Genomic DNA, 576,716 nt, shown 5'->3' with positions numbered 1-576,716 from the left:
CCAACTCCCTCCCTCCCCCTGCCCCCTGCAGCACAGACATCTGGCTCTCATGGCCTCTGCACCCCCCTAATAGCACAGACACCCAGCTCATGTCTCTGCCACCAACCCCACAGCACAAACACACAGCACGAACACACAGCTCTCATGCCCCCTGCCCCCTCCTTGCAGTACAGATACTCAGCTCTTGTGCCCCCTGCTCATCAGCAGCACAGACATCCAGTTCTCATTCCATCTCTCATGGCATATATCTTCCCCCATACATCACACAAACACCCATTTCTCCCCTTTTTACCTGATGTGGCACAGAACCCACATTCCCTTGACCCTTGATCCTGAACTGGACTTGATTCCCACTACAGCTCCTTCTGACTCTGGGCAAGTCACTTAACCCTCCATTGCCCCAGGTACAAAATAAGTACCTGTATATATGTAAACCGCTTTGAATGTAGTTGCAAAATACCACAGAAAGGTGGTATATCAAGTCCCATTTCCCTTTCCTCTAAAGCCAACTGTCGACTGAACTACCCTTATCTTAAGGGGGCAACACCTAGGCACCAGATCTGATGTTTTAGTTGGCCTGGTGCTTGTCAAGCCTTGCTTTAATATGACTCTGGACTCCAGGTGGGACCAGCAACCAAATGCTTCAGGGGCAAGAAGGAAATTAAGGATCTTTGTGAATACATTTCAACTGCCAGATATATGGAGAGACATAATGCATTTTATTCAAACCCATATTCTAGCTATTCCAGGGTAGATATGCTCCCAGTAGATCAGAAATGGTTGCAGATAGCAAAGGGAGCTGACTTGATTTTAATGACATTGTAATATAAGTTTATGAATCAGATGTATGCTGTGCTGATGCTGTTCAAAACTGTGCGGCACAAAACCAAAACCACATGCTTTGGTTGTCCAGTAGTGTGGCTAACTGTATTTGGATCAATTACTCATGAAGATCTTGCTTATATCAGTGATTTATTCATCCTGCTATCGAATTAACTCCCACAGGTGCAATCAGTTTGACCTGATGCTGAATGAGATGATGAAATCTGTAGGAATAATCTTTTTGGCATTAGATTGACTTGAAACTTGCTTTTCTTTTAATTTGCTCACAGACTGAAGGTATGATTTATACTGTAGTTGTCTGTAGATGCAAAAGGTGAAGCAGAATACTGTCTAAGTGATATTTTCTATATTAAAAATATTTAAAATCATTTGACTGGATATTACTGCAGGACAGAGAATAATTTGCTCAGAATGAATGTGAATGAATGAAACAAGTTGAAAAGGGTCTACTGTAACCTTAGAACAAATGCATGTTTCACAGGGCCAGCCCAAGGGTATCTGATGCCTTAAGCAAATCTTCAGCTCTGTGACCCCCTATCCTCCATTCTGGGGGGGGGGGGGGGGGGGTTACCTCACTCAGAGCATTGACCAGGCAATTCCACCAAGAAAAATAAGTGCAGCATTTTCCCAAGCTATATAATAAAGAAAGGAAAACTTTGCAATTGGTGGTTATACTCAGCAAATATTGTACTAGTTAAATTGTGTAGCTTAGGATTCGAATACAAGAAATACGGACCCATGATCCTGCACAATGGACTGTCTTGGATTTACTTGTAAACAGAGCTCACTTTGAAAAAAGGACCAATACCAGTGGTGTGCTGCAGGGCTCTGCCTTTTGTCCATTTTTTTCAACATTTTCGTAAGCACAATTGTGAATAGGCTATGGGGAAATGTCTGATTTTTTGTGGATGATACCAAATTTGCAACACAGTAGATACTATGGAAGGTGTGAAAAACATGGGATGGAATGAGTTAGCAAAGCATGAGGAAAGGTCTAGAGAAAAGGTTCCCAAACCTGTCTGAAGGGATCACCTGTCGGTTGAGTTTTCAGGATTTCCTTAGGGGCCTTTTTACGAAAAGGGGAGTAGGACTTGTTTATTTAGGGGTCTTTACAGAGCAGCGGTAAAAAGTGGCCTGTGGTAGTGTTGGTGCAAGGGATTGCTGTGAGCAGAGGCCACTTTTTACCGCTGCTCTATAAAAGGACCCCTAAATAAATATAAGCATAAGGTCAATCTGCATCCACAATAAGTCCCTTTTGCTCAACAATGGGTGCAGAGCAGATCTAGGGCATTTCACTGTAGAACTCAGCACACAACAAAAACAAAAAGCCTGATTCTAGTTTCTTCTCAGTAACAGCAACATAAACCCTAACACCAGGCATATTATGAAGGAAAAACAAAACCCTGTAAAAGTCACTTGGCACTGGTACTCATACAACAAGAAATCTACCCAGATAAGGACAGGTCCTTACATAGAAACTCCATGGTAACAGAATACCTGGGCTCAGTCATGCATGTTGTACACAGATAAACCTTCACTAAGTGCAAAATAAATTGTCATAAACTAAAAATAGAAATATATAAACAAAAATAAAACTGAATCCCGAAGAAGCCACGTCAGAGAAATAGAAATAGAGTGCAAGGGTACAAAAAATTAGTAATATAGGTGTGAGTATCTGGTGGTTTTCCTTCTCTATCTTTAGCACTCTTTGAGGCTGCTCTCGGAGTTTTGGCCTGTCTCAGAGTTCTGGCTGGTCTCATGGGGGGTGGGGGGCTTTCCCAGTTCTGTCTCTATCTCATTGACCATTCTTCCAGTAGTTTCCACACCGCTTGAAACCAAGCGGTTAGTATATCAATATAGTACCCAGATTGTTATGGAAGAATGTTTTTTCTATGTTGTTCTTTCGTACATGAAAAATGAAAAGTAAAAGAAAAATAAAGATTAAAAAAGAAATAGAATGCATTTCCCCCTAGTCTGTGCAAAATATAAAGATGGATAATATAAATTCTAAAAACTGACATATTCCAATCATGAAATTGAAAATAAAATTAATTTCTCTACCTTTGTTGTCTGGCCATTTTATTTTTTCTAATCTTCTTGCTTTCTTTTGTCTTCTCTTAACTCTGTTCCCAGAATCTTCTGTCCATTTCACATTTTTTTCTTTTGTCTTGTCTTCATGTCTTCCCCTACATCCATCTTTGATATCGATTGTTCACTTTCATCTTTCTTCCTTCTATTTTTCTGTTTCTGCATCCACTCAGATTTCACCTCTTAATCTCCCTCTTTTTTACTGCCTCCACCCACAGTTTTTCATGATCCCTCCTATTCCCCATTTCTCTCTTCTTCCTCAGCCTAATTCCCCCTGCCCTGTGTCCATCATCTTCCCCTTCTCTTACCTTTCACCATGTTCAACATCTCTACTTGCCTTCCCTTTCTTGTTCTGTGTCCAGCATTTCCCCATCTCTTCCTTCTCCCACCTCTCTCAGTAGTCCACTATCTTTCCTTTCTTGTCCTTCCAGGTATCCAGCATTTCAGCTTCCCTTCCTTTCCCTGCTAAGGGTTCAATAGATCCCTGTCCCTTTCCTACTGCCACCACCGGTGTCCAGCATCTACCTTCCCTATCCCAACCACTGGTGTTCAGCATCTCCAGTTCCCTTCACTACCCTCCCACTACCTTTCCCCTTCCCTCCCCTCAGAACCAGTATCTGCCTCTCTTTCCTTCTCTCTTCTGGGCCTGTCCCTCCCACCGTCACTGGAGCTGCTACCACCACCACTACCCTATCTTCACCTGGGCCTGAGGCTGTAGCTAATGGAGACTCAGAGTGGCACAGGACCTTTGAACACAGAAATGGCAGAATGCAGCAGGCCTTAAGTGTACACAAATGCTTAAAGGAACTGCATCGTGCAGACTTTGCTTTAGTTTCACTGTTTTGTCACATTAGCCCCATCTCCAGAATTGTACTGCCCCAGGCAGATGCCTAAACCATCTAGGACCTGTATGTATAGAGTATTGTTCATTTTGACAGAGATATGAAACAACTAACATTCAGGCTCATTTGGTGAACAGATGTCATTTCAAAGGGACTAATGAATGTAAAAGCAGTAAACAAAATGTTACTTATTAAAGCAATTCAACAGACCAGCTGATCGTGAACGAGTTGACATGTTTGTTACACCTCTCCAATAACAGATCTGTCTCCAGATGTGCCATCAACTGCTGTCTATTAAAAGAAGTAGGCCTCATTTTCTGAACCGTCACTCTGAGTTGAATGCATGTAGTGGTTAATACCCAAAGTGGCTTATTAGTTGGGTGACTGTCTCACTTGGAGTTTCAGCATCTGAGGGAAGAAAGGTCTAACAAAGGCTGCATTTCACAAAAGCAAATGAGCAGGTAGTAATTACTGTTGTTTTTGTGGGTGAAGTAATATAGGTAGCATGCCGAAGATGCACTTTTTATTTTTAATAAGCATATCACCCATGTCTGTTCTTTTTAGCATCTCGTTAATAAAATGCTGTTCCTCTCGAGTCCACAACCTCTGAGTAGCTGCTGGGAAGTATTTTGTTCAACAACACAAAATAACATCACAGAATTAAGGAGTGGTTCTCTACACAGATATAAACTGTAAAATTTCCCCTGCTGCAAAACACTTACATATTATAAGAACATAAGAATATAAGCATTACCATACCGGGACAGAGCGAAGGTTCATCAAACCCAGTATCCTGTTTCCAACAGTGGCCAATCCAGGTCACAAGTACCTGGCAAGATCCAAAAACAGTAAAACCGATTTTATGCTGCTCATCCTAGAAATAAGCAGGGGATTTTCCCCCAGGTCCATCTTAATAATGGCTTATGAACTTTTATTTTAGAAAATCATCCAAGCCTTTTTTAAACCCTGCTAATCTCTGGCAACAAATTCCAGAGTTTAATTACACGTTGAATGAAGAAATATTTTCTCTGGTTTATTTTAGTAGCTTCATTGCTTGCCCCCTGGTATTAGTATTTTTGAAAAGAGTAAACAAGCGATTCACCTCTATTCGTTCCACTCCACTCAGTATTTTATAGACCTCTATCATATCTACTCTCAGCCGTGTCTTCTCAAAGCTGAAGAGCCCTAGCTTTTCTAGTCTTTCCTCATAGAGAAGTTGTACCATCCCCATTATCATTTTTGTCGCCCTTCTCTGTACCTTTACTAATTTTGCTATATCTGTTTTGAAATGCAGTGACCAGAATTGCACACAGTATACGAGATGCAGTAACACCATGGAATGATACAAAGTCACTAGAAACTGGTTTATGGGTAGACTTTCTTTAAATTACACTGTACTAACTATGTTATGAGTATTTTTTCAATGTATTGGGGGTACTTGTATAAGGACACATCTAATTTTAGGTGGCAAGAACATGCATAAATGTCAATATTCTAGTCAGTTATGTATGTGTAAAAAGAAATGGTTTATTGAACAGTTACCTGACGTGGCCATATTTCGCCCTCAGGCTGCGACATGGGTAAAAGAACTACAAAATAAAAATCAGAACATACATATGTAGTAAACTTAATATGAACTATGCAATAGCTCTTAAAACTTAAAAACATGAATAAATAATGGGTAACATTGAAACTAATACATTTGGCTCCTAAAACCATAAGATTATTAAAAATCAAATCATCGCTTTAATACAAAGAATAATCATAAATTAATAAAAACAGAAGTTAAAAACCATGTACATAAAAACTGGTAACAGGAGGGCACAAAGTGAGAACATATGAGGAAGCAAAAGGAATTTGGTGTGCTGGTGTATTGAATATTATTTCATATGACACAGATGTTAGTGTACTCACATTGAGAGATAGACTTCTACATACCTAAGAGGGGTAAAAACACAGTGTATCCCTAATAGTAAAAATCAAACCATCTGAAAAGTAAAATGCAGGGTAAGATGTCAATATGTGTCATTGATTGGGTTATACCATTTCATATTTGTTTTGAACAAAGGGGTCCTTAAAAAATAAAGCTGTTCAGTTGCAAACTTGAACTTTAAAAATGTCCAAGGGGGCAAAATATCGGTTGAAGACAAAGTTACTCTACAGCCAAAATGATCTGCCACATACTGGTCTCAATTTCAATATGATTCTTACTATTCTTGACTGACTTGAATAATTAAACAGCAGAACCTGATGAATATTTCTTCCACAGCCAACATGAATATACCCATCGGTATATAAGTATGCAAAGGAGAACCGCCAAAAATTCATTATATGGTGTAGACATAGGTATAAACGGTGTCAAGATATTCAGATTCTAAAATTGCAAAAATACTAGGACTAGGGGGCATGCGATGAAACTACAGTGTAGTAAATTTAAAACAAATTGGAGAAAATTTTTCTTCACCCAACGTATAATTAAACTCTGGAATTCATTGCCGGAGAAAGTGGTGAAGGCGGTTAGCTTAGCAGAGTTTAAAAAGGGGTTGGACGGTTTCCTAAAGGATAAGTCCATAAACCGCTACGAAATGGACTTGGGAAAAATCCACAATTCCAGGAATAACATGTATAGAATGTTTGTACGTTTGGGAAGCTTGCCAGGTGCCCTTGGCCTGGATTGGCCGCTGTCGTGGACAGGATGCTGGACTCGATGGACCCTTGGTTTTTTCCCTGGATGGCATTACTTATGTACTTAACAAAGAACGTACTTGCTCCGGCGCAAAGTTTATTAACTGGTGTCACACCCTCTATAACACCTTTAACTAGGGCACACTATTCAATTGTCCCGATCTAAATTTTTTTTATGTAGCAAGCTTATGTTACTATAAGACAGTGCACCTTCCATAACATCTTGGTTCAGAGCGCATCCCTTATTATTTCATGGCTTCTGAATGCTAACTTTTAAACCACAGAGTTTAGAAAAATGTTTTCGCACTTACCTACTCCACTTCTTCACACAGACAGATTCGCTCTTCTCAATGAACTGGCAGCGTTAGTACATGCTATCTGATTGGTCCTTTATATACATGTCATAAAGTTCAAAGGTGAACCTGGAACCAATCATTGTCCAGACTAGAAATTGAGTTTATAACAATGCTGTGGCTGAGAAACTTCCACATTGTTGTGGAAAATGGACTGAAATTTGGTCAAATAAAAAATGAAAAAATAAATAAAGCTAAGTCAAAATAAAAAAAGTTAAACATTAAAAGAAGAACCTTGACAAAATCATTAATAAAACTAAAAGCCCCATGAGCTAAAAATATACTTCTAACATTACTATGAAAAATGTTATAATCCCAATCAAAATGCAAATTATAGGAAACTATAAATTGTCAACATTTCTATATGTAAAGATGTAAGATCTTAATCAAATTACTAATAATAATCCACAAATATATACAAACTGAAAATAATACGTGTGTGATAAAAGACAGATATAAATTTATAAAATATTTTTTATAAGAATACAGAAAGGTCAATGTTAAAGAGTAAAAGAGAGAGGGGCGGAGCAAGATGGCAGCGGCGATGAGAACGCTCCACGAGTAACTCCGTGTTTGCGAGGTTTAAAACCCTATCTTCGAGTGAATTTTTCCTCAGAAATATTTTTCTTCTTCTTGAACAATTGCCTTTATAATGCCACACATGAAGAGAAAGGTTTGGTAAGGGCCATGACCCAACCGGCTCTAACGTCAACACCAACCCAGCAAACTATGGAAAGTTACCTTGTGAGATCCGCAACAATAGCGACAGGAGTTCCCGCTGAGATATTGGACCAGGGAGAGTCCATTCTCTTGGGACAGGACGTTTCATTGTCCCCTCCATCGCATTACCCTCCGCCTCAGACCGCAGAACCCGATAGCGGGGGCGGTACCAAAGACCGCGAGAGCGAGGAATGGACCACCCGAGTGGGGCCTGCGGTCGAGGTTTCTGCTGGGATTTCTAGAACAGCACTACAGAATCCAGGGAAGGGTTCATCTGAGGCGGTAACGCTTGTGGCGATTTGGGAAACGTTACAGACTGTGATGGCATCAACTGGTAAAATAGCAGGACTTGTGAGTAATGTTCAAGAATTATCTGTTTCTTTTGCATCGATGAAAAATGAGATAACTGAAAAAATTAACCATCTAAACTCAGAAAATATTAAATTGAAGGAAACATCGTTAAATCTGATAAAAGATACTACAATGATAAAAAATAGACTGGAATACTTTGAAAATTACAACAGGAGACTGAACTTGCGTTTATTAAACTTTCCTTGTACTCCAGTTTATCCTCCATTGGAGATATTTAAGAGAAATCTAATAGAACATTTGAAATTCTCTCCAGAGAATATACCACCTCTTAACAAAATTTACTTTCTACCTACAAAAAAGAACGGTGAAACACCACCACAAGGAGACTTAAATGTATCAGATTTATTAAAATCGTCATTAACCTCTATAACGGAGAGAAGAACTCTTTTGGCTTCGTTTGTATTTCAGCAAGATCTGGATTTAGTGAGGAAGCTGGCGTTAAGAAATATACAAACTCCATTTTATGGAGGGAAAATCTGGGTTTTCCCAGATATTACAAAACAAACTCAAGCCAGAAGGAAAGATTTTCTTTAATTGAGAACTGCAACAATAGCGTTGGGAGCAACTTTTAATTTGAACTATCCATGCAAATGTAATATAAAATATATGGGTGTGAAATATGTTTTCTTTCTTCCTGAACATTTGAAATTATTTATAGAACAGAAAAAAGTAATATAGTACTAGTTTATGTCTCGTAGCCTGAACAGAACCTGAATTTATTTATTTATTTATTTATTTATTGCATTTGTATCCCACATTTTCCCACCTATTTGCGGGCTCAGTGTGGCTTACAATAAGATATGAATAATAGAGATACATTGGTTACAACTAGGTTATGGATTACATTGAACAGGGTTGTGCGAGACATTCGAATATCATTGGGAATATAACAATGGGACATCAACTGAAAAACATTGGAAAGAGACAATGGGAAAAAACATTCATTGTTGGACACCAAGACATTTGGTGTATAAAGTTCTGTGAATAAATATGTGATTGACTGGATAGCGGGATGAGGGATAAGAAGTGGATGTGCATTGCATTGGTGAACAGTGAGTGTGGTCTCTATGTGTTTAGGCTCTTTCCGTAGGTTTGTTCAAACAGGTGAGTCTTCAGTAGTTTACGGAAGGAGGCTTGTTCGTTAATCATTCTTAGGTTGCGCGGTAGTGTATTCCAGGATTGCGTGCTCTTGTAGGAGAAGGTTGACGCGTATAGCGTCTTGTATTTCAGGCCCTTGCAGGTTGGGTAGTGGAGGTTGAGGTGAGTTCGGGATGATCTTTTAGCGTTTCTGAGTGGTAGGTCTATTAAATCAGACATGTACGCTGGGGCTTCGCCGTGAATGATCTTATGGACTAATGTGCAGACTTTAAAAGTAACGCGGTCATTGAGTGGAAGCCAATGTAGTTTCTCTCGTAGTGGTTTTGCTCTTTCGTATCTAGGTTTTCCGAAGATGAGCCTGGCTGCTGTGTTCTGGGCTGTCTGAAGTTTCCTCAGTATTTGCTCTTTGCATCCTGCGTATAATGAGTTGCAGTAATCCAAGTGGCTAAGGACGAAGGATTGAACTAGGCTGCGGAAGACAAATCTTGGGAAGAATGGTCTTAGCCTTTTCAACTTCCACATGTAGAAGAACATCTTCTTTGTTATATTGTTTGCGTGGGTTTCGAGTGTTAGGTGGCGGTCGATAGTCACTCCAAGGATTTTTAGCGTTTCTGAGATAGGGAGTTTAAGGTTTGGTGTGTTTAACACGTTGAATTCAGTTGTGTTGTATTGGGAGGTGAATATCAGGCATTGGGTTTTTTCAGCGTTCAGTTTCAGGCGGAATGTATTTGCCCATGTGTTCATGATGTGTAGACTCTGATTGATTTCTTTTGAGATTTCTTTGGTGTCTTGTTTGAATGGGATGTATATTGTCACATCATCGGCGTATATATATGGGTTGAGGTTATGGTTTGATAGGAGTTTCGCTAGAGGGATCATCATTAGGTTAAATATGGTTGGTGAGAGAGGTGATCCTTGTGGGACTCCACATTCAGGTATCCATGCTTTGGACGTGGTTGAGTTTGATGTGACTTGATACGAACGCAGGGTTAAGAACCCCTTGAACCAGTTCAGGACGTTTCCTCCGATGCCAAAGTATTCAAGTATGTGTAGTAGGATTTCATGGTCAACCATGTCGAAGGCGCTAGACATGTCAAATTGTAGGAGGAGTATATTGTTGCCGGTTGCAATTATTTGTTTGAATTTGGTCATAAGGGTGACTAATACTGTTTCTGTACTGTGATTCGAACGGAATCCTGATTGGGCATCATGCAGTATCGAATGTTTGTCTAGATAGTTTGTGAGTTGTTTAGTTACCATGCCTTCGGTTATCTTGGTTATTAGTGGTATGGATGCTATTGGCCTGTAGTTCGTTATTTCGCTCGTGTTTTTCTTTGTGTCTTTAGGAATTGGGGTGAGTAAGATTTTTCCTTTTTCTTTTGAGAAGAGTCCATTTTGTAACATGTAGTTTATGTGGTTTGTTAGGTTTATTATGAATTTTTGAGGAGCAGATTTCATGAGGCTGTTCGGACAAATGTCTAGTTTGCAGTTGGATTTGGCATATCTTTTGAGAGTATTAGAGATGAGGTCTTCTGATAATAATTCAAATTCGGTCCAGGTTCTGTCTGCTGGGTGTGTTCCTTCTTCTGGATCTAGACAGTCTAGGAGAGTGGTGTATTCTATAGGGCTGGCAGGTATTTTGTGTCACAATAGTGTAATTTTCTCCTTGAAGTATTTCGCAAGGTTGTCGACACTTGGTATATCTTTGCTGTTGTTTGTAACAGGTGTGGTGTCTAACAGTTTGTTCACGAGGTTGAAGAGTTTATGTGTGTCTTTGTAGTTTGGTCCTATTAGTGTTTTATAGTGTAGTCTTTTTGTCTGTTTGATGGTGTATTTATATTTTCTCCGAAGTTGTTTCCAGTCGTTTAGTGTTTGTTCGTCTTTCTTTTTGTTCCATGCTCGTTCAAGTCTCCTGACTTGTGTTTTCAGTTTTTTCAGTTCTTCGGTGAACCATGGATTTGCATTTTTCCTGTGTGATGTTCTGGTTTGGACTGGGGCGATTTTGTTTAATGTTGTTGTGCTTATATCGTCCCATTCTTGGAGGAATTGGATGGTGTCGGCGTTTGTGGTCCATTCGCTCTGGTAATCTGGTAAATCTGTTGCCAGAATGTTGTGGGGTCTATTTTTCCTCTTGTTGTGTAGGTTGTTCGTTCATGTTTGTTGATTGTGTTTAGTTGTGTTTTTCGCCAGTAAAGAGTGACATTTGCTTTATGGTGGTCTGACCATAATGTAGGTGTCCATCTTGTGTTAGTGAGTGTGATAGTTGAGTCCGGTTCGAATCTGTTTGTTATGATATCTATTGTGTGTCCTTTTTCGTGGGTTGGTTGTAAGTTGGGTGTTTGCAGGTCCCAGAGTTTTAAGAATTCTTTGAGTTCTCGTGTACTTGGTAATTAAGTAGAATTTAGTGTGGACATAATCGTTAAGCCTTTTCTTTTGCTATTTTAAAAACTATTTGTAATAGTTAAGAATCCTATCTCCGAAGGAACGGCTCCTAACCCCCTATTTTGGTGGTCTAATGTAAGTCATACACATTACTACAAAATTGTCTGTTTTCTTAATTTAATAGATTACTGACAGTTTTTTTTCCTATTCAAGTGTAATACTTGTAACTAAATGAAAAATGATAAATAAAGAATTTAAAAAAAAGAATACAGAAAGGTCACTCTCTTGGTTTAAACCAAATGGTTTGACAGTTTTAAACCTAAAAATAAACTTTTGTTCTGCCTGTAATAATAACCTATTCATGTCTCCTCTACAGTCCACTGCACTGACCACTAGGGTACTCCAGGGACCTGCTCTAAGAGGACTGACCATAACATCTGCAGCTGTCATAGAGCTTGATATGTACTGTCATTTTCACCTCTTAGGGGGGTGGAAGGGGCTCAGTAACCACTGGAGCATTAAGGGGGGGGGGGGGTCAATGCCTTTATTCCTCCAGTAGTCATCTGATCAGTTTGGGCACCTTTTTGGCACTTAGTCATTATTGAAACCGGGTCTAGCCAAAAATCGTCCTATTTTTTTTGCCTTGGATGTTTTTACGGTGTTCTATTATTGCAGAAAATGTCCACAAATCGTAGCCTGCCCTAGTCACACCCAAAACCCGCCTCCAACATGCCCCCTTGAGACTTAGACAAACTGCATAGAAAAAGTCTTAAAAATGAATTTTGAAAATAGTGATTCGGACATTCTTGCTCAAATAAAACAAAGTCCATCTGCTGGGTTTGATGGACCTTTGGTCTGTCTCAGTGTGGCAATACTTACGTACTTATGTACTATCCCCATATCCATCTCAATAACAGACTATGGACTTTTCCTCCAGGAACTTGTCCAAACCTTTTTAAAACCCAGATACGCAAAGGGGGTGAAGAGAGAGACATCTGTATCACTGCTTTGGGTGAAGCTGGGCACCTGAAGCATAAGGAAAGACAGAAAACATTGATAGAAAGCCCGAAAGCAATTATAACACACTAATTCTACTAGGTTTGCCAGCTGGAACGTAGGAGGCATTGCAACTCCCATTAAGCAAACCAAGATATTAGCAGCTTTGAGGAGACATAAGGTAGATATATGTTGCTTACAAGAAACCAGGCTTACAATAGAGGAATACTTAAAACTCAAGAGGCTATGGGTGGGCGAAGTACATGCGGCCTCCTCAGGAAACCGTAAAACAGGGGTAGCGCTACTGATCCATAAGGGGAGACCTCTAGTTCGGAATTGGTGAAAGCTGACCCTCAGGGACGCTATGTTCTTGTACGGCTATGGTTACAACATCGGGAGTTCTGATTTTAGGAGTATATGGGCCAAATACATATGACAAACAGTTTCTGGCAAAAATTACACAATTATGCTTACCCTTCAATACACAGCATTTATTGGTAATGGGAGACTTTAATTTAGTAGCTGACCCCCAATGCGATTGCTCTGAACCCAAAGCAGCACACAGAGGAGGACCTAGGTCCCAGGGTCTGACCTCCTTCCAACGCACATTAAATTTGGTAGATGCATGGCGCTGTCTACATCCCGATGAGCGAGATTACACACATTGCTCAAGAGCGCATGGAACATTTGCTCGGTTAGACTATATCCTGATAGAGAAAACTGCGTTCTCATGGGTAACCTCTGCAACAATTGGCCCAGAGGAAGTGTCGGACCACTCAATAGTATGGATAGATTTAGAGGCACCTCTATTCTATCAGCAGAGGAAGGGATGGCGCTTCCCGACCTATCTAGCACACAACAGAGAGTTTCAGGAGCACATAAAGCAAAAATGGGAGGACTATGCACATAATAATGAACAACACAAAGATCAACCAGACATATTCTGGAATGCAGCTAAAGCAGTTCTCAGAGGGGAGGTGATAGTTTATGTCCACGCGAGAAACAGAAAACACACCACTGTCATAGTGAGACTAGAGCAAAAGCTGAGGAAGGCTAGGAACTGCCATTTGGCACACCCATCAGCGGAAACTAGAGAAAACATGAAGGCCATACAGGTGACTCTCAACGCCCTCCTACACGAACGTGCGAGTCGATCCCTGGCCTATCAGAAATTCAGACTCCATCGCTATGGAAACAGATCAGGCACAATGCTGTCAAAATTAGTTAAAGCATGGAGCCCACGAACACCAATAGAGACACTCAAAGATGAGACAGGCCAGATACAAAACAAAAGTGAGAAGATAGCGGAAATACTCACAAAATGTTTTGCTACCTTATGTAGCCCAAGGCAGACCCCCAAGGAATTAGAGATTCAAAGATTTTTAGATCAGGCGGGCCTCACGAAACTCACAGAAAAAGAACAAATAGAGCTAGCGCAACCCCTAACAATAAAAGAAATACAAGCAGTGATTAAACACATCCCAGGGAAAACAGCACCAGGCCCAGATGGGTACATGGGAGAATTTTACAAAATGCTACCCAATTCGTTTTACCCGTCAATCTGCGAATACTATGAACAGGTCATTGAAGACGGCCGATTTCCCACACACAGCAACACAGCCCTAATAACATTAATATTAAAGCCTGGACGTCAGGGTAACATAGCAGACTCATACAGACCCATTTCACTACTGAACGTAGACCTGAAAATTTTGGCCAAAGTGCTAGCAAATCGCCTGGTAGAAATTCTGCCTAGGTTAATAGAGGAAGAACAAGTGGGCTTCATCAAAAACAGGCAAGCAGCCAAGAATGTTAGGAAACTATTACTAGCTATGTCAACCTGTCAGCTCTCAGAAATTCCAGCATCCCTATATTCACTAGATGCCACAAAAGCCTTTGACCAAGTAGGATGGGAATATATGTTCGCTGTACTGAAACATCTGGGATTTAGGGGGAGATTCTACAAAGCAATAGAGGCCCTATATGCAAACCCGAGTGCGGAAGTATTAGTGAATGGCATGAGTGGCCAATCATTTGAAATTGCAAGAGGCACGAAGCAAGGGTGCCCCCTATCCCCAGCTTTGTTCATTCTGACTTTAGAACCTCTACTAAGAATACTCAAACGAGCAACAGACATACCAGGAGTAAGGGTGGGGGGACAAATAGTCAAAACACTCGCCTTTGCGGATGACCTCATGATTATTACGACACAACCCTGCAGCGCACTCAAAGGCCTCCTTCATCGGATACAGAGATTTGGAAATCTCTCTGGGTTCACTTTAAATATGAGTAAGTCCCTAGCGCTAGACATATATCCTGAAGGGGTGTTACAAGAATCGGAAGATCTCCCCATAACCCAAGCGAGTGAGAGGATCAAATACCTAGGAACTCAAATACCATAAGATCTAGCCAACTTTATCGGAGAATGTCAGCCCCTTGTTGGAGTCTACATGCGCTAACTGAGACTATGGGAGGCCTACCCATTAACTCTAATGGGACGCATAGCACTGTACAATATGGTGATAGTGCCAAAATGGCTTTACATCTTCCAGACCCTACCACTCTACCTTAAATCAGAAGACGAACAGACGCTACAAAGATACTTACAACGATTTCTCTGGAAAGGCCGGAAAGCACGCATACCACTTGCAGTTCTGTAGATACCCCGGGAGTATGGTGGGCTAGGACTCTTGAATATTAGACTTCTTACAGTAGCAAGCGGATGAGACATATTGCGGATTGGTACAGATCCCACCGAGGACTTTACAGCAACAAAAATGGAGATGGAACTGATGGGAGAAACACACTTCAGTTGCCTCCTGCATGTTGGAGGAGGCATAATGCCTAAAGAGTTGCAGAGAACGCATATACTCCCGAAGGCAAAAGCGGTGTGGCAGTGGACATGCAGACATCACCACTTCTCCGGGACGGACACCCCATTCATATCGATTTGTGATAACCCTAAATTCCCATCAGGCACGCTTTATCCCATCTTCCGCCGGTGGCGGAGGGAAGGACTTATCTACATCCTTCAAGCAGTGACAGAAGACGGACAAGTAAAGACCTTTTCAGAGATAAAAAAAAACAATTCTCTCTAAAACAGACGGATTATATGCACTACATGCAATTAAGACATTACATACAAAGCCTGCCTTGGGAATGCTTAACAGAAGACATAAAGGAGGAATTATCCTCGGCATACTCCCTTCAATCACAAACTAAAGTCTCACTATCCATACACCATAGACATTTACGAGATACAACTGAAGAACCTGATTTTCGGGGCCTGGAGCACGCTTGGAGCACTGAATTGGAAAGAGCAGTGACCCCCCAACTAGTTTGAGAGTACATTGTGTCAATACACAAACAGTCCAAGATGACCTCTTATACTGAAATGGGAATACAAATTTGCCATGAGATCCCACATTCCGCCCCGTAGAGCATTTCATATGGGGATCTCACCTGATGGCGCTTGCCCCAAATGTCACATGGAGGGAGTGCCTCTGGGACATATGTTTTGGGGTTGCCCAGCTACCCAAAAATTTGGAAGATGGTAACTCAAGTCACTTCACAGCTGTGGGGCGCAACCTGGCAGAGGATCCACTAATGCTGTTTGGACATTTCACGTTGTTAAGACCTATCCCGACTGGATTCAGGGGATTTATACACAGAACAGTGATGATAGCTAAAAAACTGATCCTCCTGGAATGGATTACAAATAAACCACCCACAGCCAGCAGTGGCGTAGCTATATGATGGAGTACATGAGATTCGAGTACAGAGTGGCGGTTGACCAGCAAAACCCGAGATTCAAGGAAAAGGAATTTATCGCATATGGACCCCGTTTTGGCAGTCTATACCTTCTGGAGGTAGAGACTGCATTCTTAACATGTAACTGATTTCCACAACTAGACCATCCACTGATAGAAACTGAGAAGGGGAGGGGGAGGGGTTAAAAAAAGGTGGGGGGGAAGGAATAGCCAAAGGAACCATAGATGTAGGCAAGGGATGGAAGAATAAGGGAGTTTGAAGTTGTAGGAATGGTTTAAATGAAAGGCTTAGCATGTTTAGTTAGGCCTAAGCTTTGTATTTTACAATAGACCACATAGTCTGAAGTAGGTAATTGGATGAGTAGAGAGAGTTATGAGACATGATAGAGATAACAAATGTACATTAGTAAGCTACAAGTGTAAACTCACAATTTGTAAACTGATGTCTCACTCTGTTTGAATGTTTATTTGCCTAATAAACAAAATATTAAAATAAAAAAAAACCCAGATACGCTAACTGCTGTTACCACATCCTCTGGCATTGAGTTCCAGAGCTTCACTGTTCATTGAGTGAAAAAACTAATTTCCTCCTATTTGTTTTAAAAGTATTTCCATGTAATTTTATTGAGTGTCCCCTGGTCTTTGTACTTTTTGAAAGAGAGAAAAATTGATTCACTTCTACCTGTTCTACACCACTCAGGATTTTATAGACCTCAATCATATCCTCCCTCAGCCATCTGTTTTCCAAGCTGAAGAGCCCTAACCTCTTTAGCATTTCCTTATATGGGAGGGTTCCATCCCCTTTATCATTTTGGTTGCTCTCTTTGAAACCTTTTCTAATTCCGCTATATATTTTTTGAGATATGGCGACCACAATTGAACGCAATACTCAAGGTGAAGTCGCACCATGGAATGATACATAGAGGGGCATTTTCGAAAGGTCATCCAAGTCTGAATGAGGACGCCCTCATGAAGTCGGCCAAAATCAAGTAGGTATAATGGAAAAATAGTATGGACGTCCTTAGACATTCCATTATCGCAGTTGAAAATGCCCAAATCAGGGACGCCCAAAGTATAGGAAAAAGGACGCCCTTAGACATTCCATTATTGCAGTTGAAAACGCCCAACTCAGGGACGCCCAAAGTATAGGAAAAATACTGCAAAGACGTCCTTATTATAGTAACAGAACTTTCCGAAGGACGTCCATCTTATTAGGCCGACCTAAGGACGGTGGCCCTGTAACAGGGATGTCCTTCGGCAGCTCTGTGAGAAACACGTCCTTGTTACTGTACTTTATGCTTCTCAATGTTCCTTATATTTTCCCCATATACATGCACTGTACTTTCGGAAATATAAGGAACATACATATTTTATTTCATGTGTATATATGAAGTTTGCACACTTGATAATGATCCATATAAGGAAGGCTCCACACGTGTGAATACGTACTCATCCAGATAAGGCTCCGTATGCGTGACGACGGTCCATGGATGTCCATGCGTGACGGCCGTCCATGTGTGGAGCCATTTTATATGCCAGGATGTGCACATACTGACTCGTCCATATATGGGATGGTTGTCCATATATGGAACTGTGCGTGTAAGGACGTCCATCATGCATGGGCGTCCATATAAAGCAATGCACGTTTTCTAATGGTTATTCTCTGACAAACATGTCTGTGCGCCAGGAGCCTAATTTCAGCCTCACTGAAAATCTTTGCCTCATCGAGCTGTGCCTAAGGCACCAGCGGGTATTATTTACGCACCACCACCACCTGCCTCTCGATAAGAGCCTGGAGTCGTATAGAGACAGGTTACAAAGGTAACAGGTTTGTTCCCCCCCCCCCCCCCCCGGTCCTGGCCTATCAGGTCCCCCTCCTGTAGCTACACATATAAGAGCTCCTTCCCTCCCTCGCAATATCAAAAAAAGATTTCTCAAGTAGCAACCCCCTGACATAACCATCCCCCTCCCTTCCTCCCTCGCAACTTAAAACTATTGCCTAGGTGTCTAGTGGCGCCCCTCGCCACCTGCCTAACCTGATTTTAAAAATAAGAAGGTTATTTGTGGTTTAGTGGGCTCCCTCTCTTTCTCCATCCACAACCTCCTGACTATAAAAAAACAAAACAAACAACAAAAAAAAACCCATTCTCTGGTGTCCTAATGGCACCCATCCTCCCAGCCCCCCATACTAATGCTCACTCGCTCCTACCTCTGGCCATCATCTCCAAAATGATGGACCCCTGTCTTGCCCTGTGCATCCTGGGATGTACAGGGTGGTCCAGTTTGACATATAAGGTAAAAATTCCCTTTTATGGCACACAGGTCCTACCCGGTATATCCCGGGATGGGGCAGAGAGCCACCATTTTGAAGATGACGGCCTGGAGGCAGGAGTGAGCAGGCATTGCTTCTGCCTTGTTGAAGGTAGGGTGCTGGTGGAGGGGGGGGGGGGCCTGAAAAAGGGATCAGGGATGAAAGGATGGCCACTAGATGCCAGCAACTTTGTTGTTTAAAAATTCTGGTTGGGCAGCTGGGGGCAGGGAGCGGGCCACTAAACACTAGGGAGACAGTTTTAAGAAAAAGGAAAAAGAGAGGAGGGCCAATTTGTCCTGTTTGGGGGGGGGGGGGGGGGGGGAGGGTGAGAAGGAGGTTGGCTTGTGCTGGTCACATTGAGGAGTAGGAGAGCCACTAGACTCTAGGGAGATACTTTAATATTGGGTGGGGAGAAAGAATGGGATGAGTTGGGCAGGAGTGGATGGAGATCAAGGGCCATTGCAGACCTTGGCACCTTTTTTTTCCCTGTTTTTAATGTCATACTTTACGTTAGTGCCTGAGCCAATTATAGTTCAGGCACTGAAAGGAAGGGTGACATTTAGCAATGAGCTGTGGATTACTGCCACACTTTCAATGTGGCAGTAATTTGCATGCTCATTGCTTGTGTCATGCTGCAATATTTTAGGAGGGGTAATTTCACAGTAAAGCCATGCAGTGGCACAGCCATGGGTGGGCAGGGTGCCACCCAGTTTAGCTTCAGGCTCACCCAGTGGTGACACAAATCATTGGTGTAGCTGGCAGGGATCCCCGAGACCCACTAGCTGGAGAGTCCTTTCTGGAGTCCCATGAACAGTTTCATCCCTGCAGCAGTCAGCAGCTCACTTCCAGCTGCTGAAACCGGCACTCAAACCACTTCCTGCTCATGTTCAGTTCAATTGGCATTCCTGTGCATGCATGCACAGGGGACGCTGGTTGAACTGAGCATATGCAAGGGGGAGGGAGGGCATTGCCAGTGTCGATGGCTGAAAACGTGCAGCTGACTGCTGTGGGTATGAGACTGCTTGGGCCTTGGTGGACTCCAGAAAGGACTCTTCAGCTGGCGGGGCCCTGGGATTCCCACTAGCCAAGGTATTCATCTTTACTGCTTTGGTCATCTATTATATGTTGTGTTAAGAGAATTGTTGCTTCTGGAAAATATTTTGGGGGAGATTGACAATTAAGCATTCACCTGGCTTAAGGATACCCAGTTTCAGGTCCTAGTAAGAGACAGAGAGAGAGAGAGAGAGAGAGAGAGAGAGAGAGAGAGAGAGAGAGAGAGAGAGGAGCCATGGGAGCCTCCAAAATGAGGAGTAGAGCTAAAGGGAAAGAGGTCTGGATTTAGCTCACACCTTTCTGAATAGCTCAAGATGAGTTACAATCAATTAAAGTAAGTATTTCCTTAGGCTCACAACCTCAGGGATCCTTTTACTAAGGTGCGCCAAAAAATGGCCTGCGCTAGTGTAGGCGTGTTTTTTGGGCGCGCGCAGGTCCATTTTTCAGCACGTCTGCACAAAAGGCCTTTTTAAAGCTGAAAATGGACGTGCAGCAAAATAGAAATTGGCACACGTCCATTTTGGGTCTGAGACCTTACCTCCACCCATTGACTTAGTGGTAAGGTCTCATGCATTAACTGGGCGGTAATCGTAAGTGCGCATACACTGCCAATTACCACCCAGTTAGCACTGCGCACCAGAAAATAAAAAATATTTTCCCGCGCGCGTATCAGACACACATAAAAATTATGTGTAGCCGGATGGTAGTTCTAATTTGACACATGTTGTACATGCGTAGGCACCTACGTACCTTAGTAAAGGGCCTCTAAGTTTGTACCTGAAGCAATGGAGAGAAGTGACTTGCCCAAGATCGTGAGAAGCCGTAGTGGGGTTTGGACCAGGCTTCCATGGTTCTGGGTTCACTGCTCTAACCATTAGGCTTACTCCTCCGCTGAATAAACTTAAAATTGTTGCAAAGAGACACATATGGGGAAAACTGATATTTGCTATGGAAACTAGCTATTTACAGCAAACAACAAGGTATCCTGAGGGAACATACCAAATGGGTGGAGTAGCAGAAGAGGCATAGATGAATGTAGATGAGTTCTCATTCTGAATTGTTTAATGTTAAGTAGGTAACCTCAGAAGGATCTGGACAGAAACCCAATGAATTCTCAACAGTGCCACACCCTAGCACTGAAGCATATGTGAGATAAACTAACTCTACCCTATATAAAAAGGGGGGTTAAATTTCTCTTTCTGTTACTGTCTAGAAATAGAAGTATTATTTACCCAAGGGTTAATTCCTTTCCTCTGAGTTCACATACATAAGAAAATTATAAAGAAATCCTCTTATTCTTAAATTCCCATAAGTAAAGGACAAACGTTTTTAGATGCTATAGGCTGGGCTTTTTTTTGAGGGGGTACTTGGGGGTACTGAGTACCGGCACCTTTTCCATTGTCTGCTAAAATTGACCCCTGGTCTCCAAGTTTTAATGAAAGAGCTCAGACCCCTTACATCAATTCTGCCCTGTCATAGATTCTGCAGGGGGCCTGGCTATTGTGGGGTGTGTTCCTTAGTGATCACCTCACCTCTGAAGGGTGCCCAGGCATTTGAGTACCGGCACCTTTTTTGCTAGAAAAAACGCACTGTCTATAGGTAACACTTATTTAGCTTGATCTGTAGGAGGCTGAACTTCCAAGCACAGAATTTGTGGAAATAAAATAGAGAGGTGTGGTAGCCGTGTTAGTCCACTCTTAAAGGTTATCAATAGAAATCAAACAAAATAAAACATGGAAAAGAAAATAAGATGATACCTATTTATTGGACATAACTTAATACATTTCTTGATTAGCTTTCGAAGGTAGCCCTTCTTCCTCAGATCGGAAGTAAAAAATCCGATCTGACGAAGAAGGGCAACCTTCGAAAGCTAATCAAGAAATGTATTAAGTTATGTCCAATAAAAAAAGGTATCATCTTATTTTCTTTTCCATGTTTTATTTTGTTGATTTCTATTGATAACCTGGAAATAAAATAAATACGAGTAAGGTTATTCCCCTGGATTCTATATTTGCGACTTAAGTTGTGTGTGTGTAAATCCAGTTGTATTCTGGATTTGTGCATGCAACTTAATTACTTAATAAGCCAATCAGCGCTGATAATTGCCACTTAACAAGCAATCATTGACACTAATTGGTATTAATTAAAATTTACATGTACAACTGTTTAAGGGCTCTGTTTACTAAGCCACGCTATAGGTGCGCTATCATTTTTAGCATGAGCTAAAAACTAGCGCATGCTAACACTAACGACACCTATATGGTGTCTCTAGCATTAGCAGGTGCTAATTTTTAGCGTGCGCTAAAAACGCTAGTGCACCTTAGTAAACAGGGCTCTTAGTGTATTCTATAACGTGCTGCATGCAAATTCTAAGTAGCACAGTTGAAAAGGGGAAAGGCTAAAGCAGCTACGGCTCTTCAGCTTGGAGAAAAGGCAGCTGAGGGGAGATATGATAGAGGTCTATAAAATAATGAGTGGAGTTGAATGGGTAGATGTGAAGCATCTGTTTACGCTTTCCAAAAATACTAGGACTAGGGGGCATGCGATGAAGCTACAATGTAGAAAATATTTCTTCACTCAACGTGTAATAAAACTCTGGAATTCATTGCCAGAGAATGTGGTAAAAGCAGTTAGCTTAGCGGAGTTTAAAAAATGTTTGGACGGCTTCCTAAAGGAAAAGTCCATAGACCATTATTAAATGGAATTGGGGAAAATCCACTATTTCTGGGATAAGCAATACAAATGTTTTGTACTTTTTTGGGATCTTGCCGGGTATTTGTGACCTGGATTGGCCACTGTTGGAAACAGGATGCTGGGTTCGATGGACCTTTGGTCTTTCCCAGTATGGCAATACTTATGTACTTATGTATATATGTACTTATGGACATGGGCGTGGCATGGGTGGTTCATGAGCATTCTAAAATCTATGGGCATTGTTATAGAAAACACCCGCTCTGCACCTAATTTGGGCGTTGGCATTTACACCAAGTTTTACTTGACGTAACTGCCTGTGACTAAATTTAGTCACGCAGATGGGCACTCACCGTATTCTATAAAATATAGGCATACTTTATAGATATGCCTAGGCGTATTTTTTTTCCGTATGGAATTTTCAGGTATTATATAGAATCTAGCCCTATAAGTATAAAAAACAGAAGGGGAGAAATGTGCAGGTAAAGAAAAGAATTGAAAATTTTTAGAAAATAACTCAAGAGTTGACAGATTTATATTTAATGAAGTCACGGGAGGATAGAAATACTGACCTGTAGTATGAATGGCTGAAGAAGTTGAGCACTTTCACAGTAATTGGAACAAAGGTTATTGGACCTGGGAAAGACAGTAAGAAGTTAGCAAGCATTTGATGTATAAATGGAAAAGTAAATAGGATTAATGGTTACGATATTTTCTAATTATATACTTAATATTCTCAGCCAACTCGCTGACAGCACATACATCATATTGGACAAACTGATCATAATCCAAAGCACTGATGTTAATAGGAGAGCTCATTGTCATGTAAGATCAGGAGCCAAACTATTGATATGTTTTCTTGTATACAACAGCTCATTCATTTTGTTTTCTAACTGACCTTCATGGGCAAACCAGTTAAAGAGATACTTACAATATAGTGATTACTTTTTAAAGAGAATTCCTTCTCCCTCTGGAATAGATGGTCATTAACCTTGGCCTAATTGTGGTCTGGTGCTGCATTCATTTATTATTTATCTGTACGCCCTCTAACCTGCTGCTCTATCTGTTTTTACAGAACAAGAGAGTCCTAGTTTAGGTTTCCATACGTACTAGAGACGTGAAAAGCACCTAAAGGGCATATCAATATATAGCAATTTATATCATATAATATTTTTTTGTACATATTTATGCAGGTTTCTACCTGTATAGTCTCACTAGCAGTGAATATGGCAGTGATATGGATTTTGCATGGCTTGGAACCTTCCTTTTGCAGGCACTTCACTTGAATGGTAGTGTATTTTGAACTATGATTTTAAACTTGGAAAAACGTAGTTTAAATGCAAACTGGAACAGTTACCACAACAGCAACCCAGCCTTAACCCAGTTACGTGCAGTAGTCCCACTCTAGCTCCCACCCACCCCAAGGCTGATCTTTCATTTATAGGCTTTTCAGCCAATTAGGATGAGAACATTGCAGATCTGAAGTCATTTATTTTTTGGCATTTTTGCATCAAGTGCTCTGCCGGATTTATTTTTAAAAAGGTTTTTTTTTTTAAATTGTAATTTTATATTGCTTGGTTAACTGTTGCTTTATTTTTTCTAGTTTTAGTAGAGAGAACTTAGTTTATTTTTCTTTTTTAAAGAGATTGTATGCTTGCTTGCTCTAGGGATTTCTTTTTTTTTACCTCCATTTCAAAGGGAGAGGTGACCTAATTAAACTCTGAAGTTTCTGCACTTCTGAGGCTAGCTGTTTCTTCTATAATATGGAACCGCTGAGGAACACGGGGACTTTGATAGAGCTTTTCTGTTTTCTCTTTTCCTTCAACAGATGCAAAAACTTCTGCAACTAAAGATGGCTTGGAAACATCATGTTACCAAAGCTGTTATCCCAGTTACAGCTTCTACCTCTTCTGGAAAGCATGATCCAAGGAAAGGGACTGGTTCCATGTGCGAGATGTCTGCAGCTTGAATCCCTCCTGAAAGAAGTGAAGGAATTGAGAGAGGAGGTGGCAAGGTTGTGAAGAATCCATGAGAATAAGAAATACATTGATAGAATGCTAGAATGCTTCATGGACCATCAAAGATCTCCAGCAAGGGGGAAGAAGAAGCTGTGCTGAAAGAGGACAGAGATCAGGAGACCTTGCAGGATCAATACTATGACTCCACCTAACCTTGAACTGCAGGACCAGTTTGCAGTCCTGGAATTGGAAGAAGTGAGAGCATCCCAGGAACAGGAGGAACCAAAGTTTAAAATCCCCAAAGTTGCTGGATCTGTGACTACTAGGAAGTGAAAGGTACTAGTGGTAGATGATTCCTTTCTGAGGGGTACAGAGACATTCATTCTGCCAACCAGACGTGGGAGGTATGCTGTTTGTCAGAAGTCATAATTCAAGATATTGCTTGCTGAGACTTATCAAGCCTACCAATTATTATACGATTCTGCTCATCCATATTGGCACAAATGATACTGCTAGGGACCCCCCTAAACGTATCAAAAGTGACTTCATGGCTCTGGGAGAGAGGGTGAAGCAGATAGGTGCACAGGTGGTGTTCTCATCAATCCTCCCTGTCAAAGCAGTGGCGTAGCCACAGGTGGACCTGGGTGGGCCAGGGCCCACCCACTTAGGGCTCAGGCCCACCCAACAGTAGCACATATTTAGCGGTAGCTGCTTGGGATCCCATGCTCTGCCAGCTGAAGACAACCCCCTGATGGTAACGAAAATGCTACTCTCCATGATACTGGCACCTGCTCATGCTCAGTTTTCAGTGCATGCCTGCTGCAGACTGCCAAGGTGGAAAGAAGTGTTTTCGCACCAGCTGAGATATTGTTTTGGTGCCCACACACTTCTTGCCTAGGCCCACCCAAAATCTGTTGTCTGGCTATGCCCATGTGTCAAAGGTAAAGGCCAAGGAAGAAAGCTTATATCTGGAGAATGCATGGCTGCTTGACTAGTGTCATCGAGAGCATTTCAGCTTCCTGGACATGGGATGACTTTCCATGGGCTGCTGAGCAGAGATGGTATCCATCTATCAAAGAAGGGAAGAAGTGTCTTCAGCAGCAGGCTTGCTAACCTATTGAAGAGGGTTTTAAACTAGAATCGCTGGGGCTGGGTGATCAAAGCCCCCAGGTAAATATAAGCTCTCAGATAAGTGAAACATTAAAAAATTCCACACAAATTGGTGGATATACTTGGGTCTGGTCCCTCACATTTAAGGCAATAGTATACATTTTTGGTTGGGGGGGGGGGGGGGAGGAAGAGCTTCCTCAACTCCAACCCTAGTTCCCACCCTAATTTCTCACTTTACATTTACATTTACTAATTCTTATATACATTTTAATGTGAATCATATAATCCCTTACTGAGTGCAGTTATTCATTCACATGGAACCTTCCCAGATCACTACTACTACTACTACTATTTAGCATTTCTATAGCGCTACAAGGCATACGCAGCGCTGTACAAACATAGAAGAAAGACAGTCCCTGCTCAAAGAGCTTACAATCTAATAGACAAAAAATAAATAAAGTAAGCAAATCAAATCAATTAATGTGAACGGGAAGGAAGAGAGGAGGGTAGGTGGAGGCGAGTGGTTACAAGTGGTTACGAGTCAAAAGCAATGTTAAGAGGTGGGTTTTCAGTCTAGATTTAAAGGTGGCCAAGGATGGGGCAAGACGTAGGGGCTCAGGAAGTTTATTCCAGGCGTAGGGTGCAGCGAGACAGAAGGCACGAAGTCTGGAGTTGGCAGTAGTGGAGAAGGGAACAGATAAGAAGGATTTATCCATGGAGCGGAGTGCACGGGAAGGGTGTAGGGAAGGACGAGTGTGGAGAGATACTGGGGAGCAGCAGAGTGAGTACATTTATAGGTTAGTAGAAGAAGTTTGAACAGGATGCGAAAACGGATAGGGAGCCAGTGGAGATCAATCAATAAAACTCCAGCAACAGCTACAGAGTAGAAGTAGGACATTTCACTTTACAATTCAATATTAAAAATATATATATATTATTGGATTCTAGTATCATATCAGCAACAGCAACATAGATTCCCTCCACTGCAAGACACTGTGGGCCCTTTTACAAAGGCACATAAGTGCCTACATGCATCCAGCATGCGCCAAATCAGCGTTAACGTCCGGCTACCACATGCCCCGGGTGGTAATTCTGAATTTGGAGCATGTTGAAAACGCGGTAGAAAATATTTTCTGTTTTCTACCGTGTGGTGCTTACCTGGCGATAAATGCAATGGGCGGGCGCTGCTTACCTACCACCCAGGTAACATGTGAGACCTTATCACTAAGCCAATGGTCTTCGGCCAAAAATGGACGTGTCCTGTTTTTGCCACACGGCCTTTTTCCAGCCCCTTAAAAAAAGGCCCTTTTCCCAGGACGTGGCAAAAACTGGCCTGGCGTGCACCCAAAAGACATGCCCGCACTGCCACAGGCCACTTTTTTCCACGGCTTAATAAAAGGGCCCCTGTATGAAGTAACATAAAACCCTGTAAATGAACACTCAAAATTTATTATACTATTCTAGCATCAACTCTTAAGAACTCAAACTGAACCAACCATACCTCTGAAAAGTCATCACTGCAAATACTTTATAACACCAGTACACCTCTAGTGAGATAAGAAAACAATTAAGTCTGCCACAAACTCCTACAAAGAACCCACATGCTAATATAATTCCTAATCTTGGTTACACCTCTCAGATCGGTGAGTCTGAGGGACACCTCAGAGGCCACTGCAGGAACAATTTCAGTAGGGTCTGTGGCCAAAACTGTAAAACTCTTCTAAAAATCCTCTCCCAAAGTACTCAGACTAACAAAGGATCCTTTAATGGCAAGCTTCAATAGTAAAGGAAATAGTTAATAGGTACAGTAAAGTCACAGAAAAATTGTAGCAGGGAGGCTGTGTTGTTTTATTATAACATTTCCATTATTGGGCTCTCCAAAATTGTACAAATATATACAAAAGAAGGAAAGAAAAATAATTGGGCAAATAATCCATAAGAACAAAGTGAGGGCCCCTTTTACCAAGTTGATGCTGGTGCTGGTGTCGGCGCGTGTTTTACACATGTGTTGAGGCCCCCTTTTACCACAGTTGGTAAAAGGGAAGTCTCGCTTTACTACAGGAAATGGCCGGGAGGCAAGTAAAGCACTTGCCGTGCGACCATTCCGCGGTGGGGTAGGGAGCCCTTACCGCCACCCATTGAGATGGGGGTAAGGGCTTCCGTGTTAACCCGTCAGTAACCAGGCAGCACGTGGCACAGATTGCACCTCTAATATGTCCCTAAAGTACTGGGAATAATTTTCCATTTCAGCTGCATTGGCAACAGTTGATTCAGGGTGATGGCAGTGCCAGTTTCTTCCTTCTATATCAGCTGTTTAACAGGGATTCAATATTTGCAGGAATCAGGCTGACATGAAGAGAAGCCACATATTTGGCTTTCAATCACAAGAACAGTTTGATAGGGAAGGTGAGGTTCAGCTGCCTCACTGACAGCACCATACCAGTGCAGTTCAGGCTGCAGGGCTGTGATGTGCCAGGTATGACATTGCCATAGTGAGATCCAAAAGACGAGTGACCCCAAGCAGGGATGCAGTGGGGGTATCCTGACTTTAGCTGCATCAGTCACACTTGTGGGACTCCAGGGTTGGCTCTGCCAGGTCACCCCAGCCAAATCAGCAATTCAAGGGAGCAGGGAGTGCATCAAAGGGAGTGCGAGGGTGAGGATGTGGGAGGAGTATAACTAGTGTGTTTTTACTAGCAAAAAAGGTGTCCGTACTCAAATGCTAGGCCACCCTTCAGGGGTGAGGTGATCATTGAGGGACCCACCCCACAATAGCCAGGCCCCCTGCAAGCAGTCACAGAATCTATGACAAGGCAGAACTAGTGTGTAGAGCCTGAGCTCTTTCATTAAAACTTGGGGTCCATGGGTCAATTTTAGCAGACAATGGAAAAGGTGCCGGTACTCATTAACCCCTCAAAAAAAAAAACACTGGTTATAACACAAGGAAACTGGCCTTTATAGTAAAGGATTAGCTTAGGATGCTTGCTTTTAGCATTGTTACCTTGCAGCTATTTTTCATATAGCTCATCCAGTAACTGGAAGTAGAAGACCTTTTGCTGATCAATTAGTTATTGACCCACTTTATCCTTTAAGTGGCTCTTTGGGACTGAATAAATAACACATCCAATACGTGAATGCAATGCTATTCTGTAGCTGCTATGAGAGTTAATAAAACTCATTATCTTTGTGTTTTGTTTCTTTTAACCTCCTTCCGGCAAGAGACATTGTGCTAATTTGCCCAAGCGATGTTTATATTTTTTTAATTAAGGGTATTTTGTGTGCTTAGTGCTAATTACAGACCTATACTCAAATCTTGTATAATATACCTGCCTCTTTTTTTTCAGTCTACACTAAGAGAATCTAAGGTGGCATAGGAGAAGCATTTAGGATCCTTTGCTGCAAAGAGATTTAGATCTAGTTGATTTTGTAAAATGATGATGCTTCCAGAGGAGCTATTCCTTGCAGGTATAGTTAGGGGACGGACTGTGGAATTTTCAGTGTCTGCTTTGGATAACTTAGGGGCCCTTTTACTAAAGGGCTGGTGCGTGGCCACAGGCTTGCCGTGTTGCCAATCTGGAGCTACCACCAGGCTACCACAGAAGCCCGATGGTAGTTCCCAACCCCAGCATGCAGCAAGGCAAACGATCTGCGAAATCCAACGTGGAAAATGAGCAAGCAGATCAGTATATTATCCAAAATATTTTATTGAAGATACCGTATTTAAGACAGTTGAGCAACTGTCTTAAATACGGTATCTTTAATAAAATATTTTGGATAATATACTGATCTGCTTGCTCATTTTCCAACCCCAGCATGCGCCATTTCCAGCACTACAAAAATATTTCTATTTTTGTAGTGCCGGTGCTTACCTGGCGGTAATTGCTGCCTGGTTACCACCGGGTTAGCGCGGGAGACCTTGCCGCCACCTCAATGGGTGGCAGGAAGTGCTCCCCCTGAAATGGCTGCGCAGCAAGTGGTTCAGTTATCACATGGACATTTCTTTTCCAGCAAAAAAGACAGCCTTTTACCCGCTGCAGTAAATGGGGCCTCAGCGCAGGGGCGTAGCCAGACTTCGGCGGGAGGGGGGTCCAGAGCCCGAGGTGAGGTGGCACATTTTAGCCCCCCCCTGGCGCCGCCGACCCCCCACCGCCGCTATTGTCGACTTTGACCCCCCCCGCCGCCGACCCTCTCGACCCCCCCTCCCGCCACCAACCCGCCGTTGCCTACCTTTGCTGGCGGGGGACCCCAAACCCCGCCAGCCGAGGTCCTCTTCTTCTCGCAAAGGCTTCCTTCTGTTTCTGATGTGACGTCAGAAAACAGAAGGAAGCCTTTTGCGAGAAGAAGAGGACCTCGGCTGGCGAGGGTTGGGGTCCCCCGCCAGCAAAGGCAGGCGACGGCGACAGCAGGTTGGCGGCGGGAGGGGGGGTCGGGTGGGTATCGGCAGGGGGGGTCCAGGGCCAAATCTACAGGAGCCCAGGCTCCCTGGCCCCACGTAGCTACGCCACTGCCTCAGCGTGCGTTAAAAACACATGCTGATGCTAGCGCAGGCCCCCTTTTACCACAGCTTAGTAAAAGGACCCCCCCCCCCAAATGAAGTATTTTATATCTGTAGTTTAAAAAATCCCACAAACAAAACAGCTAATATAGTCCGATGATAGTACGAAGCAATGCCAACATGTCTGGTAGTACATTTGCCATTAATTTTAGAAAACATGTTATACTATTGTAGGTCTTCCTTCGTTCTCACTGTGTTGTATCGTGTTGTATCACACATGGTACTGTAGAGTTCAATCATTTGTTGTTGTGATGCACAAACTGAGCTGTTCTATGACAGTATCGGTTTGTTTTCTGGCCGGTCAATATTCAGACCTGGACTGGCAGACAGCATATTAAAAATATATATATATGAATATTTAATGTCATAAAATATACAGTCAGCAGCATTGAATATACTTGTAATACGGTGACTGCTGGTCGCTTTAGAACTGTATTTTTTTTTCATAGTAGGCTTAAAATAAACCACATAGTTAAGGCCTGATTAAAAAAAAATAAAAGGCCTAGCTCCTAAATTTGTGCCCTTCTTCCCCAAATTGAACCCCACCATTCTCTTTCCTAATTTAGGAGCTTAAAAGCTGTACCCTGGCTATTCAGTATTGGACCACGGGCAGGCAACAACACTGAATATCCGAGGCTAACCGTCTTGCTGCTAGCTGCCAGAGCTTAGGCGGGTGGCTCCTGCTGAATGTTGGCTGGCACCCACATAACTTTTCAACCGCTTTTTTAGTCCTCTGAGCCCCCCCCCCCCAAAAAAATAGCCCCCTCCTTCTGTTTCCAAATTCCTCTCCCCCAACCCATGACATCAAGAATCCCCCTCCCTCCCCCAATGTTCCTCTCCAATGGGGGCAGAAGCAAACACCACTCCTTCTCCTAGCAACTGCATCTTCAAAATGGCTGCCCCTCATACCTCCTCAGCCTCTCCACCCCATCTCTCTGTGCAACAGCCAGTGTGTATGTGTGTCTCTGTTTGTGTGTCCATCTACCACTGTTTGTCTGTTTGTATCTGGCTATGTCTGTTTAAGCCTCTGTGTTTGTGTGTTGTAACTGGTGGTGGATACTGGGAGTTACTGGTACAGGGTGCAAGTATGAATGGAAGCAAGTTGTTGCTCCTGTTCACAGGAGTTAGAGATAACAGAGGAGAAGGAAAGCCTCTATATGGAGGGTATATAGGCTCATAACACAGTTCATAGACATGACAGAACAATGTCTCTGTAGGTTCAGATTCGAATAGCAGAAAATAGTATCAAACAGCAATCAGCTGGAGGAAGATATAGAGACCCAATGTGGAGGAGACAAGCCCTGCCAGATCACCACAGCCCTAGCCTTCTTTGGCACAGGATCATTCCAGACACCCCTCAGACCACAGTTGGCATTAACCATTCAGCTGCTTCATGCTGCATGACTCAGTTTCTAGAGATCTTTATCTGGAGGAGACGCAAAATATATTTACTTCCATGAGCAGAAGCCAGAGCAATAGCAATCCAGGACAGATTTCTATCAGCTGGCACACTTCCCCTCTGTATTTGTGGCAATAAATTGCGCCCAATAGCCATAAGACCACCTGCAGGTGAAGGAGGCAATCTCTAGGAACCAAAAGTCCTACCATTCTCTAAACATGAAGGAAGGCTGCAATGCCTCAAATATTATAACAAATATGTGTGCTTGGTATCCAGGATCCAGTCATGATGCCTACCTCATTTCCCAATCTGGACTATATGAATGTTTTCAGCGTTGCCAGATCACCAGGGGATGGCTGTTAGGTGAGCTAAGCACACTCACCCATACCCTTACAATCACTTGCCAAATATTACCATGTGCTACAACTCGCCTGCAAACCTCAGACCACCAATTCTGCGAGGTGCCAACCCATACAACAGTAGGTAAACATTCACTAACATCCCCTTTTTCTACTTGGCATATTGCTTGGTACTCCTTCCTTTTCCCTGTATGCAGGATTGGATGTATTGTCATAGCTTCAGACGTCATAATATACATCCCCTTTAGACATGACCTGTCAGAATTATAAGCGCAATCAAGCTCGGTCTGAACACCATGAACTCATGGGCAAATGCATTTCAACTCAAACTAAACACTGAAAAAAACCACTGTCTCATCCTCTCATCTCAACACAATAAGAACAAACCCACAACTTTAAACGCCTCAGACTACACCCTCCCTATTACTATTACTATTTAGCATTTTTATAGCGCTACAAAGCGTACGCAGCGCTGCACAAACCCTATCTCAGACAGCCTGAAAATACTCGTCGTTACAATCGACCGGAACCTTACACTTGAGAGCCAAGTAAACTCCACAGTTAAGAAAATGTTCCACTCAATGAGGAAACTTAAACGCGTGAAACCATTCTTCCCGAGGGAAATATTCTGCAACTTAATACAATCAATGGTATTAAGCCATGCAGACTGTTGCAATGGAATTTATGCGGAATGCAAAGAACAACTCACAAAGAAACTCCAGACCACTCAAAACACTGCAGCTAGGCTGATATTTGGTAAGACTCGGTTTGAAAGCACTAAACCCCTCCGAAGAAAACTGCATTGGCTCCCAATCAAAGAACGTATAGCTTTCAAAATTTGCACCCTGGTCCATAAAATTATCTACAGTGAAGCCCCAGGATATATGACAGACCTCATAGACCTACCAACTAGAAACACATCTGGATCATCACGAACCTATCTAAACCTCCACTACCCAAATTGCAAAGGTCTCAAATGCAAATCAACTTATGCATCCAGCTTCTCCTACATAAGCACACAACTGTGGAACACACTCCCAAAAGCTGTGAAAACAACCTACGACCATCTAAACTTCAGGAAATCACTAAAAACCACCCTGTTCAAAAAGGCATACCCTACCGACCCAACATAAATGCCTGAACCCTGCAACACAACAAAACCAAAGCTCGTTATGGACATTACGTAACCCCTCCTCTCTTCGATCCCGATCGTACCTGGAACACACGAACCTTACTCGACCACAACATCACATTGTACTTGCTTCTCAACCGGTCTTGGCGAACGCCACCGGTACTATGTAAGCCACATTGAGCCTGCAAATAGGTGGGAAAATGTGGGAAACAAATGCAACAAATAAATAAATCCCCAGGAAATGGCCGTGCAGCAAGTGTTTTACTTACCGCACGGCCATTTCCATTATAAAAGACCCCTTTTACTCATTGTGGTAAAAGGGGGCCTCAGCGCACAGCAAACCCACAAACTAATGCCACCACAGGGGTCCCTTTACTGCAGCTTGATAAAAGGACAGGACCTCTTAGTGACCTCCCTAAAAATCCTCCCAGCCTCTGCCTGCAGCACAGGCAGTTTTCAGGGAGAGTCACACTAGAATTCAAGAATGGCCTATTTCCAGTGGCGTTCCTAGGGGGGCTGACACCCGGGGCGGATCGCCGATGTGCCCCGCCCCCCCCGGGTGCAGCGCCCCCCCCCCGGAACAGCGCAATGCCCCCCCCAGCGAAAGAACCCTCGATCCCCCGGCGAAAGAACCCCCCCAGGTGCACGCCGCTGGGGGGGGGGGGGGGGCCGCACGCCTGCCGCCTCTTTGTTTTCATGCTCTCTCTGCCCCGAAACAGGAAGTAACCTGTTCTGGGGCAAAGGGAGCATGAAAACGAACAGCCAACAGGCACGCGGCACCCCCCCAGTGGCGTGCACCCGGGGCGGACCGCCCCCACCGCCCCCCCCCCCCTTGGTACGCCACTGCCGATTTCTCCTTTCTTTTGAATTGATTTTCCAGCATCTTGAGTAATAGATACTACTGTACTGGGACAAACTAATATTCGTGTGGATAGAAATATTAAAAGGCCAGTACAGATTTTGATATTTTCTAGAATAAAGAAATTGTTCCATATCTCCCAAATGGCTTCCTTGGAGCATGAGATGCAGCACTTCAGGACATAAAGAGGGGCATTTTCGAAAGGGACGTCCAAGTTGTGATTTGGACGACCTTACAAAATGGTGAAATCCAGGGGTGGAGAAACCCGTATTTTCGAAACAAGATGGACGTCCACCTTTCGTTTCGAAAATACCGTCAGAGTCGTCCAAATCCTTAAACTTGGACGTCCTAGATTTGGTCATCCATAGACATAGACGTTTCTGACTTTCGGCGATTTTCGAAACCAAAGATGTCCATGTCAAAAACGTCCTAATGCAAGCCATTTGGGCGTGGGAGGAGCTAGCATTTGTAGTGCACTGGTCCCCCTGACATGCCAGGACACCAATCGGGCACCCTAGGGGGCACTGCAGTGGACTTCATAAATTGCTCCCAGGAACATAGCTGAGCTCCCCAAGCGCCCCCCAAAACCCACTACCCACAAGTGTACACCACTACCATAGACCTGCGGGTGAAGGGGGGCACCTAGATGTGGGTACAGTGGGTTTGTGGCGGGTTTTGGAGGGCTCGCTGTTTCCTCCACAAATGTAACAGGTAGGGGGGTATAGCCCTGGGTCAGCCTGTCTGAAGTGCACTGCAGTACCCACTTAAACTGCTCCTAGGACCTGCATGCACTGTCATGGACCTGAATATGACATCTGAGGCTGGCATAGAGGCTGGCATGACATATTTTTAAAGATGTTTTTTTTGAGGGTGGGAGGGGGTTAGTGACCACTGGGGGAGTAACGGGAGGTCATCCCTGATTCTCTCCGGTGGTCATCTGGTCATTTCGGGCACCTTTTTGTGCATTATTCGTAAGAAAGACAGGTCTGGGTGAAAACGTCCAAATGTTCGTCAGGGACGTCCTTATTTTTTTCGATTATGGTCGACATCCAAGTGTTAGACACGCCCAAGTCCCACTTTCGCTAAGCCTCTGACACACCCCCTTGAACTTTGGCCATCCTTGCAACAGAGTGCAGTTGGAGATATCCTAAATCGGGTTTCGATTATACCGATTTGGACGTCCTTGGGAGAAGGACATCCTGCTCTTATGTTGAAAGATGGACATCCTGCTCTTTCAAAAATGAGCCCAAAAGTGATTCAGAGAAGCTGAGGGGCGGGAGGAACAAGATGGCGGTCAGAGAGGAAGTGGATCTCTGAGCTCCCGATCTCTGCTAAAACCGGCGGTGAAGTGAACTTTCTACCCGATAACATCATGGGGAAAAGAAAGGGGAAAGCGGTGAAACCAACCTCCTCTGGTCCCGTTAATTCCACTCCCCGCCAACAGACGCTTGAGAATTGTGGAATTCGGAGACTGGAGTTGCAGACGCCCACGATGGTCAGTTTCGATGTTTCTTTGTCGAACTACAGCATGGAAGGCGTCTCGCTGAGTTCGCCTTCATTCACTGCCCCTCCTCGACCCGGAACTTCTTTTGCAGTCGGAGAACAGCTAGAAAAGCGGACCGAAGTGCCTAGCTCCCAAGCTGTGTCAGGAGGTCCCGCTGCAAGTGTGCCTTTAGAAGCGACTTCCATCGTGAAAGATGGGGGAAACCCCACCTCTGCTAAGGCTTCGAGGGATGTATCCGGAGAAGTTCGGGGAGTAGCTAAACCAGCAGTGATAACTTTAAAGAATCTCTGGGACGTCATGCAGAGCATGAACAAGAACCTGATCCAGGTAATTGACATTCTAAGAGAAGATTTATCATCAGCTAAATCTATGCAAACCCTGACAGCCTCTCAAGCTCAAAAAAATAAGGAGAACATTGAAAATATGGATGGGGAATTGAAATCTTTACAAAATCTTACGAGTTTAATAATTAAAGATAAAGAGACTCTGGTAAAAAGAGTTGAGTTTCTTGATAATCAGACCAGGAAGAACAACCTGAGATTTCTTAATTTTCCTAAAGCACCTTTAATACCACCTATAGATATGCTTAAGAAATATTTTGAAGAAATCTTAAAAATTCCTAAAGAAAGTTTCCCTCCTGTCGTTAAGACTCAATATATATTTGAGAAATCTTCTAAACCAGAACGCTTACCCGAATTGAATGTAACAGCTTTTCTAGAAGACTCTCTTGAGACAATTACACAAAGATTGACTTTATTAGTTACTTTTGCTTTTGAAGTTGACAGGAATAATATATTCCGCTTATATTTCAAGAATATGCAAGCCACTTTTTTGGGGGGGTAAAATTCAGATTTACCCGGATCTTAATAGAGATACGCAACGGAGAAGGCGAGAGTTTTTGGCTCTTAAACCGAGGACTCTCGCCTTAGGAGGGACTTATACCTTGAAGTATCCATGTAGATGCCTGGTAATAATTAGTAATGTTACTTATGTTTTTCTTGACCCCCCCAAAAATGGCTGAATTTATAATTGCTAAGGAAAAGGGAATTGTCCAGCCCTGAATGGCCCCAACGGCATGCTGGTTGTACCATCTTGTGGATGTCTAATACTCATCTCTCTGAGTGATTGTAAGAAGGAAATGTACTTTCTTTTCCTTGTTTTTCCTTAAGATTTTGTTTTCCTATATCTTGTTCCTCCAAATTATGGTGGTCAATATGTATATGTTTCTGTTTCCTGTTTATTAATCCTAATAATGGAGAGATTTATCTCTGTTTGTAATAATATCTTTAATCCTGCATTTATATTAATATGAATGTAATTTGTTGAAAAGCATAAATAAAAAAAAAAAAAAGAGAAGCTGAGGGGCAGGGCCGGTGCAAAATTATGTGCTGATGGTTCTGGGAGTTCCTGTGGCTGTCAGGATCTATTGTTTTGCTTTGACTGTAGCTGCTTTTTGCCTCCCACTCCAGGGGTGCTACCATAGGTGACCACCTTGTCTTGCTTAATGGTCAGACTGACTTAGCAGAGAGGCAAAATAAAAAGTGAGGGAATCAGAGGGGCTGTGGGTTGTGTGGAGAGAGGGAGGAGGCTGAGTGAGGGGATTAGAAGGGAGATGTGAGCAAAAATTGATGGGATCAAGGGGGTAAGAGGAGTTGAAGCATCAGAGGGGCAGAGGGAGGATGAGGGGAGTGAGTGCATAAATTCTAATTATTGCCAATTAGTGCTCATTATTGCTTGTTGCGTGCTGTTATCAACACTGATTGGATTGTGAAGCCAATTAAGTTACGTGTGTTGTTACACCCTACACACTATGTAGAATCCGGAACAGCACAGAACAACACCCTAATGCTCAACGCTAATGAGATGCAAATATAGGCGTGCTCATAGCAGTGAACGTTAGGAGTTTGGCAGGAGGATTGTGCATTGGCATGGGAGGATAGTGCTGGCAAATGCGCAGAAGTGTTCCATGGTGTGCATGTGCTGGTAAAACACCGAACATGAAGCACAGATTGTCATCTGTTTTCTGCAACCTAAGTATAAATGTTTTAAATTTTATTTAGTTTGGCTGCTTATATTAAGATGCAGGGAACAGATGCCTATGTGTGCTTTCGCTTGGGTCTGCAGTTTCTCATGACCAGTGCTTAAGAGCTTGCTTGGGCTTCTTCTGCTTCCAAAAGCAATCAAAACAGGCAGATATGGCATGAGAAATCCTCTCTTGCAACACTCTAATGTTATTTTTTGCAGCGGTAGGGCAGTTTTGTTTCAGACGCTCTTTTCTGAGCTTGACTTGACTAGATTTGTATACTATCTGCGCTAGTGCCTGACGCGCTCATTGTTTCCCGCATTAAGCCCCTCTGAACATTTGACGCAGGTAAATGCAGGCACTAGTCTGGCGCTAATGGCCTCTAGTGCCCGCGTTTACTTTTGAGCATCGAGGCCTAAAAGATTTTTGTGTGCGTCTTTATAGAACAGCACCTAGAAAAATGCACATGTAAATCCACATTGCTGCCAATTAGCATCAATAATTCCTGATGCTAATTGCTAGCACCCAATTATTGCTGCTAATTGGCTTATTATTCAATTAAATTGCACATGCAACTTGAGCACCAGATATAGAATCCGGGGAGCCTGTGTGCATGGCAAAAATGTTCAGCACTTTAATGAAAAACACAAAAGCATAAAAGCAGCCCTACTGTTGCCATTTAGGCTTTAAAGCAAAGTTCTCTCTAGCTGTGATATCATCCCACAAAGGATAAAGGATAGAGATGCAGCATTGTTAACTTCTGTGAATGAGAAGTGCTGTGGGTCATTATGTGACATCGTGGTCTGAATCAGAATAAAATGAAGCAACTGCTCTTTTAGAATGACTGAAGGTTTTGGTAGCAGTTAGATGTTTGCTCTTGGTTATTACAGAATTAAATATACTAGTTCATCAGTCTGCAGAAGGCTGATTTGCTCTCCTGTCCTTTTTCTTTCTAGATGGCACTAATCCATCCATTGATGAATGTCTTAAGAATGGAAGATTGAGTGCAAAGCTTTTGCATACAAAGTCATTTAGTTAATAAGCACACACAGGTCAGAATTTGCAAGCACCTAGGCAAGGAAGTACCAGAGCAGTGAAATATTCCTTGCGTACATTTACCTCACCTTGTGAAACAGAGAAATACCAGAATTCAATTAGCTAAATTAGAAATATCAGGAGGACATTGAAGAGAAACTGAAGATGGCATTACAGTAAGCTCTTTTCATATTCTGTTTGGGGTTTAAGAAACTGCCAATCAGCTCTAATTGCTTTAAATGGTCTGCATTAAGTGTGATTACCTTGTTTATTTCCCAGTGTTGTGGGGTCTTTATTTTGGCAAAAGGCCTAAGTACTGATGAGATCTTTCTCATAAAGTACTGCGGCCACAGTTCAATACCAGAACCCTGCGGAGCTATTATCTGTGGCTGCTTCAAGTACATCCTGTGGGTACCTCTACCATCTCTCATGCAGCTATGTAAAAAGTCTTATAAAGCTTGAGCAAGATCTTTTTATTATGTAAATCAAAACAAGTGCAACAAACAAAAAATAAATAAATAAAGGCAAGAAAAAAAAAATAAAGTCTCCCCCAAAGAACATCCTCTTTGCTTTTGTGTTGCTTTAATAACCAACTTCTAAATCCCTTTCCACTGCATATCTGCTTTCCTTATACCTTTCCTGACCTGAAAAGGAAATTTTGTACTCTGGAAACTAGGGATTCTATATAGCGTGCCTAAAGATCTGCGCCAAAATCCAGGCACATTCTATAACTAGGCGCGTAACAGAATTGGCTTAACAAGCCAATCAGCAATTTTAACAGCACTTAACAAGCAATAATGACCCCAACTTGACATTTCGTCCTTTAGATTGTAAGCTCTTCTGAGCAGGGACCTTCCTTAGTTATTAATTTGTACAGCGCTGCGTAGCCCTAGTAGCACTCTAGAAATGTTAAGTAGTAGTAGTAGTAATGAGCACTAATTGGCAATAATTACAATTTAAGCGTACAACTCGCTAAGCACATTCTGTAATGAACTGCGCCTAAATTCTAAAGTGTGCAGTTCTCAAAATGGGGCCTGGTTATGGGCAAGGAAATGGGCATTTTGTGGGTATTCCAAAATTTATGCACATAGTTATAAAATATGGGCCAATAAATCTACACACCAGGGTTTATGCCAGGTTTTCGTTGGTATAAATGGATGCATATAGATTTAGGCGCTATGATATCAACTAAGAGTATTTTATACACTGCATCTAAATCTTATAGAATATGCTTAATCGAAAATGTGTTCCATGTGGAGTTTTTAGGCACCACATATAGAATCTGGCCCAAAATGTATAAGTTAGTCCAATAAAAAGATATCACCTTATTTTCAATTTTTTTGTTTTCATGAAATGAGATCGAAGGGGAACAGACTCAAGAAAAATGTCAGGAAGTATTTTTTCACGGAGAGAGTGGTGGATGCTTGGAATGCCCTCCCACGGGAGGTGGTGGAGATGAAAATTGTAACGGAATTCAAAAATGCGTGGGATAAACATAAAGGAATCCAGTTCAGAAGGAATGGATACTCAGAAGCTTAGCGGACATTGGGTGGCAGAGCCGCTGGGGCTAGTGCTTGGGAGGCGGGGCTGGTGCTGGGCAGACTTCTACGGTCTGTGCCCTGAAAATGGCAGATACAAATCAAGGTCAGGTATACACATAAAGCAGCACATATGAGTTTATCTTGTTGGGCAGACTGGATGGACCATACAGGTCTTTCTCTGCCGTCATCTACTATGTTACTATCGTTACTATGTTATGAACCTTTAAAGTGGACTAACACAGCTACCACACTGCTTATTTATTAAGCCACGGTAAAAAGTGTCCTACGATAGTTCGGGCGCATCTTTTGGGCACAGGTTGGTCCACGTTTTTGTGCAGCTGGGAAAAAGGCCATTTTTTTATGGGCTGGGAAATGAGCATGCGCAAAAATTAAAGCTAGCGCGCACCTATTTACGGCCTGAGTCCTTACCGCCAGTCATTGACTTAGCGGTAAGGGCTCACCCACTACCCACATGATAATTATGCAGTGCATGCCAAAATATTTTCTACCATGGGATTCGGTGTGCGCGAAACTCAGAATCACCACTGGGCACATGCGCTACCCCCCGGCAGTTGTGCCAATTTGGTGCATGGTACCCACATGTTAGCCCTCCCACAACTTTGCGAAAGGGCCCCTATGGTAATTCTATAAATTGGAACTCTGTGCTTAGCACTGATTTTGTAATGGGCACCACAAATCCATTATAGAATATTAACATAAGTGGTCATTGGCTTGCCTAAATTAGGTGCCATCAGTTATGCCAAATCAATAACACTTGTAACTATTGGTGTCTACTTGTGTCCTAAAGTGCACACATAACATATAGGGTCTGATATTCAGTGACCAGCGTTGAATATCCAGGTGTTTTTTTGGCCAGTATTCAGCGCTGGCTGGGTAAATTTAATCCAGCCAAAGATACTCCAGCTATATTGGTGGCCTAATTTGGCTGCCAAACTTAGCCAGTGATGCGCTAAATATCTGCTGATAGCCGGTCATATTGTTCAATTTAACTGGCTATCTGGTAAGTGCTAACTGACAATAGGGCTGCTGAGAGGGGGGGGGGGGTGGGACAGGGGAGGGCAAGATTTCCCGGGCCTGGCCTCCAAGCGGGGCCTGGCACTGGGGTCAGTCTCTCCCCTGCTCCTGTGTATCGGGACCTGGGCGATTGCGTTAACGCAATAACCCAGATCCCGGCATACAGGAGCAGAAGAGGATATCGGCTGAACTACCTTGGCCTAAACCAGAGGGAGCTGGACAGCCACACTCCTTATTAGGCATCAGAGAGGCGCAAGCCAACCAACCAGCAGCGACATCAGCTGCTCAACTTGAAACCACAGAAAGAGGTAAGCCAGCAGAGTATCTGGCCAGCAAAGATCTGGGGAACGCAAAGCTTACCCAGTCCAATGACCGCCCTGAGAACTACAGGGCATGGAAATACAATTCCAAGGATGCCATAGCGAGTGTGAAGCTTACTCCTAAGCAAGAGATATCTGCACCCTTCTCCTCCACTGCTAACTCCAGACTCCGTTCCTTTTATCTTGCTGCACCTTATGCCTGGAATAGACTTCCTGAGCCAGTACGTCAAGCCGTCTTCAAATCTAAGCTAAAAGCCCACCTTTCTGATGCTTCTTTTAACTCCTAACCCTTATTCACTTGTTCAGAACCCTTATTTTATCATCCTCACTTTAATATTCCCTTATCTCTTGTTTGTCCTGTTTGTCTGTCCTAATTAGATTGTAAGCTCTGTCGAGCAGGGACTGTCTCTTCATGTTCAAGTGTACAGCGCTGGGTACGTCTAGTAGCGCTTTAGAAATGATAAGTAGTAGTAGTAGTAGTAGTAGTTAAGAGGTGTCAGTAGGATTTGATCCCTGGCTTCCCTGGTTATCACGCAAAAGACCCCCAGCAGATCGCACAGAAGGTCCAAGGGAAAAAAAATCCTTTATTGAAACAAACTGCAGATGTAGTCCACCTTTTGCCCACTCATGGGCTGCCTTAGGGGTCAGTGCTAGTTAGGAGGTTAATAAAATTCAACCCTCCCAGCTGTCCTAAAAATGCTTAGCAGTAGAACTCTTACAACAGCATCAACGTAACGTTTTCAAGTTCTTTTTTCTTTCTGTGATTTTAGCTGGAAAACGTCATGTTGATGCTGCTGCAAGAATTGCACTGCTGAGCATTTTTAGGACAGCTGGGAGGTGTGAATTTTATTAACCTCCTAACTAGCACCTACGCCTAAGGCAGCCCATGAGTGGGCAAAAGATGGGCCAGGTTGGGTGTTTGTTTCAATAAAGGATTATTTTTTTCTTGGGACCTTGTGTAAGGTCTGCTGTTTTGTTTTGTGTTTTACATCACTTTTGGTGCAGATCTAAAGAGCCTCTCTCTTGCTGACTTCCCTGGTTATCAGCCTGCTGTTCTCCACTAGACTACTCCTCCCATCCAGGAAGAGTGTGCATGCATGCTTACTTACTGTATAGACCCCTAAATGATTAATGGCATCAAACCCAACTAAATACAGTAAGCATCAACAGCTGACAAGATGACAAAGCATGAAAGCCTGATTAAAAGATGCAGAAACAAATGATTGAGGGCTATAGCTCTGAGATATATATTAAAAAAAATAACTTCTTAATTATGACGCTGTATATTATTAACGGGCTCATTTTCAAAGCACTTAGGGCCACTTTTATCAAACCACGCTAGCGGTTCCTGGTGCGGTAATGCCGACAAAGCCTATTCACTCTGAATGGGCTTCATCTGCATTGCTGTGCGGCTTGATAAAAGAGGTCCTTTGTCTTACGAAGTTCCACAGGTTATAATCTAACTTTGTACGTCTAAGTGTTTTGAAAATACACCCATAGATCTTGCACGCATGGCAGTTTCAATCAGGTCATTTTTATATCACACAAGCCTGATGTGATATTGTGATTATGTGTCTATCATTTACCCAATAAAATAATAAATAGTAATGGATTTTTAGCTGTATATTAAATAAAAGTCAACATGTCAAAATCTCCCTCATAAAAGTCAAAAAGCTATTTGCACAATAAAATAATAAATAGCAATATTGGATTTTTAGCTCGCTTTTCCAAATGATGCTCAAGATGGCTTACAGTATTATTATATTTCAGCCTCAATAAACTAAGGGCCCTGTTTACAAAGGCATGCTAGTGTTTTTAGTACAAGTTAATAATTAGAACATGCTAACCGTGTAGATGCCCAAAATATTCCAATGAGCATCTATACGGTAAGCGCACGCTAAAAACACTAGCGTGCCTTTGTAAACAGGGCTCTAAATATTTCTGTTAATTGCAGACAAATAATCAGAGACTTTTGACATATGAGGGAGATTTTCACATTTCACTTTTATTTAATGTACTGCGAATTAAGAAATATCTAGGTGATGTACAAAAGGGTAATGGCTGAAATAGAAACTGTGGGGGGGGGGGGGGGGGGGGGGGGGGGGGGGGGGGGGGGGGGGGGGGGGGGGGGGGGGGAGACAATAGGAAGCATCCTAGGTTACAATTCAATTATAAAGCATTCAAGTCAATCAAGGCAAAGAATGGTGAAGTAAATTATTTCTCTAAGCCAAACAAGGAGGGTCGGTGGTGTGTAAAGTAGACAAGGACTCATGAAAATCTGCTACCAGATACCGCCAAACATAATTGTATCATTCAATCTATTGCTGGAGAGGAAGGCTTTGGGGAAAAAAATAGTTCTTAAGTATTGGCTTAAACTTTATAAGTGACGTCTCTAGTTACAAGTTGAGAAGAATGGAGTCCCAAACTGTGAGTGCTACCACACCAAAACATGAAGTGCATGCTAAATGCGAACGGACATGAAGGTGGGACGGTATGACAAGTAAGTGTTGCTGAGATGAACGCAAAGTCTGAGATGGACAGTAAGGGATAAGGGATCTGTGGAAGAAGTGTGGTATACCTGAAAGAAGAATTTGAAAAGTGAGACCAAGAACCTTAGATTCTTGGGCCAATCACTCCTCGATGTCCAAGGGGTTATGGTGTCAGGTTCAAGAAAAGTTACAAGATGGAGAGTTACCAGGCAAATGTTTGTACATGCTGTATACACAGGGCCTCTAACTACTGTCCCTAACAGAAAGTACACACTGTACAGAAAGTACAGACTATAAATAGTTTGCTATGGACCTATATGGAAGAAACTTGTTGAAAGATGTGAACTCTTTAAACTTCAAGTAAAGCTAATTTTCTTTGGGAACTGCAAAACTTGTGTTCTGACTGATCATTGATTTAAGACATTGAGAGGCCCAACAGAGGATTCTGTCCCCTCAGGAAAGAACCCCATACATGAAACATGAACAACAAATGCCCTAGGTAGCTGGGAAGGTACACTTGATTGATTATATTGCAGAAGAAAGAAATCATGGATTCATAGGTTAAACATGATATTGTAATATCTGTAATCCCGGTAGCAAACTTTCAGGGGTGGTAGGCTCCCTTCAGCAGTCCACAAACAAAGTCCTTCCAGACAACACAGCTTTTAGTTCCAAACAGTTTATTTCCCCTCCTCCACAAAATCTCAGTTCAAGGGGTTAAAGTCCCATTCAGTTTCCAAAATAAAGCAACAAGAAAAAACTTCCCTTTAAATCCAAGTTCTCCCCCAGTTCAACAGCCTGGGTTTGAGTTTTAAAAGTCTTTCCGCTTGGGTGATTGCAGAATGGCAGTACACCGCCCACAACACAGCTAATTGACTCCTGTGACCACCCACTGCCTTCAGTCCCTGCAACTCTGCCCCAAAGTACAATTACAGTCCATGTCAACTGGCTCCTCCAAACCTGGTGTGTTGTCTCTCCTTCCTCCAAGCACTCCATTAATTCTCCTTCTCTGCTAGGCTGTTGGTTGGAGACCTCCTCCCCCTCCCAGGTGGAAGGAATCTTGTATTGATTTCTAACCCAAGGGTATTGAGCTTTGTCATCCCTGCTCCCCCTTCTGGCCCTCGCCTGCCATAGCAGCTGCTCTTTCCAGTCCTTTTCCCCCTCCCTTCCATTTGGGGGCCATACCGGGTTTTGGGACCTACCACCCCGATCCCTTCTCTCAGGGCCTTGTGGGGAATGTAGTCTGGCCCCATACCTCCTCCTGAGCTGCTTAGACCCTCCAACCTCCTTACAATATGCAAATGAATGATGGGGCATTAAGGAGGAGATTCTATATATGGTGCTTTAAAAATCGGTGCTGAAATCAGTGCCGACTGAGGGGCCCTTTTACAAAGGTGCGAAAAGACCTACACGCATCCAGTGTGTGCCAAATTGGCATTACCACCCAGCAACTGCATGCCCCGGGTGGTAATTCTGAATCTGGCGCATGCCAAAAACACACGATAGAAAATATTTTTTATTTTCTACCATAGGGTGCCTACCTGGCGGTAAGTGGCAGGTGGCGCGCACTGCATGCTTACCGCCCGGGTAGCGAGTGAGACCTCACTGCTAGGTCAATGGGTGGCAGTAAGTTCTCAGGCCAAAAATGGATGCGTGCTGGTTTCCATTTTAGCGCACATCCATTTTCCAGCCCCTTTAAAAAAGGCCCTTTTTCCTAGACGTGGTAAAAAATGGCCAGACGTGCACCCAAAAGACAATGCTCATACTACTGTAGGCCACATTTTATTGTGGCTTAGTGAAAGGGCACCTAGGTTTAGGCACCAATTCTAGAATACGATTAGTTGATATCTCAGCACCTAAAACTACGCGCATCCATTTACACCAAGTAAACGTGGCATAAATCCTGGCACATAGATTTATGCTCAATGGGCTATATTTTATACCAAATGGAGTGACTGCAATTATATATATTATGTGTTGGAAGGTTTACTTAATTATGGAGGAAAAAGGTCTCAAAATACCAGTTTGCCCATATATATGAGTATATCATAAGGCATATCTTAGGCTGAACTCATCATCGACCTAAAAAAACCTCCTTCAATTTTATTCAAATGACTTTTCACAAAAATAAATTTTCTTTGACTTAGCTTTTGTGTGCTGGATTGTCTCACATCTATTTTCTTATCTCCCGACGGGGACCTGTTTTGCTTCACCGCTTTCTCAAGGGAGGAACATAGACGTGCCTAAAAAACAAAGTAAGTCAAAGTCCAAAATTTAAACTTAATATTTTATAGCATAATCAACTCTCCAACACACTTACTGATGTCTCTCTGTGTACAGCGAGACCAACAGTTTATACAAAATGGCTTCCTATTTAAATACCTTGGAAACTAGGGTGTGTCTTAGTCAGCTGATTGAGGCTGGATATGGTGTCTCAGAAAGGACATGCTTATGTGTGTGTTAATCAACTAGTTGAGGCTAGATATGGTGTCTCAGAGAGGACACACTTATGTACTTAGGCCAAATCATTGATGAAACTCCTCAGCTCCCTCTATAGGATCTTAAAAGAATGCAGTCCATTCGGTAGTGGAATTTAGCCCCTTCGGTGCAACTGATTGTAGGGCATGTATCCATCGTTTACATTGAGTCAACTTCGGGTTGTTTAATTTGAAGCTATATTTTATAGCTACATGCGTAGATTTCAGAACACCCGCAAAACAACCATTTCCCAACCCATAACCATGCTCCTTTTTGCCTGCACGCATTAGAAGTTTGGTGCACTTTGTTACAGAATACGCTTAATGAGTTGTTTGTGTAAATTCTAATTAGTGCCAATTAGTGCTCATTATTGCTTGTTAAGAGCTGTCATCAATGCTGATTAACTTCTTAAGCCAATTAAGTTATGTGCATTGTTATAGAATCGGCGCGGATCTCTAGGCTCGATATATAGAATCCGGGGGTAACTGACTATTTCTAAACTCAGTTCCCCCTACTGGTGATTAGAATTGTTGGTGCAAAAGGTTGATGCTATTTGGTGCTGTATCTCCCAAAAGGGTGAGGGTGTTGATTTGGGGGGTACAGGGTATTCGATGTTACTTCAGTCCCCTGCTCTGACCACTTTTGACTGAGTTTGAGTACAGATCAGAACTGTGTTTGAGTTTATATCCTGGGTTAGTTTGGTGAAAAATCTGACCCTTGAAAATTTCAGTCAAGTCATAGGAATGGCTCCTACTGAATAGTTTTTGGAAAAGGAACTAGATGGTATAAATACTAGTTGGACTTCAATTTAATTTTTGATCTTTGAAAGAACTCAAAAATGGAATTGCAGACCTAGTATTCTGAAATCTGCCATTAAAATCAACTACAATACTTGAGGGCTAGAGGAGGGCTACTGTAAAGCAAATTATTTAAACAGCTTTGAAAATTACAGACCAGTGAGCTTTGACCTCTGTGCCAGGCAAAACAGTAGTAGGTATTCTGAAAAAATAAAATATGAATAGAATAAACATGGCTTTTAATGGGGCAGAGTCAATATGGTGAGATCCTGCTTACCAATCTGTTAGAATTTTTAAGTTGTGGATAAGAGAGAGCCAGTTGAAGTGGAGGGGCATTTTCGATATGACGTATAAGTCGGACTTTGGATATTTTGCACTAAACATCCCAAATCCAACTAGGAAATATAGCCATTTTTGAAACAACAAAACATCTACCGGTTTTTTTTTTTTTAAATGGCCGCATGCTACATTATTTTGTGCTCTGTGCATTTATCTTTTTGGTCTATTCTAAAAAAAAATGTTTTTCCAAGTGCAAAATGCACAGAATTCAAGCCATTGAGACGTAGGAGGAGCCAGCAATCTTGGTAGAATGGCCACACAGACATCCCAGGAGAGCAACGGGGAACCCTAGAGGGCACTGCTGTGGACTTCATATAAAAGTTCCCAGGTACACATCCCACCATTACCCCCTTATCTTGTCTGCTGAGGCCTCCAAAACCCACCACAACCCAGCACCCCCAACTGTACACCACTAAAATAGCCCTTATGGGTGAAGAGGTCATTTATATGTGGGTACAGTAGGTTTTTGGTGGGCTTTGAAGAGCTCACAGTTTCCATCACAAGTCTGACAGGTAGAGTGAAATATGACCCTGGGTTCCCTTCTCTACAGTACACTGTACTGACCACTACACTACTCCAGAGACCTGCTTGTTGCTGTAATTCAAATATTTGAAAGGTATTAATCCGCAAACAAACCTTTTCCGTAGATGGGAAGACAGTAGAGCTAGAGGACATGAAATGAGGTTGAAGAGGGGCAGACTCAAGAAAAATGTCAGGAAGTATTTTTTCACGGAGAGAGTGGTGGATACTTGGAATGCCCTCCCGAGGGAGGTGGTGGAGATTAAAACGGTAACGGAATTAACAAATGTGTAGGATAAATATAAAGGAATCCTGTTCACAAGAAATGGATCCTCAGAAGCTTAGCAGAGATTGGGTGGCAGCACCGGTGGTTAGGAAGTGAGGCTAGTGGTTGGGAGGTGGGGCTAGTGCTGGGCAGACTTCTATGGTCTGTGCCAGGAGAATGGCAGATACAAATCAAGGTCAGGTAGACATATAAAGTAGCACATTTCAGTTTATCTTGTTGGGCAGACTGGATGGATCATACAGGTCTTTTTCTGCCATCACCTACTATGTTGCTATGTAATAGAACTGGCTATAACATCTGAAGCTGTCATAGAGGCTGGTAAGTACTAATTTACATCTTTGGGGGGTGAGAGAGAGGGAGTCAGTGACTACTGGAGGAGTAAGGGGGAGGGCTCATTCCTGATTTCCTCCAGTGGTCTTCTGGTCATTTAGGGCACCTTGTTGTGCCTTATTCCTACTAAAAACAGATGTTTTCGTTTTGCTCCATTATGACTATAAAATGACCCAAGTGTAAGGAACACCCTAATGTGAGGTGATTAGTAGGCAGAGCTCCTGCTGTGATCAGCAGGCACACCTTGGAGTCCAAAGAAGTCAGAATACTAGTAACACAACCCCAGAGGCAGGCAATTACTTCTGCAGAGTCTATGAAAATAGCTGAAATGGTTCCTGTCAGTGTCAAGGCCACAAAGGAAATACTGGATCAGATGTGAGGTCATTACTAAGCACAACTACTGGTGCACTATACAGGCACAGTTTAAAAATGAAAGAATTTGTAATGCCAGTACTACTACTACTACTATTTATCATTTCTATAGCGCTACAAGGCATATGCAGCGCTGTACACCATACACAAAAAGACAGTCCCTGCTCAAAGAGCTTACAATCTAGATAGACAGGTAAACAGACAAAACGATTAAGAGTAAGGGAATAAATAGGTGAGGATAAAGGACAGGGCAAGTGAGTAGTGGTTAGGAGTCAAAAGCAGTGGTAAAGAGGTGGGCTTTAAGTTTGGACTTGAAAACGGCCAAGGACGGGGCTAGACGCACAGGCTCGGGAAGTCTATTCCAGGCGTGAGGAGCAGCAAGACAAAAGGAACGGAGTCTAGAATTGTAACACAGCAGCACAGCCCTATGGGTAAATTATTACATTTGAAAAGAGTTTAGGAATACAGGTTCATCCCTCAAGCCAGCAGATAAGGATATGTGAATAACAAACATACTAGGGCTCATTTTTAAAGCTTTGTTGGGGGTCTAACTAAGCTTTTAACACTTACTACCAGTTAACATGTGGTAATTGCCATGTTAAACACCTAACATGGGAATCGCCCCTAAGAGGTGTGGGATGGGAGGCAATGCCTTCCAGTAAAAGTGGGGGTCATTACTGCATGTTAACAGCTAATATGGCAGATAACAAAGAACAGTTATTGCCATCTCAAGCTGCCTTTCACATTTCACATTGTGCTGTTAACACAAGATGACTAAAGTGAGCAAGAAATGCCAACACAGTTACTGAAGAGGTTTTGCACCTAATGCAACTTAATATTTGTAGTGAAAACACGTTAGGTGCAAAACCTTAGTGCACTTTAGTAAATGAGAACAGTAATAAATTGTGGGGTAATTTTGTACATAGATTTGAGGGACATTACCTGCATACTTTATGCCAGTTTTTAAAGGGAAAGTACATACGTATTTTAAAATAATTCCATCAAAACCGCTGCACACAATTACTTTGCTTTGCATCTCATTTTTGAGCCTCCCCCAGGGAACACCTTTACTTGCTCTGGGGAAAAGTAAGCAGAAAAAATGGCAGTGCATACACTTTTACCTGAATATCCGGTGAACAGTTTGTAGAAGGCCAAGTCAGCAGGTAAAGGCAGCACTGTTTTACCCAAAGAAATATCTTTGAAAATTATCCTCTGTGAGAGTAATTTCCATGTGTAAAGCATGTTTTACATAAAGAAACAGGCTCTTCTAAAAAAAAAAAAAAATGCAAACAGATGGAGGATTAGCTGAATGGTTAGAGCAGTGGGCTGAGAACCAGGGCAGCCAGAGTTCAAACTGCGCTGCTGCTGTGCCTTGCAATCTTGGGCTAATCACTTAACCCTCCATTACAGCAGGTACTAATTTAGGGGCCCTTTTACTAAGCCACAGTAAAATTAGCAGTTACCACAGCTTAATGCAAGACTTTACCATGCAGTAGCTGCAAATTTGATGCAGCAGCAACCCACCGGGAGGCATTCCTAGCATTTGTTGTTCTAGGTGTCATGTTAAATTTGCAGGAACCACAAGGTATTGTGCTTGGAGTTAGTGCAGAAGCAATTAACACCTTCTATTTAAGAGGTATTAAGTGGTCCTGCGCTAACTGCAAAAGAGCCAATTTGCACACATTATTTGCAGTGTGCTAAATACCAAACGCCTTCCACACTCATTCTTCACCCATGACACCCCTAATACACAAGTTCTGGTTTACCATGCGGTAACTGCAAAAATATCACAAAGTCCTTTTACGTGGTTGTGAACTAGCAGTTATCACATGGTAAGTGCTTAAAGGGGTCTTTTACAAAGTAGCGGACTTACCGCACGCTAAATCAGAACTACTGCTGGCCCATCGCACCCACCAGCGGCAGTTCTGGCTGGAGCACACACCATTTCCAGTGCTGCAGAAAATTTTTGTTCTCTAGCGCGGCGCTAACCTGGCATCGCTGCATGCTACCCAGTTACTGCCAGGTTACCACGGGAGCCCTTACTGCCACCTCAGTGGGTGGCGGTAAGTGTTCTCCGCTGCATGGCTATGCAGTAAGGGTTATCTTACCACATGGCCATTTTTGGGGGGAGGGCTTTTTACCTGCTGCGGTAAAAATGGCCCCCTCTGCTACCGCAGGGCCCTTTTTCCTGCAGCTTAGAAAAGGAACCCTAAAACGCTTAGTAAAAGGGCCCTCTAGGGATAGGGAAATATCTTCTGTGGTCCTTGAGATCAGGGCCACCGAGAGACTGAGACAGGCACCAGTGGCGTAGCCAGACAGCCAATTTTGGGTGGGCCTGAGCCCAAATTGGATGGGCACAACATTTTTTTCTGCCCCTTTCCTACTCCCACATGTCACCCTCTCTCCTACTTCTATGTCCAACATTTTTTTCTCTCTCTCCCTCTCTCTTCTTCTGCATCTCTCCCTCCCATCCCATGTCCAACTTTCTCCCTCACTCCTTACCCCCCTGTGCAGCAACTCTCGAAGAACTTCTGCCTGAAATTCTTCTCCCCGCTGCTGCATCGGTCCCTGCAGCATTCTTTTTTTTCGCCCGTCGCCAGCAGCGCTACGATTCACAGAGGCCGCTCCGCTCCCCCCTGCAGCGTCCATCTGGCCCTCTCTGATGCACTTCCTGTTTTCATAGGGCCGAATGGACGCTGCAGTGGGGAGCGGAGCGGACTCTGTGAATCGTAGCGCTGCTGGCGACGGGCGAAAAAAAAGAATGCTGCAGGGACCGATGCAGCAGCGGGGAGAAGAATTTCAGGCAGGCAACACTCCCGGCAGCGATGTTGTTGGGTTGGGGCGGGCCTAGAGCAAAAGTGGGTGGGCCTGGGCCCGTCCAGGCCCACCCGTAGCTACGCCTCTGCCGGGCACGGGGCAAGGTCACCCCCTTCCATTCCCTACCACTGTCGCCTCCATCTCCTGTTCCCAGGCCGCCGACGCAGCAATCCCCAGTCTCACCTGCCCGCCCTTGGCTCCGTCGATAGCCCCCCTCCATCTGCCACCATGACTGGGTCCCCTGCATTCAAATAGGCAGCGCCTCACCTCCGTGTGAAGGCGGCAGACTGCCTCCCTTCGGGCCTTCCCTCACTGTGTCCCGCCCTCGTCATGTCCTGTTTCCATGAGGGCGGGGCACAGGGAGGGCCAGAAGGGAGGTGATCTGCTGCCTTCACATGTAGGTGAGGCGCTGCTGATTTGAATGCAGGGGGCCTGGTCATGGTGGCGGACGGAGGGGGGCTATCGACGGAGCCGAGGGTGGGCAGGTGAGATCGGGGACTACAGCGCCGGTGGCCTGGGAGCAGGAGAGAGACCCCAGTGCCGGGCCACCCTTGGAGGCCTGGGCCCAGGAAATTTTGTCCCCCCTGCCCCTCCCTTTCGGTGGCCCTGCTTGAGATCCAGACTGGCTGCTGGTGGAAACAGGATACTGGGTTAGAGGGGCCCTTGGTCCAAAACAGTAGGGCAATTGCTGTGTTCTAATTCAACACACCTTGAGTTACCACTAAAAAGGTGTAATCCAGATCCAAAACCCATTTCTCTATATAAATGGTTAATAAGTAGGAACACCTCAAGATGCGAATCCTCCTTTTATATGATCTGTGCATAAGCATTCCTGGGGTAAAGCTTGGGCCAGAGCTGTGTTGTATGTGCATAGAGACTACATGCACACATTTATAACTTCTTCGGAGATGTTAACTTGTACAACAGCACCTGTGCAGTACTGAAGACGCATTTTGGGACTTCTCATATACACACCCAGTGGTGTTCTGTAGGTGGCTTGTACCGGCTCGCAAGAGCCGTTTGTTAAATTATTAAGAATTTTGGGAGCCAGTTGTTAAAGTAGGCCCCCCCTCCCCCCCCCCCCCCCCCCCCCCCCCCCCCCCCCCCCGTGGCTACTTTAACAACTGATTCCCAGAATTTGAGTTTGGGCCCCTTCCTGAACTCCTTTTTACTTTGCTGGCAGGGATGCTGAGCCCCACAAGCGAAATAAATAGCCATCACTTCCCACTGATTGTTTCCAGTTCTGAGTATTTATTTATTTATTTATTTTATTTTATTTATTTATTTATTCATACTTGTACCCCACAATTATTCAAAAAATGAGTTTCAGTTCAATTTGGCTTACATTTAACAGTTGTTAGAGATGACACTGATTCATGTGAGAGAAGTCCCAGCATGCTGCTCGGAGCCAAAAACAAGCAGTGTAGAGTGGCGGCAGTTAATGTCTGCAAAGAATATCAGCATTAGAAGTTAAAGACTCATCAAAAAGGTTGGCAAAATAAACCAGTGCAGCAGGTCCAACACAGAATTCAAGAAGACTTCCCGGATCTTGCCACATAGTGCCATCCAGCCTTACTAGGTGTCTTAGGAGATGCAGATGGGGTTGACTGCTCAGGCTCATCTGAAGACAGCAACCCAGCCGTCACCAACCGCTCGACTCCCTTAATCGATGTAGCAGAATAAGTTTTACCTCCAAATTTAAAGGCTAAGCCAACTGGAAAAAGCCAGCGGTAGCTTGCCTGATGATCCCAGAGCAGCTGTGTCCAGTCACGATAATCTCTCTGACACGCCAGAGTTGCAGGAGCAATATCAGGGTAAATTTCCACCTCCGTGTCTTCCCATGTAACTGCTCTGCCTTTGTGGTGGATAACCTGCAATATCAGATCTTTATCCTCATATTTAAGGATACAGATGACCACATCACGAGCCCAATTTCCTAGGCGCAATCCTTGTACCCTGTGAGCATGTTCCAACAGTGGTGGTGTTAGTGGAGCAGATGTTCCCGCCCTCTGTAAAGCTTTAACAAATATTAGACCCACAATCTCCCTCACTTGCAAATCTATTACAACTGTGTCTGGCAGCCCCCTCAGATGCAGATTGCGACAGCATGATCCGTTCTCCAGATCTGCTATTTTGAGAGATGCAGCTTCCTGCAGTTAATTGAATGTAAGACAGAGAGGGCAATAGTGTTTTTTTGAGAAGACCTCAATGACCAGGTCAGAATGTAATCCACTAAATAACAAGAAAGATACTGAGATTCACCACTGTGCAAGACTCTATGAACAAAACTGTAAATCTGATGCAAGCTTCAAGACATAAATAAAGCAAATTGGTGCATAGTGCACCATCTGCAACAGATTTTCATACACGTTCCCACATGTAAAATTTTAACTCATAGGAGCTGCTCCTATTTAAAATCCTATAAAGCAAAGCTATACATGACATTGCCTTTTCAAGCATTAACTATACCTTGGTGAGCTGTAGTGAAGGGTTTTGTGCAAACTTTTGCACCAAAATGTTGTACACTGTGTTTCTATTATTTATTTGTTAGCACTGATTTGCTACCTTGTTGAAGAAATTCACCCAAGGTGTGGCACGACGAGAATAAATCAAACATAGGCAATATACAATTATAACAGTAAAAATATTCAAACAACACTACGTGGAGGGGCATAATTGAACGAAAACGTCTATCTCCATGGACGTTTATCTCCAAGAACGGGTCTGTGAAGGGGCGGACCGAACCGTATTTTCAAAATAAATAGACGTCCATGTTTTATTCGACAATTTGTGAGCTGGGCGTTTTTGTTTTTCAGTGATAATGGAAAATGAAAGCACCCAGCTCAAAAACGAATAAATCCAAGGCATTTGTTCATGGGAGGGGCCAGGATTCGTAGTGCACTGGTCCCCCTCACATGCCAGAACACCAACCGGGCACCCTAGGGGGCACTTTTACAAAAACAAAAAAAAGGTAAAAGAGCTCCCAGGTGCATAGCACCCTTCCCTTGTGTGTTGAGCCCCCCAAATCCCCCTCAAAACCCTCTGTCCACAAGTCTACACCATTACTATAGCCCTAAGGGGTGAAGGGGGGCACCTACATGTGGATACAGTGGGTTTGGGGGGGTTGGACAACTAAGCATTAAGCAGCACAATTGTAACAGGTAGGGGGGGTGGGCCTGGGTCCACCTGCCTGAAGTCCACTGCACCCCCTAACAACTGCTCCAGGGACCTGCATACTGCTGCCAGGGAGGTGGGTATGACATTTGAGGGTGAAAATAAAAAGTTGTGAAACATCATTTTTTGTGGTGGGAGGGGGTTAGTGACCACTGGGGGAGTCAGGGGAGGTCATCCCCGATTCCCTCTGGTGGTAATCTGGTCATTTAGGGCACTTTTTGGGGCCTTATTCGTGAAAAAACAGGGTCCAGGAAAAGTGCCCTAAATTCTAGCTACAAACGCATACTTTTTTCCATTATCGGCGAAAGGCGCCCATCTTTCCTCGGCCGATAACCACGCCCCAGTTCCACCTTCGCCATGCCTCCAACACGCCCCCGTCAACTTTGTACGCTTCCTCGATGGAGTGCAGTTGAAAACATCCCAAATCGGCTTTCCATTATACCGATTTATTCGTTTTTGTGAGATAAACGTCTATCTCCCGATTTGGGTCGAAATCTAGGCGTTTTTCTCTTTCAATTATAAGGTGGATAGTATGGCAGCATAGTATGCTACTTACAATGTAAACACAATATGTAATAGAACATTTGAATTGACAACATTGGGTGTAAGCAAAGGTGGAACACATGGCTAAGATTGAGTAACAAGAGTTATCTACTGGGCCAATATGCAGTAAATCTGTTAGAAAAATAGCATGGGGAAAAATTGCATAAAGTGAATGAAATTCAGTAGACAGTGGTATATCACCCTCAAGATGAGGTGATCAGCTTGTATTTAGGGATAGAATAGAGAGAAAATCTCTCTCAGAAGATTTTCCTTGACCACTAGAAACAAACTCTGGTTCCTATCCCGTAACTATACTTTGTGCTCTGCAGGTACCTAATCCTGCTTATATTTACCCATATTGATAGCTTCTTTCTATGTACATGCTGCACAAAGGACATTTTTTAAAAGCACACAATATCTTGCTGCACGCCCGAAGTTTTGTAGGAGCACGTTCTAGTCCTGAACGGTTGGCTGCATCACTACCCATGTGGCTCGGTACAATGCTCCTGTTTCACTTTAATATAGCACTGCATATGTTTGATGAGGTTTGCTCTTTGAAACTACACAATACCCCTCTGTCAAAGTGTAATTCAGGCAACACCAACCCAGCATCTGCCATGAAATGCAAAGCTGTCTGCTCTCCAAAGATTTACCTTTTTTTTTTTTTTTTTTTAAATTAAGGATATGTTATTGAAAAGTACACCTAATTATTGCATATGCTCCGTTATTTCCACTGGGAGCATTATTTTTATTTATTTATTTATTTATTTGCTGCACTTGTATCCCACATTTTCCCACCTATTTGCAGGCTCAATGTGGCTTACAAAATGTTATAGCAACATATATACATTATAGGATAAGAATTTTAAAATATAGATACAGATGGGTAGATAGAATATCAAAGCAATCATATTAACGGAATAATAATGTTACAATTGTTACAAATAAGATGTATGTATTTATGATGTAGCAAGCTAAAAATCAAATTAATTAAGGGATAATTTTAAAAGGCTTATGAAGGGCATGGGCACATGAAAGTTGGACTTTAATTGACACAAAAGTGGCTATGCCTATGAATCAATTTTAAAAGGGAAGGGAAAGGGAAATTGATATACTGCCTTTCTGTGGTATTTTGCAACTACATTCAAAGCAGTTTGCATATATACAAGTACATATTTTGTACCTGGGGCAATGGAGGATTAAATAACTTGCCCACAGTCACAAGGAGCTGCAGTGGGAATCAAACCCAGTTCCCCAGGAGCAGCGTCCACTGCACTAACCACTAGGCTACTCCTCCACAGGAAAGAAAATGTAAGTATACAAGGGATTGCATGTAACTGAGTGCATATAAAAAAGGAAAGTAATGACAGTGTGTCTAGGCCATGTTTCCAATGTATGTGCATACTGCGTCTTTTATAATGCCAGTATACACCCGTGCATTTACACCTGCTATACGAGATACCCATGTAGGTCTTTGCATTGTAACAAATTGGTCTTAAAAAATGTGACCCACTGAATAAAAAGGTACCAAAAGTGGGGTATGTGACTTATTTATACCACACGACAGAGGGATACCAACGACATAATCTTACCAAATTTCAGCCTTAGGTATGGACTAATTACAGCTTTAAAAATGAGAAACTTTCTTGAATAAAAAAGTAATTAACTCCAGAAATCATATACCCTTGCAGTTTTTGGGTTGTAGAACATGAAAAACATCAGAGCTGTGAAAAATATTGCATAGTCCCATTCTATTGATCCTATAGTACACAAAACGTTCAGAAATGAAAGTTGCCCAAATTTAACCCTTCAAACTTTTATAGCCTTTAATTCTGTTATTTGTAACCCCATGTTAGGAAGTCTATAGGACACTGCTTCTTTCCCTTAAAAATACTCCATTACAGGGTCAGAACCACCTTAAGGCCCATAGTCCCATACAAAGAGGAAGTGACATAGGAGAAGTGGAGCCGGCCCAAGAGATATAAAAGGTGGGGCCAGTAAGGAGGCCCAGGGAAGTGAGAAATCACGCTACAGTGAAGGCCAGACTTTAACTTGAATAGTTTTGAGGATCCTGTTCTTGAGGCCTGGCTGGAGCCAGACCAGCATTTGTGCAACCTTTCAGAGAGACTACTATATACTATGCTTTTGGGCCTGTCAGCCACAGACAGACCTATGTAAATGATTGCCTCTGAATCTCAAGAGACCTTGTTCCTCATTTTCTGTGCCAGTGAAGTAACAGGCTTCCTCCATTATGTTAATAAAGAGTGTTGCTTTACCTTTGTAACATTGTCTGGCTGTATAATTTAGAGTAACTCAAAGCATACAAGTGAATCTTAAAGCAAACCCTCACATTTTTTTTTGCAAAACTGAAGGAGGAAAAAGACCTCATAATACTGAGACAAATCACCAAAAAGGACCCCTGAATCAGCGGTTATTTTTTCCACACAGAGAGAGTGGTGGATGCTTGGAATGCCCTCCCGCGGGAGGTGGTGGAGATGAAAACGGTAATGGAACTCAAACATGCATGGGATATACATAAAGGAATCCTGTGCAGAAGGAATGGATCCTCAGAAGCTTAGCCGAAATTGGGTGGCGTAGCCGGTGGGGGGGAAGAGGGGTTGGTGGTTAGGAGGCGAAGATAGTGGTGAGCAGACTTATACGGTCTGTGCCAGATCCGGTGGTGGGAGGCAGGACTGGTGGTTGGGAGGCGGGGATAGTGCTGGGCAGACTTATACGGTCTGTACCAGAGCCGGTGGTGGGAGGCGGGGCTGGTGGTTGGGAGGAGGGGATAGTGCTGGGCAGACTTATACGGTCTGTGCCAGATCCGGTGGTGGGAGGCGGGGCTGGTGGTTGGAAGGAGGGGATAGTGCTGGGCAGACTTATACGGTCTGTGCCAGAGCCGGTGGTGGGAGGCAGGACTGGTGGTTGGGAGGCGGGGATAGTGCTGGGCAGACTTATACGGTCTATGCCAGAGCCAGTGGTGGGAGGCGGGGCTGGTGGTTGGGAGGAGGGGATAGTGCTGGGCAGACTTATACGGTCTGTGCCAGAGCCGGTGGTGGGAGGCAGGACTGGTGGTTGGGAGGCGGGGATAGTGCTGGGCAGACTTATACGGTCTATGCCAGAGCCAGTGGTGGGAGGCGGGGCTGGTTGTTGGGAGGAGGGGATAGTGCTGGGCAGACTTATACGATCTGTGCCAGAGCCGGTGGTGGGAGGCGGGGCTGGTGGTTGGGAGGCGGGGATAGTGCTGGGCAGACTTATACGGTCTATGCCAGAGCTAGTGGTGGGAGGCGGGGCTGGTGGTTGGGAGGAGGGGATAGTGCTGGGCAGACTTATACGATCTGTGCCAGAGCCGGTGGTGGGAGGCGGGGCTGGTGGTTGGGAGGAGGGGATAGTGCTGGGCAGACTTATACGGTCTATGCCAGAGCCAGTGGTGGGAGGCGGGGCTGGTGGTTGGGAGGAGGGGATAGTGCTGGGCAGACTTATACGGTCTGTGCCCTGAAAAAGACAGGTACAAATCAAGGTAAGGTATACACATGAGTTTATCTTGTTGGGCAGACTGGATGGACTGTGCAGGTCTTTTTCTGCCATCATCTACTATGTTACTATTAATCATGGGTCTCAAAAAACCTCCTTTACAAAAAACTTAATTGTCATCAATTTAACAGTCCTCATGAACAAGCACTTATTTTAAATAATCTTGAAACTTATCTTTTAAGTGCCATGTCTGTGTGTTGAGCAGTTCAGTCTCAGCGGGATAACAAATAAGTGCTTGTTCATGAGGGTTTGCTTTAAGATTCACTTGTATACTTTGTTATTTCATATTTTTTGATGTGAAGAGGATCTGTGATTTATTTTTACTTGGTGTATAATTTGAAGGCCTCAACCCTCACTCACGCTATCATATAATGTGGTACGACAGTCTCAGATGCTATAGCCAGGTCCAGTAGAGCAGCAAGCAGGTCCTTGGAGTACTGTAGTGGTGGGTGCAGTGCACTGTAGACAGGTGGACCCAGGCCCATACCTTCCCCTACCTGTTATACTTGTGGTGCCCACTTCACCCATAAGGGCTATTGTAGTTGTGTACAGTTGGGGGGTAGTGTGTTTTGGTTGGGTTTTGGAGGGCTCAGTAGACAAGATAAGGGAGCAATGGTGAGATGTGTAACTGGGAGCATTTATATGAAGGCCCCTTGGGTGCCCCAGTGCTCTCCTGGGATGTGTGGGGGACCAGTGTGCTAAAAATGCTGGCCCCTCCTACATCCCAATGGCTTGATTTTCTATGTTTTTCACTTGTGAGGGTTTTTTTTTTTTTTTCAAAACTAGTCTGAAAATATAAATGCACAGAACATCAAACCCTGTTACAAATGGTATTTTCAAAAAACAAAGGATAGACATTGTGCTTTTTCAAAAATGGTTACATTTGTTATTTGGGACATTTGTTTTATTACATTTGTACCCTGCGCTTTCCCACTCATGGCAGGCTCAATGTGGCTTATATATTATATACAGGTACTTATTTGTACCTGGGGCAATGGAGAGTTAAGTGACTTCCCCAGAGTAACAAGGAGCTGCCTGTGCCTGAAGTGGGAATTGAACTCAGTTCCTCAGGACCAGAGTCCACCACCCTAGCCACTCCTCCACTCACAAAATTTAGCACAAAATGTCCAAAGTCCAACTTAGATGTCATATCGAAACTGCCCCTCCATGTCTCAATTGTGGACCATAATCATACATTAATTATTAACATAACTAAGTGATGGGAAGAGATAATCTAAGTATCATTCAAGATAGGGAAAGTATGTAAGAAACTTGGACTCAGAAACTTGGGTAGGGGTACGATTTACTGCTGTTTCTGAGAAGCAGAATACAATTTTATCTATAACAATGATGGTTGTGGTTCACATATCTAACATTGTCTTTTTATTGGATTATTTGGTGGTTCACACTATTCTCGATTTTTCCAATTTGCCAGTAAATTTCAGTGAAATGTTAACTTCTGCTGCCATCTGCTGGATACATATAATTATAATAGTCGACTAGTTTAAGGTTTTAATGGTCAGCAGAAATGATTCCAACTCCATTAACCACTATGGGTTGCTGCATACCACTCAACTAGTTTCTAGATCAGTCAGCCAGCTTAGGGCCCATACCAAGAGCACTCAGTTATTTAAAAGTTGCCGGTGTGAAACTGTGTCCTATGTGGAACTATATATGAGAAATGCAAAAACATCAGATCTAGCACTCTCTCCCGATCAAACTTTCTGGTCGTCCAGGGCCTATGCAGGAATCTACCATGGGCAGAAATGATGATTAATGAGCAGTCTGCAAGCTCATTACTGGCCAAACCATGCAACAATTTTAACATTACAGTTAACTTGCACAGCAGACACCATACAGTTAACTTGCACAGTAGACAGCAGTGCACAGCATATTAAAATGTATGGAAAAGGGGATTGGATATTAAAACAATTTTTCAGGCATAGAAAAGAAATGTTCCTTAATTTCAAAATAAGAATATATCCAGATGTATCAAAAGTAACACAAATGAGGCGTCAAAGTTTTCTTAAATTGCGCCCCATTGTGTTTCAATTGAGAGGATTATTTTGGTTGAATTTCCCGTGTAAATGTGTTGTGAAACTGAACTCAGTGAAATATATTTTCTTTGACCCATTACATTTGAAAACGTTCTTGGATTCTAAGAAAGTAATCACTCCATCTCTGAACCCAGAAACGGTTATAACAACTACCCCTCAATTGTAATAATATAATCCTGTGAACCTCCCTTCTAAGTCCCCGATTGAGAATTTAAAACACAAATTTTGCTTTGTATTGTGCCTTGTTTCTCTCCCAATATAGTGGACTAACATAAGATGATTATAACCTGTTTTCATAATAGATCATTTTTCCTTACTATATTATAATATTGTGAATATAATCTTCTTATTTCTTTACAAGATTTGTTCTTGGAATTGTTAATAAGAAATATAAATAAAGAATTAACTAATTTAAAAAAAATGTATGGAAAGGAGGCCATTAGTCAATCCATAGCAATGAAAAGCTGAAGAGGAGCTAGTGAGGGCCCTTCCACCCAACCATCTATCTTTGCTTTACTCCCCACCCCTCCATCCTATCTACCTCTCCTGGTTGCTCCCAGTGTCACTCCTAGAAAGGAAGATACGAATCAGGAGGTTTTTAAGATATCAGAGATGAGGTCCAGGCTCCCCAGCAGCCAGCATGTCCTGCTCCACATGGAGCCAAGGAACCAGTGGCGTACCAAGGGGGGGGGGGGCGGTGGGGGCGGTCCGCCTCAGGTGCACGCCACTGGGGGGGTGCCGCGCGCCTGTTGGCAGAGTCCGCTCGTTCCCTCCCTGCTGCTCCCTCTGTGCGGAACAGGTTACTTCCTGTTCCGGGCAGAGGGAGCAGCAGGGAATGAGCGGACTCAGAGCGCAGGCGCGCAGCACCCCCAGCAGGTAAAAATGCACCTGGGGGGGTCACGCTGCACCCGGGGGGGGTCGCGCTGCACCTGGGGGGGGCCTGTCGGCGATCCGCCCTGGATGTCAGCCAGCCTAGGAACGCCACTGCAAGGAACCATTCCATGTGGTATCTGGGAATGCAGCTCAGCCTGTGACTGAGGAGATGGGGTACTAGTTGCATTAATGCAAGAGATTGTCTGGCAGCAGGGAGACCTGGCCCGAAGGCTAAGACATATACAGAAGTGCACTGAGAGGATGGAACGTGTTCATGGGCAAATGCTAATGACCCTGGTGACACATTTTCTGGCAAATTCCAGATGCACCCCTCTGGTGCATCTCAACCCTAACACCTCCTGACAACGGTTCTCCTCCCCTTCCTAATATTGTAAAAAGGAGATTATCCTTTGGGGTTTGAGGATTGTGAAGCCTCCCAGATTTTATTTTTAGAAGCTAAATAATTCTTTAATAAATGGGCTTCAATTTTAAACAAATGCACCCTCGATTTGATGGTATTAACAATAGAGGACACTCAGACTGTGACAGAATCTCTACAATCTAATTTAGATGTGAAACTTGCAGGTTTAAAAAGTCTATCACTGTAGAAACTGAGTTTGAAAAACAAAACAAAACAAAACACAGTGATATACAAAAGAAAAGTGAACTTTTTAGACCAAATCTGCAAAAATTCCAATTAAACATTTAACAGAGATGCTTCCGATTACAACAAAAAGACTGTTTATTCTTGGTTACAATGAGATGATTAAAAAAAAGATGTAATAAACTGGCATTTGAGAAATCAGATGCTTCATAAGATCTTTCCTCTGGATCAGATGATCTTTTATTAGACAAACGAACAACCAAAAAGAAAAAGAAAAAAGATCTAAAAGGGAGACCCTACAACAAAAATCAACAGAGATGACCAAACACGCAACAACAGCAGGAACAAGAATAGAACAGCTATATCATGTGGTGATTAATTTATCCAGTCACCCCTTGACAGACATGGAGGGGCATTTTTGATATGATGTCTAAGTCCGATTTTGGACGTTTTGCACAAAACGTCCAAAATCCAAATAGGAAAGAAGGTCATTTAAAAAAAAAAGAAAAACGTCTATTTTTTCCCCCCAAAATACTGTTTTGAACAAGGTTTTGTGATTTGGATATTTTGTTTTTTGGTCCATTTTTGAAAAAAAAAAAAAAAAAAGTCCAAGTGCAAAATGCATAAACTCAAGCCATTGGGATGTACGAGGAGCCAGCATTTTTAGTAGACTGGTTCCCAGACATCCCAGGAAAGCAATAGGGCACTCTAGGGGGCACTGCAATGGACTTCATAAAATGCTCCCAGGTACACATTTCACCATTGCCCCCTTATCTGCTGAGCCCCCCCAAAACCCACTACCCCCAACTGTACACCACTACAATAGCCCTTATGGGTGAAGGGAGCACCTATATGTGGGTACAGTGGATTTCTGGTGAGTATTGGAGGGTTCAAAGTTTTCCACCACAAGTGCAACACATAGGGGGAGGTATGGGTCTGGGTCCACCTGTCTGCAGTGCACTGCATTCACCACTAACTACTCCAGGAACCTGCATGTGGATCTAATAGAACTGAGCATAATGTCTGAGGCTGGCAAGTAATATTTTTAATCACATTTTTGGGGGTGGGAGGGGATTAGTGACCACTGGGGGAGTAAGGGGAGGTCATCTCTGATTCCCTCCAGTGGTCATCTGGTCATTTAGGGCACCTTCTTGTGCCTTATTTGTTCTTAAAACAGGTCTAGCTCAAAACACCTTAGCTTTAGTCGTGGACAATTTTGTTTTGTTCCATTATGGCTGAAAACATCCAAGTGATAGGAACGCCCAGATCCTGCCCTTAAAACGCCCCTGACCCACCCCCTTGTGATTTGAATACACGTCTGACGGACGTCATAGAAAAACATCAAAACATTGGTTCTGAAAATACCAATTTTGACGTTTTTGTGAGAAATACGTCCAAATGCAGATTTACGCCACTTTTTAGATGTTTTTCTTTTTTGAAAATGAGCTCCTTGGTAACTGGACCTCTGTTTGTTATTTGCGACTAATATAAGATCGTTTACCAGTATCTCTGACAACAAATTCCAGAGTTTAATTGCACATTGAGTGAAGAAATATTTTCTATGATTTGTTTTAAATTTACTACTTAGCAGCTTCAATGTTGCACTGCTATGGATTTACAGCCTGTCTCACTGACACAGACTATTCAATAATTATCGTGGATTCTTTTGGATTCATATTAGATAAATGAAACCTTTATTAGAGGTGCTAAATTCTACAATGATTAAGATATATACAATGGTTAGCTATATACATACAATGATTTAGCTATATAAACAATCATTACATCACTGATCTCTACATCTAAGCAATGCTAAGAGTTCTTAGACCAGGAAAAGAAGCAATAATACACTATGCATACAATCATTACTGATCCTTACATCATCCAGGCTCTTATTATCAGCTTGGGGGGCCTGTTACAGCGAAAGCAGGGAGCTTTTTAGACCAGGAACAAGTCCTCTGCGCAGTACGTATGTTACTCACAGATGAGCTCCCAATTTCACTGAAAGAAACTCCACTTTTTATTAGGTTCAGAACTCATGTTCAGAGCTAAGGAAAATTACAGAATGCTTATCTGTCTAGGTAAACAAGCCATACTGTGGGGACGTGGTCACATGCTTTCCAAGTCCAGGTGGCCAGGATGAACTTCTGAAAACAAGCACCATCCTACCAAATTAATTAGAGCTGTGTCTTATCTTCTGCAACTTGTTTTTGTATTTACAAGAAAAGTTACTTTCGGTCAAAGACAGAAGATTTCAGAGTTCATTATCGATCAAAGCAGGGTTGAAAAGCAATCCTTTACACCTTCCATTACTTTTGGCTCTTTGCTTTTCAATTCTGCTTATACGATAATGGTATAATAGAATAACTATGAAATATGTTTAAACAGTACTAAAATTCAACAAACATACTAAACTCAATAGGAAATATAATCCAAGGGCAAATGGCAATAATGCTGCCCACTAATAACTAACCAAAATTCAATATTACTACTACTACTACTACTTATCATTTCTATAGCGCTACAAGGCATACACAGCACTGTACACCATACACAAAAAGACAGTCCCTGCTCAAAGAGCTTACAATCTAGATAAGACAGGCAGACAGACAGAACAATTACAAATAATACACACTGCTTAGTTACAGTAAACTACAGAATTTGCCCATAACAAAAGAGGTCAGTGCACAAGGCAATATTTGAAATTATTAATCAGGTTGTGGAAGGAACCCACCGGTGAAATTCACCTCCACAAGTGTTCAGAGTTAGTCATCTTGAGCCTTATTCCTTTGTATAAGGGCAAATAAATGTTACAAAATGCAAGTAGTAAACTATGCTATATTAATTTCTACTTGTAAACTATCTGAGTATAATAAACTATCTGAGTATAACCAAAAAAAACTTTCATCATATTGCAAAATAATAAGCTGATTAATGTCAGTTCTAATACATTTTGTTTTGTCTAAAGTTTCAGCATCAATACTACTACTATAAATCACTTCTATAGCACTACCAGTCGTACGCAGCGCTTTACAATTGAACATGAAGAAAGACAGTCCCTGCTCAAAAGAGCTTACAATCTAAATCAGGAGAAACAGACAGGATCAATAAGGATAAGGGAAGGACAGACAGAAGGACATAAGGATAAGATAAAAGTGACAAGTCAGGAGTCGAAAGCAGCATCAAACAGGTAGGCCTTTAGCCCGGATTTGAAGGCAGCCAGGGATGGAGCTAGAATAATGGCTCAGGAAGCCTATTCCAGGCATAAGGTGCGGCGAGATGGAAGGAGCGGAGTCTGGAGTTAGCGATGGAGGAGAAGGGTGCAACTAGGAGAGATTTGCCTAGTGAACAGAGTTCTAGGGAAGGAGTGTAGGGAGAAATGAGGGTGGAGAGGTAGTGAGGGGCTGCAGAGTGAATGCACTTATAGGTCAATAAGAGGAGCTTGAATTGCATACGGAAACGGATAGGGAGCCAGTGAAGCGATTTCAGGAGAGGGCTGATATGGGCATAACGACTTTGTAGAAATATTAGTCATGCGGCAGAGTCTTTATTATCTCTACACTTGTACTAAAAGCTCCTAACAATGTATCATACCAAGTTCATTTTACTCTATAATTAAGGCAATTAAGGGTACTACAGTATTTACACAGGTCTTCATAGGTGTAGTGTTCACACAAGAAGAACATAAACATTTGCTAATAACACATTAGTGGTGTAAATGTCACCAATGTCCGCATTTTTGGGTCAATAATGCTATATTGTCTGTCTCTGACTTGTGCAAGTCATATTAAACTCATTCATGTGACAGGACTTCTTTCCATATTTGAGTGTTGTTGACAGCTGCCACAGGACACATCTAGTTAGCTGAGCACGTGTAATTATCTTGTTGTCAGAGTTCACTATGATTCCTTGATTTCCCAATCAGCTTGACCTGACTTTCGTCTGTGAGTCATAAATGTCCACCAGGGGTAATAACCATACCCAAAGACACCGTAAGAAGAAGGATTACACTGAATGTTACAAGGATCTATGAATAAAGCATATAAACAGATCAGTTATTCTCTAACATAACACTTATTTGCTGGGACATAAGTCCATTCTTCTTGCTCAGATCGGAAGATCAGGACAGGCTTATCTTATGACTTGAGGCACATTGTTATACTAATTGGCCTTCAAAATGGGAACCATTATCAATTATCAATTCTAAAATTTTGATAGTGTTTCCTGCAAGGATGTGCAATTACATATCTAGGATTATCTACTGCTGTGCACACATATTTACATCCTTGCAAATTGGGTAAAGATCCTATCTAATCCATCTACCAAATTTGTTCAGGTAATTTTCCCCTTTTTAATTACCCCTTAGACATGTGGGGAATAGATCGCCTAGTCTGGTATTAACAAACCAGACATTCAACAATAACAATTTTAATAACATCCATAATTAAACTAATACCACGATCTGTTGCCCACCTGTAAGTGGCCTTTCTTCCCAGATGTTCACATTTTTGGTGCACCCATTTCACCAAACCTGAGCAATTATCTGGCTCTTCATCAGCCACTGCGCTGCAGAGACATTCTAGAGTATCACCCTTGCAATGAGCATCTACATAAAAGCAATAACATTAGTATTTTACACAATTCCAAATATCTTGCCACAATTCTCTGCCCCACAAATCCTTGATATTAATTTTTCAGTTATTTTTGTACCAAGTAGGTAGCCACGTGGCTAATTCATTTGCCACAGATCATGAGTTGATATATATATAACATTATCCCAAATTCTCAGTTTTCAAAACCATATAGGCAACATATAACTCTGCATAACTTTCCACATTCTCTTTCCTCCAGCATACTTAACAAAACCATCTGTAAACCACGCATGTTGCTGTTCCTCATTAGTAATTGATCATAGGCTTTTCCCCACCTGACTGGGCTCTCCACCCGTTCCAGGGGTTCTAGTCCAGTTTGTCCTGTTTCTGGAAGGGCTGACACTTTTTCATGCAGTAAGGGAATTCCCCCAATCCCTGATTTATTTTTTTATATATTTTTTTCTAGTTCTAAAAAATCTATGGCTCTAAAACCCCAGTGTTATCCGATTCCTTTGTTTTTGCCAAAGGCTCTAATTAGCATAATTTTATTCCCTGAGACACTTAATTCTACTTCTAGTTGAACTGGCCACAGATCCAAAGCAATCTGTGTTGTCTGCTCAGAAGCCTGTTAAAAAAAAAAAACCTGTTGCTCTTTTCCCTTCACTCAAGGTCATATTTTTTTTCCTGATTAGCCGGTGTCAGCATTTTACTTATGTGCTGCTTGCAATTAACACATTCCTATGCCTAAAAGTTTAAATGTTTCCCTGCCTGAGACGGTCCTTGTATCTTATTAAGATTTATCTCCCATCCCTTTATATGTGCAATTAATGACTCCAAATTAGTCTAAACATAATTTTAAAATCATGATATAAATGCACTTTCTTTTTGTTAATTTTCCCTTCTCCATTTCTTATATTTATACTGCATCACACTTACAACGGCACAGCATGCTCAGTTATCATTTAGTAAAGTATTCTGGCAAGCATCTCATTTTAACTGTAAATCACACACTTATTCCAATTCTACACTTTTCCTATGCTGTTTATCCTGGCTCTAACCGGTTTTCAGATAAGCAATACTGTTACATAGTAACATAGTAAATGACGGCAGGTAAAGACCTGTACGGTCCATCCAGTCTACCCAACAAGATAAGCTCATTCCTTCTCCCTTTCTGTTTTAACATTTTGCCTGCAGCAAACTTACAGCAAAAGGCAATGATTCCTTTAAACTGGAATCCTATTCCTCCCATTATGACCACTCAGTGGCTATAATAACATATAGTCCCTAATTCCAGCCTTGGAATTCAACTCTCCCCTACATTCCTCTTAAAAAGGTGTCATTCTGTGTATGAATCCCAACCTCGTTGCCAAGATGTGCTGCTATGGATTTACAGCCTGTCTCACTGACACAGACTACTCAGTAATTACCGTGGAATCTTTTGGATTCGTATTAGATAAATGAAACCTTTATTAGAGGTGCTAAATTCTACAATGATTAAGGTATATACAATGGTTAGCTATATACACACAATGATTTAGCTACCGTATATAAACAATCATTACATCACTGGTCTCTACATCTAATTAATGCTAAGAGTTCTTAGACCAAGAAAAGAAGCAAATAATACACTATACATACAATCATCACTGGTCCTTACATCATCCAGGCTCTTATCATCAGCTGGGGGGAGCCCGTTACAGCAAAAGCAGGGAGCTTTTTAGACCAGGAACAAGTCCTCTACGCTGTTCGTACGTTACTCACAGATGAGCTCCCGATTTCACTGAAAGAAACTCCACTTTTTATAAGGCTCAGAACTCATGTTCAGAGCTAAGGAAAATTACAGAATGCTTCTCTGTCTAGGTAAACAAGCCATACTGTGGGAACGTGGTCACATGTTTTCCAAGTCCAGGTGGCCAGGCTTAACTTCCGAAAACAAGCACCATCCTATCAAATTAATAAGAGATGTGTCTTATCTTCTGCAACTTGTTTTTGTATTTACAAGAAAAGCTACTTTCGGCCAAAGACAAAAGATTTCAGAGTTCATTATCGATCAAAGCAGGGTTGAAAAGCAATCCTTTACATCTTCCATTACAAATGTGTGCTCCCTATTTTCTGAAAGAGTAAACAAATGATTCATGGCTTCCCGTTTCACTCCACTTAGTATTTTATAGAATTCTATAATCTCTCTCCTCAGCTGTCTCTTTTCCAAGCTGAAGAGCTAAAGACTCTTTAGTCTTTCCTCATAGTAGTCATCCCATCCTCTTTATCAATTTTACTGTACTTCTTTGTACCTTTTCTAATTCTGCTATATCTTTTATGAGATGCAGTGACCAAAATTGCACGCAATATTCGAGGTGTGATCATACCATATAATGATACAAAGGCATTATGTAAGAAGAGATCTATTCTTTTCTTAATAATTCCTAACATTCTATTTGCTTTCTGAGCCACTGCTGCACACTGAGAAGGTTTCAACATATTAACAATGACCCCTAAATCCTTTTCCTTGGTGGTAACTAATATGTAACCTTGCATCATGTAGCTACAGTTTGGGTTCCTTTTCCCTACATGCATTACTTTGCACTTGCTCACGCTAAACGTGAACCTTTTGGATGCCCAGTCTCATAATGTCCTTTTGCGATTTTTTACACTCCTCCTGTGATTTAACAACTCAAACTTTGTGCTGTCAGTAAATTTAATCACCTCATTTATTATTCCTATTTCTAGATCATTTATAAATATGTTTAAAATCAGCAGTCCCAGAGATAGACCCCTGGAGAACCCCACTATTTACCCTTCTCCATTGAGAATATTAACCATTTAACTTTAATATTCCGTAAGCAACTTAAAACTTTTTTATTTAAGAAATATGTGGGTTGATTCTTTGGCTAAATCCATATTGGCTTTGTCCCATTAATCCATGCCTATGTATATGCTCAGTAAGGGCCCTGTTTACTAAGCTGCGCTGTAGGTGCACAAGCTTTTTTAGCACGCGCTAATGCTAGAGACACCAATAGGAATATAATGGGTGTTTCTATCGTTAGTGCATGCTAATTTTTAGCACATGCTAAAAATTTAGCGCGCCCACAGCACAACTTGGTAAACTGGGCCCTAAGTTTGTTCTTAATAATTGTTTTTAATATTTTACCCAACACAGACATAAGGCATACTGGTCTATAATTTCCCGAGTCACCTTTTTAAAAATTGGTGTTACATTGGCCGCTCTCCAATCTTCAGGTATCAAGTTTTTTTTTTTACATATTACTAATAATAGCTCTGCAAGTTCATTTTTTTTAGTTTATCAGTATTCTTGGATATATACCATCTGGTCCAGGTGATTTGCACTCTTTAGTTTGTCAGATTGCCCCATGACCTCTTCCAGGATTACAGAGATTTGTTTCAGTTCCTCACGCTCATCACCATTAAATACCACTTCTGGAACAAGTATTTCCCTCACATTTTCTGCAATGAAGACTGAGTGTGCCCACTATAGCCTTGTCCTCCCTGAATGCCCCTTTTATCTCACAGTCATCTAGTGTCCAACTGATTCTTTTACAAACTTCTTGCTTCTAATATACCTTAAAAAAAAGTTTTTATTATATGTTTTTGCCTCCAAGGCAATCTTCTTTTCAAAGTCTCTTCAAAGTTTACTACTTTATCCAGATATACAGATGAACTGGGCCTGCTACACTGTGAACTTGGCCTAAACCATCTTCTTGGGGAAGGGCAGGGGGCTGAAGGTGATGTAATTTGAGCGAGGGGGGAGGGATAGAGACACAAATGTAAACATTAGCTCCCAGCTAGCACTGCATGAAAAAGCTGAGAGCTGCAAGTTGGTCTCATGTCACCTAGAAACAATTTCTATTATTTTTAAACTGAAATTGAAATTAACCTAAGTATTCCAGTTCCACAATTCCCTCCTCTTATCATATGATCTCTTTTAGGGATCATTTAGACAAAATTCATCAGTATTCATTAGGGTTTCAATTTCTAATATTATCTCATCACACTTTTTCCCATCAAAGGTTAAGAGGCATATTTTCAAAGCACTTTGGGAGGCTAAGTTCCATAGGTTTCTATGGAACTTTGGGAGGCTAAGTGCTTTGAAAATGAGCCTCTAAGTCTACATTTTCAGTCTGTTCTCCAATTAAGTGACTTGTAATATACATTATACAAGAGGTCAAGGTAGGTGTTTTCAATGTGGCTATCTGTTTAACATAGTATTGGACATACTGCACATGACACTGCAATTCAACACAAAGTGATTAGTATTAATATAATCACTACAACTATAACCTGTACAATGTTTCTTCCCCAAGAACCAAAGTTTGGTAACCAATACTACAACCAGAACCAATCTCAACTGTTATAACCCATATCTGAGCTTTTTGGAATGCAGGTTGGATTCTCAAAATAGGCTGCTGAATGCAACAATATCTGAGATTGGTCATCAACGTATATACAACTAGTATTTATGAAGGCACAGATACCTCCTTGGGCTGAAAGTAAATAATCTAAGGCTAGCCTATTTTGAATAGTAAATTCATGCATTTGGGTCATCTCCTTTATAAAATTGTATGTCTTGGGCCAGATCATGAGCCATTATTTGAACGACAGCCTGGTCTTCTTACTGCATAAGTAAGAGTCCCCAATCCATGCCACCACCACCTCTGAAGGGGCTTTACATTCTGATCATTCATTATAATTTGATTCTTCTAAACCTCATTTCTACAGCATCGTAACCTTAATAGTGATCTGGGAAACATGTAGTTGAGGTCCAACTTTTGTATAATTATTATGGTACCAGGTCAAAATAGCCCCGTTAAAACAGCCCTGTCAAAAAAGCCTCAAGACAAAATCGCCCAGACAAAAAAAACCTAACAAAAAAGCTTCTGACATAATAGTCTATGACAAAACGGCCCGGCCACATAATGGCCCCTGACAAAATGGCTCAACATATTAGCCCCCTCCCCCCGACAAAATGTCCCACTTACCTATTTTTAATCTGTCCTTTCTGATATTTTTCTCGCATGCGCTGTGTTTTGGTACTGAACAAATACCACGTATAGGGGGTAAGATGCCAGAGAAGGAAAGGGGAACAGGGTGGATTCTGATAGCTTTTCTTTGTTGAGATGCAGTAGAGTTGTCCACGTTCTCTGCTCTTATTTCCCCTTTTCATTGAGCTTCTTGTGGGTCTGATTCGGAACTCGCTGCAGCTTAAGTGTATTGTGGTGCAGGCAGTAGAGCAATGTATTGCTTTGTAAGTGGACGATGTGTTGTAATATATAGCAGAACTGAATAATTTACTTCCTGTTTTCTCGGGCATCTTAGATATGTTTGGGGTGGTATTGGGGTATAAATTTAAACTGGCAAAATCCAAGATTATGCTCCTGAGGAGGGGGGATTTATGGTTATTGAAGGCCCAATTAGTGTGTCTATTTCAGTGGAATTTATTTATCTACTACTACTACTTAACATTTCTAGAGCGCTACTAGGGTTACGCAGCGCTGTACAGTTTAACAAAGAAGGACAGTCCCTGATCAAAGGAGCTTACAATCTAAAGGACGAAATGTCAAGTTGGGGCAGTCTAGATTTCCTGAATAGAGGTATAGTGGTTAGGTGCCGAAGGTGACATTGAAGAGGTGGGCTTTGAGTAAGGATTTGAAGATGGGCAGGAAGGGGGCCTGGCGTATGGGCTCAGGGAGTTTATTCCAAGCATGGGGTGAGGCGAGGCAGAAAGGGATTTATTTATTTATTTATTTATTGCATTTGTATCCCACATTTTCCCACCTATTTGCAGGCTCAATGATAAGGCACTGTGCTATCTTGATGTCTTGCTGTTGGTACAAGTGAGTGAACTAGTTCTGCTTAACTATCAACCATTGATGAAGAGATTGTAGAGAGAGGAGAGTACACAGTTCAGTTTGCACTTCAGTTGGTTAGGTTCAGTGAATGCAATTCTGATAGTTTGGCTGTCTAGGGTATTTAATATGCTTCTGGTTTGGGCTCCTGAATCATTTTTTTCATGCACTGGTTAGCTGTATGATCCAGTTTAGGGGGGGGGGGGGGGCAGAAGCCTTGGATTTGATTGATGGTGCTGCAGCAACTGAAATATTTGTGTGGTAGGGGAGGGAGGTCAGTCCTTCTAACTTTTGTAGGCAATATTGGGCATTGCTATTGAATCTACAATTGCATTGGAGTAAGCCCAGTAGATTTCAACATTGGGTGGATATTGAGAAGGGTAGGTTACTTAGAGGAGTGGAGATTCCCCTTGGTGCAGGTGAAAGTTACATAAGATTTTTGGGGTAGAGGCTGACCTTATTCTGAGAACACATGGAATTCTGGCCAATTGACTTCTCTGTAATACTCAATCCCTTCAGAGCTCCAGTAAACAAACTTTTTTTATTTTTTTAAAGTATACTTTTTATTTTTGTGATGAGCTATTTTTGTCAAGGGAGCTGTTTTATCAAGGGTTAGTTTGTGGGAGGGGCCATTTTGTCAAGGGCTTTTTTGTTACAAGGCTAATTTGTCAGGGCTATTATGACAGGGTGCTAATTATTATATATGGATATACTTCCACTACTGTACTAGTTCCTCCCCATCCAGGAGGCAACCGCTGATAGGCTAAGTGACCACACCAGAAATAATGTCCCATTATGGTTTCTTTACCTCCAGGAAAGAATGCCTTTCCCATCAAATAACTAAGAGACTGTGTAACATGTGCACAAAATCCAGGGTATCCAGTACACCTGGGATTATAGTAACCTCTAAAAAGGGCTGGGAAAAATTTGGTCTTGAAGCCATAAGGATCACAAATTGTCTTATTGTTTGAATAATCTACATTATCAATTAAGGTGGGGCATTCCGTCCCATTTTAACAGGCTTCCCTACAATCATTGCTTTTGGATAATACAATTTACAAAATCCTCGTCGGGGGCAGTCTTCCCATCAGTCCAGGAGTCGTTGACTAACAAGAGCCACTGACACCCTGTAGTAGTACCCAGATAAGTCTTTCCTGACCCACTAAAGCATATATAAACTTGATGTACTTGATGAACTGTCAATGGATTTGGGGAATCAAATCCTCTCTCTGCCCAAATCTCATTAAACCATGTAGTTGTGAAACCTCCAGAGGCAATAAAATTCTGTTTGTGGCACAACAGGGTGAATGGCATTATGTAAACTGGTAAACCCAATGCTGGGGCAGTAGGCAAGGCCTGCTTAATTAGTGTTAAGGCTTGCTCTTGTTCATGTCCTCAGGGCAAGGGTTCTAGAACTTCACAGGAAAGGAAATCTTGGAGGTATTTGGTAATAACAGCTTAGTCCATAATCCATTGTCTGCAATAATTTGTTATTCCAAGCAACTTCCTAAATTGTTTCTTAGTAATAGGCCATGGTAAAGTTTGAATAGCAATACTTCTGGTGGATAGCAATTCTCTGCTGCCGTGACTAAGCTGAAATCCCAAATAAGTAACTTTGGGTTCGCAGAACTGGAGATTCTTCCTATTGGCTTTAAGGTCTATGTTATATAGATGATTAAACAATAGCACAGAGTCTTTTATATAGTGGGTGAGCAGAGTACTAGAATAGAACCTTCCTCAAATTGCAGAGGTTCTAAGGCTTGTTTTGAAGCTTGAGAAAAATAAGAGAGACTTTTTAGTATATCCCTGACTCAAGGTAGTCCAGGTGTAGTTGGCCCCTATATGTAAATGCAAAGAGTGGCTGGCTTTAAGGACCACAGGAACACTAAAAAAGGTACTACTGAGATCTATGACAGATTTTGCAATGTGCTATAGCGGAACTTTGAACTCTGAACTTTGAAGTGAGCCCTGGCTGGATGCCTGAAGAATTTAGATGTGGCGATTACCACCCAGGTGGCTAAGATAAGTTTGTGATTCTGTTCTGTGCACAGTTTTGTGTTTTTTTTTTAGTTAATGTGGATTTTTCTAGTGATATACTGACTCCTACTTAGGACATTAAATGTTTTGAAGAATTGATTGGTCCTCTGTTTTTTTGGCTGCAAGGTTTTTTTCTCTTTGGGGAGTGGTTTTCCTTGCAGTTGGGTTCGGAGGACCTGTCAGAACCCGTGATAGTAGCCGTAATTGGGGGTTTAGCCATTGTTCAGGGCACCCCAGGCAGTTGAGGTTCCTTTTGTTGAAAAATTCTTCTGCTCTTCTATATGTTCTGAGTGGGAGCCAATGTATGAGCAAACTGATTTAATTGTGTGCAGTTTCTATATATATTTGCTCTCCAGCTTTTTTGGATTTTTGGGATCTATGACAGTATACAATGCTACATCATGAGGAATAGCTGAGAAGATTGTAGCTGGATTAGGAACAGTTGGGGAGGAGGCAACAACAGCCCTATGATCAGCTCTCAGATCTTCCACAAATCTCCAGGTGTTTTTCCAGGTTTGAGGATAGGCAAGATTGGAGTTTTATAAGGAGAGTTTATAGGATAGATGACTCCTTGATCCAGGAGATCCTGAAACACTTGTTTTATACCCTTCTCAGCTTCAGGGTTCAAGGTATACTGAAAAATCTTGGGCACCAGCTTGGAAGGGTCCAGGACAATGTTTACTGGTTCAGTCTGCAAAATCCCCACTTTGTTAGGGCTAGAAGAGCACAAGGCCTGTGGGACTGCAAGAAGATGAATTTCCAATTCAGGATCAAGACCTTCATTAGGCTTAGGTTCCTCAAGGGAAATATACAATGTTGCTTCAAAATCTTGTGCTCATTGCTCTTGAACCTGAAGGAACATGTCATCTGGAGTACAATAAATGGTGCAGCCCAAGCGGCACAAAAGATTTCTACCCATCAGACTAACTAGAAGAGCAGGGCTCATAAGTAAGGTATTTTCTTGATATGAAGAACCCACTTGTATGAGCTAGGGCTCAGAAAAAGCATGAATTATTGGATTACCAGATAGTCCTTCATCTTGGACCATTTCCCCTGACAGAGACCATGTCTGACATTCTGAACTTTTGAGAGCAGAGTGTGTGGCTTCAGCATCAATCAGCAACCAGTTTGGCTGTCTATTCACTATAGTGTTGAATAAGAAATCAGCATCAAGGGGTATGAGAGGATAGAGGGTCTCAGGTGGGGGTTTTCCATGAAAAGTCTCCTCGGGTTCTTCAGTGCTGGAGTTCCCCATAGTTAGTCAATCATTAAGTGAGACATTGTAATATACAGGGATTGTTCAACTTCAGCGTCGGACGTCCTCAGGGAGGCTTTTCAGGACAAAAGCTTTCCAATGTCCCATTTGGCCACATATAAAACATGGGCCTTTTAGTAGGTCAGTATTGTTTCCAGGCTCTTGTCCTCTACCTCTGCCTCTTCCTCGGTTATTTGAGCTCTGAAAAGTTGTTCTTGTTTCTTTGCTAGCTTGGAGCCCTTCCCTGTTTCCTGATCATGTAGAATATATTAACAATGTTTAGCTACTTCAACAAGGGTCTCAGGTGTTTCTGTACTCCATCCAACACAAATGATTTTCAGCAAAAACCCATTAACAAATGCTGTGCTGACATCTGGAACAGCATTCTCTACAGCATTGTCAATTCCAGAATATTTCTTAAATTCAATTGCCAGTCAGTCCCAATATTTAGAGGGGTCTTCTCCAGGTTTCTGCAGGCATGCATTAATTCCACTCCAGTCAACCTTTGTTTTATATATTTCTGTAGCTTTAGTCACTACATCATTACATTTAGCCTTAAATTCGCCTAGGCCATAATCCTCTGTCTAATCAATATTTGGATTTTCTGTATACCATTTAGCTTCCTTAAGGAGTTTACTCAGTTTAGTATCAGGAAGAAGAGTTCTTAAAAGATGATTAACATCAGTATAAGTGGGAATATAACCTTCAAACACACTACTCAGTTCTTTCTGCTACTTCACTGGATCTTCCTCAATATCGGGAAAATCTTTAGCTATGGCTCTAATCTCAGAGACATTCCAAGGCACAGGGCTGCCAAGAGGGGAGGACAAGGGGGACAAAATTCCCTAGGCCCGGGCCTCCAGGGGGTGGGGCCGGAGCCGCTGCCGCAGTCCGGCCCGCCCGCCCTCCGTCGCTCCCTGGCATTGAACTTAAGCATCTCACCTTCAAAAGCGCAGCAAGCAGTGGCAGACCACTCCTTCCTTCCGTGTCCCGCCCTCGCCTGACGTAACTTCCGCGAGGGCGGGACACGGAAGGAAGGAGTGGTCTGCCGCTGCTTGCTGTGCTTTCGAAGGTGAGGCGCTTAAGGTCAGTGCAGAGGGCCTGGGGGTGGAGAGAGGGCCCGGTGGCGGGTGGAGGGGGGCCCGGCGACCTTGGGTGGGGGGGGGAGCCCCCGGGGGCGGCCTTGTCCCGGACCTGGCCCAGTCTCTCGGCGGCCCTGCCAAGGCACAGGGACTCTCACTAACTTATCTTGTTCCCCAGGCAACAATCATAATGAACAAGGTGTAATCCTCTCTGTTTCAGATTCTGAGACCTGCTTACTAACCTAGTGTGCCTAAGCTTGAACTGATTGTGATACAAGACACATAACTCTGGATAAGACAACTTCTTATATTCTTCTAAATTATCATGTGTCAACACTTCTACAATCAGCCCATGTCATCAAATCTTTAAGCATACCTTTTATTTCTATTTCATGAGCATCTTTAGTTTTTCTATATATTTCTTGCAGTGCATTAAGAGACAAATCGTTATACATCCTTTCTAACTCTGCTCCAGCCTTTATAGATGTAGGCTCAGATCACTCTATTAAATGTTGCATCATGTTTTCCCTTGACATACTGTCTAATTTGTCTCCTGTATCTGAAAAGGCAAATTGATTCTGCTTCCTTTGTTGTCCCTGAATCAGATGTTTTCAATTTTACACATATATCAGGATTTCTGCCACTGTTCCCCCTTCTACAGTACAGAAAAAGATCTACCATATCTTCCTCTGTGTTATCCTCTGCATGATAATCAGGGGGCAGAGCAGAGGGAGAAAGTATAGGGTACAAATAAACACATCTTTTTTCAAAATATTAAGATCTATTTTTAACTTCAGCCAATTTCCTTTCCATTTCATTTTTAACTTCATCAACCTTTTTCTCCATTTTATTTTTCAAATCTGATAGAGCATGTGCTTTATTACATTTAAACATTCCTCATACCATTTCAAATACCGGGCCCACTGATTTCATGTTATGTTCTAAAATTTCTCTTAAATTTACCAATATTTTATATTTAAAAGATCCATTGTTTCTAGTAAAACTGTTCCATTTATCCAAATACCTACATTATTCAACAGCATAGTTAGTGCCCATAAAAGCCGCTAGCCCTGAAAGTAAGATCTCGGACTTACTTTTCTGATTTCCCATAATATGCTGAGTGGAATCTCAAACATCTTGGGCAATTATTTTCCCTCCGCTGGGAATTTTTTTTCTGACTCCAGAGCATTCAGATCTGGTTCTCCTTCTCCATTTTGAGAATCAGTCAGAATAAGCCCCACTTGCTCAATTCTGCCAGATCCTGGCTCCCAGACAGATTAGCTCAGTCCTAAACTTAAAAAGTGCAATATTCACTTGGACCACAAGAGGGCAGTGTTGATCACTATTACAAATTCTCACAGCCTTTTCAGCACAGAATGACAGGAAAACAGGAAAAATATTTATCTGAGCAAATGTGTCTTCTAAAACTTTACAACCCAAAATTAAAGAACAGAGTAGAGGTACACACAGAAACCAGACTAACAAGAGAAATTAAACCTAAGTATTCCAGTTCCACACGTCCAAGACCAATTGCAGATGCTTTGCTGAAAACATCTAAAATTCTCACCCTGAACATAGCAATTTTTGAACCCCAAAAATGCTATTTTTTTTGTTTCAAAAATTGATATCTTTTAGACTTGTTTGTGCTCAGTTCGTATAAAATGTTCTATTACGTATTGTGTTGACATTGTAAGTAGTATACTATGCCATACTTTGTATGTTATTTGAATATTTTTACTGCCTGTTGCTCATGTTTGGTCTATTCTTACTGTACACCGCCTTGAGTGAATTCCTTTAAAAAGGCGATAAAGCCTTCCTAATAAACTGGCCACAGAGACATTCCAGCAGAGCTGAGGGGCAGCCCTGTCAGTGTAGTGGACTTCACATAAAGGGATCCAGGTACAATTCTCACCTTAACATCCTTATTTTGTATTGTGAACCCTCTAGAAACACCTAAAAACCTACTGAACCTAACTGTACACCACTACAAAAGCCCTCAGGTCTAAAGGTGTCTCCTATCTATAGGAACAGTTGGTATTTTGTGGATTTTAGAAGGCTCACAATTTCCGCCACAAGTGTACTAGAGTGGGATATGGACATGGCTCCCTTTCTCTACAGTTCATTGCACTGACCACTAGCCTACTCCTGGGATCAGCTTGCTGTTCAAATAGAAATGGTCATAATATCTGAAGCTGTCACAGAGCTTGGTATGTACTGTCACATAATTGGGGTGGGTCAGTGACCACTGGGGGATTAATGGGGGGGGGGGGTCATGCCTTAATCCTTCCAGTGATCAGCTGGTCAGTTAGGGCACCTTTTTATGAGTTGGTCATGATTGAAACAAGTCCAGATAAAAACGTCCCTATATTTGCCGTACAAGTTTTTATCTTCTTCCATTGTCCCTGAAAAACATCCAAATTACCCAAATCCCACTCCCTTGCAATTTAGATGAACTACGGAGAAAATGGTCTCAAATCTGAGTTTTGGTGAAAATTCTGACTTGGATTTTTCCCATGAAAACACTCTTCTGCAACTCTGTGCCACTTTTGAGATTTTTTTTTCTTTTGAAAATGAGCACTATAATTACTGGATACCATAGGCTTTCGTAAAGAAATGTGCTATTAAACCTGTTTTAAATCTAAGATATGAAGATTCAGTTTGAAGGTTCAGGGGAGATTATTCCACAAAGATGGGGACTATGACTAAAAATATTGCAAGGCCACCGGAATGGACAAAGAACAATGGATTCCCACGAAAATTCTCAGGAGCAGAAGGGGAATGGGAACGGAACCAGGCTCTTCAATAAACAGACCGGAAAACACTCTTGAGTTGAAAATAAAATTTATTGGAGACTCTACAAGGTATTACTTAAATTCAAGAGAGTGGCTGTAAATGGCGTGGCTATAACTGTCTTGTTCTTATGGAGGAAAAAGCCTCTGTATTCATGATCCAGAAGCCATTGTATTCTGATTTTACGGGATGGACACTTCATCGGCTAAAAACCTTCCTTTTGTACAAACTACGATACAACTTTTAATCTGCTATGTGTTTGTACATATCATACAGTGTCTTGCACTTATCTTAGTGTTGCAGTATTGCTTCCGACGGGGTCCCGTTTCGCCGTCTTCGGCTTTTTCAAGGAAAATGACCTTGTACTGCATGTGCTGATATTCTTCTCTCAGCGTGATTTCTCCTTATTTCCCTATTTCGACTCTACAAGGTACCCTGTTTCGGCACTGCATGTGCCTTCTTCAGGAGTCTTATTATTTTATCTGCAAAACGTACCGGATAGAGTCACTAAGGAAGAAACGTGCTGGTCTTAAAAAAGACCTTTGTAAGTCGTAAGGATTCTGATGTAAACGCTGAGTTTACATCAGACGTTTAAATATTTGAAAGGTATTAATATAGGAACAGGTATTTTCCAGAGAAGGGAAATGGTAAAACTAGAATTGAGGTTGTGGGGTGGTAGACTTAGGAGTAATGACAGAAAATCCTTTTTTCTGGAGAGAGTGGTTGATGCCTGGAACACTCTCCCAAGGGAGGAGGTGGAGAAGAGAACTGTGGCGGAATTCAAGGTGGCATAGGATGAACATAGGGGATCTCTATTTAGAAAAATAAATGGAATAAAAAATAAAATCTAAAGGGTTGCATACGTGTTTGCATGTCAAGTGATGCTTAGATGGCAGCTCTGGCTGTATCAGCTAGGGCCAGTGCTCTGCTGGCTTGTAAAGTCTGAGTCCCTCATATAGCAATACGGCTTAGGATGGGCTGTAGAGAGCTTCAACGGAAACTCCTGTAATTTTGAATGTGAGGATATTGCTGGGCAGACTTTTATGGTCTGTGTCCTGCAAATGGCATGACGGATTTGGATAGGCTGGAGTGGGCTTTGACGGCAATCCAGTAGTTGGAACATAAGGACAGAGCCAGGCAGATTTCTACAATCTATGTCTCTGAAAGAACAAAGGAAGACCATGATCAAGTATATAACATCACGATCATTTTTTATTTTAATCTTGAATAGAGAACGAATGAGACTGTTGGGCAGACTGGATGGACCATTCAGGTCTTTATCTGCCATCACTTACTATGTAACTATGTCAATAATACAAGTCATAGCCTAACAGCCTGTTAAAAATCGCTTAAAAAGGTAAGTTTTCAAAGCTTTCCTAAAATGAGAATCGCTTCATAATGATCTAATTTCAAAGTGAAGTTCATTCTAAATACAAGGCGCTTGATACATAGAAGAGGTATTCACCTGGATTCTATATAGTGCAACTGAAATTTTGCACACAAATCCAGTCGTATTCTGGTTTTGCACGTGCGATTTAATTACCTTAACAAGCCAATCAGCACCAATAATTGCCACTTAACAAGCAATCATTGCCACTAATTGGCATTAATTAGAATTTATGCACACAACTTGATAAGTGTGTTCTGTAAAGTGGTTCATGTAAATCCTAATGCACGCTGCCAAAAAGGGGGCATGGCCGTGGGCATGGAATGGGCAGGTCGTGGACGTTCTTTAAATTTACGTGCAGGGTTACAGAATACACCTGCTCCATTCCTAACTTAGGTGTTGGTATTTACACCAAGTTTTACTTGGCGTAAATGGACGAGCTTAGAGGCATGGCTGCTAGGCGCATTCTATAAACCCACTACGTATATTCCATAAAGCCCACCTAATCTAGGTGTAGTTTACAGTATACTCCTAGGCAAAAATTTCTTCAGTGCCAGTTTTTCAGACGCCATATATAGAATCTAGTCCATTATGACTGCTCCAACATTTCAAGCCTGGGGAAGTGTCAAAGCACTGTATCAGGAATATGATATCTAGAAGATTGTAAACAAATTAAATCAGACATAAGCCGATGCCAAATCATAAAGTATTTTATAGACCATCAAGCAGGGCCGGTCTTAGCAATTGCGGGGCCCTGTGCAGACCAGTTAGGTGGGGCCCCCCGCCCCACCTAGCCCCGCCCCACCCCTTGTTGACAAGATACATATTAAACATTTTTTTTAAATTTCAAATAAAGACAAATCAAGCAAAACTTGTACAGAAAAACTAATTCAAATATACACAATGCTATCATAGGAAACCTTTGGGTTTAAAAAGCAAAAGCATGTGCATGTAAGTACTAGATAAATTAATTAAAACAAATCCACTTAATATGTACTACTTGGTAGCAATAATGAAACAGTAATTGGATTATTCACATGGCTGCCTGAGCCAACAGTCTTGGCAGTCATTTTTAAAGAGCGATGCGGCAACAAGGCATCAGCGCCGGCAGCGGGCAGGAAAGACTGGAGATCTTTCCTGCCCTGAAGATTCCACTACACCACCAGGGCGGCCTCGGGTATGTGCCGGGAGGGCACCCTGCGGCTCCGGGGAGGGGAGGCAAGGAGTCAGATCGCGGCAGTGGTGGGAGCAGGAGGAAGCGCCACGGGGGCCCTAGAGGCGCAGGGCCCTGTGCGACCACTCCTCTTGCCCCTGCCTAAGACTGGCCCTGCCATCAAGCAAACCTTAAAACGAAAATGAAGTTCCATAGGGAGCCAGTGCAATTTTATCAGCCAAGGATTCACACTATCAAATTTATGAGCTGAGAAAATCAGACAAGCCACAGTATTCTGAATAAGTTGTAGTTTCTTAAGCTGTAGTTTAGAAATTCCTGTGTAAATAATGCTACAATAGTCTAAGAAAAAATAAAGATGACTTTGGACTACTGTACGGAAAGCAATTACCTCCAGAACACTATGGATTTGTCTGCGTTTTTTCAGAATTAAAAATGATTTCCTTACAGCTAAACTAACTGAGAGTCCAGCTTCAATTTATCTGGCAGTGTAATTCCTAATATGTTGATATTGTCTTCAAAAGTGAAATTGGGATTACTTTTTTAAAGAATGATGTCATTCCAAATATTGTCATGTTGACCTATAAACAAAAATATAGTCTTTTCCATATTTAATTTTAGTCTATGATTGGAAATCCAATTTTCTATAGTAACATGGAGGAGCATAATCGAACGCGAACGCCCATCTCCATGGGCGTCTATGTCCGCGAACGGGTACATGAAGGGGCGGTTTGAACCGTATTTTCGAAAAAGATGGGCGTCTATCCTTCGTTTTGAAAATACGGGTTTTTTACGGACCAAATGCCATAAATTTGGTCCTTTCTGAGATGTGCGGTTTTTTTTTTTTTTGCGATAATGGAAACTAAAAACGCCCAGCTCAAAAATGTCCTAATCCAAGCCATTTGGTCGTGGGAGGGACAAATGTACAACAGTACCATAGCTCTTAGGGGTGAAGGAGGCAAGTACATGTGGGTACAGTGGGTTTTAGAGGCTCCCATTTACCACCACAAGTGTTACAGGTGGGGGGGAGGGATGGGCCTGGGTCTGCCTGCCTGAAGTGCACTGCAGTACCCACTAAAAGTGCTCCAGGAATAGGACTTGTTGCTGCTGTATAACCTTGGCACACCAGTCCACACCTGAAGACTAATGTCGCTGAAAAAGTCCTTTATTTGAATAAGCACGTTTACTCACAGTTAACTGCAGATCAGAGATTGTGCCCCACTGGCACAGAGTCTCCCTGGTACTGAGATTAGCAGTAGGTCCGAGTTGGCAGAATGGTGTACAATGCCCACTTTCAGTAACGTGGGTAACACATGAAAGGGAGCTAAAACTGGCTTATAAAATTGGCCACTACCGCATGGACTACCGGAAACACAACAGGGCACACTCTGACCCAGTAAGCAGGGGCAAAAGCACCATGGGAGTAGAGCCTACCAATTACCAACATCGTGAGCATTGAACACAAGCTAGTGGAATCATGGAGCCCACTACCCTACACCCACCACAATGCATTGCTAATGTAACTCTGCAGTGCGCATAACAGAAAAGGTGTCACACTCACCCGAGAGCCACATCAGAACCAGGGAAAGGCTGTTACAGGATAGAACACATTCTGCTGTCATGGAGGTGGGTACGGCATTTGAGGCTGGCATAGAGGCTGGGAAAAAAAACTTTGTAAAGTCGGTTTGTTTTGGTGGGAGGGGGTTAGGGACTACTGGGGAAGTCAGGGGTGGTCATCCCCGATTCCCTCCGGTGGTCATCTGGTCATTTAGGGCACCTTTTTGGGACTTGTTCGTGAAAAAACAGGGTCCAAAAAAAGTGACCCAAATTCACACTAAAAACGCCTTTCTTTTTTCAATTATCGGCCGAGGACGCCCATCTCTCCTCGGCCGATAACCATGCCCCAGTCCCGCCTTTACCACGCCTCCGACACGCCCCCATCAACTTTGCCCGTTTCCGCAACAGATTGCAGTTGAAGACGACCAAAATCGGCTTTCGATTATACCAATTTGGGCGCCCACAGGAAAAAGACGCCCATCTCCCGATTTGGGTCGAAATATGGGCGTCTTTCACTTTCGATTATGAGGCAGATAGTAACATAGTAGATGACGGCAGAAAAAGACCTGCACGGTCCATCCAGTCTGCCCAACAAGATAAACTCATATGTGCTACTTTTTGTGTATACCCTACTTTGATTTGTACCTGTCCTCTTCAGGGCACAGACCGTATAAGTCTGCCCAGCACTATCCCTGCCTCCCAACCACCAGCCCCGCCTCCCACCACCGGCTCTGGCACAGACCGTATAAGTCTGCTCAGCACTATCCCCGCCTCCCAACCACTAGCCCCGCCTCCCACCACCGGCTCTGCCACCCAATCTCGGCTAAGCTCCTGAGGATCCAGTCCTTCTGAACAGGATTCCTTTATGTTTATCCCATGCATGTTTGAATTCCATTACCGTTTTCATTTCCACCACCTCCTGCGGGAGGGCATTCCAAGCATCCAACACTCTCTCCATGAAAAATTACTTCCTGACATTTTTCTTGAGTCTGCCCCCCTTCAATCTCATTTCATGTCCTCTCGTTGTACCGCCTTTGCATCTCCTTACCACCCTGCTCTTCCTAGTCACCCTTCTCTCTTATCCCTCATGTTCCTCATTCTTTTGTTCATCCTACCCTGTCTACCTTCTATCTCCTCCTCTTCCTCATCCCTCACCCTCCCTTTTCAATACTCTAGTTTATTCCTCTTATTTCCTCTCTCCTTGTCAGTAGGTCATACAGTCATCTCTACTAGTCTCCCCTTCCCTCCCCTCAGGTGGGCAGGTTCCAGGAAGAGCAAGGCTTACTTCTCTCTTTTCTTGTGTCTGTCTTGTGTGAGGTTTTTTTTTTTGCTTTTCCATTTTCTTCATTTATTTTCTTGTTTTCCCCAGTTTTACTTCTTTTATGCTTTTTATTTTTTAATTTTTCCTTCTAATCTGTTCATGTTTCCTCTTTCTTTCTCCACTCCTTTTGCTGTCCTTCTCTTTCTCCCTAGTTCTTTAATTTTGAAGAATACATCCTCCCCTTGAGTGTATCTCAATCAGGAGTTGATTGACCCAAAACACAGACCAGGGGATTTTTGCCTGTCAGCCCATCACCTTACTTTGCCTTGCCTCTCCAGTTGACCATGAAGTTCTCCATGGTGCAGCGTAACTCAGCCTGCAACAAAGAAATAAATATTGGAGCCTCTCAGCTGCTGCAGATCTCAATGCCCTGCCATGTTTCCATCCCTCCGTTCAGCATGAACTTCCTGCATTAATTACAGAAAGCCTGTGCCAAAACAGGGGGCAGAAACAGCTCAGAGGCCATAAGGCCATAAGTGTTGCAATACTGGGATAGACCGAAGGTCCATCAGGCCCAGCTTCCTGTTTCCAACAGTGGCCAATCCAGGTTACAAGTACCTGGCAAGATCCCAAAATAGTACATTTTATGCTGCTTATCCTAGAAATAAGCAGTGGATTTTCCCTAAGTCCTCTTAAGCAGCAGCACATCTGGTGTTCTCCAGCTCCAAGACTCCCTGCAGTATTGTGCCTCAATGCCCTCTGGCTCTTGCTTTGCACAGTGCGACTCAGCTGAAGTTTGAGTCGCGTTCTGTGGGAATGCCGAAGCGGGTTGTGTGGTCTCAAATCTCCACTGTCTCAAGTCTTGTGAGATTTGGGATCATGCAACCAGCTTCAGAGTTCCTTCACCATGCTACTCAAAATGGAGCTGAGTTGCACCGTGGTAAGGAAGACTTGTTTTGGTGGTGGCTATGTAGTAACAAAAAAACTTCACAAGGGCATAAAACTCCAGGCACCAGGGTACAATTTTTAGGTGCCATGATGACCTGCTACCTGGGATTTGTTGAGCCCTGAGGTAGAAAATCTGAACTTTTCCACTGACATAACCGGCATAACAGGGGCGTAGCCAGAATTCGGCGGGGGGGGGGGGGGGGGGGGGGGGGGTCCAGAGCCCGAGGTGAGGGGGCACATTTTAGTCCCCCCCCCTGCCATTGCCGCCCCCCCCCGCCGCCACCACCACCAACAACTTTGACCCCCCCCCTGCCGACAACCTTGCCAAGAGTCTCGACCCCCCCCCTCCCGCCGACAACCTTCCCCTGCCGTTGCCTACCTTTACTGGCGGGGGACCCCAACCCCCGCCAGCCGAGGTCCTCTTCTTCCAGCGCAAGGCTTCGTTCTGTTTCTGTGAGTCTGACGTCCTGCACGTTGTACATGCAAGACGTCAGACTCACAGATGGTGGCGGCGGGGGAGGGTTGGCGGCGGGAGGAGGGGTTGAGAGGGTCATCAGCAGGGGGGTCCAGGGACATATCTACAGGGGCCCAGGCCCCCATGGCCCCACGTAGCTATGCCACTGCGGCATAAGGGCTGGTGCCTGCTGGAATCTTTCAGTATTGCTTTTTCCAAGCAGTTTAGATTACAGACCTAAATTTTCCTCATAGGGAAAACCTCTGTAGAACATCATACTACTACTACTACTTATCACTTCTATAGCGCTAGAAGGCATATGCAGCGCTGTACACCATACACATAAAGACAGTCCCTAATTACTGATCATAGTGTAACCCAGTGGGTTTAATTAAAAAAAAATACTTGTGGTCCAGGGCTAATGTGGATTGAGGATGTGGCTGCGGTCAGAGCAGTACTGGAATGGCATTTGTGTAGGGCAGCCAGAGCTCAGAAGCCACGGGAGTACCACAGTGACAGGATGCTCTGCTGCATGTGGGGAGAGACAGAGTCTGTGCACTGGTATGCTGTGCGCTGGTGCACGTTCGCCGGTCTATTGCATGTGTGGCGGCTGTAGGGGGAAAGAGAGAGCAGGCTGTGCTGGGCCTGCTGCTTTATTATTTGCATTGGCTGGAAACTTTCTGAAATGGTTGTATTAGGATGGTGAAAGGGTTTAAAATGCAGCATGTACCCAGAACTTTGACAGAGCTGAATGCAGGGTTCTGTCGAAGTCCTGGGCAGAGTTCTAAACTGCTGTGGAAGGCAGTTGGGTGGGTATTCTTGTCAAAGTAGGCCGTATGAGTATGATTGAGTGCTATGTGTGAGAGAACTTAATTTTAAAGGACTTCTGATATTAACATTCAGGAGTGCCTGAAGTACTTCAGTTGTGAAGTACTTAAGTTGGTGACATTTGGCTTCAGGGACAGGAGTGATTGATTTAGTGTCTGGTAAAGAATTTTCTGAAAACAAACTCTCTTTATATTTGGGCCCAGTTTGAGGAAAGAGCCATCTGAGAGGTAGCCTAGTGTCCCAGGCAGCACAGATAAATTTCCCTGAGAGATTTAGGGAAATTTAAACAAAGGCTCATAGGCGTAGTTTGACTGTTTCATTTGGGGGGGCAAAGGATGGGGCGGAGCATATTAGCATATTCATTTGCATATATACATATGCAAATGAATATGCTAATATGGAAGAAGGAATTGAAATTTACAGGCAAAATATCACAGATGCACATTTCAAAAAGCTGACATATTTCAATTAATATATTCTGAATAAAATACTTTTTTTTAACTTTGTTGATCATTTAGTTTTTCTATTCGCTTTGGTCCCAGTGTCTTCTGTTTTATGCAGTGTCTTCTTTCCAGTAGGCTTCCCTCTGCTCCCCACCCCTCCCAGTCCCATCCATCTCCTGCTCCTTCCCTCTGCTCACCTCATTTCCCAGTCCAATCCAATTCCTGGTCCTTCCCTCTGCTTCCCACCCTCCCAGTCCCATCCATCTCCTGCTCCTTCCCTCTGCTCACCTCAATTCCCAGTCCAATCCAATTCCTGGTCCTTCCCTCTGCTCCCCACCCACCCCTCCCAGTCCCATCCATCTCTTGCTCCTTCCCTCTGCTTCCCACCCCTCCCAGTCCCATCCATCTCCTGCTCCTTCCCACTGCTTCCCACCCTCCCAGTCCCATCCAATTCCTGGTCCTTCCCTCTGCTCCCCACCCACCCCTCCCAGTCCCATCCATCTCTTGCTCCTTCCCTCTGCTTCCCACCCCTCCCAGTCCCATCCATCTCCTGCTCCTTCCCACTGCTTCCCACCCTCCCAGTCCCATCCATCTCCTGCTCCTTCCCTCTGCTTCCCACCCCTCCCAGTCCCATCCATCTCCTGCTCCTTCCCACTGCTTCCCACCCTCCCAGTCCCATCCATCTCCTGCTCCTTCCCTCTGCTTCCCACCCTCCCAGTCCCATCCATCTCCTGCTCCTTCCCTCTGCTCACCACCCCTCCCAGTCCCATCCATCTCTTGCTCCTTCCGTCTGCTTCCCACCCCTCCCAGTCCCATCCATCTCCTGCTCCTTCCCTCTGACCTCCTTTCCCAGTCCAGTCCAATCCAATTCCTGGTCCTTCCCTCTGCTCCGCACCCACCCCTCCCACCCCTCCCAGTCCCATCAATCTCTTACTCCTTCCCTCTGCTCTCCACCCTCCCAGTCCCATTCATCTTCCCTCTGCTGCCCCCCCCCCGCGAGGTCCAGGATCGTGACTCCGTTTACCCCCTCTCTTCCTCCCTCCCTCCGGTGCAGGCAGCAGTCTTCTTCAGCCTTTCTGTGTTCCTGGCAGCGGTAGCGACGTACACGCTGCCTTCGGTCTGCCCCGGAAGCCTTCTCTTCAAGTTCCTGTTCCCACCTATGCGGGAACAGGAACTTGAAGAGAAGGCTTCGGGGCAGAGCTGAAGGCAGCGTGTACGTCGCTACCGCTGCCAGGAACAAGAAAGACTTAGAGAAGATTGGTGCTGCCTGCGCCGGAGGGTAGGAAGAGAGGGGGTAGATAGACACGCTCGTCTCCGTCCGCTTCGCTGCTTCCCTGCCCTCTCTGTCTGCGTCCCGCCTTCCTCTGATGTCATTTCCTTTCGGGCGGGATGCAGACAGAGAGGGCAGGGAAGCAGCGAAGCGGACGGAGACGAGCGCGTGCCTGCTTGTTTTTTTTTTTTTTTCACTTCTAGCGCCAGTCCATGTCATCGTCGTTAGTGTTGAGCATAGAGCGTCTGTATTCTACAATAATACGCATAGATGTTAGAAATACCGTGCCCATTGCTATGTCTCCTTTTCAACTATGCGACTTAGAATTTAAATGCACTATGTTACAGAATTCACTTAGCTAGTTGTGTACGTAAATCCAAACATGATCCGCCTTTGCCATACAAGATCCCTCTTGATGCCAAAGGTGAAATATCCTTGTTGATGATACATCAGGAACTTTTACAGGTAAAAGATTTAATTATGGGAGAGTGGTAAGATGGCAATCTGAAGTTCGTATGCCCAACGGCCCAGCTGCCCTCTGAAGTTTCGTCTTCTTTACGTAAATTTCTTCTCTGCAATTGCAGTTACCTTAACTGAGAGGAAGGAGACAACCGGCGGTCAGCCGCCGATGGCCAGCATTTTGTTCCCTGAGCAGCAAGTGTGGGACCGCTGCGCGACAAACTGCCCACAGATGAAAGGGTTGGTGAGTCCTTTGATTAGCGCCGGCGAAGGAGCATTGGCGCTCTTGGACCTGGAAAAAACAACTCCATCGCTCCCGAATTATTCAACCACCATGTCCAAAGGAGTGGAGGAGTGAGTTAGAGGCATATGCTGAAACGGAGGATGTTTACAGCAGAACCCGAATCGGCGGAACCACTCCTAAACACCTAAGAGAAATCAACTTGGAGTTTTTGGCTCCCGTGGAGGTTACATTGAATACCATCTGGAAGGCGCTTCGGGACCTAACGGTGGCAGTAAATAATTTTGTTTCAGATATAATTTTATTAGAGAGTTACATGGACAATTTAACTGAACCCTTTGAGAGTGAAAAATTGATATAACAAATGATTCTACATGAACAAGAAGTGGTTATGATTTTGAAAATGATAATAGACCAGAAACTTTGAATAGTAAAATGAATATTATTATAGACTAGTAAAAAAGGCCCGTTTCTGACACAAATGAAACGGGCGCTAGCAAGGTTTTCCTCGGAGTGTGTGTGTTTGGGAGAGTGTATGTGAGAGTGAGTGTTTGAGAGTCAGAGTGAAAGTGTGAGTCCAATCCATGGTCCTGTCACCTGGCCCCTCCATTCATCCCTATCCAGCAATTCCCCTCTCTGCCTGAGGCCTGCCCTGCAATCCATATGCATCCATGGCCATCTGTCCCCTCCATTCATCCCTATCCAGCAATTCCCCTCTCCCTGAGTCCTGGCCTTCCAATCCATGCCCATCCATGCTCCTTTGTCACCTGGCCCCTGCATTTTTCCCTATCCAGCATTTCCCCTCTCTGCCTGAGGCCTGCCCTGCAATCCATATCCATCCATGGCCATCTGTCCCCTCCATTCATCCCTATCCAGCAATTCCCCTCTCCCTGAGTCCTGCCCTTCCAATCCATGCTCCTCTTTCACCTGGCCCCTCCATTCATCCCTATCCAGCAATTCCCCTCTCTGCCTGAGGCCTGCCCTGCAATCCATATCCATCCATGGCCATCTGTCCCCTCCATTCATCCCTATCCAGCAATTCCCCTCTCCCTGAGTCCTGCCCTTCCAATCCATGCTCCTCTTTCACCTGGCCCCTCCATTCATCCCTATCCAGCAATTCCCCTCTCTGCCTGAGGCCTGCCCTGCAATCCATATGCATCCATGCCCATCTGTGCCCTCCATTCATCCCTATCCAGCAATTCCCCTCTCCCTGAGTCCTGCCCTTCCAATCCATGGCCATCCATGCTCATCTGTCACCTGGCCCCTCCATTTTTCCCTATCCAGCATTTCCCCTCTCTGCCTGAGGCCTGACCTGCAATCCATATCCATCCATGCCCATCTGTGCCCTCCATTCATCCCTATTCAGCAATTCCCGTCTCCCTGAGTCCTGCCCTTCCAATCCATGCCCATCCATGCTCATCTGTCACCTGGCCCCTCCATTTTTCCCTATCCAGCAACTGCGCTGTCTCCCTGAGGCCTGCCCTGCAATCCATATCCATCCATGGCCATCTGTCCCCTCCATTCATCCCTATCCAGCAATTCCCCTCTCCCTGAGTCCTGCCCTTCCAATCCATGCTCCTTTGTCACCTGGCCCCTCCATTTTTCCCTATCCAGCATTTCCCCTCTCTGCCTGAGGCCTGCTCTGCAATCCATATCCATCCATGGCCATCTGTCCCCTCCATTCATCCCTATCCAGCAATTCCCCTCTCCCTGAGTCCTGCCCTTCCAATCCATGCTCCTTTGTCACCTGGCCCCTCCATTTTTCCCTATCCAGCATTTCCCCTCTCTCCCTGAGGCCTGCCCTGCAATCCATATCCATCCATGCCCATCTGTCCCCTCCATTCATCCCTATCCAGCAATTCCCCTCTCTCCCTGAGTCCTGCCCTCCCAATCCATGCCCATCCATGCTCCTCTGTCCCCTGCCGCCTCCATTCATCCTTTTCCAGCAATTCCCCTCTCTCCCTGAGGCCTGCCCTGCAATCCATATCCATCCATGCCCATCTGTCCCCTCCATTCATCCCTATCCAGCAATTCCCCTCTCTCCCTGAGTCCTGCCCTCCCAATCCATGCCCATCCATGCTCCTCTGTCCCCTGCCGCCTCCATCCTTTTCCAGCAAGTCCCGTCTCCCTTCCATGACCCCCCCTTGCATCCATGCTCCTCTCTCTCCCATGTCCCAGCCTGGGCTGCCCTCTTCTTCCCCCCCCCCCCCCTTCGCATCCATGGTGTCGTTTCTCCCCTGCCCTCCCGCTCCCATTGTTTTTCTTTTGTGGCCACCCTCTTCACTCCCCCCAACATGTTTTTTTTTTTTTCTTGTTTTTAAATTTACCTCCGTGGCGGTTCCGGCAGCGAAGCGTCAGGGAAGGAGGCGGTGCTCCCGACGTCTAGGTTTCCCTTCGCTGTGTTCCGCCTTCTTTTGACGTCATCCTTGACGTCAGAAGAAGGCGGAACACAGTGAAGGGAAGGCTAGACGTTGAGAGCGCCGCCTCCTTCCCTGACGCTTCGCTGCCGAGCGTTGCGATTGGATGAGTGTCATTGCTCCGCCCTCGACGTCATCACGTTTGACGCGTGGGCGGGGCAGACACAATGCGATCTCACCCCCTTCACTTTTGGCTAACAGAGGCTTCATTCGAACGTTGGAGGTGCGTTTTATATAGAGAGATGATTAATATCGAGATTATTGTTTTTCCTAGATTTCCGGGTATGACTCCTAAATTTTCCTCAGAAATATTTCCTCAATTATTACTTTAAAAGGAGTGAAGCCTGTGAAAACTGGGATTACTTTAATCAGTGGGATTTGAATTAGAGACTTAAGTATATGTATTGTTAAATAACTTCTGGTTTTTAAAAGAGAAAGAATGTAATCAGATGTATTATTTCTGACTAATATTGGACAATAAGTATGTTTTCAATGAAATGATTTGACTATACACCATATTGGCCTTGAAGAAGCCAACCAGATGATCAATGTGGAATAATGAATTAGACGAGTAATATCTGGGGATAATCAGGTTAATGCCACATTTTTTTCTGTTTATTGTAATTGATCTCCTTGTCTTGTTTCACTCTCCCTATTTAGTGGTCTAAGGAAGAGAATAGAATTACCTGACTGAAATAATTCCTATATATTACTTTCTCTGTATTTCCAACAAGTTGTTTTATCGCTTGTAAAAATTTAAATGGCTATAAATAAAATTAAAAAAAAGATTTAATTAAAACAAATACAGGTTCACTTTCCAATTTAAGGGGTCCTTTTACTAAGCTGCGGTAAAAAGTGGCCTGCAGTAGTGCGAGTACATCTTTTGGGATCACACTGGGCCATTTTTTTTACCGTGTCTAGGAAATAGGGCCCTTTTTTAAGGGGCCGGAAAATGGACGTGTTCTAAAATTGAAACCAGGGTCCATCCATTTTTGGCCTGAGACCTTACCTCCACCCATTGACCAAGTGGTAAGGACCGGTTGGAGCATGCCAACTGCTGATTAACACTGGAAATGCTGCTTGCGGTAGGAAATAAAAAAATAATTTGTTATGGGTGCGTGCCAAATCTAAAATTATCTCCAGGGGGGAGCGCTAGCCTGGCAGTAGTCTCGTTTGACGTATACTACACACACATAGAGCCTACCGTGCCTTTGTACAAGGGCCCCTAAAAGAGGAACTGCTTAATCTTCAACAAGTTACATCGCATTCACTGGCTATCACCACTGTTCAAGAAAGATTAACAATGCATGACTAACAGCTCCTCACAATTCCATGTGTATCCAAGCAAATACACACCCTCGAACGAGACACTGAAGATCTAAACAATAGGTCTTGTCGTAACAACATTAAAATTCTGGGTTTTGCCACAGAAAACAGAGGGTGCAGATGTTGGATCCTTTTTATTTTTTTGGATTCCTCAACTCCTTCAAATAAACTTTACTCCTCCCTTGAAGCTTGAGCGAGCACAAAGGATGCCATCTTATGTCGTTCATGGTAATACTAGACCACATCCGATTGTAACCAAATCACTATGCTATCAACATGCGACTCAAATTCTTCTGATAGCAAAAGTTTAAAAATTGATGATCATACTATTATTATAGTAGCAGATTTACATAAAAATACTGTTCTTTGAAGAAAACAATTTCTCTTCACGTGACCCTCATTTAGGAGAATTGCGCCAAAAAAGGTCCACTCGTGTCATCAATTGGCTCTTGAAAGGTTCAACAATACCTCTGTAATGCTCCTCCATATCTCTGCTGCCCTCGTTTTACACTGAATCCTTATTAATGCTCAGATCGTCTTATTAAGAAAAAGCTACTTGCATCACCCGAGCCTATTAAATTTCAGTGTTAATAATGTGATTTCCAATTCTTCCTCATGTTACATCTTATGTGACTGACGTTTTCTTTTCCCATTAATATTTTTACTCTTATCCTTGAGGACAATTATTTTATTTTTTTATATTAAAACCTTTTTCATACTCTAGAACATAGGCATACAGTGATAATACTGATTATTAAGTTTATTCAACTACTAGTGAGGATGCTAAATACCATTATCTTTCTCCAGCAGGACTCACAGTTTAGTGTAGATACCTGGAATGCCCTCCCATGGGAGGTGGTGGAGATGAAAACGGTAACGGAATTAAAAAAATGAGTGGGATAAACACAAAGGAATCCTGTTTAGAAGGATCAGATTGAAAGAAGTTTAGGGGAGATTAGGTGGGAAAACCGGTGCTGGGCTGACTTTTACGGACTGTGCCCTGATGGAGGCTGAGTAGATTTGGATGGGTCGGAGTGGAGCTTTTCAGGTGCTTTGACAACAACTTCAGAAAGTTTAGAACAAGACCAGTGCCGGGCAGACTTCTCTATGCACTAAAAATGGCAAGGATAAATCAAGATATATATCTACTATAATAAAACTCACCCTCAATGTTCTGAAGACAACATTCTGAAGTCACTCAGTCACTCCCTGAAGGGTTCATGGATTCATGGTGGTGAAGCCACAACACTGACCATGTCTCTCTGCCCCGCCCTCGCATGACGGACCAATCAGAAAAAACACCCTCAACATTCTGAAACACAAAGGACCATCACAACACCGTTCCCAGGCAACACTAGGTAACGTAAGACGGACCAATCAGAGGAAACTACGTGACAATAAGGGAGGAGCATTCCCCAGCAGAATGGCTCATTATCTGTGCAGCACGGAGAGCACAGAACCACCGCTGGAACGAGAGAAGAATATTCCTGCTGTGGGTATGTGCAAAAATAGACCGGGGGGGGGGGGGGGGGGGGGGATAAACACTCACTCACACACTCACACACACACACACACAAAATAACTCTGTGACACATACAAACACACACAAAAAAAGCCACATGCTAGCGCCCATTTCATTGGTTTCGGAAACGGGCCTTTTTTTACTAGTATATATATAAAGAGATAGGGAATATTCAAATTGTAAATATATCTCTTACTGATTCACCACAAATTCAAGATATCTCTAAACATTACTTTTATATACCAATTCCTTTGATTTTAGACATCCACAATTTTTCATTTCCGTTTATAAAGTTTTTTTTAACAAATAGAATGTTTTTTTGGAAATTTTTAAATTTTTTGAAAAGTGCTCAGTTCGCCCATCAGTCATTTTAAAAGTGACTGGCTGACATTCCAGCTTATAATCGAACGAGAATAACGCCCAAGTTCCGACCTAAATCGGGAGATGGGCGTTCTTCTCACAAAAACAAATAAAGCGGTATAATCGAAAGCCGAACTTTGGACGCTTTCAACTGCACTCCGTCGCGGATGCGGACAAAGTTGACGGGGGCGTATCGAAGGCGTGTCGAAGGCGGAACTGGGGCGTGGTTATCGGGCGAACAGAGATGGGCGCCCTTCGCCGATAATGGAACAGTTTTGAGCTAGAATTTAGGACACTTTTCCTGGACCCTGTTTTTTGACGAATAAGGCCCCCAAAAGTGCCCTAAATGACCAGATGACCCCCAGAGGGAGTCGGGGATGACCTCCCCTGACTCCCCCAGTGGTCACTAACCCCCTCCCACCACAACAAATGATGTTTCACAACTTTTTACTTTCACCCTCAAATGTCATACCCTCCTCCCAAGCAGCAGTATGCAGGTCCCTGGAGCAGTTGTTAGGGGGTGCAGTGGACGTCAGGCAGGTGGACCCAGGCCCATCCCCCCCCCTACATGTTACAATTGTGCTGCTTAATGCTACTAGTCGTCCAACCCCCCCAAACCCACTGTACCCACATGTAGGTGCCCCCCTTCACCTCTTAGGGCTATAGTAATGATGTAGACTTGTGGGCAGTGGGTTTTGAGGGGGATTTGGGGGGCTCAACACCCAAGGGAAGGGTGCTATGCACCTGGGAGCTCTTTTACCTTTTATTTGGTTTTTGTAAAAGTGCCCCCTAGGGTGCCCGGTTGGTGTCCTGCCATGTGAGGGGGACCAGTGCACTATGAATCCTGGCCCCTCCCACGAACAAATGCCTTGGATTTATTCGTTTTTGAGCTGGGCGATTTCATTTTCCATTATCGCTGAAAAGCAAAAACGCCCAGCTCACACCTTGACGAATAAAACATGGGCGTCTTTTTCTTTTAAAAAATACGATCCGCCCCGCCCCTTCACGGACCCGTTCTCGGAGATAAACGCCCATGGAGATAGGCGTTTCTGTTCCATTATGCCCCTCATTATCAGCATACCCAGATCTCAAAAAGTGTTTAAACTCAAGACAATATATGGACTGCACAAGTTCTAATGTAATATACTGCATCACATGCCTATGCAACCTTTACTATAGTGGTCAAACTAAGCGTCCCATAAAAATCCATATAGGTGAACACTTAAGTAATTTAAGACACCACAAAGAAGAAGCCCCATTAACTTTACATTGGTCTGTGAATAATCATAGATTACAAGATTTGAAATTCATAGTGTTATTACAGATAAACATGTCAAATGGGGGGAATGCTTCAGACATATATTGTTCACTAAGGCACAACGGTTTATATATAGGTGGAATACAGTTGACCCGATGGGTCTAAATCGAGAAGTTGAATGGTTGGGTTGATTTTGAAATGAGGGATGTATAATTGTTTTTAGGTACCGGGGTTTATGGTCCACCCACGCGCTAGTGGGTGGTTCCACTTCCGGTTCCTATTTAAGCGAGCTGTAACTTCATGACCAGTAGCACTATTCCGATTGCATGTGGTTGGAGTTCCCATTTGGTAAGTGACCACTCTTAAAATAAAAATTTTAAAAAATATATATTACAGTATGAGATTGTTCAGGATAGGATGGTTTCGTTTTGACAATTTATGTGTTGTTAAGAAGTAGATAGAAGTGCCAACGGATGAAAAAAGATAATTAAGTTGGTATTTCTACTGTGTATGCACGTTTTCAGTGGCTTCCTCCTGAAGAAGATATAATGAAACTCAGCTGTTTTGTGCAATTAACTGGCTATCAAATAACATGCAGCAGCAAGATTGAGTCGAGGATTTAAAGCAAGGATTGTTTGAATCATATTGAACATGACACTGTTTCTTCATTTGGTTGATTGGGTGATACCGCACGATGAATCACACTCTGGACTGAGGCAATAGAGACAATCAACACTTCGGCGGGACAAGAATATTTACAGATAAGTTTTCTATCTTTGTGATACATGGACACATGTTTATGATACTAGTTGAGGCATCGATATAATCAAGACTTCTCAAAACATTGAAGAAACAAATTATTGCTAGCTAAATGACCTTAATGAGATATAATCTTGTTATTTGGTGATATATATATATATAATTGTAATTATAACACATCACCACTTCACCTTATATTCTGAATGCTCTCTTTTTATATATGTTTGCTTAACTCTATTATGATATTCATGTTCTTTATGTAACACCGATTGTATCTTTTACTCTGGAATGGCGAATGCCATGACGGAACATTGTAAGCCACATTGAGTCTGCAAATAGGTGGGAAAATGTGGGATACAAATGCAACAAATAAATAAATAAATAGATATACTTATTTTGAATAGATCATTCCATTAATAGGTTCAATATCTGCTAGTAATATGTTGTAATCTTAGCGATTCTCCGCATGAGTACCCACCAATATAAGTGGGCTAATGTTCTGATATAGATTGAGTATTAAGAAACTAGTCATTCTGTAAATGAGAACGCTGAAGTGCGATGATGGTTCTCTACTCAGCCAGTCACTTTTAATATGACTGATGGGCGAACTGAGCACTTTTCAAAAAAATTTTAAAATTTCCAAAAAGCATTCTATTTGTTAAAAATACTTTATAAACGGAAAAGAAAAATTGTGGATGTATAAAATCAAAGGAATTGGTATATAAAAATAATGTTTAGAGATATCTTGAATTTGTGGTGAAGGATAAATCAAGAACAGGTATACATATGATGTAACACTTCATACCATATGTAATGAGTTTATATTGTTGGGCAGACTGGATGGATTGTACAGGCCTTTATCTGCCGCCACTACTATGTGTACCCTCATTCATACCTCTGACAATTTCATAAAGAGATTATCTTTTCACTTTTCTTAAGGTTGTTTTATGAATATTTAGATAATGATTCCTTAAATTATTATCCTGTTATGAAATGTTACTAACATAATACTTGTAAAGTTTCTTATAATATTTTATTTATACTTGTATGTTTCATACTCTCTGAAGTACGTACGCCTTGTAGCGCTATAGAAATGCTAAATAGTAGTAGTAGTAGTTGATTCAGTTCATTTTTGTTGAAGTGAACCGCCATTAAGGTTACCTCATGGAGGCGCACATAATGTTATCTTTGTATAAGGTTACTTGTTATGTGTTATTAGGTTTAAGCCAAGTTCTTAACATCAAACAGATGAAATTATCACTCTCTTAGTCATTGTTGCTACACATTTCACTCCCTTCAGCAATATAACTGTTTGCTCTTATCACATGGTTTCTTTTAACATCAAACATTTACATAATTCCTTTAAAAGAGCAAAATTCTGGGTTTATAAATGATCTCCTGATTTTTTTTTACTATTGCAGGAGATTCATCTTAAATCAAAAAGACATTTATTTACTAAAATATCCCAAATATACTCTGGGCTGTGTCTCACCTGAAATAAGGGGAAAAAGAGGCACTGTCATTGTTTTGTACATTTTCATTACCCATAAAAATTACATCCACTGCTTCTGACAATTTAGGTAGACAATCTAGCATGAATATTGGTACTATACAATTCTTCTTGTGCTGCATCTGTGCTTAAAGCGCTCTAAATTGTGATGATGTAATTTTTTTTTTCACTAAATTAGCTGAAGATTTAACAATTTTCTCCTCATTTACCTATAATATTGGGAGGAAATTTCAACTTAATACTGAACTCTCTTTTGGATAGAAAAATCCCAAACTCCAAGCTCCAAAAGCAGAGACCTACAGTAGTTTTAAATATGAAAAATCCAAGGGCCCTGTTTACTAAGCCATGCTATAGACACGCTAGTATTTTTAGAATGCGCTAAAAATTAGTGCACGCTAATGCTAGAGACACTCTACCATTAATGCGTGCTAAAAATGCTAGTTCATCTTAGTAAACACGGTCCTAAATCTCTGATATTTGGTGGCTCCTCCATCCTAATTTGAATGACTCACTTTTTTCCATTCCACATAAATCATACTCAAGAACTGATTTTTTCTTACCCCCCCCCCGTTTACTAAGTTGTGCGGCAATGCCAACACAGCCCATTCAGAGTAAACGGACTGTGTCGGCATTAGCGCACGGCAGCTGCTACTGCAGCTTTGTAAACAGAGGGGGTTAGTCTTAGATTCATTAGTCTCTTCCATCACTGAATCTAATATTTTATCAACTACTATTTCAGACCATGCTCTCATCCTTTTGAATTTTATACCATCCAACTATTCACCAAAACATAAAAATTGGAGCTTTAATGCAAAACTTGTTAATGAACCAGGTTTTAGAGATTATGGGGGCCTTTTACAAAGCCACGCTAGCATTTTTAGCTCGCGGTAAAAATCAGCTGCCAGTAAACACTGAGATGACCATATGGGCATTGCAACATTAACCGCCAGCTGATTTTTACTGAGAGCTAAAAATGCTAGCGCGGCTTTGTAAAAGACCCCCTATATTAATACAGGCATTCTGACTACAGTAAATGTAATTATCCTCATGATACTGAATTGTACATATGTTGGGATGCTTTTAAGGCACATATATGTGGACTTATTTTAGGTTTCTCAGCAAAATGGTTAATTAACCAAAATAAAACCTAGAATTAATTACATGCTTAGGCGTCCTTTTACAAAGGCTCGCAGAAAAATGGCTTGCGGTAGCATAGGTGCGGGTTTTGGGCGTGCGCAGATCCATTTTTCAGCGTGCCTGCAAAAAAATGCCTCTTTTTTTTGCTGAAAATGGACATGCGGCTGAATCAAAATTGCCGCACGTCCATTTTGGGTCTGAGACCTTACCGCCAGCCATAGACCTAGTGGTAAAGAATTTGAGTGGCAATGACCCTGTGTCCGCTATATGCGCCAGAAAATAAAAAAAATATTTTGCGGGCGCGTGCCAAAATTGAAATTACTGCAAGGGCCATGCAGTAACTCCAATTTGGCGTGCGTAGGTGCCTACACGGCTTAGTAAAAGGGGCCCAAAGTATGCTTCCTATTCCCTTACCACAGTCTAACACATTGACAGAACATTATCACAATTCTTATAGAAATCTGAACCACCTCGTATTGCTTTATGAATTCTTAAATTGCCTAAAACTTATGGAGGAGTTAATTTCCCAGATTTCATACTTTATCACTCAGCCTTTAAGGTTATCACTGGTTTGATTCAAATTCTTCAACTCATAACTCCACATGGTTTTTGATTTAAAAGGAACATTGTACTCCTTTACCTCTTTATATTTTATCAAGTACCAATAGTAAAGCTAAAAATTGGGATCATTTATCACCAGTTATTTCAGCCACAATCTCATCCTTTAACAAACTTCACAACACAATTCCTAAGAGCTTGTTGGAGTCGTTTGATGTAATACTCCGGAATAATGTTGATATTCAAATAGATAAGAAACCAATGCACTGGCTGAAATGGTAGCAATGTGGTATTTGGTCCTTAAGTCATCTCATTCACAATGGTACTCTTAAAACTTTCGCCCAATTGCAGGAAGATTTTCATCTTCTTAAATCTCTTCACTGGGCTCAATTGTCACATGCTCTCAAATCCACCAAATTAAACTTTAATAAGATTGGACAAATTACTGCAATTATTTTTATTTCCAAACATTACATAGTTACACATAAAGACCCTTTTATGTGCAAAAAAACTAAAGTTATCAGATGCAAAAAGTGTGGATTGATATTCAAGATAACTTTGTCTGATGATCTTTGGAAAATGGTTTGGTCAAAAAGCCCACAAGCCTCACTATCATTATCAATCACTCAATCAATGTTCTTCCTTCATTGCTCATTACCGATCCAAGAAAAGCTAAACTTTGTGGATCACCCTCTTCAGATTTATGCTGGTCCTGCAAACCAACAATTGGAACCTTAACTCATCTCATCTTTGAATGTCCAAAATCTCAATTTATTTTGGTCAGACATTTGGAAAGAACTCTCCCAAATTTTCAAGCTTCATGAATTATTATCTTTAAAACACTTGTGGGGGCTTTTACTAAGCCATGGTAATGTTTTTTGTACGTGCTAAAAATAAGCGAGTGCTAAATGCTAGAGATGCCCATATATTCCTATAGCCGTCTCTAGTGTTTAACGCACGCTAATCACTAGCGCATACTAAAAATGCTACCGTGGCTTAGTAAAAGACCTCCTTGAGTGGAAATCTTCAGCCTTAATAACTAACCTTCAAGGTGATGGCAAAGGTTTGACTTTTTAATATCAACTGCCTTTAAAGTGATAATTAACCACTGGAAAGACAACATATTTCAGTGTACATCTGGCAGAAATGGGTTATTTTGTTTAAAAAACATGAACAAACTTATTTAACCAACATGCTTCCCTCTTCCAAAAAATGACAAATTTGGAAAATCTTTGAATACAGGAGCATGTTTACTAAGGTGTGTTATCGTTTTTAACGTGCCTGTAAATTTAAGGCGCATTAAACACTAATGCACCAATACATTTCTATGGGCGCGTTAGCGTTTAACACGTGTAAACCATTTACGTGCGTTAAAAATGCTAACGTGCCCATAGCGCCACTTAGTAAACATAGCCTTTAACTACTACTACTACTTATCATTTCTAAAGCGCTACTAGAAGTACACAGCGTTGTACATTTGAACATGAAGAGACAGTCCCTGCTCGACAGAGCTTACAATCTAATTAGCACAAACAGGACAAAATTTTCTACTTGTTTTTAACAGTTTAACATGGCTGTTTTTGTACTATTTGTATTATTTTGCCTTTATAACATCACAATATATTATTACATATATTTACTAATGTTTGTTATATTCCTCATTTAAATTATTTAAAAAAAAAAAATATATATATATTAAAAAAAAACCAGAGAAAGCACACACTCAACAACTGACACTCTCTCCTCAGCCTGGTATCTCTCATTCTCCTTCAAACCCACACGCTCATACTCGGCTGGTACTTCCTCATCTCTCTCCCCGCTGCCTTCTATCTTCAAACTTTGTCTTTGAAGTGTCGGGCAAGCGGGGCATCTGTTCTTCTGCGGCGTGCCGCTGCCACCCTGTCAGGAAACAGGAAGTTGCGTCAGAGGTGGGGGCGGGACGCCGGGAAGAAAAGCTTCAGCACCGGTCCCCCGACTCCCAGGCGATCTATATGAATTGCTGCCGGCGGCGACCGACACGATTGAAGGTAGGACGCGGTGGGAGGGGGGAGCCTAAGAATGAGGGAGACATGGTGGACGGGGAAAGGATGCCAGACCGGGGGGGGGTGGGGGGGAGTGAAAAAAAAGAGGGAGAGATGGCAAACAATGGACAAGGGGGGGTCCCTTGAAATTGTGTGTGTGTGTGTGTGTGTGTGTGTGGGGGGGGGGGGGGGTCCTTGAATGTGTGTGAAGAGGAGCGCTCCGGGGGGTGGGGGGATCAAATGCGTGTGACTTGGTATCTCTTAATCCTGTAGCGTTATATTGATGTCTTCATTTGTTACAAAAGCCAGATCAACCAGGTAGACAATAAGATAGATCAGCATCATGAATTCCTCCTTTGTGTTATCCCTGCTCATCGGAGAAGTGCCGACTCAGCTTTCCCAGCGCTTTTTGCTGCAGGAGAAGTGGTTTGGCTAGATAGCACTGCTGGGGACGGGGAAGGGAGTCAGGTCAGGTTCTGTGCAGTTTTTCAGCAGTTGGTATGAGATCGGATGCTTCCCTTGTCTCCCTCCTCTGGCACTGCTTCACATTCGAAATTTCAGTCAGTTCCCCTGACAAAGAATAGAAAGAAAGGAGCTAAGAGCAGGTGCAGCTGCAGCAACCGCTGCTTAATGCGCGCTCACAGACTGTCGTGTCTCGAGTTATTTGTAATTGAAGATTTGTTCTGTGTGTATTTTTAGTCTTGTGAAGAAAGGGGCTGGTATGTTGACCTTCTGCTGCACATTTTGCCTGGTACAATGAAAGGCTCTATCTGAACAGCACATGGCCTCAAATCATTGCAGCAAATTTTAAAGTTTTAGGTGGTTGCATTTGAAATAATGTAGAGCATTTTGTGTGATAGTTCTGTCGTTTTATTTTGAATTTCTGCTATGCTCTGGCCCTTTAGTGTCCTGTAGTAGAAACAAGAGGACTGTTTTTTGAGAATGGATGACTTTTTTTTCATTTAATTTCGTGTAACAAAGTAATTTAATGATAGTATGTGACATGAAAAGTAGGGTGGAAAGAAGTATTTTTTATATAGTGAGCAGATTTTGAAAGTAGTTTTCTTCAGATCATCTTGTTCTTGGTTTGATATTAGGGATTATATACTAGGGATCATGAAGGTGAGTGCTATGGCAATATCTGGGGGTTCTTGCTTATGGTTGTCAACCTTTTGTGTTTCATCTCTCTCTCATTTTTTTTCCTTTACAGATTTAAGCATTTGTTAATGGAGGATTTCACTGCAGGCAATAAGGATGGAGTGCTTCTATGATTGGAAGGAGGGGTGCAAAAGATGCTGGAGATAAAAAGGAATGTACAGAAATGGTACATGGACTTTAAACCTTGTTAAAACATATTTTTCCATTCTAACATATGAGTATTCATCTGGATGGGAAGGCTTCTGAAGAAGGAAGAGTGGAACAGCATCCAGACTATACTTATGTTTTCATATCAGGTTTCTGAAGCTTTCAGGACTGTCACATCTATTGCACATAATTGGACGAATCTTAATAAAAGTTAATACATACATAAGAGGAACATCAAAAATAGTATTAGATTGCCTCTGAAATCTGTAATGAATTTTAAGCTCCTTTGCCTCAAGTACAAGACTGTTCAGAATTTATGATGGGGAATCTTAACTTGCAAGCTGGATTTTCAATTATGTTTGTTTTCACATATCGATTTATTGTTATTTACTGTGATCCACACAAGTTTCAGTAATGACTTCGGAGGATGACCGAAGCCCTACTCATGCTTTCACTTTACACTTTCAGGAACATCAGCAGGGAGAACAGAAACAGCCTAGTGAAGACACTGATAATTTCAGGTCCAGGAGCTTACCGGTGATAAATGGCTATTGTAACACTGCTGTTGGTGAATCGAAAACAAAAGTGATAGATGCAACACAAATGACATTCAATGCATCAGAAAAGAATGTCTTGGACAATGTCCAAGATGATTCTGATCCACAGTGTTCTTTTGTTATTGGCAAGTCAACATCAAGAAGTGCAGTCTCTTCTAGGACCATGCTGTCTTCTCTAGCAGTATCCAGTTTTTTAGTTGGTGGCAATACAGAAAGAACAGATTCAAGTATTGCCAGTGAAGATGTGAGAAAAGGAGTTTCTTCATCTTCCACACTGATTACAATTGCAGGTAGAAAATACCTAAGTTTGGTTTTGACAGATTCCCGTTGTTTTCTGGTTTGTATGTCCTTCTTGACTTTCATACAGTCCTTAATGGTATCGGGTTATCTGAGCAGTGTCATTACAACAATTGAAAGGCGGTACAGTTTGAAGAGCTCTGAATCCGGGCTGCTGGTCAGCTGTTTTGATATTGGCAGCCTGGCGGTGGTGATTTTCATCAGTTACTTTGGTGGTAAAGGGCGAAGGCCTCGCTGGCTTGCTGTAGGTGGCTTTTTCATTGCTCTTGGAGCAGCCATTTTCTCCTTACCTCATTTCATTTCTCCTCCATATCAGATCCAGGAATTGAATTCCTCAGTTTCTGGAGAGGGTTTATGTATGAATGGCAATAACACTGCCAAAGACCGTTTGGAGTCTGCAGCATGTCCAAGTGACTCGGGTGGAAAGGATCACTCGCTATATGTAGCTTTATTCATTTGTGCTCAAATCCTCATCGGTGTGGGCTCCACACCTATTTATACCCTGGGACCAACCTACTTAGATGACAATGTCAAGAAAGAAAATGCATCGTTATATCTAGGTAAGAAGGATATTTTTAAAATTGTATGTGTATTCACTGTAATTGAGGTTTGACTGCTGCTTGAATTAAAATCCCACTGCTATCATTTTTAAGGTGATCCTCAAGTGGAAAAACTTGCTATTGTTGAATGCAAAATGTCTCTAATTAATTCTCAAAAGAACACCTGTTTGCTAGGATGTCACTGTTTAAGGAAGTCCAAAGAATCACTTTACATAGCAGAATATTTAGTTTGATTAAACTATAGGCCTATAGGTCAGACAGCAGGCCATATCTCAAGGAGGCAACCTAGGGTGTAACTTCTACAGACCTTTATCCCTGGAGGTCTAATTCTAAAGTCTGTGGTTGTGTTTTTATTTTAGTTGAACTAGTACTTACTTTTCAGGAGTATCATAGACTGATTTAGCATTATTCTAATAAGCTGCATCTGTACCAATAAGTATATGTACAGTATTTGTAGTTTAACGATACATTTTCTCTTACTCTGTGTCAGATAAAGCATTGTTTTAAAAGTTTGCCTATACTTTTTTATGTTGTAATCCGTTTTTTTGGACACATGGCATATCAAATTTGATGTTTACGGGAATAGTACCAACTTTATACTAATTATTAGGGGTGTATAGGCCAGACATCTCATTTTGTTTAGTTTCCTGAATTTACAGGATTTTTCATTTTTTTTTCTGGTTTTTCATATATTTTTTTCATTTCAGGGGCAATGTTGTTAATAATGCATGTTGTTGCACAATTTAATATGTTTTATTGATGACAGCACCCCCCCCCCCAAATTTCAGATTCTTTCCTGTCATTTTAGGTTTAAAATGATATGGGAAATATTAATAACATTTCCCATGATCACTCAAATGAATGCACTTCCTTAGTAATTATAAAGAATTTCAAAATAACTTACATGCAGGGATGTTTTTTTGGGATGTTATAAGCAGGACATCCCAGTTCTAACTTAGACGTTCATTTGAAAATGCTCCTTCACCTATGCTTAACATATAATCACCAAGGGGTCCTTTTACAAAGGTGAGCTAGCATTTGTAGCACGCTAAAAATATGCACGCCCTAAACATTGTTTGCCCGTATATTTCTATGGGTATCACCAGCGTTTAGCGTACCCTAAAACTGCTAGTGCGCCTTTGTAAAAGGACTACCAAATAAACAACTTCACAAATTACAAGGACAAAACAGAGGCACAACAACTCCAAATGTGAGGCTATTTCTTTCCCTTCTCCTATTACCCCTCCCACCCCATCTATTAATGGTCCACTTCCTTTCAAAGATTCTGAAAAAATTAATGGTGGCCTTTTTGACTCCAAACTCTCCAAGCCTCAAATTGATGCTGTTCATTTTTTTTTTTTTGCCCTTATCATATTCATGTTATTCGTTCCTTTAGCTCTCTTACTCATCAGTTCTCTCTTACTTGCTGCTGCCTCATCGTGTTTACTGTAACTCTCTCTGTGCTGGTCTCTGTCTTTACTCTATCAAGCATCTTCAGCTCGTTCAGCTACTGCAGTTAAGCTTCTCCATTGTGCACATTGCTTTGATCCTGTGGCCCCTCTTTGTATTGAGCATTAGTGATTTACAAGTCTCTTAAAATTAAGAGAAAGGGATAAAACAAAATCTAAAAACCATTAAAGTAAAGTTTTAGACATGAACGATTTTGTACCATAAGTCAGGAACAAGGTTATAATGTTAAAGGTGTGAGAGGAGGAAGGGACAACAGAGCAGTGAAAAACAGGTCTTGTTTATTGCAAGCCAACAGCAGAAAGCAAATTAGAACATTTTAAATAATTTTGTAGAGGAATAGGAAAATCCAAAGGAAAGGGATGGAAAAGCCAGGGAAAAATAAGTCTTCAAGGAAGCTTATAATTTATTGAGGGAGGTTGTTTGAAAGAGTTGGAGTGACAATACTAAAGCAGGAAGTTCTGACTGTATCAAGATGGATCTGGCAAAAAGAAGAAATATAGAATAAGCAATACTGGGATGAATGAAGCATCCTGATAGGGTAGCAGAGGATAAAGAACTAGTGGTTGATCAGAGGGGAAAATTTGATATAAATCTTCAATGACAGGAGTTGTTTACAATCCAAAATTAGAACAGAAAAGAGCACCAATAAATAAAAGACCACATTCAAATTATTCAACCAAGAAATTAACTTATCTTTCATACAACATTCCAAACCATTCTTCACACCAAAAAGGTTATGTTCCTACCAGATTCCAGGCCTCTGATGATATAAACCCAGGTTAGCCAAGGGATCCAAATACTTAGTGAAAAAAAAAAGTTTTTAACTTCAACTTAAATTGACTCAGAGGTTTCCACCCTAAGTCTCTGATGATGGAGAGAGAGTATTTTGTAGGGTATTCATTAAGTTATTGAGAGCCAGTGTTCTTTCTTAGAGAGGTTACATGTTCTTATTTCTTGCAACAGTGGAGAAGTTTAATGGCTGTGTTTTGAACAAGTTGACAGTGTAGTTGAATGTCAGGAAGGCCAGTGAGGAAAAGATTTGCAACACAAGTTTAGCAGTGATTAAACCATGTACTAGGATATGAGTAGAGGAAGGCTCTAACAATGGTCGCAACGAGTGAATTTGTTGGAGTATGAAGGAACAACAACTAAAATGTTATCCGGGATTATTCCTAAACTTTTTATGAAAGTTTTATAAGGAAGAGGCACACTTATAATGGAAAAGTTTTTAGAATAGTGGTGGAGGAAGGTTCAGTAGAGAAAATCATAAGCTCAGATTATCAAGATTCGACTTGATTATTTTTAGTAAATCAGTCGGTAACCTCTTTTAGTATATGAGTAAGTGATATGGAGAGAGGAGGAGATGTGGAGTCCAAGGGAAAAAGAATAAGAACATAAACATAAGTATATAAGAATAGCTATACCGGGTCAGACCAGTAGTCCACCTAGTCCAGTATCCTGCTTGCAACAGTGGCCAATCCAGGTCTCAAGAACCTTTCAAAAACCCAATTAGTAGCAACATTCCATGCTACCAATCACAATGCAAGCAGTGTCTTCCACCATGTTCATCTCAAAAACAGACTATGGACTTGTCCTCAGGAATGTTTCCAAACTTTTTTTAAACCTGCTGTTACCAGTGCCACATTCTCCGGCATTGAGTTCCAGAGCTTAACTATTCTTTGAGTGAAAAAAAATATTTCCTCATATTTGTTTTAAAAGTATTTCCATGTAATTTTATTGTGTCCCCTGGTCTTTGTACTTTTTGAAAGAGTGAAAAATTGATTCACTTCTACCCATTCTACACCATTCAGGGTTTTCTAGACCTCACTCATATATCCCTTCAGCTGTTTCTCTTCCAGGTTTAAGAGCGCTAACCTCTTTAGCCTTTCCTCAGATGGGAGGAGTTCCATTCCCTTTATCATTTTAGTTGCTCTTCTTTGAACCTTTTCTAATTTTGAACATTTTTTTTTTGAGATGTGGCAACCCAGGATTAAACACAGTTCTCAAAATTGGGGTTGCACCATGGAGCGATATGGAAACGTTATAATGTTCTTGGTCTTATTTTGCATCCCTTTCCAAATAATTCCTAGCATCCTGTTTGCTTTTTTTAGCCACCACCGCACACTGGGCAGCGGATTTCAGCATATTGTCTACAATGACACCTAGGTCTTTTTCTTGAATGCTGACTCCTAAGGTGGACCCTAGCATCAGGAAACCATGTTTCAGATTATTCTTCCCAATGTGCATCACTGTGCAGTTGAAGGTCATCTGCTTATATGAAAAATGTGAAACCGAGTGACTGAAGGAGAAGGGTTGGAGGGGCAAGAAAGATACTGAGAAGCATTGGGCCAAGGATGAAGCCTTGGGGAATACATGATTGTAGAGGATGTGGTGATGAAGTGCAAATTAGAAAGATGTACTACAAAGGACTGACTTGTGAGAGAGGAGTGGAACCAAGAGAGAGCTGTTCCTGTGATATTGAGATCAGATAAGCATTGGAGAAGAATGGGGTGGTGAAAGGCCAAAAGCAGCAGATAGATGTAGTGAAGACAATGCAACATCTCTTCCTCTACCCTAAATAGTATTCTGTAAAGAAAAGTAGGCACTTGTTTTTCTTCTATAGCATTGGCTCCAAATAGGTGCCATCTAGGCACCTAAATAGAGATGTCCCTTTATGGAATTGCTGTCTTCCATTGCGTCCCCAGATCAATGGGTTATGTCCCTCAACCAGCAGATGGAGATAGAGAGAACTCCGAGATTGAGCTGGCTGTACAGGACTACATATACCAATCTCAGTATTCTCTCTATCTAGCAGGTGGAGGGACATATCTGTGCAGCTCCAGATTGATCTGACTCCTGTCCCGTTCCCTCGGGGGGTGTTGAGTCATCTTTTGGGGTTGAGGTGCCATTTAGTGTGGTTTGGGACACCTGGTGGGGCCAGGTCCCTCCCATCTTCCCCCGGCCAGCTTCACTAGCTAGTCCTTTTGGGGGTGCATTGGCGTGCAGTTGGAGTGTGCCTGAATCAGCTCTCTCCTGCCTCTCTCCAGGGGTAAAAAAAATAAGAGCGTTCGCGCTTGTGCAGGCTACTCCTTTGGGCTGAATAGAAAGGCGCTGTACCGGAGCGTACTCGGAATGAGTGGGGAGGCTGGCTCTGCTTCGTGGGTCGGACGTGTCGGCCCCATCTGAAACGGCAAAGCGCTGTTCGCGCTGTGGCAGCAGAAGGGCAGCGTCAGGGATGTGCGAAGAGTGCACTAAGGCTGGGGCCCAGAGCAGGAAGCAGAGTGGGGAGATGCAGGTGCGTCCGCCGGCTAGGGAAGGCTCCAACACCACTCTTCCATCTGTGGTGGGGAAATCAGCTGGCAAGCCAGACGCAGAGCTTTTTTATTGAAGTCATCAGCTGCAGAAACTCCGTTGCCTGTGCCTCATGGTCCCCAGCCAGGCATGCCCCAGTGTCTACCTAAGAGACTCCGGTTAGAGCTTCCTCTTGTAGAAGAGGATTTTTCTGGGCTTTCGGAGCCAGGGGAACGGGCAGCTCTCGGGGGGGGGGGGGGGGGGGGGGGGGGGGGGGGGGGACTCCCTGTTGGCTGTCCCTCAGAGAGATACCCCGGAATCAAGTCTCCGGGTGGCATGGGCCATGTCGCAGCTCTGTCCGCTACGCTCGGAGGATTTGGACTCCGTGGGTGCGCTGGTGGTGGATTCCTTAATTATGGCAGTCACAAAAAAGACCACCAGTGGAAGGAGAAACAGCTCTGCAAGACCCTCAGGACCATAAGTTGGAGGCAGCCCTGAAGTTAGCCTTTGAAGTGGCCTCTTTGGCCCTGCAGGCGTCGGCCTGTCGTCTATTCTGGCATTTTTGCAGGAAGGTCTGGATAAGGCACTTTCTTTGAGCACCCTTAAAGTGCAAGTGGCGGATCAGATCCAAGATGGCGACGGTTTGAACTTGCGCTACGGACGCGTCTTTAGCGGCATCAGAGTAGAGCTGGAGGGAGTTACCTTGCCCGTTGTTGCGATGGGCAAGCGACGTGGGAAAGTCAGGGACTTTCCCTCAGACCCTGGCGCAAAGCCCCCGCTCTCCCAGCCGACACTCGAGCGCTTCGGAATAACGCCCGGAACTCCATCGACTTCCACCCCTGTTGCTGGTGCTAGCGCTTCGGCGCTAACCGACAGTGTCGACGGGGCTTCCTTAAGCCCTGTCTTTCGTGCAGCGCCCCCTCAACCAGGAAGTGAGCGCTTCCAGCCGAGTCCTGCAGCCTCAGCCCAGAGTGGTGAAGGGAGCGAGCAGGGAGGGAACTCGTCGGCAGCACAGAGGCCATCCCCTGAACAACCAGTGATTCCAGAGCAGAAAACAGCGACTGTTGTGGATTCTGCAACAGTGAGTATCCTGGAACAAGTAGTTCAAGCGGCTCCCCTGGAATTTAATGTAGGGCAGTTTGAGAAACCAGCTGTAGTGACCTTAGAGTCACTTTGGGAACTGAACTCCACAACTCTCTTTGCCTTACAATCAGGTATTTCAAAGAATAATGAAACTATCAAAGTTTTGGCACAGTCTGCTCTCAAACAATTTCAAATTAATGACTCTCATGCAACTGAAGTAAAAATTCTTTCTCAAAAAGTTGAACAAATGCAACTTGTGGATCAAACACTAATTAAAGAAAGGAATTTTGCTTTCAGACGCATGGAATATCTGGAAAATCAATCCAAAAGACTTAACCTTCGTATGATTAACTTTCCAAAATCGCCTATTTTCTCTCCTGTACAGATGGTTAAGAAATATCTTACTGATATTCTGGGAATGACCGAAAACTCACTGCCACCAATTACAAGGGCATATTATATTCAGATTGCTGGGCAAGTCCCAGGAAACCTAGACCCTCAGAATGCATTGAATTTAACGGAGTTTCTGGAATCTTCTTTGGAGGTGGTCACGCAAAGGACTACTTTGTTAGTGACTTTTGCACTAGAGTTGGACCGAGATGCAGTACTTAGGTTATCCTTAAGACACTTGAATTCTTTATTTTTAGGTTCAAAAATAAGAGTTTTCCCGGATTTGTCCAGGGAAACTCAAAACGTCGTAAATTATTTCTTGCTTTGCGCCCAAGGGCAATAGCCCTGGGGGTCAATTTTCTTTTGAAATTTCCTTGTGTGTGTAGGATTTTGTACCACACTAAACAATATCAATTTTTTGAACCTAATCAGTTGGATGTGTTTTTGAAAAGTAAAGAGAGTATAATTGTGAAAGTTTAGACCCGAATGAACACTGTATAGCACTTAGGAGTGAATCTATGGAGTCTAGCGCGGCTCTTGCTTTATTTGAATTTTTGAGTTTGATTTTCTATGAATCTTGGATCATTTCTTAATTATTGTGGACGATGGGTATATAGTCAATTTGCCTTATTTGTATTTGATATTGAAAGAAAGTTTGCAAATTAGTAATATTATTCTGTTTTGAATATTATGTATCTCAAAAGGTTTATAAATAAATATATAAAAAAAAAAAAAAAAAAGTGCAAGTGGCGACTCTAGCCTGTTTTAGGGGTCACTTGGGTGATCGCTCAATAGCGACTCATCCGGATGTAGTGCGTTTTTTGCGGGGCGTCAACCATATTAGGCCTCAGAGGGTGCCGGTGCTTCCAGAGTGGAATCTGAATCTGGTGCTCCATGCTATGCAACGTCCTCCTTTCGAGCCCCTTGGTCAGGTATCTCTGAAGGATCTTATGGTGAAGGCGGTGTTTTTGGTGGCTATGGCCTCAGCAAGGCGAGTGTCTGAGCTCCAGGCGTTGTCATGCAGGGATCCCTTCCTCCGTTATTTGGAGGTGGGAGTGTGCATTCGGACTGTTCCTTCCTTCTTGCCTAATGTAGTGTCTTGCTTTCATCTGGGTCAGACCTTGGTGTTGCCGGCCTTTCGGCGGGAAGAGTATCCAAGTGAGTTCCGGGCCTTGCATTGTTTAGATGTTCAGCGCGTTCTTTTGCGCTATTTGGAGGCCACGAACTCCTTCCGATGTTCGGATCATCTCTTTGTGTTGTTTGCGGGGCACAATAAAGGGGCGATGGCTTCTAAGGCCACGGTGGCCCGGTGGCTCCGGGAAGCGATTAGTTTGGCTTATGTGGCCATGGGGAAGATTCCTCCTCTTCGGTTCTCAAGCCACATCCTTTGTGGAGGCCCGTCTGGTGCCGTTGGAAGATATTTGCAGAGCGGCTACCTGGGCGTCGGTACAGATTCTCAAGGCTGTGTGTCTCTGACCTGGAACCAGTGGTTCAGGAGAGGTTGGCAGACGTACCCTGCCAAGGAGACAATCATTTTGGGGACAAGGTGAAGGAGGTCACTGACCTGAAAGAAACATATTGATACTATCCAGTCCCTGTCTCGGCAACTTCCAGCTGCAGCCTCTTCTAGGAGATTTATAAGCGAGCCTGGATGGCGAACCTATTACTCAAAGTCGAGGGCAGGACCACTGAGCAACAAAGCCGGGCCTGGGGCAAAAAATGTTAAGGGCTCTGCCCCCCACATTTTCCTCTCTAGCCCTCCCCCCCCATAGGTCCAGCACCTATGTACCTTCCTTCTAACCCTCCCTCTCTGCCTTTCCTTTAGCCCTCACTCCCACCCCCCTTGGTCCACCATCTCTCTCCCTTCCAGCACCCCCTCCCACAGCTCCATCTCCTCTCTCCCTTCCCCCCAGCGTCCCCCTTTCGCATGGGTCTGGCACTTTGTCTTCTGATTCAAATTCCTCAAACAGAAAGTTGCATCAAAAGGCGGAACCTGGCAGAGGGAAGGCCCTGGAGCAGGCCTGTGGTGATTGTTGTTGGCAGCTTCATAAGGTAGAAATTGCGGTGGCAGAAGTGAGAGAGGGAGGAAGACAGAGAGACTGGACTTGCTAGAGCAGTATTTTTATTTTTTTAAATTGGGCGCAAGGATTTTTACTGTTCCACAGGGCACTAAAAAGTTTTGCTCCTGCACCTGTGGTAAATGATCCAACAATTTTTGTTACCACAGGTCCCGGCATCAGGCCCCCCCCCCCCCCCTTGGAGGCTGGGCCTGGGGGAATCTTACGCCCTCTTCTCGGCAGCCATGGGCATAGGTTTCTGCAGCCTTCCCACTCTGCCCAGAAACCCAAGCCCAGCGTTTTTAGCCTTATCGGTCTTGATCACAGAAGTCCCAGCAGGCTCCTTGGTCAAAGTAGGGAATAATCTTTTGACTAGCTCCAGGAGAACATAGCCGCAATACAAGTAACCATCCCAGATGACCTACTGGTGGGGGTAGGAAAAGTTTTTTTTCCATCAAAGGTGGTCCCTTATAACCTCCGACCAGTGGGTTCATCTTGGTTGCTCACTACATTGGCAATAGAAATTACCAAATTGCCCACCAAGAGTATCTTACATCAGCTCTCAGAACAAGTAGGTACTTGTAGAGGAAATCTCTGACCTTCTACAAAGAAATGCAGTTGAATCCATGCCATGGGATTCTATTCCAGGTACGTCCTTGTGCCCAAGAAAACAAGAGGATTTGTGCCATCCTAGACCTAGAGTCCTGAACAAATTCCTGCTCAAAAAAAAGTTTAAATTCAATACATTGTGCCACAGGCAACCAACGCAACAACCTTAGCTGCGGCGTAATATGCACTTTCTAACCAAACTCAAAAGAACCCATGCAGCAGAGTTCTGTACAACCTGCAAGGCCCGCAAAGTTGTATGTGTCAAGTCGCACAACAAAGCATTACAGTAATCAAAAGAAGGTTGACACATAACTCTGTAGCACAGTACGAAAATCCTCCACAGAAAAAAATGTCCGAAGTCTAGATATCATCCGCAGTTTAAAGAAATTAACCTTAACCATAGCAGCCACCTGTGGTCTTAGACAGCCTTGTGTCCAAAATCACCCCCAAACTATGAAGCGAGAAAACCACTGGCACAAAAGCAGAATCTAACTGAAATCCAGAAACAGGACATGTTTCTCCTAAATGGGGCAACCACAAAATTTGCATCTTTGCTGCTTTCAACAAAAGACTATTCATATGCACCCAAAGTTACACTCTCTGAAAGGAAGCCCTCACCAACGCAATAACATCATCTTTCTGAGAAGGAACAGGAAAATAATATTGAAGATCGTCCGCATAAAGACAATAACTAACCCCCAGATCAACCAGCACCTGACACACAGGATGCATATACAAATTAAACAAAATTGCTGATAAGCAGGAGCCTTTGTGGCATTCCAGAAACCATAGGCACCCAGAGCAAAACAGAAACACGCTGAGCCACCTGAAAAAAAACAGGCTGTCGAAAAGGACCGAAACCAGTCCAGAACCTTACCTGCCATCCCAAAAGAACTAAGACGTTCTAACAGCATAGCATGACTGACCATATCAAAAGCAGCTGCAACATTCAATGATATCATCAAATACTGTTGTCCCTGCTCAAAACCAATATGAATTTCATCAGTCGTAAGAAGTAAAGTTTCTGTATTATGCTTAGATCGAAAGCCAAACTGATATGGATCCAACAATGACTGTTGCTCTACAAAATCATCGAGCTGAAATAACACAGTCTTCTCAAGCACCTCCACAAAAAAAACTCTAATTAGAAATAGGGCGAAAGCTATCAGCCTGATCCACACACAACGATGGCTTCTTCAATAAAGGACAAACAACTGCTTTCTTCAAAGTCTCAGGAACAATAGCCTAAGCCAACATCCAGTTAATAACCAGAACCATAGAGTCTGCAATATCTGATCTCAAAGCCTTAAATACCACAGTAGAACATAATCCAGTGCACAAAAAGAATTAAGTGCCTGAATTACCCTGATTACTTGCTGTGAGTCCACAGACTGGAACTCAGTCCAAAGTTTGACTCCTTCTTTTATATTGAACTAGAATCTGATACATTAAAGGGAACAATTGCACACATTCTTGTCTGAATATAGTCAGCTAAAATCTCAGTTTAAGGAAAACAGTCCTCACTAACATGTGGAACTACCAATGACTGAACCAAGGAAAAAAGCTCTTTCGTTTGAGAGAAGGTGCCTGCTCAATCTGTCAAAAAAAAAAAAAAGCACCTAACCAAGACAACTGCCTGCTTATATTCCTCCAAACAACCAAGATACTCTTTTTTTTTTTTATTTTTTTATTTATTCATTTTCATCAAAAACACAAGAAAACATCTTGTTCGGAAAAGAACATAAAAAGGTATCATATAACATAACACTAAAGATTAAACAATCTAAAGGAAATAATTGCTACTCAAGTCCATAAACTGAAGATCCAAGATTCAGGAATACAAGGAGAATCTAATCAAATTATAAAAAATAACAGGGTTAAGCTAGTACCATTGAGGTGTGTTACTTATATATTTAAGCGTTGACCTTTTTACTCGAAGTTATAAGAGCAGATACATGCATAGGTTCTGTGAACACATATTTCTTTCCATCAAGTCTTACTATACACTTGCAGGGGTATCTTAAAAAAAAGGTACCCCCCAACTGCATTATTCCAGACTTCAGGAGCAAAAATTGTTTCCTCCGTTTTCTTGTCTCCTTAGAGACATCAGGAAATAATAATATCTTATAACCCAAAAAGGGTTTTTCTCTATTACGAAAGAAAAGACGGAAGATCCAACCCTTGTCCGGCAGCAAAGCAACGGTAGCAACCAAAGTTGCGGACGTTGCCTGCTCGGAATCAGAGGTCTCAAGCAATAGTGATACATCTAATGGGGTTTCAGGAATTTGATTCAGCTCTTTTCCTGGGACATAATAAACAGAGGTAAATGGTGGTAAATTCTGATCTGTTACATTCAAAACATCTCGGAAATATCTCTTTAACATATCAAGAGGAGGTGTTGTCTGGATCCTGGGAAAGTTTACAAATCTTAAATTATGACTTTTGGTATAGTTATCAAATGTTTCCATCTTTTTCCGAAGATTAGCCAAGTCATTTATCATCAGAGGTTGTAATGTTTCCAATTTTTCAATTTTTTGCTCAGCCTTTTCAGCTTTATTGTCTATTTCTTTAGTTTTTCCCTCCAGTTGTCTCAAATCTTTCTCTAATAAATTTACTTTTGGAACAATCTCGTTTGTCTGTTTCAAAAAAGTTTGTCCCAGGGCAGAAACCAAGTCCCATAATTTATCCAAAGTAACCTCTTTTGGTTTAGTAATTAATTCTTTAGGCATTTCAAACCTTTCAGGAACCAACGCATGGAACTCTCTCTGTTCCTCGATGCCTCTCCCCGCGTTCCACGAAGGCAGCATTTCTCCTGCTTGAGATAAAAATGAGCTCTCCACTCGATTTCCTTCCGGGTCCCTCACATCTTCGTTGGGAGACCCGATCGAGTCAGCAAGAAAGGAGCTTGCTCCAACCGGCTGGGGAGGCGGAGTCCGCATAGCGGGGCTAAGAGTGGTTTCCAAGCCAGGGGAGACCGAATCTCCTAACTCGCCGGACATCCCAACTGGCGACGTCCCGCTTTCAAATGCAACACTCTGAGGTCGAACGAAGCGGTCAATTGGACCAGGTAAAGAGGGGGTAGCTAGCGGGGCTCTGGCTGCTACTCGCCCTCGTCGTTTAGGCATTGTAAGAACTAAGGTAAAGCGCGACTTGCAGCGCCTCAATGGACTGCGGCCATCTTGGATCTTCCACTGTGAAGCTCAACAACCAAGATACTCTGCCTGCGTGAAAGCATAAGGACAGCTTCTCCAAACACGTTCTTTCTGCAAAACACACTTTTGTTCATGCAGTTCCCACGTATACCAAGTGAGGCACACCCTCCGCCTGACTTCACAGGCCTGTGCAGGTGCAACATGATTCGAAGCATTCTCCGAAGTACCATGCCATGCACTTACCATCCCATCAACGGAGAGATCCACTCAAGATTCAAACTTGCACAAAGCAGGAAGTAAAGCTGTGTGCAAATCCTGCAAATCTAATGGTAATCACTTGCGTACTACAGCCACATTTGAAATAGGTGCTTCTACATCCTGCAGTAACAACACAAATGATAGCAACTTATGATCAGACCACGGTACCGCGGACCCCACAATACCGCCTTCTATACCTACTCTCCTCATAAAAAACAAATCCAATATATGCCCACCAACATGCTTGGCACTGCCACTACCTGATGCCAACCCAGACATGTCATCAACAAATAAAATTCTGGAAAACCAAATCTGTTGATATCATATCAACATTCAAATTAAAATCCCCCAAAATAACGGTAGACTCTGCCATAAATCCCGAAGTACTGAGGGCCTCAATAAAGAAAAGAGAAATCTTCATACTATACTACTACTACTACTTAACATTTCTAAAGCGCTACTAGGGTTACGCAGCGCTGTACAATTTAACATAGAGGGACAGTCCCTGCTCAAGGAGCTTACAATCTAAAAGACAAGTGAACAGTCAATCCGAAAGGGGCAGTCAAATTGGGGCAGTCTGGATTACCGAATGGTAAGAGTTAGGTGCCGAACGCAGCATTGAAGAGGTGGGCTTTAAGCAAAGACTTGAAGATGGGCAGGGAGGGGGCTTGGCATAAGGGCTCAGGAAGGTTGTTCCAAGCATGGGGTGAGGCGAGGCAGAATAAGCGGAGCCTGGAGTTGGCGGTGGTGGAGAAGGGTACTGAGAGGAGGGATTTGTCCTGTGAACGGAGGTTTCAGGTGGGAACGTAAGGGGAGATGAGGGTAGAAAGGTAGTGAGGGGCAGCAGACTGAGTGCATTTGTAGGTAAGAAGGAGAAGCTTGAATTGAATGCGGTATCTGATCGGAAGCCAGTGAAGTGACCTGAGGAGAGGGGTGATATGAGTATATCGGTTCTGGCGTAATATAAGACGTGCAGCAGAGTTCTGAACAGATTGAAGGGGGGATAGATGGTTAAGTGGGAGGCCGGTGAGGAGTAAGTTGCAGTAGTCAAGGAGAGAGGTAATGAGAGCGTGGACGAGAGTTCGGGTGGTGTGTTCAGAGAGGAAAGGGCGAATTTTGCTGATGTTAAAGAGGAAGAAGCGACAGGTCTTGGCTATCTGCTGGATATGCGCAGAGAGGGAGGAGTCAAAGATGACTCCGAGGTTGCGGGCAGATGAGACGGGGAGGATGAGGGTGTTATCAACTGAGATAGAAAGTGGAGGAAGAGAAGTGAGTTTTGGTGGAAAGACGATGAGCTCGGTCTTGGACATGTTCAGTTTCAGGTGGTGGTTGGACATCCAGGCAGCAATGTCGGCTACGCAGGCTGATACCTTTGCCTGGGTCTCAGCGGTGATGTCTGGTGTGGAGAGATATAGCTGGGTGTCATCAGCATAGAGATGATACTGGAAACCATGAGATGAGATCAGGGAGCCCAGGGAAGAGGTGTAGATTGAGAAGAGAAGGGGTCCAAGGACAGATCCCTGGGGAACTCCAACAGATAGCTGGATGGGGGTGGAGGAAGATACATGAGAGTGAACTTTGAAGGTGCGGTGGGAGAGAGAGGAGGAGAACCAGGAGAGGACAGCGCCCTGGAACCCAAATGAGGACAGTGTGGCAAGAAGTAAGTCATGATTGACAGTGTCAAAAGCGGCGGATAGATCGATGAGGATGGAGTAGTGGCCTCTGGATTTGGCAAGGAACAGGTCATTACAGACTTTAAAGAGTGCTGTTTCTGTCGAGTATAGAGGGCGAAAACCGGATTGAAATGGATCGAAGATGGCATGAACCATGACATGTTGTGCAATGCTCTTTACATTGCCTTTGACTGATGGCTACAGACAGATTTCTTTTTTTTTTGGGGGGGGGTGGAGGGGGGCTGAGGGGGGGGGGTATGCAGTATACAGGTACAGGTGTTGTGTGAGCTGAGATGGCTATGGGGACAGAAGATGGCATAGTGGCCTTTCTGTGGAGCATGTGCACTGTTGCTGGGAGGTGGGGATAGGACGTGGGGTAAATCAGGTGTGCCTTTCAATGGCTCAGTATACTTTAGTGCAGCCGCTGCTGACGTTCACATTAGTATGTAGGTGTGGGGCAGGATGCTAGTGTGGGGATGGGTAAAGGGGGTCATGTGCAGCACATCATTTCAGCATTGAATGGTTAGTGGAGGGGGCCCCATAATTACTTGTCATGGATAGTCTGGACATTTTGATTTCACCACTGTTTTGTTGTACTCCTTTATGAAAAATCAATAACGTATTGCAGCAACAAAGGGACCTTGCTGTATGTGCCCCCTGCCTATGAATTGTGCTTTCACATGAGTGGTACTGTGATCTTGGGGCACACTGCTTCACACTCATCTTGCCAGGCTGCCTCTAATGGATCTCTGTGCCCTCATGGAGATGGGGTGGGGGGGCAGGTGGTAGCCAGCACTGGTCCTTTAAAACTTTTTATCCTGTGCTTGAGTCACAGGAGGACCAGGAGCTCTTCTCTAGCACCTTGAAATTAGGCTCCCTCCAAAGAGACATGACTGTCCACACTGAGGAATGTTCCGCCATGTGCAGGTGGTATATATGCACGTTTTATACGTGAAGAGAACGTGCTGCCGTTGCTGCAGACGTTTTCTTAATGTGGGGACCAGTACTGCCATTGTACATTTTGCGTAGTGTATTTTTGATTGGTGGAGTTTATCTCAAAGTATATGACTTTTGCACTGTGTCCTCTTTCTAAACATTTTTTTGTGTATTTTCATATATCAGAACACGTTTGTTTATTCCATTATAGACTTGCATTTTTATACATTTTCTGGTAAATGACCCACATAAGCACTCTCTAAGGTCACTTTTTACTGTAGTTTGGTATAAGGGCCCCTTTTATGCGTAGAAATGATTTTGAATTAATTTCATTATTTTTTCCTTTGTAGTGTTGAATATTACCCCCCCCCCCCTTTTTACATCTTCGGTGGGAAACTGAAATAATATTTCCTGAACCATAAAACCCATAATACCCCCCCTCCCTTTTACAAAGCCATACTAGTAGCTGCCGGTGTGGTAATTCTGATACAGCCCATTCAAAGTGAATAGGCTTTGTTGGCATTACCGTGCAGCAGCCGCTAGTGCAGGTTTGTAATGGGGGGGGGGGGGGGGGGGGTATTATGGGTTTTGTGGTTCAGGAAATATTATTTCAGTTTCTTACTGAAGATGTAAAAAGGGGGGGGGGGGGGACGTAATATTGAACACTACAAAGGAAAAAATAATAAAATTAATTCAAAATTATTTCTACGCATAAAAGGGACCCTTTTACCAAACTACGATAAAACTTGGCCTTAGAGCGTGCTTATGTGGGTCATTCTTGTGCGCTAAAGCCGTTTTTCCTGCATGAGTAAAATGGCTGCTTTTTTTTCTATTTCTTTGGATGAATGGGTAGGTGCTAATTTTTCCATTAGCATGTGAGCACTCACCACCGCCTATTTTGTAGGTGGTAAGGGCTCACTCACTAATCGGTTAGCATGCGGCAGTGTAGCCGCACTAACCGATTAGCACAGAACATGCCTATTCTTTGCCCCCAGTGCTAAAAAATAAGGGCCCTGTTTACTAAGCCATGCTGTAGGTGAGCAAACGTTTTAGCACACACTAAAATTTAGCGTGCGCTTATGCTAGAGACACCCATAGGAATATAATGAGTGTCTCTGTCATTATCGCAAGCTAAAACGTTTGCGCGCCTATAGTGCAGCTTAGTAAACAGGGCCCTAAATGTTATTTTTTAGTGCATGGGTAGCGTGCGCACATACAAAAATTACAGCAGGAGGTCTTTAATACGCCCTGCGGTAATCCCTTTTGTTTTGCTGCAGTAAGCATATTTTAGTTCTTACCGCAGCTTAGTAAAAGGACCCCAAAGGTTGGTTTGTTTTTTTGTCAAAAAATGAACTTCAGTAATAATGTTAAGAATTGTAAATGTCTAAACAATTTATATTTGGGCTACGTATTGGAAGAGCACTCTTCTGGAGCACCCGACAAGGTTCAGTTGCTTAAAAAAAAAAAAAAGAAAAAAATCGATTATGTGATGTGATATCTGTGCACCCGTATACAATGATTGGTTAAAGCATCATTTTCTACATATATTTGAATTACTTCTTATATCTTCATTAAAATGCTTTACCATTTGATCTCTAACCCTCTTGGATGAATAGTGTTCCAAAAATATATGAATTTCTGTTCTTTTTGTATTAGTATGTGAGAAATGTCAGCACCATACCAGATTCCAACCTGCAATAATATTACAAAGTATAACTCTGCCAGCATGTGTTGCGGTCTTTACCAGTGCTCAACAGGAGGAGCTTCTAATCATTGTGTTAATGTTCAGCTATCCATTGCTTTTTTATGTCTAGTTTGCCCTATATAATATAATCTGCAAGGGCAGCTCATGCAATAGACTACTTGAGAAATGTCACAGTGCTTGGGAATGAAGAAAACACTTTTCCAGTTGTTGGAATTATCACTGTATTGACAATAAATACAATGACCACATCTGATTCTGAACCATGAATGGTCGGGACAACATCTCTCCCACATTCCTGCCAGCAATGAGCATGCTGTACCTAGAGTTGCCAACTTTTTGAAAGATAAAAACCCGATACCTGCCACCGCTGTGCTCCTTGCCACACATTATCCTGCCCAAAACAAATAACTGCTTTGAGGGCAATAGTACAGCATTCAGCACCTGCCGGCTACTTTGAGGGCTGGGAGGGGGGTAGTACAACAGGTTGCTTTCTTCACCACCACCCCCACCACCTTAATCCCTCAACATGCATACAGCATTAACTCCAAACATATTCTACATTCTCAGAACTACTTGGCCTCTCCCCCAGCAATTGGTGTAGAGCAGAGTTTGGATTGATGCTGCTTAATCAACACATTAAAACAAATTGGTCAGATAAATGTCCTTTATTCAGAGGGACATTTGCAGCAGCCAGAAGAGAAGGGTCATGAGACAGATCACTGACAATTCGATGTCAGGTTTCATCCCATGAGCTTCTTGCCTGACAAAAGAAGCATACAAGATTATATAAGTATAAAACAGCTTCCATCAGAGGGTCAGCTAACAATCAATTCTATTCAAAGATATCAATGTCAGCAAAAATACGAAAAAAAAGAGAGACTTTGACCATTAGTTAAAAACAGATGGTTTTCAGGACAGAAAAACATGTCTTAGATAATGTTTTCTAGACCATTGATAAGAAAAGAGAGCAAGTACTGATGTCTTTATCTTTCTTTATGCAGCATGTGAACTGGAAAAGAAAACCATTATAAGCACCTTGCCTTGCAAAGTTTATCCTTCTTTATAGGACCTTTCAATTTCAAACAAACAATTTGGTTCACATTCATATGGCCTGCTCCTAAGGTCCCTGGAAAAGCTAAGAGCTTCACATTTCTCTCTTTCAGACTAAACATATTAACCCTAAATTTTCCAAATCCACAAGAACTAGGACATTTTCCTATAAAATATGCTGTACAGAAAAATATTTGTTTCTAATACATTCTCAGTAATTTCATCGTCAACCATGTCATCATATTGTGAAATAATACAAAACTGTACAAAAATTCACTCAGGACCTAGAGCAAATCTACCATTCAGGCATTATTTCCAGAACTAAGACCAAATACAAAAGGGGATCCTTGCTTCTCTCTCCAAATAATGAAAATATACCAAAAATGGGAAGAAATGATAAGAGCAAGCAACAAATTGCTTTTAGAACTCGCATAAGGAGGACCATACCTAGGGAAAGGCAACATCATAAATTGCAGTGGGCCCTAGAACATTAGTACACCTATTGGGAAAATTGAACAAGCCAGACAATTAGTTAGAAACTCTGTGCTAACAGAGCATCTGGTCTCTGTCACTCACAGAGAACACAGATATACCCTCGCCAAGTACAAACTAAGGGGCCGTTTTAGTAGAATTTAGCATGTGCTAAACCCTAAGCAGCCAATTTTATGCCTATGGCCTTTTAGCATGTAGTGTGTGCTAAGCTTTGGTAAAAGGGCCTCCTATTGACTATAAATTAATATATATCTGTAGCTAAAATACTGTAAAAAAAACAAAGTTAACAGATGTTAGGGCCAGTGCTGGGTTGGGGGGGAGGCCACAGAGGGCCCCAAGCTTACCAGAAGCTTAAGAAGGCACAGCCTGTTAACGGCCTTTGGGGTCTCGTCCTGAATTTTTTCCTTGGGCGCCAGCCATACTGGTTCTATACATTCCAAAAACTGACATATTCCAATACTAAAAAGAAAATAAAATTCTTTCTACACTGGTGATTATCACAAGACATGAATTGAGCCCTAGTAGTAGAGGTGGGGGGAGGGAGTGCTCAGCTTCTGGCTTCCATGTTTCTGGACTGACTCCTCAATCCAAAGGAAATTTATCAAGGCCTGCTAAAAGGTATAAATGATGCAAAAAAAGAAAATGTTTTTCAACGGAGAGGAAGTTCCAGAGCAAGAGGTCAGAATGTGAAGCTCAAATGGGGGGGGGGGGGGGGGATAACATTAGTTAATATGTATTGACAGAAAGAGAGGTGGATGTAGCACAGATGAAAATTGTTGTGTCTCAAATGAAAAACCTATTGGGTTGAATTCAGATATATAAGCAATGACTGAGACTGTAAGAAGTGCTAGTCCTTCTAACTGATACATAGGAAGAGAGGAGTGAACAGAGCTGTCTGAAGCCTGTAATACTTACAGATATAAATAGGCTGTTTATTTTAAATAATTGCAACTTGTCTATATCTCACTAAGTAAGGCTACAGCAGCAACACCCCACGGGGGGGGGGGGGGAGGGGAGGGAGGGGAGGGGGTATTGAGCCTGAAGTCTGTTCTTTTTCTGCTGTTTAAATAGATTAAACACAAGTTGCATAAGTACAGAAGGTCCTTAGTAGTTGCAAAGAAGTAAAGGAAATGCTGAAGGTGAATTCAAGTTTATTGCATTGCAAAAGGAAGCAAATTGGGTAGAATTAATGGCTTTATAGTTTTTATCTGCTGTCATATTCTATTTTTATATGTATGTGATATATTCTGTACTGTCCTCACAGATCTTATGAAGTAACACCTTGAAGAAGTGATTGATAAATTTTCTTTCATAGCAATTGCAATCTATGAAATTCAGACAAAGATAGTCTTGCTGAAAGAGCAGTTTTCTAAGGGGCCCGTTTACTACGCTCTGGTAAGCACTAATGCATGCTTACCACAGGTTAAAAACCACTATAACAGGGCACACTGAGGCATCCTGTGGTATTTTTGGCATCTGTGCACTCTTCCCACATGGTAAAAAAATACTTTTTTTTAAGCGCTGGGGGTGTGTTTCGGGGTGGAGAGGAGTGCTAATCGCCAAACATAGCTACATCGCCGTGCACTAACCGATTAGCAAGTGGTTAGCACATGAGCCCTTAACACCTAGAAAATAGGTGTAGTTAAAGCCTCTTGTGCTAATGGCCATGCACTACTGGGACAATTAACATGTGGCCATTATTGCAAAAAGGGAAAATGCAGCCATTTTACAACCGCGCTGAAAGTGGCCTCAGTGTGTTGGAAACCCACACGCTAGGCCTAGCACAGTCCACTTTTTAGCGCAGCTTAGTAAAAGGGCCCCTAAGACTCTGTACTACAGATCATAACACCACATTTCCTGAAGAATATCCTCTCTGAATAAGCATCCCTATTTTTTATTGTGTTGAAAATGATATCAAATGTACTTTGTTATAGTTATACTGACATTCACATTCTTACTTCTTGGTTATATATTTTTGTCAAAGAGCTACTCTGGGCTAAATCTTGTTTTTTGTTTTTTTTTCTATTGTAATTCCTCAGCTATCATGTATGTCATGGGAGCTCTCGGTCCTGCTGCAGGATATTTGTTAGGAGGCGTTTTCATTGGTTTTTATGTAGATCCCAAAACAACTGTTTATATTGACCAGAATGATCCCCGTTTCATTGGAAACTGGTAAGAATGAATTGTTTAATTTTAAAATATTAAATTAGCCATAGAAATATTGTTATGCATAGAAATATTTTAGCTACTTTAGCCTCTAATATCCAGGGACCTTATTGTGATCTATGATCACAGTATGATAACCAAGTACTTTCCCATGGGCTAGGTGAACAGGTGGGTTTTGATTTTTGACCTAAAATCACAGTATTTTGGTCTATGTATAATAAAACTAGTAAGTAACAGAATGGGAAAATTGAGTTGACATTTCTGCTGTGGAAAAGAAATTGCCAATAATTTCTTTGTACTTCATAATCTGTCATGGTGAGGGCAATTTTCAGTAGCCATTTAGCCATGAATATGGTTGTTCACACAGGTGAAAAACACATTATTTGAAAACGGCTCAGCTTAGGGCCTCTTTTACAAAGCCGCACTAGCAATTCCTGGAATCGCTAGAGTGGCTTTGTAAAAGAGGCCCTGTTTACTAAGCCGCGCTAACATTTTTAGTGCACACTAAACGCTAGAATTGCCCATATATTCCTATAAGTGACAGCGTTTAGCAGCACGCGCTAAAAACGCTAATGTGCCCTTAGTGTTGTAAAAGTGCATGCACTGTAGAACATTGTGTGCACTCTTACCTGCATGCAGCAGAGGCATTCCTGGGAGTGGAATTAGTCCTAGGTTTGCTACAATGCAAAACTATACACATTAGTTGGAAAAAGAAAGAGCAAGTGGAAGTATCTATGGATACATATTCCTCTGGCAGTTTTCAGAATGAAATGACAATCACTGGCGTGTGGTGACATTTATAGCAGGGGATTCAGTAGATGTGGTAAACATTTGTGCAGTGCATTCCCTTAGCTAAGGTTAATGTACTCACTGTTTATGCTGAAAAATGTCATGTCTTGTTATAAGTGACTCAGGGGCAGATGCACTAAACTTAACGAGCCAGCAACGCGGTTTTTAACCCAGTTCTAGCCAGTCTAGCGAGGAAGTAGTAAAACAAGAAATGCAGAAAAGGGTTTTCCGAGCCATTTTCCTGTCACGGTAGCAGCTAACGAAAACGGAATGCAAATGATCTAAAAGTTATTATAATGAGCTAATTAGTATTATAATGTGCATGCAAGGCAGATGCACAGCCGTTTTCTGACCCCATGCACGTGGAAAACATAACGGGAGGTCTGCACCTCTCGTTAATGCCGCTGTGAGCGGGACCCATGCAAAGATCAAGGGAGACCAGTGGGAAAAGGAGGACGCCCATCGCAAAATCGGAAGAAAAAAAAGCCCATCCAAGTGCTCGTCAGGGACGTCCTTTCAAGTGCCTAACACTTGGACGTCCTTCACTAAAAAAAAAAAAAAAAAAAGGACATCCCTGACGAACACTTGGACGTTTTTTTTCCTTCCGATTTTGTGATGGGCGTCCTTCTCTTGGATGTGTTTTTCTAGAATCGGGGATCGGGACGTGCGAGGACGTCCAGTTCAAAACTACTTGGATGTCCCTTTCGATTATGCCCCTCCAGGTCTCTCTCAGCTAATCACAGTGCGTTTAGCTGTCACTGGTGTCCCAATCACCTACTTTTTAAAATTTTAATAATTTTTATAATCAATAAAATATTTTTTAACATTTAACATCACCTTTTTGAACTGTAGCCAATTGTTTCCTTTTACTGCTGTGGTTGGAGCTGAAGATGAAGGCCCCTACTGCAGCAGCTGAGTCTTTTCACAGTCTGACATCTTAGCTGGTAAAGTCATTTGCACCGCTCCACACTTGATCAAGCAGAAGATTCTGGGAGTGACAGCTTCAACAAATGGTTGATGTAAATCACCACTATCCCACAGTTCCTGAACATTATCTTGCCATTTTCCTGAGAAGAATTTGTTCATGTCCATCTGAGCTGGGAATGGGATGAAATCAACTATAGCATCCCAAAGCATGCTCTGTATGGCTGCACTCACTTCATCAGTGACATGTGACAAATTAGTTAATAAAGTTTGCTTTTTTTTTTTTTTTTTAGTCTCCATACCCTTTCCCCCCATAGTTTTAAAACTTGAATTTTCTGCCACAGCATTAGCAGCTAGACTCTCTTAGAAGGAACAGCAGGGCCTATTTCAGTCTTTGAAAAAAATAAAAATAAAAAAAGAGAAGCAAGCATTATTAACTAGTTTCCATAGTGTACAATACTTTTCCCCATTGTTTAAAATAGAAACTCTCTTGAGGTAGAAACTGAACAGTCAAGAGTATTAGAAAGGATAGTAGCAAGGCTCAAACTGTCCTAAAAGTAAAATATTTTCTGTTCTTTGCCTGCTAGTGAGGTGGCACTACTACTGACCTGAATTAGGTGTTAGTTAAGGTGTGAGGAAGTAGAATATTTGCAAAGGTTACTAAAGGCAATCTGATTACTGGGCTAGCTTCAAAGGGTTTGTTTGAAGCAGTCTCCTTTGAATGCAGACTATATAGAAAAGAAAGGTCCCACTTAACTTTGTTTCTGAGAAGTTTCATTAGTTTCTGAGAAGTAAACACTAAATAAATTACATATTACACCATATAAGCTTAAGGCTCTTTATATTCATCTGATATCCCTAGTACCTTAAAAAGTTTTAATTTAACAACTCTGTAATACTAAGATGCAGACAGAAGTCCAGCAGTGAGAGGGGTGCTAAACAGTCTTTTGCACTGAGTTCCACATGTATGATTATCTCACAGTTGGCGAGAGGCTATATGTGTGTGCTCAGTGCAAAGAGCTCCTAGCTCTCAGAGAATTAGTGAGGTGAAGGAAGCTATTCGAGCTAAAAGAAAATCCTTCAGAAAATGGAAGAAGGATCTGACTGAAAATAATAAGAAACAGCATAAGAAATGGCAAGTCAAATGTAAAGCGCTGATAAAGAAGGCAAAGAGGACCGCTAGATGACTGAGGGGTAAAAGGGGCACTTAAGGAAGACAAAGTCATAGCGGAGAGATTAAATAAATTCTTTGCTTCAGTCTTCACCGAGGAAGATTTGGGAGAGATACCGGTGCCAAAAAAAATATTCAAAGCTGACAAGTCAGAGAAACTGAATGAAATCTCTATACACCTGGAAAATGTAATTTCACAATTTGACAAATTGAAGAGTAGCAAATCACCTGGACTGGATGGTATTCATACCAGAGTACTGATAGAATTGAAAAATGAACTTGCAAAACTATTGTTAGTAATATGTAATTTATCTTTAAAATCAAGCATGGTACAGGAAGAGATGGAGGGTGGCCAATGTAAAGCCGATTTTTAGAAAAGGTTCCAGAGGTGGTCCAGGAAATTATAGACCGGTGAGCCTGATGTCAGTGCCAGGCAAAATGGTAGAGACTATTATAAAGAACAAAACTACAGAGCATATTCAAAAGCATGGATTAATGAGACAAAGCCAACATGGATTTAGTGAAGGGAAATCTTGCCTCACCAATCTATTACATTTATTTGAAGGGGTGAACATATATGTCGATAAAGGTGAGCCGGTCAATATTGCGTATCAGAATTTTCAAAAGGCATTTGACAAAGTACTTCGTGAAAAACTCCAGAGGAAATTGGAGAGTCATGGGATAGGAGGTAGTGTACTATTTTGGATTAAAAACTGGTTAATAATACATTGAAACCCTCTTCTGAGAGTGCGGCGTCGGCTAAGAAAGCAAATAGAATGTTAGGTATTATTAGAAAAGGAATAGAAAACAAAAATGAAGATGTTATAATGCATTTGTATCACTCCATGGTGTGACCATACCTCATAAGAACATGAGTAACCATATTGGGTCAGACCAATGGTCCATCTAACCCAGTATCCTATTTTCCAGACAGTTGCCAAGCCATCAGATTTTGGCAACATGCCATACTACAAATCCCAGAGGCTTCCCATGTCTGTCTCAATAGCAGACTATGGTCTTTCCTCCAGGAATTTGTCCAAACCTTTTTTAAACCCAGATACGCTAACTGCTGTTACCACATCCTCCGGCAAAGAGTTCCAAAGCTCAACTGTTAGTTGAGTGAAAAAAATATTTCCTCCTATTTGTTTTAAAAGTATTTCCTCAAGTGTCCCAGTCTTTGTACTTTTGGAATGAATAAAAAATCGATTTACTTCTACTCGTTCCACACCACTCAGGATTTTGTAGACCTCAATCATATCTCCCCTCATCCTTCTCTTTTCCAAGCTGAAGAGCCATAACCTCTTTGCGTTTCATTCTCTTTATCATTTTGGTCGCTCTTCTTTGAACCTTTCCTAAATTCACTATATCTTTTTTGAGATACGGCGACCAGAACTGAATGCAACTGGGACTGGGTGGGTCAAAGTATGCAGCTGGACCAACTACAAGCTGTGTATCCTGACAGCTCCTTCTGCTCCTCTTATGGCAAGGATGGTCAAGCCATGCTGTGGAACTGGAATATTGGAAAATGTCAAGTGGGTAGCAGCATCCCTGTGGAGCCTACTGCAAGAAATATGGTTTTATAGCTCCAGTTACAGTCTAGAAGCTTTCAGAGTACATATGTCCATAGTTCTCACACCTCATTGCCGCAGTTCTTGCTGTCCATGGAGCTAAGAAATGATACTGCTCGCCATAGTCAAACTTTTTATTGCCTCCTATATTTTTGTTGCATACATGGGCATGGCAAGTTGTAACGCAGACCTACAGCTCTCAACTGGCCTCCTGATCCCCTCCCCCAACATCAGGTTCCTGTTCCTGACCCTACCCCAGACATCCATAGTAAGTCCCGATCCCTCCTCTTGAGGCTAATAGTAGGTCCCAATCCCCCTCTTGACATTCATTGTAAGCCTGAGGCAACTGCTAGGGGGCAGGCCTCATTTTGGAGGAGGCACCACCCTTGGTGGCAGTGGAAGAGGGACCACTGTCACCTGTGGCTACAATACTGGATTGCCAGATTCCTGGGTAGGACTATGGAGAGGCAGTATTTTTCTGTAGGAAGCAGGTCTTCATGTCAGGAGATGGATCAAAGTTTACTATTGGTGTCAGGAGGGGGATCGGGGACAGTAATCTAATGTTAAGGTGGGGGGAGGTGAATTGGATTGGGGGGAGGGATGCAGATGGGGAGGTGGCTGAACCACTGGACCAGTTCTTTCTTTATTTTTATTATGCCACACTTTAGCAAAAGGGCCCCCAAGATATCAGGGAAAAGACCACCTCAAGCACAACCGATTTATGAAGGTTTATTGCAACAAAAAGCAGAATGACAACATATATAATAAAGAATTCTATTTTTAGTTTTAGGCAAAACAGCTGACTTTGTTGTAAGAGACCTCTTTCTGTAAGACAAGATAATAAATGCCATTAAATCACTCAGACTTGCATTTGGCAGAAAAATGAATGAATTCTTGACTAGCCCTAAACCAAAGAATAATGTGAAATTTGTCCTTACCTGCTACTTTTCTTTCCTCGATTACTGCTACACGAGTCCAGACTGATGGGTTATTCCCCATACCAGCAGGTGAAGACAGAGAAGCTGAACTTTCCAGTCATATCACTGGTATAAGGAGTGATGCAGCCTAGAACTTATCAGGTGTATCACCATGCTAATACCAATGGTGATACACACTGAAAATACACAAACACAGGACCCCACAAAGGAACCCTCTGAAACAGAACTGAAAGTGTTATAGATACAACTAAGTGCAATGCAGGTACTACGAGAGATCCCCTGAATGCTGTAGTCTTTCTGGGTGGGAACTGGACTGGTTTAGCAGTAATCAAGGAAAAGAAATTAGCAGGTAAGAAGAATTGTCACCTTCCTTTTCTACCTGCTAGATCAGTCGGGACTGATGGGATATACTAAAGCTCTGTCCTTCAGCGTGGAAGACAAGGCTCCCTCCTGCTCTGCCCTGCCAAAGGTGCCATCATCTCTAGCCTTGACATCAGTCTTGTAATGCTTAATGAATACAATAAGGATAATATCACCGCTTTACAAATATCTTCTAGTGCTACAGCCTGGGCTGCTGCCCAGAGAGTCACCTGAGATCTTTTTGAATGTGCCCAGAGACCATCCGGCACCACTTTCTAGTTGAGAATTTTTTTATTTTTTTTGTTACATTTGTACCCCGCGCTTTCCCACTCATGGCAGGCTCAATGCAGCAGGCAATGGAGGGTTAAGTGACTTGCCCAGAGTCACAAGGAGCTGCCTGTGCCGGGAATCGAACTCAGTTCCTCAGTTCCCCAGGACCAAAGTCTACCACCCTAACCACTAGGCCACTCCTCCCATGAATGAATGCTGATTCAGTTGCAGCCTTAATCTATTATGCCAAGGAAGACATCCACTGCTGTATTCCCCTTGCATGATCCACTAAATATAAAGAGTCAGACTTCCTGAAGGAATTTATGACCTCTAGATAATGAACAGAACTTTCTGAATGTCCAACTTATGAAGAACCTTTGCTGAATCTTCATTCTTTCTCTTAGAGGGAGACATAAGAACATAAGAATAGCCACACTGGGTCAGACTAAAGGTCCATCTAGCCCAGTATCCGTTTTCCAACAGAAGCCAATCCAGGCCACAAGTACCTGGCAGAAACCCAAATAGTAGCAGTATTCCATGCTACCAATCCCAGAGCAAGCAGACTATGGACTTTTCCTCCAGGAACTTATCCAAACCTTTTTTAAACCCAGATACGCTAACTGCTGTTACTACATCCTCTGGCAAAGAGTTCCAGAGCTTAACTATTCGTTGAGTGAAAAAATATTTCCTCCTATTTGTTTTAAAAGTATTTTCATGTAACTTCATTGAGTGTATTGTAGTCTTAAAAAATTGATTCACTTCTACTCATTCTACACCACTCAGGAGTTTGTAGACCTTAATCATATCTCCCCTCAGTTGTCTTTTCCAAGCAGAAGAGCCTTAACCTCTTTAGCTTGTCCTCATATGAGAGGATTCCCATCCCCTTTATCATTTTGGTCGCTCTGCAACACAAAAAGGTTTTCCTGTGTTTACAAGTTCACTGTTCCTTAACGTCCTGAAGAAGCATTAAGCAAAACGCTGGCCACCATTGGTGGAGTGCAGTGTTTTTCTTAATCACGACTCAGATAAGTTTTCATTTATTTTTTTGAAGATATATAAAACTGAATGAATTATAAAAAATATAAAAAATAAAAAATGATATAATATTTTAAAGATGTTTTTCAGTCAATTAATTTACCTACCCTGTCTAGTCCTGTAGCAACCACTGTGCTTAGAATAGGGTTCTGAGGCTTTTCCCCTTATCTTTTTTGACTATGAGAAAAAGTATTCGAAATAATGCATGCTTTCTTTGATTCTATTGCTCTGATTTTGTGAAATGTTCTTTTGGTGAAAACCTCTACATATTCCAGGGGTTGGTAGCATGGAATCTTGCTATGTTTTGGGATTCTGTCAGTTACTGTTGGAGGCAGGGTACTGGGCTAGATGGACTTTTGGTCTGACCAGTATGGCAACTCTTACGATTTCCAGTTTGAACTGAGCCTTGACTAAGTATGGAACAAAATAAACAGTGGTACTTTTAAATCTGTGTATGCTGCTGTCATTATAAGACATTTTTTTAAATAATCACATAGTAGAAAAAGTATTGAGTGAAAAGAAAAAAATATTTAAATGTTATCTCAGTATTGGCCTGAGGTCAGTGTTGCCCTGTTGTGACCATAGTGAGTTGAAAATCATGGGAAAAGAATGTTGTCTTAAATATATCTGTCTGTAAAGTACAATAGTGGAGAGAAGCTCAATAAGCACCCATTTGATTTCTGTAGCATCAAAAATGGAGGGAAAGGAGGGAGCTCAAATCAGCTGATATCACTAGTGAAACCCAGGGTTTTGATAAGAGTATAATTTGTATTAATCAGACCAGCATTTTGATCTGCTAGTTTTTCCTGAAGATGACATGTGTGTGAATATAGATTCCAGTGGGAAACCCCACCCATTAATACCTTTCATCTTAGATGGAAGCACCAGGGTTCCATATGTATAGGGGAATCAACAGACCTGGCCCTGGGGACTTCTGTCAGGCTGCCCCCCACCAAATCCTTATTCTAATTTATAAAACAAATCTCTAAATGAGCTATCATATAAAGCATTATAATGTGGTGAATGGCAACAGGCTGACCTAAAACCACAAGTATCTTTCTTAATTATATACCTCATGATTTCTAGTCCATTGTTTTATATTTTATATTGCATTGTACAAAACAGTGTGCCACAAAGTATATAAATATGCACTTAGCTTAGGAGCATACTGTTACAACGAGCAACCTTTAGTAGTTGTGGTTGTGGTCACGTTTAAATTAGAAGCCTCCTACCTCCATAAGTTATCAGCCTCACTTTTGACAGAATCCAGATTTGGACACTTACAATTCTAGTAGTATTTTAGAAATGGATTTGCCGATGTAGAACCTTTTCTAAAATACATGCAGACGTGCACTTGTATTTGCCAGTACGTGCAGTGGCAGTAGCTATTGCACAAAGATATATGGAAGAAACCTCACAAATTGCATGTGTTTGTGTCAACATCTGCATGTGTAAGTTGGGATTTTGTTTGTATACATGCCACCATTTAACAAGGAGAGGCTGCAATCTTTCATTATTTTAATTTTAGAAGGAGAATAAGCAATGGGGGCTTAAGGGGAGAACTTCCTTAATCTCTCCTGCAAAGGGCTGACTGAAATGAGCACTTAAAAAAAAACATATATGTGCAAAGGAGCAGCTGTAAATCCTGATGTTGAAATATTGGGATATATACATTGCGTTTCTGTAATAGGGAATTCACGTGTAGACTTTGGTTCTACCCGCCCTCGCCCAAACCTTTCCCTGATGTTGAAATATTGGGATATATACATTGCCTTTCTGTAATAGGGAATTCACGTGTAGACTTTGGTTCTACCTGCCCTCGCCCAAACCTTTCCCTCGTCCTATCTACACATAGCAAGGTTATACACCTATAACTACCGGCATTCTGAAATTGTGGAATTAAATGCAACATAGGATTAAAGCATAGGCAAATAGCCATGTGCCTAGGGCCAAAATATTTAGGAGGAGCATTCTCAGATATATAATGCAGAATTAGCCAACACTACCCGCAGAAGTCTATTCTTTCCACATGTTTGCATTGTCCTCCAATCAGGAGTTGTCAGCCAGCAGCACATCACACCTGCTGTGTCCTCTGCTAGTTTTCCTCTGCAGTCGGAAACACACAGGGCCCCATTTAAAATATGCGTATTTATAGTATGATAGGTGGCCCAATATGCTTGTCTGTCTAGAGATCACCAAAGGGTTAATCTTGCTCTGTTTACACATATATTTGATATACATGTGCAAATGCCAGTATTTACATGTGTCAATGTGAACAGTGTTTCTAAAATAATGGCCTATGTGATACCTCATTAATTTCATTTAAAGATATGTTTATAAACTAATGACGTCAGTTCATTTGAGCTTCCTAAGGGCCCCTTTTACCAAGCTGCAGCAAAAGGGGGCCTGCACTGGCGTCGGCTTGTGTTTTTGATGCATGACGAGGCCCCCTTTTACCGCAGCAGGTAAAAGGTAGGTCTTTCTTTTCTTCAGGAAATGGCCATGTGGCAAGTAAGCACTTGCCGCTCGGTCATTTGTGGGGGGGAGCCCTTACCGCCACCCATTGAGGTTGGGGAACCCTTACCGCCACCCATTGAGGTGGGGGAACCCTTACCGCCACCCATTGAGGTGGGGGAACCCTTACCGCCACCCATTGAGGTGGCAGTAAGGGGCCCCATGCTAACTCGCATATGATGGCGCGCTGGGGGTGAGAACTACCGTCGGGCTATAGAAGGTCCACTTAATTTTTTTGATGCCATAAAGTAGAATAGCCATAGATTGCATTTTGTCTTGTTGTAATTTATTGTCTTTAAGCAAAGTTCAGACCATATGCACATCATTTTCTGGGGTTTTTTCTTATCAATAGGTGGAGTGGATTTCTCCTTTGTGCCATTGCAATGCTCCTTGTTATATGCCCAATGTTTAGTTTTCCAAAAAAACTTCCACCTCGACAGAAGAAGAAAAAGAAAAAAAAAAGTATATCTGATGATATACCCAGTGATGACGATGTAATGAAAGAAAAATCTAGCAACAAACATGTGGATACTGGTGTTGGCCCTTCTATTGGATTTGGAAAGAACGTTAAAGGTATATACTGTACTCTATGACTAATTATTATTATTATTAACATTTGTAAGCTCTATTGAGCAGGTACTGTCTCTCTATGTCAGGTGTTCAGCGCTGCGTGCGTCTGGTAGTGCTAATTGAAATTAATTTATATAGATTTCAGGTATCAGAAGCAATGTGATCTTCTGTCCTTAGATCATGATACTATTTTATAATCCTGTTCAAAATGCCGAGTTAAATGTTCAAAAGCTTAATTGGGCTTATTCATATAAAGTAAGGTCTTTATAAGTCACTTGTTTTATGTGCTTATTTCATTAAATCACAAACCTGTTTGTGGAGGTTCGTAATTTGCTTATACCTTGGCTAAACTTCCAGGGGGCATGTTATGAATTTACATGTAGAGGGTGAACAGTGGACACTCCAACACAGGAACCAGTGCTTTAAAGTCATTTTATTAGGTGCTAGTACAGCAGGACCCGACATGGTCCGTGTTTCGGCGCAACAAACTGCCTGCTTCAGGGGTCACTATATATTCTAAAAACATGTAGAAACATTAATCATTACATGTACAATGACACATCTTGCATTTTATATTAAAATCGGAACACAATTCTTAGTGCACATGTACTATAAAATAAAACCAAATATAAAAATAAATAATAAAAAATGATACCAAATATAAAAAATGATACTATACATGATGTTCAGAAGTATATAAAATATATAAATAACGATAAAAATAATAGCGGGGACTGTAGTATAAATTTATAAATAAGTACAAATAGCCAATGTGGCTGCATGGAGAGGGGTATAATCAGTAGAAGAAAGGAGATGTTGATGTCCCTGTACAAATCATTGGTGAAACCTCACTTGGAGTATTGTGTTCAGTTTTGGAGCCGTATCTTACTAAGGATGTAAAAAGACTTGAAGCGGTTCAAAAAAAAGCAACAAAAATAGTATGGGATTTGCGTTGCAAGACATATGAGGAGAGTCTTACTGATCTGAACATATATTTATTTATTTTATTTGTTGCATTTGTATCCCACATTTTCCCACCTCTTTGCAGGCTCAATGTGGCTTACAATACATCATGAATAGTGGAAGCATATAAGAAGATATACATTTAGCATTATAGAAGGATCTTGAGTAGCATGATAATGATAAAACCTAATAGTAGTTTAACAAGCAAGTATGATGATAGAACATACTAGTAGTTTAGTATACCTTGGAGGAAAGGAGAACCAGGGGTGCTATGATACAGATGTTCAATATTTGAAAGGTATTAATCTGCAAACAAACCTCTTCCAGAAACGGGAAGGTGGTAGAACTAGAGGATATGAATTGAAGTTGAAGGGGGGCTGACTCAGGAATAATGTCAGGAAGTATTTTTTCACTGACGGGGTGGTAGATACCTGGAATGCCCTCCCGCAGCAGGTTGTGGAGTTGAAAATGGTAACGGAATTCAAAAATGCGTGGAATAAACACACAGGAATCTTGTTTAGAAGGAATTGATCCAAAGAAGCTTAGCGGAAAGTAAGTGGCAACACTGGTAATTGGGAAACAAAGCCAGCACTAGGCAGACTTCAACGCTCTGTGTCCTGATCATGGCCTGATTAGATATGGATGGGCTGGACTGGAGCTTTTCAAGGGCTTTGATTAAATCTTTAGAAGTTTTAGAACAAGGACAGTGCTGGGCAGATCTCTACGGTCTATGCCCTGAAAATAGCTTGAACAAATCAAGATCAGGTATGCATATGTTGTATCACCTCATATCTTTATATAATGAGTTATCTACTTGAGCAGACTAGATAGACCGTACTCTTCTTTAGCTGCCATCATTTACTGTGTTACTATTTGTAAAGTCTGTGCCTAGTTGGAGAGTCAGCTCAAGTAGTGGAACTAGTAACTGTGACTCCTTGGTCTTGATTGATTAACTAAAAGCCTGAATGAATTGCGGCTGGATGAGCTGACAGTCCTACACCTAATTAGAGAAACAAGGGCACGTACAGTGAGAGAATGAACCAGTGGTGTGCTGCCTGGCTCCTATAGAATAAGGCATAAGTAAAGAATAGGAAGTTTTCTCAGAGAAATAACATTAATTTAAAATTAATTAAAATTCCACAGTAATCTTACATCCCACACTCAGGGAACATTTACTTGTATAAGAGAGAGGGAGATAGGTTTTTTTTTTTTTTTTCCCTTTAAGTTCACTGTAAAGGCAGGTAACAAACCATTGGGAGCAGCATGCCTTCAGAGACAGTGCCACGGGCCCCCATGCAAGCAAGAGCAAAGCATTTTCAACATGGGCGCCGTTTGACTGTTTCATTTGGGGGGGGGCAAAGGATGGGGCGGACCGTATTAGCATATTTATTTGCATATATATATATACACACACATACAAATTAATATACTAATATGGAGGAAGGAAGGAAGGGAAAAAGAGCTGGGTTTTTTTTGGGAATAACCATAATGAATATGTATGAGATATCAAGCCAGCTCTTTCTCTCTCCCTCCCTTCCTTCTTTCCTCCTTACCCAGCACTCCCTCTTCTTCTCCAGTAGTATTTCCCCACTCCCTTTCCCATACCATGCCTGTGTTGACCTTAGAAATGCATAGGCTCTATAGTAGAACAGGACAGTATTAAGCTAATGAACTAGGTACACAGGATCCGAAGCCCTCTGCCTACCGCAGGGGACCAGGAGCAGCCACTAGAGCGACCCCCAGGAGTGACAGCGTATTTGCAATAACTTTGTGGTTAAACTTCTGTTAGCTTTCTGCATCAGCCCCTCTGTATCCCCAATTGATTTTAAATTGACACCTACAGGTTCAGAGGTAGGGCACTTTGCTCCTCTCCATCCCCATTGGCTGCCTACAGCTGTGTACTTGAGAGAATGTAAAATAGAAAGAGCCAGAACCCATTAGGAAACAGAATATATTCTCACTGAAATCTGACCATCTGAATTGTATATTTATTTATTTTCTCCTCCACCTTGTAAGGCACTGCCTACCCAACAAAAACAGTGTTAGAGACTAAAGATGGACCGACAATTTTATTTATTTATTTATTGCATTTGTATCCTACATTTTCCCACCTTTTTGCAGGCTCAATATGGCTTACAGTGTATCGTTATGGCTTTCGCCTTAACAGATTTGGTACCAGTTTGTATTACATAGCAAAGAGATTGAGCATGATAAGATTAACAAATTAAATACTAGTTTGTATTGCAAAGCATTCCAGGATAAGCATGATAAGATTACGCAAACGAATATAAGAGGTAAGCAGTTCCACGTGTAGGTACATATAGGTCTAGGAGGATTATTACATTTACGATTCTTGATTATTGAGGTATTCCTTGTTGAAGAGGTAGGTCTTTAGAGATTCACGAAAGTTGGTTAGTTCATGGATAGTTTTAAGGTTAAGCGGTAGTGCATTCCACTGCTGCGTGCTCAGGTAGGAAAAACTTGACGGCGTGCGTTTGTATTTTAGGCATTTACAGCTAGTGAAGTGAAGGTTCAGGAATGTGCGGGATGATTTTTTAGCGTTCCTGAGGGGTAAATCTACTAGGTTTAGCATGTAGACCGGGGCATCTCCGTGAATCATTTTGTGAGTGAGGTTGCATATCTTGAACGTAATACTTTCTTTAAGTGGAAGCCAGTGTAGTTTTTCTCTTAGAGGTTTTGCACTTTCATATTTTGTTTTACCATATATGAGTCTGGCTGCAGTATTCTGGGCAATAAAGAACGACAACGTGGATGCAGGCAGCAGCAGCTCACAGGTTTGCTTGCTGTTTTTTGAGTGAATGGCGACGGCTGCGCGGGGGAGTGGAAAAAACAGAGCTTTACCAAATGACTTCTTCCTTCCTTACAGTGGACTAGATAGGCTGGCTGGCTCACTTCCACTAGTACCGAAGAGTTGCAGTGGCGAACTGGCGGTAGTAAAAGCACCAAACGGGCAGCTTGACTCTATCCTTGGCTTCCCTGCCCTCTCAGCGTCCCGCTCCCGCCCGCCCGAAAGGAAATGACATCAGAGGAAGGCGGGACACAGAGAGGGCAGGGAAGCGAAGGACGGAGTCGAGTTGCCTGTTTGGTGCTTTTACTACTGGCGCCCTGCCTGCCAGTTCGCTGCTGCGACTTCCGGTAAGAAGATAAGTCGTAAGTCGTTTGGGGGGGGGCAGTGCCCCCCCTTGCTCCGCCCCCAGTCTACGCCCATGATTTTCAAGACAGAGTTCCAGATAAATGATGATTACTTCTGCACCTCAAATAACATAATATTTTGGGTCTTGGTTAGCGCTGGGGTGGTTTTTTCTTTATACCTACCTGAGAGGGTCTGGTGCATCTTAGTTATAGAACCTGAAAGACAAAATAATAACACAAAAGATCAGTCCTTTAAAGGATAATTTGGGGTTAACAAAAAGTAGAAGGTTGGAGTAAGAGAAAAGTTAATTTAAGAAAGGTTATACTTAATCTGATTAAGGTTCCTGGTTGTATCTGAATTCACTGAATTTGTTGATGCCTGGAGTCAGTTCTGGTATGTATTTTCCAAAGAAGAAGTTTAGTGGAAACTGTTGAAGAAAGTTGTTTACATTAACATTATTGTGCAATTCTTACCTTATGCATTAAAGAAAAAACTGCACTTTATACTTAATGCAGCTGTGTATTTAAGTAATATTTTAAACCATATTTATTTTTTAAACCGTTTTAACATTTTAATAACAACTGTTCTATTTATTATATCTTGTGCAATAAAAATATTGTTAAACATCACATTATTGTCTTTTTCTTGTGAATTCCCTAAGTATTGTTGATCCCTAGGAAAACCGAAAGGCTGTGACATATTTGCACTCAAAAGTTGAAATACCATCTTCCACCACTAGGGTGTCCACATTACTACTACTACTATAAATCATTTCTATAGCGCTACCAGACGTACGCTGCACTTCACAAATGAACATGAAGAAAAGACAGTCCCTGCTCAAAAGAGCTTACATTAGAATGCAACTTCATGCCTCATGCCCATATCTTTCAATTCCAGATTGCCTTTAAAAATGTAAAATCAAAAACAATTTTGATGTATGCCTGTTGCAGCTCTACTGCTTGCATTATCTCTTTTTTTCTGTTCAAAGCAGCCTATAGCTAGGGAGTCCTATGTCTTGATTTTGTTATCATGCTTGTCCTTGTAGAAAACAAAGTTACTTAGCTATAGCAGGTGGTCTCCAAAGACAACAGGATGCAAATCTTTATATACCTGCCCACCTCCACAAAGCGTTTTATTTTTAAGCTAGTAAATAGACTGGCATGGTCCTGTGCGACAGCAGCAGGTGGAAAAGGACGTGCATGCGTGGTTGAACTGGTTCAAAAGTTCTGATTTTCAGTTCTGAGGTGTAGTTCCCACACTGGGCTGCATTGGATGATGTCATCTATGTTGTGAGGATTTGTATCCTGCTGTCCTCTGAGAATATCTTCTACAGGTAAGTAATGTTGTTTTACCTAGGCACTGCTGATATTCAGCAGCAGGACTCAAACAACTATCTGGTTAATTTTAAGTCAGCAAAAAAATTGTTCTAAATTTAACTGATAGCTATGCAAGTACTGCTGCTGATTATCAGCGGTATCCAGGTAACTTCTGGTGCCTGTCTAGTGCCAGGATATTCAGTGCCAGTTCCTGGATAGGGTCTGGTACTGAATATCCAAGTTTAATTCAGCTGGTGATGACCAGCATTTAAAGAAACACTGACCACCACTAGCTGAATGTTGACTAGCAAGAATCTCAGCTGTTCATCCATGTACATTTATACCAGCTCCTAAGCAAGTACAAATGTATGTAGCTGCATGTAGGTTGTGATTTCAGCAGCTTATGTGATGATATTTTATAAAGAAACAAAGGCGCCTATGTGTCTTTATAAAATAGCCTTAAAATATGCGCCTACTTGGCTTCCCAACTCAGGTGACCCTGCCTATATTTAATGTCTAAAGGAAAAATGCTTAGTAGCTCTGGCCCTTACAATATATATGGTAAGATTCCAATAGGTCATTTTTTTTGTTCACTTCACAGAATCTAAATTTGTTTTTCCTTTCTTTTCATTTTTATAGACCTTCCAAGAGCAGCTGTCAGAATCTTAAGCAACATGACATTTCTTTTTGTGAGTTTGTCATATACAGCTGAGAGTGCCATTGTGACTGCTTTTATTACCTTCATTCCCAAGTTCATTGAATCACAATTTGGTATGCCAGCTTCCAGTGCCAGCATCTACACTGGTAAGACATTGTCATTAAAGTTACATTGAAACTGGTTGCTTTTTGATTATTGTGACAAAACTAATTGAGTACATGACTGAAAGTGATATTCAGCTTGTTCATATGTCAGCACCAGTCTAGTCCATTGGCATCCCTCAGCTTCCTCAGCATGGCTTTATGGTCAACTGATGAACTGCATGGAGCATTACGTGCGTATTCAGACCACTATAATGAAATTGATAAATAGTAAGTGAACAAATCCAGTTTTTAAATATAGCATTGTAGTTTGCACAGAGATATAGGCAAATCTTCATTCTTGTACTCTTCCTTCCTAATTATACACCTACTTACTGGTGACAGCTCTGGCACAGACAATTACACATTGAAAGTTGAAGTTCAGTGTACTTGATATACAGATTCTGGAGTCAACTCAGTAACAGCAACACAGACTCTCCACTACTAGGCACTTTGGAGTTAACACAAAAACCAGCCTAACTTGGGGGCCCTTTTACTAAAGCTTAGCAAATGTTAATGAAATTAGAACATAAGTGTTGCCATACTGGGACAGACCAAAGGTCCATCAAGCCCAGTATCCTGTTTCCAATAGTGGCCAATCCAGGTTACAAGTACCTGGCAAGATCCCAAAACAGTAAATTAGATTTTGTGCAGCTTATCCTAGAAATAAGCAGTGGATTTTCCCCAAGTCCATCTTAGTAATGGCTTATGGTCTTTTCTTTGAGGAAGTTATCCAAACTTTTTTTAAAACCCTGCTAAGCTATCTGCGTTTACTACATTTTCTGGCAACGAATTCCAGAGTTTAATTACACATTGAGTGAAGAAATATTTCTCCGAGGACAAGCAGGCTGCTTGTTCTTACGATTGGGTCGACGTTCACGTCGGCCCCAGGAACGGAAGTTTTGCCAGCAAAATATCAAAAAATCTTCCAGAGTCTTCTGGTGCGCGAGCGTCGTGCACTGCGCATGCGCAGATCGTTTTCCCGCCCGCCGCGTAAGTAACTCCCTAAAAATAAAAAAATAAAAAAAGTATTTCCCTTATTTTCCTAGCTTTTGTTATTAGGTTTACGTTTTCTTTCTTTTTGCTGCGGCCGTCTTTGTTTTACCCTTTTTTTTGTGTACCTTTTTTGATTGGCACAATTGCGTCCTTTAATTTCGCAGCCGCAGTTTTTCCTTCCATGTCATCGAGGACTCCCAGCGGCTTCAAGCGTTGTACTCGGTGCAACCGAACCATCTCAGGTACCGACCCCCATTGCGTGGTGTCTCCAGTGCCTTGGGCCTGATCATCTGCCAGCTGCTTGTAAGCTGTGTCCGTTGATGAAAAAACAGACCCAAGTGTCTCGGGAGGCTCAGCGAGAAAACCTTTTGTTGTTCGATCCGGTCCCTCGAAGTCAGCGTTGACGTTGAGGGAAGCATCGACGTCGAGAGCACAGGTAATGACTGCCGAACGACCACGTCGTGCGGGGAGCAACGAGGCATCGAGTGGGTCTCCACCTGTCTCGAGGCCTATTGCTATGCAGGCCCCCTGGGACCGACCGTCGGACCCGGCCCCGAGGAGACGTGAAGATTCCACGTCCTCCTCTTCGGTACTGAGGATGACGGGCGTCGAGGGAAGGCTAAGAAGCACCGTCATCGATCTCCTTCCATGTGCAGTACCGAGAGCTCCGGGGAGCCGAGAGATTTGGCGGCTGAGAAGCATCAGCGCTGAGGACCGCTCACCCTCTATACAGGAGGTGCCGATGCGTCGGTCTTCTGGCAGCCTGGTACCGGCTCTCGAGCCCCCAAAGATTCTGCCACCGGCCCCCTGCACCAGCCCCACAGCCTTTTCTGATGGAGGCTCTCAACAAGTGCATCAGGGCCCTTCTTCCAGAGCTTCTGGAGCGATTGCTGCGCCAGTCTACTTTGGTGCCAGGGGTGCTTGCGCCTCCTGCACCGTCTGTTGAAGCGGCATCTGGTCCTTCGCCTGTGGTGAGGTCCCCGACCTCGGTCCCATCTCACTCCTGTCCAAAAATTGGAATTCATTGGAGCACTGCTGGACACGAAGACAGCTCGGGCCTATCTTCCCGAGACAAGGGCAGACAACCTCCTGTCCCTGGTGTCCACAGTTCGAGCGTCTCAGCAGAACACAGCTCGGCAGATGTTGAGACTTCTGGTGCACATGGCCTCTATAGTTCATGTAACTCCCATGGCACGTCTACATATGAAATAAGCTCAATGGACTCTAGCTTCCCAGTGGTATCAATCTGCGGGGGATCTGGAGGATGTGATCCAATTGCCCACCGATTTTCGAAATTCTCTTCACTGGTGGACAATCTGATCCAATTTGATCATGGGACGAACATTCTAAATTACTCAGCAACAGAAAGTGCTGACGATGGATGCATCCCTCCTAGGGTGGGGAGCTCATGTAGATGGGCTTTACACTCAAGGAACCTGGTCCTTCCGGGAAACAGGTCTTCAGATCAACCTCCTGGAATTACGAGTGATCTGGAACACTCTAAAGGCTTTCAGAGATCGGCTGTCCAACCAAATCATCTTGATTCAAACAGACAATCAGGTTGTGATGTATTATATCAACAAGTAGGGGGGCACCAGATCTCGCCCTCTGTGTCAGGAAGCTGTTCAGATGTGGCTTTGGGCACGCAGTCACAGCATGTTTCTCCAGGCCACTCATCTGGCAGGTGTAAACAACAGTCTGGCCGACAGGCTGAGCAGGATAATGCAACCTCACAAGTGGTCACTGAACATGGGAGTAGCCCGCAAGATCTTCCGAGTCTGGGACACCCCCTCGGTGAATCTTGTTGTCACTCAGATCAATTACAAGGTCCCTCAGTTCTGTTCCAGGCTTCAGGCCCACGACAGACTAGCATCAGATGCCTTTCTCCTACATTGGGGAACAGGCCTTCTGTATGCGTATCCTCCCATACCTCTAGTAGGGAAGACTTTGCTGAAACTCAAGCAAGACCGCGGAACCATGATCCTGATTTCCTATATCTAAGAGCTGCAGTGCTAAATCCCTCCCGTTTCCCACAGTGTCAAATCCCCTAACCCCCCCCCCCCCCACCACCACCACCAGTAGTGCGGCATCTCCCTTCCATCCCCCTGTCTGTCCCACATCTCCCTTCCATCCTCCTCCCTCCCGACCTATCCGACATGTGCTGCTCTCTGTAGTTTGTTTACCTTACCAATACCATCTCGTCTCCTCCCCCTGGGCCCTACTGCACTTATTTCCTAAGTTGAGTTCTTCTGACTCTGAGCAGATACCCAGAAAAATAAATGATCGGGAAAAACAAAACAACCAGACAAGGGTAGAAAGAATTTTATTCTTAAATCATTGAATGGAAAATGTCAATTTTACCGTAAATTTATATGGCTTTGTTTTCATTTTGCAGAATGTAGGGTGCTGTTTCTACTGCAATATTTAATGTGTTACATTTTCCTAGGTATGGTGAGGGGTCCTTGTATTACTTCTGTTTTGTTTGTTTTAAATCTGGTGGTCATTCACTCACTGAATAGTAAGACAATATCGTTTGAAAACACAATATTTATAGCTGTGTTGTACACCACACAGAATGATTATTTACCAGTTGAATGGTTAATGAATGTTGTTAAACACATATTACTAAATAAATAATTATGGAACATTCAAGGGAATACGTTTGCAATTTTTCAGCTTTTCTGAATGATTTTTAGGAGACCTCTGATCCATGAAATGCAACTAGCTGATAAATACCTGTCTGAATGGTGAATGAGATGTAGGATCTCAGACAAAAATGGCAATTGTTTTACTTAACACGCGGTTTAACATGGCTTCTGTGGATGGGGACAGAGTTCGCGGGGACAGTGTTCATGGGGACGGGGACAGAGTTCACGGGGACGAGGACAAACTTTGTCATTGCGTCATTCTCTAATCAGTTCCTTGTGGTTACCCTTGTCCCAGCTGGTTTCCCTCACACAAGTAAGTGGTGCTATGTACATGTGGAACTAGTATAATCACTACTTACATATTCAGAGTCCCTGAGAGATGCTGTTTTTTTTTTTTAAATGTGTACTTTTGTCAAATAGCCTCTTCTTATGTGTTTGCTGCAAAATATACATTTGTTTTCTTTGAGTGTTATGTGTATTCTATAAAAGGCTCTGTATTCAGAGAGCCTTTTATAAAGCACTATCATAGTTTTGTACTTCTGGACCTAAATATCTGTTTTCAAATCTAGATGCCCTGTACAATATTAGACTGTTTATCTCTTTTCTCCAAGGACATGCAGGACTAAGAATCTTTATGTATGGGTGACATCACCAACAGAGTCCGGCTTGGTAAACAATATTCCAGCAACTTTGTCTAGAAGCCTTTGAGCTACACTGTCTGCTGTTGTCTTACGGGACATTTTCAGGATCTTGTTTTTTTTTTTCCCATGGAGCTGTTCAGACCATTTTGCGAGTTGCAGCCCCCTCACTGCCTCAGAGTAAATTTCAGTTAAAAAAAAAAAATTGTAAGTCCTGTCCTGTTGCTGTTGTATGGTTTTTGTCGTTTCTCTGGCACCTTCTTAGTATGTTTTAGTTATTTTCCTAAGTTTTCTTTTTTTTTTTTTTTTCGTGTTGCTCAATCTAGGCCTATTTTTTGGTTTTGAGCACACAGCCAGGGTATTTTTATAACTATCGAGTTGCTTGATTTTGCTGTGGCTATTTTACTGGACAATGTGTCCTAAAAGAAGACACCGACTATGAGCCTTTTCTTTGTATTCTTTGTTTTCTTGTCAAAAATAGGGATTTGTTGTAGAGAAAAGCAAAGAGAAACTTTTCGGAGATTAGTCCATTGACATTGGGAAGCATTGGTCTCCATGGATTCAGGATTTGGATCAGATACTGCGGATGCATCAATATTTTATTCTGCATTGCATCCTACTATGTACTCGTGGAACATAGTGCGTAGTGTGGTAGTGGCTGCAGACACTCTTACTAGTGATAAATCCAAGGAACTTTGCCTGATAGTAGCCAAAGGGAAGGAGTGTGGAAAATATGTAGTCTGAATGACATGATATTTTTGAAACAACATTGAGAACTTCTGCTTTGTTGAGGAATGTCCACAGACTCTCCTGGCTGTGGGCCTCAGCTGTCAGACAAGATATGCAGGAAAAACTTGCTGATGCATCATTCCATGGAGAATCTCTTGGGAGATGAGGTTCAAGAAACTGCTTTCCTCATCACAGGTATAATGACACCATTAAAACCTCCTCCAGGCTCAACCTGGCGTCCTCCAACAGGGTCACCGTGGTTCAAATAGACAACCAGATGGCCATGTATTACATAAACAAGCAGGAAGGAACAGGGCTGTATTCTGTGTTTGAAGACAGTCAGAATATGGAAATGGACTATTTTCCATGGGATGTACCTCAGAGCCATGTATCTGGCAGGCAAGGGGTGAAGGGGGGGGCACCTAGATGTGGGTACAGTGGGTTTCTGGTGGGTTTTGGAGGGCTCACATTTACCACCACAAGTGTAACAGGTAAGGGGGGATGGGCCTGGGTCCACCTGCCTGAAGTGCACTGCACCCACTAAAACTGCTCCAGGGACCTGCATACTGCTGACTGAACCCACTAAAACTGCTCCAGGGACCTGCATACTGCTGACTGAGTATGACATTTGAGGCTGGCACAAAATATTTTTAAAGATGTTTTTTGAGGGTGGGAGGGGATTAGTGACCACTGGAGGAGTAAGGGGAGGTGATCCCCGATTCTCTCCGGTGGCCATCTGGTCAGTTCGGGCACCTTTTTGTGGCTTGGTCGTAAGAAAAACAGGACCAGGTAAAGTCGTGCAAGTGCTCGTCAGGGACGCCCTTTTTTTCCATTGTGGGTCGAGGACACCCATATGTTAGGCACACCCAAGTCCCGCCTTCGCTACGCCTCCGACACGCCCCTGTGAACTTTGGCTGCCCCTGCGACGGAATGCAGTTGGGGACACCCAAAATCGGCTTTTCATTATGCCGATTTGGGCGACCCTGTGAGGAGGATGCCCATCTTCCAATTTGTGTCGAAAGATGGGCGTCTTTCTTTTTCGAAAATGAGCCTGATAATAGTTTAGATGGGAGAGAAAAAAGAATACATGTCTCAAGTTTTCTTCAGATAAGTAGAAATGCTTTTGAAATAATCTTGAGATTTAAAAAGGATACCTTTTTCTCTTTTGCAAGGGCCTAATAAATTATGATCCTGAAACTGAATTTTAGTACTCAAAGGAATCCTAACCCTTCCTCACACAGAATCTTCTACAGGTATTGTTTAGATGATCCTCCCCACCCACAACACCTGGATTTCTCTGGATTGATTTTGAACAGATTATCTTCCATCCAGTCTCTTATCTGAGTGAAACATTTATTGTTCATCTTAAATGTATGAACCAGCCTTTACGTAAATGGGATTACAATTGAGATGTCAATTCATAAGTGAAAAACACCACTCGCAGGGTATGTAGAACAAAATCTAGAGAACCGAGAAAGAGGTTACAGTACTGGTGAGAGTAATGAACCTAGGTATATGAAAAAAATGAAACCCAAAACATTCAGTAAATATAGTCTTTATGAGAAACAAAATGTATACATAAAAAAGGGGATAATGGAAATTCAGATATTAGTTATACCTTGTGAACTTCGGTGTACTTAGCAATTACTGGTTCTAGCACATTCTGTCAACCAAGCATTTTTTCCTTCTATTTCCTTTATTTCATGCAGTCAAAATTACTTCCCTGCAGGATGAATAGTTGACTCAACACAGCTCCATGTTTCATGTTACAACTGCATCAGGGATCCAGTGCTGATACATTGACTTCCTGTGGTGAAGCACTTCTTTTTTCCAGTGTTATTTAATGTAATACAGTGATGTATAATTCACTTTATCCCATATAGTCCAAAGTAGATATCAATAAGAAAAATACAAAAGCAGCTATAAATGAATAATTATTAAATAACAAATACCAATCAAAGGAATTTTGAAACTCCTATTGTAGCACATTGTGTGGATCATGGACATGAGATGGACTGTTATTACACAAGTTACGAGGACGTGGATTGCTGGTAATCCTTCAGCACTATTTAATAGAATGGAACCCAGGTGGATTTTCCATTTATAAATTGTAGCTCCAGAAGGACACACAACGCTGAGACTGAGTGAGAAGATTGCCTTTAATATTTTCATTATTTGAAATGATATAGAACATCAGTGTCTATGTGAGAAGATTGAATCTGATTTGGCACTAGTCTCACGTGCTTGCATCTATCTTGTATTTAGATATCACAAGAAGGAGGAAACATTTCACTGCTGGAAGTAGGCACTAAGTGTTGGATCACTGATGCAGTTATAGCACTAAACATGGAGCTGTGTTGGGTCAACAAATCATCCTGCAGGCAAGTAAATTTAATTGTATAAAAAAAGAAAAAAATAGAATAATATTCAGTTGGTGGACAGAATGTGTTGGAACCAGTTCATAATGGGCAGAGTGCTGTGACTAACATCTGAGGTTCACTTTTTTTACTCCTTTTTTGGGGTGTATTTATGAATTTTGTTTTCTATAAAGTGTATTCATTTAGTATGTTTGTCTGTTTTTCTTTATGTATCTTATTTCTTGACTGTTTAAGGGATTTGTCATCTTTAGTTTTTATTGTTCTTATATGAATTGTTAATAAACCCTCGGGTTTCTCACTCCTTATCGGCAGGCCTTCAACAAACTGTCTTGATTTTTGGCTTCAGGATCTACCAGATACCCCCCCCCCCAACCAGATTATGGTGCTTCAAATACTCAGCTCACTTAGTTGACAAATTATTCATGATCAACTAGATCAAAAACCACCAATAGATCCAATTTCATTAAAAAAAAAAGACCTCATACTTTTCAGTAGCATTGATCTCAGCTCATTCAGTAGAAGACCATGATTCAGACTGAGGAGGTAAAGGCTTTTCAAGAACATATTGGGAGACTAGAAGAGACAACTGGTAATTTACAACAGCCTCGGGCTAATCTGCTTAAAGATAAAGCTCTGGTATATCATAAGTCAGAAAATTTGGACATTACTGTGTGGCACTTGTACTTAAAGTGCTTAATTTTCTTAAATCTTCCTTGAGAAATGTTTAAAGAAACATGTTGGAAGTTCTTAAAATACCAGACTCTGCTATTCCTCTTTTAAATAAGGCATATTTTATTCCATCTAGGAAGTGTGAAGTTCAGGAGAGTACAAGTAATGAAGCTGAATTATCACCAGACATCTTGAACCTAATGGCCTTAATAGAGAGTTCTGAGGTGGGGAGGCACTGTAGGAGTATTTACCTGCGATCTCACCTTTGCTGGTCTTGGCCTATACAAGCCAAACCATACTGTTATAACAATATGGATACTGCTGCCTGTGACCTGCATGCATCTGTAACCATCAGAAACCAGCTTTGCTACAAAAGGAAAATTACTGCTGAGTATACCATGATGACTTCATCCAAGGACATATTATTTGTTGCAAACTAGCCCAGTTATCTCCTGGGAAGAATTGAGGAAAGAGACACAGATGGCTCCAGAAGTATGGGATCCGACAGGGAGGGTTGCATTTCATTGATAACAGTTTATTTGCTATAACAAAGGCCTCTCTTCATGACCATGAAGCTGGCTAGACACCTGCTGTGATTGGTTCACAGGGATCATCTGACCCTTGGATGCCAATGTGGGCAGAAGGGAGAGGACCAGAAGACTTGCCGGAGGATAGAAGGCTCTGAGAGAGAGAGCAAGAGACTGATTTCCTAAACACCAGTGAACAGTATACCTTGTAACAAACTCACAAGGTGAGCTCAGCTGCAATATACAGCCTTACCTAAAGACACTGCCATCTGCATCCAGAATACAGACCTTGGACTTCATTCCTGGACTGAGAGATTCGCTGAGGCTTCAGCTTGAGTCTCAAAGGAGGAAAACGCTTCTTTACCATTGGAAGTCTGCCACAGACTGCAGGGTGAGATAACAGGATTTACTACCTATTAGTTAGGGGATAACTAGTTCTTGGCTTTTGTTTGAGACAGATGGGTTTTATGTCATGACTTATGGCCTGTGAATTTAGCTGCTAACTGTGTATTTTGCATAAGACGTATGGTGTAAGTTCACATAATAGTCATTAGGATATCAGTATTGTGATTGGTTGTGTAATCACTCATTTAGTTAGTCCATTAGGGTAATCATATATCATCTAATATAATAAAACGCACCCTCAACGTTCTGAGGACAACGTTCTGAAGCCATCTGACGTCACTCCCAAGCTGAAGGGTTCGTGGATTCGTGGTGTGAAGCCTTCAAGCCAGCCAGTCGTCTCTGCCCCGCCCTCGCGTCAAACGTCATGACGTCGAGGGCGGAAAAAACCCAAACAATTCCGGCAGCGCAGCATCAGGGAAGGAGGCGGCGCTCCCGACATCTCTAGCCTTCCCTTCGCTGTGTTCCGCCTTCTTCTGACGTCAAGGATGACGTCAGAAGAAGGCGGAACACAGCAAAGGGAAGGCTAGACGTCGGGAGCGCCGCCTCCTTCCCTGACGCTGCGCTGCCGGAACCGCCACTGAGGTAAATTTAAAAAGAAGAAAAAAAAAAAGGAAGGTTAGGGGGAGAGAAGAGGGTGGCCAGTAAAGTAGAACAATGGGAGCGGGAGGCCAGGGGAGAAACGACAGCATGGATGCGAAAGGGGGGGCATGGATGCGAAGGGGGGGGGGAGAAGAGGGCGGGCCAGGCTGGGACCTGGGAGAGAGAGGAGCATGGATGCGAGGGGGGTCATGGAAGGGAGAGAGGGGACTTGCTGGAAAAGGAAGAATGGAGGCGGCAGGGAACAGAGGAGCATGGATGGGCATGGATTGGGAGGGCAGGGCTCAGGGAGAGAGGGGAATTGCTGGAAAGGGAAGAATGGAGGGGGCAGGGGACAGAGGAGCATGGTTGGGCATGGATTGGGAGGGCAGGGCTCAGGGAGAGAGGGGAATTGCTGGATAGGGATGAATGGAGGGAACAGATGGGCATGGATGGATATGGATTGCAGGGCAGGGCTCAGGGAGAGAGGGGAATTGCTGGATAGGGATGAATGGAGGGGCCAGGTGACAGAGGAGCATGGATGGGCATGGATTGGGAGGGCAGGGCTCAGGGAGAGGGGAATTGCTGGATAGGGATGAATGGAGGGGACAGATGGGCATGGATGGATATGGATTGCAGGGCAGGGCTCAGGGAGAGAGGGGAATTGCTGGATAGGGATGAATGGAGGGGGCAGGTGACAGAGGAACATGGATGGGCATGGATTGGGAGGGCAGGGCTCAGGGAGAGAGAGGAATTGCTGGAAAGGGATGAATGGAGGGGGCAGGGGACAGAGGAGCATGGATGGGCATGGATTGGGAGGGCAGGGCTCAGGGAAAGAGGGGAATTGCTGGATAGAGATGAATGGAGGGGACAGATGGGCATGGATGGATATGGATTGCAGGACAGGCCTCAGGCAGAGAGGGGAAATGCTGGAAAGGGATGAATGGAGGGGGCAGGGGACAGAGTAACATGGATGGCCATGGATTGGGAGGGCAGGGCTCAGGGAAAGGGGAATTGCTGGATAGGGATGAATGAAGGGGACAGATGGGCATGGATGGATATGGATTGCAGGACAGGCCTCAGGCAGAGAGGGGAAATGCTGGAAAGGGATGAATGGAGGGGGCAGGGGACAGAGGAGCATGGATTGCAGGGCAGGCCTCAGGCACAGAGGGGAAATGCTGGAAAGGGATGAATGGAGGGGGCAGGGGACAGAGTAACATGGATGGCCATGGATTGGGAGGGCAGGGCTCAGGGAGAGAGGGGAATTGCTGGATAGGGATGAATGGAGGGGACAGATGGGCATGGATGGATATGGATTGCAGGGCAGGGCTCAGGGAGAGAGGGGAATTGCTGGATAGGGATGAATGGAGGGGGCAGGTGACAGAGGAACATGGATGGGCATGGATTGGGAGGGCAGGGCTCAGGGAGAGAGGGGAATTGCTGGAAAGGGATGAATGGAGGGGGCAGGGGACAGAGGAGCATGGATGGGCATGGATTGGGAGGGCAGGGCTCAGGGAAAGAGGGGAATTGCTGGATAGGGATGAATGGAGGGGACAGATGGGCATGGATGGATATGGATTGCAGGGCAGGGCTCAGGCAGAGAGGGGAATTGCTGGATAGGGATGAATGGAGGGGGCAGGTGACAGAGGAGCATGGATGGGCATGGATTGGGAGGGCAGGGCTCAGGGAGAGGGGAATTGCTGGGTAGGGATGAATGGAGGGAACAGATGTGCATGGATGGATATGGATTGCAGGGCAAGGCTCAGGGAGAGAGGGGAATTGCTGGATAGGGATGAATGGAGGGGACAGGTGACAGGAGCATGGATGGGCATGGATTGGGAGGGCAGGGCTCAGGGAGAGAGGGGAATTGCTGGAAAAGGAGGAATGGAGGGGGCAGGGGACAGATGGGCATGGATTGGGAGGGCAGGGCTCACACTCTCTCTCTCATATACAATGTCTTTCTGACTCTCACACACTCTGTCTCACATTGTATCACATCCACTCTCTATGTGCCACACAGTCACTTACACACTCGCTTGGTCTCATACACTCACTCTCACAGAGAATCTGTGTCTCACACACTCTTTCTCTCGCCCACACACACACACTCTCTCTCACACTGTGTCTCACATACACACTTGCACACACTCTCATTCTCACACACACACTCTCTCACAAACACACTCACACCCAGACTCACTCTCTCACACACTCACACTTTCACTCTGACTCTCAAACATTCACTCTCACATACACTCTCCCAAACATACACACTCCGAAAACCTTGCTAGCGCCCGTTTCATTTGTGTCAGAAACGGGCCTTTTTTACTAGTTATCTATATTTTGGTGATAATCTAAAATTTAGCGCACGCTAATGATAGACACACCCATTACATTCCTACGAGCGTCTCTATTGTTAGCGTGCACTAATTTTTAGTGCATGTTAAAAAGTTTGCACGCCTACAGTGTGGCTTAGTAAACAGGGCTCTTTGTAAACAAATGCTGTCTATAGTATTACAAGAACACTTTTCACTCCACTCCTACATTTAAACCCTTTAGTGCTAACGTCTGTAATCTATGTATCCACCTTTGTTCAAATTGAATCAGTTTTCTTCCCTAATTTTCTCCTTTTATGTCGTCCACTACTAATCATAGGAGCCAACTTTTCAAATTTATTGGGGGTGCTAAGCAAATGGATGAGTCTTCCAACATTTAATCACATGTACAGTAGGAGAGTTCTCAAGGATGTAGTTTATTGGAGAGCAAAGTAGATCCAACACGGGACCGTGTTTTGGCTTAAAAAAGCCTGCCTCAGGTGTCTGTAAACAGTGCATAAACATGCCAAATCAAATAAAATAAGAGATATACGAAAATACATAAAATCATGAAACCAATAATTAACATAAATAAAATTATACATGACATGCTTAAATATAAAAAGAATGTTCTGCCAGATTCTATATACCACGCGTGGAGATTCGCACTGAAATTCAAGCATATTCTATAACAGTGATTGCGAACCTTTCAGAGACCGAGTGCCCAAACAGCAACCCAAAATCGAATTATCGCAAAGTGCGGGGTCACCACATATGACTCCACCCCTATGATAGCCACACCCCTTACACCAGCCATGGCGCATATAAACAGACATCATTGAAAATATTATACTAGTATAGGAGAAAAAAAATAACATGATTTTCTTCCATTATAAATCATTTCTGTAAGCTGTTACAGCTCCAGTATACCCAGTGCAAAATAAGACAGCAGATGTAAATTCTCAAATTCGACATATTCCAAACACTAAAATGAAAATAAAATGATTTTTCCTACTTTTGTTGTCTGGTGATTTTGTTTTTTTATCCATATTGGTTCTAGTCGCTGATTCTGCTGCTCTCTATCTGTTCTCTTAACTCCGTTTCCAGGGCTTCCTTTCCATTTATTTCTTTACTTTCCTCCTTTCTTCATTTCTTGCCCTCCATCCATGTCCAGCAACCATCCTCTTACCTCCAGCCACAAATGTCCAGCAACCCTCCTCTCCCCTCCAGCCACAAATGTCCAGCCACCCTCCCTCCCACCCAGCATCCACCTTCAGGCTTCCCTCCCACCCAGCACCCAACACCAGGCCTCCCTCCCTCCCTTCCAGCACCCACCATCAGGCTCCCTCCCACCCAGCACCCAAGCACATAAATATATATGTACAACTGTGGTGTTATATGTGCACACACATTGACACATGCTTTTTTTTAAATGCAGTTTCGGCTTACCTTGGTTTTTAGCCACATAACCATTTATTCCCAATTGGTTGTGATTTGCTTTACATATCTTTTTTATGAATATGTCTTTTTAATGAATATGTTTAATTATCCGTAATGGGGGCATGGAAAACAGTTCCGACTAAGGGTATTGTATAAGCAGTGCCTACATTTAGGTGCAGTATATAGAATACGCGTAGTCGATATCCCAGCGCCGCCTCCATTTACACCAACGAAAATGTGGCATAAATCACAGCACGTAGATCTAAGCACACAGGACCATATTCTATAACTATGTATGTAAATTTTGGAACGCCCTATAAAATGCGGGACCAGAGCTTGAGAGACAGAAAGGAAGGCGCGCCAAGCGAAGAACACGCGCTTCAATGAACTCCAAGGAGGTACGCTTTTAAAATTTAAGAGGAGAAGGGGGGGGGGGGTTCCTGGTGCTGGGAGGGAGGGAGGACGGACGGGCGGGTTGATGGTTGCTTGTTTGGTTGGAGGGAGGGCGGGAGGCAGGCCTGGTGCTGGGAGGGAGAGTGGACGGACAAGCGATTGCGCACGTGCCCTCTCTGGCACTCGTGCCATAGGTTCGCCATCACTGTTCTATAACAACGCGCGCAACTTAATTGGCTTAACAAGCTAATCAGCGTTGATAACAGCTCTTAACAAGCAATAATGAGCACTAATTGGCAATAATTAGAATTTACGCAGACAACTCGCTAAGCGTATTCTGTAACACAGTGTGCCTAACTTCTAACATGCGCAGGCAAAAAGAGACGTGGTTATGGGCAGGGAAATAGGCATTTTATAGGGCGTTCCAAAATTTACATACATAGTTATAGAATATGGTCCTGTGTGCTTAGATCTACGTGCTGTGATTTATGCCACATTTTCGTTGGTGTAAATGGAGGTGGCGCTGGGATATCGACTCAGCGTATTTTATATACTGCACCTAAATGTAGGCACTGCTTATACAATACGCTTAGTCGGAACTGTTTTCCATGCCCCCATTATGGATAATGAAACATATTCATTAAAAAGACATATTCATCAAAAAGACATGTAAAGCAAATCACAACTAATTGGGAATAAATGGTTATGTGGCTAAAAACCAAGGTAAGCCGAAACTGCATTAAAAAAAAAAAACGTGTCAATGTGTGTGCACATATAACACCACAGATGTACATATATATTTATGTGCTCATGTACTCCATAAGAATGGAGGGATGAAAAATGAGGGCATGGAACTCCTCCCGTATGAGGAAAGGCTAAAGAAGGTTAGGGCTGTTCAGCTTGGAAAAAAGATGGCTGGGGGTGGGGGGATATGATTGAGGTCTAAAAAATCCTGAGTGGTGTAGAACGGGTAGAAATGAATCGATTTTTCACTCTTTCAAAAAGTACAAAGACCAGGAGACACTCAATGAAATTACATGGAAATAATTTTAAAACAAATAGGAGGAAATATTTTTTCACTCATAGAATAGTAAAACTCTGGAACTCACTGCCAGAGGATATGGTAACATCGGTTAGCATATCTGGGTTTAAAAAAGGTTTTGACAAGTTCCTGCAGGAAAAGTCCATAGTCTTGTCACTGAGATGGACATGGGGGAAGCCACTGTTTGCCCTGGGATTGGTAGCATGGGATGTTGCTACTAATTGGGTTTCTGCCAGGTACTTGTGATCTGGATAGATCACTGTTGGAAGCAGGATACTGGGTTAGATGGACCATTGGTCCGACCCTGTATGGCTATTCTTATGTTCTTATGAGTGGTCGATACACACCAAAAAGGGACGTACATAAGTAAAACATACGCTTCTTACTTGTGCTTGAAGCTAAGGAATCCACGGGAATAAATAGACTACACATGCACAGAAAATATTAATACACATATATACTTATGTATAATCCCACATATCTGACCTTTTTGCAGACAAGATCTAAAAAGCATTCTTCTTATGCTGAATTTCTGTATAGTTGCTAAAATATGCAATTGTCTCTGCTTTTTAAAATTGTGGTTTAATATTTTTAAGAGTATGGATGTGTTTTCATGTTATATTTAAAATCATAATTGTCATATTATTGCTTATTGTAGGTTGTTTCTTGTTTTTATTATGAAAAACGCTTTTTAGATCTTGTCTGCAAAAAGGTCAGCTATGCATAGGCAGGACCAGAAGTGAATGGCTCCATGACTCCCAATATAAATACCGGAGTTAGAGCTGCTCTCAGGGATGTTCAGGGTGACATAAAGCACTGTAAGAAGCTGTGATAGCTAGCACACACAGTTGGTATTGTGCACTAGCAGTCACAAATGGGGATTAGCACAACTGCATTTACCAAGACATCGGGGTATACAGCCACGCTACAGGCCCCACCAAAGTGGACCACTGACACCTCCCACCCCTCCTCCTCTTCCCAGTTTCTTGATTTCCCCTACCCCTCAATGACAACTTTTAAATTCTCCCCCCTTTGAGCCCTCTCCTAAATCCCCAGCAAGCACTTCCCTCTGCCTCAAATTCCCTCCCACATAACCTAGCCTAATTCAGCCCTACTCCCAAGGACCCTGCACCTTCAGCTAGGACTCACACGAGGATCCTCTATGATGGTGTTTTGGACCGGGACAGAAAGTAGTCCTGCTTCAGCCCTGTGTAGCTCCAAAAATGGTGGCACTGACCCCTAGCAGTAGTCTCGTAGTACTACCGTTAGGAGTCAGCCCTTCCATCATGACACCCGGAGCTACATGGGGTCCGTTCTTACTGTGGTCCTCCATGCTACCTTAGAAGCCCCTTGGGTGTAGCTGTAAGGTCCTGGAGGATGGGGGAGGGCAGCTTGGGCTACTGGAAGGGGATTTGTGGTAGAGGGAAGAGCTTGCTGGGGCATCTGATGGGGTCAGAGGGAGAGAATTAGGAAGCTGTCATTGGGGGTGGGGTAGCAGGAAGTTGTTATAGGCAGGAGGAGCAGGATGTGATGCCACAGAGTTTGGCACTGTATTGGTTGTAGTGTAGAATCTCCACGTATATATGGCGGTGCCAAACCTGACTTATCTATATGGTGGGGTTGGCGTCTGCTTTTCCGAAATGGCTGCTTCCGCTGGATGTCACCACCGCAGGGATGTCCATGCAGTCATGTATTTTAGAAGGGGATCTATGTTTACAGACCATTTTCTAAAATGCCCCTCAATTCTATAATTGAAATGCTTTTTAAGAATCTGATTAGATGTAATACTCTATATACAAACAAGTAATGTTTATTATGTTTAAAAGTTATTTTGTTTGAGTATTGAATGACTGAGACATTTCACTTTTGTTCCTTAATATTGTTTCTAGTGTGAAGAGTACACTCTTCCAAGAGAGAGAGTGTGTGTGTGTGTAACCATAAAACATATTACTAATATATTGATTTGATAGAGTTGGCATATTTTCCATTTAATATTCTTTTGTTTTTAGGTATAATTATTGTGCCGAGTGCTGGAGTTGGTATTTTCTTAGGAGGGTACATTATAAAAAAACTGAAACTTGGTGCAAGAGAATCTGCTAAATTAGCCATGATTTGCAGTGGTGTTTCTTTGTTGTGCTGTTCAACACTTTTTATTGTGGGATGTGAAAGCATTAATCTGGGAGGCATCAATATACCATATACTACAGGGTAAGTTAATTGAATATTACCAATTTATGTCATCTTATAGCAATGAAAAATATGCCTGAACATTTTTACTCATTAACAACTGAGATTCCTAAAGGCCTCATCCATATAACATGTTTATACTATTATAAGAGACGTATATAGTATGTTATTTTTGATTCTCCAGGAGAACCCACTAAATTAGCTTTCTGTGAAGACCAGTTGCATATTTGGCCACATGACCATGACTGATATAAAATAGACAAGTTATTATAGAGCATTTTGTAAAACGCAGAAGCTTTTCACTCACCTTGTATAGACACGTTCATGCTACGTAGTGGTCCCATGGCTCCCCTCCTTTTCTTTCTCTCCCATGGCCCTGCAGGTTTACAAGATATTTATTCTTCATTTTCATAGGCTTTCATTTGAAATCTTCTAAACTGTTCTTTATAGGATTTTTGGCACTTTGGTGATTTATTTTTGATTCTTAATCTTGCTGGACCATCCCACACTTTTTGTTCAGCATGGCAACACCATCATGAGAAGTGGCAGAATTATTTTTACTCTTCTCAGCTGCCTTTTTTTTTTTTTGAAGAGGAAAATATCTTTAATTTTTATCTTGTCAGTGTTCCTTACAATGTCTAAGCAGCTGAAAAGCTTCAAGTTCTGTTCAAAATGCAAACAGATGATGTCCATTAACAACCATCACATGGGTTCTCTTGTATTAATGTGTGAAAGCATTTGTTGAAAATGCACTTTGTGTGAAAAATAATGTAAAATGCCAGAAACACATAAAAATGGCCAAGTTTCAGATGTTATGCCCTGTTTTTCAGGCAAAGTGCACTTTTTTGAAATCATGTTGAAAAAATACACATTGCAGTAATAAACTTGTGCACTTTATTTAATTTATTTATTTCCAGGTGCTTGATATACCATATGGGGTCTGGACATGGCAACTACGCAGTTTACAATAAAAATAAGGGGGGGGGGAGTGAAACATGAAGGAAAGGGAAAACAACATATTACAGATCAGCCAAAGGCTTCAATAAAGAGAGAGGTCTTAAGCATGGTCTTGAACTTGGGGTAAGAAGTTTCTAAGTGAAAGGAGGAAGGGAGTGAATTCCAGGGGAAAGGACCTAGGAAACTGAAGAAAGACTCGCGTGAGATTGACAAACAAAATGCGGGAAAGTATGACAAGAAGATTGGTCCCCGAAGAACGAAGAGAGCGAACAGGGTTGTAGGGAAGAAGGACCGAATCAAAGTAGGAAAGAGTAGAAGGGAGACTTGACTTAAAGATAAAGAATCTTAAACTGAGGGGTCCTTTTACTAAGCCACGGTAAAAAGTGGCCTGCAGAAGTGTAGGCGCATGTTTTGGGTGCGTGCGAGACCAGTTTTTACTGAGTCTGCAAAAAAGGTTTTTTTGTTTAATGGGACGGCAAAAGGGCATATGTTAAAACTGAAACCAGTACGTGCCTAAAACTGGCCTAAGCCCTTAATGCCACCCATTGATCTAGCAGTAAGGGCTCATGCGCTACACGTGCGGTGACTGATCAGCGTGCTAACTGCCGATTACCACTGGAAAGGCCATGCATGGAAGGATATATATAAATAAATCATCCGGGCGTTATGGGCGCACAGCAAATCTGGTGGTAGTCTCATTTTGGTGTGCGCTGCATGCTCGTAGAGCCTAACACGCCTTTGTAAAAGGTCCCCTTAATGCACAAAGAGATAGGAAGCCAGTATTCAGAGCATAGTAGTGGAGTCAAGTCAAAACGGTGAGCAGAGTGAAGGAATTTTATGGTAGTGGATTGAATAAGTTGAAGGCGCTTTATAGAGCATAGAGGGAGACCTGCATACAGATAATTATAGTAATCAAGTCGAGAGATAACAATAGAGAGAGAGAGGGTACAAAGGAGTGTAGTGTCAAGGTAAGGGCGAAGTGACCTAATGTGAAAAAGGGCAAAGAATGGGGAATGAAGAACAGAATCTGTCTGACTTTTGAAAGAAAGCTTAGGATTGGATTGGATTTATTATTTATAACCTACCCTTACCCAGGGTGGTGAACAAAGAAAACATACATAAGATGACATAAATACAACCTTCATGACAAATTTTCCAATTAATAATACATAAAACAATACTAATCAAATACTATTGAAGCTTCCTATTGAGTCAATCAGTCCATCAAAAAGTGGCAAGCCAAACAGAGCAACATTTAAATTCTAGCAGATGATACACGAGACAATACTTAAAGTAAAAAATGACCCCAAGAATTTTGACAGTGTCTGAATACGGGAGAAGATGACCTCCAATAGAAGGGGGAGGTGGGAGTGTGATGCCAGGGTTTGGAAAGGTTATAACTTCGCATTTTGAGATATTAAGAAAGAGCTGATTATTTTTCAACCAAGATGAAACAGTGCTGAGATAGGTATTTATTGTAGAAAGTGTTGAGGTGGCATTGGCAATCTGGAGAAGAACCTGAATGTCATCTGCATAGCAAAATGGTATGGAGCCTTGTTTCTGAATAAGTGTTGAGTGGAGAAAGGAAGACACTGAACAGAGCGGATGCAAGAGTGGATCCCTGGGCACACCCCTGGTGACAGGAAAGGAGGATGAAACAGTGGTGCCATGAAATAATTGAAAAGATCGTCCTGAAAGGTAGTTGGTGAAAGAGGCAAGAACTGTGCCACTGACTCCAAAGGAGCAAAGGTGAGACAAAAGAAGGGAGTGGTCTACAATTTTAAAAGCAGAAGAGAGGTTTAGGGAGATGACTGTAATGGCATGGTGTTGGTCAAGGGCTATACGAATAGTGTCATAGAAGTATAGGAGAAGAGTCTCAGTGCTGTGGTGGAAGCTATCAAGCTTAAGGAAGAATATCTTCTCTAAGATTTTAGAAAAAAATGGGAGATTAGAGATGGGGTGAAAGTTTGATGGGAGAGATGGGTCAAGACAAGGCTTTTTCAGTAAAGGACGGACTAGAGTGTGTTTCCAAGCTGGAGGGAACTGGCCCAGTTTGAGGCCACAGTGCAGTAAGGGGAGCAAAAGGAGGGGAGGGGGAAGAAGAGGAAATAGGCAGTTCACTAGGTGAGCTGGCCATGGGTCAAGTGGAGAAGATGAGAGGTTGAGAGACCTGACTACTTTGAGCACAGAGGTTTCAGCTGGAAGATTTAAGGAGGACCAGGAAACTGAAAGGGAGAAGAAGGGCGGAAGAAGGGATTAAACTGTACACCAGAAAATACAGCATACACTACAAGAGGGCAAATAGATCCACAAGTATTTGGGCAACAGATATATGATAACGGATGGACAACACGAACTGATTCCATACTATTTCTCAATAGCTGGGAGGATAGATGCAGAAGCGTGCTAAACGAAATAGCACCCTTAAAAAAACAAGAACATCAAGAAGACAGAACATGATACCACGGTTCAATGATGAACTAAAAAAACTCAAAACACAATCCAGGAAACTTGAACAAGCATGGGAAAAAATAAAAGATGAACGTACACTCAATGCATGGAAACAAATACATAGAAAATACAAATATGCAAAAGGTCCTATTACAAAACCAAACTAGGACTGGATTACGATGATCTGAAGAAACTATTTCAACTCGTAAATAATGTACTAGACCCCACCCCTATCACCACAACCAATACAGATATCCCACCCACCCACAGATAAACTTGCTAATTACTTTAATGAAAAAATAATAAAATTACGTACTACAATTCCCCATCACAACACCGACATCGAAAACTTCTTCAACGATCTGGACCTAATCCCTGATGGATACCCAGCTTGACCGTATTTGGTCTGTTCACGCTTTACAAAAATACTAGGACTAGGGGGCATGCGATGAAACTACAGTGTAGTAAATTTAAAACAAATCGGAGAAAATCTTTCTTCACCCAACGCATAATTAAACTCTGGAATTCGTTGCTGGAGAACGTGGTGAAGGCGGTTAGCTTAACAGAGTTTAAAAAGGGGTTAGACAGTTTCCTAAAGAACAAGTCCATAAACCACTGCTAAATGGACTTGGGAAAAATCCACAATTCCAGGAATAACATGTATAGAATGTTTGGACGTTTGGGAAGCTCGCCAGGTGCCCTTGGCCTGGATTGGCAGCTGTCGTGGACAGGATGCTGGGCTCAATGGACCCTTGGTCTTTTCCCAGTGTGGCATTACTTATGTACTTGTGGACAACATTTAATCTCCTCAACACCGAATCAGTTACACAAGCGACTCATAGGCTCGCCAACACCCACTGCAAACTGGATACATGCCCCAGTCATCTACTTAAATCCGCCCCCGACCGCTTTATAGCAGACCTCACATCCCACATAAACTTCATGCTACAACAAGGTCTTTTCCCCGAGGAATATGGCAACATCCTACTCACCCCAATACCAAAAGACACCAAGAAAAGCATAAACGATCTCACCAACTACTGCCCAGTTGCGTCTATCCCCTAGTAGTAAAACTGATGGAGATTTTAGTGACCAAACAGCTTACGGAATACTTGGACAAGTTCTCAGTACTACACAATTCACAATCAGGATTCCGCTGTCACCATAGTACCAAAACCGTCCTAGTCACCCTCTTGGCCAAATTCAAGCAGGAAATAGCCACAGGTAAAAGCATACTTCTCCTCCAGTTCGACATGTTGAGCGCATTCGACATGGTAAACCACAACATATTACTAAGGCTCCTTGGCCACTTCGGGATTGATGGAAATGTACTTAACTGGTTCAAAGGTTTTCTAACCACCAGAACATATCAAGTAAAATCAAAGTCAAACATATCACCACCGTGGAAAGCAGCCTGTGGAGTACCTCAAGGATCACCACTATCACCAATACCCTTCAACGTGATGATGATTCCACTGGCAAAGTCCTTATCCAATCGAGGCCTCAACCCGTTTCTCTATGCAGATGATGTTACAGTCTACATTCCCTTCAGAAATGACTTGACAATGAAATCAATGATGGCCTGAACATCATGGACTCCTGGGCAAACTCATTCTAATTGAAATTGAACATTGAAAAAACACACTGCTTCATCCTCTCCTCTCAAAATATCAAGTACAAACCCACAACCATAAAAACTCCAGGACACACCCTCCCTACCTCAGACAGCCTAAAAATACTCGGCGTCATACTCGACCACAACCTTACTTTCGAAAGCCAAGTAAATTCTGTAATAAAGAAAATGTCCTACTCAATGTGGAAACTCAAATGAGTAAAACCTTTCTTCCATACTAAAATACCAAAGGGAAACTTTTCGAAACCTAATACAATCAATGGTCCTAAGTCATGCAGATTATTGCAACGGAATCTATGTGGGATGTAAAGAACTCACAAAAAAACTCCAGACCACCCAAAACACAGCAGCCAGGCAGATATATCGTAAAACCCGATTTGAAAATGCCAAACCCCTCTGAGAAAAGCTGCATTGGCTTCCAATCAAAGAACAAATCATCTTCAAAATCTGCACTCTGGCCCACAAAATTATACATGGAGTAGTCCCAGGATACATGGTAGACTTTATAGATCTACCAATAAGAAACAGAATCAGATCATCACGATCATACCTAAACCTACATTACCCAAACTGTAAAGGACTAAAATACAAAACAGCTTACGCATCCGGCTTCTCCTACATAAGCGCACAACTATGGAATGGACTCCCAAAAGCTGTGAAAACAATCCATGACCACCTGAACTTCAGGAAATCACTAAAAACCAACCTCTTCAAAAAGGCCTACCCCAATGATCCAACGTGTAAACCCCTACACCAAGCAACACAGCATGACCAATGATCGTACTGGACAATGTAAATCTTCATTCCTTTTACTCTTCACAACTACCTCACTCAATCACTGTATAACCTTGTATTTGTAGAGCGGCGAGAGGGAGGATGGGGCACCGGTGTCAAGGAGAGTGAGGAGAGATGAGTCAAGGGGTACAGCTTGAGCAACGAGAGGGAGAACAGAAGAACCAGGGCAAAGAGAAGATCAAGAGCCTGATCTGTGAGAGGCTGGGAAAGGAAGAGCATTTTGGGGGGTTGAAGGTGAGAATGAGGGAGAGTGAACATAAAGGAGAGAAACAAATGATCAGACCAAGGGACAGCAAGAGAAGCAAATGAGTCAGCTGGAATATGAAGTTGAAGGGTAGTAAAGATTACGTTCAATGTGTTAACCAGCTGAATGGATTGGGAAGATGACTTGCTGGGTCAGGCCAGCAGCTGCAGTGAAAGAGAGGAAAGAGGTTGCCGAATCGGGAAAAGGCAAGTTGAAGTCTCTTAGAGGTAGTAGAGGAGAAAACATAGTGCAGCTGACAGTAATTCATCAAGGGAAGCAACCGATGGAGGTGGAGGACAATAAAGAATGGACAGATAAAAGATAGCGGAAGAAGAGGAGACCTGGAGAAGAAGAGCGTCAGATATAGAAAGTGGTTTAAATAGACAGTGAGAGACACATAGACAAGATATGAAAAAAAACAAGCAACTCCGCCACCCCGACGAACTGAGTGAAGGGCATATAGAGAGAGAACACCTGGGAGCAAGATTCTAAGAGAAAGGTGGAATCATCTGGATGGAGCCAGGTATCGATTATACAGAGAAGATCTTTGTATGAAAGCTTATTTAAATTTGGCAGTAATGAGCTGATGTGATGCAAATTCATGCAAAGCATTAATGGCTATAAGGAGCGTATCAAAGAGGCTTCACAACCTGTTTTTGCAAGAAAAATAGCTGCATTGAATTATAGTTATTTTTCTTTGATAGTTGCTTAGAATCGAAGGATTCGTTGGCATACTTCGGAGGCTCCACAGTCCCCAACTGGAGCCTCCAATCCTTGGTAGGATAGTACTCCCTTCAGCTGTAAAGTGAGGCATATGTAGCTAAAGGAGGGCCTTCCCAGGGTACTTTAAAGCCTTCTTTGTTGACGGCCCACTAATTCCTTTCCTGCCCCACTCAGGGCATAAATATTAAAAGGCAGCTTGACCCCTAGTAGTAATACTGTGCAAATACCACTAGGAGTCAGGAGCACCATTATACCAAAGGGAGCCACTGAGGGCAGATTGAGCGAGGTCATTCCTGCTCCTATCATCCCCACCCCTTGGGTGAGTCCAAGTTCTGGGGAAAGGTGGCCAGGAGGATGAGCCAGCCCTCACATTTTGATGCTGGGATGCATCGACATTGGGAATACACAGCTGACCCTCCATATTTAGCGTCATTAGTGCCCACTAGGACTGGTCATCAGCAGGGTCCCACCTAAAAAAGAGGAAGGATTCATTATCTTCTTCATTGATGCCTAGGGCTCAAGATATAAAGATGGCAGAGGGCAGGATTCATCAACGTTATACCCTATTGAGCACCAAGATAGTGGGATGGCATACACCTCAGGGTGTGAAAGAACTCAAACATGAAATTGCTGATCTTCTGTTAGAGATTTGTAACCTGTCGTTAAAATTGTCTGGAGTACCTGAATATTGAGGGTGGCCAATGTAACACAGATTTTTAAAAAGGGTTCCTAGGGGTGATCCGGGAAATTGCAGACCGGTAAGCCTGACTTCAGTGCCGGGCAAAATAGTGGAAATATTATAAAGAATAAAATCACTGAATACATAGAAAAACATATTTTAAAGAGACAGAGTCAGCATAGGTTCAGCCAAGGTAGAAAAAGTGACGGCCATAGCCAGAAGGATGCTTGGGTGCATAAAGAGAGGCATGACCAGCAGGAAAAAGGAGGTGATAGTGCCATTGTACAAGTCTCTGGTGAGGCCTCATTTGGAGTACTGCGTGCAGTTCTGGAGACTGCACCTACGGAAAGATATAAACAGGATGGAGTCGGTCCAGAGGTCAGCTATGAAATTAGTAAGCGGTCTTGAATGCAAAAATTATAGGGACAGGCTTATGAACCTCAACATGTATACGCTGGGAGAGAGGAGGGCATTTTTGTACAGGAAGAGAGCCTTTTTCAAATGAAGGAGAGCTCTGGAATGAAGGGGCATATGACAAAGTTGAGAGGGAATAGGCTTAGGAGCAACCTGAGGAAGTATTATTTCACAGAAAGTGTGGTGGAGGCGTGGAATGGTCTCCCGGTGGAGGTGGTGTAGTCGATGACTGTTCCAGAGTTTAAAAAGGCATGGGATAAGCATGTGGGATCGCTTAGGAACAGGAAGAATTAGGGGTTACAGAGAATGGGCAGACTGGATGGGTCATATGGCCTTCATCTGCCGTCATGTTTCTATGTTTCTAAGGGAAGTCTTGCCTCACCAATTTGCTTCATTTCTTTGAAGGTGTGAATAAACGTGTATAAAGGTGAGCTGGTTACATAAGAACGTAAGAGTAGCTATACTGGGTCAGACCAATGATCCATTTAGCCCAGTATCCTGTTTTCCAAACAGTGGCCAAGCCAGGTCTAAAGTACCTGACAGAAACCCAAATTGTGGCAACACTCCATACTATAAATCCCAGGGTAAGCAGCTGCTTCCCATGTCTGTCTCAATAGCAGACTATGGACTTTTCCTCCAGGAATTTGTCCCAAACGTTTTAAAACTTAGATACGCTAACTGCTGTTACCACCTCCTCCGGCAAAGAGGTCTAGAGCTCAACTATTCATTGAGTGAAAAAATATTTCCTCCTATTTGTTTTAAAAGTATTTCCATGTAACTTCCTCGAGTGTATCTAGATTTTCAGAAAGCTTTTGACAGAGACTCCTGAGAAAATTAAAAAGTGATGGGATAGGAGGCAATGACCTTTTGTGAATTAGGAATTTGTTATTGGACAGAAAACAGAGGGTAGGGTTAAATGGCCATTTTTCTCATGGAGGAGGGAGAATAGTGGAGTGCCGCAGGGATCTGTATTGGGACCGGTACTATTTAACATATTTATAAATGATTTGGAAATTGGAGCGACAAGTGAGGTGATTACATTTGCAGATGACACAAAACTTTTCTAAATTATCAAAACACATGCAGACTGAAATGCAGGAAGACCTTAGGAAACTAGAAGACTGGGTGTCTAAACGGCATATGGAATTTAATGTGGACAAATGCAAAGTGATGCACATTGGGAAGAATAATCCAAATCATAGTTACCTGATGCTAGGGTCCACTTTAGGAGTAAGCACCTAAGAAAAAGATCTAGGTGTCATTGTAGACAATACACTAATCTGCCCAGTGTGCGGCAGTGGCCAATAAAGCAAAGAGGATGCTAGCAATTATTAGAAAAGGGATGGTAACTATACCAAGAATATTATAATGCCTCTGTATTGCTCCATCGTGCAACCTAACCTTGAGTATTATGTTCAATTCTGGTCACTGTATCTCAAAATTGATATAGCGGAATTAGAAAAGTTTCAAAGAGTGACAAAAATGATAAAGGAAATGGAACTCCTCTCATATGAGGAGAGGCTAAAGAGGTTAGGGCTTTTCAGCTTGGAAAAGAGATGGCAAAGGGGGGGATATGACTGAGGTCTACAAAATACTGAGTGGCGTAGAATGGGTAGCAGTGAATTGATTTTTCACTCTTTCAAAAAGTACAAAGACCAGGGGACAATCAATGAAATTACATGAAAATACTTATTAAACAAATAGCAGGAAATATTTTTTCACTCAAAAAATAGTCAAGCTCTGGAACTCATTGCCGGAGGATGTGATAACACCAGTTGGTATAACTGGGTTTAAAAAAATTTTTGTACTTGTTCCTGGAGGAAAAGTCCATAGTCGCTATTGAAATAGACATGGGGGGGAGAGCCACTGTTTGCCCTGGGATTGGTAGCATGGAATGTTTCTACTATTTGTGTTTTCGCAAGGTACTTGTGATCTGGCTGGCCACTGTTGGAAGCAGGATTCTGTCTTTGTACTTTTGGAACTAGTAAAAAATCAAGTTACTTCTACTCATTCTGCACCAATCAGGATTTTGTAGACCTCAATCATTTCACCCCTTATCCTTCTCTTTTCCAAGCTGATGAGCCCTAACCTCTTTAGCCTTTCCTCATATGAGAGGAGTTTCAACCCCTTTATCATTTGATCGCTCTTCTTTGAACCTTTTCTAATTCCGCTACATCTTTTTTGGGGTATGGCAACCAGAACTGAACGCAGTACTCGAGATGCATTATAGTATTTTCAGTCTTATTCACTGTCCCTTTCCTAATAATTCCCAGCATCTTGTTTGCTTTTTTGGCCGCTGCTGCACACTGAGCAGATTTCAACATATTATGTACAATTATTATTATTAACATTTGTATAGTGCTACCAGACACACGCAGCGCTGAACACCTGACACAGAGAGACAGTCCCTGCGCGATAGAGCTTACAATCTAAAAATACAGACAGACAAGATAATTAAGGGCGAGGAAAGTACTGGGTGAGAAGGAACAAGGATAGGGGAATTGAGTAGTGGTTAGGAGCCAAAAGCAGTGACAAAGCAATGACACCTAGATCTTTTTCTTGAGTGCTAACCCCCAAGGTGGACCCTAGCATTAGGTAACTATGATTCGGATTAGTCTTAACAATGTACATCACCATGTATTTGTCCACATTAAATTTCATCTTCCATTTGGATGCCCAGTCTTCCAATTTCCTAAGTTCTTCCTGAAGTATTTCACAGTCTGCACGTGTTCTAACAACTTTGAATAGTTTTGTACCATCTGCAAATTTATACACCACATTCATCGTTCCGATTTCCATATAATTTATAAATATGTTAAATAGCACCGGTCCCAATACAGATCCCTGCGGCACTCCACCGTTCTTCCAAATTCTTGACCCTACCAAGGGAGCTGTGACATGGGACAGGCACATATGATCCCTAAGAGAGAAGAAGCTACACAAGGGTTGGGCAAACTTGATGGGCCATGTAGTCTTTATATGCTGTCAATTTTCTCTGTTTCTAAAATCCATGTTTAGTTACAAATGAAGGCTCAAAGCTCCAAGATTCCAGTAGTAGTTTGGAATGACCTGGAAAAGAGTGGAAAGGAAGAACCACTAGGACAAAAAAGTTGTACCAGAGTGGAATATATTCTCTGGGGATGTTAATTGTATGTTTAAATACTTTTAATTAATGTGAAATAGACATTGAAATTTGTTATAGTTAAACTCTTGGGGTTTTTTTTTTCTTGCAGTCCAACTCTTACTCTGGCACACAGAAATCTAACAGGTAGCTGTAATGTTAACTGCGGTTGTAAAATTCATGAGTATGAGCCAGTCTGTGGATCAGACGGAATTACATATTTCAACCCTTGTTTAGCTGGTTGCATGAGTGTTGGAAATTATAGTCTTGCGGTGAGTATATCAAGGTATCATTTTTTTTGTTATTCAGGTATATACTAAGGAAATAATTGAAACCTCTGAAAATTTATTATCTACGTTTGAATGAGTTCAGTTAATATGATTAGAGGCATGCATCCTTCCTGACATTTTCATTTACAATGAGGGACATTTTCGAAAGAAACGTTTAAGTTGGGGTTTGGATGTCTTTGTAAAACGTCCAAATCCGGAGGCGGGGAAAAGCATATTTTCGAAAAAAGATGGACGTCCATCTTTTGTTTCGAAAATACCAAGGACATCCTTAAATTTGGACATCTTTGAATTTCGGTGATTTTCGAAACCAAAGATGTTCAAGTCAAAAACGTCCAAATGCAAGACATTTTGACGTGGGAGGAGCTAGTATATCTAGTGCACTGGTCCCCCTGACATGCCAGGACAGCAGCTGGGCACCCTAGGGGGCACTGCTGTGGACTTCATAAAATGCTCCAAGGTACATAACTCCCTTACCTTGTGGGCTAAGCCCCCCAAAACCCACTACCCCCAACTGTACACCACTACTGTAGCCCTTACGGGTGAAGGGGAACACCTGTATCTGGGTTCAGAGGGTTTCTGATGGGTTTTGGAGGGCTCGCTGTTTCCTCCACAAATGTGACAGGTAGGGGGGTAGGGGCCTGGGTCCGCCTGTCTGAAGTGCACTGCACCCATTAAAACTGTTCAAGGGACCTGCATGCACTGTCATGGACCTGAGTATGACATTAGAGGTTGGCACATAATATTTTTAATGATGTTGTTTTTTGAGGGTGGGAAGGGGTTAGTAACCACCGGGGGAGTAATGGGAGGTCATCCTCGATACCCTCCAGTGGTCATCTGGTCATTTGGGGTACCTTTTTGTGCCTTATTCGTAATAAAAACACGCCCTGGTGAAAACGTCCAAGTGTTAGTCATGGACATCTCTGCTTTTTTCCATTATGGCTCAAAGACATCCAAGTCTTAGGAATGCCCAAGTCCCGCCGTCACCATGCCTCCGATACGCCCCATTGAGATTTGGACCTGACATTTCTTATAAGGGCGCACCAAACTGGCCAAAAGTTTCCCCGCTTTTCTACACCACTTATACAGTTTGACTCTTTGGTAGTAAATATCTCTTTCTGCCCGATTGGTCAACAGCTGATCAATCTGGTGTCTTAGCTCCATCATAGTGTCTTTGGAGGGCTTATCCAACCAGTACATATGTTGCCTGCGAGGGGATTGGTATTTTTGTGACAACTGTAATAACTCTGCCTCTAGCTTTTTCTTCTTACTAGATGTGTATGCCAATATGTATCCCTTTAGCATTACTTTGGAGGCTTCCCAGAAAGTTACAGGTTCCACGTCTGGGGTCTCATTGGTCAATTGGAAATCCAGCTATTTTTCCCTCAAGTATGTCCGAAATGCGGAATCTTTATACAAGGAGGGTGAGAATTTCCACACCCTTTCTGTCAAATCTGCTGTGTAAGATATAGCAAGCGATATTGCAGAGTGGTCTGATGAGGGAATGAGATTTAATATACCGCCTGTCTGTGGTTTTTCAAACTACATTCAAAGTGGTTTACATTATATACAGGTACTTATTTGTACCTGGGACAATGGAGGGTTAAGTGACTTGCCCAGAGTCACAAGGAGCTGCAGTGGGAATTGAACCCAGTTCCCCAGGATCAAAGTCCGCTGCACTAACCACTAGGCTACTCCTCCACTCCATAAGGAGTTGTCAATAACTTGAGCCTCCTTGGCTACTAAGAAAAGGGATTGTGATATGAGGAAATAATCTAATCTAGAGTAAGTGTTATGCGGGTGGGAATAGAATGTAAATTCTGTGTCATGTGGGTGTAGAAGCCTCCATATATCCACTGTCCCCAGCTGATGTATGAGAAAATTGACACCCTTGCCCTCAATGGCCCTTCCCCTGGTTTTGGCAGGTTTACAGTCAACAGTGGGGTCAGCAGATCCAAGATGGCGATCTGAGCTGTGTGGGCGTTTTCTCGTCTCCGAGGGGTTGCTGTGGCGAAACGTCAGAATTTCCCCATTGTTAGTTTGAAGAATGGGGAAAAGAAAGGGGAAAGCAAAGGCTCAAGCCTCCCCGAACCTTGCTACAGGTCCCGCTGTTCGTCAGACCACATTAGACGCCTTCGGGATGAGGCCGCTCGAAGTGCAATTTCCTGCTTCGACGAGACCCGTGGAAATGGGTCAGAGCATAGAGGAGGTGACGTTCAGCCCCTCCGCAGGAACAGCCCCCCCGCCACCACGAGGTGTTCAGACGCCGACGGAGAGGAACCAGATAGGGGAAGCTAATATGCAGCCCCTACCTGTCCAGTTGGGAGGACCTGTCGGCTTCTCTACCCCGATCGGAACAACAGAGGGAGAGCTGAAGGAATCGCTCTCAGATCGAGGAGGCACCCCAGACGGTAGCGGGATAGCGGTAAGACCGGCTGTTGTCACATTAGAAGTGCTCTGGGACTCAATTCAAGGACTAAACACTTCCATTAAAATGGTAACAAACTCTCTTAAAGAAGAAATTGTGGAGGTTAAACAAATTTCCCAAACTTTGACTGTTAAAATTCAAGAACAATCGGATAAAACAGCATTGTTGGAAGGAGAAGTCGCTAAACTCAAGAACATTACGACTAACTTAATTAAAGACAAGGAAATTCAGGCACGTAAAATTGAATTCCTTGATAACCAATTCCGAAGGAATAATTTGCGGTTTATAAATTTCCCCAAGTCTCCATTGATTCCAGCAGTGGAGATGTTAAGGAAATATTTTGGTGACGTGCTGGGTCTACCAGTGGAGGGTTTTCCACCCATTGTTAAGGCTCAGTACATAACAGGAGTTACAAACAACTTAAATGAACAACAACCGCAAAACCCGCAGTTAAACTTAACTGAATTTTTAGAGAGTTCCTTGGACGTAGTGACGGAACGGACCACTCTACTGGCTACTTTTGCCTTTGAAATGGACAGGAACAATATCTTTAAGATTTATTTCCAACATGTTAATGCAGTCTTTCTGGGTTCGAGAGTTCAAATTTTCCCTGACTTGGCGAGGGACACGCAGAGGAGGAGGAGAGAATTCTTGCAATATAGGGCAAGACTTCTCAACCTGGGCGCAGTTTTTAAACTGAAATTTCCTTGTAGATGCTTAGTATCCCTTCAATTGAACAATTATATATTCTTTGACCCCTTAAAACTGCAACAATTTATAATAGCAAAGGAAAGTGTTAATACTCCTTAGTTGAACCCCAAAGAAAGTAATATGCTGTAAAGTTGGCTTGCAGGATAAAACTTGCTCTTCACGCTTATGGATAATTAATTTCCTTCTCTTTACCTAGTATCTGGATCTTTATTTGTGGACAAAGTAATTGTGTAATTTCCATTCTAATTTTTTTTTCTTTGTTAAAACAATTTCTTGTATTTCCATTACATTTATGTTGTTTAATAAATGTAAAATTATAAATAAAATAATAAAAAACAGTGGGGTCAGCACACATGTTAAAGTCCCTCCCAGAACGAGTTGATACTCCGAGTGTGGTGTCAGCTTAGCCCCTATTTCAGAAAAGAATATGTGGCTGTATACATTAGGAACACCAACTAATTGTTAACCAGGGGATAATCTTTTATAACAACCGGAGTAATTAAATTAGTAAGGTGTTCAAGACAATGATAAGAGATTGTAATGTTGCAGATGAAAGGTGGTTCCTCCTGAAGAAGACAATTGAATGCGGTCCAGCATTGGGGAACTGATAGTAGGAGCAGTAGATCTGGCCTGAAGGTGTTTTTTGGCTACCTGTTCACACATCACCTACACTTGGACATAAAGGAACTTATCCGCTGAAGTGTTTTTGGTAGCGGTATTTGGTTCCGGGTTAGCGCCTGATGAATCCAGCACAGCGTTGCTGTACGGCGCTAAAGAACAAGAGGATTTTGCAAGCTGGAACAGCTGAGTTCAACAACTGCAAAGTGTATAAACATTTATGATAGATTGGGACCTTCAGTTTATGTTCCAATATTATAACAGCGTATGAAATTATAAGAACATATGAGATGGAAATATAGGTTTTGTAAATGTATACAATGTTGGAGTTCAAGGGGTAGGCAATTGAGTGAATGGGTATGAATGAGTAAAAGGTTTAGATTTTATTACATATTGGGATTGTTTACTGTATGAATTCATACGGAAGCAATAAAAGATATAGTGGTACTTATCTTTAATACTGGAGTTTTTGTATGAGTGTATACGTTAGGGCCATACAGATTACAGAAGCCTAATTTCTGACCCTGTATGTAGTTCGCTTAGCATTATAACATCTACCATCTCTATCCTGAATTATTTTGTGAACGTTGATCGGAAATTGTTTATGAATTAATATAGCCACCCCACATTGCCTGGAGTTATAAGAAGAGCTAACCACCGCCCCCACCCAGCCCTTTTTCAACTCTGCATGCTCAGCGCTGGACAAGTGAGTTTCCTGCAAAAAAGTGATGTCAGCCTTTTCGGATTTCAACCATGCTAATATTTTTGTACGTTTAACAGGAGAGTGTATGCCATCCACATTAAGAGATATAAATTTTAGATTAACCATGGCAAGAAAGCAGACCTACATTAAGCGTGACATACTCCCTTTCCGTCCCACAGGCCTCCCAGCTGAGCCTGCTTGACGTTTTCAACCCCAGTACAACAACCCCCAGTAGAAAACAACAAGATTTTCAGACTGCGTTACCCACCCTTCCTCCCCTCTTACGAAGGCGTTCACTACATCTACCCCATGTTCCCCCCATTCATACTGTCTCTTCCACTCGAACATCACATTCATACCTACCCCACCCTCCTCCCTCCCTCCCCTCTTACGAACCCTCTCCTCCCTCTTAAGTTGCTCTTCTATCCTCCCCCCTTCCCGAACAACACAGCGAAGATTTATTCACCACCGCACCCTCTCTGCCCTCTTAATATAAAGATTATTCCTCCCCAAGTATTCTCCCCAGACACTTTGAACATCACCCCCAGAAACAGACCTCCAGTTGTACAGCCTTGTATGCCTAGCTGTTCTGGCAACCATGTGCTGAAAAACTGGTATAGCTCCCTGTCTTGGACTGATTCAGGCAGCCCAATGACCGGAAGGTTGTTGTGATGGTTCCTATTCTCCTGCTCCTCCAAGCGCTCACGAAGGGTCGCTGCCTCTTTTTGTAAATCCGCAATCTGCAATGCCATGCCACGTGTCGTGTCCTCTTGCTCCGGCATACGCTGTTCCACTTCTACAATTCTCCAGGTCTGGGTATAAAATTTCTCACATCTCCTCCACCGCTGTCTTTATTTTATTTAACCGGTCTTCCAGCGCCGTTGCCACTGTCTGTGAGATCTCCCTGGCCCAGTCTCCTGTCTGCTGTTCTGTTGCCTGCTGGGACTCTTGGCCCGCCGCCATTAGTTGCTTTCAATAGGATAACTTTTTTGTGTTTTAGACCTCTATGGCTCCTCATGGGCATTCCTTCTCCCAAAACGCTCTCACAGACGCTCAGCTATGCCCGAGCACTGCTCAATCGAATCGGAAGTCTAATAAAATCAGCAAACCTGGGAAGGACACAAATAATTAGCAGGTATTTGCAAAGATACGATGGAGCTCATTTTCTTGTTGCCGTTCAGGTAGCAGGCATCACGTGACCCCCCGATATCAACCTGTTCTGACACTGTCATTATCTTTCCATCTGCATGGGGATAGAAGTTATCAGTAGACAGATTTCTTGGGTTTTGGATTTCCTTCCAAACTTTGATTGGGCCCATCTGTTTTATGTGGTCTTTAATAGACAATTTAATTAGAAAATGATCAGCCCATGATAGGGATGTTATCTTGATGCCACCAGCCTTGTGTTCAAAGATGTCGACCCTTTTGCGGAACACCAAGTCTAGCATATGGCCCTTTTCATGGGTTGGAAATTTGATCATCTGAATGCCAATCTGGTAAAGCTCTTGGGGGGGGGGGGGCTTTGATTCCCTTGAGGTTCAGGGCTAGTTCAGCAAGGCCCTATCCTCATGATAAAATGAAAAAAAAAAAAAAAAAAGGTAAACCACCCCTTCCCAGAAAAAACCCCCCAAAACTTAGAGGAGCTGTTTCAAATGGTCAAAAGTTTGCATCAGGTATGGATGTTGTTCAAAAATACCATCCTGGAAGCCCAAACCAGATATATTCCACATATTAAACTAGGTGGAAGAAAGGTTAAACAGTCAGCATGGTTTAAAAGTGAGGCGAAGGAGCTAAAAGAACATCCTTCAGAAAATGGAAGATGAATCCAAATGAAGATAGACGAAAACAGCATAAGGGAACTTTTGGGTGCTTGTCTAGCATCTTACATAAAGGACAGACAAATACATCAGCAGATAGGGCAGAAGCATTTACCATACTATCTGTGAACAGTTAGTACAGCCCACTACTGTAAAAAGAAAAAGAAAATCAGCTTCTCTAAATCCTGTTTCCCAGCCCCTTAACATTACTCAAAGAATCCTCCATTCCCCCTTAACAGTGCTCATGGAACCACCCCTTCCACCCCTAGACAATCTCCCCAATAGTACTCAAGAAATACCTCCCTCCAACAATCTTACTAGGGGTGGCTCCGGTGGGTTAGTGGAAGGGCAGGAGCAATCCCTGGATGTTCCTGACCTGTAGTTGGCCCGGGATTAGAATGGTAGCTTTGACCCCTTACAGTAGTCTTGCGGTGCTATCTCTAGAGATCAAGCTCCTGCTTCTTCACTGCCCCACCAAGGACATCCCCAGAAAAAGCCAAAGGCATTATCGAGGGGGAGGAGATCATAGTAGGTGCATCTTTGCTACCTTTAGCCATGAAAGTTACTGTTTGCTAACTGTAAGTATTGTCTAGGCCCTTACCCATACTATTTTCACCCCTTTCCCAACCCCTGCTACGGCAAGCAGTTACTGTGGGAATTAGTGTGGCCATGTGGTAACTTATCTTGAGCTAATTCCTGTGTTGACTGCTTATCACATTTTAGAAAACAGGCCCCTTAATATCTTAAAGTGTGCCTTGTACTTGGGGCTCAAAGACATCGGGTAATAGTTTTGTTCATATTTTGAAACTCAAAGCTATTTTATTACCGTTCAGTTTCTTCTTCTGAACAAAACTAGTTTGGTTAAAAACAAAAACACTTATGGACTATAGGATTTATATTTAAATAGTGACTTTAGATTTAATTTGCAACTGGGCTTGTTAAAATACTTTTCATAATTGTTTCGTGTACTGTGTTGGTAAATCAGTTAATTTATGCTAAATATCAATGTTGTTGTGCTTCCTTTCTCAGGTAAGAAATTATACAGAATGTGCCTGTGTTCAAAGCCGTCAAGTAATCACACCACCAACAGTGGGACAGCGAAGTCAACTCAGGGTGGTGATCGTCAAGACATATCTCAATGAGAATGGCTTTGCTGTTTCAGGGAAGTGCAATCGGATCTGCAATACACTTATCCCATTCCTAATATTCCTTTTCATTGTTACTCTCATAACAGCATGTGCCCAGCCATCAGCAATCATTGTAACACTCAGGTGAGAACCAGTAATATATACAATAATGGTTATTTATATTTACTTTTATATATAACTTGATCTTCAATATTAGAAGAATTAAAATGTGAAGTAATTAAATTATGCCTCTCTTTTCTGTTATCATACTGTGCTTAGATTCACTTATTTTTTCAGACCATTTTTGGTAGTGTTCTTTTGCAAGGTTTCATGGTTTGAATATTGATTATTCTCATTTGATAGTTATTTGTAGTTTTAAATAAAAAGTAGACAGATTTTCAAGATTTCAATTACCACTGTCAAGCTCTGAGCAAGCTGTAAATAGGAACAACAAACATTGTTTGAAATGTCTGTATGCAAATGCCAGAAGCCTAAGAAAAAAGATGGGAGCGCTAGATTATATTGCACTAAATGAAAAGATAGATATAATAAGCATCTGTGAGACCTGGTGGAAGGAAGATAACTAATGGGACACTATCATACCAGGGTATAAATTATATCACAGTGATAGGGTACATCAAATTGGTGGAGGGGGTAGCATTATACGTTAAGGAGGGCTTTGAATCAAATAGAATAAATATTCAGGGCACAAAACACATCTTGGAATCCCTATGGATAGGAATTCCATGTGTAATGGAGAAAAGGATAGTGATAGGAGTGTACTATTGTCCACCTGGCCAGGATGAACAGACAGATGCAAAAATGTTATCAGAAATTAGAGAGGCTAACAAACTGGGTAACGCAATAATAATTGGTGATTGCTTTGCATCCTTGCCAGACCAGTCCAGACAAATGGGTAGTTGTGCTCATCCACCAGCAGATGGAGACAGAAATAGAAAGTAGATCCATGTGATTCGCCCTCTTAAGGCCCTGCGTAGCTGTAGAATGCTCAGTATATTCTGTCTCCAGAGGATAGTGGATGGTACATGCAGCTCCCATCTGTGTGGCTCAGTCAGCACCTGACCGGGGGGAACCCTCTTAAGATTAGGTTGAGCAGCACTTCATGGCACAAGAAGAGACTCCCTTTTGCAGTGCGGTGCATTTGGAGCTGGAGGAAACCTGGTAGTGCCAGCTCCCTGCCCCACTTTCCTTCCTTTAGTTGACCTTGCCGGAGGCAAAGTAGTACTAGGACCAGTCAGCCTCGGCTGACCGGACTACAGGGAGTTTTGTCGGCTGTTCCAGGTAACGCTGTCTTCTCTTTGGCGCCATATTCTATTTCATGGCCACCAGACAGTAACAGTTCGGGATGGCGTTTACTTGCTGGGTCTGTGCTTCATATTACAGTATGTCGTGTCTCTTTTTCTTCTAGTGGACACCTCTTTCTGGATGCGTTTGGTGGTGATTCAGCTTTGCAAGGACTGCTTTTTGCTGGACGTTTCTTTGCAAAAAAAAAAAAATGACGAAACGATAGTGCAATGGCTGTGTAGGGTGTACACTGCTCGCCTGTGACTCCTAGTTGTTCCTGCATGTTTTTGTGTGGGCCTGGAGTGTCTTCAGTGCCTGTGGGTGGTATCTGCAGCATGGTCCTTGCTGGGGCATGGGCCCTTTTGAACCGCTTATGTCTTAGGGCTGTTCTATGTGTGACAGTTTCATTTTTGGGCTTGCAGGGCCACAGACCGGGTCTCAAGCCTCTGGGGTTCCATGAGGCATTGCAGCACCTTTTTTCTCTGTTGTATCTGGGACAATTGTGGTGGTGGGTGCTTGTTTCTCCTTTCTGGCTGCAAGCTGGTTGTGTCAGCTGAAAGTTATGGCAGCTGCATTTTGTGGCACCACTGGTCTTCTCTGTTCCCTGTGGTCTTTCCTCTGGGTTGTCTGTAATGCAGCATGGCAGTAGTCTCCTCTTCTCCAAATAACCTTCTAAGTCTCTTCTTGTCTGGGTGCAGATGTCTCCTGCATTGGAGAGTGTACCGGTCTCCTCTCTGCAGAGTTGCAGGCCCTTCTGTAAAACCCGGGGTTTGTAGTTTTTTTCTCTCTACTGGATTTCTTCTCTGCTTAGGCCAGATATTTCTCTGCTCTGTTGGTTTCCTCTCTTCAGAGTGGTAGCTGTTGGCTCTGGGGCTGTGGCGGCAGCTGCTTCTTGGTGGCATTACTTGTCTTTTTACTGAGTTCCAGTCTCCTCATTCCTGAGTTGCAGCCATTTCTGGTATTTCTCACCTGTCCCAGTCTCCTCTCTTCTGAGTGGCACATCTCTCCGGGTTTCTCGGTTGCACTAGTCTCCCCTCTGCTGGGATGCAGGCATCTCTCATTGCCCCACAGGTCTTGGGTTTTTATGTGACTTTAGGTCAGTCATCTCTGTGCGGAGTTGAGGCCATCTCTCGGGTTTCACAGCTGTGACAGCCACCGATTGTCAGGGTTGTTGATGTCTCCACTGTTTCACAGGAGCTTCAATCTCCTCCCTTCGGGGTTACAGACCTTTACGGTGTTCCTCGGTTCCACCAGCCTCCTGTCTTCGGGTGGTCAGCGCCAGTGTTTCTTGTCTGTATCTGTTGTCTCTCTTTGGAGTTGCTCACATATTCAGGGTGCACAGCAGTGCATGTTTTTTCTCTTTGGAGTTGCGGACATGTGCCATGTGTCATTGCGGAATCTGTCTCCTCTCTGCGGAGTTGCAAACATCTTTGGTATCTCCCGGCGGGGCTTGTCTTGTCCCTTTGGGGTTGCGGCCATCCTAAGGGTGTCACAGCTATGCCTGTCTCGGGAGCTACAGACCTGACCAGTATATCACAGTGTTACCCATCTCCTCTCTTTGGGGTGGCAGACCTTGCCAGTATTTCACAGCTGCACCTGTCTTCTCTCTTCAGACCTACAGCCATTGCCGGTATTTCACAGTTGCACCAGCTTCCTCTAAGGTTCAACGTTTTTTATTGATGTGATTCAGGAAATGCATCGAACAAATGGATTATAAAAAGCATCAATTGTCAATACAAATTACACCAAACTCAAAAAGATCATCCGCAAAGGGTTATAATAATAGTCTCCCCAGCCCTCCCCGATCCTAAAACAGCCCACCTATCACTCAACCCTAAAGAAACAGGATGAAATCCTGAATCATAGCCAACAGTATGAATTACACAAAAAATAAGAACTCAGTTAAACAGCAAAGTTAGCAAATACAAACATTAACACCAAATAGGGAACCTTGGTTCTTATGGTTCTCGGTGAGTATTCCCAGACCTCCCACCAAACCACCTAACAACTACATCTCCCCACCTGTTATCTTCAATCCCCGACCTTAATGGAAAAGAAGAAAAGGAAAGAAAAAGAACAAACATAGTTCAAAAGTCTCAAGAAAGGTACATCAGGTGTGGCTAAGCAACATCCGTGGCATGTATAGGGAATTCAGAACAAAACTGTACTCCTTGGGATCCAGAGATGAAAGGTACGTGTCCCAGACTGACAAGATTTTTTTCCTCCGTTTAAGAGAGTGACCAACATGCTTTTGTTCCATGAGCATATGATTATGAAGCATACTTTGCCAGCTCCATTAAGAGGGAGCTTTGGACCCCCTCCAGCTCTTCAAGATTGCCTTCTTTCCCAACAAGGCTGCCTTGCGAACCAGAAGACAGAGACCCCTACCCTTCAGTGACAGTTGCTCGTGATGGTCTAATAACAAGCCTACCACAGACATTGGGGTCGTGTGATCCAGGAGACTGCTCATAAAGCGAACTATCCGAGTCCTGAATTTCTATACTATAGGTCAATCTCAAAATGCGTGTATAAAAGATGTGCAACCCTGCATTTTGGACATAAAGGAGGATCAATGCCTCCTATATGAAACAATTGAGTTTGTGAAAAGTATGCCCGATATAATAACCGAAATTGGCACTCTCTTAAGTCAGTAGCTAAAATCAGTTGTGGAATTTTGAGAAATCCAATGATTTATTAGTAATGAATCAGGTGATCTGTTTAGGTCAGTGGCCCACTTTATCTGAAGGTGAGCTAAGTTGTTCTGGGGCAACAACTGGTTCAGAGCCTTGTGTAAGAGAGATACAGTCAACTGATCTCTATCCTTCAAGTCAAAACATAAACGTAACTGTCTCTCATGCCCAGCTGTTAAAGCAGTTTTCTCAAATGATAGTACGTAATGGCGCAATTGAAGATAAGCAAAATGATCAGCAAACTGTATAAGGGTTTCTTCTCCCAAAGCTTGTCATGGGAGCATAGAACCATCTGAATCTAAAAGATGACTGAGGTATCAAATTCCCAATGTCCCCCACCTCCGAAATGTAACGTTATCAATGTCTGGTGCAAACGCTGCATTTCCTTGGATGGGCCACAAAGCAGAGATAGAGGTCGACATCCTCCAAGAGGTTAGAAGGTCCTTCATAATGAGCATAAAGGGGGTCACTAAGATGTATCGTTTAAGAAAGTCTGGTAACTGTTTACCTGGAACATGTAGAATATAACTCAGGTCCCAGGGGGTAATGAGATCTGACTCTATACTAAGTGGAGTATAATCCTCGTGTTCCAAGAACCAATCCCCTAAATGTCTGACTAAACATGCTAAATTGTTTTGAGAGAGGTCTGGTAATCTGAGCCCCCCCCCCCCCCCCCCCAATTTCCAGCTGCCAAAAAGATAACGTATAACCATGCTAGGTTTCTTACCCTTCCACAAAAAAACAAGATAATTGATGATAAAAATTACGGAGATCCTTTTTCAAAAGATAAAGGGGCAGCATTTGAAGTGAATATACCATCTGGGGACTTCCACCATCTTGAAAAGGTGAACTCTACCATGAAGATTTAAAGGGGAGTGCCATCCAGCTGGTCAGCATAGAGATAGTGGAGTCTAGCAGATGAGTGATGTTAAGTTGATACAATTCTGACTGCTGCATTGAGAGTTGGATGCCTAGATATCTAAATGAATGTTGGGCTCATCGTAGAGGGAAAGGCCCCTCCCAGTCCCATCGATCCCCCTCAGAGGAGAACAAAACCAGAGACTTTTGAAGATTAAGGCGAAACCCCGAAAAGTCCCTGTATTCCTAAAACACTGTCATCAAGATAGTCAGTGAATGTTGAAGATTTGTCAAATGAATTAGAAGATCATCCAAAAAAGTCAAGACCTTTAATGCCGAAGTCCTGAAAGGCATCCCTTAGATCTCCGGGTTTGCCAAAATATCTCTAATCAAAGGGTCCAAAACTAGAATAAATAGTAATGGCGACAGAGGACAGCCTTGGCGTGTCCCACTTCGAATCGGAAATGCCTGAGAATAAAGGCTATTAACCCACAGTATTGCTGCTGGAGTTGAGTACAGGACCCGAATGGTATCAAGAAAAGCTCTTGTTATGTCTTATGCTAGTAGTGTTTGAAAGAGAAAATTCCAGGAGACGAGGAGGGGCATTTTCGATAGAATGTCTAAATCAGAATTTGGACGTTTAAAAAAAAACGTCCAAATTCTGAACAAGAAAGAAGGTCATTTTCGAAAAAGATAGGCGTCTGTCTATCTTTTGTGTTCAAAAATGCTATGGATGTCTTGTGATTTGGACGTCCTTTTTTTTGGTCCATTTTCGAACAAAAAAACGTCCAAATGCAAACCGTCCAAATCAGAGGAGGAGTGGCTTAATGGTTAGTGCAGCGGGCTTTGATCCTGGCAACATGGATTCAATTCCCACTGCTGCTCCTTGTAACTTTGGGCAAGTCAAATGCACAAGGGACATTTTTGGATATGACATCTAAGTCTGAATTTGAACGTTTTTTGTAAAACGTCCAAAGTCAGAACAGGAAAGGTCATTTTCTACCCCCCCAAAAAAGTCTATCTTTTCCTTTTGAAAATGCTGTTTGGAAAAATGTTTTATGATTTGGATATTTTATTTTTTGGTCCATTTTCAAACAAAAAAACATCCAAATATCCAGTGTACCTGAATGTAACTCACCTTGAGCTACTACTGAAAAAGGTGTGTGCAAAATGTAAATAAATAAATGCAAAACGTACAAAACACACAAGAAAATCCACATTAGGGTGAAACCATTCATGTATTCTAAGTGTGGTAAAAGCTTTGGTTGTAATGTAAATCTCAAAGTGCATCAGAAAGTCCATACGGGAGAGAAACCATTTGCATATGTAGAGTCTGGTAAAAACTTTGGTCAGAAGGTAAACCTCACAATGCACCCAAGAATCCACACAGGAGTGAAACCATTTACATGTCCTGAGTGTGGTAAAAGCTTTGGTTGTAATGTAAATCTCAAAGTGCATCAGAAAGTCCACACGGGAGAGAAACCATTTGCATATGTAGAGTCTGGTAAAAACTTTGGTTAGAAGGTAAACCTCACAATGCACCCAAGAATCCACACAGGAGTGAAACCATTTACATGTCCTGAGTGTGGTAAAACCTTTGGTTTGAAAGAAAGCCTCACATGGCATCAGAGAATCCACACAGGGATGAAACCATTTACATGCACTTAAGAGGTAAAAGCTTCAGTTGCATTGGGACAAGTAATTATGGAATGTACACTCTTGCTATGAAGTATGGAAAAATAGCACTCTGGTATTTAGATATATGTAATGAGACCTCCTTTTCATCTATAGATCTGAATTCATAGCCCAAATCTACTGATAAACAATAGACACAAGGCTCAGATGTTATAAAACAAAAAAATAGAAACTTGGCATCAGGTAGAATAGTGGAAAAGTGACATCCCAGGAAAGCAAGAGGGCATCCTTGGGGGCACTGCAGTGGACTTTATAATATATTCCCAGGTACACATCTCACCATTGCTCCCTTACCTTGTCTGCTGAGCCCCACAAAACCCACTACCCCCAACTGTACACCACTACCATAGCCCTTACAGGTGAAGGGAGCACCAATATTTGGGTTCAGTGAGTTTCTGGTGGGTTTTGGAGGGCTCACAGTTTCCTCCACAAGTGTAACAAGTAGGGGGAGGTAGGAGCCTGGGTCCACCTGTCTGCAGTGCAGTGCACTGCACCACTACTAGACTACTTCAGGGACCTGCATGCTATTCTAATGAATCTGAGTATAACATCTGAGGCTGGCATAGAGGCTGTCAAGTAATATTTTTATTTATTTATTTATTCGTTTATATAATTTACACAAGCTTAAATCTTGTTACATGTAATTCAGACAACAAAGAAATATCATATTACATAATATACCAACATCTTAGTATACCTCCATAAAAGAAAAAAAGAAGAATTATTTTTAAATGTCTTTGTCCCTTCCTTAGACCACAAATCTGTTGAGAGGGGGTAAAAAGGTAAAGATCAGGAAAATCTAAATTTAAATGAAAAATACAAAATATAAAACATGGCTACCACTCCACCAAAGTATATTTAAACTTCATCCTTCTGATGTTATGTCTTTACTACTCTTTTCAGGTCTATGAAAGATTTCAGTTGCTCTGACATGAAGAAAACATATTTAAGTCCTAAATATTTAACTACACATTTATATGGGTACGTTAATAAGAAAGTGGCACCCAATGACCGTGTCTCCTCTCTTAAATCCAAAAATTTTTTTCTTCTATCTTCCGTAACTTTAGTGACATCCGGAAATATCCATATCTTCTGACCACAAAATTTTTGATGCATATTCTTAAAATAAAGCTTCATTACAGCATTTAAATCCTGTTCAAACACATATGAAACCAAAAGTGTGGCTCTATTAGTTATTTCGGATAGAGAGTTCTCCAAAATTAAAGCGATATCTTTCAATTCGTCAGGATTTCCATGGTCCAAAACCGCATGGGTCCCTTCCTGGTATTTTTTTGGCAAATAATAAATCTTATTCACAGGGGGAAGATTCTGAGGTAACATTTTCAAGTTTTCAGTCAAATATTTTTTAAACAGCTCCAAAGGAAGGATTCCAGTTGGTCTAGGAAAGTTTAATATTCTCATATTCAGTCTCCTATTGTGATTTTCTATTTGTTCAATCTTTTGTCTGATATTCAAATTGTCTAACTATCACCGACATATTTTCTTGCATTTTTGAAATATCCTTTTGAGAAGACCTACCTGATCGTTGAATTCTTCCTTTAAACTACCTATTGATTTGGAGACTTGGTCCACAGTTACAATTAAATTAGTTGTTTGTTGAGTAGATTTAGTAACAATATCTTTCAAGCCTTCCATAGCCTGCCAAAGAGCCTCGAGTAACCACCGTGGGAGGCATCGGGATTTCCACCCTACCTCCTGTCCCTCCTGCCTTTAATTCCGGGGGGAAACCTCCTCCGTTGGCACCAAGTTCCCCGCCTTCCGGGTCTTGAGTAACAGCTTTACCTTCCCGTAGTAAGGCAGGGCACGGTGGATTATCAGGTGCTGGAGGAGAGAGTGTTGTATCGTTTTCCTGAGGTGTCGGGTTTCCTGCCCCGACATCTAATGGAAACTCAACTCCAGTCTGCTTTGGTGGCTGCTGAAGAGCGAAGCTGTCGATTCTAAGTTGTTTCGGGGAAGAGGTTAAGGTGGTGGAAGGTTTTTCCCTAGCATTCCCCTTTCTTTTTGTATGCGGCATAGCTGGTAAGAAGAAAATTTTCAACAAACACTCGGTCAGACTCAGCGTCTTCAGCATACTGGCACCATCTTGTCACGTCCCCCCCATCAAGTAATATTTTTAATCACATTTTTTTGGGGTGGGAGAGGGATAGTGACAACTGGGGGGGGAATAAGGGGAAGTGATCCCCGATTCCCTCCAATGGTCATCTGGTCATTTGGGGCACCTCTTGTGTGGAGTAGAGGAGTAGCGTAGTGGTTGGTGCAGCAGACCTTGATCCTGGGGAAGTGGGTTCAATTCCTACTGCAGCTATTCGTTATAAAAACAGGTCTAGCTCAAAACGTCTGTTTTAGTCTTGGACGTTTTTGTTTTGTTCCATTATGGCTGAAAGACATCCAAGTCTTAGGAACGTCCAAGTCCCACCTTGAATACGCCCGTGGCATGCCCCCTTGAGATTTAGACGTCCTTCTGACAGACTAAAACATCTAAAAAGAGGTTTTGAAAATACTGATTTGGACGTTTTTGTGAGATAAACGTCCAAATGCAGACTTATGTCACTTTTTGGACGTTTTTCTCTTTTGAAAATGACCCTGATAGTCAAAAGCCTTTTCGGCATTAAAGCTTATTAGCAAGGATGAAAGTTTATATGATTGTATTTTCTCCAAAGAGGTCAGAATGAGACAAATATTCTTTACAGCATTTCTCCCTCTGATGAACCCAACCTGAGCTCCATGTATCAAGTTCAGCAGCAATTTAGCCAAACGATTCGCCAAAATTAAGCAGCAAAATTGGCCTGTAGGAATTAGGGGAGCAGGGATCTTTCTCATCTTTTAAAAGAACAATTAGCTGTGCCGTACTAAGAGTGCCTGGAAGAACTTTATGAGAAATCATATGTGCAAAATAGGAAAGTAAGGTGGGGAGGATCTGGTTGATCAAAATTTTGTAAAATTCAGCTCGAAGGCCTTCGGGCCCCGGGGCATTACCCAGTGCACTTTCCTGAAGGACCAGCAACAGCTCATCATCAGTGAAAGGAGCATTAATTATTTCTGCCTGTGCAGGAGATAACCTACAAAGTTGAAGGTTATCCAGATATAAAGTGCCATCCATGGTATCATCCTCTAGGACCTGATAACTGTGCATAAAATTCTCGAAAAAGGGCTGCAGTATCCTTGTTTTTATCAAATGGGCCAACAATTTACCATTCCCCCCCCCATGAAGATATAACTTATATTTATAGTACATAATAGATTTGACCATCCGCTGATGGATTCATGTATTAAGAGCAGCTTGGGAGGCCAACATCGTCTCACGAGCTGCCATGGACCTCTGGTGACCATAAGCAGTCCAATCTTTAATCACTTGCCTTTCCAGCCGTAAAATTTCTTTGTCTCTCATTTTCTTTTTATGTGTTACATAAGTTATTATTTCTCCCCTTAGCACCGCCTTGGCAGTGTCCCAGAAAAGAAGTGGTTGTGACATGTGGGCAGCATTGTAAGTGAGATATTCTTTCCAAAAATACCAGGACTAGGGGGCATACCATGAAGCTACAAAGTAGTAAATTTAATATGAATTGGAGAAAATATTTCTTCACTCAACATGTAGTTAAACTCTGGAATTCGTTGCTGTAGAATGTGGTAAAGGCAGTTAGCTTAGCGGGGTTTTAAAAAGGTCTGGACGGCTTCCTAAAGGAAAAGTCCATAGACCATTATTAAATTGACTTGGGGAAAATCCACTGCTTATTTCTGGGATAAGCAGCATAAACGTTTTCAGGATCTTGCCATGTATTTGTGACCTGGATTGGCAACTGTTGGAAACAGGATGCTGGGCTTGAAGGACCTTTGGTGTATCCCAGTGTGGCAATATTTATGTAGTTATGTACATGTATTAATCAAATAAGAGTGAAAACATGTTTTCCAATAGAGATCCACTGGGCATTGCCAGCGATGGGATTTAGGGATCCAAGGTCTAAGTTCCATAGTGCCCACACCATGGCATGGTCAGAAATACCATAGGGTCCAATCTCGGAGACTTGTAAATGGGAAAAAAATGACTGTGAAATCAGGATATAGTCAAGACATGCCTAAGAGGAGTGGGCCCTGGATAGGTGTGTATAGTCCTTATCGTTCATATGAAACAGTCTCCAGGAGTCCACCAAACCCAGCGTGTTGCAAAGGAGAGGAATATCCCGAGAAGGACAAATATGTTGATCTCCTGTCGGATGCGAATAATTCATTACAGGATCATATACTGTGTTAAAATCCCCACCACTAATTATTTGCTTATCCAAGTGAGGCAGAAGAATATTCAGGAGCCTTGTGAAGAATGATTTATCATAGCTATTTGTGGCATACACATTACATAGAAGGAGGGGTTGTTTATTAATTGATATATAGGCTATAATAAATCTACCCTCTGGGTCCTTCTTAACTGAATGGACCTGTACATCCAAAGATTTCCTAAATAAGATTAAAACACCCACTTTTCTGTGAGTGACAGGCGCCTCCACAAATGATCCCATCCACCATTTTCAGAATTTCAGAAATCCTCTGAGGAGATATTTATTTATTTATTGCATTTGTATCCCACATTTTCCCACCTATTTGCAGGCTCAATGTGGCTTCCAGAGTTTTGTTATGATATATTCATTACAGGATATCAGATACAATTGGTAGTGTACAAAGATTAAGTAATGGAAGAGTGAAGGAAGGTGTTAGGGAGGATAGAAGGTGGATTATCATAGCTGGGTGGATTAGTGGGGTAGTTTTGTAAGGTTATGGGTTCTCTTTGTAATCTCTTGAAGCATATCTCTATGTGTTGTTGTAAAAATTGTAAAATCTTTTGGCGTTTTATTGGGGAAGTAACTCCCCCTATATTCCATGTAGAAAGTTTAAGCGAGCCGTCTTCAACTCACAGCAAGGATAATAATTGGATCCATGCGGTGACAAGGGAGTATACAGGGCCGGCAGTCTCCCAGCCAGGACCACAGTTCTCCAAGCCTATAAGCAGTCGATTGCCAGTGCACAAACAGCTCACCACAGACACAACCAAGCATACTCCACAAAAAAAGAAAAGGAGGGAACAAAAGTAGTATCACGGAGTACCCCTATCGCCCCTTCCCACTCCTACCCTCCTCCCTAACCCATACACCATCAAGGTGTACCATTTTGAGAGGACCCACTCCCCTCCAAATTGAAAAACCATCACAAAGGAGTTCCTCCAGATCACCCTCCAGAAAGTTGTATACCTCCTGCCAACCCACAAAATCCACCCAATAGTGTCATGAAGTAATCAAGCACTGGCAAATCTTTGGACTTGGGAAACAGCGGTACAGCACAGGCTGCACAATAAAGCATTCCAGAGAACAATGGCTTAACACTGGAGCAAACCACAATACATTCAGCTATACGTTGATAAAGAAAAAATGGGTGAAAGAACCATATCTAAGATTAGCCCTAATTAAGTAATATGTACCCGTTTAATGAAAGTTGTATCTCCAAGAATCCAAAGATTAAGGAGAAAATAAAAGTCCAGCAGTTAACACAGTTCAAAGAATCCCTTCAAAGATCATACGTCCACTACTGTATCAAGCTGTGATATCAGCTATCTCCAAAAGGGATTATCATCCATACAGTATTGATAAATCAGAGATTTCAAGGTGGCGAAGAAGTGAGTATAATGCTCCACAAAAGGGTCCACTTCCTAGGCTGATGCAAAAACTGTGGTAATCCTATTATGTATGATTCGGAGTTTAGCTGTGAAAGCCAAGATAAATCTGATCTGATTTTGCACCAGTTTCGAGCACAACTTGGAGAAGGCCCACTTAGCCAATGAAACCACCCTGGAATAGTCCTGGAAACAAAGAAACTCCACTCCTTCAAAATGCAGCTTCCTTCCGCCTTGGAGGTCCCTCTAGGCTTCAGCTGGTTTTCTTTACGAGTTCCCAAGTGGTGGGCCCTCTCTATACAGAGAGGGTCTGCTGAATGAGATAACCGGAGAGACCAGCATTCCAGAAAAGAGCTTAAATCCTTATCCGGTACCGATTCAGGGAGACCCACCAGACAGAGGTTGTTCAGTCTGGAGCAGTTCTCCAAATCTTCCATTTTGTCTTCCAGACTGAGTATCCGGTCCTCTTGCTGCGGGGAGAGGCCCTCCAGCCCTTGCACTGTGTCCTCAAGATTACTGACCCGCTGCTGCAGTGATTGTTTGTCTTTGTTTAATGAGGTAAACTGGGCTTCCATCATATCCAATTTGTCCATAACGTTTTGGAATTGCCCATTGATGCCTCAAGCATCTCACTAACCTCTGCCACCATTTCTGCTGCCCAGGCCGAGCCTGCAGGCTGCGAGGGTGTTGCTGGCGCATCCACCATTTTTGGTTCTGCCATGCGGCTTCACTGTCGTTCTGATTTTGCCGGTTTTTCTGTCATCTGGGTGACCGTTGTCCGCATGCAACCATGTTAGGCAGGAGAGAGGTAATCAGCGAACTGCTGTGTGGAGGAATGGTGATGGGGAACCCCTGTTAGGTATGCTGATCAAGCTGAATGGAGCAGGAGCCTCTCTGACCTCCATCTTCATGCTGCCATACCCAAACCAGAAGTCCCAGCTTCCCCTTTAAGAGCGGCGGACCTTGCCAGTATTTTACAGAGGCACCAGACTTCTATCTTCAGTTTGCTGGCCTTGTCAATATTTCATAGCTACACCAGTCTCCTCTCTTCAGAGTTGCAGACCTGGCCAGTATGTCACAGCTGTACCAGTCTACCCTCTTCGGAGTTACAGACCTGGCATATATTTCTCAGCTGCACCTGTCTCCTCTCTCCGGAGTTTCAGACCTTGCCAGGATTTCGCAACTGCACCAGTCTCCTCTCTTCAGAGTTGTAAATATTACCAGTATTTCATAGTTGTACCCTGTCTCCTCTCTTCAGAGTTGCAGACCTCTCCAGTATTTCACAGCTGCACCAATCTCCTCTCTGTGGAGTAGCAGGCATCTCCAGTATTTCCGGATGCACCAGTATCCTCTCTGCGGGGTAGTAGGCTTCTCAGTTATTTCTCAGCAGCAACTGTCTTCTCTCGGCAGAGTTGCAGATGTCTATGTTATTTCTCATCAACACCAGGTTTCGCTGTCTGGTCCTACGGATGTCTCTGATGTTTCACTGCTACACCAGGCACCTCTCTTTGAGTGGGAGATCTGTTTTCTTGTTCACAACTCTGGTGGTCTTATCTACAAGTAGTGGATTTATGTTTCTCTGCTTCCTGCATCTCCTGGAGTCAGTGGGGCACGACTGCTTTGTTACTCGACTGCACCTGTTTCCAGCAGGTTGCAGCTATTCTGATTTCCTTTAGCTCTCTGTGGTTCAGTTGAGTGATTTGGTCATTCGGTTTTGTCCAGTTTGGGGCATTGGTGTGCCACCATGCTCTCTCTGTTTTGTTCTCAGCAGGACTGCTGTGGCCCACACCAGTCCTGTGGGGGCTAGGTGGGCACCAGCAGCACTTCATCCCTGCAAGCCTGTGGGACCTGCTTTGTTCGACGGGGCTGACCTCCTTCATCTGAGGGATTTACTTTCATCTGGGCTCTGTAGGATTCGGCCTTTTCTCCCTAGCAGATAACTTCATCACTTCTATCTCTCTTTGGATTAGGTGCTGTGGCTCAGTTTGCTTCTAGGTGAGGGGCATGCTTGGATGTCACTTGGGCTTAGAACGTCCGAAGTTCTTCTCTGCTTAGTTCTGGGTTGTATATATCTGTTCTTAGCTGAGTCCTGGTTATCAGTGTTTTCTGCTCTGAGATGGATCTCCGCCGTTGGAGGCGATGGTCTTTCTTTCTTTCAGGATTACAGAGGGGCCCTCTTGGGCTCTTGTTTAGCTTGGTCTCCTTCCTTGAAGGTGTCAGTTTTTTTTATGTACTGGGCGGCTTGGTTGGGCTTTTGTCTACTCACTCTCTCTTGCGTGTGTTGTTCTTTGGACAGAAGGGATCCACATCTAAAGACATCTTGGCCTGCCTCCATACTTTTACTATTAAGGATTATCAATTATATGAAAAGTAAGGAAAATGGGTCAGATCAAATGGCAAGTTCCCCCATTGAAAGCTGTCACAGCTTGTCCTCTATAATGCTGCATCTTTATGCTTCAAATAAAGGGAAGAGAAGAGGGGAGACATGCTGCACATAAAGGGAAGAGGGGAGAAATGCTGTGCATGAAGGGAAGGGAAGAGGGGTGACAGACTGAACAAGAAGGGAAGAGGGGATGCAGGCTGAACATAAAGGGAAGGGAAGAGGAGAGACAGGCTGAATAGAAAGGGAAGAGGGGGAAACATAAAGGGAAGAGAAGAGGGGAGACAGGCTGCACATGAAGGGAAGGGAAGAGGGGAAACAAGATAGACTTAAGAAGGAGGCAGAGAAATGGAAGAAAGGTGAACATGAAAGATCAGTGCCAAACAGATATAGGGCAGAAGGTGAAAAAAGAAATAGCAAATGGAAAGAGGCCCTGGAAACAGAGTTAAGAGCACAGACAGAGGAAAGCAGAACCAAAGATTGGGAACAAGATGATTGGAATAATAAAATCACCACACTACAAAGGTAAGAAAATGATTTTATTTTCAGTTTAATGATTGAATTATGTCAGTGTTGAGAATTTGCATTTGTTAGCTTCATTTTGCACTGTACAGGAGGACATGCCTTTCTTTGCATGTTTTTTGCGGTTCCCTATTTTGTATCAGGTAAGAGTCATGTTCTGCATCTGCAACTGAGGTGAAGGAGTTTGCTAGCATTAGGTGTCTGTGTAGCAATCTGTAACAGTCCATCTTGTTCCATTTTCCCAGTAGCAGGTATATTGGTACTCTAATGCATTTCAGTAGCATAATTAAATGAAATTACTACTTCTGAAGGTATGGGTGGGGATGGAATGGATTTTAGTGAGGATGGGTGAGTATGGGTTAGATTCCAATAGTGTGCTTTGACCATTTTTGCATCTTAAAAAAGTGTCGCGAGATGAAAAAGGTGAAAATCACTACAATAAGCCCTGTTGGGCATAGAAATGCATAATTGTGCCTAAATATAGCATCTTAAGCTCAGATTTGGAATGGCAAAAATCAAATCCAACTAAGAAATTATCTTTTTCTTATAGGTCAGTGGAAGAAGGAGAGAGGCCTTTTGCATTAGGAATGCAGTTTGTTTTATTACGAACTCTTGGTAGGTGTTATGTAAACAGCCTTTATACACTGATTATAATATACAATATATACTGTAAATCTAATGCACAAAGAACTGGATTAGCACTTTGATTGATATGTCACATGTCTGATTTCCATTTAGTTTGACAAAAAGAACCGGGGCTCGGTGCTCTTTTACTGTTAAAAGGGGGGGGGGGGAATAAAAAGATATATTTGCTTTGGGGAATTACATTAACCTGCACTGTATAAGATTTAAGGACATATGCTCAGAACATAAGGACCAGATATCCTATATAATAAAAAGCACCTCCAACGTTCTGAAGCTGACTCCGTGTCAATGAAAGGTTGAAGGTTTCGTGCTGCCTCTAACGCTGTATCCATCTCCTGAATTGACGTCACGTACTTCCGAGTTCGTCACAAACAGCACTGACCAACCACAGGATAGCAGCACGAGGCACAACCTCAACGTCTATAGCCTTTCCTTCGAGTTCGGTCCCTCAGAGTCCTGCCCTCACAGAAAGAGGAAATGGCATCAGCAGGCGGGACTCAGAGGGAACGAAGTCGAAGGGAAGGCTACAGACGAGCAGGGCTTTCAAAGACGCTTCGACGGAGGTAAACGGGAACGAGGAGAAACGATGGGTGGCTGGAGGGGGAGCAGGGGAGAGAGGACAATCGCTGGGTGCCTGGATAGGGGGGCAGGGGAGAGAGGAGAATTGCAGGGTGACTGGAGGGGGGGGGGCAGGGGAGACAGGAGAATCGCTGGGTGACTGGAGGGGGGCAGGGGAGAGAAGAGCATCGGTGGGTGGCTGGAGGGGGGCAAGGGAAAAAGGAGAATCACTGAGTAGCTGGAGGGGGGGCAGGGGAGAGAGGAGAATCACTGGGTGGCTGGAGGGGGAGCAGGGGACAGAGGAGACTCGCTGGGTGGCTGGAGGGGGGGCAGGGGACAGAGGAGACACACTCGCACTCAGTAGTCTCACTCTCTCTCTGTCACACACACACACTCGCACATTCACTCTCTCTCTCTCACACATAGTCACTCTCACACACACTCTCTCAAACATACACACTCTGAGAAAATCCTTGCTAGTGCCCGTTTCATTTGTGTCAGAAACGGGCCTGTTTTCTAGTTTGCTAATAAGATTTATTTACAATACAGGTAATGCAATAATGTTAGAAGGCAGATTTTAGGGATTTTACACAAGGGAAATGTGCCACAAGATAAATATTGTTAGAAAGTATGAATTATTAATTAGACTGGATTAATAGTAACTCACTTTGTTTGGGGCTTAGATGAATTCTTTCTGTTGATGGCTGGAGTGGTGACGGCTGGAGTGGTGAAGGAGGTCTTTTCCTGTAGTTGGATGGATTGAGGTTCAGATGAATTCTTTCTTCTGCTGGTTAGAGTGGTGAAGGAGCTCTTTACTGGAAAAGAAGTCTGTTTGGCAGATTTGTTGAGAATGGAACCTGGCTTGTCTGAGAGAGATTCAGTGAAGGTCCAGAGAGGTGTAGATCGTCCAGCAGGTAGGGTCCAGAGAGGAGAAGAGAGAAGCAGAGAGAGGGGGCGGACTATGTTCCAGGTTTTATAATTTCTTGTTGGGCCAATAGGCTGGGGTCAGGTGTGGCGTATTGATCTAATGAAAGGGATAGCTGAAAACTAATCCTATCTAGTTTTGAGATTGAGCATGGTGGTTGGTCACATGTTTAGATGACATCATAAGAGTTCCTGGCTGGCTATCTGCTGTATTACACACCCATGCTTGATAGGATTAAAAGAGTCATTGTCTGAGAGTAGATGGGCTTTCTTTTGTCAGATTAGTTGGGTCATGGTCTGGGAGTTTCAGGTATATGGCTGTCTTTTGTTATCTGATGTTCAATAAACTTCTAGGGTTCACCCTTTTGGTGAACCCTAGACGTTTATCGAATCTCTGGATTCTCAATATTAGACTTGTTTCTTGCATTCATAATCTTATACAAGCGAACATCAGCCCACTATATTGCAAGACTCCTGAAGCAGGCGCTACGGTGCCAAAACACAGCAGCTGTGTCGAGTCATTTTAATAAAGATTTTGGACTATATATACGTCTCCCTTGCTGTTTGGAAAGAGCCAGCTCGCCCTACTTCTCCTTTTTTGCTTGATTGACTTATGCAGGGGTCCAGTGCACCTCCACCTTGTGGTGGGTACTTCCTTGCCTAGGAACTCACTCCTGCCTGAAGACCTGTCGGACCCCCGAATCCCCCTGGACCACAAATGCTGTTTAACAGGTAGCCCCTGGGGGGGACTTGTACAGGGGAGGGGGGATTCAGACTGTACTGGGAGGGACCCAGTTTTGGAGGCCATATCTTGTTAAAGATGTAAGAAGACTTAAAGCGGTCCAGAGGAAGGCGACAAAAATGATATGGGGATTGTGCCAAAAGACATATGAGAAGAGACTGGAAGACCTGAATATGTGTACCCTAGAGGAGAGGAGGGACAGGGAAGATATGATGCAGACGTTTAAATACTTGAAAGATATTAATATAGAAACAAATATTTTCCAGAGAAGAGAAAATGGTAGAACTAGAGGACTTGAATTGAGTTTGTGGGGTGGTAGACTTAAAGAGGCATATTTTCAAAGCACTTTGGGAGGCTAAGTTCCATAGGTTTCTATGGAACTTTGGGAGGCTAAGTGCTTTGAAAATATGCCTCTTAGGAGTAATGTCACAAAATACTTTTTCATGGAGAGGGTGATTGATGTCTGGAATGCACTCCCAAGGGAAGTGTGGAGAAAAGAACTGTGGCGGAATTTGAAGTAGTGTGGGATGAACACAGATGATCTCTAATTAGAAAATGAATGGTGTAAAAAACAAAACTTAAAGAGTTGCATATGTGTTTGCATGACAAGTGGTGCTTAGATGGCTAAGGCTGGAGCTAGGCTGGCTTGTATGGTCTGAGTCCCGCATGTAGCAATCCGGTTTAGGATGGGCTGTAGAGAGCATCGACAGAAACCCCAGTAATTTGGACAATGCCAGGCAGACTTTTATGGTCTGGGTCCCGCAAATGACAAGATGGGTTCATATAGGCTGGAGTGGGCTTTGACGGCAACTCCAGTAGTTAGAACATAAGGACAGAGCCGGGCGGATTACTATGGTCTATGTCCCAGAAACAGCAAAGAAAAACCATGATCAAGTATATAATATCACGTTCATTGTTGATTTAATCTTGAATTGAGAATGAATGTGATTGTTGGGCAGAATGGATGAACTATTTAGGTCTTTATTTGTCGTCACTTACTACGTTGCTATGTTACCCTCTCCTTCCGGCCCGGGAGCATTGGACCATGGCTTTACGGCCCCATAGGCCTGGGCCACAGGAATAACACTGCTTGCGAGGTGGTTCATTAACAGCGTTATTCTTGCATGGCAGGATTCAGCAACCTACGGTACCGGAATACCAAAGGTTGCTGAATCCCATGGGGCATCAAGGTGCGGTAAAGGGTGATCTTCTACTGCACCTTGATAAATTGCCCCTTAAATAAAATTCTACAAAAATGCTATACATTTTTGTATTCATTTTGTTCATTTAAATGTTTACTTAATTTTTCTCTAATTCCCTGTAATTTTTGTTTAGTAGTGCTTTCTGAATTAAATCAATTTCCTGATTTGAGAAGTAAAATGGATAAATGGTAGGCATAGGTTGTGCCTATCACAAGTGTGATATGAGTTCTCCAGTATAAATACTACTGATAAATTCATATCATAACCTATTTTTGTTAAAAAAATATTCTTATTTCTGTTTTCCTTAAACTTGAAGAATTAAATATGTGTGTTATCAGAATTTAAACTCTAGCATGTCAGGTCATTTTGAATAACAAATTTGTAAATGTTAAGGTGCTTCTTTTAGAAGCACTCTTTGTATTTTAGATGTCCACAAACCACCATTTACAAGGCAACATGTTAAAAGGGCCGGCATCATAAGAACATAGGAATAGCCATACTGGGTCAGACCAGTGGTCCATCTAGCCCAGTAGCCTATTTCCAACAGTATGTTGTAGAAACCCAAATAGTAGCAACATTCCATGGTACTAATCCCAGGACATGCTGTGGCTTACCCATGTCTGTCCAAATCTTTTTTTAAACCCAGTCATGCTAACCGCTGTTATCACATCCTCTGGAAATGTGCTCCAAAGCTTGATTTCGTTGGTGATTTCTGTCAGATCATGTTTGTAAGGAATGTATATTGTGACATTGTCTGCATAGATGAAAGGGTTAAGGCCTTGATTGGATAAGGACTTGGCTAGTGGGGTCATCATTAGGTTGAAAAGGATCGGTGATAGTGGTGATCCTTGAGGTACTCCGCAGTCTGCTTTCCATGGTGATGATATATTAGAAATTGATTTCACCCTTCAACCCTCTCCCTCAACCAACCAACCCAGACCTCCTTCTCCTCCTTTCCTGATATCTCCGAGGAGGAAACCGCCCGCCTTCTTTCCTCCTCAAAATGCACCACTTGTTCCTCTGATCCCATCCCCACCAACTTACTTAACACCATCTCTCCTACTATCACCCCCTCCATCTGTCATATCCTCAACCTCTCTCTCTCCACTGCAACTGTCCCCGACACCTTCAAGCATGCTGTAGTCACGCCACTCCTCAAAAAACCATCACTAGACCCTACCTGTCCCTCCAACTACCGCCCCATCTCCCTCCTACCCTTCCTCTCCAAGACACTTGAGCGCGCAGTCCACAGCCGCTGCCTTGATTTTCTCTCCTCTCATGCCATCCTTGATCCGCTTCAATCCGGTTTTCGCCCTCTTCACTCGACAGAAACAGCACTTTCTAAAGTCTGTAATGACCTGTTCCTTGCCAAATCCAGAGGCCACTACTCCATCCTCATCCTCCTGGATCTATCCGCCGCTTTTGACACTGTCAATCATGACTTACTTCTTGCCACACTGTCCTCATTTGGGTTCCAGGGCTCTGTCCTCTCCTGGTTCTCCTCCTATCTCTCCCACCGCACCTTCAAAGTTCACTCTCATGGATCTTCCTCCACCCCCATCCCCTTATCTGTTGGTGTTCCCCAGGGATCGGTCCTTGGACCCCTTCTCTTCTCAATCTACACCTCTTCCCTGGGCTCCCTGATCTCATCTCATGGTTTCCAGTATCATCTCTATGCTGATGACACCCAACTGTATCTCTCCACACCAGACATCACCGCGGAGACCCAGGCAAAGGTATCGGCCTGCTTATCCGACATTGCTGCCTGGATGTCCAACCGCCACCTGAAACTGAACATGTCCAAGACCGAGCTTATCGTCTTTCCACCAAAACCCACTTCTCCTCTTCCTCCACTTTCTATCTCAGTTGATAACACCCTCATCCTCCCCGTCTCATCTGCCCGCAACCTCGGAGTCATCTTTGACTCCTCTCTCTCCTTCTCTGCGCATATCCAGCAGATAGCCAAGACCTGTCGCTTCTTCCTCTTTAACATCAGCAAAATTCGCCCTTTCCTCTCTGAACACACCACCCGAACTCTCGTCCACGCTCTCATTACCTCTCGCCTGGACTACTGCAACTTACTCCTCACCGGCCTCCCACTTAGCCATCTATCCCCCCTTCAGTCTGTTCAGAACTCTGCTGCACGTCTCATATTCCGCCAGAACCGATATACTCATATCACCCCTCTCCTCAGGTCACTTCACTGGCTTCCGATCAGATACCGCATTCAATTCAAGCTTCTCCTTCTTACCTACAAATGCACTCAGTCTGCTGCCCCTCACTACCTCTCTACCCTCATCTCCCCTTACGTTCCCGCCCGTAACCTCCGTTCACAGGATAAATCCCTCCTCTCAGTACCCTTCTCCACCACCGCCAACTCCAGGCTCCGCTCATTCTGCCTCGCCTCACCCTATGCTTGGAACAACCTTCCTGAACCTTTACGCCAAGCCCCCTCCCTGCCCGTCTTCAAGTCTTTGCTTAAAGCACACCTCTTCAATGCTGCGTTCGGCACCTAACCCTTACCGTTCAGTGAATCCAAACTGCCCCAATTTGACTGCCCCTATCGGACCGACCGTTCACTTGTCTATTAGATTGTAAGCTCTTTGAGCAGGGACTGTCTCTCTTTGTTAAATTGTACAGCGCTGCGTAACCCTAGTAGCGCTCTAGAAATGTTAAGTAGTAGTAGTAGTATGTTCTAGTGGTTAGGAAACCCTTGATCCAACTAAGTATATTTCCACCAATCCCGAAGTAATCTAGGAGTCTTAGTAGTATATTATGGTTTACCATGTCGAATGCACTAGACATGCCAAATTGGAGGAGAAGTATACTTTTACCTGTTGCTATTTCCTGCTTGAATTTGGCTAGGAGAGTAATTAGTACTGTTTCAGTGTTATGGAGGTGGCGAAATCCTGATTGTGATTCATGTAATATTGAGAATTTATTTATGTAATCAGTAAGTTGTTTGGTTACCATGCTTTTTGTAACCATTTTCCTCAATAAGAGCGGTGGCCAGAGGCTGCCCATTTCGAAAGCTGCCAACTCACTTCACACCAAAAAAGATGACAAATTTGACTTTTTAGTTTATTCTATTGTAGATTTTCTCCATTGTGGTGGCATGTTTACTGCATTTGGCTTTGTATTATTATTATCAAAGAAGATTACGGTAAAATATTATTTGTACACCTCTGATTAATGTTACAGCCTAAAATATTTGCTGGTAGTTTAAAATGAATATAAAATAAGGAAAATATACTGTGCAAAATTAGATTTATGTTTTAGTGCTCTGGAATATGAGTAACCAGTCATCTTTTGTTTTGTTTCTTTGCAGCTTACATCCCTACTCCCATTTATTTTGGGGCTGTAATTGACACCACTTGCATGCTTTGGCAACAGGACTGTGGTGTGCAAGGATCTTGCTGGGAATATGATGTGACTTCATTTCGCTTTGTCTATTTTGGCTTGGCAGCAGCTCTTAAATCTATAGGGTTTATTTTTATTTTCCTGGCTTGGTACTCCATAAAATACAAAGAAGAGCAGCAGGAGAGGAGAAGATGGAGGGCATCACCTATAAGTACAGTAAGTGAAATGGTTAGCAATGCAACAGCTCAGCCAAACTGTGCACGGACTAGATCGTGTCCAGCCTTCAGTGCTAGAGAAGTGCAAAGTGAAGAAGGAATCCACAACAGACTTACCCTGAGTCCTTCTCAAAAGCAATAACTTCCTCGGTTCAAGACGCAGTAGAATAAATTCCTAGTAAGGTGTAGTTCTGTGAGGTCAAAATACAAGAATGTAGTTTGGTCAGTTGAATTGAATATGGCGCCTTGTGAAACATCTGTGCCTTTTTTTTATACCCTAGACACAAGACATTCTAGCCAACAAAACATAATGTAAGTAGCCATAGCATGCTTGAGGGCTGGATTCCTCAAAATAATCTAAGTTCTTTCTTTCTTTCTTCATGAAACAAAGTTTTTACAATATTTGTAATTTGTTTCCATTAATATCCATGCATTGAGTGAAGTTGTGAGGTATTCTAAACTTTAAAATTCTGTGCATATCAGTGACATTCTAGACAAGATACATGGATTAAACATGTCACCACTTTTATTTGTGATCAAAGTTTTTGCAATGAGAACTGTAACTGTGAGAACGTGTATGAAGCACAGTTGAACTTACCTATCCTATGCAACTTAACGTTGTACAGTTATACCTGTAGCATGTTAGTTTACTTTCAAAAGTTTTTATTCACCTGAATGTAGAAAGGGACAGCTTGGAGACACAAATGTAAGATCAGGTGTATCATATCTTTAAAGTAGTATTTGTAACATGGCAAAAAGCCATACATAGATGTCTTTTATTTTATTTTTATTTATTTATTTATTAGGATTTAGTTATCATCTTTTTGAACAAATTCTCACAAAGCGGTACACAGCAAGAACAAGTTGATCATAGGCAATATACAATTATAGCAGTAGAAATATTCAAATAACAATACATAATATGGCATAGTATGCTACTTACTATGTCAACACAATTTGCTATAAAACATCTTAATAGAGTAACAGGAGTTAGAAACTAAGGGGACTAATTTAAAGAAAGTTGTACGTAAAGTCAGAAAGGTGCATGAATATAATCTCAGCTAGGGTAAGAGTGAATAAGCAAGTCCTCTCCACTGTATGTACATACTGGTGTTTTAGTCCTTGCGTGTGAGACTAACAAGTTAGTTGCTTCTTCCATTACAGGCTTGGGAGAAGAGCCAAGCTATCACCTGCTTCCTGAAGTAGCGATAGTCTTGCATTGAGCGAAGTCTTTCAGAGAGTGTGGGGGCTACTCTAGAGAAGGCTCCTTTGTAAAGGGTATGGTTAGGGATACTCCTAAACACATCCAAAAGAATGTTAAAAAAATTCTGATTGGTTGTTTAGACATGATACAATACAGTATGTTTCCCAGTTTTACCAAATAGTTAAGCAAGCTACTGAAATAGAAATCCAGTTGAGCAAATATGAGCAGTATTTGACTTACAGAAACTTTAAAGCTATATATAATCATAGAGATATAAATCTGATTAATTCTGATAGTTATAATTTTAAATGTCATATTGTTATCTACAAACAGTGATTACACCACTATGAATTCTGCTTCATAATCAGTGATGATTACTGGAGCCCTGTTCAAAAAGTAGTGATTGTAAAATGAAACTCAAACTCCTATCTGGATAACCATCCAGCTAAAGTTAAGACAGCTTTTTTGAGGGCCTAATCATCCATACAGTGGTCTGAATATTGCCACTGTCTGGATAACTCGCTGCTTTGTCCATACACTACCATGGGATTGGCCAGATAACGCTGAGGGTATTCTTTAAGGATATTCATCGGCACTGGTGGCCATCTCTAATGTCTATGTAATGGTGGCCACTATATAGATCTTTGAATATTGGGCCCAAAGTATTTATAAGTTATACAGAAAAATTCCTCTTTTATGTATTATTGTAACTAGTGAAGCAGATAAGCTGATTCAGATGTTTAGTTACTGAATTTAATATGGTTGCAGCTTACAACTGCTACAACCTACTGTACTGCTTTGTTTTTCCTAATTACCTCTATCTAGATAGTGGCAGTTGAGCCTGATCTGCTCAGATATTCAGTGCCACTCACTGTCCAGGTAGTAACATTCTCCCCAGTATTCAGCTGGTAGCGAGCAGTGCTGTTAATATCCTCTGGCGACATTGATCTCGGATATTCAATGCCGGGCCATATCCAGTCACTGTTAGTGAATATCTTGTTTGTTTTTTTAAGTCAGCTAGCGCATACCCAGTTAACTCGATACCCAGAGCTAACCAGCCATGCGTTAGTGCATAAAGATAGGACAGCTATTTATGTGGTCCTGTTTATTCACTAGCCAGTTAGCTCTGAATATCGGGAGTTAACCGGACTCTGCCCCCGAAATGTCCCCGACATAGCAGGCTTGCACTTCAGCACTAACTGGTCATTTTCAACTAAGATAACGTGTTAAGAGCCGCTGAAAATGACCAAATAGCCGCCGATAAGCGAGTTAATCAGTTGGCAGCCGTTCCCGGCCGGTTAACTCACTTTGAATATCGGTTGGACTGAATATCCATGATTTATTTAAACCCATACATAGCCCGTGTAAAAAAAAAAAAAAAAAGCTGATTGCAGAGTTTAAATATTGACCCATTTTCTTGTTTTCACAACTGTTTCAGATATCCATTTTATATAGGCAGTAGTCTTGTTATGGATATTGGGTATCTCCAAAGACCTGAGGAGTAACAAAATGCTATGATATGTACAACAAACATTTTCTGTAATGCTGTATTGCTTAATTGAAAGACTACATTGGCATAAAATTTAGGGTCTCTGTTTTAAACAGATTTTTCCTGCTAAATCTATTAACCTTGTAACAAAAGCTATGTTGTTGGACTTGACAGTATGATCATACAAATTACAGTGTATTAAATTAACTTCCTTTAAAAAAATGGCATTTGTGATTATTTTTCCCTGTTTGTGAGGCTACCTGAACCAAATATAGACCCTTAGTTTAGAAGCCCTATTTGCAATTTATACATGTTAATACCAACATTTTAGAAATCCCAGTTTTAGAAAGCTGGGGTTTTACTTGTAAACCTGAACTATGTGCATATGGGAAGGGAATGTGGTTTCAGCCAGACTAGGGCAGGACCAAAAAAATAACACATCTATTACCTATTTCAGAAGGGGACTATACATCTATGATCACTAAGGTCCGTGTCATGATTTACAGCTACTCCTGGTTATGCATAGGTTTTGTAAAAGTGCTCTTTTTGGGCCGTACTCTACGCTTTTTTTTTTTTGGGGGGGGGGGGGGGGTAAATCCTTAACATCCAATGTATTTTCCTACTCAGAATGGATAATGCAATATGATTGCGTCTTTGTCAGTGGCATACCTAAACTGTTTTTTTTGGGTGGGCCTTCCAAACCACCCATCCCCTCCTTTGTCCTACATCTCTTTCTCTCTCCTCCACCCCCGGATTCGGTAATTGCCCCCGCCTGCGACTCAGCATCTCCCCTTCCATGGTGTACCTTGCCACGTTTACGTGCGGCAGCATCAAACCTCCTTGGTAGCAATGCACATCCACTGCCTGCACTGGTCTCTTCAGGCTTCCCTATGCCACATCATGTCAGAGGAAACAGGAAGTGATGTCAGTGAGGGTGAGACGTGGCAGAGGGAAGCCTGCAGAGACCAGCGCAGGCAGTGGATGTGCGGTGCTGCTGCCGCTCACGAACATAGTGAGGTAGATAGGGAAGGAGTTGCCGAGCCACCTGAAAGGAAGAGAGGGAGGCCAGATGGCCACCCCAGGAGTGTGTTGTGGGGCCAGAAAAGGTGGGCATGAGCCAAAACTGGGTGGGCCTGTGCCCACCCAGGCCCACCCGTAACTATGCCACTGGCCTTTGTATTTAATTGGGAGCAGTTAGATGAGTAGGTTTCTAAAATAACAGATATACACATCTAACTTGCACATCTAGGTTCTGAAATACCAGGTTATACCTTGGATAAGTATATTGATGTTTTAGATGTTGACATATGTAAAATGGTTGCATCCCCCATACATAGCCAGTATGCACATCTGCATTCATGCATATATTTTAGAAAATACTTTCGGTCGGCAGATCTTTTTCTAAAATACTACCCAAATTATTACCGGACATCTCATTTCCAATTTCTACATTTTATCTAAACTGGAGTTGCATGTCCCTCATAAGGTATTATACAGATAGTACACTTTAGAGGGTAGTTACTAAGCTGTGGTAAAATAACACATTTTACTGCAGTGGTATTTTCCACAAGAGTCACTAACTTGTGGTATCACGTAGAGGAAGAAAAATCTAACCCTATGTAATCCAACAAAAAGAGAACCTCTGGCAACTACTGGATCCATCTTGTTAACTCTACCTAGGAGGCCTATTGCACTACCCTTGTATCTCAGTATCACAAAATAGTGACTTCCATGGTAAATATAAATTTGTCCTGCTGTGGCCAGGAATATTGTCTGTTTCTGGCTGAGTAACAGAAGAAGCAGGCCTTAAATCAGGCCCACTATCTTTAAAAGGGCTAGTACTCTACAAATAATTCTGGCCTCCTTCCAATCCCCCCAGCAAACCCCCTTCTACCTATACAGATTCCGCTCAGGTAGCCCCTCTTCTGATCCAGAAACCCACCCAATCCAGAACACCTAAGGCCTATTCCCATCCATTGTCTATGGCTCTATAAATGTTTTAATTTGAATAGTATTTTGTGTGGTACTTGGTTTTGTGTATTTTGAGTAAGTGAAGAGGAGTTATTTTTGATATTGTGAATGTCGCCATCTTCTCTGTCTTGTAAAAGGTGGAATATAAATAAATAAACAATACCAAGTTGCTGACTTGACCCCTAGTGGTAGTACTGCTAGGAGTTGACCATTGTTATTTTGAAGCCAGTAGCCTATGGGTTAATAGCAATGAAATCACTCTAAGCCCCCTCCGCTACACATGTGGGGGGCCTGTTTTAGGGGCTGAGGGGCCAAACTCAGTGGGGGGAGGTGAGGTTTATGAATCATAGGAAGGGGCAGGATCGTTTGTAGATCACTTGCCCCATTAAAACGCCCCCAGGAACATCAAGCCACACCTTAGCAGCCTGATCATCCTAAAGAGGAAAGACAAATGCCAATTTAAAGCTGGCATTATCTTTCTATGAATAATGCAGCTGCAGAAGTGAAATGCAAGCTATGTTGTTTAGTTTGCATAATAATGAGGTGCTTTGCATACAGTCGTATGCTTTGCATCTTCTCCTATTTAGCTCATGTGGCACTAGTATACATGTATTAAGAGCAGTATTGTATGATTTTGCCTTTTAATGCGCATTTGGCCAAAATTGTTTGTTATTCCCTTAACACGCATAACTACCCCTCTTAATTTATGTTTAATGTGCACTAAGCAAAGCTCTTAATATTTTTCTATTGGCATGTAATTTATTTACATAAATATTAAGGGCCGTGTTCAGCAATAATCCTACTAAATATTGTAGAAAACCTTATTTGTCCTCTGAATAATTTACATATTCATAACCATACAGATTTCAAACAAGTCCCCAGAGTAATATGTGGGAAAAATGTAATTTGGGGGTTTAGATTTCTGTGTGAAATGGGCATCCTACCAGAGCTGGTGTTAAACGTGGCTAGGGCCGAGGGCAGAAATTTGGGAGGGGACACCAAAGTTTACTACTAGGCTGCACTTTCTTCAGCTTATAGCAGGTCTGGGTCTTTTTCTGGTCAGTTGCCCTAGTTTTACCCCCCTAACACCAATCTTGGCAGCTATTTTTATATTTTGCACAGGGTAGGAATACATCTCTTCTATTTCTCTGCTGTTGAGTGAGTAATATGCACTTCTACCAGCTTTGCTCCCACCAGGGGCCTTGCCTGAAGGAACTTCTCCCAGAGAAGGGGGGAGAAGGCCGAGGTGCACTGCTAAGGGCAGAGGGGAGTGGGAGGTGGGACCCGGAGCCCGGAGTGTACACCTTCCCAAAAGAGGCACAGGGCCAACAGCCCGAGATAAATTCAGCTGTTTCTCTCCCAAGGAGGTTTCTTTTTGTTTATTTTACTACACCACTATGCAAGATCCCTAAAGAGAACCTGTAAACCTAACTAAAACCAAGGGGTCAAAACTGGCACACCCACCAAAAACATGGAGCAGGGTTGCACAGCAACTACCTCTGCTGGGAGACTGAGAAATACTGAGCAGGTCAGGGTTGCACAGTCCCTTATACAGGAGCGCTGTTCAATAATTCTCAGTCTCTGCTGGTAGGAGTGCATATTACCCACTCATAGGGAATGGTCTGGAGAGACTCAAGGAAAGCAAATTAGCAGGTAAGACTTTATTTCTCCTTTTTTTTTTTTGTCTACTGTTCCAAGTTCTGAGAATAAACATGTTTGTTCGTTCTGCCTGTGTGGACTGATAAAGAATTATGGTGGTTCGTGAGTTGGGTCTGTGAGTGCTTTCCGGGAATTGTGGGACCACTGGGAGTGTGGCTCCAGTAACCTAGAAATCACTGGGGATAATTGGAGAGCAGGAGACTCACCCAGAGGCGGTCGTGGGAGGAGGGTGCTAGTGTAGAGCATGAGCAGCAGGTGCAGGCTGACCTGAGCTGTCCTGGGGATATACCCTCTAAGTGGCCGTAGAGTAACCCCAGGTGGGTGGTTAGGTGTTTTGTGACACCTTCCCTCCTCCTGTGGGTTCAATATTTGATCCCCTCATCCTTCATCCCCATGGTCTGGCATCTCTCTTTCCCTTCCCTCTCCCTCCTGCAAGCCCAGCACCTCTCTCTCCCCTCGAGCTCTCCTTCTCCTCCAGCATCTAGCACCTTTTTCCCATGGGTCAAGCACCTTTCTCCCTTCCTGCCAGTCCCCCTTTTCCCCATGGGTGAAGCACTTACCGCCCTTTCTTCCATCCCCCCTTCTCCTTACATATCAAGCACACCTCTCCCTTCCCTGCAGCACCTCTCCTCCCAGAAAGTCCAGCATACCTCTCCCTTTCCTGCAGGACCACTTCTCCCAGAAAGTCCAGCACACCTTTTCCCTCCCACATGTCCAGGATCACTGTCACTCTTTCTTCCCCCTCTGCCATTGCAGTGCTTCCAGCTTACATTTTCAGGTCATCAGTGATTCACACAGGCACTCTGGGGCCTTCCCTCTGCCACATCCGGCCTCCACATAAACAGGAAATTGCATCAGAGAGGGCTGGACGCAGCAGCGGGAAGGCCCTGAAGTGCCTGTGTAAATCCTGGATTGCCTGAAAATTCAAGCTGCGAGCATTGCAACGGTGGTGGGAAGAAGAAGGAAGTGAGCTTGGACCTGTGAGAGGGAAGGCGGCAAATGATGCAGATCTCTGAGTGAGCCTTGAACAATGGTGGGTGGGCCCACCTTTGGCTATGCCCCTGTGTTCTATACAATACAGATGGCCAAATTTCAGTGAGGATATCCTGTTTCCTGATAAAGGGAATGGAATGACTTCCCTATGAGGAAAGGCTGAGAAGGTTAGGGCTCTTCAGCTTGGAGAAAAAGCGGCTGAGGAGTGATATGATAGAAGTCTACAAGATAATGAGCGGAATAGAGTGGACAGATGTGAAGCGTTTATTTACACTTTCAAACAACAACAAAACCAGGGGACACAAGATGAAGCTAGAATATGATAGATTTAAAACAGATAGGAGAAAGTTTTTCTTTACTCAGCGTGTAGTTAGACTCTGGAACTCGTTGCCGGAAAATGTAGTGACAGCAGCTGGCCTTACGGAATTTAAAGGGGGGTTTGGACAGATTCCTGAGGGAAAAGTCCATTGAACATTATTAAGAATTAAGGGGGTTTTTTTTGGAGGGGGGGGGGGGTTGCCAGGTTCTTGAAGCCTGGATTGGCCACTGTCAGAGACAGGATGCTGGGCTTGATGGACCCTTGATCTTTTCCCGGTATGACGGTGCTTATGTACTTAGTCTTCATTGGACCAAACGTGCTCTCTTTGTGCCATCACAGTCCAGCTGGATAGGCAGTGTCTTAAAAGGTGGAGGATAAAGGATTTTTAAAATTTTTTTTACATTTATATCACATATTATCTCAAGCAAAGTTGGGTTTGATGTGGCTTACATTTGAATATACAGTGAGAAAGAATAATAGAATTCAGTTATATCATGGGAGCAAATAGATGGATATATATGAAACATTTAACAGAGTTGAGATTAGCATATATACCCAACTGGGCATTTAAAAGTCTGTCCTTTAATGATGCTTATGTTCAGAATTCATAGCCAAAAATATAGACAGTTATTCAAATATTATCAAATGCACACACCAGAACAGACATCCATATACATACATTGCAAAAGTAAATAACAACTTGTACAGAGTACATCCAAAACTTAATTTTTATTTTCTCATTTCTATCTTAGAAAATTCTTTTCAGCAGGTGTACAGATCAGTAAGATTCAAAGCAGTCCAAAACAAGTAAAGTCAGAAAGAACACAGTTTATACCTAATTGTTCCACCACCGTTATGATTCACCTTTGGGTTTAAAAAGCAAAACCATGTTCATGTAAGGACTGCATAAACAAATTAAAACAAAGTTTAAAGCAAATGCCCTTAATATGTAATACTTGATAGCAATAATGAAACAGTGATGGAATATTCACATTGCAAGCAGCCTGAGCCAACAGATTTATTTACCACTGAACATAATTAACTTTGTATGAACTTGGTGGCTAATAGTGTGCTGAACTGGATAATGTTGGCACATTTAGACTGGCTCTGGACTTCTGCATGAAGGTAGCTCTGCCCTCATTATTAAATTTCTGTATTTTAAATGGTAGTAATAAAAACATATCAAGGGCATTTTTATAATATACCACTGCAATCCACAAAACAAAAAGTGCAAGTTCCCACATGCCATCTTTTTCTTTTGATTTAGGAATAGGGAAAAAAAAAGATTTTAAATGCTCTCAGGTTTCAACCTAATTCATGTTTGATGTAGGATATAATTGTCATACATAAGTACATAAATACATAGAAAATCTAAATGATGAGCACCTGATTCTCATAACATGATGTCTGTTTTAGTGGCCCTTTACTAGGAAAAACAATCTCTGCATGAATATAACACGTGCTAGGGTGTGCCCCTATAATCAACCCCTCCAAATGACACGATTATGATTTATAATAAACTAGTAAAAAAGGCCCGTTTCTGACACAAATGAAATGGGCGCTAGCAAGGTTTTCCTCGGAGTGTGTATGTTTGAGAGAGTGTATGTGAGAGTGACTGTGTGTGTGTGTGAGAGAGAGTGAATGTGCGAGTGTGTGTGTGTGAGAGAGAGTGTGTGTGTGTGTGAGAATGAGAGTGTGTGCAAGTGCGTATGTGAGAGTGAGAGAGAGTGTGTTTCACACAGATACAGTGTGTGCAAGAGAGAGAGAGAGTGTGTGTGAGACACAGACTCTGTGAGACTGAGTGTATGAGACCGAGAGAGTGTGTATGTGACCGAGATACCTGTGCCCCCCCCCCCCCCCCCTCTCTCTGGTGTCTGAGCGTTACTGTGCAGGATGCTGAGCTCTGGCTGTGCTTCAAGGAACTGACCAATCCTATTTAATAGAATACACCTCCAACATTCTGAAGCCGAGAAACCTCGTGTGGTTGGTCACTTCTGCTTGTGACAAACCCGGAAGTACGTGATGTCAATTCAGGAGATGGATACAGAGAGCAGGAATGCCTCAGCCATGCAGTTAGCTTCAGAATGTTGGAGGTGTGTTTTATTATATAGGATTACTACTCTACGTATGAAAGTTATTCCATTATACTTTCTCTGTGTACATCCGTATGCTGCACAAACTAGCATGTTTGAAAATATAAATGAGATTAAATAAAAATGCTACCAACAATAAAGAATGACAACGTGGATGCAGCAGCCGATAAGTTTTTTTTTGTTTTGTTTTGAGTGTACTGGGATGACAGCTGCGTGGGGTAGGGGAAAAAGAGGCTAACCTAATTGGCTTCAACTTTTTGATATCATCCCATCTCTTGTTTTCATCCAACCTCCTTGAGCAGTGCTGACCAACCTATCTTTGTGCAAGTACAACTCTCTCACTTATCTGATTGGGACACTTTTTACAATGGACAGTGAATTTATAAAACAGAGTGCCCCTGTTCTTGGGAGACACCCACTTACATGCCTAATTAAATTCTGCTTATTGATAGACAAAATAAGTTGTTTACAGTTGTTTTCCATAAACAATAGGATGAATCAAGCACACAGTCCCTACCACCTCCCCAAGAGATGCAAATCTTCTTGAGCTATGGTAATAACCAAGGAGGTATTATGACAGGAGACAACATGAGCCTATCTAGCTCATTCTGTGGACTGAAGCCAGTGGATGGAGGTTGCCACCATGTTGTGTGACCCCAAACATTTGCAGATGCTATTGAAAACAGTAGCAAACTTGTGAGGTTTATGACTGCCAGTGTGTGTGGGGTTTTTATTTGAAAGCTTCCCATACGTAACCCAACGTTTTTTTTTGAAACCTCTGGGGGGGTTCTGGGGCATGAGCCGCGGTCCGCAGGTGCTCTGGAATGGTAGACTTGTTTTTGAGGCTGCAGGAGGCTCAATTTTTGTAGGGGGCAGCTTCAAGAAAGACTCTGGCTCTGCCTGAGCCCCGGGACCAAGTTGTAAGGACACCACGCCCCCCAGAGGTTAAAAAGAAATGCCTTGGGTTACATGTGGGAAGCTTTTAAATAAATAAAAAAGCTGTAAAATAAAAACCAGCCACACATAGGCAGTCATAAACTCACAAGTTTGCTATTGTTTTCCATTGTGTCTGTGAATGTTTGGGGTCACAATATGGTAGCTGCGTGGGGGAAACGGCTTCAACTTTTTGACGTCATGCCATCTCCTGTCATAAAACCTCCTTGTTAATAACTGGGACAGAGCCCATGGGGGGGGGGGGGGGGGGATAGAGCCCGTCCTTAGTGCCGATCTTTTCTGATGCCGATTTTTGAGCGCCATTTATAGAATTTCCCCCTAAGTGATCTTTGTGCTAAGGAGTGTATCATGGACATGGAATGCGTTTTATAGTTATTGCACTGCAGATACTGCACTCTAGCTTGGCACATTGTAGTTAGTGCAGAATCTCTTACCACCTCCTCAATAGGAGGTACTAAGTGCTTCCGTACTGCTACTTGCCATTTTAATGCTACACCTATGATAGCAAGTGCTGGCAATGCTCCAGCGGTTGCTGCATTAAATTTGCATTGACTGCAGTGGTAAAGTCCCGTGTTAAGCAATAGTAACTGCAAATATTACTGCAGTTTAGTAAAAGGGGACCCAAATATCCATTACTCCGTATTGGCCACTGCTCTTCAAAAGTTAAACTCATCAGTATGTTTCTCCTGCATGTGGAATGAATGAAAGTGAAACTAGAAATTACACTATATCATCTGAGAAGTCTGTGACATTCAATTAATGCACCTATGCGTGCACACAAATAATTAATAAAAACTAACATGTTAGACTCCAGATAAGACTACAAAATACTTGGTAGCAGTGAATAAGTGACATTCCATGCTAAAGTTAAGTGTTAAATTTATTTCAATACTTGTTTTAGTTGCTAAAGCATAATCACTCTACCAAATTATTTGTCTGTATTTGACTGTACAGTTTTATTCATAAAGCCCCTCCCCCCCAAAAATGGCCATGCAGCAAGATAACTTACCGCATGGCCATGTGGCAGGGAGCGCTTACCATCACCCATTGAGGCTGGTGGTAAGGGCACCTGTAACCAGGCAGCGCACGGTGATGCCCGATTACCGCTGGGTTAGTGCCAAGCTAGAAAGAAATGTTTTTCTGGAGCACCAGAAATGGCGCATGGTGAAGCCGGAACTACCACCGGTGGCCCCGTTGGGCCAGCGGTAATTCCGATTTAATATGCGGTAAGCTCGCGTTGGGCTTACCAATGCTTTGTAAAAGGGCCTCTTAGGGCATTGTTTACACAGGTTCATCTTAAGCAGTGGGACCTATTAATAATGCATGTTAATGACATTAGCATGCACAAACTGGGGAGTAGCTTAGTGGTTAGATCACCAGGCTTAAAATCCAGGGGTGCCTGATTCAGAATTCCTTCTGTTCATTGTAGTCTTGGGCAAGTTATTTATCTTTTACTATGCTGCAGTAAGCACTAACTTCGCAGGGTAAAAGGTACTACTGCGGAGCATGCTCGACGTCCTGCTGTAATTCTGAGATCAGCGCATGCTACCCATGGGCTAAAAGTGGGCCCCTTTTACCAAGCTGCGGCAAAAGAGGGCCTGTGCTGGCGTCGGTGTGTGTTTTTGACACACACTGAGGCCCCCTTTTACTGCAGCTGGTAAAAGGTAGGTCTGTCTTTTTTTAAAAGAAATGGCCATGTGGCAAGCGCTTGCTGCATGGCCATTTCGGGGGAGGAGCCGTTACCACCACCCACTGAGGTGGCAGTAAGGGCTCCAGTGCTAACCCGGTGGTAACTGAGCAGCATTCGTCACTACCCGATTACCACCAGGTACACACTGGTGCTTCAAAAATAAATATATTTTTATAGCGCTGGATATGACGGCGCGTTGGGGTGGGAAGTATTGCCGAGCTGCTGCGGTAAACCGGTGGTACTTCCTTTTTAGCGAGTGGTAAGCCCGTGTTGGGTTTACCGCCGCTTTGTAAAAGGGGCCCAGAATTTATTTTTTAGCTCTGGGGGCAGAGAGTAGGTGTGTACTGCACTAATCAGTTTGCACAGCTACATCTCCATACACTAACCAGTTAACACGTGAGCTCTTATCGTCTACAAAATAGCTGGCGGTAAGAACTCATGCGCTAATGGCCATGCTCTAATGAGAAAATTAGCATGTGGCCATTAGTAGGAATAATGGAAAATGGGGCCATTTTACTGCTGCACTAAAAATGGCCTTAGCACATGAGAAAGACTTGTTCTGGAGAGAGAGCACAAGCCACTTTTTAGTGCAGCTTTATTAAAGGTTTCTTTAATCTTCCATTGCCTCAGGTACAGAATTAGATTATAACCCCTCCAGGGACAGGGAACTACCCTACTGTACAGCGCTGCGTATGCCTTGTAGCGCTATAGAAATAAGTAGTAGTAAGTACTGTACCTGATTGTAACTCACCTTGAGCTACTACTGAAAAAGATGTGAGCAAAATCTAAAAATAATATATTTAATTGTAGCCATTCAGGGACTTAATAATTAAACATCACAGTTGTATATTTTGTACTTTGAAGGTTCAGATATTTCCTGATGCAGCAAAATCCACACAAAAGTGTAGAATGCAGTTTTTGCTTATGCATCCCAGAGTGATTGCTCTGGGAGGTTTGTTTGGTTTTTTTTTTTTTTTAACTTCTCTGTGAATGTGTGGTTAAGTTTCAGTCTCAAACGTATATTTTTTATGGTCCTTCACAGCTGACTAAGGGCTTCTTTTATCAAGCTGCGCTAGCAGCTCCCAGTGCGGTAATGCTGACAAAGCCCTATGTTTTCTAAGTAATAAAATAGTTACAACTGGCCAGAATGTATCCTCCCAACAGGCAGAAACTCAATCGTAGTCCATTCTGTCTTGCATAAAGATTTAAATTTGTCTAACTCTAGGTTAATTTCTTAAGTTATGTGGAAATTTTACCTTATGTTTCTTGTTAATCGTTTGATCTCTTGTCCTCTCCGGTATTGGATCGGACACCACGTTAATAGGTTTTGCTGATCAATATTTTATCTAGTGTAAAGGAATTTATTTTCTTGTTGTTATATTCCTGTGATATCTGATATTCTAAATCAAGTGTACTTTGCTTGGAAAATTTGTTTAATATTTCAATAAAGATTAAAGTAAAAAAAAAAAGTGTTATCATCCTTGTTCCAGAACACCTAGATGAAAATGATCAGGTATTATGGTTGCCTTTAGGCAATGGACAAATTTTGCCATGAAGATAGCAACTGAACATTGTGTGATGCATGTTTACCATAGAAACTCTGCATGAAAAAAATTTACTTTTCTTGCTTGGCATTTACAGTCATTAGAAATAAATGTTTATGAATTTAGGCTCCAGACATATTTTATATATACAGCCTAAGTAGTATGTAATTTTCTCTAATGCAGACTGCATGGATAATAATTGTATGATTTTTCATGTGTGGAAACTCTCCAGTAAAGTACATGCAGATAATGTCAGGCAATGCTGTCTTATAATGAAATGCTATTGATGTGTATGAGAACGATCTACTATGATTAAAAAAAAGTGTAAAAAAAAAACACATTATGCAGGAATGTATAAACCAAAAAAGCTATACAATAGTGGTAAAATGCTCATATATTCTAATTCAATTTCAACTCACTATTATGATTTATAACAGGAATTTATATTGTATTGCATACTAGTGCCAACATAAATCATAGCTAATAGTTAAGAGCATGGGTGGACATACTGACTTGCAATTCTCTAATTAATAAAATAATGTTTGTTTAAGCGGTATTAGTTGAGTTGTATAGGTGAATGCATTGTAAAAGAATGACTGCTTGTTGGATGCATTTGTTTTACAAAGTGTATGTTCATTTTGTGGGGGGTTTTAAAGTTGGTATTTATTTCTTAAATAGATGTTTGTTAAAATGAAGCTGCGTGTAATCGCTTTGTTTTGCATAATCAAAGATTTTACCAACACCTTTGTAAACATCTGTTTACAATTCTTGAAAAATTGCTATTTGAGAATAAAAAGTAAAAACCTTGCCCTTTGTTTATATTATTACATAAAATTGTTTATTTTATGAATGTCTTATGTGTGTTCTTGGTTTAGAAAAGGAACTTTAAGAAGGCAATTTTATAAAATAATTTTGTGCAAAAGCACATCTTAAAGAATTACTTCATGCTTAAAGATATGCACGGTGCAAGGATGCCTATACTTAAATGTGACTGTAGAGCAAATATGTTCAGGAGAGGAATTTGCACAGAGCGTGGGTGAAGTTACGATTTGCACGTATATTTGACATGCTAACTTTTAGGCCTGATCTTCAGCAGGCATACCCCCCTGGATTCTACAAAAGTTGACCAAATTTGCATGCCAAAATTCAGGCGCGGTCCTGAAATGTGCATACAATGTTGCGCACATCTGGCTGCATGGTATTCTAGAAGGCATGGTGCCTAACTCTAATAGTGCATAATTCAAAAGGGGGCATGGCCGTGGGAGGGGCCATGGACTTGTCAGGGGCGTTCTGATAAGTTTTGCATGATGTTACAGAATACTGCCTTAGGGTGCCTTACACCAGGTTTCAGCAGGCGTAAGTCTGGTGCCCAAAATTAGGCCCTGGAGAAAATTGCTGCTGAGCGTGATTCTATAAAAAGCATAGGCCTTTGATAGAATCACGCTTAGTGCGGATTTTATTCTGGTGCCAAATTTCAAGCACCTTTAATAGAATTCCCCCCTACTTCTGCAGGATCTGTGCTAGTCCTATATAATTCTTCTCACCTCCAGCGTTCGGTCTCTGCCTGGGACCGTGGCTCCGTGGTCTGATTCCGGCAGTAGATCAGTGATGTCATCCGCATCACACAGCCTCTTCTATTGCTTCTGTTTCTGCTGTTCGTGTGGTCCCGCCCTTGAGGGCGGGACCACAGGAACAGCTGAAACAGAAGTGAAAGAAGAGGCTGTGTGAAGTGTGCGGGAGGTAAAAACGTGCAGGAGGTGGGGAGGGGGGGTCCTGAAATGACAGGGCAGGGAAGGGGGGTCATGACCGATACAGGAGGGGGAAGCAGGTCATGAAACTACAGAAGGGGGTCTTAAAATGACACGGGGGAGGGGATTCCTGGAAATCAACTGGAAGGGTAGGGGCAGGTCCTGGAACTGGAAGGAGAGGGGGGTCCTGGATCAGGGGGTAGGGGGGATGGGAAGAAGGGGAGGGGAAGAAGGGGAGGGGGGTCCTGGAATTCAGAGAGGGGGGGCGAGGCGGAGTGGGAAGGGGAAAGGGGGGATGGGAAGAAGTGGCAGGGGGGGTCCTGGAACTCACATGTGAAGAAGTGGGAGGGGTTTCAGGAACTCAGACAGGGGTGGAAGGGGGAGGGGAAGGGGGTTCAGCAAACTCTCGGTCTCACTGTGTCTCACATATGCACTCGCACACACTGTCATTCTGACACACACACTCTCTCACAGACACAATCACACCCAATCTCACTGTCTCTCTGACACACACTCGCACAGTCACTCTCTCTCTCTCTCTCACAGTCACTCTCACACACACTCTGTCAAACATACACACTACGAGGAAAACCTTTCTCCTTTTTAATTTCAGCTACGTTTCAACTTCTCTCATATCTCTAGCTCTCCCATTTCCCATCTCACTCCTTCCCTAGCCTCCTATTTCCTTCCATCTACTCCTTATTACCAGATTTCTATCTCTGTACTCACTATCCTCCTTTCACTCATCTTCTTGTCACCCCCCCTCCTCCCCACAGCCTCTCTCACCATTTCCGGTATCTCCCCCCTCTCTCCACTTGTTTAGCCCAGCACCTCCTCTCCAACTCCACCTCACCCCACCATCATGGCCTGATATCTCCCTGTCCCTTTCCCTCCAACCCCTAGAATCTTCCTATCCCGCCTCTCTTCTCTCCTCCCCCTCCCCAGGGGCCTATCATCTCTCCTACTCTCAACTCCCCGTGGTCCAACTTAGTTCTCTCCCCCTTTCCTGCTCTTCTTCCCACTCCTCCCATGATCCAGCATCTCTTTCCTCTCTCCCTTCCTCCCATTGTTCAGCAAGTGTCCCTCCCTTTCACCCCCAGGCCTAGCATTTCTCACTTTCTCTTCCCTGCCTCCCTTTGTTCCATTTCTGGGTCCAACATCTCTCTTTTTCTTCCCTTCCTCCTTCCCATGGTTCAGCATCTCTTTTTCCCACCCCCAGGTCCAGCATTTCTCCTTTCCTGTTCCATCCCTCCCTTCCATCCCTGGGTCTAAAATATCTTTCTTTCTGAATGCCCTTCCATCAAGCATCTCTCCTTCCCTCCATCTCTGCCACCCCTGGGTCCAGCATCTCTCCCTTTCTCATCCCTTTCTCCATCCCATTGTCCAAAATCTCTCCCTCTCGTGTTCCTAGGCCCATTGTTTCTTCCTCAGTCCATCTCCGCACCCCTGTTCTGGCATTTCTCCCTCTCCTTAAACCCCTTCTCCCTCCCCCACTGGTCTACCTTAAAATAGTTCCGGCATCTCTTTTCCTTCTCCCTACCCCGCTTGGATGTCTCCCTCTGTGCCCCTTCACCTTCCTGGTCCACCTTAAAATGGATTTCTTTTCTCAGGAGCTCACCAGTGCAACAGTGATTCTGATATGCTGCCTGCAGCCTCCATGGCACTTTTCTTCTACTATGTTCTGGTCCCCTCTGACACAGCATCTTGTTTCCACCTGGATAGAACACGGCAGAAGGATAGCACTGAGGAGTCCACAGGCAGCATGTTAGAATTGCTGTCATGCTGGTGAGTGCCTGAGAAGAGAAATCCATTTTAAGGTAGACTGGGCAGGTGAGAGGCAGGGAGGAAGATGCTGGACTGGGGTAGGGAAAAGGGGAAGAGATGCTAGACCATGGAGCCCCCTGGAGCTGTAGAGCTCAGGGCAGCAGCCCTATTTGCCCTCCCCATCAGTGCCAGCCCTACACACAAACCATGTCTTACTGAAAACCTCTTATGTAGGGTTTCATATCTCTATATATAAAAGGCACCACCAACGTTCTATGAAGCCTCCAGCCGGAAGTGTGAAGGGGGAGAGATAGCCGGTTTCCCCATGAGTGTCTGCCCCGCCCTTGCTCTCTCTGTAACACAAACAGTGAAGGAAAACACAGCAAAGCACGAAATCAAATCGCTCTCTCTGTAACAGTGAAGGACTCAGAGGGGGGAGGAGAGAGAGGGCAGGGACACACAAACTCCCACATGCACACAGAAGAAAACCTTGCTAGCCCCCGTTTCATTTGCATCAGAAACGGGGCTTTTTTACTAGTCTCTCTATAAGGAACTCATATAATTGGAAACATTACCAACTGGAATTCATACTGATTTGCAAGGCAGATATCCAACCAGTGTTGGGCAGTCAGATCATGGAATTAATCAGAGTACAACACAGCATTCTCGTGATAACAAATGAATAGCTCAAGAGGGGGCTTTCAGCAAAATCAAATATCTCAGTGAAGTTCTGACACTGAAGAATTACAATCTATCTGAGCAGCCAGTACTGACTGGAGTGTAATGCTTCTGAAGTGAGTCTTGGAGCAGTACTAATGCAGTCAGTAGCATTTGCCAGTCAAACCTAGCTGTTGCAGAAAACAGATATGCTCAGATAGAAAAAGAGTTACTTGCCATTTTATTTGAGCTTACATGTTTCCATCAGTTCACCTTTAGACAGCAAATAGAAGTACATTCAAATCACAATTAGAGACCATTGAGAAAAAAAAACATGACTAAGTATTCCAAAGAGACTTCAGTGCATGCTGCTGAGATTACAGACTCAAGAATCATTGTGGTTGTGCTTTACTACCAATGGAGAGAAACAGAGCACACAGTTTTCTGCTCAAGGGAAAAAGGATCGTTATACCAGTGGTTTTATGGGCAGCAGTTCATAACCTGAATACTTATGTAAGCATATAATTAGATATGCATTGTCACACTGAGACAGACTGAGGGTCCATCAAGCCCAGTATCCTGTTTCCAACAGTGGCCAATCCAGGTCACAAGTACTTGGCAGGATCCCAAAGAGTAAATAGATTCCATGCTGCTTATCACAGGAATAAACAGTGGATTTCCTCCAAGTGCACTTAATAATGGTTTATGCACTTTTCTTTCAGGAACTTGTCCAAACCTTTTCTAAACCCTGCTACGTTAATGACTTTTACAACGCTCTCCGGCAACAAATGCCAGAGCTTAATTTTATGTTGCACGAAGAAATATTTTCTCCAATTTCTCTTAAATATACTACTTAGTAGCTTCATTGCATGCCCCTTAGTCCCTGTACTTTTGGAAAGAGTAAACAAGTGATTCATATCTACACATTCCACTCCACTCATCATTTTATAGATCTTTATCATATCTACCCTCAGCACTCTCTTTTCTAAGCTGAAGAGCCTTAACCTCTTCTGCCTTTCTTCATAGGGGAGTTATTCCATTCCTATTATCATTTTGTCATCCTTCTTTGTACCTTTTCTAATTTTTTTTTTGAGAAACAGTGACCAGAATTGTACACAATATTCATGTTGCTCTTGCTCTATGGAATGATATAAAGGCATTATATAGTTGCTGTTTTATTCTTAATTTATCTTCTAATAATTACTAATATCCTATTTGCTTTCTTGAATGCCACTGCACAGTGAGCAGAGGATTTCAATGTATCATCAGCAATCACTCCTAGAATCTTTTAGGGGTGATAACTCCTAATGTAGCTATAGTTTGGGTTATTTTTCCCTATGTGCATTACGTTGCACTTGTTCACATTAGATTTCATCTGCCATTTTGGATGCTCAGTCTCCCAGTCTCGTAAGATCTTCTTGTAATTTTTCATAATCCTTTTGTGATTTATCAGTTTAGAATAACTTTGTGTCATCAGCAAATTGGTTCACCTCACTCATTACTTCTGTTTCCAGGTCATTTATACATTTGTTATAAAGTGGCGCGGTACCCGTGTTAGTCCACATTTAAAGGTAATAAATAGAATTATATCAAAACATAGAAAAGAAAATAAGTTGATACCTTTTTTATTGGACTAACAATATATTTTTTGATTAGCTTTCGAAGGCTTTTGACTTCGAAAGCTAATCAAAAAATGTATTAAATTAGTCCAATAAAAAAGGTATCATCTTATTTTCTTTTCTATAAATTTGTTAAAAAGCAGCAGTCCTAGTTGAGATTTCTGGAGAACCCCACTATTCACCCTTCTCTATTGAGAACAGAGACAGCTGTCTGTGGCGAGTCTGGGAGTGAATCTACTGGCCAGGCATGAATGCTTAGCTGAAAGCATACATGGTACAGTGTGAGGCATTAAAGGACAGCAAAAAAGTCAATCATAGCCTCTGTTCCCTCCAAGTTGAGCGGGAGGCTTCCAACTACATTGTGGCTGGTGTGAGTGGTGCTTCAATATTATGCTTTTAAATCACTAAGGATAGGCAAGTTCCCTTGAGAGTGAAACAGCACCCCTCACTGGCAGGACTGTAGGTGAGGGACTCCTGTTCAGCTTAGAGCAGAGGTTCTCAACCCAGTCTTCGGGACACAACCAGCCAGTCAGGTTTTCAAGATATCCACAATGAATATGCATGAGAGAAATTTGCATTTACTGCCTCTATTGTATGCAAATCTATCTCATAGATATTCATTGTGGGTGTCCTGAGAAACTGGCTGGGTGGGTGGGTCCTGAGGACTGGTTGGGAAACCCCTTACTTAGAGGGAACAGTGAGCATAGCCATGGAAGTTTTGGAACTGACATCTTCAATGTCAATGATAAAAGCTATATGGTCATTGTTGACTACTATTACAACTTTTGGGAAGTAGATTTCCTTAAAAACACCGAGGCGAGCAAACCTCTCCCCTCTGTCTACCCTACTAAGTACAGTGTAGCTCTGCATACCTATTTAGGCATAACTAATATCACTGTTTCATGGTTATGTTTATTACAATTTACTAAACTTAATTAAAAGATCACAGTGGTGTGCAAATATAATAAAAATGATAAAAGAACTCCATCAATTTAATGGAAAAGTAATATATCTATCATTAAAGAAATTTGTACACACAGACCTCCTCATTATTATAATTCAGTCACTTACAATCAATCTAATTGCTTCATCAATATGCGCCTTTTGTTCACTTGATCTTCCAAATATCTTGAAACAGGTTTCTAGGTCAAAGCTATGTTCTTTAAACTGGTTGTCTTCTCCACTGCTTTGAATTCATATTTATACGGTAAAGATACAGTATTCTAGCAGAATGTGAAATTGAGAAGGTGGGCTTGTTGCCAGTGGGCTAGCACCATTTGTATAACTATTGATATTAAGATATTCAGGGGTCCTTTTACTAAACTGTGGTAAAAAGTGGCCTGCGGTAGTGTGGGCGTGTGTTTTTGGCGTGCACTGGGCTATTTTTTACCACAGCCGGGGGAAAAAAGGCTTTTTCAATGGGGGCAATAAACGGCCATGCACTAGAATTTAAGGTAGCATGTGGCTATTTACTACCTGAGCCCTTACCACCACCCACTGACCTAGTGGTAAGAGCTTACGTGCTTCGTGCATGGTACTCAAGCAGCATGTGCCAATGTGGCCGAATTGCCAATTACTGCTGGGAATGCCCCTCCCCCTGTGGTAGAAAATAGAAAAATATGTTGTACTGTGGGAAACAACGTACACCAACTTCTATATTACTGCTGGCTGAGGACGCTATCCGGGCGGTAGTGTTGATTTAGCGAGCGCTACACATGCTGCAGGCCTACCGCCACTTTGTAAAAGGGTGCCTCAGTAACTTCACACTCCGTTTATTAAGGTCTGCTGAAATATGATAGTTGCTGTTGTTAACTCGCTTGAAATGTAGATATATTGAATAGAGTACCAAACATCCTGCTAAACCCCCCACTTCTGTATACAAATGCTATAAGGTCACCTAGGGAAATGTTGTTCTGTATTTGACTGATATGTTGAATGTACAGTAACTACTGAGACTATGCCTCCAATAGTGCAAATTTATTATCTCCCTACTGCCAAGAGAGACTCTTCAAATTTGAATATTTTAGATACATTGAAGACTCCAATTTGATGACACGATCAACCTTGATAGTTTCTTTTACATTGAAGTCTGACAGAGACTAATTACTGCACCTTTTCTTTAAACATAAGCTGTTTCTCATTGGATAGAAGCAAATCACTAGTACTGAACATGCAAAAAACTAGGGCATGTTGGCCAACAGGACAAAAGAGATACCTGCTGTTACACCAGTTTTGTTTGGTCTGCCAATGACGCCAGTAGGAAATCCTATATAATAAAAAGCACCTCCAACATTCTGAAGCTGACTCCATGGCACTGTGGCAGTGTAGGGTTCGTAAGTCTGTAGTTCAGCGTTTCATTGGCTCTCACTGTCAACGAAGAACCAATCAGACAGAACAGAACTTGGAGGAGGGAAGTGGAGTGGATTGAATCTCTAACAAACAATCATATACAGGGAGGTACGAACATCAGTGGAGGCAAGTGCACAGAACGGAAGGGAAGACAAACATTTAATCACTTTGTCACTCACACACAGACATCACACACACACACACACACACACACCAGGGGCGTATCTGCGTGGGGCCACAGGGGCCTGGGCCCCCGCAGATTTCGCCCTGGCCCCCCTCCCCGCCGTCAACCCTCCCCCGCTGCTTACTTTTGCTGGCGCCGAGGTCCGACCCGCAATCTCCGTTTTTCGTCTACCTCCGTGGCCATGCTTCCAGGAAGTAACGCTGCAGTGCTGATTCGTTGAATCCAGTTCGGCGTCTGACGTCAGACGTCGAACTGGATTCAACGAATCAGCACTGCAGCGTTACTTCCTGGAAGCATGGCCACGGAGGAAGACGAAAAACGGAGATTGCGGGTCGGACCTCGGCGCCAGCAAAAGTAAGCAGCGGGGGAGGGTTGACGGCGGGGAGGGGGTGGAGAGAGGCGGCGGCGGCGGGGGGGGGGGATGGAGGAAAAAATGTGCCCCCCTCTCTGGCTGTGGCCCCCCCTACCGCCGGATTCCAGATACGCCCCTGACACACACACACACAAACATCACACACACACACACTCTGTGAATCTCTCTCTTACACTGTCTGTAAAACACACTGTCACTCTCAGTCTCTCACATGGGCAACTGTATGTTGCATTCTCACTAGTAAGGAGCTCTTCTGATGTGACTGTTAAACTGAAGGGCCTGAACAAGGAAAACTTTTACCACATTGTAACACAGTTTACACAAAAAAATATTGTATATAAAGAAATCTTACACATGTAAACAACAATTATATTCAGAATATAACTGTGGAAACATTAATGGCAGGAACTCATTACATTGCTAGCGCCCGTTTCATTGCGTTAAGAAACGGACCTTTTTTACTAGTTTTAAATATTTTGAAAATCAAATTGATAAAGCTGTTAGGAATGGGCTTATGATATTAAGAATGTTTACATTCTTTAAAATATCTTTTTAATGAAACAGATTTGCATACATTGTTGCATGCTCTATTTATTTTACGAGTGGACTATGCGAATGTTATTTATGCTGGTTTTCCTGACTATAAGCTGAAAAGATTGCAAACTTTGCAGAATATGGCAATATGCTTGTTGGGTGGTAACCATAAATATGATCATATTACTCCATTGTATGAGCATTATCATTGACTGCCCATTAACTTTAGAATTTTTTTTAAAAGATATTGATGTTGACCCATAAGGCATAGTACAAGCTGCAGCCAACATATTTAAGATTGTTAATGGTCCCCCTATATTCCAGGTAGGGCATTAAGATTTTCACAAGATCTTAGAATGACAATCCCATCTAGGGTTAAAATAAAGCAGGAATAGGCTAGAGACAGAGCTTTTTCTTGTTTGCACCAAAATTATGGAATGGAATACCGAAATATAGTTGAGCAGAGATGATGATAGAGAAGTTTAAGACTTTGCTTAAAGTTAATTATTGTCAGGCTTTTAATGTTACTAGTGTTTCAGATGTAAGGATCTTCTGATTTTACTGCAGTTGGGAAGATTTTTAGACAGTGGGAGTGATTTCTTGATATGATTGCTGTTAGGTCTTTCCTGTCTGGTCATTTGGAGTTCCTTTCCACTTACTGAATTTGTATTGCTATGTATTTTAAGGGTAAACTGCCCTGATCTGGCCAAGCTAGATTAAGGAATAAACGATTAATAAATTACAAATCATTTAGGGGTCCTTTTACTAAGCAGCAGTAGGCTCTATGTTCGTATAGCGCGTACCCAAATGAGACTACTGCCAGGCCAGCATGCCCTCCTGGTGGTAATTTCAGATTTGGTGTGTGTCCATAATGCGTGGATGAATTATTTATTTCCTCGTACGCACACCGGTTTCGGTGGTAATCGGCACTTGGTGCTTGCCGACTCCACACTCCTACCCAGTCCCCTGAGTCCATACCTAATCCCTGTGCCTCTGTTCTCCCTCATCTCTGTCCCACCTAATTTCAACCCTGCAATCCATTTTTTTAGGGGGAGCACTTGTCAAGCCTGTAGTGATACCATTACACTGGGTTCATACCTTCTCTTTCATATCCTGCAGGCTCACTCCATTTCTCTGAGCTCTCTCTCCCACCTCCTGCTCTCTACACCTATGTGTTTCCCCTTTCAACATCCCTTTCCCCACTAGTCCCCCTTTTAAAACTCATCCTCTGCATCCAATGATCAGAGGTAGTAAAGAGAAAGGCAGCAGGTAGGTTTTCTCAGTCCATCTCCTCCTTCTCTTTAGCCAGCAATGTCTATGGCCATAGGGAGGGAACTAGACTCCTCAATTCTGTACCAGTCTGGCAGCAGTTATTGTGGCATGGGGAAGAAGCAGGATGCAGTATTTCTAGCCTGGACTCGTGGCAGCAGGGGTTGTGCTTGAAGCACAAGTAGGTTCAGAATGTAGTAGTACTGATTGCTAGTTGAGAGTGGGGAAGGAGACCTGCAACCAGTGGCATAGCTATGAGTGGGCCTTTGTGAGCACAGGTCCACCCAGCAGTGGCAACACACTTCCCTCTCTCACTGTCTTCTGCTGGTGGCCTGGTATCTGCTCCTGTCTCTGAACTTCCTCCCTGGTGTATCTTAGAGGTGTCCCTGGCGGCCATAGTGATTCATTTTTGCTGCCTGTACTGGCCCCATAGGCTTCCCTTTGTCACGTCCCACTCTCACTGACATCACTTCCTGTTTCTTCACTAGCAGGACGCAGCAGAGGAAAGCCTGCTGGGCTGGCACAGGCAGTAAAAATGAATTGCTAGAGCTGCCGGAGGCACCTTTAAGGTTTACCTGGGAGGGGTGGTAGGGGGTCAGAGTTACCGGTCCATGGATGGATGATTGGGGAGAGAGGGAGAGATTTTGGATGTGTGGGGGAGGGGGCTGACAGAAGGGTTAAAAAAAAAAACCTGTATTTTATATATCCACAGTGAGAGCCCATCCAAGTTAACTTTGGGCTCACGCCCACCCAAAATACTAAGTTGGCAATAGTGATCATTGTGGGTGGGGAACAGGAAAATTAGGGAGCAGTTATGAGGTCCTTAAATATCTGGCTCTCTGCTTTGTTCTCTCTCCAGCCTGCAGGCACATGCAGTTATTAAGGAAAGCATAGGCTTGCTGTCTGTGTCAAATATTGGGTGACACTTCCCAGTTCTTGATGACACATTGGTTGAGAACCACTGGTGTAGATATTCTGAGCCAGGGACACTGGTGTATGCCTAGCACTGCTTCACAAGCACAGAACTATAAACAAAATTGCACTGCTCTGTTTGGCTTGATGCCTTTCTTGCTTCTATATGTGGCTCCAAGTGCCTACCTGATGCAGATTGTGGCCAGCTGCTCACTGCTCTTTTCCTAGTTCCAATATGTGCAAATATACACCTGGAAAGGTTATCATTATAATACTTAGCTTTTATTGCATATAGGTGAAAGGTCAGGCAAAGTGGATAACCACAGTACTCCGGAACAGCTGTCAGCAATCAGATGAGTAGAAGAACAAGACTCCAATCCTCATTCTGGATGGCTCTGAGGGCTACTGACAGAAACTCAAATTCTAAAACAATGGTCTTCATTATTTTTAAAGCTGGGCCCACTTTGGATTCTAATAAGCTGAAAGAGAGCTGCCAGATATCTTCCTAGGTGAGGCATGACACTGCTGACCATTGTGTGTCAATGATATCCATCTCCACCAGCCCATCTCTGTTTGCTCTAGGTTGAATGCATCCGTTCTGTACATTTCTATGTCATTGCTACTCGGAACATTGGATTGGTTATCCTCAATATCGGGTTGCAATCATTTATTTATTTCAACAAGCATAGGAATAGGACCCCTGAAGAAGAGTTTTATGCCGAAACGGCCCGTGTTGGGTCCTTTTTTGCGATTGAGGTGTAACCTATGTTGAATGAATAAACCCTATGGATTTTAACATCTGTTGTAGTTAGAAGATTTCTTTCAAATGGCTTAGCCCTTATAAAGGTTCTTCTTGAGAATAAAATCTCATAATAATTTTCTTCAAAAGGTACTCAACAATTTCAACCCAGGCTATGCAGTTCAAAACATACATGGGATCTAATAGTGCCTCAGTTTTTTTGTAAGGTTCCCCTTAAGGCTGTGCATAAAAGGGGAAATATTTAGAAAACAGCTTATTAACATGATTACCATGCATTGGTTTGACTTGGAAACTTGATTCTTTTCACCACTGAGGTTGGTCAAGTTAAACATATTTTATTTCGAGAAATACTGCTTCATGACTTTCCTGAAGTCAGAATTGTTTTATAAAAGTATCACAGAATACTATACAAGACTTTAAAATGCAGGCTGCATTCAAATAACTTGAAATCTATTTACAAATAGCATTATTCATGTCCATAAATATGTTTTGTTCTCTTATTCAGCCCCTGCCATACATGAAATAGGTACTTCATGTTAACATATTTACAGCAATCACAATAAAGGTCACATATTAATGGCCTTAAGTATCTCAGGATGCTAGTCTGAAACGGCTGCCTTTATACACAGAGAAAGAAAATGTCTGCAGGAGATACAAACAACAAGGGTATGCATATAAAATAACTTTCTGTAAACTGGACATAATCTTAACTTTGTGGGGTCCTTTTACTAAGGTGCACTGAAAAATGGGCTGCGCTAGTGTAGGCGCATGTTTTGGGCATGCAGATCCATTTTTCAGCGCACCTGTAAAAAAAGGTCTTTAAAAATTTTTTTTGCCGAAAATCGATGTGTGGCAAAATAATTGGCACGCATCCATTTTGGGTTTGAGACCTTATCGCCACCCATTGACTTAGCGGTAAGGTCTCACGCAATAACCGTGCGGTAATCTTCTATGCATATAGAATAACTATTACCGTCCGGTTTCCGCCGCATGCAGGAAAATAAAAATTATTTTCCGGCACGCATAGCCGACGTACGTAAAAAATTAAATCACCGCCTGGACCATGTGGTAGCCGGACGGTAACTCCAAATTGAGACATGTAGGACGTGCGTATGCACCTATGCAGCTTAGTAAAAGGGCCCCTGTATGAGGTAATTGAAACCTTTTTTTACTTGCAAAGTTAGATGCCAGTTTTCCAAGCATACAGGTTTTGCATTATACCGTTCAACATAATGAAATAAATTCAAGAGGAAGAAACACTTGATAGATAAATACTATAAACAGCTGTAGGACATGCAACAATACTGTACTATGGCTAGCCTATTTTTCTGACCTTTTGTGCCACATGTATTCAGAGTTTCAAACACTTACTAAGATCCTACTTCCTTTATCCACTTTACATTTCTTGAATTACTACACCATTCTTATATCAACTTTCAGAATAATCATATCAGATTTGAAATACATTTTTTTTTTCAAATTTCTATGAACTTTTTGAGTCCTTGGATTCTCTGGTCCTAATTCAGTTTGACACTTAAATTTGCCCAATTGTTTTCCTGATAAGGAGCAAAGATACATAAATGTGCCATCTGCATGCTTCTGCTGAAACGACCATAAAATGACCTAACATTTTTCTACTGCAGAATTCATGCTGCATACCTCTTTTTTGCGTGTGTTTCTGCTTTATTGTTTTATAACTTGTACTGTAAATAGAAAGGAAGTTAATGCAAAAATAAAACTGATTAATGACATACAGATTCCAAAAGTGCAACATTTTACTTCAAAATTGCAATATTAATAAATTCCAGTGGTTAGAAATTAAAATCACCTTCTAAAAATTACATCACAACTGATGGAAGAAATATTCACAGGAGATAAATACTTTAAAAAATACAAGTAAAATCCTTTAAGGAAAGCAATTATTGAACCCCAAAATATATATTTTTTTATTATACTGTTAATATAACACTGACTTGTTTCAGATGTAACATTCTGGAATTCTAGTTTCTTGGTTAATTATTGTATTTCTCTTTTTCTAGAGCTAGAGAAAATTGTTGCTCTAGAAAGACAGAGATACACACAAACACGCAGAAGCGCCACTTAAAATGGAATGTTAAGTCGTGTCCTATAGAATTCAGATTGGAAGTATTAACACAGAGGAACTTATTCAACAGCAATTTTATTCCAGAGGCACAGAGTAGGGAAACGTCCTTTTTGAGTAAGGCGCAGAGACTTTACGAAATGATATCTAATCATAAGAAAGTGGAGACGAGGCACTACCTTCTAGATGCACTTTTGAGGACAAATCTTCTATAGGATTAGGCCCAGTTTTGCTTAACAGGGTATCCATTTTGTTAGAACCAATCAAAAGATCAACAGTAGAGACATTTACAGTCTGATGAGCAATGGGTCCTTTTAAGCTAACAGGAAGATAAATCTGATCTTCAAAAATATTTTCTGCATGTCTGTCAGTCTGTTTAGGTTCTTTCTGAAGATTGTTAATTTGCTGAAGAATGAAGATATGTCTAGACTCCAGCTCCAACACAGTATTCTCAAATAATTCTGTTTCATAGCTGTCTGTTCCTTTAGGCCTCATCCAATTTTCAGCTTCACTGTTGTTCCAGTGTGTGGAATTTAAAATACTTTTTTCAGGGCTATTGTTATTGAATTCAAGTTTCATATTACCAAATGTTGCTCTGATTGATCCAGTGGCTCCAAAGTCTGTCAGCAGAGTAGGCTGTCTTTCTACTGGCACACCGCTTGATTCTTCATCTGACTCAGCGGAGGTTATGATTGCCAGTGTGAATGGTGTTTGTGATGCATCTGAGAGTCCATTATTTTGAGCAGCTCTCATCTTATCAGTGTTATTTTGCTTATAACTGTTCAGCAGTGCAAACATTCTATCTACATCCTTCAAGTAATTAGTCCAGTCATCCAAACTAAGTCTATAATTGTATCTGTAGTCATATAAACTTTCATTCACACTGCGTATACCTTCCATTCCTTTCCCATCAGTGCTCTCATTGAATACTGGAAATTTAGCCTTCCCATCCATCCCATAGTTCTCTAGAAACAAAAAAAAAATTGTTTTCATTCTACCTCAACATATGTAGCATGCCACCTAAAGATCCTATACATTTTATAGCAAGTTGAAAGTTGATACATACTTGTCTCATTAGAATCCTGTCATGCAAATGCAAACTGAATTGAGATGTATGAACATTTCATGATAGCTAGTTTTCTTGTTTGGTACTCAGATTTGCAGATGGTTAAACCAACATCTGCTGATAAACAAATTTAGGTGTAATACGTAATTATTAAATATTAGAGAGGATTCTTTAGTGGACAAATTAGAAAAAAAATCAAGATAGGATCTGAAAGACCAAGAAAATTTCTGCAAAGTTTTCAGATCTGCAAGAAAGAACCAACAGATCACTGAAGTGGTTGTCTACAGGTCCACAGTACAGCATTGCTTACACAACAACATCTGCATTGGACAGTTATCAGAAAGAAATCTTTTGCATCAGAAAAGTTATTGTCTAAAATATGCCCAACAAAAACTTAATAAAGCTTGAAATGTTTTGAAATAAAGGGGCACCACATTGGGGCAGGCTTAGTGCGAATTCTACAATGGCACTTAGGCGTGCCTAAGCTGTTACAGAATACTAGTGTACAACTGCTATGGCATGCTGAAATTTAGACATGTCAAATTATGACAGATCAATGGCTAATGTAAGTTGGTTCACATAAGTGCACCATGCAAAATGCAGAACTGGTAGTATTCTTTACAATGCATACGTTGCTTATAGATTACACGATGGAACTTATCAATCTACCATTAAGAAACGTGACGAGAACAGCAAGAACCTACTTACCCTTCACTACCCCAATTACAAAGGTATAAAATACAAATCTTCACATGCCACCAGCCTTTTCTTTATAGGCACACAACTTTGGAACTCACTACCCAAAGACTTGAAACTCACAGAAAACTACCTACAATTAAAAAAAAACCTGAAAATACATCTTTTCAAGAAGTCTTTCCCCCTGAATCTGCCTAATCCCACACCGCCATACATCATGAAAAGTTCAGAAATGGAAAACAATAATATTGACCTCTCTCAATATGCTAATATATCAACCTAAGCGTTTATTGTACTTCTGTATTTTGTACTAGACTTCTACAAATCTAAATTTTGTAACCGCCTTTTTAGCAATATGTAAGCCACATTGAACCTGCCATACAGTAGGAAAATGTGGGATACAAATGCAATAAATAAATAAATAAATATATATATATATAACACTTAGGCACAGCCTTATAGAATAGTACCTTGTGTATGTGTGTTCATAAGAGCCAATTAAGGTGATACTTAACGCACAAGTCATGTGTAACCTCATACACCCAGTTATAGAATTGTCTTTCATGAATTTTCAGCTGGTGAAACACAATTGAACCGTTCAGCCACAAACACATAAGATATATTTGGAAAAGAAAAGGTGAAGCATTTGAAAAAAAAACACCTTGCTGACTCTTAAGCTTGGGTGGATCTATTATTCTTTCAGGCTATGTGGCAGCCAGTGGAACAGAAAATAGTGCAATGGTGGAAGTCAGTGTGGATTCAATGAAACAGCAGCATATATTAGAAGCTAATATCTCACAGCCCCCTGTCGCTCCCCCCGTCGCTGCAGTGCGCGGTCTTACCTGCCTGCCTCCACGGCTCCGGGCCCCCTGCATTCAAGGCGGCAGTCGCAGATCGCCTCTCTTCTGGCCTTTCCTCCCTGTGTCCTGCCCTCGTCTGATGTAACTTCCGGTTTCCGCGAGGGCGGGACAAAGGGAGGGAAGGCCCGAAGGGAGGCGATCTGTGACTGCCGCTTCGAATGCAGGGGGCCCGGAGCTGAGGAGGCAGGCAGGTGAGACCGGGAACTGCAGCACTGGCAGCCTGACCCCGGCGCCGGGCCCCCTTTGGAGACCCGGGCGCGGGGAATTTAGTCCCCCCTGCCCCCCCCCCCTTTCGGCGGCCCTGTTCCTAACACTTGGACGTTTTTCAGCCATAATGGAACAAAACAAAAACATCCAGGATTAAAACTAGACCAGTTTTTATAATGAATAAGGCACAAAAAGGTGCCCTAAATGACGAGAGAATCAGGGATGACCTCCCCTTACTCCCCCATTGGTCACTGACCTCCTCCCATCCCCTAAAAATGTGATTAAAAACACTACTTACCAGCCTCTGATGTAGTACTCAGGTCCATTAGAGCACAGCAGCATGCAAGTACCTGGAGCAGGGGCGTAGCCAGACAACAGATTTTGGGTGGGCCTAGGCAAGAAGTAGGTGGGCACCAAGTGTTCTCCCCCCCCCCCCCCCACCCCCAACTACCACCAAAAATATATCTCAGCTGGCAGGAAAATGCTTCTTTCCACTTTGGCAGTCTGCAGCAGGCATGCGCTGAAAACTGAGCATGCACAGGTGCCGGTATCATGGAGAGTAGCATTTTCGTTACCATCGGGGGGAAGTCTTCAGCTGGCGGAGCTTGAGATCCCCACCAGCTACCGCTAAACGTATGCTACTGTTGGGTGGGCCTTCGCTCTAACTGGGTGGGCCCCAGCCCACCCAGGCCCACCTGTGGCTATGCCACTGACCTGGAGTAATCTAGTGGTGATGCAGTGCACCTCAGACAGGTGGACCCAGGCCTGTATCTCCCCCTACCTATTACACTTGTGGTGGAAACTGCGAGTTCTCCAAAACTCACCAGAAACCCACTGTACCCACATATAGGTGCCCCCTTCATCCATAAGGGCTATTGTAGTTGTGTACAGTTGGGGTTAGTGGATTTTGGGGGGGGGGCTCAGCAGACAAGATAAGGGAGCAACAATGAGATGGGTATTTATTTGAGTCTAGTGCAGTGCCCCCTAGTATGCCCATTGCTATTCTGGGATGTCTATGTGGCAAGAATGCTGGCTCCTCCTACATCCCAATGGCTTGATTTTGTGCATTTTTCATTTGGACTTGTTTTTACGAAAATGGACCAAAAAGATAAACGTACAGAGCACAAAAACATCTAGCAAATAACCATTTTCGAAAAAAAAAAAAAAAAAGATAGATGTTTTTCTGGTTTGAAAATGGCTATATTCCCTAATTGAATTTTGGATGTTTTGAGCAAAATGTCCGACGTTGGACTTAGACATCATATCGAAAACGCACCTCTATGCCACTAAACAAGTGGATTTTGAATTGTTCTCATACTATGGTGTGCTACAATACTGAAAAGATGAATTAGGAAGACCTAGAGAGGCATAATCGAACGGGGTGCCCAAGTTTTCCTGAGGACATCCTCGCAGGACGTCCCGCAAAGGGGAGGGGTAACCCCTATTATCGAAACAAGATGGGCGCCCATCTTTCATTTTGATAATACGGTCAGGGACGCCCAAATCTCAACATTTAGGTCGTCCTTAGAGATGGTCATCTGGTTTTCGGCGATAATGGAAACCGAGGACGCCCATCTCAGAAACGACCAAATCCAAGCCATTTGGTCATGGGAGGAGCCAGCATTAGTGCACTGGTCACCCTCACATGCCAGGACACCAACCGGACACCCTAGGGGGCACTGCAGTGGACTTCAGAAAAAAGTCCAGGGGTAAATAGCTCCCTTACCTTGTGTGCTATGCCCCCCAAACTCCCCCCAAAACCCACTCCCCACAACTGTACACCACTACCATAGCCCTTAGGGATGAAGGGGGGCACCTAGATGTGGGTACAGTGGGGTTGTGGTGGGTTTTGGAGGGCTCACATTTACCACCACAAGTGTAACAGGTAGGGGGGGATGGGCCTGGGTGCCTGAAGTGCACTGCAGTACCCAGTAAAACTGCTCCTGGGACCTGCATACTGCTGTCATGGAGCTGGGTATGATATTTGAGGCTGGAAAAAATATTTTAGTTTTTTTTTTTTAGGATGGGTGGGGGTTAGTGACCACTGGGGGAGTAAGAAGAGGTCATCCCCGATTCCCTCCAATGGTCATCTGGACAGTTCGGGCACCTTTTTGAGGCTTGGTCAAAAGACAAAATGGACCAAGTAAAGTCGGCCAAGTGCTCATCAGGGACACCCTTCTTTTTTCCATTATCGGTCAAGGACGCCCATGTGTTAGGCATGCCCCAGTCCCGCCTTTGCTACGCTTCTGACATGCCCCCGTGAACTTTGGTCGTCCCTGCGATGAAAAGCAGTTGAGGACGCCCAAAACTGGCTTTCAATTATGCCGATTTGGGCGACCTTAGGAGAAGAACGTCCATTTCCCGATTTGTTTCGAAAGATGGGCGCCCTTCTCTTTCGAAAATAAGACTGCTAGTAGTTTCCTTGTTGAAATTTTAAATCTTCATTATAAAGAAAATATAAAATGTTTTTTGTGCAGGTTTTTAAATATATCCCAAGTTAATATACATTTTTCATTTTATTGTTTCCCTGGGCTTTTTTTTTCCTTTTTGGTATACCAGTTAAAAAATATAACACAGCTCTACAATCTCTATTGAAAGATCTATTGAAAAAAAAGTAACAGCAGAAAGTATTTGCAGGAAAGTATTAAAATTTGTAGATCTTAACAGAATACCAGTACATGTAAAGGCTTAAAACAAATTACTTGGGTTTATATAGCGGTGAATTCTATATATGGTGCTGAAAACAATCAGTACCAAAAAAAGTGCTATTCTATAAGCCTTGCTTAAAGTTAGGTGCGGTTTATAGAATAGCGCATATGCTCGGGACTTGTGCCTAACATTAGACTTGGCCACTTGCACCAACTGAAATGTGGTGCAAATGTATTGTGCCTAAATTGTACGTGTATCCCCTGTATTTTATAACACATGTAAATGCTAGGAACGCTCCTGTCCCGCCCATGACCCTCCCATTTCTACACCTCTGGTTTTTTCGTTCAAAATTTTGGCGCGGAGCCCCTGCTAAAATGTATGTGCTGAAGTTGCAATTAAATCTAATTAGTGCCAATAATTGTTTTTTAGAAAGCCAATTGTTGGCACTAATTGGCTTGTTATTCAATTAAATTGCGCATGCAAATTGGACGCACGTTCAAATCTGCACACACAATTTTTGGCGACTTATATAAAATTAGGGGGTTAGTGTGGATAATATTAACTTATCATCAGTTTTAATTGTTATGGGCAGCTCCTAACAGACGTGAGTCTGCTTGTGGTATTGGTATAAGATGGCAGATAGACCTACCAATAACACCACAACATTTTTAAAAAAACACCACATGGAGATATGTTATTTTACAGTCAATGACTGAAGTGAAGATTTCATACTCATACTATACAGTCACACCAAGAGGAGAAACTAGAAACAATAATCAATGCTGTTTGCCAGCACATATAGCACCGTAAGAACGAGGAGCTTTCCAATTTTTGAATCTGTTAGCAAGTGACTTCACACTTTCTTGGAGACCAGATTAATTGATGAGTACATTAAGCGGCTTAGTTACAAAGATCTTTTCAGGGACATAGTTGTCTCATTTACCCTTAACATTAAACACAACCACATAAGCTGCATGAAATCTTGCTGTGAAGATGAGCAGAGTTAAATGAAAACTGGCAGATCTGCAGCTGCTGACAGGCAAAGGATGTGTTAGAGTTTGCATGCATCAGAAGCTAAGCTGTGTGTAGAATGGGCAAAATCATTAGTTGTAATGGTCTGCATCATGCAATTATTTGGAAAGAAGCTGCTGAGGAGAATAAAAAAGTGTGGATACCTGTGTAGGTCATAGCTTCCTCCCTCTTTACTTCCTGATATAGGAAAATATAAGAGTAACTTTTGTTAATATGTATTGCTTATAAAAAACTGTTCACAATTTAGTTTTATTGGGTACAGCATCTAAAATCCCCCCAAATGAAGAAATGTAACTCAAGGAAGGGCCTAGCTGAAGCCTTTTAAAGGCTTAGAATGCTCAAAAATAAGAAGAAAAGTATGGACATAAGCAATATTTTTTAATGTTTTATTAGAAACACAAATTAGTGAAATAAAACTCACAACATGCACAGAAAACTGTATGAGTGCAAGTAATTATGGTTCTGCTTATTGTTTCCCACTGTCAGATTTGCCCTTAAATATCAGTATCAGGAAGACACTTATGGACATATTGGAGAGGGCAGTCAAATGAAATCAGTTTTATCTCTCTTGCAGTAGCATACCAAGGGTAGGGCACTGGGGGAGGTCCACATCGGGTGCAGGCAGCAAGGGGGTGCGCAGAGTAGGCGTGCAGTTGTCGGCTCTGTCATCCCCTGCCTCCTCTGATGTTACTTCCTGTTCTGGGGCAGGGGACTGGCAGAGCTGACGGCCGCGCGCCTGTTCCACACCCCCTCTTGCTAGGAGGAAAGGTCAGGTAATGCGCTGTGGGGGGGGGGGGGGGGGGGAGGTAAGTGCCAGGGGAGGGGGCAGCATGACCTGCCTTGGGTGGCAAAGAAGCTAGGAACACCACTGCTCTCTTGTTTTTATTTATTTTGATTTTAGCTCATGCCTTTTTCAACTGTAGCTCAAGGTGAGTTACATTCGAGTACAGTAGGTGTTTCCCTGTCTCTGGAGGGCTTACAATCTAAGTTTGAAGCTCAAACAATGGAGGGTTAAGTGTCTTGCCCAAGATCATGAGACGTCACAAGGGATTTGAACCTGGCCTTTCCTGGTTCTCAGTCCACTGCTCTAACCATTTGACTATTTCCCTGCTCCCTCTTTACTTCTTGATATAGGAAAATATGCTATTCCTCTATGTCCAACATTTTATCCCTGAAGGGATATTAGCATTTGTACTGTTTGACAGCCAGAAGAAATGACACGATGCATCAATATGCTGCTGTGTGAAATGGCATCAGAAGCCCAGAAACAGCAACACCAAAAGATCAAATGTAGAAAAAGAATCAACAAAACAAAAAAAAAAAACATTCTGGGTGATGTTTTGGAAAATATGAATAGTACTATTTTAAATTCTGTAAAGAGAAGAATTCCTTTAAAGAGTAGATGTATTAGACTGAAGCTTGGGAACTCAGTTGCAAGTTTCTTCTATCTTCCATCATGGTTATCATCTGTTGACAAGCAGGTGACCTACAAGAAAATGTCTGCTAGCTTATACATTGTTCTTTCAGCAGAGAACTTGGGTTACTCCGGGATCCCTAAGTACCAATTATGTTGCTTGCAATCATTACAAAACACTGCTGCTCTGCCACGCACAAGGAAGCGATTATGTGACACCACTGTTGTGTTCTCTACATTGGCTTCCTATCCAATACTGGATACAATTTAAGATTCTATGTCTCACTTTTAAAGCTTATCATTTGGACACTCCCTCCTACTTGTCGGCATTTACAAGACTATACCATACACACCCACTCAAACTTTTCGTTCTCTTGATGCCCGTTGCCTTGTACTTCCATTGCCAAGGAAAGCATATTACGAGTCAACTAGGATATTGGCCTTTTTCCTCTTGGCCCCACATCTTTGGAATGACTTACATCCTTATATTAGTTCAGAACAGTCATTCCTTATATTTAAATCTCAACAAAACATTTTAATTTGAATTGGCATATGGTTTTGTACCCTGTGCTTCTAAGTAAGTTGCAGGAGCACATGGGAGACAGTTTAGTTCCTTAAGCTTACTGTCAATTCCTTAATTTGTTCTATTTTCTTCTGTTGTGAATGAATAGTTAAGGTCAGTTCTATCAATTTTATGGCACTTATTTGCTTTGATTTTATTACCTTTGTAAACTGCTTTGACCTTCTTTTAGATAGGGCAATATAGCAAATTCTGTGCAACAATAAATTCTCCTGTTATGCTGTGGATGGAAATTCTGCAAAAGCGATCAAACTAACAACAATCTAGTATTAGTGCAACTGCATCTGAGACTCCAGCAGCCACAAAAGCCCTTCTGCTTTCTGCGGTAAATATGTGATTACAAATCTGAAGCATTACAGACTTTCAGCAGTTTTAAGAATGGCTTCTTAAGGTGCATTTCGAAAGTGGCATGTGTATACCTTCTTGTAACATATCATTCCACTCTATAGTGCCTTGCAAAAGCTTACACACTCTTGTATTGTGTTGTATAAGTACATACACATAATTGCATAAACATCTTTAGGTCTATCAAGTCCAGCATCCTGTTTCCAATGGCTAATCCAGGTCACAAATATGGGCAGGATCCCATAAGAGTAAAATAGATTTCATGCTGCTTATCCAGGAATACACAGTGGATATTCCCAAGTCCTCCTTAATAATGGTTTAGGGCAGTGGTTGCCAAACTTGGTCCTGGAGGCACCTCAGCCAGTCAGGTTTTCAGGATACCCACAATGAATATTCACGAGAGAGATTTGTATGCATTACCTCCACTGCATGCAAATCTCTTTCATGAATATCCATTGTGGGTTTGGTGCCTCCAGGACCAGGTTTGGAAAAAACTGGTTTAGGGACCTGTCCAAACCTTTTTAAAACTCTGCTAAGCTAACTGCTTTTACCACATTCTCTGGCAACAAATTCCAGAGCTTAATTACACATTAAGGCGGTCTTTTACTAAGGTTCACTAGTGTTTTTAGCTGGCAGTAAACGCTGAGACGTCCATAGGAATATAATGGGCATCTCAACATTTAGCGCCAGCTGATTTTTAGTGTGAGCTAAAAACTCTAGCACACCTTAGTAAAAGACCACCTGAGTGAAAACATATTTTCTCTGATTTTCTCTAACCCCTGAATTCTATATATGGTGGTGAAATATCATCACCGAAATTTCAGCTCAGATCCATGATACACATGTAACTAAATTAATTAACAAGTTATCAGGTATGAATTAACAGGCCTTATCAATAATTGCACTTAATTGGCACTCATTTGGATTTGCACACATATCTGCGCTTAAATCCCTCAGCGAGCAACTCGTAAGGAGGCTTGGCCAGGGAAGGGGCAAAGGCAGGTCAGGGACATTCTAACAATTTGCATGCAATTTTATATAATACTGCCATTTACACGCCACAATACCATGGGTCATGTGTCACTACAATGATGACTTCCCAGCAGCTTCTATTAAAACATATCTCACATAGCAGTATCAATATCACTTCAAGATACTAAAGTACTTTCATTAATTTTTAGCAGGATCATCAGAGTTCACAGCAACAGCATTGCTATTCAAACATTTTAGGCAATGTTGTGCAAATCTTCATCGATCGAGTATTTTAACTGTTTTAAAACCCTTTTTTGGAAAAATATGAATAAATAAAACTTTTTTGCGACTAACACCACTTAACTTGCAGCAGTTTCCAACGCAGTGAGACCCTCCACTGACATGGCCAAATTTTGTTACTTCCTCAGGGAAGAGGTCCAATTCAATACAACGTCATACTTTCTCACATAGAGAGTTATCAATAGAAATCAAACAAAATAAAACATGGAAAAGAAAATAAGATGATACCTTTTTTATTGGACATAACTTAATACATTTCTTGATTAGCTTTCGAAGGTTGCCCTTTCTTCGTCAGATCGGTAAATGTTAACAATACGAAGAAGGGCAACCTTCAAAAGCGAATCAAGAAATGTATTAAGTTATGTCCAATAAAAAAGGTATCATCTTATTTTCTTTTCCATGTTTTATTTTGTTTGATTTCTATTGATAACCTTAAGAGTGGACTAACACGGCTACCACACCTCTCACATAGAGAGAAAATGGCATTTACACCAGGTTTCCGCTGTCATAAATACTGGTACTCAGCTTTAGGCATGAGAATCAGCTCTAAGCACAATTCCATAATGAGTGCTCATCTTGCAACGCCCTTTATAGATTACTGCTTAGCACTGATTTTTTTCCAGTGATGATTTTTAAGCAGCATTTCTAAATTCCCCTCTATCCCCGGGATCTATACATGGTGCCTTAATTTCCATGCAGAAATCGAAGCATATTCTATAACTGGAGTTAACAATCGATTATCAGTACTAATTGGTATTATGATTTACATGCACAACTCGCTAAGTGTATTTTGGAGCGCCTAAATTCTAAGTCACATAGTTGAAAAAGGGGCATGGCCACGGATGGGGCGTGAGCATTTCTAAAATGTATGCGTGTTGTTATAGAATACACACATTCTGCACGTTATTTAGTCATCAGGATTTATGCCAAGTAAAATGTGGCATAAATAGCCATGACTATATTTAGTAGTGTGGAGAGGCACTTGGCATTATTCTATATATCATGTGGAAATGTAAGCCTATTCTATAAAATTTAGGCATACTTTACAGAATACGCCTAGGCATATTTTTTCCCCAGGCATAATTTTCAGGCTCAATTTTCAGGCACTATATATAGCATTTAGCCCTATCAGGGGCGTCGCCAAACACACAATTTTGGGTGTGCCTGGGCCCAAGATGGATGGGCAGAAGAGCCCCGCCCCGTCCCACAGGTAATTTGGTCTCTCCTTCTCTCAGCTGCATGCCATATGGTCTCTCAAACATCCCCCCTCTCCCGCATACCTTTTCAATAGCAGATTTCCACCAGCAGTGAGCAGAAACTAATACACACTGCTCATGTTGGCCACACAGCCTTTTCATGATGCAACTTCCTGTTTCTGCATAGGCGGAAACACGTCAGAGGGAAGGCTGTGGGGCCGGTGCAAGAAGTATGTATCAGTCACTGCTTGCTGCAGGCGAAGATCTGCTATTTACAAGGTATGCAGGAGTTTTCAGCAGGTGGGGCTTGGGAATCCCTGCCAGCCACATCATAGGTGTGCTGGTACTGGATGGGCCTGATCCCAAAGTGAGTGGGCCTGGGCCCACCCTTGGCTACGCCACTGAGCCCTATATGTACTACTTAGAAACTTCATTGCATGTCTCCTAGTCTTTGTATTTTTGGAAAGAGTAACAAGTGATTCACATCTATCCATTTCAATCCACTCATATTTCATAGACCTCTATCACATCTCCCCTCAACCATTTCTTTTCCAAGCTAATGAGCCCTAGCCGCTTTAGCCTTTTCTCAGGGAAGTTGTTGCACCATCCCCTTTTATCACTTTCATCACCCTCTTCTGTATCTTTTCAACTCTATTATATCTTTTTTTGAGATGTGGAGACCAGAATTGTACATAGTATTAAACGTGCAGTCACTCCATGGAACGAACAAAAGTATAATATTTTCCATTTCTTTCCTAATAACTCTTAACATTCTATTTTATTTCTTGCCACTGCTGCACACTGAGCAGAGAATTTCAACATATCATTAATGATGATTCCTAGATCCTTTCCTTGGGTGGCAATTCTTAATATGGAATCTTGCATTATATAACTATAGTTTATGTTGCTCTTCCCTACGTGCATCACTTTGCACTTGCTCATATTAAATTTTATCTGCCATTTAGATGCCCAGTCGCCCAATTTCGTAAGGTCCTCTTGCAATTTCCATAATCATCTTGTGATTTAACAACTTTGAATAACTTTGTGTCACCAGGAAATACGAATCATCTCACTCATTACTCCTGTTTCCAGGTCATTTATAAATATGTTAAAAAGCAGTGGACCCAGCACAGATCCCTGGGGAACCCCATTATTTACCCTTCTCCATTCTCATATTGTTCGTAACGTGCTGTCTAAAAAATAGAATTCAAAATGCACTACAGTAGGAATTTGTTTTACTGAGCTACACAACATTCTGTTCAAACATTCTACACTGAATAAGTCTTCATTCTCCTTGACTCAGTACCTGGTGGAAGCCTCTGTTGCAGCAACAATAGCTGTGAATTGTTTAGGATAAGTATCTACTAGCTTCGCATAGTAGGATGATGCACTTTGTACACATTCTTCCTGGCAGTACAACTCAAGCTCTTGCAAGTAGACTGCATTATTTAATGGCTAGAAGGGGACAGAAACAAACTTTCCCCTAAAAAGTTGAACTGAATCCAGAAAAGCAATCAAGCAAATATTCCTTAAGAACAGCAGAACTTTCTCTTCACAGGTAGAAGCACGTAGATTCACTGATTCTACCTGTGGGGAGGAAGTGCTGCTGTTCTTAAGCTGCTTGCTTTTCTGAACTCAACCCAGTATTTAGGGGAAAGTTTGTTTCAGTCTCCTTCTAGCTATAACCCCTGATCAGGGCCACCGAGAGACTGAGCTGGGCCCAAGGCAGGGCTGTCGCCGCTCCCCCCCCCCAAGGATCATCGCCGCTGCTGCCCCCCCAGGGTCATCGCCACTGCTGCCCCCCCCAGAATCATAGCCGAGATTGCCCCCCTAAGGATAGCTGCCGTCTCCCCCGCCACAACTCCAAATATCTTGGCTGATGGGGATCCTGAGGCCCTGCCAGCAGAAGAGGTCTTCCCTCCAGCGCTGCTCTTCACCACCACATTGCTTGCCCGGCCCTGCTTTTTCTCTCATGTGGCGCATGCTCGGTTTCAAAACCGAGCATGTGCGCCCTGAGGGAAAAAGCAGCCGCTTGGCAGGCAATGCGGCACAGTGAAAAGCAGCACTGAAGGAAGACCTCTTCTGCTGGCGGGACCTGGAGGGACCCCCGCCAGCCAAACCAGAGGCCCTGGAGCAAAGCCCTGCTGTGTCTGCTCCTCCCCAGCTTTCAATGAGGGCCCGACGCCAGAGTTCTCTCTCCTGCTCCTGTTGGGACGTAATCACCCGGGTCCCATCAGGAGCAAGAGAGAGAGAGAGAGAGAGAGAGAGAGACCCCGGCACCGGGCCCCCCTTGGAGGCCGGGCCTGGGGAATTTTGCCCCCCTGTCCTCCCCTCTCAGTGGCCCTGCCCCTGATGTAGCCTTAGGGTGAAATGTGGCCACATCATGTGCTTGACCTAACAAATTGCACTCTTCTACACTGGTTGGTCTGCTTCATGTTGTGCTGCTTTGCCTTTTGCAGCTCATTGCCTCTTATTTGTTTGTGAAACAGCTTGGTTCTTCATCCAAGAGCATTCAAATCAGCTTAATTACTTTGACTGGATACCTGTGGTCTCTATTTAACTTTCTATGGGGCTTGCTCAGGCAATTTTTGGAAACTGAGCCAATTTAGTCTTTTTATGAGAAGGAGTCTGAAGATTTATTTAATCTAGACTTCTTTGGTTTCTTACTCTTTCATATTGAAAGTGTACAGTACATGGTGTAGATCAGTGAAACAAGTTCCTATTTTAATGCATTTTGAATTGCACTTTTTAGACAGCAGAATACAAAAAAATATACAGGGGCATGAAGACTTTTGCAAGGCACTATAAATACAACGAATGGGCTCTGTCAGCATTGCCACACAGGAACCACTAAAATGGCTTGATAAGAGGCCCTAAGTGTTTCCACCCAAATATATTTAAAATAGGCAAAAGTAGTAGAATAGTGATTTTAATGGAGTTACCTGCTTCAAGCCCTTTTGGTCTTGGATTACACTGCTTATAGCCTTGGCAACTTCTCAGCTCCATTAGCTGTAGGTGTAACTGATTCAAAACACCTCGTTCTACCGTATGGACTGTATTGGTCAACTGATAATAGAAACACCAGAGAGAAAAAGCAGTATTATTTTTTTTTAATAGTGCCAATAATTGACTTGTCAACAAGCTACTGGCAATAATTAGATTTAATTGAAATATACATGCGTTAATTGAGGCAGGCGATCTGCGCCTACATTTTACGTTCAAGTTCAAAAAGGGCTCACGGAAATGGGAGGGTAATAGGCAAAATGGGGTCATTCCTAAAATCTACACATGTAGGTATAGAATATGGGGGATATGCACCTAATGTAGGCACAATGATTTGCACCACATTTTAGTTGGTGATTCCTGGGTATAAGCGCTATTCTATAAACCATGCCTAATTTTAAGCGTGGTATATAGAACAGCACTTTTTTGGTGCAATATAAAGAATTCACCTCGTTGTGCATAACAACCAAAGGGCTATACCAGTGGGCAGAGCAGGGGCATGCCTAGCATCGCAGTCACCTTTATAGAATAGTATCAGATGCACATATTGCCAAATGCACTTAGGCATGCCAGCTTATGCCTGTCATTGACCTGGCATAAGCTGTCATGCCTAAGTATCAGCATGCCAAACAACCTTTGCATGATTATTCTTTAATGGGTTAGGTGTGTCTTAACGCCAGTTTAGAACTGACGCTAAGTGCACTTCTTTGCTGTGGCTACATTTAGGGGTCCTTTTACTAAGTCATGCTAACAGATTTAGCAAGTGCTAACAATTAGCACATGCTAAATTATTAGACAAATCAAGACAAGCGAGCAGAGGTGCCCCTCTAACAACAGAACCCAAGCAAAGAAAAAAAGAAAGAAGAAGGGGGTAGACCAATGTGGTTCCACACTCTTGGATTTGGTACCTTGTTTGAAGATTGTTTGACTCCTGAAGCAGGCGCGTGTGGCGCCGAAACACAGAACTGCGTCGCGTCAGTTTTAATAAACTAGTTGTTTTGGATCCACACTGGTCTACCCCTTTCTTCTTTCTTTCTTTTTTTTTGTTGCTAAATGATAAGAAGCCCATTATATTCCTATAAGTGTCTTATCATTTAGTGCGTGCCGTGTGCTAAATCTGTTAACATGCCTTAATAAAAGGACCCCTTAGTGGCCACTGTATAGAATTTCCCCTTAGATTATAAACTCTGCTGATCTATATGGGCACTTAAATAATCAAGGTGAAGACATTTACACCTACTCTTCAGCAGGTGTAGCCTGTGCCTTCCATGTAGGCACAATTTCTGCCACACATGAGCATTCTTTAAAGACACATATGTTCCTATGTGTCTGTATAAAATAATGCTTAAGTTGTTTACCACATGCCCTCTTAAACTAGGTTCCCCATAAAAAATTAACCTCATATTTGATATTTGTATATCAGGGCTTTACACAAAAACATGAAAGAGTAATATAAATCAAATGAAAAATAAAGCTTACAAAGTCAGACTAATCATTCTATGTGCCCTATAGGAGTGGCCTAGTGGTTAGAGCACTAGTCTTGCAATCCAGAGGAGGCCAGTTCAAATCCCACTGCTGCTCCTTGTGGTCTTGGGCAAGTCACTTAACCCTCCATTGCCTCAGGTGCAAACTTAGATTGTGAGCCCTCCTGGGACAGAGAAATATCCAGAGTATCTGAATGTAACCACCTTGAGCTACTACTGAAAAAGGTGTGAGCAAAATCTAAATAAATACATACTATACTCTTGCTCAACCCTCTGTTCTTTATCAATCTTCTACTCTAACTCAAGCCATGAAAACTCATGCAGGGATTCCTTTCCTTGGATTGTGCTCACTCTCTTTTGATTGCCTGGAGAGATTTCCAGCCCATGCTAACTCCTCTCTTTTTCTCTTCCATCTCTTGGGCCTAGTGTAGGGGAATTTGGGCTCAAATAACTGAATCCCAAACCATGGAGAGGGAATGTTCAGGCTTTGCTCTATATCTCACTCTCGACTCTCAATGACATGGGGGAGGGTATCTCTGGCCCACTTTAATTCTTCCCTCTTGAATGTGCGGAAGGGATGTCTGGGCCTATACTAACACCTGTATCTGTTTCCAGTTTGCTAGAGTTCCTCACTCCAGCTCAGGAAGGAATTCCTAAACTGACCTAGCAGATGCTTCTCCTTTTACATGGCCATGCAATATGACTGGCCATGCAGAACAGTGGCCATTTTTACAGTGGCAGCTATCACAAAACCTCACTTCTTAAAATATATATACTTTAGTTTTCCCAAAAAGATTCTGATTTCTTGATAACACCATGGCTTTTTTTTCTTTTGAAATACATCTGAACTGAGTATGCAGGGCAATGAAAAATGCCAAAAGATTTCATACTTATAAAGGGCTTGACAAATCTTGAGTGCCAGGTCATCATGGTGCTTACAAATTGTGCTTTAGTACCGGATATTTTCCTGCCCAAATGCCCTTTCTTGCCACTGCTGCTGCTACTGCCACTGCCTCCCTCTCACCCCCTTATCTGCTGTTCTCTTCCAATTTGGCTCTGTTTATGCTATGCTAAGCGAGACTTATTACTCGTCAACTCTCTTAAACAAGATTCAAGGTGATTTACATATGTTAAGTAAGAAACTGATATAGACAACCATGAATTAATGCATGACTATAAAATACAGATAAATAAAAGAAATCACACAACCCCACCTAGAAAAAAAAGAAGTCTTCAGAGCTTTTTGAAATAATAAATAAATACTCATGAGAGATGAAGATCATTGAGAATGGAGAGGGGGTCCAAGGAGAGAAGGAAATTGGTGAGGACCTGGGATATGGCAATAGGTAATGAAGCAACGCTTCAAGGGCCTGAAAATAGAGACAGCCTTAGTAAATCTGATTCTAATACAGCTGTAGCAGAAACCTAGAGAGAGATTCCAGTGTCATAGAGGAACCATATCCCTTGTTTTTTTAACTTCACTGGGAGAGAGGGGAAAGGAGAGATGACAGGGGAACATTGGAATGCCAACCGACTCTCAGCCACTAGGTTCCTAAGTTCTGAACTGGCTTCTCATCCAAAAAAAGGTTATTAAGGCCTGCCTTATTGTTATCTTACAATATCAGCGGTTTACCTGATAAGGATCAACGCTCATATCAAAGTACTCCAAGAACCCACTGGCAAACTCACAGAAGATGAAATTGTGGGTCTCATTTACAGTTCTCAAACACCAGTAAGTATTATTATTAGAACTTGTGCAAGCACAGAAGGATCCCACTAGAAAGAAAGATATTCCACATTAATAATGATTCTATGAAAAATAGTAATTAACCTTAAGTTAAGGGAGCAATTCTAAAACTAAGTACCACTTTAGGTGCCCTGAGGGCACGTGGTAGGATTTTATTCTATAATGGAACCTAGGTGCCTAGATTCTATTATAGAACACTAGAGAAACCTGGTTTGGGTGCATCTAACCTGTAGGGTCCCCAATTAATACAGTCCTAGAGCAAGTAAGTATGCATAATTTACAGTATTCTGTAAGTTATGCTTGTAAGTGGGAGTCCCACCCATGCTCCACCCATGTGTACTCCCTCTATCAAATACTCTCCACGCAATAGGTATTTATACGCATAATACACATGTAAATTTTAGCTGCAGGTTCATAGAATTGCCCGTTAGTTGTCCAGTATTTCCCACAAAAAAACATTAAGCAGTGGTGAATATCTTACCAAAAACGGTGCATTTTTCTTCAGTGGGTAAAGCTTAGCAATAATATCCCATATCTTAAAATCTGTACTGCTATTAAGCAATTATGGCCTTTAATAATCCTTGGTTCAGACTAATATTTGGACACTATTTCAGCAAAAATTAGATGTCAATGACAGATCAATAAGCTGAAAATGTCACTGTATTTTTACACCTCTACTTATTAAATTCAAATCAATATGTTCAAATACTTTTGAACATCATAACTAGTTGGCGGAAAAAGACCTTAAATGTCCCGGCTTGGCAGCAAGTATGATGTCTTAGTGCCTGCTTATACTGGACTCCAATCTTATCATTGGTCTAAAAAACCTTCAAATAATGAATTAAAAAATACTATTTATATGTATATTGTACACTATAACTTCTCCAAGTGTCTTTGAATTTTATAAAACAAATACTTTTCCAATTCTTCATAGATTACTGCAACTTTAAGCAAAAAGGCACATAGCTTGATTCTTGTACCCAATGGGGCTCTCCGTTTCACTATTTAATCAAGCTTCTTCAGGGGACTAAGTGCTCATTTAACTATGCTCAAGTTCGTGCCAGACTTTCAACATGGCGCTTACTGGCTGACATAATGGAACTTGAACAGAAAGGCATACATAAATGTTTAGGGATACAACAAGAAGCAACAATCTAGAATAAATTATTGAGAGAAAAGATGAGAAGATAATATTACTGGATTTAAAAGTGCTTTAACAGCACATAATAAGATTTAAAACATCAATCATCATGTAATTCCTGCACTGACATTCTGCCTTGGAACTGTAGACTGTCCTCATAGAGATCTTGACAAATTGAATGTACAAACAAGAAAACTCATCCATGCCCATGAGATATTCTATAAGAATCAATGTTCAATTAAAATGTTCTATTACATATTGTGTTGACATTATAAGTAGTATACTATGCCATACTTTACATTATTTGAATATTTTTACTGCTGTAATTGCTCATGTTTGCTATGCTGCCTATCTATTATATCCTATGAACTCCAGAAGGAAGCTCTTTTTGGTACATGCAAATACTGTGGTGAGCATTAGCAGTACCTTTGAGACAGCTTCATATCCTGTTTTAGAAGTGAGGTTATTGTTGCTGTTGTACGCATAAAATTAATCCAGTTGAAGACAATACATAAAACTAATCCACTTGGAGACAATGCCCCTATAGGAAGCCTTCATTAAGTGTAAAATATAGTTGAGCAGCCATTCAAACTGAGTTAGGAAAACCCAACAGAGGGAGTCTTATCTTAGCAAAGACTAATCTTTCCATAAACTGTATTGCCAGCCATGGCTTAGCTGACTTGACACACTTCCTGTTTCTAAAATAGCATTGAGTTTGTGACCTAGCAGACCGTCACAAAGGAAGCCACAAGTATCTCTATTGTTGTTCTCCTCTAAGGAAGTATCCAGATGTAAAGTCAAATCCAAGAATTCATATCCTGAAGCATCCTCTCCCCCATACAATTTCTTCATTGCCTCTGGTACAAACTTAGGGTCCTGTTTACTAAGGTGTGTTAGTGTTTTTAGCACGCCTACATTTAGCGCATGCGCTAAACATGTAGGCGCCTATAAGGATATTGTAGGCATGTACATGGTTAACGTGCATACATGGTTCACATGCATTAAAAACATTAACGTGCCTATAACTCTGCTTTGCAAACAGGGCCCTTACAAAGTAAACTCTCATGGGCCAGGAAAATACCTACCGTACCTAAATATAACTTGCTGATTTTGTTAGGGTGATAGCAGTAAGGATCATCACTTTTGAATATCGGTTCTTAAGGTATTTGCCTGCTCTAGAGAATTCCTATAACAATAAAACACCCTTTATAATTGAGATCACTGACAAATATGATTAAATTGGAGCCCAAGCTGCAATAACATTGAACTTCATTGCTTTTTGCCTTCTATTAATGCCCAGATCTTACAATTCCAGAAGGGTGCTGTCTGCCAGTGGTTATTATCATGTGTAAAGCACGTGAGTCCAGGAAGACTGCATTCATCCCCCTTCTTCTGGCGCTTTTTCTCTTTTCTTTCTTTTTTCCTTCTGTGGCTCTCTTTGAACAATCGAAGTTTCCCATCCACTTCCTGTGCTGCTTCCCTGTGTAAAAAGCATTCATTAAGATAGTTTATTAATACATTTCGTTACACTCAAATATCTATGACCTCTGAGGGGTGATCCGTAAAAAAGAAAACAAAAAAAAAACCTGAATATCAATGATTGTAAAAACAAAATATTTTAAAATATTCAGAGCACACAAGTGGAGAACCCACCAGAGAGTTTCCATTCTGCTTGCAAATTTCTCCACTCAGGATTTGTTAAACCCTATAAAAACAGAATCTCATGACAAATAAGGATATAGGTCCAGCTAGTTTGCCAAATTTCTTTCCCAGTGCCATAGATCCCATCCCAGTAGATTTCTGATTTTCCCATCACTTCCTTACAACTAGAGATCCTTTGTGCTTAGCCCGTGGTTTTCTTGTTTTTTTGTTACTGGTTTTGTCTCCACTACTTCCACTAGGAAGTTGTTCACTTTTTTTTTTAAGTGAAGAAATATTTTCTGATGTTGCTTCTGAGTCTACCCAATGAAGCTCCATAATGTGATTAGAGTGGTCGAGGGGTTAGTGGGACAGGTTTGGCAAATCCTGTTGTAATATATTTAAGCAATATGACAAGATGTTCTTGGCGGTTCTTTAATTATATTGGTTGAACCTTAAAAATTAATACTATTTCTATATTTTTCTGCCATATCTTCGTAGTCTCTGATTTCCTGTCTTGACACATAGTGCTATTTTCTCCGTGTTAACTACTGACATGTTACATTTGGATAATAAACAATTTTTTGATCACCTTGTAGATTGTGACTAGCTTCTTCCACTCCTGTGTACTATCATAGGAATAATGCTATAAATCTGCCCAGGCCACGCCCCTTTTCAACATGGTAGCGAGTAGTGGATGCCCCTATGGGCACTTCCTGTTTCACATTACTTGCTGCCATCTTGAATTAGTCACGTGATGGTAAGTGACATTTGTGTTTATAGTTATTCGTTATTTGATATACCAACTTTACAGCAAAATTGTCCAACACTGCCCCCTGCAGCCTTAGGCGCATGCACAATTTATTTTTCCCAACCCTTATACTGTTTTTCAAAATGCATTTTTTTAATCATAGGGCGCAGATTTTTTTTTCTATGTGTGATCAGCTGTCTACTTTCTCTCAGAAACAAAAGGACGTTTCAGGCTTCATACGGAGAGAAAAATAAACTATGCATGTTTGTTTTACCTAGTTTTTCTTTCCAAGCAATCGACAGCCAAATGTGCTGAAAGAAAATGCAGAGCCACTCTCCCCAACATTTTCAGAGGTGATTTAAAACAGGCATCATAGAGTTCATCAGGCCAGCCTGCTCAGCAGCCCTCCCTCTCACCTCTTGCAACACAGAATGCTGAAGCCCTGCCCTCCCTCTTCCCTTATCTCAGCATCTCCCTCCCCTTTGAGTATGTATACAGTTGGTGAAGTGCAGCTGATTCTGGAAGGACTAGTGAGGTAATTAAATTTGAAGATGACACAAACTTATTCAAAGTTGTTAAATTGCAAGATGATTGTTAAAGATTTCAAGAGAACATTACGAAACTGGGAGACTAGGCATCTAAATGGCAGATGACATTTAATGTGAGCAAGTGCAAAGTGATGCATGTGGGAACTATACATACATGATGCAAGGTTCCACTTTAGGAGTCACCACCCAGGAAAAAGATCTATTGTCATAGTTGAAGCCCTCTGCTCAGTGTGCAGTGGTGGCTAAGAAAGCAAATAGAATGTTAGGAATTATTAGGAAAGGAATAGAAACCAAAATAAAGTAGGTTATAATGCCTTTGTATTACTCCATGGTGCAACTGCACCTCGAATACTATGTGGAACTCTGGTCACCACGTCTCAAAAAAGATATAGTAGAATTAGAAAAGGTACAGAGAAGGGTGACAAAAATAATAAAGGGGATAGGACAACTTCCCTATGAGGAAAGGCTAAAGTGGCTGGGGCTCTTCTTCAGCTTGGAGAACAGATGGCTGAGGGGAGATATGATAGAGGTCTATAAAATACAGAGTGGTGTGGAATGGGTAGGCATGAATTGCTTATTAACTCTTTTCAAAAATACTAGGACTAAGGGGCATTTAATGAAGCTACTAAATAATAAATTTAAAACAAACTAGAGAAAATATTTCCTCACTCAGTGTGTAAGCTCTGGTATTCATTGTTGCAGAATGTGGTAAAAGCAGTTACCTCAGCAGGGGTTAAAAAAGATCTGGATAATTTCCTAAAAGAAAATCCATAAACCATTATTAAGATGAGCTTGGGAAAATCCACTGCTTATTTCTAGGATAAGCTGCACATAATCTGTTTTGCTTTTTTGAGATCTTGCCAGGTGCTTGTGACCTGTATTAGCCACTGGATACTGGGCTTGATGGACCTTTGGTCTATCCCAGTATGAGACAACCTGGGTGGCTGGAGGGGGGGCAGGGGGAGAGGAGGGTCGCTGGACATGGGTGGATGGAGGGGGGGCAGGGGAGAGAGGAGGGTCACTGGACATGGGTGGATGGAGGGGGGCAGGGGAGAGGAGAGTCACTGGGCATGGGTGGGTGGGTGGATGGAGGGGGGCAGGGGAGAGAGGAGGGTTGCTGGACATGGTTGGATGGAGGAGGGCAGGGGAAAGAGGAGGGTCACTGGGACATGGGTGGATGGCGGGGAGGCAGGGGAGAGAGGAGAGTCGCTGGGCATGGGTGAATGGAGGGGGGCAGGGGAGAGAAGAGAGTCACTGGGCATGGGTGGATGGAGGGGGCAGGGGAGAGAGGAGAGTCGCTGGAATGGGTGGATGGAGGGGGGCAGGGGAGAGGAGAGTCACTGGGCATGGGTGGGTGGGTGGATGGAGGGGGGCAGGGGAGAGAGGAGGGTTGCTGGACATGGTTGGATGGAGGAGGGCAGGGGAAAGAGGAGGGTCACTGGGACATGGGTGGATGGAGGGGAGGCAGGGGAGAGAGGAGAGTCGCTGGGCATGGGTGAATGGAGGGGGCAGGGGAGAGAAGAGAGTCACTGGGCATGGGTGGATGGAGGGGGGGTCAGGGGAGAGAAGAGAGTCGCTGGACATGGGTGGCTGGAGGGGGGCTGTGGCACCTCTGCTCTGACCGACTCCAAGCATCTTCTCCCCAAATACTGACCAAGTTCTAAGACTTGAGAGGGGGGGGGGGGAGTGGGTCCTGAGATGAGAGAGGGGGAAGGGGGTTCTGAGACAAGACAGGGGGGGTGGGGGTCCTGAGATGAGAGAGGGGGGAGGGTAGGGGGCCTGAGATGAGAGGGGGGTCCTGAGGCAAGAGAGGGGGGAGGTGGAGAGGGTCCTGAGACAAGAGAGGGGGAGGGGGTCCTGAGATGAGAGAGAGGGGGAGGTGGAGGGGGTCCTGAGATGAGGGGGAGGGAGGTGAGGAAGAGTGGGGAGGGGTGAGGAGGAGGGGGGAGGAAGCCAAGGGAGAATGCAGAGTTGATGCACATGTAGGGGGGGAAAGGCAACGGACAGAGGAGAATTGCTGCACCACGATGGATGGAGGGGGCAGGGGAGAGATGCTGCACATGGATGCAGCACAGAGGACGTTTGCTACATATGGATGAATGCAGGGGAGAGAGCATAATTGGTGCACATGGGACACACACTACACTCTCACTCACACAAACAAACAAACAAACAAACAAACAAACAGACACACTCATTCTGTCTCTCTCTCAATCACACACACACTCTCTCTCTCTGACACATACTCATTCACTCTCTCACACATACTCACTCACTGTCTCTCACACATACTCTCTCCTAACAGTTCCCTTAAAAACATAATTGCCATTAGAGGACAACCTTGCTAGCACCTGTTTCATTTCTTTCAGAAATGGGCCTTTTTTTTACATATATATATATATATATATATATATATATATATATATATATATATATATATATATATATATATATATATGATTATGACAGGGAAGCTGTGGAAGGTTCTTTTTATCCTGAAGTGAACTGGTGTACCATATTGAAAAAGTTTTATAAGTAAAAGGAACGGGCCAGAGCAAAAAGTGAAAAGTGCCTAGTGTAATGGAGAGGCTGGCCAGAGAAATTTAACAGTTGGGTGCTGGCCTCTGAGGTACAAGACATCTAAGGCTGCACACAAGAACCAACATGAATGATGAAGTGTTCTACATCACAGTACCTAGCAATGCCTCTGTGGAAATATTTCTACAAAACATCAGTTCTAATTTTATGGTACGGTTAGCAAGACCTCTGGATCTACAAGGACCGGGGAAAGTGTGTTTGATGGAAATACAATGCCCACACATGTGGGACAAAGTTACAAAAGAACAACTTTATGTCTTGATGGTGTATGGCCAGGGCCGGTCTTAGGCAGAGGCGACCGAGGTGGCTGCATAGGGCCCCGCGCCTAAGGGGGCCCCGCGCGGCGTGCCTCGCCTCTGCCTCGCCGACCACGCTCGTCTGCCCTCCACCCATGTCCCGCGACGCGAGTCTCCTCCTGCTCCCCCTCCCTCCAGCCACCTGAGACATCTCCCGTCTGACCCCCCCCCCCCCGCCAAACGACCCTCTTCTTTCGCCCGCACCTCACCTGACCCGAGCCAGCATTAAAAAAAAAAACCTTCAAGCGGCGGTGCCGGTGCCTCGCGTCTGAGGGTAGAAAACTCGCTTCGTCGTTGGCCGGCCTTCCCTCAAGTCCCGCCCTCTGATGTAACTTCCGCAAGGGCGGGACTTGAGGGAAGGCCGGCCAACGACGAAGCGAGTTTTCTGCCCTCAGACGCGAGGCACCGGCACCGCCGCTTCAAGGTTTTTTTTTTTAAATGCTGGGTCGGGTCAGGTGAGGTGCGGCCGAAAGAAGAGGGTCGTTGGCGGGTCGGGGGGGGGGGGGTCAGACGGGAGATGTCTCAGGTGGCTGGAGGGAGGGGGAGCAGCAGGGGAACGAGGACACTCGCGTCGCGGGACATGGGTGGAGGGCAGGGGGGATGGGGGGGGTTACTGGACATAGGTGGATGGCAGTTGGCAAGGGGGCAGGAGGGTCGCTGGACATGGGGTGGATGGAGGGGAGGAGGGCTTCTGGACATAGGGGGATGGCAGGGGAGTGCAGGGGGCACAGGAGGGTCGCTGGACATGGGTGGATGGCAGTGGAGAGCATAGGGGACAGGGGGGGTTGCTGGACATGGATGGCAGGGGGGACAGGAGGGTTGCTGGACATGGGTGGATGGCAGGGGAGGGGGTTTCTGGACATAGGTGGATGGCAGGGGCGGGCAGGGAGGACAGGAGGGGCGCTGGACATGGGTGGATGGCAGGGGAGGGGGTTTCTGGACATAGGTGGATGGCAGGGGCGGGCAGGGAGGACAGGAGGGTCGCTGGATATAGGTGGATGGCAGGGGAGGACAGAGGGGACAGGGGGGCTTGCTGGATATAGATGGATGGCAGGGGGGACAGGAGGGTCGCTGGACATGGGTGGATGGAGGAGAGAGAAGAAATGCTGGACATGGATGGAGGCGAGGGAAGAGTGAGGAAGGAGATGAGGTGAGGGAAAAGGAAGAGAGGAGATAAAGTGCACATGGATATAGAAAATAGGCAGAAGCTGGATCCACTGGACAGTCAAGTCTGCGGAGGACCCAGCTTTTACTTACGGATGTAGGGCAAGAAATGAAGAAGAAAGGCGGAAAGTAAAGAAATAAATGGAAAGGAAGCCCTGGAAACGGAGTTAAGAGGACAGATAGCAGCACAATCGGATACTGAGCCAGCATGATCAGAAAAACAAAGTCACCAGACAACAAAGGTAGAAAAAACTATTTTATTCAGGATTTATTAATTGGAATATGTTAGTTTTTGGAAATGTGCATCTGTGATATTTTTCATGTAAGTTTTAATTTTTGTAGTATTGCTACATACTGAGTCTGACTTCTTGAGGTAACTTTCCAGTTCAGTATTTTGCATTCATGTGTTTTTCAGGTGTGATCAAGGAAGGTGCTGTATTCTGCTAGCGTATAGTTTGCAGCCCTTTTTGTTTGTTTTTTTTCACTAGGTTGTGCACTCGTGTTTTAGAGCCCGGTGTAATTACAGTTGCCTTTCCACGCCACGTATAAGGTTGTAGCTCGTCCTGTCCTTGGAATTAGTGCTGTTTATGGTTTGTTAAGGTTATGAGTGTGTTTTTGCACAAGTTTGTGTATAGTGTTTTGCAGTGGAGAGATTGTGTGTTGGCCTTACTAAGGTGGCACCAAACATCGGAAAGGGTGTAGAGCCTAAATCATGACACACTATCTCTAAAAGGGTGTTTTGTGGCTCTACATGAGAATTGTGATATTATGATCCCTTGCTAGCTTCATATTGTTGATAATCTGCATTTTCCGTATGGCTGGTATATTGGTGTATAAGGTATTAATTGTGACTTTTTTTTTTTTTACTTATTTTTTTTCTGTGTGTTGTCAGACAATTATGGATGACAGAGTCGGAGTCTTCTTGAGTCAGAGAGTTGTGGTATATATTTTAAAACAATTTTAATACCTTGGTGGTCTATATCTTCTCTCTATATAAAAAGCAACACCAACGTTTTATGAAGCCTCCAGCCGGAAGTGTGAAGGGGGCGAGATATCCGGTTTCCCTATGAGTGTCTGCCCCGCCCTCTCTGTAACACAGTCAGTGAAGGAAAACAGCAGAGCACGAAATCAAATCGCTGGCTCTGTAACAGTGAAAGACTCAGAGGGGGGAGGGGAGAGAGGCCAGAGGGCAGGGACACACGCACTCCCACATGCACACAAAAGAAAACATTGCTAGCCCCGGTTTCATTTGCATCAGAAACGGGGCTTTTTTACTAGTGTTTTTATATTGTACATTATATTTTACATATCACTTAATTTTATTGTATATCTTTTCATTTCATTTTTATTTTATTGCATATATGGGTTACAGAGTAATAGGGGAATTTGAAAGTACTGAATCTTTTCTTAATAGTTTTCCTTTATTCTCCTTTGTTATGAGAATTGGAACTACTAATTGTAGTGGACTTGAACTGAATAATTTCTGGGGAGGGGAGGTTTCATGATAGCATTGTGCTTATTATTTCAATCAGTTTTTTGTACAAGTTTAGCTTCATTTGTCTTTATTTGAAATTTCATAAATAAAAAAATGTTCTAAAAATGGAATAATTTTATCAATGGGGTGGAGCTAGGGTGGGGGCGGGGCTACAGTGGGGCGGGGCTATGGTGGGGTGGGGCTAGGATGGGGCCCCACCAAATTGGTCTGCATAGGGCCCCGCACTTGCTAAGACCGGCCCTGTGTATGGCCTACCGTATGAAACTTTTGTAGTACGGAAGCTGACCATGGAAGCTTTTACAGAGAGTATGAACGAGGACTTCGTTACTCGCTATGATAAGCAGCCCTTGTGAATCTCTAACAACCTCATCAGATGTAGAATGAAAATGAGAAATACAAGCTCACTGGTGCTCATCTGAGTAGACGACAAATTAGAAATCATTTTGGGGTTAGAACCCAATGGTTTTACAAGTCATGCTGCAGACATCACAGGAGGTTTTAATACCTTGCATCTCTACTTAGACATCATGGAGCATCAGTTAGTAGCAGATCATTTTGTATCGCTGCTTCACTGCGTTCAAATTAAAAGGGAAAGTAACAAGTTTGTCACCTTTGTATATAATAAACCCCATTATATCCCTGTGAACAAGCACCACATTGATACAATGACCTTTGAAATAAAGACGGGCCAGAATAGACATGTCTCATTTTGCTATGGGAAGGTGATCCTTAAGCTTCACTTGCAACCCTGGAAAGTGATCACATTTTAACAAGGTGGCAATTAAAACTTAGTGCAACCTCACGGCGTGGAAAGATTATTATGTGGACCAGGCCAATCATGGGCTCCAGGGCTTTTATGGATCATCCGATATGTATGGATTGGGAATTGACAGTGTGTTTCTTATTCCCTTTAGAAAAGCGTTATCGTTGCTGAGAAGGGGCATCGAGATTGTTAAATTGCATGTGAAAAGCATGGCCAGAAAATTAGCCACAGATGTGATGGGTCAAGTCACTGCGGCCATTTTGAATAACATGAACAATTTGGAGCAGACCGGCTCTGGTCTAGCAGTCATGCGAAAAGCCCTTAAAAGAAAGAGAAGTGGCCAGATGCTTTTAGAAGGACAGCCCGAACCCCTTAAAATAAAGAAACCCAACTACGTAGCGCCTCAGAAGCCTAAGTGCAAGGCTAAGAAGAGAGCTGACGCTACAGAGCCAGAAGATACATTTTGAGAAAAAAAATCATGGCTTTTGTACACAATGGTTCAGAAGAATATGTTAAATCAGAATTGGACCACTTTCAATTGTCATCCATTAAAACCAATATCGAAAAAAAGCATTTATATGGAAATACCATCTTTATTGGTCTTTTTGGAAACTGCTGCTTGACTTTTACATCGCTGGTCATGGGGAAGATTATTTGGATTTGAACAACACCTGTAAGATCATGAAAGAAGACTGATCAGACATCGCAGGGGTGGCCAAAATGGCACTAGTAAATTATTGGATAGCCTCCCTGTTCAGCTAGCTGGATGTCACAATCGGAGACAGGCTCATCAGTCAGAGCAACAACTGCTACCCTTATAGAGCCCTCATATAACTACTTCTCAATTACAGCGAAGGACCCCTCAAAACACAGTTTACAGGTGGTCTGTTTTATAAAGACTCAGCCAGGGGCCATGAGGAGACAGACTGTGGTGGTCGCAAAGCTGGTTTTAATGAAGGGCTCACTTTACAGCCGCTAGCTATAAAGTAGAATTATTGGGTCATTTACACAGCGATCTGTTTTTACAAGATCAGGGTAGATGTTAAAATAAAGCTGAGAAGAAGCAAAGAAGTCTTCAATTTAATGAGTGAGGATGCTGACCAACACACAAAGTACAGATCCTGTCTGCCTCGCTGTTCATAAAGAGAGTAAAAGTGTCACTGAGGCACGGCTGAGTCATGCTCAAGCACTGTTTACGACCAACGTCAAGTATACCATAGATCTCATAGGGCTGAAGGTGTTTAGCATACCCATCAGATCTTGTGTTACTAACCAGGAAAACCTCTTTCTGGGACAGTTGCCCAAGCTCAACATCCTGAGGTATGTGGACAACGATGCTTTCAGCGGTTCTTGTGCTAAAAACCCCTTTAATTTTCAACATTACGATATCACCTTTGCTGCTTTGTATGTACAGTGGGGGAAATAAGTATTTGATCCCTTGCTGATTTTGTAAGTTTGCCCACTGACAAAGACATGAGCAGCCCATAATTGAAGGGTAGGTTATTGGTAACAGTGAGAGATAGCACATCACAAATTAAATCCGGAAAATCACATTGTGGAAAGTATATGAATTTATTTGCATTCTGCAGAGGGAAATAAGTATTTAATCCCTCTGGCAAACAAGACCTAATACTTGGTGGCAAAACCCTTGTTGGCAAGCACAGCGGTCAGACGTCTTCTGTAGTTGATGATGAGGTTTGCACACATGTCAGGAGGAATTTTGGTCCACTCCTCTTTGCAGATCATCTCTAAATCATTAAGAGTTCTGGGCTGTCGCTTGGCAACTCGCAGCTTCAGCTCCCTCCATAAGTTTTCAATGGGATTAAGGTCTGGTGACTGGCTAGGCCACTCCATGACCCTAATGTGCTTCTTCCTGAGCCACTCCTTTGTTGCCTTGGCTGTATGTTTTGGGTCATTGTCGTGCTGGAAGACCCAGCCACGACCCATTTTTAAGGCCCTGGCGGAGGGAAGGAGGTTGTCACTCAGAATTGTACGGTACATGGCCCCATCCATTCTCCCATTGATGCGGTGAAGTAGTCCTGTGCCCTTAGCAGAGAAACACCCCCAAAACATAACATTTCCACCTCCATGCTTGACAGTGGGGACGGTGTTCTTTGGGTCATAGGCAGCATTTCTCTTCCTCCAAACACGGCGAGTTGAGTTCATGCCAAAGAGCTCAATTTTTGACTCATCTGACCACAGCACCTTCTCCCAATCACTCTCGGCATCATCCAGGTGTTCACTGGCAAACTTCAGACGGGCCGTCACATGTGCCTTCCGGAGCAGGGGGACCTTGCGGGCACTGCAGGATTGCAATCCGTTATGTCGTAATGTGTTACCAATGGTTTTCGTGGTGACAGTGGTCCCAGCTGCCTTGAGATCATTGACAAGTTCCCCCCTTGTAGTTGTAGGCTGATTTCTAACCTTCCTCATGATCAAGGATACCCCACGAGGTGAGATTTTGCGTGGAGCCCCAGATCTTTGTCGATTGACAGTCATTTTGTACTTCTTCCATTTTCTTACTATGGCACCAACAGTTGTCTCCTTCTCGCCCAGCGTCTTACTGATGGTTTTGTAGCCCATTCCAGCCTTGTGCAGGTGTATGATCTTGTCCCTGACATCCTTAGACAGCTCCTTGCTCTTGGCCATTTTGTAGAGGTTAGAGTCTGACTGATTCACTGAGTCTGTGGACAGGTGTCTTTCATACAGGTGACCATTGCCGACAGCTGTCTGTCATGCAGGTAACGAGTTGATTTGGAGCATCTACCTGGTCTGTAGGGGCCAGATCTCTTACTGGTTGGTGGGGGATCAAATACTTATTTCCCTCTGCAGAATGCAAATAAATTCATATACTTTCCACAATGTGATTTTCCGGATTAAATTTGTGATGTGCTATCTCTCACTGTTACCAATAACCTACCCTTCAATTATGGGCTGCTCATGTCTTTGTCAGTGGGCAAACTTACAAAATCAGCAAGGGATCAAATACTTATTTCCCCCACTGTAGATGGCAAACACGTACCTGTAAAACCTCTTCAACCGAACTTCAAACATGGTCACTGTTTAAGAGAATATATGCAGCTGGTAGAAGCTACCGGTAAACATAAGAAAGATAACGCGTTGGTATGGCCTGTATAGAGTTTTACAGAGGTTACACTTTGCTGGCTTTTGACCTGTCACTCGATCAGGAATGCGCAGATCACTACTCCCTGATGAAAACTGGTAATCTACGCACAGAAATCTGCTTTGAGAATACTTTGCCCTGTACCATAAACATGAATTCTATTACATTTGGAGGGGCATTTTCAAAAGAAACATCCAAGCTGCGATGTCAAAATGTCAAAATCCAGGGGCAGGGAAAACCGTATTTTCGAAAAAAGATGGAATCCTGCCAGGTATTTGAGACCTGGATTAGCCACTGTTGGAAACAGGATGCTGGGCTTGATCGACCTTTGGTATTTCCCAGTATGGCAATACTTATGTATTCATGTACTTATGTCCATCTTTCATTTCGAAAATACCATCAGAGACGTCCAAATCCTTAAATGCACACACTTGGGCTAGCACAGGATATGGTGTGTGTGGGTGGGGGGGATTTGTGCCTTGCTAGTTCACAGGAGAGATAGGAGGAGGTATGTGGGGAATATCATTCAAATCTCTATGTTTGACTCTTGTATGCTTGTCTGTGTTTTGCATGAGGCACTGCTTTTCCATCTTAGAGCTGAAATTGTTTGTTTATTATTTCCAAAAATACTAGGACTAGGGGGCACGCAATGAAGCTACAAAGTAGTAAATTTAATACGAATCGGAAAAAATCTTTTTTTCACTCAACATGTAATTAAACTCTGGAATTCTTTGCCAGAGAATATGGTAAAGGTGGTAAACTTAGTGGGGTTTACAAAAGGTCTGGATGGCTTCCTAAAGGAAAAGTCCATAGACCGTTATTAAATTGACTTAGGGAAAATCCACTTCTATTTCTGGGATAAGCAGCATAAAATGTATTGAACTTTTGGGATCTTGCTAGGTATTTGTGACCTCGATTGACCACTGTTGGAAACAGGATGCTGGGCTTGATGGACCTTTGGTCTGTCCCAGTGTGGTAATACTTACATACTTATGTACTTAAACAGCAGAGAGGGCTGTGCCTAAAAGTTTATTTTTCTCACCATGTGAAACCTGAAACATCCTTTTGTTTCTGAGAGAAAGCAGACAGCTGATCACACACAGAAAAAAAATCAGCATCCTGTGATTGAAAAAACACGATTGACATAACGATGTCATTTCCCATCATGTGACTCATCCAAGATGGCGACGGGTAGCACAAAAAAGGAAGTGTCTATAGGGGCATCCACCATTCACTGCCATCTTGAAAAGTGGTGTAGCCTAGGCAGAGTCATAATATCATTTCCTATGATGTCACAGAAAGGGGTGGGCCTTGTGGAAGGATATGCAAAAAAGGGCGGGGTGTGGGCATGGCTATGGCATCACATTCGGTGACATTATCAAAAGGGGCAGGGAGGGAGTAGGCATGATTTGGGCATACAGTGGGAATGGTAGGCGGATCATCAGTTCTGACTAATGGATATATTTGGAAGTGGGCATGGTCACCTCAAAAAAATGGAAATTAGCATTGATGAAGGGTATATAACAAACTACTAGTTTCATTCTTGTGTTTTCTCTTAATTGATATCTGGTGTTCTAGCATCAAACTCTTTATTGGTTGATATGGGAATGTTCATGTGATCACAACTTCATTCTCTGTAATTGTGTCCTATTTTTGGAACATACGTACACAAAAATCACTGAACTTGGTTCCGTTTCATTTTGGTGACTGGTGGCTTAGCCGGAAAGCCCTTGAGGATCTGCCTCCCCACATGCTTCCAAAGAGCAAGAAAGCTATTGATGGGAGGTCAAAAACTCTACTTACTTAAATGGATGAAGCTGACTCTTCAGTTTTTCCTGGACCTTCACACCTTTCTCTTTACTGTAATAGCTGCAAGCAATAATACTGAAAATGTAAGCTTTTCTTAAATTGCCACCTGTTCAGACTTAACTCATTTTCTGCAATGGAAAAAAAAGCAACAAAAAAAGCTAAAATACCTTTGCAATTCTTTAGTATATTCACCAAAAGAACCCCCCCCCCAAAAAAAACCCAACAACCTGACTCTTGTGGCCAAATTGAACTTAGTAAGGCATATATTATTAAAACATCAGAAATAACTTTAGAAACCAAACTCAGTGCCTAAAGACAAGTATGTTTTATATCAAAATGCAAATAAAAAATAACCTTACAGGAAAAAACTTACAAACAATGTTCAAAACAATAAATAATTGAAGTTATAAAATTCTTTGTATAGTGCACACTCACACATCAACTGAAATGGACTGCAACATTTTCATCAACCATCGTATGGTTGTATAGCAGAAGTCTTTAATATATGAATCTTGAAACCATTATCTAACAGGGGACCCTGTTAGAGTTAAGAAAATGGTTTGAACATTTCTTGTGCGATTGCTACAGTGGCGATTTTGGCGCCAAGGCATTTTTTGCACACATTGGGAATCTGTGTATTCAACACATTTCCTTTTGGGCAACACTGATTTCTAATTCATTCAACAGCAGCTATTGTATTTTTGACCTCTGAGGCAGGCGGTTCTTACTGCCGAAACATGGTCCTGTGTCGGGTCTTTGTTTGGTGCAATAAAGGAATTGTGACACTCCCTGTGATGAAGCTTGTGTCACACTCTCTACTTCTTCTTTCTTCTTCAATATTGAAGATTCATATATTAAAGACTTTTGCTATACAACCATATGGTGGTTGATGAAAATGTTGCAGTCCATTTCAGTTGATGTGTGAGCATGCACCATACAAAGAATTTTATAACTTCAATTATTTGTTGTTTTGAACATTATTTTTAAGTTTTTTCCCCATTAGGTTATTTTATTTATTTATTTGTTTACGTTAACTTTTCTATACTGGGTATGTGTAGTTTTGTTTTATTTTTGTACCTCTTCATTTTTTTATATCAATAAGAAGCAGCCTGGAGCTGGATGCACATCTACCACATCTTTGGTGATGCCTGATAAGATAAAGATAAAGCAGAATATTCCTAATTATAATTAGGCAAAGTGAAGCTAATGGAGATGGAGCAACTCTGCCCGAATCAGCAGCAGTCTGGTTTAGAGCATAAAGAGGCTATTATAGAAGGTGTAGGTGCCATTTACCTATGTAAATCAGGCTATGCACATAAATTGCAATTTTAGAAATATGTATACATGGCAGCTCAATGAGATTTAATATCAGAAAGTTTGGAGCCCAGTTTGGGTGACACTTAAGATTATGCATGCATCCCACTAGGCATCAGTGGTGGTGTCACATCCGCTATGCGGAGGTTAGTGTGAAATGGAATGTATATTGAAGTTGTTATGCTTAATGTAATATGTGGTAGGGTCTCTGTTACATTATTTATTTATTTAACACATTTATGTCCCACATTTTCCCACTTAGTTGCAGGCTCAATGTGGCTTACACAATACCGGAGAGGCAGGCTCCTGTTCGATAAAATACAAATACACAATATATTAATCAACGTGGAAGAAACATAAGCATAGATCAACAAAGAAATAAAGAGTGGGTGGTGATAGAAGTACAGTACGGGCCATAGTTTTTCTGTGTCGCAGGATGTAGAAAGTTAATTTGGGTCAGGGGGATGGGCCTTCTTAAACAAGTTGGTTTTCAGTACTTTCCTGAAGTTGAGATGGTTATGAATAGATCTCAAGGTTTTGGGAAGAGTGTTCCACAGTGAAAATATATTTTAAAAGGCTGTTTAAATAAAAGTAAATGGGCCTTTTAATTATGCTGCATGAGGCACTAATGAGTGTCTAATGCAGGAAAAAATGGAGTCCTGCAGGACATGCTCAGGAGTCCTGCAGTAACTTTGAAATCTATGTGTACTAATTGCATGCTAAACAAATTTTCAATTTTTTGAGGGGGTGTGTCAGGGGCGGAGAGTGGGTGTTCGCTATATTACTGTGCGCTAACTGGTTAGTGCTCGGATACTGCATGAGCCCTTATTGCCTACAAAATGAGTGGCAATAAGCACTGACACGGCATTTCAAAAAAATTGCTGTGTGCTAATGGCAACGTTAACGTGTGGCCATTAATGCAAAACACAGAAAATTAGGGTCTTTACAGCTGTGGTAAAAATAGCCTTAGTGTGAGGGAAAGACCCTCGTAAAAGCACACTAAGGCCTATTTTTACCGTAGCTTAGTAAAAGGATCCCAATGTTAAAAAAAAAATTAAGGGTCCTGTTTACTAAGGCACGCTAACGTTTTTAGCGCACGCTAACGCTAGGGACACCCATATATTCCTATGTGTGTCTCTAGTGTTAGCGCGCGCTAATTTTCAGAACACACTAAAAATGTTAGTGCGCCTACAGCACGACTTAGTAAACAGGGCCCTAAGCATGTATTCCGTATTTTAGAAGCAATATATGTACACCTATCAGCATTTGAACTTGTTCCAAATCATGTATAATCCCTGGATAAGTTATCATTGTGACCTAGGGTTTGGAGGAGCTGTACTGACCTTTCTGGCATTGAAAAACCATCACCTCTTTATACCAAATGTAGTTTCAGAGCTTGGATTGCTTATATGTCTGTGTGTTTCTTTGGTGACACTACAGGAGTAATTCTATCAAATAAGCGCTAATATTCATTTGCCGATTGTGGGGTCCTTTTACAAAGCTGTGGTAAAAATTGGCCTAAGTATGCTCTTAAGCAGGTCTCTCCCGCTAACTAAGGCCATTTTTACCATGGCCGTAAACCCCCCTATTGACTATTTATTTCGTGCACTAATATTGCCAACAGTGCACATCCATTTTTTAAAATTACTGTGGGAGCATTTACTGCCATTTCTTTTGTAGATGGTAAAGGATCTTTGTGTTATCTGTATGCTAACCAGTCAGCACGCGCAGTAATACAGATGCACTAATTGGTTAGCATAGGAATGCCCACCCTCCACCTTGATGAGGTTAGTATGCACACATCTGAAGCTATTACAGAATGTATTAGCACATCCCATGTTAGACTTTTTTTTTCTGCGTTAGGCATGCATTAGCACCTAATGCAGCTTAACTAAAGGACACTTATGTGAATACATTTGTAGAATAATGGCATTTATGCATGTATATGTGCATATACATAACTGCCAAAATTCCATCTTGGTTCTATTCTTTAAATACCCATTTAACAGGGACACTTTTAGTAAAGATTAGCACATGTTAACAGAATTAGCATGCGCTAAATGCTAAAAAGCCCATAGGTATAAAATGGATTTCTTAGCATTTGGTGTATGCTAATTCCTGTAGTTTGCACTAAGCTTTAATAAAAGGACCCTTAAGGGATGGAAAAAAGCGCTATTCTATTAAGCTGAGCTTAAAGTTAGGCACGGTTTATAGAATAGTACTTATGCCTGGGAATCACACCTAACTTTAGGTACGGCCAATTGCACCAACTGAAATGTGGTGTAAATGTATGTGTCTAAATTAGGTGTGTATCCCCCTTATTCTATAACAATGTGCATAAATGCTAGGAACATCCTCATTCTGCCCATGGCCCTCCTATTTCCATGCTCCCTTTTTCTACTCACGTGTAAAACGTAGGCACTGATCCTACACCTAAATTTACGTGTGTAAATTCTAATTAGTGCCAATAATTGCTTATTAAAAAGCCAATTATTGATGCTAATTAGCTTATTTAATTAAATTACATGTGAAAATTGGGTGCATACTCAAATTTGCATGCACAATTTTTGGTGACTCATAGAATTAGGGTGTTAGTGCATAATCACTAGGACATGTACACATGGGTGGAGCTTAGGCAAGTGTGGGCAGCGCTCAAACTAATACACATATTTTATAAAAGAATCTAAGTTAAGCACCTTTCTTCAACACTGAGGGGTCCTTTTAAAAAGTGGCATGCGGTTGTGTGGGTGTGTTTTGGGTGCGCAATGGGCCATTTCTTTACAACTGCTGGGAAAAAGGGCTTTTTTAATGGAACAAGAAGTGGGTGTGCACTGAAATTAAAACTAACATGCACCTATTTGTGGCCTGAGCCCTTACTTCCACCCATTGACTTAGCAGCAAGGGCTCATGTGCTACCCATGTAGTAACAATGCAGTGCATACTAACTGCTGATTACCACTGGGAACGCCCGTACAGTAGAAAATAGAAAATTATTTTCTACCACAGGATTCAGCGTGTGCCAAACTCAGAATTACTGCTGGTTGCATGCAGTAGCCCGGGGTAGTGCTGATTTGGCACACGTTACCTGCGCATTAGCCCTCCTGCACCTTAGTAAAAGGGCCCCCTAGGCAGTAACTCTTAAACCAGCTCTGTGGTTGGCATAAGTGCTCATGTCTGAATGTTAAGCATGTGTGTACCTGGATAGGCTAGTATTCTATAAAGGAAAGTAGGCACTTGCATTCCATTATAGAATAGGATTCTAAGAACAAATAGAGGAAAAGGTCTCTGCAAGTAGTCAAACAAACAAGACAATGGTGACAACCCAGAGAGGGACACCAAAATCACAGAACTCCACAAAATTACTTTAAGGAAATCGAGCTGTATATCTAAATTTGGCTGTATGGATGCCTCGAGGGTACAAAACTAAACAAACACAAATATAAAACTATTAGATATAAACATTTAAAAATATCAAAATACCATAGTTTTGAAACAATGTATGTGATAATACTGAAGGTTAATAATATTAAACAATTAAAAAATTACATTGATAAACTGAAGGACACAATGGCAGAAATCAATAATTAATAAACAATAGCGAGGTAATTAAATTTGCTGATGTCAAAAAGTTATTCAAAGTCATTAACTCGCGACAGGTTTGTGAAAAATTACAGAAGGACTTTACGCGACTGGGAGACTAGGCGGCTAAATGGCAGATGACGTTTAATGTGAGCAAGTGCAAGATGATGCATGTGGGAAAAAAGAACCCGAATTATAGCTGCGTCATGCAAGGTTCCACGTTAGGAGTTACGCACCAAGAAAGGGATCTGGGTGTCGTCGTCGTCGATAATAAACTGAAACCTTCTGCTCAGTGTGCTGCTGCGGCTACGAAAACGAATAGAATGTTGGGTATTATTAGGAAAGGTATGGAAAACATGTGTGAGGATGTTATAATGCCATTGTATTGCTCCATGGTGCGACCACACCTTGAGTATTGTGTTCAATTCTGGTCGCCGCATCTCAAGAAAGATATATGTGGAACTGCAAAAGGTGCAGCGAAGGGCGACTAAAATGATAGTGGGGATGGGATGACTTCCCTATGAAGAAAGACTAAGGAGGCTAGGGCTTTTCAGCTTGGAGAAGAGACGGCTGAGGGGAGACATGATAGAGGTATATAAAATAATAAGTGGAGTGGAACAGGTGGATGTGAAGCGCCTGTTCACGCTTTTCAAAAATACTAGGACTAGGGGGCATGCGATGAAACTATAATGTAGTAAATTTAAAACAAATCGGAGAAAATCTTTCTTCACCCAACGCATAATTAAACTCTGGAATTTGTTGCCGGAGAACGTGGTGAAGGCGGTTAGCTTGGCAGAGTTTAAAAAGGGGTTAGACGGTTTCCTAAAGGAGAAGTCCATAAACCACTACTAAATGGACTTGGGAAAAATCCACAATTCCAGGAAGAACATGTATAGAATGTTTGTACATTTGGGAAGCTTGCCAGGTGCCCTTGGCCTGGATTGGCTGCTGTCGTGGACAGGATGCTGGGGTCGATGGACCCTTGGTCTTTTCCCAGTGTAGCATTACTTATGTACAAATAAATAATAATTATGAATAGAAAGTAAAATAGAGAAATACATGACAAAAGTCTTTGAAATGCATGAATTGAATAGCTCAGTTGCTAAACACAAGGGGGGGTCTTTTTACTAAAGCTTAGCTCAAGTTATCTGCAGCTGGGCCCACAGGAATAAAATGGGCCCTGCTGCAGATAACTCGAGCTAAGCTTTAGTAAAAGACCCCCAAGGTTACTTAACGAAAGTCATTGAAAAGAGTATTCCAAAATATGAAGGATACAACCTGATTGTATGCAGCTAATGGAACTAAATTATTAGCAGCTGAAGGATCTTCAGAATGTGGATGTTTTGGAATGTTTATATCTATTAATTTTATACAGTGTTTCCCAAGCCCAGTGTTGGAGTACTTCTTGCCAGCCAGGTTTACAGAATATCCACAATGAATATGCATGAAAGAAATTTACATACAATGGATGTAGTATATGCAAATCAAGTTCATGCATATTCATTGTGGATATCCTGAAAACCTGACTGGCAAGGGGGGTGCTCCAGGACCGACTTGGGAAACACTGGTTTTATATATGTGTTTGTTTAGTTTTGGATCCTTGAGGCAGAAATTTTCACCGAAACGTGGCCACGTCAGGTCTTTATATCATCCATACAGATTTCGATCGCATAGTTGGGTTTCAGTAAAGTAATTTTGTAGACTTCCGTAGTTTTGGTGTCCTTCTCTGGGTTATCACCAGCGTCTTGCTTGTTAGAACAGTTTTCTACCACACTGCCCCCTGTTATAGAATTGATCTGTATGGGGGTAATTCTATAATGTAGTGCCTAGAGGTAGGTGCCACTTAGATGTGTCAGAGATGCCTATGTGCACTAGACGTTATTCTGTAAGGTAACTGCATGGGGTGTACACATAGGCAGAGCTCGCCATGGGTGTGTTTCCCAGGTACATGCGCATGTTATAAATGGCATGCCTACACATGGGGGTGCTAATGTTGATTTACACCAGTATTCTATAATAGTATCTTGGTGTCAAGAGGCTGTAATAATATTAGCGCTAAGCATATGGCATTGAGGCACCTAGACCGAGGTGCCAATTTATAGAAGTGCTGCCCACATGTATTTTATGCCAAGTCTTTTATAAAAAGCTGACATTCTTTGGAATACACAGACCTAAACAGTATGTTTGCATTATTTATTATTTCTTATCAGGTCAATAGTCAAAGCCAATTATCTGGATATTGGTGCCGTTATTTGGATAAATGGCTCAGCTAGCAGTAGCTGTTGATGTTCAGTGACACTATCCAGATAGTGCTGCTGAATATCCTTACATGCAGCATTAGCACGATCCAGATAGTGCTGAGGTGGTGCACTGGTAGAGCAAGGGCAAAGATAGAAGTAATCTGGAGAATGGCGAAATTTAGACTGCTATCCAGATTATTACATGTGGATGGGCTGTTTCAATGTTAAGAAAGAATGCTAAGAACACTGCATGAAAGAATTGGGGGTTGGATAAGATGCAATAATAATTGACAGGTGGTTCTGAAGCAGCAGTGGCGAAACAGGGGCCAATGTTGACCACGGTCAGAAGAACAGAGGAATACTGAAGAAAAGCATGCTTCCTTAAGCTAAGTACTTTTCATAAAACTTAACACAGTAGAAGATGGAAGATATGCGTGACTCTTTATGTTAAGTTCCTTTTATAATTATTGCTATATGAAGGCAAGCGATTCATACCAGGAGGTTTATTGCCCATGATGAAGAAGTCCTAGCACTCCTGCCTTTCAGCAGAAGAGGTGCTTCTTGAGGCTTTTTCCTCCTGAGAATTAATTCTTTTTGCTTACCTAGAGACTTGTTTCCTGAATTTATACTAAGAAAATAAATATTGCCATACTGGGACAGACCGAAGGTCCATCAAGCCCAGCATCCTGTTTCCAACAGTGGCCAATCCAGGTTACAAATACCTGGCAAGATCCCAAAACAGTACAATACATTTTATACTGCTTATCCTAGAAATAAGCACTGGATTTTCCCCAAGTCCATCTTAATAATGGCTTACTGACTTTTCTTTTAGGAAGTTATCCAAAAAATCAGAAACAATCCTGGCCACTAAAGCAACAGATTAAAAAATGCATACAATTAAATCCATCCTAAAACAAGATAAATAAAAATAGTAAAATAATAATTTAGCCCCTCATAAGTCATTTTGAATATTGATCCCATGTTTTCTATAAATTCCATTACATTATAGGGACCATGGGATTCCACAAAGTCTGGGACAGATCATGCACCACAGTTCCTGTGTCTGGTGAAAGTGGGTTTAATACTGAGTAGAATGATAACAGATTATCTGTTATACTATTTTATTTTCTCTTGAAAGCACTTTAGGGCACTGAAAATAATGCAAAACCTCATGGTCCCAATGAACTGCACTTGCAATTATTAAATGCTAAATGAATTTCTCACTGCATATACTTGCCTAGTGTGGGGAACATTTTCGAACTGCCCACACTGATGTAAAGTCCATGGGTTCATTTTGCACAAAGACTTTTCCCCATCTTTGCACCTATACTTTCACTTTCAAAATTACCTGCTAATTCACGTGGGTATTAAAAAAAAATACATGCATCCTTTTAAAAATTCAAGTATGTACATAAATCCATGCACTTCCTGAATCCCTTCACCGGTAAGGTCTCTTCTCGTTGCATGTTTAACTACACACATATGGAGGAGGAGCAATTCAATAAGGGAGGCAAAAATTTAGGTACTCAAAATCTGTATGCTAAGATAATAGTCTACAATAGCATCTGGGTGCCCAGATCCTGTTAAATAATAGAGCCTAAGTTGGCATTTGGGCATCAACATCTAGGTGTCAACACATCATGTAAAAGGCAGGTAAAAATGTTGGTGCCTAATTGTTAGCACCCAGACGTGCAAATTATAGTATTTTATAAGTTTGGCACCTAAGTATATGACCCACCCACATGCACACCCCCTCTGCAGTTATGCACTAAAACACCGAGACACTAATTTATAGAATAACACCTAAGTACAGTTAGGTGCCACCTAACTGCTGGATACCCGCTGCCCTTTGGGCACCTAACTTCCATTTGAGCTCCTAAAGTTAGGTGCCTAACTTGTAGCACACTATAGAGAATTAGGGGTATGATGGACGGTTTTCCAAGAGACCATTTCTGAGGGTAAAACACTTTTATATTGGAAATGGATTTCCTGTGCTTTGAAAGCCTTGAGAAGTAACTAGCCTTGATTTCATACTATATGTAAAGTAATGGTCAAGACAAGTAGTTACCCTTGTTTACTGCAGTCACATTCATCAGGCCTTCTTCTCTTTAGGTGTCCTCTCACTTCCCTTAAATTCTTAATTCTATCTTGGAGAACCTCAATCTGTAATTATATTAATGAAATATACATATAGATATATATCTATCTCATAATCAGTAAAAAGTGACCCAACATCTTTAATGGAAATCCAGTGTTAAAATGTCAACTAACCTCTTTATCAATGTAAATCTTGTGGTCCTTCCATGCTCTGGATGACTGGTATAGTTCCCTTTCACAGTGTATGGTGTCATTTGCAAGAATATAGCATCTATAATAATATAAAAATGTTAAAAAAAAAATCAACTAACACAGAAAGACAGTGGTGAATAGAGAAGAAAATGTTTCATCTAGTTTGTCCAGGAAGGTGGTCAGAGCTGTAACTTTTGTTCCCCCATGCATTCATTTAGGGTTGTAACTACTGCTGCTCCATGTAGGCTCCCCACCTCCCCCACCCCATGTCTTTTTAGAAGGACAAACATTTATTTCACTGTTTTCAGCTGAGGCCCTCCATATTTGATTTCCTCTGTGTATGTTCCACTCCTTTTTGAACTCCAGTGGTGTCCACTTCCTCCTTTATGAGAACATTCAAGGTTATCTACCACCCTTTCCATAAAAGATATTTCCCGCTGCTCCATCTCAGTTTACTCTTACACATGTGCATGTATGTAAGTGTATATGCACATATATGCAATATTCCACCTAGGCAATATCCTATAACATATTTTATATAGCATATAGTTTGCAGTTAGGCATACACAAGGGCAGTGTCTGGGTGGAACATTGGTGGGGTGCACAGTCACATGCATAACTTACAGAAAACGAAAGTATCTACTCCTAAATTATAAGTGCGTAGTTTTGTTATGCTAGTATTTTATTTATTTACTGCCTTTTTGAAGGAATTCACTCAAGGCAGTGTACAGTAAGAATAAATCAAACATGAGCAACAGACAAGTACAGCAGTACAAATATTCAAATAACAATATAAAGTATGACATAGTATACTACTTACAATATCAACATAATATGTATTAGAACATTTTAATAGACAGGATAGGGTATAAGCAAAACTAGAACATATAGATAGGTAAGAGAGTAAGAGGAGTTAGAAAATAAGGTGACTAATTTAAAGAGAGGTGCACACGAGGTCAGAGAGATGGTTAAATATGATCTCAGCTAGGGTAGGAGAGGTTAATATTCTGTAAAGGAAACTAGGCATCTGCGTTCCTTTATACCAGGCACTCCCTCGGCATCTACTTATAATTGCAGAGTCATAGGATTACCTACAGGTATTTAAACACCTGTATCATATCTCCCCTTTCTCTCCTTGCCTCTAAGACAGTGTTTCTCTAGTCAGTGTTTCCCTGGAGTACTCCATTGCCAGTCCGGTTTTCAGGATATCCACAATAAATATGCATGTAAGAGATATTCAGTGCCTGACTGTTTCTGGTAACTAGCATTAATATCGAGGGGGGGTTGGCCACTAAACACTTACCTCCCTGTTTATTAAGCTGCGTGGTAATGCCAACAAAGCCCATTCAAACTGAAAGGGCTGTGTTGGCATTAGCGCACCACCAGCCCCTAGCATGGCTTAGTAAACAAGGGGATTAAGCAATTAAGCCAATATTCAAGAGCTGACTGGTTAAGTTATAACAGTTAAAGATAGGACTAGTATTTATATGGTCAGATTTAATTTAATCTTATCCGGTGTGGCGCTGAATATCCACGCCTAATTGTAAAGTCGTGTGACATAGACAGTTTAGTGCAGGGGTTCTCAAACCTTTTTGGCTCACTGCACCCTTAGTGTCCGAGTAATTTTTCACATTGCCACCCCCACCCCCCAGCTACATGGGCCTCCACATCCCCCCCACCCCCGGCAACATGGATGTCCTCACCCATCCAGCAACATGGGTCTTTGCACTCCCCCCCAACCACATGGGTCTCCCTTTCCCTGTAGCCCCCTTTTTCCAGAAAGTCCAGACCCTCTCCTCCCATAAATCCATCACACCTCTGCCTTCCCCAAATCCAGCATCGCTAGCTACCTTCCTTCTTGCAGGTAAAGGATCACTGCTGCTTCCTTCTCCTACCCCTGCCGCCGCTGCACTGCTTGCAGCTTACATTTTCGGTCCATCCGTGATTCATACAGGCAGGCACTCCAGGGCCTTCCCAGGCTGCCGCGTCCGGCCCTCTATGATGCAATTTCCTGTTGTGAGAGCCAGATGCGGCAGAGGGAAGTCCCTGCAGTGCCTGTGTGAATCGCAGATGACAAATGTAAGCTGCAAGTTTTAAATGTACTGCCCCTAGTGCTACTATTTTTGGAAAGCGTAAATAGATGCTTCACGTCTACCTGTTCCACTCCACTCATTATTTTATAGACCTCTATCATATCTCCCCTCAGCCGTCTTTTCTCCAAGCTGAAGAGCCCTAGCCGAAGTCGTCCCATTCCCTTTATCATTTTTGTCACCCTTCTCTGCACCTTTTCTAATTCCACTATATCTTTTTTGAGATGCGGCGACCAGAATTGAACACAATATTAGAGATGAGGTCGTTCTGAACTCATGATGATTTTCTCAGCTCTACCTGCTACTCTTGTATATATACTATAAATATTTGTTAATCTATGAACTAAGAGCAAAATCAGATTTGATGCCTTAGGGCAGCTGTACTATATTCTATGCCGGTTCTATTCTATTCTTTATATTTCTTAGTTATTAAATCCCCAATATTTGGGTTCTAAGTGACATACAAAAAAGTAAGACTAGTGCATATGCCAGGAACTGCAAGATTAAAGCAAAGTCAGATACTAATTTTTATTAGTATAATACTTAGTAAAATAAAAAGCTCCGATAAGAAGAAATGTGTCTCAGTTATAAAGGGACTCTATTCTATGCCTGTTTAACACATTCTACCAACTGTGTATAAGTGGTAAAACCATTCTTAGATTTGGTGATTAAATTTGCAGATGACAAAAAACTATTCAAAGTTGTCAAAACGCATGCAGATTGTGAAAAATTGCAGGAAGACCTTAGGAAACTGGAAAACTGGGCATCCAAATGACAGATGAAATAAAATGTGGACAAATGCAAAGTGATGCACATTGGGAAGAATAATCCAAATCATTGCTATCTGATGCTAGGGTCCACTTTAGGAGTCAGCACTCAAGAAAAAGACATAGGTGTCATTGTAGACAATTCGCTAAACTCTTCTTCCCAATGTGTGGCAGCAGCCAAAAAGCAAACCAGATTCTAGGAATTATTAGGAAGGGGATTGCAAAATAAGACCAAAAATATTATAATGCCTCTGTATCACTTCATGGTGTGACCTCACCTGGTCACCATATCTCAAAAAAGATACAGTGGAATTAGAAAAGGTTCAAAGAAGAGCAACCAAAATGGTAGAGGGGATGGAACTCCTCCCATATGAGGAAAGTCTAAAGAGGTTAGGGCTCTTCAGCTTGCAAAAGATATGGCTGAGGGGGGGGGGGTGTATGATTAAATGATTGAGGTCTACAAAATCCTGAGTAGTGTGGAGCGGGTGGAGGTGAATTGATTTTTTACTATTTCAAAAAGTACAAAGACCAGGGGACACTCAATGAAATTGCAGAGAAATATTTTTAAAACAAATAGGAGGAAATATTTTTTCAATCAAAGAATAGTTAAACTCTGGAACTCATTGCCAGAGGATGTGAAAAGTGGTTAGCGTATCTGGGTTGATTGATTGATGGTTTAGATTTTTACATATAGGTAGGGAGACACTGCACAATGAAACAGCATGTATAATATCTGGAGTGGATTGATGTAGTGGGTGGAAAGCTTATTTAAGAGCTAAATACTCCCAACGCGAGTTACTGCTTCAATATAAACAACAGGTAGATGAAGAAAAATTAGTGGCGGTTCTACCTTTCTCACCTGCAAGCTTTCTAATTAATGCATCCATTTATTCAAACTGGAGAACATTGCAAGTACATGAGTGTTTTGAAACTCACCCAATATTCGTGTATCGTTGTGGCAAGACGATAGGAGAAACTCTAACTTACAAGCATTTGGATTACAGTATTGGCCCTGTGGAATCCCCAGGGCACTATAAATGTGACAAGTGCCAATGGTGTTCTTCGACTATTGAGGGTTTAGATTGGGAGCATCCTGTCTCACAGAGGCGTATTACAGCACGTATGAGAACTGCACAACGAAGAATGTGATTTATTTCATTATTTGCTTGCGTCAATTAATTTACATTTGGCACTCAGTGAGATCTATCAAAATACGTCTTAATGAACATAAATCACGAATTAAGAATAAAGTGTTGACAACCCCTTTAACACAGCATTGGCTGGAGAATGATCCTCAATTGACTGACATCAAATGGAGAATTCTTGACAGTGTCCAGTTGGGGTGGGAGGGAGGAAATCTGGAACACTATCTCAACTACAAAGAGCAAACATGGATTTTCAGTCTGAATACATTGTACCCTGCGGGGTTGAATTCGGAACTGGACTGGTGGTCTGTGATCTGATTGGTCAGAGTCAGTTTTTTTGCTCACCTATCAGAAGCCTGGTGGTTTCAATCAGCTGACAGAGATTTAAGGGTTAGCTTGTTGGTAAGACACTGCAGCCATTTTGTTAAACAAGAAGATGGAAAACAGGAGAGTGAAAAGTGTGTTGTGGAGGGAGCTTTTGTAAAGAAATTGAATAGAAGTATGTGTGGATCTGTATGCAATATGAGCCATAACTAATATGAACACTGTTGTTTACATAGAACCTCTGCCCTGACGAAGTCGCGAAACCTGGCCAAGTCGGTTGAAGTTCCTGATGTTTTGCACTTTGCTGCCAGTTAAGTAGCTGAGTATGCCTAATACTAGTTTGTGATAAACAAGAAATGAGTTTTGAAGTGAAATATGAGATTGCTGAAGAATTGAGCACAACAAGTAGAAAATTGGTTCAAAGAAAATATGCACTAAAAAAATATATACACCAAAGGATCAATGAGGAATTGCACCTGACTGCTTGGAAAACTGTGAGTTTAGCAGCCAGGATGCATAAAGTCTAAAGATCCTTCACAACTCTAACATCTATTAACAAGTTTGATGTGTGCTTGGGAGTTACTGGAAGGTTTGGATTTATGCTAATACCCGCACTGCCTTAAATAACATTGTCCAGATCTAGGTGATTTATCGAATAATCAATTATCAGCACTAATTGGCTTTAATTGAAATTTACGCATGCATTTTTAGTTGCATGCATCCATGCGTAAGTTTTAGGCACAGCTCCAAAAAATGGGCAGATCAGGGGCATTCCTAGAATTTATGTGAGCTGTTATGGAATAAGGGAGATCCGTTCCTAATTTAGATGTGAGGATTTACAACAGGGTTTACTTATATAAATCCTAATGCCTAATACTAGGCACTGGTCCTGGTGCTAAGAGTAGTCTATAAAGGGCACCAAACTTTCAGCGCTGTTTATAGAATAGTACTTAGCGCATTATTTTTTCAGTGCTATTTATAGAATTTGGTCCTATGTATCTAACACAGCATAGTAAATAGACCCTTCACTATATTATAATAGCTGTAAGAGCAAGTGGTTTGTTATTTACGTCGGACTCAATTTCTTCTAGTGTTGCTCTGACTGGCAACACCCTCACACAAGGAAGGTGGTATAGAAATGTAAGAAACATGACATTTGGTTGCACATTTTGCATAAAGGACATTTCAAGTTGCCTCTTGTTCATGTCTGCTTGCCTGAACAAGCAGGAAACAGGGTGCATCATGCCACCCACCAGGGACAGGCTGACCATTGGAACAATAGGGCAGTGCCCAAGGGTCCACGGCAGTAGGGATCCCACTCTTCCCTAGCCTTCATTCAATTTAATCACTTTTGATAGGTGGTTAGGGGCCCATGACCCTTATTGCCTGGGGGCCAGATCATTGTCATTCTGCCTCTCCCACCCACCTACTTACAGAATTTACCTAGTGCTTGAGTTATTCATTTATATCCCAACACAGTGAGTTTTGATCATCAACTGCTACTGAGCCTTCAAATTAGTGTTTGTAAAAATGCAAATAAAAATGTTTTTCTCCATTTTGGGATATTTGTGCAAAAAAAAAAAAAAGCCTCTTTAATTTCTTTATAAATGACAACATATCTTTCTGTAACTGTATCTCAATGGGTAGGCCATTTCACCACATTAGCTCTACTACAGTGAAAGCCTTAACCCTAATCTAGATACCTGGGAAGATTTTAATCCACTTCATCTATGTCAAGATAGTTTAGACTTGCAGTTGATATTGCTACTAAGGTAAGTTATCAGCCAGAAATGTCTCTTTTCATCTCCTTTCTCTGTTGGCATAGTTTCTTTGGCTCCCTCCCCAATGATATCACTTCTAGGGAATAAAGAGCTACTGCCAACCAAATAGTTCCACTGAAGAGGAATAGAAAGAAGGATCCTCAGACTTTGGAGTGTAAGCCACTATTTTGGCTATCATAATATCAATAATTAGATCCTCATATAAATTATTCCTTCAATCAGTTTCATATAAGTGAAAAATATGTAATGTCCCATTTGATGTCAATGTCGATTACATTTTCTATCATTCAATTGACTATACATTAGTGAGAAATGTGTCCACACTCCAGTGTTAGGAATCTTTTCTATCGCACCCACAGGTAAAGAAAAATTATATTTAACTGGTACTATGCGAATAATACATAGGTGTTGAAAATTGGTAAAGAGTTGAAAGAGCATCATGGGCTGGGCCACCCTGAAGAGGCATATCCAATAGGCATGTCCTTTGTATGCCCCTTTGAGGGCTACAAGAGAGACGTGATGCCTACATGATTGGGAGGGAGTGTTTGATTTTAACTATATGATAAGGCCTGGTGTTCTCTCTTACGGCAGTAAGAATGGAGAGAGTCAGCAATAGGGTCTTATACATTGGATTTGATGTATTTTATTGCTTTTGTGATTTAAATCAGTTTGCTATTTTAGCATGTAAGCTGCTCTTAAACTATCACATTTTTCACTCTCTAAAGCTCTCCATTCAAACAATAGTTCACTTCTTCCTTCTGCTGAAGACATATGTAAATTTTTCATTCTAAAAATGAATCTCTTCAGGCATCTTTTGCCTTCCTTCAGTTCTGATGTTAGTACCTCTAACACTTCCAATATACATCAACTTTCAGAAGGCATTTCAAGCTCCATTTCTGGCCGTCTTCAAATCTAAGCTTAAAGCCCACCTTTTTGATGCTGCTTTTAACTCCTAACTCTTATTCACTTGTTCAGAACCCTTATTTTATTATCGTCACTTTAATATTCCCTTATCTCTTGTTTGTCCTGTTTGTCTGTCCTAATTAGATTGTAAGCTCTGTCGAGCAGGGACTGTCTCTTCATGTTGAAGTGTACAGCGCTGCGTACGTCTAGTAGCGCTTTAGAAATGATAAGTAGTAGTAGTAATTGTAGGTCTTTCCTTCTGTTCTGCTTTTCAAGAACAAATCACTGTCCACAATATTAAAATTGTTTCACAAATGGAAATGACCACTTGCACTCTAGATCCTCTTCCTTCCTCTTGAATCCTAGAAATTCATCTTGGACTCTTCCTGACTGCTCTTTCTTTAATAAACTGTGTTCTGTCTTCTGGACATGCACCTTCTTTATAGAAGTAGGCAATTATCCATCGAACTCTTAAGAAACCATCCTTGGGCCACTCCTTACCACTTCATTAGCATCCTGTTTTCAACTTGTGTTTTCTTTCTAAAGTACTTGACAAAATTGTATTTACACAACTTTCATCTTTTGCTGAGAAGTCTCTTGCCCTACACCCTAGACAATCAGGTTTTAAATCATATTACAGTACTGAGACAGTTCTTACAGCAGTTTTAAGTGAGATCCATTCCTACTCAGATAAAGGCCAATATGCCTTTGCAATTTCCCTTGATTTGTCTGCGGCGTTCAACCTGATTGAGCATTCTTTGCTTCTATCTTGTCTTTCTGCATTAGCACTGTCAGGAACAGTTCTACACGGGTTCTCTTCCTATCGCAACCCCACATACCTGAGCTGGCGGGGGTCTCCAAGCCTCGCCAGCAGAAGCCTTCCTCCAGTGCTGTTTGCTGCCACAATGCCTACCCTGCTTTCCCCCACGGCACGCATGCTCAATTTCACTAAAACTGAGCATATATGCAAGGGGGTGGAGAAGCAGGGCAGGCAGCATGGCGGCGAACAGTAAGGTTTCTGCTGACAGGGCTGGACCCTTGCCAGCCAAGGTAACAGGAAGGGGAGGGGGGGGGGGTCTATTTTCCCTTCTTCCCTTCCCTTCTTTCAGGAAATTAAATTATGCTCTGCAGCGTGTGTGTTTCTTTCCTTTTTGAAAATGTGCAGTTCTTTTCTTTATTATTATCCATAGTTTGGTAAACTACTTTGTTCTGTAATACAGGTAAGGCAGTACAGTACATCTGAAATAAACAAGCACAGAGAAATGGGGTGTGTATAAGTAATGTAAAAAACTTCAAGGGGCGGATATTCAGCAAGATTTAACCGGTTAGGAAGGCACCTACATGGTTAAATCCCACTGCTGGCTCTGCTGTTGATATTCAGCAGCATTTAATTGGGTAGTACAGTTGAATATTGGCACAATCATCTGAGTTCCAGCCGACACTCAGGAGCAGGAGAGAGACGGACCCGGAAGAAGCTTGCCGGCATCAGGCTCCCCGTCGGAGGCCGGGCCCGGGGAATTTTGCCCCTCCTCACCCCCTCTCAGTGTCCCTGCTGCTATGGCACTCTCCAGTTACGGGTGGAGCTAGGAGTTAGTCAGTTAGCAGCAATTTTCAGTCCGCTAACCAGGTAAAGTTAGGACAGGAAAAAGGTTGTCCTAACATTATCCTAGCAACAGTCTGGATATCAGCCAGCACCTAGATAACTTCAGACAGCTGCCAAAAACCTAGATATTCGATACTGATAACTGGATTAGGCTCAATATTGAGTCACAAATATTTTGAAAACCAGAACTGTCTCAAATTGTCTTTGATCACTTGAATCAGTCCACAGGTTTGTACCTATGCTTTTTTTTCCTTGAACATCACTGAGAAAAACTGATTTAATGCTTGGTTTTCTAGATTGTTCTTTAAGGAAGATCAGTTTTCCAAAGCAGGAATAAAGTAGATGGCAGATCCAACTGTAGTTCCTTTTGAATGCTACTTTCTCCCTTTTGCCCTAAAGTAAATTGCTTTAAATCTAAAAAAATGAATAGGAACAGTAAATAAAAGAACCTATTTAATAAAAATAACATGAATATGCATTCTTACTTATGTGTTACTTTAACGGAGTCAGACTGGCTTACTGCATTTGTGTCATCAGCCAGCATTTCTTCATCATCCTCATCTCCAAGAGTTCCATCGTCATCACCCTCCTCCTCTTCAGTCTCCACCTCATCATCAAAATCATACTGACTCGTAGGAAAGCTTCCCGGCTGGAAAACCTGCAGTTCTTTTTCCTCCAGGTTTATATCATAGATTTCCCCTTCAAATTCAACAGCCAGTGACCGAGCTTGGCGAGTGTGAACAAATCGGGGCTTGAACTCTACAAACACAAATTTAAGAATTAAGGCACGATCGTTTCTTATGCCAATCAGAATAAAATAAAGACACAAGAGCCAAACATTACATGGTATGTCTTAATATGGAGTGCTTGTTAACCCAGGGGACGAACCTAGGAAATAATTTTCATAGAAAAATATTAGTAAAGAAGTGATTTTAATGATTTAGTTGTTTGTATTACTGTAAATAGCCTCAGACATCTCTTGTAGAGGTGTTGGTGGACACCTGGAATGCCCTCGAGGAGGAGTTGATGGAAATTAAAGGCAAGTCTTTTAACAGGTGCTAATTTGACAGCTAGCTGTAGAGAGAGGCGAATATGCCTTTTACCAAAGGAGAAATTGCATCTGTACTGATATGGAATAGGCAATTACAATCATCATAATTTTGCTTGGTTCTGTAATAAAATAAGGATCTGGTTTAAGGATTAAGGAGATTTGTGCACACTGCCTCCATTATATGCAAATTTCTTTCATGCATATTCTTTGTGGATATCCTGAAAACCTGACTGTCAAGGGGTACTCCAGGACTGGACTTGGAAATATTGCCTTACAGTACAGGGCCTCTTTTACAAAGCCACACTGCTGATTCTCAGTGTGGCAAATGAGAGGAAGCCCATTCAATTCCTATAGGCATCCTCTCACCTGCCCCAGTTACCTAATAAAATCCATTCCTCTACGTTTCATAGCAGACCTCATATCTCACCTAAACTACATGCTACAACATGGACACTTCCCTTAGGAAAATGGTAACATCCTACTCACCCCAATTCCAAAGGATATAAAGAAAAAAAAACCCAAATGAAATCACCAAATACCGCCTAGTAGCATCTATCCCACTGGTAGTCAAACTGATGGAAAGCATGGTAACCAAACAGCTCACCGATTACATAAATAAATTCTCAATATTACACGAATCACAATCAAGGTTTTCGCTCCAACCACAGCACCGAAACAGTACTAATTACTCTCCCAACCAAATTTAAACAAGAAATTGCAACCGGCAAAAGCATACTTCTCCTACAATTCAACATGTCTAGTGCGTTCAACATGGTTAACCACAACACACTACTAAACATTCTAGAATACTTCAGAATCAGTGGAAATGCACTTAGTTGGATTAAGGGTTTTCTAACCACTAGAACATATCAAGTGAAATCAAATTCGAACATATCACCACCATGGAAACCAGACTGTGGAGTACCCCAAGGATCACCACTATCACCGATCTTTTTCAACCTAATGATGACCCCACTAGCTCAGTCCTTATCCACCCAAGGCCTTAACCCTTACATTTACGTGGACGATGTCATGATATACATCCCTTACAAACATGATCTAATAGAAATCAACAATGAAATCAAACTTAACTTGAACATCATGAAATACACTGTCTCATCCTCTCATCCCAATACAACACGAACAAACCAACTAATATAAGCACCCCAGACTACACCCTTCTTGTTTCAGACAGCCTGAAAATTCTCTAAGTCACAATAGACCGAAACCTCACGCTAGAAAGCCAAGCAAAATCTAACATAGAAAATGTTCCACTCAATGTGGAAACTCAAACGTATAAAACCTTTCTTCCCAAGGGAAATATTTTGCAACTTGGCACAATCAATGGTACTGAGCCACCTAGACTACTGTAATGGAATCTATGCGGGATGCAAAGAAATAATCATAAATAAACTCCAAACTGCTCAAAACATTGCTGCCAGGCTTATATTTGGTAAAACGAGATTCAAAAGTGCCACACCCCTATGAGAAAAACTGCATTGGCTCCCAACCAAAGAATGTATTGCGTTCAAAATCTATACTCTGGTTCATAAAATCATCTATGCGAAGCCCCTGGATACAGGTTAAACCTCATAGACCTACCAACTAGAAACACAACAAGATCAACACGCTCATACCTAAACCTTCACCACCCAAGCTGCAAAGGACTCAAATACAAATCAACCTATGCATCCAGCTTCTCCTATATAAGCACGCAACTTTGGAATGCACTACCAAACGCCACAAAAACAACGTATGACCTACCAAACTTCTGGAAATCACTAAAGACTATCTTGTTCAAAAAGGCAAACCCTAACGATCCAACTTAAATGCATAAATCCTGCAACACAACGATACTAATACTTGAACTGGACATAACTTAACGCTTCCTCCTTTCTATTCCCTTATGTGTCTGTCACACAAGCACCTTATTATACCATAATATCACTCTGTATTTGTCACACCGGAAAGGCGATCGCCTCATGGTACTATGTAAGCCACATTGATTTATTTGTTGCATTTGTATCCCACATTTTCCCACCTATTTGCAGGCTTAATCAATCAATCAATCAATCAATCAATAAATAAATCCTCAGTGACAAGGTGGGGCAATGTGCACCATTACTTAGCACAGCTGCACTGGCTTCCTATATGAGAACACAATCAGTTTAAACTTATGAAAATAATGTTTAAACTGATTATTACCTCTATCTTAAGGAATGGTTGATACCTTATCTTCCAAAGATTGCTCTCCATTTAGAAGCTAGGCATATATTTGAGGTGCTAAACTGGAAGGATATGAGATTTGTCCAATGGAAGAAACGGGCTTTTAGGGTGATGGGCCTAGAAAGGTGGAATTGGCTCCCCCCCCAGTCGTTATCTTTCAAGAAAGGACAATAAGCAATATTTTTTACTCAAGGCTGTAGGGGATCTGAAAAGATGTATATTTTTTGTCTTTCATCTGTTTTTTAATATTTCTTGATTATTGTTTTATATTTATTGTAAACTCTTCAGAATGGAATTTTTTTTTATAATAGTGGGATAAAAATGTTTTAAATAAAAAATACATAAGTTTAAGATTGTAGACTATTTTCTTCTAGTAAGTCTCAAATAGTATTGGTTTCTTCATAGTCTTAATTCTAGTCACAATCCACTAGAGGGCACTAGATTCTAATTTTCCAATTGGCAAAAAGTTTAGGACTAGCACAAATGCTTCCCTGTGCACTGAGACCACTTTTAGCATGGATGTAAAATGACCGCATTTCCATTTTTCCTATTAATGGCCAAGTGCTAATTTCCCAATCTGTGCGTGCCTATTAGCGTATGAGCCCTTACAAAAAGGACTCCCTTACCGAAAAGGCGGAAAGGACTCACGCACTAATTGGTTTATTATGTGGCATTGTAGCTCCGGTAAACGATTAGCATTGGGCATGCCTACTCTTTGCCCCTCAAACACAGGGAAGTGTGTGCACACAGGGAAGCATGTGCAGATGCCAGAACTACTGCAGGATGCCTGAGCGTGCCCGGCGGTAGTACATTTTGGTGCATCGGGGGGGGGGGGGGGGGGCACACTTAGTAAAAAGACCACTTAATGTTTACATTTGTAAAGTTTGTATCTATATATATGTAGAAATGTTGTAATGTGTAAATTATAGCCTACAGCATATTATCAATGCTACATTTCCTCAAATCAACAAGTACAATTTGCTTTAAACTAACATCTTAATTTGTAGCTTTAGGGATGTATTTATCAAAGCATGTTCAAATATACTCAGAATGGAATTTAAAATCCTCAGTCAGGGACCTATTTACTAACCTGCAGTAAAGGTCCACCTTTCATACATGTTATCAAGACAGTAATGAGGTAGAAATTGCCGCCATGTTAATTTGTATGAATGGTATTCTGGTGATTTTTTCAGTGAAGGTAATTAAATGGAGGTATACATAAGTCATCAAGGTAAATCCAACATGCTCATTAAAATGTGGACATCTCTTAACCTGTATGCTCTCCCCTTCCTTGCCTTATTCTTATCCTCTTTGTCACATTTGCAGAACAACTTGCATTATGTGTTTAATGCAGGTTTTAACACAAGCTAGCAATTTTTGCCTTGTGATAAGAAATATTTTGTGTGTGGTAATGCTTATACATTTCTTCAAACCTGCATTCAACAGCTAACTTTCTTTAGTAAAAGGTCCCTTAGTCTTTTCCTATATAAATATTCTATTCAGCCATAGCTACAACAGATTTTACAGTACTCCTGCAGCAAACAGATAAGTACACCCTAATCCTAGGGATTTCCAAGGATGTGCCTTAAGATGACAGTAGAAGCTATGAGTAGCCCCTTCTCAAGAGGCACTTTCTCTGTTTTTGCATGCAGCATTATAGATTTATTTTGGATTTAGCTCAAATCTTTTTCATAGTAGCTCAAGGTACATTCAGGTACGTAGGTTATTTCCCTGTCCCTAGAGGGCTTAGAATCTAAGATTGTACCTGAGGCAATGGAGGGTTAAGTGACACCCAAGGAGCAGCAGCAGGATCTGAACTGCATTTCCCTGGTTGTCAGCCCAGTGCTGTAACCACTAGGCTATTTCCCCACTCCAATACAATGGAATACAGGGTAGAGAATTACCCTGTCACCGTGAGCTCTGTCCCTGTTCCATCCCTGTGAGCACTGTCCTCGTCCCTATGAGCACTGTCACCATCTCCGCAAGCTCTGTCTTATCCCACCTGCACAAGCCTTGAACAGTTATGATTTTATATTTAAATCTTTTTATTAAAGTATAAACGGAAACAATATTCTGTAGAACTGTCGTTTTAGGTATAGAAAACCTTTGAGAACAACTAGAAATTATTATGCTATGCGTAGAGATTATGCTAGAAATATTAGTAATCTGTCCATTTTGCAACCTTTACAGTGTTCAGAATATTCCTTGACTCCACTTCCCTGTCTATATGTTAATGCAAGGTCAGCAGTCAGTAAAGTGGATGTGATAAAGGATATGACTGAAGAGTCTATACCAGGTTTGGTATTTCTAACTGAAACCTGGTCTTCAATCGTTGATGGTCCTTGTTTGAATTCTAAGTGCCCAAATAGTTGCAAAGTTTTACATGTTGAGGCAAGGAATAAAAGGTGGGGGGTCTTGTTATCTTATATAAATCTTTTTTTTTTTCAATGAGTTTACTCGATCAACATTCTTCTTACCTTTTGGAAACTATTAAATGTTCTATTCAAGACTCTGCATTCATGGGCACTTTATGTTGTATAGTTATATATTGTCCTCCAGAAAAATGGTTAGTTTCTAGGAATTATAAGACTTTATATCTAAATATGCTACTCAATATCAGGCTACCTTGCTAGTGGGCTATGTTAACTTGCACCTCTATGACAGTTTGGATACCCAGCTCTGGCAGGATACACATTTCACATCTGACATATTCTAATCACAAAATAGAAAATAAATTTATGTTTCTATTTTTTGTTGTCTGGTCATTTTATTTTTCAAATCATGTTGGTTCTAGGCTCTGGTTTCTTTTTCCCTCTGTCTTCTCTTAATTCACTCGCCGGGGTCTCCTGCTCATTTGACATGTCTTCTTTCTCCATGCTCACCATCCATCTTTCCATCTCTGTGTACCTATCTTTCCCCATGTTCAGCATCTTCCTTCTTTCTGTCCCTTATACTTTCCTGTCCAGCATCTCCCCTGTGTCCATCTCCCTGCATTCATCATCACCACTCTATGTCCCTATCCTCTCCTTCTGTGTCCAGCATCACTCCTCTGTGCCCCTATGCCCCTGAAGCCCAGCATCTCCCTTCTGTGTTCCTATTCTCCCTCATGTCTAGCATCTTCCTTCTGTGTCCATGTATCCCCTCCCATGTCTGGCATTGCTCCTCTGTGTCCATATAGCATCTGAATGCTGCATTTCCCCTTTGTGACCCTGTCCCTGTGCTACACTCCATGCCCATCATCTCCTCTCTGTTTCTGTATACCTTCCTGTGTCCAGCTTCTTCCCTTTCTTCCTCCCCCACACTAATGTGTCTCTCTCCCTCTGTTCCTCCACTGCATGTTCTGTATTTCACTCCCTCTTTCTCCATCCCCTTGGTTCAGGATATCTCTTTTCCTCCCCTTCTTTGGTCTCCCCCCTGCAGGTCCAACACTTCTCTCCCTTCCTTCCAGTAGCCTCCCCATGGGTGCAACACCTCTTTTCTTCCGTCCCTCCAGTCCCTCCATGGGACTCCAGCACCTCTCTCTCTTCCCTCCCTCCAGACTTCCATGGGACTCCAGCATCTCTCCTCTAGCCCCCTCCCCACATGGGACCCCTGCATCTCTCTCCCTTCCCTCCCTCCAGTCCCCCATGGGATGCCAGCACCTCTCTCTCTTCCATCCCTCCAGTTCCCCCTCATGGGACTCCACTACCTCTATCCCTTCCCTTCCCTCCAGTTCCAGCCCCCCATCCCCCACAGCTCTAGCACCTCTATCCCTTCCCTTCTGCTCCAGCCCCCTTCCTCCTTCAGGTCCAGCAACTCTGTCCCCTTCAGCTCCAGCCCCCTCCCTCCCTTATTTGCTCCCTCCCTCCCTCCCTCCCAGGGGTCCAGCATCTCTGTCTCCTTCAGCTCCAGCCCTCCCGGGGGTCCAGCACCTCTGTCCAGCTCCAGCCCCCTCCCTTTCCTCCAGCAGTGCCCTGCCCCCGCAGGTCTGGAATTTTGTTTTCCTCCCCTATAGCTGTGGTGTCTCTACCTTATGCAGCCACAAAAAGATCTCCCATAGGCGTGGCAGAGGGAAGGTCCTGGAGCAGGCTTGTGAGGGATCCTCCTCACAGCTGCATAAGGTAGACAGATGCAGCGGGGAAGGGGAGGGGGGAAGGAAGACAGAGATGCCAGAACTGCAGTAATCACTTTTTTTTTTTTTTTACCATGGGAGCAAGACTTTTTACTGCACTCGTGGGTTATAAGTACATAAATATTGCCACACTGGGACAGACCAAAGGTCCATTAAGCCCAGCATCCTGTTTCCAACAGTGGCCAATCCAGGTCACAAATACTTGGCAAGATCCCGAAAAAGTTCAATACATTTTAAGCTGCTTAATCCAGAAATAGCAGTGGATTTTCCCCAAGTCAATTTAATAATAGTCTATAGACTTTTCCTTTAGGATGCCATTCAGACCTTTTTAAAACCCCGCTAAGCTAACCACCTTTACCACATTCTCTGGCAAAGAATTCCAGAGTTTGATTACACGTTAAGTGAAGAAAAATATTCTCCAATTCGTATTACATTTACTACTTTGTAGCTTCACCACATGCCCCCCTAGGTCTAGTATTTTTGGAAAAAGTAAATAAACGATTCATGTCTACCCGTTCCACTCCACTCATTATTTTATAGACCTCTTTCATATCTCCACTCAGCCATCTTTTCTCCAAGCTGAAGAGACCTGCTTTAGCCTTTCCTCACAGGGAAGTCGTCCCATCCCCTTTATCATTTTTGTCGGCCTTCTCTGTGCCTTTTCTAATTCCACTATTTCTTTTTTGAGATGCGGCAACCAGAATTGAACACAATATTCGAGGTGCGGTCACACCATAGACCAATACAAAGGCATTATAACATCCTCACTTTTGTTTTCCATTCCTTTCCTAATAATACCTAACATTCTATTTGCTCTTAGTCAGTGCATCACACTGAGCAGAGGGTTTCAACATATCATCAACAACGACGCCGAGATCCCTTTCTTGGTCGGTGACGCCTAACGTGGAACCTTGCATTACATAGCTATAGTTCGGGTTCCTCTTTCCCACATCCATCACTTTGCACTTGTTCACATTAAACGTCATCTGCCATTTAGACGCCCAGTCTCCCAGTCTCGTAAGGTCCTCTTGTAATTTTTCACAATCCTCTCGCAATTTAACAACTTTGAATTTATTTATTTATTAATTTGTAACATTTATATCCCACATTTTCCCACCTATTTGCAGGCTCAATGTGGCTTACATTTGCCGTAATGGCATTTACCATTCCGGGCTACAAATATGCACATGGTTTTACAATCAATTGCGTACATACATGGTATAGGAATACATTGTGATCTTGTGTAGGTGTCGGCATTATGTAATTGCTCAGGTGAGGTCATTAGGGTGAGAGTATTAATGTATGGCGGTGAGGTTAGTCGGCCTTTTGTGGTTGCATAGTAGACGATATTAGATTAGAAGTGGTACTATTTGTTCATTAAGGTCAATGAGAAATAACTTTTGTCATCAGCAAATTTAATTACCTCACTAGTAATTCCCATCTCTAGATCATTTATAAATATATTAAAAATCAGCGGTCCCAGCACAGATCCCTGGGGAACTCAACTATCTACCCTTCTCCATTGAGAATACTGACCATTTAACCCTACTCTCTGTTTTCTAGCCTTTAACCAATTTTTAGTCCACAGTAGAATACTACCTCCTATCCCATGACTCTCCTATTTTTTCTGGAGTCTTTCATGCGGTACTTTGTCAAATGCCTTTGAAAATCCACATACACAATCAGGCTCATTTCAAAAGAGAAAAACGTCCAAAAAGTGGCATAAGTCTGCATTTGGATGTTTTTCTCACAAAAACATCCAAATCGATATTTTCAAAATCTATTTTTAGATGTTTTTCTCTGAAGTCCACCAGAAGTGCATCCAAATCTCAAGGGGGAGTGCTAGGGGTGTGTTCAGGGTGGAACTTGGGCATTCCAAAGACTTAGATGTTTTTCAGCTATAATGGAACAAAACAAAACCGTCCAGGACTAAAACTTGGACGTTTTGAGCTAGACCTGTTTTTATTATGAATAAGGCACAAAAAGGTGCCCTAAATAACCAGATGACCACTGGAGAGAATCAGAATAACCTCCCTTTATTCTCCCAGTGGTCACTAACCCCCTCCCACCCCAAAAAAATGTGATTAAAAATATTACTTGTCAGTCTCTGATGTTATACTCAGGACCATTAGAATAGCATGCAGGTCCCTAGAGTAGTCTAGTGGTTGGTGCAATACACTGCAGACAGGTGCACCCAGGCTTCTATCTCCCCCTACCTGTTACACATGTGAAGGAAACTGAGTCCTCCAAAACCCACCAGAAACCCACTGTACCCACATATTGGTGCTCCTTTCACCTGTAAGGGGTATGGTAGTGGTGTACAGTTGGGAGTTGAGAGTTTTGGGGGGCTCAGCAGACAAGGTAAGGGAGCAATGGTGAGATGTGTGCCTGGGAACATTTTATAAAATCCACTGCAGTGCCCCCAAGGATGCCCTATTGTTTTCCTGGGATGTCACTTTTCCACTGTTCTACCTGATGCCAAGCTTTCTATTTTTGTTTTAAAACATCTAAGTCTTGTGTCTATTGTTTATCAGTAGATTTGGGCTTTGAATTCAGATCTATAGATGAAAAGGAGGTCTCATTACATATATCTAAATACCAGAGTGCTATTTTTCCATACTTCATAGCAAGAGTGTACATTCCCTAATTACCTGTCCCAATGCAACTGAAGCTTTTATCTCCTCAGTGCATGTAAATGATTTCATCCCTGTGTGGATTCTCTGATGCCGTGTGAGGCTTTCTTTCCAATCAAAGCTTTTACCACACTCAGGGCATGTAAATGGTTTCACTCCTTTGTGTATTCTCTGGTGCATTGTGAAGATTACCTTCTGACCAAACCTTTTACAAGACTCTATACATGCAAATGGTTTCTCTCCCATGTGGACTTTCTGTTGTACTTTGAGATTTACAGTACAACCAAAGCTTTTGCCACACTTAGAACAAGTGAATGGTTTCACTCTATTGTGGATTTTCTTGTGTTTTGCAAATCACAAAACATTTTTCCAAACAGCATTTTCAAAAGCAAAAGTTAGACTTTTTTTTTTGTTGAAAATGACCTTCTTTCCTGTTCTGAATTTGGACGTTTTTGTAAAACATCCAAATTCAAACTTAGACGTCATATCGAAAATGCCCCTCATTGTGCCCCAAGAAAATTGGAGCTCCTTCACCAGGTTTTGAAGCAGGACTCTCTAACCTGGAGACATTCACTGCATCCCGGCAAGGTTGCGCTCCATATGCTGTTGCAGAGGAGATGAAGTACAAGCCGGTGGGGGAACCGGACTCACCATCCCTTTTTCTTGGTATGCAGAATTGCGGGCAAACTTCGCAAGTATTGAATAATCCAAGAACAGCAAATAGGAGCACCGCAGTTCACCCGGTGTGTGCCGCCATCTTGCCCACCCTCCCAATTGGATGATTGTTTATTTATACACAAGAGAAGTTGCTGTTTACATCTTACTTTGCAAGACATTTTGAGTTGGGACATGACACAACTTCTTGGTTTGCAGTTAGAGTGATTTCACTTTATATATATATATTTTCACATTTTGTTTATATGGACACCATTTACAGAAGTAGTTTACTCAAAGATATGTCTGGGCACTTGAATGATAGACCATTTAGGGCTTATTTATTGAAGGTTGCATAGCCCTAATCACTGTGGGCCCCAGAGCCACGGTCACCATAGTAATATTTACACAGTAATCACTTCTACACAAATATTTTATTATTATTTAATTCACACACTCTCTGCTAACCTAAAACATTATACTTTTGATTGTAGCATTGTTCATTAATGTTTTCTGACTCATGGTTCGTTCTTGAGTTAACTGCTGTTAACTGCTTAAGCAGCAGGTAACACAGAGCAGCTAATACCAGTTCAGTAGGAGGCATTAAATGCATCCCTATTATCTGTAGTTCAGTTAATGTTTGTTAAGTGCATTGTCACTACATTAATTGCATGGGAAGGAGATGGGCACACCTCCAGCAGTTATTGCAGATTTCACATATTGATTTTGTCCACTAATGTGCAGATAAATGTTAATGCAGCTTAGTAAAAGGGGTCCTATATCACATATCAATATGCTTCCAATTCAGTGACTTACTTTTTGAATGGCTGGATCTCATGAAATGTCTTTGTTTTTTCCTCTGGGCTCTGCTGGTCTGGTAATCCATATCACCACAATTACATTCTTTTTCTTTACTGCCAAAAACCCGGGAACTGATGCTCCGCGTTCTCTTTCTTACCGCGAGGACATCGGTAAGTCCTTTGCACTTATGAATTCGCAGCTTGCCTGAAGTATCTTCAATGCATTGCCATTTCTGAAAGAGTAAAGAAGGTAACAACATTTCCAGATAATCTAAATGCCAAATGTCAGTGAACACGCACAAACATTTTAAATAAAAACACATCAGCATTCGTGAATGCGTGGTATGTCTATCAATGAAGAACTAAAGTGGGAAGAGAGCTTCTAAGACCATGTGCAAAGCTCCAGTGCAGATTTGATACAAAACAAAATGATTGTAGCTGGTTTCCAAAAGCACTGGGTCATAAATTTTAATAATTTTTTTGTTTTTGTAGAAAAACAAAGAAAGAAGTTCCCAATCTTACTACACGTCCTTCAAATTATATAAAATTGCAACAAAATATTAAGGGTGGTGGAGGAGAATACATCTACATAAATTCAGGGCCTGCTCAAAGGATTGTGGCACTCCAATCCAACTTTTGCATTGGTTCCCCCCACCCACCACCTGTATCAACACCCTCCTGCAACTTCCTTCCAGCCACCAGCCTGCCCACATCAGCTCCAAACCAGCCACCTCCACTTCTGCCCACCCGAATACCTGACTTACCCGAGGGTTTCCAAGCGGGACAGGGACAAGAGCAATCCCCACTTCCTCCTATTTTCCGGTGGCTGTCTGAAGACCACTGGACCACCAAGAAAAATGCTGGTAGGGCCCACAGGGATGGTGAGGGGCCGAGAACAGCCCTGGAATTTTAGGATCTGGCCTGAGAGCAACAGAGTGTGACTTTGAGGCCTAGTGCTCCCAGCACAGTAAAATAACCACAGCTTTTGGACAGTGTACATTACAAGTTGTGTTCTGGTTTTTACATAGTAATGAGCTGCTTTACACGCATTTGTATGTTTTGCATCTCATTACTATGTAACCTACGATGACCTAAATTTCACTATGGCAAGGCAAGCTGCATTAGAGCCCATTAAGTTGCATTAAGGGGCAAATAACATGACTTAAGGCCCTAACACAGCTTGATATGTTTTTTTTTTAAGAAATAGAAAAGGTCAATAGATAGCAATTGTTTTTATTTTTAACATTGACTTCATAAGGCAAAATGTTATTATTTTAAACAATACAGCAACATTTATATGTTTTTGCAGTGTTTGAATATCAATGGAACTGGATTTTAAAATCAAATAAATAAGACAACATTCAGGGGTATGTTTACTAAGGCACGCTAGCGTTTTTAACATGCCTATAAAGTTAAGGCACGTTAAGCGTTAATGCGCCAATATATTCCTATAAGCGTGTTAGTGCTTAATGCGCTTTAGCGTTTAATGCACTTTAAAAACGCTAACCAGCTTATAATTGAAAAAGAAAAACGCCTATATTGCGACCCAAATCTGGAGATAGACGTTTATCTCACAAAAACGAATTAAGCGGTATAATCGAAAGCCGAATTTGGACGTTTTCAACTGCACTCCATCGCGGATGCGGACAAAGTTGATGGGGGCGTGTCGAAGGCGTGGTGAAGGCGGAACTGGGGCGTGGTTATCGGGCGATCAGAGATGGGCGCCTTTCGCCGATTATGGAAGAAAAATATGCGTTTTTAGCGAGAATTTAGGGCACTTTTCCTGGACCCTGTTTTTCCACGAATAAGGCCCCAAAAAGTGCCCTAAATGACCAGATGACCACTGGAGGGAATCGGGGATGACCTCCCCTGACTCCCCCAGTGGTCACAAACCCCCTCCCACCACAAAATATGATGTTTCACAACTTTTTATTTTCACCCTCAAATGTCATACCCACCTCCCTGGCAGGTCACTGGAGCGGTTATTAGGGGGTGCAGTGGACTTCAGGCAGGTGGACCCAGGCCCCCCCCCCCCACCTATTACAATTGTGCTGGTAAATGGGAGCCCTCCAAACTTCCCCCCCCAAACCCACTGTACCCACATGTAGGTGCCCCCCTTCACCCCTTAGGGCTATAGTAATGGTGTAGACTTGTGGGCGGTGGGTTTTGAGGGGGATTTGGGGGGCTCAACACCCAAGGGAAGGGTGCTATGCACCTGGGAGCTCTTTTACCTTTTTTTTTTGTTTTTGTAAAAGTGCCCCCTAGGGTGCCCGGTTGGTGTCCTGGCATGTGAGGGGGACCAGTGCACTACGACTCCTGGCCCCTCCCACGAACAAATGCCTTGGATTTATTCATTTTTGAGCTGGGCGCTTTCATTTTCCATTATCACTGAAAAACAAAAACGCCCAGCTCACAAATTGTCGAATAAAACATGGACGTCTATTTTTTTTGAAAATACGGTTCGGTCCGCCCCTTCACGGACCCGTTCTCGGAGATAAACGCCCATGGAGATAGACGTTTTTGTTCAATTATGCCCCTCTAATGCACCTATAGCATGCCTTTGTAAACACAAGCGTGTCACTTCTACTGGAAAAACAGATCTTTGCCTACTGTTTACACAAGAGAGCTTGGGACAAGTGCATGGGGTCTCTAAGGGAGTGATAGGGACAGTGGATGGCATGGATGGGCAGACTGGATAGGCTATATGGTATTTATCTTCCTACATGTATGTGTTTCTATGTTTCTAGATAAAATTATGCGCACTGTTCTACATGAACAAATTCACCCATACGGGGGAGATTCTATATATGGCGCTGAAATCAGTGCTGACTAAGCATATTCTATAAATAGTGTCTAGATTTAGATGCGGTATATAGAATATGCTTAGTTGATATTTCAGCGCCTAAAATCTACATGCATCCATTTACACCAACTAAAACTTGACGTAAATCCCGGTGCATAGATTTACGCATACTAGGCCATATTCTATAACTTTGCACGTAAATTTTGGAATGTCCATCAAACGCCCATTTCCCCGCCTATAACCCTGCCCATTTTTACCTGCGCACATTAAAATTAGGTGCACTGCATTACAGAATATGCTCAGCAAGTTGTGTGTGTAAATTCTAATTAGTGCCAATTAGTGCTCATTATTGCTTTGTTAAGGGCTGATATCCATGCTGATTAGCTTGTTAAGCCAATTAAGTTACATGTGGTATTATAGACTCCATTTGGATTTTGGCGCAGATCTCTAGGCACGCTATATAGAATCCAGGGGATAGTTCAGAGGCATTGCCCTGTGGCAAGGAAGGCAAAAACATATGAATGCATTCTTTTGGCTGGATAAGCACCTGCAGAACAACGGGTACTTTTCCCAGGGGCAATGATCGTGAATCCTGTATTTTCCATAAGAAGAACTCTTATGTAATCTCTCACTTAAGGAAATCTAGTTACAGGATACAAGAAATGGAACATTTTAGGTGATCATGCCACCACTTTTAAACATTCTTTTTGCACAAATTGGGTTGGATAACGATTATTTGCATTGCCACAAAGAAATAAGCTTTGGCTGTTTGGCCAAATATTAACTGTGGTAGAAGAGCGGAGGTCTTGAGTTGGGGAAGAGTTTGGATGAAACTTTGCAGCATTTTTTAAGAGGATAGGTTGTTCATATCCGAGATGTTTTAGTGATACACATTTGGTTATACAATGCTATGATTTTTAATGTAATTAATGTATGCATGTTGCCAATTTTTTTTAAACTTTATTCATCAGAAGGGTATTCAAATACCCACAAGGAACATGCAAAGCTAACAAAGTTGTGTTAATAACATACTGTACTGGGATCTTGTCTTGATATTTTTCTAATAGCTGTTCAACTGTGAAAACCTTCACATGAATAATTAACAGTAGAGTGGAAATACAAGATACTGGCAGAGACAGATCACTTGGCTTGGTCTAGACTGCCCATTTGTATCTGCCTATTGTGCTGTCACAAATCTAACTTGTGTTCTCCCTCCTTTTTCCTGCCATTGTGTGTTTATCTCATACGTGTTTGAATTCTGTCTCTCTTCACTTGTTAGCTCAGCTTTAATAGGTGTCTGAGATTTAGCTGTCAATTTCTGGCTCAGCACCTGACACTTCTTCCGGCCCTTGCTTGCCTTATGCTTTTATACAGACTTTGCAGCTGGCAGTAATACTGCCCTTTACAAATGCCAGAAGTTAAATGTTACTTATTTGACAAGAACAAAGATGCTTGAGCCAAATCAAGCTATGCCTAGCAAGTTCTACTCCAGTTTTCTTCATAATATTATTTGTAGCTAGATTGATAGTACAGGATATTTTAGAATTACAATAATTAAAAAAACAAATACAATCTGGATGAACCTCGATAGGGCAGTGGTTCCCAAACTTGGTCCTGGAGGCACCTCAGACAGTCAGGTTTCCAGGATATCCACAATGAATATGCATCAGAGAGATCAGAGACAGCCTCTCTGCATTTGAACTGATTTTTCTTCAGCTCAGGAATTGCAGTATATATTGGCTCCCCCCACCGGCTCTGCCATCCAATCTCCGCTAAGCTCCTGCTCAGAAGGAAGGGATCCTCAGAAGCTTAGCGGAGATTGGGTGGCAGAGCCGGTGGGGGGAGTTGGGGCTAGTGGTTGGGAGGCAGGGCTAGTGCTGGGCAGACTTATACGGTCTGTGCCCTGAAAATAGCAGATACAAATCAAGGTCAGGTATACACAAAAAATAGCACATATGAATTATCTTGTTGGGCAGACTGGATGGACCGTGCAGGTCTTTCTCTGCTGTCATCTACTATGTTAGTTGTTACTTATGCATTTACCAGTGAATATATTTAGAAACCCTGATGAAGGTTATTCGAAACTTGGCCAGGATGGGTCTAGTTTTCATTAAAGTTACATTTGAGTGAACTTTTGCTGTCTTATCCTTCCTTGGATCACTGTTGCTTTTTGTACTGTCTGCCCAAATTTGGGTGCCGTTTACTGAATCTAGTTCATGGTGGGTAATTACCTTGTATCATTTATTTATTTGCGCATTTATATTTTGCCTAGATTAAGTGGAGTACAAAGTTAGCATATATAGGGACTCATTTTTGAAACAGAAAAATGTCAAAAAAAGTGCCACAAAGAGGCAGATGGATTTTTTTCATTTGCCAAAATGTCCAAATTGCTATTTTTAAAACCCATTTTAAAGATGTTTTTCTAAGCAGTTCGTCTGCAGTATGTCCAAATCACAAGGGGGCATGCTGAGGGCAGGATTTGGGCATGCCCAGAACGTGGATGCTTTTCAGCCAAAATGGAGCAAACAAAAAACGTTCAGGGATAAAAGTTAGGCGTTATGGTCTAGACCTGGTTCAATCACAACTAAGTCGCAAAAAGTTGTCCTAGATGACCAGATGAGCACTGGAGGGATTAAAGCATTACCTCCCCCCCTTATTTTCCTAGTGGCCCCTCTCATCCCCCAAAGATGTGAAAGAAACAGTATATACCAGCCTTTGGCAGCTTCAGATATTATAGTCAGGCCTATTAGAGCAGCAAATATATCCCTGGAGTAATCTAGTGGTCAGTGCAGTGCTCTGTAGAGAAGGGAACTGTGACACAAAAGTATGTTTGAAGCTTCTAAAACTGCCTTAATTAATTCTTGAAGTGTATTTCTCTAGTTTGGCCAGCAGGTGGTGCAAGTTATGTTTTAAGCTGTTGCAAAGAACTGACCTTTCCTTCTTTAGTTAACACAAATAAAGGAAATGCCTGCAGTGATGTAACCAACTATTTTTTAAACTTGTTGTTCTGGGCTCTGATTGTCCCAGAAGCTCATTTTCATTTGGATTTTACTGGCTTTCCCCCCAGTCTTAGCCAGGAAGAAGAGAGAACAGGATCTCTTTCCTGAGGCTCAGTAAACAATTATGTCCTGATCTCCCCAGGTACTTTTTAGAAAGTAAACAAAATGTTTAGATAGTTTTATAATTGATCCATATTTCAGTTACTTGTTATTGTTTGCTGATTACACTTTTTTTTTGTTCATTGTTCAATTTTTAAGATAATAAACAATTTAGTTTGTTGCCTGTACCTGTCTTGACTGATAAAGAATCTTGATGGTTTGTGTGTTAGGTCTGTGAATGCTTTCTGGGAACTGTGGGACCACTGGGAATGTGGCCCCAGTAACCTAGAAATCACTGGGGATAATTTGTGAGAGACTCACCCAGAGGTGGTTGGAATCCAGTCGGTGGGAGGAGGGTGCTAGTGTAGACCACAAGTGGCAGGTGCTGACGGACTTGAGCTGTGCTGGGGATAGACCCTCTAAGTGACCATGGGGTAACCCCAGGCAGGTGGCTTGGCATTTCATGACAGGGACCCAAGTCTATATTCCACTCTAACTGTTGGAAAATGTGAGTACTCAAAATCCACCAAAAACCTACTATACCCACATGTAGGTGACACCTGCAGACATAAGGCTATTGTAGTGATGTATAGTTGGGTATAGTAGGTATTTGGTGGGGTTGGTAGTGCTCACACTTTCCAAAACCCACAAAAATACTACTGTACACCACTACAATAGCCTTTATGTGTGCAGATGTTTTTGGTGGGTGTGGAGTGCTCACCATACAATATAAGGGGGTAACGATGAGATGTATATCTGGGACCTTTTATATTAAGCCCACTGCAGTGCCCCCTAGGGAGGTCTACTGCAACGATCTCTAGGGTAGTCCAATGCAGCGTCCCCTAGTGAGTTCAGTGCAGTGGTGTAGCCAGAAATTTTCAATAGTGGGTGCATCTCACGCTGCATTTTCCTCTTCTCCCTCCTGCTGCATTTCTCCCTTCCCTGCCTCACAAAACTCTCACCAATCCCTCCCTCCCCATGCCCCCGTACCTTAAAATCACCTACAGTCTAAGCCCGGGCAGAGCCAGCAGCAGTGCCACTCATATGCTGCTTGTGGCCTACACTCGGGCTTTCTCTTGAACTTTTTTGCCCCTTCTGATGCGACTTCCTGTTTCTGAAGAGTCGGGGCGGTTCAGAGGGAAAGCCCTGGTGCAGGCCACAGGCAGCCTATGAGTGCCACTGCGACTGCCACTACCTGGGCAAAGGCTGGAGGTGATTTTAAGGCATGAGGGGGAGTGGGGGGAGAGAGGGAATGATGAGAGCTTTGCAGGGCCAGGAAAGGAAGAGAAGGGAGAGATGTGGCAGGAGAGAGAAGGGAGGAACTGGCAGGGGGTGCATACACAACACACGCACCTTGAATGGATACGCCACTGTCCCTCTGCTCTGCTGTGATGTCTGTATGGCCAGTCTACTAAGAATGCTGGCCCTCCCATACATCCCAAAGACTTTTTTTTAATGCGTTTATCCCTTGGATGTTTTTTCGAAAATGGTCACAAAAGAAAAATGCACTGAGCACAAACATCTAAAAACGTCTAGGAAATGGCTATTTTCAAAACAAAAAGATGTTTTTCTGGTTCAAAAATCATTGTGTTCAGCACTTGATTTTTGGATGTTTTCAGCAAAATGTCCTTAATTGGATTTATTCATCATATCGAAAATGCCCCTCATAAACAAGTAATAAAAGATAAAATAACATAAAAAGCCATCATAAAAATAAAAGGAAAAATGAAATTCAAATCCAAAATCCACTATCAGACATATTTTAAAGTAATACAAAACCCTACAAATGTCACAAATTTCCAGGAGTCACACAAGAAGGGCCTAGCTAAGAAAAGCAGCACTAGAACATCAATACACCTATTGGAAAACTAAACAAGCCAGATTAGTACAGATAGATCCCGCATAGGCATTTCAGTGCTAGAAGAATACCAGGTCTCTTCCGCATACACAGAACACAGATAAACCCTCACCAAATATAGAATATGTAATAACAGACTAAAAAAAGAAATATGTAGACAAAAATTAAACTGAACTCTCAAGCAGCCAGACTTTGCACACAATACACCAGGAAAACAGTAGTGTGTTCCCTCATACTGTGCAAAATATAAAGACAGCAGGTGTAAATTTCAAAACTGGACATATTCTATATACTACATTACAAATTAAGGAGTCCATTTACTAAGGTGCTCTAAGCACATGCTAAATGCTAAGATGACCATTTTATATCTACGGGCTTCTTAGCATTTAGCACATACATTAATGCATGCTAAATCTATTATGGTATACTGTTCAAACCAAAAGAAGGTGGTTTAGGCTTTTGAAAGCTAACTGAAAAATGTATTCACTTAGTCCAATAGAAAACCATCACCTTTCACTTTGCACTGTTTGTAATATGCTAATTTTTAAATTAAAAATAATTTTTTTTCTACCTGTGTGGTCTGCTCATTTAATGTTTCTAATCGTGTTGATTCCAGTCTCTGGTTTCTGCTCTCTTGCGAGGGTTCCCTTTTCCATTTGTCATTTTTCTATCTCCTCCTTTCTTCTTCACTTCCTTCATTACATCCATATCCAGCACTGGTCTTTTCCTTCCAGTTTTTTCCATTTACTTTTCTGCCTTTCTGTCCAGATTTCATTACTACTAGCTGGTTTTCAATTTCTCTCTCTTTACTGCATCTACCTACAAGTTTCCAACTCTTTTCCTCACACCGGCCCCCTTCCTCATATTCCCCAGAATTTAACTCAGTCCTCTTCTCCTTCTGTCCTCTCTCCCCCTATTCCATCCTGTTTCCTTCCATCTCCCTCTATTCCATCCAGTATCTTCTCCTTCTCTCTCCCTTCCATATTATGAACCTTCTCAATTGCAATTTTTCTTGGAAGGTAGAGGGTTTGTGTTATTAGCTCTTTAGTTTCTTCTTTCACCTACTAAAGAATCGAAGGTATAAGTTAATATGGAATGGACACACTGCATATTTCTTTTTTTTTTTCTCTAATCTTTTTCTTTTGACCAGCTTCCTCTGGTATTTCTTGGGTTGGATTCTACTCCTTAAGTGTGGTCTAGCATAGCTGATTATGTTTAGTTTAGATTGCTGAGAGGTGTATTCTTGAACTGTTTTGTGTAATCATGCTTGATATGCTTCAGGACTTTTCTTAAATCAATATATTTAAATGATTAAAAAAAAAAAAAAGAAAGAGAGAGAACTGATGCAAAAATGTCAAATGTGTGGGAACCATTCAGTCTTAAGGCCAGACAAGCAGACTTCCTTTCCAAAGACTCTATCAATCCAGTAGACAGTCACCCCAATGAAAAATTTCCCATGGGATGATGTTATCAATAGAAATCAAACAAAATAAAACATGGAAAAGAAAATAAGATGATAATAATCAAGAAATGTATTAAGTTATGTCCAATAAAAAAGGTATCATCTTATTTTCTTTTCCATGTTTTATTTTGTTTGATTTCTATTGATAACATCATCCCATGGGAAATTTTTCATTGGGGTGACTGTCTACTGGATTTCCATGTTTTATTTTGTTTGATTTCTATTGATAACCTTAAGAGTGGACTAACACGGCTACCACACTCCTCTACCATGGGATGATGAGAAGTCTGTTTGGTAGAGACTTCTCTCTGTTTACCAAGAATTACAAACAGTTTCAGCTTCATCTTCAGTGTCATCTGCTTTAAAGGGACCCAACTCATTACTGTTCTGCTTGGCTGGAGACAAGTAACCAGTTTAACAAACTGTTCTTACAGGCTATATTCACTGAACAGCAAAATTTAAGATGAGATGATCTTGATTGTGTGATGAGCTTTGCAATAGCAAAATCCTATTCCTGGTTTTGCTGTTTCATTTGGTTTACTGAGGAATGATTGCCACAAAACACCTAGCCACCTGCCTGGGGTTACCCCGTGGCCACTTAGAGGGTCTATCCCTAGTATAGCTCAAGTCAGCCTGCACCTGCTGCTTGTGCTCTACACTAACACCCTCCTCCCACCGACTGGGTCACAACTGCCTCTGGGTGAGTCTCCCACTCTCAAATTATCCCCAGTGATTTCTAGGTTACTGGGGCTACACTCCCAGTAGTCCCACAGTTCCCAGAAAGCACTCACAGACCCAACACACAAACTACCAGGATTCTTTATCAGTCCAGACAGGCAGAGTCAACAAACTAAACAGGTTTATTGTGACACTGGAATAATGAACAAAAATAAATGTGCAATTAGCAAACAATAACAGGTAACTGAATTATGAATCAATTATAAACAGTGGAGTTCCTAGGGGGGGCGGTGGGTGCGGTCCACCCCGGGTGCATGCCGCTGGGGGGGGGGTGCCGCACGCGCCTGTCCTCTGTTCGTTCCATGCTTCTTCTCTGCTCCGGAACAGGTTACTTCCTGTTCCGGGGCAGAGAAGAAGCATGGAATGAACGGAGGGCAGGCGCGCACGGCACCCCCCCCAGTGACGTGCACCCGGGGGGGATTCTTTCGCGGGAGGTGTCCTTTTGCCAGGGGGGGTCGTACTGCATCCGGGGGGGCGCTGCACCCGGGGGGACGGGGCGCATCGGCGATCCGCCCCGGGTGTCAGCCCCCCTAGGAATGCCACTGATTATAAACACTAACTAAACATTTGGTTACTTCCGAAAAAGTATCTAGGGAAATCAGGATATATATAGCTGTTCACCAGTTATCAAATATAACTGTTTTTTTTACAGGGTTTCAGCAAAGAGCTCTCTCTCTTCTCCCAGGCTGAAACTGAAGCAACAGCCAGCATCTGCTGGGTAATTTCAGAGCCCAGAGCAGTCAGGTTTCAAATAAAAAATGGTTACATCACTACAGGCACTTCCTATTACCTGTGTTCCAACTAAAAGAAAGAGAAGTCAGTCCTCTGTAACAGCGTTAAGCATAAACATGCACTATCTGTGGGCCAAATAGGAGAAATACACTTCAGAACATAATCAATGCAGGAAAATATCCAATACATTTTACAGGCTTAAAACACACTGTTTCTTCACAATCATCATGTACATCTCACTCTGCTTTTACATTTTACTTTAAGCATCAGATGTGACTGAGTAAAAGTAGTAAAAATTAGCAAAATTATTATTCAGTAAAAGTAACAAATGTTTTCCTATACTTCTTTACAAGTAAAAGTGGCAAAACTTTTACTTAAGTACAGTAATTAGTTACATTTGCTTAGTTACTATATGATACTGGTGACATCTGTTTTGCATCTGTTGAAAGTGGTGGAACATGAGACGTCCTCATGTTGCAGACCAGAAGCATGATTCATATGTGTGTATGTTCGTGACAGAAATGTCAAAGAAAGCTTCTGGTTGGGTGGGGACACTTTGGTGCTGTTGTGTGCAGAGCAAATATAATTCTTCACAGTTTGCCACCCAGAAGCTGGACATAATTTCAAACTGCAGAGCTGTAGATCTCATTTCAAACAGAGTGCCACCTCATTATCTAATTCAACCAAGGGAAAGAATTCAACAGCACAGAACCAGTTCGTTTAATTACAATGAACTGAATTAAACTTTTTCCCACTTTAGTTTGAGAGCAATTTTTTTGGACTATCGTTTGTAAATTGCAGCACATGGGGGCTACTTTAATAATCCTTCCACCCCACCCTTTATTTAGTACAAAAATCTTTTGCAAAAAGACCTCAGGATAATCATGGTTTACAGACCTAGCCCAGAGAACGTCTGTCCAGAGGGCAGAATTTCCTCTACCTGAGGATCTCAGGTGTTATAACCATACAACCAGACAACCCCACAACTATCAACACCCCAGATTACACCCTCCCTATCTCAGACAGCCTGAAAATCCTCGGCGTTACATTGGACCGCAATCTAACACTAGAGAGCCAAGTGACATCCACAACAAAGAAAATGTTCCACTCAATGTGGAAACTCAAACGCGTGAAACAATTCTTCCCAAGGGAAACATTTTGCAACCTGATACAATCAATGGTACTAAGCCATTTAGACTACTGCAATTGAATTTATGCGGGATGCAAAGAATAAGAAACTTCAGACCGCTGAAAACAAGGCAGCTAGACTTATCTTTGGAAAAACACGATTTGAAAGCGCAAAACCCAAAACTACACTGGCTCCCAATCAAAGAACGCATTGCTTTCAAAATCTGCACTCCTCGAAATCTCCTCCTTGAAATCCACCACCTGTTCTTCAGACCCCACCCCCACCAACCTACTTAGCACCATTGCTCCTACTATCACCCCCACCATCTGCCATATCCTCAACCTCTCTCTCTCCACTGCAAATGTCCCAGATACCTTCAAGCATGCTGTGGTCACACCACTCCTCAAAAAACCATCTCTTGACCCTACCTGTCCCTCCAACTACCACCCCATTTCCCTCCTACCCTTCCTCTCCAAGATACTTGAACGCGCCCGTTCACAGCCGCTGCATTGATTTTCTCTCCTCTCATGCCATCCTCGATCCGCTTCAATCCGGCTTTCGCCCCCTACACTTGACAGAAACGGCACTATCTAAAGTCTGCAATGACCTGTTCCTCGCCAAATCCAAAGGTCACTACTCCATCCTCGTCCTCCTCGACCTATCCGCCGCATTTGACACTGTCAATCACAACCTACTTCTTGACACACTGTCCTCCTTTGGGTTCCAGGGCTCTGTCCTCTCCTGGTTCTTCTCTTATCTCTCCCATCGTACCTTCAGAGTACACTCTCATGGTTCGTCCTCCTCCCCTATCCCGCTCTCTGTTAGAGTTCCTCAGGGATCTGTCCTTGGGCCCCTCCTTTTCTCAATCTACACCTCTTCCTTAGGCTCCCTGATCTCATCTCATGGTTTCCATTATCATCTTTATGCTGACGACACCCAGCTGTATCTCTCCACACCAGACATCACTGCGGAAACCCAGGCCAAAGTATCGGCCTGCTTATCCGACATTGCTGCCTGGATGTCCAACCGCCACCTGAAACTGAACATGGCCAAGACTGAACTTATTGTTTTCCCACCCAAACCCACCTCTCCTCTCCCTTCACTCTCTATCTCAGTTGATAACACCCTCATCATCCCCGTCTCATCTGCCCGCAACCTCGGCGTCATCTTTGACTCCTCCCTCTCCTTCTCTGCGCATATCCAGCAGATAGCCAAGACCTGTCACTTCTTCCTCTACAACGTTAGCAAAATTCGCCCTTTCCTCTCTGAGCACACCACCCGAACTCTCATCCACTCTCTCATTACCTCTCGCCTTGACTACTGCAACCTACTCCTCACCAGCCTCCCACTTAGCCACCTATCCCCCCTTCAGTCCATCCAGAACTCTGCCGCACGTCTCATCTTCCGCCTTGACCGATATACTCATATCACCCCTCTCCTCAAGTCATTTCACTGGCTTCCGATCAGATACCACATACAGTTCAAGCTTCTCCTACTAACCTACAAATGCACTCGATCTGCAGCCCCTCCTTACCTCTCTACCCTCATCTCCCCTTACGTCCCTACCCGTAACCTCCGCTCTCAAGACAAATCCCTCCTTTTAATACCCTTCTCCACCACCGCCAACTCTAGGCTCCGCCCTTTCTGCCACGCCTCACCCCATGCTTGGAACAAACTCCCTGAGCCCATACGCCAGGCCCCCTCCCTACCCATCTTCAAATCATTGCTCAAAACCCACCTCTTCAATGTCGCTTTCGGCACCTAATCACAACACCTCTACTCAGGAAATCTAGACTACCCAACTTGACATTTTGTCCTTTAGATTGTAAGCTCTTCTGAGCAGGGACCGTCCTTAGTTATTAATTTGTACAGCGCTGCGTAATCCTAGTAGTGCTCTAGATATGTTAAGTAGTAGTAGTAGTAGTAGTGGTTCACAAAATTCTCTACGGTGAAGCCCCGGGATACATGACAGACCTGATCGACCTACCAACTAGAAACAAATCCGAATCAACACGAACATACCTAAATCTGCACTACCCAAGCTGCAAAGGACTCAAATACAAATCAACCTACGCATCCAGTTTTTCCTACATAAGCACACAACTGTGGAACGCATTACCAAAAGCCTTGAAAACTACGTACGACCACCTAAACCTCCGGAAAAAACTAAAAACTAACCTGTTTAAAAAGGCATACCCTATCAATCCAACATAAATGCCTGATCTCTGCAACACAACAAAACTAAAGTACATAATGGACATAACCCAACTCTTCTGTTGTACGATTCCCTAATGTGGCTGTACCACATGAACTTTATCTTACCACAATATCACTTTGTATTTGTTTACACCGGAGTCTGCAAACACCTCTCCGGTACTATGTAAGCCACATTGAGCCTACAAATAGGTGGGAAAATGTGGGATACAAATGTAACAAATAAATAAATAAATAAATAAATAAAGTAATACTCTAGAAAACACAAGCCCTGAGGATATATTTGATAAATGAACAGGCTCCTAAGCAAATCCCAAATCATTCTTATCTGAAAAACCATAAAAAAGATGTCTCAGGGCAGCAGAAATAGTTATTATGAGCAGTCATTAATGGTGCACCTAGTTAATTGGCCATGTTTAACGTGCTGATTATATTTTGCATGTAAGATTGACTGCTTTTGTCAGTATAATGGGATGTTCACTTCTGTGTTTTACTGTTTCTTATGTGAATTTCTTATCTGCTTAGAACACACTGTAGAAGCTAAATATTATAAATACAGAAATAATGTCCTCAATTCACTTGTTTCTCATTGTTAGCATTTGCAAGGTTTTTTTTCTTGACAGAATCCCTCCTTTTTTTTTTTTTTTACCCCATTATATTCTTTTTTATTAAATGGAAAATGCACATCCTTTATTTTGGCCACACTGTTTGAGTTTCAAATGCTTTATCTTAACCTTGCAAAATGTATTTGGATTCATCTTTACATTGATAGCTCAAGGCAAGTTACATGCAAGCACAGTAGTTACCCCACCACAAAAGTTTTACAATATAAGGGCCTCTTTTACTAACATGCATGACTGTGTTGATATGTAATGTGAGTTATGTACTTATTTTATTTATTTATTTGTTACATTTGCACTCCACATTTTCCCACCTATTTGCAGGCTCAATGTGGTTTACATAGTACCATGAGGCGTTAGCCACCTCCGGTGACGAAACAAATACAGAATGATGTTATTGTCAATGAGATAAATGTGTTACAGACATATTAGGGAATCGTAGAGAAGAGGAATTGTATAGTGTTCATTACAAGTTTTGGTTTCTTTGTGTTGCTGGGTTCAGGTGTTTAAGTTGCGTCAGTAGGGTATGCCTTTTCGAACAGGTTGGTCTTTAGTGATTTCTGGAAGTTGAGGTGGTCGTACGTTGTTTTTACGGTTTTTGGTAGTGTATTCCAAAGTTGCTTGCTTATATAGGAGAAGTTGGATCCATAAATTGATTTGTACTTGAGTCCTTTGCAGCTAGGGTGGTGAAGATTTAGGTATGTTCGTGATGATCTGGTTGAGTTTCTGGTTCGCAGGTCTATGAGGTCAATCATATACTTAGGGCCAGATTATGTATATGGCATCCAAAAATGTAGACGCATTGGAATATCGCACCTAGCACTATTCTATAAACCATGTCTACAGTAAGACATGGTTTATAGAATAGCATATAGGCTGGGGGGGGAACACATGTACATTTAGGCGTAGCCATTTACGCTGGTGTGAATGCCTTCACCTCAATGTACACACGTTCCCCCGAGTTCTATAACAACGTGCATAAATGTGATTGACACCCCAATATGCCCACACTCTTCCCATGGCCACACCTCCTTTTCAGCTATGCGCGTTGGAATTTACATGTGCCTCTTTTTAGAATATACTAAAAAGAAACACAAATTCCAATTATTGGCAATTAATGATAATTGGTAGTTATTGGCCAATTATCATCACTAATTGGCTCATTATCCAATTGAGTAGCATGTGTACATTGGCCGCGTTCACAATTTAATGCACGTTATACACCATGCCTTATGCAGAATCTGGAGGTAAGTAAACAACCTCCATCGTGTATGTGGGGGGGGGGGGGGCACAATGGGGTTGCATTAAGAGGCCCTTCTACTAAAGGGCATTAAGCCTTTCACACACGGTTAGGGGTGAATTCTATATATGGCACTGAAAAAAAAGCGTTATTCTATAAGCCGCGCTTAAAGTTAGGCATGGTTTATAGAATAGCACTTATGTCTGTGAATCATGTCTAACTTTAGGCATGGCCATCTGCACCAACTGAAACATGGTGCAATGTACACACCTACATTAGGTGTGAATTCCCCCTAATTCTATAACACATAAATTATGAACTCCCCCGTTCTCCCTATGACCCTCCCATTTCCACACCCCTTTTTAAACTTTGAGCATCAATAGAAATCAAACAAAATAAAACATGGAAAAGAAAATAAGATGATACCTTTTTTATTGGACGTAACTTAATACATTTCTTGATTAGCTTTCGAAGGTTGCCCTTCTTCGTCAGATCGGAAATAAGCAAATAAGCACATTTGCTTATTTCCGATCTGACGAAGAAGGGCAACCTTCAAAAGCTAATCAAGAAATGTATTAAGTTATGTCCAATAAAAAAGGTATCATCTTATTTTCTTTTCCATGTTTTATTTTGTTTGATTTCTATTGATAACCTTAAGAGTGGACTAACACGGCTACCACACTTCTCTACTTAAACCTTGAGCATAAAATTTATGCACAGATCTTGCATTTAAATTTAGGGAAAGGGAAATGGGACTTGATATACCACCTGAGGTTTTTGCAACTACATTCAAAGTGGTTTACATATATTCAGGTACTTATTTTGTACCAGGGGCAATGGAGGGTTAAGCGACTTGCCCAGAGTCACAAGGAGCTGCAGTGGGAATTGAACTCAGTTCCCCAGGATCAAAGTCCACTGCACTAACCACTAGGCTACTCCTCCACTCATGCATATATCCAAATTAAATGTAATTAGTGCCAATAATTGTTTGTTAAAAAGCCAATTATTGGTGCTAATTCCCCCATCATTCAATAGTTACAGTTTATAGCTTATTAGTACTTGCTAAACTGCTCTGACTAGGCAGAACAGAGCGGAGTACAATGTACAACAATGTAATGGAAAAGGAAAGGAACTCCAATTAAAATGGTACAGTAGTACATACACACACACACACACACACACACACACACACACACACACACACACACACACACATACACCTACAGAAGTGAAAGGAAAGAGGGGAAGAACAAGATAGAGGGTGTGAAGTAGGTGAAGAGGAAAGAAGCTCTATCTGGCGATCCTGGTCAATCTGCACCTCCATAAACCTGTCTGAAGTGCCAGATCTTTAACTCAGTTTTAAGACTCAAAGGATTGCTGCGAATAGGTAGAGGAAGACCGTTCCAAATGTGCGGTGAAAGAAAAAAGAAAGCACTCCAGATGTGCAGACTTAGGACTTGGTAAGAGAAGATGATGGTCATTCAACGAATGAAGAAGCCTGGTAGGTGTATTGGGAATTGTGAGACTGGATAATTAGTCAGGAACACCTAATCTAAATGCCTTAAAGGTGAATGTAGCTACTTTATAGATGATCCACTGTTCTACGGACAACCAATGATTGTGTTCAAACAAAGGGGTTATATGATCAGTATGGCGTGCATGGCGATAGCTGTATTCTGGAGAATTTGTAATTTCTTCAATGTGGTATGTGGTAAACCTGCATAGATGATGTTGCAGTAATCAAGATGAGACATGAAAAATGACAGAATAACTGTATGAAAATTATTGTGATCAAAAAGATGGCAGATGGCTCGTAATTGACGGAATATAAAGAAACTAACTTTTGATAAATGTGAGATCTGGGGTAGGAAGGAGAGAGAAGAACAAGAATAATCCCTAGTTAATGAAGCTATTAACTGGTGTGATCAAGATTTCAAAGAGGGTAACAGGAGAAGAAGGTTGGGTAAAACCCCAGTAAACCAGCAGGCAATGGTTTTGTCCTTAGTAAGCACTAATTTATGTTCTGACAACCAATTAGCTACTATCTCAAGGCATGCTTGAAGTGGGGCAATAGAAGGGGAGAAGGGATTGGTTGGGTAAAGGAGAATATCATCTGCATAAAAATAAGGTGAGATTCCAGACGATCGTATGAGGACTGAAAAACAAATTAAATTGCACACACAAATCGGGCATGCGCCACATTTGAAAGCACAATATTTAGTGACTTTTATAGAATTAGGGGGTTAATGTGTGGAAGCAGGCTACCGTGTGACCGCATTAAGGGGTTTTGCAATAGCTTGCCTGTTTCAGTTCATTAAACAAAGTTTTACTGCATTTTTTATATTTTTTCCCTCAGAAGGCATGGCATAGATGGAGAGTGGGCATAGAAGCATTAGCCAGTTGGAAGACAGTAAGTGGTCCTGTGTTAACTCTCAGCAGGTTCCACACACTAATGGAAACATTAACACACATCCTGCAAAAAACCAAAACAAAATCCCATAGTGGGAATGGCCTCAAAAGGTGCAGTATAAAATTTGCAGCTACTGTGCAGTAAAATCCCACGTGAAGCCATGGTTAGTACAAATTTTAGCGCATTTTAGTAAAAGGGCACCTAAATAACTTGCATTAAATTGCATGATTAACACAACTTAATATGCATTGATGCACAATAACACGTTAGTGCCTCCCTTACCAATGTGTATTTTTATTTATTTATTTGTAGCATTTGTATCCCACATTTTCCCACCATTTGCAGGCTCAATGTGGCTTACATTTGCCGTAATGGCTATTGTCATTTCCGGGTAACAGAATTACAAATGGTATTGTGTTAAGGTGTAAGTTTGTACCTGAGGCAGCACGGGTGGGGGGGGGGGGGGGGGGGGTGGGGGGGGAGGAGGGGGGGGGGGCAAGACTTGCCCCAGATTACAGGCTACTCTTCCACCCCATGTATGTCAGTGTGATGTCAGCATTAGGTCCTAATAAAAATCAATATGTAGCACCCTGATTCACAGAGCTGTCTGGGTAATGGAATGAGGTCAGGCATGTTTCAACTGCTTAAGTTATGATTGTCTGAGCCCCTTAGCTTACATTTTACAGGTGTTAATCAGAAGAATATAGCATCAAAAAAGGGGAGAGGGGAGAAGACCTCAGTGAATATTTGCCAATTAAACTTTTAACGCATTTGTATACTAGACTGATTTTTTTTTTTTTGACCAGTGAATGAAAGACAAGAACCCTCCACCTATAAGCCAAATTACAAGCAGGTATGAAGTTATTCCCTTCTAAAAGTAGACTTACAAATCTAAAGGGACCCTTTTATTAAAGTATAGTAAAGTTTTGCACTTACTGCACAGTAACCCTGGGATTCTATATATCGCGCCTTAATTTCCGCATGGAAATTGAAGTGTATTATATAACAACTAGTAAAAAAGGCCCGTTTCTGTGAGCCATGAAACGGGCGCTAGCAAGGTTTACCTGCGGCAGCGTCAGGAGGGCGCAGGATGGCAGCATGGCAGCGTGGGGAGGGTGCAGGCGGGTAGTTTTGTTTTTGCGGGCGGCAGCTTCGGGTTCCCGGCGGCTCAGGTGTTGGGACGGCACTGCGTCGGGAGGACGCAGGATGGCAGCGTGGGGAGGGTGCAGGCGGGTAGTTTTGTTTTTGCGGGCGGCAGCTTCGGGGTCCCGGTGGCTCTGGTGTTCGGACGGTGTTTCTCGCAGTGCGTGGGGGGGGGGGGGGGGCGTAGCGTCAGAGGGCGGTGGAACCGGCGATTGGCTGTGTCATAGCCCCGCCCTCCACGTCATCACGTTGTGACGCGAGGGCGGGGCATACACTTATGGGATCTTGCAACTACAAATTTGCATTTAGAATGTTGGGGTTGTGAATTATGTGTGGATGGGGCGTGGCTGAGGGCGGGTTTATGAGTGAGAGTGAGTGGTGCTGACAGCCTAGAAGACTACAGGGCTTCAGTGTTTCCCTGCCACACAGTGAGGTTCTGAACGTTGGAGGTGAGAATTATTTATATAGATGTGCATAACTTAATTGGTTAACTAGCTAATCAGTGCTGTCAGTTGGATATTAACAAGCAATTATCAGCACTAACTGGTATTGATTAAGATTTACGTGCAGAACTCACTAAGTGTATTCTGGAACGTGGTATGCTTAAATTCTAAGTCACATAGTTGAAAAGGGGGCGTGGTCATGGGTGTTTCTAAAATCTATGCGCGTTGATATACAATACACCCGTTTTGAGGCCTAAATTTAGGTGTCGGGATTTACACATGTAGAGGTGCTCAGTGTATTTTGTATACCTCATGGAAATTTAAGCCTATTCTATAAAATATAGGCGTGCTTTAGAGAATACGCCTAGGCATGCTTTTTTTCTGCACTGAATTTTCAGACTCCATATATAGAATCCAGCCCTAAGTGGGTAATTCTGTAAGGAGCCTCGTAGATTTAGGCAGCAAATACGCACATAAATGCTGGTATTTCAAAGCAATTTAAGTGGGCAGGAGAGTCTCCTGTCTACTTAAATCATGCTCTGTGGGCCAGCTGCTGATATTCAGTGGCACTTTCCTAGGCAGTGATACTGAATGTTGACACTAAGCAGTCTTTTCTAAAATGGGCTGGAGAGAGCCGTTCTGGAGGCACAGTCGGGGAAGAGCAGCTATGTGGGTGCTGGTAGTATTCAGTGCTGGTGCCCACATAGCTAAGTGATCAAATGAGCGCATAAATAGCAGTCCTAACTTTGGTCACTTAGCTAGGCAGGTACCAGTACTGAATACAGAAAAAAATAGAAGACTGCTAATTGACAGTATATCAAGCGATGAATAAGCAGACATGAATGGAGGAGTGGCCTAGTGGTTAGAGCATCAGCCTTGAGATCCAGAGGTGCCCAGTTCAAATCCCACTGCTGCTGCTTATGATCTTGGGCAAGACACGTAACCCTTCATTGCCTCAGGTACAAAATTTGATTGTGAGCCCTCCAGGGACAGGGAAATATCCAGTGTACCTGAATGTAACTCACCTTGAGCTACTACTGAAAAGGTGTGAGCAAAATCTAAAAATAAACATATCAGCCAACACCTGCATAGCTTCTGGGTAGAGGTTCAAGATGCACTCCCCTCTCTTCCACTCACCCCCAACAAGGTCCAACTCCCCCTACTGACATAAACCCCTCCTCTGTAATCCCCCACACCTACCCGCCTGTAGCCCCCCCCCCCCTCAGGAGCCAACTGCCTCATTTCTGGTGGTCAGTGGGTAGCCCAAGCAGAAGCAATCCTCACATGGTCCTGCCCCAAGCAGCTCCATTTAGAAAATGGCCGTTGCTAGCTCTAGTGGTAGTTTCACAGTACTTATTAAAATAAGAGCCATTGTAGAAACATATACCACTTCAATGCACACTATCCACCTTATAATTGAAAGAGAAAAACGCCTAGATTGCGACCCAAATCGGGAGATAGACGTTTATCTCACAAAAACGAATAAATCGGTATAATGGAAAGGCGATTTTGCACTCCATCGCGGAAGCGTACAAAGTTGACGGGGGCGTGTCGGAGGCATGGCGAAGGTGGGACTGGGGCGTGGTTATCGGCCAAGGAGAGATGGGCGCCTTTCGCCGATAATGGAAAAAAAGTATGCGTTTATAGCTAGAATTTAGGGCACTTTTCCTGGACCCTGTTTTTTCACGAATAAGGCCCCAAAAAGTGCCCTAAATGACCAGCTTACCCCCAGAAGGAATCGGGGATGATCTCCCCTGACTCCCCCAGTGGTCACTAACCCCCTCCCACCACAAAAAATGATGTTTCACAACTTTTTATTTTCACCATCAAATGTCATACCCACCTCCCTGGCAGCAGTATGCAGGTCCCTGGAGCAGTTGTTAGGGGGTGCAGTGGACTTCAGGCAGGTGGACCCAGGCCCACCCCCACCCCCTACCTGTTACAATTGTGCTGCTTAATCCTTATTAGTCGTCCAACCCCCCAAACCCACTGTACCCACATGTAGGTGCCCCCCTTCACCCCTTAGGGCTATAATAATGGTGTAGACTTGTGGGCAGTGGGTTTTGAGGGGGATTTGGGGGGCTCAACACACAAGGGAAGGGTGCTATGCACCTGGGAGCTCTTTTACCTTTTTTTTTGTTTTTGTAAAAGTGCCCCCTAGGGTGCCCGGTTGGTATCCTAGCATGTTAGGGGGACCAGTGCACTACGAATCCTGGCCCCTCCCACGAACAAATGCCTTGGATTTATTCGTTTTTGAGCTGGGCGCTTTCATTTTCCATTATCACTGAAAAACAAAAATGCCCAGCTCACAAATTGTCGAATAAAACATGGACATCTATTTTTTTCGAAAATACGGTTCGGTCCGCCCCTTCACGGACCCGTTCTCAGAGATAAACGCCCATGGAGATAGACGTTTTCGTTCAATTATGCCCCTCCACGTGGTATATATTCAGTAGTAAGTGTTTTTTAAGCTGTGAACAGCTGCAGGCTAAATTAAATCTGGATATTCAATGCTGGGCCATGTCTGGGCTCTGGCATGAATACCTTGGTTTGTGTGGTCACCTGTAGGTTAACTGGTTGCTGGCTAATATTGAAACCAATTTAGCTTGGTGGATAAAGTTAGTACAACCTTTTTGCTCTTCTAACTTTATCTGTTTACTTCATCGGTTAGTGGGCTCTGCCCAAGCGCTTACCCTGAACCACACTGGCACTAACCAGTGCCTAGGGGGGGGGGGGGGGGGGGGGTCACTGGCAATATTCAGGAGCCTCTCCTGGCCAGTTAAACCATTTTGAATATTGGGGCCTATGAATCTTGAAGGCTGCAGTTGACCATCTGTAGGACAGATTATTATTGGAGAGGAAACTGGAAAATTCTAGCATTCCAAAGTCAGAAGGGCTTCTTAAGTTTAAAGACCATTGGAGGAAGCATTATCTATCCAGGTGGCAAAGGAGATTTTACTTTTAGTGTTAGTGATCTAAAAAGTCATAACTAAGGGGGTCTTTTACTAAGCCATGATAGCGTTTTTAGCTCATGGTAGAAATCAGCTGATGGTAAACGCTGAGATGCCCACAGGAATATAATGGGCGTCTCGGCATTTACCACTATATTTCCTTGGTAAGTGATTAAGTGAAACATTTTGTGAACAGATTATAGCCTGCTGCTAGGTGGCTTTAAATCTGAACTAGGATACTTTCAAGCAGATTGGGCAAGTCAGGCCACTACAGCAAATTTGTTGCTTATCTCTCATCATCTGTTATCTAGTCTATATGTAGTATGTTGCGTGTTGCTCACCTGTCCTGGTTGTTCACAGGCAGTCTGGTACCTTGCTTGCTGACATAACTCTTTTACCCTCTCGTACTTTGGTAAGTGATTCGACTGTTGAGCATTTTTGCTGGGTTCCTCCTTCTTCCGTATGATTTTTCTTTGAAAAGGAATAAAATTATAGTATTTCAAGGAGAATCCATATTTCTATGCTGCATAATTTATTAACTCGATGGTCTTTTTACTAAGCTGACCTTAGTCCACACTTATGCAGGTCTTTCCCGCATGCTAAGGCCATTTTTGCCACAGCCATATAAACCCCAATTTTCTATTCTTCCATTAAGGCCATTTTAAAAAAATTACTGCGAGAGAACTTAGAGCCACCTAATAAGGATGCGGTAAAGGATCCCATGTTATCTGTGCACTAACCAGGAATGTACACTCTCAGCTCCTGATATGCCCCCTCATAAAAATATATAAAATATAATGACCACACAATTAGCACATATGACAAAACTAACATGGAATGCTTTAGCGCATCCCACATTAGGCCATTTTTGTTGAGTTGAGTTAGGCACAGTTGAGTGAAAGGGCCCCTCACTATTAAGGATTCAATTTTTAAAAATAGTGAGGCTGTAAGATTTATTCATTGGAGATAAATCTGCATATGTGAACCAGACAACACAATGAATTAAAGCATTCGACTTTTACCTCTAGAGTCTTAGGGGCCCTTTTACTAAGCCGTGTAAGCATCTACACGCACCCAATGTGCGCCAAAATGGAGATACCGTCCAGTTACCATGTGGATCTTGCAGTAGTTTCATTTTTGGTGCGAGGCCGATATGCACGGCCGAAAAATAATTTTTATTTTCGGACGCACACCAAGTGGCATTTGATGCACGTAAGTCATTACCGCCTGGTTACCGAGACTTTACTGCTAGGTCAATGGCTGGCGGTAAGGTCGCAGACCCAAAACGGATGCACGGAAATTTTGATTTTGCCGCATGTCCATTTTCGGCAAAAGAAAAAAAAAAGTCTTTTGTTACAGGTGCGCTGAAAAATGGATTGCCTCGTGCCCAAAACCCATACCTACACTACAACAAACCATTTTTCAACGCACCTTAGTAAAAAGACCCCTTAAGTTCTAAATGCCAGGTGAAGCCACGTGAATTTGATGCTGGTAGTTTTGGATCTAGTTTTATTTATTTATTTATTTATGTATTTATTTATCGTACATTTATACCCCACTTTTTCCCACAGTTGTGCATGCTCAAAGTGGCTTACAATGTTTCAGATCAGAGGTGATACAACTACAATCAAATCAGATAGAATGGAAGAAACAGTGAGATTCTGTTAACATCAGAAAACTTTATTCAGGACCCACTGGTATCATATGATGCGTTTCAATGTTAAGGGCCTGATACATAACTTATTAGATAAGTTGTAAAGAGAAATGGTTTAGAAAGTCCACCTTAGGGTCTCAACAAATTTTTTAGGGGCCCTTTTACTACCCAGGTTTGTGTGCAGGAAATCGGCCCTACAGCCAGGCTCGCTCAGGAGCCCAGTGATACTTCTCGCTTCCGGAATGAGCTGTTTCTGGCACTAGCAAATTGTAAAAACGTTTCTAGCACCAGGGGCATGCTCAGCGGTAATCGGGCAGCATTGCTCACTGCCAGTGGTGTAGCCACAGGTGGGCCAAGGCCCACCCACTTAGGGCTCAGGCCCACTGAACAGTAGCACACATTTAGCAGTAGCTGGTGTGGATCCCAAGCTCGGCCAGATGAAGACTTCCCCCTGATGGTAACGAAAACACTACTATCCACAATAACGGCACCTGTGCATGCTCAGTTTTCAGCGCATGCCTGCTGAAGACTGCCAAGGTGAAAAGAAGTTTTTCCCACCAGCTGAGATATTTTTTTTTTTGGGGGGGGGGGGGGGGGGGGAGAACACTTGGTGCCCACCCACAATCTGTTGTCTGGCTACGCCCCTGCTCACTGCCCGATTATTGTCAGGTTAGCGCCGGAGCCCTCACCGCCTCCTCTTGCTCCCCTAGCAAATGGCTGCATGCAATATTGTTCGTTAGCACATGGCCATTTACTAGGCCCTTTAAAGATAATTACCTTTAACCCACAGCAGTAAAAGGTGGTCTTGGCGTGCAGCAATCCCACACGCTGATGCCACCATGGGCCACTTTTTATCACAGCTTGGTAAAAGGACCCCTCAAAGTGCTGGGGAATATAAAGGTTATGTCATGATACTTGGCTGGCAATCTCTGCTTGGAATGGTCCCTGAAATGGTACAGTAGGAGTACTGTAGGCCAAGTCTGAACTACAGTATTATAGCAGATTTGTGAGGCAAGTCTGCATAGTTCTGGTCTTTACTATGCCTGCTTCAAGTCAGTCTCACATTTCTCTCACTTATGTTCACCAACAATTTATCAAAGGGATCTAATTCAAAAGAAAATTACTATAACAAATAAATGTGGTGTTGAGGGAATTTAGCTACAGATATTGCACTGAAAAAAATGGATTAGGCAATAGCTTAGCGGGGTTTTAAAAAGGTTTGCATAGCTTCCTAAAAGAAAAGTCCATAAGCCATTATTAAGATGGACTTGGAGAAAACCCACTGCTTATTTACTACTACTACTACTTAACATTTCTAGAGCTCTACTAGGGTTACGCAGCGCTGTACAGTTTAACAAAGAAGGACAGTCCCTGCTCGAAGGAGCTTACAATCTAAAGGACGAAATGCCAAGTTGGGGCAGTCAAGATTTCCTGAATAGAGGTGTAGCATTTCTAGGATAAGCAGCATAAAATGTATTGTACTCTTTTGGGATCTTGCCAGGTACTTGTAACCTGGATTGGCCACTGTTGGAAATAGAGGATGCTGGGCTTGATGGACCTACAGTCTGTCCCAGTATAGCAACACTTATGCACTACACACTTTCCACTATTTATATTCAGAGACACATCTGTTTAGATTTTAGTGCATAGTACAACTGTCATTAATGAGGACCCATCAATATTTTATTGTGGGTAATACAGCAAGGATGTTCATTTTCAAAGTACATAGACTTATAAAGTTATGTGGAGAGGCATTTTCGATATGATGCCTAAGTCTGACTTTGGACATTTTGCACAAAACGTCCAAAATCCGAATAGGAAAGAAGGTCATTTTCAAAAAAGAAAAACATCTATCTTTTTTTAAAAAATACTGTTTCAAACAAGGTTTTGTGCTTTGGACGTTTTGTTTTTCTGGTCTATTTTCAAAAAAACAAAACAACAAATAAGTGCAAATGTCGATATTCATGCCATTGGGATGTAGGAGGAGCTAGCATTTTTAGCAGACTGGTCCTCCAGACATCCCAGGAGAGCAATGGGGCACCCTAGAGGGCACTTCTGTGCACTTCATAAAAATGTTCCCAGGTACACATCTCACCTTTGCTCCCTTATCTTGTCCCCTGAGCCCTCCAAAACCCACTCAAAACACACTGTGCCCCACTACAATAGCCCTTATGGGTGAAGGGGGCACCTACATATAGGTACATTAGGGTTTTGGTGACTTTGGGAGGGGTCTTAGTTTCCACCACAAATGTGACAGGTAAAGGGAGTCGGTAGTAGTCTCCCACTGTGTACTACACCGACTACTACACTACTCCAGGGACCTGCATGCTGCTCTAATAGACTTGTCTTTAACATCTGAGGCAGTCAGAGGTTGGTGTCATATTTTTATTCACATTTTTGAGGCATGGGAGGGGGTCAGTGACCACTGGAAGGGTATTAGGGAGTCACCCCTGATTCTCTCCAGTGTTATCTGATCATTTAGGGCACCTTTTTGTGCCTTATTCGTTCTAAAAACAGGTCTAGCTCAAAACATGTTGGATTTAGTCCTGGACGGTTTTGTTTTGTTTCATTATGGCTGAAAAATGTCCAATTCTTAGGACCGCCCAAATCCCGCCCTTAACATGCCCATGACACACCCCCTTGAGATTTGGACTCACTGCAAAAGAACAGCATAGAGAAATGTCTGAAAAATAGGTTTCAAAAATACTGATTTGGATGTTTCTGTGAGAAAAATGTCCAAATGCTGCTTTATGACACTTTTTATGTTTTTCTCTTTTGAAAATGAGCCCCATAGTAACAGCATAAAATGAATAGTCACCTAAACTGAACATTTTTATTAGCATGGTGACATTTACTGTTGTTTTCTCAGTGTCAGAATTTGAGTAGTAGTGTATATCACGCAGTACTAATTGTTTAAATGCATTCACAATGGGGTCCAAAAGGACCGGTGGAGCCCACAGCGATTTATTGAAAACCCTGGAGCGTGACTCTACTGGATCAGCTCCAGCAAAATGAATTTTCAATTGTAAACTTAGGATACATTTTTCGAGATCCACCCTAAATTGAAAAGGGTCAAAAATGTTAGCTGGTACAAAAGACAACCCTTTAGATAGAAGGGACTCTCGTGCTGCTGTTAAAGTACTACTGGAAAGATTAATAACATTATCCTTTGTCAGAATTGAGACCGGGTCTGGATCTGGACTGGCCTCGGTATCCTCCCCGTCGACCTCTTCTTCCTCTTGTGCCTTGACCTTGTTTGTTGTCTAAAAAACTCTCTTGATCACTGCCGCTAGAAGAGCTATCAGAGAATTCAAAGGTCACTTTCTTCGTAGCAACCTCCGCTCCACTTGCGTCAGATTTGGTCGTATCCTTAATATCCTTCTCTTTGGTCCACGGATAAATGTTCTGTTTGGCATAATCGTTTTTATCTCTGTTCAATTTCTTGATCTTCGTTTTTCTAATCTGGTCTTTAAACTGTTCAAGTGATTCTTTCAGCTGAGTGTATTTCTGCTGAAAAACCTGATCCGAGATGCCTGCTTTAAGACGATTTAATTCCTTGTCTAATGCTTCTCTTTCTTCTTGCAAAGCAACTCTAGATTGTTCTATAATTAGAAGCATTAGATCTAATGAACATTTATTGAGGATCATGTTCCATTTCCTAATAAAATCCTCTTGCTCTTTAAAGATTTGCGGTGCCTTATAAATACGCAGCCCTCTTGGAATTTGTTCTAACTTACAATATTCTATCAAGGCTGCACTGTTCATCTCCAGTCTCATCGAGGATTTGAAATTAGTTAGTAATGCTTCCCACTCTGATTCCAGGTTATTGCTGCCCAAGTTTGAAAACATTGGCGAAGACTGTAGAAGATCTGCTGCTGTGTCAGCTGTGAAGCTGAAACCAGTCCGCTATGAATTGCTGGCCATTGTGACTCAAAATATAATCAAAAAATATAATGAAAAATGGCAACCCTCCACCACTTTTAACTTGAACTGTACACAACAAACCTCCGGTGGAGCAGCTCACACTTACTTATCATAATAATCACCATTTCCGGTACAGGCAGGTCTCTTACATCTTCTTTCGTAAAGACAGATGCATTCATTCAGTTTCTCCGCTATGACTTTGTCTTCCCTGACTGCCCCTTTTGCTCTTTCGTGATCTAATGGTCCCACAGATTCCCTCACAGGCTTTCTGCTTCTGATGTACCTGAAAAAGTTGTTACTGTGAGTTTTAGCCTCTGGGGCAAGTTTCTCTTCATATTCTCTTTAGCCTTCTTTATTAATGCTATGCATTTGACTTGCCAGTGCTTAGGTTGCTTCTTTATTTATTAATTAATTTATTTATTAGGATTTATTTACTGCCTTTTTGAAGGAATTCACTCAAGGCTATGTATAGTAAGAATAGATCAAACATGAGCAATAGGCAATTACAGCAGTACAAATATTCAAATAACTAATTTCTTCATTTAGATCCTTTTCCCATTCTTTGAAGGACAATCTTTTGGCTGCAATAGCCTCTTTCTCTTCACCTTTTAACCATGCTGGCTGCCATTTTCTCTTCTTTCCACCTTTGTAAATATGTAGCATGCATCTGAACTGGGCTTCCAAGAAGGTATTTTTGAATAATGCCCACGTCTGATTTTCCTCATTTTATTATAGTCGCCCTTTTCTTTTGAAAATCAAATGCAGCTGCAGTAGATTTCCTTTGCGGGTTCATCCCAGATAGTAGCTCAAACTTGATCATGTTATGATCACTGTTTCCAAGGGGACCCAACACCACCACCTCGCGCACTATGCCCTGCATGCCACCAAGCACCAGATCCAAAATGGCTCCCCCTCTCGTCAGTTCCTGGACCAGTTGTTCCAAGAAGCAGTCACATCTAGAAATTTTATCTCCCTGGCATTCCCTGATGTAACATTTATCCAGTCAATATCAGGATAATTGAAATCACCCCTTATTATAGTGTTGCCCAATTTGCCAGCTTTCCTAATTTCTGTAAATATTTCTTCATCCATCTGTTCGTTCTGTCCCAGTGGACAATAGTACAGCCCTAAGGGGTCCTTTTACTAAGGTGTGCTGAAAAATGGCTTGCGGTAGTTTAGGCGTGGGTTTTGGGCGTGTGCCAATCCATTTTTTAGTGCGCCTGTAAAAAAAGGCCTTTTTTTTTGCCGAAAATGGACGTGCAGCAAAATGACAATTGCCACGTGTCCATTTTGGGTTTGAGACCTTACCGCCAGCCATTGACCTGGTGATAAAGACTCACACGGTAACTGGGTGGTAATGACCTATGCACTCCAAATGTCACCCAGCGTGTGTCCGTTACGCGCGTCCGAAAATAAAAAAGATTTTTCAAACACGTGTATCGGACGCTCGCCAAAAATGAAATTACCACAAGAGCCACTCGGTAGTCTGGCGGTAACTCCATTTTGGTGCACATTGGGCGTGCATAGATGCTTACCTGCTTAGTAAAAGGGCCCCTAAAAGAATACTCCTTCCCTTCATAGAATTTCTATCCATAATGATTCCACATGGCGTGTTTATTTTATTTGATTCAATTCCCTATTTACCATATAGCGCAACTCCCCTCCAATTTGATCTTCTTTATCATTGTGATACAATTTGTACCCTGTTAACACAGTGTCCCATTGATTTTCCTCTTTCCACCAAGTCTCTGAGATGCCTATTATATCTACCTTATCATTTAGTATGTGGTGAGAACTTAAATTCAGCTATTCACAGAGAATACCTGCTAGAGGTAATTAGGTTAACTTCACTATTTTATAATAAAAAAAGGCAAAGAGATCATGGCTGACCATGTTTTTAAGTTGAATTTTATTTCACAGTAATGTGATCTCTTCTTCCTCAATGACTTCATTTCTAATACTATTTCACAATAAAAGCCACCAAGTAAGATCTTCAGAACTTTAATTTCATGAAATCTGAACAAAACACTGGAGTATAATTACCCTCTTTCCACAAGGAATGTATCACGCCATAGTTTGGCTTTCTTGTATGTTCGAAACCTAAAATCAAAACATGAATTCAAGTTATCAGTTTTGAATGATGAAATATCCTGAAGCAAAAGCAAGATCTCTTGTCTAATCAATGATGCAGCTATAATTGTATTAAAATTCTATTTCAAAAGGTTTAGGAATTCAAAGTAAAAAATACTTTCCTTGAGCATCACATGTTTTGCAACAATATCCCACCAACTCACATGTTACAACATAGAAAGAGACAAACAGAACATGACAGCAGAGAAAGACCATCAGGCTTATTTTCAAAAGAGAAGGGCACCCATATTTTGACACAAATCGGGAGATGGGCGTCCTTCTCGCAAGGTTGCCTAAATCTGCATAATCGAAAGCCGATTTTGGGCATCCTCAACTGCTTTCTGTTGCGAGGACAACCAAAGTTCAAGGGGGTGTGTTGGAACCATAGTGAAGGCGGGACTGGGGTGTGCCTAACACTTGGGCGTCATCGACCGATAATGGAAAAAAGAAGGGGATCCCTGATGAGCACTTGGGTGACTTTACTTGGTCCATTTTTTCTTATAACTAACCCCCTCCCACCCTAAAACAAAAAAACTTGTAAAATATTTTTTGCCAGCCTCTATGCCAGCCTCAAATGTCATACCCAGCTCCATGGCAGCAGTATGCAGGTCCCTGGAGCAGTTTTAGTGGATGTAGTGCACTTCAGGCAGGCAGGCCCAGGCCCATCCCCCCTATCTGTTACACTTGTGGTGGTAAATGTGAACCCTCCAAAACCCACCAGAAACCCACTGTACCCACATGTAGGTGTCCCCTTCACCCATAAGGGCTATGGTAGTGTTGTACAGTTGTGGGTAGTGAGTTTGGGTGGGGGGGTTGGGGGGCTCAGCACCCAAGGTAAGGGAGCTATGCACCTGGGAGCAAATTCTGAAGTCCTGACATGTGGGGGACCAGTGCACTACGAATGCTGGCTCCTCCAATGACCAAATGGCTTGCATTTGGTCGTTTCTGAGATGGGCGTCCTCGGTTTCCATTATCTCTAAGGTCGACCTAAAATTTCACGATTTGGGTGTCCCCGACCGTATTATCAAAACAAAAGATGGACGCCCATCTTGTTTCGATAATACAGGTTTCCCCGCTCCTTTGCTGGGACTTCCTGCGAGGACGTCCTCAGGAAAACTTGGGCGCCTCTTTCGATTATGCCCCTCCATATGGCCTATTTATTCTGCTCATTCAAACAAACAGCCCGGTCTCTATAATCCCTTTTTCTTCCTCAGAGATCTTCAGTACATTCTTGAATTTTGATACTGTCCTTGTTTCTATCACCTCCTCTGAAAGGCTGTTCCCATGCATCCACTACCCAGTTTGTAAAGGATTGCGGATGTATGGAACAATGACTTTAATGTAGTGTTGCCTTTATGGAATTGATATGCAATAAGCAAATAAACATTAGGTGGTAGAGGAACTGAGTTTTAGAATCTCCTTCCAACTTCTATTCAGAATATTAAGAGCGATATGGTATTTCAGCATAGTTTAAAACTTGGCTTTTCAATAAATATTTGATTGGCTCTGTTTAAGGGATGTGTAGCGGGTTTTATAATGAGGTTATAATTTTTTGGTTTATTAAACTGTATTTTGTTATGATTACAGTTTTTGACTTGTTCAGATTTTGTATACTATAATAAAACAACAGTCAGGCTGATCTAAGCGGCTTATCCCCAGCACCTACCACTAGAGGAAGAACAGATCAAAAAAGTTTGAAAAAAAAAGGGGCTTGAATGCATGTATGAAAGTCATGGGTAGCATACTGAGCATGCGCAGAGCAGCCACGCTTAGCGATTGACTGTTCTGTGAATATGCAGCTTAGTGACTGGCTTTTCCCCTATGGAGCTGCTTGTGTTTTTGCAAGCAGCTTATTTTCACCAAGGTGGAAATAGCGAGTGGAGCTGTGCAGGGACTTTTGTGCATCGGCCAATGAGTGCTTTGTATTGGTGGTACTGCTCTATTATACTAGCAGCCTATTTTATGAGTAAGGTCTGTATTGTCTATTCACATTATTATTTTTTAGGTCTCAATGCATACCCAAATATTCTTATTTATTTTCTGACATTTTGTCCACTCTCCATTGTCATATTTATTACTTATTTTATGTATTTATTCGTTTATTGCTATAGAAGTTTTGATTACTATTTTTTAGATTTATGTATATGTGCATTGATTGTATTTATTTATTCATCCATTAGAAGAAAAATATTTACATTTGTATATTCAATCATTTTATTTATTGATATTTGTGTTACTGGTTGTTGCTTTGATTTATGTAAAAATTTTTATGTTGTATTTTTAGATTTCATAGACTCCTGACACAGGCATTTGTTTGTCGAAACACGCCCATGTCGGGTCATCTCATTTGTGCTATTAACTCTGGTTGGAATAAAGACTGCCTGTTTTGCATGTTTACTCTACTCCCTCACTGTGTTTTTCCCACGGTTTCCTACCACCACTACCTCTCGCACCAAGTCCTGCACTCCACAAAGGACTAGATCTAAAATCTCTCTACCTTTTGTCAGTTGCTGATCCAGCTATTCCATTTGTTTTTTCTAGGAACTTTGCCTCCCTAGCATTTTCTGAGATGACATTTATGCAGTCAATATTGGGAGTGAAAGCGAATGCTACATACCTGTAGAAGGTATTCTCCGAGGACAGCAGGCTGATTGTTCTCACTGATGGGGTGAGGTCCACGGCAGCCCCTCCAATCGGAAACTTCACTAGCAAAGGCCTTTGCTAGTCCTCGCGCGCCCATGCGCACCGCGCATGCGCAGCCATCTTCCCGCCCGAACCGGCTCGTGTTCGTCAGTCCCATATTTAGCAAGACAAAACAAGGGAAGACACAACTCCAAAGGGGAGGCGGGCGGGTTTGTGAGAACAATCAGCCTGCTGTCCTCGGAGAATACCTTCTACAGGTATGTAGCATTCGCTTTCTCTGAGGACAAGCAGGCTGCTTGTTCTCACTGATGGGGTATCCCTAGCCCCCAGGCTCACTCAAAACAACAAACATGGTCAATTGGGCCTCGCAACGGCGAGGACATAACTGAGATTGACCTAACAATTTTCCAACTAACTGAGAGTGTAGCCTGGAACAGAATAAACATGGGCCTAGGGGGGTGGAGTTGGATTCTAAACCCCAAACAGATTCTGAAGCACTGACTGCCCGAACCGACTGTCGCGTCGGGTATCCTGCTGCAGGCAGTAATGAGATGTGAATGTGTGGACAGATGACCACGTCGCAGCTTTGCAGATCTCTTCAATAGTGGCTGACTTCAAGTGGGCTACCGACGCTGCCATGGCTCTAACATTATGAGCCGTGACATGACCCTCAAGAGCCAGCCCAGCCTGGGCGTAAGTGAAGGAAATGCAATCTGCTAGCCAATTGGATATGGTGCGTTTCCCCACAGTCATTCCCCTCCTGTTGGGATCAAAAGAAACAAACAATTGGGTGGACTGTCTGTTGGGCTGTGTCCGCTCCAGATAGAAGGTCAATGCTCTCTTGCAGTCCAATGTGTGCAGCAGGGCAGGAATGAGGACAGGGAAAGAATGTTGGCAAGACAATTGACTGGTTCAGATGGAACTCCGACACAACCTTTGGCAAGAACTTAGGGTGAGTGCGGAGGACTACTCTGTTATGATGAAATTTGGTGTAAGGGGCCTGGGCTACCAGGGCCTGAAGCTCACTGACTCTACGAGCTGAAGTAACTGCCACCAAGAAAATGACCTTCCAGGTCAAGTACTTCAGATGGCAGGAGTTCAGTGGCTCAAAAGGAGGTTTCATCAGCTGGGTGAGAACGACATTGAGATCCCATGACACTGTAGGAGGTTTGACGGGGGGCTTTGACAAAAGCAAACCTCTCATGAAGCGAACAACTAAAGGCTGTCCTGAGATCGGCTTACCTTCCACACGGTAATGGTATGCACTGATTGCGCTAAGGTGAACCCTTACAGAGTTGGTCTTGAGACCAGACTCAGACAAGTGCAGAAGGTATTCAAGCAGGGTCTGTGTAGGACAAGAGTGAGGATCTAGGGCCTTGCTGTCACACCAGACGGCAAACCTCCTCCATAGAAAGAAGTAACTCCTCTTAGTGGAATCTTTCCTGGAAGCAAGCAAGATGCGGGAGACACCCTCTGACAGACCCAAAGAGGCAAAGTCTATGCTCTCAACATCCAGGCCATGAGAGCCAGAGACTGGAGGTTGGGATGCAGAAGCGCCCCTTCGTCCTGTGTGATGAGGGTCGGAAAACACTCCAATCTCCATGGTTCTTCGGAGGACAACTCCAGAAGAAGAGGGAACCAGATCTGACGCAGCCAAAAAGGAGCAATCAGGATCATGGTGCCTCGGTCTTGCTTGAGTTTCAACAAAGTCCTCCCCACCAGAGGTATAGGAGGATAAGCATACAGCAGACCTTCCCCCCAGTCCAGGAGGAAGGCATCCGATGCCAGTCTGCCGTGGGCCTGAAGCCTGGAACAGAACTGAGGGACTTTGTGGTTGGCTCGAGATGCAAAGAGATCTACCAAGGGGGTGCCCCACACCTGGAAGATCTGGCGCACTACTTGGGAATTGAGCGACCACTCGTGAGGTTGCATAATCCTGCTCAACCTGTTGGCCAGACTGTTGTTTACGCCTGCCAGATATGTGGCTTGGAGCACCATGCCGTGACGGCGAGCCCACAGCCACATGCTGACGGCTTCCTGACACAGGGGACGAGATCCGGTGCCCCCCTGCTTGTTGATGTAATACATGGCAACCTGGTTGTCTGTCTGAATTTGGATAATTTGGTGGGACAGCCGATCTCTGAAAGCCTTCAGAGCATTCCAGACCGCTTGTAACTCCAGAAGATTGATCTGCAGATCGCGTTCCTGGAGGGACCAGCTTCCCTGGGTGTGAAGCCCATCGACATGAGCTCCCCACCCCAGGAGAGACGCATCCGTAGTCAGCACTTTTTGTGGCTGAGGAATTTGGAAAGGACGTCCCAGAGTCAAATTGGACCAAATCGTCCACCAATACAGGGATTTGAGAAAACTCGTGGACAGGTGGATCACGTCTTCTAGATCCCCAGCAGCCTGAAACCACTGGGAAGCTAGGGTCCATTGAGCAGATCGCATGTGAAGGCGGACCATGGGAGTCACATGAACTGTGGAGGCCATGTGGCCCAGCAATCTCAACATCTGCCGAGCTGTGATCTGCTGGGACGCTCACACCCGCGAGACGAGGGACAACAAGTTGTTGGCTCTCGCCTCTGGGAGATAGGCACGAGCCGTCCGAGAATCCAGCAGAGCTCCTATGAATTCGAGTCTCTGTACTGGGAGAAGATGGGACTTTGGGTAGTTTATCACAAACCCCAGTAGCTCCAGGAGGCGAATAGTCATCTGCATGGACTGTAGAGCTCCTGCCTCGGATGTGTTCTTCACCAGCCAATCGTCGAGATAGGGGAACACGTGTACTCCCAGCCTGCGAAGCACCGCTGCTACTACAGCCAAGCACTTCGTGAACACTCTGGGCGCAGAGGCGAGCCCAAAGGGTAGCACACAGTACTGAAAGTGACGTGTGCCCAGCTGAAATCGCAGATACTGTCTGTGAGCTGGCAGTATCGGGATGTGCGTGTAGGCTTCCTTCAAGTCCAGAGAGCATAGCCAATCATTTTCCTGAATCATGGGGAGAAGGGTGCCCAGGGAAAGCATCCTGAACTTTTCCTCGACCAGATATTTGTTCAGGGCCCTTAGGTCTAGGATGGGACGCATCCCCCCTGTTTTCTTTTCCACAAGGAAGTACCTGGAATAGAATCCCAGCCCTTCTTGCCCGGATGGCACGGGCTCGACCGCATTGGCGCTGAGAAGGGCAGAGAGTTTCTCTGCAAGTACCTGCTTGTGCTGGAAGCTGTAAGACTGAGCTCCCGGTGGACAATTTGGAGGTTTGGAGGCCAAATTGAGGGTGTATCCTTGCCGGACTATTTGGAGAACCCACTGGTCGGAGGTTATGAGAGGCCACCTTTGGTGAAAAACTTTCAACCTCCCCCCGACCGGCAGGTCGCCCGGCACTGACACGTTGATGTCGGCTATGCTCTGCTGGAGCCAGTCAAAAGCTCGCCCCTTGCTTTTGCTGGGCAGCCGAGGGGCCTTGCTGAGGCGCACGCTGCTGACGAGACCGAGCGCGCTGGGGCTTAGCCTGGGCCGCAGGCTGTCGAGAAGGAGGATTGTACCTACGCTTACCAGAAGAGTAGGGAACAGTCTTCCTTCCCCCATAAAAACGTCTACCTGTGGAGGTAGAAGCTGAAGGCTGCCAGTGGGAGAACTTGTCGAAAGCGGTATCCCGCTGGTGGAGCTGCTCTACCACCTGTTCGACCTTCTCTCCAAAAATATTGTCCGCACGGCAAGGCGAGTCCGCAATCCGCTGCTGGATCCTATTTTCCAGGTCGGAGGCACGCAGCCATGAGAGTCTGCGCATCACCACACCTTGAGCAGCCGCCCTGGATGCAACATCAAAGGTATCATATACCCCTCTGGCCAGGAATTTTCTGCACACCTTCAGCTGCCTGACCACCTCCTGAAATGGCTTGGCTTGCTCAGGAGGGAGCTTGTCCACCAAGCCCGCCAACTGCCGCACATTGTTCCGCATGTGTATGCTCGTGTAGAGCTGGTAAGACTGAATTTTGGCCACGAGCATAGAGGAATGGTAGGCCTTCCTCCCAAAGGAGTCTAAGGTTCTAGAGTCTTTGCCCGGGGGCGCCGAAGCATGCTCCCTAGAACTCTTAGCCTTCTTTAGGGCCAGATCCACAACTCCAGAGTCGTGAGGCAACTGAGTGCGCATCAGCTCTGGGTCCCCATGGATCCGGTACTGGGACTCGATCTTCTTGGGAATGTGGGGATTACTTAGAGGCTTGGTCCAGTTCGCCAGCAATGTCTTTTTTAGGACATGATGCATGGGTACTGTGGACGCTTCCTTAGGTGGAGAAGGATAGTCCAGGAGCTCAAACATTTCAGCCCTGGGCTTGTCCTCCACAACCACCAGGAAGGGGATGGCCGTAGACATCTCCCGGACAAAGGCCGCAAAAGACAGACTCTCGGGAGGAGAAAGCTGCCTTTCAGGGGAGGGAGTGTGATCAGAAGGAAGGCCATCAGACTCCTCGTCAGAGAAATACCTGATGTCCTCCTCCTCCTCCCACGAGGCCTCACCATCGGTATCAGACACAAGTTCATGAACCTGTGTCTGAAGCCGTGCCCGGCTCGACTCCGTGGAAACACGGCCACTGTGTGAGCGTCGAGAGGTAGACTCCCTCGCCCGCACCGGCAAAGCTCCCTCCGCCGACGTCGTCGGGGAGCCTTCCTGGGAGGCGACCGCAGTCGGTACCGCAAGTGGCACTGATGTCGGAGACCTCACCCCGGGCAAGGGGCCAGCCGGCGCCTCACTCGACGGTACCGGAGGCGCAAGCACCCCCGGTACCGGAGGGGAAGGGCGAAACAACTCTCCCAGGATCTCTGGAAGAACGGCTCGGAGACTCTCGTGCAGGGCGGCTGTGGAGAAAGACATGGAAGCCGATGCAGGCGTTGAAGTCAGAGTCTGTTCTGGACGTGGAGGCTGTTCCGGGCTGTCCAAGGTGGAGCGCATCGACACCTCCTGAACAGACGGTGAGTGGTCCTCCTGGTGCCGATGCCTACTGGGTGCCGACTCCCTCGGCGACCCAGAGCTCTCGGTACCGATGCGGGAAGGAGACCGGTGTCGATGCTTCTTTGACTTTTTCAAACGAAGCATGTCACCGGAACTTCCCGGTACCGACGAGGAGGACGTAGAATCCAACCGTCGCTTCCTCGGGGCCGAGGCCGAAGAAGGTCGGTCTCGGGGGGGCTGTACCGCAGGAGCCCTCAGGGTAGGGGGAGACCCACCCGAAGGCTCACCGCCACCAGCAGGGGAATGGACAGCCCTCACCTGCACTCCAGTCAAAGCACCACCGTCCGACGACATCAGCACTAGTGGAGGTCCCGGTACCACCGACGCCGACGCAGCCTTCCGAGGTCTCGGTACCGACGATGCAGAGGGTCAATGCCTCAATGCAGTCAATACAGTCGATGCCGAGGTCGGAGGTCTTGACGCTGACAACGTCAATGCACTTGATACACCCGGTGCTGTTGTCGACGAAGAGCCCGAGAAAAACACGTTCCACTGGGCCAATCTTGCTACCTGAGTCCGTTTTTGTAAAAGGGCGCAAAGACTACAGGCCTGCGGGTGGTGCCCAGCCCCCAGACACTGAAGACACGATGCGTGCCTATCAGTGAGCGAGATTACCCGGACGCACTGGGTGCACTTCTTGAAGCAGCTGGGAGACTTCGATGACATGGGCGGAAAAATCATGCCGGCGAAATCAAAACTCGTAATTGCGGTAAGGCACCAAAAAGAGGGAGAGAAAAAACTCGATCCGAGGCCTCAAAATGGCCTACCCCTAAAACGAAAGGAAACTTAACGGGGCAAAAACTGAAAATACGGGAAGGGGAAAAAGACCGAAAAGGCCTTTCTCCAAAATTCCCCCTTTTTTTTTTTTTTAAACTAGCGAAAAGTCAAAAATACGCGAGGGTCAACTTAAGGGGCGCGAATGGCGCAAACATGACCGTACCAAGCGCGGACAAAAGAAAACTGACGAACACGAGCCGGTTCGGGCGGGAAGACGGCCACGCATGCGCGGTGCGCATGGGCGCCCGAGGACTAGCAAAGGCCTTTGCTAGTGAAGTTTCCGATTGGAGGGGCTGCCGTGGACGTCACCCCATCAGTGAGAACAAGCAGCCTGCTTGTCCTCGGAGAATTGAAATTATGCATTATTATAGTGTTGGCAAATATGCTAGCTTCCCTAATTTCAGTTAACATCTCATTATCTGTCCATTCCTTCTAGCCTGGAAAATAGTATTACAGCCCTACCAGTATTCTCTTTCCCTTCGCACATGGAATTTCTATTCATAAGGATTTCATGTTGCTATCTGTTTTCTGCTAAAATTTTTATTCTGACTCAATTACCTCTTTTATTAGAGGGAAATGTGAATAAAAATTGTCACCCCCTCCAATTTCATCCACCCTATCATTGTGATATAATTTGTAACCTGGCAACAAAATGGGGGCATAATCGAAAGGGATGCTCAAGTTTTGCTGAGGACGTCCTTGCAAAACGTCCTGGCGAAGGGGTGGGGAAACCTGTATTATTGAAACAAGATGGACATCCATCTTTCGTTTTGATAAAACGGTCGGGGATGCCCAAATCTTGAAATTTTGGTCATCCTTAGAGATGGTCGTCCCTAGACTTGGTCGTTTCTGATTTTCGGCGATAATGGAAATCAAGGACACCCATCTCAGAAACGACCAAATGCAAGCCTTTTGGTCATGGGAGGAGCCAGCATTCGTAGTGCACTGGTCCCCCTGACATGCCAGGACACCAACCGGGCACCCTAGGGGGCACTGCAATGGACTTCAGAAATTGCTCCCAGGTACATAGCTCCCTTACTTTGTGTGCTGAGCCCCCCCCAAAACCCACTATCCACAACTTCACAGCACTATCATAGCCCTTATGGGTGAAGGGGGGCACCTAGATGTGGGCACAGTGGTTTGTGGTGGGTTTTGGAAGGCTCACATTTACCACCACAAGTGTAACAGGTAGGTAGGGATGGGTCTAGGTCCACCTGCCTGAAGTGCACTGCACCCACTAAAACTGCTCCAGGGACCTGCATACTGCTGCGATGGACCTGAGTATGACATTTAAGGCTGGCATAGAGGTTGGCACAAAAGATTTTTTAAAATGTTTTTTGAGGGTGGGAGGAGGTTAGTGACCACTGGGGGAGGTCACCCCCAATTCCCTCCGGTGGTCATCTGGTCAGTTCGGGCACCTTTTTGTGCTTTGGTTGTAAGAAAAACAGGACCAGGTAAAGTCGTCCAAGTACTCGTCAGGGACGCCCTTTTTTTCCATTATGGACGCCCATGTGTTAGGCATGTCCAAGTCCCGCCTTCGCTATGCCTCCGACACGCCCCCATGAACTTTGGTCATCCCCGCGATGGAAAGCAATTGGGGACACCCAAAATCAGCTTTCGATTATGCCGATTTGGGTGACCCTGTGAGAAGGACGCCCATCTTCTGATTTGTGTCGAAAGATGGGCGTCCTTCTATTTTGAAAATAAGCCTGAAAGTATCCCAATGGTTATCCTCCATCTACCAGGTCTCTGAGATGCCTATTATATCTACCTTTTTACTTTTGAACCCTTTTACTAATAGGCGGTGGGTAGCATGCAGGAAAACAGCACTACCGCCAGCCATGCCCAGGTGTTCTGTTTTCAGTGCACACCATTTCCCGCATTCAGAAGATACATTTTATAGAAATGATATTTTCTAGCACGGGGGATTGGGGGTGTGCTCAGCGGTAATGGGCAGCACATGGTCATTGCCTTGCACCACTCGATTACCACCTGAGTAGAACGTGAGCCCTTACTGCCAAGTAAACAAGAGGTGGTAAGGGCTCAGGCAGTAGACGTTCTATCGAAAATGCCCCTCCATATCTCAAGCTTTGAGTTAAAGATTGAAATAGGAGACCCGGTGGAAAAATGGCATTCTAGTTTCTCTACTCAGCCTGCTTAGTTTAAGTACCTGTTATGAGGGAACCTGAGTGGCATTAATATGGGTACAAACAACATGAAGGTTTTTGGATACGAGTGCCTCATTACATTACCCTGTAAAGCAGCTAACCCTCTCCCTCTGTAATTAAAGAAAAAACAAAACACTACAATACTGACTGCACAGGCAAAGACTGACTTGTTTCCTGGCTTGTCCAGATCCAATAGTTTTAGAACAGATTTGCCATCCATGTCAGGTGGAGTCTCAAGTCCAGCAATGTCCAGAATTGTGGGAGCAAGGTCAATGTTCAATACAATCTGAGGTACACTGCAGAAAAGTAAAACATTTCTGGTCTAAATGCATCAGTTAACATCAGGGACTCTTACATATTCCATTCAAATTAAATGCATCTTGGATTCACACATTCCCCCTAATTCTATATAATGTGATACAAGTTAGGCACCCAACCTTAGGTGCTCAAATGGAAGTTAGGTACCCAGATGGTGGTAAATGGCATTTAGGTGCCTAACTGCACTTAGGCGCTATTTTATGTTAAGAATATAAGAACAGCCATACTGGGTCAGACCAATAGTCCATCCTGTTTCCAACAGTGGCCAGTCCAGGTCACAAGTACCTGGAAGAAGCCCAAATTCCATGCTACCAATCCCAGGGCATGGAATACTACTACTACTACTACTATTTAACATTTCTAGAGCGCTACAAAGTGTACGCAGCGCTGTTTTTATCCCATTCTTGAATAACTGCTAAATAACAAAATTCACCTGAGCCCAGTGAAATTGAGCTCCTGTCAGTCCCCAACACAAGTGTTCACATACTCAACATGAAAACCCCTTTTGGGAGCTACAAACTCCCCCTTAAATCACAGGTCAGGCACCTTAGAGCAGTCTCCCAAGTCGGCCCCAAATCATTCCTCCTCCATCAGGCCCCCAGGACATCCACAACGAACATGCATGAGATCGACCTGCATATACTGCCATTTACTTTAGCATGTAAGTGGGTGTCTATGTGGGCGGGGCATGGGCGGGTCGCACACTTAGGCACCAAACATAGATTACTGCAAGTTGCATGCCTAGGAGTCAACATTTAGGCACCCACACTTACACAAAGGGTGTAAATATGGACACTTAAAAGTTGGTACCTACATACCAATCTGAGTATTGCATTCAATTCTGGTTCCCGTATCTCAAAAAAGATGTAGCGGAATTAGAAAAGGTTCAAAGAAGAACAACCAGAATGATAAAGGGGATGGAACTCTTTTAAAGATGCTAGGGCTCTTCAGCTTGGAAAAGAGATGGATGAGGGGGGATATGATTGAGGTCTATAAAATCCTGAGTGGTGTAGAACGAGTAGAAGTGAATCAATTTTTTACTTTTTCAAAAAGTACAAAGACCAGGGGACACGCAATGAAGTTACATGGAAACACTTTTAAAACAAACAGGAGGAAATATTTTTTCACTGAACGAATAGTTAAGCTTTGGAACTCATTGCCGGAGGATGAGGTAACAGTAGTTAGTGTATCTGGGTTTATAAAAGATTTGGACAAATTCCTGGAGGAAAAGTCCATAGTCTGCTATTGAGACAGATGTAGAGAAGCTACTGCTTGCCCTGGGACTGGTAGCCTGGAATGTTGTTACTATTTAACCGCTGTGTCCTTCTATTAGTAACGGCAGTATATCAAGTATTAAACAAACATATTTGGGTTCTGACAAGTACTTGTGACCTGGATTGGGCACTGTTGGAAACAGGATACTGGGCTAGATGGACCATTAGTCTGATCCGGTATGGCTGTTATGTTCTTATACTGGAATCTGGGTGCCCAGATGCTATTATAGAATACTATCAAAGCGCCCATTATAGAATTGCCCTCATGATGATCAAATTCTAGTCAATTCCATTGTGCTCACTAAAAACAAACAATCATTGCCTCAGGAGCAGTGGCGTAGCTACGTGGGGCCTGAGGGGGCCGGGGCCCCCGCAGATTCACCCCAGGACCCCCCTCCCGGCGAACCCGCCGCCGCCTACCTTTATTTTTGCTGGCGGGGGATCCCACTCCCCGCCAGCCGACGTCTTCTTCTCAGTCGCTTCCTGCTCTTCAATTTGTTTGCTGACATCCTGCACGTTGTACGTGCAGGACGTCAGACTCAGAGAACAGAACTGTTCTCTGAGTCTGACGTCCTGCACGTACAATTATGTGCAGGACGTCAGCAAACAAATTGAAGAGCAGGAAGCGACTGAGAAGAAGACGTCGGCTGGCGGGGAGTGGGATCCCCCGCCAGCAAAAGTAAAGGTAGGCTGCGGCGGCGGCGGGTTCGCGGCGGGAGGGGGGGGCGCCGGGGGGGAGGGCTAAAATGTGCCCCCTCCCCCCGGGCTCTGGCCCCCTCCCCCACGGAAGGCTGGCTACGCCCCTGCTCAGGAGGGATTGGATTAAGGGCAAAATTAGCACTACTGTGCAGTCCAGCAATCACTGTATTCATTGGAATGGATTTTTACCTTGTGTACTGGCCTTTTAGAAGTGCTTGCCATCCCATCCCAAAGACATTTTTCTAATATGTACTACATAATGAACAAAATGAAATAAAACAAAGCTAAGAAAGAAAATAAGATAGTATCTTTTTATTAGCTTACCTTTAAAGTGGACTAACATGACTGCTAAATAGTTAGCATGTGAATTAGCATGCTATAATTTAGCTCAAGGCTGTGGTTATCATTAGTGAAACTGACACTGTTCACATGCTAACTGTATACCCTGTCATGGGTAGGGCAAAGGGTAGGTTAGGGGTGAGCAATGAGCATGGATTGTACATTGAAGTTAGCATGCGGTCACTTATTCCCAGATTCTATATATAGTGCCTAAATTTGTGTGGCAAAATTTTCTGAGCGGATTGAAGACGTGCGAGGAAATTAATTATTTAGCAGCCATTAACTAGCTATAAATTGATGTTAAATCAATTATTGGAGTTAATTAGCATTAATTACATTTTGCATGTGCATCTTTCTGCACGCTATTCTATAACCCTGTGTGCCTGAATCCCCTAGCGTGCAACTCAATTGGGGTGTGGCCAAGGGCATGGTAGGAGCATTCCAAAAATTTGCACGCAGAGCTAAAGGATACTGCCATTCCTGCGTCCAAATGTCAAGAGTTGAGCATCAGCATTTACACCAGGTTTCAGTAGAAGTAAATACTGGCACCCAAATTTGGTTACAGGAATGGGCTAAGAGCACTCTTTATAGAATAGCATTCCATGCCAATTTTTTCCAGTGGGCATATTTAGACACCATTTACTGAATCTGAGTCTTACTGTGCACTGTCATGTGTAGGATATCCTCAATGAATATGCATAAGTTAGATTTGTATGCACTGCCTCCATTTCATGCAAATCTCGCTAATGCATATTCATTTGGCCAGTTCTTCTCAAAAGTTTATTCATTATGACTCCATTTTAACACTTAAAATTTCACAAGACTCCAGATGTTGATGAAAAAGAAACAGCAGACCTCCACTTCCCTTCCCCCTTTATTACATGTGAAGTAGACAAACAGTAGCAGCAGAATGCACAGGGCCTGTCAGTGTGTGCTCACAGGCAACAGTACCCTGCCCAGGTTTCTAGTCTGACAAGAAATCCACACAGCAGGAGGGGACACAGCCTTGGAACATTCACTGAACCACAGCCCCCATGCTAACTCCCACTACCAAGCACAGGTCACAGTGGAGAGCCAGAGATAAGGGGAACAGCCCTGTTTCCGAGACCTATTAATTGATAATGTGACTTCATTTAGGGTCCCAACCTACAATTTGTGAATTACTGAGGGGCTCTTACTAAGCTGTGGTAAAAAGTGGCCTGCTCTTGTTTGGATACATGAAATTAGCGCGCGCTGGGCCACGTTTTACCGTGGCTAGTACATAGTAACATAGTAGATGATGGCAGAAAAAGACCTGCATGGTCCATCCAGTCTGCCCAAGACAAACTCATATGTGTATACCTTACCTTGAATTTGTACCTGTCCTTTTCAGGGCACAGACCATATAAGTCTGCCCAGCAGTATTTCCCGCCTCCCATCCACCAGTCCCTCCTCCCATCACCGGCTCTGGTACAGACCGTACAAGTCTGCCCTCCCCTATCCTCTCCTCCCAATCACCACCCCCTCTTCCCCCCACCTGCTCCGCCACCCAATTTCAGCTAAGCTTCTGAGGATCCATTCCTTCTGCACAGGATTCCTCTATGCATATCCCACGCATGTTTGAACTCCGTTACCGTTTTCATCTCCACCACCTCCCGCGGGAGGGCATTCCAAGCATCCACCACCCTCTCCGTGAAAAAATACTTCCTGACATCTTTCCTGAGTCTGCCCCCCTTCAATCTCATTTCATGTCCTCTCGTTCTACCGCCTTCCCATCTCTGGAAAAGATTTGTTTGCGGATTAATACCTTTCAAATATTTGAACGTCTGTATCATATCACCCCTGTTCCTCCTTTCCTCCAGGGTGTACATGTTCAGGTCAGCAAGCCTCTCTTCATACGTCTTGGAACGTAAATCCCATACCATCCTCGTAGCTTTTCTTTGCACCGCTTCCATTTTTTTTAACATCCTTCGCAAGGTACGGCCTCCAAAACTGAACACAATACTCCAGGTGGGGCCTCACCAACGTCTTATACAGGGGCATTAAAACCTCCTTTCTTCTGCTGGTCACTCCTCTCTCTATACAGCCTAGCAATCTTCTAGCTACGGCCACCGCCTTGTCGCACTGTTTCGTCGCCTTCAGGTCCTCAGATACTATCACCCCAAGATCCCTCTCCCCATCCGTGCCTAGTAAAAAGGCCTTTTTTTTTTAAAAATAGGGCGGTAAATGGCTGTGCTCTAATATTCAAAGTAGCGTACAGCAATTTACTGCCTGAGCCCTTAACACCACCTATTTACTTGGTGGTAAAGGCCGACTCACTATTTCTGCGGTAATCAGACAGTGTGCGTTAATGTGGCCTCGCTGTCCATTACTGCCGGGAACACCCTCTGTGGTGGAAAATTATTTTCTAGTGTGGGGGAACAGCATGCACTACCACAGGGCGCCTATGCTACCCCGGTGATAGTGTTCATTTAGCGAAAGCTACCCACGTGTTATCCTTACCACAGTTTAGTAAAAGGGTCCCTGAGTTAAGCAGTGCTCCAGGACTGGCTTGAGAAACACTGTGATAGAGGGCAAACAGAAAACCTGTTCAGCTTTCTTATTTATTTATTAGGATTTATTTACTGCCTCTTTGAAGGAATTCACGCAAGGTGGTGTACAGTAAGAATAAATCAAACATGAGCAATAGGCAATTACAGCAGTAAAATATTCAAATAACAATATAAAGTATGGCATAGTATAAGAACATAAGAGTAGCCATACTGGGTCAGACCAATGGTCCATCTAGCCCAGTATACTGTTTTCTAAACAGTGGCCAAGCCAAGTCACAAGTACCTGACAGCAACCCAAATCATCCATACTACAAATCCAAGGGCAAGCAGTTGCTTCCCATGTCTGTCTCAATAGCAGACTATGGACTTTTCCTCCATGAATTTGTCATAACCTTTTTTTAAACCTTTTTAGTACTAGTCACTCTCCTAGTCAAATTCAAACAGGTACTAGCAACAGGCAAAAGCATACTTCTCCAATTCGACATGTCTAGTGCATTTGATATGGTAAATCACAATATATTACGACTCCTAGACTACTTTGGGATAGGTGGAAACATGCTCAACTGGATCAATGGTTTCCTAACCACCAGAACATACCAAGTGAAATCAAATTCAAAAATATCAACCATGGAAAGCAGATTGCAGAGTACCCCAAGGATCACCACTATCACCTATCCTGTTCAACCTAATGATGACTCCACTAGCCAAGTCCCTAGCCAATCGAGGCCTCAACCCTTTCATCTATGCAGATGATGTCACAATATATATTACTTATAAACATGATCTGACCGAAATCACCAACGAAATTAAACTCAGCATGAACATCATGAACTCATGGGCTAACGCATTTGAACTAAAACTAAATACAGAAAAAAACACATTGCCTTATCCTCTCTTCCCAACACAACACGTACAAACCCTCAAATATAAACACCCCGGATTACACCCTCCCGATCTAAGATAGCCTGAAAATCCTTGGCATTACAATCGATCGTAACCTTACACTCGAGAGCCTAGTGAAATCCACCACTAAGAAAATGTTCCACTCAATGTGGAAACTCAAATGAGTGAAACCATTCTTCCCCAGGGAAACATTTCGCAATTTGATACAATCAATGGTACTAAGCCATGCTGACTACTGCAACAGAACCTACGCAGGATGCAAAGAACAACTCATAAAAAAACTTCAAACCGCTCAAAACACAGCAGCTAGGCTCATATTTTGGAAAAACATGATTCAAAAGTGCCAAACCCCTCCGAGTAAAACTACACTGGCTCCCAATAAAAGAACGCATTGCTTTCAAAATCTGCACTCTGGTTCACAGAATTATCTACAGCGAAGCCCCGGAATACATGACTGACCTCACAGACCTACCAACCAGAAACACAATCGGATCAACACGAGCGTACCTAAACCTCCACTACCCAAACTGCAAAGGACTCAAATACAAATCAACATATGCATCCAGCTTCTCCTATATAAGCACACAACTGTGGAACACACTACCAAAAGCCATGAAAACAACTTATAACTTCCTAAACTTCCGAAAATTACTAAAAACCACCATGTTAAAAAAGGCTTACCCCACCGACCCAACTTAAATATCTAAACCCTACGACACAATGAAACCAAGCAACTAATGATCATAAACTAACCCTTCTGCTCCTCTTTATGATTCCTTAATGTGTCTGTACACATGTACTTTATTCGACCACAACACCTGAATGTATTTGTTTCTTTACTGGTGTTGGCGAACGCCTCGCGGTATTATGTAAGCCACACTGAACCTGCAAAAAGGTGGGAAAATGTGGGATACAAATGCATCAAATAAATAAACTAAATAAATAAATAAATAAATAAAATAAATACGCTGACTGCTGTTACCACCTCCTCTGGTAAAGAGTTCCAGAGCTTAACTATTTGTTGAGTGAAAAAATATTTCCTCCTATTTGTTTTAAATTTCCATGTAACTTCCTCGCGTGTCCCCTAGTCTTTGTATACTACTTACAATGTCAACACAATACATAATAGAACATTTTAATTGACAGCGAAGGGTATAAGCAAAAATGGAACGTATAAATAGGTATGAGACTAAGAGGAGTTAGAAAATAAGGTGACTAATTTAATGAAAGGTGCACATGAGGTCAAAGAGATTGTTAAATATTAAATATTATTGTCTGTTAACGTGTGGTAGACAGCGATAACATATGCTGTACACTCAGCACGTGCATTACCATGCCCCGTAGCTGCTATTTAGGAATGAATTTCTGGGAAGATCACAGCAGGCTGTTGTATGGGGCATTACATCATCAGGAAAAATGACATTCTTATTGTATAATCTAGTTGGCACTTACACAAAATCATTACAATCCCCCTCTGTGTTCTGATGCTTATTTAATTCCTGAGGAGAAAAGTGATGTTTCAATATAGTCCATCCTATCGTCATAAAAAATGTAACCGTACCAGGCCACTGCTGGGCTAAACTTCATGCAGTCACCCCAGGGATGCACATAAGTAAGCATTATTACAAGAACTGAAGGAGATTTTTTTTTAAGAGCAGTGCCTGAGGCACAGTAAAAAGGCAGATCAGATTAGAAGAGAATAAAACTGTAGATTTACAAAACAGGACAAAGAGGAAGAAAAGAAAAGTAACAGCCAGGTTGAGATTTTGAGGAATCCAGTAAGTATTGTTGTTTTAAAATAGTAATACCAAGTAGATTCATCAAAATAACCAACTTCCCAGGTATCTATTGTGGACTTATTCCTTACTTTTTCTTTACCAGAAGAATTTTTTTTTTTTTTTTTGGGGGGGGGGGGGGGGGGGGGGGATAGAAGTGATCCATGCATCTGTTTAAAAAAAATCTCCTCTCCAAGCCACCAAGTCAATTACTGAGCCGTCCATGCTGTTTCTGCCTTACATGGAGCTTGATAAAGATCAGCACAGCATCCCATTAAATAATTAGTACATTAAGAAAAGAAGCTTTCAAGATCTTTAATCACAAATCTCTCTCAGGAATGAAATCTCCAACTGAAACAAGCATGAGTGATCTAAGGGATGCTGTATGTTTTTACTGCCTGCCGAAGTTATCAAAAATGATATGCAGAGACCACTGGGAGAATTTTTCTTTTTTTTATTGCGGTGTCAGAGCACAGCTATTCAACTCTGTGCACAAACCGCTCTAGAAAACTTACTATCACACTGGTTCATTTTAATAACTATGGGGGTCAATGACAGATCGGTGCAAAACAGAAAATTCTTACTAGTAAGAGACTCCATTATCAGAGGCATTAACTTTGGAACGCAATTCAAAGGACCCAACCTAGTGAAGTGCCTTCCAGGATGCTCAGTTACCAGAAGTACAGACCAAATACTGAGGGAGTCTTTTACAAATTGGCGGTAAAACTCAACGCAGTCCACCGGTAGTTCCCACCCCCCAGCTTGCGCCATTTCCAGTGCTATATAAATATTTTAATTTTTGTAGTGCCAGTGTGTACCTGGTGGTAATTGGGCAGTGCCGCGGGCTGCCCAGTTACCACCGGGTTAGCGCAGGAGCCCTTACTGCCACCTCATTGGGTGGAGGTAAGTGTTCTCTCCCAAAATGGGCACGTGGCAAGTGCTTCACTTGCTGCATGGCCATTTCTTTTTAAAAAAAAGATCTACCTTTTACCTGCTGTGGTAAAAGGGGGCCTCGGAGTGCGTCAAAAACACAAGCCGATGCCAACACAGGCCCCCTTTTGCCGCAGCCTTGTAAAAGGACCCCTTATTGTTCAGAGTAGAGAGAGCATTCTAGAAACTTGGAGAGGGACTGAAGTCTTTGGTTTGGACTGCAGCATTTTCTGAAGTTATTCTTACATGGGGGAAGGGAGAAGAGAGACTACGTAAAACAGAGGAATTCAATAAGTGGCTCAAAGTTTGGTGTAAATAAGAAGGTTTCAGAAACATAGGAGGATGGGGAAAGACTGAAAGATACCGAGAATAGCAATGTGGAGAGTGATGAGGACAAAGCAAACATGCTAAACAAATAATTCACTTTGGTGTTCACGGAAGAAAATCCTGGAGAAAGACCCCGGTCAGCTGCTAAGGATATATCTATGAATGGAGTGGCTATAGTGCTGTTCACGGAAGAAAGCGTTTATAAACGGCTTGAAAATCTGAAAGTGGATAAAGTTATGAGGCCAGGTAGGATACATCCCAGGATACTGAGGGAGCTCAGAGAAGACCTGGCAGGACCTCTTAAGTATTTATTTAATAGATCTTTAGAGATGGGAGAGGTTCTGCGGGATTAGAGATGAGCGGATGTGCTCCCTCTTCACAAAAACAGACAGGGAAGAAGAAGGAAACTACAAGCTGGTAAGCTGCACATCGGTGGTAACAAAAATAATGGAATTGCTGCTGAAGGAAAGGATAGTTGACTTTCTAGAAGCCAACAGGTTATAGGATCCAAGGCAACATGGCTTTATCAAAGGAAAATCCTGCCAAACGAATCTGACTTCTTCAACTGGGTGACCAAAGAACTGGATGAAGGATGTGCAATAGAAGTGATCTATTTGGATTTCAGCAACGCCTTTGATACAGTCCCTCACAGAAGACTCATGAATAAGTTGAGAAGGCTGAACTTAGGACCCAAAGTGGTGAACTAGATTGGAAACTGGTTGACCGACAGGTGGCAGAGGGTGGTGGTAAATGGAATCGGCTCGGAGGAAAGGAAGGCAAGTAGTGGAGTGCCTCAGGGTCTGTGTGGGCCAATTCTGTTTAATATATTTGTGAAAGACATTGCTGAAGGGTTAGAAGGAAAAATTTGCCTTTTTCCAGATGACACGAAGATAGCCAATAGAATGGGTACACTGGAGCGAGTATAAACCATGAGAAGAGATCTCCAAACGTTAAAAGAATGGTTGAGGGTCTGACAGTTAAAATTTAATCATAATATATCTCTCTTGGGTACCAAATTATGTTCAGTTTCAAAGTATCCTGGTAATACAACTATATAAAGAAACCTAAAGCCAAGTATTGTATTGTATTGTATTGCCTAGTTAAAATTTAATGTTGAGAAATGCAGAGCAATGCACTTAGGGTGCAGAAATACAAAAGAGATGTACCGGATAGGAGGGGAGAGATTGGTAAGCTCGGCTCAGGAGAGGGACCTTGGGGTGATAGGTGTCTGAAGATCTCAAGGTGTGATGAAACAGTGCAACAAGGTGGTGGCCGCGGCCAGAAGGATGCTAGGCTGCAGAGGGATCTAGCCAGCATAAGTCAGGAGGTGTTGATGCCCCTATACAAGTCATTGATGAGGCCCAATTTGGAGTAGTGTGTTCAGTTTTGGAGGCCTTATCTCACTAAGGATGTAAAAAGATGAAGCGGTTCAGAAAAAAGTGACTAAAGTGGTAGGGGGTTTACGTAGCAAGACGTACGTGAACAGACTTGCAGACTTAAACACGTAAACCCTGAAGGAAAGGAGAAACAGGGGTGATATGATGCAGATGTTCATATATTTGAAAGGTATTAATCCACATACAAACCTTTTCCAGAGATGGGAAGGTGATAGAACCAGAGGGCATGAATTGAGGTTGAAAGGGGGCCGACTCAGGAATAATGCCAGAAAGTATTTTTTCACTGAGAGGGTGGTAGATACTTGGAATGCCCTCCCGCAGGAGGTGGTAGAGATGAAAACTGTAACGGAATTCAAAAATGCATAGGACAAACACAAAGGAATCCTGTTTAGAAGGATTGTATCCAAAGAAGATTAGTGGAGAATAGTAGAAAGCCAGTACTGGGCAGACTTCTACAGTCTGTGCCCTGACTAAGGCTGAATAGATTTGGATGGGATGGTGTGGAAATATTCAAGGGCTTTGACAACAACTTCAGAAATTTTAGAACAAGGCCAGTGTCGGGCAGAGTCAAGGATAAATCAAGATCAGGTATACATATGATGTATCACTTCATACCATATGTAATGAGTTTATCTTATTGGCCAGATTGGATGGACCATACAGGTCTTTATCTGCTGTCATCTACTATTTTACTATGTCATTATTCAGCCTGTGGTGGTCAGTGTTATTTAAGCCACTTACAGCTATGGGTAGAACTGAGCACAGATATTCAATGCTGAGCCATAGCTGGCCATATCTAGGTTCCAGCATTGAATATTTTGATATGTGCAGTCACCCGGAAGTTAACTGGGAACCAGCCGATATTCAGACCTGTGCCTAGTTAGCTCAGTGGATAAATTTAGGTTACCCTTATGCTGTCCTAATTTTATCTGCTTACATACCCAGTTTTCAAATTGAATATTCCTACTAACTAGTTCTGTCCAAACTCCATCCGTAGGCCATCACTGCACTAACTGGACAGTGCCGGCCAAGGTTGTTTTATGACAGGAGACGGCATGAGCCTATCTGGCCTATTATCTGGGCTGAAGGCAGTGGGCGGAGCTTGCCGCCATATTGAGTGACCCCAAACATTCACAGATGCTATTGAAAACAATAGCAAACATGTGAGGTTTATATTGTTTTTGTAATCCTTCTTGGTTTTTGCATTCTTTCTGTTAGGAGGGGATCAGGTGGTGGCGGTGGAGGGGATGTAAGGGGAGGGGGGTTTGAGGAGCCTGTGAAGGTGGGAAGGGTTTTTTCAAAATGTGTTTGCCGGTGCTCCAGAGCTTACTTTATTATTTGCAGTGCTGTATTGTTGATTTCAGTGCTGGGCAAAATGCCTTTATTTTTGCCAGTGGCGTAGCAAGTGGGGGGGGGGGGGGGGGTGGTCCGCCCCGGGTGTCAGCTCAGGGGGGGGGCGCTCCCTGCCAGCTCCCCCCCCCCTCGGTGCATCAACACCCCCCCCCCCCGACCAGTGTCTAACCTCCTCAGCTCCCTCCGGCTCCAACCAGCTCCCGCACCCTACCTTTAAAGAAATTTTGGAAGCCGTGGAGAAGAAGCTGGATCCTCATCGGGCCTTCCTTCACGCTGTCTGTCCCGCCCTCTGCTGACGCAACTTCCTATTTCCGCAAGGGCGGGACAGACAGCGTGAGGGAAGGCCCGATGATGATCCACGCTTTTTTTACATGCAGGCGCGAGGCACTGGCTTCCGAAATTTCTTTAAAGGTAGGGTGCGGGAGCTGGTTTGAGGGAGCTGAGGAGGGTAGGCACTGGGTCGGGGGGGGGGGGTGTTGATGCGCCAAGGGGGGGTGTCATCGTGCTACACCCGGGGGAGGGGGGTGCAACGGCGTAGCCTTCCTTGCTACGCCACTGATTTTTGCTTATGACAACAATAAAGATATTTCTATATAAAAACAATAGCAAATGCTTATGACTGCCTATGAGTGTGTTTTTTTTAATTTGACAGCATTTTTTATTTATTTGAAAGCTTCCTATATATATATATATATATATATATCATGAAATAAAATTTAAAATCACTAAAACCGCAAAAAAAAAAAGTGCTGGTGTTTCAGCTATAAACTGAGCGCCCGGGAGAGACGAGCTTCGAATTGGACAAGGTGCTATGCACCGAATTGGAGGTGAGAAGAGATGGGTAGGAAAGTGCTTAGGTGGCAGTAAATGAAGGCAATGTCTCGTCTAAGAAGTGAAATATGTTTTCTCTTTTTTGTACCTATTCTTCATGTTGTCAGAGTCAGGCATTTGGATTCTTCTTCTCGGTAACTGTTAGCTGATAGTTTGCTTATAGTACACCAATATGGCGGCAGCCCAGGGTAGACAGCTTCAGCATTTTGACAACATGCCATCGCCGGTCATTAGACGACCTTTGTGCAGGCTCAGTTATTACTGAGATTCAGTGGCACTGTCCACTGTTCAGTTAAGTGCAGCTGAAAATCAGCAGATAGCCAGGCTTAAGCGGTTTAATTGCACAGGAGGCTTTCCTGTCCAGTTAAATCACTTTGAATGCTGACCTTCAGGAGGTTAACTTATTCTCTGCTTCTGACACTTCCAATGAATATATATTTCTCCAAGGTCATTAGTGCTGAAGGTGTTTAAACACCGGGCAGAGTGGTCCGGTTTTAACTTGAAACACTTTGTGGTAGCAGCCTGTTTTGCAGAGAAGGATAACTATGTGCATGTGTTTAGAAGCATTTTACAGATGGTATCACTTCAGTGAACGTACACATATCCTGGCTCCACATTCGGGCCACGGACAAAGAAAGGAACCCGGATATCAAAGTCGTATGGCATGGACTTCCCCTTCACTAGCCCAAACTGCCCTATGTGGTAGCCATGGTCAGCAGTGTAGATGATGTATGTGTTCTCCAATTCTCCAGTCTCTTGAAGCATCTGATATATCTGAAATGCAGACATACAAAATTCAGATCACATAGGATGCAAATAATGTTAAAACATTTGGCGGACACACTAATAATCATTAATAGCAATTATGGGTTCAATCCCAGTGCCTAATTTTAGGCTTCCTTTAGAGAATTACCCCCAATGTGTCTCAATCAGGTGTGAAGCTCTGTGAAATTTAGTAAGTTTTTACTTTTATTCCTAAAAAATGATACAACAAGGTTTTCTCTTTTGAAGCTCTATTGTACATAATAGGACCACCAAAGGACTAGCATCTTGCATTTGGTAAAGAAACAGACAGCAAAGGTTTACCCCCTCCCCCCCCCAAAAAAAATCATAACAGGTAAATTGGAGTATGTTCAATGAGACCATCTCTAAGGGATCCTTTGGCTAAGCTGCAGTAAGCACTAGTGCATGCTTACCTTAGCTTAAAGTTGTTTACTGAGGGATGTGCTCAGGTGTCCCGCAGTAAGTTCCAAATCGGCCTGCGCTACCCGCATGCTAAAAAATATTTACAAATTTTTGATGGAAGGGTGTGTGTCAGGAGGCAGAGAGTGAGCGTTCCTGCGTCAATCAGTTAGTGTACACACATTACTGTGCGCTAACTGGTTAGCTCAGGATTACCGCATGAGCCCTTACTGCCTACAAAATAGTGCTCATGTGGTAATTTTCATTAATGGTCATTAATAGAAAAAATGGAAAATTGGCCATTTTTCTTCAGCTTACTAAAAGGACTCCTAAGTTACAATAATGTGCATGTATTAGTTAGTACATAATTAATGAGCACATGCATAATCAGATAAAATTGCATAATTCGTACAGGCACTAGGACCCAAGGAGGCAGGGCTGGCTCAAGGGACTGTGGTGCCCTAAGACTACTTTTGCATCGGTGTCCCTCCTCACCCCGCATCAGCACCCCCATACCCAGTCCAGTATCACACTATGCACTTCCTTCCCCCACCCCTGATCCAGTATCTCCTGTAGACGCATTTGGGTCAGATAATTACCCTAATTATTGGTTATGGCCATGATGAGTTCAAATAAGGTAATTACATAAGAACAGAAGAATAGCCATACTGGGTCAGGCCAATGGCCCATCCAGTCCAGTATGCTGCTTCCAAAAATGGCCAATCCAGGTCACAAGTAACTGACAGAAACCCAATTAGTAGCAACATTCCATGCTACCAATCCCGAGGCAATCTGACCCAAATGCGCCTTCAACTTGGTTTCTTGCCCAGGATGTTTAGATTTCTATAGATAAGCATCCCTGAACTCCCCCCTGTCTCAAGCACCTCTCTGCAGCAGCACGGACAGTAATGCCAAGTACAACTCGGTGTAAATTCTGATGCCTAAATTAGATGCGGACCAGGTGTATTCTATAACAACGTGCACAGATTTTAGAAATGCCCATGACCCACCATTCCAGGACCATGGCCACGCCCCCATTTCAACTATGTGACTTAGATTTATGCACATCACGTTACAGAATACACTTAGATAGTTTTATGCGTAAATTCTAATTAAAGCCAATTAGTGTCAATAATTGCTTAACATCCAAGTGCTGATTGGCTTGTTAACTAATTAAGTTGTGTGCGGAAATCCAGAATATGACCGAATTTGCGCAAGGAACTTATGCCATGCTATATAGAATCTGGGGGATTATGCCCACCACCACATCACATATCCCACCCCTCACCCCCATTTTTAAATTAGCAATATAACACATCAGGGCCTTCCCCTCCAGCTAGTTTCATCTACACGGTAAAACCACCATTATAAAACTGATAGCATCATTCAACAAATTCTTCTTTGTGGGAGTGAAATCTGGACTCTCTCGGGATTGATGGTTCAATTTCTCTTGAAAGGAAAGATTTGAGATGTAAGCACCCTTAGGTATGCCCAACTGTTATCTTAATCTTGTGCACCCTACTATTCCTATTCAGTTCTCTCAGAAGCCCAAAGTGCAACATTCAATAGTCACGACTATTTGTAATGCACAAACTACACACAAATACTACATACGAGGCACAGACAGGATACACACTTTAGTAACAGCACCTAACCTAGCAAAAGAGACGTAAGAGCAGATCTTTCCTTCCTGCCTCTTACTCTTGTCACATTTTAAAGCACTATTCCCCGGGCTGTCAATATTAGTTGCGAGACAAAGTTGAAAGAGATGTAGTGGTGTTGGTGACTGTAAGATAGAAGAAATCCATCAACACTGTGAACTTCTGAGGCTAAAGTGAAGACAGATCTGCTGCCTGGGACAAGCCAAGTGAGATAATGAATATCTCCTTAAGCACATTCATTGGAGGGTGACCTTGTTTTGTCTAGCCTTACATGAATTTTTGTATGAGCCTATAGACTGAAAAGCAATTTAAGAAAGTGCTCAAAACACACATATATTCAAGGTTTTCATAATTCTTGAGTTTGAGTATGACAGTTTATTAGTTTGATTTCTTTGGTAATCTGATGGGTATGTTTTTTTAGTCTTGTGTTTCGTATTTTTATGTATGTTTTATTTTCCAAACCACCTAAGAATAGGTAGGGTCTAAATTTTTAAAATAAATAAAAATAAATAATGGATGACATTGCCTCAAGAGAAGTATAATATAATAGCATAACTCAGGAACCCGATATGAATGATGAAACAAGACAGAAAGGAACATTGCCCTGCATGCGAGTACATCGGAGGTGCTTATCAGGCTTATTTTCTAAAGAGAAGGGCGCCCATCTTTCGGCACAAATCGGGAGATGGGCGTCCTTCTCTCAGGGTCGCCCAAATCGGCATAATCAAAAGCTGATTTTGGGCGTCCCCAATTGCTTCCCGTCGCGGGGATGACCAAAGTTCATGGGGGCGTGTCGGAGGCATAGTAAAGGCGGGACTGGGGCGTGCCTTACAGATGGGCGTCCTCAAGCGATAATGGGAAAAAGAAGGGCGTCCCTGATGAACACTTGGCCGACTTTACTTGGTCCTTTTTTTTTTATGACCAAGCCACAAAAATGTGCCCTAAATGACCAGATGACCACCGGAGGGAATTGGAGATGACCACCCCTGACTCCCCCAGTGGTCACTAACCACCTCCCACCCTGAAAAAAATAAAATGTCCAAAATGTGGATGTTTCTGTGAGAGGGATGTCCATGCCTACTATACCTCTGACACCCCCTTTATTTATTTGGATTACAAGTGGCAGCAGTGGGATTTGAACTGGCCACCTTTATACTGCAAGACCAGTGCTCTAACCACTAGGCCACTCCTCCACTTCACTCCACTCCCTTGAAGTTGGCCATTTCTGTGGGGGGGGGGCAGTATGCAGGTCCCTGGTGGGGGGGGGAGGTATGTGTGTCCCAGGGGAGGCATAACGAGGGCATGGACGTCCTTCTTTCAAACATTTTGGATGTCCTCAATTGCCCCCCCCCCCTACAGGGAGTGGAGTGGTTAGAGCACTGGTCTTGCAATCCAGAGGTGGCCGGTTCAAATCCCACTGTTGCTACTTGTGATCAGAGGCATGGATGTCCTTTTCACAAACATCCACATTTTGGACATCCTCAACTGCCATAGCGAAGGACGTCTTCAACTGCCGTTGCAGGGACAGAGACACATCAAAGGACATCCTCAACTGCTGTTGCAGAGACGGAGGCATAGAAATATCCGGTGTACCTGAATGTAACTCACCTTGAGCTACTACTGAAAAAGGTGTAAGCAAAATCTAAATAAATAAATAAATAGCGAAGGATATCCTCAACTGCCGTCACGGAGGCATAGTGAAGGACATTCTTCACCCACACTCTAAAAAAAAAAAAAAAAAAGACAAATGTTTTTAAAGTTGTTTTTTTTCGGGGTGGGAGGTGGTTAGTGACCACTGCATGCCTTTTTCCATTCAGTTAGTGCATCAGTTAGTCCACTGCAGTGCCCCCTAGGGTGCCCGGTTGGTGTTCTGGCATGTCAGGGGGATCTGCATTAGGAATGCTGGCTCCTCCCACGACCAAATGACTTGGACTTGGTAATTTCTGAGATGGGCGTCCTCGGTTTCCATTATCACCAAAAACCGGGGATGACCATCTTTAAGGTCGACCTAAATGTTGAGATTTAGGCGTCCTCAACCATATTAGCGAAACGAAAGATGGACACCCATCTTGTTTCGATAATACGGGTTTCCCTGCCCCTTCACCGGGACGTCCTTAGAGATGGGCACCCTTAGAGATGGTCGTCCCTGTTTGATTATGCTCCGCCATGTATTTACAGCAGCCTATGTATTGACCTACAGACACTGCTGAGCAATGGTGCTACAATTTCTCATGTTTGAAACTAGCCCAAAATAAAATGGATTAATGAGACAAAACCAACATGGATTTAGTGAAAGGAAATCTTGCCTCACCAATCTACTACATTTCTTTGAAGGGGTGAATAAAGGTGAGCTGGTCAATATTATGTATCTGGATTTTCAAAAGGCATTTGACAAAGTACCTCATGAAAGACTCCAGAGAAAACTGGAGAGTCATGGAATAGGAGGTAGTGTTCTATTGTGGATTAAAAACTGGTTAAAAAATAGAAAACAGAGAGTAGGGTTAAATGGTCAGTATTCTCAATCGAGAAGGGCAGATCTAGAGATGGGAGTAACTAGTGAGGTAATTAAATTTGGTGACAACACAAAGTTGTTCAAAGTTATTAAATCGCAAGAAGATTCTGAAAAGTTACAAGAGGACCTTACGAGACTGGGAGACTGGGCATCCAAATGGCAGATGACGTTTAATGTGAGCAAGTGCAAAGTGATGCCTGTGGAAAACAGGAACCCAAACTATAGCTACCTGATGCAAGGTTCCACATTAGGAATCACCACTCAGGACAAGGTTAGCATTATCTGTGTTTAAAAAAGGTTTGAACAAGTTCCTGGAGGAAAAGTCCATAGATTGCTATTGAGACAGACATGGGGAAGCCACAGCTTGCCCCGGGACTGGTAGCATGGAATGTTGCTACTATTTGGGTTTCTGCCAGGTACTTATGACCTGGATTGGCCACTGTTGGAAACAGGATACTGGGCTAGATGGATCATTGGTCGGACCCAGTATGGCTATTCTTATAGTCTTATGATCTAGGCGTCATCGTTGATGATACTTTGAAACCATTTGCTTAATGTGCTGCTGTGGCTAAGAAAGCAAATAGAATGTTAGGAATTATTAGGAAAGGAATGGAAAACCAGTACGTTTTTTCTAGCAAAAAAGGTGCCGGTACTCCAATGCTAGGCCACCCTTCAGGGGTGAGGTGATCACTGAAGGACTCATCCCACAATAGCCAGGCCCCCTGTAACTAATCACAGAATCTATGACAAGGCAGAATTGATGTGTAAAGACTGAGCTCTTTCATTAAAACTTGGGTTCCATGGGTCAATTTTAGCAGACAATGGAAAATGTGCCGGTACTCAGTACCCCCAAGCACCCCCTTAAAAAAAAGCCCTGTGGAAAATGAAAATGAGAATGTTATAATGCCTTTGTATTTTTCCATGTTGCAACCACACCTCGAATACTGTGTGCAATTCTAATAACCACATCTCAAAAAAAGATATAGCGGAAATAGAAAAGGTATAGAGAATGGCGACAAAAATGATAAAGGGGATGTGACGACTTCTCTATGACGAAAGACTAAAGTGGCTTGGACTCTTCAGTTTGTAGAAGAGACGGCTGAGGGAAGATATAATAGAAGTTTGTAAAATACTGAGTGGTGTGTAATGGGTAGAAGTAAATTGCTTGTTTTCTCTTTCCATAAGTACTATGACTAGGGGCACACAATGAAGCTACAAAGCAGTAAATTTAAAACAAACTAGAGAAAATATTTCTTCTCTCAACGTGTAATTAAACTCTGGAATTCATTGCCAGGGAATGTGGTAAAAGCAGTTAGCTTAGCAGGTTTTAAAAAAGGTTTAGCTAATTTCCTAAAAGTCCATAAGTCATTATTAAGATGGACTTGGGAAAATCCACTGCTTATGTCAAGGATAAACATCATAAAATCTGTTTTACTATTCTGAAATTTGCCAGGTAGTTGTGACCTGGATTGGCCACTGTTGGAAACAGGATACTGTGCTTGATGGATCTTTGGTCTGTCCCAGTATAGCAACACTTTGTTCTAATGATGATGATCACTAATTTTGGTGTACCTTATGGCTTATGCATGCTTCATGATCTGTTGTGTTTCCTCCTTTTTTTTTTTTTTTTTACCTTCCCCCTCCCTTCCTTCTTTATCCTAATCTTGGAATAGTCTACTGTTTTCCGGAATGTGAGCTCCTAATTTGCCTTGTATTGTAAGTTGTTGCTTGATGTTAAATTGTGAGCTCTTGTTTTGCCTTTGTATCAAAAATTAATAAAAGAAAATAAAACTAATGTTTATTCTAACTGTACAGTATTCTTCAATTTTCCACATACTTGTTTATATATCTGTGTGTGTGTGTGTGTGTGTGTGTGTGTGTGAGTGAGTATATGTGTGTGCATGCGAGTGTGTGTGTGTGGGGGGGGGGGGGGGGGGGATGGTACAGAAAGTTATGATTTGCTTTGCCAATAATTATGTGCCTAGATGACTGAGCTGCAAAAGAGAATTCTTTATGGGTACTGAGAGCAAAAGGTTGTGAAATATACATTCAAGAAATAACTGAACGCATCAGAAATTTTTTTTTAGCACAAAATCTCAGATGCTTCCATGATGCGAGATGTTCAAGTCTTTTTGAGTTTCACGAAATTAAAATGTGTTGTCTCTAGTTATTTTGCTTATTATCCTGCTGTCAGAACAAAATATTTCTAGTATAGATAAGTGCTTATGGTTTTGTGCTTGTACTCTGATAATCTGACCAGCTGAAGGTTACTTCATGGCCTCCCCTCTACCTCTGTGGTAGATGTTCACAAGCCATCTGGGAAGACGTACAGCTGATGAGGGGGAAGAGAGGGAAAATGAAAAGGGAGCATTTTAAGGCTGGTGGGGAATGGCTTGCAAGATACAAAAAACCACACAAGCAAAATCTTTGATATCTGAGGTATCAAAATATTCGTATTTATGTCCACATCCTAATTTCTCCATGGGGCATCATGTGGACTTCAGTAGGATAGTTTTACATAAAGCAACCAGCATGCACACAAATACTTGAAATATAGGAAATGAGATTTGAATACAATGGGCCAAAAAATTTGTAACAGCACTCTATCCCCTGGATTCTGTAAAGATCGCCAATCGGCGCTCTAAAATAATTAGTTAATGCTCCAATGATTTAATTATTGGAGTTAACAAGCACTTAATTGGCACTTATTATGATTTGATCAACGAACTGGCTGTGAGCTATTTTGTAACAACAGGCACCTAAATTGTATTGCAGGCAACGCAAAAGGGGGTGTGGCCATAGGAAGGGCATGAGCAGGTCAGAAGCATTCACAAAAGATGTGCGAAGTATTACATAATAGCGGGGATCTGCCAGAATTTACAGGTATCAACTGGCGTAAGTCCTCACACCCAAAGTTGAGTGTAGCTTTTAGTGCTCAACACTATTCTAAAAAAAGAGTGTTTATCCCAGAGTGCCCTTTATTGAATAGAATCGAGCGTCAAATTTTATCGGTGTTTAATTTTCATTGTCATTTACAGAGTTTCCCCCTCTATGTTTTAGATGGATGTATATGTTATTTATTATTTTTATTTATTTATTTGTAGCATTTGTATCCCACATTTTCCCACCTATTTGCAGTCTCAATGTGGCTTACATTTGCCGTAATGGCGGTTGCCATTTCCGGTTAACAGGATTACAGATGGTATTGCGTTAAGGTGCATACATTCATGGTAACATACATGGAAACATAATATATATGGAACAGATCATGGTATATATATATATATCATGTGCGTACATACATGGTAAAGAAGAATACATTACGGTATTGCAAGAAGGTTCCTGAGTAATAAATTGGGTTGTAACATACATTAGGTCCTCAGCTATAGAGAGACCCTGTTCGGCATAAGGTTTAAAGTGGTAGTGCTTGAAAGAGGTTAAACAGTCAGGCGATAAAAGTTCGGTTTTGTATAGATCGTGTATAATATTATTGTTTAGCATTTAAGATGGATGTTGATGGTATGCCTTCTTGAAAAGATCTGTTTTCAGTAGCCTTCAGAAGATGGTTAGATCTTGCGTTGTTTTTATGTTACAGGTGACAGTTACAGAATACAAGTTACTAAGACCAATTTTCATAAAATATTTAGGGATTTCACCTTTTCTACGGAGTCGTCCACAGACATCAATGTCTGGAGCCTTTTGCGTTGTAGAGCATTGGTAAACTCCATGTGGATTGGCAACATGGGTCCAGTATACTGCATGATCCAGTGCTTATCCATGTTAGGCGCATAGTTGTAGCTAGGTGTACTGATAAAACACAAAGGAGAGATCTTGGGTTAGTGAAGTGCAAAATTTACAGACAGCGTCACTCTTAACCACTTTGGTAGGCAGCGTACTAATACACTGCAAAAAATGATATACTTGGGGATCTTTTCCACATGTGTACTAGCGTTTTAGTGCACACTAAACACTAGAGACACCCATAGAAACATATGAGAGCCTGTAATGTTTAGTGCGTGCTTATTTTTTTACTGCATGCTAAAACTGATAGCGAGCCTTTGGAAAAGGACCCCTAAGACTCCAGGAAACCTGAGTGGATGACTTCTGCTGCTAAGTAAGATTGAAAGGGAGTAATTTACAAGCAAAATAATAATAAAAAGGCATATAAACAATGTTTTAGATGCAGATATTGCCAGGTATATACATGCATTAAATATGTTCTACCAATGGCACATTCTATTTTAGGGGGTTGTTTACTAAAGCTTAGCTCAAGTTATCTGCAGTGGGGCCCATAGGAATAAAACTCAAGTTAAGCTTTAGTAAACAACCCCCTTAGAAAGGCAATCCTGCTCTGACGGTCCCTTATATACATATTTTAAAAATTTATTACTGCTAAATGGCAGGATTGACTTTACATATGCTATTCTGATTTCAGTAAGCATTTCTACTCCACCTTTTTGAAGGAATTCACTCAAGGTGGTGTACAGCAAGAATGTCAAACTTAGTGCGTCTTTAATGCAGGACTTCCCTGTACAGTAAGACCATTTATAGTGCAGCCATAAATTCAGTCTTTTTCAATTATTTTGTTTTCAGGTTGTACACTAAAGGCCCTATTTACTAAGCTGCTCTATAGGCGCACTAATGCTAGAGCTAATTAAATCATGCAACCTCTATTTCAACACAGTAGTGTTTGTTTAGCTTTTTCTTGGGGACAAAATTTGAAGGAAATGTTGTGTCCAGAACAGTTGAGACAGCAACCTATAGGCAACCGCGAGGACACTTTAAATGTGGGGGGTGCAGTACATGCGATATGACCATTGAATGTGAAGAATTTATAAACCGAGTTGATCAACAGAGATACTTTATAAAACTGATTGTGGCTCAGATTTTGTGGTATACATTCTACAATGTCCCTGTAACAGAACATATGTGGGAAAAACCACACAGAAGTTACACATCAGATTGTTAGAACATAAACCCTGCATTAAGAGGTTAAAAATAGGATCTCAATTAGTGGCGCACTGTAGTTTAACTAAACATGAATTTACTCAATTTCGATGTTTTGTAATTGATCAAGTAGAAACCAATATTAGAGGAGGAGATAGGGCAAGGCATCTTCTTCAGTTAGAACAATGCTGGATTTTTAAATTACATGCATGGGCAGTGTTCCTTTAAATCTTTAGTGTTCTGCAAATGTCATGATTTAATTAGCGTCCTTTTAAGTAAGGGCGCCATGTTTGAATACCGACAAATTTATGCTGGCGTCAAAGAAGAATGCGGCGATTGTACAAGTAAGCATTTTTGTTCCCACTGAAGTTTTGAAAGAAGTTTTGAAAGAATGTTTGACCGCAATGAATATTTTGAATGAATAAGATAATTTGGAACAAGACTGTGTCTGGCAATGATAATAGTCAGTCGTGGAGCTTTTATTATTTGCTGCATTTGTACCCCACATTTTCCCACCTATTTGCAGGCTCAATGTGGCTTACATTATATTGCAAAGGCATCACCATTAACAGAGTAGAGATTAATGTGTAAGAAATCAGGTAAATAGGGTCAATAGAATGATAATACATAACATATAAGTGAGAGCAGGTTAAGATATAATGATCAATAATGATAATATGATTAAAATAATCAAATTAGAAGGGATCAGTACTAGTTGGTTCTGGTATAGATTGGAATCAAATCATTAAGGAGGATTCTTTTTGTAAGTCTCTTCGAACAGGTGCGTCTTCAGTAACTTCCGGAAGGTTGTCAAGTCGTGTGCTCTTTTTATAATATTCGGTAATTTATTCCATGATTGTGTACAGAGGTATGTGAAGGTAGATGTGAGTATTGATTTGTATTTAAGTCCTCTGCAATTGGGGTAGTGGAGGTTTAGGAGGGTACGTGATGAACTTTTGGTATTTCGTGCTGGTAAGTCAATTAGATCTGATATGTATGATGGGGCCTCTCCATGGATGATTTTATCAGTTAAGGTGCAGATTTTGAATGCAATTCGATCTTTTAATGGAAGCCAATGTAATTTTTCTCTGAGGGGTTTGGCGCTCTTACATTTCGCCTTTCCGAATATGAGTCTGGCTGCGGTGTTCTGGGCAGTCTGGAGTTTCGTAATGGTTTTTGCTTTGCATCCTGCATAAATGGAATTGCAGTAATCCAGATGGCTCAGTACTAGTGATTGCACCAGCTTGCGGAATACCTCCCTTGTTTGTTTGTTTTTTTTGCCTTGTTAAATGCTTTTCATAGCTGAACTGATAAAATTTCCAGGATTGTGACCATTTAAGAATGTGGATTTTAATCTTGACTGTTTGATTCTTAGATGTGAACATTGGGAGTTACTACACCTGGGATTGCCTTGATAAAGCCTACTGCAATTGATGGGTGAAACGGGACCCTGTCGGAACTTATAGATACAAAAGATAAGTGTCAGCTCCCATGGTTTTGTGAACAGATTTGGAAAACTGCTACATCCAATGATTCTATTAACAGTATGGATAAAAGTTCAAAAATGTAAAATTAAAGAAGAGGAAAGCAAAGAAATTTATAATTGGAGATTTTTTTCAGCTGATGAAGAAGTGTTCTGTGAGTGTTGAAGCAACATTGAATTTAGACCGCAGATATACAGAGGCTGTTTCCTCCTTTATACATATTTTTAAATTTCCTCTTTTGAATAGTTGAGACAGTCACAAGATGAAGTTATAGTTTATTTGCCAGAATATTTGTAACCACATGTTTGCTTTTGAAAAGTTATTTTCCATTTGAATGGTTGAGTTGTAGATATTTTGAAGTGATCTATTATAAAATAAGCCAATGGCTGTTATTGATAAAATCAAGGGGTCATTACATCACTGATTCCCTCTGAGCTGTTTGCTTTGGGGGTTTTGTTCCCTTGACTGTCGTGTTTTCAGAAGTATAGCATTTGTTTGCCTACGTGCTGTGTTCCATTGTATGCTGTTGGTATCAATAAAGATATTTCCCCCTCCCCCCCAAAAGAAAAACCTGGTGTAAATTCTCATGCCTAAATTATGTGCAGATCTCCCTTATCCTATAAAACTGCATGTATATTCCACGAACGCCCCCAATCTACCCATGCCCCTCCCATGGCCACACCTATTTTTCGGATCCATGCATAAAATTTATGTGTGGATCCAGGTGCCTAAAAATGTGCACGTAAATATGAACTGATGCCAATTAGCACTAATTTATTATTAGTGCCCAATTATCAGCACTAATTGGCTTGTTTTTCAATTAAATTGCACACAGAAATTAGGTGCATGCCCAAATTTCCACACACAGTTTTGAGTACCATATATAGAATTAGGCTGTTAGTGCCAATAATCACTGGCTAATTGGCTAAGTTTAGCGGCCAGAAAGTTGCTGTATAATACGCCAGGCTCACAGACCCTGAAGCAGGAAGTGGAAAGACACCGAAACCTGGACCAGAGTCGGCTATGACAAGGAAAGACTGAGCGTTAAGGAGAAGCAACGTCGAGTCAAACTTAAGATAAGTGGAGTTTTGACTCTTTATAAATATATAAACAATAAAGAAGAGGAGGTTTTTTAAGCCTGTGATGACAGATAGAACTCCTAAGAATTGATAGCCTTAGAGCTAAGTTTCTGGAGTCTGTTGAGGCTTTTTCCTCTGATAATAGCACATAGAAGTTCATAACATAGGAAATATATAGAGATATGCTATAAAACTTACCCAGTCAGCCGATGAATATTGGCTTCACCGGCTATGTTCAGATTGCTCTAACCCCCCCCCCCCCCACCCCCCAGAAATTCAATGCCAGTCGCTGGATACAGCCCTAACATTGAATTTCTGGATTTGCTGCCAACCTCAGGAAGCAGCCCTGCTAAGTCCCGCGGCCCTCGGGGGTGGGACCAGAGCTGAGAGAGAGAGAGAAGGGAAGATTGAACTAAGCGCCGAGCCTGCACGCTTTTCACCGCTGCTGCTGCCATAACCCCGACGAGGTAAGATGACTTTTAAAATTCGGAGGGAGGGGGCCTGGAACTTGAAAGGAGGGAGGGAGGGAGGAGGGATGGAGGTATTTTCCTGTCCCCATTGCCTTAGGTACAATCTAAAAAGGCAATTCTGTAACTTTGCACCTGGTACTATTTACATGTACAAGTGCCCTAAACAGGGTCAGTGTTAGGGGTTGGCAAACAGGGCAAACAGGGCAATTGCCCTGGGTCCCCATACCATAAGCCTCAAGCTAAACGAAGGATAGGCTGAAGGCCAGCTTTTGGGCTACCCCTCCGATTTCTGCCCTGGGCCTATGAATGTCTAACACCAGCCCTGGCCCTAAATGCTATTCTATAAGGTTATGCATAAGTGGCATTCCCCCGGATTTCTATACAGCAACTAATATTATGCTTGCAATTGGGCTGTGTGGCCAATCTGCGCACACAACTTAATTGTTCAACAAGCTAATCAGCACTGATAATTGGCCACTAACAAGCAATTATTGGTACTAATTATAATTTACTCACACAACTTTCTAACTTTAAATCTAGACTGAAAGCCCACCTCTTTAACATTGCTTTTGACTCGTAACCACCTGCCTCCACTTACCCCTCCTCCTTCCTGTACACAATAATTGATTTGATTAACTTACTTTACTTTTTGTCTATTAGATTGTAAGCTCTTTGAGCAGGGACTGTCTTTCTTCTATGTTTGTGCAGCGCTGCGTATGCCTTGTAGCGCTATAGAAATGCTAAATAGTAGTAGTAGTAGTAGTAAAGTGGTGTGCGTAAATTCTAATGCGCAGATCTCAAAAGGGAACATGGCCATGGGAAGGGCATAAGTGAGTCGTGTGTTTTCCTAAAAATTACATGCACTGTTATAGAATATGCCTGATCCATGCCTAAGTTAGGCGTGGACATTTGCACCAGGTTTCAGTTGGCATAAATGGTCGTGCCTAAATTTTAGTTACAGGAATGGGTGCTACTCATATTCTGTAAACCGCACCTAACTTAAGATGAGGTTTACAGAATAGCGCTAAGCATGTTTTTTTTTAAGGAGCCATATATAGAATCTGGTCCCTGGCATGTAGCTGTAAGGGGGGGTATACACGTAGGTGGAGCTTGGGCGTGTCTCACACTTATGCACACAATTTGAGAGAAATTGTAAGTTGTACTCGTTGCTTGCCGCACATTGGCACACGCATTTACACCTGTCATTCACCTGGCATCAGTGGGTATACCTATGTGTGTTTATGCTAGCATTCCACAATGGAATCTGGGTGCCCAGATCAAACATATAAATGACAAGTGACCGACTCACCCGCAAATGCGCAGTAGAGACTTCCCTCTGTGTCCCGCCCTCGCGTCAAGACGTGATGACGTCAAAGGGCGGAACAGAGAGGGAAATGACGCTGCCGCTGGAGCCTGGAGACGAAGCAACATTGCCGGTGCACCAACCTCCACCCCACATCCCCGACACCGCTCCCGCCCCCTTTGTATCGGGCCCCCTGCACTGACATGACAGCGCCTCTCACCTCCGTGTGGAAGCTCTGCTGCTGCCTGCAGTGCTTTCACACGGCGGTGAGAGGCGCTCTCATGTCAGTGCAGGGGGCCCGGCACGAAGGGGGGGGGGATGGAGCGGCGGCGAGGAGGGTAGCTGGACATGGGGGGAGGGCAGGGGGAGAGAGGAGGGTTACTGGACATGGGGGGAGGGCAGGGGAGAGAGCAGAGGTGGAGGCCAAGGGAAAGAGGAGGGTTGCTGGATTTGGGGGGAGGACAGGGGAGAGAGGAGGGTCGGTGGACGGGGTGAGGCCAGGGGAGACAGGAGGGCTGCTGGACATGGGGGGAGGGCAGGGGAGAGCAGGGTTGCTGGACATGGATGGATGGAGGGGAGGGCATAGGAGAGAGAGGAGGGTTGCTGGACATGGGGGAGAGCAGGGGAGAGAGGAGGGTTGCTGGACATGGGGGGAGGGCATGGGAGAGAGCAGGGTTGGTGGACGGGGGGAGGCTAAGGGAAAGAGGAGGGTTGGTGGACAGGGGTCAGCCAGGGGATACAGGAGGGCTGGTGGATATGGGGGGAGGGCAGAGGAGAGAGGAGGTTTGCAGGACATGGATGGATGGAGGTGAGAATTATTACATTTTGCAAAACACAAATCTCGCCCGTTTTAACGTGCTTAACGGCTAGTGCTGTTATAAAATAGGTCCTCTAGGAGTGGCCTAGGAGTGGCCTAGTGGTTAGGGTGGTGGACTTTGGTCCTGGGGAACTGAGGAACTGAGTTCAATTCCCACTTCAGGCACAGGCAGCTCCTTGTGACTCTGGGCAAGTCACTTAACCCTCCATTGCCCCATGTAAGCCACATTGAGCCTGCCATGAGTGGGAAAAACACAGGATACAAATGTAACAAAACAACAACAAAAAAGTGCCCCTCTATAGAACTGTCCCCTAAGTTTTTGTACCTAAATAAAGAAGTTTAAGTGACTTGTCCAAGATCACAAGGAGCATCAGTGGAATGTAAACCCTGACTTCCCTCATTCCCAGCCTGCCGCTCTAACCAGTAGCCTTTGACAAGGAATTAGCCGAGGTGAACTAGGTACACACATGGGAAAAGTGTTTTGTTTGACAAAACACTCATAGTTCAGTAAGCTGCTGCTTTAATACTTCATATACTGAATGGTTCGAGAACTATCCTAAATATATAACTACATGTGATGGTCAGGAAGGAAGTACATTGCTATTTGAGCTACTTTGAAAAGTACGGCCACTAACATTTCATATATATATATATATATATAATGGGGGATTCTATATACAGTGCTTTAAAAAATCCACATGGAAACATTTTTGCCTAAGCATATTCTATAAGTGGCGTGGTATATAGGAAGCACATAGTTTATATCCCAGCACCTAAAACTAAGAACATCTATTTATACCAATGAAAACATGGCGTAAATCCCAGCATGTAGATTTAGGCGCACTGGGTCATATTCTATAACTACACGTGTAAATTTTGGAATGCCCACAAAACACCCGTTTCCCAGCCTATAATCTTGCCCTTTTTTGCCTGCGAGTGTTAGAAGTTAGGCACTCCGCCTTATAAAATACACTTAGTGAGATGTGAACGTAAATTCTAATAATTGTAAAAGGGGCGATCAAGGAAGACAAAGACGTAGCGGAGAGACTGAATGAATTCTTTGCTTCGGTCTTCAACGAGGAAGAATTGGGTGGGATACCGGTGTCGGAAATGGTATTTCAAGCGGACGAGTCAGAGAAACGTACTGACTTCACAGTAAACCTGGAGGACGTAATGGGGCAGTTCAGCAAACTGAAGAGTAGCAAATCTCCTGGACCGGATGGTATTCATACTAGAGTACTGATAGAACTGAAAAATGAGCTTGCGGAGCTACTGCTAGGGATATGCAACTTATCCTTAAAATCGAGCATGGTACCGGAAGATTGGAGGGTGGCCAATGTAACACCGATTTTTAAAAAAGGCTCCAGGGGAGATCCGGGAAATTAAAGACCGGTGAGTCTGACGTCAGTGCCGGGGTAAATGGTAGAGGCTATTATTAAAACAAAATTACAGAGCACATCCGAGGACATGGATTACTGAGACAGAGTCAGCACGGCTTTTGTGTGGGGAAATCTTGCCTGACCAATTTACTTTAATTCTTTGAAGGAGTAAACAAACATGTGGACAAAGGGGAACCGGTTGATACTGTGTATCTGGATTTCCAAAAGGCGTTTGACAAGGTACCTCATGAAAGGCTACAGAGGAAATTGGAGGGTCATGGGATAGGAGGAAATGTCCTATTGTGGATTAAAAACTGGTTAAAGGATAGGAAACACAGAGTGGGGTTAAATGGGCAGTATTCACAATGGAGAAGGGTAGTTAGTGGGGTTCCTCAGGGGTCTGTGCTAGGACCGCTGCTTTTTAATATATTTTTTATAAATGATTTAGAGATGGGAGTAACTAGCGAGGTAACTAAATTTGCTGATGACACAAAGTTATTCAAAGTTGTTAAATCGCGACCTTACGAGACTGGGAGACTGGGTGGCTAAATGGCAGATGACGTTTAATGTGAGCAAGTGCAAGGTGATGCATGTGGGGAAAAAAGAACCCGAATTATAGCTACGTCATGCAAGGTTCCACGTTAGGAGTTACGGACCAAGAAAGGGATCTGGGTGTCGTCGTCGATAATACACTGAAACCTTCTGCGGCTAGGAAAGCGAATAGAATGTTGGGTATTATTAGGAAAGGTATGGAAAACAGGTGTGAGGATGTTATAATGCCGTTGTATCGCTCCATGGTGCGACCGCACCTTGAGTATTGTGTTTAATTCTGGTCGCCGCATCTCAAGAAAGATATAGTAGAATTGGAAAAGGTGCAGAGAAGGGCGACTAAAATGATAGCGGGGATGGGACGACTTCCCTATGAAGAAAGATTAAGGAGGCTAGGGCTATTCAGCTTGGAGAAGAGACGGCTGAGGGGAGACATGATAGAGGTATATAAAATAATGAGTGGAGTGGAACAGGTGGATGTGAAGCGTCTGTTCACGCTTTCCAAAAATACTAGGACTAGGGGGCATGCGATGAAACTACAGTGTAGTAAATTTAAAACAAATCGGAGAAAATCTTTCTTCACCCAACGTGTAATTAAACTCTGGAATTCGTTGCCGGAGAAAGTGGTGAAGGCGGTTAGCTTAGCAGAGTTTAAAAAGGGGTTGGACGGTTTCCTAAAGGACAAGTCCATAAACCGCTACTAAATGGACTTGGGAAAAATCCACAATTCCAGGAATAACATGTATAGAATGTTTGTACGTTTGGGAAGCTTGCCAGGTGCCCTTGGCCTGGATTGGCTGCTGTCGTGGACAGGATGCTGGGCTCGATGGACCCTTGGTCTTTTCCCAGTATGGCATTACTTATGTACTTATGTAATGTAACTCACTTTGAACTACTGAAAAAAGCAAGAGCGAAATCTGAAATCCCCTCCATTATGTTTAAAAAGGCCTATGTCTTATCACCTTCTGACCTTAGCTTTTCAATACAATCAGGGGAATCTACTACTACTACTACTTATCATTTCTATAGCGCTACTAGACATACGCAGCGCTGTACACTTGAACATGAAGAGACAGTCCTTGCTCGACAGAGCTTACAATCTAATTAAGACAAACAGGACAAACAAGAGATAAGGGAATATTAAAGTGAGGATGATAACATAAGGGTTCTGAACAAGTGAATAAGGGTTAGGAATTAAAAGCAGCATCAAAAAGGCGAGCAAACTGTACAAAACTGTAGAACTGGAGGCATTCTGCATGTTACTTACATGTGTTGGGAAGCATTTGGAAAGAGCTGTGAATATTGTGGAGCAGAGTCCTCTGGCCCATGGGGTGCAGCATGACTGATAACCATCATTATGGGCCTATGAGGGTAGAGTCGCTTCGACATTTTGAAATAACTTATGCTGCTGTTGGTGATTAAGTCTGTGAAGTAATCCTGAAAGACAAATTCAACAAAATATGGCACCTATGATCAGAGTCGGTCTTTGTATTTCACTGAAATATGAAACAGTGAGATTCACTAGAGATGAGATCAGAAAGGTTTTTTAAAAAATAACATGCAACATATGTTGAGAGCGCAGGGTTGTAGAAACATTCATCTCTATATCGTTTGTATATGGAGAAGTGAAAACCTGAGGAAAAAAAATATTGGGGGAAATATTTTGTTTACCATTATTTTAAACCAGAACAATTTTTTCTAGAAGAAAAATTTTAAGTATTTGGGTAAAATGGAAAAAACTTGTATTTTATAATAATGGATGGAATATATTTTAGAAAATGCCTCATGATGTTGGCAAGCACAACTCAGCCAAACATTGGCAGAGAGACTTATGTCATGTCGAGCTTGGACGTTTGATTATTAAACTGCTGATGCAATAGAGATTTTAATTTGACCATCGGCGTTTGTGCACCCCAGAAGTGACTTTCCATCCGGAGTGTTTATACTGACGTGGTGTGTGTTTTGCTTTAATTACTACATTATAACACAGACATTGCTGTACAATTTCTTAATAAGTTAATGGTAGGAACTGTATTGGCTGACAACCTATTAATGGCCTCTACAACAGCCATATTATCAGAGTTAAATATCAGTGCCTTGTCTTTCTTATCTGTTTTCTTCCTTCTAGAGCTTACACCTTCTTCTCCCCTAGCCCTTCCTCCCCTCCATATCCTTCGCTGGCCTTCGGCCCCCATCTAACATGGTTGCCTAGTTCTTTCTTATAAATGTATTGACAATGTAGAATAATAAGACACGTAACTGGAAAAAATTGAATAAAGTTAGAGTACAAAAGTTTGAATTGAAAGAATACACAATCTCAACAAATATACAAATGAAATTGAAATGCACTTTAATGGAAGTTATAAGAATATGAATAGTAGGTAAAACAAAAAAAAAAGAGGAGACGTGAATTAAAAAAAAAGAGAAAAATAAAAGGACTTAGGTGTTATGCTCAGGTGGTTAGTTAGTTGGATTTGACTCCAAAACGTGTTGTAAAGCTAACCAAATTTTATAATTAGATATCTGAAAATTACCAGTATTGGCTGAATATCTACAGTGGGGGAAATAAGTATTTGATCCCTTGCTGATTTTGTAAGTTTGCCCACTGACAAAGACATGAGCAGCCCATAATTGAAGGGTAGGTTATTGGTAACAGTGAGAGATAGCACATCACAAATTAAATCCGGAAAATCACATTGTGGAAAGTATATGAATTTATTTGCATTCTGCAGAGGGAAATAAGTATTTGATCCCTCTGGCAAACAAGACCTAATACTTGGTGGCAAAACCCTTGTTGGCAAGCACAGCGGTCAGACGTCTTCTGTAGTTGATGATGAGGTTTGCACACATGTCAGGAGGAATTTTGGTCCACTCCTCTTTGCAGATCATCTCTAAATCATTAAGAGTTCTGGGCTGTCGCTTGGCAACTCGCAGCTTCAGCTCCCTCCATAAGTTTTCAATGGGATTAAGGTCTGGTGACTGGCTAGGCCACTCCATGACCCTAATGTGCTTCTTCCTGAGCCACTCCTTTGTTGCCTTGGCTGTATGTTTTGGGTCATTGTCGTGCTGGAAGACCCAGCCACGACCCATTTTTAAGGCCCTGGCGGAGGGAAGGAGGTTGTCACTCAGAATTGTACGGTACATGGCCCCATCCATTCTCCCATTGATGCGGTGAGTCCTGTGCCCTTAGCAGAGAAACACCCCCAAAACATAACATTTCCACCTCCATGCTTGACAGTGGGGACGGTGTTCTTTGGGTCATAGGCAGCATTTCTCTTCCTCCAAACACGGCGAGTTGAGTTCATGCCAAAGAGCTCAATTTTTGTCTCATCTGACCACAGCACCTTCTCCCAATCACTCTCGGCATCATCCAGGTGTTCACTGGCAAACTTCAGACGGGCCGTCACATGTGCCTTCCGGAGCAGGGGGACCTTGCGGGCACTGCAGGATTGCAATCCGTTATGTCGTAATGTGTTACCAATGGTTTTCGTGGTGACAGTGGTCCCAGCTGCCTTGAGATCATTGACAAGTTCCCCCCTTGTAGTTGTAGGCTGATTTCTAACCTTCCTCATGATCAAGGATACCCCACGAGGTGAGATTTTGCGTGGAGCCCCAGATCTTTGTCGATTGACAGTCATTTTGTACTTCTTCCATTTTCTTACTATGGCACCAACAGTTGTCTCCTTCTCGCCCAGCGTCTTACTGATGGTTTGTAGCCCATTCCAGCCTTGTGCAGGTGTATGATCTTGTCCCTGACATCCTTAGACAGCTCCTTGCTCTTGGCCATTTTGTAGAGGTTAGAGTCTGACTGATTCACTGAGTCTGTGGACAGGTGTCTTTCATACAGGTGACCATTGCCGACAGCTGTCTGTCATGCAGGTAACGAGTTGATTTGGAGCATCTACCTGGTCTGTAGGGGCCAGATCTCTTACTGGTTGGTGGGGGATCAAATACTTATTTCCCTCTGCAGAATGCAAATAAATTCATATACTTTCCACAATGTGATTTTCCGGATTTAATTTGTGATGTGCTATCTCTCACTGTTACCAATAACCTACCCTTCAATTATGGGCTGCTCATGTCTTTGTCAGTGGGCAAACTTACAAAATCAGCAAGGGATCAAATACTTATTTCCCCCACTGTATGAATTTGTAAGACATTATTCCACCAAAAATGTATATTAAATTGTGAATTATTCTTCCAATTCGATAGTATACATATTTAAGGGTAATAGCTATCAATGTGTAAAAAAGTATAGATTTGTGAACATCTAAAGACTGGTCTAATGTCAATGAACCAAAGATAATCTTTTTAGGAGTCATAATTTCAGTAAAGTTAAATATGGATGAAATAACTTGCCATACTTTGGTCCAAAATAAATTGGTACAAAGGCATTCAATGATTAAATGGAGAAGAGTATCTTGATGTTCATTTCATGACCAACATATGTTATCTTTCGACAGACCTGCAACCTTCATTTTTTTTGAGGAGTCCATAAGATTCTATGATGTAGAAGAAAATGAGATTGGAGGAAGATTGATGAAGAAATGGGTTTACTTGTTTTATTCCAAAAAGTACTCCACTGATGATTAGTAAGAGAACAATGTAGATCAGATTCCCATACTGAACGAAGACCTGTCTTTTCTTTAAAGGTTGATTTAATTAAAAATTTATAAAGTTGAGATGCGACATGTCCTTTTTGATAAGCTGAGATGATAAATTGAAATAGGGAGGGTTGAAGTGTACTTATAGTGAACTTGAACAACAATTGGATGTCATAAAATGTTGTAACTGTATCCAATGAAATGGTTGATTTGGATACAATCCAAATTGTGTTTGTAGCATTGGGAAAGATTTCACCTTTGATAGGACACCACACAGTACCAGCTATCACAACAAAACTACACAAGACAAACCTGACACACAACAAAGCAGTAGTACACTTCAAACTGTACAAATGTAGTGTACACAGAATGCATATCACACCCAAATTAGCTATTAAATTGCAATGCTTCCACACTGCACAACTTTTACACTCATCTGTTAGGACTCCATTGAAGATTTGACTCTTAGATCTAGTAACTATATCTAAGGAGGGTTCCAGCTCCAACTTAGCCTTTTAGGGGTCTCACGCCTCAGCCTCAGGCTTTTTGCATAGCCTGTTTATAATGGGGAACTATTTTAGGAGGCATTGCACAAGCACTTAACTATAAAAGTTAGGGGAAGAAAGCCTCTGTGGTTTTCCAAAGAGCCTTAATGGCAGAAGAAGGAAAAGATCAAAAGACTAAGACCTGTGACAGCCTAATAGGTAATCACACATGGGCAAATTTGGTTGACAAATATGCCCTTTTATGGTCAACATCACAAAATATTCAGGAGGCTTGGAGGATAATTTTAATTTAATTTACAGTTCTGTGAAAAGGTTTTGCATCACTTAAGCAAAACTTTACATGTTTAGTTTGCTCTCAGAAACATAAATGTAGCATACATCATTTCATTCAGAAATTATGGAATTCATTTTGAAAGGTTTATGAAACGTTATGGAACCTTATTCGTGTTATGTCAGATGTATTGTAGAGTTTGTAGAAAGCATGGATTCTGTGCCAAACTGGATTGAAATGGACCAATCAAATAGGATTGTCTTCCAATAGAAATGCAGAACATTTAGCCAATCTCAGTGTAGCTAGAAGCAAAGCTCAGACAGAATAAATTTAGGCAGTAGACAGTATAAAATTTGGCAGGAATTACCAAAACATTTATTCCCAGATTCTACATAGCTCATTTAGAGATCCGTGCTGAAATCCAAGCGTATTCTATAACTCATATAACTTAATTGGCTTAACAAGCTAATCAGTGTGGATAATCGCTCTTAACAAGCAATGATGAGCACTAATTGGCAATAATTAGAATGTACGCGCACAACTTCCGTATTCTGTAATGCGGTGCGCCTAACTTCTAATGCATGTAGGCAAAAATGGGCATGGTTATGGGTGGGGAAATGGGAATTTCATGGGTGTTCTGAAATTTACATGCGTAGTTATACAATATGGTCTAGTGTGCCTAAATCTTCGCACTTGGATTTACCCCACATTTTCGCTGGTGTAAATGAAGGCACGTAGTTTTAGACACTGAGATATCAACTATGCGTATTCTATATACTGTGCTTAAATCTAGGCCTGACTTATAGAATACGTTTAGTCGGCATTGATTTCCACACTGATTTTATAGGCGCCATGTACAGAATCTCCCCTTTAATGCTTGTTGGCCATTCTGGAAAGTGGCTCAAAGATGAAAATAAATTCAAAGTGCAGGCTGTATTTGTCATAGGAAGACTTAGAGGTCCTTTTACTAAGCCGCATAAGGGTCTATGTGTGCCCAACGCGCGCCAAAATGGAGTTACTGCCTGACTACCACATGGCTCTTGTGGTAATTTCATTTTTGGCATGTGTCCGATTCACGCATCTGAAAAATATTTTTTATTTTTAGGCACACATAATGGACATGCGCCAAGTGCACGCATAGGTCATTACTGCCCGGTTACCGTGTGAGTCTTTACCGCTAAGTTAATTGCTGGTGGTAAGGTCTCAGACCCAAAATGAATGCTGTGATAAACACAGCACCCGTCCTACCCTAAAGAGGCCACCAGAGGGTGCTCCTGCAGTGGAAACCTTGTAAAATGCCAGGAATTGGCCACTAGAGGGAGCTCCAAGGGGGACACTGGTGAACTATGGTGAAAGAGTCACTAGGGGGAGCTCCAGCAAAGGCCAGGCATATAGAGGTGGGGGAGGACCCATGGAAGGGGTTATCCCCTTTAAGAGAAAAGGCACCCAGAAGGTTTCAGACCCTTCCAGAGCCAGGGGGAGGGGCCTAAAGAGGTGGGGAGGATTATTAGCCACCCTATAAAGAGCACCTTCCGAGGAGCGAAAAGAGGAGAGGAAATGGGGACCTGAATGAATGAAGCAGCTGAAGGAGACCCCCCTCCCCCTCCCTAGAAGCTGAGAGAGAAGAATCCCTCTAAAAACCAAGAAGGTACTTACCTGGCTATGGATATTGTAGAATGGAGCCAAGAACTGTTATAGAAGCCCATGTGGAAGGAATATTGGGCCAGAAGGAACTGAATACTAATTGAACTGGACTAACAGCCGTGGGGGTGGAGGACAGGACTGTAAAGTTACAGTGAGAGTGGAAAGTCCTGTCCAGAGGAGGAAGCTGTGTTTAAATTGAGACCCAGGTCTCCCAAATAAGTGGGCTCAGTTGAGGAAAGCCAGAGGAACTGTTTGTGGAAAGAAATTGTTCCCAACAAGACTGGATCAGGGATGCTAATAGAGTGGATCTGCATCTGGTGTGGCTGATTTGTGTATTTGGTAAAGCCAAGAAACAAGTGTTATATTCCCCAGAAAGGTGACAGGGGGTGCCTCAGGAGTATCAGAGATGTGACCTGTTTCCCAATGATGTTTCACAGAAGTATTCTAAGAAATGATGATAAATGAGGAATGGTCACCCTGAGTTGAAAGGGGAGCCCAAACATTGAGACTGGGATTACAGGTTGCTATAGAGAGCTGTCTCTGAGCTTGATGAGGAGAGACTTGATGACCTGAACATGTATACTCTGGAAGAAAGGAGAAACAGGGGTGATATGATACAGACGTTCAAATATTTGAAAAGTATTAATCCGTAAACGAACCTTTTCCGGAGGTGCGAAGGCAGTAGAACGAGAGGACATGAAATGAGATTGAAGGGGGGCAGACTCAAGAAAAATGTCAGGAAGTATTTTTTCACGGAGAGAGTAGTGGATGCTTGGAATGCCCTCCCGCGGGAGGTGGTGGAAATGAAAACGGTAACAGAATTCAAACACACGTGGGATAAAGGAATCCTATTCAGAAGGAATGGATCCTAAGGAGCTTAGCCGAGATTGGGTGGCAGAGCCAGCCGGTGGTGGGAGGCGAGGATAGTGCTGGGCAGACTTATACGGTCTGTGCCAGAGCCAGTGGTGGGAGGCGGGGCTGGTGGTTGGGAGGCGGGGATAGTGCTGGACAGACTTATACGGTCTGTGCCCTGAAGAGGACAGGTACAAATCAAAGTAGGGTATACACAAAAAGTAGCACATACGAGTTTGTCTTGTTGGGCAGACTGGATGACCCTTGCAGGTCTTTTTCTGCCGTCATTTACTATGTTACTATGTTTTCTGAGAGGCAAAGCTCTAGTAAGTGCTGACTATGGGCTTGTAAAGCTGGACAGGAGCACAGCACATAAGAGTGCCCATGGGGGATTATTACAATGCATGACAATTTTCATTGTGCTGAATGTCCATGTTTGGCAAAAATTTTTAAAAAGGACTTTTTTACAGGTGCGCTAAAAAATGGATCTGCACATGTCCAAAACACGTGCCTACACTACTGCAAGCCATTTTTCAGTGCGCCTTTATAAAAGGATCCCTAAGTTTGTGTGGTAGTTTTGGCATGAGGAGGGGTATTCTAGTCGGAAGATTGCTGCAAAGAGTTGATGTAATCAAAGTACAGCCTTAAGAATCATATAAAAGCATAAGGAGACTGGCAGCATGAAGGATAGGTATCAATGTGGGTGGCCTCAGAAGTCAGGACAGAAAAGAGAGGATTGTGTGTTGCTCAGGATATTCTTGAGCAACAGGAAGCTACATCTCTCCTCAACTGTTCAGAGAATGGAAAGAGAAATGCTCAGTTGATGTTTGCGCTTAAACTGTGCTTGGAATTTGAACCGAGAGGTTGCAGAGAGATGGACAAAGCCACTGCTGACAGATGACCAGAGAAAGAGGCATAGACCATGGAGAAAGAAATACTCCAGTTGGAACAAGAAGGAATGGCAGAAAGTGTTTAGTGATGAAAGCACTTTCTACATCCTTGGAAATCTTGGGAAAAATATTTGGAAGGAGGTTCCTGGGAGAAGAATATAAACTAGAGTGCCTGAATCTCTAGATTAAGCACCCAACCCAGCAAAAGTAATGATCTGGGATGGGATGATCAATGCACACAAATACGTTGAAATCCTCAAGAAATGCATGCTACCATCACTTCTTCCAGGAAGACAACGCTCCATGCTATTGAGCAAAACAGTGGCAAACGGCAAGAAAAAGAACCCAGTGAAGCAATTGCATGGCCAGCACAGTCTCCAGATCTCAATCCTATTGAGAATTTATGGCATAAGTTGTTACTAGAAATAGCTAAGACAGCCAGTGAACAAAAAGGAACTTACTGATGGGTCCTTTTACAAAGTGGTGGTATGCCCAAAATGGGCTTACTGCTCGCTAAAATGGAAGTACCGCCAGGCTACCACAGCAGCCCGGAGGTAGTTCCCACCCCCAGCACGCATCATAGCCGGCACAACATATTTTTTTTAATTTTTTTAGCGTCTGTGTGTTCCTGGCGGTAATCGGGTAGTGCTGCACGCTTCCTAGTTACCACTGGGATAATGCGGGAACCCTTACCACCACCAAAATCCAAATAAATAAATGGGTGTCGGAGGCATAGCAAAGGCATGGATGTCCTTCTCACAGAAACATCCACATTTTGGATGTCCTCAACTGCCCGACGGAGGGAAAGAGATATGGGACTTGATATACCTCCTGAGGTTTTTTTGCAACTACATTCAAAGCGGTTTACATATAATCAGGTACTTATTTTGTACCAGGGGCAATGGAGGGTTAAGTGACTTGCCCAGAGTCACAAGGAGCCGCAGTGGGAATTGAACTCACTTCCCTAGGATCAAAGTCCACTGCACTTACCACTAGGCTACGCCCAACACTTGGACATCCTTCACCCATACTAAAAACAAACAAACAAAAAAAAAGACGTCCCAAAGGAGCACTTAAACGTCTTCATCTGGACTTGTGTTTTTTTTAAGGTTGTAGATGGCAATTTATTTAAGGTTGTAGACAACTATTATACACGCAGCTTGTCTGCGTGTATGAAGCTGTCTTTGGCATGCGCAGAGCAGCCACGCATAATGCTTGGCTGCTCTGCACTGGCTTCCCCTCCTTAGGAAGGAAATCATGTGCAAATGAGCTAACAGCGAACAGCTCATTTGCATGCGATTTCCTTCATGCATGTCCGTTCCTTTCCGAATCGCTAAGGGATCGGTAAGGGAAGGGCTTTTTCCGTTCAGTTAGTGCATCAGTTAGTCCATTGCAGTGCCCCCTAGGGTGCCTGGTTGGTGTCCTGGCATATCAGGGGGACCAGTGCACTACGAATGCTGGCTCCTCCCATGACCAAATGAGTTGGATTAGGTCGTTTTTGAGATGGGCATCCTCAGTTTCCATTATCGCCAAAAACCAGGGACGACCATCTCTAAGGTCGACCATCTCAACATTTATGTCGACAATCTCCAAGGTCGACCTAAATGTTGAGATTTGGGCATCCCCGAACGTAATATCGAAACAAAAGATGGACACCCATCTTATTTCGATAATACGGGTTTCCCCGACCCTTTACGGATCTGTCCTGCGAGGACGGCCCCAGGAAAACTTGGGCGCCCCTGTTCGATTATGCCCCTCAATAGGTGACTCCCAACCTCTAAAATTACCCTCACGTTTTCTTTGAAAATCAGATTTTTAAAACTACCTTCTGGCTAAAAGCGTACCAGTACAAAAAGCAGGTACAAATCTCTGAAGGTACTTTTTCAAGGGACAATAAACAAAATACCCAAGTAGTTTTGCTTTGCTTGCTGGTGAAAAACCCCACAGGACGTTACCCCAAGATTTTGCACCAGCGGTAGCAGTTAGAGTATTACCCCATACATAATCCCGCAAAAACCAAAACACTGGCTCAGTAAGTCATAATGCCCATCATAGGACTGACACATCACGTAATTTCTAGACTGTAAGAAAACAGGATGTTTTTTCGAGACTGATATTTATTTATATCTCTTGTCTGCTTCCTCATCTATAAGCTGAAAGCAAATTGAGAGCATTTATTATATAAACATGAAATACTATTACAGAAAGAAGAACTAACCTCAAGGTTCAAACACCATCTGGTGAGAAGGGCAGTGGGGAACACAATCAGAAATTCCAATGAGTTAATTAAAAAAAAGTGTCATCAAACAGTTATGAGAAATTGCTTATGACCAATTGTTTTTTTATTTAGAAATAAGAAAAGTAAAAAGCCAAGCAAGAGCCTCGTCATATGCTGAGTTCAGTTTTGTTAGACTGAATGTAAGACATTCTTTTAGTAAGCTGTGGTGAGCGCTAGCTTTAACAGTGTGCTAAAGTAGTCAGTGCCGGGCAAAATGGAAGAGACTATATTATAAAGATCAAAACTGCAGAGCATATTCAAAAGCATGGATTAATGAGAAAGTCAACATGGATTTAGTGAAGGGAAATCTTGCCTCATCAATCTAGTACATTTCTTTGAAGGGGTGAACAAACATGTGGATAAAGGTGAGCCGGTCGATATTGTGTATCTACATAAGTACATAAGTAATGCCACACTGGGAAAAGACCAAGGGTCCATCGAGCCCAGCATCCTGTCCACGACAGCAGCCAATCCAGGCCAAGGGCACCTGGCAAGCTTCCCAAATTTTCAAAATTGGTTAAAAGACGGAAAACAGAGTAGGGTTAAATGGTCAGTATTCTCAATGGATAAGGGTAGATAGTGGGGTTCCCCAGGGGTCTATGCGGGGACCACTGCTTTTTAACATATTTATAAATGGTCTAGAGATGGGAGTAAAAGTCAAAATCAGCAACTCTAGTATTTGACACAAACCTGGCACAGCGCTGAAGGTTTTGATTACCTTCAGCGCTGTGCCAGCTTTGTGTCAGTTAAGTACTAGAGTTGCTGATTTTGCCTTTTAAAATTGCTTTAAAGATTATTATTATTATTATTATTATAAACAAAGGACATTATAGCATTGGAAGGAGATGATTAGTATGTATGAAGTGCTGCAGATCTGGAATAGCTTTGAGCTATAGGTGATCTCATAACCTATATAATTGCTATAATTGTTATTTTTAAAAGAGTAAAACGTCAATTTACTTTTATCTGTTCTATACCACTAATTATTTTGTAGACCTCTATCATATGCCCCTCAGCATCAGCAGTCTCTTTACCAAGCTGAAGAGCCCTAACCTCTTAAGCCTTTCCTCATATAAGAGGAGTTCCATGCCCCTTAATCATTTTGGTCACCCTTCTTGGAACCTTTTCTAATTCTGCTACATCTTTTTTTTTTTTTTTTTTAATATAGCAACCAGAATTGTACACACTACTCAAGGTGTGGTCGCACCATGGAGGGATACAGAGGCAATATAATATTCTTTGTCTTATTTTCTACCACTTTCCTAATAATTCCTAGCATCCTGTTTGCTTTTTTGGCCGCTGCCACACACTGGGCAGAGGATTTCAGTGTATTGTCTATGATGACACCTAGATCTTTTTCTTGGGTGCCAACGCCTAAAGTGGACCTTAACCTTAACTATGATTTTGATTATTCTTTCCAATGTGCATCATTTTGCATTTGTATGCATTAAATTTCATCTGTCAACTGGATGGCCAGTGTTCCAACTTCCTACGGTCTTCCTGCAAATTTTCACTGGCTTTAGCTCTCACCTTTTTAAGTTGTAGCTCAGGGTGAGTCAGGTATCGTAGGTATTTTACCATCTCCAGGGGGTTTACAATACAGAGGACCTTCTATTAAGCTGAGGTAAGTGCTAGCGCTTGCTTGAAAGGGCTTACCATGGGTTGCGCTCAGGCGTCCCGCGTAAGATCTCAATCTGCATGTGCAAACCACACGCTAAACAACATTTGAATTTTTTTTTCCATAGAGGGGGCATGTATGGGGGATGGAGAGTGGGTGTGTCTGTGCAAATCAGTTAGTGCATCTATATCACCGCGTGCTGACTATTGCAGGATGAGTGCGTGAGCCCTTTCTTCCCAAAAAATAGATGTTGGTAATTGCTCACATGGCTGCATGCTAATGTCAACATTAGTACATGCCAAAAAGACAAGTGGGAAAAAGTGTTTACTTTAGCTACCAATATACATAAGTCACTTGTTTAAAAAGTTGGGGGAATTCAATGTAGAATAATGAATTAGATGAGTAATATCTGGGGATAATCGGGTTAATACCACGTTTTTTTTTCTGTTTACTATTTAATTGATCTCCTTATCTTGTTTCACTCTCCCCATTTAGTGGTCTAAGGAAGAGAATAGAATTACCTGACTGAAATAATTCCTATATATTACTTTCTCTGTATGTCCGGCAAGTTGTTTTATCGCTTGTAAAAATTTAAATGGTTATAAATGAAAAAAAAGTTGGGGGAAAAGACCTCAGATGCCTGTGCCTCTAATTGCTGTTATGCCCAGGGCTTTTTTTGAGGGGGTACAGAGTACTGGCACCTTTTCCATTGTCTGCTAAAATTGACCCAGGGTCCCCAAGTTTTAATGAAAGAGTTCAGGCTCTACACACCAATTCTGCCTTGTCATAGATTCTGTGACTTGTTGCAGGGGGCCTGGCTAATGTGGGGTGGGTCCCTCAGTGATCATCCCACCTCTGAAGGGTGGCCTGGCATTTGAGTACCAGCACCTTTTTTGCTTGAAAAAACACACTGATTATGTCATATGGTACAGCAATTCCATCATAGTGCTGGCTTCAATCACGGGTCATAAAAACCCCCCAACAATTCAATTTTTATATTTATGCAAGAAAAATTTTTTTTTTCAAAACGTGAAAGCAGTACCTGAGAAGCAAGGCAGCATCGAGTCCCCCGAGGAAGCCATTTGGTGAAACAGGTCCCCGTACGGACGTTTCGCTACTGCCGTACACCACTACCCACAAGATAATTTTCTTTCTTATCTTTTTTTCACATTTTGAAAAAAATATTTTCTTGCATAAATATAAAAATTTTATTGTTGGGGGTTTTTATGACCCGTGATTGAATTGCTGTACCATATGGCTTAACAGCGCAATTAAAGAGGCAGAGGCATCTGAGGTCTTTTCCCCCAACCTTTTAAACAAGTGACATATGTATATTGGTAGCTACAGTAAACACTTTTCCCCACTTGTCTTTTTAGATTGTACTATTTGTTTGCCAGTGGGTTTCCAGCATTTATTTTGTAACATTAGTGTATGACCATTAATTCAAATAATGTAAAACTGACCATTTTACTGCTGTAGTAAAAATGGCCTGAGCACACAGGAAAGACCTGCGTAAGGGCTTGCTAAGGCCACAAGTTTGTACCTGAAGCAATGGAGGTTTAAGGGGTCCTTTTACTAAAGGATGTAAAGCCCATAATGCACAGTTAGTTCATGCTAACAAGCTACTGCAGAAATGCTGTAAAGCTATTTAGATATTTTTCCCGTTTGCATGCGCTAACCTGTGCGTTACCAATTTTTTAAAAAAATGTGTTTTGCAGTGTGCATGTCATGGGTAGAGAGTGGGTGTTCCTGCTTTATCCAGCTAGCGTGTTAGGATTAGCATGTGCTAACTGGACAATACTGGGTTAACGAGGAGGCACTTACCTTAACGAGGAGGTAAGATACATGCATGTGGCTGTTGGCACTGCTGGTTCCCTGCCCCCTCTGATGTCAATTTCCTGTTTCAGCAGAACCGACAGCTGCACACATGTATACTGTGGCTCTGTGACTATCTACGCATTCCCTTAATGCCTGAAAGCATAAGAGCCAACTTTTCAACATTTTTGTGATTGCTAAACCCAATGGAAATTACCTCTCCCTAAACAAAAAGAGTTTGTTCAATATTAGGGGTGCTCAAGCACCTACAGAGCTGGCTTCTATAGCTGGAGGGGGCATGTGATATGCTTGGAGGAGGGGGTGTTCCTATCCAGGTAGCAACCAAGCTAGGTACACCACTGGCTAGGAAAGAAGAACAGAGAAAGTACTTTTCTACTAGTAACTGCTGTTATTTTTTGTTCTGGCCACTGTCAGACAGGCTACTGGACTAAATGAACTGTTTTTCTGTCTCAGTGTACCACCTCATGAATCTCTGCTTTCTTTCTACATATTTGCAGACAGCTCCCAAAAGTATGAATTGAAAATGATCCAGACCTCTATGAAAAATACTGATCTGCTTTCTTTGAATTTATTTATTGGAACAATATAGTAACAAATGCTTATCATCACTATAATTTGGTTTGCATTCCTCTTGTCACATGAAATACATTCTTTGTCTAGGGCTTAGTATTCCAGTTTGTTCCGTGAAATTACATTTCACGGAACAAACAGATTATCTGCTTTTGCAAGAATTACTCCTTCACCCCCTCAATTTGACCCTAGCACTCTCCTCCTGTCCCTATCCTCCACCCTGTCTCTAGGCTCCCTTCCTCTCCAGCCCTAGTTTCCACCACTTCCTTTCTCCATCCTCATCCCCAGCAGTCTCAACCCTCCCACCCAGTTCTCTCTCCCCATGCTAATCACCACCCCCACCAAATAGCCAGCCATGCACCCAATCACCGTCATCACAATGACAGGTTAGATCATATTGGAAGAGAGGTGCAGCTGTAGGGTCAATGAAAGGATGTTGAGGGTAGGCAAATATTGCACTATAGTAATCTAATGCTTGGGATTTGTCAAGCCCTAGATTAAAGTTAACTGGTGAACTTTGTCCACTCTGTCCCTGTTGAATATCAACCTCATATCCTCATGTTTTTTTAAAGGGTGCAATGTTCTAATCTTGTAGCCATCGTGCATAATAAAAGCCTATAAAAAGAGGGAAGGTCCTATTAATGCTTTATTGAAAATAGCCTTGCTGCTTTTGCTTAATTTCAAACACTTTCAGGCATGACTAATCATGTGTTGTGGATTCCAGGCCAAGAGCAGCTGCAAAAGCAATGTCAGAGGGAGAAACGTTAAGTCACACAACAGCAATAGGACAAGCTAACCGGCTGTGACCTTCCTCTCTTTTCCTCTCAGCAGTAGAAGATGCTGCCAGAACTGCCATGGTACATTTTTGTGGTCATTGAGGCACAGTAGTATAGGAGAAAGACATGTACACTGTCACATGGTGTAATGTAACTGTTTGAAGAAACTGATTACTTTGGCAGCAGCTAAAGGATATTATTTCCCGGGAAATGTCTAATAGTGCAAACACCCAAAGCAAAATAACCTGCATGAACTCTGAGGTTACAAATTGGTTATTATACAATCACACTGCTTAAATGTATATCTCCTCTATTATCTTTCCCTATACCTCCTCCTCTGGAACTGTGCTAGTCAGGTAAGTCACTTATCACGCTGCACCATATGCCTGGAATAGACTTCCTGAGCCGGTACGTCAAGCTCCATCTCTGACCGTCTTCAAATCTAAGCTAAAAAGCCCACCTTTTTGATGCTGCTTTTAACTCCTAACCCTTGTTCACTTGCACAGAACCCTTATTTTATCATCCTCACTTTAACATACCCTTATCTCTTGTTTGTCCTGTTTGTCTGTCCTAATTAGATTGTAAGCTCTGTTGAGCAGGGACTGTCTCTTCATGTTCAAGTGTACAGCGCTGCGTACATCTAGTAGCACTATAGAAATGATAAGTAGTAGTAGTAGTAGTAGTAATCTGTGCCTTTCTTCTCCACCATCACCTCCAAACTCTGTTCTATCTTGCTGTGCTGTACACATGGAATATACTTCCTGAGTCAGTATGTCATGCTGCATCTCTGGTCCTATTCAAATCTAGGCTAAAAGCTTATCTTTTGAAGGTGCTTTTAAATTTATCCTGTCTAATACCCATGTTGTTTTAATCATTCCCATAATAAACTCCCTAATCTCTTATTTGTTCTGTTTGTCTGTCTTGAATAGATTGTAAGCTCTGTGGAACAGGGATTGTGTTGTATGTGCTTGTGTCCTGCCCTATTTCAACAGGAAATGTACATAAGAGGGCAGGGCTGGATTGAGAGTGGTCTGGGCCCCCCATCCGGCTGCTGCCTGACACCCCCCACCACTGCTGCTATCCCCTACTGCTGCAGCCGACACCTCCACTGCCCTGGTCCTACCTGAAGGGCCCTGGTGGTCTAGTGGCCTCTGTGTGTGTGTGGGGGGGGGGGGGGAGCATGCTCTTTTCTGCCCACTGTGTTGCTACTATTCCCCTGCCTGCTGGTGCCGCCGTGTTTTCAAAATGGCGGCTGAGACTTCCCACAGTAGTCTCGCTGGTCTTGACAGTCTCACAAGATTTCCGCAGGGAGTCTCGGCCGCCATTTTTAAAGTTCGGCGGTGCCACGCAGGGGGAATAGCGGCAGCACAATGGGCAGGAAAGAACATGTCCCCCCCCCCCCCACAGAGGCCACTAGATCACCAGTGGCGTGCCTTTAAAGGTAGGATCAGGGAGGGCTGTAGTGTGCGGCAGGCATCTGGGCAGAGCCTCTGGGACCTCAGACACTGCCCGGTTGCCTGAATGGTCAGTCCACCCCTGTCAGAGGGAACGGGTTCCAGCTGAGGCACAGAGGGGCATAATCGAACAGGGCGCCCAAGTTTTCCTGAGGGCGTCCTCGCAGGATGTCCCGGCGAAGGGGCGGGGAAACCTGTATTATTGAAACAAGATGGGCGGCCATCTTTCGTTTCGATAATAAGGTCGGGGACGCCAAAATTTCAACATTTAGGTCAACCTTAGAGATGGTCGTCCCCACTTTTTGGTGATAATGGAACCCGAGGACGCCCACCTCAGAAACTACCAAATCCAAGCCCTTGGTCATGGGAGGAGCCAGCATTCGTAGTGCACTGGTCCCCCTGACATGCCAGGACACCAATATATAATAATACTTTCTTAGGTTACTCCTAAGCCTATTCCCTCTTAACTTCATTGTATGCCCACTCATTCCAGAGTTTTCCTTCAGTTGAAAAAGGCTCACTTCCTGTACATTAATGCCCTTGAGATATTTAAACGTCTCTATCATATCTCCTCTCTCCCCCCTCTCTTCCAACGTATACATGTGGAGGTTCATAAGCCTGTCCCTATATTTTTTGTGTTCTAGACCGCTTACTAATTTTGTAGCTGTCTTCTGGACCGACTCCATCCCGTTTATATCTTTTCGTAGGTGCGGTCTCCAGAACTGCACACAGCACTCCAAATGGGGTCTCACCAGAGACTTACACAATCGCACTACCACCGCCTTTTTCCTGCTGGTCATCCCTCTTTTTACACACCCAACCATCCTTCTGGCTTTGACTGTCACTTTTTCTACCTGTTTGAAAGCTTTAAGGTGTAGGAATATGCTAGCCCTTGCTCTCAGTAAAATACAGGCCAATGGCCCAGGCTAAGAGCTAGGCCTCTTGAAATCCAAAAATCATCTCTGATACAAAATACATTTCACTGCAGCGCAAGCTGAAATGAGTTCCCAGAGAGCTAGGCCTGTAAGAATCTGAGATCACCTTTGACACAATTATATTTCACTGTAGCAAGTGCTGAGCTGGCAAGGGAGGGGGCATTTGCTCTTGTCCACAATCCTGAGACTGGCACCTACAAGACGTCATGAGCAAGATTGTTGTGGTTATGTAGAGACAGTACTGGGTCAGCTGCACCCCAGGTGAGAACATCCAAAAGGAGGGGGCTAGGGGAACGTTTGGGGAACATACAAAGTCATCTAACAAGATGTGCTCTAAGCATATCTTGTTTATACTTAGAGCTTGATAATATGTGATGTCATTTTGATCAATTGATAAGGGCTGAAGAGCTCTGATGAGAAAACTGGGGTCCATTGGAATCAATGGGATTGAAATAGCATATAAGGAGCAGTCTGAGGGGTATTAGAACAGAAGAAGAACAGAGAAGGAAGGCTACAAGAGAAGGCAGGTGACAGACGTGTCGTGGACTGCTGTTCAATTCATATGAATACCTGTTTGCCTGTACCATCATTGGGTGAGATGATAATGCTAATAAACTGTCCTACCATATCTACTGCATACTGGGTTTCTTTCTAATTGGGGAATTTGCCACTGCTCAGACGGTGTAGAATTGTCATGAGCAGATGCAAGGTTGGGGTGATTAATTATCTAGAGGGGATTTGCAATTCTGTCCAGGATAGCAAAAAGCCCCTGGCTTCCGCTGCTCAACCGGGTGAGGCAGATCTAATTAATTACAAAGGTCATCAGACACAATCACCCCCAAGTCCTGCTCTTCCTTCATACACTAAAGCACTTCACCCCCTATACTGTACCATTCCCTCGGATTCTTGCGACCCAAGTGCATGACCCTGCATTATTTAGCATTAAATCTTAGTTGCCAAATATCAGTCCTTTCTCACGTCATTCATGCCCTCCAGGTTGTCCACCCTATTGCAGAGTTTGATATCATCTGCAAAGAGACAAACCTTACCAGACAGCCCTTCCACAATATCGCTCACAAAGACGTTAAAAAGAGCCGGCCCAAGGACTGATCCCTGCGGTACTCCACTGACAACATCCCTTTCTTCAGAGCAAGCTCCTTTTACCACTACCCTCTGTCTACTACTACTACTACTACTATTTAGCACTTCCTTCCATTCAACCAATTTTTAACCCAATCAGTTACTCCAGGTCCCATACCAAGGGCACTCAATTTATTTATCAGCTGCCTGTGTGGAACCGTGTCAAAGGCTGAAATATAAGTATACCACATCAAGCGCCCCTCCCATGTCCAACTGTTTGGTCACCTAGTTGAAGAAGTCAGTCAGATTCATCTGTCATGACCTGCCACTAGTGAAGCCATACTGCTTCGGGTCTTGCATTTCATTCAGTTTGAGAAATCTCACAATCCTCCACTTTAGTAGCATTTCCATTAGCTTACTCACCACTGAGGTCAGACTGACAGGTCTGTAATTCTCAACTTCCTCCTTACTTCCACTCTTCTGCAAAGGAACCACATTCGCCCTTCTCCAGTCCTCCGGGACCACTCCAGTCTCTAAGGAAGCATTGAAGAGGTCCATCAGCGGAGCCACCAGAACCTCTCCGAGTTCCTTGAGCACCCTCAGGTGTATCCCATTAGGTCCTATCGCTCTGTCTACTTTTAGTTTAGCTAGCTCCTCACAAACATACTCCTCAGTAAACAGGTCTTGGTGTACCATCCATCCATCCATTCACTTTAGCCTTTGTTTTCTGCAGCCCTACCCCCGGCCTTTCATCCGTGAACACAGAGCAGAAATAATTGTTAAGCAGTTCAGCTTTATCCTTATCATCTTCCACATACTTTTCTCCCTCAGCTTTGAGCCTCACAATGCTATTATGGCACTTCCTCCTGTCACATATCTGAAAAGGTCAAATCCTCCAATTTTTCGGCATGGAATGCTGGAATCCAGGGGATAGTGGCTAACTAGTTATATCATGTGTTGTAACCGTCTATCTGCGAATATTCAGCGGGAGATAATCAGTTATATCATGCGATACAGCCAGCTATTTGCTCATATTCAGCGCATTACCAGCTAAGTTTGGTGGTCAACTTGGGCAGTCAAAAGAGCAGGCCTATCTTTGGTCAATTTCAACTTAACCGGCCAGCACTGAATATTGTTTATATGTTTATTCCACATTTACAGTTTAAGTATACTATTTTGTATCTATTTATCTGTGTGCATGTCCACTTTGCAAATGCATGCTATCATGACTATGCACATAATTACAGACTAGAGCTAGGCATGTATCTGGCATATACACATGCATATATGCATATATACACACAGATATATGCCAGTATTCTAAATATAATCCTCCTGATAGTCAGCTGGTGGCAGTCAGCATTTTGTTTTTTTTTAAAAGCTTACCGTTGCCAGCTAGATTAGCTCCCACAATTCAATGCCGGGCCATGTCCAGGCACTGGCACTAAATACCGGGGGGTTAATTTTGGGCAGGCTGGCTGCCCGAGCTTACGTGGCCCTGGACGATATTCAGGGGGCCTGAATAAAAGAGTTGTGTGGGCCCTGGCTGAGTATTGGCCAGGACATGCACAACTTGTATTTGGGTTTTTTGGACTCTTTTTTTGCAATTGATCCCCTGAAAAGCCCCTCTTCTCCCCCCCCCACCCCCGGCCCACAAGTCAGAACTCCTCCTACCCCCCCCCCTCCCCAGAATGATCCCCATCCGTACTGTCCAGATACGCCCCCTCTGGGCCTACCTTTCCTGCCCACTTAAATCTCCTTGAATATCGGCCGGAATGTGAATAACTGATATGTAAATATTAGCACCTACTTTATAGAATCATCCATATGTTGTGAGATGTGGAAAGTAAATGTGAGTAAGCGGAACATGTGTGTATGAGAGAATTCTGAATGGGGGTGAGGTGGGGGGGGGGGCTTTGTGTTTTGGAGTTGGGATGGGTTGGGAGTTTATATGCAAGCTATCACAATCCATCTAGGTGGATATGAGAGTATGTATACATTTGTGGTGGTGGGATATGTGTATGTGTGTATGAGATGGTGGGGTGCAGATGAAGAGGGGCTAACTCCATCTTCCCTTCTCCACTTCAGTATCTATCCCCATCTCTTCCCCTCCTTTCCCCTCTTTCCACACTTCTGTCCTCCATCCTTTTCCTCTGCTCCGTCCCTTTCCTCCTACCTTTTGTCCTCTCCACCAGTCTTCCCTCCTTCTCCTGCCATTCAGACTTCCTAACACTTACCACTTGCCTCTCCATTTTTGCTGGCTCTCAGTTATCTATGGGTCCTCACCAACATAGCCACCCAGTTTCTCCACCATCTCGTCAGTTGATGGATTCTGGGCTTCCCACTAATTCTGGTGTCAGCAGCTACCTCTGCTAGTGTGTTTTGTTTTTTTTTGGTATGTGTGTGTGTGTGGGGGGGGGGGGGGGGGGGGGGGGGGGAACAGGATCTTGACTCCATGCTACCCCGGTGCTTCTAGCTCTAGCCCTCCTGATCTCAAAGTCTGCACACATGCAAAGAAATACATGCATGTGGCCATATGTACAGACAGACAAAACCTCAGCAACAGGTGCTCCTGCTTTATGTGAAACGGACTTAAGAATAAAAGGGAGTGATAACTGGCAATGAATGATGAAATCGGAACCTCAGTGAAACTGTTCCCAAACAATCCCATTCTGTGGATCAGACCCCACAACTGGAACATCTGTGTCCTCAGAAAAATTCTAGCAGAAACGATGCACATTAGACATTGAGGGATGTACAGCAGGAAGCACTTTATGTAATCCCAGGACAGTGGGCAAGTCGTCTTGGCATTTGTTTTGAAAACTTTGTGAAGAGTGATCAAGTTCAGATCATTTCCAGCACTTGTTGGCTTTCTTATTTTTATTAAATACATCTGTTCTCATTCATGTATGAGTTTGAGGCTTACATGGTGTTTTTTTTTTCACAGTAAAGAGGAAAACAGCTGAGGTGAAGGTCTTTGCATGTGTGTAATAGCTGGAAATCCACTGCAGTGTATCCGTTTTACCGATCTGTGGCACTGTTGTCTTCCTACTGGCTGTAGGTTCAAAAGGTAGATCACATTTCTTCAACAAAACCAGATTTTTGGAAGGATGACCTATAAATAATAAATGGCTAGTTTCTAACCAAGGGAAATTCATGGCAGCTAACATCCTGCTGTATATGCATCCCCAGTACATTTTGGTGTCAGCTAGCTTTAATAAATGTAGCAATTGATTGATTTGAGAGAGAAAGAGGGCTGCTTCTGGTATTTAATTCATGCATTGCTGGTTGTGTTTGCCAATTATTTTGCCATATATCCCCTTCTTTAGGCTGATATACACAGACAAGCTGAAAAGCAACTACTGCCGCAGATATGACCTTATAGCTGAAATAAACAAGACAGTGGAAAATGAACAGGGCAGGCAGTTGTCTTCCTCTGCTGTGAAGGAAGGAATAAATGCATGGGCGTAGTTTGGGGTGGCAAAGGATGGGGCGGCGCATATTAGCATATTCATTTGTGTGTGTATATATATATATATATATATATATATATATACATACACACACACATGCAAATGAATATGCTAATATGGAAGAAGAGAGCTGGCTTTCTCCCTCCCTTCCTCCTTACCCAGCACTCCCTCTTTCTCTCCTGACCCCCTTTCCCATACCATGCCAGTGTAGACCGTAGAAATGCATATGCTCTATTTGTAGATCCTTCAAGAGGTAGTGTGTCATGATTTAGGCTCTACACCCTTCCTGATGTTTTGGTGCCACCTCAGTAAGGCCAACACACAATCTCTCCACTACAAAACACTATACACAAACTTGTGCAAAAACACACTCAACCTTACCAAACCATAACAGCACTAATTCCAATGACAGGACGAGCTACAACCTTATGCTTGGAAAGGCAGCACTGTAATTACACCAGGCTCTAAAACACCAGTACACCGCAGGGGGGCACCAACCTCTTGAGGGCGCCGCTGCGGTGCTTACCCTCGCCGCTTACCTCAGCTCCGTGCCACACTGGGGGCTTTAAATCTTTTACCTCCAATGGTCGCAGCAGCTGAGCAGCGTCAGTGAAAGCGCTGCCGACATATCCAGCCTTCCCTTCGTGCTCGTTGGTTCCCTCAGTGTCCCGCCCTCGCAAGGAAATGACGTCAGAAGAAGGCGAGACACTGAGGGAACAAACGAGCGAGCACGAAGGGAAGGCTGGAGACGTCAGCAGCGCTTTCACTGATGCTGCTCAGCTGCTGCGACCATCGGAGGTAAAAGATTTAAAGCCCCCAGAGCGGCGCGGAGCTGAGGTAAGGAAAGGGCAGAGAGGGACATGGATGGGAGGGCAGGGCCCAGGGAGAGGAGAAATGGCTGGAAATGGAGGGGAGGGGAGAGAGGAGAATTGCTGGATATGGATAGAGGAGGGAAGGGCAGAGAGGGACAAGGATGGACATAAATGGGAGGGCAGGGTCCACGGAGAGAGGAGAAATTGCTGGACATGGAGGGGAGGGGAGAGAGGAGAATTGCTGGATATGGATGGAGGAGGGAAGGGCAGAGAGGGACAAGGATGGACATGAATGGGAAGGCAGGGCCCAGGGAGAGAGGAGAAATTGCTGGACATGGAGGGGAGAGAGGAGAATTGTTGGACATGGATGGAGGGGAGGGAAGGGAAGACAGAGGAAGGAGATGCACATGGATGGAGGGGAAGGGAGAGAGAAGAAATGCTGGGCATGGATGGAGGGGAGGGAAGAGAGAGGAAGGAGATGAGATGAGGGAAAAGGAAGAGAGGAGAAAAACTGCACATGGATGGAGAAAATAGGCAGAAGCTGGATCCACTGGACAGTCAAGTCTGAGGAGGATCCAACTTTTACTTACGGATATAGAGCAAGAAATGAAGAAGAAAGGAGGAAAGTAAAGAAATAAATGGAAAGGAAGCCCTGGAAACGGAGTTAAGAGGACAGATAGCAGCAGAATCAGATACTGGGCCAGCATGATCAGAAAAAGAAAGTCACCAGACAAAAGTAGAAAAAAATCATTTTATTTTCATTTTAGCGCTTGGAATATGTCCACTTTGAGAATTTACATCTGCTATCTTACTTTGCAATGTATAGCAATTTGTTTCTAAGAATATTGCTGACAATTCCCGTCAGTGTGGCAAGTGGTGAGCGATCATTTTCACAGTTAAAAATCATAAAAAATTATTTGCAATCAAGTATTTCGCAAGAAAGGCTTGTAAGCCTTGCCATGATTGCTATTGAGAATGATATATGTGCCCAGTTAGATATCAAAGATTTAATTACTAGTTTTGTGAACATGAAAGCACGAAAAGCTAAGTGGTTGTAAACCCTCTATTTGTTGAGCAATCCCACAAAGATGCACTCCATCTTTCAGCTCCTATTTCCTTTGCATCTTGTGCCACACGGGGGGGGGGGGGGGGGGGGGGGCACCAACTGATAGTCTGCAGGGGGTTACCAGAGACCCTAGGCACGGCCCTGACTGCACCTTGATCACACATGAAAAACACATGACAACAGATATGACACAAGGAAATAGAAATTAAAAAAATATGAAGGCAAAATACTGAACTGGAAAGTTACCTCAAGAAGTCAGACTCAGCATGCAACAATACCAGAAAAATTGAAACTTACATGCAAAATATCACAGATGCACATTTCCAAAAGCTGACATATTCCAATTAATGAACTGTGAATAAAATACTTTTTTCTACCTTTGTTGACTGATCATTTAGTTTTTCTATTTGCTTTGGTCCCAGTGTCTTCTGTTTTATGCAGTGTCTTCTTCCATTTGATATTTTTTTTACTCACCATGCCAACCATCCTCCTGTGTCCTTATGTGTCCTGTCTACCATCTGTAGCCCTGTCCCTGTCCTTCCTCCAGTTTCAGCATCTGCCCTCAAAGTGTTCTGATCCAGCCCTTAAATTCAGCAGTTTCTCCTCCATCCATATCCAGCATTTCTCCTCACTCCCCTCCATCCATGTGCATCTACTTCCTCTGTCTTCCCTCCCCTCCATCTATGTCCAGCATTTCTCCTCTCTCCTTTCCCCTCCATCCATGTGCATCTCCTTCCTTTGTCTTTCCTTCCCTCCATCCTTGTCCAACATTTCTCCTCTCTTCCCTGCCCTCCACTCCATCCATGTCCAGCACTTCTCCTTTCTTTCCTCCCCTCCATCCATGTGCATCTCCTTCCTGACTTTCCTCCCCTCCATGTCCAGCAACTCTCCATTCTCCCCTGCCCTCTCCTCCATCCACCCATATCCAGCAAATTACCTCTCTCCCCTGCCCCTCCATCCATCCATCTATGTCCAGCAATTCTCCTCTCTCCCCTGCCCTCCTCTCCCCTCCTTCCATCCATATCCAGCAATTCTCCTCTCTGCCCTGCCCTGCCCTCCTCTCCATCCATCCATGTCCAGCAACTTGCCATTCTCCCCTGCCCTCTCCTCCATCATCCATATCCAGCAAATTACCTCTCTCCCTGCCCCCTCCATCCATCCATGTCCAGCAATTCTCCTCTCTCCCCTGCCCTCCATCCCCTCCATCCATCCATGTCTAGCAATTCTCCTCTCCCCTGCCCTCCCCTCCATGTTCAGCAATCTCTTCTCTCCCCCTGCCCTCCCCTCCTCTCCATGTCTGTAAATCTCCTCTCTCCCCCTGCCCTCCCCTCCCTTCCCATCCATGTCCAGCGATTCTCCCTGCCCTCCCTCAGCTCTCCAACAGCCTTCCACTCCATTCCTTCCTGCCTCCCCCTGCATGTTTAAACCTTTTATTTTCCTCGCAGTGACAGCACTGAAGGAGACAGCGCAGCGGGCTCGCCTCCAGCCTTTCCCTTCCCACAAACAGTATTCCGCCCTTGCGTTAACAGGAAATATATCATCGCAGAAGGTGGGACACTGTGTGAGGGCAGGGAGAAGCTGGAGGTGAGCCCGCCAAGCTGTCTTCTTCAGTGCCATCGCTGCAAGGAAAATAAAAGATTTAAACATGCGGGGGGGGGGGGGGGCAGGAAGGAACAAAGAGGAAGGCTGTCGGGGAGCTGAAGGCGGGAAGGAGGGATCGAGAGCTGCAGTGTTGCGCCAGCCCTATGTTTGGGGGGGCAATGCCCCCCAAAACTACACCCATGAATGAATAAAACACAAACGCTAAGGTTATTATCAAAACACTCTGCAAATAAAACCATCGGGTCCTATATTCAGACCGTGGAAGGGAGCCTGCCTGACTAACCCCTGCAGTTAGCAGTCAGTCCGGATATTCAATGCTGAACCATTTCCGCTGACTGGCATTGAATATCTGGATGTTTTTTTGGCTGGTTTAAATTTAATCGGCCAAGTCGATATTGAGCACTGGCTGGTTAAGTTTTAACCAGCCAAAGAGATTCCTGTATTTCACCAGCCTAATTTGGCTGCCAAAGTTAGCTGGCAATGCAGTGAATATTAGTGGATGGTCAGTTATACTGCGAGATATAACCGGCTATCTGCTAAGCACTAACTGGCAATTTTCAGCAGGAGATAGCTGGCTATCTCCTGCTGAATATTGCCGTATAGCCGGTTAAGTGCCATGTAATTGGCCAGGAGCCATTCCTGGTCATTTAACTGGCTTTAAACATCGGGGGGAATTGTGTCTCAGGGACCACTGCAGTGTTGCTCTGAAGCTGAAGGTGGAGGAATGATCATTGGGATCCTGGTACAGGCCCAATGAGAAGATCCAGGGGAGAGGGAGAAGGAATCCGGGGAGAAGGCAACAGCAAGAACCTGCTGTGATAAAAAGGAGAAACTGCAGTGATAAAGGGTGTTTGTGTGCATTGTCAATTTCAAACTTGTGGTTGCAGTACAGAACAGGAGCCATGTGGATCCAGCTGGGAGGGATAAGCAGGACCTTCTTCATTGTTTGGAATCTGGTATAACTGCACCACTGTCTAAAGCCTCAAATAGGAGGGAGGTGGGGACAAGGTCAGTTCATGCCATGTTCCTAGGGGCCCTTTTAACTAAGGCGTGCCCCAAAGTGGCCTGCGCTGCTGTCAGTGTGTGTTTTGGTCCATTTCTTGAGCATGCCTGGAAAGAAAGGTTTTTTTTTTTTATTGTGCCGGAAAATGGACTTGCAGCAAAATGAAAACCAACGTGCGTCTATTTTCGGCCTGAGACCTTAATTCCATCCGTTGACTTAGTGGTAAGGTCTCACGCACTAACCAGGCGGTAAGTGTCCAGCGCACGCCAACTGCCGATTACCACTGGGTAAGCACCGTACGGTAGAAAATACCCCGTGTTTTGGGCACAAGCCAAAAATAGAATTACCACCGGGGCATGCAGTAGCCGGGTGGTAGTGCCCATTTGACGCACATTGGGTGCACATAGGCGCCTTAGTTAAAGGACCCCTAAGTGCCCTTCAATAACACCTGCTGAAAGTGATGGAGTGGTCAGAAATACAGCTGCAACAGAAAAATATAGTGGATATTTACTGATACAATAACCATGAATATCTATGTACTGAGCATCCTGTGCAGGTAAAATTCAGACAGATCATATACCTATTGTTACATAACAATAAGTGAAACACAGTGAAATACAAATTCCAATTGAAAAGAATTCTAGGTCAGAAGGCAAAAAAAAGAAAGTTTGCTTAAGCAAGAGAGACAGTACCTTATCGTATTCAAACCCATGCTTCTCCTTGTAGCCATTGCGACAAACCGTGTAATTGTAGAAACGTGAGTTCTTGACTAATCCAAGCCACTCGCGCCACCCAGGAGGGATATAGCTACCATTGTACTCATTCAGGTATTTTCCAAAAAAGGCTGTGGATTGGAAAAGATGAACTGAATTCAAATGCATATACTCAGAATATGGTCATCCAAATCAGTTTGTCACATATCGACGTCCATTTCTCATGTATTTTAGAACAGGATCTTTCTGACATACCGCCTGTTCTAAAATACATGAGAAATGGATGCACATGTGCCAGTGATGTCCAGCATAAGTGGGGCAAAACAAGGGACATGGACAGCTTGGTGACGGCATAAGAATGTCCATGTTATAAAATGCAAACGAAAGAAAGTCTTGAAGGCCCAGTTGTGCTTCTGAGACAAACAAGAGTCCTTTTATTCTGAAAGTCCCGACATGGGCTGTGTTTCGGTGTAATGACACCTGCCTCTGGGGTCAAAAATCACAATAGTCTTAAAGGCACAGAAAGAAAAGGAAAACTGTAAAAGCAGGTTCCTTGCATTGGTAATGTCTCCTACCTAAAGAAAAGCAAACGCTTGTACTCACGCTTTCATGATGAACGCTGTCGGTAACCGTGTTGGTTGCTTGTGTTTGTGTACTGCTTTACCCTCTCTTTTGTTACCGTGTTATAAAATGGCCACAAAGATCTCTGTGGGCCTTTTTCAAAGGACACTAAAAATAAGCATGCACTAAATGCTAGAGATGCCCATATATTCCTATGGGCGTCTCTAGTGTTTAGCATGCATCAATCACTAGCATGCGCTAAAAAGGCTTCCGCACCTTTGTAAAAGACACCCCCTATGTGCAGTGTACAGGTATAGCCTAATAGTTAGAGCAGATGAGTTAGCCTAATGGTTAAAGAAGTGGGCTAAGAACCAGAGGACCCAGGTTCAAATCCTATCTCAGTTCTTTGTGATTTTTCTTTTGAACAATTCTGAGCCCTCCTGGGACAGAAAAATATCTACAGTACCTGAATATACACTTCTTCAATAGCTTTCAGGCTTCTTATATATTCAGCTACAGTAGCTATTTTCCTGACCCTGGAAGGCTCACAATTAAAAATAAAAAAAAAAAAATCGGCAAATAGCTGAAATAGGATTTGAACCTGGGTCCCTTGGTTCTCAGTCTAATGCACTAACCATTAGACACTCCTCAGCTCTGCATAGATTTTTATTAAGAAGTTCATATAAAAAAGATTTTAGCATCATAATTGTCCATAGTTCCTGAAGCTGTCATGGATTCTGGAATCTCTTGCTTGTTTCACATTTTTTTTTGGGGGGGGGGGGGGGGGGAAGGGGTACAGCAACCATTGGGGGATTAAGGAGGTGACTTGTTTTAATCGCTCCTGTGGACATCTGCTTAATCAGAGCACCGGTCTAAATAACGATCAATCTCTTTGAACATAGACACATAGTAACATAGTAAATGACGGCAGAAAAAGACTTGCATGGTCCATCCAGTCTGCCCAACAAGACAAACTCGTATGTGCTACTTTTTGTGTATACCCTACTTTGATTTGTACCTGTCCTCTTCAGGGCACAGACCGTATAAGTCTGTCCAGCACTATCCCCGCCTCCCAACCACCAGCCCCGCCTCCCACCACTGGCTCTGGCACAGACCGTATAAGTCTGCCCAGCACTATCCTTGACTCCCACCACCGGCTGGCTCTGCCACCCAATCTCGGCTAAGCTCCTTAGGATCCATTCCTAAGGATCCATCCCTTCCCCTTTCAAACTCAGAGCTGGACATCCATATTTCGGCCCCTCTCTAATCCTGCCCAAAATACACCCAGACCACACCCCCTTGCCATGAGGATGTACTGCATTTTTAGACATCCATGTCTTGGATTTATAAAATTGTGATTCACATTTCTATGCAATATGGAATGTCTAAATGCCAGTTTTCAGATGTCCAAAACACAAATAGAGCTTCTAAAATAAGGGCCAGGTTTAACTCACTTTTGTAAATATTTATACTTCAGAATACAGAGCTGGGTTCTGCAGATGAAACCTTTGAATTCTGAGCAATTTTCAAGCATGGTTTTCTTTAATTTTATTCAGTTATTAAAGGTAAAAAATCTTGCTTTTAGTATGCATGAGTTAACCATTATAGATTCATTAACAGAGAACAAATTGTAAGCCACATTGAGCCTGCAAATAGGTGGGAAAATGTGGGATACAAATGCAACAAATAAATAAATTATGCAACATATATATATATATATATATATATATATATATATATATATATATATATATATATATATATATATATATATATACAGTTAAAATACTGCAGAAAACTAGAAGGCCTTGGTTATTAGAAGATAAGATTTCTTATATAAAAAATAGAATATTGATGAGAACAATGGTATAGAGGTTGTTCAGCAAAGACAGCTGTACAGTAGCCTTAAAGAGCACATTCAGTAGTTTCATGCAAGATAAATTCTTCAAAATCGAGGTCAGCCCTTTGAAACTGGCACATTTTCCCAGTGAAATAAGTTTGCGAATTTCCCAAATTGTAGCGAATATGGTTGGAATGGCCATCGATTGGCAACAGGATTAGAGAGCTGGCACTGTATCATGTATGAAAGAAACATAAAAATACATTTTCACCTTCTACTAGTGAAGCCAGCTTAGGGTCCAAATTACTTAGGCTTTTCGCTCTTTTTAATCTGTGTCTAAAACATGTACCTAATCATTTTGAAAAAAGTTATGTGCTCGTTGAAAGATATTAGAGCAGCACAGACTGGCATCATTGGTTGTGATGACACACTGCAGACTCAGCTCCAGTTCATCATTAGTTTAAAATATAAGCTTAATGTATTGTGTTATGGTTTTGTTACATGTTATGTTTAAGTTATTTTGTTGAACTTTCATTTTGTATTATTAGGTGTGTTATATTTCTAGTGTTGTGTTGGGTGCACTTTGTACATTGTACTATATTTTAATTATGCTGTATCTCTCCTAGAATGCCTTTGGTTGTAAAGACAAGAAATAATATAAATCTAATATATCATATGATAGACTGATTGCAAAAGTTTTTCATCTATGCCTGTCAAGCCAAAAATACGTTACCTTCTAAAAAATAAAAATATACAGATGCTCCTATAAATTCAGCATTTATTTGGTTAACCACCATAGAGAGCCATTCAACCTCTCAAAATATGAATGGCTCTCTTACAGAAGAAGCAGACCTTTAAAATGTGGGTAGGGAAAGAAAACTTATCTTCTACGCATGTATGGATATGTAAACATGAATTCCTCCTGCAAAATCTCACAGCAATGATGACAGTGTCCCAGAGCTAGTCCTTGTTTTCTAGCTCCCCTTTCAAACTATACTGTCTGATGACATTTTTTTTTTAGTTTAATGCATTTTAAAGGCTTTCTTTTAAGTTGTTTAGAAATTTCAGAAGTTGTTGTTTGTCTGAGGACTTGAATTTATACAGGGGTCACAATCCAGGAAGGTGTGACACAGTTAACATTTCCACCATCAGCAATCAGAGAATGCACCGAGCACAGACGGAACAGAATGTCTGCAGTGAAAATGAAAAATTCGACTTTTACCCGTTTATAAAAACTCATAAAATAACTTGATTTCCACAGCTGGGATTTTGTCATAGATTTTAATAAAACAATTTCAAAAGTATTGAAAAACTATTCAACAATTTTGTCGAATTAACAACTCCACTATTGTCTTATGAAACATTGAGTTGCTGGTGAATTTTTGTTGTCACCTTTCATTAATGGCTCGTGAACAGTCACTTTACAAGTATGAATATTTTGCAATATATTCATAATAGTCAAAAAATGAAAATGATGGGCCCAATGTTTAAATTGCCTATCCAAGGCTAACTGGGGATATTCAACGGCACTTAACTGGATAATGCCATTGAAAATGTCCGGTTAGCACCCAAGCCAAAACCAGCTATTTTGGGGGCACAGTCAGCAGTTGGCCAGTTAAGTGTCGATATTCAGCACTTAACCAACCAAGGTACCTGCATAAATAGTACCACATAAAAGTCAGTCCTATCTTTATGAGGTTCACCATTGCCAGTTAAGTGCTGAATACCACACTTAGTGCTTCTTTTACAAAGTCACGCTAGCGATTTCCACGCAGCAAATGCGAGGAAGCCCAAAGGAATTCACTGGGCTTTGTCATATCTGCCTCGCCAGAATCGCTAGTGTGGCTTTGTAAAAGGAGCCCTTAACCAGCTATATTTTCACTACCCCCATATACCTGGAAATTCAATGCCACAGCCTGGACATAACCGGGCATTTAATTTCCAAGGAGGACGCAGGCAGCGGTTAGCAAAACGTTGACCACCGCTTTATGAATATCAGGCCCAATACTTTTCATTCATGCATAGCCATGTATGGTTGTGATCCCATTTAGCCATATCTCATTCATCACACAGTGATAATTTTAGTTTTTAAGATTTAAGAAATCCTTACATGAAAAGAAACTTTTCTATAATGAATATAATTAGGTCTGCCACCTTCAAATTTAAAACTTCGACTGAAGTCTGATATCAGTAAGCTACTGCAGTCTAATAATAAGCTATTAAATGCATCCGCTCCATTTCACTTCCTTCCTGTTCTTTTGAACAAATGCTGCATGTGAAGGGACTGTCTTACCTGTCCTATATCCTGTGTTGTTGAGGTACACTGCAAAAGTACGGGGTTCATGTGTGGCCTGCCAGGATGGAGAAGAGCAGTTCTCGTTGTTGGTGTACACATTATGGTTGTGAACGTATTTCCCTGTCAGCATGGAAGATCGAGATGGACAACACATTGGTGTAGTGACAAAGGCATTGATGAAGGCGGCCCCACCTTGCTCCATGATCTTTCTGGTTTTGTTCATCACCTGCAAAGAGCCTACAATACAATAGACAGCTGTAATAACTGAGCATTTAAAATACGCATATTGTAATTACGCTTTGAGAGTGTTTTAAATTTTATTCATTAGGGTTTAATTACCATATTTTTGAAGGAATTCACTCAAGGTGGTATACAGCAAAACTAAGTCAACACAATACTCAATAAAACAATTTAATAGGCAGCATAGGCTGTAAGTAAAGATGAAACATAGATAAATAAGATAGAGTAACACTAGCTTGAAAATAACAGGACTAATTTAAAGAAAGTTGTAAGTGGAGTCAGAAGGGGGTATGAATATAATTTTAGCTAGGGTAGGAGTGGATAAATATGAGTTGCTATAGTATGCACAGCCAGTGTCGCACCTTCGGTGGGTGTGACTAACAAGTTAGTTCTTCCATTAAAGGTTGAAGAGCCAAGCTTTCGTCCGCTTCCTGAAGTAGAGATAGTCTTGTGTTTAGTGAAACGTTTTAGGGAGTGCATTCTACAGTCTAGGGGCTACTCTGGAGAAGGCTTGTTGGCAGGTATCACATTTATTTATTTATTTTATTGCTTTTGTATCCCACATTCCCCCACCTATTTGCAGGCTCAATGTGGCTTACATAGATTTGTTGACATTATCATAACAAGATATCAGATACAATTAGTAATGTGTAACGATCAAGGAAGGGAAGAGGGAAGAAGGAAGGGAGTGATTAGGATAGTTGTATAAGGTGAGCTTTCATAATTGAGTGGGTTGGTGAGGTGACTTAGTGAGATTATAGGTGTTCATTGTAGGCCTTGTTGAAGAATGTTTTCAGAGATTTTCGAAAGATAGTTCGAAAGAAAGACATCTCAAGCTGTCCTTTGGAGAGGGTTTGGTTAGAGATACTCCTTGGGAGGACCTTAGTGACCTTGGACGTGTGTAGAGCAGTGGCGTAGCCAAGGGTGGGCCCGGGTGGGCCCAGGCCCACCCACTCTGGGCTTAGGCCCACCCAGTAGCAGCACACCTATGATGTGGTTGGCAGGGATCCCTAAGCCCCACCAGCCGAAAACTCCCAACTATCCCTCCTGCATACCTTGCAAATAGCAGATCTTCGCCTGCAGCGAGCAGCAATTGATACATACCGCTCACACTGGCCCCACAGCCTTCCTTCTGATGTATTCCCACCTATGCGGAAACAGGAAGTTGCATTAGAGGGAAGGCTGTGGGGCCAACATGAGCAGTGTGTATTAGTTGCTGCTCGCTGCCGGTGAAAGTCTATTTAAAAGGTTAGGGGGATGTCTGAGAGACCATATGGTATAAAGGCGAGAGAGGGAGAGACCAAAACACTTGTGGGATAGGGCAGAGTTCTGCCCACCCATCTTGAGCCCAGGCCCACCCAGGCCGCTGGTGTAGAGAGAGATCCTATTCTTCAGGTTTGTATTATACCTTGTCATCAGAAATGTTTTAGAGATTTAAAGAAACTTCTCTCCCTCAAAAGCTTCCAAAGTCACAGAGGGAAATTATAAGATACTATGATAATTAAGGTAAAGATTTAAAATCTGTCAAGTTTTGAAAGACTTTTTGCTCTTTAAAAATTTGTTTGCACAGAATGTGATGCCCCAACCAATGTATTAAGTGCCACTCTATGAAAGTCAGTATAAAATATTTAACCCTGGTGCAGATAAAGGACAGGCTGGAAGGGCTTTTTTTTTTTTTTTTTAGTAGATCAAATTTTTATTAACTGAACTATCAAGACTGACAACTATCTTTCTTCAAGAGGTAGATCAATATACTTCAGCAGTATGTAGGGGTAAGACCCCTGCCAATATAACTAGTGCATTACAGATGCTGTCCATACTATGCCTGTGAAGCTGCCTTTCCAGATCACAGATGTAGTACTTCATGCTCAAAGAAAGCAAAGACTGACTATACTTAAAACATGTCTAAGCATGCACTTCTGAATGAAACCTGTGAACCTGTTAAAATTGCTGAAATGGCAATTCAGTAGATGCATGACAAAGGTCAGCTGAATCAAGACTTTTGGTCAAGTTGGCCCTTACCCCCCCCCCCCCCCGACTATTTGGGGCTACAGTTCCAGGAAAGGCATCTGTTTTTTCAAGCCACTGTCACGCAGCAAGAGGGGTGAACCCTTAGACTGTAGCCAAGCTGACACTGCCTAGCCAACCCAAAGGTTAGATAGTCTCCAGTTGGTGGCAGTTGAGTCACCTCTGGACTAGATACAAGACAGTTTGAATAAGGTTCAGTCTAGCAGGCAGGTGACAGGGCAAGCGGAAGTCCAGCAGACAAACTGGAGCTATAGACAAGGCAGGACCAGACTGAGGCTGGGCTGGAGATGAGGCAGGAACAAGCTGAGGCTGGGCTGAAGACTGAAACAGAAGACACCACAGGATCAAGACAGGAACAAGGCTTTAACTCACTAGGACAAGAACAGGTGACCCATTGCAAGGGCGAAGGAAAGGAGCTTCGGGATCCCTTAAGAGGACCTGTCCTCATGGTGCCATCTCTGGGCGACAGGACCAGCTGCTCGACTCAGCTCCTATAATAAGCAGTCATCTTCGGCACACACAGTGCACCTAAGAAAGCCAGCTTGCTGCAGGTCACAGCATGGAAAGAAGAACGTTGGGTCAAGGGAGTGCCCTGGAGTGAGTGGCCTGATGTGACAAGAGTTGCAGGAGGCCTGAGGATGCTGTGAAGCCCAGCCCCTAGATGGGAAGGTGAGTCGGGGCACAGGAGCAATGCTGTGGCCATGACAGCCATAACATACACAGTACAGCCAATCACAAAACCACAAAGTGATCTGATCATCCAAGACAGTGCTGGTTCCAAAAATACAATAAAAGGACTGTTCTATCTCATCTGATAATCATCTTATCATTTGAGGTCTTCGTGTCAACATCAGATCAACCAACCAACCAGTACTGGAACACCTGCCGCTGTTCCTGAAAGAAAAGGGACTCACATAGCTGTTCAGATTGTATAAAACATAATTTGTAATCACTTTCCTTTGGGTAATAAACTGAAGGCATGCAATCATGTCAGGATGTGTGTTTCCAATCCAATTTCTGACACTAGTCATTTTTGCATTTATAAAACTGCAATTCTAAGCTTATTCTGCTGCAGTGTATACATATATCAAACTTATACTGAAGGCAATCTCCCTCTAATACTTTCTAACCGAAAAACCGTGAGAACATGAAGGAGATAGATAGAAACTCTACTGGCGTATTTACTAATAGTAAATTACATTAAATCAAGAGGTGAAGCCTCAAGAAGCCCCCGGCTCAATGATTAAAGAGCTCACGGGAGGCTGGACTTCTTCATCATCGGCAATATATACATGTCACTTATTGGGTAGACTGGACAGACCGTAGAGGTCTTTATCTGCCGTCATTTACTGTTACTATGTTATTTCCTTATTATTTTAGCTTAGCTACAAACATAGATAAGGAATGAGAACTCAGGGATTGTGAACATTGTATAATTTCCAGCTGCTACCATAATATAGTATCGCATGTCTCTACGTACACTGTCCCATAGAGGTTAGTGTGAATTACTGGTCTACTTGTATAAATATGTGACGTTCGTGAGTCCTTGTGCCTGGATGGAGCACAGAGACGAAGACTCGACCCTGCACTCTGCTGGGCAGCCGAGCAACCCCGAGGCTTCACCTGTGATGACCACCGTTCCTCGAGGGTTGAGACCCCAGGTGCGGGCGGCCGACAGGACTTCCGGACGCAGGCAGCAGGCAGAGAGCATCCGGGTTCAGGCAAAAGTCAGAGACAGGCAGCAAACAGAGGGTTTCCGGGTTCTGACAGGAATCAGAAACAGGCAGCAAGCAGAGAGTTTCCGGGTTCTGGCAGGAGTCAGAGACAGGCAGCAAGCAGAGAGTAATCCGGGTTCAGGCAGGAGTCAGAGACAGGCAGCAAGCAGAGAGAGTAATCCGGGTTCAGGCAGGAGTCAGAGACAGGCAGCAAGCAGAGAGAGTAATCCGGGTTAAGTCAGTAGTCAGAGGCAGGCAGAGAGTAATCCGGGTTGAGGCAGTAGTCAGAGGCAGGCAGAGAGTAATCCGGATTGAGGCAGTAGTCGGAGGCAGGCAGCAAAAGGGTCAGCAGGGAACGCTAGTGGGTACAAGACACAATCTACCAAAGTAGAAGCCAAAGCACAGACATAGAGAAAAGCTGATCCTTAAATAGCCCCCACCATCAGGGGAAAAAGAATCAGCTGGCAAGGAACTCCCCTGTTGGCCGGTCTGCCGGAGGAGGAGGAGCCTGACTGCGAGGCTCCAATGCAGTGGGGAAGAAGGCGGGGCAAAGGATCTGGCGTTCCCGAGAGCACGGCATGCCGCGAACTACCCTCCTGGACGGAGCGTGCAGAGGAGACTCCCGGAGCATCGGACCCGCCAAGTAGGCCGGCACTCCGCATTGCGGGCAGTCAGAGGCCCGCACAGCGCCAGACCCGCCAAGATGGCGGGCGCTCCGCATCACGGGAATGCCACTTACCAAGGTGAGGAGCGTGACAAAATACAACAATGTGTTACATTCTCCGAAGCCTAAAGAACTCATTTGCAAAAAGCTGCATCTAGCAGGGTCCATTGGGCAATAGTTCCAGCTATATAGAGGGGCATAATCGAACGGGGCGCCCAAGTTTTCCTGAGGATGTCCTCGCAGGACATCCCGGCAAGGGGGGAGGGACCCGTATTATCAAAACAAGATGGGTCTCCATCTTTCGTTTCGATAATACAGTCGGGGACGCCCAAATCTCAAAATTTAGGTAGACCTTAGAGATGGCCGTCCTTAGAAATGGTCGTCCCCGGTTTTTGGCGATAATGGAAACCGAGGATGCCCATCTCAGAAACGACCAAATCCAAGCCTTTTGGTCTTGGGAGGAGCCAGCATTCGTAGTGCACTGGTCCCCCTCACATGCCAGAACACCAACCGGGCACCCTAGGGGGCACTGCAGTGGACTTCAGAAAAAGCTCCCAGGTGCATAGCTCCCTTACCTTGTGTGCTGAGCCCCACAACCACCCCCCCCAAACCCACTCCCCACAACTGTACAACACTACCATAGCCCTAAGGGGTGAAGGGGGGCACCTACATGTGGGTACAGTGGGTTTCTGGTGGGTTCTGAAAGGCTCACATTTACCACCACAAGTGTAACAGGTAGGGGTGGGTGGGCCTGGGTCCGCCTGCCTGAGGTGCACTGCAGTACCCACTAAAACTGCTGGTTATGACATTTGAGGTGGCATAGAGGCTGTCAAAAAATATTTTTAAAGTTTTTTTTTTTTTAGGGTGGGAGGGGGTTAGTGACCACTGGGGGAGTAAGGGGAGGTCATCCCTGATTCCCTCCGGTGGTCATCTGGTCAGTTCAGGCACCTTTTTGAGGCTTGGTCGCAAGAAAAAATGGACTAAGTAAAGATGGCCAAGTGTTCGTCAGGGACGCCCTTCTTTTTTCCATTATCGGCAGAGGACGCCCATGTGTTAAGCACGCCCCATTCCCGCCTTCGCTACGCTTCCGACACTCTCCCGGGAACTTTGGTCGTCCCTGCGACGGAAAGCAGTTGAGGGCGCCCAAAATCAGCTTTCAATTATGCCGATTTGGGCGACCCTGTGAGAAGGGCGCACCATCTCCCGATTTGTGTCGAAAGATGGGCGTCCTTCTCTTTCGAAAATGAGCCCAATAGTGTACCTAGTGTTCCGCTCCAAAATATAAGCATATTCCATAACAATGAAAGTAACTTAATTGGCTTAACAAGCTAATCAGCGTTGATAACACTTAACAAGAAATAATGAACACTAATTGGCAATAATTAGAATTTAAGTGCACGACTTACAAAGCATATTCAGTAATTGCACCTAAATTCTAATGCGTGCAGTTCAAAAAGGGTGTGGTCATGGGTGTTTCATGGGCATTCTCAAATTTACACATGTACTTATAGAATATGGCCCAGTATGCCACGTTTTCATTGATGTAAATGGATGCACCTACTTTTAGGTGCTGTGATGGTCCATGGTGCGGCTGCACCTCGAGTATGGTGTTCAATTCTGGTCACGGCATCTCAAAAAAGATGCAGTGGAATTAGAAAATGTACAGAGAAGGGCGATGAAAATGATAAAGGGGTTGGGACGACTTACCTATGAGGAAAGGTTGAAGCGTCTAGGGCTCTTCAGCTTGGAGAAAAGACGGGTAAGGGGAGATATGATACAGGTCTATAAAATAATGAGTTGAGTGGAACGGGTAGATGTGAATCATTTGTTTACTCTTTCCAAAAATACTAGGACTAGGGGGCTTGCGATGAAGCTACAAAGTAGTAAATTTAATATGAATCGGAGAAAATGTTTCTTCGCTCAACGTGTAATTAAACTCTGAAATTCATTGTCTGAGAATGTGGTAAAGGTGGTTAGCTTAGCGGGGTTTAAAAAATTCTGGGCGGCTTCCTAAAGGAAAAGTCCATAGATCATTATTAAATTGACTTGGGGAAAATCCACTGCTTATTTCTGGGATCAGCAGCATAACATGTATTGAACTTTTCGGGATCTTGCCAGGTATTTGTGACTTGGATTAGCCACTGTTGGAAACAGGATGCTGCGCTTGATGGACCTTTGGTCTGACCCAGTGTGACAATACTTATGTATTTACGATATCAACTAAGCATATTCTATATACTGTGAGTAAATCTAGGTGCCACTTATAGAATATGCTTAGGTGGAAACCTTTACTACGCAGATTTTTTAGGCACCTTATACAGAATCTGGCCCTTAGCACTTAAATTTTTGGCACCTATGTTTTACCGCCCTTTACTGAATTGAGCACTATGGGGGGAATTCTATATATGGTGCCGCTATTAACAGAACAGACAATACAATTTAAAGCATAAATATTCAGCATACAGTTCAGTACTGTGTTCAGTTCTGGTTACCATATCTCAATAAAGATAATTGCGGAATTAGAAAAGGTTCAAAGAAGAGCGACCCACATGATAAAAGGGACTGGAACTCCTCTTGAATGAGGAAAAGCCTACTTCTGCACTGAAAGTTCGGCAGAGAAAAGTATTTTAATGCATGCAACACACTGAAACAGGGCAGAAATGGCAGATCTGTGTGAAAACACACATGCGCTTATTTAAAGAATAATGCCTAAGTGTTCCTGTGCAGCTCTGAAAAGAGGGTGTGGCCATGGGAGGCACAGGGGCAGGTCAGGGGCGTTCTCTTAAAATGTGTGCAGTGTTATAGAATAGCGCAGATCCATGCCCAGTTTCCATGCCAGGATTTACACCTTCTCCTACTAACCTACAACTGCACTCAATCTGCAGCCCCTCATTACCTCTCTACCCTTATCTCCCCTTACGCTCCTACCCGAAACCTCCGCTCACAGGACAAATCCCTCCTCTCTGCACCCTTCTCCACCACCGCCAATTCCAGGCTCCGCCCTTTCTGCCTCGCCTCTCCCTATGCTTAGAATAAACTTCCTGAGCCCATACGCCAAGCTCCCTCCCTGCCCATCTTCAAATCCTTGCTCAAAGCCCACCTCTTCAATGTCGCCTTCGACACCTAACCATTATACCTCTATTCAGGAAATCTAGACTGCCCCAATTGGATTGTCTGCACATTTTGTCCATTAGATTGTAAGCTCCTTTGAGCAGGGACTGTCCTTCTTTGTTAAACTGTACAGTGCTGTGTAACCCTAGTAGCGCTTTAGAAATGTTAAGTAGTAGTAGTAGTAGTAGTAGTTTCAGTTGTAACTCCTCTTGCCCAAAATTAAGTGTGGATCCCAGTGCTATGAGCTATTCTATAAAGGGCTCTGACCCTGGAATGCTCATTATAGAAAACCATTCACTATCGATTTTTGTCGGTGCCGAATTTTGAGCACCATTTACTGGATCCAGCTTTATATGTATAATGCCTGTGAATGTATTTTTTTAAAGAGACACTTAAACATGTGGCTTTGCAATGAGCATGTAAATGCCTTTGAAAACCGACCTCGGTATCTAGGCATCTGAAATCATTTGTCTCCAGGTGTTTCCCCCCCCCCCCTACCATTTACTAAGCCGCGCTACCGGCTGCCGATGCACTAATGCCGACGCAGCCCATTCACTTTGAATGGGCTGTGTCGGCATTGCTGTTCAGTTTAGTAAACAAGGAGGTTACAGAGCTGCCATCATAATATATTTGTAATACACAACTCTATACAGACTTAGAAACATTATAGTGTAGGTGACGGGGAAAGAAAACTAGTACATCAGCTGGATACCCTTACCCAGCTCCACGTCCTGGTCATCTGTCAGCACAAGAATGATATTTGGTCTGATGTTCCTACGCTCCTGTGGCACACGTGCCCGGAACCTTGCTGCTTGTACAGTGGAACAGAGGCTCCCTAGCAGTTCAGTACCGAACACAGCCAAGATCAGTGCAAAGCAAGAATACTTCATGCTAGCAAATCCCATCTTTGCAAAAAAAAAAAAAAAAAGGTTTCAAAGATATATATCCAAAAGATTCTCGTGCTCAGCTTTCTAGATATGTTGGGAGACTGAGAAAAAGTAATTGAAAACCAAATAAATGAAGCACTATAAAAGTTTCTGTTGGAACCCAGCTCAGGTCCATGTTAGGCAGCCCAAATACTGCGGCTGTGCTGTGACAGCTCCACCTCTAGGCTTGCAGGTTTCTTCATTTCTCTCCAAGCATCAAACTCGGCAGCATCAAGCATGGTCTGCATTTCACGAGCTCTAAGTCCTTCTAGTGCATGGCATTCATGTGCTTTTACCAAATGACCACTATCTATGTCGCTGCAGGGATGTTCACTTCATCGGCCAGAATCCTTCAGAAGGGAGAAAGCAGAAAAGAGGAAATGTGTAAGTTACGGATCTGAGAATCCCATCTCTACCCCACTTCTGCACTCCCAAAAGAAACAAACTGATTGCATTCTGTATTAGAAAAGACCGCATCTTATTACTACCTGCTAAATATTTATATGGTGCTGGAAGGCATATGCAATGTTTTACAGGCACATAGAAGAGGCAGGAGGAATCTGCTCAGTGCATCTTTACATTAGTCTCACATTGGACACAGGAGAAAGAACACACAAAGAAATATTTTCCTGCTCTGTGCTTCAGTTGAAATAATAACACGTTTTGAGTACAGAAATTCCCACACAAGCAGCTTTGTTATTTATTAACTCACCTGCCTGAGCTCTCATATACCTGCCTCGTAAAGAAAAAGGCAAGCTCACTTTCCATTTTCAATCTCTGGTATGTCACCAAGTGTTTCATTGCCGTAGTTTCCAGCCTGAGTGACAGCCTGGACAATTTAAGCTGATGCCGTGAAAGCCTCAGATTGTTCCTTGTCCTTCAAAGATGGCATGGTACGCATCATTTGTACCCTGTGGTGAGTGCTCGTTTCCAGACTCAGCAGAAATCGAGCTGAGACCTCTTAGTGTGCCTATCCCTCGCACTGCCTCCCCAGTCTAATGTGAGTAGGAAAGCTTTCCCTGCAGTACATCTGAACCTGTAGCTGGAAATGATTGATTAGCCTTGGGACTGAAAGGTTACACACTTCATTTTCACAATGCTGACCAAAGTTCTGCAAAAGTTCTGCATGAGGAAGAAAAGGGCTGGAAGAAATGCCTGCAGGCTTTACCTCCCGGACATGCTGACAGCTGTTTTCCCACCTGGGTTCTGGAAAAATGGCAAATGCGTCATTTGCAAAAGGTGGCACAGGGAAGGGTATCCTAGACTGTACTAGTTCTATTCCCTTCAATAGAGGGCTTCCTTTTTCAAATTAATTTTAATTTGATACTTTCTGCACCTTTGTTTAGAAGTGGTGATATGTGAGATTTTGGAAATCAGGGCAAATATCTGGATACCCCAATAACATTAACCCTGACTGTGAAAGGTGGGGTCAAAACAAACCCTAACATTTTGACAGGGTTTACAAACGCAAATCACCTTTTATTAATTGAATGGACAATACAATTTAAAGCGTAAATATTCAGCATTCAGTTCAGTTCTGGTCGCTGTATCTCAAAAAAGATATTGCAGAATTAGAAAAGGTTCAAAGAAGACACACCAAAATGATAAAGGGAATGGAACTCCTCATATGAGGAAAAGCTAAAGAGGTTAGGTCTCTTCTGCTTGGAAAAGAAATGAATAAGGGGAGATATGATTGAGGTCTACAAAATTCTGAGTGGCATAGAACGAGAAGTAAATCGATTTTTTACTCGCTCCACAAGTGCAAAGATTAGGGGACACTCAAGGAAGTTATATGGAAATACTTTGAAAACAAATAGGAGGAAATATTTTTTTACTCAATGAATAGTTAAGCTCTGGAACTCTTTACCGGAGGATGTGGTAACAGTGGTTAGCATATCCGGGTTTAAAAGAGGTTTGGACAAGTTCCTGGAGGAAAAGTCCATAGTCTGCTATTGAGACAGACATAAGGAAGCAACTGCTTGCCCTGGGATTTGTAGCATGGAGTGTTGCCACGATTTGGGTTTCTGCCAGGTACTTGTGACCTGGCTTGGCCAATGTTGGAAACAGGATACTGGGCTAGATGGACCATTGGTCTGACCCAGTATGGCTACTCTTATGTTCTTATGCCTAAGGGGGTCTTTTTCTAAGCCAAGGTAGCATTTTTAGCTCACAGTAGAAATCAGCTGGTGGTTATGCCGAGATGCCCCCTAAGTGAAACCAGTAAAAGAGTTTTATGCAGTCATTTGTCCAGTTAACTTAGGCAGTTAAGTGCTGACTATAGACACTTAACTGCTTAAGTGCTGGTTCCATTCCTGGACCGCACACCACAACATTAGTGCTGCTATCAGCAGATAGCCCTGTATAAGCCATTTAACTGGCCAAGAGAAACTGCTTTGAATATCGTTCCCTAAGATTTTGAATTTTTTTTAAAGATTGTGAATGGAATGGTTCTGGGAGATCTCAAGGGCCGGGCTAATTCACATACACCGTAGTGTCTTAAGTTCCTTTTTCTGGAGCCATATGGTAACCCTACCCCCAATTAATATATAGGGGATCTATTTGCATACCATGGAGGCAGTGCATGCAAATAGATCAGATGTGTATTCATTTGGGAGATCTTGAAGACTTGACTGGGTTGCGGCCCTCAAGGACTGGAGGCTACTCACCCTGCTCTACGATATACATATTGAGGTCTTTAAGTCTCTTCTCATATGTCTTTTGGCACAAATGCCATATCATTTTTGTTGCCTTCCTCTGAACTGCCTCAAGTCTTTTTGATGTCCTTAGTGAGATACGGCCTCCAAAATGGAATACAGTACTCCAAATGGGGCCTTGCCAACTACTTGTACAGGGGCATTAACATTTCCTTTCATCTACTAGATATAGACATCTTGAGGCGGTACGTCAAGCTCCATCACTGGCTGCAGTGGCGTACCAAGGGGGGGGGGGGCGGTGGGGGCGGTCCACCCCGGGTGCATGCCGCTGAGGGGGTGCCGTGCACCTGTCGGCTTTTCGTTTTCATGCTCCCTCTGCCCTGGAACAGGTTACTTCCTGTTCCGGGGCAGAGGGAGCATGGAAACGAAGAGCCAACAGGCGCGTGGCAACCCCCCCAGCGGCGTGCACCCGGGGGTTCTTTCGCCGGGGGGTCGTGCTATTCCGGGGGGGCGCTGCACCCAGGGGGCGGGGCGCATCGGCGATCCGCCCCGGGTGTCAGCGCCCCTAGGAATGCCACTGACTGGCTGTCTTCAAATCTAAGCTAAAAGCCCACCTTTTTGATGCTGCTTTTAACTCCTAACCCTTATTCACTTGTTCAGAACCCTTATTTTATCATCCTCAATTTAATATCTCTTGTTTGTCCTGTTTGTCTGTCCTAATTAGATTGTAAGCTCTGTCGAGCAGGGACTGTCTCTTCATGTTCAAGTGTACAGCGCTGCATACGTCTAATAGCGCTAAAGAAATGATAAGTAGTAGTAGTAGTAGTGATGTCATGTACCAGCTGGAGACTGATGGGGGTATTCTTTTGGCAGAAATGGAAAAAAAAGGTGTTTCTCATTTGAGGGCTGAGCTTTAGGGAAAAATTTGCCTGGGGGATAATAAAAGCTTATTGATGTGACATTTTTGGAGAATGTGTAAAGCCTGGTTTTTATACTTGCATATAGGGGGGTACTGGGTTATTAGGGGGCTGCTGGAGAGTCCTAATTTTGTATTCTATTTCTTTGATTATGTAAACCATTGTAAGATCACAGTATATAAGACAAATGAATGAATCACTTAAATAACATATTTTCAGGCGTTCCTTATTGCCCTTATCTTGTGTAATGCCTGTGGAGTAGTATTTGGAACCTTTAAAGATTACCATCTCTTTAAGATGCTCAATTAAAAAAAAAAAACAACAAAAAAACTAGACTTGCTCGATGTTTGTTCAAACTGCCAGTGCAATCATCTAGAATTATTTTTTTATCTTTTCCTGTGACTGCCAAAGCCGGATTCACTCTGTATGTGTGTGTGTGTGGGGGGGGGGGGGGGGGGGGGGGGTTGTGCAGCCTATACTTGAGACCTTACTAAAGCAGTTTAGCCATGCAACATTAACTAGTATCAAGAAAATAAGCTTGACTAATTATCTGTGAAAAATCATAAGGAGGAGGACTGGGAAGATTGAAGGAGAAGGAGAAAGTTTGACCTAGTGCTGTCAGAGGCCTACCATGAATGGACAGACCAGGTTTCCCCATACTCCCTGCTTCTTAGGTGTTTTTTAAATTTAAAGTCTTATAAGCAATGCCACATCACATCACTCACTCTTAAACTAGACATTGTATCCATTTCCATTCCCAAGTACAATAACCGCTTTTAAAGCGAGCATGCACACATTTTACATTTTGTGTCTAGGGAAATGACTGCCATGTTGTCAGACAACCAGTAAACACTTCAGACAGGCCTGACATAATGCCCGTGAAAAGTCAACATATGAACACCAACCAAAGAGGGGACCTGTCATTTCTGTGATTACAGAAAATTAAAAGTATGCAGACTGAAAGTCTGTAATTAGACACCAGACCTTGAATTACTATTTCACAAGCATGTCAGGTTCTCTCCTGGCTTTCCCTTGCTCGCCCTCTAATGCTGTGGTAAGACATTTCTACAGCTATTGTAGCATGTATTTAGCAAACAAAAGTACAGAGCAGATACGAAGAGAGGAATAAAAGTGTGGCCTGAAAGATTCTTCAGCTGTAAAAAAAAGAAAAAAAAATGGTTTGTGGGAAACAGTCAAATCTAACTTCTGTTTGTCTAATCTTCAGAATGCAAAACCTTTAAAGCACTCCGAGAAGGCTATGTGAAGCGAGACCGAGTGTTCGGTTTCCTTTATCATTCGTACTGTACAGCAACCCTTTTCAGACAATGTTGACCCAGAAAACGCAGTCATGCTGACCACACTGAGCAAACATTTGCACCGATATGTTTGAAAAAAAACCCTGCCATCTCAAGCAGGATCCTAACAATGACACTTCAGTGTTAACATCCACCCCAATCCAAAAAAGATTTTGCAAACTAGCCTTCGTTTTGTCCCATTTCCTGCTAAATTAGTTATGTGTAATCTGCACCCCCTTCCCAAAACTGTATATTTTGGCCTTACTGTAGTATCTTAATGCAGAACTCCTGTCACATATAAATAAATTCTACAAATCCGATTGCCTCAGTTAACGAGATAAATGTAGCTTCTTCTCTTCCTTTTTTTAAAGTTCTCTCATTATCTAATCTTCAGTGATTTATTCATTAGAGGACAAGGGTTGAGTTGAAAGAAGCCTGTGCATTCAGGCCTTTCCAAACAACTGGATCCAATTTGCACAGACAAATCTTAATTGAAAGGTGACCTTTTAAATCCTGTCATCCCCTCACAGCCTTCTTTCCAGCTAGGGATGGAAATAAGTGGAGATGAAAACAGACAAACTGTGAGGTTTGACCAAAAAGGCAACAATACAAATACTTCATGAGATCCTATAAGTCTCCTTAGAGATATCACTATTTTTCTAAAGAAAGCTAAAGCAAACTGCTAGGAAAGTGATTGTTCCTTCACCACACAAACCATTTATATTAATAATAACGTACAGATGGCAGAATGTGGAACACATGGCAGGCGAATATCAAAGTGCTTTCTAAGGACAAGCTGGTTATTTACCCTTTAAAAACCTCCCTTTCCAAACTCCCCTCTTTCTTCTCAGGGGAAAAGGTATAGAGCCAAGGCTGAGGTAGGCCAACTGAAGTATGTGCTGGGATTTTCTTTGTATACCTTATGCCTGCAAAGTATTTGGGGAAAGAGATTCTTAAAGCACCAGCAACAAGCAGATTTTTTTTTTTTTTTTTTTTAAAGAGAAACACCTTCTTCAAAAATCACCTCACAGGCACTTGAGTACTTTGCAAACTCCCTGTACTGCCTCAACCTTCTTGTTGCTGACCTCTTTTCTGGTTTAAAACGAAAGGGTGGTGGAACAACATCAGAAAATGAAAAATAATGTTCTTACAAATAGAAATGTGAAGGTCTTGTCAATGGCAACCAATTAACATTTAAAGAGGGTGGAGAAAAGAAGACTTTAGAAAATAAGCTACAACTGTATCCAAAGAGTAAGTACCACACTGACAATATTATTTACATGTTACTCAAACAAGGGCTTGCAGATTAACAACTCCTCCCCCCCCCCCCCCCATCAAAAATGAATAACAATTTATACAAATATCAGTGAATATCAAAAAATGTATATATAGTTTGGATCACATCTTCTCAAAAACGGCAACTCCATTCTGTCCAGCTGCTCAACGATTAAATTTTGTTAATCCACCAATAGGAGATTCAAATGCTCCAATAAACGACAGGGATACCCTATTTCACAACTGCTGCATCAGGGGAAGACTTTCACTCTCCATTCATTTTTGTACATCACAGTTAATGGATGGGTAGTAAGTTTTCCATGATGCAGCAGCTATGAAACAGGATATCCCTGTCGTTCATTGGAGCATTTGAATCTCCTTTTGATGATGGATTAACAAAATTTAATTGTTGAGCAAATGGACAGAATGGCATTACCAATTTGAGAAGATGCAACCCAAGCTAAGTACATTGATATTCATGGAGATTTTTTAAAACTGTTCTTAGTTTTGATGTGGGGCGGGGGTGGGGGGTTGTTGTTAATGTGCAAGCCCTTGTTTGAGAGACATTTAAGTAATATTGTCTGTGTGGACTTTTTTTCTGACCTACGGTTGTGTGTTGCTCACCCTTTGGATAGAGATTTAGTTTATTTTCTGAGGTCTTTTTTCTCCACCCTGTTTAAAGTTTGTTAATTGGTTGCCAATGTTAAGTTCATTTCTATTTGTAACATAATTATTTTTGGTTTTCTAATGATACTGCTTTTTTTCTCCTTTTTTTGGGTGGTGGAATAACATCTCTTTGGGTGGTGGAATAACATCTCTGGGGATAAACAGTATGCTGGAAAGCATGCCCACGTTAAACTATTTTACTAAAACAAATGACTAATATGCAAATAGAATTATGTGCTGGTCGCCAGGTGGCCCTTTTTGCATATGTTGTAAGAAAAATATATGAACAATATTGGACCATTTAAATCACTAAGAGGCTGACATTCAGCTGGTGGCAGTCCATGTTTTACTGGCCACCGCCATCTTTATTGCTGGATATTGAATGCTTGGCGATGTCCGGCACTTGCATTAAATATCCGGGCATACGAAACTGGCTAAAACAGTTGGTTGTGTGATATTTAGCACTTAACCAGCTATGATGAACCCCATAAAGATAGGGCTGTGTTTCTGGCAACAAACTTTGGGCACCATTTACAGAACTGAGTCCTATGTGTTTGTGTAAATTGCAAGGGGGGGGGGCAGGGTTTGGCCACATCTATAATTTGTACGTATTACCCACTTAAGAAATGAGAGTGCACATGTATATTCCAACAAATCAATGACAGGATTTACAGCTCCTCCCTTGCGTGTATAAATCTGTAAAAAAGTGCTTCTTTGGGTCAGCCCTTTACAGGAGGAAATAATGGACTTCTTTCCCTTAAGCCTCCATTGCTTATTTCTTCCTACAAAATGAAAATAAATAATTGAGGCCTCTGTTGATAACTAGTGGCATGCATACATGCAGGTTTGCAAAATAGTAAGCATACACGTGTAACTTACATGTTAAACACCAACTTGCATGTCTAACTAACAGTGTCAGTTGCTGAGGTCCCCCAATACGTATCTTTATAAAACAGCTGCTCCTGATATGTCAAATATTTGGTATAAGTACAGAATTATCATTTAAGATTATTATTTGAAAATCTCTTGGAGTGAAAGACTCAAGTTAAAACCAAGTATAAATTAATTGATACTCTTATTTCCCTGGCACTTAAAGCTATACTAACAAATTGGAAAAACAGGTCTCAAATACCATATCGTGCCTCGTGAACTCTGTATGTGACATACACATGTAACCCTGATCTCACCACAAAGTTCCGGGCACCAGCTAGCTCTTCAGGTCAGCACCCGAAACCAGGGTCAAAGCAAAAGTTTTATTTCTTATTGAGCTAGGCGCAGGCAGGGTCTGGGCTTGATCCCGGTAGGCTGTAGGATTTTAAGCCACACTTTATCTTTTATTTCTCTTTATCAGTGTGGGAGCAAATAAACTTCACTCTCGAACCAAATAAACTCTCCAGTCCAGGTTTTATGAAACAAACTAATTTTACTTGAATGTTGCAACAGGAAGTTTATCCCAACTTCATATTCTCTGGTCACAGTTCACTCAATATCAAACAGTTTAATTTGCATCCAAACGGTTAATTTGCTGAAAAGAAGGTTTAAATGCCAGTCCAACACTCTTGGTGTAAGAGTTCCAACGCCTATATGATTATCCATTTATAAATCCTATGGTATTTACATATTTACAGCTCCACCAGTCCAATACCCATCTTTTTGGGCAGAATAATCCAAGCTTGTGCATGGCCGGTCTTACAATCGTGGGGCCCTGTGCAGACCAGTTTGGTGGGGCCCCTTGCCTAGTCCTGCCCCTTGCCCAACTCTTCCCCACCGAACACTATGTACCCGTCTAGGGTTGTTTATCTACATTACCATTGCCAAAAAGGCAGGAGTCTGGTACAGCATAGACCCATCAACTTCAGTTAATGGAAACATCGTTTCCTTCACAACTTTAATTCATTCATTTAGATATGTCCTAATGCATGCAATGAACAATTTCCTACTTAAACCAAGTCTAAAAAAATATAAAATATATTCAATTTTTAGTTATCCTGGAAAGTGATGAAAAATAAAATCCTACCATTCCAAAATACTTGATGGTCCATAAACCTTTTATTTTTTTTAAACATTTACAAAGTATCCACTGGAACAAAACCGAGTCCTTCCCCTTCTTTCTCTTCAGCTGCAACAAGGCAGCGTGACCAAGCAAAGCACCAAAGAAAAGAAAGTTGGGAGCGCAGTGACATAAAATCCTTAAGAGTTTACAGAGCTCCAGCCTCAAAGTTTTAAAGTTGTCCTCATTTAGTAGCTGTTAAGGAACGAGGCAGGAAGGAAAAAGCAGAGAGGAAGCGTTACTTACAGAGGCACATGCACTTCAGGACTGTCGTGTCGTGCCGTCCTTCCTTATGTAGCATCCCGCCCCTCTGATGTAACTTCCTGCTTACACGTGGGTGGGGAGCTGCAGAGCGAAGAAGGACCAGGTCAGTCTGGACAGCGTGCTCCTGATACCGCTGCAAAAATCAGGTTTTTGTGGACCAGGGGGTGAGGGAGAGCACTGGACTCACAGGGATGGAAGGGATCGGTGCTGGACTTGCCGCAGGAGAGGAAACAGAGAGGAAAAAAACAGGTCTGTAGTCTGAAGTGCAGGGCCCCTGGGAGCACGAGGCCCTGCGCTTCTGCCTAAGACCGGCCCTGAGGCTGTGCTTGCAGTAAGCTGTCTGCTGGGCTCTTCCAGCTGCCGGACCCACATAGGATCAGACTTCCTTATCTGTCCTCTCTCTAAAGGTGCATTTTAACAGACTCCTTCCTGTTCTTCTCCAGGGCTGGGTTAACCCTTCTACCCACCTGGAGCACTCTTCACACTCCAAGGTTAATGCTTTAGTTGGCAAAAATCTCTTCTTAGTTCAGCCTTAGGTTATTGGGCCTATCCAGGACACCCCCTCTCATCACAGGTCCTGGCAGGGTTGAAAGCAGCCAAAGACCATGTGCTCTGCACAACAGCTTTTATTAACTCTTAACTCCACCCCTATATGACATCTCTTATCCATCTAAACCTACAAACAATTCCCTTCAGCAACTCAAATCAACACTCCCCTTTGGTCTAGGCTTCTCTCTCCCTTTGCAAACTTATCCCCCCCCCCCCCAGTAATTCTGAAGGAGGGGTCTCTCATCAGTTTAGTAATCCTCAATATAATGGATAGTTCCACACAGATGAACGAACAGTAGCTAAGAAGTACAGACGTTTAGTGGCATTTCATATAACCTGGAAAACCCTTACTAAGTATTTAGAGGAAATTAAGATCAAGCCTGGTAAGTGTTTTATGGGAAATACTGAGGATGTGGCTTTGCAGTTTATAAAGGCAAACCTCTTTTTCCTTACCTATTCCCAGCTACTACAAAAACACATGCACTCTGCATGCATTCACTTCCATATGGCTTTTATATAGACTGACATTATATCACAATTGGTATGGGGTTCCATGAGGCACTTAAAGTGAACCCACTCAAAGGTCAGCAAGCAAATCAGTGACTTTGTCTGACACAGGGGTGGGGATACCTTTTGGCACCTGTTAATTACAGTGGACACAAAAGGGCCTTGCCACACAGATGGGGTACATTTGTCAGATATTGGTAATGATGTTTTCAATATGACACAAAGATTTATTGAGAGGGTGTTGGAACTGATGTAAATAAGGTTGCAGCTTCACTGTGTGGGGGGCTTAGGGAACAGCATTTCCCTAGTCTATGACAGGTTCCTGAGGTAATACAAGACAGTGGGCTGAGAGCAGGGAACTCAGATTGATATGAACTGTGCCTGGCTCAGGAATGGATATTGGTTTATGCACATCCAAATAAAGCTGTGACCTTGTGTGCCAGAATGGTGCTTGTGGTTAACACCATACTGGGGGTAGGGAGACTGCATACAGCTGCCTAGGGCAAGACTGTGTATTCAAAGAGAGGAAGAGAAAGAACTGAAATTAATAAAAGGTGAGAAAACAAGAACAAAAATTGCTCAGATTCAGGAAAGCAGTTGGAAAATGTATTCTTTGTATGAAAAAGGTTTAAAATTTGACAAATAACTTGTGTACTATTAAACACAGTCAACATGCTGCATAATTGAACATCAAAAGTGGTACTGCAGAATTTACCCAAGAGGTGCTAGTGGAAGCAGGGGGCTGAGGGTGAGGGCCTTGCTTTCAATCAACCCAGGTAGGTTTTTATCCATGCTGTTTCTATTGTAGAATTATTTGCTAAATAGCAAGATCTAATTATTACGTTATAAAATAAATGCACTGTAAGATGTTTACAGTTCGCTTTATGCTTCCATATTTTAAATCTGCATGAATGTATCACAGCACTAGAAATGTTAAACCCTTCCTAGAAGACTGCTACCCCCACTAGCCCATATTGTTTAAAGGAGAACAGACTGGGGGGGGTGAAATATGTGCTGTGTTACAATGCTTAAGGGATCAAGAGCGTGAGCTTATTTCCCAGAGAGTACTGGGAAGACATTAACACCTTTCATTCCTCCGCTTGCATCTGTTCTTAACTCCAGGAAATTAAATACCTACAGTGGGTAAAAAAAAAAAAAAAATTTCCAGAAGAACTCGCACCAGAACAGAAACAAATTGGATTTCAAATCCTGGTGAGACAGGAATAGTCAGAAATTGCAGTCTTGTAGGATTCAAATCAGGATGTGTCAGGCTCTCCCACCTCTTCTTTCCAGTTAATCCACTAATTTTAGCTATAAAGCAGAGGATTTACAGAGAAAACATCTAATGTAGCTGTTATCTAGGTCCAGTCAATACCTATTTAATCTAGAATGTGCTTTACCAAATCAATCAAGGTTATCTGCCTGCCTTTAAAATCTAATTTTCCCATTATGATGGTTTATTTTTATCAGGGCCCCAGGGCTGGATTCATGGGCCTCTTAGCTCAAATTTCAGGTAATTGTAATTTATGAGATTGCTCACATTACAATATGTATCACAGTTGTAATTTCACAAGTAGCTACAACCAAACCACTGACACATGAAATAACTCAAATCAAAGAGCCTGCAGGGACTTGAAACTGTGTGCATGTTTTCTAAACCAGTTTAATGAGAACCTGCAATTCTGGTATCACTTAAAAGTGTTGATAATACCCCCTGCCCCCCCCCCCCAACCAGTTATCAAGGTTGCTTTCAGTCTTAGGAAACAATGACCTTGCCTGGCAGATGGAATAACCCTTGGGCCCTATGCTCAAAACCCGGCATTAAGAGCTGAATAGCGCTGAATTAGTGCCAGCACTAATCTGCGCAGGATGATCATAGGGCTCCAGCACAGGAAACAGCGTGCATGCCAGAGATGGCTGCAAATTTTATTTAAATATAGTCAAATGGATGTAAATGAGGTCATTTGTTACTCCCTCCCAGTACTCATAGAACTTCACACAAGCACATCCTGCTCTTACAGCTGGGAAAATAAGACCAACCCGGAGCTGGCATTGCGGGAGTATGAAGAGAGGATTTCTTATGATCTTCTGTTTAAAATCTGCTAGTTTTGATTTGTTTCAGACGCTGAAGGAAGAACAAGACTCTCTTATGTGGTATGAAGCCCCGCCCAGCGCATCCCAGGGTACACTGGGCAAGGCTGGGCGTCGAATGAAGAGGAGGCAGGCTACTTCCCTCCTCTAACTCAAGGTAGGGGGGTGGGGGGTAGGGGCAGTAGTGTGCTGGAGCCGGCTTGCACCAGCTCGCAAGAGCCGGTTGTTAAATTTTTTACCATCTTGCGAGCCGGTTGTTCTTCAGGGCAAGCCAGCTCTCCTCCCTCTCTCCCCCGAGCTACAGGGTCCCAGGCTCCGAGTCCAATGTACATACCTGAAGAAGGCAACCACCCTGGTTGTCCAGTGGATTCTTCGGGGGCAGGCAGGAAAGATCCCCAGTCTTGCCTGCCCGCTGCCGTCACTGACCCTCCCCCACTGCCAGATCGCTGTTTAAAAATGGCCGCCGAGACTTCCAGCGGCTGCCTCGTGAGACTTCTGCTGAAGTCTTGAACCGCCTTTGTAAGTCTCGGTGGCCATTTTGAAGAGTGATGCAGTAGCACGGCGGGAGAGTCAGCGCTGGCAGCGGGCAGGAAAGACTGGGGATCTTTCCTGCCTGCCCCAAAGAATCCACTGGACAACCAGGTTGCCTTCTTCAGGTATGTACTGGACTCAGAGACTGGAACCCTGTAGCTTGTGCGGGGCGGGGGAGGAGAAGAGCAGAGCCGGCTTGCCTTGCACCACAGGGGCGGGGAGGGGAGGAGGAGAAGAGCAGAGCCAGCTTGCCCTGCACCACAGAATCTCAGTCTTCCTGGAGAGAGTAATGCATTGCCCGCCTCCCAGGCTTTCTCCCCGGCTATAGACAGCTCTGCAATTTGGGGGGGGGGGCACAGAGGTGGACCGGGGAGAGAGCCTGTTGTGGGGGGGCCCAGAGGTGGACCGGGGAGAGAGCCTGTTGCAGGGTGGGGGTGGGGGGGTGCAGAGGTGGACCGGGGGGAGAGCCTGTTGCAGGGTGGGGGAGGGGTGCAGAAGTGGACTGGGGAGCGAGCCTGTTAAAAATTTACAAGCACACCACTGGGTAGGGGAATTGACACTGGACCACGAGGGACCCCTTGCTAATGCTGGGGGGTTTGGGGGGATGCAGACCCTCCCTGAACTGTGCCATTGACCTAGCGGTAAAGTCTCATATGATAACCGGGTGGTAATAACCTATGCACACCAAATGCCACTTGGCACATGTCCGATCCATGCGGCAGAAATTAAAAAATTATTTTTCAGCTGTGTGTATCGGACGCTTGGCAAAAATGAAATTACTGCAAGAGCCACGCGGTAGCAGTGCAGTACCTCCATTTTGGAGCACACTTAGTAAAAGGGCTGCTTTGTTTCTACACTTTTCCCGCAGTATGAGGCCAGTACTATTCACTTCAGCTCCAGAGCTTTGAGCATTGGGGCCCTAAATTTATAAGATTCTAGAATTCAGTTACAAAATGTATTTTAAAATTATTATTTGTGCAAGTTGAAACCTCAATTACAGAAAAACTTTTTTTTTGTTTTTTTGTTAGGGATTTCCTTTCTCTCATTGTTTGGGCTAAAGTGCCTCATGTCACTGTACAAACTTGCAATGCAAAAGTATTCCAAAATTATATTTATTCATCACTCTTTTATTCTGAAAAATCCCTATTCCAAAGTGCTAAAGAAGCACCCTTGTTGTATTAGAGGTGGCGTTATAATTAAACCAGAAGACATTGAAAATCAGCCATTAAAATCCTCCCCTGCCCAATTAAAAAAAAAAAAAAAAAATCTTCCCCCGCTGTTATGAAAGCCAGTCACCAAAGGTCATTCCAAACAATGCATAATTCTGAGTAATCTAAAGCAATCCCTTCTCCCTACTGATTTAATATCCATGCCTGTATATGTGGTAAGAAGTTTATTAAATCCTGATGTGTGTGTGTTGGACATTATAACATGGTGGGTTTATGACAGAATTCTGCATTTGGGAGCCTTGAAATAATGGGAAAAGAATCTATTAGATTTATGATCTTGCTAAACTGAGTTTACCTTTATGTGTAGTTTATTAGTCTTCACTCATTAAAAACAGATAACTGATAAACCACATAATACATTCTTTCCTAGTCAGATCTCAGATTTTGATTAAAATGGAGGATAATCAAATCTTGATTTTCCCCTACTTGATAATATAATTAGCGGTGAAACGTAATTTTTTTTCAGTTATTAAAAGTGATGTTTGAGCAGGCAGGAAATTAACAGAATTTTAATGTTCTTCTGTAAATGGTGCAACTTTACTGTGTCCCTTCTGCATTCAGCACTGGGGAACATTATTAAAATTACTATACAATAATCAGAGAGATTTGATTCAATTTAATTCAAATCATTTCTTGTATATCGCCAATATCCCCTTTCCAAGGTTCAGTGTAGTTTGCATTCGAGGTGAGACCAAAGCAAATAGTATTAGTGTGAGGTCTGAGCAACATTAGAGACCACTGGATTAATGCATGAGACTAAAAACATTAAGGAAAGGATAATGGATGATACTAGGAGGTAGAAGTCATGATGGATTATTATTAAGCAGTCTTTTGGAAGATAAAAGTTTTTAGCCTCTTGCTGAAGTTGAAGTAGCTATTTTCTGTTCTGATGGGAATAAGTAGAGAGTTCCATACGTTGACTCCAAGAATGGGGAATAGAGAGCTGAAGTTTTTCTGATTTCAAATTGTCTTTTGGAACGGTGATGCTAGCATCAAACGTTGTATCAGCTGTTAGACTGGAATAGACATGGAGGGGCATAGTCGAACGGGAAACCCAAGTTTTCCTTAGGACATCCTCGCTAGACATCCCTGCGAAGGAGTGGGGAAACCCGTATTATCAAAACAAGATGGGTGTCCATCTTTCGTTTCAATAATACGGTCGGGGACGCCCAAATCTCAACATTTAGGTCAACCTTAGAGATGGTCGGCTCCAATTTTCAGTGATAATGGAAACAGAGGATGCCCATCTCAGAAACGACCAAACCCAAGCGATTTGGTCATGGGAGGAGCCAGCATTCGTAGTGCACTGGTCGCCCTGACATGCCAGGACACCAACTGGGCACCCTAGGGGGCACTGCAGTGGACTTCAGAAAAAGCTCCCAGGTGCATTGCTCACTTACCTTGTGTGCCGAGCCCCCCAAAACCACTCCCCACAACTGTACACCACTACCATAGCCCTTAGGGATGAAGGGGGGCACCTACATGTGGGTACAGTGGGTTTGTGGTGGGGTTTGGAGGGCTCACATTTACCACCACAACTAGCTAGGTGCCAATCCTTCTCCAAACATTAAATATGGATATTACTAGCTGAGGACTTGCAAAGCTGGAACATAAGAAAAGCCATAATGGGTCAGACCAATGGTCCATCTAACCCAGTATCCTGTTTCCAACAGTGGCCAAGTCAGGTCACAAGTACCTGGCAGAAACCCAAATAGTGACAACATTCCATGCAACCAATCCCAGGGCAAGCAGTAGCTTCCCCATGTCTGTCTCAATAGCAGACTATGGACTTTTCCTCCAGGAATTTGTCCAAACCTTTTTAAAACCCAGATAAGCTAACCGTTGTTATTACATCCTCCAGCAAAGAGTTCCAGAGCTTAAATATTTGTTGAGTGAAAAAATGTCCTCCTATTTGTTTTGAAAGTATTTCCATGTAACTTCCTTGAGTGTCTTCCAGTCTTTGTACTTTTGGAAGCAGTAAAAAATTGATTCACTTCTACTCATTCTACACCACTCAAGATTTTGTAGACTTCAATCATATCTCCCCTCATCCATCTCTTTTCCAAGCTGAAGAGCCCTGAACTCTTTAACCTTTCCTCATATGAGAGAAGTTCCATCCCCTATATCATTTTGATCACTCTTCTTTGAACCTTTTCTAAACCTGCTATATCTTTTTTGAGATACGGTGACCAGAACTGAACGAAATACTCAAGGTAAGGTTGCATTATAGTATTTTTGGTCTTATTTACCATCCTTTTCCTAATAACGCCTAGCATCCTGTTTGCTTTTTTGGCCACCACTGTACATTTGAAGATTTCAGAGTATTATCTACAATGGCACCTAGATCTTTTTCTGGAAGTGTTTCAGATGAAATGCTTGCACACAATTTGGCATCTTGCTGCTCAATCACTGGTACAATGAAATCATTTAAGACATTTGCAACAACCTGTAGTGGACAAAAATGCCTCTGCTGGCTTGACTATGTCTGCAGAATGGAGCTAGCTAAACTAAAGGTGGACAAAGCGATGGGGCTGGATGGCATATATCCGAGAGTACTAAAGGAACTTAGGGAAGTCCTGGTGTCTGCAGGCTGAACTTTTCAATGCCTCTCTAGAGTCAGGAGTGGTTCTAGAGGATTGGAGAAGGGTGGATGTGGTCTCTCTCCACAAAAGCGGAAGTAAAGATGAGGTTGGGAACTACAGGCAGGTAAAGCCTGACTTCTGTGGTAAATTACTGGAAATGTTTTTAAAACACAGAATAGTGAATTTTCTGGAATCCACTGGGTTGCAGGATCTGAGGCGGCATGGGTTGAACTAGAGGCAGGTCTTGTCAGACAAATCTGATTAATTTCTTTGACTGGATGAGCAAAGAGTTGGATCTAGGGAGAGTGCTAGATTCGGTGTATTTAGATTTTAGCAAAGCCTTTGACATGGTTCCACATAAACGACTAATAAATAAACTGAGTGCCCTCAGTATGGGCCCTAAACTGACTTACTGGGTTAGCAACTGGTTGAGTGGAAGGTGACAGAGGGTAGTGGTAAATGAAACTCACTCTGAGGCCCCAAAACTGCAAGGTTCAGTTTTGGGGCCAGTTATTTTTTAACATTTTTGTAAGCAATATTGCTGAAGGGCTATCGGGTAAGGCTTGCCTCTTTGTGGATGATACCAAAATCTGCAATAGGGTAGACACCCCTGGTGGTGTGCTTAACATGAGGAAGGAAATAGCGAAGCTTGAAGAATGGTCCAGAATTTGGCAGCTAAGATTAAATGAAAAAAAAAAAAAAGCAGGGTCATGCATTTGGATTATAAAAACCCGAGGGATCAGTACAGTTTAGGGGGTGAAGAACTTTTGTGCATAAAAGAAGAGCAGGACTTGGGTGTCATAGTACATGGTGGTCTTGTGGCCAAACAGGTAGAAAAGGCAACAGCGAAAGCTAGAAGAAGGCTTGGGTACATAGAGAGAGAAATGGCCAGTAGGAAAAAATTAGGGGATGATGCCTCTGTATAAGACTGGTGAGATCTCATTTAGAGTATTGTATACTATTCTGGAGAGTTTACCTTCCAAAAGATATAAACAGGGTGGGGTCGGTCCAGAGGGCGGCTACTAAAATGGTCACTAGCCTTCGTTATAAAGCATATGGGAACAGACTTAAAGATCTCAATATCTATACTTTGGAAGAAAGGCTAAAGAAGGGAGATATGATAGAAATGTTTATATACCTCCATGGCATAAATACACAGGAGACAAGTCTCTTTCAATTGAAAGAAAATTATAGAATGAGAGGACATAGGATAAAGGTGAAAGAGGACAGACTCAAGAGTAACCCGAGGAAATAAGTTTTCACAGAAAGGGTGATGAATTCATGGAATGTCCTCCCAGTGGAGTTGGAGATGAAAACTGTATCTGAATTCAAAAAAGCTTGGGACGGGTACATAGGATTTCTAAGAGAGAGGAAGGGATTGTAGATGACATGGATGGGCAGACTGGATAGGCCATATGGTGTTTATCGGCCTTCATTTTTCTAGGTTTCTATTTACAAAGATGGTTACTCCAATGGCTGGAAGATTCTGTAACATGCTCTGAGAAAGACTGGGCAAGGGCAAATCGAGGCTGAAACAAAATGACTCCACTTCTGCATGATTGATTTTACTGCTGCTGCTTGAGATAACTGCATTGGAAGAGACTCATTACAGATGGCCTTTGCTACGACCACTTCAATACCTATGGGACTGCCCCAACAACTAAGAGACCGCTCAACTGGTGCAAGAGCATTGACTTGACTTTTTCCTTTTATTCTCTCTCTTGCCTGACCATAGCTTGGGGTAACTCACCTTATATGTCTCTGAGGTACTTTCAAGTGATCTTATGGTCACTCATTGTAAAAGATGAGTTTTACTCTGTGACTACAAGTAAAACTTCAGGCAGCTAAGTCCAATTAACACCAGCAGAGCTGCCAAATTACCCAGTTCTGATTGAGAGTTTTATTTTTGGGTCTGTTCTGAATTTGAGCTTACTTCCCAAAGCAGTGTAGTGTGTGTAATCCTCAGTTATACTCATTGAAATCTGTGCTGCAGGTCCTATCAGAATAGGGTAGTTAGAGATCCAGAACTGGCTTAAATCTCTCTAAGACCACCTTAACAATGCACTTTTTTCTATTACCCTTTGGAGACGTATTGGGGTCCAGGACAGGAGATGGATTGGATCAAAATGACTCCTCCAACCCAGTGTACCTGCATGTAACTCACTTTGAGCTACTACTGAAAAGGAATGAACAAAATCCAAACAAATAAAGTTGAAGTCATGGATGTAATGTTACTACTATTGTTTTAGTTTTGTTTTACACAGAATAGATGGCTCTCGGTGTGCTTGTGTCTTTCCATTGGTCTGACCCAGTATTGCTATTCTTATCTTTTTAATTGAGACATCCAGGTTGGGGCGTGCTAAATTCTGGTGGCATTTTAGAAAAGAAGTGAAGATTTTGCAATTTCTATACACAAGTACAGTAGTTCTACTTCAATGTGTAGTTGCCCCATTTTACAAACCTACAGATGTAAGCACTGCCAACTAAGGAGGCCACAATTTTAACTTGGTTTCATTCTGGAAGTGTCGGATGGGGGATTAAGGAGACTGACTCCCTTAATCCTTCTTGTAAAGCCCTGGGTGAAATAAGCACTTATTAAAAACTTATGCATGCCTTTGAGCTGGTGTAAAGCTCAACATGAATAATCTTCCCCATACGTGTGAAATCCCTGTGAGATTGTAGTTCTGTCTATGCCACGCCCAATCATGCCTTCTTGAAATCTCTGCATGGTGTGAAATAGTTTAATTTTAATTAGATGGAATCCAACATGAATCTTGCTTTGTTTTAAAGCTGTTGTGTTCTCTAACTTGTGTTTGACATTGCTGTATCAGTGAGTATAATGCTGCTATTACACTATACAGTATGAATGAATGTAATTGAATGGTATTACGAATCTATTATAAGATTTTTAGATATTTCAAACTTGGATGCATTCGTAAAATTCTCATTTTATGAATGATGGATGTTATAAATGTTTATGTATTGATTGTCAAGAATATTTTTAAACTGGTATTTTAGTTGTACCCCTGATGCAGCCTAAGAGCAAAATGTGGCCACATCAGGTTTTTAATAAAACTTCTTTGGAAGATGTGATCCTTTATTTGTGGTAATACTGTTGTCTTCAGTATTTAGCCACTGTTCTGCTATGTAAGCATTTAATTTAGCCCAAAACAAAGCTGTACTCAGGGCTTTTTTGAAGGGGTACTTGGGGGTACTGAGTACCGGCACCTTTTCCATTGTCTGCTAAAATTGATCCATGGTCCCCAAGTTTTAATGAAAGAGCTCAGGCTCTACTATGTTACACACCAGTTCTGCCTTGTCATAGATTTTGTGACTGGTTGCAGGGGGCCTGGCTAATGTGGGGTGGGTCACTCAGTGATCACCTCACCCCTGAAGGGTGGCCTAGCATTTGAGTACTGGCACCTTTTTTGCTAGAAAAAAACGCACTGGCTATACTAAACCAGTCAACTATATGTAGAGCAGCTGAATATTGTCACTATATATATATATATATATATATATATATATATATATATATATATATATATATATACACACACACACACCTGCTGTTATTGTCACTATATATATATATATATACCTGCTGACAGCAAACGTTCTCCATGAATGTTCAGGACTACTACCTATCTGTATAGTTTTGCTGGATATGTGTATTTTTTAAATTGCAGTAGTCGGTATTTTAAAAAAGCAAGCTCGCCTCTAGGTTGGTTTAAATAGTGAGCCGCATATTTTTAACCATTGTTTCTGGAGTGGATTGAGGCAATTGTTTTGAATGCAGTAATATTGGAGTAAAATTCTGAAAGACACTGAGAAGGTAAGTGATTGTCCATGTAACATAGAAACAGGATGGCAGGAATGGCCCATCCAGTCTTCCCATCCTCAGTAACCACAAACTCTTCCTTTCCTAAGGGATCCTACGTGCCTGTCCCATGCTTAAATTCTGACACAGTCCTTGTCTCCACGACCTCCACGAGGAGGCCATTTCACGCATCCACCACCCTTTCCGTGAAAGAGTATTTTCTTAGATTCCTCCTAAGCCTATTTCCACAACTTCTGCCTATGCCCTCTCATTCTAGAGGTTTTCTTCATTTGAAAAAGGCTCACTTCCTGTAATTAACGCCACTGAGGTATTTAAACATCTCTATCGTATCCCCTCTCTCCTGCCTCTCTTCCAGCATATGCATGTTGAAGTTCATGAGCCTGTCCCTATATGTTTTATGACAGAGACTGCTAACCAATTTTCAAGCCACCCTCTAGACAGACTCCATCCTGTTTATATCTTTCTGTGCAGTCTCCAGAATTGCACACAGTACTCTAAATGGGGCCTCACCAGAGACTTATACAAGGGCACTATCATCGCTTTTTTTCTTGCTGGTCATCCCTCTCTATATGCACCCGAGCATCCTTCTGGCTTTGGCCATCACCTTTTCCACCTGTTTGGCTACCTTAAGACCATCAGACACAATCACCCCCATGCCCCACTCTTCTTTCATACAAAGAAGCACTTCACCCCCTAAACTGCACCGTTCCCTTGGATTCTTGTAACCCAAGTGCATGACTCTGCATTTCTTAGCATTAAATCTTAGTTGCCAATTTTTGGACCATTCTTCAAGCTTTGCTAGATCCTTCCTCATGTCGTCCACACCCTCAAGGGTGTCCACCCTGTTAAAGAGTTTGGTTTCATCCACAAAGCGACAAACCTTACCAGACAGTCCTTCAGCAATATCACTCACAAAGATGTTAAAAAGAGCCGGCCCAAGGACCGATCCCTGCGGTACTTCACTGATAACATCCCTTTCCTCGGAGCAAACTCCATTTACCACTACCCTCTGTCTCCTTCAATTTAACCAGTTTTTAACCCAGTCATGTGCTCGGGCTTTAAAGAATTTTGCTCCTCATATCACATAAGAAGGAAGTAAGGAGAAGTCTTCTCCTCCAAAATCTGTAGCCTGTGATCTTCCAGCACATAGTCCACTGATACATTAATGTAACATCAAAGTTTATATTCCATCCTTTCAATCTTATAGTTCAGTGTAGATTACAATAAAAACAAATTATAAAATTAAATTTAAAAAAGTAAATAAAATAATGGCATACAACATAACCATAAAACAAACAAAACAGCTTTGCAATAGCAAAGCAAATTCTAAGAGATATTTAAAAACACATCTGTGCAAGCATTCCATGCAGTGTAGATGTAGCTGTTTTGACTTGGGTAGAAAGTCAGGTGGAAGGTGCATTTGTTTATGGATTAGGGCTAAAATATGTTGTTTTGTATATTCAAATATCACAATGGAATCCTTCCCACTTTAGATAACAACATAGAGTGTCTTAGTTATAATTAGAGGAAAAAGCCTCACATATCGTGGAGTAACTCCTTATTTTGCAGTGTACACTGTCATATAGCTAAGGAGTACCCACTCGCATCACAGGCAAAAAACTTCCAATCTATCAGAATGTGTGCTGTGCTATATAAACATTCTTAATCCTAAATTTCACTTAGTAATTAAACTCAATGGGATTTATCTGATTTTTTGGGCGCCAGATACAGAATCTAACCCATTTTGTAGAACATTTATTTGACAGCTGGGCATACATATAGGGCTAGATTTTATAAATCACATTCAAACATGGGCGTTGGAAAAGATCAGCGTTAAGTATGATTCTATAAAGGGCACACTTAGTGCCGATTCCCACACCCAAACTAAGCTCCATACTTACACCTACCAAAACCAGGTATAAATGCTGGCACTCAAGTTGGGCAATGTTCTATAACTATGTGTACAACCTTTTGGAATATTCCTGACATGCCCAAGTCCCTCCCATGGCCATGCCCCTTTCTGAGTTAGACACTATGGGAGTTAGGTACACATAGCTAGAGGCATGCGCAAATTCTAATGGGTGCACATTTATTTCAATAATTGGTTGTTAGTACCCAGTTATTGATGGTTCTGAGCTTGTTATTCAATTACTTTGCAGGCACATTTCAGAAGCGTTCCCAAATTTCATTGTACCTTCCTCTCAAAGAAAGCAGGACTCACTGGTGCGGAAGAATCATCTAAATTGGTTAAACAAATCCTTATTAATTGGCATTCAACATCCAGCCCTTTATATAAAGACTAGTAAAAGAGGCCCATTTCTGACAGAAATGAAACGGGCGCTAGCAAGGTTCCACGCCCCCCTCCCTCCCTTTCTCTCCTCTGAGTTCCAGCCCCCTCCCCTCCGAGTTCCATGCCCCCTACCTCCCTCTCTCCCCTCCGAGTTCCGTGCCCCCTACCTCCCTCCCCTTCGAGTTCCAGGACCGCCCCCTCCCCTTCGAGTTCCAGGTCCCCCTCTCCCTCCCTCCCCTCTGAGTTCCATGCCCCCCTCTCCTCCGAGTTCCAGACCCCCGCGCCTCCCTCCCTCTCTCTCCCCTCCTTGTGCAAGCACGACTTGTCCTCCGCCTGGCCCTCGCCTTCCTAAGTGCTGGATATAATTTAAAACTTGTTACCTTGTGGTCCGGTGGCAGCAGTGAAGTCGAGCAGGCACGGCGCTTCAGACTGCCTTCCCTTCTGTCTCAGCTCTGCCTCTGGTCCCACCCTCATTTCCTGTTTTCAGAAGGGTGGGACCAGAGGCAGAGCTGAGACAGAAGGGAAGGCAGTCTGAAGCGCCGCTCGCCTTCACTAATGACGCCGGACCCCAAGGTAAGAATTTTTAAATTACAGCTGGCACGCAGGAAGGCGAGGGGCAGGCGGAGGACAGGTCGTGCTTGCACTCGGAGGGGAGGGGGGTGGGGGAGGGAGGCCCAGGGGTGTGGAACTCGGAGGACGGAGGGGCGTCCTGTAACTCTGAGGGGAGGAGAGAGGTAGGGGGCATGGAACTCAGAGGGGAGGGGGACTGGGAGGGGGCAGGAGGAGAGGGGGCCTGAAATTCGGAAGGAGGGGGGCGATTCTCTACTCACCTCCAACGTTCTGTGGCTGGCTAGTGCTGGCTTCCCTTCCCTTTCACTGATCTGCCCTCTGACATCATCGCCAGGGCGGACCAATGGGAAGTGTGTTACGAACCCAGGCATCCAGACGTAGAACGTTGGAGGTACAAATTATTATATAGGATGAGACTATTGAAGATATTAAAAGAAGACTGCATTTAGAAGAAAAGACCTGCTCTTTTATTATTGCAATGCTCACCACTGAAGTATTATTACTTCTGATGCTTTGAGGCAGTACCTCTCACCTCCTCTTGACCTTTGTATTAGTTATTTTACTTTCTGCCTTCAAACTCTAGTAATAACTCAGTTTAAGGCGCAATTACATGGCCCGATTTCCTCTGGTATGCACTCACGAAGCGGATTTAAATACCAAGCAGCTTGAGCCAGGCTTGCTTGCTTAAAAACATATTCCATGTGACTCATAAACAGCCATTGTGCTAAATGACTTTATAAACATAAGAATGATATCATTGCAGAGCAAATCCAAGAAAGATATAATTTTCTTCAGCTTTTCTTCTGTTTTAGCAACACTGCCTTGATTTTCATGCTTCAAGAGAGATACTTGTCCCTGATCTGCGTCTGCACCAGAGTCGCTTCAGTGGAAACTGGGAGCATAAATATCTTTTCTTTAAATGTTTATTTCAGCATATCCAAGCAGCAATCACAATTCTGTGCTCTTTAAGTATATCAGATCTGACACTTAATAGCTCATTGAAATTCCAGCTTGGTGTTACGTATCTTATAGTCTAAGAATTGTGACTAGAGTATGCAAAGTTTTGCTCACATTGCTTGCCTACACACATATACTCATATTATTATTATTATTAGCATTTATATAGCGCTACCAGACGCACGCAGCGCTGAACACCTGATACAAAGAGACAGTCCCTGCTCAAAAGAGCTTACAATCTAAATAATACAGACAGACAAGACAGTTACGGGTGAGGGAAGTAATGGGTGAGAAGGAAAAGACATAAAGACATATACAGATGTGCATATACACACAGCCTAAGACTGATAATCATTCATCCAAGTATTAATATAAGCACAAACCATTATGAACCCACACACACAGCCTTCACATACACAATCTCATCTTTGCACAAATATACATACAACTCAACCAGCTTTTTTTTTCCAATAATTTTAAGGGGCCCTTTTACCATACAGCAGTACAAAGTGGCCTTAGCATGCCCTGACATGGGTCTTTCCCTTGCACCAAGACCATTTTTATTGCTGGGGTAAAATGGCTGAATTTCCAATTTTTTCTATTAAATGTCTCCTCGCTAAGGGGCCCTTTTACTAAACCACATAAGTGTCTACGCACATCCAACGCGCGCCAAAATAGAGTTACCACACGGCTACCGCATGGCCCTTGCGGTAATTTTGGATGCGCACCTGAAAAATATTTGTTATTTTCTGGTGCGTGTCAGCTACGTGTGCCAAGTGGATTTGGCACGCGTAGATCATTACCGCCCGGTTACTGCATGAGACTTTACTGCTAGATCAATGGCTGGCGGTAAGGTGTCAGACCAAAATGGATGTGCGGCAATTTTCATTTTGCCACACGCATCCATTTTCGGCAAAAGTTTTTAAAAAGGCCTTTTTTACAGGCGCGCTGAAAAAATGGATTGCCGCGCACCCAAAACCCGCGCCTACACTACCGCAAGCCATTTTTCAGCGCACCTTAGTAAAAGGACCCCTAGTTTTGCTATTAGCACATGGTCATTTAAACAGATTAGAATATGACCTCCTAATACCATCCATTATGTAAGTAGCAAGAGCTCAAATGCTAAGCACATGCTAATCGGTTAGTGCACGGCAATGTAGCTGTGCTAACCGATTTGCGTAGAACACGCCCTCTCTCTGCCCCCTGACATGCCTCTGCACCAAAATTGTTTTATTTTTTAGCCCGTGGGTAGCATGCACATATCCCCAAATTATCGAGGGACACCTCAGCATGCCCTACAGTATGCCATTTTTTTCTGCAGTGAACATGCATTGTAAAAGGGTCCTTAAGTACTTGTTCTCATTATTTTCTGGTTAATCTACCCTAGAGACCTCCAGTTTACTCCACTTCCCTTCACCAAATCTGTTTGTCAAATCTCCCCTTCTCTTCATAGAGGTAGAAACAGTACTTACTGTTCATGGACTGTCTATATAACATTGCTGTTGCTTTCCAAAAAAAAAAAACCTCCAGTCCTTGCACGGGCTTTCATAGAGAGACAAAACACACTTTCCACAGGCCTGACTAAAGTGAATTTTCAAGCACACCTGGACAGGTACCTATGACCTCAGAGTTTTTGGCATTTATCAACATCAGTCTCAGATTGATTTGCCTTGACCCATACTTGGGCAAATCGGCATTTATTAACACTAAAAATAGGCATGTGCTAAACGTTAGAGACGCCAATGTATTCCTATGGGCATCTCTAGCGTTTAGCATGTGCCTATTATTAGCACGCGTTAAAAACGCTAGCGCACCTTAGGTAAGAGACCCCCTTAATGCGGCCAAGACTAAACTTTTGTATTTCAGTAATGATGTGGCTAGGGTTCCATCTAACATTACGATCTATTCAGGAGAACATCTTTCTTTTGAAAAAATCTTCTATGGTATTGGGGGTTGTCCTTGACACTCAATTATCAATGGAACCTCAAATAAATTATTGAGTAAGATGATATTTTTAAAATTAAGTCAATTAAGGGCAGTTAGATCAGTCCTTTACCCAGATCATTTTTGGATAATAGTGCAGGCTATTATATTATTGTAACTTGATTACTGCAATGCTCTGTATACTGGTGTAAGAACAGGTTTGACCAGCATAATACAGCTATTACAGAACACTGCATCAAAAATGATCTATAGATGCTCTCAATTTGATCGCGTAACCAGTGCCGCTGAGAGGGAAGGGCAAGATTCCCTGGGCCCGACCTTCCAGGGGTGGCCCAGTAACAGAAGGATCTGCTCCCTCAGTCTGTCTGGACTTGGGTGATTGCATTAACTTGATAAACTGGGTCCCGGCACACAGGAACAGGAAAGTGACAGACCTGAGGGAGGAGCAGATACAGGAAGTTGTGGGGCGGGCAGTGGCAGCCTGAGTGGGGGGCAGGGGGTGAGGGCAATGGCCCGAGTGGAGGCAGTGGTAGCAGTGGTCTGAGTAGTGGGGGTGGAAGCCCTTTCCAGGGCCCGGCTGTGTCTCTCGGTGGCCCTGCACATAACCACTTTGTTTACAAAGCTACATTGGCTGCCACTGAGCACATGGATGGAATTTAAAATCGCTTGTGTTATTTTCAGAATTATATAAGAGAATTGTTCTTTTCTTTCTTATTCAATGTCATCCTACTTTTAGGAAGAACTCTCACTTCCACTCAATTTTACTATTGGACTTTTCATCAGTTAAAGGTGTTTGCTATAAAAAAAATCTTTGATAGTTTTATGTATCAGGCTAGTAAAATTTGGAATTCATTACCAGCGCAAATATGAACTCTCTCAGATTATTTATGGTTTTGCAAAGCATTAAAAACCTCCCTTTGAAAGATATTTGAGTGATTTAAGTAGCATAGGGAACATTCTATTCTTGATTCTGATTTGTGCTCTTATTGTTACCTGCTTAGATTCTTCTAATGGAAGCGGAATATAAGTATTTGAAATAGAATATATATATTTATTTATTACATTTGTGCCCCGTGCTTTCCCACACACAGCAGGCTCAATGCAGCTTACATAGTAAAAAAAAACATTACAAAGGACATGTAAGAAGAATATTATAAACTGTGATAAAACATAGTGGCAACAGTGCCCAATAATATATGAATTGGAATATGGGGAGGTAGACAAGGATAGGAAAGGTAAAAGGGGAAGGAAATTGGGAGGGTCATGTCTTATGATCTCCATAAAGAAGCTCTCTTTGGCAACACCTTAAAACCCAAGCGGACCACTCCCTCTTCAAGAAGTTGTTAAAGTCCTATTACTTTGCCAAGACTTACTCCCCACTTTTCACCGTTGACTGATGCACTCTCCTTGACCCTTACCCTGTTAGATTCACCCTGTTAGATATTTTTCATCCTGCCTCCTCCTTGTATACTTTTCTAAGTTTCCTATTTTGTGATTTTATTTAACTTTTTGTAAGCCACATTGTGCCTGCATGTGTGGGAAAATGTGGGATATAAGCAAACCATAAATAAATAAATAAATGAAGCAAATATAGTAGTTCAGCATGTGTTAGCAGTAAATTTGAGAGATTGAGATCATACTCCACATTGGTTTTCATTACTGTCATGTCATTTGCAAAATGAACCAATTTGGAAGTAACCCTCCCCCCCCCCCCCCCCAACCTCCATTACCAATATGATCCCCACTGTCCTTTCTCCTCTTCCTTTCATATAGACAGAATCCTATTAGATCCTCTATGGGACCCCATTTCTTTCCACACATGTGAAACAGACTAATTACCTATATCAAACAGGCATGATATCAGCTGAAACCTCTCCTTTCACCGTCTTTGAGTCAGTTAACAAAGAGAGAAAAGTTACTAAGATAGAGGCTACAGCTCTGCATGAGAGCCTGGAACATGTTCTTACTAAATATGGGGACAGTGCATATGGCAGAAAAGCATGTTAAAGTCAGCATAACCTTTAGCACATTGCTGGCCACTATTCAAAACTGAATATCTGTAGTTAGTGGCTATTTGCTAACCAGCGACATAGCCAGTTACTTTCAAATATTCAGCGCCAAACCGACTAAGTTTAGCAGTTAAAATAGGCCACATAAATAGTAGGCCTATCTTTAACTGCTAAGCACTTAACCAGTTAAGCTGAATATCACACGTGAAACCAGATACTGAATGCCGGTTATCGGCCTGTATTGAATATCCGGTCTGAGCACCAGCAGCGGGCAGTTGTGGTGCAGCTGAATATTGGGGGCTTGGTTCCTAAGGAACCCTTTTTCTAAGATGTAGTCAAAAGGGGCCTTAGTGTGTGCTTGTGTGGATCATTTCCGCTTGAAAAGGACATTTTTACCACGTGGGTAAAATGGCCAATTTTCCTATTTCCAGCATTATTGGCTAATTTTCTCATTAGCCTGTGGTCATTAGCACATGAACCCCCCCCCCCCCCCCCCCCCATCTATTTTGTAGGCGGTAAAGGCTCATGTGCTAACCACTCAGTAACTGGTTAACAAGCGGCAATACTGCTGTACTGATTAGCACAGAACATGTCTACTTTCCGCTCCTGCCCCAGCACTTAAAAAAAACCCTATTTTTTTAGCATGAGGTTTGAACACACACATGAAAAATGACTGCGGGATGCCTCAGCACACCCCGCGATACACCATTTAATGCTGCGGTAAGCAGCTTAATAAAATGGCCCCTAAGTAACTTGGCCTAAATTCAGATTGAGAAGCGAAGCTAAGATTTTATTTAGTCTGGGTCTTTCAGAGCTACTCACTGGAACAAGAAGACCCGACTGCACCTCTCACCTATTTCTGTTTCCATATAGCACACCTGCGTATACCACAAAACCAAGCTCAATCTTCACTATACACAAATATCTTAAGAATTTTGGTCTTGGAATATTTTAGGGCAGGTGCAAACTGATCTTCCTGTATGTTTTCTACAGAAAAAAAAAATACCCTCATTGATCCTCTCTTTGCCAAGAGTAATCCTATCACTGTCAAAACAGTTGAGTGAAAACAGGAATTATCTATGTAGCAATGTGACATGCGCTGCCATGCATTACTTGCGAACTGTGCGTGACTGCAATTCATTCTTCCTTTACAAAAGACTACATTCCATAAACACAAAGTCTCTAGACCATAAGAACAAACCCTCATCTGCACCATTCTATACCAGTCCAAAAAATAGTATCTAATGAAAAATACAGCATAAATGCCAGTTCTCATCTTCTGCTGTGTGTTTACAACATATATTATAGATTTATTAGGGAGTTGAGACCTGGTCAGTAAGAACTGGAGCTATGAGACCTTGTGACTCAAATTCTACTCCCTCCCTCTGCTGCTGCGGTCGAAATAACTGGTGATTGTTTTTTTTTTTTGTTTCCTTTCCTATAACTTGTGCTTCAGTCTCCAACACTGCAGATCTGGATTATGTAAGTGAACTGCCTTTAGAGCTGCACTATTCATAACAATAATATATATACGATCTTTAATAATGTAATGACAATGTATTCTCCTAATTTTATCATCGAAAGGATATTCGGAACCCATTCAACTATAAAAAATGATAAAATGTTTGATCATTTACTTATTCTTTCATTTGTGGTTTTAAAACTCTGTTATACCACTCTATCACAAATCAGATATCATACAACTATCTCCCAAATTCTATAAATGGTGCCCAAACTTAGGAGCCCTTTTACTAAGCCACGGTAGGGCTACTGCAAGGATAGCGTGTGCCAAATCGATCCTACTGTTGGGGTAGCACAGGTGTCCAGCGGTCGTTCCAAAGCTGGCACGTGCAGTTTCCTATGGTTAGAAAATAATTTTCTATTTTCTACCACGGGAGGTGTTCCCGGTGGTAATCGGCAGTGCAGCCACATTACGGTGCGCTGCCTGATTACCGCATGGGTAGCGCGTCAGCTCTTAACACCTTCTAAATAGGTGGTGGTAAGGGCTCAGGCAGTAAATAGCCATTGAGATAATTTTAATATTAGCGCATGGCTATTTACTGCTCCATTTTAAAAGATGCCTTTTTCTTGCTGTGGTAAAAAAAATGGCTCAGTGCATGCCAATTTCATTTGCCAAAACTAACGCAGGCCACTTTTTGCCTGCGTAAATGGGCCCCTTTGATGTGCAGTTGGGCATGCAATTATAGAATAAGACCATGCATAACATAATTAACGTCTTTGACGTAGTGTGACTCAATTTAAAAAACTGCTGAAAACGCAGTTATTTGCGACACCAGCTGAAACCTCGTATAAATCCTCGTGCCTCAGTGGCGTAGCTATGTGGGGCCACGGGGGCCTGGGCCCCTGTAGATTTGGCCTTAGATCCCCCCCTGCTAACGACCCTCTGGACTCCCCCTCCCGCCGCCAACCCGCCGTCGCCTACCTTTGCTGGATGTCAGACTCACAGAAATAGAACGAAGCCTTGCGCCGGAAGAAGAGGACCTCGGCTGGCGGGGGTTGGGGTCCCCCGCCAGCAAAGGTAGGCAACGGCAGGGGAGGGTTGGCAGCGGGAGGGGGGGGTCGAGAGGGTCGTCGGCGGAGGGGGGGCAAAGTTGGTGGTGGTGGTGGTGGTGGCGGCAGCGGGGGGGGGGGCTAAAATGTGCCCCCTCACCTCGGGATCTGGACCCCCCTCCCACCGAAGTCTGGCTACGCCCCTGCCATGCCTAAATTAGGAACTGATCAGGTGTATTCTGTAACAGTGCGGGCAAATTCTTGGAACACCCATGATCCGCCCATGCCCCGCCCATGGCCGTGCCACATTTTCAGATCCATGCATCTTTGTAGATTACACTTAGCATGTTGCCAATTAGCATCAATAACTGGTTATTAACATCTAATTATCAGCACCTATTGGTTCGTTATTCAATTAAATTACACATGGAAATTGTGCACATGCAATTATGAGCACCATATATAGAATCCGAGGGTTAACTTACAGAATACTGTCAATTACGTGGGTCTCTACCACATTTATATGCTTGCTGTTACACAAGGTCTATGGCTGGTATAGCTGAGGGTGCACAGTGGTGTAGCAAGGGTGGGGTGGTGGGGGCGGTCCGCCCTGGGTGCATGCCGCTGGGGGGGGGAGGGGTGTCAGCTCCGCTGGTTCCCTGCTCCCTCTGCCCCGGAACAGGTTACTTCCTGTTGGGGGGGGGGGGGGTGCAGTGGCGAACCGCCCCAGGTGGCAGCCGCCCTCGCTACGCCACTGAGGGTGCATAAATGTTACGAGCGCCAATACCGGGTTATGCTAGTATTCTATATTGGAATCTGAGTGACCAAATGCTGTTATAAAACAGGCTCCCTCCTTGCATCCCCTGAAGGCCTACATGGAGTGCCCAGTTGCGAAACTGGCCCCTGTGTGGAAAGTATGGCTATTGTACTTCTACTCATTATATCTAATTATTAAAATGCTTGATTTTTCTCTTGATTCATACTGCTACCCAAAGCAACCATTAAAAATCTTGATAGGGAGATTGTGGTAGCAGACAAATTGTGATATGCCAATCTATTGTACCATTAACAATAGATTTATATTCTGCCATATACCTCTCGGTTCAATGTGGATCATATGCTCTAAGAAAACTGGGCATTCCCAGGAGATATAAAACATTAAGCAAAAGAAATTAAATACCACTTAACATACATGGAGAGGCATTTTCGATATGTCTAAGTCCAACTTTGGATGTTTCGCTAAAAACGCTCAAAGTTCAAGTGGGGAATATAGCCATTTTCAAAACAGTAAAATATCTTTTTTTTTTTTTTTTTTTTTTCCAAAAATGGCTATTTGCTAGATGTTTTTGTGCTCTGTGCATTTATCTGTTTGGTCCATTTTTGAAATAAAACTGTCCAAGTGAAAAACGCACAAACTTAAGCCATTGGGATGTAGGAGGAGCCAGAATTCTTATTAGCCTGGCCACACAGACATCCCAGGAGATCAATGGGGCATTGCAGTGGACTTCAAATAAATACTCCCAGGTACACATCTCAACGTTGCTCCCTTATCTTCTCTGCTGAGCCCCCCAAAATCCACTACCACCAATAGTATACCACTACAATAGCCCTTATGGGTGAAGGGGGCACCTATATGTGGGGTACAGTGGTTTTCTGGTGAATTTTGGAGGTCTCATAGTTTCCACCACAAGTGTAATAGGTATGGGCCTGGATCCACCTGTCTGCAGTGCACTGCACCCACCACTAGACTACTCCAGGGACCTGCAAGCTGCTGTAATGAACCTGAGTATAACATCTGAGGCTGGCACAGAGGTTGGTAAGTAATGTTTTTAATCACATTTTTTGTGGGGTGAGAGGGGTCACTGACCACTGGGGGAGTAAGGGGAGGTCATCCCTTGTTCCCTCCAGTGGTCATCTGGTCATTTAGGTAATCTTTTTTTGCCTTGTTATAAAAACAGGTTTAGCTCAAAACGAAAAGGTGCAGAGAAGGGCAACAAAAATGATAAAGAGGATGGGACGACTTCCCTATGAGGGAAGGCTAAAGTGGCTAGGGCTCTTTAGCTTGGAGAAAAGATGACTGAGGGGAGATATGATAGAGGTCTATGAAATAATGAGTGGAGTGGAAAGGGTAGACGTGAAGTGACTGTCTACTCTTTCCAAAAATACTAGGGGGCATTCAATGAAGCTACAAAGCAGTAAATTTAAAATTAATCAGAGAAAATATTTCTTCACTCAATGTGTAATTAAACTCTGGAATTCGTTGCCAGAGAACGTGGTAAAGGCGGTTAGTTTAGAAGGGTTTAAAAAAGGTTTGGATGGCTTCCTAAAGGAAAAGTCCATAGACCATTATTAAAATGGACTTGGGGAAAATCTACTGCTTATTTCTGGGATAAGCAGCATAAAATGTTGTGTACCTTTTTGGGCTCTTGACAGATATTTGTGACCTGGATTGGCCACTGTTGGAAATAGGATGCTGGGCTTGATAGACCTTTGGTCTGTCCCAGTATGACAATACTTATCTACTTATGTCTTAGTTTTAGTCCTAGACAACTTTGTTTTGTTCCATTATGGCTGAAAAACGTCCAAGTGTTAGGAACGCCCAGATCCCGCCCTTAACACACCCCTGACACACATCCTTGTGATTTGAATGTACGTCTGATGGACTTCATAGAAAAACATCTAACAATTGGTTTTGAAAATACCAAGTTGGACTTTTTGTGAAAAAAAACATCCAAATGCAGATTTAGTTTTTTGAAAATGAGCTTAAATTCTTTAAAGGAGGAAAAGTGAAAAAATCCAGTATTCTGGTAACTCTAGATTTTTGCATAAAGACAAAATGATCCAAGAGATATAATGGAGCTAAACCATACAGAATTTTGTAAATAAAGCAGGAAAATTTAAACAATATCCTGGCCTGCAGTGGAAGCCAATGAAGTTTTTCATAACACGAAGAAACACTATCAAATCTTTTTAGTGAATAAATCGAACGTAATGCAATGTTTTGAAATGCACAAGACTGAAGGAAATAATTTGGAAACTGGTAATTTCTTAGGTTCAATCAGAATTTTCATTTCTACCAAAAGAAATCTGGAACCAGGAATTTGAGGAAGAAGGGGCAGTGCTCTAATGGTTAGTGCATTCAAAACAAACATGCTATTCAATCAGCAAACACTGCAACTCTACTAAAAGAGGGGTAACGGTTTTTTTTACCACAGATTTTTCAACTATAAAACACCATCTATAGAAGGTACTACAGAAAGAGAACCACATATAGGGCTAAATTCAGTATATGGCACCGATAATCAGTACTGAAAAATAACAAACGATCAGTGTCCTTTATAGAATAGAGCTTAGGGTCGAGATCTGTGCTCCAAAGGATTTACATCAAATGAAACCTGGTATAAATCCTTGTGCATAAATTACGCATGGATCCACCGAATTCTATAACACTGTGTGTGTGTGTGTGTGAGCATTTTTAGTGAACGTCCCTGATCCGCCCATGTTCCTCTCTCCCATCGTTATAGTTAGATCCATGCAGAAACACTTAGATGCTATTCTATAGCAGGGCGTGTAGCAGTAGTTCTGTGCAGATCTGCCATTTTTGGGACATTTCAGCACCTTGCTTCCATTATAATGTTTTTTCGCACTGAAAAATTGGTATGAAATGGCACATAACGCTAGGCAATCCGGTCCAGTTTAAGCATGGAAAGTTTTCGAAGTATAGCTTAGGCTGACCTCTTACCATATTTTGATCACTGTAACTCTTTATATGATGGTTTTTAACATCAAAGTTATTACAAAAATTACAGCTGCTTCAAAATACGGCTGCTAGACTGATTTTGAAAGAGAGACTCCTCTTTTCAAAAGGTTGCATTGGCGTCCGGTCCACTCTCTTATCAAGTTTAAAATAGCCTGTTTGGTTTTTAAAACTTTGGTATGACAAAATTCAGTTTGTTTATCTAAATATCTGACCTTATTGTCTGCTGGATGAGCTTCTCGTTCTATTCATTTTAATACTTTGCTGTTTTCAAATTTCTGTGGAGTTAGGTTTAAAAGCTATTTGAGTAATTCCTTTTAATATCTAGCAGCAAAAATCTGGAATGATATTCCATATCAGGTTAAATCTATTTGGTTCAATTTTATAAAAGAATTGAAGGCTTTATGGTTTTCAGATATAGATTCAGTTTAATGTAAATTGTAATTTTATTTTGCATTTCCATCTGATTGAGATGTTTCTTTTTTTGTAACCTGCAATGAATCCCATGGAGATATAGCAGACTATAAGTTATGAATGGAATGGAATATAGAATTCCCTAATGTTTTTTTCCCCACAAATTTAGCTTTAAACCATCATCTTAAACCATTCTGAAAGTTAATGCAAACACTTTTCCAATCACCTTATGACAGCAACTCGATCTTTCTAAATTTCCAGCCATTATCGAGCATCATCTATAAAACAAATGACAGTGCAAACTATAGATCACTATAAATGCAACTACTGGAGTTATATAAATTTAAAAAAAAAGAGAGAGATTTGGATGTATACAGTAAAGTGTGACATAAAATACATAATACAAACCAAAAGAGACTAGTGATGAACATTAAATACCCCCCCCCCCCCCAAAAAAAAAAAAAAAAAAATCCATCAGTATTAATTTTGAATACTGAAAGAGGAAAAGCCTTAGCATACATTAGCATAAACATACTTAATTGTGCTGAACTCGGTCATCGGCATAAAAACCTCCTTTAGGAGAAGCAATTTTTTTTTTATATAGGGCAAACATCGAGAGCTCTCTGTTAAGAATGAATGAACACCGAAGTACCATTACAAGATGGTGTATGGACATTTTTTTGGAAACACATTTCCCTGGATACTATATAGTGCACAGCTGGCGTTACACGCTGAAATCCAAGCGTATTCTGTAACAACGTGCATAACTTAATTGGCTTAAGCCAATCAGCATTAACAGCACTTAACAAGCAATAATGAACACTAATTGACAATAATTAAACTCTAAGCGCGCAAATTGCTAAGTGTTATTTTTTTTAATGTGCATAGGCAAAAAGGTATGTAGTTATAGGCAGGGAAAAGAGGTGTTTCGTGGGCATCCAAACTTTACGCACGTTGTTATAGACTATGGCCTTCTGTGGCTAAATCTACAGTATGAGATTTACACCATGCTTTCATTGGTGTAAATGGAGGTGCATAGGTTTAGATGATAGGATGTCAACTAAGCGTATTGTATAAGCCACGCCTAAATCTAGGCGCTACTTATAGAATACACTTAGGTGGAAATGTTTTCCGCATGGGTTTTTAGGCACCATATATAGAATCCCCCCCCCCCCCCCCCCCCCCCCCCACTGTGTACAGATTGGACATGAGTTCTCTATGTTACACCGTTCTGCTGTTGAGCACATTCTTCCTAGTGAAAGGGGCAGTGATTGTCAACGATTGCTGCTCCAACATGATTAACGCTGGATTTTTAAGATTACAATCCATGGAGCTGTCCGGTTTGAATGGGAAAATTGGTAAGGAGCTTGTTTTTTTTTTAATAAGTTTTTAGACACTGTGCCTTTAAATTATTTTGAGACTTTGACTGGTCTCGTGTGAATGATGGTGTGCTATATAAGAGCTGATCACCATTTCTGGGGTTGCATGATAGCAGTTTCCATACTTGTTATTATAACTGGAATGAATGTGTTTAAGACTGCCTTTATTTTTAAGGGCCTCTTATCCAGTCAAGCTAGAAGCTCCTGGTGCAGTAATACCGACAAAGCCCATTCACTTTAAACGGGCTCCGTCGGCATTGCTGCGCGGAAACCACTAACACAGCTTGATAAAAGATGCCCTTGATGTTTTTGCAGAAGTTAATATGTTTTTATTTTCCTTTTTGCAGAAGACTAGGTCATTTGGTCCATGAAGCAGATTTTCAAAGCACTGGACCTGACCAGGTGAAGATTGCCAATGCAATCAATGTATTAAACTGTGAATATCAATTGATTGATATTCACAGATTAATACATTAAGATTTCTTCATCTAAAGCAGTGGCGTAGCCACAGGTGGGCCTGGGTGGGCCGTGGCCCACCCACTTAGGGCTCAGGCCCGCCCAACAGTAGCACACATTTAGCAGTAGCTGGTGGGGATCCCAAGCTTAACCAGCTCAAGATTTCCCACCTGATGGTAACGAAAATGCTACTCTCCACAATAACGGCACCTGTGCATGCTGTTTTCAGCGCATGCCTGCTGCAGACTGCCAAGATGGAAAGAAGTGTTTTCTCACCAGCTGAGATATTTTTTGGGTGGTGGTTGGGGAGGGGGGGGGGGGGGGGAGAACACTTAGTGTCCACCCACTTCTTGCCTAGGCCCACCCAAAATCTGTTGTCTGGCTACGCCCCTGATCTAAAGGAAATTTGTATGCTGATTGAGCTCAGCACAGTTAAGTACATTTGTGCCAACTTGTGCAGAGGCTTTTCCTTCTTCAGTATTTAAAATTAATACTGTTAAAATAGATAACAACAGTATTATTTGTCTGCACACCCCTAGTATTTCCAGGCAGAACCAATGAGGTGCATTTTCCAGGTCACATGTAACTCCTAAGGTGTATAAGGGTATTAAAAAAGGACCCTATTAAGATCTTCTTGGGTTACATGACATATACGGAAAATCTGGTGTGGCTAGAGCACTCAGGTTCTCAGGGGTAGATACAAAGTTGAAAAGTAAATGCTAGTAGTATAAATGGTGTTATCTCCATCAATTACTATAACAAATATATTTAAGCTTGTCTTCTACTAAATTTTAATGTACTGTAAATAGGTAGATTTACACTTTAGTAACTAGTTTTACAGAACCAGCCCCATGCATAGGCACAGTTATCTGCTCTCTTTTTCCAAGTAGTACATTCAGGTTTAAGAAACACGGAGGGCCTCATTTTGTAAGCATTTCCGCTACATACAGAATAGGAAAAAAACCTTTGTTAAGCAGGCTGTAAGTTACTGATGAGCTGTTAATTGTTTATAAAAAGATAAACTCTGCAAACTGACTTTTTGCAGCCTATGCATTTTCTTCACAGTATTTATTATTCTAATAAATCTAGTCATGCTATGATCATAAATTATTTTGACACTTATGTGCTAACACATGAGTTCAACCGCATCTCAAATATTTCAAAGGCAAAAAAGGCACAGAAAGGTCACTATGGAGGAACCCTCTCTGAAACACATTCTACATTTTTGCTTTTTTGCAGTTCTGAAACTGGTGTGAACGGAGTTCTTCATGTTCAACATACCTGGTTCCATTTAATAATTTCAAATACTTTCAAGTTAATTTTGGGGAGGGGTGGAACATGTCTAAATTTTGCAGTGATTATAGAGGCAGTTTTAGTTAGCCCACATAGCAAAAAGTCAATAGGTACATTTTAACCAGCTGATGGGTCGAAAATAGAGACCTGAGAAGAGTGAAGCCTTTTATTGAACAGTGAAGCCTTTTATTGATATCACCTTTAAAGCTAAGTTCACGTTTTGATTTATTTAATGCACAATTAGTATTTATCACATAGGCAATAGCACTTTATAAAAAAAAAAAACTAAGAGTAGCCCGATGAAAGAAGTGCTACACCACTTGGCATAAACCAGTACTGCCTGAAAAAGTGGATATTTGTCTGAGGGCACTCTTTAAAACACTAAAGAATAGATAGTTAATACTGAATTTCAGAAGATAGTTGGACTTTGTGATTTATGCCAATGTTACAATTGTCCTGGTTCTAGTATGTGCATTTTTTTTATCTTTGCATCTTGTATTTTCATGTTTATGGTTTTTGTACATATATAATTATTTGGTTGTGTCTTTTTTAGTTTTCTTTAACTGTACATGTATAAACCATATTTTATGTGTTTTTATTTACAGTTTAAAGACTCCTGAGGCAGGCCGGTTGGCCGAAACACGGCCGTGTCGAGTCTGAGTTATTTTATTGATTTGGACTGATCAATAAGTAGGATGGAATGTTTTGCCATGAGTGGGCTTTTCTTTTTTGTTTGGGCAGCAGCCACAGCCACCTCTTAACAAAATTGCCGAGACAAATATTTACAGAAACAAAACAAGATGTTTATAAAAATAAAATGAAACAAAACAGTATTGGGAAACTAAAGAATATGAATTTATTTTTGTAACCTGCACATCCCTAATCTGAACACATTGCTGTTGATCCTGCTCGCTTCCTGCCCCTGGAAATTGGAAATGGCTCCTTTCATACACATTCCAGCTTATAATCGAAAGACAAAAACGCCTATATTGCGACCTAAATCGGGAGATAGGCGTTTATCTCCCCAAAACGAATAATGCGGTATAATCGAAAGCCGAACTTGGACATTTTCAACTGCACTCCATCACGGAAGCGTACAAAGTTGACGGGGGCATGTCGAAGGCGTGGTGAAGGTGGAACTGGGGGCGTGGTTATCAGCCGATCAGAGATGGGCGCCTTTCGCCAATAATGGGAAGAAAATATGCGTTTTTAGCGAGAATTTAGGGCACTTTTCCTGGACCCTGTTTTTCCATGAATAAGGCCCCCCAAAAGTGCCCTAAATGACCAGATAACCACTGGAGGGAATCGGGGATGACCTCCCCTGACTCCCCCAGTGGTCACAAACCCCCTCCCACCACAAAATATGCCGTTTCACAACTGTTTATTTTCACCCTCAAATGTCATACCCACCTCCCTGGCAGCAGTATGCAGGTCACTGCAGCAGTTATTAGGGGGTGCAGTGGACTTCAGGCAGGTGGACCCAGGCCCATCCCTCCCCTACCTGTTACAATTGTGCTGCTTAATGCTTATTAGTCATCCAACCCCCCAAACCCACTGTACCCACATGTAGGTGCCCCCCTTCACCCCTTAGGGCTATAGTAATGGTGTAGACTTGTGGGCAGTGGGTTTTGAGGGGGATTTGGGGGGCTCAACACACAAGGGAAGGGTGCTATGCACCTGGGAGCTCTTTTACCTTTTTTTTTTTTTTTTTTTTTGTAAAAGTGCCCCCTAGGGTGCCCAGTTGGTGTCCTGGCATGTGAGGGGGACCAGTGCACTACGAATCCTGGCCCCTCCCACGAACAAATGCCTTGGATTTATTCGTTTTTGAGCTGGGCGCTTTCATTTTCCATTATCGCTGAAAAACAAAAACGCCCAGCTCACAAATTGTCGAATAAAACATGGGCGTCTATTTTTTTTGAAAATACGGTTCGGTCCACCCCTTCACGGACCCGTTCTCGGAGATAAACGCCCATGGAGATAGACGTTTTCGTTCAATTATGCCCCTCATTGTGTCCATGGACTGAATGAGAGCAGTTTTCAAACAGGTTAATCTACATCAAGTAAATTCTTTTGCATTTATTAATAACCTCCACATTCAAAAACATTATTGGTGTACTAAAAGCATGAGCTGTAAGAACTCTTGTAAATTTTATTTTGTAACAAACAATAGAAAAGGAAATCAGGCTGCAGTCTGTCAGGTTTGACATTTCCATGTCGATGATGCTTGGGGAAAGGCAGGCTAAAAATCCCATAGAAATGTATTTTTGTTGGAACCTCATTGGATTGAATGCTGAAGGATTACCGTCATAGTGATTTCAGCAAAATCAAAACCTGAAACATTTCAGGCAATCAGATGAATGCTGTTTGCACACATTCCTTTCAAGGGGCTGGGGATAGGGGAATTTACAGTACAGACATCATCTGATTGTCATGAAAAATTCTAAGCTAGACCAACACACTTCAAATTCTTTTGCTCTGTTAAAAAAAAATATTACTGGATCATGCCTTTTCCATCATTTCATCCCCTTCAATAAGGACAGGAAATTTTATAAGGGTGGGGGGGAGAGAGAATAGACCGAGTCCTTTAAAGCTCAAATCCTGTTACTAAACAGAATTTCTCCAGTTCTAATAGCAGAATATACTAGAACACATTACTGTAGTTTAAATCAAGTGCTTGATGTTCCTGATATACCAGAACAGAATATATACTGAGGCCACTTTACCATTAGCAGGACCAGTTTTAATGAAAGAGTGGCCTAATGGTTATAGTACTGGGCTAAGAATCAGGAAACCAGGTTCAAATCTCACTGCCATTTTTTATGATCTTAGGCAACTGGATTAGAGGGTAATTCTATAAAGATGGTGCTAACAATTATTCACTGATTGCACATATAAATTATATGGCATTTATACATGTATGTGCACACGTGCAAAAATACATCTATCGTGAATAACTACAGTGCAGTACAACAAGGGGGCTTTTTCTCAACTTGTTTTGCATTTCAGAAGAGTGAGCAATATTTGCCTATGTGGGCTAAGTATGTTGTGAGGTCTGCAGTTTGTCTTTATATATAATGACTTCTTAAACCTGATTGGCTGGGGTTTAATGTAAGTTTTTTTTCCTCAGGCAGGAAGGAGATTTTGGCAAGAAAGTCCATTGGTCACAAATTCCTCCCACCTCCAGAGCAGAACTGTCCTAATGAATTTCCAGCCTCATTCCTTCCAGAATTTAAAACTGAACCAACAAACTTTAACTCCATAAGTTAAATTTGTGAACTATGGACTTTTCCACCAAAATCAGATTTCTGACCAACAAACTTTCCCACCTCAATTTCTGGCTGAAATCTCGTTCCTTCTTGAGGAAACTACCCACCTCAAAACCCAGCCAAATCAGCTTTGAGAACCCACTATATCTAAAGACAAACTGCAGACCTCACAGCATACCCTGAAAAAAGCCACAGCATAATGGCTGAAATGTTGGTTTCACTTACTCGGACACATCAAAACCCAGACAACTGCAACAATAATAAGTTCATTATTATTTAATGATATTTGCTAGTTCTTTTGTTACCTGTATGGGTAGTCATAGCTGGCTCGGTTCTGTAATAGATGGATATGCTTCTTTGTAATACTGTGTACTTTTATGATCCTTAATAAAAAAATAATAAACACTATTCTGTAACTATGTGCATATCTCCGACAGTATGCAATTTATAGGGAGGTGGAGTCTGGGTGGAGCAGGAGCTTGCACCTGAGCACACATTTACCTATATACCCAGTTACTGGAACCTGTTCTTATGGTTGGAAAGTAACATTATACCCCCAAAATGCATCTTAAAAGGATTTTTCTCAGATTTTATGACAAATATCTTTTCAAATATAGTCCTGCATAGAGACTAAAAATCTTGGAGCTACTTTTTTTTTTCTGGCTTATCCTTGCAAATGTCTGGTTAGACTTGGTGGAACTAAATATTTTCTTTAGACCTGAACAGAATAAGGCTTTCAAAGATCCTTTAAGATTGGGTACTAAGGGGTCCTTTTACTAAGCCATGTAAGCGTCTATGCGTGCCCAATGTGCACCAAAACGGAGCTACCGCACGGCTACCGTGTGGCTCTTGCTGTAATTTCATTTTTGTGGCGCACGTCCGATACGCACGGCTGAAAAATAATTTTTATTTTCTACCACGCTGACCTGACGCGCGCCAAGTGGCATTTGGTGCGCGTAGGTCATTACTGCCCAGTTACTGTGTGAGACTTTACCGCTAGGCCAATGGCTGGCAGTAAGGTCTCAGACCCAAAATGGATGCGTGCCAATTTTAGTTTTGCCGCATGTGCATTTTCGGCAAAAATTTTAAAAAGGCATTTTTTTCAGGCGCGCTGAAAAATGAATCTGGCTGCACCCCAAACATGTGCCTACACTACCACAGGCCATTTTTCAGCACACCTTAGTAAAAGCACCCCTATGCATTGTGGTGGTGAGCCTGCTTCCAGGGTTGTAATCAGCAAATATCATGCACCAGCAAGAAGCGCTTCAAATGCGCCAAAAATCCTAAAATCTAGAATGGGCAGCACAATGCCAAGGCTTACAACAGCCCTGGATTATTTACTAGTGCACCTTTGGTTATAAATAAATATATTTAATACAGGTTTTTGGAAGCAACAACCTTGTTATATTTATTATAATATTTAGAAAAAAAATTTAATAAGAACTTTTTTGTTAGGAGGTGGAGGTATGACAAATGATTTTAACTCTGTAAAAAGGTCTCTGACTTAAAACAGCTGTGCGTAAGAGGTCCCAAGATGTTATTTCCTCCTCATTTGATATATTTTTGTAAAATGTTTTCTTATTTTTCTTTAAGGTATTTATACATATTTTAAGGTGTCGCTGCACATATTATTCATTTTTTTTCTCCCTTTATTGTATTTGTTGATTTGAACCTAGAAGGAGTTTTTCCCTCCGTTTTTTTGTTTGCTCTAATAGGCCTAACCATTACATCTGAAGCTGTCATAGAGGCTGGTATGTACTGTTTCTTTCACTTCTTGGGGGGAGGGGGGAGGAGAGAAGGGGTCAGTGACCATTAGTGGAGTAAGGGAGGGTTATGCTTAATCCCTCCAGTGGTCTTTTGGTCATTTAGGTCATCTTTTTGTGATTTAGTTGTGATTGAAACAGGTCTAGACCAAAACGTTTAACTTTTAGCCCTAGACATTTTTGCTTTGTTCCATTATGGAAGAAAATGTCCGTGTTTCAGGAATGCCCAAATCCCACCCATAACATACCCCCAATATGATTTGGATGCACTGCAGATGACCTTCATAAAAAAGCCTTAAAAATGGGTTTCGATTTGGACGTGTTGGCAAAAAAAAGTCATTCTGCCGCTTTGTAGATGTTTTTCTGTTTTGAAAATGAGTCCTAAAGTCAAGCAAGACTGGTTGTGATTTAGCTAAAAGCACAAAAATTTCTTTCAGGGGTCACGTACATGAAGCTCTGAATTTCAGCTCAGAGGTTTAATAAAGCCCTCTGCTACAGCTCCTCCAGGAAGATACTGTAGTACCAGCTTCCTTGGGCGAATGCTGAGACAACAAGACACTCTTACACAGAGAAAAAAACTTGTCATTACTTGTACTGTCAGTATGGGAAGGCATGTGACCTTTATAGCCAATAAATATAGCCTTACAGCCTAAAGGTACACTAAACGAACCAAACAGAACTGATGTGACAATTCATTCACAGATTGTAGATTTAGCAAAATCACAATCCCCTCCCATAGCCTGGAACAACTTACACTTTGTTTTGCATGAGCAACCTTATGAGATTTATCTGACATGTAGAACTAAATCAATAATTTGTGAATTATGTGTTCATTTATTAGAATTTACAGTGCAATCCACTTAAGTGCAAGGGTCTGGGACCAAAGAAATACATGCAGTTAACTGGAGCATGCACTTAACCGTTGTGACCCAAAGAAGCTTGACATCTGATAAACATATGTACAGTACTGATTATTATTCGTACAGTATACAGTCTCGGTTAACTGACGTTAGGCTTACTTGAAGTAATCAGTTGTAGTCCTCTGTACACTATTGTGTCTGTGTGTTCCATAGACTATATCTGCCAGATGGTAAACGCTGCCATAGCACTGACATCCAGTGGTCTCCAGATAGGTCCGCATGGTGTTGAGACTCTCCAGCGCTCTTGCAAAAGTGACAGGAGGTTGTTGAATTTCATCAGCATGTGCCTCGCTGCTCATTTCATCATTAGCCATTGCCTGCGTGTAGGCGCATATCTCGACATCAGTGCTGTCAGCTGTTTGTAGATCGTAATCAACAGCTACGTAGTGATGAAACTTCTCTTCAGTAACACCGGCTGGGATGTCAATAGCCTATTCATCTGACGTGTTTGCAACAGCTGCATCTGTTTTGTCCCTCTCCACATCCTTAACAAAGCTTGCCCGCTTGTAGCAGTTCACAATGGTTGCCTGTGTAACATGATTCCAGGTTTCTTTCTGCATATGTAGGGAATCCAACAGTGATAGATTACGAGCCAAATCAACAGCACGTTTATCCTTGCCAGTCTGGTCATCCATAACACTCATCAGACGACGTAGCACAAGAGCCCGATAATGTTTTTTCAAATTGGCTATTATGCCCTGATCCATAGGTTGGATCAGAGAGGTAGCGTTTGGTGGCAGGAAGACCACCTTGACGTTAGACAGCCTGACATGATCAATATGTGCAGCACAATTATCACAAAGCAACAAAATCTGACGCTTTTGTGCCCACATTCTAGTGTCTAACTTTAGCCACTGCTTCCAAATTTCCCCAGTCATCCATGAATTTGTGTTAGACTCGTATGACACAGGAAGTCACTTAACATTCTTGAAGCAACAGGGCTGTTTGGTCTTTCCAATGACGAGTGGTTCCAACTTCTCACTCCCATCCATATTGCAGCAAAAGAGGATCGTTAGTCGGTCCTTCGACGTTTTACTTCCTGTACTTTCGGCTTGTTTGAATGTGTTCCATCAGGGATCGCACGCCAGTAGAGACCATTTTAGTCGGCATTGAAAATGTCACGAGGTGCAAACTCCTTCAAGATGGTAGGAAGAACTGAAACAACCCAATTTCAGCACCAAAGTCATCAGTTATCAACTTTTATTTTAAACCCACTAACATTTTTCTCTTTTTTTTCCCCATCACATTCTCCTTGATTTTCAATTTTAACCATAAATTTCCATTTTATGATGCCCTGGATACATCCATTCCAATCATTACAAGAACAGCCATTTTTTGTGTACTTTTCTTTGCTCCTATTCAAGTAAATTTACCATTTACAACTTTTCTTCCCCCCCCCCCCCCCTTCAACCCACCAATCATTTTGTATGCTCTCAATGATTTTCTCCTTTTCCATACCAACCAGAATCTCCTCGTTTAGGGAGAGTCCTCACCCATGTCTCCATGTATTAATTTCGTCTCACCTCTCTTATTAACTTAAGCAGGACACCCAGATAACTGTAGAGTGGCAACCTGATTAAACTGAATTTCAGTTCTGGTTTAGCATGAGTCAGGACACCCAAAAGGTGGCAGCCTGCTCAGCCTTTACTCTTCACTATACACCTCACCACCTCCCACCAATAGGCATTTTCATCCCCCCCCCCCATTCCATAACACATTCCTTTTCTTATCCCCCCCCCCCCCCACACACACACACACAGTTAGTCACGGAACTTTATTCAACAACAAACCAACTTTTTATTTAACATAATTCTCTGTCATTTATGTAACAAATACTTCAGCATCATTCTGTCTAACCATAATTTCTCTCTTCTCTCATTGCAAAACCAAACCAACAGACAACTGTTCATGGAACAACCACCCACTAGGGGAACTAGCCTAGATGCACAAATCAGCTGTGTCAGGCAGTACTCCATGAACAAATCTGTCCACCCCGTGGAATTGGGCCTGGTAATAAGTCAACCACCACATGAAAATGTTACGGGTATCAAGATATTCATAAAAGGAAGCAAGGAAAAAGCCTCAAAGAGATCAAAATCATATAGATTTAAAAAGCTAACTTGATCAAACGATCTTCACGTCATCATCATTGGCAAAAAATCTTCCCAATAGTGATATCTTTTTTTTTTTTAATCTTTTTTTTATTGTAATATCAATCAGAAAAAAAAATGAGAAAAGTCTCTTATATACTGTGCTTAGCTATTTCCAACTTTCAAAGTCCATTCATTACTGCTAAGGCAAAAGTAAAAGCACTTATCTTTATGAAGCACTTGTAGTATATGGAATGAAATGATTGATTCTCCCCTCGCCCCCAGGCCACGATGGCCAGCGTTTTGCTCTGCTGCTTCAGGGTCCCGGTTGGCGGGGCTTCTTTGCACTACTTCTGGCTCTAAGTGCCTAACACCTCCTCCTGTTAGGGTGTGCTAGTATTTTTAGCGCATCCTATAACTTAGCGTGTGCTAACGCTAGAGACGCCCATATATTCCTATAGGTGTCCAGTAGCGTACCAAGGGGGGGGGGGCGGTGGGGGCAGTCCGCCCCGGGTGCACGCCGCTGGGGGGGTGCCGCGCGCCTATTGGCTCTTCATTTTCATGCTCCCTCTGCTCTGGAACAGGTTACTTCCTGTTCCGGGGCAGAGGGAGCATAGAAACGAAGAGCCGACAGGCGCGTGGCACCCCCCCCCCCCCAGCGGCGTGCACCCGGGGGGGGGGGGTTCACACTATTCCAGGGGGGGGCGCTGTACCTGGGGGGGCAGGGCGCATTGGCGATCCGCCCCGGGTGTCAGCGCCCCTAGGAATGCCACTGTAGGTGTCTCTAGCTTTAGCGCATGCTAATTTTTAGTGCACACTAAAAATGCTAGCGTGCATATAACACGGCTTAGTAAACAGATTAGATTGTGAGCCCTCCAGGGACAGAGAAATACCCAGTGTACCTGAATGCAACTTACCTTGAGCTACTACTGAAAAGGTATGAGCAAAATCCAAAATAATAATAATATAATAAAATAGCCATCTTGCTATTTGTGTAGAGGAATAGCCTAATGTTTAAAGCAGCCAGCTGTGCAAACACAGATCTGGAAATTGCTGGTTCAAATCCCACTGCAGCTTTTAGTAATATTTTATTTATTTTTTTAATTGTGAGCATTTGATGGCCAGAAAAATACCTACTGTGACTTCCTTTATCTTCATTCAGTGGAGAACTACTCAGAGCATCTTTCTAGAACCTGGATGTGACATGTACCAGGTCTAAATACGGACATCCATCTTTTTACCTTTGGACCTCCCTTTCCCTTTTGCGATCAAAGTTGGAGATCGATATTTTGGCCCTCCCTAGTCCCACCCAAAGCACACCTACATTACATATGGATGTATTGCAGTGTTAGATGTCCATATCCTGCCTTTGTAAAATTGGGATTTGCTTGTTCATATCACCTGCGCTTGCCAGGTAAGATTTATGTTTGAGTATATTTATTAATGTCAAATATTTATAACAATCATATTTGAAAGCAAGGAAAGGTACCTTCATCAATACATTTTAGTAGCAATAATAAAGAAACATATACTTGATTGAGTACACTCAAGTCCACAATTGTGGATTCAAGAATTAAAACAAGCAAATTAACAAGAAAATTAAACTGGTCTAATATCTGTGTCTATTATCTATTCAGAGCTAACCTCTAAGGAGTTCTGGCTGTAATAAATTCAGAAAGTTAAACTGATTCAAAAAATACATATTTTACCGCTTGATAGTATACAATACACTTACAAGGATATCGTAAGAAAAAAGTTGCCCCCAACTGGAGCACCCCTGGTTTTAGCAAGAGAAATTGTCTACGTTTTTTTTTGGTATCTTTAGATACGTCAGGAAATATACGGACTTTGAGTCTCTCTCTTTTTTGGAAATTTTTTTTCATAATTAACTCTTTATCCATAGATAATGCCAAAGTTATTAATAAAGTTGCTGATGTTGTCAGATCTACGGTCAGAGTCTCTAAAATTGCCAAGACATCCAATGATTGTTCCATTTGTTGTTGATCCAATTCATTGACCTCCCTTTTAGGCAGGGAGTAAATTTGAGTCAAAGGCGGTAGAATGTCATCAGTAAATCCTAAGATTTCCTTCAAATATCTATTAAACATTTCTCTTGGTGAAACAGTAATCACCCTAGGAAAGTTTAAGAGTCTCAAATTATTTGATTTTTGAACATTCTCCAAATTTTCTGTTTTTCTTTTCATAATGGAAATATCCTTTATTGTCGTGATCTGTAATTCTTGCATTTGCCCTGCCTGGTCTGTCAAAGATTTCACTTTTTCAAAAGATTCTTTCTTAACTGATTCCACAAGTTCAGCAGCTTGTTCCAAATGTTTAACCCGGGATTCTAAGTCTTGAATTTGAGGACATAAAACCTTCCCCAAATTAGCAATCAGAGCCCACAGGCTTTCCAGGGTTATCTCTGTTGGTTTAGCTTCTAGGAAAGATAAAGAAACAATACCTTGTTTCTGTGTGCCTGCAGTTAATGTTTCTTTCCCTGCTGAATTTACTATCACAGTCATCGACCCTCCAGCAGCTTGGTTCGCTTCCTCCAGGGGAGCTTGAGGGTTAACAATACCCTCAAGTCTTCTTCTCTCCAGCGAGTTTTCCCCAGCTCCCGACGGTCCTCCAGCAACACCAGATACTAGCAGCTTCGGGGACAATGCCATAGCTGGAGAGGAAACACTCTGGGGCTGCGAGGGAGGAGCTTGTTGGTCAGGGCTTAAGGTCACATATAGCAGGAGAAGCGTTTCTGGTTCTCCATTCGCCGTCGTCGCCGCCAATCCGCTGCTCACCGACCCTCCAGGCACATCGCATCCTCTCAAAAAAGGATCTATAGGTCCCACTAACGAAGAGGTAAGTCGGCTTGGGGGAGCCGTTCCAGCTGATTTCCCTCATCGTTTGGGCATAGCAAAAATCATCCAAGCGTGGAGACGTGCAAGCAGCCATCTTGGATCCTCTTCAAATCCACCAGGTAAGATTTAATCGTGTCTGGCAAAAAGGGCTTTTCTTCAATGGGCCGGAAAAAGGGCCTGTAGTAAAACTGATACCAGTACTCACCTATTTACGCCCTGAGCACATAACATCATCCATTGATCTAGCAGTAAGGGCTCACACACTACATGTGCAGTGACCAAGAGCAAGTGCAAAGTGATGAATGCAGACAAGAGGAACCTGAATTCTACCTATGTAATGCAAGGTTCCACGTTGGGAGTCACCGACCAAGAAAGGGATCTAGGCGTCGTCGTTGATAATACGTTGAAACCCTCTGCTCAATGTGTGTGGCGGCTAAGAAAGCAAATAGAATGTTAGGTTTTATTAGGAAAGGAATGGAAACAAAAATGAGGATGTTATAATGCCTTTGTATCGCTCCATGGTGTGAACACACCTCAAATATTGTGTTCAATTCTGGTCACATCTTAAAAAAGATATAGTGGAATTAGAAAAGGTGCAGAGAAGGGCGACAAAAATGATAAAGGGGATGAGACGACTTCACTATGAGGAAAGGCTGAAGTGGCTAGGGCTCTTCAGCTTGGAGAAAAGATGGCTAAGGGGAGATATGATAGAGGTCTATAAAATACTGAGTGGAGTGGAACGGCTAGACATTAATCGTTTGTTTACTCTTTCCAAAAAAATAGGGGGCATGCAATGAAGCTACAAAGTAGTACATTTAAAACGAATCAGAGAAAAATTTTCTTCACTCAACTTGTAATTAAACTCTGGAATTCGTTGACAGAGAATGTGGTAAAGGCGGTTAGCTTAGCAAGGTTTAAAAAATGTTTGGACGGCTTCCTAAAGGAAAAGTCCATAGACCATTATTAAAATGACTTGGGGAAAATCCACTGCTTATTTCTTGGATAAGCAGCATAAAATGTATTGAACTTTTTTGGGATTTTACCAGGTATTTGTGACCTGGATTGTCCACTGTTGGAAACAGGATGCTGGGCTTGATGGACCTTTGGTCTGTTCCAGTGTGGCAATACTTATGTACTTATGACCAGTTGGCGAGTGCCAACTGCCGATTAATGCCAGAAATGTCACACGTGGTAAGAAATACAAAAATAATTTGTCACAGCAGTATGGGTGTGCACCAAATCTAAAATTACCACCAGGGGGCATGCTAGCCCTGTGGTAGTCTCATTTTAGTGCATGCTACATGCAAGTAGAGCCTACCATGCCTTTGTAAAAGGGCCCCTAAATCTCCCAGTTGTGAGACAACTGGAAGCAACAGGAGAAGCTATTGTCTTCTCTTCTGTGCGATGTTAGAAACGCCTGTATAGATCCTTACTTTATTATGGAAAAATCAAGAGAAAATCCCTATTGAGATTCTCCTAACAACATCACTATTGAAGGAAATGGTACCGATTTATCAACACTTGAAATTTCACAAATCTCTAAGATTTAAAAAAAATCCATAGATTCCTGGGAGTCCCAACCTTGACCATGCCCTAAAGTGTTCTTTTTAAATGGAGGCAGATAATACCTTTTTGCAAAAATTGGGCATCAGCTTTTCAGGAACATGAAGATTGTCCACAATACATTTCTGCAATAAATCCCTTTTTACTAATGCTTAGCACGTACTAAATGCTGTGAGTCCTATTTTATAACTATGGGCCATGAGGTACTTAGTGCACACTAATCTCTATTAGCATGCATTAAGCTTTAGTAAAAGGGCCACATAGATTTTAATCTGGGCTCTGCTGTTTAACTGTGGAAGGACATTTCAGGCAATACATGGACTACGAAAATATGTGGTGTAATCCATGTACCACTGCTGGTGACTGAACTTCTAGTATCTTCAAAAAACATAGAATCTTTTAAAGAAAATTAGCCAGGGTGTACATGTAATTGCAATAATAATGTAATAGTATAATCACTTCCAGTTGTAGTTCACGATCAATAAAAACTGTTTCAGTGAGGTGAAACTGCTACTATAGAACAGTGCTTTGGACCTAATCCCATGTCTTTGACAAACTGCCAAAATTGTTCCTGTTTCTTTCAGCACTGGTATGTTTGTTTTTCTTAACTATGCAGCTCTGCCCAGTTTCTAATAACTCCTTTAGTGTCATGCTCTCCTAGTGGCCTTGCCAGGCATCTGTCGAATCCAGGGAAATAACTATGACTATAATGCAATTTAATTATTGTCACCCTGACAGTTTCCTCCTGCTCCCTTGGGCTTCCAGCTCAGTGAAATGGGCATTTGCTGGGCTACAGAGCCAGGAACGTTCATGCACAATGACCTAACTTGCAGTCTGTCAGGCTCTGTGGGGGTTGCCAGAGTCTTCCATTGTGGGAACTGCTGGGGAGCTGGGTTAGTACAATCACTGGTAGTCACAACTAATCAAACGTTCAAATGTTGTGGATTGTTCTGACTCATGAGGGGGAAGTGTGTGAATACAGAGTATAATAGGCACCAACATTTCAAAATGATTGGGGGTGCCGAGCACAACACAAAGCTGTCCTCTCTGGACAAATGAAGGTGCTTGCTCAATAGTTGGGGTGCTCAGCATCCATTTTCGGCATAAATTTTAAAAAGGCCTTTTTTACAGGCGCAATAAAAAAAATGGATCAACACGCGCCCAAACCCCGCGCCTACACTACCGCAAGCCATTTTTCAGCGCGCCTTTGTAAAAGGACCCCTTAAATGAAGCAAAAATATTTAGCATACTTGTAAGCTCAGTTTATTCTCATGGACAGAAACCCAAAAATGCTTTAAGGAGGGTTGTTACCAATGTTAAGGGAATAATATACAAATTTGCCTCTTAATGCACATTAAACAGCAAAAGTTGGGCTATTGTACCATAAGTCAAAAAGGAGTAGGGATGAACATCAAAACTTCACAAAATCGGGCAACATGCCACCAGTGTAGTCAATAAGAAATGTTTACTACAAAGCACCACATGTATTCTCAGAAGCCCAGGCATGGGACTTTTATTTTGGCAGGATGACCGCTTGCCTCAGAGTTCGTCAAATCTAAGTGAACAGAAATCAAAAACATACATATATCAGAATCAACAGGAAACCAATACACAAGTGCATAAAAATTTAAAAATGAGAAAATACATAATATATAGTGTATAAAAAAGTTAGATATAATATACTATGAGTCTAATTAATACACATGGCAGAAAAACAATAAAATGTACATCAATAAAAACACATAAAAACATAAGTATTAAAATAGTCATAAATTTGAGCCAAAAATTAAAACTTCATATATAGATACAGAGAGGTCGGAATACATAAGAATATGAGAGAACCAATATTGCAATAATCACAATAAATGAAATCATGCAAATAGCGCGCCTACCCTTATTAGAGTGTATACATTAAAAGGGTACAATGTAGGGATATAAATGTCATCAATATATTAAACTTGTTGACTGAAAAACTTGTCTGAGTGCACCAGCTGTACTTAAGTACGCAGTGACAGACAATAGTATGCACAAGATAAACTAAACAAGAATGTGAATTAAAAAATACATATATTAAAAAATTATTAAAAAAAAAAACAACCCAAACCTGTTGGATGTGATGATGAAACCCTGCTGGAAACATTAGTGCTCTGAATCAGTATAATTTAAGCTCAAACTCAGCAAATGACACAGATACTATAAGCATTAAAGACAAAAATGTTTTTAGAAAAACAAAATAAATTGTATCAGCTGAGGACCAGGTAACATTACTGCATTCCAAATGTTCTGTCCCTATTTGCATGGAGGCAGGTTACCTGCTTATATGTATGTTGGACATTAAAATTGCATTGCCTGTTTACAATGCTTGTGCCCCCAGGAAAGGCAGAAAATGCTTTTTGACTACAAATCTTAAGTCTTCCTGCAGTGCTCTGTGATAGGCTCTTCATGAGCACATGTCCCTGTTCCCTATGTCTTATGGGACTTTTACCCACTGGCTGGCCCTTGTCCCTGTATATGCTGGGTTGTAGCTGGCCCGCTTCTCTCTCCAGTGGGATGGAGGGAATCTGTCTTCATGCATGCTTTCTCTAAGAACTGTAAGTTGACTTGCTGTTCCTCGTTGCATGCTCCCTGTTCAAGCTACTGTAATGTCATCAAGTTTCTACCAGTATAAGGGCCCTGTTTACTAAACAGCATTACAGGCATGTTAACGTTAACACACATTAACCATGTACGTGCCTACAATATTCCTATAGGTGCCTACATGGTTAACGCGCACTAAGTGTAGGCACGCTAAAAACACTAACTCACCTTCGTAAACAGGGCCCTAAAGGTTTGCTGAGATCTCCCAGTTCCTCTTCTATACAGAGTGAGCTGGTGGAAAACAGACTCTCCAATCTGTTGCACAGAAACATTTGTTCAACACTTCAGAACTGTGAGTCATTTCCTTTGTTTCATGTTGCATTAAAGAAGATTTTGGTTCTGAGTCTTCACAGTGATGTTATATACTCTGGTTTAAGCTGCAGTTTATCACAGCCAGTGAAAGGGCTGAACACCAGACATGTAAGACCACTGTAACATCCATCAAAAATATGTCATAGCAACTTGATCAACAAGAAATAGTAGAATTACGTATCACAGAATTAATTTGTACTGTAAACCAATTACAAACAAGCATGCTAAATAAACAAATGATGAATGTGGTGATGCATCAAACATATTTGCTGTGAAACACATCACATTCTGTTTAGTTATCTTACGTATACTAGAATATAGCTGGTGCACCCACACAAGTTTTTCAGTCAGTTTAATAACTGCTGATATTTGTATCCATGCATTGTATCCTTTTTATGTATACACTGTAATAAGGTTATGCCCGCTATTTGCATGATTACGTTTATCATGCTGCACATACATTTGATGTTATTGCAATATTGGTTCTCTTTTATTCTTATTATGTAGTCTGACATCTCTGTAAGTATGAAGTATGAACTTTTGGCTCAAATTTATCCCTTCCCTTGCTGAAAACCAAATGGCGCTGTGTTTCCCTTCCAAACCCTTCTTCACCACTCCTCCCTACCCGCCCCTTTTCACATTAACCCTTTATTCTCCTATCCTTTCTATCTACTCCCACTCCTCCCTCCCCCTCCCCCCCAGATTCTTCATGAGCCTTCAACCCGGTTGTAATCGGCCCCCCTTTAAGGGGTGAGCCTTTCCATTAACTGTTATTTTAATACTTGTTTTTATGTGTGCTTTTATTGATGTGAATTTTATTATAGATTTTCTGCCATGTGTATTAATTAGCTTCTAATTGTTACTGCTCATTTTTTATTCAGTCTCTTTAGAGTTTTTATATGTTATATCAAGTTTTTTTTCTATATTATGTATTTTCTAATTTTTAAATTTTTATGCACTTCTGTATTGGTTTCCTGTTGATTTTGATTTATGTATGTTTTCTATTTCTGTTCACTTAGATTTGTCAGTCCTTGAGGCAGGCAATCATCCTGCAGAAACAAGGTCCTGTGTTGAGTCTTCTGAAAGCACATGTGGTGCTTTGTAATAAAAACTTTTCTTACTGACTAGACCAGTGGCATGTTGCCAGATTTGTGAAAGTTTAATGTCCATCCCTGCTCCTTTTTGACTTTAGGTTTCTTGCATAGGGTTTTTTTTCTGGTCTCTATTGCAGCATAGGGATTTTTTTTCTGGTCTCTATTGCATCATAACACGTTTACCATGAGTTGCATGAAAAGTATGCAAATAATGCACGTGCCTGATAATTGATTTGAACAATAAACACAGCATATGGTGAGTTTTCAAAGGCATTATTTGTGGAAAAATAATGCCAGCTTCGAGCTGGTGCTATTTTTCCTCCCTTGAAACACAAGGCTGCTAACACATAGCCAGATGCTCCTGGGCACCATCTTAAAGAGACCATAGTAACATAGCAAATGACGGCAGATAAAGACCCGTACGGTCCATCCAGTCTGCCCAACAAGATAAAACTCATTTTATATGGCATGTGATACTTTATATGTATACCCGAATTTGATTTGTTCTTGCCATTCTCAGGGCACAGACCATAGAAGTCTGCCCAGCACTGTTCTTGTACTAAAAGTTCTGAAGCTAACGTCAAAGCCTCTTAAAATATATATTCCAGCTTGTCTATATCTATTCAGTTACGATCAGGGCATAGACAGTAGAAGTCTGCCCAGCACTGGTTTTGCTTCCCAATTACAAGTGTTGCCACCCAATCTCTGCTAAGGTTCCATGGATCCATTCCTTCTAAACAAAATTTCTTTGTGTTTATCCCATGCATGTTTGATTTCCATTATCGTTTTCATCTCCACCACCTCCCGCTGGAGGGCATTCCATGTATCCACCACCCTCTCCATGAAAAAATACTTCCCAACATTACTCCTAAGTCTGCCCCCCTTCAACCTCATTTCAGGTCCTCTAGTTCTACCACCTTCTCATCTCCAGAAAATGTTTGTTTGTGGATTAATACCATTCAAATATTTGAATGTCTGTATCATGTCACCCCTGTTTCTCCTGTCCTCCAAGGTATACATGTTCAGGTCAGCAACGCAAATCCCATACCATTTTTGTAGCTTTTCTTTGCACTGCTTCCAGTCTTTTTATTTCTTTAGCAATATAGGGCCTTCAAAACTAAACACAATACTCCAAGTGGGGCCTCACCAACAACTTGTAAAGGGGCATCAACACCTCCTTTCTTCTGCTAGTTATACCTCTCTCTGTGCAACCTAGGTCCTTCTAGCCATGGCTGTCACCTTGTCACATTGTTTCATCACCTTCAGATCCTTGGACACAAACACCCCAAGGTCTCTCTCCTGAGTTGCGCTTACTAATCTCTCCCCTCCTATTTGATCTCTCTCTTTGGGTTTCTGCTCCCCAAGTGCATCACTCTGCACTTCTTGGCATTAAATTTCAACTGCGAGACCCTCAACCATTCTTCTAACGTTTGGAGATCACTTCTCATTGTTTATACTCCCTTCAGGGTATCCACTCTATTGGTTGCTTCATGTCATCCATAAAAAGGCAAACCTTTCCTTCCAACCCTTCAGCAATATCTCCCACAAATATATTAAACAGAATCAGCCCCAGAACTGACCCCTTAAGAACTCCACTGCTCATATTCCTTTCCTCCAAGCGGATTCCATTTACCACCACCCTCTGGCACCTGTCGGTCAACCAGTTTCCTATCCAGTTCACCACCTTTGGTCCTAAGTTCAACCCTCTCAGCTTATTCATGAGTCTTCTGTGGGGGGCTGTATCAGAGGTTTTGCTGAAATCCAAGTAGATTACATCTAGCGTACGTCCTTCATCCAATTATGGTCACCTAGTCAAAGAAGTCAATAAGATTCGTTTGACAGGATTTTCCTTTGGTAAAGCTATGTTGCCTTGGGTCCTGTAACCCATTGGCTTCTAGGGAAAGGGAAATGGGACTTGATATACCACATTTCTGAGGTTTTTGCAACTTCATTCAAAGCGGTTTACTTATATTCAGGTACTTATTTTGCACCAGAGTCACAAGGAGCTGCAGTGGGAATTGAATTCAGTTCCCCAGGATCAAAGTCCACTGCACTAACCACTAGGCTACTCCTCCACTCCTAGTTAGTTAACTTCTAGAAAGTTAACTATCCTTTCTTTTAGCAGCAACTCCATTACTTTTCCTACCACCAATGTGAGACTTACCGGTCTGTAGTTTCCCACTTCTTCCCTGTCTCCACTTTTGTGAAGAAGGACCACATCCATTCATCTCCAATCTCACGGAATCTCTCCCATCTCTAAAGATCTATTACATAAATCTTTAGATTTATTTAATAGATTTATTTTAGGTCTTCCGGGACCTCTCTGAGCTTCCTCAGTATCCTGGGATGTATCCCATCTGGCCCCATAGCTTTGTCCACCTTCAGATTCTCAAGCTGTTTATAAACTCTTTCTTCCATAAATGGTGCAGTATCCATGCCATTCCCAGATGTAGAAAAATGTCCTGGGTGGACTCCCCTTACCTCCTCCCCAGTCAAGTTTTCCTGGACCCCAGGTCAAGCTCCATCAATCCCTTTGAAACCCTTGCCAGGCCTCAAGTGAATTTGTCTATCCCTCATCACAGTCCCTCCAAGTCAAACCATCTACCTTCTCATACCCCAACTGCCCTTGGTCCCCCTTTGGGGTTCCTTTGATATCCAGTGGATAGGTCAGGAGAAATTGCCTTTTCTACTCTGCCCTCTTGGGCTCCAAGTTCAAAATGCTGCCAGTTGACCCCTACTTATAGTGACATGAGACTACCACTAGGGGTCAACCAATGCCCTCTTTTTCTGGAAAACTGATGGGGGCACAAGCAAGAGGAGATTTTTTCTTATTCCAGCCACTGGGCACTAGGGGAACCTCCAGTAGTTCAAAGAGGGTCCTTGGGGGGGGGGGGGGGGGTCAGAGTTTTGATTTGGTGTCCAGGAAGGGGCTGTGGGGAGGGATGGAGAGCTCTTGTCTTGGCATCTGGAAGGAAAGGAAGGGTCCATATGTGACATTTCTTTTTATACCAGTAACTTTTAAGACGCTCCTGGGGAGCAGAATAACTCAAGCTTGCAAAGTTGATAGCAAGTTGCATTAATACTGCAAGTTAGCAACTTTCATGATATTGAGTCCCGCAGTAAATTAAGCTGCATTAATGTGCAATATTTTACTGCAGCTTAGCAAATACTCTCTTGAGTGTGCTAAACTGAGCATGGTCATTACTCTCTTAACTGCTCCTGCTTGCTTTAAAGAGATATGGAACTGAGTATGGCATATGAGGATTGCTTGTAAAAGTAGAAGACGTAGGAGAGTGGGGTCATTCCAGGTGAAGAGGTCAAAGGAGAGTGAAGAGTTCCTGGAGAGCATAAAATTGACTTGAGCACATGTTTTTCTAGTAATACACGTGGATATATTCATCATAAATTGAATGACTCAGTTTTATTGTGTCTGAGCTGCTCATATTAGGATAAATGTATTTTGGAGGCATTCTAAAAATTGGCACATACAGTACAATTATGCAAAACAATATGATACATTCCGCAGTTGACCTTGTGGTTTTATGCAGATTATAGAACCTTAAGAAGCTGGTCATTTATCAGGAAATTACAATATTTAAAAAAACATCTGCTACCTAAAACATATGATCCAATGAAACTGTGACCAATTATAGTTACAATAGTATTCCTACTAACACTAAGCCTAAAAATGGAAACCCAATTTTGCAATGTAACCCTTCACAATTATATTAGTCTTTTAAATTCAAGACATACTGCTTAAATAAATGTCTTTATTTCTAAAATCCATGTAATTTACAACCGATAATAATAAAACAACAACATGTTTATCTAATCTGGCAGCTTGAAATGAGAACAAATTGTCAAGCAACCTAAATCTCTTCTTATTTTTTAAGAAGGATCAGTAAAAAGCTTGGTATTCCTTGTAATTTTGAAAGATGCAAGAAAGACAAAATGATTCAATAGGTATAATGGAGCTAGTCCAAACAGAACAGTAAGCAGAAAAATGTAAAGGAGACTCGAAGCCAATGGATTTTCAAATAATAATCTGACACTATCATATTATTTCAATAAGAAAATTAAATGCAGTGCTGTGTTTTGAATGGATTGGAATCTTAAGTAATTGCTTAGAGCATCCCAAATAATGTTACAGTAAACACCATTCTGTAAAGGTGCATGTAACTGGTTTAGAATGTAGGTACTAAGGGGCACATCAATGAGCAGAGCATGGGTAGGGACCATATACCTCACAGAGGGGCCCCCTGTAAGGTATATTTTCTGGTGCATGGTGAAAATCGGGTGGTAACTCCAACTTGACGTGCATAGGCGATTACTGCACAGTTAACGCAAGAGACCTTACTGCTAAGTCAATGGTTGGTGGTAAGGTCTCAGACCCAAAATGCACATGCGCCAATTTTTATTTTATGTTATTTTTATTTTTCAACAAAAATTTTAAAAAGGCCTTTTTTTACAGGTGTTATGAAAAATGGATCTGCGCTCGTCCATAACACGCACCTACACTACTGCAGCCCATTTTTCAGTGCACCTTGGTAAAAGGATTCCAGAACCCTGTAGGCTACACATGCCCATGTCATGCTAATGCTCTAGTTACACTATGTCTATGGCAGGCCTAATTGAAAGCGTGATACATTTTTGGCACATCAATGATGACTTGCACTAGTAATCTATAATGGAATCTTGGCGTCAAGATCCCATTATAAAATTGACACTCAGCATGTGCCAAATGAATGTCAAAATCAGCAGGCAACTTTACAGAATTACCCCCTTGATGTATTAGAGCTTGTCATCTCCTAATGAAACATACAAATAAGGGAAATTCTTTTTTTCTGACACTTGAGAATGGAAACTCTGAAAAGGAATCCTTTATTGACTTCTCAGTTTTGCAGTACATGAACAAACCCAAGGCCAGTTACTTTTTTCCACTAGAATGGTTTTCATTTGAATTCTTAGGTTGACAGAACCAATCAGCTTTGTTTTATGCTGTGTAGTTCTCATAAGCAGGTTAAAAGTGTGTGAAATAAAAAAGAAAGAAAGAAAATAGCTGGCAAAGATCCTTCTCCTGCCATCCCAGCCCCCCTCAGTAAAATAAGAAAAGAAATGAGGAGGTTGGTATTCAGCAGGATTTACAGGGAGGCATAGCTCATACATGGATAAATCCTGTGGACTGGGTCATGCACAGATTCTCAGTGGCACTTACTTGGAGAATGCTTCTGCAAATCCAGGCAGACCATCTTGGCACTAGGCAGGTCCGAGTCCATCTGGGCAGAGCCACAAGTTACTCATGGGGTCTTTTACTAAACTGCAGTGCGTTTTTAGCTCATGGTAGAAATCAGCTGGTGGTAAACACTTAGATGCCCATTATATTCCTATGGGCATCTTTTTTTTAAAATAGTTTATTTATATCATTTTTACATTTACATATCAACATAAATGTAGCGGAAATTACAAGAAACATAATAAATCAACTTATAATTTTAAAGGAAATACTTCTAACATTTTGTCCACAATCAACCAAAGATCCAAGTACTAGGTAAAAATGAAAAGGTAAATTATTACAAATGAAAGTTTGAGAGGGAACATAGTCTCGAGAGCCTACATAACAGCATTTATTCACTGGGAAGCAATCACTGGTTTTTCCACACTTTCTTGTGCCTCAATAAACTGTAACAATTTTAAGGGTTCAAAAAAAACAATTATTTTCATTTAGAGATACCAAGCATCTACATGGAAATTTTAGTTGAAATACAGTGCCAAGTTTGAGAACTCTTGTCCTGTAAGACAAGAACTCTCTTCTTTTCTTCTGGGTGTCTCTAGCCAAATCCGGGAAAATCTGAACTCTTGATCCCATAAGTTCTGTATTAATATGGCGGAAATAGGTCCGAAAAATATTGTTTCTATCCATTCCTATGGGCATCTTTGTGTTTAATGCCAGCTGATTTCTACCACGAGCTAAAAACGCTATCGTGGTTTAGTAAAAGACCTCAGTTATTTATTTAAAAAAAAAAAAAAAAAACCTTTGTATACCCTCCTCTTGATGAAAGCCATTCAAGATGGTTTACAGATATAAAAGTGCACATTTTTAAAGCAGATGTTTAAAATACCTAAAAAATGTCCAAACCCCGATTCTGAAAAAACTTGGGATTTGGATGTTTCAGAGTTGTATGTTTGGGAAGCTTGCCAGGTGCCCTTGGCCTGGACAGGATGCTGGGCTCGATGGACCCTTGGTCTTTTCCCAGTGTGGCATTACTTATTTTTTATCTAGATCTGTTTCAATCACATCCAATTTACAAAAGGTTGCTCCAATTCAGCAGCTGATCACTGGATGGATTAAGACATGACCTTTCCTTAATCCCCCAGTGGTTGCTGTTCCCCCTTCCTTTCCCCTGAATCTGAAAAGGAAAACCAGGCTGTATGTCACTTGCAGGTATTATGGCCATTCTAAACAAAGCAGGAAGCACCTTCTAGAAACAGAAATATATCTATGAGACACCTGCAAGCCTCAAAGCTACTGAAGTGGAGTACATTCAAGTGGCACTATATAAGATAATATTAAAGCCACGCAAATTCCAGGGCCTACAGGGTAAGGAAGAGACACAGTGGGTCAGTTTGGAAAGAGGGAATGGCAAATGTATTTACACTGGTGTGCTATACAGGCCTCCTTCACAGACAGAAGAAATGGACAGAGATTTAATTGAAGATATAGAAATATAGTTGTGAAAGGAAAAGTACTACTAATGGGTGATTGTAGTATGCCAGATATTGATTGGGGTATACCCAGGGCTTTTTTTGAGGGGGTACTTGGGGGTACTGAGTACTGGCACCTTTTTCATTGTCTGCTAAAACTGACCCATAGAACCCAAGTTTTAATGAAAGAGCTCAGGCTCTACACACCAATTCTGCCCTTTCATAGATTCTGTGACTGGTTGCAGGGGGCCTGGCTATTGTGGGATGTCCCTCAGTGATCACCCCACCCCTGAAGGGTGGCCTGGCATTTGAGTACCGGCACCTTTTTTGCTAGAAAACACACACTGGGTATACCTATTGCAGGGTCTTCCTGAATTCTCTACAGGGAGAACTATTCCAGCAGTTGGTAATGGAACCCATGTGGGATGGGGCCATACTGGACTTGGTACTTATGAATGAGGAGAGTGTTTCTAATGTTATAGTGGGTGATCATCTGGTTTAATATTAAGATAGGAGTGGAGAAAGTTCTTTCAAAAGTGAAGGTTCTAGACTTAAAAAAAAACTAACTTTATTCAGATTAGGGATTACCTCAAGGAATTGCTGTCTTGATGGGAACATCTGGAAGAAGTAGGAAAGCAGTTGGCAAAACAGAAAGGAGCTACTGTAATGGCAATAAACCTTTTTGTAAGGAAAGTCTCAATATGCATACTTTGAAAGAAAAGTGAGAGAAGGAAGATACAATAGAGATATGGAGGTGTGGCCTAGTGGTTAGGGTGGTGGACTTTGGTCCTGGGGAACTGAGGAACTGAGTTCAATTCCCACTTCAGGCACAGGCAACTCCTTGTGACTCTGGGCAAGTCACTTAACCCTCCATTGCCCCATGTACCCCGCATTGAGCCTGCCATGAGTGGGAAAGTGCGGGGTACAAATGTAACAAAAATAAATAAAAAATGTTTAAATATCTCCATGGTATAAATGCACTGGAGTTGAGTCTTTCAATTGAAAGGAAGCTCTGGAATGAGAGGGCTTATGATGAAGGTGAAAGGAGACAGACTTGGAAGTAACCTGAGGAAATTCTTCACAGAAAGGGTGGTGAATTTGTGGTGATGGAGGTGGAGATGAAAACTGTATTTGAATGCAAGAAAGATTGGGACAACTATATAGGATCTCTAAGGGACTAAAGATGGCATGGATAGGCCATATGGTCTTTATCTGCCTTCATTTTTCTAGGAGTCTCTCATGAGTTACTTTGTCAAATACTTTCTGAAAATCCAGATATACTATCAACTGGCTCAATTTTATGTGCATATTTATTCACACCTTCAAAGAAATGTAGTTGGCTTTGTCCCATTAATATATTTATTATAAAGAACAATATTACTTTTCTCCACCATTTTGCCCGACACTGAGGTTAAATTGATACAGATCAACTGGTGTTATTGTATATGTCAAGAATGGGTGGAGGGGCTACAAGGGCCCTGACCCCACCAAAATTTTCCTGCAAGCTGTCACCTTTACTTAGCCTTTGGACCTTTAGACAGGAACTCAGAGCTGACCCATCTGCCTAGGGTGGCACAATTTAGGAGGTAGCACTGGCTCGGTCTCCACCATCTCTCTGCTCCACCCCTCCTCCCCCCATGATCTCCGACATCCTTCTTCCTTCCCCCTGACTTCTCTGAGGTATTCAGCACTTACCTCCCTTCCCCTGGGACGGTGCATCCCCCCATGGTCTCCAGCATCCTTCTTCCTCCCTCATGACTACTGCGACATATTCAGCATCTTGCCTCCCTTCGGATGGTGAAGTGGAAGTCAGCATCTGTCGAAGATGCATTGCAGCCAGCATGGGGCCTTGAATATCCATGCATGCTTTGGCCTGCTAGCTTCTGCCCCTTCCAAAACAGGAAGGTCAGAGAGGGTGGGCACCACCAGGCTTTGATCAAGAGTGGATGCTCAAGGTCCTATGCTGGCTGCCATGTATCTTTCTGCTGAAACCATTCTGCTTATCCTTGACCTGCTCTGGCCATCAGCACCATTTGCTGGTTAAAATTAGAAAGCAACTACTTCCTGTTTGTGTGTCCAGCATCTCTCGCTTACCCTAATTCTCACCCCCATCCGTCCATAGTGTCCAGCATTTCTCTCCTTCTCTACATCATTCCCCCCTCTGCCATAGTCTCCAGAATTCTTTTTTTACCCTAATTTATACTTTGATTTTAACAAGCATATGGTGCAAATGGCTAGAGCCAGACACAGATAGCAGAGCACAAGTAGCACATAGGAGACTGGTGCTGAGAATTGGAAAAATGGGGATGGGGGCAGGAGGTGGCTGGGGATACAGATGAGTCTGATATAGGGGATAAGGCAAGGGGCTAGGGGCTGATTTGAGGGAATGTATAGCAGATGTTAGAAGTGGTGGAAGGGGGCTAATGCTAGGTCTGTGAGGCAACATCTCAGAGATGACTGCAAATAGGGATTGAAGAAGGGATCTAATGTTGGGTCTGGGTAGGGTTATGGTTCCAGAAAGAGGAGGACATATTGGTCCAGTCCTGGTTTTGCTTCCATTGATCAGTGGAGCTCTATGGTAACCCTAGGTCTGGGAAAAGGGAGCTGGAGTAGATGCAGGGGCTGTGGTGGGAAAAGGAAGAGAAGGACAGATACTGAGAGTGGGTGGTGGAAGAAGCGAGGGCATATGCAGGGAAAGGTGAAAATAAAGGAGCAGACGATGGATTGAGGAACAGAAGTGGGACTAGGGGAAGGAGCAGAGTGTAGGCCCTCCAAACTAAATGGCATTTTGCTGTTCTGGGCATTACATTGGCCACATTCTAATTTTCATATTTTGGATGAATGCTGTTGTCAGCCTCATGAAGGTGGTCTATAAAGTAGACTAAAAAAGAAATGGGACCAATTGATTTGTGCAGTGGCACAATTTAGGAATGCTCAACCCTCTGCCCCTCAGACATGCTCCCTCAAAGTGATCCCATACCTAAAGTGTACCAATCACATTTTGTTACTCTGTTGCTCACAGAGGTGGTCTTTTATGAAGTGGCGGTTAAGACCAATGCAGGCCCCCTTTTATCGCAGCTTGGTAAAAGGACCCCACAGAGGCTTGAAGAGGATCAGTAAATTGCAGAATATCAGCTAAACAATTTTTTTTTAAAAGATAAATGATTTATTACCTTTAGAAGATGTTGGTCTAAAGCTTGCAAAGGGACCAAAGGTCAAAAGTTCAGCTTCCAAATGCTGTTTTAAAACTGGAGCCTATGAATATAAAAAAAAATGATTTTTAATTGCATTCTATTCTCCACAAAGCAATCTGTGTAATCTAATAAGTTGATACAGGGAAGAAGAAAGGAAAGCAAAAATTAAAAGTTCAAGTGGAGGTGGTCCTGGACCTATGTTGAGTTCCGCTGGTGGCGATATTCCCGGATACTCAATGCTGGGCTATGTCCAGGCTCCAGCTTTGAATATCCGGGTTTATGTGACCAGCTCCGTCTTATGTGGTTAAGTGTAATATTCAGCCCAGGAAAAGCCCACGAGTCCTTATTGTCTATAAAAGGGGTGGTAGTGGTAACTGCACACATGATAACTTTTTTAAATGGTTGCATGCTAAATGCAATTTAGCATATAGCTATTAATAGAAAAACACAGAAAAAGGCAATTTTTACTGCCTCAGTAAAAATGGCCTTAGCTTGCGTGAAAAACCTGTGCAAGGGCATGCTAAGTCCACTTGTTACCGTACTTTAGTAAAAGGGCCTTTATTTCTTGAAAAGTTTGTTTTATGATTTCTTTAAAGTACTCTGTACTATTTGAAAATATTTTTAAAAAATAATAATTCAATCAGTATTCGTTCAGTGGTGGTCTTTTTTTTTTTTTTTTAATGGTGACTGTTGCTGGCTAAGTTAGCCCTAGATATTCAATGCCAGGCCATGTCCAGAATAGACATTGAATAACCTGCTGTCACTGGACATGTTTTGGCTGTGAGGAGTTATGTGGGATGGGACCTGCTTAAGACTTATGCCAGCTCCAGCTGAATATTGGCCGGGACCCAAATAAGAAGTCCACGTTTGTCCAGCCTATCCTTCCCTTGCTGCTGCCCCCCCCCCCCCCCCACCAAGTTGCAACAGGCCCTCCAAACCCCACTTGCTCCTGTTAGAAAATGACTGCCAAGACCTCTAGCGATAGTTCCACAGTACTACCACTAGGGGTCAGCATCTAGTGGTAGTATCACAAGACTACCACTAGAGGTTGCTGTGGCCATTTTCTATCGAGTGCTAAGGGGCAAGAGATAGTGGGTTTAATTCCTGCTCTGGTGACCACTAGACCACCATGGTTCTTCAGGTAGGTAGGCCCAGGGAGGTTGGGGGGGATCAGAGTGTTGTCAGGGGGAGGCCTGTGTGTGTGTGTGTGTGTGTGGGGGGGGGGGGGGTGACAGGGATCAGCTTCACACTGCTACCTGGTAGTTATGCAGGTGCTGGTCGATATTCAGTGTTGGCATCCACATAGTTTAATTTTTTAGATTCTTAATATACTGTGGTACAGCCAACTTGGTTTACAGCTAACTAGGCAAAGTTAGGGCAGCTATTTATGCAGTCCAAATGCCTGGTTAGCAATACAAACACTGGCACTGAATATTTCCAGAATCTGCATAGCTGTCGGTTCCTCTCCCACTGTTCTCAAAACATCTCTCTCCTCACTTTCAAATTGGCCTGTTAGTGGTGATATTCAGAGGCACTACCTAGTTAAGTGCCACTGAATATAAGCGGCCAGTCCGCTGAGTGTAATTTAAGTGGGCAGAAGCCTCTCCTGCCTGCTTAAATCTCTTTGAATATTGGATTTTGACAAATTGCAAGTTTAAGCTATGCTGGGGTTGACAGAATCACGTGTGCACTGAAAATCTGGGTTTAGTATTTTTTTTGTTTTACTTCAGATGTAGTAATGTAGAGAGATGGATAGTGCACAATCTTAACTATTCTGCATTAATCCCAAAATAAAATGTGTGCTTTAATGATGTGTTGTAATTTTTAGCACACTTTCTCACACTGGAAGCAAATTCCATCTGAAAGTACTTAGCATGCAAAGCTTGCTGAATAGCATGCTCCTCGACTTCTCTCCCGTTTAGCACACATTTCTGTGCCATGAAACAATTAACTTTAGCACACAAAAATCTGCATTGTAGCTAAAGAAATAAGCTACACTAAGCATTCCATGATTTGTTACATTGGACCCTATGTAGCTTTAATAGTAGGACAGATGTTCTGAGACAAGACTTAGGTGTAAAATGATAAATTAGAACATTTGACTCAAATCACATCTCTTGACCCATCTACTGGGATGACTCTACTGTAATAAATCACCTTTCAAACTCTGTTACTATTTGGAAGGAAAAAATTTTTTTAAACACCTGCTCAATTTTACAACAGCAATTAACGGCATCATTCAGTCACCAGGGTCAGCTGCCTAGATAAAGTAAGTGCTTTCAAAGTACTGTAATGTGATACTGTAGTTAGGTTAAATATATATTTGTATTCTTGCTCCTTCTGCAGCACATAGCAATTATTGTTAACTACTAATCCTGTGACTACTGGTAAAAGGTCCTAAGCCTCTCCCAGGGATGAAATGAGTGTTTTACACAAAATTTTCCTGCTTCCGTCCTCTTGTTCATATGAGAAGCAGCTCTACATATGAGAAGCAGAGGCCAAGAAAAATGGTACCCTTTACTAAAGGGTTGCCGTACGGCAACCCAGAACTATGCTAGCCCAATGCAGCTGAGCACTAATTTATTTATTTATATGCAGCATTTGTATCCCACATTTTCCTACCTATTTGCAGGCTCAATGTGGCTTACATTATGCTGTAATGGCGATCGCCATTCCGGAATGAGAAAGACAGAGTATTATTGCATTTAAGTACAGAAAATATAGGATAAGTTATAAGTAGTAGATCTACAGTTCACTTCAGGCATTAAAGATCAGGGCAGATGTAAAAACATTCAACAGTATTCATGTGAATAAGTAAACAAATAAAAAGAGTTCAATGTTGACTTGAATTGGTAAGGTTTTGATGTCTGGTCATTATGAAGGATCTTTTAGGTACGTCTCTTTGAACAATTTAGTCTTTAGTAGTTTACGGAAGTCTGTCAGAATCCGGTGATAACTGGGAAGTGCTGCATGCTGCCCGGTTACCGTGGGAGCCCTTACCGCCAGTAAATGCTACCCCCCCCCCCCTGCATGACCACATGGCTTTTTACCCACTGTAGTAAAAAGGGCCCTTTTTCCGCAACTTGGCAAAAAGACACCTAAGTGTGCTAAGTGCCATTCTGTTGTGCATAACTAATTTGGTGTGTCGGTGCTAGGGGGCATACCCAGGGGTGGAGCATGGGCGTGGGTGCCAACTGATGTGTGTACCTTACAGAAGTCCTGGCAGAAATGCATTCCTTTACTACGCTAATGCGCCAACAGACTCCATGCCTATGGCAGGTGTGACTAAAAGTGTGTTACATTTTTGGTGGACCAATGGTGGCTTGCATTAGTATTTTATTAAAAAAAAATCATGGTGCCACATTCCCATTATGGAATTGGCACACAGCATGTGCCAATGGGGCAACATAATTGGCACACACGCTTATAGAATCACTCCATAACATATTACTTCATGAGTTCTGCCATACACCCTTGTGTCAGTGCTGACAAACCTGGATACAATGCTATTTTGCAACAAAAATCACACTCACCTGTCAGGAAGCTGATTGCTGTACTCATGAGAAGTTTCTGCCACATTCTGTATATCATATCTAGCGTTCCGCACTGAAGTCTATGCATATTCTATAACAACGCGAGTAACTTAATTGGCTTAACAAGTCAATCAGCATTTTTTACAGCACTTAACAAGCAATAATGAGCACTAATTGGCAATCAGAATTTACACACATAACTTGCTAAGCATATTCTGTAATGAACTGTGCCTAAAGTGCGCAGTTCAAAATGGGCATGGCCACAGGTGAGGAAATGGGCATTTCGTGGCATCCCAAAATGTACGCACATTATTATAGAATATGGCCTAGTCCACGTAAATCTACACGTAGAGATTTATACCACGTTTTCGTTGGTGTAAATGGAGGTGCGTAGTTTTAGGTACTGGGATATCAACTAAGTGTATTCTATATACTGCGCCTAAATCTTATAGAACACACCTAGGTGGAAATGATTGCCACGTGGATTTTTAAAGTGTCATATATAGAATCTGGCCCTTTGTGTACAAGTTTTTTCTTATTAAAAGGAAAGCTATGTAAACCCATAAATGTGATGGTTCTACTGATGTTGCTTGCAAGGTAGAAATTTTATCCTACCAAAGTTTGGACTGGTGCTATTGGTTTGTTTGCTTTGTCTAAACTTATATTTCACCTTGCAGCAGCCATAGACTTCGGCCGAACCGACAGTGATGTGGGCTCGGGCAAGAAGGGTCATGGACCTCTATCCACCTATCAAAAGGTTATTAAATTAGATGGACACTAGAGGAAATTGGGCCTCCTAAGATGTGGGCTCAGGCATTGCCCTGTTCCAGTTGTCCGTCCACTCCTAGTTCTGAATAAACCCAGTATTGGCTGACAGTGGTGATGTTATTTGTGGAAAGAGCACTGGGATGTTGGTGTGTATAGCCAATGAGTTAGCAGTGCAGAGAACAGACTGCTTGAGTTTTATAGAATAAAGTGCAGTATAAATTGGTTTAAAAAAAAAAGCAGTAGTAAGACTTGCTTAGGGAAATTTGGTGAATTCTAAAAAAGTAAAAATGATGGGAATGTCTGTGAGCTAAACGACAAGTGAGTGTGTGAGAAAATTGGCTTAAAAGTGCATGCTCTGAACAGAATCTGAAAGATAAGAGATCAAGAAACACAGGTTTTGATAAGACAAAATAAATTAAATTGCTAATCCTGAGGTAAAACTGTATGCTTACAAACAGAACTACAGAGAGAAACTGTTTTAAAACTATACTTAGGAAATACTGTATGGAGAAGGAGATTTTCTGAGACAGCATTCAGTAGAGGATGTCTGGAAGGAATAAAACCTGAGATCCAAAAATGTTCAAGTAATGTGAAATATTCTTCAGTTAAGCAAAAATACTGCATTTGAGAAAATTATTACTGTGAAGATCCCCAAGGTAAAATGTCCAGGGTATGATTGAATAGAGTAAAGAATTTTGGACACTCAGCTCTGAACAGAGATTAGGTTCCTTTGACAGCTGAGTGCAGATGATAAATTAATGTTAAGTTCTAGAACAGTGAAAGTACCAGGAGGTAAGAGCTCCTCTCCATCTGCTGGACTTTCAGAGCAGTGTGGAGATTTGAGAGGGGGAGTCAGAAAATAATTGGTTAAAAAGTAGGAGGGGAGTCAGGAGTGGGCTGCTTGGCCATGGCTATTTTTCCCCAATGTTGGGGATGGTGAGAAATAATTTGATGTTCAGCCAGAGCTACTTTTTACCTTTTTTTTTTTTTTGGGGGGGGGGGGGGGAAGAGTTGGTGGTGAGAGGAACATGAGGCACTTATTCTCTGCTGCTTGTTTGTTTATTTAATTTTTAAGTTAGGACAGCCTGAGAAAAAAAAAGACGACATTTCTCTACTTAAGTGAACATTCTTTGGTGACTTAAAGATTGGAGTTTAAAAGGGGAATTGTAAAATGTATTGATAAAGACAGAATTTTTAAAAAGCAAACTTTATTAACTAGTCTCCATACCCTTTTCCCTATAGTTTTAAAACTTGAACTTTCTGCCACAGCCTACAACATTAACATGTAGCTTCTAGAAAGCACAGCAGGGCATAAATTCAATCTAAGAAAGAAAGAAAGAAAGAAAGAAAGAAAGAAAGACAAGCTTTATTAACCAGTTTCCGTGGAGGGGCATAATCGAACGGCGCCGGCCATCTCCATGGCTGGCCATCTCCGGGGCCGGCTCTGCAACTGGCAGGAGCCAACCGTATTTTCGAAAAAGATGGCCGGCCATCTTTGTTTTTGATAATACGTTTGGGGCCGGCCAAATGTCAGAGATGGCCGGGTTTGCGATGGCCTGCATTGGTTTTTGATCTCAAACCTGGCCAAGTCCAAGGCATTTGGTCATGGAAGGGGCCAGGATTCGTAGTGCACTGGTCCCCCTCACATGCCAGGACACCAACCGGGCACCCTAGGGGGCACTTCTAAAAAGTAAAAAAAAAAAAAATTAAAATAGCTCCCAGGTGCATAGCTCCCTTACCTTGTGTGCTGAGCCCCCCAAAATCCACTCCCCACAACTATACACCACTACCATAGCCCTAAGGGGTGAAGGGGGGCACCTAGATGTGGGTACAGTGGGTTTTGGAAGGGTTTCCACCACAAATGTAACAGGAATGGGGGGATGGGCCTGGGTCCCCCTGCCTGAAGTCCACTGCACCCACTAAAACTGCTCCAGGGACCTGCATACTGATGCGATGTACCAGAGTATGACATTTGAGGCTGGCATAGAGGCTAGCAAAAAAAGTTTTTAAAGTTGTATTTTTGAGGGTGGGAGGGGGTTAGTGACCACTGGGGGAGTCAGGGGAGGTGATCCCCGATTCCCTCCGGTGGTCATCTGGTCAGTTCAGGCACTTTTTGGGGACTTGGACCTGAAAAAAAAGGGACCAAATAAAGTGGACCAAATTCTCGTTACGGCTGGCTTTCTTTTTTCCATTGTCGGGCAAAGCTGGCCATCTGGTAGCCACGCCCATGTCCCGCTTTTGCTACACTGCCGACACGCCCCCTTGAACTTTCGCTGGCTCGGCGACGGGAAAGCGGCGATGGTGTCAAAACAGCAGCTTTCAATTATACTGATTTGAGAGATCGCCGGCCATTTCCCGATTTATGTCGGAAGATGGCCGGCGATCACTTTCAAAAATAAGCTGGATAGTGTATAACCCTTAGTTTTAAACTGAAACTTTTTTCTAGGGGTAGAAACTTGTAACAGACAAGGGCATTAAAAAGGCTACACACAGACAGTATTTCTTACTATTCCTTGTCTGTTTTGGTTTGCAAGAATTGATATATACCTTCTATCATCATTTTATTAATGACTTTTGTAAATTGCACCACTTCTGAGTTTTTTTAATTATAAGTTAGTCACTGGAATCAACATTGTTTCTTCACCATCTTTACCTCACATTACATTACACACAGTTACCAAAAAATAATAAAATCACTTCTCAGTGCTGCAAAATGAGTTTGTTCAAAATCTTGTTATACTGGTTACTTTACCTACTCTTATCTATCGAGACACACAAGTCATTTCACCAGTGCTTTTGAATTCATCTATAATATCCCTGTGGTACACACCCCTAGACATTATCTGTATGGGTTATCTACCAGATACCAAATAATCATTTTACTTTAGAATCTCAATACTTGGTTCATAATGCTCCAGACATCACACTCCCTACTAAGTATCATAACAACAACAACAACAAAAACTTTCAAAAACCTCATATAACAAACACATACTCACTAAAGTCCCTTTGCCAATTATTGATAAGCATGCCTACCTGCTCCTACCCACAGGAGCTTGGTTGTCAACAAAACCTAAATCATTAAAGATTGGATAACTGAAGTTCAATTCCGCTAGCCCTAATCTCCAAAACTTGGCTACATGCAAAAGATGATCTAGCAATCCTAGACATATATTCACCTGGATACTTCATTCTTTATTTCCCCAGATCCAAAAAGAGAGGAAGTGGCTTATTTATAAATCATTCCTCCAGGTAAAAACTATTACTGAATTTCAATCCCCTAACCTAGAAATTGTTGCCTGTTCTATATATAAAAAGATGATTCCCTATTCAATTCCATCTGCCTCCTATTACTACATTGTCCTCCCAATAGCTGGAACCTGGCAAAGGCCGAACTTACTGAATTTATATCCAACATATGTGTCAATGACATTACCATTATGCTTGGAGATATTAACTTACATCTTGAAAATGATACAGATCTATGTACTAAACAATTCCTTGATTTCCTTAATATCTAGCAATTATCACTCAATGGAATGTCCTCCCACATCATAGGACATTAGCTAGATTTATTAGCAACCAAATTTGTAGACGCTTAACTTTCAAATATCTCAACCACAATGGTCCCTGATCCCTTGGTCAGATCATAGCAACTTTTCTTTCAAGCTAAACTGGAAAGAATCCACCCATTCATCTAATCCTACTAACACATCTCATACCTTAAAAACCAGAGGTAAAATTAATCCGTCAAAATTTTGGTCAACAAACAACTTGGTAACTTACTTTCCTCTAATCCATCAACTAATTTCATCCAACAACGGACGACACTTGCAAAAATGTTCTGGATGAACGCACCAATTCCAAACAAATCTCAACCAAAAAAGTAGCTATCTCCATGGTTTAACAAACACCTTCTACTAATGAAATGTAAATGTAGAAGACAAGAGAAAATTTGGATCAAAAACAAATCCAGTGAACAATGAAATAATTGGAAAAAAACCTCCTAAAATCAATACAAGAGCATGATTATCAAACCAAAAACCAAAAACTTTACACACTTGTTAATAAGCTATTGAATACTCAACCTGTAACTAATTACAAACAAACCCACTCCAACAGTGCCATATTTTGAGCAGAAAATAACTAAAATTAGACAAGAACTAAATAACTCCCTAACATCAATAGATCATGTTTTTAACCTATATGATCTTCACCACTATACTCCCAAGCAGACAGAATCTGGTTGATCTTTCACCCACTTACAACTGATCAAGTCAAATGCATTCTTCACAAATACGCTAAATCTCAATGAGGGGCATTTTCGAAAGAAACGTCTAAGTTGGGATTTGGGCGTCTTTGTAAAACGTCCAAATCCGGAAGTGGGGAAAAAAGTATTTTCGAAAAAAAAAATGGATGTCCATCTTTCGTTTTGAAAATACCAAGGACGTTCTTAGATTTGGACGTCTTTGACATTTGGCGATTTTCGAAACCAAAGACATCCAAGTCAAAAACGTCCAAATGCAAGCCATTTGGACGTGGAAGGAGCCAGCATTTGTAGTGCACTAGTCCCCCTGACATGCCAGGACAGCAATTGGGCACCCTAGGGGCACTGCAGTGGACTTCATAAAATGCTCCAAGGTACATAGCTCCCTTACCATGTGTGCTGAGCCCCCCAACCCCCCCCAAAACCCACTATCCCCAACTGTACACCACTACCATAGCTCTTACGGGTGAAGGGGGGGCACCTATATGAGGGTACACAGGGTTTCTGGTAGGTTTTGGAGGGCTTGCTGTTTCCTCCACAAATGTAACAGGTAGGGGGGGTATGGGCCTGGGTCCGCCTATCTGAAGTGCACTGCACCCACTAAAACTGCTCCAGGGACCTGCATGCGCTGTCATGGACCTGAAGCTGGTATAGAGGCTGGAACATAATATTTTTAATGTTTTTTGAGGGTGGGAGGTGGTTAGTGACCACTGGGGGAGTAAGGGGAGGTCATCCCCGATTCTCTCCAATGGTCATCTGGTCATTTCGGGCACCTTTTTGTGCCTTATTCATAATAAAGACATGTCCAGGTGAAAACATCCAAGTTGTAGTCAAGGACATATCTGCCTTTTACGATTATGGGTCAAAGACGTCCAAGTCTTAGGAACAACCTAGTCCCACCTTCATTGCACCTCTGATATGCCCCCTTGAAATTTGGACATCCTTGCGACGGATTATACCGATTTGGACGTGTCTGAGAGATGGTCGTCCAAGTACCGATTTATGTCGGAAGATGGACGTCCATCTCTTTTGAGAATGAGCCTGAATGCCTACTGATAACTGTCGTAGTTATCTTCTCAAATCAGCTCCTAATTTACTCATGAGATATTTGCACTCAAACATAACTTTAATGCTATCTCAGGGCCTATACCCCCCCCCCCCCCCCTCAATATGGCAACATTATTTTGACTCCCATACTGAAGAATATTCAAATCAGCCTAAGTGTAGTCTCTAACTACAGACCAGTAGTTTCAATCTCTTTATTGGTAAAGGTAACTGAGGTATTAGTCACGTACCAGCTAATGGCCTATCTCCAACTTCACTCCATTTTACATAGCTCACAATCCAGTTTTAGACCTTCTCACAGCACTGAAACTGTTCTCACCACCCTCCTAGCTAAATTTAAATTAGAACTTAGCTTGGGTAATAAAATATTAAAATACTTCAATTTGATATGTCCAATGCCTTTGACACTGATCATAATATCCTTCAACATCCTAGGAGTCACAGTTGAACAATTCCTCACTCTAGATAACCACATTTCCAAAGCGATCTCAAGTGTTCATTATGGAAATTGAGGAGACTATTTATTATTACATTTGTACCCCGCACTTTCCCACAGAAGCAGATACAATGCGGCTTACGTAGTTAACAGAATTACAATTATTAGATTCATTAAGAAGAATATTAAGAACTATAATGTAACATAATAATAGAATGCTTTAAGTATATGCTAACATGGGAAGGAGTAATGAAGATAGATAAGGAAATGGGGATGGTTATGATGAAGAAAGGAATGGGGAAGGGAAGACTAGGATAGTATGGAGTATCTAGGGGGACATGGTTAATGTATAGACATTGTTATAATAAGAGAAATGTGTAGGTTTATGTCAGGTCATTTGGACAAGCTAGCTTAAAGAGATGGGTTTTCAACATTTTCCTAAAAGGTAAATGGTCATTAATTGCTCTGATGGATCTTGGTAATGTGTTCCAAAGCTGGCTGCCCAGAAAGGAAAAGCTGGAGACTAAGACCATTCTTTGCAAAATCAGTCTTCTGTACACTAGTTCAATCCCAAGTCCTAAGAAAATTTGATTACTGCAACTCTATTTAAGCAGGACTTAATAAAAGGGATCTCCTAAAAAAAAAAAACATACAAACCACTCAAAACACTGGTAGACATCTCATATTCAGACTACCATGCTTCGCTAAAGCAAACTCCTTCTGTATGATTTGCATTGATTGCCAATAAAAGATAGAATATCATTCTAGCTATGTACTTTCATTCACAAAATTTTGTATGGTTTGGCCCCAACATATATGATCAACCTCATTGAATTACCCTAAATCATCTAGAGAATATCTTATCCTATATTTCCCGAACTGTAAGAAACTAACCTACAAAACAATCCATATTGCTAACTTTTCATATCAAGGCACTAAAATTTGGAACTCCTTACCTAAAACCATCAAACGCACCAATGATTATTTGTTGTTCTGAAATCTATTGAAAACTTACTTCTTCAGTCTAGCCTTGAAGGAAATTAGGAAATCTGGCAAAATGGGTAACATTATAATGGGTGATTTCAATTACCCCAATATTGACTGGATAAATGTTACATCAGGTAGTGCTAGGGAGGTAAAATTCCTAGATGTAATAAATGACTGCTTCTTGGAGCAACTGGTCCAAGAACTGACAAAAGGGGGAACTATTTTAGATTAGTGTTGGATCCGCTGGGAAACAGTGATCATAACATGATCAAATTTGAGCTGATATCCAGAGTGAAGTCACTAAGGGGTCCTTTTACAAAGACACATTAGCATTTTTACTGCGCACTAATGATTAGTGCATGCCAAATGCTACAGACACCCATAGGAATATATGGGCATCTGTAGCATTTACCGCATGCTTATTTTTAGCACATGCTAAAAACGCTACCGCGCCTTTGTAAAAAGACCACTTTGGAGATTACTGTAGTTGCATTTAATTTTTGAAAAGGCAACTATGACAAAATGAGGAAAACGGTTAATAAGAAGCTAAAGGGATCGGCCGTAAAGCTTAGGACTTTAAATCAGGCATAGATGTTGTTTAAAAATAACATTGTGGAAGCCCAGACAAGATGTATTCCATATATTAACAAAGGTGAAAAGAAGAGCAAACAAAAGCCAGCATGGCTAAAAGGTGCCTTGAAAATGGCTATTAGTACCAAAAGAACATCCTTCAAAGGATCCAAATGAAGAAAATAGGAAGCAACATAAGCGCTGTCAAGCTAGATGCAAAGCATCGACAAAAAGGCTAAAAGAGAATATGAAGAAACCTTGCCACGGTGACAAAAACCCAAAGTAACACCTTTTTCAGGTACACCAAAAGCAAAAAGCCTGCAAAGGAATCCATGGGACTGTTAGATCACGAGGAGCAAAAGGGGCACTAGCGGAGAGATTGAATGAATTCTTTGCTTCAGTCTTTATGGAACAAAATATAAGAGGTCTACCTGTACTGGAAATAGTTTTCAAGGGTGTAGATGTGGAGGAACTGGAAGAAATCTTGGTGAGACTGGAAGATGTACTGAGTTAAATTGACAAGTTAAAGAGATAAATCACCTGGACTGGATGCTATACACCCTAGGGTACTGAAAGAATTTGATCATGAAATTGCTGATCTGCTGTTAGTGATCTGTAACCTGTCGTTAAAATTGTCCATATTGTTTTTAAAAGGGTTTTTTTTTTTGTTACATTTGTACCCCATGCTTTCCCACTCATGGCAGGCTCAATGTAGCATATATGGGGCAATGGAGGGTTAAGTGACTTGCCCAGAGTCACAAGGAGCTGCCTGTGCCTGAAGTGGGAATCAAACTCAGCTCCTCAGTTCCCCAGGACCAAAGTCCACCACCCTAACCACTTGGCCACTCCTCCACTCCAGAAGTGATCCAGGAAATTAAAGACTGGTAAGCCCTACTTCAGTTCTGGGCAAAATAGTGGAAACTTAAGAATAACATGATGGAACACGTGGAGGGGCATAATCGAAAGGGGCACCCAAGTTTTCCTGAGGACGTCCCGGCGAAGGGGCGGGGAAACATATTATTGAAACAAGATGGGCATCCATCTTTCATTTCGATAATACTGTCGGGGACTCCCAAATCGCAAAATTTAGATCGTCCTTAGAGATGGTCGTCCCTGATTTTCAGCGATAATGGAAACCGAGGACGCCCATCTCAGAAACAACCAAATGCAAGCCCTTTGGTCGTGGGAGGAGCCAGCATTCATAGTGCACTGAGCCCCCTGACATGCCAAGACACCAACTGGGCACCCCAGGGGGCACTGCAGTGGACTTCAAAAATTGCTCCCAGGTGCATAGCTCCCTTACCTTGTGTGCTGAGCCCCCCAAAACCCACTCCCCACAACTGTACACCACTACCATAGCCCTTATGGTTGAAGGGTAGCACCTACATGTGGGTACAGTGGGTTTGTGGTTGGTTTTGGAGGGCTCACATTTACCACCACAAGCGTAACAGGTAGGGGGGGGATGGGCCTGGGTCCGCCTGGCTGAAGTGTACTGCACCCACTAAAACTGCTCCAGGGACCTGCATACTGCTGTCATGGAGCTGGGTATGATATTGAGGCTGGCAAAGAGGCTGGAAAAAATATTTTAAAAATTCTTTTGAGGGTGGGAGGTGGTTAGTGACCACTGGAGGAGTAAGAGGAGGTCATCCCCGATTCCGTCCGGTGGTCATCTGGTCATTTAGGGCACATTTTTGTGGCTTGGTCATAAGAAAAAAAAAAGGACCAGGTAGTGTTTGTCAGGGATGCCCTTCTTTTTTCTATTATCAGTCTAGGACGCTCATGTGTTAGGCACACCCCAGTCGCACCTTCGCTACACCTCCAACATGCCCCTGTGAACTTTGGTCGTCCCCGCGATGGAAAGCAATTGAGGATGCCCAAAAGCGGCATTCGATTATGCCGATTTGGGCAACCCTGTGAGAAGGACACCCATCTTGCGATTTGTGTCGAAAGATGGGCGCCCTTTTCTTTTGAAAATAAGCCGATAGACAAACGTGGTTTAATGGGACAGAGTCAGCATGGGTTCAGCCAAGGGAATTCTTGCCTTACTAATTAGCTTCATGTTTTTGAAGGCATGATTAAACATGTGGATAAAGGTGAGCCAGTTGATGTAGTGTATATGGATTTCCAGAAAGCTTTTGACAAAGTTCCTAATGAAAGTCTCCTGAGAAAATTAAAAAGTCATGGGATAGGAGGCAATGTCTTTCTGTGCATTAGGAATAGGTTATTGGACAGAAAACAGAGGGTAGGGTAAATGGCCATTTTTCTCAATGCAGGAGGGTGAATAGTGGAGTGCCAATGGAATCTGTACTGGGAATGGTGCTATTTAAGATATTTATAAATGATATGGAAAATTGGAATGACGAGTGAGGTGATTAAATTTGCAGAGACACAAAACTATTCAAAGTTGGCAAAACACATGTGGATTGTGAGAAATTGCAAGAAGACCTTTGAAAACTGGAAAATTTGGAATCTAAATGGCAGATGAATTAAATATGGACAAATGCAAAGTGATGCACATAGGGAAGAATACTTTGAATCATAGTTATCTGATGCTAGCGTCCACCTTAGGTGTCAGCATGCAAGAAAGATCTAGGTGTCATTGTAGACAATACACTGAAATCTTCTGCCCAGTGTGCAGTAGTGGCCAAAAAGCAAACTGGATGCTAGGAATTATTAGGGAAGGGATGCAAAATAAGACCAAAAATATTATTATGCCTCTGTATCCCTCCATGGTGCATCCTCACTTTGAGTTATGCATTCAATTCTGGTTCCTCTATCTCAAAAAATATATAGTGGAATTAGAAAAAGTTCAAAGAAAAGTGACAAAATGATAAAGGGTATGGAACTCCTTCCATATGCGGAAAGACTAAAGAGGTTAGACCTCTTCAGCTTGGAAAATAGACGGCTGTGGAGGGATATGATTGAGGTCTATAAAATCCTGAGTGGAGTAGAACGGGATTTTTCATGCTTTCAAAAAGTACGAGAACAAGGTGGTTCTGCCCTGAGTTGACCCTCCTTCAGAGTGTTTTTTTTTTCTTTCAAGCTTCTAGCAGGGAACTGGTGTTTACAGATGTTTTGGTGCAAGTACTGCCTCATTATGCTTAGAAAAAGGGGTCCCAAAATCAGGTTTCTCCATGGCCAGTGTTAAAGTGCCTTGTATTCAAAAGAGTTTATTTTATTTTATCTATCTTATTTATAGCCTGCTTTTATCCAAAGTGGGTAACAAAGTTACAAACATAAAAACATAAACAGTCAAAAAAATTAAAATCTAGTTCATTCTTCAAAAAAGGCCTTTACAAAATAGTGAGTCTTTAAAAAATGTTTAAAGTATTGAGTATTTTCACAGATTCTCAAATGCCCTGGTAAAGCATTCTATAATGATGGACCAGCAATCGACAAGGCTTGCGTTGCAGTTTTGTCTCCACATAATGATATGATTTTGGAGAAGGCAGACAACAATGTTGAGAAACATCAGATCTCAAAGCATGTCCTGGTTTATACATCTTCAAAACATTAGATATGTAGGCACAGTCCCATATATATGCTGATGAAGCAGCACAAGCACTTTAAACAAAAAACTCTGTATATAACAGGAAGCCAATGCAGCTCTTTTAAGCACTGGCGTTATATGTTGAGATTTTGAAACTCCCATAATTAATTGTGCAGCTGCAATCTGAATGACCTGCAGTGCCTGAAATTAAAAAGAAGAAACACCTAAAAACAACAAATTACAAAAATCAAGCTTGGTTAAAATCAAGCTCTGCATGATCGTTTGGAAATCCTGCACCGATACCATTCCCTTCAATTTACTTAGAACCCAGAGCTGAAAAAAAAGATGTGGAGATTACGTGATCCACATGTTTTTGCATCATCAGATTATCAAGAAACACTCCAAGACTACAAAAGGATGAGTTAATAACAATCTTCTCTCCTCTACAATCAAGTCATCAACAAAGACAGATCTAATGTTCTACCCACATACATTATCTCTGTTTTTGCAACATTCAGATCCAGTTTTATTGTTACATCCAAACTTTCCTTCAGTTTTAGAACCTTATTCAAGTGGAAAGAAGAACTGTACATCATCTGCATACATTTTATAAGAAATTTTCACTCTCTGAAACACTTTCCCCCAAGAGACAACATAAACAAATTAAACACAACTGCCGAAAGAGCAGACCTTTGTTGTGCGCCTCGTGAACTTGTGAAACTGGTAGAAACTGCTTCTTGTACTTTAACATGAAATGTTCTAACTTGCAAATAAGAATGAAACCATGGCAACACCCGCTCACGAATACCAAAATCAAACAGTACATTAAGTAGATGATGATCAATGGTATCAAATGCTGATGCAATGTCTAAAGTAACTATGCAAAAACACAAATTCTGATCCATACCGATTCTTAGCTTAGCCACCATAGAAAGAAGTAAAAACTCCACACTGTGATTATGACCTAAAGCCAAAATGATAGTCATCCAATAAATTTCTGTCTTCAACAAATTCCATTAATTGACATAAAACAGCTTTCTCAATAACCTTTGCAACAAAAAAACAGAACAGAAATTGGCCTAAAATTACTTAGAACTTCCACATTCAATGATGGTTTCTCTTTAAGCCTCTTTAAGTGTATTCACTAAATATCCTTCCTGTCATGATTTATTCCCAAACGTTCCAAAAAAGGCACAATTATGTCACACATCAATCTAAATATTATCAAGGAGCATGGGTCTAGCAAAGCTTTGGTAGGAGACAAGCCTTTCACAATATGTTCTATGACTTTTTCATCTATTTCAGCAAAATTACTCCAAACAGCAGCAGCTGACACATTGGTTGATATTAATAAAATCAAACTTTCATCTTCAACATCTTCAACCTTTTTTATTTTTCTGTTAACATTGATAACCTTAAACTATCAGGCCCTACCTCCAATTTTTGATACAACCACATAGCATATAACTGCGGGTCTAGCATGATCTTCCTTTTCCCCATTCAATAGAAAATTAACAGGGTGAAATAACTCTTTTGGTTTATTCATAGATGTTTTCATCTTCTCTTTAAAATACTTATTTCTTACTTCCTCACAAAGACCTCTACATAAGTACATAAGTACATAAGTAGTGCCATACTGGGAAAGACCAAAGGTCCATCTAGCCCAGCATCCTGTCACAGACATTGTCAGGATCTTTTGATTTTTTCCACATACGCTTTGATAATCTCAATGCAATTCTAACCTGTTTTAAGGCTGAATCTCTAGAATTTTTAACTTTCATCTTCTGCATGGGGCAACAGATTCCAACGACTCTGATAAAAGAATTACCTGGTCGAACCCTGCTGAGTGGCTCGGCACATGATATTCAGCGGCACTTAACTGATTAGTGCCGCTGAATATTGCTGATAATTGGCCATCTCCTAACCAATTAGGTTAGGGGCACGCTGGGGGTGGAGTGTTCGCATAGGACCTACTTAGCTGATTAGCAGAGATTTTCAGTCCACTAACCCTCTAACCATATAAAGTTAGAATGGCAAAAAGGCTGTCCTAGCTTATGCAGTGAAGTTAACCAGGCACCAGTCTCAATATAGGCATGGCTCCCGGTTAACTTCTGAGTGACCGCTGAGACCTGACTATTCAATGCTGGGAACTGTGTATGCCCCGGCATTGAATATCCAGGGTCAGGCTGACGGCTGTGAGAAGTTCAGAAGCCATTTTCTTCCGGAAGATGAATACTGGGAGGAATGTATACAAGTGCAAAGGTTCTTTGGTAATGGCCATGCCCAGCATTTCCTCTGCAGTTACCGCACTGAAATGTTCTTTAGTCTGCACTAAAGACCATTTGCAATTAGCACAGGTGCACTTAATGCCACTTCTTGAGGTAAATGCCACAACTGCAGTGTGCAACCAATTCCAGCCCCCTAACACAGCAAGCAGTTAACATATGGTTAGGTTACTGCAATAACCTATTCCCAGATCTGTGTGCAAATTAGCTTATGAGCCAATTAATTCCAATTAATTGATGTCAATTATTGCAGTTAATTAGCATTAATTGCAAATTGCATGCACGTATCTTCCTGCACTCTATTCTAACACCAGGCATGCTCAAATCCCCTAGCATGCAAAACTCTGAAGGGGAATGACAGAGGCATTCCTAAAAGTCACATGCGGAGTTATAGAATAGCCCCATTTCCACACCAAAATATCTGCAGTTGGGCACCGGCATTTATACCAGGTTTCAGCTGGTGTAAATACTGGTGCCCATTTCTGGCGTAGAATTGGGTTGTATGCACTATTCTAAAATGATGCTGAACCTGGAGCACTGTTTATAGAATAGTGCTCAAGTCGATTTTTTTCCAGCGCCAAAATCTTGGCGCCATTTATAGAACACTTTTCTTATTGAGCTTGTGGGATATGTTTTATTAATTCAGCACTTGATATACCTCAGGGGATCCCTGAGGCAACTATGCTGTTTACAATTTCTATTGGAGTGGAGGAGTGGCCTAGTGGTTAGAGCACCAGTCTTGAAAGCCAGAGGTGACCAGTTCAAATCCTGCTGCTGCTCCTTGTGATCTTGGGCAAGTCACTTAACCCTCCATTGCCTCAGGTACAAACTTAGATTGTGAGCCCTCCTGGGACAGAGAAATATCCAGTGTACCTGAATGTAACTCACCTTGAGCTACTACTGAAAAAGGTGTGAGCAAAATCTAAATAAATAAATATTACAAGCTCTTTGCACTGTTCCTAATGGGCTCACAATCTTAGCGGCCCTTATACTGAGCTGTGGTAAAAGGGCCCTGTGCTAACAGCAGAGGCTGTTTTTGCTGCACGCTGAGCTCTTTTTACTGCAGCGGGTAAAAAAAAAAGTCTGAAAAAAGGACATGGCCATTCAGTAATATTGCTCTTAATTAACTTTATCACTCAGGAACCTCTGCAATATCAAATTGTATCATATTTTACCATGTATGCACCTTAAGGTAACATCATCTGTAATTCTCGACCTGGAAATGGCAATCACCATTACGGCATAATGTAAGCCACATTGAGCCTGCAAATAGGTGGGAAAATGTGGGATACAAATGCTACAAATAAATAAATAAATCACATAGCCATGCAGGGGGTGGAGCACTTACTGCCACCCACTAGGTAACTGCCATGATAAAAATTAGGGCCCTATTTTCCCTAGCGTGGGAAATTCTGCTCACTGGAGCTGGAACTACCGCCAGCACCCACGCTGGGCCAGCAATATCTCCAGATCGGCACAGAGTAATCTTGCGTTGGACTTAGTTAAAGGGCCCTAAGTTATATATTGTACCTGGTGCAATGGAGGGCTAAGGGCCCCTTTTACTAAGCCACATAGGCGCCTACGTGCACCGAACGCACACCAAATTGGAGTTACTGCCCAGTTACCGCATCGCCCTTGCGGTAATTTCAATTTTTGCGCGCATCCGCTACGTGCGTCTGAAAAATATTTTTTTATTTTCGGGTACACGCCACACATAGGTCATTACTGTCCAGATTCTTTACCGCAAGGTCTGTGGCTGGTACTAAGGTCTCAGACTCAAAATGGACACGTCCATTTTCGCAAAAAAAAATTAAAAAAAAAGAGGCCTTTTCTACAGGTGTGCTGAAAAATGGATCTGTGCATGCCCCAAACCCGCACCTACACTACCACAAGCCATTTTTCAGCGCACCTTTGTAAAAAAAAAAAAAAACCCTAAGTGACTTGCCCAGGGTCACACGGAGCTGCAGAGGGAATTGAACCTGGTTCCCCAGGATTTTAACCCAGTGCCAACGGTCAAGCAGCAGCAAGGATTAAATGCTATTCTCCAGGTCCTCAACCCTCTGTACTAACCATTAGACCACTCTCAAGTTAGTGCATATGTGTCAGCTGCTTAACTGCTCTTTAGCAGAGGGGCCCCTCCATTTATAAGGATGCCTGACATTAAATTTTAGATTTTATGATCTTCTGAATTTTACTTTTAAATTTTAAGTTTTAATTTGCCATAAGGTTACATAAATTTGTCTTCTTTACAGCTCTATTGCCCATCTGTTACTTGTTTCATATTTTTATATCTTCTGACGTGGCTTTTGGATTTTTACAGCTGGTGTCTTGCTTTCTTGTAATATAAGGTTCTGGCCACACGTGACCTGATTAGCCAAAGGATCCTGCATTTAATTTATTTGTACTTTAGGATGTAGACACATGCAGGTTTCTATGTAGATGCACACAATAAGCTGAATAATTTAAAGAAAGTGCATGCATCAAAATAATGACAATTTAAAAAAAAACATTCTGCACATATTCAACACAGTTATCAAAACAATATTATTGTTATTTTTCAGTGATAAAAGCCACTTGCCAACTGACTGAGCAAGTGAGTGATATACAAAACCTAAGCATGATCTCACTTTTTCCCTTCTTCAGCTTTGTTCTGCTGTTTAAGAAAATAATCAGAATTTTGAGTTGCTCCAATAGGGTAGTCTTTCATTCCCACACATGTTGCTCATAATCACTTTTAGTTCTGTTTTCTATCAAAGTATTATTTTGTTTGCACACCACTAAGAAAGCAAATGGTCCTCTTTAATTTCACAGTATATTAAGAATACTCATGACTGTACATGGATGAAAGCATAATAGGTTACCATGTACACATCTATATCTTCTATATATATAAAACTCACCCTCAACGTTCTATTGGCTGCTGACGTCACTGAAGCCAAGGTTCGTATGTTCGAAGCTCTGAAGCCTCGAAAATCACAGTCTCTGGGCCCCGCCCTCGCGTCAAACGTTATGATGTTAGGGCGGAGGCGGAGCAATTCACCGCCCTCGCGTCAAATGTTGACTCCAGAAACGGGCCTTTTTTTACTAGTGCAAACATAATGCCACAAGGAATTTTTATTTGCTGTGGTTCTCTATTCTGTACAATCCGTGAGCCAAATGGTTCAATATTGGGAGATAAATTGGCCTGTGTCATTTTCTTTTTTTGTCTTGCTGTAAAGAAAGAAAAAGAATTTGGACAATTTCAAAGATTTGAGTCCATTCTGTGGAGATTTATATTTCACGCAGTAGAGACCCATACTTGTAAATATTTCTGTAGCCACCTCAAAAATTGTACTTGATAGTAAGAGGTTAAGATGAGATAAAAGGCACTGCTACTGAACACATATGTCATTAATAATGTGACGATCCAAGATGGCTGCTCGAGTCCTATGCACCAAATCAGCCAGCAGTGAAAAAGCAAATAAAGTATAGCACCAACCCGGTAGAGTGGCCCTTGTGGTGCGATCCAGTTTCTATTTCTGACAAAAGAGTTACCGATGATGGTGACGAGAAAGCCTGTGAACTTGCAGGAGTTGTCGTACACAGCCAACCCTCAATAGTGGCAGGACAGCACCAAGATGGTGTTGGCAAGAACCATGAGGGTGGAATTGAGATAGTGGCAGTGACTGCAAATTACCTGAATGGAAGGCTGAAAATGATCTAATGACTCAGGGAGTGTCATTGACATGCCAAGATGCAGCATTTAGATGCACATATTTATTCTTGCCATAGACATGGCATAAGCGGGGGTGTCTACAATAGAATCTGGGCATCAAGATTACATTGTAGATTTGGGGCTTAGTGCCTAGCATTTTGGCATCTAATTTTTGCTGCAATGTATAGAATTGTCCCCCTTCTGGCTAACATCTGCAAACATTTACACTGAACATAGAGCTTGTGTAAATGATTGCACCTTGTATATTGTTACAGCATAATGAAGATCCACGCCTAAATTTAGGCATGAGAATTTACACCAGGTTTTAAATTGGCGTAAATCCTTGTGACTCCTCAGAATCCTTTGACACATCTTCACAGACGGCTGGCAGTCTAAAGGGAGTATGCCCATGATGAGAAACCAGAGCTGCTCTGACAGAATCTCCCCTACCCCTGGCATAGAACTATCTCTAGGGGGAACCAACTCCACCTCAGAGGACTCCGAAGAGGTGGTCTCCGAACAGACTCAGTAGAGGACTCTCACTTTCATAGGTTCTTCCTTATCCTGTCGTCACACCCTCTTTTCCATGTCTAAACGCTTGACAACATGCTGCAGATGGTGCAAAAGCTCCTGTCCTTTAAATGTTTCCACAATGTTTTAGTAAATGCCCCTCCCCCCCCACAGAAACCATGCCCTCTAAACTCTCCCTTCATCCCCAGCACAACAGAATCACCCATAAGTTGAACACACTCACCTGTATCTGCTGTCTGTGAAGCAAAAAAGCCAGATGGTCCAGGCTGACTGGAATGAAAAATAGGACCAGTCAAAAGCCAATCCCTGAGAACACCCTGCAACTTCACCACCCATGAGACCAGCTCGAGTCCTTGTGAATCTGCCATTTTTTTGCTGTCTTAACTGACCTCTACATTGGGCTGTTTTAACCCGAGTGCCCAACACTTTTCTTACCCCTCTTTTCCCCTATCAGCTTGTGCTTGCTCTCTAGTGCCAGCAGTCCACTTCTTAGAAGCCATCCCCCAGATTCTATATATGGCGCCTGAAAATCTGAACAGAAACGAAAGCGTATCTATAACAATGCGCATAACTTAATTAGTTAACTAGCTAATCAGCGTTAATTGAATGTTAACAAGCAATTATCAGCACTAATTGGTATTGAGATTTAAACGGACAACTTGCTAAGTGTATTCTATAACGCAATGTGCCTAAATTCTAAGTCACAGTTGAAAAGGCAGCATGGCCATAAGCATGGCATTTCTAAAATGTATGCGTATTCATATAGAATACACCCGATCTGCGCCTAATATAGGCATCAGGATTTTCACCAAGTAAAACATGGCCTAAATGAACGCAACCAAATTTAGTCATGTGGCGAGCTGCTCAGCGTATTCCTATATACTGTGCAGAAGTTTAATAGTCTATAAAATTTAGGCATACTTTACAGACTAAGCCTAGGTGTAATTTTCAGAATCTAGCCTCGTATGTTTCAATTATAAAAGAAAAGATAACTGCTTACTGTTAGTTTATATATATACTGTATATATATATATATATTTTTTTTTTTTTTTTTTTTTGCTGGCACTAGACATGCAGCCTCCACTAGACTTGAAAGGATCTCAATCCAACGTAGCAAGGAGCCACAACTCAGACCGCACCTCACCAAAAACATTGAAATGTTTCACTTATCACAACCTAAAAAACAAAGCCACTGCAAGTGAAAGTGAAACAATTGTGGCACACTGTGCCTGAAGAAGCAAACAGTACACTCAACAGCACACTCCCTGGAGAATTAAATGGCAACACAAATTGCTCCTTGAAGGTATGCAATTCAATTTAACTCAACAACGAATTTAAAAATTAAAAAAAAAAAAAAACATACTTCAGACTCCACGGTACTTCATAAGTACATAAGTATTGCCACACTGGGACAGACCAAAAGTTCATCAAGCCCAGTATCCTGTTTCCAACAGTGGCTAATCCAGGTCACAAATACCTGGCAAAATCCCAGAAAAGCTCAATACATTTTATGATGCTTATCCCAGAAATAAACAGTGGATTTTCCCAAGTCATTTTAATAATGGTCTATGGACTTTTCCTTTAGGAAGCCGTCCAGACCTTTTTTTAAACACCGCTAAGCTAACCGCCTTTACCACATTCTCTGGCAATGAATTCCAGAGTTTAATTACACGTTGCGTGAAGAAACATTTTCTCCAATTTGTATTAAATGTAGTACTTTGTAGTTTCACCGCTTGCCCCCTAGTCCTAGTATTTTTGGAAAGAGTAAACAAGCAACTGACGTCTACCCACTCTACTCATTTTATAGACCTCTATCATATCTCCCCTCAGCCGTCTCTTCTCCAAGCTGAAGAGCCCTAGATGCTTCAGCTTTTCCTCATACGGAAGTCGTCCCATCCCTTTTATCATTTTCATCACCCTTCTCTGTACCTTTTCTAATTCCACTATATCTTTTTTGAGATGCGGCGACCAGAATTGGAACACTTCACACCAGAACTGAACACTTCATACCACCTCAGCTCCGGGTTTTCCTCCTACACAGCCTGCCACCCCTTTCCCACCCCACAACAAAATTAACTAATCCCTGATCTTTCCACTCCTGCAGTGTCCCAAGCTCAAACTCTTATTTCATTTTTTAATGTTTAAACCATGTTTGACACCAATTCAAATTACAAAAGCAAACAAACATCGAAACTTGCTCAACTTGGTGCTATCATTTTAATATTGAACTGGAAACCAGCCCTCCCACCTCACCTCTCTCATGGTCTGGTACCAACATATAAGAATTATTAAATATTTAACAGAGTGCTATGGGCTCTCGGCATCAGGGTCCCCCAGAAAGGTTTCCAAGTGGCCTGACACTAGCAGCCAGATGGTCCACACACAGATGTGCAATCATTAAAGCTCTCCAGTGCTGTAGCCATGCAATAAGAATCGCTTTCAAGATAAGCAAGACCGCCTTACATAGAAAAGCTTGTACCCACTGAGGAAATGCAGTATCCTTGAAACAAGACACCAAAGAGCAACAAGGGGCTCTGAGGGATCGCAGAGGTCCAAAGTTTCCGAATAAAAGCCAGTAAGTCCACAATGCTGCCACCATAGGACAGTGCCAAAACATGTGACCCAGGGTAGCCTTGGGAGCCCGACACTTGGGACAAGCCCACTTGGGGTGAAATGTAAAGTCTTAATGCAAACATACTGTTATATATATTTGCTGGCACTAGACATGCAGCCTACACTAGACTTGAAAGGATCTAAATCCAACGTAGCAAGGAGCCACAACTCAGACCACACCTCACCAAAAAAATTATTGAAATGTTTCGCTTATCACAACCTAAAAAACAAAGCCACTGCAAGTGAAAGTGAAACAATTGTGGCACACTGTGCCTGAAGAAACAAGAGTTTCTTGGTGTTGGACTTGCACAGTATATTTGCGGATACCAAGAAGAAAATAACGCACCTGCATAGCTGTAATCCTCACCACATCTGCAAATCTGAAGTCCACTGTGCAGCCACTTGGCCAAAATTCACTTCCTCCACTGTATCCTGCAGAAGTTGATGATGAAAGGTTAAGGGGACTCGCAACTGCGAACCCAAAGTGAGGGCCTCTGCTAATGTTTCTTGCACATCTTCCTTGAGGTCTGTTCAATGAGAGACTATACATAGGGCCCCTTTTACCGAACTGCGGCAAAAAGGGGGCCTACACTGGTGTTGGTGCGTGTGACGAGGCCCCCTTTTTTTTAAAAAGAAATGGCCATGCGGCAAGTGAGGCACTTGCCACACGATCATTTCGAGGGGGAGTCCTTACCACTACCCATTGAGGTCACGGTAAGGTCTCCTGCGCTAACCCAGTGGTAACTGGGCAGTATGTGGCACTGCCCGATTACCGTCGGATATGATGGCGTGCTGGGAGTGGGAACTACTGCCAGGCTGCTGTGGTAGCCTGGTGGTAGTTTCCTATTTAGCGAGTGGTAAGCCCACGTTGGGCTTACCGCCGCTTTGTAAAAGGGGCCCATAATGCTTAAGCTGTAAATAAGTGAACTGATCTTGAATAGGTAAAAAAAAATTCACACTGGAGGTCCTCAAAGGGCTTCATTTTCCCTTCATCCATGAGGACTTTTAAGATGTAGACCACACCACACTGTGCCCAGTGAGTAAAAACTCTATGTCCATGACCAGGAGGAAAAGCAGGGTTGTCAGATGGACAAAAAGGGAGTTGTGGCAGCGGAGAAGTGGTGGTGCCCACACAACCACTGCAAAATAAGTCTGCTGATCTTCAAAAAAGGAAATGTCCACAAAGCTCTTGGGGGCAAGCAGCTATTTATGTGAAGCACGCAGCTGAAATGTATGTTTGGCAAGGCTCTAGTTTCCAAGGATGGAATAGAAAAACTGGCCGTGTTCCGGAACCAATCATTGTCTCATGCTGAGAATTCACAGGGTCTGCAATGGCAGATGAGGGTTTTTTTTTTTTACCCCGCCAAAAATATTTCTGCAGATCCCACCTCAGTACCAAGTCAACCTTCTTGGAAAGGAATATTGACAGCATTTGAAACAAAGCCATTTCGGGACAACTAACATATTAAACTGATGAATATGCCCCCATAGAGATAACGGGAAAGTCGTCCAAGTATGAAGCTTCTCAATAGTGTCATTTAGAAAGGCACAGACATTAATTGTTTGTAACGACTGCAAATTAACTGGCAATTACACCCCTAGATATTGGACAGCCTCAGTTGCCCATATAAAAGGGAAGGGACCCCTCCACTGAGTACACACAGAGGGAAGTGGAAGAGCCACAGATTTATGGAAATCCAAGGAAAACCCTGAAACCACGCCAAAAACACTAATTACTTGTAATTTAAAAAAAAAAAAGAATGTTTCTTCTGGCTTTGTCAACATCATCAGGTCATCTGCAAAAGCTAAAGTTTTAATCTGTTGGACCAGGATGGTAACTCCATGGATGTCCTCAACACACTCAAGAACCAGAATCAATGGTTCCAGAGATAATACACATAACGAAGGTGACAGGGGACAGCCCTGGTGCGTGTCTCTGGAAATAGGAAATATAGAGATGTGTGCTCTCCATTAACCAAGAGTTTTGCCATAGGTTCCTGATACAGAGTTTTAATAGCCTGTCAGAATCACCCCTGGATCCCTACCCGGGCAAGCACACCAAATAAATGGGACCACACCACCTTAGCAGAGCTAAGAGTATCCAAATTGAGAACCAAGGCAGGGGTGTCATTAGCTTGGCAGTGGCACATAACGTTCATAAAATATTGTTGGCTAACTACAGATTGGTGATCCCTAACAAAACCCTCCTGCTCATCAGCTCACTGCTCATGGTGATCCCTAACAAAACCCTCCTGCTCATCACCCACCAACATGGGTAAATAGACTGCAAGACAGTTCGCAAGAATTTTAGAGAGAAGTTTAATAGCAACACTAAATAAGGAGATGGGTCGATATGAATCTGCCAGTTCCTTAAGTTTGCCTGGCTTAGGAAGTAACATTATTAAAGCCGTATTCTTGTGACGAGGAAAGGCACCAGTAGGCACCATCTCAGTATAGTAAGTCAGCAGCAGCTTTACTAGGGACAGTTTTAGCACCTTATAAAATTCTCCAGAATATCTGTCTTCTCTGGGGGCAGAATGAGATTGTAGGGACTTAATAACCACCTGAAGTTCTTTGGCCTGAATAGGTTTATTCAACTCCGGCACTCCTCAGGAGACAAAGAGGGCAGGTGAGCCTTATGAAGAAATGCTTGAGACTTAGTCGGGGATACAAGGGGCTCCTCCATGTACAGGGACTGAAAATGAGCCTGCAAGATCTTTGCAATCTGATCACTACATATGGTGAGAGACCCAGTAGCATCATTCAAGGCAGCAATCACTCGGGAACCCCCCATGCTTTGACCATATGCGCCAAAAGGCATTCCGTTTTATTCCCATATCTATAGAATCGGTATTAACTTACAGAGGAGACTACGGGAAGTGTGTTTATGAATCAAAGTATTTAAAGAAGTCTAAAGAGAAACCAGAGTCTCCTTTTTCTGTCTCGTGGGGGGTCCTAATATAGTGCTTTTTTTTTGCCTGCTGTAGCTGTTTCTCCAGCTGAATACTAGCTGCAGTAGTAGTCCACTTCTGGTGACTAACAAATACTATGATATCTCCTTGAAGCACTGCCTTGGCTGTGCTCCAAAGTAACATGGATCGAGACTCATGCTGTGCGTTATTAGACGCAAAGAGTTGCCAGCATTCAGTCAAATAAGCAACAAAGTCAAAATCAAGATAACTGGGTAAATGCCACCTCCTACCAGAATGATATGTGAGCAAAACCTCCAATTCCACCCACATGAGGGAGTGGTCAGAGATCTCTCCAGAGCCCACTGTTGCCAACTGAATTGAAGAGAACGGGGCTGAAAATATAATCCAAGTGAGTAAACGTACCATGTGCCCAGGAGAGATGCGTAAAATCTTGTTCTATGGGATGTAGGAGCCACCAAGGTCCACGAGTTCCATGGCCAGTGCAAAATTATGTAACACCCTATGTCCTGGAGTCCCATGCCCCACATCCCTTGGTTCCCTAGAATGATCTATGTCAGGATCTATGACTAGATTCATGTCTACCAGCACCACCAGCTGTTTCATCCTATAGGGCAACAATTGCATTAAAAGATCAGAATAAAATTGGGCTGCATGGTGGGTAGGACCATAGACTACCAGCAGATAGAATTCTCTCCCCTGAACCCAAACCTTTACTATTCTGGGACACCAAGGTTGCTATTTATTTTTAAAGAGGCCTTGTAAACCAGGGCTTTGTGAAACAAAACAGCCACACTGCCATGGTGGCCTCCTGAGGAAGAATAAAAACATCCCCCACCCAATGGTGTTGCACTTTCTGGTGCTTCCTATCCATTAAATCTGGTCTCTTGAAGACAGGCAATATCTACTTGATGTCTCTGCAGGGCAGACAAAATTGTAGTGTGCTTAACCGTGGAAGTAACACACACATTCCAAGACACACTACAACAAGTAGAAGCGATCATAGCAGAGCTAAAAAGAAAATATCCCAATAACAATAGAGCTCACAGACAAATCTCGAGGTGCCCAGCTCCCCCACCCGGGATCCTCAAGTGAATAAAAAAGTTCAACTGGAACCCAACATGCTACTAGAAATCAGGAAAAACAAAGAGCCCAAAGGAAAGCGATACCAGAAACCACATCCAACCCATCCCCCACCCGCAACTGTCCCCCACCCCTGCCTGCTACTGACCCCCTCCCATGCTTCCACCAACCCACCATAAGGAATCCTCTGTTTGATTCCACCACACCATAGTGAAGTGGAAGGAGACTCACACTGATGCATGGGGAGACTCACACTGATGCATGGGGCTCCACACCCCACCAGCACCCCCACCCACATGCCACAATTATACGCAGTCCCTCCATAATATAAGAAACTAATAAGCAGATAAAACAATCCACACATTCCATGGAATATTAAACCAACAATGTTCATAGATCAGAAGAGCAACTCGCTCTTAAAAAAAAAAAAAAAAGTCCACAGTTCATGTTTCCAGAGCCAGACATTGTAAGCGGTTAAGACAGTCCTGAGCAGCTTGAGGTGAGCCTAATGCTTGCCATTTGCCATCTAGGTAAACTTTCAACAGTGATGGATAAAGAACCATGAAATGGTAGTTCTTTTCATGTAAGGAAGAGCCAGTAGGAGTAAATTTCCACCGGCGTTCTTGCAGGGCCACTGAGTAATCTAGGAATATCAAAACCAGCTCCACCTCATATGCCAGCATGTCGCACTTTAGATGATAACTCCAAAGAATCTCCATTTTGTGGATATAGTAGTGTACTTTAATGATTACTCAACCCACACAATGTGTCCCTTCTAAACAAAGAGGTCCTATGATGAGAAGGTAAATTCTTTCAGCCATTCTTAAAACAGAATGGGCAGCGTGCGCTCCGGTAGTGCTCAGGCAATTCCACGATGCAAAGATTTCCTCGTCATGAGTGATTTTCAAGCTCATCAATTCTGTCTGCCTGATCATGTAACTGCTTCTCCAGTCAAGATAGTGCAGACTCCATTGCATGACTCACGTCTTTCACAGCAGACACCAGACTCAAGTTCTCCCCTCGTCAGATTGTTTCTGCCAAGAGGGCTTCCAGATGGGGTAGCTGACCAGACAGCTGTCTCAACCATGGCTCTAGGGCTTTCTCCACTGCTTCTGTTATTTGCAGAAGTTGCTGTTTTGACAACGAGAGTGCCTTGGGAGCCTCGGCAGCCATCTTGTCATCCCCTCCACACAGGTTCTTCCTCTTTTTTTAGCATTTTTGCCAGACATCCATCCCTCGATTTGCACTAGATATTTGGTCATGTAGCGTGGGAAAGATCATGAGGGGGATCAGACTATTTACGCAGTTGCTGGAAGCGAGCTGGGTGCCAGAAAGGTGCAGAAGCCCCGGAGAGAGAGAAAAACATGGCCGCTCTCCTCAATGCATCACGTGATCTCCCTTTCATTTTTTTAAATTAACAAATTCCTATGATAAATTGCCCTTCAGTATTTCATCCAAAACTCCCTCCCTCACCCTATCCTTCCTCCCTACACACTTTCCTAAGAATTTGTTGTTGACCTATCAGTGCTATATAACTTCCTCCTCCTAATTACTCATCCCCCCCCCCCCCCACCACACACGCAATAATCTATTCTTCAAGCAGAAAGGCCAATGTTATCTGGCCCTCTGCTAATTCATCAGGTCCCCTTTTATCAGCCTCATTTCATTCTGCACGAGTCTCGCTCTTATATGGTATGCAAGTCAATTTCATGATGTCACCAACATCTGGAATAGGGTGGGCATGGTTAGAATGATCTCAACTTGAATAAAGAGAGAAAGAAGCCAAAGCTGCTTGCCCACAGTCCAGTCCTCCTTTTCCAACATTTGTCCCTTTGCTCGTTGTCTATTTACACATAACAGGAAAAGGAATAAACAAAAAAACATGTATTTCATGATGAAAACGTTTTATATTTCTATTGAACTTTGTGGGTATGTTCATTGTAAACCACTTAGGCTGCTGTCAGATGAGCAGGCTACAAATATGACATGAATTTACTGAACATACTTTGGGACTCCTGCCACAACCAAAAATAAAACAAATACTGGTTCATCTCTAGAGTACACTTTGGATTCCCTACCTCTCTTCTGAAAAGTACACCAAACAAAGGATTGCCATTCTTTTCACAAACACCACATCTCTGCATTTCATTTTCCACATCTAACACTGGACGCTCTGACTTCTCAGAACAGTCCAATATAGACTTAACCTAGCAGAGGAAGGGCAAAGGTGTAAGAATATAAGCTTTGCCATACTGGGAAAGACTTAAGGTCCATCAAGCCCAGTATCCCTTTTCAAACAGTGGCTAATCCAGGTCAAAAGTACCTGGCAAGATCCCAAAGGAATAAAACAGATTTTATGCTGCTTATCCTACAAATAAGCAGTGAATTTTCCCAAGTTCATCTTAATAATAGCTTATGGACTTTTCTTTTAGGAAATTATCCAAATCTTTTTAAAACCCTAAGCTATCTGCTTTTACCACATTCCCTGGCAATGAATTATAGAGGTATCTTTATCTCCTTTATTTATCAGGGGCATCCTCTGGTTCAAATCAGGGGCGTAGCCAGCCTTCCGTAGGGGAGGGAGCCAGAGCCCGGGGGGGAGGGGGCACATTTTAGCCCTCCCCCCGGCACCACCCCCCCACCGCCGACATTGCCGCCCCCCCCCTCCCGCCGCCGCCGCAGCCTACCTTTACTTTTGCTGGCGGGGGATCCCACTCCCCGCCAGCCGTCTTCTTCTCAGTCGCTTCCTGCTCTTCAATTTGTTTGCTGATGTCCTGCATGTTGTACGTGCAGGACGTCAGACTCAGAGAACAGAACTGTTCTGAGTCTGACGTCCTGCACGTACAATTACGTGCAGGACGTCAGCAAACAAATTGAAGAGCAGGAAGGACTGAGAAGACGTCGGCTGGCGGGGAGTGGGATCCCCCGCCAGCAAAAGTAAAGGTAGGCGGCGGCGGGTTCGCCGGGAGGGGGGTCCTGGGGTGAATCTGAGGGGGCCCCGGCCCCCTCAGGCCCCATGTAGCTACGCCACTGGTTCAAATGGTCTATAGACCCTGAAATGTGCATTATAAAATACCCATATGCACTATCAAGTTGTGCCTAACTCTACAATCTGAGTCCAGCACTTCTATTGTGGACAGTTTCCACCTATATTCAAGGACTCAAGTTCAGACTGATACATCTCTTTGAAATGCATCCACACTAGCTGTAGGCTGCATGTCCACTTCAATTTCCTGCAAATCCCACATTGCAGCCACTAACATTTTTTATTTGGTCAAAGCAGATGATGTAGAGATGGGATGTGAAGCATACAGCACACCACAAACATCTTGCATGTTGGCCAGTCAACCACAGAAAGCCTCTAGAGTGGTTAAGAAATATATTCCTCAACGCTGAGTTCCTGGCACTGTGGGATGGAATTCTTTTCAGTTTAAAAAGGACCCTTTTTGATTTATGTAGTTAATGGTTCCACTGAGGTGCTTTATCTGGTGTGTACCAGTGATCCGTATGAATTATTGTCCATTTTACCCCTGAAGTAGACTTTACATTGAAACACATAAGACAGTGTTTTCGATTGTGCTAGTCACATGAAATACCCTTTTATTATTTTTAGATGTATATTCATTTTGAACAATTTGGGTTAGATTCTATATATGTTGCCAGAAAAAAAAAACGGTGCAAGAAAGCAACCACACTTAGCGCTATTCTATAAGCCTCGTTTAACGTTAGACAAGGTTTACAAAATACACATAGCAGCTGTCCCACATCTAAAATTTAGGAGCAGGCATTTACGTCAACTAAAACCTGATGTACATGCACACGTCGGGCAAATTGTGTAACACTGGGTGTAAATTTTCAGAGCGCCCACCACCTGCCCATGCCCTTTCCACAGTCATGTCCCCTCTTGAGATCCATGCTGCCCGATTTACATGCATCACTTTATAAAATATGCTTAGCGAGCTATGTACGTAAATCCTAATTAGTGCCAATTAGTACTGATCATTGCTTGTTAACATCCAAGTGACACATTTGTTAACCATAGAAACATGACGGCAGATAAAGGCCATATGACTCATCCAGTCTGCCCATCCTCTGTAACCCCTAATTCTTCCTGTTCCTAAGCGATCCCACATGCTTATCCCATGCCTTTTAAAATTCTGGAACAGTCCTCGACTCCACCACCTCCACCGGGAGGCCATTCCACGCCTCCACCATCCTTTCTGTGAAATAATGCTTCCTTAGGTTACTCCTAAGCTTATTCCCTCTTAACTTTGTCATATGTCCCCTCATTACAGAGCTCTCCTTCATTTGAAAAAGGCTCTCTTCCTGTACATAAATGCCCTTGAGATATTTAAATGTTTCTATCATGTCTCCTCTCTCCCTCCTCTCTTCCAGAGTATACATTTTGAGGTTCATAAGCCTGTCCCTATAATTTTTGCATTCAAGACTGCTTACTAATTTCGTAGCCACCCTCTGGACCGACTCCATCCTGTTTATATCTTTCCATAGATGCGGTCTCCAGAACTGCACGCAGTACTCCAAATGAGGCCTCACCAGAAACTTGTACAACAGCACTATCACCTCCTTTTTCCTGCTGGTCATGCCTCTCTTTATGCACCCAAGCATCCTTCTGGCTTTGGCCGTCGCTTTTTCTACCTGTTTGAAAGCTATAAGGTCGTCAGATACAATCACCCCCAAGTCCCGCTCTTCCTTCACACACTGAAGCACTACATCCCCTATACTGTACCGTTCCCTCGGATTTTTGCGACCCAAGTACATGACCCTGCATTTTTTGGGATTAAACCTTAGTTGCCAAATATCAGTCCATTCCTCTAGCTTCACTAGGTCCTTCCTCATGTCATTCATATCCTCCAGGGTGTCCACCCTGTTGCAGAGTTTAGTATCATCCGCAAAGAGACAAACCTTACCAGACAGCCCTTCTGCAATATCGCTCACAAAGATGTTGGAAATACCCGGCCCTAGGACCAATCCCTGCGGTACTCCACTGACGACCTCCTTTTCTTCAGAGCAAGCTCCATTTACCACCACTCTCTGTCTCCTACCATTCAACCAATTTTTTACCCAATCAGTTACTCTAGGTCCCGCACCGAGGGCACTCAAATTTATTTATCAGTCGCCTGTGCGGAACCGTGTCAAAGGCTTTGCTGAAATCCAAGTATACCACATCAAGCACCTCTCTCACATCCAACTGTTTGGTCACCCAGTCGAAGCACATCAAGCGCCTCTCCCACATCCAACTGTTTGGTCACCCAGTCGAAGAAGTCAGATTCGTCTGACACGACCTGCCACTAGTGAAGCTATGCTGCCTCGGGTCTCGCATTCCATGTAGTTCAAGAAACGTCACAACCCTCCTTTTTAGAAGCATTTCCATGAGCTTACTCACCACCGAGGTCAGACTGACAGGTCTGTAATTCCCAACCTCTTCCTTACTTCCACTCTTGTGCAAAGGAACCACATCTGCCCTTCTACAGTCCACCAGGACCACTCCAGTTTCTAAGGAAGCATTGAAGAGGTCCGTCAGTGCAGCCGACAGAACTTCTCAGAGTTCCTTAAGCACCCTCGAGTGTTTTTTTTTTTGTTACATTTGTACCCCGTGCTTTCCCACTCATGGCAGGCTCAATGCGGCTTACATGGGGCAATGGAGGGTTAAGTGACTTGCCCAGAGTCACAAGGAGCTGCCTGTGCCTGAAGAGGGAATCAAACTCAGTTCCTCAGGACCAAAGTCCACCACCCTAACCACTAGGCCACTCCTCCACTCAGACCCCATCGCTCTGTCTACTCTTAGTTTGGCAAGCTCCTCACGAACACAGTCCTCCGTAAATGGGTCTTGGCCTACCATACATCCATCCCTTTTAGCCTTTGTTTTCTGCAGCCCTACCCCCAGAGCTAAAATAATCGTTAAGCAGTTCAGCTTTTTCCTTATCTTCCACATATTTTTCTCCCTCAGTTTTGCGCCTTACAATGCTATTATGGCACTTCCTCTTGTCACTTACATATCTGAAAAAGGTCTTGCCCCCAATTTTACCGTATTAGCTATCTTTTTCTCCATTTGCCGCTTTGCTTTCCTGATAGCTTTTTCAGCTTCTCTTCGCTTATTTAGGTATTCTCTCCTGTCTTCATCTTTTCGCTTATTTAGGTATTCTCTCCTGTCTTCATCTTTTTGAGTCGCCTTATAACATGCAAAGGCTAGCCCCCTTTCCCTTATCTTTTCAGCTACTACATTCGAGTACCAGAGAGGCCTTCTTTTCCTCTTACTTTTATGTAATTTTCTAACATAAAGGTTAGTTGCCTTTAATATAGCTCCTTTCAGTCTTGTCCATTGCTGTTCTACATCCTTCAGCTGTTCCCATTCCGCTAACTGTTCCTTGAGAAATTCCTCCATCTCGTCAAATTTAGTTCCTTTGAAATCCAGGACCTTCAATCTTGAGTGAGCCCTCTCTTCTGTTTTAATATTGAAGCATACCATACGATGATCACTAGATGCCAAATGGTCTGCCACCTTGTACTCTATTCGTAAGCAGCAAGTCCAGAACAGCTCCATCCCACGTCGGTTCTGATACGCACTGCTGGAACAATTCTTCCTGTAGGAATATAAGATCTCTTTGCTTCTAACATAGTAACATAGTAGATGACAGCAGAAAAAGACCTGCATGGTCCATCCAGTCTGCCCAACAAGATAAACTCATATGTGCTACTTTTTGTGTATACCTTACCTTGATTTGTATCTGTCATTTTCAGGGCACAGACCATATAAGTCTGCCCAGCACTATCCCTAGACGACCCCGCAGCCGGAACACCCCAATCAACATCCGGCATATTGAAGTCACATATCAGTAGTACTTCCCCTTTCCTAGCTATCTTGTGGATGTCTTCAATTAAGACTCTGTCCATTTCCTCCGACTGTGAGGGAGGTCTGTATATCACTCTGATATAGATACATTTTCCTTGCCCTCTTTCCAGTTTAACCCACAGCGCTTCTTCCATACCCCACATGTCCTGCAGTTCTGTCAATTGGATATCATTCTTAGTATATAATGCCACACCTCCACCCCTTTTCCTACTCTGTCCTTCCTGTATAGATTATAGCCAGGTATAGCAACATCCCAGTCATGGTTTTCCGTGAACCACGTCTCCGTGACCGCCACTAAATTCAAGTCTGCTTCCATCATTGTAGCCTCAAGTTCTAGAAGTTTGTTTCCCACACTACGGGCATTGGTATACAAGGCTCTCCAGATTTTACTCTTTTTATTCCCTTCTATAGAGGCATTAGATGTCCTACCTACCTTGGGGCCTTTTATACCCATCTCCAACAATTTTAGAAAGCTCTTTAGTATTTTAGCCAGCCTGCTGCTGAAGACACTCCTTCCTTTCCTTGACAGATGGACACCATCACCGCTCAGTGCCTCTTGGAAAATCATCCCATGGTCTACGAAACCAAAGCCCTCTCGTCGGCACCAACCAGGCAGCCACGCATTAATCTCCAAGATGCAAGCTTCTCTCGTTCGATTTTTACCTTCAACAGGGAGGATGGATGAGAACACCGCCCGCACACCTAGATGCTTCACCCTCTGACCTAAAGCCCCGAAGTCTCGTACGATACATTCAGTAGGATACTTAGCTGTATCATTTATGCCAACATGGATGAGTAGCATAGGAGCGTGGTCCATAGGCTTGATGAGTCTAGGCAATCTTTCCACAATATCATGAATCTTGGCACCCAGCAGACAGCACACCTCTCTGGACAACATATCTGGCCGGCAGATGGGCACTTCAGTACCCCTGAGAAGTGAATCTCCAACCACCACTACCTTTCACTTTCTTTGGGCCAATTGTCCAGCTGTGATGGCATTTTTGGTCATTGTTTCTTCCTGTTTTTTTAGATGTTTCTAGCTTTTACCTCCAGGGCTGTGAACTGATTCTTTAGCTGAATAGAAGGTGGAGTTGGAGGATTGATCTTGTGGGACTTGGTGACGTTCTTCCAGTTCTGCTCATAAATCGGCTATGCATGTTAATTTGCGCATGGAATTTTAGTCACTGTTTATAGAATCCAGGGCTTTGTTTGTATCCTGGTCCTGTATATGTGTATCTTCATTTGCAATATGGATAGTGGTAGACTAATATTACATCAAAACACCCCGTCACTACCCATATAGCAGAGGGGCAAAGGGAGGAGAGGGAAGGGTGGCACCAAAAAATTAGTCATAAAACAGTGATATAGAATGGCCTCCATAGCAGCTGAGTAAGTGAAGGCCTCCACAGGCATAACATAGCAACATAGATGACATCAGATAAAGACCTGTACAGTCCACCCACCGTCCAGTCTGCCCAACAAGATAAACTCATTGCATATGGTATGAAGTGATTCATCATATGTATATCTGATCTTGATTTATTCTTGCCATTTTTAGGGCATAGACCATAGAAGTCTGCCCGGCACTGGCCTTGTTCTAAAATTTCTGAAGTTGTTCAGAAACTCCAGCCCATCCAAACCTATTCAGCCTCAATTCATGTCCTCTAGTTCCAGTGCATTTTTTCTAGCAAAAAAGGTGCCAGTACTCAAATGCTAGGCCACCCTTCAGGGGTGGGCGATTGCTGAGAGACACACCCCACAACAGCCAGGTCCCCTGCAACCAGCCACAGAATCTATGACAAGGCAGAATTGGTGCTTAGAGCCTGAGATCTTTCATTAAAACTAGGGGTCTATGGGTCAATTGTAGCAGATAATGGAAAAGGTGCCGGTACTCAGTACCCCCAAGTACCCCCTCAAAAAAGCCCTGTCTAGTTCTAGCACCTTCCCATCTATGGAATTTTTTTTTGTGTGTGGATTAATACCTTTCAGCACTCTGAGGCTGCATGGTAGCAGTCTATTTTGTTTTGGAACCTGGACGTCCATTATGGAATGCTAGCTTTACTCAGTATTACTGTGTCTAACATTTATGCACCTGCAGTAAAGCCAACCATAGAGCTGGCATAGTTGTGAGCTCCTAATCGTGGCAGGGACACACACACATATACATACATATACATATACATAAAGGGTGCTCTGAATTTACGCTCAACTTTGAGTACCAGCATTTACACCAACAAACCAGGTGTAAATCTCAGTGTGCAAGTTGGACGTGGATCCTCTGAATTCTAAAACTGCGCATTTTAAAGGAATGCCTCTCATGTCCCTCCCATTGTTATGCCCCCTTTTCAGATCCACATGGAAACACTTACGCGCTAATCTATAACAGGGCGCGTAAGTGTAGTTCCATGCCAATCTACCATTTTTGGGTCATTTTGGCACATTGCTTCAATTATCAGTGCAGAAATAATACATAACGCTAGGTACCGTATATAGAATTCCCTACAGTATTGTGTAAATTATCCAAGTAAATGGGAACTTCATCAATGTCCTGCCCATGCTCCACCCCTGTTTATACTTCCCTTACAAATATGCACTATGCATGTTAAGCAGTTATTTGCAGAATAGGACCTAGGCATCCTGCTAGCAATTACGCAGGTATATGCACACATACATGTGTGAACGCTAGTATCCAGATATCTATGCATGTAACGCACACATGTGTATGCACCTAGATTATAGAATTACCATTTACATGGCTAATTTTATGAACTATTTTTTTTCAGAGAGCTTTTGAGGGAGCATAGTGTGAGGGGGTGTTTTAGGTTTTTCCATATTTTTAGATTTTATTTGGGTCCCTGTTTACTAAGCCGCATTATAGGCGCGTTAACGTTTTTAATGAGCGTTAACCATGTACGCACCTACAATATCCCCATAGGTGCCTACAGTTAGTGCGAATGCTAATTGTAGGAGCATTAAAAACGCTAACGCGCCTTAGTAAACAGGGCCCTTGGTAGTTTGTAAGTATGTAAAGGATGAGTCTTGTGATGCATGAACATTTTTATGGCACTCTTTCTTTATATGTTTTTTTACATGTTATTGTAAACCATATTGGTTATTAGAAAGGTGGTATATTAAAATGTTATAAACTAATAATTTATTGGGGCGATATTCAATTCTAGATAACAGGGTAGAGGAGGTTGACCAGACCTAACCTTGATATTCAACAGCACATACGTGGATAGTGCCACTAAATATCCGAGCAGCCCACTGTGGCACTATCTGGTTAGTTCTGGGGTGATCTGGAACGAATTAGGGGAGGAGCTGGGAATTACCTGGGCACAACTGATATTTAACGGCAGAACCCTAAGATAACCAAGTGTTAATTCTTCTGCCCTCCCCAACCCAATTGAATGTTCCACCCACTCATACAGTTAGGGAGAGAAGAAGTGAAAGCCATGCAAAGATGAGAAAATATTCTTTTTATTACTTACCAAGCTAGAAAATAGACTACAATTCTTTTCTCATGAGAGAGCTACAACAAAGCTGCACATGGGTGCTATCTCTGGGTACTTCTCCAATTTTGTCTGGCTAGCAATAATTTTTTATACTCTTCTAACATTATACAAGCTCAAACAGTTCATTAACATTAGTTTCAACCACAATGTTGATAGTTATTAGTTTCAACAACTGATCAAGATTATTAGACAGGGCTAAAGCTGCATCATACAGATTAGCATGTTCCATTTATCTATGTTCCATGCCTGATAATAGAAAAAGTCCCCTTTACCATATTCTTTAGCAAACACCTTGCATGGAAAATTGCTTCATGTCCTTCCTGCAAGCCTGTCAGCAAGCCTGTCACAAGAGCTCATGAGCCTCTGGGTCACACAGAGGGTATGATTTTTAGGTCTGGCTGACAGCTTCAGGCCTCTCGACCTCTTTTTGGACAGGCCTAGGTATGTTCATTATATACAGTAGCTATTGGCTATAGCTTACTAGATTGAGTTCCAAAGGTGCAGAAATGCCTGTGTGGATAGGGATGTGGAGTTGGTGTACCAAGCCTTTGATTCCAACTCCAATTCCACTATTCGTCCACTGTCCGACTCCCAACTCCAACTGATATTGGGCTTTACATTTTTTTTGTTCTAGAACTAAACTACTGGTAAATATATCTTATATTTACCAGTACTATAGATCCAGGACAAAGATAAACAAGTATAAAATGATAAAATTATCATATAATGCAGCTTGTTACTTTGAAGCTGGATTCAGAGTTGGTACATTGGTGCTTTGTTGCGCTGGGGTCAGAGGTGACTGTTGCAATCGAGAGTTTTATTCTACATGGTATTCTCTGCTTGCATTCTGCACTGAACTCCCTAGTAAAGGAGGCTTCCTTATCATAAGAGGCAATGTTGTATAACAGAGGAGGTAGCCTAATGATTAGAAGGGGGGGGGGGTTCAAATCCCACCATTGGTATCTATCACCTTGAGCTGTTCACAGGTACACAATTAGCATGCAAACAGTGCTTTCTTGTGCTGCAATTAGGAGGTTTATTCTGCACTGTACCCTGCTTCCATTTGGCAGTTATCTCCCTAGTGAGGGAGGCAGCCAGGCTTGCTCATTGTAGTATGCAGCCAGCCTCAGCTAAGCCCTTGTATAGGCATTGTAGCACATCCTGTGCCCTGGGATAACAAAATATCTTTATTCCTTGACCATGAACAGCCTTGCCAGGAGGAGAGTGTCACCCTCATTGAAATTTGGCTGCCTCATGCCAGTTACCATTTTTCTCACTGTACCCACACATATGACATCATCATACATTATATGTCGATGTCGGTGCTGAAATAACAGTGCTGAAACTTCTATACAGAAAGAATCCGTGCAGAATACAGCTGTAAATCAGGGCCGTAGCAAGCTATGTGTGGGTGGTGTGGTCACACAGGGCATAAGGGAAGCTGGGGCGTGAAAATCGCGCCTCTTCCATTGGCTTCCTTGCCAAGTGGGTGGGGCAGGGCCACATCAGCAGCAGTTGGGGGCATGTTGCACAGGGTACACACCAGACTTATTTATTGCATTTGCATCCCACCTTATCCCACCTCTTTGCAGGCTCAAAGTTGCTATGTTACTGCTGTAAATATTCACACCCATCCATTTATTTGTGTATCATTTATAGAATTTAGTCCCATACATGTAAATAATAAGTATATAAATACAGAAATCCTAAAAACAATACAAAGCACATACTGACTAGGGGGTCCTTTAACTAAGGTGCGCTGAAAAATGGCCTGCGGTAGTGTAGGTGAGGGTTTTGTGCGTGCACAGATCCATTAACCGGGCGGTAATTACCTACGTGTGTCAAATGCCACTTGACGTGCGTAGCTGACGTGCTCAAGAAAATAAAAATTATTTTTCATATGTGCATAGCAGACGCGTGCAAAAAATGAAATTACCGCAAGGACCACACGGTAGCTGCATAATGGGCGTGCGTAGGCGCCTACATGGCTTTGTAAAAGGGCCCCTACATGACTTAATTATGTGACTATCAGGCTCATTTTCAAAAGAGATAGGTGTCCAAAAAGTGACATAAGTCATCTCAAGGGGGCATGCCAGGGGCGTGTTCAAGGCAAGGACTTGGGCGTTCCTAAGACATGGACGGCTTTCAGCAATAATGGAACAAAACAAAGACGTCCAAGACTAAAAAAACTTAGATGTTTTGAGCTAGACTTGTTTTTATAGTGAGTAGTTGCACTGGGAATTGAACCCACTTCCCCAGGATCAAGGTCTCCTGCACTAACCACTAGGCTACTCCTAATGCCCCAAATGACCAGGTGACCACTGGAGGGACTCAGGGATCACCTCCCCTTACTCTCCCAGTGGTCACTATCCCCCTCCCACCCCCCAAAAATGTGATTAAAAATATTACTTGCCAGCCTCAGATGTTATACTCAGGTCCATTAGAATAGCATGCAGGTCCCTGGAGTAGTCTAGTAGTGGTGCAGTGCACTGCAGACAGGTGGACCCAGGCTTCTACCTCCCCCTACTTGTAACACTTGTGGAGGAAACTGTGAGCCCTCCAAAACCCACCAGAAACCCACTGTACCCAAATATTGGTGCTTCCTTCACCTGTAAGGGCTATGGTAGTGGTGTAAAGTTGGGGGTAGTGGGTTTTGGGGGGGCTCAGCAGACAAGGTAAGGGAGCAATGGTGAGATGTGTACCTGGGAGCATTTTATAAAGTCCACTGCAGTGCCCCAAAGGATGCCCTATTGCTTTCCTGGGATGTCACTTTTCCACTATTCTACCTGATGCCAAGCTTTCTATTTTTTTTATAGCATCTGAGCCTTGTGTCTATTGTTTATCAGTAGATTTGGGCTTTGAATTCATATCTATAGATGAAAAGGAGGTCTCATTACCTATATCTAAATACTTCATAGCAAGAGTGTACATTCCCTAATTACGTGTCCCAATGCAACTGAAGCTTTTACCTCCTCAGTGCATGTAAATGGTTTCACCCCGTGTGGATTCTCTGATGCCATATGAGGCTTTCTTTCCATCCAAAGCTTTTAGCACACTCAGGACATGTAACTGGTTTCACTCATGTGTGTATTCTCGGGTGCATTGTGAGGTTTACCTTCTGAGCAAAGTTTTTACTAGACTCTACACATGCAAATGGTTTCTTTCCCGTGTGGACTTTCTAATGCACTTTGAGATTTACATTACAGCCAAAGCTTTTACCACACTTAGAACATGTGAACGGTTTCACTTTATTGTGGGTTTTCTTGTGTATTTTGTACATTTTGCATTTGGATGTATTTGTTTGAAAATGGATCAAAAAATAAAACATCCAAATCACAAAACATTTTTCCAAACAGCATTTTCAAAAGGAAAAGAGACTTTTTTTGTACAAAATTACCTTCCCTGTTCTGATTTTGGACGTTTTACAAAAAACGTCCAAATTCAGACTTAGATGTCATATCCAAAAATTCCCCTTGTGCATTTGACTTGCCCAAAATCATAAGGAGCAGCAGTGGGAATAGAAGCCATGTTGCCAGGATCAAAGCCTTCTGCACTAACCATTAAGCCACTCCTCCTGTGTTTTGGACATCTTGCATTTGGACGTCTTTTGCTCGAAAATGGACCGAAAAAAAGGACATCTAGATCACAGAACGACCATAGTATTTTCGAACACAAAAGACAGACGTCCATCTTTTTTGAAAATGACCTTCTTTCCTGTTCGGAATTTGGACGTCTTTGTAAAATGTCCAAATTCTGATTTAGACGTTTCTTTCGAAAATGCCCCTCCATGTTACAGAATAAGTTTAACTTGTGCAAACAGTTAAAATAAGGCCAGCATCATATTCTTCATTCAAAAAGTCCAACATGGATCAATCGTCCAACTGATACTGGTTCTAAAGGATGTTTTAGTTATGAGACTGTATTAAAGAATAAAAGTGGTTGTCATCTGGTCAGTAGGGGGGGAATTCAATAGATGGCACCCAAAGTTAGGCGTTCGAATGATCCGCACTAAGCCAGTATACTGTAAAAGGATCTACATAGAATGATCTGTACAGAATTCTAACTTAGTGTATATTTCACATTTGGGTGCCAGTATTTATGCCAAAGACTGGCATAAATGCTCACGCCCACTCGATGGCAGTTAGGCGCACAAATGTAGGTAATCTATTGTCCCTAATTCTCAGAATGCCTCTTACTCATCCATGCCCCTCCTATGGCCACACCCCCTCCATGCCCCTATGGCTGCACCCCCTTTGGAGTTGTGCACTATGAAATTTAAGTGCGCATGATACAGAATAAGGTGTACAGCAGATCCATGTGTAACACATAATTACTTCCAATTAAGTGCTTGTTAATGCCAGTAATTGATGGTTATCGCTTAATTAGTTTACACAGAGATCTGCACTCCATGTCCAAATTTTGTGCAACCAACTTTGGGTAACCTACACAGAATATGGCGGTATATGCTTTATATTGTCTGGATTTGTGTATTTACTTAGGGTATGCTGAAATTTGTGCTTAACTTGTTCATGCATGCTAAGCCCAGATTCAATGCAGAACTACTTAAAGCTTAAATCAAAATTTTTTTCAGGTCACACATGAATGTTTGCATTAGTGTGCGTCATCTGTAAAATGTTAATGTGGAAGCAAATACCACCTCCTGTTTGGGAGACACAAAGTGCTCTTGCATTAACTCTGCATTAGCTAGTTAATGCTCGATAATCTGAACATGCTAGCTGGTTAACCCTTCCATGTCCATTCTCTGCCCATTATGGGCCAGGTTCTATATATGACGCCTATAAACTCCACACGGAATAAATTTCCACCTAAGTGTATTCTGTTAAGTGGCACCTATACTTAGGCACCGTGTATAGAATATGCTTAGTTGATATCACAGCGCTTAAATTACACACATCCATTGACACTAAGGAAAATGTGGCATAAATTCCAATCCGTAGATTTAGGCGCAGAGGAGAATATTCTATAACAGTGCACATAAATTTTGGAATGCCCACAAAATGCTCATTTCCCCGTCCCTTTTGGCTATACAGATTTGAAATTTAGGCACAGTGTGTTACAGAATACGCTTAGTGAGTTGTGCACGTAAATTCTAATTGTTGCCAATTAGTGCTCATTATTGCTTGTTAAGCCAATTAAAGCCAAGTGTGTTATAGAATACACTTGACATGGAACACTAGGCGTGCAATATAGAATCTGGTATATGCCCCCATATTTTGTAAAAAAGTACAGTTAATACATGGTCAAGGGGAAAATACCACAATAAGCCCTTTTCCCATGCATTAAAGGCCTAACCTAGTTTAGGAAAAGAACCCCTTATTTATAATTTTATATATATAGGGGGAGATTCTATATATAGCGCCTAAAAATTGGCGCTGAAATCTGTGCCAACTAAGCATATTCTATAATCTAGGCACCGATTATAGAATCTGCTTAGTTGATATCCCAGTGCCTAAAACTACGTGTATCCATTTACACCAGCGAAATTGTGGCGTAAATCCCAGTGTGTAGATTTATACACACTGGGCCATATTGTATAACTATGTGCATAAATTTCAGAACGCCCATGAAACGCCCATTTCTTCACCCATAACCATGATCCTTTTTGCCTGTGCACATTAGATGTTCAGTGCACTTTGTTACAGAATATGTTTAACGAGTCATGCGTGTAAATTTTAATCAGTGCCGATTAACGTTCATTATTGTTTGTCAAGTGCTTTTATCAGCGCTCATTAGCTTGTCAAGCTCGTTAAGTTATGCACATTATTACAGAATCCACATCGATTTTCGCACGGATCTCTAGGGGCGCTATATAGAATCTTGGGGATAATGTTTGTATTATTTATTGTAACACCAATTTATCTGTTCTGTGTTTTCCAGGATCAGTATTCTGCGACCATTCCACCACTACATAAAATACAGCTGGAATTTACCAGAGTGTGGCCTTAAGTTATCAGGTCCCACTACTCTGGAATTCTCTGCTTGTAGATATGAAGGTGAACTAAACGCGCTGCGATTCGCTCAGAGACTTCCAGGTCTCTCAGCTGAGTGAAGCACGGCCAAAAAGGACGTTTTTATTATTTGGGTGTGAATAATGGCCAAAATGGAAAGCTATTTTTGTGATGGCCGCTTTCAACTGCACTCTCTGATTATCAGCTGATTGAAAACCCTGGCCAAAATGGAAGGCTATTTTTGTGATGGACCCTTTCACTGTACTCTCCAATATCAGCTGATCAGGTGAGTGGCGGCGTCTTCAGGCGGCACAAAGGCATATTTGGCATGCGCAGAGCAGACAGCATAACGCTTTGCTGCTCTGCGCATGCTCGACCGGCCGATTGGCCGACTGTTTTACGATGGAATAGAGAATGCAAGTGAGCTACAACGAGTAGCTCATTTGCATTCCCTTTCCTTGATGCACAGCCATTCCCTACCGATTTGCTATGGAATTCGGTAGGGAACGGCTCTAACGACGACTTTAGTGCATCATGCCCTTAGCACCATAGCAACTTCTTTCACTGAGAGTTGTTCCTATAAACTGCAACTAGGGTAGGCACTTCAGGTTCACAAATCTCATATGTTGGGCCCAGTTTTCAAAGATCTATGCCTCTTTGAAAATTTACTAGAGCTAAGTGCCTAAGTTTATACTTGGAATTTCACTGAACTCTTGTGTAGGAGCATTAAAAAAATTAGTGGAAATAGGGACGGAATTAGGACAGGAATAGGTTACGAACTTAGCACTGTGTTCATAAATTAAATGTCAGTTCAAGTTCTAAAAACGGCAGAAAGTTTTTGAATTGCCGTCTTTATTTTTAACGGTTATATATTTGACATTGGTTAAAGATAATGCTCAAAGCGAAACAATAACCCTTTGCAAATGCCTTGCATAAAAAACTGAAGGACTCTTAATTTTTTTTTAATTTTATTTCAAATTCAGTGGTAGGAATTATTCGATTCCCACTTCAGGCACAGGCAGCTCCTTGTGACTTTGGGCAAGTCACTTAACCCTCCATTGCCCCATGTAAGCCGCATTGAGCCTGCCATGAGTGGGAAAGCGCGGGGTACAAATGTAACCAAAAAAATAGTGTATGCTGAAATGCTTGAAGATTCCACCAGTACTTTAAAAAACCAGGACAACTGCTACCAAATTTTATTTATTTTTTTACTTTTTTTTCTCAAAAGATATTTTTAGGAAGAGTACCCTCAGAAATATCCACTATCTTTGGCAATTAGTAATAACTGTTGCCCAGTGGTATAGCACTTCATTTATTGGGCTACTCTTCTTTTAACACCATATTAAGTGCTATTAATGTCACTTGTAATTGAGCCTTTACAAAACCTTCACCAGCTATGGCCAATTGCCATTTTGCTAAAGTTACAAGATCAATAATCGGAACTGGACTTATCTTTATAGCCAGCGTCCTCGCTATCTCAATGCTCAGGGCTGTCAAACAGCAAAAATAAATAACTGACTGCCTTCCCCTGGAATCGCCCAACACCGTGGGTTTCAAACTGCTTTCCTCAGGGACTCAGGTTAAAGCTGTATGCTGGTCCATACCTTTGATTAATGATTTAGTTATCAAGATTATTGTTACTACCTTCCAAATTCTTCATTCTGCTCTCCCACTCTTCTTATTCAAACATCTCATACCTTATTCCCCGATACATACTTTACACTCCTCTCAACAGCATCTTTTAGTACTACCCTTGTTTCTTCAGGTACATTCACATCTTTCAAGAATCAGCTCGTTCTCAGTTGTTTCATCCACCCTACGGAATGATATCCCTTTGCACCTCCAAACCGAACTCATGCTTCTTAGATTTAAAGCCATTCTTAAAGCGCACCTTTTCACTAAAGCTTTTACCTCTGCTCCTCGGAAATAACAAATCTCTTCATTCGTTATCCTTACAGTGAGTTTATCTCCTGCACACTCATGTCAATTTGTCTTTTTTTCACTTTTCCATCCCCACCTCTTTTTCCTACCTCGTTAAATTTTTATTTTAATTTTAGTTATTTCTATTCCTTCCTTGGATTTTATGAAATCTCCCCATGTAACTTAATTTGTACCTTTTCTTTCTACCCACTACTTTCAACCATGATTTTGATTTGTGAAGCACTTAGATATTTTATTTGTGGTATGTTAAAGCTGAACTGTGAGCAAGAAATAATCTGGAGTAGGTTAAAACACATTCTGATGTAACTAATGGGAATTTAGCTCAACATGTGGAGTACTCAAGGATGCTAGGAATTATTAGGAAAGAGATGCAAAATAAGACCAAGAATATTATGCCTCTATATCGCTCTATGGTGCAACCTCACCTTGAGTATTGCGTTCAATTCTGGTTGCCGTATCTCAAAAAAGATATCATGGAATTAAAAAAGGTTCAAAGAAGAGCGACCAAAATGGTAAAGGGGACGAGAACTCAGTGGTGTACCGAGGGTGGGGCAGTGGGAGCGGCCCTCATAAGGGGGTACTGCCATGGGTGTCTCCCCCCCCCCCCAATTCATGCGGTGCTGCCATGGAAGTCTTACGCCCCCTCCCTGGGATGTGTGTTGCTATTGCTGCTGTCATATATGTCCCATCCCCCCCGACTAGTACGGTATCATGTATTTCTCTCCCTCTTCTCTCCACCCTTGCCCCACTCTGTAGGCCTTTAAACTTCCAGACCTCTGGCAGAGTGCTTCAGCGACGTAAGTGCTGCCTTCATCCAGTCCGGAAGCTTTCTCTGTACAATGTCCCGCCTATGTGGGAAGCTGTACAGAGAAGGCATCCAGGGCAGGCTGAAGGCAGCGCCTACATTGCTAATGCTGCCAGTGGGCCTGGAAGCTTGGAGGCCTGTAGAGCGGGATGGGGGGTAGAGAGAGGTGGGACAGCAATGTCGGCCAGATCACAGGGAAAGTGAAGGGGTGTTGGAGAAAGGAGGAGGATTGCGATGCCAGAACAAAGAGGGAAGGGAAAAGGGGGTGAAGAGAGGAGGGAGAGCAATGCCAGATCAAAGAGGAAGGAGTAAGCGAGAGCAAGGATGAAGAGTTGGGGGGGGGGAGAGAAAGGTGGGACACATGAGGGAGTCACATGAGGGAGGGGAAACTAGAAGAAAGCTGAATCTGGGGAGGGTAGGGGAGAGAAGAGGGAGAGATACTAGCTTTGGGGTGGGAGTTCAGGAGAGAGGGAAAAAGAAGGGTGAGCAAAATGGGAACGGGGAAGGGAAGGGGACACATGGAGGGGGGGGGGAATAGAGACAGGGACACAGAGGCAAGATTATGGACAGGAGAGATAGGGAGCCTGATGGAATAATGGTGGAAATGAAGAGAGAAAAAAGTAAAATAGGACAGGCGATACTGGAAAGCAGGATATGGATATGAGAGATAAAGATGGAAAGAGGAGGAGATGCTGGAAAGCATCATGTAAAAAGTAGAGAGGGACACAGACTGGATGGAAGGGAAAGGGAAAGCAGGCAGATACCATGTGGAAAAGGGGAGAGGGCAGACGCAGGATGGCGGAGAGAGTGTGAAGAGAAGATTAGGAAAGCAGAAACCAGAGACGACAAACGTAGAAATTTTTTTTTTTTTTTGCTTTAGGATAAAGTAGTAATGCAGCTGTGGTGATAAACAGAAAAATGAAAATAAGGTGATCTTTTTATTAGACTAACTTAAATACATTTTTGACTAACTTTCAGAGACCAAAACCCCCATCCTCAGGCCAGGGCGCGATACCATAATAGCAGTATACTGTAATGACCTGAGGAAGGACATTTTGGCCTCTGAAAGCTAATTGAAAAATGTATGTCAAATGAAATGGTATCATCTTATGTTCCATTATTTTGTTTTACTTCCGTTTGTTAATTTGTAAAGTGGTGATTGGTCTTTGCCAGTTTTTTTTCAAAATTTACATCTGCTATCTTTATATTTATATTTTGCACAGTACTAAGGGACATGCTTCACTGTTTCTGTGGTGTTGCATTGTATGTAGAATTTGGCTTATTGGGAGTTCAGTCTAATTTTTGTCTACACATTTCTATTTTTAGTTTGTGGTTACTTATTCTATACTGGGTGAGGGTGTATCTATGTTCTGTGTTTGTGAAAAAGACATGGTTTTCTGTTGGCAGGATCATCTTTACTAATCTGGCTTATTTAGTTTTATAATGGGTGTATTGATTTTCTAGTGCTCATTGCAACGTTTAAGATGCTGGCTTTCCCTAGTTACACCCTTGTTGTGTGGCTCATAGATTAATACTAAAAATATTTTTTTCATATATGAGGTGGGGGGTGTTAAAAAACGATCAGCCCCAGGTGTCAAATATGCTAGGTACGCCACTGTGAGAACTGCTACCATATGAAGAAAGAGATTTGGACTCTTCAGCTTGGAAAAGAGATAGCTGAAGGGGGATATGATCGAGGTCTACAAAATGTGGAGTGGTGTAGAAAGGGTAAAAGTGAATCGATTTTTCACTCTTTCAAAAAGTACAAAGACTAGGGGACACTCAATGAAATTACATGGAAATACTTAATTTTTTTCACTCAAAGTATAGTTAAGCTGTGAAACTCGTTACCAGAGGATGTGGTAACAATAGCATATCTGGGTTTAAAAAAAGGTTTGGACAAGTTCCTGGAGGAAAGGTCCATAGTCTGTTGTTGAGATGGGCATGGGGAAGCCACTGCTTGCCCCGGGATTGGTAATGTGGAATGTTGCTACTATTTGGGTTTCTGCCAGGTACTTGTGGCCTGGATTGGCCACTACTGAAAGGAGAATGCTGGGCTAGATGGGCCATTGGTCTGACCCAGTATGGCCATTCATATATTCTTATGTTAGCGGTCACCTTTGTTCTGGAGATTAACCAGAACTTGGTATTGAAAAGCTGACCTCAAAAAAGTGGTCATTTTATAGTTCCAGTCTTAAAAACTATCCCGATATGTGCTAAACCACTTTGGAGGGAAGAAGAGTTTTTGGTCTATTAGCCAAAGTTGTTGGTCCTGAGAACTAAATTGAAGCACCCAATAAGATACCATGTTTCACTTTACTCACAATTGGCAGTTTTAAAAATGCTGACCACCACAGCATCCAGTTTGATTGAATGCACATCTGGCATGAGCTAACTACTCTATTTGGAACCAGACGACTTCATACATTTGTCTGATTACAGCTTCTTATACAATACGAAGACCTTAGCTGACCCCTGAGGCAGGCGCTTGTATGCCGAAACACGGCCCATGTCGGGTCTTTGTAATAATAAAGGACGGCTGTTATCTCTCTCTTGAAGGCCCAGTGTTGCTTTTTTGTGTGTATTGTATGCGTGTATGTTGCAAAACCCTCTCTTCTGTGCCTGTGTATTACTTAGGCTATAAACATTTCATCATGAAGTATATTTTAAACCAACTGTACGGCAAGTGTCAAGCTGCAGGTGCAACACAATGTAGGACTAATTTATAAACAGAGCAACTGTGTGAAGGTGTTATTTTATGAATTTATATATATTGAACAAATGCCCCCCCCCCCCTCCATAAAGCACAACTGCTCTTGCACAAAGTTTCACCTGCTCTAAAGAAAATGTAAATATCTGTTCACACATTTTACAATGTGATATTTACATTACAGCTCTGCCCAAACTATGGGGCTATTTTACTAAAGGGTTGTCACACGGCAATCCCGAACTGCTGCCAGCGGTAGTTCTGTCCCCAGTGTGTGGCATTTCCGGTGCTGCCGGAATTGTTTAAAAAATGATCACTGCAGCGGACTACCCGGTGGTAACTTCAGTCACCTCAATGGGTGGAAGTGCTCACCCCGAAATGGCTGCGCAGCAAGTGCAAACTTCCCACGCAGCCATTTCTTTCCACCATTTTACCTGCTGTGGTAAATGGGGACGGTGCGTGGCAGAAAATTGCACTGCCACTAGTGCAGGGCCCCTTTTTACTGCAGCTTAATAAAAGGGGTCCCATGACCCTGGGAATCCCTATGCACACATTGCATAAAGACAGGCCCTGTTTTGTGGTCTGTCTACCTTTTACCCTTGTATACTCTTATTCAGTTGTATAAGAACTTGTTTCTGTGTAAATATGGGTTTGTTAATGCCTAGATCATTCTTTAGGTACATATCTCAGTCTTTACAGATTTTCCTGGGAAGCATGACAGTGTTCATCCGTTCAGTTGTAGAGTGTTAGGTTCAAAATTGTTAGCCTTGTGAATGGAAGTTTATATGTTCTATTCTCTATGATTTGGTTTGTTGAATTTAAAAATTAAATAAAGATTAAAAAATTGGTTTACATGCAGAAAAAAAAAACTTTACAAAAAGTGTTCCCCAATATATGTAAGAAATATATAAACTGATTGTTTTAAGGGAATTTTTATTACATTAAAAATAATCATTATGTTCATATGAAGAAATACAGTATAACATGAAAATCTATCATATTTGTGATAGTTGTGCTTATGGCTTTGGGATGAAATCAGATGACTGCACTGGAACTCAAAATGGAAAATAATTTTCCTTACAACATATTTGTGTTGACCATGGAAAATCCACTTTTCATGCAACAGCCAGAAAAATGTACCTTTACCAAAACATTATCAGAGACTAAACCATGTTACTTAAAATGTTTTAACCCCCCCCCCCCCCCAACAGATTTCAAAGCATTACATAGGAACAGGGCAGGCTAATTTCTCCAGCTTTTCTAGTATAACAGAAAGGTGCACCGTTTTGCTGCCTGCATTTATTAAAAACAAAACAACCCCCCCCCCTCCAATCCACAGAGGATTAAAAGTAGACCCCCCTCACATTAAAACTTAATTACTGCTGTGAAATTTCAATAGACTGTGTGCAGTAATATTATGGCTAGGTTAAATTTCATCTAAAAAAAAAAGTGACGGCTCTCTTCATGTTAAGAAGGCAATAAAACAAGTTCTTGCATATGCCTACTCTGACAGGGATCTAAAATCCAATTCACTTCCTGACCACATGAAACCGACTGACTGCAAACCTCTTGACTACTTTGTACTATTTGAAGACAGGATGAGAACATTAGCATCCCTACAAGGCAATTATTAACAGTTCTTAAAAAATGTGTCTGAAAATCATTTCCTCTGGTTTTTTTTGTCTAGGGTTTAGCAATGTCCGCCCATGGCTTGCAAGCTATAGACTTGTTACTAGGGTACGTAGCCCTGGAGCTCAGCCAGTATAGTCACCTAGGGGCCTTTTTACTAAACCATGCTAAAAAGTGGCTGGCACTGCCGTCAGTGCGTGGGTTTCCAGTGCGCTGAAGTTACTTAGCATGGCAGTCAAATGGCTGCGTTCAGGGTTTGTTTGTTTGTTTGTTTGTTTGTTTTTTTAAATAATGGCCACACACAATAAATTTCCCCCATTAGCATGTGGCCATTACATAGTAACATAGTAGATGACGGCAGAAAAAAAACCTGCATGGTCCATCCAGTCTGCCCAACAAGATAAACTCGTATGTGTATACCTTACCTTGATTTGTACCAGCCTTTTTCAGGGCACAGACCGTACAAGTCTGCCCAGCAGTATTTCCCGCCTCCCAACCACCAGTGCCGCCTCCCATCACCGGCTCTGGCACAGACCGTATAAGTCTGCCCTCCACTATCCTCGCCTCCCAACCACCAACCTCTCTTCCCCCACCTGCTCCGCCACCCAATTTCGGCTAAGCTTCTGAGGATCCATTCCTACTGCTCAGGATTCCTTTATGCATATCCCACGCATGTTTGAATTCCGTTACCGTTTTCATCTCCACCACCTCCTGCGGGAGGGCATTCCAAGCATCCACCACCCTCTCCGTGAAAAAATACTTCCTGACATCTTTTTTGAGTCTGCCCCCCTTCAATCTCATACCATCAGGATCCCTTACCACCACCTATTTAGGAGGCAGCGAGAGCTCCCACGCTAATCAGGTGGCGTGTGGTAATGTTGTTCTACCCGATTAGCGCAAGCACACTTACTCTCCGTCCCCAGACACACCTCACGTGCAGGAAAGAAATATTTTCCAGCACGGGATTACTGTGCACTAAGCAGAACACTACCACGGGGATGCCTCTGCACGATACACAGTAGTGCTCTTTTAGCACGTGGTAGGCCTACCGTGCAGTAGTAAAAGGGCCTCAAGACTGTTACACAAGTTACAGAACATTTGTACCTACTTTACAACCCTGTACTGTGTTCTTTTTAAGTCACACATACTTGGTGAGGTGCACTGCCTACAGCATGGGGTAATTTTATAAGGGCATCATGTAAAAGTCTACATGATGACAAGAGCGTGTGTTCTTTTATGTGACCGGAGTTAATTTTCACTGTCAGGCTACCTGGTGTCATCAAGACATTGCATTTTTCATAACATGGATCAAGGCTATTGCAATTCTTTGTAAGTGACAACTACCATCAGAGTTTACTATTATACATGTGCTTGAGACAAGGAAGCACAGCAACACTGCGTCTATTTCTTAAAGTGAGCATTACCATACTTTTGATGTTCCTAAAGTATCCATATCCAACTCTTTGTTTTCTGCATCACAAACCTCTGCCTCTATCTTGGACATACAGTCCTAGGGTCCTTTTACTAAAGGGTTGGCATGCAGCAATAGGCTTTCCGCGTGCCAATCCAAAACTATTGCTGGGCTACCACAGCAGCCCAGCGATAATTCCACCCCAGCATGCACCATTTCCAGAACTACAGAAATGTCCATATTTTTACTGCCAAGTTAGTGCGGGAGCCCCTGCCACCTCAATGGGTGGAGGCAAGTGCTCCCCCCCCCCCCCCCACCCCAAAATGGCCATGTGGCAACTCTTACTGCATGGCCATTTCTTTTTTGGGGGCCTTTTTACCCTCTGCAGTAAGAGGGGGTCTCGGCAATCAGAAAAAGCACGCTCTGCTGCTAGTGCAGGGCCTCTTATTGAATAAATCACATGCAACCTATTTTATGTGGACATTTATGCCTTCTTCCAAGCTGGTATAAACGATTATGACCTCAACGTAGCTTCTATTTCAGCTGCTTTTGTGCCAGTATTTCATAAAATAGGCCCTAAATAGGCCCCTACTTGCACTTGTAACCTAGGCAAATTGTTCAAAAGTTGTATTCCACCTGGATCTGGGATGTGGGTTCAATTTTATTGTGAAAAAGCGTTAGCAAGATTATATCCAGTGCTCAAATTTAAGGAAGACTGTAGTGAAGGAGAGTTGAGATATCCACTTTCATCCCTGGGCTACTAAAATGTGGTATATACATTAAACCTTATAAGAGGAGACCTAGTAATCTACGAATGCAGATCTGAGATGAAGTCAGGAAAAAGGTGCTATAGGGAGTATATAAAGCCTCAAAGTATACTGGACAATTTTTTTTTTTAACTGGAAATGAAGTTGTAGAACAATGAAGACAGGATGCTGGATTGGTGTAGACTCAAGAATATAGTATCAGTTAAAATTCCCTTCATGATTTTCATATTTGTCACATGTTGTGTTTTAATATTATTTATTCAATACCTTTGATTATGTTTTCTTTTTTTATTATGTATGTTATGTTTAGAACATAAGAATAGCCATACTGGGTCAGATCAGTGGTCTATCTAGCCCAGTTCACAGGTACCTGGCAGAAACCCTAATAGTGACACCAATCCATGCTACCAATCCCAGGGTAAGTAGAGGCTTCCCCATGTCTGTTTCAATAGCAGACTATGGACTTTTCTTCCAGGAACTTGTCCAAACCTTTAAGCCCAGATATGCTAACTGATGTTACCACATCCTCCGGCAAAGAGTTCCAGATCTTAACTGTATGTTGAGTGAAAACATATTTCCTCCTATTCGTTTTTAAAGTCTTTCCATGCAACTTCATTGAGTGTTCCCTAGTCTTTGTACTTTTTTAAAGGAGTAAAAAAGTTGGATTCACTTCTACTCATTCTACAGCACTCAGGGGTCCTTTTACGAAGTAGCGGTAAGTCCAACATGGGCTTACTGCACACTATTCCACGGCCACTGGTGGTAGTTCTGGGTTGAGCGCATACCATTTCCAGTTAAAAAATAAAAACCTCGGAAATGGTTAGCACGTCAGTTACCCGGCAGTAATCAGGCATCGCTGCGTGCTGTCTGGTTGCTGACGGTTACGGCAGAAGCCTTTATTGTGGGTGGCGGTAAGTGCTCCCTGCCGCATGGGCATGCGGTAAGAGTTATATTAACAAGAGGCCATTTTTTTTTTGGGGGGGGGGGGGGGGTTACCCACTGCAGTAAAAAGGGCCCTGGTGCACAAGAAAAACAGCCCCCACCACTACCATAGGGCCCTTTTTCCTGCAGCTTGGTAAAAAGGACCCGCTCAGGATTTTGTAGATCTCAGTCATAATTCCCCTCAGCTGTCTCTTTTACAAGCTAAAGAGCCCTAACCTCTAGTTTTTCCTCATACGAGAGGAGTTCCATCCCTTTTATCATTTTGGTTGCTCTTCTTTGAGCCTTAAAATCCGCTATACAGCTGAGATATGGTGACCAAAACTGAACATAATACTCAAAGTGAGGTCACACCATGGAGCGATAGAGACATTATAATATTCTTGGTCTTATTTACCATCCCTTTCCTAATAACATTGTCTACAACAGCACCTAGATTTTTTTCTTGGGTGCTGACCCCTAGCATCAGGTAACTGATTTAGATTATTCTTCCCAATGTGAATCACTTTGCATTTATCTACATTATACATTAAATTTCATCTGCTATTTGGATGACCAGTCTTCCAATTTAAGGTCTTCCTGCAGTTTTTCACAGACCACATGTGTTTTAAGAAACTTGAATAGTTTTGTCTCATCTGCAAATTTAGGGATCCTTTTACAAAGCATTGGTAAACCCAACACAGGCTTACTGCATGCTAACCTGAAACTACCGTCGGCCAAACGCGACTGCCGACAGTTGTTCTGCCTGGAGTGTGTGCCATTTCCTGCGTGCTGGAAATTTTTTTATTTTATTTTATAGCATGTTGCAAACCTGGCGCTAATCAGGCATTGCTGTGTGCTATCAGGTTAATGCGGGAACCCTTACCACCACTTCAATGGGTAGCAGAAAGTGCTCCCCTCTGCATGATCACGCGGTACCGCATGGCCATTATTTTAGGGGGGTTTTATCCACTGCGGTAAAAAGGGCCCTGGCATGTGGGGAAAACAGCCCTTGCTGCTACCGCAGGGCCCTTTTTCCTGCAGCTTAGTAAAAGTACCCCTTAATCACCCCACTTGTTATTCCGATTTCCAGATCATTTATAAATATGTTAAGTAGCACTGGTCCCAGTACAGATCCCTGAGGCACTCCACTACTCACCCTCCTCCATTGAGAGAAATGGCCATTTGACCCTACCCTCTGTTTTCTGTACAATAACCAATTCCTAATCCCCAACAGAACATTGCCTCCAATCCCATCATTGATTTTCTCAGGAGGAATTTTGTCAAAAGCTTTCTGAAAATCTAGATATACTACATCAACTGGTACACCTTTAGCCACATGTTTATTCACGCCTTCAAAGAAATGAAGCAAATTGGTGAGGCAAGACTTCCCATGGCTAAATTCATGCTGACTCTGTCCAATTAAGCCATGTTTATCTTTGAGTTCCATAATTTTATTCTTTATAATAGTTTCCACTATTTTGCCTGGCACTGATGTCAGGCTTACAAGTCTGCAATTTCAAGGATCACGCTTGGAACCCTTTAAAAATCGGCATCACATTTATAACTCACCTCAGGTTTAAGTGGAATATAAATAAACCATAAGTATGTGTGTTTTGATTATATATTGGAATATGAATATATAGATATATTGCATACACACATATACACACACACACCTTGGTAAAATTTCCACATTACCATTTACACCTGGGACAAACTGGGGTTGCAGGTGCAGAAACAAGAAAGATTAGTACAACTGGGTTGAATTGGGTTGATGGGGGGGGGGGGTTCAAATGGTGTTAGGCTTCTCATGGAAACACTGGGTTTGTGAGCCCTTGGATCACTGCCGTGGAGCGGCAGTGGCAGGCAAAACCACCCCCAAACCAGAGACAAGGCAGAACAGGACTGGAACCCCGGACTGGAGTTGCAGCTGAGGCAAACAAGCTGGAACAGGCAGAGCAGGAACAATTAGACTTCACCTGCGCTTGACCGCCGTTCCCCAGGAGTTGAGCCCCTGGGTACAGGCGGCCGGCAGGACTTACAGGACAGGGCAGGGACTGGATACCAACAGGATACACACAGGGTCTAGAATACACAAGGGAGGCTAGGCAGAATACTAGACTAGGACTCTCAGACAAACAATACCACACTAGGAAGAAAGCAGACAGGCTCAAGAACAAGGACTGAATGCTGCCAAGCAGCCACTAAGAAAGAAACACTGACAACCAAGAACTAGACAAGGAATACAGACCAGAAATAAGACTAGAAACTAAGCAATAAAACCAAAGCTAAACTACACACAAACTAACTAGAACCAGACAAGGAACTCAGACTAGAAATTGGACTAGGCAGAAGTGCACAGAGCACACCAACATACCAGGGACCTTAGACGATGCAAAGGCAAACACAGAAGTTTCTAGGTAGTTAATAAAGCCCATCAGCAGCTGAAGTTTACTGCACGAATCACAAGGCAGCTATGGGTGCTGTTCAGGCACAAACAAGAAAAGCAAGTCTGGCAGCCTGGAAGATCCAGACTGGACTGGGCTGAAGTCTGGAACGTGTGACACTCCATAGCAGCCACCGGTTCAGGCCACCAGAGGGTGAGGTGAGCACAGACAAGGAAACAGTCACCATCATGACAAATGGGGTTAAAGAATTATACTTTAAATTTAACCAAAAAAGGAAAATATCATTTTCCTTCCATTTGCCAAGCAATACAGTACTCTGATCTTTCTAGATCTACCACCTGAAACATCTCTCTACCCTTCATGCTCTCATTAAGGTGGTAAATCTCAAAGTCTTTAGATGGATTGACTTTAGTGTCTGAGATTGAACAGGGCATCTGACACTGAGAAAAAATTCCTGGTTCAAATACACAAGGCAAGCTGGACATGAAAGTCTCCACAGAGGGGATATCACAAGGACTGCTGGATAGCAATGTATGTGCTGAGAAGTCTCAGTATGGTCTGGGAGCTCAGCTGTTCGTATTAAAGTATTGGATCATATAACCAGGATGAGCAAGGAACACTGCAGTAACCTGCATAGATTGATAGTTACAGCTTAGCTGCTGCATTGAACTTTTTTTTTTTTGGGGGGGGGGTATGTGAGGGAGGGATTTATTAACCATCTTTTTGAGAAGACTCTAAGGCGATGTGCTACTTTTCCATGAAGGCAGTGTAATGACCTGCACAAAGCAGCAGTTACAAACGCAAATAGTAGTGGCTTGGAGGGGCATAATCGAAAGTCGCCGGCGATCTATTTTGGCGGCGGTGCAACAGCTGGCCGGAACCGTATTTTCGAAAAAGATGGCTGGCTATCTTTTTTTTTTCGATAATACGGTTTAGCCCGCCAAATGCCAGAGTTCGCCGGGTTTGAGATCGCCAGTTTTGTTTATCAGCGATAATGGAAAAAACTGCCGGCCATCTCAAACCCAGCGAAATCCAAGGCATTTGGTCATGGGAGGAGCCAGCATTTGTAGTGCACTAGTCCCCCTGATATGCCAGGACACCTACCGGGCACTTCTAAAAATGTTCAAAAAATACACAAATAGCTCCCAGGTGCTGAGCCCCCCAAATCCCCCCCAAACCCACTCCCCACAACTCTAAGCCATTACCATAGCCCTTATGGGTGAAGGGGGGCACCTACATGTGAGTACAGTGGATTTGTGGGGGTTTGGAGGGCTCAACACTTACCACCACATGTGTAATAGGTAGGGGGGGGGGGGATGGATCTAGGTCTGCCTGCCTGAAGTGCACTGCACCCATTAAAAACTGCTCCAGGGACTTGCATACTGCTGTCAGGGAGCTGGGTATTACATTTGAGGCTGGCATACAGGCTGGCAAAAAAGTGTTTTATTTTAAATATTTTAGTGTGGGAGGGGGTTGGTGACCACTGGGGGAGTATGGGGAGGTCATCCACCATTCCCTCCGGTGGTCATCTGGTCAATTGGGGCACCTTTTTGAGGCTTGGTCGTGAAAATAAAAGGACCAAGTAAACCCGGCGAAATACTGATGAATGCCGCTTTTCTTTTTTCCCATTATCCGCAAAAGCTGGCCATCTGGTAGCCACGCCCATGCCCCGCCTTCGCTTTGCCGCCGACACACCCCCTTGAACTTTCGCCGGCGTGGCGACGGGAAAGCGGCGATGGTGTCAAAAACGCCGCTTTCAATTATACCAATTTTGCCGCTTTTGCGAGATCATCGGCCATCTCCCGATTTAGGTCGGAAGATCGCCAGCGATCACTTTCGAAAATAAGTCTGATAGTTACACTGCATTTCCGAGAAGCCTGGTATGACCTGCATAGAGTGGGTTTTAATTATGGTCAAACATAAATGAGCTTATACTTAATCAACACAACTATGACTAGAACTATCAAACGTGTATTCCTTACTCACTCAACACATATTCTCACCTATCTGTTCATCCACTTATCCAGATTTCTTTCAAATAGTTATTCAACTATACACTCATTAATCAATCTCAGGGTTGTACCAAGCCGCTATGAACAATGTTAAATCAATCACATACTCTTATACCCCTAAACCCCACCAAACATAGGATAAATGTAAAATCACTGCCATTGTTGTCTCTAGTAATAGCGTTATCGTTTCTCCTTATTAGTTCATGTTCATATCAACTACATAATAATCCTGAAATTGGTGTAGGTATGATGACTCACAAAGTCCACTCGAACATGTATATGCCAAGTCCAAGATTGGATTCATATATGTCCTCATTCGCTGTTCACCAATCACAGCTCTTGGAAAAATCAACCCATCAACAAACTTATATAATTCTTATTTCATAAGTGTCCCATATCGCTTCTTTTGAGCATATGTGACCCTCCCTGTGTGCATCGACATCTCATTCCTCAGTTGGGTCCAAAGCTCAAAACAGTGCAACAGTTCTCAGGAAGGTGGGAGAAATTGTGCGTCTTAACTCTGCTGTCTACAGAAAACATCTGTTACAAGAAGGGATGTGCATTCATTTGAAACACTGGGAGGGAGCTGAGGATTTGAATTTTCCATATCATTTCATGTCTATTGCCCTGAAAAAAAGAAAAACACCTGAAATTTTTTCCTGTCATAATAGCACGCATTCTTCTGAAAGCATGCACACTATTGTGAAAGTGTCTATTCTTGTGCAAGAGTGTGCACTGATAGTGTATGCATACTGTTGAGGCTGAAGAAGTCGGGTACTAGATGATATTTCTTCCCCCCCCCCCCTTTCCTGTCAATATTGTAGCTCATTCACTGCTCCTATTGTTGATGGTTTGTTAAATCCTGTTTTTGTTTTCTTTTTTCTCGCTTCTCTTTCTTGTTTTTCTCTATCTATATCGTAAGCCGCCTAGACACATGTTTGATAGGTGGGATAGAAAACTTGTTAATAAAACTTGAAACTTGAGTGCTATAAACTGGATTCAATGAATAGTGCTCAAAATTCAGTGCTGAATGGTATTCTATAATGGGCATTCCGGGGGGTTGGCACCCTATATATAGAATAGCGGGTAGAATCAGGATCTGTGTTCGACTTTGGGCATGAGCTGAAATCAGGTGTAAATCCCAGCGCCTTAAATGCACAGGCACGCTAAAAAACTCTTAACACACCTTAGTAAACATACTCCATGGTGAGGCGGCTGGATGAAGGTTTGGCCCCTAGCAGAAGGTGGTCTGGGGACAGCTGGTAAATCAGAAGCAGCTCTCAATGGAAAGTAGTAATGTGTCTGTGGTGATTTTCTGAAAAGCCTTAGGAATAACTGAACTCTACCTTCCACAGGTAGGGCAGGATGAATGTTTTGAAGAGACTGTGGAGTATGGTCAAAAGGATGGAAAAGGGGATGGGATTTGATATGCTGCCTTTCTGTGGTTACAACGAAATCCGTTTACATGTTATATACAGGTATTTATTTTGTACCTGGGCAATGGAGGGTTAGGTGACTTGCCCAGAGTCACAAGGAGCTATAGTGGGACTCAAACCCACATCCCTAGATTTTCAAGCCACTGTACTAACCACTAGGCTACTTCTCCACTCAGGCTGTTTAGGATGAGCCCTCTCTCTATGCCTAGCTTTAGTAACTATCATACATTAAGCCAGCTGAGAAACAGTCTCCTGTGGTAATAGCCAAGCCAGTACTAGTTTAATGAAGTGCAAATGCCTGAGGTGGTCAATATGGAGGCATTAACAGAGATGCAGAAGAGTGAAGTAATGGTCTTTAATAATGATGATCTTTGAAGAGAGAGTTAAAGAAAAAAAAAAAAAAGAAAGATTAAGTCCAATACAAGGAGCACCTTCTAATTCAGTGTGGACGTCCTTACACAAGTCTGAAGTGCACAACCATGCTCGTCATTAAGCTGAAGCACAGAAGGTTTCAAAGATGTCATAAACATTCTTAAATCAGATGTGTACTACATTGATCAGCCTCTGTTAGTATGGAAGCTAGCTTCTCTTGAACTTGTGCAGAAGAGCAGGCGAGATGATACGCACCATGTGAAAGATGGTATGAATGTACTGTACCGTATAGAGTTGGTGAGCAGCTATCCTCACAGACAGCACAGTCCCTTGGAACACTTTCAAATCTAGAATTCTTTCCGAGGAGCGAGTACTAGAAACATTTCTGCATCACTGCTTCCACTACTAATGAAGAGCATGGTAGCTGAACTTTTAAATCTCAGAAATGGCAGGACTTTATACTGTGGAGAGCAACAACAACAAAAAGGTGCAGTAGGGTGCTCAAAAAGGCTCAAGCATTTATTAAAAAGGTCTTTCAAAAATAAAAGATGGTTTCAGATGTATACATGCAGACTTCAACAACTTATTACAACAGCTCAATGTGTTTTGGCATCGCAGTACCTGCATTGGGGTAAATGTCACATTTATTGTGACACACAAAGCACAGCGAAGATTACTTGAAAAAATAAAAAATGATGTAGCAGTAATCCACAGCTTTATTAATTACTATTTGAAACTCGACGCAAGTCGTTTCGGCCAATCTCGGCTGCCTCAGGAGTTGTCAGTACGTATCTTGCCAACACCGCACAATGCAGAAGTCTCCAAGGAACTGCTGTCAAGCAAATGTAGGCTCTGTATTGCTAGACTTCTGTTAATTAATAAAGCTGTGGATTACTGCTACATCATCATTTATTTTTTCCAAGTCATCTTCACTGTGTTTTGTGTGCTTTTAAGACTGTGAAGCTTTGTGTTCTTCTGTCTTGTCATCAGTACATTTATTGCGAGTCAGAAAAATTGTATATATAGATATATATCCACCTGAAAAAACAGCTTGAACTACTATTAAAAAGGCATGAGAAATCCACATGAATGATGGCATTGATAGGGTGGTCTGCGCTGATAAAATCCTCCACAGCACTGGATGGCTCTGTCAAAGAAGTGTGAGCACTGTGCTGATGTTTTTCCACAGGGATTGAGTCCAAGTGCCTCCTTACTTGAATGTGAAGGAGAATGTGTGCTGGCCTACTTGGGCTTCATCAGCGCTTTCGTTGGAGTTGATGCAAGCAGCCTGTGCTCAGGCTCCTACAGATGTTCAAGGAGTGGCTGCGCTGTGAACCTAGATACGTGAAGGTCACCTAAAAGCTGAAGGCTTCTCCATAGAAGATTCTCAATGGGACTGTCCAGGAGTGGATGGTTTTTGTGCAGCAGCTGCCCTTGTGAAACTTCTTTTCAGGGTCCAAATGCTGAGTCAATTTAAATGGTCTTTTCACGTCGGCATTTACACTTGCTTTGACTCATATGTAGCTGTGGGCTAACATCTCATTTGGGGTTTAGTTTGGAAGGAGAGGTTGAGGGGAGAATTAGGCTTACCTCTCTGGCACTGGAAACCCCTCAAATGCCAAAAATTGATGTTCAGAGCTTGACTTGTTAATTGGCTTCCCTTACACATGCAATTTAAGAAAATCTGGCACATCCACCTGCAGGTAACAAAATCTGCTATTTACACTTGAAGCTACCACTAATTGAACAAACAAAGCCCTGAAGTGATGCCGCTCTTTTTTGACATTTGTTTTGTCAAAATGTCTGCTCCCACTGTATGTGCCACAAAATGCACTTTATATTGTTTACAAAGGATTTCACATTCTGATAACCTTTTGTAAAAATACAGTGCAAATTTTGAATTGTCTCAACTTGAACATCCCTGACCTATACAAAAATTGGGCTATTATAATACTGTGGAGATCATTTTAAAAAGATGATTCCCTTTTTTCAAACTGCCTGGGGTATATGCCTCCTTGATTTCTTCAATTGGCACAGCAGTACCAGCTGGTGGTGCCATCTCCTTACCAAGTTTCCTTGGTTCCATTTCTGAAATTCTATGTTTAGTGTGGTAGGTCCTGTGTTCTGGAACCGGATGCCGATTTTTTTATGCTTGGAATCTGATATTTTTCAAAAAATGAATGAAAACTTTTTTTGAGAAGCCTTCCATATGGATTCTTAGTCTTGTGTTTTGGGTATATTATGGCCCTGGCAGTTTGACTGAAATTAGGTACTGGGACCTGGAGATACAGTAACTCAATGTTTTTATTTCTTTTTCTTTGCTTTTCTTTTGATGGTTGGAGTTCCTTTCAGACAATTGGTTTTGCTTTTACGTATTGACTGTACTTCACTTTGATAGTTTTCCCTAAGTGGTTTATCAAATATATGCAACCTGAGCCTGTATGTGCCTAAATTTATGTGCCTACATTGTGTTTATGCATAAATGTAACTGGCCTGTGAGGCATTCCTGGGGGCTAAGTCTGCACATATGCACGACCGAGAACTTTTAGAACCGTTTTTTAACATATGGAGTATTCCTGCCACACAAGTTAGACAACCTCTTAAGTCACTCTCCCTGTTTCTATCCTTGGATATGGGTCTGTATTAACCAGATAAGAAAACCGGGCATAATGATGGTCTTTGCTTGTTGAGTACTGTGTTTCCACAGACAAATGCAGATGGTTTTGATAGTGACACAAACTTTGGTTCCAAGTTTCCAATGTGCTGCTTATCTCAAGAAACCCATCAGTAACATGGAAGATGAAGTGTTCAGTTATACTATTCTCATCTGAGCAGAATCCCAGACTCAGTTGAACCTGCAGTTTGAACTCACAGCAACCAAACGTAAGTAGGCTAGCTTTGGATAAGGCATATGTGCATCTAAGAATATTGACCTTTAATCGATACAAAGATAAAAGAATAAATTGACTAGGTTACTAGTCTTACGTAGAGCATTTTTATATTTTGACATTTCTGCTGTTTTCAATTCCCGGCTCCCTAGATTTGCTCACTGTTCCGATACAGTGAATACTAATTCAATCTCATATCAGCAGCTACAAAAATTATCTGAATTATGTTAGTTGGACTATTGTGTCCACTATCAGGCTCATTTTTGAAAGAGAAGGACGCCCATCTTTCGACACAAATCAGAAGATGGGCGTCCTTCTCACAGGGTCGCCCAAATTGGTATAATCAAAAGCCGATTTTGGGCGTCCCCAACTGCTTTCTGTCGCAGGGATGCCCAAAGTTCATGGGGGCTTGTCAGAGGTGTAGCGAAGGCAGGATTTGGGCGTGCCTAACACATGGATGTCCTCGACCCATAATGGAAAAAAAAGGGCGTCCCTGACGAGCACTTGGACGACTTTACCTGGTCCTGTTTTTCTTATGACCAAGGCACAAAAAGTTGCCCGAACTGACCACCGGAGAGAATCGGGGCTGACCTCCCCTTACTCACCCAGTGGTCACTAACCCCCTCCCACCCTAAAAAAAAATCTTTCCAAAATATTTTTTGCCAGCCTCAAATGTCATACTCAGGTCCATCACAGCAGTATGCAGGTACCTGGAGCAGTTTTAGTGGGTGCAGTGCACTTCAGGCAGGCGGACCCAGGCCCATCTCTCCCTACCTGTTACACTTGTGGTCGTAAATGTGAGCCCTCCAAAACCCACCACAAGCCCACTGTACCCACATCTAGGTGCCCCCCTTCACCCGTAAGGGCTATGGTAGTGGTGTACAGTTGGGGGGGTAGTGTGTTTTTTTTTTTTTTTGGGGGGGGGGGGGGGTTGGGAGCAATTTATGAAGTCTACTGCAGTGCCCCCTAGGGTGCCTGGTTGCTGTCCTGGCATGTCAGGGGGACCAGTGCACTACGAATGCTGGCTCCGCCCATGACCAAAGGGCTTGCATTCAATCGTTTCTGAGATGGGCATCCTTGATTTCCATTATCACCGAAAATCAGAAACGACCAAGTCTAGGGACGACCATCTCTAAGGACAACCTAAATTTCAAGATTTGGGCGTCCCCGACCGTATTATCAAAATGAAAGTTGGACATTCATCTTGTTTCGCTAATACGGGTTTCCCCGCCCCTCCACCGGGATGTTTTGTGAGACATCCTCAACAAAACTTGGGCGTCCCTTTCGATTATGCCCCTCCACGTCTATGTGGTCTGGAAGGAATAAAAACACAAGCCATGCTGGGTGGCCTTCCATCTGTCCATCTCATCAGACGGATCAGGAATAGTGCTCAGAGCAGTTGAGGTCAAACTGTTAAAGGGTTAGCAAAGACATTGATAACTGTTACAAGTATCTCAGGTTTTTGGGGTTTTTTTTTGCTTAATATTCCGAGTTGCTCTACTACAGAAACATTCTTTAGTGAATAAGGCCCATGAGCTGCTCTCTGGGTTGCAATTTGGCGATGTGTTGCTGGGGCTTTTGGAGCTCTCATGAGCCCCTTATTCAATTATTTTATGAAACCAGAGTTTCTCGCTAAATGGAGCTTTCCTGACTGTAGACACTTGACCAAAAACTGGCAGAACACATTTGCTATTGTTTTCTTTTTTTTCCTTCAAATGAGCATCCTCTTCTCCTTATTTCATATTTGTACAAAATACCATCCTTAGGTTCCAAGTTTAAGACCCAGAAATAAAATTCAAGTTGACTAATATGACAACCACACTATTTCAAAAATATACAAAAATCAGAGGATGCAAACTCAAAAATCTAAACACACATATAGTAAAGTGTAAGGTAAGAAAGCAAAAACCTATAATTCTTTAAAAAAGGAAACCTCAAACCTCAGGGACCGCTATAGCCACAGCTGTCATCCCAATGCAATGAGTTTATCACAGGTTTTAATAACCGAGGGGAAACCCAAACAGTGAAAACAATTCTCCAGCACAATCAGGAGAGACTCTACAACATAATGGGGAGAAAAATCACCGTTTCACAAAACCCCTCAGTTAATCACAAAAAGGGTCCAATTTACGTCAAACCTCATATTTTACAAAAAACAATTCCGAAAAAATGTTATCCACTACTCAAAAACCCAAAGCCTGGAACACAGTGGAATAGTCACTTAGCTTTATGGGATGGTGCTCTCCAAATCCCCCCAATCATCAGATACATCTGATGGGTAACTTCCATGGATGTCCACCTAGCATCAAAATCCAATGTGTTCAATCCCGTCTTGGGTATGCCACCACCTCTCTCCTCACAGGCAATGCTGCATCAGGAGAAGGAACTTTCTTACAAATGTAAGATGGCTTCCCGGCTGAAGAAGAATGCCAAAACTGATCAACCAATCAGAACTCCAGTATTGCTTAAAGAAACAGGCTCCAAAGAGATTTGCAAAAAGCTTGCCATTTCACAGCCTTATTTAGTCCATGTGGAGACACTGTATTCAAATGGTATACCCAACATTGTTCCCAATGATATAACCATTTCTAGAAAATACCACCCTGTATAGTTGAACCAACCTGACTGATCACCTTACATAAATCTTCAAGCTTATGCTTATATTGCACACAATGCTTAACTACTGGAGCTTCCAATTTATTATTCTGGACACAAGATTTATGTTCAGTCATTCTGGTCTTGAGGCTTCGAGAAGTCTCTCCCACGTATAGCAAGTCAAATGGACATTTAATAATATAAATCACATTCTTCGATGTACAACAGGTAATATGAACAGTAATATTCTTGACATCCACAAAGGTAGAACCTTCCTTGGTGACAGCAAAAATTAAACAGCAATAACATTTTTTTTAATGTCCACCCCATGGATTCTCTCTCGGTCCAAATATCAGATTTGCATAAAATATCTGCCAAGTTCTTTTTCCTAGAAAAGGATACCTTACATCTTGATGCAGCAAATTGATCATGAACAAATAAAACACCCCAATGTTTTTAATACTTTGCAGAGTTCTGGGGGAAGTCCAATATATTTCACAATGCAATTAATAACTCCAGATTCTTCTTTTCAGGCAAGGCTGAAATAGCTTATCACTGTTAATATATAATACCAATTTGTAGGCAGCTTTTACCACCTTCCGAGGGTATCCCCTTTTCAGAAATGTATCACCAAGCCCGTTAAATCCATCCACGGTATCGCAAATCTGACGATACCGTAAAAACGACAAACTGGTTTTAGTATGTCTAGAATGCATACTTTCATATCTTAATAAAAGAGTTCCTGTCGATAGGTTTAGTATCTACAGAGGTATTCGATTTTCCCCACACTATTTCATTCAAGATTAAAGACCATCAATGAATGGAATAAATCATGATTGTGTGATTTAGCCCACGACATTCGGCACTTTTGTGCCACTTCTGGCATCATGCCTGGATATTCAGTGCTGGTCCATGTCCGGGCACCGGGCACTGAATATCCAGGTTTATATGTGGCCGGCTATCTCTTGTGTGATATTCAGCATTTAATCGTCTCGGTGGAATTGGATCAAAATAGGACTGTTTTATGCAGTCCAATTTTCCTGGTTAACTTGGGCAGTTAAGTGCTGAGTATTGGCACAACCACGTAAGTGCTGACTCTGCCCCGGATCACTCACAATCTAGCCAGTTTCCAGTTTAGCGGTTAGTGCTGATATTTAGAGGCATAACCAGTTAAATGACAATGAATATCTGTGGATAGCCGAGCACATGAATATTGACCCCAGTATTACTGGGACCATTATGAACTCATTGTGAAATGGAGAGTCCAAATGTGGTGATTGCGTTTAATGTATGCAGAGCTCATGTAAAAGGAAGGTTATTCTAGAGTTCCAAAAGGCAAGGAAAGCAGATGAATTAGAAGTAAGGGGATGACAAATGGGGCCAACATTGGCTAAAAAAGTATAAAAGCAATTAGGACAAAAAAGCAATTAGGATAAAAGCAGGATATAAGAGGACCGGGAAAATATTCAAGACAAACTCAGGACTCAGACAGAGCAAGCAGCTGATGCAGAAAACCATGCCGTAAAGCCACACACCCATGACGGAGTGCGTATCTTCTACCACAAAATTAATGAAAAATATACTGCTGTAATGTAGTAATGAATGAGCATTCACATTACTTCTTATTGCAAAATGTGTGAGTGGTGATTGGCTCACGCTTTGACAGGGTGACATTAAAAAAAAAAGTTGTCAGGTCTACATCCCAACACAAACCTCCTATCTTCAACATAGCTTTCTGCACCAGCCCACAAATCAGAAGGAAGACTCAGATCATCATGTGTATATTGAGTCCCTCTAGATTTTAGAATACAAAATATCTTGACAACTTAATTAGTATTTAAGATCAAAATCAGCAACTTATTTATGCACAAGATAGGGAGGTGCCACAGCTGATAATGCTGAAGCCAGTGGCTGCCACACCATGGTGGCCCATAGTGGCTGCTCATAGGCACTTGCTTACTCTGCCTATTGATAAACCCACCTGTGGGCAAAAATGGAGATATCCCAACTAGATATATAGACCGATGACTATGGCAAAGAGACAGATTATGCAACATCCTCCAGCTTACCCATTGTTGAGGTTGACTGAAACCGAGTTTGGGTTTTGGTTGAAAATGCCAGTGCATTTGCATCTGATACTGAAGCTCCCTGCCTCCACCCCCCCTCCCCAGTCTGGGCTTCCGCAAGCCCAGGCCAGCCTCTTTGACAAACAGTCCTCACACCAACTCCACCCTCCCCTCACACTTCACCCATAGGCCCTTCCCAGGCCTACCTTCTAAGAGTCCTGGTGGTCTAGTGGCCTCTTCAGAGCAGGAATGATCCAGAGTCACTCCTGCTCCCGCTCCCTCTCCCTCTGTAGTGAAAATGGTGGCCAGAACTTCCTGTGGCAGCCTGCGAGATTGCCATGGGCGGTCATGGCTACCATTTTGGGATTTTAACTAGCATGGGCAGGAGCAATCCCTAGTCACACCTGCTCAAGCCATTTTCTCTCTCAAATTATTGGCCGCGACCTCCTGCAGCTACCACATTCACTATGGCGCAGGTGGGAGCAGGAGTGACTTGGGAGTATTCCTACTCTGAAGAGACCACTAGACCACCAGGGTTTTTAGAAGGTGGGCCTGGGAAGGGCCTACGTGCGACGGCAGACATGGTGGGCAGCCCAGGAGGATTTTTTTTTTTTTGCCAGAGGGATGGGTAAGGGTTGGGCTTGCAGGAGCAGCAGCAATGGGGCAGGGCTATGGTTTTGGTTCCAGCCAAAACCAATTCCTTGGCCAAAATTCACTGCTTGGTGACAGCCAGACCCAAAAGCCCCATTTTCAGTCATCTTCTAACTCATTGCTTGAGAACAGTCCATGCACAATGCAGAATTTACTTATTTTTAAAATTTTGTACTCCAGGTCCAGTCAACAGACTTGACAACTCACCAAGCTGAAATGTATTCATTACTGGAAAGAATTAGGACATTGGTGAATGGACATGAGAAGACAAAGGTCAAAGTGTTTAAGGTTTGTTTAGGCTTTATTTTACATAGAAACAGAAAATGATGGCAGAACATTTTCAGGTCTCACTCATCTTTTGTGCACATAAATACTTCATTTCTTTGCTCTTGCTTTCCAGCTATGGAGGTGGGATTGGGGGGAGGTATCAGGGGTCAATTGGGATCCCAGATTATTTTTGTGGGGTCAGGAGAGGGCATGCAAGGGGCTACTTATAGCCCAAGTAATCCTCAGAATAGAAGGTGGGGCAAGGAGCAGGGGGCAAGAGGACTGTTGGATCACCTGAGGTGAAATGCACATTTTATTTCAGATGACTCCTTTGCACCTGCACTGCATCTTTACACCAGTCCAAGGCCAATTTTCTACACCTGGAATACTTTATGTAGTGATTTGTATGCATTTTGCATGCCTAACGTGCTACCGTTTAGCACAGTAGTTTTACACCGATATTCCCACGCTAATCTTTCTTTCTGCATCAGGAGTAAGATTGCAGTAAGAAAATCAAGAGGAAACCACTGCACTAAATGGTAGCACAGCTTACTGCATGGGCCCCAGAGGGAAGAGCTGTATTTAATACTGTATGTCTGGTCCGAAGTGAGCAATAATGGTGAGAAATAGAACTGCCAAACATCCCTCTCACACCCATTTGGAAGCTTCCATTGAGTTCAGGTAGCATGAAAAGCTATATGCATCACAATACAATCATATATGGATTAAATACACTGCATAATCAAAGCCACCTTGATTACTCTCTGCAAACATTCATGGTACAGCAATCAAACAACTAAAATCCCAGGCAGAAGTGCACCAAGATGCATGCATTAGGTTCCAAATTGCTTTCATATTGAAAGTCTCAAAAAAACATTAAGTTGCTGGAAAGTCATAAAACTGCACAACGACACCCCCATGGTTTCCTCCCAGCAGGCTGGGGACTAAGTGACCACTGTGATTTTTGTTCGCACATTCTTGAGACAATGTTCTGCCATGAATATTTGTTTCCTGTTTGATGCAACTTTCTGTAAAAGGGAGAAACAACAAGCATTCATTTTGGTAGGTGCCTTCCTCCCGAGACCAACGACACAAATGTGTACGAGATGTTAAGAATTGCAGTGTGATGAGCAATGGTGTATTTAAGCCTTTCAGGAGCACTTTAAGGTAGGCATTGCGCTACCTTTTTGATCTCAGCTCAACTACCATTTTTTGTATTATGTACTGACAAAAGAATAAAGTTTTATGTGAACAGTTTCAGCCCCCCCCCCCCCCCCAAAAAGAAAAAAATATATATTTTTAACAGTATGGAGAAACACCCTCCAAGTTCAGGACAGTTTTTACAGCTGTCAAGAGAGTAACCTGAGCTTCCTAGATACAACATTCCACAGACCCACACTGCAGCTAAAGGACTAGATTCTACATATCACTCCTAAAAAGAAATCTTTGCTGAAATGAAATTCACCTAAGCGTATTCTATAAAGTATGCCTTAATTTAGGTATACTTTACAGAATAAGCCTAAATTCCACACAGTATATAGAATACACGAAGAACTGCTCCATGCAACTAAATGTAGTTTGCAACTATGCCAAGTAAAACTTGGTGTAAATCCTGACACCTAAAATATGCATGGCCAGCAAGGCACATAGATTTTAGAAATGCCCATGACCCACCCATTCCATTCCCAAGACTTAGAATTTAAATGCAGCACATTACAGAATACGCTTACAGTTCTCTACGTAAATTCTAATGCCAATTAGTACTGATATTTAGTTGTTAACATCCAGTTATCAATACCGATTATCTTAACCAATTAGCTTATGAATATTGATATGGAATATGCTTTGATTTCTGTGCGGAAATCTCGGCTTGATATATAGAATCCCGGGGAAAGTCTGTAAGCAATTCTAGGGGCACTCTGCCTGGTTTATCAAGATATCCTTTTATTTGTGGTGTATCCTGGAGATATTTTTGTTCGGAGGCCGAGACTCATGTATGCCTAGGCCACTTTTCTTCACTGTAAGGCCCTGGAGCCAGTGGGATCCCCAATCAACCTTAAGTGCCACTCTCTGCCTGTCCTTCCCTATATGCTCTTTCCTTCATCTCTGGAAGCTTCCAACTGCCTTCAGGACTACTGTTCTGGTTTCTTCTCATAATACATGGTTCTGAGTTTGGGTCATGCAATGCTTGAAGTTCTGGGCTATTATCCGAGTCTGTGAGAATAGTAACACAGTAAATGTTGGCAGAAAGAGACCTGCACTGTCCATTCAGACAGCCCAACAAGGTGGGCAGAGTGGAATCTGGCACTCTGCGCAGGTTTCACTTCTTCATAAATTAAACACTGGTATACTTAATCTGTTGTCTCTCTGCCAATTTTGAAGCACAGACCATAGAAGTCTGCCCGGTCCTGATTCTGCTTCCCAAGTGCTGGAATTGCCATCGAAGCCCACTCCAGCCTCGATCCTGATCTGTTTTTTTTGCCATATGCTGGTGCAGGAGTTGTTTGGGTACTGAGTAGCTGCTACTCATTAAAGGCAGAATACAGAACAGCTGTTCCAGAAGCTGCACTGGCATGAAGCTTCCAGTGATGTCTGAACCATCTTGAGGGAAAAATAGATTTAGAGAGGATGGCAGCAGAGAGACAAGATAGTGGGAGAGGCAAGTGGAGCTTGACCCTGATGGAGTTAAGCAAGTGGGATTTGGATTTCTCTCATCTTTTCAGTAGTAGCTCAAGGCGAGTTACATTCAGGTACACTAGGGTGTATATATATTCAGTCAGTGGTTGTGAGGTTTTTTTTTTTTTTTAGCTGCCACCGGATTTATGCCCGATATACAATGCCAGACCATATCTGGGCACTGGCATTAAATATCCACATTTGTGTGCCAGCTATCTCTTATGTGGTTAAATGCAATATTTCGCACTAAACCGCCTAAGTGGCACTGCATAAAGACAGGACTGCGTTTAACGTGTTCCGATTTGGCCGCTTAACTTAGGAGGTTAAGTGCTGAATAACGTACAACCACATAAATGCCGACCCCCCACTCCTGAACTGCCCACAAAATAGCCAGCTCTCAGTTTAGCAGTCTGTAGTGATACTCAGTGGCATTAACCAGTTAAGTGCCACTGAATATCAGTAGTCAACCTCGCACAAGCGATTTAACCTGACAGGAGCCACCAGTTAAATCACTTTATAAATAGACCAGTAGGTATTTTCCTGTTCTCAGAGGGATTACATCAAACTTTGTATTTTTGTGTGTATTCCTCAAAAAGAGAGCTGGGGGGGGGGGGGGGGATATGTTGGGAGAAACAAACTAGGGGAAAGACTGCGTAAGGGGAGATAACCAGAATGGGAAAGAGTATGGGGAGCAGACTGTTTTAGGTATGCTTCACTCTGGCTGTGTCACTAGACAGGACATTGTCCTTGACACTGGCTGCTTTCTCCTACCAAAATCTTGGATCTAAACTAAAATTTTAGTGACAAAAGTAGCACCATTTGAAATGGAGTGAAGATCTCTTGCCTGTCTATGCCTATCACCACCACCGCGGCTTCCTACCCCTCAGCCCCCAAACAAAAAACTTACCTTGGCTCAGTCATTAGTATATTAATGAGTTCCGTTTATACAGGGAGGAAGTGCAGATATGCAAATCTAGCACCCAAAGTGCTAACCAGTTCTTGTGTGCTTCCTTTTGCCCCAGCTTTGATAAATGCTGCTCAGGTGAACCAGCACACTAGACCACCAGGGCATTTGACCACCTGGGAAACTTTTTTTTAATCTGGGGGAAGTGAGAGGGGGGCTGGGTTGGGAAGCAATCTGGGGCAGGGTGGTTGGGTTGGAGGAAGAGAAGGGCTGTCTGTTGACAACTGCTTCTCTTAACCAACCCTTCCACACTGCCCTAGACATGGTGCACATTCTTCCAGCAGAACATAGTAGATGATGGCAGATAAAGACCCATATGGTCCATCCAGTCTGCCCAACAAGATAGACTCATAGCATAAAGGTATGATGCAACGCTACAATGCATGGGAAAACTTCTTTTTTTAAAGCATGGCTGCTAGATAGTAAATGATTGCATTAACAAACATTTAAATACATTTTAATGTGGTCTGCGGTAAGGGTTTTTCCAGACCACATTAGTATTATGTTGTTCAATCAGTTTACCAGCTGGGAAGATTACATTTTGTAAAGTAAATGGACTGCCTAATGGCAGTAGTGATTAACACAGTGCTTCCTAAAACTGGTCTCGGGAGACCCCCCCCCCCCCCCCCAGCCATTCAGGTTTTCAGGCTATCCACAATGATTATTCATGAAAGAGATTTGCATGCAGTGGAGGGAGTGCATGCAAATATGTTTCATGCATACTCACTATGAATATCCTGAAAATTTGACTGGCAGGACCAGGTTTGGGAAGCACTGGATTAACATCTCCTCCTCCATTTTTCCCAGGGTGGGACAGAGAATTTTCTTAACAGTTCCTTTATTTGTCCTGTTTGTCTGTCTGAAATAGATTGTAAGCTCTGTGGAGCAGGGACTGTCGCCTACATATATATATTTTTTTGTTACATTTGTACCCCGCGCTTTCCCACTCATGGCAGGCTCAATGCGGCAGGCAATGGAGGGTTAAGTGACTTGCCCAGAGTCACAAGGAGCTGCCTGTGCCGGGAATCGAACTCAGCTCCTCAGTTCCCCAGGACCAAAGTCTACCACCCTAACCACTAGGCCACTGTGCTACTGCTACCTAAGTCTAGTAGGGCTAACAGAAGTGATTAGTAGCAGTAGTTTTAATAGATTATTCATGAGTTCTAATCAGAATATAACACCTTTGCACAAAGCTTGCATGCAAATTACTTTTAAATGAGTAATACATTAAAGCAGAGATTCTAACGGATTGTCTGGCCCATGTCATGGAAAACCTGGCTTCCCAATTAGGGTGCTGCTGTGCTATTATTTTCAGATCGCACTCTGCCTCCTTATTCAGGTTCCCCCATGAGAGGCCACCCTCATCCCTCAGCTTTCATATTTTCTGATAGCAATCTTCTTAATCCGCTTATGTTAGAGGGTGAATTGTAAATAAACCCCAAGGATATTTTTTGTACATTACACTTTATAAAATATGAAGAATAGAACAGCATTATTTTGGCCCTTTGCTGGTGTTAATTTCAGGGTTTAGATCAGAAGTGGAGAACTGTCCTTGAAGGCCACAACTCAATTGGGTTTTCAAGATTTCCACAATGAAAATACATGAGATCTGTTTGTATACAATACAAACAGAACATGCAAATCAATCTCATGCATATTCTTTGTGCAAATCTGCATAATTTTGTGGAAATCTTGAAAACCCGACTGGATTGTGGCCCTTGAAGACTGTGGTTGCCCACCCCTGGTTTAGCTGAAAATCTGTTCCCTAATATTTACTGGACTTCATTGAAAACAAGGATCATGAGGCAGTGGATAGCAAGTGTGGGGGGACAGGTTGATGTGAAACCAAAACAGTTCCGTGGGCAAGACATGGCTAATGTACCAGACTTGGGGCTTCTTTTACAAAGTTACACTAGCTATTAGCAGCACACCGAATGTGACAAAGCCCCTTCAATTTCTATGGGCTTCACCGCATTGGGTGTGTGGTAATCACTACCATGGCTTTGTAAAAGGAGCCCTTAGGCTGGTTGCCTCTAGATACCCTTCAGCTGCAGAAAAAGTTTACAATATCTTAACATCTCTATTGGAACTATGTATACCACAGTGAGGAGATTTGTTGGCCGGTAAGAAGGATTTTTTTTTTTTGTGGTACACATGAATTATTTAGTCTCCATACCTGTGAAAAAAAAATATCACATCCCTCAACTTTGACAACTGAGATACACACACATAACCTTACCCTGGGGTATGTATAAGAGGGGAAATTATCAACATGGGCTACCACTAAGACGTGTTATTTTACTGTTAACCCCAGTTATTAGTAACTAGTTCTCACTGCATTGAATGGGAACTGTGATAAAATAACATTAACAGTAGCCACATTGATAATTACACCCCTAAGTAATTCCATTTAAGACAGAATACCAGTTTTCAATGGTTTATAATTTATATTCAGTTAAAATAGTTCATTGTTACATAGACAGTGGAAAATATTCATGTAGATGATACAACAGGGATATTTCTAATGAATCATATATTATTAGGTATTGTCAGATTATAAAATCTACAAAAAATTCTTCATCCATCATGCATGTGCGATGGATGAAGGGAAAGGAGGGTTTGATTCATTTTTACCTTTGCAGACTTTCACAAATGCATTTTGAGTAATGTGGTGCGATAGCAGTGTTAGTCCACTTTTAAAGGCAGTGAATAGAAATAAGTCAAAACATAGAAAAGAAAATAAGGTTACCTTCGAAAACTAATCAAAAAATGTATTGTTAGTCCAATAAAAAAAGGTATCGTCTTTTTCTATGTTTTGATTTATTTCTATTACTAAGTGTAACAAACCCTCTCTGCAGGAACGTATACTGGAGGAGGTTTTATTGCAGCTCCTTTATTATTATTATTTTTAATCTGGACCTATCTCATTCATTCAAAGGAGGCCCAGCCCTCTCTCTGAAAATGCCCCCCAAACTCAAGCTGAGTATTGAGTATACTTTCAAAACAGCCTGCTTTGCACCTCAATGAGTCAAGAAGGAGCACATAAACCACACCGATCCGTTTAAAGCGACCATTGAAAACTAGACTCAGAATATGCCCTTCTCTTTCTTTTTCTTCTTAAATGAAACATTTCTTTCAGTCAGCAGAAGTGGTGTGATTGCGACCATCTGAGCTGCTTCCCAGAGGTTTTATCACCAGAGGAGTACAGGACATGAGAAAGAACAAGAGTCACACCGTTTCAAACGTGATTTTCTGATTCTCTGCCCCTATCCGCATTCGCAAGTGTTAGTTACCTCAAAACAGCCAGGCAGCAAGCTACGCTCCCTGTTATCTATCATACACACAATAGCAGCATTGATAAGACAACAGCGGCAACTGCTTTTGACAAGTGTCCTGTTCCCAGCATTCCATTTCAAAGCACTAGAGAAAAAGGAAAAAGCATCGGATGCCTGTTTCACTCTACCTGAGCAAAAAGAATCTCTTTCTCAAAGCTCAAAAGGCTCTTCCAGTCCAAGTCGGGCACACTTGGGGGGGAGAAAGACCACACAGCTGTGCAGGGCAGGCCGGCTTTGCTCTTCTAAATCCCCACTCGAAAGTGATGATGACACACGCTAACCCCAACCATCTGTTGAAAACCCCCAGTCTTGAAGCGCTCAGCACAGCAGCCGGGCTGGGTTGTCCAGGCGGCCGCCCAATCCCAGCGCCGGGGCTGCCCTGGAGGCAGAGAAAAGGACCCGGACTGGCTGCAAAGTAACCTGAGAGTTTGGGAAAGGGACAGCTATAAAGAGGCTACAAAGGGGGCGGAGCCAGAGGGAAGGTAGAGGGGAGCGCGTCCTTATTGGTGGCCGCTTGTGTTACTGCTCACCACTCCTTGTAATCCCAATGGACCCCTGGGACCTTCACAGTAGGACGCACAGAAGCACAACAGCCCCACTGAAAGACGATTTATTGCAGGTCTATTGAGGGCAATTTCCTCTGGCCGACTCCCGTCCTTACGGGAGATAAAAAGATTCGGCTCAAGATCCTGATAAAAGTGCTAAGGAGTCCTCTGCACTGAAATGTGGCATCTGCATTTTAAAATTCACACTCCTTCCTCGGAGTGGAGAGAGTGACCACAGAAGGTTGAGTTTGCATTTTATTTAAACCGGAATAAAAGTAGACCTTCATCTCTCCCTCCTCCTCCCCATCCAGAGCTACATTTGTAATTGCTGCCTCAAAGCACCAAGTTTAGCCTTTGCAGAAGAAAGAGATTGCTTTTTTTTTTTTCTCTTCCTTCCATTCTCTGCGACTTAAAAAAGGACCCCCTGTTTTCTTCTTTTAAATTTACCTTTCAGTAAAAGACTAAAAATGAAAACACGTTCGACTGTTATAAACAGGCTTGTCTTTCTGCTCTTTTTTTTTTCCTACCAGCTTTATCCTAATTACATATTATTAGCCTAAATAACTCTATGCTGATCCCTTGAAAGTGGGTTTCTGGTTTTGATCAGTTTTGTGGAGAGTTCTTTATCTTTTTCACAGTGCTCAGAACTTGGCCTGGGAAGAAACTAATTGCTCGGAACTGAGAAAAAAAAAGTAAAAAGAAACCCAGTATTTTAAAGCCAAGACTTTTTCATTTTAACTAATAGAGCTAGCTGGATTTCTTGGAATATTGCCTTGTTGTTTTTTTTTCCTTGATAGGGATGTGCATTTATGGGTGCCTAAGCAATTTTTGGCACAAATCACTTGTACATGCATACACCTAGGAATTAACACACATACAATTGTTTTACATGCACAAAAGAAGTTCTTTTGCACATAAAATACATGTGTAAAAAATACAAAAGAAAACGACAAGAACATGTCAAAAACTTTATTTTGGCCTCCCCCCTCCCCCATGTTTCTTAATTATTGCAAGGTTCTGCAGATTGAGCAGTTTCTAAGGAAGGGATAATGTTCAATACTCCAAACTTCTGTACAAGTTGAGAGGCTTCCAAATGTACTCAAACCTCTTTTTTTTTTTTTTTTTTACCATGCTTACCCTCTATTCCTTCTTCTAGACTCTTTGGGGTCCTTTTACTAAGGTGCGCTGAAAAATGGCCTGCGGTAGTATAGATGTGTGTTTTGGGTGCACGCAAAATTATTTTTCAGCGCACCTACAAAAATTGTCTTTTTTTATTTTTGCTGAAAATGGATGTGCAGCAAAATGAATATTTCCGCGCACCCATTTTGGGTTTGAGACCTTACCACCAGCCATTGACCTAGCAGTAAAGTCTCACGCAGTAACTGGGCGGTAATGACCTACGTACATCAAATGTCACTTGGCATGCGTCCAATGAATGCATCCAAAAATAAAAATTATTGTTCAGACACGTGTATCAGATGCGCACCAAAAATGAAATTTACCACAAGAGCCATGCGGTAGCTGGACGGTAACTCCATTTTGGCATGCATTGGGTGCGTATAGATGTTTACGCGGCTTAGTAAAAGGGCCCCTTTTTGTCTTATTCCTGGCTCTCCTTAAGCCATTATTAAGATGGACTTGGGAACATCCACTGCTTATTTTTAGTATAAGCATCATGAAATCTGCTTTATTCTTCTGGGATCTTGCCAGGTACTTGTGATCTGGATTGGCCACTGTTGGAAACAGGATACTGGGCTGGATGGACCTTCGGTCTATCCCAGTATGGCAACGCTTATGTTCTTTCTAAAATAACTTGGGGGCTGTTTTACTAAGGTGCGTAAAGTGGTTACATGTGAATCAGCATACATTAACCACTACTGCGCAGGTGCACCAACTGACAAAGTAGTGCTATGCCGGTTTAGCATGTGCAAATTCTTCCTTTAACCACGTTGTAAGAGGAAGGTGAGAATTAGGCAGATAATGGGAGGGGGAACTGCATATTACAGTTAGCATGTAGTATCTACTGTGCACTATCACTTTTGCTTTTTATTTATTTATTGGGATTTATTAACCACCTTTATGAAGAGATTCACCCAAGGCGTTTTATAGTAGGTACAATTTAACATAAAACTTACAATTTTGTTAACAGCATAACAATAGTAAAATAACCAGGAATAAACATAAATACAATAAATGAGGTAAACTTGAAAACAGTAAATTGAAACCTAATAATAGAAATACCGTTAAACAGCATAACAAATATACACATTTAACAGCACAGGAATTCAAATACCAGAGATATAATACAATGTTAGCATAATACTAATGAAGACCTAATAAACGTGTATTAGAACATTCAACTAACATAGATATGATGCTAAACATTTTCTACAATACAGCTTTTACCATGTAGCTGAGGGACCAAGAGCAGATATATGATGGGAACAAGATGTGTGGTATAAAGTCAGTTGGGATAATTTGATGGTTATTGTGGTTATTAGGAGGTGCTAAGGGCTGGATTCTATAAATCACACTCAAAAGATCAACACTAAGCGTGATTCTCTAAAGAGTGCGCACCCTTTAGAGAATCCTACTTAGTGCTGCTTCCTGCATCCAAAATTTAAGCACCGTACTTACGCCTGGTGAAACCTGGCATAAATGCTGGTGCCCAAGTTAGGCACGCTGAGGTAATGTAACAATGTGCATAGCTTTTTGGATTGCCCTTAACATGTCCTGACCCTCCCATGGCCACACCCCTTTTGAGTTACGCACTATGGAGGTCTTTTACTAAACCACGGTAGCATTTTTAACACATGCTAATGCACTAGATTCTAGAGATGCCCATATATTCCTATGAATCTAATCTATGGGACTGTAGATTTATTATGTGGGGACTTAACACAGTATAATTCAAATTTTTATGTCCCAAACACTCATCAATGGGACATTCTTTGTTGAAAAATACAAACTGCCCAAAACACCACAGCCAGACTCATATTTGGAAAAACGAGATATGAAAGCGCCAAACCCCTACATGAAAATCTACATTGGCTCCCAATCAAAGAACGAATTGCGTTCAAAATCTGCACCCTGGTTCACAAAATCATTCACGGCGAGGCCCCGATCTATATGGCAGACCTCATAGACCTACCAACCAGAAATGCAAAAAGGTCATCAAGCACATACCTAAATCTCCACTACCCAAGCTCCAAAGGATTAAAATATAAATCAACTTATGTATCCAGCTTCTCCTACATAAGCACACAACTATGGAATGCACTACCAAACATCATGAAAACAAAGCACGACCTAACAATCTTTCGGAAATTATTAAAAACCAATTTGTTCAAAAAGGCATACCTTAATGACCCAACCTAAACACTGGAACCACACAACACAACGAAACTCATACAAGAACTGGGCAAACTTAACCCTTCCTCCTTGACTACCCAATGTACCCTATCACTTATTGATAATTAATGCAAGTACCACTCTGTATTTCATACCCAATGTACTCTATCACTTATTGATCCTTAATGCAATTACCACTCTGTATTTCTCATACCGGAATTGGCGATCACCATCACGGTATCATGTAAGCAACATTGAGCCTGCAAATAGGTGGGAAAATGTGGGATATAAATGCAACAAATAAATAAATAAATATTTATCATATCCAAAACTACAATATCAATCACATTTATATAGATATAGATCCCCTTTAGAAAATCTATATATATATAAAACTCACCCTCAATGTTCTATTTGCACTGACATCACTGAAGCCAGGTTCGTAAGTTCGAAGCTCTGAAGTCACAGAAAATCACAGTCTGTGGGCCCCGCCCTCACGTCAAACGTTATGACGTTGAGGGCGGAGCACATTCTCAGCTCCAACGTTGTACTGCACTGTAGCTCTGCTCCGCCCTCGCGTCAAAACGCAATGTTGTCGAGGGCGGAGCACACGGGGGGCGTGCCAAAAGGTCCAGGGTCACACATTCGCACGGAGGCTGCAGGGGGGCCGGCGACACACGGAGACACAAAGGGACGGAGGTGAGCCTTGCTAGCGCCCATTTCATTGTGATTTGAAACTGGCCTTCCTTACTAGTATCTATGTAAATGTGATATTGTAGCTTTGGATATGATAAATGTTGATTGTGGTCAAGGTATTTTTCAGCAAAGAATATCCCATTGATTAATGTTTGGGACATTAAAATATATATTCCTATGGGCATCTCTAGCATTTAGCACATGCAAAATATGCTACTGCAGCTTAGTAAAAGACCCCCTATAGAAGTTAGGCATACTGCTTTAGGGGGCCCTTTTACAAAGGTGCAGTAGACTCTACCTGCATGCAGTGCACATCAAAATGGACTACCGCCAGGTTAATGCACCTCCTGCTGGTAATTTTGGATTTGGCATGTGCCCATAACACTGGGACAAATTATTTCCTACTGTGCATGGCATTTCTAGCATTTCGGCAGCTGGTGCTCACCGACCGGTCACCATGCATGTAGCGCATGAGCCCTTACCTCTAGGTCAATGGGTGGTGGTAAGATCTCAGGCCGAAAATGGACACGCACTGGTTTCAATTTTAGTGCACGTCCATTTTCTGGCCCCTTAAAAAAGGCGTTTTTTCCTAGATGTGGTAAAAAGTGGCCCAGCACTGGCCCGAAAGATGGACTCGCACTATCGCAGGCCATGTTTTACCGCAGCTTAGTAAAAGGACCCCTTAATGAATAGCATGCAGCCAGATACATGCACAAATTCTTATGGGTGCCAATTAATATCAATAATTGGTTGTTGGCACCCAGTGATTGACAGTTATGAGGTCATTATTCAATTAATTTATGTGCGCATCTCAGGAGTGCACCTAAATTTGGACACGCAAATCCGGGTAGATAGAATCCAGGGGTAAATGCCTCTGCACTAAATGCAACCAAGTTTATGCATGTTAATGAATGTTTCAAAGTGATAATTGCAGATGATATGCTGGGCACACCCTCAACAATTATAGCACAAAGTTTGCAGTTATGCTTTAATTTGTGCTGTTCAGGTGTGCAAAGTACAAAAATGCAATGCACTTTAGTAAAAGACCCCCTTTATGTCCATTTGGAAAATGAACTGTGCATGTGCTCCATCTTGCTGATGTAGCGGAATCCACTCTTCATGTGTTCATGGTATGTTTATGCTTCATTTGGATGAGTATGATAATTGCATGGGGCTGCGATGAAGGTCAGCACAAGGGCAAGCTGATTATTCTATTGTTGGAAGAGGATAAATGAGGAGAACATGCATAAGACTTTTTTTTTAAACAAAACCACATCCGTAGAATTAGGAATGAAATGGAAAAAGTCAGAAGTGAGTGAGGAAGAAATCCTAATCAATGTAACCTGCAGGTGAATAAAGCTAGAAATAGACTGCAGGTGTAAAGGCATATCAGGAAAGCTACTTGTCACAAAACAACTTCCATCACAATTTGTTAAGGTGTTACTTAGTGGACGATTTACTAAACATTGTCTTCCATTTCTGTGACAAAGGCAAAAATACTTAGGGATCCTTTTCCTAAGCCACGGTAAAAAGTGGCCTGTGGTAGTGTGAGTGCATCTTTTGGATGAAACGCAGGGCCATTTTTTACCGCGTCTGAGAAAAGGCTTATTTTCAAATGGGCTGGGAAAAGGGCCTGCAGTAAAACTGAAACCAGCATGCACCTATTTATGGCCTGAGTCCTTAACGCCACCTATTGATCTAGCGGTAAGGAAATGTGGTGACTGAACAGCGCGCGCCAACTGCTGATTAATGTCCAGGCATTGTGGGCGCACGTCAAATCTGAAATTACCGCCAGGGGTGCGCTAGCCTGGCAGAAGTATTGTTTTGGTGCAAGCTGCATGCTTGTAGAGTCTACCATGCCTTTATAAAAGGGCTGCTTAGTAAACAGGACCCTTAGATAGTGCAATTTCCACAAGGCTTTGTGGTTAAATTGTGACAAGAGGGGAAATAAACAGGTGCACGCATAGGATTCAAGAAAGAATTGTAAGATCAGGAAAATGCTGACCAGTTGGTAGAAGTTAGATCTGAAGGTGAAAAGCCATAAAAAGGTAAAGCGAAACAATAAAACAAACAAACAAACAAAAAGAATATGTAATCTAGCATGTATATAATACAACTTTCAGATGGGAACTATTCTAACCATATTTTTGTTGTTACTTTTTAATGTTTTGCCTACTTTAAAACTATCACTGGCAAACATAACATAACATAACATAACATAACATAACATAAATGTAACTCTGGTTCAAGCTTTTAGCATTTGCCAATAACTGACCTGTAAGAATGAGTTGATGCTAGAGTCGCAATTGCCTTTATTTCACATCTTCCCCAAAGAGATTAAATAGTGGGTCTGAAACTTCCTTCCCATTATTCTGTATTCCCTGAAACATTATTGCCTAATCTGCAAAATTGAAATAAACAAGCAACACTGCATTATTCTCAACCAGGCCAAGTGCTAAAGACCAGATGAAACTACTTGCCCATAGGCATCCTAAGGGTTTAAACTCTTCCAATTATTGCTGCAAAGCCCATGTATTATCCTGCCCAGCCTGAGGTCTGGTAAAAGCTGGGATTACCATAATCTTGTGGATTCTGAAGACCCCCTGAGATGTTATTAAAAGTACTTCCTGTTTAACTGCAAATTGCGTGAAAAGTAAACTTACATCACAATGAATGTATATAACAAATGATTTTTACCAGAATTATGTTTAATATCAGAAAACATTCTGGAACGTTCTAATCCATGCAGTATATATTCCCCTGGGTTCTATATATGTCACACAAAATTGTGCATGCAAAGTTGGCCACACCTGATTTGCACTCACTTTAACTGCGTAACAAACCAATTAGCACTGATAATTATCAGCACTAATTGGCAACAATTAGAATGTATGTGTGCATCTTGCTAGGCGCTATTCAATAAAGATGTGGGCGTAAATTCTTGTGTGAGGATCTGAAAAGAGGCGTGGCCATAGGAGGGGCATGGGCGGGCCATGAGCACTCCAGAATTTGCATGCAGTGTTACAGAATATATGGCAGATCCAGGGGCGTAGCCAGACTTCGGCGGGAGGGGGGTCCAGAGCCCGAGGTGAGGGGGCACATTTTAGCCCTCCCCCCGGTGCCGCCAACCCCCCGCCACTTTTGACACCCCTGAGCGATGGCGCCCCTCCTCGTGTCCCTTTCGACCCCCCCTCTCCCGCTGCTGCCAACCCTCGCCCACCACCGCCAGGGCCGGTCTCCGAGTCTGGTGCGTTCACTGATCTGGATTCTGTTTCTGTGAGTCCTGATATCCTGCACGTTCCTACATGCAGGACGTCAGGACTCACAGAAACAGAATCCAGATCAGCAACGAGCCGGAGACCGGCGCTGAAGAGGGCTTCAGCTGGCGGGGGTTGGGGACCCTCGCCAGCAAAGGTACCTGATGGTGGCAGCGGTGGGGGAGGGTTGGCAGTGGCGGGAGGGGGGGGTCGAATGTGGCGGTGAGGGTTGGCGGCGGGGGGGGTGAAAGCAGGGGGACCAGGGCTAAATCTGCAAGGGCCCATGCCCCCGTGGCTCCACCTAGCTACGCCCCTGTGCAGATCCACACCTAATTTAGGTGCAGGGATTTACACCAGGTTTCAGTTGGTGTAAATCCTCATGCCTAAAAGCCAGGCCCAGATCACGACACTAGGCCCTGTTCTATAAATTGCACCCAACTAGGAAAGCCATTTATAGAATAGCGCTTAGTGTTCAGTTTTTTGGGTGTCATATGTAGAATTTGGTCCATTATATTTTGATATATGCTGACATTGAGCAATAAGAAAAATTGATAGGAAGGGCAATTCTGAAACTTTGCAAGCCTGCAAACTAAGGGCCTTATTTATTTAGATTTTGCTCACACCTTTTTCAGTAGTAGCTCAAGGTGAGTTACATTCAGGTACACTGGCTATTTCTCTGTCCCAGGAGGGCTCACAATCTAAGTTTGTACCTGAGGCAATGGAGGGTTAAGTGACTTGCCCAAGATCACAAGGAGCAGCAGTGGGATTTGACCTGACCACCTCTGGATTTTAACACTGTTGCTCTAACCACTAGACCACTCCTCCAGGATTAGTGTGAGATGATCAGGTATGTTTGTAGCATTAAGGCCTCAGGCACATAGCCTGGCTGAGCCCACTTCCAATGGGGGATTGGTTGGGTTCTTGCTGAGGGAGAAGGGTAGGTTCACAGTTGGGACTGGATGGGGATGGTGAGGGGAATGGTTAAGGTGGTGGTTAGAAAGGACAGTTTGGGCAGGAAGAACTTATTTATGGGTTGGGCGGGTAGTGTGGTGGAGGGGAAGAAGATCATGAAAAGTCTGCCCTCCCTCCCACCCTGTTTTTGATGTTGTGTATGGAGTTGTGGTAGGGTGAGTCTTGGGGGTGGGAAGGGAATGATGACTGTGGCTGGCGGGAATTATAGGGAAGGAAATCCCAGATGTGGGAGATTAGAGGGGTTCAATACCAGGAACTTGGAAATGGATGTGTAATGAGAGCTTGTGAGCGGCACCGCCGCAAGCAGAATGAGGGCTTGGCATCACCACAAGCCCTCAGGCATAGGCGGTTGGTGGCCCAACTGTTTGGGGAGGCTAAAGGGGGTGGGGTAGGGGCGGGTCCAGGGGCGGGGCTTACATCCATAATTGTCTGACAACACAGAAAAAAAAGAAGATAAAATAGTCACAATTAATACCTTTTATTAAATTTAGATATTAGATATGTATCATATGCCAAAGAATAAAGTGGTCGCTCAAAGCATATACTAACCACAATCACTCAACTGCAAAACACAATGCACAAATTTGTTCAAAAACACACTCAGAACCTTACTGTACCATAAATACTACACTGGGCAGACCCTAATACACCAATATACCACCCATATGGAAAATGCAGACCGTCAACAATATGAAACAGGGGATCATAATATCACAATTCTCATGTAGAGCCACAAAACACCCTTTTAGGGTGGATAGTGTTCACAATGAGCTCCTTTTATTAACGACCATATGTAGATCCTTCAAGAGGTAGTATGTCATGATTTAGGTTGTACACCCATTCTGATGTTTTGGTGCCACCTCAGTAAGACCAACACACAATCTCTCCACTGCAAAACACTATACACAAACTTGTGCAAAAACACACTCATAACCTTACCAAACCATAACAGCACTAATTCCAAGAACAGGACGAGCTACAACCTTATGCGTGGAAAGGCAGCACTATAATTACACCGGGCTCTAAATCACCAGTTCACTAGTACCAGTGAAACAAAAAACAAAACAAAAAGGGCTGCAAATACTACACACTAGCAGAATATTGCATCTTGATCACACATGAAAAACACATGACACAACAGATATGAAACAAAGACTCTCAACGTCAGTCTTTTATTCAATCTATAGTAGGACGTGGAACTTTGATCATAAATTATTTTTTATATATAAAATAGCCTCAACAGTCAAGGAAACTTTTTTCTCCCTGAATGAGAATAGTTTGGGAGTTTTTTGATTTCTGTGATTTTTTTCGGGAGGCGGTAGGAGCCTATGATGTTGGCCACTTCAGTGGAGTCCTAGTATTAGGTTCCCTGGGCTGTTGAGGCTAAATTATTTATAAAAATTTATTTATGATCAAAGTTCCACATCCTACTATAGATTGAATAAGAGTGACGTTGAGAGTCTTTGGTATATATTTGTACTCTTTGCAGTTTGAAGTATTTGTGACAACAGATATGAAGGCAAAATACTGAACTGGAAAGTTACCTCAAGAAATCAGACTTAGCATGCAGCAATACTAGAAAAATTGAAACTTACATGCAAAATATCACAGATGCACATTTCCAAAAGCTGACATATTCCAATTAATAAATTTTGAATAAAAAAATGTTTTCTACCTTTGCTATCTGAGCATTTAGTTTTTCTATTAGCTTTGGTCCCAGTGTCTTCTGTTTTATGCAGTGTCTTCTTTCCATTTGATATTTTTTCTCTCACCATGTCCACCATCCTTCTGTGTCCTTATGCGTCCTGTCTACCATCTGTAGCCCTGTCCTTATCCTTTCTCCAGTTGCAGCATCTGCCCTGAAAGTGTCCCGATCCACCCCTTAAATTCAGCAATTTTCCCTCCATCTATATCCAGCATTTCTCCTCACTCCCCTCCCCTCCATCCATGTACATCTACTTCCTCTATCTTTCCTCCGCTCCATCCATGTCCAGCATTTTTTCTCGCTCCCTTCCACTCCATCCGTGTGCATCTCCTTCCTTTGTCTTTCATTCCCTCCATCCTTGTCCAACATTTCACCTCTCTTCCCTGCCCTCTATCCATGCCCAGCATTTCTCTTCTGTTCCCTCACATCCCTCCATGTGCATCTTCTTCCTGACTTCCCTCCCCTCCATCCATCCATCCATCCATCCATCCATGTGCAACAACTCTCCATTCTCTCCTGCCCTCTCCTCCATCCATCCATATCCAGCATATTTCCTCTCTCCCCTGCCCCCCCTCCACCCACCCATACCCAGCAATTATCTCCCCCACCCCCCTCCAGCCACCCATACCCATTGATTCTCATCGCTCCCCTGCCCCCCTCCAGGCACCCATACCCAGCGATTATCTCCCCTGCCCCCCCCCCCCGTCACCACCTCTCTGCCCTCGCACTTCCTTGCCTCTTGCTCATCGTCGTCAGTCTTCTTCTCCGTTTAATTTTTTTTTAAAGCAGTGTTAACACGTCAGCAGGAACAGGCTGCTTCAGCCAATCCCAGGGGCCTTCCTTCAGCGTGTTCCACCCCTGAGGGCTGAAGGAAGGCCCCTGGGATTGGCTGAAGCAGCCTGTTCCTGCTGACGTGTACATTTTTTTTTTAAGCAGTGCTAAGCGCGGTTCGCGAATCGCGTGAAGAAGAGAGGTTGGTGGGGGGGACGACGACGAGGAGAAACAAGAGAAGTGCTGCGTGTGCCGGTAAGCTGCCCAAAGGCACAGGGGACGCCGTTGACACTGCCAGGTGGGGACCGGAGCCGGTTGTTAAATGTCACGGTTGGGCTGGGGAGGCTTAGCCTCCCCAAGCCTCTTATACAGGGCACCTATGCCCTCAGGGAATGGAAGAGACAATTACATTGGGTTTTATGGGTACATTCTGTGAGGCTAGTTCAAGACTGACTAGCTAGATTTCTGTTGGGAGGGTATAATGTGAAAATGCCACATTGGGAGGGGGAATGCTTCAATTATTTTTAGCAAATATTTAGTGTTAATGTTAAAGTTGTGTTATTAAAGCTGCAGCCATAATTTTGCCACTAAAATTGACTTCTAGGGGGTTATTGCTGTGAAAGTCTTGGATTGAGTATGGAAGTGTGTGCGAGTGCCAGCATTATGATTTTAATGTTCAGAATTCTTTTTGGGAGGGAGGAGTGGCAGACTGGGGGCCTGAAAATTAATTAAGTAGGGGGGGGGCATATGGCTGAAGGTTTGCTAAGGGCACCCAATATCCTTAGGGCTGTTGCTAGGGTAATAATGTAAGAAGCACCATCCTTGGTGTGGCCCATCAGACCAACATTCTGTCTTCTAAAATGGGTGGTCCAGATCACTTAGAGGCCCTTTTACTAAGGTGCGCTGAAAAATGGCTTGCGGTAGTGTAGACACGGGTTTTGGGTGCACGCTGATCCATTTTTCAGCGTGCCTCTAAAAAAGGCATTTTTAAAATGTTTGCCAAAAAATCAAAATTGCCGCGCATCCATTGTGGATCTGCAACCTTACCGCCAGCCATTGACCTAATGGTAAAGTCTCACCAGGTAACCGGGTGGTAATATAGTAACGTGGAGGGGCATAATCGAACGGGGCCGGCCATCTAGATGACTGGCCCCATAAAGAGGTGACCCGACCGTATTATCGAAACAAGATGGCCAGCCATCTTGTTTCAATAATACGGTCGGAGCCGGCCAAATCTCAACATTTGGACTGACTTTAGAGATGGCCAGCATTGGTTTTCAGCCATAATGGAAACTTATGGCGGCAATCTCAAACCCGGCCAAATCCAAGGCATTTGCTCATGGGAGGAGCCAGCATTTGTAGTGCACTGGTCCCCCTCACATGCCAGGACACCAACCGGGCACCCTAGGGGGCACTACAGTGGACTTCAAAATTGCTCCCAGGTGCATACCTCCCTTACCTTGTGTGCTGAGCCCTCCAAATCCCCCCCAAAACCCACTCCCCACAACTGTACACCACTACGATAGCCCTTAGGGATGAAGGGGGGCACCTACATGTGGGTACAGTGGGTTTTGGGGGGGTTGGAGGGCTCCCATTTACCACCACAAGTGTAACAGGTAGGAGGGGAAGGGCCTGGGTCCACCCGCCTGAAGTGCACTGCACCCACTAAAAACTACTCCAGGGACCTGCATACTGCTGTCAAGGAGCTGGGTATGACATTTCAGGCTGGCATACAGGGAGTAAGGGGAGGTGATCCCTGCTTCCCTCTGGTGGTCATCTGGTCAGTTGGGACATTTTTTGGAGGCTTGGTCCTAAAAATAAATGGACCAAGTGAAGCCGGCCAAGTGCTCGTCAGAGTCGGCCTTCTTTTTTCCATTATCGGCCAAAGTCGGCCATCTCATAACCACACCCCCATCCTGCCTTCCGTACCCTGCCGAAGCGCCCCCTTTAACTTTGGCCGGCCCTGCAACAGAAAGCAGTTGGAGCCGGCCAAAATCGGCTTTCGATTATGCCGATTTGGCTGGATTTAGGAGATGGCTGGCCATCTCCCGATTTGTATCAGAAGATGGCCGGCCATCTCCTTCGAAAATAAGCAGGATAGTTACATAGTAGATGACGGCAGAGAAAGACCTGTATGGTCCATCCAGTCTGCCCAACAAGATAAACTCATATGTGCTACTTTATGTGTAATACCTGACTTTGATTTGTATCTGCCATTTTCAGGGCACAGACTGTAGAAGTTTGCCCAGCACTAGCCCCGCCTCCTAACCACTAGCCCCGCCTCCCCCTCACCGGCTCTGCCACCCAATTTCTACTAAGCTCCTGAGGATCCATTCCTTCTGAACAGGATTCCTTTATGTTTATCCCTCGAATTTTTTGAATTCCGTTACCGATTTCATCTCCACCACCTCCCGCGGGAGGGCATTCCAAGCATCCACCACTCTCTCCGTGAAAAAATACTTCCTGACATTTTTCTTGAGTGTGTCCCCCTTCAATCTCATTTCATGTCCTCTAGTTCTACCACCTTCCCATCTCCGGAAGAGGTTCGTTTACGGATTAATACCTTTCAAATGACCTACGCGTGTCAAATGCCACTTGGCGCATGTCTGATATGCACATCTGAAAATAAAAATTATTTTTCGGCGACGCGTATCAGATGCGTGCCAAAAATGAAATTACCACAAGAGTCAGGCCCACCCATTTTCCCTCCAGGCCCGCCCATCCTTCGCACGCTGTCGCTGCCCTTTTGTCCCGCGGAGGCAGTGTTCAGCGTTTCCTTCCGACCTACCCTGTCTTTTCCCCAAGCTCCGCTGCATCGTCCCTGCAAGTGGAATCCTTCTTCTTTTCGGCCGTCACGCTGCACTGCCGTTCACACAGGCAGCTTCGCTCCTCCCCCGCGTCCATTCTGGCCCTCTCTGATGCACTTCCTGTTAGGGCCGGATGAACGCAGTGGGGGAGGAGCGAAGCTGCCTGTGTGAACGGCAGTGCAGCATGACAGCCGAAAAGAAGAAGGATTCCACTTGGGGCGATGCAGCGGAGCTTGGGGAAAAGACAGGGCAGGAAGGAAACGCTGCCTCCACGGGACAAAAGGGCAGCGGGAAGGTTGTGGATGGGTGGGCTGGAGGGAAAATGGCTGAGCTGCTGGGACATGGGAGGGAGAGGAAGAAGGGACTGGAGGGAAGGGAGAGAGCGTCTGGGACATGGGAGGGAGAGGAAGAAGGGACTTGAGGGAAGGGAGAGAGCTGCTGGACATGGGATGGAGAGGAAGAAGGGACTGGAGGGAAGGGAGAGAGCTACTGGACATGGGAGGGAGAGGAAGAAGGGACTGGAGGGAAGGGAGAGAGCTGCTGGACATGGGATGGAGAGGAGGAGGGGATTGGATGGGAGAGAGCTACTGGACATGGGAGGGAGAGGAAGAAGGGACTGGAGGGAAGGGAGAGAGCTGCTGGACATGGGATGGAGAGGAGGAGGGGATTGGATGGGAGAGAGCTACTGGACATGGGAGGGAGAGGAAGAAGGGACTGGAGGGAAGGGAGAGAGCTGCTGGACATGGGATGGAGAGGAGGAGGGGATTGGATGGGAGAGAGCTACTGGACATGGGAGGGAGAGGAAGAAGGGACTTGAGGGAAGGGAGAGAGCTGCTGGGACATGGGAGGGAGAGGAAGAAGGGACTGGAGGGAAGGGAGAGAGCTGCTGGACATGGGATGGAGAGGAGGAGGGGATTGGATGGGAGAGAACTACTGGACATGGGAGGGAGAGGAAGAAGGGACTGGAGGGAAGGGAGAGAGCTGCTGGACATGGGATGGAGAGGAGGAGGGGATTGGATGGGAGAGAGCTACTGGACATGGGAGGGAGAGGAAGAAGGGACTGGAGGGAAGGGAGAGAGCTGCTGGACATGGGATGGAGAGGAGGAGGGGATTGGATGGGAGAGAGCTACTGGACATGGGAGGGAGAGGAAGAAGGGACTTGAGGGAAGGGAGAGAGCTGCTGGGACATGGGAGGGAGAGGAAGAAGGGACTGGAGGGAAGGGAGAGAGCTGCTGGACATGGGATGGAGAGGAGGAGGGGATTGGATGGGAGAGAGCTACTGGACATGGGAGGGAGAGGAAGAAGGGACTGGAGGGAAGGGAGAGAGCTGATGGACATGGGATGGAGAGGAGGAGGGGATTGGATGGGAGAGAGCTACTGGACATGGGAGGGAGAGGAAGAAGGGACTGGAGGGAAGGGAGAGAGCTGCTGGGACATGGGAGGGAGAGGAAGAAGGGACTGGAGGGAAGGGAGAGAGCTGCTGGGACATGGGAGGGAGAGGAAGAAGGGCCTGGAGGGAAGGGAGAGAGCGTCTGGGATATGGGAGGGAGAGGAAGAAGGGACTGACGGGAAGGGAGAGCTGCTGGGACATGGGAGGGACTGGCGGGAAGGGAGAGAGCTACTGGACATGGGAGGGAGAGGAGGAAGGGGCTGGAGAGCTGCTGGACAAGGAAGGAAGAGGAAGAAGGGACTAGAGGGAAGAGAGCTGCTGGACATGGGAGGATAGGGAGAGAAAGAGGGGAGATGGATGATAGGATGCAGAGAGAAAGGGGAGAAACTAGAAGGATGTGGAGAGAGGGAGGAGACTGAACAGAAAAGGGTAGAGCGATAGACACTGGATAGAAGGAGAGGGGAGATAGAGACACTAGATGGAAGGATCAGGAGAGAGGGTAGATGAGTGGAAGGATAAGGAGAGAAAGAGGGAAGACACTGGATGGAAGGGTAGGGAGAAAAAGGAGACGCTGGATGCAAAAGAAAGAGGGGAGACACTGGAAGGATGGGGAGAGAAAGAGGGGAGCTGCTGGATGGAAAGAGGGAGAGGACAGAGTAGGGAAAGACTGGAGAATAAGAGGAAGGGGCATGTTGAGAACAAGGGTGAGGAAAAGATGAAAAGCCATAGGTGATGAACGGACAGGAAAACCCTGGCAAGAGAAAGACGAAGGAAAGCAGAATCTAGAGACTGGGAGCAACACAATGAGAAAAAGTAAATGGCCATACAACAAAGGTAAAGAAAATAATTTTATTTTTTAATTTAGGATAAAGTAATATGGTACCTGTGTTAATAAAGTTTCAGAGACCAATACTTCCTTCCTTAGGTCAGGAGAGGATATCGTAACAGCATTATACTGACCTGAGGCAGGAGGTTTTGGCCTCTGAAAGCTCACTGAAAAGTGTGACTAAATTTTGCTGGGGGAGGGGGGTAGAGAGAAAAATTTGTGCCCACCCACTTTGGGTTCAGGCCCACCCAAAATTGGCAGTCTGGCTACGCCACTGGGCCAATCTGTAAGAGAGTTACATGTTAGAAGCAGAGCTTTTCAAAAAAGCCTCAATACTTTTGTGCAATCAGTTATCTCCTACCTGCTTTAGCAATGAAAATGAAGAGCACTTCAAAATCTATTCCCACACTGCCCTAGTGATCACATGTGGGTTTCCAGTGATTGAATGTGCATAAGCTTTGAGGTTAAACTGGTATCCATTTGGCTGTTTGTTATAAGTTCTGAAGTCTTTTCCTTTTTCTACTGTGAATTGGATCTGATTGTTTTGATTGCTGCCACATGAGATAAAAGTCCAGCTTCTAGCAGATATTTTGATTTTTGTTGAGCTGTTTCCCCAAAAGTGCCCATCTCTTATTGCCTGACTGATTATATTGTATGTGGGAAAATAATTCCCCTTTTCTAGGGAGTACTACATCACTGAGGAGGTATCAATTTGAGTCCTGTATCCAGTGAAGAGCTTTTCAGTTTGCAGGCGCTAATATATTCAGATGTCTATGCTCCATGAGGTAGATTAAATGAATATTTGTTTATTGACGGATTTGTGGGCAGAGCAGAGGTTGTGAGTGGGTGAGTCTATTGTGGCTCCACTTTCTCAGTCACACTCTGCATTTTTTTCAGATCCTGCTGAATATTCCCTCCCTCTTTTCACCACTGCTTTATGGATATCTACTATGCAGAGGTTAAATTTATGAGAAGTAAATGGAGGCTTCTGAGATGATCTCTCGGTTTTCTAAGTATGAATCAGATGGAGTAAGCATTTTCTCAACAGAAACGAAAGAGATAATTTTGTAACAGAGCAACTATTTGAAAAGTCCAAAAATGGTGCCTTCCCGATGCTTATTTTATATATAAAGTCCAAACTTTATATCTTCATAGAACATGTTAGAATTATTTACACAATTCTTTAATTATAATATGGACCAGTGGCAGAGAGGCTCATAACTTTGTATGATTGCAAACAGGCAATCCCTCCCCCCACCCCAATTTTATTCATTGGTCCTTTTAATAATATAACCAAAACTTAGGGCCCTGTTTACTAAGGTGCGTTAGCGTTTTTAATGCGCCTACAATTAGCGTGCATGCTAACTGTGTAGGCGCCATTAGAGATATTGTAGGCGCGTAAATGTTTTACTTTCGTACTTGGTTAACATGCGTTAAAAACGCTAATGTGCCTATAACACAGCTTAGTAAACAGGGCCCTTAGTTCAGAAACTTATCTGAATTTCACTAGGTTCTCTGCCAGGTCCAAACAAAAGCATATTTTCTTTAAATTCAGCCACAAAAAAGTGGCAAAAGATGGAGTTACAGATACTCCCATATCCACTCCATAAATTTGTAAATAAAACTGTTGTTCAAAAAAGAAAATTAATACTATTTCAGTCAGTTGCACAAAAAAAAAAAAACTGGTAATACAGTCCTCTATTACATCAGTGGGGAAACTTCTTTCATGAATCAATTGTAATGCAGCCTCTGTAGGGCAGTTTTTGAACTGATTACAAAAAGATTTGACTGTATTACTAAAAGGACTGATGAATGAAATTGGAGACTTGCCTGTTTGCTAATCAATGAGCCTTTCTGCTGCTGGCCCATATCATAATGAAAGGATTGTGTGAAAAATGCTGAAAGTATTCTATAAGGATATAGATATTGATTCTTTTACAGTTTACTTAACAGTGGGATTGATATTGATATCTCATTTGAGACCTATTTTATGAAAGGCAACATATAAGCCTATAGTGGTTATTTTAACAGCTCCATTCTTGCCATATTTCATGGATGTCCAAATCTCAATTTTATAAAGCCAGGATATGGATGTCAAAAATTGCCGTACACCCTTATGACAAATGGGTGTGGTCTAGGCGTGTTTTGGGCAGGAGGGCCTAAAAGATGTCCAACTCCATATGCAGAAGGGGAAGGGACATCCATATCTAAAAAGATGGACATCTGTATTTACATAATAGATGACTGCAGATAAAGACCTGTACAGTCCATCCAGTCTGCCCAACAAGATAAACTCATAGTATAAGGTATGATACATATACTTGATTCTGATTTGTCCTTACCATTTTCAGGGCACAGATTGTAGAGGTCTGCCTGGCACTGACCTTGCTCTCCAGTTACAGAAGCTGAATCTGTTCAGGCATGATCAGGGCACAGACTGTAGACGTCTACCCAACACTAGATTCGCTTCCCAATTACTGGTGTTCCATCCAGTGCTTTTTTTCCCAGTGTTCTAGGCTGCGTTTGGTTTGCTACTCGCTAAAACACTTATGAAATATCACAAAATAAAACAGAAATAATTTACAGGAATTAGAGAGAATTAAAAGTCATTTTATATCTAATATCCTCTCATGAATATGTCATAATAACACTCTGTAAGCCACATTGAGCCTGCAAATAGGTGGGATAATGTGGGGTACAAATGCAATAAATAAATAAAATAAATAAATAAATTTTAATTACTCACCCACTAGCACAGCATCAGACATCAGTTTCAAGTTATAACAAACTTACAATAACCTAACATCAGTACCTCTGGTAATTATAAGTAATTAGACTAATTAGATAAATAAGGAAGAAAAGTTTGTTCCTCATACAAAGGTCACAGAACAGAGAGAAAGCAGAGAAAAGGCAGAGAACGAAAGAAAGAATGAAAGATTCATAGCTATAGAGAATTAGTTTCTATCAAGGGGGGGGGGGGAATAAAACCCCCTTGGGAAAAACCATAGGCCATTGGACGGATATGAAACCTCTCGCCAAGCATGCCCGGTACTTGGTATGTCTCCGTTACAGAAAGGTGCTCTGATCAAGCAGTTCTTCATTGGAGGGAAGTCACAGTAGGTATTTTGTGTCCCTGGAGGGCTCACAAATAAATAAATAAATAAATAAATAGCTAAGAGCTGTACAAGGATTTGAACAAGTGTCTTCTGGCTCTTTGAACTGATTTTTCAGTTTGCTTCTCTAACCAATAGACCACTCCTCCACATGGTTAGCACTGTGGCTGTTTTATAATACGGATATTTCTCTATGCTGCCACACAGCTGTCCATGTTCATTGTTTTTCCCCATTCATAGTCTGGACATTTCAGTTTGTAAAACAGATGTTCATGTTGGACATAGCCTGCACATGGATTGTGGAACAGGCTGTATGTGGGCAGATCCTTTTCTGAAATAGCTTAGAAATGGATGTCCATATCTGACATACAGACTGGGTTGTCCATATTCTGAGTTTGACATCCTTCCTAAAAGTTTGCTCCACAGTAATAGTGTACGAATACCCCCCCCCCCCCCCCCCCCCCCAGTAATGCACAAATACTGTCAGAGTAATGTACACCTGTACTGAAGAAGGTGTAAATGTATGTTTGTAATCTATGGGCTGAATTCAGTAAATGGAACTCAAAATTCAGCGCTGAAAATAATTGGTGCACAACGGTACTCTATAATGGGCACTCCGGTATCAGCACCCTTTATTGAATAGCTCGTGCAGTCACGTGGTGAAGATAAGATTTCTGCCTGCTCCGAGGGTCCCCGCTCAATCTACATGATTATATGGTGTTCATCCTAGCCTCCCAACCACCTTTTACTCGACTATTAGAGTGACAGCTTATGGACAAATATCTACAGTGATCTACTTGTGCTCTGGCTAGTAAAAGTAGCAGGAAAGACAAGGGCCATGGGAAGCCTGCTGAGGACAACATAGCGATGCCCGCGGGGACGATGGTCACTCAGTTTTCAAAGTCAGCTCTTTAATTTCCAAAGTGCTGACCCGCGCACTTGGAGCACCTCTCTGCCCTAATTACTCACCTGGAGACATTGCTGACCAGCATTGGAAACTGCACAATGGAGCTGGAGACTAGGTGTCCACAGTGGAAAATGACACGTGTGCGATGCGGATAGAATTGGAATCTTTATGCACTCAGGCTGCCAAGCTTTATGATCGCCTTGAGGAGCTAGACAACTACTTCTGACGGGCAAACCTGAGATTCCCAGAGACCATTTCGGATGCCTGCATTCTGCGTTTTTTGGAGGACTTTAAGGTGGATAATTTCCCTCACTGAGATGGAATGGACCCAACATGGCTGGATCAGGTACACCATATCAGGTGCAGACATGACGTGGCCCTGGATCATCATTGCCAAATTTCAGAGTTACCCCCATCGCATGGAGGTGCTGCAGCATTATTGCCATAACAGAGATAAGCTTACTTATAATTTGTTGCCCATTCACATTTTTCAAGACTATTCTACCATTTTAGAAAAGAGGCAGCGTTTTGGCCCTATCTATTTTACCCTAGCAGAGAAAAAAATGCATTTTATGTTTTTGTATCCTGCCCTCCTTAAGGTCTAGCATGAGGGAACTTGGTGGCAACTGGATTCTGTGGAGAAGGCCCAAGAATTTCTGCATGGCCTTAATGTATCTGCTGGAGCTGACCTGCAGTCTGGGTGACATTGCATGTTAGTTGTATTACCTTATCACATAAGCTTTATTGTCAACTGTAATAATGTCCTTGTTGATAAACTTGTTTGTTCATGTACACTGGAAGTGATGCTTTATTTCTGTCACTTAACAAGTGTGGAAATGTAGGGGGTGTCACAAAATGCCTAGCCACCTTCCTGGGGTTACCTCACAGCCGCTTAGAGGGTTTATTCCTAGCACAGCTCAGGTCCGCCTGCACTTGCCACTTGTGCTCTACTACACTAGAACCTTCCTCCCACCGACAGGGTCCCAACCACCTCTGGGCGAGTCTTCCGCTCTCAAATTATCCCCAGTGATTTCTGGGTTACTGAAGACCACACTCCCAATGGTCCCACAGTTCCCAGAAAGCACTCACAGACCCATTACACAAACCACCAGGATTCTTTATCAGTCCAGACAGCAGAGGTAATAAACTGAGTAGTGTTTATTGTCTTAAAAAAATATTGAACAATGAACATAAAAAGTGCAATCAGCAAACAATAACAGGTAACTGAAATATGGAGCAATTATAAAACTATCCAAACATTTGTTTACTTTCTAAAATGTACCTGGGGAGATCAGGACATATAGCTGCTCACCAATAATCAAATATTTTTTATTTATTTATTTATTTCATTTGTATCCCACCTTATCCCACCTATTTGCAGGCTCAAAGTGGCTTACATAGTATTATTAAAATGGTTTTTCCAGTGTATCAAATATTGTTAGTATTGTGTATAGATTAATTAAGGGAAGAAAGAGAAGGAAGGTATTTATTAGGGTATTTATAGAAGGTGGGTTTTCACAACTGAATGGGTTGGTGAAGTGGATTAATGGGGCTGTAGGTTCTCATTGTAGGCCTTGTTGAAGAAATATGTCTTCAGAGATTTGTGGAAGATAGTTGTTTCGTCGATTGCTTTCAGGTCTGTGGGTAATGCATTCCATAACTGCGTGTCCATGTAAGAGAAGGTGGTGGCATGCATCAGCTTGTTTTTTTAGTCCTTTACAGCTGGGGAAGTGTAGGTTGAGAAATTTACGAGATGATCTTGTGGCGTTTCTGGGAGGTAGGTCCACGAGGTTTAGCATGTAGGTTGGGGCGTCTGCGTGAATGATTTTGTGTACAATCGTGCAGATCTTGAATGCAATGCGTTCCTTAAGTGGGAGCCAGTGAAGTTTCTCTCTTAAGGGTTTTGCACTTTCATATTTAGTTTTTCCATATATGAGTCTGGCGGCCGTATTCTGGGCAGTCTGTAGTTTTTTAATAGTCTGTTCTTTGCAGCCAGCGTACAGTGCGTTGCAGTAGTCTAGATGACTTATTACCATTGACTGTACCAAGGTACGGAAGATGTATCTCGGGAAGAAAGGTTTTACTCTTTTGAGTTTCCACATGGAGTAGAACATCTTTTTCGTAGTGTTTTTCACATGGGCATCAAGAGTGAGGTTTCGATCAATGGTGACTCCAAGAATTTTCAAGTCTTGTGAGACAGGAAGAGAGCAGTATGGTGTGGTTATGGTGGAGAAGTTTTTTGTGTTATATTGTGAGGTAAGTATGAGACATGATTGTGTTTTTTCTGTGATAAGTTTTAGGTGGAATGCATCTGCCCAGGTGTGCATTATTTTGAGGCTTTGGTTGATCTTGTTAGTGATTTCACTTAGATCATGTTTGAACGGGATGGAGATTGTGATGTCATCTGCATTTATGTAAGGGTTGAGGTTTTGATTGGCTAGGAGTTTGGCTAGAGGTATCATCATTAGGTTGAATAGAGATGGTGAGAGGGGGGATCCTTGGGGTACTCCACATTCAGGTGTCCATGGTAGTGATCTGTCCGCGTTCGTTGTTACTTGGTATGATCTTGTGGTCAGGAATCCTTTGAACCGTTTGAGAACTGTTCTTCATATTCCGAAGTATTCTAGTATATGTAAAAGTATTTCATGATTAACCATGTCAAAGGTGCTGGACATGTCGAATTGTAGGAGGAGTATGTTGTTACCAGTTGCAATTGTTTGTTTAAATGAGTTCATTGCGGACACTAGAACTGTTTCGGTGCTGTGATTTGACGGAAATCCTGATTGAGACCCGTGCAGGATTGAATGTTTATTTAGGTATTCAGTAAGTTGTTTCGTCACTATGCCTTCCATGAGTTTGGTTATAAGTGAAATAGATGCTACTGGGCGATGGTTAGATCCATTGTGCTTTTCTTAGCATCTTTCGGTAGCGGAGTAAGTAGGATGTTTCTTTATCAGTGAGAAAGAGCCCATTTTGGAGTCTGTAATTTACGTGGGTCATGAGGTCTGCTTTGAATTGTTTGGGTGCAGATCTTATTAGGCTATTAGGGCAAATGTCTAGTTTGCATTGCGATTTGGCGTATTTTCCGAGCCAATGTGAAATTTCGTTTGATGAAAGCGTGTCAAAGTTGGTCCATGATCGATCTGCTGGGTATTCCCCGGGTTTCGGGTCTAGATATTCAAGGATATTTGTGTAATTTGTTATGTTGGTAGGTATCATGAGTCAGAGCTTTATGATTTTTTCCTTGAAGTAATTTGCAAGATTGGTTGCTGATGGGGTATCTGTGTTGTTGGAGGTGACCGTATTAGTATTTAGGAGATTGTTTATGAATGAGAAGAGTTTGTGTGTATCCTTGTAGTTTGGTCCTATTTTGGTTTTGTAATACGTCCTTTTAGTTTGTCTGATAGTGTATTTGTATTTTCTTTGTAGTTGTTTCCAGTCATTGAGTGTATTTTCATCTTTTTTCTTGCTCCATGCTCTTTCTAATCTTCTGACCTGTGTTTTTAGTTCTTTTAGTTCTTCGTTAAACCATGGTATTGAGTTTTTTCTATGTGAGGTTCTGGTTTGAAGTGGAGCTATATTGTCTAGTATTGTTCTGCATCTGTTATCCCATTCTTGAAGAAATTGGGGTGAGTTTTACAGGGCTTCAGCAAAGAGCGAGCTATCTTCTCCTGGCTGAAACTGGGGCAAAAGCCTGTTCAAATAAAATGAGTTCCTGGACCAGTCAGAACCCAGAACAACAATCTTTGAAAGTATACTGCAGACTGCCTTTCCAAAAGGTTTAAACAAAGAAAACAGCCTTAGTTCTACAGCAGCTTCAAAACATAAACAAGCACCATCTGCTGACCAAACTAGAGAAATACACTTCAGGAAATAAGGCAGTTTTGCAGGCTTAAAACACGCTGTTCTGTCATGGAGGTAACTGTCGCAGTGAGTGGGGACTCTTGCTGAGCTATAACAAGTTCTCGTTCATAGACTTAGCATGCCTGGTGTGCATGATGGGTATTAAGTTGGGGCAATTATAAGGGATACAGGGTGGGTGGGGTGGGTTGGACAGGCTTCTTCACAGTAGGTGGGGGGGGGGGGGGGGATCTCTGAGCTTTATTTCTACAATTTGGGTGTTCATCTTTGGGATGGTGTTTTGTCCAGCTTAGGGGCTGGGAACCCAGGATGGGCAGATGACTATGCAATTTTTCTAGAAACTTGCTTTCTGGACTTAGGCGCTTGTCTGCCCCTTGTGGTTGTTGTATAGCTATGTGGAATGTATGTGTGTATGTATGTGTGTGGGGAGGTTACCTCCCCCATGAAGCAGACTAAAATTGTAGCTGTACTGAGATGCCAGGAGTTGGATGTGGCTTGCCTCCAAGAAACCAAGTTAAATGACCTATAACATCAGAAACTCTGGAGTCAGTGGGTGGGGGAGGTCTACTATACTTCCTCGGGTGGCTTCTTTAAAAGGTCTTTAACCTATTCTGTAGAGAAGCTAGTGAAAGATGAGGAAGGCTGGTACTTGTTTTTAAACCTTTGGGTGCAAGGTAGAGAGCTTCTCCTATTCGTTGTCTATGATCCCACTTGTTACCCTTCACTCCTGAAAGCATTACTCCCATATTCCGGGAAGGACCTATTTGTTGCAGGGTATATGAATCTGCTTATGGACCACCTGGATTGCTCAGTGGCCTCCTCATGCTCACCCTGGGCACAAGGTGCTTCAGACCTTTTGTCAGGCACTCAAGTTAGTAGATGCCTGGCAGTTGCTCCACCCCAGGGAACTATATTACACCCATAGATCCAGGGCCCATGATACTCTCTCTAGAATTGATTACATCTTTACTTTCCGCTCTCTGTTTTCAGCAGTCACGGAGGTGGTGTTGAGCCCTGAGGAGGTGTCGGATCACTCCGTAGTATGGATCAACCTGGAGGCTCCATTTAGTTATCATAAGGCCACGGGCTGGCGATTCCCTGTTTACTTGGCTTAGAACCGGGAATTCAAAGAATATTTGGTTTCCAAGTGGGACCAGTATCTGACACATAATGCAGAGCGTGTGGACCAGCCAATAGTGCTCCACGTGGACATAATAGCATTCACTGTTTGGCAGCGCAAAAAGATGGCGGCTAGTCTTTGTAATTTAGAAACCAATTACAGAAGGCCAAGAGGGAGTATTTGCGGGCCCCATCCCAGGGCACTAAAGACATATATGTGTCCACTCAGGTGGCTTTAAATGCTCTTATTCATGAGCAAAATTATTGTAACACAATCTATTAGAAATACCGCTTTCATAAATATGGCAATAAAGCTGGTAAGCTTTTGGAGAGGTTTGTTAAAACTTGGGGAGGTTCACGCTCAGTAACTTTCTTGCAGAATGCACAGGGCCAAGTAATTAATAGGTCAGATCATATTGCCCAAATTTTTTATGATCATTTTCAGGTCCTAAACGTGGAGCGGCCGTCTGCTGTGCCTCAACTTATTGACAATTTTTTGGGATCAGGCGCATCTCCTTCAACTGTCTGATGAAGCCTGCTGGGCTCTTAATGCACCCCTACAGGTGAAGGAGTTGCAGAAAGCAATCAAGTTGTTGCATCCCTATTTGGATCCTGGAGCTGATAGATTTTCAAGAGAGTTTTTAAAATTATTGCAGTGTCAGATTCTGGGCCCCTTGATGGGTTACTATTGGTCCATGATTGAGGAGGGCAAGTTTTCAGCACATGATAGCTCTATATCTCTCCTAAATGTGGTATGGACATCAAAATCTTAGCTAGAGTGTTGGCTTCACGTTTGGCAGCACACCTTCTTGACTTAATTAGGCTGCGCAAGTCGGTTTTGTTAAAACCTGTCAGTCAGTTCTTAATATGCTCAAAGTCCTTTTAGCTATGTTGTGTTGCCAAGCTTATGATGTCCCCATCTTGGTGGTAAAACTCGATTCAACCAAATCTTTTGATCAAGTTCACTGGATAGGGTCGGGATCCGGGGGTGGTTCCATCAAGCAATCCAAAATTTATAACATGCTCCTCAGACCCAAATTTCTGTTAACGGGGACCATACACCTTCCTTTTTATTGACCATGGAACTCATCAGGGGTGACCCTTGTCCCTCCTTTTATTTGTACTGTCCCCAGAACTTCTCCTCGGGGTGATTAACAGCACATTTCAAATCTCTGGGCTTGAGCTGAATGGGCAATTTATTAAAGCTTTAGCATATGCAAACAATGTTTTAGCACTCTTAACTTTTCCCCAGGTAGCACTCTCACATTTGCTGTGTCTGGCTAAATCTGGCTAAATCTAAAGTGCTCCCTGTGCTGTTAACTGTGCTGGAAGAGGGATTTTCCTTTCACCTGGGAGGACACTGCCTTGACATTTTTAGGGATTAAACTGCCTTTAGATTTGTCTACTGTATACAGCATCAATGTTCGACCACTCCTTGAGGATACTAGGTTGAGTTTGCACCTCTGGAAGTCTTACTTCTTGTCCCTTAGGGGTCGCATAATCTGTTCAATATGATTTTAGCCCCTAAGTGGGTATATGCATTTCAACTGCTCCCCCCCCCCCCCCCCCCTCTTTCTTAGCTGCCATGAAGAGCACGAGCTGACATGGCTGGTGCAAAACTATTTGTGGCTGGGCAAATTACCTCATATGCTACTGGCCCTGATGCAGACTCCTAAAGCCCATGGTGGTATGGGATTGCTGAATATTCAATATTTGACGGTGGCCAGTGGCATGTTACATATTAACGACTGGATCAGGAGACCAGATCATTTCTCTGTTACTTCTATTGACACTCAACAGCTTCCAGGGGTGCACTTCAGTTAGAGCTTACATACTTCTGGAAAACTGCCTTCGGGAACTTTAGCCTGTTTTATATTGTTGAAATCTACTCAGGAGATTTGACGATGGATGTGTTGCTGGTTCCATTTCTCAGCTAAAGGGACCCCGTACTTGTCCCATTGTGCTAATCCAGTGTTTCCCCCAGGGCAGGAACTCACTGTGTTTATCCGCTGGGCTAGACAAGTATTAGTGTATTTCGTGGAAGCTGTTACTGAGGAAGGGAAACTGACATCGTTCCATGACTTGCAAGGAGAGTTTTCACTTTCTGCTACTCACTTTCTTGTCCATTTGCTGTTTAGTCACTGTTTCCTCCTTGCAGGGGACAGATCTTACTGAAGATACTAGTACTGCTACTACTACTTACCATTTCTATAGCACTACTAGATGTACGTAGCACTGTACACTGGACATAAAGAGACAGTCCCTGCTCAACAGAGCTTACAATCTAATTAGGATAGACAAACAGGACAAATAAGAGAAAAGTGTTCAAGAGTCCTTATCTGAAGCTTATACTTTGAGGTCCCAATTGCAGATGCCACTCAGATTTCACCATTGTTACCTCAAAGATACCACTCTAGATCTCAGCTACACAGAGCTGGCTAGCAAATAGTCTCAGGACTATTCGTGTACTCTCAGTGGAACAGCTGCGCGACTTTTGGCTTAATGTGTCCTAACACCGTGGGACTCTCTACAGAGAGAGTTTGTTATACAAATTTGTCCTTTGACTGTACATTTCTCCTCAGAGTGTACAGAGTGCACTTGTTATTACAGGACACTTGCCCAAAGTGTGGATGTGCACCTGTCTCCTTGGACCACATGTTTTGCCACTGCGCCCCAATTGTCCAGTTCTGGAAAGCTATTTTACAAGCTCTGATATGATTTTGGAGTTGCACTGTGCATTATGACCCTATACTGACCCGGTGCTGCCAGGTTTCAAAGGTTTTCTCCGCATTGTGATGCTATTTGGCCTGAAATCAATTTTGCTATGTTGGATACAGGATTGGGATCCTACACTGCAGCATTGGCGAACGCTGCTTATTACTCAAATGAGATTGGAACAACAGAGAGTTCATACCCTTGAAGAAGCTGGTTATTGCCTCCAGTAGACTAGAGAGAGATTTTGGCAAACCATGCCCTCACAAGCTTGTAGCTGCCTTTCAAATCTATGAGTGGGACTCTTGTTGATGATGCCTTTGTGTATACATAGGGATGCTTACCAGTATGTGGGTGGTGGTGGGGGTGTGGGGGTGGGGGGAGGGAGCCTGTGTCTTGGATTATCAGTGTCATTGAAGTGCTGGTTATCATAGTTAAAGCACTGTTGAATCTGTTCCTCTTTTTTTTTTTCTTTGACCAATAAAAATGATTTAAATATAGAATAGCTGGGATCAGCGTTCAACGTTGGGTGTGAGGAGTTATACCAACTGAAACCAGGTGTAAATTCGGGTGTGCAAATTGGGCGCAGATCCATACTATTCTATAAAACTGTGCCCATTATAAAGGAATGTCCCTAATCTGTCCATGTCCCTCCTATGGTCATGCCTGAATGGAAGCACTTAGGCACTATTTTATAAATGGGTGGGTAAAAATGTTTTCACGTGAATCTGCTGTTTCTGTCCCATTTCGGTACCTTGCATCCGTTAGAACGTTTTTTAGCATGGAAATTGTGCCTAATGTTCTGCGCCATGCACAAATTGTATGAAATTATAGTGTAAGCTTGTGGTATGCCTATTTTTTAAATATGTGTATCCCCCCCCCCCCCCACAACTTTCTATGAGCCATGTTCCACATGTAAACATGCTTTACAAGTGGGGATAACATATTACTTGCACAATTGGAAAAATCCCAGCGTCATATTTGTCTATATATTTAGCTGACAATACAAGATTGTTAGGTGGACTATTTAAGATTTTAGGTTCTGGTGTTAACCTCCATTAGATGGAGAGAACATCCCTCGGGCCATCACAAATGCTTTTTGTTTTTGCAGAAGAAAGAGAAATGCCAGGGACTGAATATCTCCAGATACTCGGTTGTTTACTTGGCGCTGGACTTCTGTAGAGTTGAATCTTAGCAAGCTCTATATTTCTGTCAAAGAAAGTAAATATGTACTTTACCAACAGCTAAGGCTTGTCAGAGACAGAATGATCATCAAAGATTTTTTTTTTCTTTAGCATATCGCAGAACTTCTTAAGTCAGAATAATAGTCTGATTTATAAACACAGGCTGGAAGGAAATCATGGGTAAATCTGGCACTGTGTATTGTTATGGTAGATTTTGTGAACTGTTCTCTTGACACTTTATTCTGAATAAAATTATTCAAAGTTCAAGTTGAACAGCAGAAGAAAACAGTGTTCATTAGTTCCCGGGGCTTTGTCAAGGGTTATGTTTTTAGAACATAAATACAGATGACAGTGTTTTCGGACAGGCTCACAAAATGTGGGGTCCTGTAATTTTCAGGACTGTGTTGGAACATGGCAGAATGGGATCCTCTTGGGGCTCTTGAATTCAGAGGTCTCAGAAGAATTTATATTGATTATATAGATTAATTGATAGGGTGAGAAGGTTGCTCACGATTATAAATATCCCAGGTCCCCAAGGCGTTAAGATTCTCTGCCTGACCCTAACTGTTGCCACTTGTGAAAGCTTCAGCACTGAATTGTCAAAGGCTTCCATTAACATGTCCTTGCTGCCTGCAATACATTCATCTTTTAGTACATGGAAGTGAACGTTGCATTTACAGCCCAGAGTAGGTACTGCTGTCAATTAAACAGTCTAATAATGTACCACAAACCCACTTAGGAATCTCACTCAAAATGAAGGGTATTTCATTTGGGGTGAAAAGTGAGCCTGTCAGAAGACTTAAAGAAGATATACTGCTGGAAGTTACTTAACACAATCCTATAATGAAAGGTAATTTTTCATGAAATTGTGATCCTGAAAATGGTCCCTCCGATAATGAAAGATAATTTTTTATGAAATTGTGATCCTGAAAATGATCTCTCCAATACCTTCCCACAGCAAACTGTCTCCTATTAGTTCCATTAATTTCCATGGTAACCCAACAGTTTATGGAAGATTGTGCTCTTTGGTATCTTTGTCTAGACTGGACTTATCACCTCCTCTGCAAACAGCTTTTGCCTTTCACATGTGAGCACAGCTTATGAAAAAACAGCTAGGCTGTTTCTACCCAGGCAAGCACAACTTCAGTTCTCTTGGATTGCAGCACTCAAAGGCTCAGAGTATTATTTAAAAATGGTAATACAGTCAGAACATTATGCTTAGACTCTAGTTTCTGGATTTTCTTAGTTTCTTTTTCTATATTAGATTTGTATACCACTTTTCTCCCCAAAAGGAGGACCCAAAGCAGTTGTATCATAAGAAGATTAAAATATTGTACAACTACTAGAAAATCTCATCAAAAAATGAAAGGAAGCTGAGAAGATGGGCAGTTCATTTGCATGTTACTATGTTACTATGACTGAGGTTCAAGGTGGATATGCTGGGGAGGACTTACAGCCCATCTGCATATCCTCACAGCCTTCTCCGGGGTGACTCCTAGGTCCTCCCCAATCCACTCGAGGCTTTCGCTTCAGGTTCCCATAGCTTCCACCGGCTGCCTTCCAGGTGCTGTGGAGGACTTGCAGCCCATCTGCATATGCTCACAGCCTTCTCCAGGGTGACTACCAGGTCCTTCCCGCATGCATTTTCTATATACGCTTTGTATTTTCTGTCAGTTACTTCTTATGGCTCCAGTACACTTTCCCTTCTTGGTACTGTCCCATCCCATCCCAATTTCTTTCTCTATCTGAAATCACTGTATACTGCAGAATCACATTGCCCACCTTGTGCTTTCATCACCTCACCATCTCTTTTGTCTTCTCCGTTCTCCTCAGCTCTCAGCCTTCAACATTCCCTTCCTTTCATCCAACCATCTCCAATCTGTCTGAGTACATCTCGCCTTCCTCGCTGTTGTCATGCCTCTTCTACTCTTCTCCATACTCTCTTGCTCCTTTTCCTGATCTCTGCTGGGGATATCAATCCCAATCCTGGTCCTTCACATCAGCTCTCATCCTATTTGTGCAGGTCACACCATGATGTCTCCAATCTAATTTCTGTTTTTCTCCTCTCCCCCTCTTCTCTGCCTTTCTCATGTGCTCTGTGGAATGCCCGCTCTGTCTGCAACAAACTTTCCTACATCCAAGACCACTTTATCTTTCGTACTCTCCATCTTCTTGCCCTAACTGAGGCTTGGCTTTGCCCTGAAGACTCTGCTTCAGCTGCGGCCCTATGTCATAGAGGTTACCTTTTCTCCCATACTCCTTGCCCAGTTGGCCGTGGAGGTGGTGTTGGCCTACTCCTCTGATCCACTTGTAGATTTCATCTTCTTCTTCCATCTCAGTCTCACTGCTTTTCATCTTTTGAAGTCCACTCCATCTGTCTATTCACTCCTCTACCTCTACAAGTAGCAGTTATTTATCAAACCGCTGATAAGTCCCTTTCTTCATTTCTCACTGACTTTGACTCCTGGCTTTCCTTCTTTCTTGAACACTCATCTCCTTCCCTCATTCTTGGGGATTTTAATATTCATGCTAATGATCCCTCTGATTCTTATGTTTCTCAGTTTCTTACTCTAACATCCTCCTTCAATCTTCAACTGTGCTCCACTACCCTTACTCACCAGAATGGCCATTGTCTTCATCTTATATTCTCCGACTGCTCTCTTTCCAGTATCTGTGCCTCAGCTCTTCCTCTCCCTGACCATCATCTGATAACTTTTACACTTAAACACACTCCTCCCTGTCCCGTCCAATCTCCATCAATACATATAGGAATCTTCAAGCTGTTTGAGCTTCTACTTTGTCCTACAGTCTTTAAAATCTCTTCTCAACCACTATGCTATCCAAATCTGTCCATGAGGCTGTCTCTTCCTATAA

General features: G+C 42.6%; 2 protein-coding genes across 6 annotated transcripts; one reads left to right on the top strand and one right to left on the bottom strand.

Annotated features, from left to right (window-relative positions):
• Window positions 1-102,667: 102,667 nt before the first annotated feature.
• Window positions 102,668-226,292, top strand: SLCO5A1 (solute carrier organic anion transporter family member 5A1). 2 transcript variants are annotated; one of them, XM_030215373.1, is made up of 11 exons: window positions 102,668-102,756; window positions 103,961-105,469; window positions 125,675-125,807; window positions 135,723-135,943; window positions 142,013-142,177; window positions 158,937-159,135; window positions 170,244-170,403; window positions 177,725-177,966; window positions 193,500-193,564; window positions 200,349-200,596; window positions 226,216-226,292. In XM_030215373.1, the coding sequence occupies exons 2-11, from the start codon at window positions 104,470-104,472 to the stop codon at window positions 226,279-226,281; spliced, it is 2,499 nt and encodes an 832-aa protein (XP_030071233.1). In that variant the 5' UTR covers window positions 102,668-102,756; window positions 103,961-104,469; the 3' UTR covers window positions 226,282-226,292. The 2 variants fall into 2 exon arrangements, with proteins under 2 accessions (XP_030071233.1, XP_030071228.1); XM_030215368.1 differs by lacking the exon at window positions 226,216-226,292 and having other exon boundaries at window positions 200,349-201,527.
• Window positions 226,293-227,551: 1,259 nt separating this feature from the next.
• On the bottom strand, window positions 227,552-545,016 carry SULF1 (sulfatase 1). Of its 4 annotated transcripts, XM_030215358.1 has the most exons (21): window positions 544,755-545,016; window positions 468,148-468,229; window positions 403,534-404,091; window positions 395,055-395,294; window positions 390,340-390,491; window positions 363,645-363,814; window positions 354,006-354,156; window positions 345,593-345,768; window positions 332,485-332,613; window positions 321,632-321,688; window positions 314,352-314,481; window positions 291,186-291,402; window positions 280,180-280,453; window positions 271,064-271,160; window positions 270,861-270,955; window positions 261,654-261,719; window positions 248,781-248,953; window positions 246,219-246,361; window positions 243,041-243,164; window positions 235,435-235,468; window positions 229,629-229,746 (listed from the first exon to the last, which is right to left on the bottom strand). In XM_030215358.1, exons 3-21 carry the CDS (start codon window positions 403,718-403,720, stop codon window positions 229,719-229,721), a joined length of 2,643 nt encoding a protein of 880 aa, XP_030071218.1. In that variant the 5' UTR covers window positions 403,721-404,091; window positions 468,148-468,229; window positions 544,755-545,016; the 3' UTR covers window positions 229,629-229,718. The 4 variants fall into 4 exon arrangements, with proteins under 4 accessions (XP_030071193.1, XP_030071209.1, XP_030071200.1 ...); XM_030215333.1 differs by lacking the exon at window positions 235,435-235,468 and having other exon boundaries at window positions 227,552-229,746; XM_030215349.1 differs by lacking the exons at window positions 235,435-235,468; window positions 261,654-261,719 and having other exon boundaries at window positions 227,552-229,746.
• Window positions 545,017-576,716: the final 31,700 nt, after the last annotated feature.

This window comes from Microcaecilia unicolor, chromosome 1 (assembly GCF_901765095.1).
Source record: "Microcaecilia unicolor chromosome 1, aMicUni1.1, whole genome shotgun sequence".
NCBI classification, from domain to species: domain Eukaryota; kingdom Metazoa; phylum Chordata; class Amphibia; order Gymnophiona; family Siphonopidae; genus Microcaecilia; species Microcaecilia unicolor.
Note: the sequence above shows the minus strand (reverse complement) of the source record. Positions and strands in the feature narration are given on the sequence as shown.

Excerpts from the sequence above, each read along its gene's own strand:
- SLCO5A1 (XM_030215368.1), top strand. The coding sequence starts at position 104,470 with ATGACTTCGGAGGATGACCGAAGCCCTACTCATGCTTTCACTTTACAC. Across the intron at positions 135,944-142,012 it reads ATTTGGAAAGAACGTTAAAG|ACCTTCCAAGAGCAGCTGTC; the intron begins GTATATACTGTA and ends TCATTTTTATAG. Across the intron at positions 170,404-177,724 it reads TTGGAAATTATAGTCTTGCG|GTAAGAAATTATACAGAATG; the intron begins GTGAGTATATCA and ends TTCCTTTCTCAG.
- SULF1 (XM_030215333.1), bottom strand. The coding sequence starts at position 403,720 with ATGGGATTTGCTAGCATGAAGTATTCTTGCTTTGCACTGATCTTGGCT. Across the intron at positions 354,157-363,644 it reads CCAAATGCTTCCCAACACAT|TACACCTAGCTACAACTATG; the intron begins GTAAGTAACATG and ends GTGTTTTATCAG. Across the intron at positions 229,747-243,040 it reads ACCAAAAGGGCTTGAAGCAG|AGAACTATGGGATGGATGGG; the intron begins GTAACTCCATTA and ends TTTTGTTTCTAG.